Source organism: Rhinatrema bivittatum, chromosome 2 (genome assembly GCF_901001135.1).
Source record: "Rhinatrema bivittatum chromosome 2, aRhiBiv1.1, whole genome shotgun sequence".
In the NCBI taxonomy this organism is placed as follows: Eukaryota; Metazoa; Chordata; class Amphibia; order Gymnophiona; family Rhinatrematidae; genus Rhinatrema; species Rhinatrema bivittatum.
Window position 1 is genome coordinate 709,213,128 of NC_042616.1, and position 471,346 is coordinate 709,684,473.

The 471,346-nt window shown below is 44.0% G+C and overlaps 2 protein-coding genes and 1 long non-coding RNA gene across 7 annotated transcripts; all 3 read left to right on the plus strand.

Moving 5' to 3' along the window:
• The first annotated feature begins 767 nt into the window (after positions 1–767).
• Positions 768–133,412, plus strand: DPY19L4 (dpy-19 like 4). Of its 5 annotated transcripts, none has more exons than XM_029591717.1 (19): positions 769–1,238; positions 4,786–4,908; positions 9,117–9,241; positions 10,819–10,909; positions 41,497–41,618; positions 47,077–47,222; positions 47,692–47,812; positions 55,786–55,920; positions 66,309–66,440; positions 66,529–66,627; positions 69,998–70,071; positions 79,214–79,372; positions 91,162–91,281; positions 101,546–101,666; positions 102,378–102,434; positions 107,063–107,145; positions 110,456–110,588; positions 114,088–114,246; positions 128,687–133,412. In XM_029591717.1, the coding sequence occupies exons 1-19, from the start codon at positions 899–901 to the stop codon at positions 128,849–128,851; spliced, it is 2,505 nt and encodes an 834-aa protein (XP_029447577.1). In that variant the 5' UTR covers positions 769–898; the 3' UTR covers positions 128,852–133,412. The 5 variants fall into 5 exon arrangements, with proteins under 5 accessions (XP_029447578.1, XP_029447577.1, XP_029447580.1 ...); XM_029591720.1 differs by having other exon boundaries at positions 769–1,177; positions 4,783–4,908; positions 128,687–128,851; XM_029591719.1 differs by having other exon boundaries at positions 770–1,189; positions 128,687–128,851.
• Positions 10,921–13,102, plus strand: LOC115085553. Its single transcript, XR_003854894.1, has 2 exons — positions 10,921–12,113; positions 12,657–13,102. It is a non-coding gene; the product is annotated as an uncharacterized LOC115085553 (long non-coding RNA).
• A 19,337-nt stretch (positions 133,413–152,749) lies between the features above and the next one.
• On the plus strand, positions 152,750–409,666 carry LOC115085554 (neural-cadherin-like). The gene is given in 35 exon segments (XM_029591722.1): positions 152,750–153,329; positions 233,642–233,836; positions 271,913–272,138; positions 274,270–274,474; positions 278,375–278,486; positions 280,163–280,412; positions 286,058–286,200; positions 288,525–288,697; positions 296,377–296,545; positions 307,837–308,007; positions 309,322–309,494; positions 311,704–311,871; positions 316,805–317,054; positions 321,595–321,722; positions 326,263–326,449; positions 330,737–330,880; positions 340,470–340,540; positions 340,542–340,712; positions 340,714–340,755; positions 345,054–346,671; positions 348,384–348,477; positions 351,734–351,918; positions 355,429–355,664; positions 359,450–359,727; positions 365,212–365,426; positions 370,166–370,293; positions 378,540–378,667; positions 387,069–387,192; positions 387,898–388,078; positions 388,835–389,001; positions 393,372–393,636; positions 396,391–396,571; positions 397,407–397,660; positions 398,478–398,632; positions 408,015–409,666. Coding segments are annotated over 35 exon segments (8,124 nt in total). The 5' UTR covers positions 152,750–152,797; the 3' UTR covers positions 408,420–409,666.
• Positions 409,667–471,346: the final 61,680 nt, after the last annotated feature.

The window sequence follows — 471,346 nt, forward strand, 5'->3', positions numbered from 1 at the left end:
GTCCTCCGACTTAATATCGCCATGATATTAAGTCGGAGGGTGCACAGAAAAGCAGTTTTTATTGCTCTTCTGTCGACTTTCCCGGTGCCCGAAGAAATTAGCGCCTACCTTTGTGTAGGCGTTAATTTCTGAAAGCAAAATGTGCGGCTTGGCTGCACATTTTGTTTTCTGAATCGCGCAGGAATACCTAATAGGGCCATCAACATGCATTTGCATGTTGCGGGCGCTATTAGGTTCGGGGGGTTGGACGCGCTTTTTCGGCCCCTTACTGAATAAGGAGTAACGCTAGCGCGTCAAAAATGCGCATCCAATGGCGGGTTAATAGTGTGCTCCGTTGGAGCGCACTGTACTGTATCGGCCCAATTATCGTCGACAGTAGCGCACCAAATAGCGTCAACTTTCATGGTGGCGCTATTTGGTGCAAAAGCCGGCAGCCGGCGGCGCACCGCTGTGGTGTGAAGGCTGTGGGCTTTTGCAGGATTCATCATTCTGCGAAAAATGATGAATCCAGGCCTAAGTTGGAGGAAGGAGAGGAGTGCGGGCAATAATGTTTTCTCCATTATCGCTGGCAGTACTGTAGGAAATAGCACCACCTTTTCCTGTGGTACTATTGGGTAAAACCACGGTAGGAAAAAACACACCGCTGCCGTGCGGCTGGCTGTATACTTTCGCCCTCGCCCCTTTTTTCGCCCGCGGTCCGTAGCGGAATGATGAAGCCTGCTATATTTATAGCGGAATGATGAAGCCCGGGGTACATTTACAGCTGCGCCGGTCAATGCGAATTTTCTCCTTTAGCAAAAAAAAGCAGGGATCGATTATGTAACGCGATGTTTAGCGCGTCCTTGGTTCAGCGGCCAAAAAGAAGAAGGAGAAGGAGCGCCTCCTTGTGCGCGTGCGGATGGCAGAGCTTTGCTTTCATTTTCTCCAGAGCTGCAGCGGGCAGCCCAGCCGTCCACCCCCAACCTCTCCCCGCCTCTCCGGGGGCGGAAGAGAGGAGGAGCCGGGGCGGCCAGCGCCGCCTCTTCTTCCTGCCGCTTTTCGAGCACCTCTCGCGGTACTTCCCGGCTGGGCTCCGGTTTCCCTTGCCCCCAAGCACGGGTCGGCGGTGCTTGCAGGCGGGATCGGAAGGCTGAGACTCGCCTCCGGGAAGGGGGCAGGATGGAGGAAGAGCAGCAGCAGCAGCAGCAGGGTGAGGATGAGGTTGAGGAGGCAGATCTCCATCATTCCCCATAGCCCCAGTGAGTGAGTGTTCGGCAGGGATTGGGCCGCAGAACCGGGTCATCGGCAGGTCGCGGGCAACCTGCAGACCGCAGCTGAGCACTGGAGGGTGATGGGAAGCGTGGAAAAGACTAAGCCAGTACTTTTGCAGGGCTTGGGCAAGGTGCATCTCGAGTCCCTTATAAAAGTGTGATGACTTGGAGCTACAGTCAAAAATGTGGATGCAGAAGTGCGCCAGCTTAAAACGCGAAGAGAATTTGCAGATATTTTGGTAGTTCTCTTGATTGCTTTGCCTTCTGTTTACTTTCCGCTTAAGATCATACTCTTGAGGGCTGCGTCACGGCTGAGTTTGTGAACCGTATGTTATGGGTGTGGGATTAAGAACTTGTAGCCTGACATTGGGGATTAGTAACCGTTTGGACCAAGGCAAAACCTGGAAGATTTTAAACCTGCTGAAGGGGGAAAGCAAAATAATCTCCTGTTTAGTTAGCCCATGGCGACAGGAGTGGTTCTAGGTCCCCTAGAGCAGGTGTGACCAAGTCCAGTCCGAGTCTAGAGTTACAAACGGGACATGTTTTCAGATAGGTTGCCCCCTCCCCCCCTCTGGTAGATCAGTGTTTTTCATCAGGGACTGCCTGGTGGTCAGATTTTCAAGATAACCTAGAGAGCCAGCCCAGATTGTGGCTAATTGGCACTTTGCAAAAACTGAAATAGGCACTCCCTCCCTGGTTTAAAAAAAAAAAAATACTATCTTCACTCAAGCCACCATCTGCAACCTCCCTCTTTAAATCTCCCAATGCTTAGCATCCTGTATGACCACATAGGTTGCACATCCCAAAAGCCAGCCCTGTCCACAGTGAATGTGTGAGAGAGATTTGCATATCTGCCTCCATTGTATGCCAAAGGATCTCCTGCATATTTATTGTCAATATGCTGAATATCAGATTGACCAGGTGGTCCCCAAGGGCCAGGTTGAAAAGCACCCTTTCTAAGTGCACTGGAGGTGGGTAGTGCCAAATTAAGGTGGAGCTGTGTGGATGAGATATCGGGACTTTCCCTATCAGTAGCAAGCAGAAACTGAAAAGATGGCACAGGAGACAGTTTAGGTTTCTCTGTAGCTGGGACTCGGGCAGCTGCCAGATAGGAGTGCAGAGTCCTGCTCGCTGGTAATGTGACCCAGTTTCCACCTCTTTGTTCTTGGTTTCAGCAGGTGCCTTTCCACATTCTCTCACTGTGGCTGCTTGCAGCTCAGGTGTTCCTCCTCCCCCTTGCATTCCAGCCATACCTGCGGCACAGAGAGCCCCCGCCATCCTGGCTGTGATTGGCTGATTGTGCATCGGTCACCTTTACATCAGGTGCCAGGGGAGGCGAGGGTTGTCTGCAGCTTGTTCTGACCAGTTCATCCTTTCCACAGTGCTGCTGATAAAGACTTGACTCTGTGCTCTCTTCTTTATAGCACGAGGCTAATGGATTTCTGCAGAAGTGGGCCAGTTAGTCTGACCTCAGTGGTGGCTAATTCAAGTCACTACCAAAGGAAAGGCTGATGCAAGATGGGATGAAAAAGCGAGGCCTCTAATACAGGGCTGGAAGCATCCCCAGGCGCTAGGTCACCCAGATGCCTAAAATTTGGCCCGCTGCACCTGGGAGAGGAGTCACTGTTGGCAGTCAGGAGTGGAGTTGGGCCACAGGCTGGCCGGTAAACAGAAAGAGTTTGGATGGTGTAGAAGGGCTGGTACTAAGAGAAAGCAAAAAGCAAACAGCCACAAAAAAAGCAGATCAGATAAGGAAAAAAGGATAAGATGATAAAAATAAAGGGATCAGATGAATCGGTTAACTATCTCAGCTGTGCATGGAATGCCTTGCAAACACCCCCCCCCCCCCCCCCCCCATTATCTAGCTACATTTCAGCTGGAGGTATTCAAAAGTAGGCATTTCTGTGGATAACTCAAAAGCTAGCCAGTTAAATGACTTTGAATATCCGCTTCTTAATGTGTATGTAATTGGGGGATTGGGATGCACAAGACAAATATATTTTTTTCTTACCAGGAGCTGTTCAGAACCTTTGTTGAGGCTTCATGATAGGTACAATGGGAATGGCAGGGAGGACAGGCGCTAGACAGCCAAGTGTTGTACACCCAGAAGAATGACTAGAAGAAAGTACTTTTCCCTTCTTGGGATGTACATTGATTACATCCATAGGGGAAGTGTTGCAACCTGCCAAAGGGTGCAGAGGTCACAGAGGTGATGGGAGGGGAAGAGGTAGGTTTCAGAAGAGAGGTGGAGTTGGATGGATGAAGGAAAGGGTGGAAGGATGAGATGAGGAGCAGGTTTTGGTGAAGACTAGGTTAAGAGCGTGGAGAAAGTGAGAGGTGGAAGAGTTGTGATTGTTGAATGGGTGAGCCAGAGACTAGAAGGGTTAAAGCATCAAAGCCAGACAGTGGTGAAGGCCTCATAATAGTAAGTATTCCCTTGGTACCACTACTGCTTAACATGTCTATAGTGCTAGACGACACATGTAGCGCTGTACAAACATTAAAAAAAAAAAATTCCATGCTTAATAGAGCTTACAATCCTATATGGCAAACATACAGTACAAGAGACTTTGGGTATTTCATAAAGCATGACAATGTTGTCATTTCCCCGTCTGACACTGGTTAAGGCAATGCATGAGACTTTTCCCTGAGGAGTTAGTGTGCTTTCTTCTGGACTGATAAGCATCAGTTTTTTTTTTTCTTTTTATTTCAAATCCATTTTTATTACTTTTTTTAACAAAGATTTCACCAGGTCAACCAATACATTTTGATGTGCAGGCTAGTGGATTGCTCAGTTCATCACCATGTGCTTCTTTGTTCCAACTATCAACTTGGAAAGGAAGAAATCCTACAAACTCCTGATCCCCCTCCCCCATTATACCATAACAATAACAATCAGGAAGGTCAATGTTCCAGAATAACATAAGCGTAGGTGGGCAGCACCCTACTCATAATCATAATGTGGTGTTTAGCCCTGTGCGGAAGCGATCCCATGTTTTCAGAAAAACTCTACGCTTAAATGGTTTGGTCGATCTTTTCTATATGCCACTCCAAAACACATTGATGATGCACAGCTATTTTCAATTGTGTTCTTGTAGGGAGGGGTCTCCAAGGATAACATTTCTCCAGGACAGTCTTCTTTGCTAACAGCAATATCTTCAGTCTCTGTTATTTAGAATGAGTATTTTTTCAAAGGTGACCAATTGCAGTTTGTCAGATAAAAAGAGGCGGGCCTCCAAAGTAATCCTTGTTCCAGTGAGCCCGCTAATGTAGTTCTGCACTTTACCCCGCAAAATCTCAGAATATTTGCCCATGACCAAAATAAATGGCCCAGGGTAGCGCTCGTTGCCTGGTGTTTAAGACAATGATCAGAGTGAGAGATCTGCATTGCATGTGCGCGCTTACGTGAGACCTGTGCTCACATTAGAAATTTATACTGAGCTTCCCTCAGGCTTACTTTGGAAGTGACAGAGCTCACATGAGCAAATAATTTTAAATAAATAGTGACACTTTTTCTTTTAATATGTATTTTAAGTATGTGAAGGCACAGAAGAGGAACTTAGAGAAAGAAAGAAGAAAAACTGCAAAGAGAACAAGGAACTGCCTCCAGAGGAGAAATCCAAAACGTCCCTGAGCGCAGGAAGATCTTCTTCAAAATGTAAGCTGAGAGCAGATCAATCAGAGCAAGAAGCACTGCATGTCTGTGGGTGATGGATTTCTGTAGATTTTTAAAATACTTTTGGTAGACAATAACATTGTTTTCATCATTTCTTTGGGATCATTTCTGTTGTGTTTAACTAGATTTTATGGACGACTGGGTTGCGTGGTGCTAGATGGGGTGCATTTATTGTTTGTTTGTGGTTTTTTTTTATTTGTTTTTTATTCTGTTATGTCTTTGTTATTGATGGGTTTATGGTATTTTGCCGTGTTTTATATTAGTTAGACATGCAAAATAACCTAAGTGATCTTTTATTGTATGTGGTTATACTCTATATATGTTCTGCTTGAATTGTACCAGAACTAGGAGTGCTCAGGTCATCTAGTGAGAAAATAAGAACAAATAAATGTTGACGTACTGTAAGTATAGCTATGAATAGATTTTGTGTGTGTGTATGTACATGAGCTCTACATTGAAAGGGATTTGTCTGGCTAATTTGGCACGTAGCTCTTTGTGGTATCAAAAAAATCCAGATGCTTTCACTAGCCCCAAGTTAGCAGTATGGCTAATTAGCCAGATGACTCGGGGACAGTTGGGATGCATTCTGGGGCAGAATAAAGTTATCCAGTTAACGAAATGATAGCGGATATGTTTAGCTGTGCAGCAGTGCCACTGAATTTTCGGTATAAGTTAGCCTGTTACGTTTATCTGGTTAACTTAGCTGGACATTCTGCAGCTGAATATTGCTGATATATCCACACATGCATGCATACATGTACACTTTTATATGGGATCGCTTTGTTTTATAATGATGCATTAAGGGCCTAATTTATCATGTAGTTTGTCCCTAAACACAAAGTAGAACAGCCTTGATAAATCAAGCTGTTAGTTTGTATAGTATTGATGAAACATAGAAACATAGAAATGACGGCAGAAGAAGACCAAATGGCCCATCCAGTCTGCCCAGCAAGCTTCCCTCATTTCTTCTCCCATACTTATCTGTTTCTCTTAGCTCTTGGTTCTAATTCCCTTCCACCCCCGCCATTAATGTAGAGAGCGGTGGAGGAGCTGCATCCAAGTGAAATATCTAGCTTGATTAGTTAGAGGTAGTAGGAGTAGTAACCGCCGCAATAAGCAAGCTACACCTATGCTTATTTGTTTTTACCCAGATTATGTTATACAGCCCTTATTGGTTGTTTATCTTCTCCCCTGCCGTTGAAGCAGGGAGCTATGCTGGATATGCGTGAGGTATCAGTTTTTTTCTTCTCCCCTGCCGTTGAAGCAGAGAGCTATGCTGGATATGCATCGAAAGTGAAGTATCAGGCACATTTGGTTTGGGGTAGTAGTAACATTTGGTTTGGGGTAGTAACCGCCGTGACAAGCCAGCTACTCCCCGCCGTGACAAGCCAGCTACTCCCCGCTTTGTGAGTGCGAACCCTTTTTTCTTCTCCCCTGCCGTTTAAGCAGAGAGCTCTGCTGGATGTGTGAAGTAACAGTTTTTCTTTTCCCCTGCTGTTGAAGCAGAGAACTATGCTGGATATGCATTGAAAGTGAAGTATAAGAATGGAGTGATCAAGCTAGTTGAAAGGCATCAGGAATAGAGGAAGGTGGAGGTAGTAATTTGGATATTTGGTTTGGGGTAGTAACCGCCGTAACAAGCCAGCTACTCCCGTCTTTGTGAGTGCAAATCCTTTTTTCCACATTTCCTCTTGCTGTTGAATCTTAGAGTGATGTTGGAGTCACAGTAACCATGTGTATGTTTATTGACTAAGGGTATTGTCTCCAGGCAGTAGCCATCATTCTGGCGAGTCACCCACTCTTCATTGGCGGCCTCTTGACTTTATGGATCCACAGTGTTTATCCCACGCCCCTTTGAAGTCCTTCACAGTTCTGGTCTTCACCACTTCCTCCGGAAGGGATACTAGCATTAGAAAGTCAGATATCTGCTTTTTAGACACTTGGAGTAATGCATGATGGGAACTCAATTTACCGGGTGGGTGCAGGGGCTTTGCTTCCCACAGAAAATTAAAGAGTAGGATGTTTGGATCCCTGGTGGTGGTTTTCACTGGGGTCCGTGGATGGTTGAGCTGTGGGAGAAATTCCCCCACGTGTACTGATTCATTAGTCATATTGGAAGCGATTCTCCCTAAGTCACCTGGTGACAAAGTTCATAGGTACTTCAGTGCTTAATGAAGTATTTAACTGGCCTACACTGGGCAAGTTTTGACTACATCCTTTAGAAAATTGTCCCCTTTCTGGTCAAGGCTGTCATGGATAATGCACCACAGAAGAAAAAAATAGTTGGGATTTTATTCTTGCAGAGTCCCAAGTGGTATTGTAGGAAAATAGTATTGCCTTTGGCACAGTTTACCTGTGTTGAATTGCAGTACTAATGTCCAGATGCTCATTCCATTAACTTGATTATTTAGGATGCTGCCAGGTACTTGTAGCCTGGTTTGGCCACTGTTGGAAACAGGATGCTGGGCTTCATGGACCTCTGCATGACCCAGTATGGCAACTTCTTATGTTCTTAATGCTCCCTGGGTCAAGTGCCTTTAACATAGCCCTATGCAACTGTTGCACCACAGCTGTATCTCTGTCCTTGTGTATCCCTCTCACAGGTGAGCAGATTCCACTGTTTTCAGCACACAAATCCCCTTTGTGCTGGGGAGATGGGCAGGGATAGTTTTGTGGACTGGACTTGGAATTTTTTTTTGTTGGTCTGGTTAAATGTTCAGGTCCACAAACTTCATAAGCTGTTCAAGATATATGCCTTATTAGCTTACTAGAGACAGCATCTCAATTAATGGTGTTCACGGTCTCCCGACAAGGACTGTGTTGGGAGGGACCGGATCTCGGTTTGTATATTCTGTCATCAATTAGGTAAAAAGGCAGCGCTCATTGAAACCTCCAAGAAGGGCATTGCTAAATGCTGCTCTTGGAGGTTTCACTTTAAAGCTTTATTTTTTTACCTGATTTTCGACAGCATATAAACCGAGATCTAGTCCCTCCCGATGCAGTTGAATGAAACACAGTCTGTGTCAGGGGACTGTGAACACCATTAATTGAGATGCTGTCTCTAGTAAGCTAACATATTTTGAACAGCTTATGAAGTTTGTGGACCTGAACATTTCTCCAAATCATTTTTTTTGTGGGTGTAATTACATAGGTGATTTGAGTTCTCCACCTACTTTGCCTGGCTGTTAAAAGGTCTTACAGCCTATTGAAACCCCAGGTTTCTCTGGGACCCGTATATGACTACTAGAACTGCATTTCTGGACTGGGTTACCTTTTCTAGAACATCCAGGATTACTTCTTGATTTCTTTTATGCGAGTTCTGCCTTATTGTAAGGGTTTCTTATTGTTCCAGAATGCAGTTTTAATAGTGCACCTGAATAGGTGGTGCCCTGAATAGGTGCCCTGTGCAAAAGACAATATGCTCTGTCTGCAAAGCCCTGTCTCTCAGGCTTGCACACAGATTACCCCCTCCGCCCCCACCACACACAGGCTCCCTTACACGCGCACAGACTCCCACTCACACATGCACACAGGGTGTCTTCAAGAACCCTTCTTCAGTTGCCACGGGATGAGGTCCACGGCCCTCTTCTCCTTTGGCTGCCATGAGATGGGAGTCCCATGGTGTCCCTCTCCTCCTTTGGTTGCTGCAGGCTGGGAACTGCGTCTGTCATCCTGCAGGCCTCTTCTTCTGGTGTTGGGCAGCCCTGATTGCATGAGCCTGAACCCTAAGTGGGTGGGCCATGGCTATGCCACTGTTGTGCATTGTGAACTGGTTAAAAGACAGGAAACAGACAGTAAGACTAACTGGTGAGTTCTCTCAGTGGAGGATGGTAAATAGTGCAGTGCCCTAGGGTTCTGTACTAGAACTGGTGCATTAAAATCTATTTAGCGCTCTCAAGTTAGGGAGTGATAGACATCTAATATACTGTCATTGTAGTTTATGGAGAAGTTCCCTATGTTTTTATATGCATTCTATAAATTAACAAAATAATACAATATTTATTGTTTTCACTTTTCTAAAGTTTTAGCATTCATAGCCATTAAGGACAAGACAGCCCAAGCAATGACAGGCATTTTTCGCTAGTAAAGCAATATATGTGCATATACTTGCTTTTTTCTCTTGGTTTAGTAAATTGATGACAACAGGTCATGTCTTTGAGCGTGAGTCTGTTTTTTATCTGTCTTTTCAGATGTAGCATGTCAGCATTTTGTCAAGCTATTCTTTGGCTGCCTTGCAGCCATCACCAGTGGCATGATGTACGCTGTCTACCTCTCGACATACCACGAGCGCAAGTTCTGGTTTTCTACCAGGCCGGTAAGATGTTTACCGAATAACCATGGTTGGAGAGGGAGAGTGCCTTTTGGTGTTAACGTGCAGGCCAGTGCATGGGATATGTGCAAACGCTGATGCGGGGTTTTTCTAAGAACTCTGCTAGGTAGGAGTCGGAACTGCACAGCCCTGCACTCTTGGCTAAGATCTTTATTTGGTTTCAGGGCCTAAGACTGTGATCATAGATAATTTTGATGAGGAAATGATAAGACAGGGTAAAGAGAGGGAGCCTGCTAAATTGCTTCCCTAGCTCTGCATGAATGCTCAGCAGTATGCTGTGTAACCTTGTTTAATTCTCACTGAGCTGGTGCATCTCTGCTGGCAATTACTATAATTAAAAGTAACTAGTTTATCAGTTTCATGAAATGATGAGAGAGAGGAGTTACTGAAGTAAGTACATTGTAAGCTAGAAACAGCAAAATGTACTTATCTTTACTCTTTGAACCGTTTTCTTTTTTTTTTTTTTTCTTGTTTGGGCCTGCTTTAGCCTTGTAGATATCCTTGGCCTTGCACAAACTCTGTAAACCTTTTCTAGGGCTGGGGGCAGGGGCCTCCGCTTTAATAGAAATGCTTTACCATGGTAGATGTACTACGCCCACTAGTTGCACCATCATTGGACAAAACAGTGTCCCTGGCAAGGGTTGCTTTTTGGCAGTTCTCCCCTTCTCCTGCCCCCTCCTATCCTGCCGTACTTGGTTTGCTGTGTGGGGGGGAAGGGTGGAGTTTTGCCGTGTGGTCAGGCAGCCGCACTGCATGCTGGGAATTACTGTTTTGTCCTTTCTCAGCTGGCTGTACGGTTCCTATGGCCCACCCCCATTTTGGGGCAGGCTGGGCTGTGGTTGAATAGCCCCAGGGAGCTTGCAGGCACATCTGCAGAGGCTGAGGAGGAAGTGACAGGCAGGGGGGCGGCTAATGCCTGGCTCCTGTCCTCTTTCCTCTGTTGGCGCCCTGAGATAGTCTTCCGTCTTGCCCACCCTTTGCCACGGCCCTGCCCACTAGATACAGCACCATTGTGGCAGAGACTAGAAAGAAAGTCCCAAGACTGAGGCACTCCCAAGACTTTTCCGCTCTTCACTTCTCATGGTGGAGCGGTCTGCATCATTCGGCTTCAGCCTGCAGCAAATCTCCCCCTCCCTGCCCCCTTTTTTTTTTTATTTTTTAAAACAAGACTGCATCAGCCTTTTCCGTCACAACCCCTCACCTCATGATGTTTGAGTTTTCAGACTCCTAGCATGAACCAACCCCACCATCCCTATAGGAAGGGGGGGGGGTGATCCAAATGGGGGTTAAGCCCACTTCTCTGCACAGTACACAGCCGTGGGGAGGAATGGCAGCTTTTTCTTCTTTGAACCCTTCCTTTAAAGGGAGTGAATGGAAGGCTCGGGAGTGTAAGCGGCAGTGACCATAAATCCCCAGATTCATTGTTGTTGTTCTGGGTTTAGGTAAAGTTGGTTTAATATACAAAATAAGTGAAAGGGCCACCTGCATTAGGACACGAGCAGGTTTAAGAGTAGAACTGGCTCGTGTCACGTGTGGAAGTAAGAATTTTGTTTCTGTCTTAGGAGCTGGAACGTGAAATCACTTTCCAGGGTGATGGTGCCGTTTATTACTCCTTCTACAAAGAGCTGCTGAGGGCTCCTTCGTTTGAGCGAGGTATGGTGAGTTGTATCTGGTGCCTGTCATTTAAAATACTGCTCTTTTTGGGGCCGATGGAATAAGGCGCGCCGAAGCAGCCGCAGGTTTGTGCGCGCCTCTACAAGCATTTGTACGTGCGAAAACCTATGGTGGGGATGTAATAAGGGTTTTGTGCCCGGGTGGGGGAGTAAACGCATACAGACGCACTTACAGACCCGTGGTTTGTTTGTTGTTTTTTTTTTCCTGTGCGAGTGCTTTCCAATGGCAATCAAAGGAGGCGATTAATCATAGGCAATGCAGGGAGCCGCAGTAATGCTACTGCGGGTTTTTTCACCACCACGTTCAGGGTATGAGTTAGTGTCCGCGCTGACTTGGGGGTGGGGGCGCATTTTATTCCATCGCTTGCAGTGGTGTGGTGTGGTTGTGTGTCCGTGCAGCTCTGGTGTGATTTTCTGTGGTTGTGTCCAGCTGTTGCCTGCGGGTTTGCCAAAGGATGACAGCAGGAGAGAGAGAGGATCCAGAGGGAGCAGGCGGAGAGAAGGGATGGTGAGGAGCAGGCTGTTTGGCTGGAACAGGCCACAGAAGGGTACAGAGGGAGCGGATTTTTTTTTTTTGTCTCAGGACCACGCTTCTGAGAGTGCCTGAGTCTGATGTCGTCGGGACCTAAAGATTGAGCTCCGGGGGTATCATGGGCCTGTATGAAGAGCTCAGGGAGGACATTGATTCCCCCCCCCCTCACAGAACGTGGACCTGCCATCTCAGGCCAAGTGAAGCTGCTTGGAGCCCTTTGGCCACCGGTTCTTTCCAGAACTCAGTGGCTGTGGTGGCTGGCACGGAGCAATCCACGTTCTCCCGTCCCTTCACCCAGGAACCGAGGGCCACGCTGAGGAGGGTCAAGCAGTGCATCAGATAAGCCACAGCAGCTTCGGGAGTGGCAGCAAATGAAGAGAGCGTTTTTCGACACAGCCGGTATGCCAAATGTGCTGGGAGCTATCGATTTGTACCCATGTGGCTCTCGCCCCAGCTCATGAAAGAGAGATGGCATAGCGGGATCAAAAACGTGACCACTCCCTCAATGTGCAAGTGGTCTGTAACGCTGACCAGAGGATTCTCGGTGAGGTGGCAAAATTCCCTGGCAGGAGCCATGATTCTTTCATCCTGGCACAGTCAGCACTGGCACAGCAATTCTCTGAACAGAAATATGGTGAAGGCTGGTGGCTTGGTAAGATATATAAAAAAAACTGACTTCTCTTTATTTACTGTGTGAGGATGGGGGTGTGTAGGTAAAGTCAGGGGCAAGTGTGCAGAAGAGGGACTAAAAGTCTAGTTAGTATGTTCTTTCTGTTACATGCGTGCCATCTTAAATTGGTTATTTGCCTGCAAGTTCACAAGTTTCTTTTGCTTTGCCTTTTAGTACGCATGCATGAGACAGACATTATACCCTGGGAGTTTCAAGCTGACATGTTTAAATGGATAATAGTCACAAAAGCAAACATGTATGCGACAGAATGTACTAATGTGCATGCAGTCAGATTTAGTTATTGTACGTGCTGAATGCTACATGGGCTCTTTCATGCCTAATAATTTGCCACATGTCAGCGTGAAGTGATGACCATCTAAGTCAGAATAGTAAGGGTTTATAGGGTGGCCAAGTGTGCATGATAAAATGTTTCAGTGGTTATTTTTCAGGAGTGGGTAAAGATGGCAGATAACTGAATAATCATATTTTGTTTTAGAAAAGATATAATTTTTTTTTGTTCTACAGGGGACGCTGGCTATGGATGTAGGTCGTGGCTGCTGACGCCATTGGTAGTGCCTCATACTGTTGCAGAAATAAAATATCAAGAGGCACATGTGAAAACTTGAGACATAATAGAGCGCACATTTGGCCTTCTTAAAAGTAGATTCAGGTGTGTGGACCTCACCGGAAAAAGTTGCTGATATTGTGGCAGCATGCTGTATGCTCCATAATATAGCCCTTCGTAATGGCATCGAGCATGAATTGAATCCGGATCTGGAAACAGAGCCAGAGATGTGCGCTCCAGCTCCAGAGATTGACATCACAGCGAGGGGGAATGAATTTAGATGAAAGGTCATCACTGACTATTTTGGCTGACCAGCACCATTCCCTGCTGGACTGATCCAGAAAGATCTGGAAATGTGTTTTTCTAAATACTGTTTACTGTTATGATGATAAAAGTTTATATTTTTTAATTGTTTGTTTTTTTTTAATTGTTCTGTATCTGCGTTGGATGTTGTTCTTGGTAGGGGTGGTCTTTGGGGGTTGCCAGGCTATTTTCCAGGGTCCAGTGGTACACAGAGCTGGGCAGGCAACACATATTGCACACCTGCCAAGCTTAGCAACCATGTTGCAGCTAATTTGCCTTAACACCAGGGTGGTAGTCTCTGGGCTCAGATATCAGTACTTTTAAACTAGTGTGATAGGAACTGGAGATTTCCACATTGTTTTGGAAGGTGAAGGGAAGTGGGAAAGGGGGATGGAAATAGAGAGGGGTTAGTGAAGATAGTAATGGGAATGGGGGTTAGTACTGGGAGAGTGGGAGAGGAAGGTATTAGGATAAACCCATGCTTTGGGAGGGGGGGGGGGGGGGGGGGCAAAAGAGAGAGTAGTGGGGTTGGGGAATTTTTGAGAGGGGAAAGGAGGATGGGAAAGGGTGGGTGGAAGTAACACTTGGAAGGGGGTTAGTAGTGGGGGAAGGGTAGAATAAGATGCCAGATTCTTGCTTAGCTCTGCGCCTAGATAGGTACTCGGCTAAGTGCCTTTAATGTCGATCGGGCACCCAGAAAAGCACCTAGCCAAGTTGGCCACTCGAGTACCAATATAGGTGCCCAACAAAGTGCCTAGTAAAATGGACAGATTGGTGACGAGCAGCCAGCTTAACTAGGCGCTTTTCTGGGTGCCTGAGCGGCCACATTCGTGCCCAGCTGAGCACCTATCTCACAGCCTTATTTATTTATTTATTTAAATCTTTTCTATACCGTCGTTAGGAAGGATCCGTCACAACAGTTTACAATAAGGCACATAAAATAAGGATGCTGAGATACATTAATTTACATGCGTGCCATAATGATTCGGTGGATTATCACCCATGAAAATATTTGCCATTTTTTCTGCAGCACAGTTATTTGAAATATTAAAAATACATTTCAGGGTCATACTTTCACTAATAGGGAGACCCTTTCGCTCGCTCACTTTTATGCGCGGATTATCGGCGTGCCTTTTTAGCACAGATGTGGCCACTTAGGGCCTTACTGCGCCTAAGAACGCGCATTACTTCATGAGTGTGCGGATTTGTGCTCACAGATCATTTGCATAATTTTTTATTTTTTTTTTACATTTCTGCGGAAGCGGCAGCTTTAGCCGTGCACGGTGATTAAAACCCGCGCTCTATACCTAGCGCCTGTTTTGCCGCGGATCTTATTACATCGGCCCCTTTGAGAGGTTGACAGAAGTTCCTTCTTCTCATTGTCTTGCAGGAAATTAAATCTTGAATGCTTTTTATTTTTTACCAGCTGGCCTCAACTATATTCTTATGTTGCAAGGCATTCTCTACATGAGTGGTTCCCAAACCTGTCCTGGGGACCCCACAACCAGTCAGGTTTTCAGGATATCCGCAATGAATATGCATGAGATAAATTTGCCTATCTTGGTATAGGCAAATCTGTCTCTTGCATATTCATTGCAGATATCCTGTAAACCCAACTGACTGGAGTTCCCACAGGGCAGGTTTGGGAACATCTGCTCTAAATCATTTTTTCTAATTCTCATTAACCAAGCAGCTTTTGAGGGTCAGACCAATTCTGCCAGGTAAGGAACTTCTGTCTGATTCTCAGCAGGCTCCTCCAGATATAAAAGTATATTTGTGTGTGTGTGTGTGTGTGTAAATGGTGGGCAGGTGCTAGGCAAGGTGCCAGTGTACTAGTGGCACCTTTTGGATCATTTTAGATTAGCAGTGGTGGCCACTGACGGGTTTTTTTTTTTTTTGCAGTGAAATAGTATTTAGCTACTGTGAGTGTGTACTTTGGAGAGGGGGGGAGAAGAGTGAGAAGAGAGGGATAAACCAGCTTGTAGAGGCCTAGATAGAGCAGTAGAAATTTTTCGCAAGCTTGGTGGTCATGTGGCCACCTGTCAAATTGGTGACCATATCAGATTTAATAGTTGCCTGGTTTATCTCTGCCTTCCTGGCCAGGCAGATTACCTCTCTGTAAAGGGGTTATGCGCAGTAGAATCCAGCTGTTTTGTTCGGCTTAGGAAAGTCTGTATTGAAAGAAAAAAAAAAAACCCATGAAAACAAGAAAAAATAGCTGTTGGATTGAACACTTGGAGCAGTCTCTAGAGGTGGAGGTGAGGAAGAACAGAATTTCAAGAAAGAATGGGACAAGAACAGAGGAGCCTTAGTGTAGAGGTGGGCAAGTGGGACAGACTAGATGGGCCCTGTAGTTTCTGCCATGATGGTTTGTATTTCTGTGTTTCCTCTTTCTGTAAATGTATTATTGGTCCCAATAATGGCAGCCAGTGCAGAGCGATTTGCCCAGTATCTATGCAGTACTACGCAGGTACTCGCCGTTTTGTAAGAGAACCCCATGCATGAACCAGGGAAGCCGTGTCCACTGTGGTACTGCTTAAAATTCAGAGACTCGTGAGAACTGCCACACCTTGGAGGGATGAGGGAGGAGGGAAGCACTAAAATGAAATGGAAACAAATTGTGCAAGACCATGGGAGCGGTAATATTCAGTCACTGGCTAGATTGCAAAACTAGCCGGATAAACTTGTCTGGCTAACTTTGGCGAGAGATTCAGTGGTGCAGCTGCACTCTTGACTAACTTTATCTGGCTAACTTTAGGAACCGATCTTCGACATGACCAGAGTTAGTTAAGTATATTTCCTGGCTAATTCACCCAGCTAACTTAACTCTGCCGGGGATGCCCCTACATTACCCGGCTAAATCCATCCATAATTAGCTGGATAAGGGCCCAACATTTTCAAAAGATGGCATTTAGCCTGAGAACTCTGACGTTTTTTGGCTAAATGCCTCTGAACATGAACCTCGTGGTGTATTGGTCTAAACATCATGAAGGCAATTTTCAAAGCCATTTAGAAGAGGATGTAACTTGAGAGACCAAGTTGTTCAGTCAATGTTTACTCAACAATTATTGAATGAAGACAGCAATGACCCTGAGATGGGTCATGTTGCTTGTGGACAGTACTCGGTCTGCCCACAATCCTGTTCAAACAATTTTCCTTTTGCTAAATTGAGGACATTTTATACCCAGAGCTCGTACATCATGTGCTTTCAGTTTGTGTATATCATCTGGGGTCCATGTAATCTCTTATATATTAGTAAAACCAAGAGAGTCTTAAAGACACGTATGATGGAGCATCACAGCACCTGGTCCCTCCGCTTGTAGAACATTGGGTAACTACTGGACACTTTTTGATGATTTGACTTTTCGGTATAAGATCAACCAGTGGTAAATATGTGAGGAGGCAATCACGATATTCTGCTTATACAACACAACAGTAGTGGATTTTTAAGTTACATACAGTACAGCCTCATGGACTGAATAAAGAAGTTGATCTGTATTTCTGTGATTTAGATTGGTATGATAGACTAGTGCGTGGGCATATCTCATGTAGGCAGTTTCAATTGGTTAGTTTAGTTTGTTAGAGTGATGTATATAATAGATCAGAGAGTGGGCATATCTTACATAGGCAGCTTACATAGGCATAGCCGTTGAAGCATAGCTCTCTGCTTCAATGGCAGGGGAGAAAGACCGACACTTCAGGCATATCCAGCATAGCTCTCTGCTTCAACGGCAGGGGGAATGAAGAAAAGTGGCTCTATATACAGACAACAACCAACAAGGACTGAATTACATGGGTAAACAACAAACAAGAACTGAATTACTTGGGTAAACAAATAAACATGGGTGTAGCTTGCTTATTGCGGCGGTTACTACCCCTAACTAATTAAGCTAGATATTTCACTTAGATGCAGTTCCACACTGCTCTCTACATTAATGGTGGGGGTGGAAGGGAAATAGAACCAAAAGGTTACTAAGAGCCAAGAGAAACAGATAAGTATGAGAAAAAAAAAAGGTGCGAAGCTTGCTGGGCAGACTTGATGGGCCGTTTGGTCTTCTTCTGCCTTCATTTCTATGTTTCTATTTTTCTATATTAATAGGATCATTCATCAAAATGTGATACTAATGATATTGCATTTCATGAATGCAAATTTTTCATAAGGGTGGGATCGGGGAGGGATTTTGAGTGGGATTAATGAAAATGAAGGGCATTTTTCGCACTGTGTGACAGCACACCGCGTGTAATTGCACGCTTCTAATGCCAGAAATAACTACACCATATTTTTCCTGGTGTTCAGCTGTGCGAAATGCCCAAAACGGCCATAATGCAATTTGCGATGAAGATTGCAAATTGCATTTTGATCATTTTTGGGCTTACAGAGAGGGGAGAGGGAGTGGAGAGAGAGCCTCTGGGGAGGTCTTCACAGTATTCAACTATTTATATCACTATAGGAAGGCCAGTTAATAGCTCGAGGTGAGGTGTTGGTGGGAGTTTAGGGGCCAATTTTAGATGCGGAGTGAGATGTACGAACAGCACAGTACACCTCAGTGAAGATTTGACTGCATTTGGAGTGAGGAAAGTCTCACAGTTGAGATTTCTACAATGTTCTCTCACCCTAGCTTGATAGTATCCTGGAATAGAGCCCATCAAGGGGTAAATTTGATTGCTCGTTGGCGGCTGTGCAGCATGATGCCATTTTTCAAAACAGCCAGTATATAAGATGTCCTGGGAGTTGGTTTATTTATTTGAAACTTTTTTTATACCAAGATTCATTTGCACATCACATCGGTTTACATGGAACAGGTAGTAAAAAAACATTGATAATATATGGAGAAAGGAAAAGCAACATCTCAAAAACCATGACTGGGGGTTACAATGTTAAAAACAAGGAATAAATAAACATGGTGTGTAAATGCAAAAGGGAGAGGAAAAGGACCAGTGGTGAGGAGGGAATGAGCAATGATTAAGAGTTGTTAAGGGGAGGGGATTATGTAAAGGCCTGTTTGAAAAGCCAGGTTTATAGTTTTTTCTTAAATGTCTGGGTGCAGTGTTCCTGACGAAGGTCAGAGGGCATAGAGTTCCAGATTGAAGGTCCGGCTATAGTGCACGTTCTTTTGTAGAGATGAGATGCGTAAGTTTGGGTGAGGGTGTGTGTATGGTTCCTTTGTAGGCGGATCTGGTGGGTCTATTTGAGGTATGGAAGTGTAGGAAGTCATTTAGCCAGTGAACATTTTGCTTGTGTAGTGTCTTGTGTATGATTGTGAGACTCTTATGGAGAATTCTGAAGGAAATTGGGAGCCAGTGGAGGTCTTTAAGGATAGACGTGATATGATCCTTTCTGCGAGTATTAGTGAGGACTCTAGCGGCAGCATTTTGTAGCATTTGGAGTGGTTTGATGGTGGTTGTGGGGAGGCCTAGAAGTAGGGTGTTACAGTAGTCTATTTTGGAGAATATTGTGGCCTGAAGGACAGTACAGAAATCATTGAAGTGGAGAAGGGGTCTTAGTTTTTTTTTTAGAACATGAAGTTTGTAGTAGCAATCCTTCATAGTGGAGTTGATGATTTTTTTTAGGTTCAGTTGGTTATCTAGAATGATGCCTAGATCTCGTACATGTTGGGAGATAGATACCGCAGGGTCAGATGGGGTAAGGTTATTATGGTGAGGTGAGATAAGGAGCTCAGTTTTGGAAGTATTAAGGGCGAAATTGAGATTTGTGAGGAAATGGTTAATCGATGTGAGACAGTTTTCCCAGGTCTTGAGGGATTTGGAAATAGATTCTGTAATGGGGATAAGGATGTCGTCCACGTAGATGAAGTGTGAGAGACCTAGATCGGCAAGGAGCTGGCATAGAGGCAGTAAGTAAATATTGAAAAGAGTAGGGGAAAGAGATGAGCCTTGGGGTATGTCTCAAGTTAAACTGATGGGACTAGATTTACTATTACCTATTCTGACCTTGTGTCTATTATCCAGATAAGATTAAAACCAGCGAAGGGCGGTAATTGTAATGCCAATTTCAATGAGTCGATTTAGTAGAATGTTCTGGCTGATGGTATCAAATGCAGATGATATATCTAGCATTGCAAGTATGTAAGAGTGGCCATTGTCTAATCCTTTGAGAAGAGTGTCCGTGAGGGAGATTAGGAGGGTTTCAGTGTTGAAAACTTTGCGGAAACCAAATTAGGAAGGGATTAGGACATTGATATTCGCAAGCACAGACTACTGTAACTCTCTGCTATTGGTACTACCTCAAGTTACTATTAGACCGCTCCAAATATTGCAAAATTCCATTGCGAGAATATTGACAGGCAAAAAGAAAAGAGACCACATCACAGGAACACTTGCTGAACTACACTGGCTGCCTGTCGAACAAAGAATACAATACAAAGCACTGTGTATAATTCATAAACTAATTCATGATGAAAAGGCCGACTGGCTTAACACGGCACTTCGCGTACATGTACCACACAGAAACCTGAGATCAGTTAATAAGGCACTACTAACTGTTCTCTTTGTCAAATCAGCACGCCTCACTCAAGCAAGGGAGAGAGCCCTGTCGTTGGCTGGACTGGTTCTGTGGAACTCCATGCCACTCGAACTTACCTGAAGCTATTTAAAACTAGTCTAAAAATCTGGCTTTTCAAACAAGCTTTTTATAAAGACAAAGAGAAGGAGGAAAACAAGTGAAAGCTAAGTAAGCATCAAGTAATCAGTTTTTTTTTTTCCTTAACATCTCCAAATACATATTAACATTAGACTTGAACCGTTTAGCAGGTTTTCAACCAACATTTAAGCTTTAATTATCACATAGCTGTATTATTAAAGTATGTTACCGTTCCATGATGGCACATGTTTAACTTGTAATCTATACCAATTAACCTTTAAACTCCTTTTGTGCCTTTTTGTAAACCATTGTGATGGTGATTTAAACTTAATGACGGTATAGAAAAGTTTTTAAATAAATAAATAAATAAATTTGTGTTTTTCTAGATGATTAGAGAGTTGGAGGTTGACTACCTTTTCCATGAGTTTTGCTAAAAAGGGTAGGTTTGAGATTGGCTGATAGTTTGCAGGTTCTGCAGGGTCGAGGTTAGGTTTCTTCAGTATAGGTTTGACAATGGCTTATTTTCAATGAGGCAGGGACATTTCCGAGAGTGAGGGAACAGTTGATGATTTCAGCTAGGGATTTGGCTATTATGTTTGGGATGGGTGCGATGAAGGTTTACTTTTCTTTAAGGAGTCCAGGGTAGCATTAGGATTTTTTGGGAGGGTGCTGAGGTGGGGGGTGGATGGTGGAAAACGTGACATAAGCTTAGAGATTTTGTCATTGAAAAAGTTGGCAAGTTCGTCACATTTGCTTTTGGAGTCTTTGGTTTTGGCTTTAAAGATTTTCTTGAATAAATATTTTTTGTGCCTTTGTTCAGCATGTTTGGTGCTGAAACATTGTGGCTATCTGTAGCTCTTTTGAGTAAGCGTTTTGTTGCACAGGTCACTTTAAATGGACTGCTCATTATTGCTGCTATACTTTCCTCAGTCTACTCACCGTTTATTGAAGAGGAAGCACAGAGGTGTTCCCAGGGTCAGAAGCCCCACCCATGCAGCATTGACGATGTCATTTGCCAGCGACCAGAAGCCTAATAAAAAGGCCACACTGCCGGCAGCAGGCCACAGGCAAAGGGCCTGCCCCTTTGCTGACACATTTGCTGGCATATTTGTTGCTAATTCTTTTATTTGTTAGGTTGGCTAGGATAGTTTTAAAGGGTTTTTGTTTTGTTTTTTTTGTAATTTTGAGAGATTACTAATTACTTCTAGCCCTGTAATTTCTGGTAGGGGGAAATATGCATCTGGCTCTGTATGGTAGGGGGAGGGGGGTTGTATGCCATTGACTAATCTTAGGTCCTTAAATGGGGATAGGAGTTGTGCTATGGCCCTTTTTTTTTTTTTTTTTCTTTTTTTTTTTTTAATTATATATATTAATGTATTATCAGTGAGGAGGAGCAAAGGGGATTTTATTCTGCCTCCTAGTTTTGGGGAAAAGTCCAGATATCACTATGGAAACAGGGCATACAGAGGCCAATGCTTTTATTTTGAATTAGATGTGCCCCACTGCCCCTCACCCCCCTGATTCTCTTACATCAGGCTAGAGAAAGGCATCGGGGTGGGGAAGTTGTTATGGTGCTTAATGAGAAGTTGCCGGTAAAATTTCTGCCTCATAAATTGGGTGGGGAGAGTGTGGCTATTTAATGCAGGAACTGGACTTGCAGTGTGCTTTACTGCCCGCCTGGCTTATCTCAGCAATATTTGAATATACTTTTGGATTTTATTACCTCATTATCCTTAAGTTCCCCTAATTTATTAGTAGAGGATTTTAATATTCAGGTTGATAATTTGTCAGACACTTTACAACAGTTGAGACAATGGGTTATCTGACGTGGAGACTTGGACACACAAAGCAGGACACACAATAGATTTACTATTGGTTCCAAGTGCTTTCTTATCTCTTAATGTTGTGAGTGAGTTAAAACTTAGTGGAGTTCCCTTTGTCAGATCATTTCTTGATCTCCTTTAGGTTTTGCCCATTAATGGATTTGAGGTTTCAGGGAGGCTCAAAAGTTTATCAAACAAGAGGAAAGGTAGATGTGAATAAGTTTAGAGCAGAGTGGAATCTAAACAAGGACCAGTTTAAAGAAAGTTCTCTGACTGTCATGGCTGATTCATTGTCAGATTTGACAGACAGTTAATATGGTGGCTCCAGTAGGAATGTTATTTGTAGGCGCGTCTCAAGCTTTACTGGCTTTCTGCTTATTTTTGAAAAAGGAGATGATGAAGAGAGAGTGATTTTGGAGGGAGCTCAAAATGTTGAGAATGAAAAATGGCCTATCAGTTAGCATGCGATACAGAGAGCAATTTGGGTCCCAACAACGGGTTTATTATATGTCTAAGTTACAGGGGGCTATTAATCGCCCTCATGACGTATTTCAATTAGCAAACCATTTAGAGGAGTTCCCGGAGGTAATATCCGAGGAAGTTTTAGATGTTTCTATCTTTGCACAGTTTTGTGAGACCAGGATTTCTAACTTGACCTCCTCTTTAGGGACGTCTTTCCTAGATTGGGATTTGTTTTTGGAAGGGGAGGAGAGGATAAGATCCGTGTTCGGTTTTTGAGCCTGTGACTTCGACTGAGGTGGCAGGGGTACTTAAGGCTTTGAGGTCATCACATAGTCCTTACAAAGCTTATCCTTTGGGATATTTTTCTTAGTCTGGCGATGCAGTTAGTAAATGAATTGATTACAGGAGGGGATTTTTCCAGAGCAACGTGAAAGGGCAGTTGTGTGACCAATTTAAAAAAAAACAAAACAAAAAAAAAACAACTCTTCACTATCTTGAGCTGACCCAAGTAATTATCTCCCTATTTCTATTCTTCCCTCCGCAGGAAAGGTGATTGAGAAATTGGTTTTGACGCAACTTGTCAATTACATGGAGGATAATGATATTTTGAGTGATCTTCCGAGTGGATTTAGGCGTAGACACAGCATGGAAATAGTGTTGGTTTCAGTGGCAGATATTGTGCTCATGAATTAGACCAAAAGTACCCCGTTTATAGTTATGCTAGACATAGTCTCTGCATTTGATTCTGTTCCCTATAGTTTATTGCTTAAAGGGTTTCGAGAGGTTGGAATTCTTTTCCTTTAGGGCGCTTTTTGGAGGTACATGTGGGGCATACATTTTCAGCTTGGGTTCCGATGTGGAGTCCCCCAAGGCTCATCTCTTCCCCTCTTTTGTTTAATATTTATCTGAGCCCATTATGCCGGCTATTAATGAATTTGGGAGTCTTCTTTAGGTTATATATGCTAGTGTTCCCTGTAAAGAGCTCCATGAACGATACAGCAAATACTATAGGGACTACTATTGAGGAAGTAAATTGGTGGCTTAATAATGGCCTAATAACTGAAAATCAGAAAAATAGAGGTTCTACCTGTATTGGGGTTAGGAAAGGCAATCCTGTTTCCCAGAGTGTGTGTGGATGGAATTGAAGTGGGGTCTGTAAAGGTTGCCCAGGATATAGTTGTTAGTTTTTGAAAGTTCATTTTCATTTCAGAGCCACCTGGAAAGGGTTGTGAGAGATGTTTTCTTCAAACTACGTAAATTGCGACATTTTAAGATTTGTCTTAAGTCAGGGGGATTTTAAAATCCTGATCCATTCCTTTGTGTTCTCTTTTCTGGATTATGGGAATGCTTTGTATATTGGTTTACCAAAATGCCATTTGCGCTTGCTCTAGTTACTGTCAAATGCGGCTGCTCGGCTCGTGGCCAGATGCGCAGTAGGAGATCATATTTCACCAGTTTTGCATCAGCTGCAATGGGTGAAGTTTAAGATTCTTGTGTTGGTTCATTGCGTGCTCTGTGGTCCTTGATCCCGATTTATTTAAAAAGCGTTCTCTCATTGCCTCAGTTGCAGCACTCTTTTTAAGATCTTGTAATAAGCAATTGCTGTCGCTGCCTGAGGCTGTCTGCCAGGCTCCATCCTATGAGTCCCACGCTGGTTTTTTTTTTTTTGGTGGTTCCATTTTTTTTTCTTTGTTTAAACAATTTTTATTGCATTGCAAAAAAACAGACAAACATCAAAGGGTACAGCGGGAGCACCGTGGCTCTTGTGTGAGCCCGCTGTCCAATATAACAAACATGGCAAGTGGGTGTTTATTATTAATACAATCAACTATACTTCCTCATTACCCCATCTTGGAGCTAATCCCCCCCCCAACCCTAGCAAAGTCCTTGCTCCCCTGACTCCCCCCTTCCCCTTGTTCAGAAATTAGTGCACTGTGTTACCAATTGTCACAAAGTAAGTCCAGACCCTCCTCCTCAGCCATTTAGGACCAGGCTTCTGGAGCGGTGTGACAGAGACTTGAAGGTATACCCGCCAGGTTTGCAGAAAGTTGCCCCTATGTCTTGGCGAGGTCCAAGAAATTCTACTTTCCATCTGCAAGAGCCGATGTAGGCGGTTGCGCCATTCCCAAAAGAATGGTGGTGTCAGGCTTTTCCAGTGCAGCAGGATTAGTTTTTTGCCCACGTAGCAGGCTTTGCGAAAGAACAAACGAGAGCCCCTTCCTCGTATGAGGTACAACGGGATCCAATCAAACACTATCAGAAAAGGTGACGGAGTTACTGCTATGCCTAACAAGTCTGCCGGATATTGAATAATGCGCTCTCAGTATCGTTCAATGTGCGTGCAACTCCAAAACAGGTGGATAAGTGTTCCCTCTGCCTTGCTACATTTCCCACAAGTGGGCGAGGATATGAGATGGGACTGATACGCCACCTTAGTGGAGATATACGTCCGTCACAAAAACTTAAACTGCATTTCACAAAAATACATGTTGGGGGTCACCTGGGGTATTTTTTGGAAATAGGAACAAATTCAAATTTCAGTAACCTGGACCTGTCCTTCTTCAGCATTCCACCGATCAGCCAGCAATAGGCTTGGGTCCATCCATGTGGTCTCGGTCTCTGATATATTTGTAATAGTAGGACATGGAGGGTGGACGGTCCGTGGATAACTGTAAAGAGGTCTCTAACAGCTTAAAATTTGCTGGCTGTACTGAGGCCGTCGGGAGGGAAGCAATATGTTTAATTTGCTAATAGGAGAATTCATGAACCCCAGTTAATTCATAACAATCTACCAGTTCCCTTAGAGGCATCACCATCCCATCTCCATCCAAAACGTTACCTAGATGTGTAATCCCCGGCTGACCCAGGCCTGTAGGCCAGCAGATTGGGAGCCCGGTTGGAAATCTGGATTCCCCATTATCGGCAACAAATAGGCGCATGTCTCTATAAGCCCCAACTTTTTCGTGAACACCATCCATGCGTGCCAAATGGGAGAGAGCAAGACCTGTAGCGTGGGGGGGCAGCTGGACTTTCTCTTGGGAAGCTTGTACAGCATAGCGAGGGTCTAAGGGGTAGAGCAAAGTGCGTTCTGCTGAGATATCCACAATCTGGGGCTGTCCCAAAATCCAGTTATGGACTATTCTGAGGTTGCCGGCCAAGTTTCTCCAGGGTTCCCGCAGACGGGGAAGTGGAATCCTTGCCCATTTCCCTTGCCAAATAAAGCAACGTAACACCCTATCCAGGCAAGCCAAGTCTTTGCGTTTGAGTGTTAGAGGAAGGTTTTGAAGAATATATAGCCACTTGGGGGCAGAATTGTCATTTTAAACAAGTTAATTCGTCCCCCTAAGGAAAGAGGGATCGAGTGCCAATGTTAGTTGCTCCATTTTTGGGAAATACCCTTCCTGATATTCTTCGTTTAATTTCTGAAGCAAATGTTTTGTTTTAACTTCTGAAGAGTTTATTTAAGGAAGCTTTTAATGCGTAATTTGTATTTTATTTGATGATTGTATTGGTTGGTTAAATAGCTATTTTGTAATCCGCCATGAAAAATCTTTGGAAAAATGGCAGACTATAAGTATTGCAAATAAATAGTTTTTATTAAATAAAATGCAATAAAATAATTTAAAATAATATTTTACATGTGCACTAAAAATAGGTTTGGTAGATTGGATTTGGCATATGATGTAACTTCTAGTGCTTCTTTATGATACCGTTTGTAGCCCATTGCAGGCAAGAGACTGTGGCTTAAGTTTTGAGCACTAACTTTAACTGAAACCAAATCCTACATTTTTTTTACAAAATACATAACACCTATTGCATTTGATTTTTTTTTCCCCCTGTTCATGTATTTATTTATTTATTTACTTATTTACTTATTTATTGACATTTATAGGCCACTGATACCGAGGCCCGAAGTGGCTTACAATTCAAACATACGTAATAAAATACAAGAACATACCATGAAAGGTGTCCTGCTCCTATATTCTTATTAGCTAGGCAATTTAAACAGAGAAACAATGAAACACCTTTGTGATTTATTTATTTATTTATTTACTTTTATATACCGGTGTTTGATTTTACATATCACATCGGTTTACATTTAAACAAAATTTGCAGGAACTTATGCGTTACCTTTGTCAAGTACATTAAACATTTAAATATGGGGATTGTTAACGAGGGATATAAAAGAACATGGGGAATGGCTAACACTACGGGATGCACAAACTTGGAGCAGCATAGCAAATGTCAACCTGACACTGGCAGTGTTTCAGCAAATCCCAAGCCTGCCTTTTAGATCCTATAACAAAGATGTCTGAGGCGTTAGCCCCAAGGTGTAAATTCTTTTATGGCCTCTTTGGATACAGCATATCCACTAAAAAGGGTTTTACATGTGCGCTGGGAAAGAGGAGGTTTGGAGGGTGGGGTTGGTACTTCTGTGCATACCTAGAGGTGAACTTTAAAATTTGCGCCAAAATCAGGCGATATGAGCACAGGTCAGGCTCGTGCGCGCACATCTCCAATCTTTTCAAAAGGGGGTGTGGGCGGGACACGGGCTTTTCACGGCGTGGCCAAGAGATGTGCACATAAATGCGCAGCTGCACGTGAGCCCAGATGTGCCCCTGCTGCGTAAGTTTACCTCTGCTAGAGATGAGGTGTAAACTAAAAAGAGCCATTTCTCATAGGTTTAAAGGGTCTGGGGTAAGTGGGGGTTTGAAGGACTTGTCAGTTTCACCAGTTTGCCCAGTTAACAGCTAATAGCGTGGACGCGTGCCTCTCTTAAAATTCCCTGACTTACGTGGTAGAAGTGGGATTTACGCGCATAGGTGTGTGGTCAGGCTGTTTTATAACAGGCGCGCATATATACACACCCCTGTTATAAAATGGCCGTGTATAAGGGCATGCGTCAGAGAGCGCCCTTGTGCCAATTTGAAAGTTATCATCTCTTTGATTAAAAAAAAAAAAAAAAAAAAAAGGTGCGCGTAAGGATACAGGCATAAGTTCTGCCCTCCAATGAGGAGGTGTCGCTGTCCGTGAGCGAATGGGTTCCTATTTTTACGCGTGCAGGTAAGGTCTGTAGGTACGAGACATACGCAGACTTCACTGCTGTGCTGGCTGTTTGTAAAGTGCCCTCATGCTCTTTACTCGTTTAAAAATCTTTGAAAATTGCCCTCCAAGCTTAGTTATGTGGAGTTCCTTTTCTTTATTTCACCTGTCTGATCCTTTTTAGACCTCCTTTTCCAGGGTTATATCATGAGAATATACTGGATGAATATGTGAGAGTTCAGCCTTGGGTCCTCTGATTTGCTTGCAGTAGATGTTTTGGCCATTGGTGGAGCTCTCTTTTTTGCCTTTTCATTAACCTAACAGCCAAACTGTTAAGTGGTTGCTGTTCCACGGGTTTTGGTGCTTTACTGGCAGGGTTTTAAATTCCACCCATCTGGGGATGCGTGGATTTTCTCGACTAGCGCAACAGCCGCAGGAGTCTGAGGCGGTGTTGTCTTTGGCTCCTGGGCTTGGGAGATGGCAGGAGCTTCACCGTGGCCTGAGAAGAGGAGGGGTGGAAAGCGTTTTTGATATTGGATCAGGCCCCCTGTGGTGGAAAAGAAGACCAAAAAGGCTGCTTCAGCTCCCATCTGAGCCTGGCTGGCAGCAGTGGGGAAAAGGGAAGGGGAGAAAAAGAGGGCAGTGGGTGGGTGGAGTGGAGGAGGAAAGAGTGAACTTGCACCTGGATGGGGAATGGGGAGTGAAGGAGGAGATTCAGAAGGCTGCGCTTCCCGAGGAAGAAATGCACTCGCAAAACAAATCAATGGTGGTGACAGTGCTACATGCCCAGTGTACTTCTTTCCTGGCGAGTGAGCCCTGCAGGAAATTTTGAATCCCTGTTCATTGATGTGTATGTGTGTGTGTATGTATGTACGTATATATGTCTGTGTGTAGAGCTAGAGAGAGAGAGATCTGTCAGAGAACCCTAAAATAGGGTAACACCACTTATGTTTTAAATGATTTGAAAGATGATTAATGTTGCAAGCTTTATTACACAATGGCAAAGAATATCAGAACTATTAAAAATAAATAAATAAATAAAATTGGCACAACACTCACACACATTTATCAATTGCCCTAGTCAGTCATTCCTCATTCACACTGCTTCTAAACTCTCTGTAGTGTTATGCATTTATAACATGTAAAGATGTGGACGTAAAACAGTCAAAATATAATCAAAGTGCTTGTAATGAAACAATGACACACTTGCAATAGAGCTGGACTTCAAGAAAGATACTTTGTGAATTGCAATCGAGTCACATGGAAGATACCTTCGTTAAAAAGGGAATACAGTTGAATCTCAGTCCACAAGAAAGGAAACTTTGTAATTGTTTCACAGAGAACAGTTGTTCCAATGATGTTTCTGTAGTCTCCGTTCTACTTCTGCTATACCCTGTATTCTCTCTGTCCCTACAGAGGCCTCTTTTGTGCCGTCCAGGCTTCCTCAGGGGAAAATATTGTTCATAACTATTCTTACGTTGATACCATGGACTGTATTTAGTGACGAGGACTCGATCTCTTATTGTTGATTCTACTAGAGAAATTAAATATTGGTATTGATGCCTGTATCCGGTTATTGTTGTATAAAAGATTTTTCAAACCAATCTTTTCAAGCAAACATTTGTTTAACCTTCTTTATTTGTTGATTTGCCAATTCAGTGTCTCAAGCCTTCAACTCTTGTTAATTAACAGCTTGCTGAATGCAGCAAAATCATCTGTGAATTTCCAATGTCTGAAAACAAAAATATATATTTGTCAATTCTGAAACCCCTGCTTGATTGAATTCTAACTAATCAGAACTGATAAATGTTTAAAGTACAAGACCATAAACTAGGCCTTTCACTTCTTATTGGTAGCCACAGTGTTGCAAAGGCTGTTCTTCATCTGTTTACCAAAGCTATACCTAGCTTGGATGCATGGCTACGGTTTAAACAAGGATATATAGTGCTGTGTCCCTCCCTCCTTACATAGAATTGTGTTACCTTCTTAGCCTGTTGGAAACCTTTTCAAGTCTCTTTGCAGAACCTGTATCTGGAGCAGACTTCATTGCCTCTTTTAAAGCGCAGACGCTGTGATGTTAGTGTGACAATGGCCTCTTAGCTGTTTGTATCTGGTGGCCATTTGTATAGAAGTTTATTGACCCCTGTGTAGAGCTTCAGACACAGGGGCTCCTCAAGATCAATTTGTACAAAGCTTTCTTGACCCCTGTAGATAGCTACAACCACAGAAATCCTTAAGAGTGCTGCCTTCCATTGTACATTTGTAATTATGCTGATTTGGTTTTCCTGTGATCTAAGAATATTTCTCCAGCCATCTATACTGTTTCAGTGTGGTGATAACAACCCAACAAATGAATTGGCACTTTAAGTGTGATGGTGATGAAATGTGGACTTTTGTTGTACCTAAGGGTTACTGTAAGGAGCAGACTTACTTTTAAAAAATGCCTCCCATTCAATGGCTTTATTCAAACCTTTAGGGTAAACCATGTCCCATTGGTAGATGTTTCTTTGTTCTCTTCTTTGTAACCAAAGGAAAATATTGCCCCCTCTTCTCAAATTGAGTTGCAGTATGACAAGAAATTTTAAATCTTTGGAGAGAATGATTGTGCTCAGTCCAATGTTGAACTATCGTGGCTTCCAGTTTCCTGGTGCGGATGCAACGTGCATGTTGGATAATTCTGTTTTTGTATAGTTCTCTTGGTGTGGCCAATGCACATTTTTATTGCAGGGGCATACTGTTGCATGGATAACCTGTTCGGAGTTGCATGTATAATGTCCCTGAAGGTAATTGGTTCTGGTGCTACTGGATAAAGCAAATTTGTTGGCCCTGCATTGCGTGACTGCACATGACACGTTTGCCACATGTGACCTGACAACTAGGTGTCGAACTGGATGTGGGTCTGTCTCTGGATGTATATATAAGCATATCCCATAGATTCCGGCCTCTTAGATTCACAAAAATAGGGGTCTCCTGTAAAGGAGTGTGATCAGATAGTATATTCCAATATTTTTTAATGAATTTTTGGACTTCACTTGTGCGGGTGGAATAAGGTAATACACACGCCATTTCTATGTGCGGGTTCTTTCTGTGATGGTTGTAGTAGCCACTCTCTATTGGCATATAATACTCGTTTGATAATTCGGTGAGGTTAAGCTCTCTGTAAAAATCTGTTCTTCTTCATGTTGTCTGCTTCAGTGATGTATTCTTCCTTTGAGGAGCATATCCGCTGGAGGCGGAGAAATTGGCCCATTGGAATGTTCTCTTTCAAATGTTGTAGGGTGGTGGCTTTGAAATGATAAAAGTGAATGTTTGTCTCTTTGTGGTGAATAATGGTTTGCAATTTGTCTTCCTGTTTGTAAACAGTCATGTCCAAAAAAGACATTTTTTCATTGATTTTTTGCAAAATGAAAACTGCAGATTTGAATCCTGCCGGTTCAGCCATCCTTCAAACTCTAGAAGGTGTTCGAATGAAGAGGTCCAAATAAAAAAAAAAGTCACCAATGAATTTGACCCACAACCTAATGTGTTGCCAAAAAGAAGAGGTATAGACAAGTGTTTCCTTAAATTTCGATACATAAAGGCATGCCACCGAAGGGGCCATGGTGGTCCCCATTGCTGTGGTTTGTTTTGATGGAATAAACTGTTCTGGGATTGAAAAACGTTTTTTTGATCTAATATACTATGCATATGCATATTGATCCAATATACTGTGTGTGCGCGCGCAGAGGGGACGTGAGAGTTGCACATGATGAAATGTTCCAGCACAACGCCTTAAACATGTTCCTTATAAGCCTTTGTTCAGAGAGAGGAAATTATGTTTGCTGTAGCACTGCTTGCTGAGGCATTGCGTGTAAGAGTAGAGCAGGGATCCCCAGACTCTTCAAGTTGATGGCTCACATGTAACTTTTCAAATCAATGAGAGGGCATGGGGAGTTCCCCTGGAAGTTTTGATAAATGAGGGGGAGGGGCAGTTCATCTTTCAGAGATTTGAAATGCTAGGGAAGGGGGGAGATTGAGTGCAGGGTTCCCACAGGTATGGCAGAAAACCCTGCCACATCCCCCAAGAATCATTCCACTTGCTTTTCCTTTGCTTTCACTCATCCCCTTGTGGTTTACCCAACCCTTCCTGTACTCTTTCACTTATCCTCTCACCTCTCACTCGCAATCACTTCCCTTCCTCTTCCTCCTCCCCCACTCGCATGTCTTCTGCTGCAAACTGTTGGGACCTTCACCGGCACTTAAGCATTTGCCCCACTGCATGGAGTGGTCTTCTGCCGACAGGGTTTCCAGCATCGTCGCATGTGGCTCAAAAAATAAAATAAACCTTGTTCCATGCTAATCTGGCTGGGGACAGGGGCGAGTTTGGCAGGCCGGTTAAACATATTCTGCAGGCTGGATGTGGGCCTGTGGGCTGTTGTTTGAGAGCCCATGCGTTAGAAAAAAGACTAGAGGTCCATTAAGTCCATTCCTCTTCCTAATACTTTACCGAGGGGGGGTAAAAACCCATCACTTTGAATGGCAGTCAGTTCAGCTACACAGAAACCTGTCTCGTTTTTGTTTTTAGGTTATTTTCTGCTTAGACAGCAGCATTGTCACTTTCAAAAGTGGCCAGGGTATGAGAACTACATCCAGCCATGCGCCCCCTCTTGCATTTAGATGTAATAGCATGCTGGCACAGTGAGAATATTGCACTGTGCTTCCTGCTTTGATAGGTCTGGGTCAGCACAACACAGACCAACAGGGAAAATTAAAAACCGGGTGCTGTTTGCACTTTTGAACAGAAAGAGTGCATCTGAAAGAGAAGGAGATCCAAGATGGCTTACACCCAGTGACTTTCTACAAGAAAGGTGACTCAGGAAATTATAAAGTCATGGATTATGGAAGCACTGTCCTATAGTGGATTGGTGACTGGTTAAAAGACAGGAAACAAATTAGGTCCAGATAGTCAGTTTAACCAACAGAGAAGTGAGGAGAATTGGAGAACCTCAGGAATCTGTACTGAGATCAATGTTTAACATATTCATAAATGTTCTAGAAAAAGGAGCAGTGAGCAAGGTGATCAAATTTGCAAATGACACAAAATTATTCAAAGCATTTTAAAACACAAGCTGATTGTCAGAAATTGCAGAACATTACAAAAATGGGGAATGGCAATCCAAATGGCAGATGAAAGTGAATGTGGTCATGTGCAAAGTGATGCATATAGGGAAAAATAAGCTACCCTACCTGAAGACTGGAGGGTGGCCAACGTAAGGCTAATTTTTAAAAAGGGTTCCTGGGGTGATCCAGGAAACTACAGCCAAGTAAGCCTGACATTAGGGCCGGGGGCAGAGTGGCTGAAATGGTTATAAAGAACAAAATTACTGAATATATAGATAATCGTAGATTAATGAGACAAAGCCAGTATGGATTTAGCCAAGGGAAGTCTTGCCTCGCCAATCTGGTACGTTTATTTGTAGGCTTGAGTTAACATGTGGATAAAAGTGAGCCAATTGATAAAGTATATCTGGATTTTCATAAAGTGTTTGACAAAATACCTCATGAGGAAATAAAGTCATCATGAGGAAATAAATACCTCATGAGGAAATAAAGTCATTGCGGATTGAGAATTGGCTAAAAGATTTAAAAAAATGGAGAATAGTTTTAAATGGTCAGTTTTCGCAGTGGAGAAAGATGAATAATAGAATGCCGCAGGGATCTGTACTGGGACCATTCCTTTTTAACATATTTATAAATGACCTAGAGAAGGAACAATGGTCAGGTGATCAGATTTGCTGATGATACAAAATTATTCAAAGTTGTTAAATCACAAGAGAATTGTGAGAAATTGTAAGAGGACCTTGTGAAGACTGGGCATGCAGATGGCATTTAATGTGGATAACTGCAAAGTGATGCACATAGGCAAGAGCATGCCAATTTAAAGCTACATGATGCAAAGTTCCACATTAGGAGTCCCCACCCTGGAAAAGGATCTAGGCGACCTCTGTTGAAATCCTGTGCTCAATGTGCAGCAACACCTAAGAAAGCAAATAGAATGCTAAGAATAATTAGAAAAGGAATGGAGAATAAAACTAAGAATATCATAATGCCTCTGTATCACTCCTTGATTATTGTTTGCAATTCTGATCACCACATCTCAAAAAAAGATATAGTAGAATTAGAAAAGGTACGGAGAAGGGTGACTCAAATGATAAAGGGGCTGTAATGATTGCCCTATGAACAAAGGCAAAGAGGTTAGGGCTCTTCAGCTTGAAGAAGAGATGGCTGACAAGTGATATGAAAGGTCTATAAAATGAGTGGATGGTTAAACACTAATTGGTTGTTTATGCTTTCAAAAAATACAAAAACAAGGAGATATGCCATGAAGTTGCTAGGTAATACATTTAAGACAAATAGAAACATTTTGTTACTGACTACATAATAAAATTCTGGAATTCATTGCAAGAAGACATGGTAAAAGCTTTGGAATAGTTGGGTTGAAAAAAATGTTTTGGACAAGTTCCTAGAAGAAAAGTCCAGAAACTATTATTAAGGTAGACTTGGGGAAATCCAATGCTTACCTCTAGGATAAGCAGTATGGAATCTATTGATCTTTTGGGATCCTACCTGATACTTGTAACCTGGATTGGCCACTGTTGGAAAAAGGACAGTGGTCTTGATGGCTCATTGATATGACCCGGAATGCAAATCTTATGTTCTTAATAATATATACACACAGACTGCTGAGATCTATATTAGGAGTTACCACCCAGGAGAAGGGCTTGGGTGTCATTGTGGACAACATATTGAAATCTTCAGTTCACTATGGGGTAGCAGCTAAAAAAGCAAATAGACTGACAGGAATTATTTGTAAAGTGATAGAAAACAAAATTAGGACTATAGTAATGCCTTTGTGTCAGTCCATTGTGCTGCCACACCTTGAGTATTATCTGCAGTTCTGGTCATTGTACCTCAAAAATCGATATAACAGAACTAGAAAAAGTACAGAGGTCAGCAAAGATGATTATGGGGTTGGATCAACTCTTTTATGAAAAAAGACTAAACAGGTTAGAACTCTTTAGCTTGAAGAAGAGACAACTTAGAGGGGATATGATAGAGATTTATTAAAGGTTGTGTAGTATGGCAACAGGTTAATAGAGAACGATTGTTTACACTGTTGAATAGCCCACTCTGCCACTCCCTGAAACTAACAGGTAGCAGATTTAAAACATATAAGAGCTTATATTTTAGTCTGTGCATAATAAAGCTGTGGAAATTGTTGCCAGAAAATGTCATTAAGGCTAGAGGTATAACTGAGTTTGAAAAAGGTTTGGATGTGTTTCTGGAGGACAGGTCCATAAATAATTATTAGCGAGAGAGACTTTGTTTTCTCCACCTTTAAATTCTCCACCTTTAAATTCTTGGGGCAAGCAGCATAAAACAGACTTTTTCCTTTTGGGATTTGCCAGGTACTTCAAGGTGACCCTGACTAGCCACCATCAAAAACAGGATGCTGGGCTGGATGGCCCATTGGTTCGACTCAGCATGGCATTTCTTATGCTCCCTCTCCCTGTGACCTTCCTCAGAAACTCTGCTCATCGAGCACAGTTCTATTATCTATGCCCTTCTCTTCCACTGCCAACTCCATGCTTTCTACCTTGATGCCCCCTATGCCAAGAATAGATTTTCTGAGTTGGCACATTGTGCTTGCTCGCGCTCTGGCCGTATTCAAATCCAGTTTAAAAATTCACCTTTTGGGAGACGGCTTTTAAATCCGAACCACTTCTCTGCAAAGATACACATCCCGTAGACTCGTTTGTCTTGACTAGATTTGTAAACTCCATGGAGCAGGGGCTGTCTCTTATGTCTCTGTACAGCACTGTGTATGTCGAGTAGCACTTTAGAAGTGATAAGAAGTAGTAGTACCGTAGTAGAGCACAGTGGTTTTTCTTCAAGATTTTTCCTTATAGCTTATGAAAAGATGGTAAAAAGGGAAAGCAAGGTTCGTCCCTTTCCTTCTGAGTCTATCACCATTGCTTTTATGAATGTTTTCGTTAGTACTCCTGCAGCACGAGATCTGTTTCAAGGTGTCATCTGAGAGACGACCGTGTTTGAGGTGGTGGTGACTCTCTCATGCCTGGAGATCTCTCTCCACTCCAAGGAAGCTCAGTGAAAGAGTGCTCATGTTTCTCATATCATCTCCTGTGCTTTCTCCAGCCGTGAATGGTAGCAGTGATGGCATGAGTGGAGGGGAGAGCGTGATGGCCACCTGAAACGAAGCTGGACATGCAGACAAGTTCCATCGGGCGGGGCGGCGGTGGTGAGATCGAGCCATAGAGTGGGCTTCCAGAGAGCTGGAGGAGCTATGGAAAACTGAGGCCAGAATGGAGTAGATTTTTAATCCAGCTGCGTTTCACAACTCTGTAACTTTACCAAAGGCATTGCCACCAAATTCCATGCTGAAGATCTGAATGATGCAGAATAGGATTCTAGGGTCAAGATCTGCGAGGAACAGATTTCACCTCTTCAAAAATTCTGCACAGCATATTGAATAAAATAGTGCTGTGGTCTTGTTAGTCCACCTTATATTTCTTTTTATTTGAGTTTTTTTTAACTTTTATTTTTGTGATATTTTGATAAACAGTCATATCTCCTTGCAGATTAAGACTGAGAATTTGGAGAATATTACCTGTTCTAAGAACTTGCAATTCTTCAATCTTCCTTCTCTCGGATTTACTTTGCTATGTGATGCCTCATAAGAACATAAAAAGTTGCCATACTGGGTCAGTCCGATAGTCCATCAAGCCCAGCAGCCTGTTTCCAACAGTGGCCAATTCAGGATACAAGTTCCTGGCAAGTGTACCTTGTGCAGGTTATTTTTTGAAAATCTTAAATTGCCTTCCGAGACACACTGCCACCTGTTTCTAACATGTTCCTCATTTCTAGTTATAAACATCGAGAAGGGGGGTTTAGATGTGTCACCTCCAGCTCATACGGTGAATATTCCTTAACTTTGGGAAGGTTGTCTACAGGAGATGGAATCTAGGGAGACATTATTGTTCTCCTTTGCTTTAGATATGAGAGAGGATGTGGTACTCTGTCTCCTATTTAGAGTCAGCATTTTATGGTGATGGATATTCCCAGGTATTTCTAATATTAGCTTAACATGAGAAGTTTTTTTGTAATTATGTCAACAGGTGGTTACAGTCCAGGTTACTTCTAAATTTTTTTCCTGAGCATATGCGAGTTTGCCCGACCGCTGGGCACATCATTTTTGCAAATGAGTGGCAGTGAGGGGGGAGGGGGTTTCTCCACCTCTCCTCTGCCTCTTACCCTCGCCACTGTTATGCTCATAAGTTTACTTATACCCTGGCAGAATTTGTAAGGTGGAGATTTTAAGAAAATGAATGAATTGTTTTTTGTGTTTCAAATTAAAACTATTTGGCCCGATTTTTAAATGGGCCATGCGCACACCAATAAAGAATAGGCGATAAAGATGGCAATAAAGAATAGATATCCACAGCTATGCCTTGTTTGATTGTAAGTAGTGTTTGTGTATAGATAGTAAATGAGTTTCTTAGCTCTTGCGAGATCCTTGTGCATTTAATTCATGGCTGCACTGACTTTGGTGGCTACTGAACCTTGGGAAAGCAAAAGAACAGTCAAAGGCTATGCGAGCAAAAGTAGTTCACATTTATAAATCAGGGAAAGGATATAAAAAGATATCCAAAGATTTGCAAATGCTAATCAATACTATTCAAACTCTGATCAAGGAATGGAAAATTAGGGGTTCTGTTCATACCAAAGTAGAGCAAGAAAATTTTAGACACAGCTACCAGGAAAACGTGTCAGGATCCAAAGAAAAAGCCAGAAGCAACTTCTACTGAAATTCAGGCTTCTCTGAAATAAAGCGGTGTGGGTGTTTCAGCATGCCCCATAAGGAAATACTTGAACAAAAATGGGCTATATAGTAGAGGTGCCAGAAAAAAGCCATCGCTGCACCACCACAAAATAGCCTACTTACAATACACCAAACACCATCTAAACAAAATAATTGGCGTGATGAGACCAAAATTGAACTTTATGGTCACAATCATAAACACTGTGGGGGGGTCATTCAGCAAATCGTATATGCAAATTTTAAAAATATATTCAAGTGGGAGGAGTTTGGGAGGAGTAAATGGAAATGAGGGCTGTTTAATGTTGCATGTGATAATGTAATGCACGCCATCGCGGGATTTAACGCCAGAAATAACTGCACCTTTTTTCTTGGCGTAATGCCTGCAATAGTTGTGTGTTATGGCTAAAACAGGATTTATCGCAAATCCTGTTTCGGGGGGGGGGGGGGGGGGGGGGGGGGGGGGGGGGGAGAGAGAGATCCTCTGTGGAGGCCCACTGATTCTTGAACTATTTATGCCACTGTAAGAGGGGGCACTAGTAACGAGGGGTAAGGTTTGTGGGGTGAGTTGGGTTGTAGGGGCAGTTTAGCATGCACAGTCGTACGCACGAACAGCACAGTTACCATTAGTGAAGATTTAATGTGATTTGGGGGATGAAAGGTGAAAGAAGAGTAGATTTGTTCCATATAAATAGTTAACTCTCAGCCTGCGATGTGAAAATATTGCGGATGCGATAAAGTTAACGAACGTTGCGATAAAATAGCTATGTGAAGCAGTACCAGGAAAATTACCCTAACTCTTTTTTATTGCGGGTACTATTCTTGCTATATTTATCGCAGAATGATGAATCAAGGCCTATGTTTGGAGAGGAGTCAACAAGACCTATGAAGAGAACACCATCCCTCACGTCAAGCATGGAGGTGCAGCTCTGTTTTCCAGGGGGTGTGAGCAGCCAGGGAATTCAATCAAAATTGATGGCAGAATGAATGCATCTTCTCAAAAAATATTGGAAGAGAATTTGCATTCATCAAGCAGGAAGCTGCGCATGGGGCCACTTGGACTTTCTAACATGAGTATGTTCTAAAATATAAGGCCAGTCTACCCTTCAGTGGCTGCGGCAGAAGAAAGTGAGGGTTCTGGAGTGGGCATCACAGTCTCCTGACCTCAACATCATTGAGCCACTTTGGGGAGAACTGAACCATGCTAGACAACCAAAGTATCTGGAAGATTTTTGCTTAGAGGAACGGGCAGTTTTACCACATGAGAAAATAAAGGGAATCAAGTCGTCATTGATGCAAAAGGTGACAATACCTTTGAACAGGATCTGATTTCTATGGTTTGTTTAATTTGAAACATTAACATTTTTTTTTTATATTCCACTTTATTCAGCACTTCAAAGTGGATTACATTCAGGTACTGTAGGTATTTCCCTATCCCCCCAGAGGGGGAAACAATCTAGGATTGTACCTGAGGCAGTGGAGGGTAAAGTGACTTGCCCATGGTCACAAGGAGCAACAGTGGGACTTCATAGCCCACTGCTCTAACCACTAGGCTACTCCTCCACTCCTAAAACATGTTTTCTTAAAATGCTATACATCTTACAAATTCTGACAGGGGGTATGTAAACTTATGAGCATAACTGTATCTTCTCCCGTGCTGCCTTCTCCTTTCCCCCAGTTTTAAGGCTGGTAACTTGGGAGGGGGCTCAGTTGACATAATTGCTGTGGTAGTGAGGGAGTAAGGAGCTGCCCCCCCTGCCGCTGCTGAGCTCTCCCCTTGCAGCCTGAGGTACTCTGTGGCAGGCTGCCTGGGCCATCCTCTCCCTCCTTCCTGTGTTACTGGCAGGAGTGGGAAAGGACACCGCTGCCGCTACCACATCCTCTTTCAGCTCTCTCTCCAGCTGCTGGAAGCTGAGCCATAAACTGTGGCTGCCCTGCTTCTTCTTCCCCATCCCCAGAGTCTGCTTCCTGTCTCCACTAGAGTAAGGATGAGCAAACTTTGAGCCTCTGACCCACTTTCATCTATACAATTGGTTGGTCTTTCCCCAAAGTCAGGTTATATATATATTTGTGTGTATATGTGTTTGCTAAAGTTGACATTTGATTGCAGTCATCTTTCTGCTTTGCAAACTCCATAAAAGCAAAATGGCTCAATAAGATGTGGTGTTTTTTTTTAAGAAGCCAGATAACTGTATTATCGGTCCCTTTAGAAGAGATGTTTACAGCCCTTGCTTAAGAGTGTGTGGACACTGAGGAACCAACCTGTTGTCTATATGGGGCATAGACTCTGATACCCCCAATGGAAGTGTAGATGCCAAAATGTGGCCACGTAGTGTTTTTCAGCACCTTGTATTTATTATTAATTTCTGAAATTTTTTATTTACATACACGTGTTTATTATATGGTCTATTTATGAATGTCTACTCTGTTAGTGCAATAAATAGTTTTAATTGTTAATGTTCAACACCATATTAATGATTTTTATATATATATATATTTTGTTTCACTCTGATATTACTGTACTTACTTTTAAATACCATTGGTTTACTATCTGTTGGGTTTTCCTTTTGTTGCGCTTGAATTGCCCCTCTATTGTTCTGTCAGTCTTTCATCAACCAATCAGCTCTTGAACCAGTTGCCAGGCCACCACACTGCCAACCAGCAGCTCTGGTTTGTTTCCCCAAGTTCCTTAAAGGAACAAATGCACAGACAGGATCCCACACCAAGACAGACAAACACCCACACCCTCACACCATATCCTGCAAATACAGAGTTAGACACCCCACACTTCCACACCACAAGAGTCTGGTGACACAGACCACACCACAGATAGGCAGTGCCTTTTCATTTGGCTGGCGCTCTCTCTGGCTTTTTCTCTTGATGAGCTGACTGAGCTTGCTGGGCTGGCCGGATTGGCCTGGCTTGGTCTCTCTCTCTCTCTCTCTCTCTCTCTCTTTCTCTTTCTGTCTTTCTCAGCATGTTCCGAATATGCTTGTGGGGCTTGCACAGACAGGGAGACGTGGTGGTGACTGCGACATGTGCTCCTGCTGCTTCTCTTGCTAGGTCCGCGATGTGCATGGCTGTTAGAAGAACTCTGCGCTCGCCTTAGAAGCAGATTTCTTTCTAAAGTTTATAAAATATCAAGGGACTAAATTTCTTTTTTTGACCCAGCTCAATTAAAATAATTTCACAAAGATACATTTACAGGCTTTTCTTCTGAGCCCCTAGCCAAGCATGTACTCAGTTACAACAAATACTAAAGGTATAGGCAGTTTGGGAGCTGTTAGTTTAAATTACTTTTGTTGAACCGGATAATGAATGCTATTATCTATCTTAGATTATTTTCCTATTTCTTTCTGTAGCCCTCTTTCCAGGAGCAACTTTAAGCCGGGGGCACACTCCATACCAGGGCTTAGTCCAGTGTTCCTTCTAATTTTTGAAAAGTTATCTGCACAAACACTTTCTTTTGTGCATCTTTTTATAAGCCAAGTTCAAATTTGTGCACTTTGAACCAGTATAATGCAAATAATATCGGGATTTCTTGTGTGCGCAATGTTTTGCCATGTGTGCAAGGTTCATGACCTGTGTCCACGCGCACAGCTAAGAGGGAACAGCGACTTAGTCCTGACTCAGTTTCACAAAACCCTGGAATGGATCCTCTGACCGGGGAAAGAATCACCTTCAGGGCTTATTATAATCAAGGAGACTCTTGTCTCAAGTTATTGTGTTACCAAAATAAGTCTTTACTAGGTCATTTCACATCAGAAAAACAGCAATTGGTAGAGTTTTTAATTATTGAAAATCCAAAAGCAGGTTTCAGTAGAGGGGTTGCTAACCCTTGCTAATACAGAGATGCCATCACTCCTTTTGCTGTGGTTTAGGCTCCTTTTGAGAGATTCTGGGCTCCGTGATTCCAGGGGACCCTTTTTCCAGTATTTAAATCTGTGTCCAGCATGCCTCTCTTTTTCTCCTCTCTGGACTCCTTGATCAGAGCATGGGATGGACAGTTCTCTCCTTTTCTCCTCTCTTCTTTCCACACCGCTGGTTTCTTTTGCACAGGCACCTGATACCTCGCTTCTTGCTTCTCCTGTGAGGATCTGTTGTGTTCAGGGTCGTCTTTCCTCCAGAGAAAGACCAACCCAAGGTGTATGAGAAGTTTTCCCTCTGAGGTTGGATACTTAGAGTATTCAAAGCACCGCTCTATACTCACGATTGGATCCTGGGGACAGAAGGCAGGCTTTACCTCTTCCCCAAACCCCTGCAGAGAGGTGAGAGACTGAACTTCTCTTTCTCTCCTAGCTTCTAACCCTTCTTTCCAGAATATTCTCAGGCTTCTCTGCCCAACCCCCTGGTCAGCACCATTATGGCCACTCCTAGACGGAGGTTCCATCCACTCACTGCTCTGACAATCTCACAATATGGCCTCTGCTGCTTAGTGAAGGAACGTAAGCCCCTTTCCATTTCTTTGGTTGTCGTCTCCCCCAGTTGTGAGCTAGAGTTTGCATCATGTGTGGATTATATATTTTTTTTCCTTTCGTTGGTTGGTTTGTTTTCTTTTTGTATGTTGGTTTGCCACGTGATGTAATTTAGATTATCTTTTGAATTATTTGACATATCTGAATATGTTTTTCAATAAAAATAAAATAAAATAACATTGTCTGATAGGAATTTTTTTTTTTTAATGTCCGTAGGTGTTTTCGAGCTGACTTATAACAACAAAACGCTGTCAATGAAAACCCTAAATGCTGTGCGACAAATGAGTCTGTACCCAGAACTGCTGGCCAGTGCTTTATACCGGGTGTCCGGTAGCGAGGTACATATTCCTAGAATGTTGCATGTCTCAACCTATATCTACCTCTCCTTCTCCTTCCTGTCCTCCCCCAACCTACTTCCTTGCTATCTGCCTTTCCACCTCTGTCATGCCACTAAACTCGCTACCTTCCCCTGGATCCTTTGCCCACTTCTGTCCCTTTAAAGCATCTGCCGCTTCTTCCCTTCATCTAGTGCAGGGGTGGCTGCCTCCGGTCCTTGAGAGTCACAAACAGGCCAGGTTTTCAAGGTATCCACAATGAATATGCATGAGAAAGATCTGCATGCATTGCCTCCATTGTACACAAATCTCTCTCGTGCATATTTATTGTGGCTGTCAAGGACTGGAATTGGCCACCCCTGATCTAGTGGCTTCTTCATTTTTTTTTCCTATTTTCTCTGATGTCTTTAATTGCACTGTTGTCTGTCCCAATATGAAGAAACCCTCTTAGGCAGTATTCAGCTACAAATTGTGATGGCTTTTCAGTGTTAATTCTGCATTCAACTTTCAGCTGGGTTTGGGTATCTGTTGTGTTTGCTGTTTTTGTTATTTATTTTTAATATTCTTTCTAAGTTTTGCTGTATTTTTGCTGTTGTCCTTGGGACAGGTGTATGCTACATCGATTTTGTATTGTATTGTTCTGTCATGAGGTATATGCCTATCTCCATACACCTCTTTCTTTTGGAAAGCCTGGAATGGGTAATCCTTTTATCTCTGTAGACTCAAGTTTTGCCTTCTCAAGCCCTACTGAAACTCTGCTTAACTTTTCAGGCCATATCCCTGTAGCTTCCTCTTCACATCATTCAGCTTTTCTAATCTAGATCTTGATCACTCTTCTGCCTTCAGTACCGTTTGACCATCAGCTCCCCTCCTCTCCATGTTGGTTCTGTGAGGGTCAGGGCCTCTGCCCACATCTGTTTTTCCTCTGATCTGTCTCATTGGCCCTTTAGAGTCCTGATGAATAAATATTTTTGCTCTCTTGGGGTTTCTCCTAAGGTTTCTCCCTTGGGTCTTTGTTTTCAGTCAGTAGGCTGTGCGCGCACATCAGCGCATGAATCTATACGCATTTTTTGCGTGTACAGCTTTACTCCTGATGTAGTAAGGAGTTTCATTGAGAATTATTTGTTAGTGTTTGGTAAAAAAAAACAACCCCCCCAAAAAAGCCTGTGCATTGAATTTCAGTGCACGGTTTTAATGTATAGCTTATTTCATCAGCCCCCCTCTTGGTCTGGTGCTTTTTGCCTCTCGGTCACAGATAATTCCTAGATCTTCTTTGGCCTGCTTCCTCTGTACCTCCCACTCCATCTCTTCTTGTTTTCTGCTCTTTGCTTATGGATGGAATCCCACTTCATAGTGTTACATCTCTCTTCTTTTCTGCTATCCCCATATTGTTTACTCTCTAAGGGTGTTTCCCTGTTGATTCCACCCTCTTCTCTTTCTCGGACACTGCCAAGAATCTGGGCATGATTCTTGACTCAGACTTTTCCCTGTGCCAGAATATCAGCGGGCATCTGCTCCTCCCTCTGCTACCAGCTTCACAGCATTCACAAAAGCTGAGTCTTTCTCACCTTTGAGTCCTGCCATGCGCTGTTCTTTGCACATCTGGACTTCTGTGTCTCACTACCATCTGGTCTCCCTGACTTCGCCCTTCATCCGCTACAACTTCTCCAAAACTCTGCTGCTTACCTCCTGTCCCACTATGCGCATACCGTACCATTGATGGTTTCTGTCAAACATAGGGTCATGCACAATGTTTTAACTTTCACCTGTGAGTGCATCTGTTCTCATTCCCATATTCTGCTGCCTGTCTCCCTCCAGCCCTCCCACCCACCACCCAATGATATATCTTCCCATTTCCAAGCGTTCTCGGTGCCCAGACCTTTTTTCTGGAACCAATTAACCCCACCTCGGAATCCAAGACACTACCTCCCTGTCTGTCTTCTGCTCCAAATTAAAAGTCTAATCTTGTTCATCTCTTGATCCCCCTGTTCCTCGCCCTGGTCTAACAGTCTTGATTTGTTTTGTACTGTTTTATCTTCTAGTCTTTAATGCTATTGAATGGTGCTCTGGTCAGGTTGCTGTATAAACACTGACGCACTTGTGTGTGTGTGCATGTGCACTGTCTTTCTCATTGGATTTGGAAATGAACACACAGGGCTGACGTGTGCAAAAAATCGCACACGGGAATAAATGTACATAGAGTTTTAACTGTATCCTCTAAGCCAGCCCAAATTATATTTTTGTAGCATAAGAAAAAAAAATGCTGTGACCCAAATATCTTCAGTTATTCAAGTGTGTACAAAGCTTGGGACTTTAGCAGAGCTAATATCCGGTTGAAAAATGGATTAGTGTCCAATTTGCAGAGTAATTTTCAAATATCCCGAATAGTTGCAAAGGCCATGGGTACTTTTACTGCATGCAAAGGCCGTGGGTACTTTTATTGCAAGCACTTGCAGATATTTATTTATTTACTTAAAAAAAAAGAAATTACCTGGGAAGTTTCTCTTTGGAAACTAGTTGTCCTGAAGTATGTATGTGCGAAGCAAATGCATATTTTTCTATTTAGATTTGTGGTCTGCCTTAGGGTGGGCAGGTGGGGGACAAAAAGCACTCAGATTTTGTAAACCCTATGTATGCACATGGTTTTCCTCCCCCATCCTAAACATACTCCCTGGAATACCTCTTTTTAATCCAGCTAAAAGTTTATATGCCACCAGGTGCCACCTACCTACTTTTAAAGCACAGCACCACAAGCGAGAAGGGAACCAATGTTGGGTAGATAAGAACATAAGAATATGCCATTCTGGGTCAGGGTCCATCAAGCCCAGCATCCTGTTTCCAACAGTGACCAATCCAGGCCATAAGAACCTGGCAAGTACCCAAAAACTAAGTCTATTCCATGCTACTGTTGCTAGTAATAGCAGTGGCTATTTTCTAAGTCAACTTAATTAATAGCAGGTAATGGACTTCTTCAAGAACTTATCCAATCCTTTTTTAAACACAGCTATACTAACTGAACTAACCATGTCCTCTGGCAACAAATTCCAGAGTTTAATTGTGCGTTGAGTGAAGAAGAACTTTCTCCGATTAGTTTTAAATGTGCCACATGCTAACTTCATGGAGTGCCCCCTAATCTTTCTATTATCTGAAAGACTAAATAACCGATTCACATCTACCCGTTCTAAACCTCTCATGATTTTAAACACCTCTGTCATATCCCCCCTCAGCCATCTCTTCTCCAAGCTGAAAAGTCCTAACCTCTTTAGTCTTTCCTCATAGGGGAGCTGTTCCATTCCCCTTTATCATTTTGGTCGCCCTTCTCTGTACGTTCTCTATCCCAATTATATCTTTTTTGAGATGCGGGGACCAGAATTGTACACAGTTAATATTTAGACAACAGTATTCAAGGTACGGGCTCACCATGGAGCAATACAGAGACATTATGACATTTTCCGTTTTATTCACCATTCCCTTCCTAATAATTCCCAACATCCTGTTTGCTTTTTTGACTGCCGCAGCACACTGAACCGACGATTTCAGTGTGTTATCCACTATGACACCTAGATCTCTTTCTTGGGTGGTAGCACTTAATATGGAACCTAACATTGTGTAACTATAGCATGGGTTATTTTTCCCTATATGCATCACCTTGCACTTATCCATATTAAACTTCATCTGCCATTTCGATGTCCAATTTTCCAGTCTCACAAGGTCTTTCTGCAATTTATCACAATCTGCTTGTGATTTAACTACTCTGAACAGTTTTGTGTCATCTGCAAATTTGACTACCTCACTCGTCGTATTTCTTTCCAGATCATTTATAAATATATTGAAAAGTAAGGGTCCCAATACAGATCCCTGAGGCACTCCACTGCCCACTCCCTTCCACTGAGGAGAAAATTGTCCATTTAATCCTACTCTCTGGTTCCTGTCTTTTAGCCAGTTTGTAATCCATGAAAGGACATCGCCACCTATACCATGACTTGTTACTTTTCCTAGAAGCCTCTCATGAGGAACTTTGTCAAACGCATTTTGAAAATCCAAGTATACTACATCTATTGGTTCACCTTTATCCACATGTTTATTAACGCCTTCAAAAAAGTGAAGCAGATTTGCCTTGGGTAAAGCCATACTGACTTTGTTCCATTAAACCATGTCTTTCTATATGTTCTGTGATTTTGATGCTTAGAACACTTTCCACTATTTTTCCAGGCACTGAGGTCAGGCTAACCGGTCTGTAGTTTCCCGGATCACCCCTGGAGCCCTTTTTAAATATTGGGGTTACATTAGCTATCCTCCAGTCTTCAGGTACAATGGATGATTTCAATGATAGGTTACAAATTTTTACTAATAGGTCTGACATTTCATTTTTGAGTTTCTTCAGAATCCTGGGTGTATACCATCCGGTCCAGGTGATTTACTACTTTTCAGTTTATCAATCAGGCGTACCACGTCTTCTAGGTTCACCGTGATTTGGTTCAGTCCATCTGAATCATTACCCATGAAAACCTTCTCCGGAGAAGGTTATCTCCCCAACATACTCGTTAGTAAACACCGAAGCAAAGAAATCATTTAATCTTTCCGCAATGGCCTTATCTTCTCTAAGTGCCCCTTTAACCCCTCAATCATCTCCCTCACAGGCTTTCTGCTTCTGATATATTTAGAAAAGTTTTTACTGTGAGTTTTTGCCTCTACGGCCAACTTCTTTTCAAATTCTCTCTTAGTCTGTCTTATCAATGTCTTACATTTAACTTGCCAATACTTATGCATTATCCTATTTTCTTCTGTTGGATCCTTCTTCCAATTTTTGAATGAAGATCTTTTGGCTAAAATAGCTTCTTTCACCAGTGGGGGCTGTGGAGACAGAGGAAGCTGGGTGGGTGGGGGGGGGAGAGAGAGGAAGAGAAGTTTCTGGTCAGGTAGTGGATGCAGTCAGAGAATGCTGGGCACTGCAAAAGGAAGTAGAGAGATTGGGGTGTTGCTGCTGTGCTCAGCAGGGAGTGAAGTGGAGAGAGAAAGTATGTTTGAGTGGGGAGAAGAAAAGAGAGATGCTGGACAGGGGGATAGAAAGAAGGGATGCTGGGGACAGGGAGGGGGGAATGTAGGGCTTCACAGAGGATGAGAGGTGGATGCTATGCCAGAGCTGCTGCCAGGTTCTGCCAGCTGCTGCCAGGTTCTTGTGGCCTGGTTTTTGGCCTCTGTTGGAAACAGGATGCTGGGCTTGATGGACCCTTGGTCTGTCCCAGCATGGCAATTTCTTATGTTCTTATGATAGGCAGGTATGTAAGAGTGGGCATGAGCCTGAAGATTCACCTAGGGCACCTAATAACCCTTACACTGGCCCCTCACGCCAGATAGGCTAATTTATCCAGCTAAATGACTTTGAATATTGACCTCCACATTCATTCTGTTGCTGTCCCTTTGAGTGCTGTCAGTATGTGCATTTTTGTTTTAATTGCAGGATATTATTGAGCCGATGTATTTCTACATTGGTATAGTGTTTGGACTGCAAGGAATTTATGTGACGGCATTGTTTGTCACCAGCTGGATCATGAGTGGGACCTGGTTAGCAGGAATGCTGACAGTAGCATGGTTTATAATTAACAGGTAAGAAAATGCTAAACCATAACTTTTTGCATTGGATGTATAATTTGACCGGTGCAAAATTGTACGTTTGAATATATTAGTTACTGTGCCATAGTGTGAGGAAGCATTGTTTTCATTTTTTGACATGGTATTTCCATTCCTGGTTTCTTTATTTTGTGCTAAAATAAAAGGCCTCCCATATCTATGGTCTTCCCTTCTGACACTGCCTTATCATGGCTTCTGTCTTACGTAAAACTGGATGTGTAAGGGACATTCAGCTTTATTTTCCTCCTAAATGTGGCTAGAAGTAAATCATTGTGTAAGCTGTGACAGTTATTTGCATGAAGTCCAAACACATCTCACTCTCACCCTTAAATTTAAAAAAAGCATCTTGTGGTGGGCCTGATAAAGGGATAGTCTTGCCATGCAATCTGCCTTCCAGAGATAACTGCTTTATGGCACTGTCATCATCTTCTCTGCTTTCTTTCAGGACAGATACCACCAGAATGGAATATTCCATCCCTCTGAGAGAAAATTGGGCATTGCCATATTTTGCATGTCAAGTTGCGGCGCTCACGGGCTATTTAAAAAACATAAACTCGTCAGCAGAGGTAAAATTTAACTCCCATGTTTACAGTGCTTAAAGCGGTTGCAGATAACTTCTCTGTCTCCTAACGGGTGGGCGGGTGGGCATCTTGAGAGGCCTGCCTGGTTTGAACGTGTATTACAGGAAAGCTCCCATCTCCTTTGATTGCTGCCTTTGCTGAATCGGAGTCCATCTATCTAGAGATGAGGATGAAAGCCAGAACCGCTAAAACCAGTCTCCAATGTGAAATGTTTAGAGGAAGTGCCCTGTTTGCGTGGCATAGGTATAGGGCGGTGTGGATGCGCCGTGTCCTTCACTTCATAGACCTCGACCAGTTTCTTCAGATAAAAATGTAGATTTATTAGAACGTAGATACGTAGTTGGTAGCTTTTGTAACTGGAAACTACCCCTCTTCCTTTTTTATAGGCACTTGCCTATGCCCTTAACTTCTAGCCAATCGATAATCTGCATTTTTTCCCCCCTTATTCCTTTCTTTTTTTCTTTGGGGATTTCTTGCTGATCACTCACTAGAACGTGACCCTGCTGCATAGCATACATTTCAATTTAATCTTATCTTGTCCTTTTCTCACAGGCCACATCCCACAATGTTTCTCACATCGCCTTCTTTCAGCAAACTGCCAAGGCCGTTGCCATTGATAAATGTTTAGTTACATACAAATGCTGCTTTTCCCTAGCTGAGCAAGTGAAGAAACAGATTTCCAGCTGCAACCTGGCAAACCTAATTGCCTAAGGAGAGCCCCATGGCTTGCGTGCATGCTGACAGCTCCTGCTGCCTTTCTCACAGTCCTGCACGAGAGCTTGGCTATAGCAAATCCCTGACGGCAGGGTCCCTCGAACCTTATCCCCAGATACAAACTTGGCCATTCTTTTTTCATGATTATTTTTAATTTTTGAGGGCAGTTCCCTTTGTAATGTCAACCCAGTGCTCCATTTAACGTTGGTTGCTCTGAAGTTATTTTCAATATGTTTTACATTGCAGTGCATTATATTGCACTGTGCTTTCAAAGGAGACCCCAGGAGGAAGACCTTAGTTCCTTTGCAAGTAAAGAGTAACTTCTGAAAATAAAATGGCGCATGAGCTCCTCCAGTCGCTTTTCAGCTTATCAGCTTCTAGTTTTAGTGAATGCTGCTTAAGCCTTTCTTCACCCCCAATATCCTATTGGCTTCCGTAGTTACCACTTTTGTGTAATACTGACAACTTATGATATTCTTCCAAGATACAGAGAGAGAAATCACTACGGGGGAGCTATGCATAATTAACACAAGCTATAAAGGTGCAGTGGGGAAGGAGCTGTTTGCCCTTTACTTTTTTTTTTACGCTTGGGCATACGTGTAAAAGTATATTTCTGTTTCGTTTAATTGACTTAATATATCTCCTCCATAAAATCAAAGTGGTTTACACAATAAAATTATAAATATAAAGGGTAATTATAACAGTAAAAAATAAAATAAAACGCAACCAAATAAACATCCTTTAAAGTAGATTAATATGAAATGGTCTATTCAGATAAAGTCATTGCAATCAAGAAAACTTCACATGAATATTAATGTCTAATTCATATAAAATTATTTATTTTATTTATTTATTTGGAGTTTTTTATATACCGACAACCATTTGCACATCGTATCTGTTTACAGTTAACTTAGAACAGATAGGCAAAGGCCCTTACATGGAACGGTAACAATAGTTAACAGCGAAAACAAGAAACAATTGCCATAATACAGAACAACTTATTAAAAGAAGGTAACCAGTAGTAATTAGAGAACAAAATTACAAAACATTTCAGCTGACGATCATGTGGAGGGGTTGGCGGACTGATAGGCCTGGAGAAAAAGCCAAGTTTTTAGTTTCTTTTTAAATTTAGGGGTGGATGTTTCAGTGCACAGATCTGTTGGAAGGGAGTTCCAAAGGGTCGGGCCAGCGAGGGAGAGGGCCCTCTTCATGGTGGAGACCAGTTTGTAGGGTTAATAGAGTGAGTGCAGAGAGCTCCTTGAAGGGCAGGACGTGTGGGTCTTGTGGAGGAGCGAGGCTGGAAAGGGGGACAGAGCCAGTGGAGGTTATTATTAGTAATGCTCTTGTGGATGAGGGATAGTGTTTTGAACAGGATGCGTGATTGGATGGGTAGCCAATGACAAAAGATGTTAATATAGGAGTGAGTAGACCTCAGAACCTCAATACCTGTTCTGACTAGATCAATATGGTATTTTGTGAGGTATTTTAATCATTGGTCTTAAAGAACCGCCAACCACTCCCCTTAATTTTATTCCAAATAATTTTTTAAATATATATTTTTGTGTATTTTTCCTTTTGTTTAAAAAAAAATGGATTAAACCTCCCGATATCATCAACAACAGAGCATCACAGAAGTTATCATATCCGGATGGACTAAGGATTTCAAAGTTGAATGATTGCACTCAAAAAATTCTTTAAAGGAAGGCACTTATTTGAATTCGGCGTTATTTAATCAGCCTGCCCTCCATGTGCTTCTGCCAACTGTATATTTCAAATGATTGACGGCGGTGAAACCCACCACTTCAAATACTATGGATCAATTAGTACATGATGGAGGCAAGAATTTAATTCTCCAAACCGGAGCCAGGAGCCGTGGAGGACAGGACCCTGGGCCGTTAGGTGAAGGAAAAGAGGCTTGGGGTAGCTGTGATTTTTGGATTTTCCAGGTGTAACGATGGAAAATTTGACTTTATGAAAAGGGTGTTGACACCTTGCTTGATTAAGCCGAAGTGTTCCCTGGGGGGGGGGGGGGCATGTGGCATAAAAATCTGTTGCCTGGGGAGTAAATTAGACTTTTGAATAGAAGGACTAGGGGGGCATTCCATGAAGTTAGCAAGTAGCACATTTAAGACTAATCGGAGAAAATTCTTTTTCACTCAACGCACAATAAAGCTCTGGAATTTGTTGCCAGAGGATGTGGTTAGTGCAGTTAGTGTAGCTGGGTTCAAAAAAGGTTTGGATAAGTTCTTGGAGGAGAAGTCCATTAATGGCTATTAATCAATTTTACTTAGGGAATAGCCACTGCTATTAATTGCATCAGTAGCATGGGTTCTTCTTAGTGTTTGGGTAATTGCCAGGTTCTTGTGGCCTGGTTTTGGCCTCTGTTGGAAACAGGATGCTGGGCTTGATGGACCCTTGGTCTGACCCAGCATGGCAATTTCTTATGTTCTTATGTTTTCTCTGTACTTCATGGTTTGGCACATAGCACTCCCAGAGCCTTTACATCTGCGTGGGTTCCTTGCATTCCTGCTTCATAGGCTCAGCAAGGGGCTGAGGGCAAAAAAACGGTTGCCACAGCAGTGAAAACTCTTTTCCTCCTCCTGACTAGTTTAGTATGTTTTTTTTTTAATTTTATTCTGGAAAGAAAGGTGCCGGTGCTAAGATGCAGCGCTGTCCCTCGGGGGACATGGGAGCTACTGCTCAGTATTTGCCCCCCCTCCCTTGGGAACCCTGCCACTGGCTGCATGGCCCAGTCGTGGCGTGATCTTCTCGTCCCGCCAGCAGGAGGCGTAAGAGAGCAGCACTGTAACCTGCTGCTGCCTCCTCTGCCACCACCATGCATGGGAAGAACCCCAGTGGGAGAAGGAGGTTGAGCGAGAGAGAAGAGCCCCAGTGGGAGAAGGAGGTTGAGCGAGAGAGAAGAGCCCCAGTGGGAGAAGGAGGTTGAGCGAGAGAGAACCACTGCTGCTTTTTTTTCCTCTCCCCTGCCTCCCTACCGGTGTCTCCCTACCCTTTGCCACTTGTGCTTTTCTCAGATTTAAGTCCAGGAAACTTTGTCATGACAAAATTTGTGCATTTTTTTACCAAAGTAATACACAAAGTGGTTAAAAGGAGAAAAAAATACCTAATGCTAATAATTAAAATTACAGGGGCTGGTGCCCTAATTCTATTGGCTAGAGCTCTGCAGAGAAGAGCCCTCTGCTTCCTGCTCTGTCCAGGCCCTCCCTTACCAGGCCACAGCCTGCAGAGATCAGGAGGGGGAGGTTTGAGACAGGAGCAGACAGAATAAAGCAGCAAAGAGCAACTCTGCTCCCCTAATCCAGACCCTTTGCTCCTGTCAGGGAAAAAATGGTTCTGGGACTAAATAATGTCAAGTACCAGCATAAAAAAGCCCTGGTTTAAACTTTCAAAACTGTCCCTGGTATACCATTTGCACATGTTAGTAGGTGTGCATAGATTTATGCTAATATTTTATAAACTGTGTGGCTCTGGCCTCTGTTTATTAAATATTGCATACTTCTACCTTAAAAGTTCACCCATTTGTTTCAGTACACATGAGTGCGTGAACATGCATACTTTCTCTACCCATTAAAAAAAAAAATCATGCATATATATTAAATGTGTAAGAATCGTAACGATTTGTGCTTAACCCAGAATTAAAGGCAGAGGCAGGTATTTTAGAAAGTTTGCGCTTCTGTAAATACTTAACAGCACTTCACCCTGAACTCCCCACCAGTTCACCCAGCCCTCCCACTCAAAAACTGCAAACAAAAGACAAGTCCAATTTCAGTTATATGAGTCAGTTAGCAGGTGTACAAGTGTTCGGACAAATTTGATAATGCACGCACGTGTACCGCTTACAAATAGCTACTTGGAGCTATTTCCCAACCAGTGTGCTTTCAGACCTGCTCAGGTGTGCCACAGAAAAGCACCATTGCCTGATGCTCAGATCCAGGTCAGCACCTTGCAGTTACAAGAGACACCTCGGTAATTGCTGTTAAATGTATACCGTAGGAGCTCCTTTCTGAGTTGTGTAGTCATGCATGCTTCTCTTTCCTATCTGCAGCATGCAGGGCATAGATAGCTGGCCCCCACTTTCTGTAGCACACATACGCGGCACACACCAGCTCATCTTCCCCATCCTCAGCTCCTCCTTTGAGTCTTTCCAGCCTCGGTCCTTTCCCCGGGCTGAGTGATATAGGGAGCATGTATACGGAGCACTGGACAAGATTTATTCTGAGTGTTGGGAGCTGCAGCAGTGGAGAAGCTCTAGCAGCCACATGTGGCAGCCAAGGTTTAAAATTTGGAAGAGAGATGGTGGGTCTTTCAATGCTTCCCTAGCTCTTCTTTTCCCCATGAGACCCATCCATGTATGCACTGCCTGCTCTGTGGAGGCAGTGCATACACAACAATGGTTTTTAAAGTAGGTGTATCTTGAGCTTGAAGAATTTGGGGAAACACTGACTTAAAAACATAGAAACATGATGGCAGAAAAAGACCGTTCATTCCAGCTTCTCTGCCCATCTACTGCTCATCCACACTGGCTGTTCAACTTTACTATCCCTACCACTCTCTCAGAGATTCTGTATGCTTTATCCCATGCTTTTTTCAATTCAGATATTGTCTTTGTCTCCACCATTTCCACAAAGAGGCTGTTCCATGCATTCACTACCCTCTCTGTAAATAAATATTTCCTTAGATTAACTTGAGCCTACTCCGTTTCATCCACATCTCATGACTCCTCACTCTAGAACCGCCTTTCTTTCGAAAGAAGCCTGCCTCTGCATGGAAACGTCGGAGGTATTTAAATGTCTGTCTTATCTCCCCTATCTCACCTTTCCTCTAGGGAGTAATGTTTAGATATTTAAGTCCATCCCCATATGCTTTAGAACTAAGATCACTGACCATTTTAGTAGCCACCCTCTGGACCGACTCCAACCATTTTATATCCTTTTGAAGGTGTGGTCTCCAGAACTTGTGTGTGTACTTCCCATCCCCAATCTGAAAAGCCCTAAACTGCCCCCTTTTTTTCCCTTGTTCACATTTATGCACAATGCTGCAAATATGTGCATACTCTTGCAGTTTATAAAATAGCAAATGTGAGTCCATGCTATTCTTATACCTACAATCCCTGCATACATCTTTGAAAATTCCCTCCATAGTGTACACTGACAATGAGTGGGATAGCTTGGGTCACTTTTTGAGTCAGGTAAGTGGAAGTTCCCTTTTAGGGTTGTGGGGTGAATATTCTTTTGGAGGCCTCCAAGCAGCAGCGTAAACAAATTATGGATCCGTGATACCATCATAAAAAAAAATCAGAAGAAACCTTTTCATTCAGTACAATGGTAGTCCATTGTCTCTCTGATCTCAGCTTTCATATATGGGCTATTTACTGACACAGTTTCGCCTTCTTGTGAAATGTTCAACAAGCAGGTATGGGGGCAACCATGAAACTGAAATGAGATGAAGGGATCCTCAACATCTCCTCTAATCTGGATGTTCCACTCAAAAAGCTAGAAAGTCTGAAATATAGAATAGGATCTTCTCAGATGGAGGAGGAGATGGTATATAACTTAGCGACGGTATAGAAAAGTTTTTAAATAAATAAATAAACATAGGCACTTCTACATCTTTATCCCCTATTTCTCCACCCTTCACCATTGTCTCCTCCTTGCACTTTAGCAGGTTAGCCAATGGTGTAGGCTAGCATAAGCATGGAGTATCCTATTAGCCCAATCCTCTCAACCTGCTCCCTCGGCTTGCCCTGGTGCAGAAGGGAATTAAGCACACTCACTGAGCACGTGCTCCTTTCTGGCTTGCCCTCTGTCTTGCTAGGCAAGAGATACGCCTCATCCCTGGTAGTTATTTGTGCTTTGTTTGACCACTGAGGGCTTCGGAAGATCTGTTTGTTGGTATGCCTCTCTGTAGACTCTTTCCTTTAAGGCGTAATGCTAAGCAGTATCCAAATTCAAGACTGTACAGATAAGAATCAGTATGCAACATGTTTTGGGGTACAATTAGGACAACACGGGTACATTTCTATCCACATACTTTGAACTTGTATGAGAGTAGGTGCTGAATAGTCATGGGAAAGTATTTGCAGTGGTTTGAAAATGCAATCACCATGCATACTTTCATGTCCCCGATCTAACCTCATGTGCAACTGTAAAGAAAATTGATTCTTACCTGATAATTTTCGTTCCTGTAGTACCACGGATCAGTCCAGACTCCTGGGTTTTGCCTCCCCTCCAGCAGATGGAGACAGAGAAAGCTTTGACAGACTCTGCCCTATATCCTGAGGTGCCACCCACAGTCCGACAATATTATTCAGTAACAAAGCAGAATGGTTCCAAACCAAACTAACTATATACACTAACATGTGATATGAACTGGATCATTATATAAATTGAACTGGATCACAACCCCAATGGGCGATTGAAGAGGAAGTTAAGAATAACCGCGGTGAAGGGGGAAGGGAGAGCTGAAGCAGGAAAAACAAGTCTCTTTTTTTTTTTAAATTTAATTTAATTTTTTTTACTTGCCGGTACAGCCAAGGTCCTGGTCCTCTTGGGGTGAGTGAGCCGGGCTCCCCAGTGTCAACCCCGAAGCTGCAATGTAATGGCTATCGGGTCCTCGACGACAAGCAGCAGCTGTCTCACATACCAGGGGGGATGGTCCCCTCAGGACCTAGCCAACCCCCTTGGAGGCTGAGGAATTCCCCTGGTTTTTTTTGTTTTTTTTAATGGAATCTGTTCCTCTGATCTGAGTTCCAAACTATTTTCTTTAAACCTATCTGTCTGTTACGCCTATCTCACTAAGCAATCAATACAGACTGTGGGTTGAGCACCTCCAACATCTGCTGGAGACAGAGAAATACTGACGGACTGTGGGTGGCACCTCAGGATATAGGGCAGAGTCTGTCAAAGCTTTCTCTGTCTCCATCTGCTGGAGGGGAGGCAAAACCCAGGAGTCTGGACTGATCTGGGTACGTACAGGGAACACGCCCTGTGACACTACATGTGCTCTTTTACCTGCTCTAAGGGGGAAGGGAGGCCAATATTTAGACTGTGTTTTTATGTGGGTAATGATATGTTTACCCACATAAAACATTTTCATTATTGCCTCATTTAAAGAGGGAACTGCTGACACTGGGCCACTGATTTTCTATGCCAGAAATATTGTGATAGAAATGTGTAATGTTTTTGGGTCACTTTCATTGTGTGCTTTTTTTTTTTTCCCCCTAGAGGTTTTGCTACTTCTTGGTGACTGCTTCAACATACACTTTCATGGTGATGTGGGAATACAGTCACTATCTCCTCTTTGTCCAGGCCATCTGCCTCCTCATGATGGACGGCTTGTTCCTGGTTCAGAAAGAGAAGGTATGGTGGAAACATTAGCACGTTATGTTTACAGTTGCTGTGTTACTCTGTATTTTAAATGAGTGAAAAGAGAACCAGCCCTTGTTTAGCTATAGATGTGAGCATTGCCTAGTGTTTGGGTCTTAACTTTGACATGTCATATTGTGCTGGTGACCCCAGGGTCACTCTCTGGGTGTTTGTGCTGTGGCTGTGTGAGGGTGGGCCCAGTCGAATGTCTGTTGAATATAGCCTGGTTACTGTACGGTAGTCTTGGCTCCTTCATGGTTGAAATGGTAAGAAGCAGCTCTGCAACCTTTTGTGGGCAATTTTCAAAGCCATTTCTGTGGGTAAAATGCAATTTTACTGGCAAAAAAGGGTGTTAGGAATTATTAGGAAGGGAATGGTTAATAAAACGGAAAATGTCATAATGCCTCTGTATCACTCCACCTTGAATACTGTGTACAATTCTGGTTGCTGCATCTCAAAAAAGACATAGTTGTGATGGAGAAGGTATCTTGAACGAGAAGATGTGAATTGGTTATTTACACTTTCGGATAATAGAAGGACTAGGGGGCATTCCATGAAGTTAGCAAGTAGCTCATTTAAGATTAATCGGAGAAAATTCTTTTTCACTCAACGCACAATTAAACTCTAGAATTTGTTGCCAGAGGATGTGGTTAGTGCAGTTAGTGTAGCTGGGTTCAAAAAAGGTTTGGATAAGTTCTTGGAGGAGAAGTCCATTAACTGCTATTAATCAAGTTTACTTAGAGAATAGCCCCTGCTATTAATTGCATCAGTAGCATGGGATCTACTTAGTGTTATGGGTAATTGCCAGGTTCTTGTGGCCTGGTTTGGCCTCTGTTGGAGACAGGATGCTGGGCTTGATGGACGCTTGGTCTGACCCAGCATGGCATTTTCTTATGTTCTTATGCCCACCCTATATGCAGATAAAAGTACACACGTTGTTCATCAACTTGCGAACTTTTGCCAACGTTCCACGAGGCAGGGTTAGGTCAGTGGAGGCAGAAATGCACATAGGTTTTTTTTTTTTAATTTTCAAAACTAAATGCGTTCTTTTCCATCATTAAGCAGGCTGAATTAGCTATGACTTGTGGGTGATGTCATCCAGCAGCACTGAACAGCCTCTTCTCTCCTATCTATCTTGTAGAGCTTTGAGCTCTTCTGAGCATATGTGAGTGTTGCCTTGTAAGCCTTCTTAGTCATTTTTTGACTGAGCACTGCATGGACATAAACTCAGTCTCTCCAGCAATTTTCTCAAAACTTCTCAACTTCATATTGTGTTTTTCTTTAGCTTTTTGCTTGACGGTTGCCTTTCTGCCTCTGTAACACACACAACAGCATTTTTCAGTGCTATATTTAAAAAAAATATATATTAAACATCTCAGAAGCTTTGCCTTCTATAGATGTCTAGCGAAAAGAAAACAACCATGAGTGGATTTAAAAACTGCATTTATGGCAAGGTAATGTCCCTCACAGGTTGTCATCAGTTGTGCTATTGCTGTCTTTGTCCTGATCCACAACCAAGCAAACTGTTATACCTGTGAATGGATTTCCCCATACTCTAAGACATGTAAAATCAAGAAGCTTTGTAAATCTCTTTAGAGTCGCAGTCATTCCTCTTCTTACAATGCAGCATCATCTGCCTCGTTGGAAAAGAGTTGAGGAGGAACTCCTCGAAAACTGCCCTGTTGGCCCAGGCTGAAGCCTTGAGGTTAAGTAGTGCTGACCACCCTGAATCGAAGAAGAAACATCATCACTCTATGGGGCTGTTGGAGCAGCCAACATTGAAGAAGCACAAATGAGATGCATCAGCACCATCACCGCATGTTGTGCTGGTGCACTCGACGCAAGGTTTGTCAAAAACCCTGTGAGCACGGTGTGTCAGCATCCACAAAGCACAGGGCCTGGGCTTCTATTACACATCTTGAGGCATCGACATATGACTCATTGATGCACAGTGCCAGGACACTCTGCATTAGCATCCCCTGTACTGTACTGTTGCATTCAACACACACACCTTCAATGCATGCCTGCTCCACACTGACGTTTTCGACACATTTCAAGCAAGGCCTCTCGATGCACTCAAAGCACAAGTATTCTAGAGCAGTGGTCCCCAACCCTGTCCTGGGGGCCCACCAACCAGTCGGGTTTTCAGGATATCCACAATAAATATTCATGAGAGAAAATTTGCATGTTATAGAGGCAGTGCATGCACATTTTCTCTCATGCATATTCATTGTGGATATCTTGAAAACCTGACTGACTGGTGGGCCCCCAGGATAGGGTTGGGGACTACTGTTCTAGAGTGCCACAGTCCATACAGTGAGCCCCAAACTGGGGCATCAACTACCAATGCAATTATATGCACGCAGGTGCACAGGGAGATTTGTGCCCCTTGCTCCTACCCCCTCCAGTTACCAGAGCCCTCACCCCTTCATGGTTTGGTAGAGGGCTTCTGCTTGGATACTCTGGTCTCAATATGCTTCTTAGTACCACTCACCTCCAATAGGACACCTGTTCAAGAACAGGATCCCATTCTTGTCTCCAAAGAGGATATTCCACCATCCACACCAGGCCAAGGGACACATCAGTCCCTCAGCTAAATAGCGGATCTGGTGACTAAGGAAATGGAAAGAACTATCCATCCTTTCCTCTCCAGCACTTCTCTGCAGAGTGGAATCCCTGTTTTACCCAGATCTACCTATGTACACCAGAAATCCAATCCCAGATCTCGGCCTGCCTGCCTGACATTGCTGCCTGGATGTCCTTTCACCACCTTAAAATTAACATGGCCAAGAAGGAGCTTCTTATCTTTCCCCCCAAGCCCACCTCCCATCTTTCTCCTTTCTCTGTTTCTGTGGATAACACAATCATCATTCCTGTCCCATCAGCTCGTAACCTTGGAATTCTCTTCGACTCTCTCTCCTTCTCTACGCATATCCAAAGCACTACTAAAACATGTTGTTTCTTTCTTTATAACATTGCCAAAATCCATCCTTTCCTTTCTGATCACACTACCAGAACCCTTATCCACTCTCTCATCTCCTCCTGCTTAGACTATTGCAATCTGTTCCTCACAGGTCTCCTGGCAAGCCATCTCACTCCACTGCAGTCTGTCCTAAATTCAGCTGCACGACTTATCTTTCACCAAAGTCGAATGCTCACATAACCCCTCTTCTGAGGTCATTGCATTGGCTCCCTATCCGCTCCTGCATACAGTTCAAGCTCCTCTTTCTCACCTACCAATGCCTTCAATCTGCAGCATCTCACTACCTCTCCTCTCTTATCTCTCTCTACACCCTTCTTCGTGCACTCCGCTCATTGGATAAGTCACTCCTATCCATACCCTTCTCCACTACTACCAATTCCAGACTCCGTGCTTTCCATGTGGCTGCACTGTGTGCCTGGAATAGTCTTTCTAAACTGGTGCGTCATGCTCCCTCTCTTGCCATGTTTAAATCCTTCTAAAGACCCACCTTTTTGAAACCACTTTAAAATCTTATGCCTGATAGTCAAAACTAAAAGCAGCCAAACTTTCTTTTCTTAACCAAGTTGCTTGTCCTGTATGTTTGTCTTATTAGATTGTAAGCTCTATTGATAAGGGACTGTCTTTTTGTATGTTTGTACAGTGCTGCGTATGTCGTGTAGCACTATAGAAATGTTAAGTAGTAGTAGAGAATGAACTCATTATTGGAACCCTTCCAAGAGGTTTTTCATCTCATTCAATTGCAGTGGAGTCAAGTCGATCACAGGTGCTAGCCCAGGGCATTTTCCCCTCTGGGAGAACTTCTCGATTTGCCACCTTCATTATTGGGGATGTGATTAGTGTTCCATTACCCCTGATTTCAGAAGAAGGTTCTACAGGAATACCTTCTGAACCCCTTCCAGATCCTCCACATCATAAATTGCCTCCAGAAAACCATACCTACTCCATATTTGTGTAAAAAATGGGAATGACCCGAGGCATAAATGTGTGCAAGAATAAACACCTCCGAAAGGAACTCTTTGGTTTCCTTCAAGTATGGGACACTTCATCTGTTCCAGCAGCTCTCTCAGCCCACATCATGCTGAACCTACTTCAGTTGAGAGTGTGGGAAACTCCTATCTCTTGCATTCCTACACCTAGAAAATTAGATCTCAAGTATAGAGTTCAGAAGTCACCTGGGTTTGAAGTCATCCAATTACCACATCAGTCCATTGTCATTAACTCTGCCCTGTAAAAAGTGAAAAATACAATGATTTATTTGAATCCACCTCCAGGAAAATACCATAGGCTACTAGACAATTTTGGAAAGAGTGTTTCAAAGTTCCATGCTAACTGCTTGCATCTCGACTCACCAGCTTTACATGATGCAATACCTATATGACTTCATTCAAAAACTAAAACCGTCCTTCAATCTTTGGTAGGCGGAAGTTATTACCCTCAACCGCTGTTGGATGTGGAGGAATGCATACGACATCTTCTCAATTCTGTCTATGAATCGTTTCATGCAGTATAACGAACCTCTTCTGCCTCCATCGGAGTTTGCCGCATGGAATGGCTTACAGCTAACAGCATTTGAGGCAATGTCCCTTGTCTGGGGGACAACCTTTTTGGTGAAAAGCTAAGGGAACCCATCAAATAAAAGAGCAGAATATGGCAGTCCAATTCCTCTTGATGGGTCCAGAACCGCTCTCCACTTCAAGAAGCTCCTTCTATCCTTGCATAAGGCCATATTTTCAAAAGCACCCATTTCAACCTTTTCAACAGTACCACTTCTTTCAGCTCAACTGCAGCCACTTCTATCTAGACCTCAATAGCAAGAACACCATTAATCTAAAATGGTGCAATAGGCCTAGCTAAAGCATGGCCGGGTTTTTAATCTCTTTGATCGATCAACAGTGCTTCCTTGCATATTTGTATATTTATTTATATTCTGTTTTTCAGACACTTCAAAGCAGATTATACTTAGGTAATTATTCCCTGTTCCCAAAGGACTCACAATCTAAGTTTGTACCTGAGACAATGGAGAGTGAAGTGATATGCCCAAGGTCACAAGGAGTGGCAGTAGAGGGCAGGATACATGCCTTCCTGCAGACATGGCACCAAATAAGCAAGGACCTCTGGATCCTCAAAATTGTGGAGTCTGGATACCGTTTGCATTTCTCCCAGCTACTTCTCCTTATTGCTTAACTCTCAATCCAGATCTGTCTCACTTAACATAACTCCATCTGGAAGTGCAGCCACTTCTTCAGCAGCATACTATAGAGCTGGTCCCTGCATCCCAGCATGGACAGGAGTTCAACTCTCAATATTTCTTCATCCCCAGGAAAACAAGACAATTGAGGCCCAATCTGGATTTGAGAAAACTGAACAAACATCTGCTCAGTGAGAATTTTAAAATGAATTCGCTCAGCACAATTCTATCTTATATCCATAAAAGGGAATGAATGTGCATTATCTATCTGAAGGATGCATATGCTCGAATTCCCATCCAACCCTCCCACTGGTGCTACCTCCGCTTCAAAGTGGGTTTTCCCCATTATTAGTACAAAGTACTCGCTTTCAGCCTGTTGGCAGCTTCAAGAGTCTTTACTCAAGTACCTTGCAGTAGTAGTGGCCAACTTGCATTGCCAGGGAATTCAAATTTTCCCAAAGCTGAATGACTGGCTAGTCAGAGAAAGCTTCCAGGAAGAAATGTTGCTCTCTGCACAAAACGGTTCACCTTCTGCAGGCTTTGGAGTTTCTGGTGAACTTTGAGAAGTCGAAACTTGTGTCCACTCAGAAAATCAAATTTATTGGAGCATGGATAGACAAAAGAGAGCTTTTCTTCCTTCAGAATGCATGAATATGCTGAGATTGCTTATTCAAAAACTGCTAACCTCACCATACTCAACAACCAAAGCGATTCTCATTGTGTTAGATCACATGGCAGTGGCCATTTTGTAGTCCCTCTGACTCGCCTTCATATCAGTTACTTGTAGTGGAATCTGTGCTTTCAGAGTAATCAACTCACTAAGCTACTATCAACCATTGTACAAGTTTCCATGGATATGAAACAGGATTTGTGTTGATGGTTAAACACCAGCATGCTTCAGGAAGGAGCCTGCTTCGCACTCTTCCTCCATCAAATAACCCTAGTGATGGATGCCTCTACAAAAGGATGGGGTGCCCACACAGGATCCTTTTGAACCCAGGGCATTTGATCTCTCAGGGAAAGCCTGTTTCAGATCAATCTACAGGAATCAAGAGCAAGTAGATATGCTGTAATAACCTTTACTCATTTTCTTTAGGGGAGGCACAGGGTCATGGACTCTCTACCAACAAGAGCTGAAGATTTGGCAATGGGCAACTAAGAATCGAGCTGTTCTACAAGCTGCCTATCTTCCAGGGTTTTCCAACACGCTAGTAGATAATCTCGGCAGAGCATTCCATTTGCATGAGTTGTCTCTGAGACAATCAGCAGCTGACAAATTTTGACTTATGGGGGTCTGCATCAATTGACCTTTTTGCATCAGAACAAAACAGAAAGCTAGAAAAATTCTGTTCAGTTTTATTCAGCAAACTCAAATTGGCTCAGGACACTTTTCTGCTTGATTGGGGTACAAATCTCGTTCACTTTTCTGTGGATACCACTGATTGCCAGAGCAGTACAAAAGCTATTGCAGGTCAGTGCTTGGTTGATCCTCATAGCGCCAGCGTGGCCTAGACCAATATGGTTTATATACCTTGTACAACTTTTTGAGCTGCTCTCTTATATATCTGGGGTTAAACCCTGCCTTTTTAATGCAAGACTAAGGAAAGCTATATCATAAGAATCTTCCATCCCTCCACCTAACTGCAAGGATGTTGAGCACTCTGTGATCACTGGTCTTTCTTTGTCCAAATAAATTGAAGACATACTGGTTTGGCTAGGAAACTATCAACTAGAAAAACTATGCTTTTAAATGGAAAAGAGATTATGCATGGTGCCAACAAAATGCTGTGGATCCATTTTCTTGTGAGCCCAAACATTTGCTTTAATACTTGCATCTCCTTTCTGAATCTGGTCTCACTACAACCTATGTAAGAGTTCATCTTAGCACCATAATGGCTTAACACGTTTCAAAAGACAATAAACTCAACTCAACTCTACTCATCCACTAATGTCGAGATTTATGAAAGGTTTTTGACATGTTAAACCTCCGATATAAAACTTTCTTGTTCCTTGGGACTTGCATGTGATCCTTTCTCAACTGATGAAGCTGCCCTTTGAGCAATTAGTTGACTTCTTTTAAATTCTTGAGCTAGAAAACTCCAAGCTCTTTCCATCGTAAATGCAGTTCTTCCACAACAGAGTGGTACTCTGCACTCATCCAAAGTTTCTCCCGAAGGTTATCTCAGCTTTTCATATCAATCAATCCGTCATGTTAGCTACCTTCTTTCTGAGACCTCATGCAAATGAAAAAGAAAAGATCATTCTTAAGTTAGATTGCAAGAGAGCTTTGGCTTACTACAAGAAGAGCTGCAGAGCTCTTCATTTTTTTTACAATCCTAACAGATTTGGCATAGCAGTCCCCAAATGTACATTATCAATATGGATAGTGGCGTGCATTCAACACTGCTACAGATCAGCAGGCTTGCAAATCAAGTGAGAGCTAAGACCTCTTCTGTCGCACATCTACAAGAACTTCCTCTCAAAGGAGCCGATGCAATAAAAAGCACGGAAAACGGGCGCTGAAAAGTCAGCGCTCGCTTTTTTAACGTGTGCATGGCGCCCACAAGCGGGGCACCATGCTATACCCAAATTAGGGGATCACGCTAGCAAGGAGGCACTAGGGTCGCTTGCACGACCTTAGCGCCTCCTTGCTAACGCGACCCCACCGCGGCTGCCGGTTATGAAGACCGACTCTGGTAAACTCAGCATCGATTTTCATAACCGGCCGTCTACCAGTAATGAAAATAGCTGCCAATAAACTCAACTCTGCGTCCGTTTTCATTACTAGCAGACAGCCGGTTATGAAAACCGACGCTGAGTTTACCGGCGTCGGTCTTCATAACTCGGCGGTCTGCTAAGGTTTTGTTTTGGTTTTTTTAAGTAAAAAAAAAAAAAGTACAGAAAAACAGTTTTTTCTGCTTTTCTGTACTTCTTTTACCTGCGCTCAACTAACGCCTGCTCCAGGCAGGCATTAATATCTGAGAGCAAAATGTGCATCTGAGACACACACTTTTTTTTTTTTTTGAATGCGGAGTGAATGAGTAATAGCCTCATTCACATGCATTTGCATGTGATGAGCGCTATTGCATTCACTCCGCGTTGGACGTGCATTAAATAGGCGCTAATCCCCCTATTGCATTAGGGGGTGGATTAGCACCTATTTAACTCGCAGCTGAGTGCGGGTTATACAGTGCGCTCGGCTGAACACACTGTATTGCATCGGCCCCAAAGACAGTAAATGCTGTGCTGCAACTTTCAGTGTGGAATTCCCCACATGTCATGGCTAACTCAACCTGCTTATCGATGGAAAAAGCAAGTTTTCTTATTGTAAACAGTGTTTTTCATATATCACAGGATGAATTACCCATATTAAATCTCTGCCTGCCTCCTTGGAGAGTTGACTCATAGCTAGATTAGGCTCTGATATCGACTGAGGAGGCTCGTGAGATAGTACCCATGTGGGAACTACTGTACATGCTCATTAGAGCTTAAAGCTCTATCAGCTAAGAGATAATGTCACACCACATATCATGGCAAATTGGTTCTTATTTTCTAGAGGCAATAAAACAAAACTACCTGTGTAGCCTTTGCATTATTGGTGCAAACCCAGCAGGTGGAGTTTGCACCAATGTAAGGATTGTTGCTAGTTTTCTTTCTCTTACTGTGTTATTAAAAGTACTAGTTTTAGGAATCAAAATTCAACAAATTGGAAGTGTCCTAAGATGAATTTTTCTGTGCATATATATATATATATATATTTTTTTTTTTTATCCCTTTCTTGTGAATTTTATTTCTAAAGAAGCCATGTGAGTGGTTCTTGGCCTATGGAGGAGAGGGAGTGAGGTCAGGGGCCAGTAGTCTTGCTGCTGAATCACATGGTGGAGCTCCAATAGAAAAAAAAAAAAAAGCAGGAGTGGACTGGAATTTGTAGAAGGCTTCAGCAGCACTTTACTGATTGTTCATTTAACATGAAGTTAATTGTCAGCTGGAGCTGTTGTATTGTATCATATAAGAATCTGAGGGGTTTTTTGTTTTAACTACAATCTTCACTGTAGAAAATGGCTAATTTTGAAGTCTGAAGTGCTTATTTTGTTGTGGGTCAAGTGATGATGTGACAGCTATAAGTATTTGCAAAACTCCTGAGCCTCATAAATGGTTGAACAGCTAGAGATATTTAACCTGCCAAAAATGATATTTTGAGTGGGATGGGAAAAGGCTGATATTTAGTTCTTTCCCACACACATTAACTCCCGTGCATAATTAATTGCACAGAAGGAATTTCCTAGAATATAGGGTCTAGTTCTTAAGTGGTACCCTAACAGTGGTTGAGCCCAACAGTGTAATACAGGAGTGATCAAAAGTAGTGTGCCAGCTTGTAGGCTGTAAAGCTAATTTAACTTCCAGGTAGTGCAAGGTTCTGGTAGCCATGTTGGTCCTGAAGCCTCTGGCACAAATTTTATTTTGCCCATTCAAAAAAAAAAAATTTGACATTGAAATGGTTCTCAAGGGGTAAGGCACCATAATGGAGCATTATACATCAGTCAAAGAGAGAAAACAACTTCTAGTTCAGTGGTTCCCAAACCTGTCCTGGAGGACCCCCCCAGCCAGTCGGATTTTCAGGATATCCACAGTAAATATGCATGAACTAAATTTGCAATGGAGGCAGTGCGTACAAATCTTCTTCATGCATGGGGATTGCGGATATCCTGAAAACCCGACTGGCTGGGGGTCCTCCAGGACAGGTTTGGGAACCATAGCTCTAGTTTAAAAGTCCTTTCTTTTCTCTGAGATTTCATGACTTTCTTGTAGAGTACAGCAGAGCTAATACTGGGCCTGCTGCACAAGCATTGGGTTCCTTGGCGCTCTGCAGATGGGGAGTGCTAATACACCCTGAGCCTCGTGGGAGGGGGAGGGTCATTTCAAAGTTAATTTCTACATTTGAGAGGGCACAGCATTGTATTTTGGTGCTATTCACTTGGTCACTCATTTCAGCTTTGCCAGCTTTGAACAGCAAAACTGATATAAAGCCAGTTTTAGCATTTGTGCATGGAAGCAGCAGAATTATTCTCTCAGCGGAAAATAAGCAGTTCTGCTGATGTCTCCGTTGTTGCCGTTGTCAGTTTTGTGTGGTAAAAGTGATCTGTGTAATTAATAACTGGAACGATGAATGAGCCCTTTTCTTAGATGGCATTGTGGTTGTCTTTACAACAGGTGCAAGAAGTACAGAAGATCTATTTGTTATCTCTGTTGGTGGGATACTTGCTGCAGTTTGAGAATTCTGCTCTCTTGGTATCTCCGTTGCTAAGTCTTGTAGCAGGCTCCATGCTTGCTAGCTGTATACAGGTAATCACTCCATTCTCCCAACAACTTTCCTGGCTTTCCAGCTTTTACTTGCTGTACGCTTGACATATGTTGTCACTTGTTTCCACAGGTGAACATGAAAAGGGGCACATTTATTGCAAAGCTGATGCACATCGTGTATTATCACGTAGTGTTTACGATAGCAGTGACACTGCATTTTGTAATTAAGGTGAGCTCCTTTAATTGTATTTAGATTGGAGAATTACAAGGGATGCGGTCGAATTCTATTTTTTCAATGAATCTCTAAGGGATGAATTTTAAGACTGTTGTTAGCGTTAAAAGGCCCATATCTGCGAGTATATATGGGCTGCGTGTGAGCAACTCATATTTGAAAAGCTTCAAATTACGCGCGCAATTGTGTGTGCACGATTTAAAAAAAAAACAAAAAACGGGGCAGAGTTGAGGCGTATCACGGTAGTTCCGGGGCAGGGCCAAAATGTATGCACTTAAATCCATATTTTAAATCCGGTGGCAGCAGCGTGTGGCGGGCTGTTAGCTGTGCATCTTTACTCTGCTCTTGATGAGGTGTAAGTGCTTTAGGCCTAAAACGAGTGGGTGAGAGGCTGAAGAACCAGAACAGTCTGGATGACTTCGACATGGACTGGGCAAACTGGTGGACTATTTGATTAAACTGGGAATGTCCTTCAAGTGAACACGTTTTAAAATCTGCTTATCTGCGTGAGTTAAAGTTGACAAATTCCTAAGGAAGGTACACAAAATACATTTGCTTGAGGAACCACTGAAAATTAGGAGCACACATACGCACAATAGGCGTATTTTAAATCATATGCACGTAACTGTGCGTACGATTAAAAATTCCAGGATATCTGTGCTCATGCACGCCCATGCGCTCATTTTAAAGTTACCGTCCCTGTGAACAGAAGCTGACACAACCACTATATGGTGCAAAGTTAAGCACGATATCTTTCTATGAGTTTAATACAAAATGACTATTTATTTTCTGTTTTTAACAGAATGAAAATTATAAAACAATGAATATAGCATATGCAAAAGTTTAGACACATTTCCAGTTGATCAGTTATGCCTTTTGTAACACAGAAGTTAATTTTTTAATTTGAATTTATAGTCTGTAGTCACAGTTATTCGAGGCAGAGAACATCACTAACATGCATAAAATACAACCGTACAACTATAGCAATGGACAGCCCTCCAGAATACTGCTTGCAGACTGTGAGTGGTATTCTTGAGATGAAAGATGATCAGAGCCAGCAGGAACTTTTGTACTGAGTGCAGGACTATGAGCCTGCTCACAGTCCCTCTGCCATCTCGGGCCCTCCCCCCCACTTCGCTGTAAAAACAGGAAACCTGTGGACAGAGGGGGTTGGGGTTGCCTTGGGGGCTGTGAATGTGCACGGGCTCATAGAGTTGCACTCAGTTCAGTTTTTGTGCAGGTTCGGATCAGCAAAGGTGGTGGGGGGAGGATAGAGTGATGGCAGAGGGGAGGGGGGCAGTAAGTGGATAAATGCAGTATGTGAGTCGGGATTTGCCTATTATTCTCTGTAGGACACCCCCCCACACACACACACACATACACACACACAGAGATCTTGCAAGGGATTGCCCAGGAGCAAATAAGATCCTCTAAGGCCAAAGGCAAATATATGCAGTGCCTTGCAAAAGTATTCAACCCCTAAAAAGTTAAATTTGTGTGGATTACAAATGATGCACAGATCGTTCCAGACAGTATGTTTATTTTAAACCAGTATGCTCTTAAAGTAAATTTTCAGTCACAATTCTTTCTCTGCATTTTTTTGTAAAATAAAAGTAAAAACTGAAAAATGCTGCTTGTATAAGTATTCAGCTCCTTCAGACTAATACTTGGTAGAACCACCTTTTGTTGCAATAACAGCTTTACGTCTGGGGTAAGTTTCTACAGCTTTGCACGCTGTTTGGGAGTGATTTTTGCCCATTCTTCCTGGCAGATTTGCTCTAAATTGTTCAGGTTGGTTGGATGACGCTTATGGACTGTAATTTTCAACATTCACCGTTTTGTTGTTCAACATCTCCTGTGTTGCTTTGGCCTTGTGCTTGGGATCCTTGTCCTGCTGAAAGGTGGGAGCAAGTTCAGGTTTTAGGGTTTTTTTTGGCAGACTGAAGCAGGTTGTCTTGCAGTATCTCCCTGTATGTTGCACCATCTGTCCATCCTTCAATACAAAATGTCAGGTCCCCGCTGAGAAAAAGCATCCCCACAACATGAAGCAGCCACCCCCGTACTATTGGGACAGTATTTGCTGAGGAATGGGCAGTTTTAGGTTTGTGCCACACACAGCATTTTTAATTTTGGCCAAAGAGCTCCATTTGTGTCTCATCTGACCATAAAACCTTCTCCCACATTTTAGCTGGGTCACTCTGATGCTTTCTGGCAAACTCTAGACATGCTTTGATGTGGCTTTTCTTCAGTAATGGCTTCTTTGTAGCCACCCTGCCATGTAGGCCAGTTGTATGTAGAGCTCACAATATGATTGACTGGTGCACCTCCACTCCATTCTCAGCCACTGAACTCTGTAGTTCCTTCCAAGTGATTGCTGGCCTCTCTGTGGTTTCCCACACAAGTCTCCTTCCTGCTCTGATGCTGAGTTTTGAGGGATGGCCTTGTCTAGGCAGTGTCTGGGTGGTATGATGCAGCTTCCATTTCCTCACAATTGATCCAACTGTGCTCACTGGGATATCCAAGCACTTGAATATTCTTGTGTAGCCTTTTCTTATCTTGTGCATGTCTATAATTTCCTTAGACTGCTCTTTGGACTTCATTTTCACAGCTGACCTTTTTCAATGATTCACTGGTAGAGGCCAATTTTTAGGGCAATATCTTTCATCTGTATAAATTTGGAGCTTCCACAGCACAGGAGATGAATACATATGCATGCAGCATTTTTCAGTTTTTAATTTTATTTTACAAAAAATGCAGATAAATAATTAATTATGACTTTGAAATTTTACTTTAAGAGCATACTGGTTTGCAATAAATGTACTGTCTGGAAAAATCTGTATGTGTCATTTGTAATCCAGACAAATCTGACTTTTTATGGGATCGAATATTTTTGCAGGCCACAGTATATATCATCACATTCAGATAAGATCCATTACTCAGACTAATAAGTTAATATCTTGCAAACAAAGCCTGCCATGATTACAACACAAAGTGCCTGATCCACTGAACTCTTTCCCCATAGAAACAGAATGAGAAAAGAGCCTAAGTGAATCTGGCCCTAAGTAATTTCCGAATAAAATCAGAGAGAGTTTTTGGATGAAAAAGTGTGAGGTAGTTCCAGGGCCCTAACCCGATCACCACATCTGGGGTCATTGTGATTGAGGAATGAATTAACATGCACAGGCTGTTGGCTTTTTTTTTAGTGCAGTAAAACGTACTTTAATAAACCCCCGAGGTTTCTTGAGCATTGCTGGTGGTTTTGATTCTGGCTGCAGCACGACTGATTGAACTACCTTTTAAAAAGCAACCTAAGGTTGTAAGCACAATATGTACATTTGGGTTTTCTTTCATTTTTTTCCTCCCCCAGAGAGTGGTTGCCCAGAAAGAAAACGGACATGTCTTACCATTCCTTGAAGCAAAATTTGGATTAAGCATAACTAGGTAAGTTTTTAAATGTATATCTTTGTTATTTAAAACATCTGATTGGGTCATTTTTGTAGCAGCCCCACATCCCTGACACCAGTTTTTAAGGGGAAAATGCAGGTATACTTTCCTTTGGAAGTTTATCCCACCAAAATTAGGCAAATCTCACTCCAACTCCGCCTCGAGGAAGGCCTCCATGCCGTCCAGGTAAACCTCCGCACATGCAGGACGCGCAGGCCAGAGTTTATCCGCGTTATCAGGAGGGCGGCTTTGTTAAAGGCTGCAGGCGAGGCACTGTTTTACTCCGTGGAAATGGCTGTGAAAATGACCCTTTCTATGGCGCAGAAGCATTTTGTTTTAATTTTCTGAGGAAGTGTACAGCATTTTGGGTACAGAATAATTTTAAAAGACGTACGCTGGAAGTGTGTAGAATGAATCCTGGGAATGGCTGGAAAATGCTTCAGTCCGTTTTGTGATATGAAATACCAACGAGAAGTTTGAATGGCTTCTATAAAATACCGGGGTAGATCTATGTGAGGATGTACACACCCACCTATGGGCGCGGGAGCAGGTGTTTTAAAGTTACTCTTAAGAACCATTGTGTTCCATTCTGGAGGCTGTATCTCAAAAAGGATAGAGAGGCTAGAAGCAACCCATAGACAGGCAACCAGAATTTGTGAGACATAGACATAGGAGATGAGTCTTCAGGTCCTGAGCATGTATACTCTAGAGAAGAGACCGGGGGATAAATGATACAGATATTTCAATATCTGAAAGATATTAATGCACAATCAAACCTTTTCCAATGAAAAGGGAACTGTAGAATTAGAGGTCACAGTTTGAAGCTACATGAAGGTAGTGTTATGATTCTGCACTTACCTCCGCAGCGCAGGAGCCGTGGACTTTAATCTTCAGCGTGGCTTGGAACCATGCCTATCGGGACCCTCTAGTGGCAGGGAGTGCCGCCGATGCTCTCTTCAGCTTCACGGCCTGGAGGCCGCAGTCCCCAGGCTTTCCTCGTGGCTGGAGCCGCCCTCGGTGCCTCCTGCAGCGGCAGGAGCTGATGCTGACATCGGGGCCTGTGCAGAGGCCCGGCTTCTCCCTGCACTGCTCCTGCAGCATGGCTGCTGGCCATGGTTCTGCATACTTCCTGCTTCCTGTCTCCTAGGATGCGGGCTGCGCCTCCTTCAGAGATTTAAAGGGCCAGCCTCCTGGCCCCACCTGGACTCCTCCCAGGGCGTTTCCTGATCTTCAGCCCTATATAAGGGCCCCGTTTCCAGTCCTTAGTTGCCTTCGCAAGGAGTTAGTTCCTTTCCAGGACTTCTCATCTTCGCTTCTGCTGGTATTTCCTGTTCTTCGTGGGATCCCTCATCGTTCTTCATGTTCATGGTCTTCCTGATGTCTCGTGGTCTTCCTGATGCTCCTTCCTGATGCTTCGTCTCCGCTTCTGTTTCCTGGACCCTACCTTCTCTGGCATGTCAAGTCGTGTCTCGTCACCTCGTGGCATGGGCCTGCCTCCTTGTCTCGCAGCACTAGTCTCCGGAGGGTCATCTTCACTTTGAAGCCAAGTCTCATCTTGGTCCCATGTTTCATGCCTTAAGCCAAGTCTCGCCTTGGCCCCCTTCCCTTTGCTTGAAGCCAAGTCTCATCTTGGTCCCTTACCCTGGAATTTGTCTTGGCCCTCGGATGTTCTGGTGGCTGCACCATCCATGCCTAAAACTCTGACTGAACCTGTGCCTTTCCAGCGTGGTCCGCGACCAGCCACAGGCGGCTGTGTAGGGCGCGCCTTGGTACAGGCTTCTACTGTATCTTCGCCATGTTCCGGCTTCAACTACCATGTATTCATCTGGAGTCTGCTCCGCACTCAAGCGTGGTCCATGGCCAGTCCATGGACTGTGGGCTGTGTAGGGCGCACTGCGTTGCAGCCTCAAACCAGTACTTGTTCCTAAAACCTTGATCCTGAGTCTTCGTGCTCAAGCTTCTCGTCTGAGTCTTCACGCCCCAAGTCTCCTGTCTCAGTCTTCATGTTCCAGAGCCTTTGTCTGCCCTCGTCTCCTGTCCGGCCTGCTGCCATTGCCGTTCCCAGCAGCAGGTCCGAAAGGGCTTGGAGTAGTCTGAGGACCACTCAGAGACCAACCAAGGGTGGTTGGTCTCACTGAGGTATGCAGGTCGGCAGGGGCCTGGGCTTGGTCTCGACCCAGACACGGATCTGTCTCATCAGTCTCGGTGTTTCCCCGGAGCTCCTCTCTGGGTTCACCGAGGTCCAAGGGCACACATCTCCTATTTTTGTGCAGGTGCTGCTCATGGCATCTCTTGCTACATCTAGCCAAACCCTGCGTGCGCATAACAGATCGGGAAGGCCTCCTAAGGCCCCCCTTCTGTAACAGGTAGAATCAGGAACACCAGTAGGAAATATTTCTTCACAGACAGGGTGGTGGATGCATGGAATGCCCTCCCAGAGGAGGTAGTGAAGATAAGAACAGTAATGGCCATTGAAAGGTCATGGGACCGAAATGGCCATCCAGTCTACCCAGGAAGGTCCTTTGGGTTGACCTGCCACTCAGTGTCTGTTACCCCTGTGCCTTCTGTTCAGGGTTGCAACTGCAGCTCTATGCAGGTTACCCTGTGCTTTCCTGGAAGCACAGTACAATTATTTCAGTGTAGTTTTGGGGTGAACTGCTGCACCATGTATATTACCCCAGTATTTTGTTTCCATCTTGCCAATAAGGGCTCTTCTGTGTTTATCCCATGCCCTTTTGAATGCCATTACTGTTCTTGCCTTCAAAGACTCACTCGTATTAAAAAAAACATACACAACACACCACTCATCACATCATACATACACAACAAAATAAAACTCACAGAGGACTTCCCAATCAATATTATTTTTGACATAAAGAGCTGCTCTTCCCCACTTTCTGCCATCTTTGTCCTTCCTAAACATTGTAGCCCTTTATGGCCGTATCCCATTCATGGGTCCCATTGAACCATGTCTCCATTATAGCAATAATATATGTTTGCCTCCACCATTAAGGCTTGCAAATCTTAGTCCTGAGGGAATTCTGCACTACTGCAGAATTTGCGCAGAATTCCCCCCCTGCGCAGAATTGCCATTTTTCTGCTCAGAATTGCCAGAGGAAACCTCAGCATGCCGCTAACGGAGAGTGCAAAAATGAAGGCCCCCGTGTGCTGCGGGACACGCTCTGCTCGCGGCAATGATAAAGGCCCCGGTGTGCCGTTTGCAGCGAAGATGAAAGTGAATGTGTGTGTGTGTATGTGTGTGTGTCAGAGGAGAGGGGAGGGGGAGAAGCTTCTGGGGAGGGGAGGATGGGGAGAGAGGGGGGTGACCAGGAGGGTGTGAGAGAGAGCATGGGAGGTGAGAGAACGGTGGGGGGGGGGGGATACCAGAGAGCAGGAGCCTATATGAAGAGTTGTGAAGGAGTGTGTATGTATGGGAGAGATTGGGAGTGCATGTGCACGAAAAAAGGATTGTATGTATGTGAGGTTGCTAGCCTGTGTGAAGGGATTGTGTATGTGTGAGACACAGCCTGTGTGAAGGGGTGCATGGGAGAGAGACATAGGTAGCCTGTGTGAGGATGTATGTGTGAGAGAGAAAGGGAGCTTGTGTGGGTGTGTATGCAAGAGAGAGGGCCCTGTATGAGGGAATGTGTGTGCGAGAGAGTGAGGAGCCTGTATGAGGGTGTGTGTATGTGTACTAGAGAGAGGGAGCATGTGTGTGAGAGAGGGAAGGAAAGAGGGAGCCTGTGTGAGGGGCAGTTCTGAGAGCGGGGTCAAACTCTGGGACTGGCGATAGAGTGGAAGGGGTTGAACCTAGAGGTGGAGTGGAGGAGTTGAGGCCTGAGAGGGCAAAGTGGCCAGGGGAGTAGTGAGAGCGAGTGGAAGGGACACTCTTACAGTGAATTTCTAGGGAAATTCTGCTCAAAATATTTAAATTCTGCATCTCTAAGTAATAACTTTTTTCTGTATTATTTGCCATGTAAATTGTTATTTTGACCAATATAAAGTTTGCAGAATTGTAAGATTTTGTGCGCAGAACTTTAAATTTTTTTGCACAGAATTCCCCTAGGAGTAAAATCTGGATCCTTATTACTTAAACTGCGAGCATTGGTGCTCATCACTTTCCTCTATTTCTCTTTGGCTTGCTTATACTCTATAAAGGCTCATAACTGGTCTCTTCATATCCCCTATGAGGCAAGACTAAAGAGGTTAGGACTTTTCAGCTTGGAGAAGAGACGGCTGAGGGGGGATATGATAGAGGTGTTTAAAATCATGAGAGGTCTAGAACGGGTAGATGTGAATCGGTTATTTACTCTTTCGGATAATAGAAAGACTAGGGGGCACTCCATAAAGTTAGCATGTGGTACATTTAAAACTAATCGGAGAAAGTTCTTTTTTACTCAACGCACAATTAAACTCTGGAATTTGTTGCCAGAGAATGTGGTTCGTGCAGTTAGTATAGCTGTGTTTAAAAAAGGATTGGATAAGTTCTTGGAGGAGAAGTCCATTACCTGCTATCAAGTTCACTTAGAGAATAGCCACTGCCATTAGCAATGGTTACATGGAATAGACTTAGTTTTTGGGTACTTGCCAGGTTCTTATGGCCTGGATTGGCCACTGTTGGAAACAGGATGCTGGGCTTGATGGACCCTTGGTCTGACCCAGTATTGCATGTTCTTATGTTCTTCTACCCTGCTGCTGAGTGAACCATTAAGATTATTTGTCTTGTCATTTTTTTTCCCCATTATCCTCGTGTGTGTGTTAAGGATGACACCAAAAATACATCCCCTTAAAACTGCCATCCCGTTCTTTAGTTTAAACATTTGCCAATGTATGTTCTGAATTTCTCACTTAGGATTGTTCTTCCTGCCACAGAAAGATGTATGTAATTGTTACAGTATAATTATTTGTTCCATATGCGGCCCCAACATCCTATATATGTAAAACCACCCTCCACATACCAGGTTTTGAATCGTGTATTGAAGTAAATTATGTGACTTAATCTTTCTTCTCAGTGTCTTTGAACAGGTGATTCCTCTGAAAAGGCTAAGGTATTTAAGACCACTTCCCAGATTCTGGAAATCTCTCTGCTACTCTGACATTGTTTTTATCCAAATCATTGGCTCCCAAGTAGATTTCAATATCAGTTTTAGAATCTCTACTTTCTTCTTGCATCTACCTCTTTGTCCTTAGACTTGTCCCATACTTAAACCAAAATATTCGAGCCCTTTTCCATGTCTTACCAGCAGGCTTGGTAATTGTCCAAACTGCTACCAGAACTATTGAGGCTTTGGTCTGAATATCCAGTCACCCTATGCTCTCTAGGGGTGCAGCATGAAGCTGAAAACAATAGGAGCTGATGAATTGACTCAACAGTGTTAATCATGTGTGAGGCTGGAACATGTTCCTAATCAATGCCCTCAGGCTCCCTCAATTCTGCAGCCACAGGAGAAACCCCATAAATAGTCTGTTGCTGCATAATTTGCAACCTCATTCATAGGAACATAAGATATGCCATACTGGGTCAGAACAAGGGTCCCTCAAGCCCAGTATCCTGTTTCCAACAGTGGCCAATCCAAATCACAAGTACCTGGCAAGTACCCAAACATTAAATAAATATCAAGCTACTGTTGCTTATTGATTAATATCAGTTTACTAACTACTGTAACCACATCCTCTGGCAATTAATTCCAGAGCTTAAGTATGTGCTGAGTGAAAAAGAATTTTCTTTGATTTGTTTTAAATGAGCTACTTGGTAACTTCATGGAGTGCCTCCTGGTCCTTCTATTACCTGAGAGAGTAAATAACCGATTTACATTAATTTGTTCAAGTCCTTATGTGATTTTGAAGACCTTTATCATATCCCCCCTCAGCTATCTCTTCTCCAAACTGAATAGCCCTAACCTCTTTAGCCTTTCCTCATAGGGGAGCTGTTCCATTCCCCTTATCATTTTGGTAGCCCTTCTCTGTACCTTCTCCATCGCAATTATATCTTTTTTGAGATGCGGTAACCAGAATTGAACACAGTATTCAAGATGTGGTCTCACCATGGAGTGATACAGAGGCTTTATAACATCCATATTTGTCATTCCCTTCTTAATAATTCCTAACATTCTGTTTGCATTTTTGATCGCCACAGTACACTGAGCCGACAATTTCAATGTATTCAACAAAGACCTGGATGTGTTTTGGAAGTTTGCAGCTGCTGATGTCCCACAGCCAGCAGAGAAGGCATTAATTTCATTTATTATATAAGCCTTGATGACCGGCAGAAATGCTCACAAGTTTCAAACTTGTACTAATTCAATCCCTTTTTGTGTCTGTCACCCTGTGCTCAATATGAGGAAACTTTCAGAACTGCTCACTTGCTCCCATTTCTATGTTTATATGGGTGCTTGCAAAGTTGCTACTGTATTTTATAACCTGAGTGGATACAATATGCACAGGTTATAAAATATGAGTACATATGCGTGCATACATGTTCACACATGTAAAAACCATGAGCCGCGCAAGTTTTGATTTATGCAGCTAAGCAGTGACATTTAGCTGGATACGTTTGAAAAGTGCTACTTGTCCATCTAAGTAGTGTTGTGGATCACTGAAATAAGAATGCTTAAAGCCAACTGTAGAGAAAACAAACTACTTTTATTAAAATGCTACAAAATAATATAAGGTATACCTTGGAGAGAGAGGTAGTGTGCACTGATATGACACTCTCTCAAGTGATTTTATTGATGGCAAGACTATTTATAGGATTTCTACACTTGTTTCATCCACACCTAAGCTAGATTACATAATTGCCAAAATTTATATGATTTGTTTTCTATTATAAACAACCTGAATGGGCATATGGTAATTTGCACTCAGCCTCCATGCTAATTAACCTCATTTACATACGAGGCAAGGATATCTATGGCTCGCAATGAGATAGAATGCAGACTCTTCATATCTGTTCAAAAATGTTCTATAACCTTGTAGTTCAGCATCTTTTATCTAACTGCCAGAATAGTTTTTGTCTAGGAAAACAAGTATAAGGCTGAGACTATAATGTTGTTAGTACTTATAAAACATCTTATGATCAAAAAACTTAGAAAAACAGGAATGATGACTTCATGTGTGAAACATCAAAAAGTGTTTAACTGCTTTTTCACTGCTTTCATGACTTTGATGGGGGCTTGTATATAAAATAGCTAGAGAAGTCTTTAAAAATACTTATCCGGATAAGTTCAGATTTGTCCATCTAAGTAGCGGCAAAGGCACGACTTAGCTGGTTAAGTTGGAATTAGCTGGATAAGTGTGTTCAAATAACATACCCGCATATTTGTACTTCAAATTTTAAAGGAATAAGCAAATAGGTTTTACTTGCTTTATTTAGATGTATTTACTCCCCATAAGACTGCTTTTAATACATAAGTCAGGGAATTTATAATATGCATGTGGCCTTGAAAATCTGAGTTTTACCAATTAGTTTACCAGTTTTTCCAGTCCATCTGTAGCTCGTGAAAACCTTCCTGGCTCTTCAGCCTGAAGTTCCCCCATTTCACCCAGACTCTCCTCCCAAACACTTTTGCACTTTTGAAATGTTTACAATCACTTACATTACCCTCTCACTCATTTCACTGCAGTGGCTGCCAGTACAATCCAGAATCTATTATAAAGTATTAAGACTACTTTTTAATATCATCCACTCCATAAACCCTGGCCTAATAGGTGTGACACTTCAACCATACACACTGCAGCGAACACTAAAATGGCAAATAAAGGACTATTGACTGTGCCTACGATGCGGAGTACACATCTGAGACAAGTAAGAGACTGAATGTTTTCCATAGCGGGCCCAAAGTTGTGGAATTCTCTACCTGAGTCATAAAGTTTGATATCGGAGAGAATTTCAAACGTGAGCTGAAAACCTGGCTCTTCAAAAATGCATATGATCTAACTTAAAATATCAAAACGCAGAGAACTGTAATGTCAAGGCCAAAGATGATAACAGAAGAATGATTAACAAGTAATGAGAGATGTAAAGTATCTTAAGACAACCGAGTGACTAATATGTGAAAAATGATTGAAATAGAACATACGGATCACAAGCTATTGTCCTAGCCCTTCAGTTAATATGTACCAGAAAATCACAGTAGATGTAGATCTATACTCATCCCTGTTCTGTTGACTTATTGTATGAATGTAACTTTTGTAAACCGTTGTGATCTTCATTTGGAACGACAGTATATAAAATGTCTAAATAAATAAATAAATATTGAGCAGGAGTAAACATTTGTAAGTAAAAGATCTGTGTCGCTTTGGCAGATTGTACAATAGCAACCTCTCCCCAGAACATGCCTGGCTCGGCTCTTTTTTTTACACAAGCAAGTTTACTCCCAGTCCCTGATTTTCTATATATGTTGCAGTTTTTATTTTGTGTGCGCATGTGCTATTTTTTACGTGTGCATCTTTTGAAGATTCACCTTTAAATGTGTGGACAATTTTCTGTGTAATTAACAGCATGAGAAACTGCTGATGCTGAGGGCATTTTTAGCATACATTGGCTCATATTCATAGAAAGATACCAAGAACTTTTTCAGGAAAATATAAAATGGACGTCTGTACTCTGTTTCAGGACAAAATAAAAGGCTACATTTCATAGTTAAAAGGTGATAATATATATATATATATATATATATATATGTCTTTACTAGATACTTAACTCATTTTTGTATTTGGTAACTTTTATATTTGTATATGGTTTGAATATTCTGTAACAAATAATATGAAAGGATTTCAGTATAAAATTGACTTTTTTTGCTTGGTTGGAAAAATGAATCTTTATGCAAAATTATGCAAATTTGCCACCGATTTTGCTAACTCTTGCTACAGAATTTTGAGTAACGGTAATCTGCTGCAGGAAACTGGGGGCTCTCTTCCTTATGTTTAGCACATTGTAAGATTGGTAAAGGAAAAGTAAGAAGAGTGTGAGCCACCAAACTATATGCAATCTCTGCTGCAATGCCAGCTGCAGAAAAAATCTCTACTGATTTTTCCTTTTTGCTGTGCAAGAGTGCAGATTCTGTTTAAAAAAAAAAAAAGAAAACTATTATTGTCTAAACCACAAACTTGTTTGTTTTTCTTTGTTGTTGCCATGCAGTAATTTTACTACCAGCTGGCTGCTGTGCCAGGAAACCCTTCAAGCACCCTCTCTAGACACCCTCTTGCGACTGACCCAGTCCTCACTGCTGCCTTTCTACTGCTTGGTGTTGATCATTTGCTTTTTCTCCACAAACCAGGTGATTTTTAGGAGAATCTGGTGAGTAATAATATAGCTGTCAGCAAATAGTCCTTCCGGCCTGTCCAGTTGCAGTGGACTACTGAGACTCCAGGTTTTCCTTGTCTATGTCAGGCATATTTGAATTCCCTCACAGTTTTGGCACCAGCCACCTACCTCTTCTACAGGCCGATACAGTACAGTGCGCTCCGATGGAGCGCACTGTTAGCCTGCTATTGGACGCACGTTTTCCCTTACCCCTTATTCAGTAAGGGGAGGAAAACGCGCGTCCAACCCGCGGCACCTAATAGCGCCCTCAACATGCAAATGCATATTGATGGCCCTATTAGGTATGCGCGCAGGATACAGAAAGTAAAATGTGCAGCCAAGCCGCACATTTTACTTTCAGAAATTAGCGCCGACCCAAAGGTCGGCGTTAATTTCTTCCAGCACCGGGAAAGTGCACAGAAAAGCAGTAAAAACTGCTTTTCTGTGCACCCTCCGACTTAATATCATAGCGATATTAAGCTGGACGTCCCGAAGAGTAAAAAAAGTAAAAAAAAAAAATTTGAATTCGGCCCGGATGCTCAATTTTGCCGGTTTCCGAGCCCGTGAGTGTCAGCGGGCTCGAGAACCGACGTCAGCAAAATTGAGCGTCGGCTGTCAAACCCGCTGACAGCCGCCGCTCCTGTCAAAAAGGAGGCGCTAGGGACGCGCTAGTGTCCCTAGTGCCTCCTTTTACCCGGATCTACCGCCGGACCTAATTTAAATAGTGAATCGCGCGCACCAGCGAGTGGCCATTCGCCCGCTCTCCCACAGACTTTACTGTATCGGCCCGTTAGTCAGCAATTTCAGGCATCTTCCGCCCTTTTAGTAAAGTAGTATAACCTCAAATTTCTTCTGAGCATTTCTCTGTCTTGCTCAGGAGTGACCAACTCCAGTGCTCAAGAGCCACAAACAAGCCTGGTTTTGAGGATCTTCACAATGACTACGCATGAGCTAGGTTTGCATACAGTGGAGGCAGCGCATTCAGATCTATCTTGTGCATATTCACAGCGGATGTGTGAAAAACACAGACTTGTTTGTGGCTCTTGAGGACTGGCGTTGGCCATCCCCGCTCCAGATTATCATCATTGAAGTCTGCAAGGCCTGAAATGGCCGACCAGTGGAGGTGGTGAAGGCTGCTACTGTAACCGATTTTTTGGGCATCCATGGGACAGACATGGAGGGCAGTGGTAGGAAAAAGGTTGAAAGGCCACATAAAAAAGACAAGGGGGAGGAGGGAGTTGGCTTATGGGAATTTGTACTTGAAGCTTCCCAAAGTGGACGAATCTCAACTAGGCAGACTACATGGACCATTTTGGTCTTTATCTGCCATCATCTCTTGTGCTGCTATGATCCCCCCCTTGTCCTTGATCATTGTTTTCTTTGAAAAATACTGCCGTCTGGCACTGGATTGAAGCCTACTAGATACCTGAACATCTCTCCCATATTCCTCCTTTTCCTTCTTTGTTTTTTTAGACAGTACATTTGGAGTCCTGAAGCCTCTCTATGTAGGTTTTATTTCCTCCTTTTAAGGGCTCAGAGAAGATATGAGGTGCCTATTTATAGGCTGTTCTTGTCTAACTTTATAAGTTCCAATGGCTGCAGTGTTGTAAAAAGCTGAGTATGTAGCAGCGGCAGCATCCAGCAATGACAGCCGCCACTAGAGAGCCCCTTCCATGTGCAGAAGGGCTGTAAACGTGGGTGTAGACTGAGTCTCCAGGGGAAATAAAGTGTGCTGTGTGTCTGTCTCTCTACCTGTACGTAAGCAGAAGAAAGCTAAATTTCTCAAAAAATGGAAACCTAAGACAAACAGCAAAATGAGCAAAAGGGACTCAAATAATAAAATGATTTTCCTTGTAATGAAAGAAAAAGAAACGCTCATCCTGTCTGATACTATTTAGAAAGGCGGAGGTGGGTACAGAGCAGCGAGACGCCACTGTGTATGGACATTGGAGGAACCTTACAGAGCCTGAGCAGTGTATTAAAACTGTCCAAATATAATTGACCCAGAAAACATGGTTACCAAAGAAAAGCTGGTTTTTGAACCAAAACACTGACTGATTTTAGTAGCTGAATTTTATGATCAAATTCTTTTTTGGTATTGGTTAAGTTTACTGTGTGGATGTGACCCTCTGCCTTATCCTCTGCAATGTTTCTTTATTTAGCTTTTTTTTTTTTTTATTATTATCTATTTATGCATTTTCAAAAACAAGTACAATCACTTATTTCACAGATTCAGATACATCGTAACTTTTCCAATTTCCATTGAATCTTAAACTATACATTGTTAGATCTGTCATAAGGAAATATTTCAGAAGGATTAACAGAATTAATAAGAGCGATTCATAAAGGAAATAGAATAGCAGGATTATCCCTGCTTCCTATAACAATTGAATATTGAGAATTCTGCAAGCTTACATTAAATAGCATCAAATACCTTCACAGCAAATTATTGGGTGTGGGAGTCAAGGAAAACACGTAACTGCGAGATTTCAAAGAAAACATATTTTTGGTTTTGATAAGCAATTTCACACTTGCAAGGAAATTTTAAAGTCATTTTCCCACCTATAGCTTCTATTTCAGATCTCAAATTTATAAACCTCCTTCTCATCTCCTGAGTTGCTCTGGAGAAATCTGGATAAATCCAGACTTTTGCACCGTGGAACAGCAATAATCTATTTCTCATATACAGTCTAAAAACTGTCTCTCTATCTGAGGCAAAAGTAAACGAAATGTGTAAGGTAGCCCTATTCTTTATTGCTGTTTCAACGCTAGCTTCAATAACATCAGTCAAATTTAACTGTTCTTCACTAGCTTCCTTCTCAATTGGTAATTTTATTTTAGATGTAACATAATAAATCTTAGACAAAACTGGAAGGGTTTGTTGTGGCATTTTCAATACTTGGGTGCGATATTCTTTAAACATATCGTAAGCAGATATTAAATCATGCTTAGGGAAATTGATAATTCTAAGATTAAGATATCTCAAAGTGTTTTCTATCCCTTCTATTTTCTTGTCATAGAGAATCTCAGCTCTGGCAAACGTTTGCTGCCAGTTCTCTAATTTACTTAATCTCATCTCCACCTGTACCAACTCGCTTTATTCTTCCCCAATGATGTTTCCATAAGATTAATACGTTGATTAGAGTCCACAGTCAGTTTAGTAAGATTTATAATGGCTCCTTCTAAAGATTTAATTGCTTTCCAGAGCAAGTCCAGAGTAATTTCAGACGGAGTCTCCAAAATATGTTCCCATTGCTGCTTGGTCTCCCTCCTCCATCTTAGGTAATGAGTCTATCTTGAGAAAATCCACAGGTAAAGAATACAGTGGTGGAGGGATATTTGGTGCACCAGGGCTTAAAGATGTTTCGGCTAATGAGTCTGATATTCGCTCAATATCAGATCTCCCTGCAGCCACATTTTCCTCTGGTTCCTGGCTTGTAGTTGGAGTGAAAAAAGCCGCTTTATTTAGCTTTTTAATTTTCACGTGCTTGTAATTCAAAGACCTGGAGGGCTTACAGAATCGGAGAGGAGCCACCAGTTTCTCCCATACGTACAGAAGAGGATGGGCAGAACTAGAATTTGAAAACCTCCTCCACAACCACCTTGTCAGAGATGAAATATACTCTGCCATGAACTCCTACTGCTGCCCCCATTCCCCAGTGATTTGTTTTTGGGGGGGGGGGGAGGGGAGGTGGCAGGAGTTTATGCTGAGTGCATTTCCTCCCTGGTGAGTGCACAGCCCCCACCCCCATGCAACCCTCTCTCTGTCTGCATTCCCCACCTCACTCAGGTGCAGTCCGATCTCTTTCACGCTACCCTCTTACCCCCTCAGCTCCTCTCTCCTCTGCCCCCCTCTCTTCTTCCTCCTCCTCTACTCGCCCCCCCACCTGCTTGTTAGAGCCTCCCCTTGCTGTCACTAGTGAGGCCGTACCCTGAATATCGTGGTCGGTTCTGGAGGCCACACCTTCTGAGAACATTGAGAGGGTGGAAACAGTTTAACAAAAAGACAAAAGGCTCCTAAAATATTACAGGGCCTGCACCACAGACCCTACAAAGAGAGGCTTAAATCACTCAAAATGTACTTGCTGGAGGAAAGACGAGAGAGGGAGCGGGAATATGATAGAACCATTCAGATATTTGGCAGGCTGAAATAAATTAGAGGAGATTGAACAAGGGGTCATAAATAACGCTGGAAGAGGGGAAATATGAGGAAAAATGTCTTTACTGAGAGGGTGATGGATACCTGGAAAAACTTACCACCATAGGTGATGGAAACAAATACGTGTGACAAAATTAAACACGGGTAGGATATAGAAGGCAGTGCAAAGAAGTGGGTTAAATGTTTGGTTAGACGACATGGGTGGATGGATGGGTGGGGAGACTGGATGTTGGCTTATCTATCCAGAGGGAAGATGACAAAAGTGACTTGGAAAGGGAGTGATATCCTGCATGTGGTCAAGCTTGTACAGCTCACTTCTGGAATATATCCTTAGCTCGGGTTTAGCGGGTGTGCCAGTAGCTCCTTATCTGTCATCATCATCTGCTGGGTTTACATATATGTGTGTGTGTGATCCTGTCTAAAAGTTCATGAGGCTCTCCATTACCAAAATTTCCCAAATTCTGCTAAGTGAGTTGTTTTAAATCTGGCATTTGAAGCCTTTTCCCTAAAAGCAGCAATTGAATATCCAGCTGAATCCAATGTATGTGTATCCAGATTAAACTTAAGTGATGCTTCCACATTGCCCAAGAATTCCTGGAAAAGCTACCAGTGAGATATCTGCTTCTGGAATTTCTTTAACCATTATTTTACCGTAAACCAATAGAGAGAAATATCATAACAATGCCAGCAAATATGCCCATGGTACTGACGAAGACCAGGGTCCTGAAAGGGATTTCTGAGAGTCTGTGGGGATTGATGTTCCTTCCATACAATGCTTTGTGCTGATCGATAAATGGGACAGTTACTTCTTCCCATATGCCAGCTCACCTTTCTGTTTCAGATACACATCCGTTCCCAAGTTTTCATATGCAAAAATCCCGTCTGGTGCCGGATTGAGTAGTATCTGATAAATACTAGAGGTCCATTTTGAGTAAGCCGTTGAGTGGCAAAGTTATCAGGCTATAGTAAAGTTACCTGGACATCTTTAATTGGATAGTCAATGGAACTTCCGCTGAATTTGCCCAGATGAAATTGTCCGGATGACAGTAAGTTACCCAGCGAACTTTGCCCAAACAAAGTGAATCTGTGCCCCAGAGTGCCATCTCTTTCTACTCAGGTAAATTTTGTCCGGGAAATGAGTTGCCCAAACAACATGTATCTAGAAATCAGGGGAAATATTCAAATCCCAGGTTTTGTCCAGCTAGCTCCAAAGTTACCCCTGTGCACCCCTAGTAATAAGTACAGGCCCAGCACAACCGGGTGTGCATACAGTGCATTTGCATGGAGTGGCACACCCGGGGAGGCAGTGGGCCGCCAGCAGCAGAAGAGGCTGCGGGCCGCCGGAGGAGCCTAACCATCCAGTGGCCAAAGGAGAGAGCGCTGGCGACAGATGAAGAGGCCTGTTTTCTGTATCTGAGCATGCGTGTGTGCACAACCGCGCACAGCTTCTGCTCCCTCCCCTTCCCCCCCCAAGCAGGAAGATTAGTGGGCCATATGGCCCAAAGATAGCAGGAGGCCCACGGTGCCATGGTGGAGCTTATCCTGAAACGGCCCGATGATAACCGGAGACCTGTGTGTGTGTGTGAGAGCTTGTATGTATGTGTGAATGAGTGAGACTGTGTGTCTCTGAGAGCCTGTTGTGTGTGTGTGTGTGTGTGTGAGCTTATGTGTGACTATGTGAGAGCCTGTGTGCTTTTGAATGTGTCTGTGTGAGAGCTTGGGTGTTTGTGTATGTTTTGTGCCTGTGAGAGCCTGTGTGTCACACACACACACACAGGGAGAAGCAACCTGTGAATGTTAAAGTGAGGGAGTGTGTGAGAGAATGAATATTGTTGGGCATGTGTGTGAGAGAGAAAATAAAATTTGTGCGGCCCTACCTCCTCCAATCCACGACAGTCTCAGGGTGACTGGAAATCAGATCCCAGGTATGGAGAGCAGATTTTTAAATCCTTATTAGTTTTAATTATTGGGTGTAATTTGATGATTCTGCTCTTGAAATATTTTTTTTTTGGCAGGGGGGGATAGAACACTTTTTAACTGGATTCTTTATTCATCACATTTTTAAAAAATTTTTTGATGTTTGAGAAATTTTTGATATTCTATTTATTAACTGGTTTGAAATATTCTTTTTATAAATATGACTTTACTATTATGATTAATGTTATTGATTTTATTATTTGTTTTATGAAGAATAGTAATGTTTCTATTTTTCCATTGTTGCTCTGCATATAGAGGCTGGCTTGTTGTGGATTCCAGTTCAGTTCTTCTCAGCATGTTTCTGTTTATACGGTACTTTCTGATCTCTTTATTCTGTATTTGGTCAGGGTCATTCTTTATTCTGTATTTGGTCAAGGTCTCTCTGTGTTCTGCATATGTGACTGAGGTGAGATATTTTGATGACATGTAATTTCTGTGTGGGGATCTATAGCAGCTCGGTTTTCTAATAAGAATTTTATTGGTGTTCTAGGGCCTGGTGAATTATGTGCAGTGTTGCTTTCCATAGATAAGGATGTTAGTGTGGTTTTGGTAAGCGAGGTTTACTATATTGTAATGGTAATTCTGTTTATTCATGGCTTTCTGAGGGCCAAACCCACATCCAGCATGCATTACAAAAAGTCTAATTCCATAGGCGTTCCAAGAGTCATTTTGGCAGAGTTTTCTGGTTGGCACCATAGGAGTGCATGTAAATATAATATGCATGTTGTAAGTGATATTTTTGCCTGAGAAGACTTTACTCTTGTTCTTTTTCATGTAAACGTTGTTATAAATGCATAATTTAATTGTGTGTGTGTGTGTATAGAGTGTGGGAGTGCCTAAGGTTTGCCTAGTGTACCTAATACACTTTCTTATTCATGGGTTCTAGGCGGGGGCTTATCAGTTTTTAAAAATATAAATTGCAGGACAGAGCTGGGCTTTATTTGGTAGGCCCGGGACAGGCACTGAATGTATCGGGAGGGGGGAGGGGGGAGGGGAAGCTCAGTAATTTTTGGCACAGAGCAGCAAAAAAACTAGCACTGGCCCTGAATAAGTGCATTCCTGCCTAGAAGCCTGTCCCCATTATGCAGCCTTCCTGGAAGCAGTCATGAATTCATCACTGTGGAGCCGATGCAATACAGTGTGCTCAGCTGAGCGCAGTGTTAACCCGCAGTCGGACACGGGTAGAATAGGTGCTAATCAATCCCCTAATGCAATAAGGGGAGTAGCGCATGTTCAATGCGCGTCCAACGCAGAGTGAATCTAATAGCACTCATCACATGCAATGCATGGAGCAGGCGTTAATAGCTGAGCGCATCAAAAGCAAGTACAGAAAAGCAGAAAAAAACTGCTTTTCTGTACTGTCTCCTACTTAATATCGTAGTGATATTAAATAGGATAAAAAATTAAAGAAACAAAAAAAGTTAGAAAAATAAATAGACAATCGGGTTCAGGAAATGGTGCTCTCTTAACGCGCCACAGGCGCCCCCAAGGGGGGAGCCATGCAATATTTAAATTAGGGGGTTGCATTAGCAAGGAAGCGTTAGGGTTGCTTGCGTGACCCTAGCGCATCCTTGATAACGAGAACCCAATCAGTTTTCATGACTCGGCCGTCTGCCGGCCAAGTCTTGAAAACATTCGCCGAGTTTATCAGCGTCGTTTTTCCTGACTAGCGGACGGCTGTCACGAAAACCAACGCCAACAGAGCCAGCGTCGATTTTCGTGACTGCCGTCTGCCGGTAACGAAAACCAATGCCGGGTCTATCGGCGTTGGTTTTCATGATGGCTGTCTGCTGGTCAGGAAAAACAACGCCGGCTCTGTTGGCGTTGGTTTTCGTGACAGCCGTCTGCCAGTCAGGAAAACCGACGCCGATAAGTCGGCATTGGTTTTCCTTGCCGGCAGGCGGCCGAGTCATGAAAACCGATTGGGTTCTTGTTATCAAGGATGCGCTAGGGTCACGCAAGCAACCCTAGCACTTCCTTGCTAATGCGAACCCCTAATTTAAATATTGCATGGCTCCCCCCTTGGGGGCGCCTGTGGTGCGTTAAGAGAGCGAGCGCTGACTGTTCAGTGCCTGCTTTCTACGTGAATTTATTGCATCGGCCCCTGTGAGAGGATGTAGGCTTCGTGAGTTGATCCTGGAAAACTTTGAATTTTGAGCTCATTCGAAATCCGTGCTTTGCTTGTGGCTGCACTCTGGAAAATGCAGTTGAGTTCTGTCTCTTCTGCCTTCCTTGTTCTTCACTCATTGGATGCAGGTAATATACTGTAAAGGTTTTCTGAGTAAAAAAAACTCCCTCCCCTGACTGTACATATATGTAATGGTGAGTACCAAGCAATCAGACTGGTTGTGGAAAAATGAAAGCTAGAGAGTATTGAAATCCCATCTGGGACTCTCTGCTAGGCTTGTGACAGCAGCTGTCTTCAGTGTATTTGAGGTGTGGTATTGGAAAACCGTTTTTGCAAGGATAAACATAGAAGTGATGGCAGAAAAGGACCTTATGGCCCATCCAGTCTGCCCAGCAAGCTCCCATATTCATCAGTTTCCCATACTTCCCAGTTACTCAGGCCACCAAGGTAAGGGCTCTTGTTGGTTACTGTTTGAGTCCAATTTCCCCCCCCCCCCCCCCCCCCTGCCATTGAAGCAGAGAGCAATGATGGTGTTGCATCACAATATGAAGGCTTATTTGTTAAGGGTAGTATCTGCCACACCATTTCCCTCCCCCTTGCCTTTAGGGGTCCACAGTGTTTATCCCATGCCCTTTTGAAATCTTGCAGAGTTTTTTCTTCACCACCACCCCTGCAAGGCATTCCAGGCGTCCACCACCCTCTCCGTGAAGAAATATTTCCTGACATTGATTCTGACTCTTCCTCCCTGGAGTTTCATTTCATGACTCCTAGTTCTATTGGATTCTTTCCAATGGAAAAGGTTTATAGTTGATCATGCATCATTAAAACCTTTCAAGTATCTGAAGGTCTATATCATATCTCCCCTGCACCTCCTCTCCTCCAGGATGTACATATTTAGGTCCTTCAACCTCTCCTCATAAATCATTTGATGGAGACCTCCCACCAATTTGGTCACCCTTTTCTGGACCGCCTCCATCCTGTCTCTGACCCTTTTTTCGATACGGTCTCCAGAACTGAACACAGTACTCCAGGTGATGCTTCTCCAAGGACCTGTACAAAGGCATCATCACCTTCTTTTTCTTACTAAATATTCCTCCCTCTATGCAGCCCAGCATTCTCCTAGCTTTAGCTATCGCCTTGTCATAGGTGATAGGATAGGGGATTGTTAGTTTTAATTTGAAAAACTGCTCCACCAACTTGCTGTGCCTTGACAATCTTTTTTTTTTTTTTTTGTTTACTTTATTTTTGGCCTGGTAGTTCCTCTCTTCTCCTTTTTCTTCCCTCGCAGTTGGAAGCACTCCTGGGATTCTGATGCCACGAGCCTTCATTCACAACTCCCCAAGGATTTTTCCCCTATTGTAATAGACCCTCTCTCCCAATGTTCCTAGTCTGGTCATTGCAGCAACGGTTCCAAGGCCGGAAGCCGATCACCGTGGCTCTAAATGCAGCCATTGTTCATCTGTCTCCTCCCCATTGTGGCCCCCTTGGTTCTTCCACCTCCCAACTCATACCGCTGCCGCCCATGCATCCAATGCCCTCCCTCACTTCCTTAAGACAATCATCGGTTGTAATCTTTGCTACTCCTGCACCTTTCCTGTGAATTGGCCCTTGCTGCCTGCTTTATACTTTTCCTGGTTCCTCAGAGCAAACCCAGCCAATACCTGCTGTCTACCCTCTCATCAGCTCCAGTCCATTTTTCCCTGCAGGATGTTTCCCCGATATAGTGAAGCCACAATGCACGGATGTGCATGAACCCCCCCCTGCCCCCCCCCCCCCAGCACTGTAATGTTTTTACCCAGCAACCCTTGCAACAAGAAGCCAAAGAAACCAAGATGTCGATTCACAGGGAAAACAGGACATGACTCCAGAAGCCCTTTTACTGGCCACATACTAACATATCAAATATATAAAAAATAAATAAAGAATAAAGTAGGTTCCAGGAAAGCCAACAACAAAGTACTTAAATCTTACAAAAACATTTTATATTGACTGTGCCTGCAGCGGAGCATCATTAGGCTGGTTCATTTAGTCTGCCTGGTTTCATTCCTGGTGCAGTGTTGGAGACCAAAAATGATCTTTGGCTTTCCTCGTTACTTTTTCACAACCAGGAGTCCTTTGTTCTTATCTCATGATTTCTTGAATTCTGTTACTGTTTTTGTCTCCACCATGTCCATTAGGAGTCTATTCCTAATGGATGAATAACACTGATAACACTCCGATAACACTGTATTTTCCAACACAGCCTCTTCATATTAAAATGTCTTTACTCGTCTAACCCTCGAATATACTACATGTAAATACCCCTCGTTTAATATTATATGTTAAAGTTATCATTTAATTGTTTTTTTTGTTAAGCTACATGTTAGTTATCATTTGATTGTTGTCTGTATCTCATTGTTTAAAATGTAAACCGGAGTGAAGGCCTTCACCAATACTTCGGTATAAAAAAAACCTATAAATAAATAAATAAATAAAATATTTTCTGATGTTACGCCTAAGTCAGTCCCCACCCAGAGTCTCATATTGTGACATTTGTGTCCTAGAGCAGAGATGGGCAAACTACGGCTTGCGGCCAAATACGGCCATCACCAAGCTTTATCCAGACCTCCTAGCCGTAAAAAAATTATATTATGTGCAGCCCACGCTGTGTGGCAGGCAAAAAGAGGGCCTGACCTTCACCGCAACACCATGCTGGTGAGGTTCCCACCCCCCCAGCCAGCAAGAGGAGGAGCGGCATGGTGCTGCGACGTGCTGGCGGGGTTCCCACTGCAGTCTGTGTTCTGCATTTGTGACCAAGGTGAGGTAGTCTGCTAGCCAGAAAAAACGCCTCGTACCTCATGAGTTGAAGTTCTTGCTGATTTTGTTAGAGGCTGGGATCCAAGATTGAAGGGGCTCCTTGGGTACTAAAATGATGGTGTTTAAGCCTGCTGGATACTGAAATGCCTGCAGCAAGTATTGGGGGTTTGATTTTCATGACAAGGAGCTCCAAGGGGGAACCCCCCACCGGCCCTTGTTACGGTCGATAACTTGTAATGCGGCCCCAGCACAAAAAAAGGTTTGCCCACCCCTGTTCTAGATCATTCTTCCCTCTGAAAGAAGTTCATTTCAACCAGGTGAAAATGCTGCCTCTGCCTGTGAGTTACTTTAGAAGGAGCCAGTAGCCGGTTCCTCAGTAAAATGTTGAGTAAGCTTTGCAGAAGCTGCTTGAATAAAGTAGGGGTTGCACTAATTGACTTGAACAAGTTGAAATAAAGGTCAGCAAACAAGCTGTGTGTGCTCTAGTACAGAGGTGTCACTTGTAACATATTTGTTTGACCTTTATTTCTACTGAAGAAGCTTGAAAATGGTTTTCCTTGTTAAGTTGGATTTCATTAGAAAGGGTTCCACAGTTTAAAAAAAACCCCAAAACTTTTCAGCATCTTCTTGGAGCTGTGCATTTTTGGTGGGCTTTTAAGTAATTTTTCTGTTGCCTGCTTGTATACTAAATCTTGGCTGTGTTTTCCTCTTAACTGACTGCAGTGGGGAGCCCTTAAAGGAGAAAATTACTCTGGAGGATGGGCAAATAGGAGCAAGGCCTGAGGTCGTCTATCACATAATTCACTCAACTCTGTTGGGCTCTTTTACAATGGTATTTGAAGGGTGAGTTGAAATATATATATATATATTTTTTTTTCTTTTCATGGCAACAAATTCTGTGAATAAAGCTGTATGTCCTTCTGTTGACATTTCAAGCAGGAGAACCCTGTGATAAGCAGAAATTGTATCAAAAATGTGACTGATGTAAGCAGACCTTCAATTGAAAGTCTGTCAAAACCGTGGCTCAAAATAATTTTCGCCTTTTTTCTTCTCTGTTGTGCTACTTGTGACATGCTTGTCATGGGATTAGAAAATCAGCTGCCTCTGTCTTGTCTTAAAAGGTGCTAATCATCAGGCTCTGTTGTGTTAAATAAGATCTCAGTACATGGAAAGAGAGAAGGTACTATTCTGGTGGAGGGAGATGATATCTTTAGTTGTAACTCCAGCATCCTTGTTGACTTGTTCCACACACAGCAGGTTTGATGTTCAGACCCTGTTCTTCCTCAACTATGGTGCTGTCAAACTTAACACTGTGCTATCACAAGGCTTAGCAAAGCCTCTGGAAAAATATGGACTCAATAAAATCACTGGTGTGTTTTCCAGTCTCTTCCCAGTTTTTGGGGGTTCCTAATTTTTCCACAGTTTGTACTTTCCTGCTACAGTGTTCCCTCACTCTTTCTGGCAGCTTTAGAGCAAGTGGTCCAGTTCGACACTATTTTTCTGATACTGGAGAGTTAACTGGGTTCAGCCGACACTCCCAGCTGAGAAGATAAAGGCTGGAAATCTTAATTCTCCATCAGCAAGCAGGGCTGAATTAGTTGTGACACGTGGGTATCCTCATCCGATGGTACCGAATGGACCTCTCTCTGAACTCACCAGAGTTCCCTTGTGAACACTACCGCACGAGCCCCTCACTCAGTTTTTGGCCGTATGTCTGTACCTCTCTCTTGTCAAAGTTTTTCGTAGTCCTTCTTTTCTAATTTGTTTCTAACTTTTTTCTGCTTCAGCAGCCTCCACAAGAAATGAAGAAAAGAAATAAAAAGAGGAAGAAAATGCCTGGACCCTAGAAGCTTACAGTTGGCAGCTTCAAGGACTGTGTCTGCGGATGAAAGATGACCATTGCCGATGGCCATGCCATCTGTTATAGGTGCCTCGGGCTACAATTGTGGCCGGATGTCTCCCAGGTCACATAAAAATCAGGATTAAAATGGCCAAACTCTATGGCTGTCACAGCTCCTCCTCATCTGTGAGCGGTGAGTTGAGCAAGGACTCCCAAGAAGTGCCAGGCTTCAGCCAACAAGGCCTAGTCAGAGCATGGGAAATGGGCTTGGGGCTCCTAGGTATCGCTGGCGCAGGAGCCCAATGCACCAGTGAAAGACAGGCTGGGGACATTGGCACTGGCAGCCTTGGCACAGTCGGTGCCCCTGAAGGACAAGGATCTGGCATGGTTGGCACCATTGAAGCACCATGGGTCAGTGCTATCGAAGCACTAGAGCTTGGTGTGGTTGGCACTCCATGCCCTGAAACATGAGGTCGCAGTGCAATCGGCACCATCAGTGCAGAAGGTACATAACAGGCTGCTAAAGTATTCAACATCAGCAGAGCACTTGAGATGTCTTGAGTCAGACCCATCAGAGCTAAGACAGGAATCTGGCAAGACTGGGGGGTTGGGAGTGATTCTATGCAAGTCCTCTCTTCTTTTCTGGCCAGGAAAATTCCTATGGTTCCTTCTCATTTTTTTTCTACCCCCTGCAGGTTCCCCAGTGGCATTGAGGAGGGACTTGCAGGCCAGAAGATTTGAAACCCAGATTCTGCTGCACCATTTTGCCAACAGTTTTGACTTCTGGGCGGGCTTAAGAGGTCCAGACAAGGACTTCTCTGTGGAGCTTGGAGGGTTCCTCCCAGAGTGGTAATCTCATCATGGTCTCAGAGAGGAGGATATAGTTTTCCCAGCACCACAGAGAACCCAACCAGCGAACCAAATGGAGTTTCTTAGAGCTTTCTCCACATTGCTAGCTGCCAGTGGCAACCAGGGGATTCTACATCCAGATTTATCACAGATCATCGGTCCAGTCCATCAAAGGGGAATCCCAGCTGTATCCACCCCGATGCAAAAGCTACCTATCCTGGGAATTAACCCCCTAAGGATGGTTCCTTCAGTAACCTCAGTGGGGGGATCCACCATCTGTCAAAGGAGGAAGGACACAGAAGATCTGGCTCCCAGGCTGTGCAGGAGACTTCAACTTCAGAACCATCAGGGTCTTCTCCTTGGTTGTCTTAGTTCTCATGGAGATTATGGGTGACCGTTCCACCCTTATCTGACCCTAGGCATACTTTCAGATCTTCCACCAGAGCTACAGAAGGATTCCTTGCCTCGAGAAGATTAGTCATATGCCAGATTTCAGGACGAGTTAGGGAAAGCCCTCAGTGTTCACGAATGGTGGGATAAAGATCCTCACAAGGTGACATACTTCATGTACTGGAGACTCCATCAAAGCCTGTGACTTTGCCAGTTCATAAAATTCTTCAAGATCTTCAGACCAGAATGAGAGTTTGGCTTCCTGTGCCCTAGTGGTGAGGAAATTAGAACTGAAGCAGAAGGTGCAGCAATCGCCTGGTTTTGGGTGGTCCAAATCTCCTCATCAGTCAGTGGTGGTGGAGGAATCTGGCTTGAAGACACAGAAAACAAAATTTTACTCAAATGCTCCTCCAGGAATGGACCCAAGGCTACTTGATTCATTTGGGGAAAAACGTCTTTCAGTGCTCAGTGTTCAGATAGCCAACCATCAGCTTTATATGATGCTATATTTGCACAATTGAATCAACTAGTCATGGGACTCCCTGGGCGAAGAACATGGGCATGTCACAAGGCATTCATGAAAGCGGAGGGATGTGAACATCACCTCATTCGCTCGGTCCATGATTCTTTTGATTCAGCGACTAGGGGTTCAGCCACTGCTTCTTGGGGCCTGACGAAAGGCATGGTTGTGAGTGAGCAGGTTAGGAGGTCATCCATGGTAAGTTGCCTGGGAGACATCTTTAGTGACCAAGGTCAGGGAAACCATGTTGCAAATCAAGAAGCATGTGGTCCTCAGTATTTGACTGCATTGACCAACCCTCGACAACTTGTATAAACAGATGTACTTCCAGTGTTGTCATTTCCGCATCTGCTAGTGCTACCATGTCCCTCAAGTGCAACAAAAACAGCTTCCACTTTATGACCACATGAGCACCAGTAGCCGAAGATGATTTAGCAGCCACAAGCAAAACCAGAGCCCAGTTTTTGATGTAGCAAAAACTTCAATCTATCTTCTCTGGTGGGAAAGAGAATTAAACTCTTCCTCCAGGAATGGAAGAGGATCACCAGGGACTGCTAGGTCCTCAAGATTGTGGAGTGTGGGTACTGCTTGTTTTTTCTCTTGTCTTTTAGGGCAACATCATTGCTCATTCGTTCCGGATCCATCTCAAACCATTTTCGATCAGAGGTGGACACACTGCTTTGCCAGCAGACAATAGAGCTAGTCCCTCCCTTGGAACAAGATTTTACTCTCAGTACTTCCTTATCTCTAAGAGATTGTGGGTCTGAGACCCATCCTGGATTTATGATTGAACATACACCTGAAGAAAGAGAATTCAAGATGAGCTTCCTCCACATTACCCTTCCCTTCATCCAGACAGAGAACATCCACATTCCAGTTTACCCGTGTCATTGATGATACCTTCAGATTCAGGTGGATGACTCGCACTGTGAATACAAGGTTCTATCCTTCGGGCTGTAAGCAGCTCCAAGAGTGTTTACCAAATGCCTGTCATTGGTAGCAGGACACCTTCATCATCAGGGCACATCTGTTTCCACCTATTTGTACGTATGGCTAGGGACAGAACCCTCTAGGACAGAAGTCTTGACATCAATAGGCCAAATGATACAGTTTCTACAGTCTCTGGGGTTTATCAACTTAAGCAAATCAAACTTAGTTCCAACTTAGAGAATCAGGTTCATAAGGGCCTGGGCAGACTCTGTCAAAAAAAAGGAATTCCTTCTGGAGGATATTGCGGCCTGTTAACCTACCCTGGTGCAAAGCTTCATACACCAGAATCAATTGACTGCTCGGGCAGCACTGGTCCTCTTTGCTCAAATGCTGCTACTGCCCACATGGTACAATTTGCTCATCTTCATATAAGACCTCTCCAATGGGCCCTTTGGTCACAGTGGGACCAACTACAACTCTTGACGCATCCTGTTGAGGTACCCTGCAGGTGTGAAGTTCTTCCAATGGTGGTTGAGGCAGGAAACTCTCACCCTAGGAGCCCCTCTGAGAATCCTTCTGCATTAGGTCCTGGCAATGGACGCTTCCACCATGTGCTAGAGGGTGCACATCGGGTCTCATTGAACTTGAGGAATGTCATCTTTAACAGAGCACCACAGTCAGATAAACCTCGTGGAACTCTGAGCAAGTCATTACGCTGTATGAGCGGTTACACACCTGCTTCAGGGCAAGCGGATTCTAATCCAGACAGTCAAGTGGCAATTGTTTTATGTAAACAAGAAAAGCAGAACAGTTTCCTGGATTCTGTCAGGAGGCCCAAAATCACACGAGTACAATTCAAAAGTTAATTCAGGATTGAGCAGAGATGATTCTTTTTATAAAAGACGCTCGGGAGATGAATAATCCCTGCACGTATGCTTTAAATGAATCCCATACTATCGGTGGCACTATCGTATCATTATCGCTGAGTTGGAAGTACTCTTGAATAAGCATATTAGTAGTCGTGACATATATCTCATCTTCCAGTAGGAATCATTAAGTCTCCAAAATCTGATACCTTTATCATAATTATCGAGCTTAAGGTCTATTGATATAGCCGCATGATCCGTCCATGCTACCGGGATAATGTCTGGCTGAGTAATAGTATGAATTAATGATTTATCAATCAGGAAATAATCAATTCTGGAATGAGAATTATGGGGTGGATAGAAAAAAGTATATGATCGGGATTTCGGATAATGTGTTCTCCATATATCTAACAATTGCCATTGATCCATTAACTCTTGCAGTTTTTTTCTGTGTGTTGAAGCAACAGACACGCTACCTCTGGAGGCATCTAACTCTGGGTTTCTTACTAAATTAAAATCCCCCCAACTATCATATTACCTTTCCCATGGATCAATAAACTCTGATTCAGCCCCACAAAAAATTTCCCTTGGTTGTGATTAGGTGCATAAATATTCACCAGTGTATAGGTCTGCCCATCTACCAACAACTGCAGGATTATATATCTATCCTTCGGATCCCAGATACTGGATTGGCAGGCAAATACCAAATGCTGGGAAATCAAAATACCAACCCCAGTATATTTGGCATCCTTTGTGCATGGCGTCAGAAATTGGTATGGGTAATGACTAGATCTAAGAAAGGCTTCATGACGGCCTTTCAAATGGGTCTCCTGAATAAAAATGATATCTACCCGTAGTGCTTCTGCCTCCTTATAAAAAATGTCTCTTGAGTGGAAAATTCAATCCCTTGATATTAAGGGAAATCAGTCTAAAAGAGGCCATAGTTTAACCCTGTAATGCTAGTCATCATGTTCATACACTTATAGAGAATCATCCCCCCCAAACAGTGAAGTTATACATAAGTACCATGAGTCATCACCATCACAGGCGAGTTGCAGAAATCCCCCAGTTATGAGAATCAAACCTGTAACTGGGAACCCACTGAACAAATCCATAATACTCCCTCCTTCCTTTATCCATGCTGTTTCCCTGTGCACATCCCTTGAAAACATCATATCAGCATCAAGACGTAACAACCCAATAACGTGTGTGAACCCCCTTTCTCCCAATATTACCCTTCCCCTTTTTACCCTGTAGTAACCACGAATCACTCAAACCTTCTTGTAGGTCAATTCTCTCGGAGGAAATGAAAGTCATCATCACACAGAGTCCCCTATAGCCCTTCCATTGTCGTCAGGGCCATTCAGATATCGATAGGGCTAATCAGGTATCAGTGGTCAGTTAGGGACATGAAGCCCTTGTTCATGTAGAGGATTCCATGTTTTCCTTCACATGGTCCTGCAGTGGCTCAATCAACTATATACAAGAATAAGAAAGAAGAAAATATTGGTAAGGAATAGAATTTTTGTCATTATTGTGAATCTTCTGAAGACGTAGATGCACCGGTTCTGTTGACTAAGGAAACATTGTGAGAGATAACTGCTCAAATTACAGAATTAAGTGTCTTCCCGGAGTTTCTTCTTAGTATCCGAATTGCGTTTTAGCCAGCTGTTCTTGTGTTCGCCCTCTGCCATCGGGGCTGTTGCTCTTTGGGTGGTAGTTTCCTAGAGCCGTGTATATTTTCTGTCATAAATCCACGGTCTTTCAATACAGAAACGGCATCTGCAACATTGTGAATTTGGGAGAATACCCCTTCCCAAGTGTAAATCAGGCCAAATGGATGTAACCACCTGTATTTGATGTTTTCTTTTCTAAGGAATGCTGTTACTTCCTTTAATTCCTGACGATTCTGTAGCATGGCCTGAGAGAGGTCCGCATACACCGATATTTCTTGATTTTCCCATGCCCATCTCTGTTGCTTTCTGGCTACTCCCGCTATTATTTCTTATACTGAAAAATCGTGAAAGCAGACAAGAATGTCACGGGGCAGATTAGAGCTTGCTGCTTTCAGAGTCCTGTGGGCCCTGTCGAATTTAATGTCCAGAGAGGGATCTGCTATGCCATCAGAGTTTTTTTTTTTCCAGTAGAAAAAGGCAAAACGTTTTGATGGTGTCTGAACAGTCTGTTTTCAGGGATCTCCTTAAAGCCTCAGAACCGTAAGTTTCCCTGACAAGAGCAATTCTAAGATCTGCTAACTTGGTTCTAATAGTAAGATTCTCATCCTGTAATTCGGTACATACTTCTTGTAGCTGTCGGGAAGCTTCAGACTGTGCATCCAAACTAGTGTCAATTTCATCGACCCTATGGCATAGCCCTGAAAGCCCTTCTTGAAATTCCTCCAACATATCTTGTATTTCTTTTTTTGTAATTTTTGAGATCTTGCTTTAAACCATAGAACCAATCTCAGAATTTTTCACGTGTTGGGGCCTCCTCCGATTGAATATTAAATGCGTCATCTGGGTCTGGAGTTGTATCGCTGTCCGCTTGAGAGGCATCCTCGGCCTGCAACCCTACGTCGCTCTCTTGCTCGCTGGCTTTGCAATATGAAAAGCAATGGAAATCGACCGATTTCTTCTTCGCTGCCATCTCTGATTTGTTCCGAAACATATCTGATGTCTTTTATGTGTGGAATATATAAATGCAAGCCCCGTAAATTTTAGCTTTAAGAAGGCTTGAGGGGGAGCTCGAGGCTTATGTGGCCATTCAATCCAATGATGTCACTTCCTCCCGAGCAGAGATGATTCTTATCATGCCAGCTTGGCCCAGACAGGTGTGGTTCTCTTACCTACTTTTGGTGCATCCTCAAATTCCATTGGGAGCCTCCTCACCTCTTCTGACCTAGGAGGAGGGTCATCTACAGTATCCAAGCCTGTTTCATCTCAATCTGACGGCATAGAGGTACTCATTAATCTCTCCATGGCCAAGGAGGTGGAGGATATTTGGTTTCTGCAAGAAAACAATCAACCAGGAGATCATATGCTTTTAAGTGGAAAAGATTTATTGACTGTTGCCAATGATCTTCTTTAAATCCTTCTGCTTGCCACCTTAGGAATCTTCTTTAATACCTATTCTCCCTATCTTCCTCAGGTCATTTGTACATTTTTGGTAAAAGCGCAGGAGTGCAATTCTAGTTTACCACCCTTACGTAGCTGGAAAGTCAATCTCCATTCATCCATTGATCTCCAGGTTCATAAAGGGATTATGGCATACAGAAATCCCAATCTCCAAACTGGCAGTCCAGTGGGCTCTCAATGCGTTCCTTGCACAACTGATGAAATTATCCATTTGAACTGTTGGATTCTGTACCATTGAGATTCCTCATTTAGAAAGTGATATTTCTTGTAGCAATTACTTCAGCAAGAAGAGCAAGCGAGTTCCAAGCCCTGGCTCATGCTCGCCTTATCTGCAGTTTTTTCACAATAGGGTGGTAGTACATACCCTCCCAAAATGTCTTCTGAAGTCTGTGTGGGGAAAGCAGTGGCTAAGCGTACTCTATCCAGTTGGTTAGTGGACTGCATTGCACATTGCTATACCCTGACTGGTCTCCAGATTACAAAGCTAATGAAGACCCATCAAGTGGGGGTCATCAGAGCTCCTGTGCTTATCTCAAAACTATGCCTGTCAGACCTATGCAAGGATACAACCTAGTCCTCTGTGCTTACCTTCATGTCCCACTACAGTCTTGTTAGGGATGTGCATTAATTTCCTCTGTATCGGCGGTACGTGTGTATCTCACAGAAGTTATAGTACATGTGGGAAAATGGATAGTATGCATGTAGTTTTAATAATGAGATACATGGATACTATCTGTTTTCCTGCGTATACTATAAAGTCGTGGAAGTACACGCATACCACTGAATTGGTAGAAACAAATGCACATCCCTAATGCCTGTGACATTGGATGATGTCACCCACGTGTCAATACTAATTCATCCTGCCGTCTAGAGAATCCCATTTGCAGTAAGCAAACTTGCTCTCCTTTATGATTATATTTATCAGATGATGCGTTATGTAATTATGGGTTGTGCCAGAGCATATGGTCTTTACCTTAGTTCATTATGGGTCTGAATCACTAAGAGGTCGATATTCAGTGCCATTTGCTCAGCTAAATTTGGTTGGATTTAGCTGGACAAATGACAGGCTTTGAACAATCCTGCTGGTTGACCATCTCCAAATTATCTTGCTGTGTAGTTAGTTGGGAAAAAAACTTAGCTGGATAACTTAGAGGCATTATGGGTGCATTTCTGGGAGGAGTTAAGTTAGCCAGGTAAGTTATCCAGCTAACTCCAATATGCAGAGTTAGCTGGTTAACTTTTCTAACTAACTTTTGGTTTTTGACATAGAGCAGTCCTGAAATGAGCCATATAAACATATTTGTCCATCTTTAAGATAATGGAGTACAGTAAGCGGTGCTGTACTGCTGTATATCCCGACAAAGATAGCCAAATAGGTTTATACAGCTAACTTTGCTGGCTGGACAGCAGCTGAAAATGGATCTCTAAGACCAGAAACCAAAGTGCTGCATTTAAGCTCAGAGCAGGTACAGCAGGAGCAGCAGAGGTGAACCCCAGCCCTACTGTGGAAGGAGCACTTCTCAGGACTAAAGGGTAAGACTGTGATTTGGTCTGTGGTCTGTGGCCTCTCTGCTGAGACAGCCCAACATGGTGCCAAATAGCCTCCTGCTGTGCTGGGAATGGGGATTACTGGTTAATTAGTGATTTGAGCTGGATTTGAACTGGTGACCTAGATAAGTGGCAGATTTTAATGCAGTGACATTGCAGCTTTAAGTGAGAGGAGAAAAATGGCTGTAAAACTGTCAGTTTTAATCCCTTTGCAAAATCTTTTCAGCACCAAGTGGTGGAGTGTTGGCATTGATTGTTGGTAATCATAGTACAAATTTTTGCTTTTCTAAAGGATATATTTTTGACTAATAATTATCACCTAGAAATCAGGAAAAAAAAAACCCAAAACTTATGAATCCTGCCCTAACTAGACTTGAAAGGTTAGTGGTAAACGTAAAGAAATGTGCCAGAATATTTAAGTTGAAAGCTTTGCTAAAGTAGCTAAATTCTGGGTATGGGAATGTGGACGAGGTGAGCAGCAGGCTTTCTCAGTATTATATAGAAGAAGAGTACGGACACAAGTACGGAAAATGGAAGTCATGGCCGCTTCTGCGGGCATTCCAGACACCATTGGAACGGAGGTCGCATGCACAGGAATCCTAGCAACCTGAAAATTCTACAGTTTTCTTGCTTGTGTGGAGCCTCAGCTTTTACCAAGTCCGCAGGTCTTCGGGTGTAAATCACAAACAGCCTGTGGTCTTTAGAGGGCTGAATCAGATCGGCTCGCGTTCCTCCCTGTCCTGGAGGAGTTTGAAATGATTCATGCCCTGACTTCTGCTAGAGGCTTCAGGATCCCGGAATGACGATCCTTGACGAGTCCAGTTAACCAGGGCTTTTCCCATAGGCCCCAGGGTGGGAGAAAACCTTTTAATAAATGAAACTTGTCAGCATCTGCCTGTAAGCGCCGGGCACTCATCAGCAAGACAGGCCTAGGAAAGGAGTGGCGGGAGTCCTGTGCGTGTGGCAGGGCAGGATGATGCGACTGAGAGAAATTCAAGGTCTCATGTTTCCATTTTTGTGTCCTTCCTAGTGTGAAGTACTTGTGGACACCATATGTCTGCATTTTTGCAGCATTTGGGGTATGTTCTCCTGATCTTTGGATGACGCTTTTCAAGTGGATTCGATTGAAGTCGATCCAGCCTGTACTACTGGTGAGTTCTTTGTGCTAGGGTGGGGGAGGGTAGAGAGGTAGAGCATGACTTGGTTCACCTTCCCCCACATCTGAGCTTTTGGTTTGTTTGAAACACATTGCCACGTTTGTTTGCTATTTGTGACAGAAGGCTTCTAAAGCCGAGTCACCATAGACTTTTTTTTTAATGAGCACCAGGGATTGTCCCTGATAAGGCTACACCTGCTGTCTTCTATAATCCAACGATTGCAGCACTGTCCTCCATAGAGAGCAACAGTCTGTGGCTCCCTTTGAAACCCAGTGTGTGTGGACCCTCAGTCTCACCCATAGGTATCGCTGTTGTACAGTGATGGGGATGGTCTGGGAATGGACCCCTGGTCTCCAGCGTGGGCCTTTGAGCCAGCCTGGTGTTTTTTTTTTTACTCTTCTCTTTCCCCTTTGCTTTCATTAGTGGAAATGTATAACATAATGGCAGGTTTTGTTCACCAGAAGGCACAGGAGGCGTTGAGCAGTGTGGCATTATGGAGTAGTATTCCATTGAATACTTGTGAAATATTACCCAATAAAATGCTGTGATACTAAATTTTAAAAAATACATCTGAAAGCAAGCCAAAGCTCAAAGATCTGTAAAACTAACAGACATTTAGATAAGCTTTATTGAAGGCTAAATCTGAAATTACATTTCTTCCTGCTGGTTTATTCATTCAACCTTTGTGGTTTGATTTTACCATAGGCTCTCATTCTAAGCACTGCGGTGCCCACTGTCATAGGTTTCAGCTTGTGGAGAGAGGTGAGTAAAAACTTGCTTAAATGCATCTATTCAATGTTCTTTCTTTTTACTTGATGGTGTACATCATCCAGGTCTAAGAGGAGAATGGATGAGACTTTCTGGAGGTACTATTATGATAGTACAGGCTGAGTATTGAGGTTAAGTTGACTTCCTCTGTGGCTAACCATGCCCTGATTTAGGGGGACGGAACTAGCTCTGCATGCCTAGGACCACTGTAAATGCAAAATTCACAACATGCGTGGGGAAGCTGCTGTCCTGAGACTGGAAGGAGACTCCCAGAATGAGTCCTGCATAGCTGTTGTGAAAAACCTCTATGGGGTGGTGGGAAGTGGTAGTGCAGTAATAATGGGAGATTTCAATTACTCCAATATTGACTGGGCAAAATGTATCATCGGGGCATGCTAGAGAGATAAAGTTCCTGGATGGAATAAATGACAGTTTTATGGAGCAATTGGTTTAAGAACCGACGAGAGAGGGAGCAATTTTAGATCTAATTCTCAGTGGAGCACAGGATTTGGTGAGAGAGGTAATGGAGGTAGGGCCGCTTGGTAATAATGATCATAATTTGATCAAATTTGAATTAATAACTGGAAGGGGGACAGTAAGCAAATCCACGGCTCTCATTCTAAACTTTCAAAAGGGGAAACTTTGAGAAAATGAGAAAAATAGAAAAAAACTGAAAGGAGCAGCTACAAAGGTAAAAAGTGTGCAAGAGGAGTGGTCATTGTTAAAAAATACCATCCTAGAAGCACAGATCAGATGTATTCCACACATTAAGAGAAGTGGAAGGAAGGCAAAACGATTACCAGCATGGTTAAAAGGTGAGGTGAAAGAAGCTATTTTAGCCAAAAGATCTTCATTCTAAAATTAGAAGAAGGATCCAACAGAAGAAAATAGGATAATGCATAAGCATTGGCAAGTTAAATGTAAGACATTGATAAGACAGGCTAAGAGAGAATTTGAAAAGAAGTTGGCCGTAGAGGCAAAAACTCACAATAAAAACTTTAAAAAATATATCTGCAGCAGAAAGCCTGTGAGGGAGTCAGTTGGACCGTTAGATGATCGAGGGGTTAAAGGGGCACTTAGATAAGGCCATCATGGAAAGATTAAACTATTTCTTTGCTTCGGTGTTTACTGAAGAGGATGTTGGGGAGATACCCGTTCCGGAGAAGGTTTTCATGGGTAATGATTCAGATGGACTGAACCAAATCACGGTGTTAACCTAGAAGACGTGGTACGCCTGATTGATAAACTGAAGAGTAGTAAATCACCTGGACCAGATGGTATAAACCCCAGGGTTCTGAAGGAACTAAAAAATGAAATTTCAGACCTATTAGTAAAAATGTGGAACCTGTCATTAAAATCATCTATTGTACCTGAAGACTGGAGGGTGGCTAATGTATCCCCAATATTTAAAAAGGGCTCCAGGGGCAATCCGAGAAACTACAGACCAGTTAGCCTGACTTCAGTGCCAGTAAAAATAGTGGAAAGTGCTCTAAATATCAAAATCACAGAACATATAGAAAGACATGGATTAATGGAACAAAGTCAGCATGGCTTTACCCAAGGCAAGTCTTGCCTCACAAAACTGCTTCAATTTTTTGAAGGAGTTAATAAACATGTAGAAAAAGGTGAACCCGTAGATATAGTGTATTTGACAAAATTCCTGATGAGAGGCTTCTAGGAAAAGTAAAAAGTCATGGAATTGGTGGCGATGTCCTTTCGTGGATTACAAACTGGCTAAAAGACAGGAAACAGAGAGTAGGATTAAATGGACAATTTTCTCAGTGGAAGAGGAGTGGTCAGTGGAGTGCCTCAGGGATCTGTATTGGGACCCGTACTTTTCAATATATTTATAAATGATCTGGAAAGAAATACGACCAGTGAGGTAATCAAATTTGCAGATGACACAAAATTATTCAGAGTAGTTAAATCACAAGCAGATTGTGATAAATTGCAGGAAGACCTTGTGAGACTGGAAAATTGGGCATCCAAATGGCAGATGAAATTTAATGTGGATAAGTGCAAGGTGATGCATATAGGGAAAAATAACCCTTGCTGTAGTTACAGAATGTTAGGTTCCATATTTGGAGCTACCACCCAAGAATGAGATCTAGGCGTCATAGTGGATAACACAGTGAAATTACAAAAATCGGGCTTGAAGCAATTCACAAAAAACAGGGAAGTAGTGCACCTTTTTTATAATCCCAATTCTTTAAAAAAAAACATTTAGAAAAATGTCTAAAAATGGAATTATGATTAAATGTGTTCCCCTCTTACTTAACGATGGAGCATAATTTATGTTCTGAAAGATAATAACTAAGGGGTATATGATGGTCCCATAAAATCATTTAAAAGTTAACATAAGTTGATAAGATTGGCAAATACAGTTGTTTCTCTCATTGGTAATAATATCGTATTGCCTTGTAAGGCGTGGTTTTTTGCAATATTCTAATGCAGGCAGGTTTAAGGGTGCAGGGATCTGTCTGTCACAAGACACTGCCAACTGCCCTCCCACCTTCCTTGTGATCCTAAGTCATGGAAAAGACAACGTGTATTCTTCTCAGAAATTTACTTTTATTTATCAGCTGTGGCAGGACATACAGTTTATAAAATCACCATTCCTGTCTCTAACATCCTGGCCACTCAGCACCAGTTTTCCCTAAATAAAGTCTGCATCATGGGTGGTAACAAAACATGCCATAACCTTTAGCCTGCTTATGATATTAATACTTGTGGCTAACTTACTTACCCCTGATTCAAACTTTCAGGCAATTCCTCTGAAGCAGGTTCCGGCCGGAGAACGTGGGCAGGGGAGAGGCTGGCTTCCTGTCTTGGTGCTGGCCGAGTGGGCAGGCTGTGCAGGAAGGAGGCTTAGCTTCTGGCTCTGGGGCTTGCCGGCTTTCTGGGATGGCTCTCTCACCCTTCCTCGTCTGTGACTCCCCGCACCTCAGCCTACGTCTTCTCTCTCCGATCACCTGGCCACACCTAGTCTTCTCCCGTCTCAATCACAGGGAGACCTGGTGGGCCTCGAACCCTCCTTTCGCTTCCAGGGACACCTCAGCACAGGTGTTCGCTCTAAGGGTTTCATCCCTGGGTTTGCGTTCAGGATTTGTTCTGCCTTTGCTTTCTTTCAGGGCTGCTCTCCCCCAGGGGGGGTTCCTTTTTTCTTTTTTTCCTCCTTGTCCCCCTGTCTTATAAGAACATAAGAAGTTGCCATACTGGGTCAGACCAAGGGTCCATCAAGCCCAGCATCCTGTTTCCAACAGTGGCCAATCCAGGCCATAAGAACCTGGCAAGTACCCAGCTGATAAATATGCATAACCGCTCATGCATAACCTCGTGGTGGGTGGGAGGGTCTCTTGTCGCATTGCAGGTCTTTTCTTCCCCTCCCCATTAGTTCGGGAGGGGTCCTGCCATGTTGCAGGTCCTTTTCCCCCTCCCATTTCTTAGGGGGGGGGGACTGCCCCGTCTGTATGCCAAGCTCTGGGTTACAGTGTCAGCACTGTCTCATGCTGCCCCCTTTTCTTACAAAGGTGGGGGGTCTTCACAATCTTCTGCACTCTGCTTGCTTGTCCCTGACACTTGCTTAGGATCTTAAGTCTTCTGTCTGGTTTCTTTATTTGCACAGGAACTGACAAATGGGTGCATCTGATAAGGCAACCTTCACTCTATTAGGGCAAGGCCTCTTCATTTGCCACAGATGCAATGCAGTTTCATGTTCCCCTGGGTAAAGGTCTTCTCCTGCTGCAGCAGCATCTAGGCCTGTCAGAATTTATCTTGTACATGGCTATTATAATTCATAATTGGTGCATCATTGGTAAACAGGAGATATCGCCCTATACTAACAAAAAAAATCAGTGGAAAAAATGACTGTAGGAGAAAAATCTGTGGAAAAGTTATTTTTCCACTGATTTTGTTTCCTGTTATAATATTGAAATTCCTAGGAAAAATAAAATAAAAACTGAAAACACCATTTAAGTTTGTTGGCAGTGTTTATAATTGATGCCAAAAACCCATCTTCTGATCTCTGGTTGTAGCCCAACAATAAAACACCCTAGTGGCTCCATGGTATAAGAAAACAAGAGGCAAAATCAGTGTGAGGATGAAGGGGGAGGTATTTATTTTCAAATTCATCTAACGCTGCTTGCAGATTATCAGTGGAATGTCAGAAGTTAAAATTTAAGAAAAAATATATTGAAAGTTAGTTTAGAATCCAGCCTTAGGTAGTTTTTTAGTCATGGGGAATCCAGCTAGCAAAGTTTGGCGGCCGTGCCAGTTTTGTGAGGAAAGATTTCATGTTTTTGAGCTACAGCCAATCGCTGAAGACTGACTCAGCCCAACACCAGGAGTAAAAGTGCAAATTCTGAGGTTATTCACCTCTATTCCAGTGTTACAGCAGACTAAACATGTGCTCCCAGCTCTTAACCTCTGATCGGTTGAGGCTTTTGAGTTTTTTTCAGAATGGGTTCTTGTAATTGGGGGGCTGAATTTGATATTTTTATCAATGTTGCTGCCTGTGTTTTGATTTAGATCAGTTTTGTTTTTTTTTGTCTCATACAGAGCTGTGTAGTTTGAGTATCCTCCTGGGCTTGGTTTCTTATGGTAGCCTTGTGATTTTCTTCCAGCATTTTCCAAGGATAATGATGGAGCTGTCAGAGCTGGATGAATTGTATGATCTGGATACCATCGAGCTCATGAACTGGATAAAGTAAGTAGCAGCAGCTTCCTGCTTATTTAGAAGGGTTGTGTGTATGCTCAGTTTCATGATGGTAAATGTAAATATAAACACTTGCTTCTTGTTTTATTGTTGTAAAAGTTATGAAAGTAATGACCCTTAACCATGCTGACTAAGTGCCAAATTCTTGACTCTTCCCACCTCAGGAAGCAGGTAAAAGCCTGGCTCCTTTTGCTGCTAAGCTGATTACAATAAACTACCTGGCACCTTGAATGTGCTGCTGCAGGCTATTGGTTTGCCAAGGTTCCGTCTGTCAATAATAAGTTTTCTCATTACTGCCGCATTATTTTAACTTTAGTCATTACTGTTCTTTTATTTCGTTTAGTGTTTACTTGCACGCTATTCAAACTGGATTCGTAAGCCGCTACTTATTTCTGATTATATGTTACCATTCTAAAATATGTTGTATCCCACTTTGGATGTATTTTCTATTCAGGCTGGTAAATGTTGCAGTTGGACACTGCTGGCGAGATAGTGGACCCTTGGGCCGGCCTACCTAGAGTGACAGGATAGGCCAGGAGGGGGAGCCAAAAGCAGGAGGTGGACACCCCGGGAGGAGCCCGTAGGGCACCGGGTCCTCGGGACTTGGAATAGAGGCAGAAAGTCCAGGGGCTGAGATAGGCTAGACCGGGACCAGAGCAAGCAAGAAGGATAGGAAGTCCAAGGTACCCGGGAAGCAGGGGACCGGCTGTACAGGGCCGAGGGCCGGCTGAAGGCAGGGCAGCGGGCGGCAGCAGAGTCTGTAGCAAAGCGGAGGCTGAAGCAGGCAGAAGCGAAGTCAGAGGCAAACCGGAGTCAGAGGCAGGCAGCAGGCTGAAGCGGAAGCAGGCCGGGGTCAGAGGCAGGCAGCAGGCTGAAGCGGAGTCAGAAGCAAACCGGAGTCAGAGGCAGGCAGCAGGCTGAAGCGGAGTTAGAAGCAAACCGGAGTCAGAGGCAGGCAGCAGGCTGAAGCGGAGTCAGAAGCAAACCGGAGTCAGAGGCAGGCAGCAGGCTGAAGCGGAGTCAGAGGCAAACCAGGGTCAGAGGCAGGCAGCAGGCTGAAGCGGAAGCAGGCCGGGGTCAGAGGCAGGCAGCAGGCTGAAGCGGAGTCGGAAGCAAACCGGAGTCAGAGGCAGGCAACAGGCTGAAGCGGAGTCAGAAGCAAACCGGAGTCAGAGGCAGGCAGCAGGCTGAAGCGAAGTCAGAGGCAAACCGGAGTCAGAGGCAGGCAGCAGGCTGAAGCGGAAGCAGGCCGGGGTCAGAGGCAGGCAGCAGGCTGAAGCGGAGTCGGAAGCAAACCGGAGTCAGAAGCAGGAAACGTGGAGACCACCAGGAACGCAACTAAGAACAACTATGCAGTTGTGAACCTCGTTGCAAGGCGATGAGAGAGAGTTTGAGCGCCGGTTATATCGGGACTTGGGCGTGACGTCAGCAGCACGGGCGGGGCCAGGCTTCCGGGAGTTGAGTGCTCAAGACGGGCGTCGTCGCGCACGCGCGCGAGACTGACGAGAAGCAGGCACGTAATGGCGGCCGCCACATGGAGTGAGAGAAGCCCCCGGGGTCCAGAGCGGGCGGAATGCGGTGATTCCTGAAGCGGAGGTAGGCAGGGTTGAGCCCTAAGCGGAGGGAAGCGGTAGAGAGCGCAACAGGTAAATCCAAATAATAAATAAAAATCAACCTCCGTTTCTCCAGTTTTTCATTACAAGCAGAGTGGATCTTTTTTGGTTTCCATTCCAATTTCTGTCTCCATATTTGTAATTTGTGGTCTTTCTGTACTTGGTGAAGGTTAGTTCTGTGTGGGTGACAGAGGTGAGGTATTTTACTAGTATGTAGGCATCTGTATCAATCTTATTTGTTCTGTTTTCTCAAAAGGATATGCATTAGTGGCAAATTACTGTTTTCTCATAAGGAGGGCTATTGCGCCTGGTAGGAGAGAGTTTATGTTGCTGTTACCGAGATGACACCAGAAATATCTTTTTTGCATGGGGAATTGTGTGGAGAATGTCCTAGTTCTGCTGTGCACTCATTATCAGGGGGTCGAGGTGGTTCCTGTAGATGCAGAGTGCATGTTTACATTTAGCCCTGTGATGGTCGTGTGTTCAGTGTGTCACGTATGTGAGAACCATCTGCCAGGTGTGTCCCGACAGAAAAAAAGGTTGAGAAGCACTGCCCTAGGATGCTGCTGCTTATTTCCACATGGCAGGGGCCCAGAAACCACATTGGCTCAGGCTTCAGAGAGTTCCATGGGCCATGGCTTCTTTCAGAGCTCAGTTCAAAACTGCCCTCCTCGTTTTCAGAGTCCCTTGTAATCTTGCACCCACCCAATTCCGTTCCTTTTCCTCCCCGTCTCCTCTGGTAACTCCTCTGGATCATGCTGCCCACATTACTGCAAAATCCATGGGTACTTTTTACCTGTGGTCTTTTGCACCAATTTTCAAAAGAAAATATCCTTGGAAAATCATCGAAGGAAAACGTACCCATAAAGTTTGTGCCTCCTTTTTCTGCAGACAATTTTTCCAACCAAAACTCTGTGTGTAGCTTTCTCCCCCAGCCTACCCCTGCTGGGTAAAAAGCACGAGGGCTGGGGAACTACATATGTGCTTTTTACCCACATACAGGGTGGACAATTTTCAGACAGCAATTTACATGGCCAAAACTTGTTTTCCTGCAGAAATGTCTTTGAAAGTTGCCTTCATCATCTCATATATTTGCATATATTGTTCTGGTGGTTTTCTTTTCCCGGTTTTTCTTCCCTTGGCAGTTTCTGCTGCTTCCCTCTCCCCAGAGTGAGAATTCAGGAGAACGGTACCTGGGTGCCTGAGGGCTCTGAGCCCTTGCTGGCCCATGAGCTGGTGGGACCCTGCTCTGTGTGTCCACCCTCGGTGCCGCTCATTGGCCAGCAGGACCTGCCGCCATAGCCTCGCTCTAGTCGCCTGCCTCCCAGGGCCCGAGTGCTCCACATTCAGACCTGTCCTGCACCACATAGCACTGCACCCTGGCCCCATAATGGAGATTTTTATCCATTCATTGAACCTGAGCTGCTGTAATTCTTAAGCTCTGTACTTGGCATGCCGAGTTTCTACGAAGTGGGTTTCTCCAGGTGCTCCTGAGCTCATGCTGCTTTTGTGGAGTTGCTGAGCTATGGGTCTCGCAGAGTTCTCCTGAATTCACCCTAATGTCATAGAATAACCATGCTACTAGTTTTTCTGTGTACTCCTCAGTGAATTACCAGTATTAGAGAGTTATCGCAGTATGGATTTCTTGGCATACTCCTCAGCTCACCCGGACATTGTTGCTTTTGCAGGCGAGAGGCTCCTATGGCTGCCGTGTTTGCAGGGAGCCCGCAGCTGATGGGCGCCATAAAGCTGTGCACCGGGTGGAAAGTGACTAGTCTGCCTTTGTATAACAATGAAGATCTCATGAAAAGAAATGAAAACGTAAGAGACTGTTTTCCGCACTTGCACATGTGATGCCTGGAGCGCGGTGCCTGATGGAGGTGACTGAGTGTGCTGAGATCTAGAGAAAATACTGAAAACAGCAGAGCAACCTGCAGTCCTGCAAATAGCTGCGTACCTATTTTTTTTTTTGTTGTGTCCTCTGAGCTGCTCACATTTTTTTTTTCCACTCAATGTACAAAAATATCCACGGTAAAAATACATGCTCCAGGAAAGCTGCCACATATCTAGGGCTTCTGATTTTAGGTTTTAACTGATAAACACCACTGCCCCTAGTCTTCTCTAACCCTCTCTCCAGCCTTGGCCTGCCTTGGACCCTCCACTCTATTTTTGTGCTTTTTCTGCGCTGATTCCTCAGCTGCACAAACTTATGTATTTAATGTAGCCAGAAAAGGTTTTCAGAAATATTTACCTCTGCCAAAAAAATACAGATAATTTTTAAACATCTCAAACAGCCCCTAATTAGCTGGAAAAGAAGCATCTAAATTTACAATTTAAAAACACCCAAGAATAGAAGCCCTACAACATTACATAGTGCAAAGAACTCACTTAAACCCCTTTCTTAATTTCTTTTCTCGAAAATCTGTGTCAAATCAGGAAACTCATCCATATTAAATCCCCAAGATGGTACAGATGCAGCATTCAAGGGGAGACAATTAAATCATGTTCCTGAAAAAGATAAAACAAGATAAGCAATTCCCTTAAGACAGACAGCTTGGGCTGTTGGAAACTGGTAAGAAATGGGAGAGAACAGAAGTTCATTTAGCACATATTCTACACTTTCCTTGCACAATCAGATTTTCTTCTGTATTTTTGGAACAGAAACTGCTGGACTTGCAGGCTGGCCTGAGCTGGTCAGGGGCAGCTGTGCAGTCCTGGAGCAGCTTCCCCAGAGGCTGATGAGAGTATGAGACCTGATGACTAGCAAGTCCCCAACCCACTGAGCAGCTGAAGATGTAAAGCTGTCTCTAATAAAGATTTGCACACTAATTGTTTTCAGCTTCATTTTGTTTTTTGGATATATTTTGTTCGTTTTTCATTTTTTGTTTTTATTTTTGTTTTGTGAGTTTTTTCATTTTTTGGAAACACTGTGTGCTGTTTGGTTTTTTTTTTATTATTATTATTTTTTTTCATTTCAAACTTTACAGCAAGTCAAAACTCACTTACAGAAAATGAAAATACAATATTCATGCAATACTATTACAAGAAATTAACACCTTTAACTAAACCATATTGCATTCCCCTTTAAAGAACCATATCAAAGGAGGCAGAAAATAAAGGGAGTAACTCTGAAAAAAAACATGCTTGAATTAAGCTTAATGCAGAAAAAGGCATTCATTTTATACTATGATCCTATCTCTAAGGTTTTACAACGGAGGTAACAATTACCCTGTGTGCTGTTTGTTAATAGTGCACACTAGTACCGGAAAACAAAAAATTCACAAAATTTTTCGTTTTTATTGTATTTTTCAGTTCATTTGAAACAACAAAAAATAGGCTCATTTGTCCCGTTTAACACTTTAGTTTCAAACAACTGCACATCCCAAATCTCTAACTTAGGCCAGTAGGTAGCAGTTTTGCTTAGCTGAAATTTTGGATTGGCAGAAATGACATTCTTGCTCCTTTAAATGAACACTAGAGGCCACTGTTTGACCATTGATCACATACTATTTTTTTCATTTACAAGTTTGTTTGTAAATCCTTAATTCTAATAGCATTATTTGACTGCTGTTGCACATTGGGCCAATGTTTTTAGAGAACTATTCGCCATCAGTCCACAGTCTCTTTGCTGAGTGGTAACAGTTAAACGGGAGTCTGCCATTTTGCATTAGCAGTTTGGATGGCTGTCTTCCATGTGCATTATGTTCTAATATCTACTGAAAATCATTGGCCACTTTATTTCCCGTACATATGCTTTTGTTCCTTTTGTAACTCTGCAACAGTCATTTTGGTTTTGATTATCAGGAATAATATGTATCCTCTCCTGTTTACAAATTTTTTTTGCATAGGGTGGGAAATAATCAGCAGTGTTTCACCCATGGAAGTGGGCTCTTTGATTACAGCTCACCCTGTGTGCAGATAAAAGTAAGCGCGTTTTTCAACAACGTGCGACGTGGCACACTGCGGAGATCTTCCTGGGGCGGGGGAAGGGCTGTAAAAAAAAATCCATTGAGTCCTACCCTAATAGCAAGAGAGCAGTAGGGATGTGAATCGTTTTAGGACGATTAAAATTATCGTCCGATAATTTTAATATCGTCTTAAACCGTTATGGAACACAATACAATACAGATTCTAACGATTTATCGTTATAAATCGTTAGAATCGTGAGCCGGCACACTAAAACCCCCTAAAACCCACCCTGACCCTTTAAATTAAATCCCCCACCCTCCCGAACCCCCCCCAAATAACTTAAATAACCTGCAGGTCCAGCGGCGGTCCGGAACGGCAGCGGTCCGGAACGGGCTCCTGCTCCTGCATCTTGTCGTCTTCGGCCGGCGCCATTTTCCAAAATGGCGCCGAAAAATGGCGGCGGCCATAGACTAAAAAGATTGGACGGCAGGAGGTCCTTCCGGACCCCCGCTGGACTTTTGGCAAGTCTCGTGGGGGTCAGGAGGCCCCCCACAAGCTGGCCAAAAGTTCCTGGAGGTCCAGCGGGGGTCAGGGAGCGATTTCCCGCCGCGAATCGTTTTCGTACGGAAAATGGCGCCGGCAGGAGATCGACTGCAGGAGGTCGTTCAGCGAGGCGCCGGAACCCTCGCTGAACGACCTCCTGCAGTCGATCTCCTGCCGGCGCCATTTTCCGTACGAAAACGATTCGCGGCGGGAAATCGCTCCCTGACCCCCGCTGGACCTCCAGGAACTTTTGGCCAGCTTGTGGGGGGCCTCCTGACCCCCACGAGACTTGCCAAAAGTCCAGCGGGGGTCCGGAAGGACCTCCTGCCGTCCAATCTTTTCGTCTATGGCCGCCGCCATTTTTCGGCGCCATTTTGGAAAATGGCGCCGGCCGAAGACGACAAGATGCAGGAGCAGGAGCCCGTTCCGGACCGCTGCCGTTCCGGACCGCCGCTGGACCCGCAGGTTATTTAAGTTATTTGGGGGTGGGGGATTTAATTTAAAGGGTCGGGGGTGGGTTTTAGGGGGTTTTAATGTGCCGGTTTTTCGATTTTTCGATTTTTTAACGATTTTCACGATTTTTCACGATATTTTACCCCCCAAATGGCAACAATACGATTCCCTCCCCCTCCCAGCCGAAATCGATCGTTAAGACGATCGAGGACACGATTCACATCCCTAGAGAGCAGTAGTGCCAGGCAAAGGGTGGGCACAGAAGCATAACTTCGGCAGCAGATGCTTTCCGGTTTGTCCAGTGTCTCATTGATGTGAACGGAGAGACCGGGATCTGGACATGTCAGCTCTGCAGGATTGGGACAGTGCTTAATGTGAGGAAGTATCCAAACGTGTGCCGGGTTTTATTTTCCAGCTTTATCAGATCTACAGCATGAGGTCCGCTGAGGATATTTACAAGATACTGACATCGTACAAAGCCACTTATGTGGTTATTGAAGATTCAATCTGCAACGAAGTGGGGACGGAGAAAGGTTGCCGAGTGAAAGATTTACTGGATGTTGCTAATGGACACGTAAGTGGCTTGAGTGTTCAATATTTCACGCCCTGACACGCATGGTAATTCTTTAGTCTATAAAGGAGGAAAAACGGGAGCACTGGCACTTTTGCTGTATGGTAATTACACTCATCACTAATAATCCCTTCGTTTAAAGAGGATCCTAAAGTGCTTTTCAAGAACAGCTGCTGAGTGGGTGCAATCCCAGCACAGTCAACTGAGTGTGCCCTCACTGCGCGCCCTCCCACTCCTCTAGGAATCAATCCCAGTGAGCCTGCAGTCAGAATCGCCTATATGAGAGGCAGTGCTCCTCTCCATCCCCAGGCAGAGGCATTGGAAGGTACTTCAAAGATCTGGGGCACAGGCCCATAGGTCCTTTCCTTCTCTCCCTCTCCTCCAGGATTGCCAGTGTTTCCACGGGCCAGGACTGAGGACCGAGGAGAGGGGGGAGATGCCTGACCCTCCCCCTCATTTGCACAAATTTGTATAAATGTGCCACCACTGCCCCTGAAAGTGCCTTTTCTCTCTCTCGTTCCTCTGTTCTGGAGCTGGGATCTTCATGAGCCAGAGCCCTGCTGAAACTAAGTGCAATTTTATTTTGTTATTTACCAGTGCTTAATGTAATAGGGCTTTATATTTGCAAAAGAGTGTGCCTTGTCTGTTAGAAAGGGGCAGATTTGAAACTGAAACCTGAAAGAGAGCTATTTTGTCTGCTTTCTAGGGCTAAGAATTAAAGGACAGCCAGTCCTCGTAGCTATTGCTTATTTCCCTCCCTCCCTGCCCCTCTACCCACCCACCCCTGGCTTTACTTTCGTGTATACTCTTCCCTGGTCTCCTAAATAATTAGCTTCAATTACCTCATCCCCAATTACTTAGTAGTTCCTTACAGCCTAGATATAACTTATACTGTCATATTGCTTGTTAAATTTGGTTTGCATATTCTGCCTATTAATCTTTACTGGATAACACATACTTTTAGTTCAAATACCTATTAAAAATCTTTGCTAGGGTCTAACTATACTTTACCTTATCTTTAGGATTTAAATTAAGCAGAGAGAATGGCTTTAATTCAATGCAACAATTGTGGTGCTTATGTCCCAAGGCCTATCATTTGGAGAACCAAGGGCTTTCCCTTTTGCCTTCAGCTGTCTAAAATTAAAATGGAGCCGATCCATCTAAGGGAGCAATTGGCCAGGATCCAGTTAACCTCCCCGTCCCTGAAACATCCATCTGTAACCCATCTCCCACAGTGGTTCCGGAATCCCAGGAAAAAAATGTTTTACAGTGGGCTCAGGTAGAACTAGACATGTGGCAATCAGGCACCCACCTTCCCCAAGTTTACAGCAACCTGTACCTCAACCTCCACTCCTACAGAGTTATCAGACGTCCAGGATTCAAAACCCAGAATCGACTGGATAACAATAGGTTCTGGCAGAATAAGACCTGTGACGGACATGCAAAGTGAAAATAACATAATCAGCTAAAAAAAAAAAAAACAGAAAAGGTTCCTAGGAAGTGCAACATAGCAAGGGAGAAAAATTGGAAAGCTATGACTACAAATGCTTGCAATTTGAGCAATAAAATCCCAGACCTGCAGGCCTTAATGGTGGAGGCAGACTTGGATGTTGTTGCTATCATGGAGACATGGTTCACAGATTCTCTTGACTGGGATACGCCATACCAGGCTATATTAAGGAATGACAGAAAGGACAAAAAATGGGGAGGAGTAGCACTTTATGTCAAAAATAATATCCAAGCAACTGAACTGCAAGGAAAGTGGGGTAGAGAAGAAGCATTATGGGCTGTCCTAAAAAAAGATGATGGTACATCCATTTATACTGGAGTGGTGTACAGGCCTCCGACTCCAACTATGTACCTAGTCAGAGATCTGATCAAAGACATTATAAAGGTGGGAAAGAAAGGGGAAATGTTGATTGTTGGTGACTTTAATCTGCCGGACGTGGACTGAAGAATCCCTTCTACAGAATCTAACAGAAGTAGAAAGATAGTGGATGCCCTGGGACCAGGACTGCAACTGAATGCCATGTCCTCGAGGCCATCAATGCCATCGAGGTGCGTGAGTGGCCGTCCTCGGTGCCATTCGTTACCACTCTAAATGATGTCGAGCACAATCGATGAGGTACTGGGATCGCCATTGAGCGCCCTGGTTGCCCTCAGGGCCATCGACCGCCAGGGCTCCTGAGAGCCCTCAAGTGCCACTGAAGCCCTCGGGCAACAGGGGTTTCGAGCCTTGGATGACCTGGGTGCTGTCAACTGCTGGGGTCACCATCGACCTGAGGCACCCTGGAGCACCGAGGCATCCAGGCACAGTGGTCCAGTGCCCTTGAGGCTCCTTTGTGGTGGCCAGAAGGGGTTCTGAGGGGCATCACGCTGTCCCATCTCTGGCCTATGGCTTTCGGGCACCATGGATGCCGATGATCTCCGGGGCCCTGAGCTGCTGGGATCGGGGGGGCATCGGAGGCCCTGTCTGGCTTTGTATACCATCAGTGCTAATGAGCGCTAGGATTGCTGTCGAAGCTATTATCAGCCATGTCACTGGCGAGGGATGCTATCGAGCTCGCAGCATCAACGCCCTTGGATGTATAAGTCAGCTGAAGATAACCGTCAATGGCGCCATCAGTCATCAATTCCTTTGGGCGCCAATGAGGCATGTTGAGGGCTGCATAACTTCTGCCTGCAAGCGCCACTGGCATCCTCAGTAGTTCTAGTCTCTATCATTGCCACCAGGCTGTCGATGTCCGTGAGCGCCTGGGGCGCCAGGGATGACACTATATGCCATCGAACTGGTCAAGACACGGTCAAGCACAGTCAAAGCCTTGGGTCCAGCATCGTTGGTGAGCACGAGAGCACTGTGGGCCCCACCACAGAGCACCGTGGGCAACGTTGGTCACCGTGGACTTCACTGCTACCATTCCATGAGGGAAACAGCAGTGTGCCATTCCTTTGCCATTTGAAGGGCTGTGTTCAGCCTCTTGGAGCATTATCAGGTACTGGGGTACCATGGGGGTGACGCCGAGAACACCTCTCACCACCACGCCATATTCAGAGCCCCAGTGGTACTGGGGACGCCATCGTCATGCTGTTCCTATTCACTCCTTTGGGATTTAGTGCGACAGTGGAGTGCAGCATGCACATCACATACGGCAGGGGTCATCTACTCCTCAAAGCGCCTCAGGTGCTGGCAGGCGGCATTCTCTCTGTCGGCACAGTACACCACCATGCCAGGGTTCTGCTATCGTCGCATCAAGGTATCATCTTCCTCGTCTGTTCTGGTGAGGAAGGCACCATCACATACTCTGTGATTGCTTTTTGGCAGCACGCAATCACAGACTCTTAACAGTTGGTGCTCAGTCCTTGCTGTGTCATGAGATTCTACCCACAAGCACGGTGAGTGGGTTAAGAACATAAGATATGCCATACTGAGTCAGACCAAGAGTCCATCAAGCCCAGTATCCTGTGCCTAACGGTGGCCAATCAAGTCACAAGTACTTGGCAAGTACTCAAACATTAAATGAATAGATCCCAAGCTGTTAATCCTTATTGGTTAATAGCAGTTTATGGACTTCTGTCTAGGAACGTATCCAAACCTTTTTTAAACCCAGCTACACTAACTGCTGTAACTACATCCTCTGGAAATGAATTCCAGAGCCTAATTATGCGTTGAGTGAAAAATAATTTTCTCTGATTTGTTTTAAATGAGCTACTTGCAAACTTAATGGAGTGCCCCCTAGTCCTTGTATTATCCGAAAGAGTAAATAACCAATTCACATTTATCCGTTCAAGTCCTTTCATGATTTTGTAGACCTCTATCATATCCCCCCTCAGCCATCTCTTCTCCAAGTAGGTGTGCCACCATCCATTGGATGAGAATCCACTGTATGAATATTGGTCAGCATGTTTTTATAGCGGAGGGCACTATGCTTACAATTGCCCTCTACTGTATGAATGTGTGTGTGTTTGCCTCATGGTGAACACAACAGGTTGTGTGCTGCAGCCACAAGACTGACCTAAGACTGCGCTCCTGGTCTAACCCCTAGTGGATAGCAGGAGGGATAATGTCGGGAGTCTTCCCCTTCCTCAGAAGAGGGCTATGTCTTTCGACTCCTCCCATGTTAGAAATCCCCTTTGTGGGGAAGCCCCTGGGGCTTCGTCCCTTGCAGGTTTATCGCTAAACTGGAGCCTCTATTCTTTTGAATCTGTGCATCTCCTTGTAGGCCAGGACCAGGGGACAGCAGCAACTGTCTTTGGATCGTTTTTTTCTGGGGTCCCTCTGTTGATTTCTGTGGTGGCCTACACCATCTGAGGTTGGCTGCAAGTGGCATATTCAGTCACTTTTGAACTTCGGCGATCAGTGACTGTAATATCACTCTCATCTGGATAGTTGGAAGGTTTTTCGGGATCGGGAGGCCCCGATTCCTCTTACTTTTCTGTCCCTTCAGAAAGGGGAGATACAACTAGGTTTCCAGGATGACACTTATGGGTCCCCTCCTGGATGCCTGGTTGTCCACCCCTACAATGGGTGGTCCACATTCTCTGCTTCCCAGAGAAGGGATGTCACTGCTTCTGACTGGCAGTCGCTCTCTGTTCCTTGGGATCCGAGAGCGGGTCCAGTGGTAGCACTCTCATCAGGTCGTCCTAAGGCACAGCAAGTCTGTTTCGCGAGGGAGCCGTTCCAGATTCGGTCTCCCTATCATACTAGGAGTCTTCTCTTCGGGATAGCTCCCCGGTGAAGATTAGGGGGGTTTCTCCCGTCCAGGAGTCACCTTTGATACCTGTTGAGCTCAGTGGGCGTTTTTCATGGAGGACCACTATTGCCGATCATTCTAGCCTGCAGGACCCTACCTCAGTGAGGAGCGTTCTAGTCCATCTAATTGGAAAGTATGCCTTTCAACCTTTCACCATATCCATGGCTGATGGAATTGGGAGACATGGGACCCCGCAATAGAAGCTATACTTGCCCATTTTAAGGATTACTCTGTCTGCAGACAGGAGAGACCTGATTCATGCAACTGTTGTTCCATTTACTGGACTGCATGCTTCCTTGGGGGGAAGTATATGTAATCGTGGCTGAGGTATTAATACGTAAGCCAGGTTGATAGGCAGTCTGTTCTGAGATCACACTGCCCTACCCTGGTACCCTTAGGATTTTCAGGCCATGGAAGAAATCCTGTTCTACAGGGGGTTGTACTTGTGGCGACCCAGCTTCCTGTCTCTTGGTGGAGTGTTTCTGGATTTTTTCCCTGAGGGATTCGCTCTGTTTCAGGGATTGCCTTTCATCCCCTGAAACTCTTGATGTTGTTCTGAGTGGTCAGCTATGTCTGGTACTTTGGCATGTAGAGTCTGTGACAGACCCTGCCTATGTTGCTGATTATTCTTCCAAGCATTGCTTGGGGTTTTCTGTCCATTGTACCTGTCAGCCAAGCATGGGGCACACTTCTGCAGATGCATTCTGCCCTTCAAATGCCAGTGGACCACAGTTTCTTTCTGGGGAGCTCTCGGGCCCTAGTTGGTTTTTCAGTTGTCTTGTAAACTGAAGGAAACTATGCAATCTTCGTCCAATAATTATTCTCTTGTTTGCATCTCTAGACTTTTTCCTGTATCCAGGAGGTTCTAGACCTGTCATTGTCAGGATTTACTGATCAGAAATCTTGTTTGTAATGTTTTCCATGATGCACAGTATGTTTCTACTGGCATTCGCATAACTCCCCTGCCTTAGGTGCCTCTTCTACACTTTGGTGTTTTGTGTCTCAGTGTTTTCTATAGTTTTCTCTTTGTAGAACCCAACTCTTTTTTGGCCTAGATCCCTTTTTGGGTTGGCTGCCTCATAGGCAAAAGGGAGAGAGGTGCTTTCAGCACTGTGAGGTTTCCCACTTTATCCTGCTTGGACAGCCTATAGCTTGGGAATCACCCATGTGTGAGGACTACTATCCTGCTTGTCCTTGGAGAAAGCAGAGTTGCTTACCTGTAACAGGTGTTCTCAGAGGACAGCAGGATGTTAGTCCTCATGAAACCCACCTGCCCATCCTGGGAGTTGGTTTCTCTATATATGAGCTATATCATGGACTGAGGGACCCTGCCTAGGGGGACAGAGTAATAACTATAGCTGCACATACTCAGTAGGGCATATTTGAAAGTTCTAGAAAATTTGAGATCAAAATTCCGGACCAGGCTTCAACCGATGATGTCACTGATGTGTGAGGACCAACATCCTGCTGTCCTCAGAGAACACTTGTTACAGGTAAGCAACTCTGCTGAATCCTCTGAAAAAAATGAATTACTATTACAATATAGAAAACCTTCCAAACCAATATAGCACTAACTGCTGGCACTCATATAGTAACATCCCTATGAAAAAGCAACACAGCAAATATTAAACTAGACTCTACAGCACCATTGCACCTCCTATCAGGAAAATAGAGCAAGTAGGGACCTTCGTTTTCAGTATTTATTTTATTTTCCCTGGGAATTTCAATGTTATAATAAAAAGAAAAATCAATGGAAAAATTCCTGTTATAATGAATGGAAGAAAAATCAGTGGGAAAAGTCATTTTTTCACTAATTATTTTTGTTATAGCGTTAAAATTCCCATGAAAAATAAAATTGAAAATGTAGGTCCTTAAGAACATGCCAACTTCACAGGAACAAACAAAATACTTTATCTTGGTCACACGTGCAGAACACAGAAGCCCTTGCCAAACACAGACTAACGAGACCATAAAATATAAATAGAAACTTGCAGACAAACTCAACTTGATATTGCAACAAGCCAGACTCTGTATTCAGCGCAACAGTGGAAAAACACAAACATCATCATTTCACATAAAAAATAAAACCAAGAAATATAAAACATTATAATAATAAAACCATTTTCAGAGAAAGAATAAACATTTCAAAACAGCTGGCAAAAAGAATATCCAATATTTAAAAACTCATATAAAAAGTTTTAAAATTTCCCAAGCAGCAATAAAATATTTCAAAACAGCAGAGCCAACTAATAACAGCCAATACTGAAAACAAATAATAAAAAATCCCTTGCTTTCCATACCTGGGAACTTTTGATTTCCAGTCACTCTGAGACTGTCATAGATTAGTGGGGGAAGGATGTGCACAAACTTTCTTCTCTCTGTCTCTCTCTCTCTCTGACACATGCTCTCTCTTTCTGGAACATAAGGCAACAGCAGCCTCCTCCTTGGGTTCACACAGCATCTCTCTCATACACACATGCTCACTCACATACACACATATGCTCTTTTTCTCTGAAACGCTCTCTCTCATTCACACTCATGCTCTCTCACATATACATGTTTATACTCTGTCTCATAGCACATATTAGCATAATAATGATGGCAGAAAAGGACCAGATGGCCCATGTAGTCTGCCCAGCAAGCTTCTTATGGTAGCAAATGCCACTCCATGCAATCAAAACTAAGTAACTGTCAAACCCATAACAAATTACTGCTAACAAGATTTTTACTGGATGGGGAGCCTTTTTGATAATTCAGGCAATGTTGCTTGAGTGTGCATGCTCACTCATGCTCGCTCTCTCTCACACACACACACACACATGTACACTCATGCTCTGTCTCTCTTTTACACACATGCACAAATGTTCTCTTTCTCTTTCCCCAGAGTGTACAGGGTGCAGGCAGGAGCAACCTTCTTTCTTCAGCCCCGCTGGCCAGCCAACACAGCAGTCTGCTCCTGGGCTGCATGGGCCCAGCCGACACACCTGCAGCCTCTTCTTCCTCGGGCTATGCTGCCTGGTCGACATAGTAAACACCTCCTCCTCCTCGGGCCACACCAACTCAGCAGCTGCGCCTCCTTCTCGGGCCACGTAGCCCAGCTGACGCCTTCTCCTCTGGCCACATGGGCCCTGCTGACACAATTGTACTGCAGCTTCCTCGAGCATGCAGGCCCTGCCAACACAATGGTGCTGAAGCCTCCTCCTTAATGAGAGCTAAGGCTGAGTCTCAGGGCACTGAGGTTTGGACTCTGGTCACATGTCCTGTGTACCTAATGCTAACGATGCCCCTACCCTTGGGAGGGAGTCCCTGTGACACCTAGTGGCCAAATTCCAGGCCCATGATTGCAAGATTCCAGAAAGAACATTGGTACATGGACCTGGCCCACTACCATCTCTACAATAACTGAAATAAATGAACTGGGAAGAGATATAAGATAGGGAAAACTCTCCAGGAAGATGCAAATGAAGACTTATGGCCCCAAATCCGAGCCCGGGTTCTGACTGAGCTGGAAACATAGTAACATAGTAATGACGGCAGAAAAAGACCAAAATGGTCCATCTAGTCTGCCTAGCAAGCTTCCCAAGGTAGTAACTGCCACTCCATGCAGGTTACCCCCATGTTTCTCTTAAGGGTAGTAACTGCCGCTTTGTGCCGGTTAAGCTTTTTTTTTTTCCCATCCTCTTGCCTTTTAGGGATCCATGCCCTTTTTTTTCCCCCCATCCTCTAGCCTTTTAGGGATCCCATGCCCTTTTGAAATCCTTCACAGTTTTAGTCTTCACCACTTCCTCCGGAAGGGCATTCTAGGCATCCACCACCCTCTCCGTGAAGAAATATTTCCTGACATTGGTTCTAATTCTTCCTCCCTGGAGTTTCAAACCGTGACCCCTAGTTCTACTAAATTGTTTCCAGTGGAAAAGGTTTGTTGACGACCATGGATCATTAAAACCTTTCGAGTATCTGAAGGTCTGTATCATATCACCCCTGCTCCTCCTCTCCTCCAGGGTATACATATTCAGGTTTTTCAACCTCTTCTCATAAGTCATTCGATGGAGACCACCCACCATTTTGGTCACCCTTTTCTGGACGACCTCCATCCTGTCTGTCTCCTTTCAGATACGGTCTCCAGAACTGAACACAGTACTCCAGGTGAGGCCTCACCAAGGGATCTGTACAATGGGATTATCACTTCCCTTTTCTTACTAGATATTCCTCTCTCTATGCAGCCCAGCATACTTCTGGCTTTGGCTATTGCTGTGTCACACTGCTTCATCAACTTCAGGTCGTTAGACACTATCACCCCAAGGTCTCTCTCTCTTGCTCTGTGCACATCAGCCCTTTACCCCCCAACGCATATAGTTCTTTGGATTACCACACCCCAGATGCATGACTCTGCATTTCTTGGCATTGAATCCCAGCTGACATATCTTTGACCACTCTCCAGCTTCCTTAAATCCTGTCTCATTCTCTGTACTCCTTCCGGCATGTCCACTCTGATGCAGATCTTAGTACCATCTGCAAATAGACAAACTTTCCCTTCTATCCCTTCTGCAAAGTCGCTCATGAAGATGTTGGACTGAACCGGGCCCAACACCGATCCCTGTGGCACTCCACTTAACATCATTCTCTCTTCAGAGTAGGTTCCATTTACCATCACCCATTGTCTTCTATCTGTCAACTAGTTTGTAATCCACGCCAACACCTTGGAGCTGACTCCCAAGCTTTTCATTTGTTGATGAGTCTTGTGTGGGGCCGTATCAAAAGCTTTACTAAAATCCAAGTAAATTACATCGAGCGCTCTTCCCTGATCCACTTCTCTAGTCACCCCATCAAAGAAATCAATTAGATTCATCTGACAGGACCTTCCCCTGGTGAATCCATGTTGCTTCTGTTTGAGCAACTCACCGGATTGTAGATAGTTCACTATCCTTTCCTTCAGCAGAGTCTCCATTAATTTTCCTACCACCGAGGTGATGCTAACTGGCATGTAGTTTCCAGCCTCTTCTCTGCTCCCACTCTTGTGAAGCGGGATTACCACCGCTCTTCTCCAGTCATTAGGCACTACGTCCTTTTCCAATGATCTATTGAACAGGTCACACAGTGGACCCGCCAGCACATCTCTGAGTTCCCTCAGTATTCTGGGGTGAACCTCATCAGGCCCCATGGCTTTGTCCACTTTCAGTTTTCTTTCTTTTTTTTTTTTTTTTTTTTTAAATTCTTTATTTTCAAAATTTTTGACAATTTCCCAAGAATACACTCTTGTGCAGTAAAGCTGATGTGTTAAAAAATGAAATAAATAAAAAGGGAAGTATTAACAGTTGCGTAATCAAATAATTATGTACACATAAAAAATTATAAGAATTATTGAGGAGGCAGAAATTCGAGCGCAATATTTAAAGAATCTTATATTTAACAAAGTAAATATATGTACGCCTAGTGATGCCACTACTACATTTACATTTAACTAAGCCGAGGTTGGAGTGGAAGTCTCGTGGGCTCGTGCTTCTATGAAAGCTTTGAGCTGCGCGGGTTCAACAAAATTATAATGTACACTTAAATGTCTAACACAGCACTTACAGGGATATTTAAGAATAAATGTGGCCCCTAACTGAAGAACAGAAGTGTGCATTACAAGAAACTCTCTACGACAATTTTGTGTTGCTTTGATGACGTCCGGATAAATCCAAATCAGATACCCATAAACTTTTATCTGTCTATTCCTAAAGAATAATTTCAGTATTTAGTTTCGATCAGATAAAAAGGCAAATGATATTAATAATGGTTTCCTTTGTATTATCTCTGTAGCTATAGACATTTCCAATATGTTAGATGAATCCAATTCTGGTAATTGACTTCTTCCAGGTTCTGTTTCTTCAACTTGGGTCCTCTGTTGCAGGTAATAAGCCTTTGTAATAACTGGTAAGGCTGACTCTGGAATTTTAAGAATTAATTTCATATAATTTCTGAATAGTTCTAAAGGGGACAACATATGAACCACAGGGAAATTCAATACCCTAAGGTTATGGGCTCTAAGGGCATTTTCCACATTCTCAAGCCTTCTGTTGGTAATGTTTTCAGAAATAATTAACTTTTGTTGAACATTTTCAACTTTAAAGATCTTTTTATCCAATTCTTCCACTTTTTTCCCATACTCTGAAATAAGATTGTTATTCAGAACCGATTGATTCCTTGTTTCAATTGTTACTTGAGACAGCATATTGAAAGAGTGTTCGATTGATTTTAATACTGCCCATATCCCCTCTAGAGTTATTTTCTCCGGAGTAACAATGCTAAGGCCTACGGCCAAAGCCCTCACATGGCCATCTCCCACTTCTACAACTTCACATACTCATCTTGATACCTTCTGGCATTGTCGATGTCTCCTTCCTCCTGGCCCCCAATGTGTAGTCGGAGTTAAGTTCTCAAATTCTCTTCTAGGGCTTAGGCAGCTTGCTTCTCCTAGCCCACGGACTTCTTGTCAGTTCACCGGTCTGCAACAACTCTCTCACTCTAGTCTAACATCGAAGGGCTCCTCTTTGTTTCCGGGGTGCCAGGTATCAAGATGTTTCCCGGGTATGCGGGTCTACTTGGCTCTCCGGGGCTTAAGGTGGTATCACAGGTCGGGGGAGAGAGCGCGCGCTCCAGCGCTACTCTCCCAGCGATCAAGCTGTCCGGCGAAGATGTGGTGGCACCCGAAAAGAACCCCTCAATCCGAGGCTGTCGGGAGTCAATAGAGGGCGAATCTTCCTTCACCTCTCTAAGCCTCCCCTTTCTCTTGGTATGGGGCATATTCGTAGAATTTCAATGAAAAAAAAGGTAAGAGCCTCTCTGCAGGTGTTTACTCCGGTCTCACTGGGTGGCCATCTGGTCTGTAGTTTCCAGCCTCTTCTCTGCTCCCACTCTTGTGAAGCGGGACCACCATCGCTCTTCTCCAATCACTAGGCTGTACACCCTTTTCCAAAGATCTATTGAACAGGTCACACAGTAGACCCGCCAGCACATCTCTTGAGTTCCCTCAGTATTCGGGGATGAACCTCATCAGGCCCCATAGCTTTGTCCACTCTCAGTTTTCTTAGCTCTTCCCATACATTCTCTTCCATAAATGGAGTTTCGTCTACTCCACCACCTTCTACAGCCTTGATAACAAGTGACTGTCCTTCTCCAGGGTCTTCTTTTCTGAACACTGAACTGAAGTATTTGTTTAATGTTTCTGCTAATTCATCATCTCTCTCCACCCTTTGATCCTTATCCCCTTTCACTACGTATACCACTACGTACCTTTCTCCTTTCTCTGATCTTTCTGAAAAATGTTTTGTCACCTCGCTTTATCTCCTTGGCAATACTTTCCTCTGCCTGACTTTTTGCTTTCTTGATTGCTTTTTACATCTCCCTGTGTTCCACTTTTTGGGATTCTTTATATTTCTTAAAAGCTGCTTTTTTTGCTTTTATTACATCAGCCACCATCTTTGTGAACCAGATTGGATTCTTATTTCTCTTACTTTTATTTACTTCTCTAACATACAAATTTGTTGCTTTTGTAATTGCTCCTTTTAGTTTGGCCCACTGTTGTTCGACCTCTCCCATTTTCTCCCAGTCTTCAAGTTCTGCCTCCAGATATTTCCACATTTCTACAAAGTCTGTTTTTTTGAAGTTCAAAACTCAGGTCACTTCTCCAGATCTGTCACTTCTCCAGATCCTATTTGCAATATCAAACTATACTTAAAAAATGGCGCCAGCCGTCCATTGCTCCTACCATGTGACAGAGGCCGGCCAATGGCACATGGTAAGGGCAAAGGGCCATTGGCGCTATTTTGATTACTGGCAGCCGACGGCCCGAGAGGGGGAGATTGCTCCTGGCACCCTGCTGGACTACCAGGGACTTTCGGTAAGTCTTTTGGGGGGGGGGGGGGTCGGGCAAGTCTTGGGGGGTTGGGAGGGTGGGGGATTGCAATTGATTATATTTGAATGGTTCGGGTGGATTTAGGTTTTGTTTTGGTTTGGGTTTTTTTAATGTGCCCTTTCTCCCTCCCCCCAAAAATGATAAGAAAACCATACGAAATTTCATGGGTTTTCTTATCATTTCGCCTCCCCCCCCCCCCCCCCGAAATGCGACGAAATAGGAAATATCGTCTTTATTTCCTATTTCGTTGCAAATGAATGCACATCCCTAATAAGCACCACAATCGTTGCATTGAATTAAAGCCATTATCTCTGATTAATTAAAATCCTAAAGATAAAGGTAAGGTATGGTTAGTCCCTAGCAAAGATTTTTAATAGGTATTTGAACTAAAAGGATGTGTTATCCAGTAAAGATTAATAGGCAGAGTATGCAAACCAAATTAACAAGCAATATGACAGTATAAGTTAACCTAAAGGAGACGGAAGAAACTGTTGAGTGAAAAACAGTGGGCATGTTAATCACTTCCCTTTTTATTAATTTTAGAAAGTAAAAAATGTGGAGTTAGAGTGGACTGCATTGAGTGCGCATCTCCTCCCCATTTCTGTCTCTCTTTCCTGCCTGTCTGAGGATTTTATTAGGGAGGGAGAGTTCTTTGCATGTGGCTGTAGCAGGCACTGTGTCTGACTGCATCTCATAGAGCCAAATTCTGCATGAGATGATTGTGGTTTCGGCTGAAGCAGAAGCCCTGACATCTCCTTTCTTCACCTGCCAACCACAGGAAATAGGTGGTGCTTGCCTTACTGTGCTAGCACAGACTCTTCTCTGTCTCTGGTCTTCTCCCTCGCCTCGCCCCCTGCTACTAAGTTCCTGCTGTGCCCCCTGCCACCTCTACTGGAAATCAGTCCCAGTTGGCCCCAGTCTTTCTGTGACGCAGCATTCAGTGGTCATGCAGGCAATTCAAGTCAAGTGTTGCAAGGCGGTTCTAAAATTCTTGTACCTACATCCTGCAGTTCTCATCTCACAAGAATTTGATACTTGGGGGGGGGGGAAAAAGTAGGAAATCTGATTTTTGAATTTTCCTTTTGCTAAGTGCCATAAATTTGAGCCATTGAGCTGAAAGCTTGAGGCTTTATCTTAGTCTAAGAAACAGATTAATTGTGCATGAATAATTTTTACCCAAACAGCTCCTGTTACTGGGGTGAAAAGAAAGTGCCAGGACAAGAGGTCATGATGTGAAGCTGTAGGAGCATCTTGCGGACATTTTTTTCACAAAAAGGAAGGGTGGATTAATGGACTAGCAGAGGTGGGAGAGACAAAAACCAGTAGCAGATTTCAAGACCACATAGGACTCGCACTGAGGATCCTTTGTAGTAGGAACAGGTAGCTAATACAGAGGTCAAATAGGGTCTGTAGCAGTGCAGTAGATGGGGGGGTGGGGGGGATGCAATAGGCCTGACAGTCTTTATCATCCTTTAACTTCTCAGTTTCTATGAATTGGTATGCAGACTTTTGGTAACAAGATATCTCATTACAGCTCATCCCATAAGTCTGTTCATGAGAGAGGTTTTGAGAAGAACACACAATGCATTTTACTAAAATGTCTAATAGTAACACTATATTTATCATATCCCATATTGTATCTAAATTCTATTTTGAGGTCATTGTACATTATATTAGTAAAACTAAAATGTAATTATATCTCATTTGTACTTGCATTTATTTTAACCTTGTGTGGAAAGAAGCAAAGCAGCATAAAACCCATGCCTGAATGTGGTGTTTCCTCTTTTTTTGCCAGGTGGTTAATGAAGATGGTGACAGTTACGCCTACTCAAAATATGGCCGATTTTGTCATGAAATCAAATTAAACTATTCTCCATATGTGAATTACTTCACTCGCGTTTACTGGAACCGGTCCTATTTTGTATATAAAATCAACACTGTGATATCCTTCCAGTACTGAGCAGCTATGAAGCCTGGTCATCAGCCACTCGGCTGTGAGTGTGCCCCTTGCAAGGGCAACAAGAACAAAACTCCACAGTTGGACTGAAAATGTTATATAGATTTCAAGATTTTTTGATAACACTTTAACATACAACCCAGCTAATGTGGAGGGGCCATTTTGTTTAATAGTGATGTAAGCAGTGACATCACTGTTAAGGTGTCACTCTTTTGACATGGCACCTCCTTGCTTTCTCGTTACATGTCTGTGACACGTTGAGAAGTCAAAGGAAGCCGTGCGTATAAAATACTGCTGTTCCAGGTGAGTTTATGGATGAGTGAGTTGTACGCAAAAGGCAGGGGTCTCAGAAGTAAAAGCAGTCTTGTGATGCTACTAATTTCCACCATGGTGAACAGAGCATGGATAGCGTGGGCCATCACTTTAGAGGTCATTGGATGCTGCCCACAGCCAGCTGGCAACAGTTAACAACCCACACATGAAACTGAGTGAAGCAGGTATTTTGCCCAGCTTTACTGCTTTTCCCTATTTTGAAACAGACTACTTCTGTGCCAAAATGCGCTTTTTTATTTTAATTTAAACAAAATAAACTTTATTGCTTAAAAAGGTATATACATTCTTCAAAGCGATACATTGTAAATGCAGCTGCGTTAGGGTGAAGTTTTGTTTTTTGTACACTTCGGTGTTTGAATTTGTCACTTCTTTGCTGGTTGTTTGTTTAATTTGTGGGTGGATAATTGCTGTGAGTCACATTGTCAGCTGGTGGGAGCCTTTAAAGCCATACCCCGCTTTGTCCTTGCTCTCTGTATTTTGGGGTATGCCATGGATATGCAGATGTTTTTTTGAGACTGCTTACCTGCTGTTTGCATGTTGAGATGTTTGAGATGGTCCTTTTATTTGCAGTGGTAGCAGAGTGAGACAGCGGTACTAGAACTAGCTTATTCAGCACTGGCTACCATGTAAGTCAGGGCTACATGAAACCTAGAGAGGGGCAAACAGTGTGAATACATTGTAGGGATAATGTTGCCTTTCACCACCCGCTTTTTTGCTGTCTCCCAGAAGTTCAGTGCAATAAGGAAGTAATTAAGACTGCAGCCTTTTTTCCAAAAGCAATTATTGCTACAGATAAGAATCTGGGTGCTCCCTTATTTTATTTAACTTTGTTCACTACTGGGAAATACTTCAACAGAACCACAGCACAAAAGGGAAGTAATTTCCACAGAATGTTTTAGAATAGATTTTAATTTTTTTAAACTGTATTTTCCCTTTTTTTTTCTGTATTTGTTTTAAGTAGAGTTGGGATTCCAGGTTTATAACCAAAAATAGAGGCCTAGGGCAGACATAGGACTAGGAAGGATTTCTCCCATAGTGTCTGTAGGAAAAATGCTTAATACATCTGTCCCATAATGATGCCAACAGAAGAAGATGATGAGAGACCCTTCACAGAGCACAAATTAGATAATCGGCAAGGCGGAAACAAAATGTCATCTTTACTCGTAATATCACTGGCGCATTCAGTGTAATTAATATGAACTTATAAAATAGAAGTGCCACAGCTAGGCTTTATGTACCAGCTGTGAAGGCCATAAACAGTTGGATTCCTGGAGTCAGGACCAGCGAAATGCACTGGAACTTGGAATCTGCAGCCTTCAAAGAGTTACGGTAACCAGAAAAGGGAGATAAGCCAAATGCTAGACACCTGCGTCCCACAGACCGTGTCGGAAGCAAGGGATGTGTGTTCAGACGCTGCTGCTCATTCTGTGCAGGCAAAGGACTGAGGTCAATCTCCAAGGCAATCTGTTCATTTCCTGCATGAAATAGAGAAACAGAATATACCGGCCGATAAAGTCTGCCCAGTATCCCTTCCTGCTCTAATTCTTGTATCTTGCTTAGAGGACTATACGAGTAATATATTTAATGAAATAAATAGCAGAGTCTACTTGATCTCTGGCTTTCCTAGCACTTTTTCTCGGCTTAGGCTCCTCTGTGCAGACCTCTAGCTTTCTTCAGCTACTGTTTTCTGTTTTCCATCCAGCAGCAGAACTAGGAAGCTATTCCATGTGTCTGCCATCTTTAATAAGAGAAAATATTTTCTATTGTTCCTCTTGGCCTGCTCCCTTGGAGTGTCATCAAACGACCTCTTGTTCTAGAATTTCCTTTCAGCCGACAAATGTTTGCTACTTGTGCATTGTTTGAGAGAAACCTATAAGTCCTTGATTCTCCGAACCAAGCCCTTCTCTGGACTGCCTCTGCTTTGTCTAGATCCTTTTGGAAATATGGCCTCCAGTACTGGACACAATAAATCCACATGAGGTCTCACCAAGGATTTGTATGGAGGCATAATCTTTTTTTTTTTTTTTTTTTCTACCATTAATATCTCCGCATATGCACCGCCTTGTTGCAATGTTTTGCAGTCTTGAGCTCAGCGACTGTGATTACCTCCAAGGTCTTTCTCCTGTTTGTACATCGTATCTCACCACTCCCCCCCATCCTCCTCATGTACTGCTAGGGAGAGAGCCTGAGCTAGGCCAGAGTTTTTCCGAAGCTTCGGTCTTTGTTAGCTGGTCGGCACCAGAAGGAATAGCGAGAGGCGTAGGTACCAAGGAATAAAAGCTATGCACCTTGCAGTTAATGGGAAATGGCAAATTTTTTTAAACTGACCAGTGGGTTGCCAGGCTTGGGTAAATGACTGAAACGGGTGTGAAATGAATGTCCGCCCGTAACGCATGAGCATGTCACACAATGCGGTGTGCATTTCAGCTTCTGGCCTCCACAGAAATGGTGTTCATTCTCTTAACATCTCAATCTACCTAAGTGCCACTGAAAGTAAAGTCATAGCTGCATTTGAAAGCTGCGGTTTGTAACCAAGGCGTCTTAAACTTGAACGCAGGAACGTTGTTTTGAGCATGGCATAAGTAAATCATAGAAAACTCTCTTTTCATCCCTGGAAGTTTTTGGTTTATCTGAAATGCCGGTCTATTTATAGTCTCTGCATGTTTAATATGTACATCGCCTCTTGATGGCTGCAGAGAAGGGCTGTCTGCCTGCCCACTTGCCCTTGTGTACGCTCTTTCTAACTCTGGTCATCTCCCTATCTTGCCCTTATCCCCACCCTCTGTGCTTAAACAAAGGTTAGTGAGTGGTAAGGGCAGGGCCTGTCGGCCGTATAAGCTTGACTGCCTGCAGAAGGTCATGCCTTATCCTTCTTGCATTGCGTTGGGTTCACTTCTCAAGGCATTCCTCACCCATGCCAGGCAACCTGTCACGAGCCCCAGTGCTATCTGAGAGCATATGAAGGTCCTACCTTTGCCCCACGCTGGTCGACCTTTCCGCCTCTGGGAGCTGGGAACAGTTGTACCACTGCTCCATACAAGTCTACTTTGTCGTCTCCCTCTACCATACTGGGCAGAAGAAGCAAGTAATCCAAACTCCCCTATTCCCCGGCCCCTATTACTTCATCCTCCTCTCTCGTCCTTACCACCAGGACACGAGAGGGGGGGAGAAGTAGGGTAAAGAAATGGGAGTATTGAGGGCACTCCAAAACAGCAGTGCAGGTGAAAGAGTCCTGCAGAGACCTGCAGCAGGCCGATACAGTGATAGTATGTGTGCTGCATCTCGGGACTGCCACATTTCCCTTCCCCGAAGAGCCACATTATGTTAAATGCTGTTCAAAACATGAATGTAGAAGGAATCTTCCTGCAAGTGTCTTGTGATCCTCTTAAGGTACAAAAAGAGAGACTGTGCCTGTTTTAAAAGGGCCTTTCTTTTTATCCCAGAATATATCGCCCTGATTTGTGCTCTTCATGTAGTCAGTAATGCGACCTAGCGTTTTGCCTTCATTTTCTCGGATCTGGCCAATCAGATTGGCAGATTCAAAGTCTTCTGGCCAAAGCTGAGATGGAAGGCTGAGCAATGGCTGCACAAATAATTTGGCTTTGTCCTTCAAGGGGTTTAATATTTCTACAAAAAAAAGAGCATCTTAGTGTGGCCAGTCACGTGTATCTGCCTTATTTCCAAAATATTTTACTGGCAGCTTAGGATTTCATGCATTGTAATGCATTTACTTCAATAGCCTGCAAAATTACACTGCATCAGTGGGTGTGACTGCAGCAGTAACACGGGGGCCAACGTAATTAACTGAGCATTAAAACCATGTGCTAATTTGATGCTGTAAGCTAATGGTATGCCAGTACATGGGTAGCTTAAAAAGAATTGCACATAGACCGGAAAATGTGTCCAAGGAAAAGGCTTCGTGCATAGAAATTGATTTGCAGAAAACCTGGTTTATGTGCACAAATCATATTTTCTGCACATAGAATACGGACTACAAGTTCCAGCCTCTGTTCCCCAAAGCTGTGAGCATGCATACAGGTCATGAACCTTGTGTACATGGCAAAACAGATGAGAAACGAGCACATGCGCGAGCGAGGATATGCTGAGATTTTAAATTGTGCATGCACCTGCATGCGTATGTTTTAAAATGCACCAACCACGTGTAAGTGTGCTCCTAATTTTAAGAAGATACTCGAGCACAGCTAACGTGCATGTGTCTTCCATAGGACCTTGTTGACTTTTACGCGCGTATGTCAGCAAATTTTAAAACATGCTCACGCGAAGCACATTCCCAGTTTTGCAATTAATTCACCAGTTTGTCCAGTTAATAGTGAGGTCTTTCAGACCTCTCTAGTTATTCATCCAGCATGCTCCTCTGCTGACTCGGACCCCTCATCTTGTTCTATAAGCCCTAAAATTTGAAATTTATAGACTTGCTCCTCATCATGAGCAATAGTAAAGTTATGTGGATATCTAGCGTACTTGCACGGCTGCTTTTGGGTGTAAAATGTGGAGTTGCGTGCGTATGTCTTGGCCCTGCCCCAGAACGCCTATGCCCCGCCCCTTTTCTGCTCACTTATTTTTTAAGCATGCACTGATACATTTGTACGTATTTTGAGACTTTCTAAAATGTGTTGCTCCTGTGCGGCCCACAAAGGTATGTGGGCATTTTTGTCGCAAGCAATGCTTTTACAGTCGATCTGATTGTGCACACACAAGGTCCTGATATTTGCATTATGCTGCCCATAGTGCACAAATTTGGCCTCAGCAAAAAAAAAAAAAATTTGCGCACATAGGCCAGATTTGTAAAGGAGTTGCATGCAGGGCACATTTGTGCGCGCTACCCGGCGCGCACAAATGTACACACGATTTTATAACATGCACGCACGCCGCACGCATGTTATTAAATCCAGGGTTGGTGCACGCAAGGGGGCGCACACTTTTTTTTTCAATTCCCACCCCCACTTGCGCGCACCATCCCCCGGCACAGCTGCTGTGGCAGAGGACTCGGGCCTGCCCCCGGAATGCCGCCACAGCCCCGCCCCCTGACTGCCCCTTTTTTGAAGCCCAGGGACATATGCGCTTCCCGGGGCTTGTGCGAGCCGCCGAGCCTATGCAAAATAGGCTCAGTGTGCGCAGGGGTAGGTTTTCGGGAGTTACGCACGTATATTACGAGCGTAACCCTTTGAAAATCTACCCCATAGTCTTTCAAGAGTTAGAGGGAACATTTATTTTTATTTATTTAAGGCTTTTATATACCGACTTTCTTGATACAAATCAAATCAACTCGGTTTACATCGGAAACATAGGTCCCGGCACTGGAACTTTTGCTTGACTAACACTAGAGCTGAAAGATTTGCACCACCTCAGACCATGCGTAACATTTCCAGTGCTAATAAAACCTCGGTTAAGCCAGTGCCTCTCTGTAGTGGAGGGGCAGTAGCTAACACTTTCATTTGCATGGGATTTCCATGCGTGGGCACTACTCAGTGTATATAGTTCTATGCACACGTGTTTTGTGCACAAAACTACTTGCTGCATCGGGAATAAAGTTTGCACGCACAAAAATATGCACCAGCTGTGGATAAAAGTGCACTCTGCTGCGCTCAGCTTATTACATTGGGCCCGGTATGTATAAAGTTCCAGGTGTGACAGCAGAGCCACAGAAGGATGAACTGGGAAGACAAGAGACAGGAAGAGCCGGGGGCATTACAAGCTCCTTTCCCCATTTGGAAAATGAAAATAACCAAAGCAGGAAATCAGTAGACAAACTCACAAAAAGTAGTTTGACATGGAGAGCTAGCTTTAGCATTGGCGAGCCAATCATATGACGTTTTCCAAAACAGATTCAGAAGAGGTCTGCAGCAAACAGTTCAGGCCCTGTGCTGGTCCACAGGGATAGCTTGTCGAATGTGTGTTGCATTATATTAGATGCATGAATCATCCATCGTGTAGCCCTGTTGGAATACACAAATGCTCAGGGGGTGCAGGGAAGTGTTGTTTAAAAGGTGGAAATGTGCCTTAGAAGTTTTTACATTCAATTGTGTGGATCTTAGCTTCTTTCAGGTTTTCTTGATTTTAATTGATCTCTTTATTCCTCTAGCTGCTGTCTGGCACCTTACTATCCCGCCAGGAGAGAGCAGATGGCCTATTCCTCTGAAGGCGACTAGCGCAATTGCAAAGAGCCCGTATAGTGAAGGCAATAACGGGCCGATACAGTCGGAGCGCACTGTTAACCCTCGATTGGACGCACGTTTTCGACACGCTAGCATTATCCCTTATTCAGTAAGGGGCTGAAAACGCGCGTCCAAACCCCCCCCCCCCCCCCGGAACCTAATAGCGCCCACAACATGCAAATGCATGTTGTGGGCGCTATTAGGTATTCCCGCGCGATTCAGAAAGGAAAATGTGCAGCCAAGCTGCCCATTTTACTTTCAGAAATTAGCGCCTACCCAAAGGTAGGCGCTAATTTTTTCGGGCACCGGGAAAGTGCACAGAAAAGCAGTAAAAACTGCTTTTCTGTACACCCTCCAACTTAATATCATGGCGAAAGTTACCAAAAATAAAAAAAAAAAAATTTGAAGTCGGCCTGCAGCTCGCGGGTCGAAAACCAGACACTCAATTTTGCCGGCGTCCGGTTTCCGAACCCATGGCTGTCAGCAGGCTTGAGAACCGACACCGGCAAAATTGAGCGTCAGCTGTCAAACCCACCTCCTTTTACCTGTTTTTACCACTGGGCCTAATTTGCATACTGAATCGCACGCACAGGAGACTTTACTGTATCGGCCCATATGTTTGGATCCAAAGTTGGATATCATCTAGGCACCGAACTGTAATTATGCTGTTTCTTGTACCTTATTTATTTTACTTCCACTAGTTTTCAAAGTTTTTGACAACTAAAACCATTTGTTTAGATTGAAAAATCCAGTAGACTTTTTAGGAACAAGAAAGACAGATCATGGTTTTATTTTAGTTTAGTTTTGTGTTATTTTTAAGCAAAAATAAGACCAAAACGTGAAGCTGATTTCCTGAGGCATACCTGCCTTTTTATGGAAACGTATGTTGTGCTCTAGAAAGACTTTTCATTTTTGGAGGGCTTGGATCGCAAGCCTCTCTCTCCTTGCCTACGTAACAAAACCACGCTGTTGCCTTGTAGCTTACTTTAGACATTTGTAGGAAGTCTGGACTGGAAGAGCCTGGCCAGATTCTTGGTGTCGGTTTTCAGTGTTGCCTGGGTTTAGTGAAAATGCAAACAAGGAAACTATCTTTAATGTGCAACTGATGGCAAAAGGGGATAACTTTTTTCTCAGCAAGAGGCACGAAGAGTCTGCTGGACCACCTTCCCAAAGCAGCAGAGGGTCGGTTCAGTGACGTATCCTCTCTCCGCCGTGCCCAGAGTTCAGCCTGGTATTTCTGAGAATGGCAGCCAGGCATCCTGACGCTGGAATAATACTGCCTCTCAGCAGCGAGCTGTCAAAATCGCATGTCAGGGATTGTGTGGAAATTCAGTTTTTCTAAGTTGAGCCTGAGTATGTAAAGAAACATGCAGGGCATTTATAAATATCAGGTTAAGACTTTTGTTATACAGTATAAACCAGCATAGTGTAGCTGATGCAACCGAAACGTTATTCCATTGTTATTTCACATATACATTTCACCTAACTTAGCCAGATAAGTAGCTTCTCCCCATCCCACCCACCAATTAGCCGGATAAGCAGTTATCCGGCTAAGTGGCAGCCGCTGAACGCGGCCGGATATTCAGACACCACCACTTAGCCGGATAAGTTGGAACTTACCCAGCAAGGTGGCACTGAGTAGCGGGCCCCGTGTCGTCTTGCGCCTGTTGTGCTTGCTTTACCGAACTCCTCGGTACTGTGATCAGTCAGAACGTCTCTCCCTTAGGCCTGACGGCCTGTGTACGTGGGTTGGCGCCTGCGGTTCTAGAAGAGAGGTGCTGTGCATGTTCGGTCACCACCACGAATGTGGGAACCATGAGGGGAAGGGGATGCATTCACATGTTGCATGTCAAAAAGTGCTTCCTTGCACAGTTAGCATTGAATTGTAGCTGTCGCATGTGTGTGTGTGTGTGGTTATGGATGCGTGTGTATATGGGCATGTGAAGCCGGCAGACCAACAAATGTCCCGTAGTTGGTGGCGGCAAAGATCGTCTGCGTTATTTAATAGTAATTCACTTCTGCTGTTTGTTCTCAAGAAGAAAACTCTGTATGAATATCATATGTATGGCATTGATTTTTTTTTCTACCTTGCTTTTATGAAACCAATTGCAGTTGTGCAGCATTACGTGAGTAATTTTCAAAGCCATTTGTGCTTGTAAGTGACCGTTTAAAAATTACTGGGGGGCCCAGGGGTTGGGTGCATAAAAGCAATTTTGCCCATATTTGTATGCGCATTACATCGAGGTATTTCAAGAAACGGAGTTAGGGGTGGGGACATGCTTTACATTTTTAAAAGTATAGGCTTAAATATACATGTGCAAAGCTACCACTGGCTCCTGAGCAGCTGTAACTTTGTGGCGTGTATGTCGGCACTGCTTCAGTGCACACCCATGAATTTTCAAAGCAGGTTTGTGCGCATAAATCCGTTTTGAAGCTTTGAGCTAAAAGTCTGTCGGTAAAAAGTCCCTACTGACTTTAGCCTTGGTGGGATCTTTGAAAATTACTCCTCCCTGAGGGCAATTTTCAAAGCCCCTTACCTGAATAAAACTGACCTGTCTGAAAATTGCTCTCGGAGAGGTTAAAAGTACATCAGGGCTCCCATAGCTTGCACACTTTTAGCTGGTTAGGAAAAGACATTCATGGGGCAGGGGTGGGGGGAGGGAACGTATGTAGGTTTGAAAAGTATGCACAGTGCCCCCCTGTACCTTATGCTGGCTTTGAAGATTACCTACAAGGTACTTGCACTAAAAGTGCCCGGGAACTCTGTTACTGCATGGGCTACTTAGAGTTGGCATCCTTAATAACTTCTGAAGGTAAAGCTGCAGCTGGGGACCCTGGGACTTCACATGTGGCCCTTCCACATGTAAGTGAAGGCGGTCCTTAGGTGTGGAATGTGCATTGTAGCCTCTTAAACTTTTTTTTTTTTTTTTTTTTTTTTTTTTGCTATTGTAATAAAGTTGTTTTTACATTTTTATGGTGGTGGTTGTGATTTCTGTGCTACATTTACAAGAATTATATAGTGTACTTTTTAGTCAAGTCAGGGTTTTGGTTCCAGCTGGGGAAAATGTGTGATAAAACAAAAGAAGAAACTGTATATGTTGTTAAAGTTAAGAGTGAACACTACGTTATCCTAGATTTTTCTGAAAACAGAAATGAATTCAGTGCTCATTAAAGTTGCTGGATTTTGACAGTGTGTCGCCAAACACCGGCAGGTGTGTCGCAGCTCCCGGGGTCCCACTGCCCCGGTTGAACTATCCTTCTCCCTTTTTCCAGCCCCTGCGGGCCAATGGGAAGCCTCCTTTCTTCCTGCCCCCACTGCCCAATGGGAAGCCTCCTTCATTCTTCCTGCCCCCGCACAGGCCAATCAGAAGCCTCCTCCCTTCTACCTGCCAGTGGGAGTAGGAAGAAGGGAGAAAGCCTCTGATTGGCTGGTGAGGCAGGAAGAAGGGGCATTGCATAGCCCGGGGGTGGGGAGGGGAGGAATGGCAGTGTCGAACCCCGACCAAGCAAGGCCACCATGGGAGCTCATCCCTGTGGTGAGGAAGAGGAAACCCGATCCCGACCAAGCATGACCACCACAGGAGCCCATCCCCGTTGTGGCAAAAAAGAAGGCCTGCCAGAGTAAAGCCACAGCGGAACTGGATCCCATCCCTGCAGCGAAGAAAGAAGAGGTTTGGCGGTGAGTGCTTGTGTGGGGGGTGTGAATAAGTGCCTGGGTGAGAGCTTGTGTCTGTGGGTGTGAATGGGTGCCTGGGTGAGAGCTTGTATCTCTGGGTGTGAATGGGAGAATGGGTGAGAGTATGTGTGTGTGAATTGGGTGCCTGTGTGAGAGCTGGTGTGACTTGGGTGCCTGGGTGAGAGTCTGTGGGTGTGTATGGGTGCCTGGGTGAGAGCTTGTGTCTGTAGGTGTGAATGGGTGCCTGGTGAGAGCTGGTGTGAATGGGTGCCTGGGTGAGAGCTGGTGTGAATGCTTGCCAGAGCCTTTGTGTGTGATTGAGAGCTTGTATATAAGAGAGCATGTGTGTGATTGAGAGAGACTGGTCAGGGAGGTGATGTGTTTTTGTGTGTGAGAGAGAGACTGGTCAGGAAGATGACTGGTGTGTGTGTGTGTGTGAGATCGAGACTGGTCATGGGGTCTAATTGGGGGGGTGTGTGACTGGTTGTGCGCGCTAAGGAAGAGGACTGTGAGGAATTGCTTCAGCAGCCCTTGCTGGTTCTGGTGAGTGTTATTGGCCTGGAAGGGAAAGGAGTAGGAGAGTTGCTGGAGAGGGTAAATAAAGGTGGCTTTTTAAGTTTATTTTTCTTGATTGACTGCCATTTTTAATTATTGGGTATTATGCAATGTCTGTTGTTTTGAAATATTTTATTGATATTTGGACTTATTTTAATAATTTGTATGAGTTTTTAATTGTTGGTTGCTATTCTGTTCATCAGCTGTTTTAAAACATTTATTAATATAGTTTTACAGTTATTTCTGTGTGGGGCTCTATAGCAGCTTGGCTTATTCTTTTTTCCTAACAGGAAGTGCATTAGTGTTTAGGGCCTGGTTAAATATTTGTAGTATTGCCTTTTCATAAGTAGGGTTGTTACTGTTTGTGTTATATAATACAGGTTTAACTTTGTGCGGATTAGTTTGTGTGCATTATTATGTAAGTGCTATATTTCTCTTTCCATTTCTCCAGGTTTGCACTGCATGCAGAGTGGCTTTTTTGGTTTTCCATTCCAGTTTCTTTCTCCATATTTATAATTTGTGGTTTTTCTGTACTTGATGAAGGTCAGTTCTGGGTGTGTGACTGAGGTGAGGCATTTTACTAGCATGTAGGCATTTGTATCAATCTTATTTGTTGTGTTTTCTCAATAGGATTTGCATTAGTGGTAAATTACTGTCTTTTCATAAGGAGGGCTATTGAGCCTGGTAGTAAAGGGAGTTGTTTTGCTTTACTGGGATGTCATCAGAACAAGAATATCTTTTTTTATATGGCGAGTTGTACGGGTAATGCCCTGGTTCTGCTCTGCTGGGGATCGAGGGGTTCCTGTGGATGCAGAGTGCATGTTTACATTTAGCCCTGCGAACGGTCACATGTTTCAGTGTGTCACGCATGTGAGAACCATCTGTCAGGTGTGTCCCAGCCAAAAAAACGGTTGAGAACCACTGGGTTATTAGGGCATGCTGGGAATGCTCAGTTTGCCTGGTCAAAGTTCTAGAAACTTTAACATTAGTTTTCCACATCAGGGCTCTATCTGATAATGTCACTCGTGTGGAGGATTAACATCCCTGCTATCCTTGGAGAACACCTGTGACAGGTAAGCAACTCTGCTTTATTTGTGTGACAAGGCATGTTCATATTGCATGAGGGCTTATATGGATCTAATGATAAAATCTTCACCAAATAGCTTCCCAGATGCTATCACATCTCTCTCCTTGGGGTCGATGACAGATTTCTCCAACCTGAAAAAGACACTTTTATGAATTAAAATGGCCATCCCACAACTCTTAGGTGACCCTAGTGCACTGAAAACCTGTGAAACCCAGCATTTCCGTAGTGTGCTGTGTTCTTTTTCAAGCATATGTGTTTCTTGCAAAAGAGAAATTTTATAGCAGAAACAAGATGGTACAAGGATTTTTTCCCTTTTTCCAGGGAATCCAAAGCCGCTACATTCCAAGAGACCATTTTAATGTGGGTCCTTATCCCAAACATCCAAGACAAAATTCAACTTTGAATTATCTCTCAATGACCATGTCCTAGTGTGAGCAGCAAGCCCCCTAGTTACCAGCTCATCCTGTCTTCAGAAATCCTTTTTTCACATATATTCAACATGCCCAGGAAGCACAGCAGTGTGCCCAGTTAACCATACCTCTAGAAATCTTCCAAAGTCCCCCACCTCCCCTTCCCATCAAAACAGCCCATCAAGAAAACCTCCATCGATGGAGGATCAGAACCTTTTTGTAAAGTGCTCAAGTATCTTTCTTCAATGGCAGCTCTATCACCACAAATTCAAATCCCAGCCCCCTCCCTATAAGGCCTGTGAGGACAGTGCAAGTGTGGGGTTTGTGGCATATTGTGGACTCTTGGTCGAAGTGGCGATGACTCCTCCCACTGGGAGAGGCCCCATGGGGAACCACAACAATAGGCTAGACTCTAGTAAGCAGATACTGAGGAAAGAAAGCTTTATTGTACTGCTGATGTAAGTTGAATCTTGCTTCAAGGAAGGGATAGTACTGTAGGCCAGCAATATCACTAAGCTCAGACAGTTCTCTATAGATGATGTCTCACCTGGATGTAGCAAGGTTGGGTAGTGTTCCGCAGCACAGGATAAGCCGAACCTGAAGGGTGGAATAAGGAGAGCTGGAGGGTAGCGATACTCACAGAGTGACAGTGCTGGTAACCTCCTTGGTAGAAGAATGGAGAGAGGGACCCGAGGTGCAGGATATGCCCTCGAGGAGCGAGTACCTAGGAGTGCCAAGGGATCCTGGAAGAAAGTAGATAGGACCCCTGAGAAGCGGGTGTCCTTAGGTTAGGTCGTAGAACCCCGAAAGGGCAGATAGAAAGCGAGAGGCCCCGGAGGAGCGGGTACCCAGTGCTTCCGTAGGAGTGAACTTACCCCGAGCTTAGGAGGAATCCAAGTGAACACTTTAGAAGCGGCCAGAGTTAGCAAAAACCGAAGTCTTGCTAACTCGGGCTAGAATGGAGCAGAGGTTTAAATACCCGGAGGTACTGACGTCATGTGGTCGGAACGCCCCCGAGGTTCCCGCCATGACGTATTCAAAGCGTAGGTGGTGCGCGCGCCTAGGTTTCGGCAATCAGCACTGGAGGCAGCCATCCTTCCCAGGGAGGAGGAAAAGGGTAGAAGAGAGGTGAGGTGGAGCTGTTGCAGGCCATCTGCGACTGATGGACGAAACAGCAAGAACATTTAATTGTTTTTCCTCTAAACACAGTAGAGTCACAGTCTTCTACCTATTGCACCAGGCCAGGCAAGTTACCAGGCAGTCCTCATGTCCACCAGCCACCCAGTCACCTACATTCTAATAATCGAATTACCAACTATGATGGCCGACCTAACCCTTCATTCCTGGGCAGTAGCCCTGGGAGACTTGTCCTCAGTGTGAAAGGACACTGCATCACCTGGAGTGTAGGTCCTTGCTACAGGGATCATGTTCCTGCTATACCAAAGTGCTGCTCTCCAACCAGGAGACCTTTCTGATCCAAGGCAGCACTGGGGCTGCCAGACTGGAGTTGGGACTTGGCTACTATGTCCCTGAAGATCTCATTAATGTATCTCTCTGTCTGCCTCAGCTACTCCAAGTCTGCCACTCTAGCTTCCAGAGATCGGACTCATTCTCTGAGAGCCAGGAGCCCTTTCCATCAGGTGCACACATACAATCTCTCACCGGCAGGTAAAAAATCATATATGTGACACTCGATGCAAAAAACTGGACTGCTTCCTTCATCTTACTTTTGTTGAGTTCCTAGTTAAGTTTAGGTTGCTAAGGGAGTTGGAATTAGAGTACTTTAAATTTATTTTCCGTGGAGGCACTCAACAACATTGTAATCACTTCAAATTGTGTATTGAAGTCTGATATGGTTTGCTTAACATCCTCAATTTGTTCCGATAATTGCTCAAACTTACAATTTAATACAACCACCACCTCTGTAAAGTTGGCAACAATGGCCTCATTCAGTAAGCTGGGTAGCACATTCTTCTTTGTGGTGGCCATTTTAACACTTGCCAGTCTGTTTTCCTTTCTCCCAGATTGCACAGACATAAAACTTTGGGGTGGGGGTCTGCAAAATATATCTGTTCATAGGCTTTCTGTTAACAACCTGAAGTGATTGAGTGCAATCATGATACAAAATATCTGCCAAAAACAAGGGTTATTTGGGGGGGAGATATCCGGAGCTCTCAGGAACATCTCACAGAGTGGCAGTGAGATCACTACATTGCATGTCTCCCAGGGCACCAGATTTTAAAAGCACCAAATACACAAGCCAAAAAGGAAGTGCAACTGTGTTAAATTGGAGCCTGCTCCCACCATCCACTTGAAATAGGCAATGCAGTGGCACTGGAGGGAAGCTGGGGGGGGGGGGGGGTAAATATTCATTTCCTTTCCAATCTCCAGATTCTCCCACCCTTCACTCTCCAATCTTGCCTATGAGTGCCAAGATGTTAAATATGGTCCTATCAAAGGGGCCAGAAAATGGTACGAGACATAGCCTCCCATTTTCCTTTTAAGCTCAACTGGCTCTTACTCTGTCAGGAAGCTCTGCTCTAGTGTACAAGATCAGAACATGTGGGGCATCTTTTCTTCTGTCAGACTGGAATGGAAAAGTAAATAATGATGTTGCCAAAGCTGAGGCTTCCAGAAACAGCCAGAGAAAATGCAAGGTTTTTGCCATCCACTTGCATATACAATGGGAAAAGTAAATGGCTTTATTCCCAAAAGGGTTGGATTCACTATGGCTTTTCTTCCAGTTCTGTGTCTATGGGAAAATCACATAGTGAATCGGGCCGAAAGTCTCACGATAAGCTTCTCCTTGCTAAAAGTGGCAATTAACTTGCATTTTATCATAAAGAAATTAATTGAGCCGGAACTTAAGTTCCAAGAAACCACAGCTGCCTTGGTACAATCATTCTTTCATCTTTTCAGTGGAAGCTAAGAAACAAAAAAGGTTAGGAAAAAAAAAAAAAAGAAGGGAATGTAGTTTTTAAAGTGATTAGTTTATAATTTGACCAGCTGCATGTGTGTGTGTGGGGGGGTCTTTGAGAAATGAACCAACCTACAATTTCATCCCACAGTATTCATTCAAACTGATTATTGCTCTGGAGCACAGGCTCTGTTGTGACACATGTAGCTACGCTTTCAAGAAGAAGATTCTGGATTCGCTTTCTGCAGAAGATGGTAACAGATCTTCATTCTATAGTGCCGACAGAAGGCAGGACGCTCATTGGGCTGTAATTATTGCACTGATTCCGTTTCCATTTTACATTGAACTGTCAAGATTGTTGCTGACACGTAGGCTTTAGTGGTAAAGGAAACTTATTCCCATCTGCACTTTCCAACAACAGCGAGTCTGGCCTTGCTTTGAAGTGGCACAGGTGGAACCAGGATTAAATTTACCTGATTGTGTTTGCCAGGTGACGATAAGTCCTTGGATATAAGCAAGGGACTTTCACAGGTCTTCACTCTTCCTCCAATTTTACTCCTTTCATGCCCTGGACTTCCCTAGTAAAAGCACTCAAGTGTTTTCTTATATCTCTTTTTCCATCCAGTTTATCCCAGTACTTAGAGCAAACACGACGGGGGGGCTGGGTGTCTAGCACAGAACTGGATTCACTAAGGGGGTCTAACTTTAGAGACCTTTGATTTCACTGCCTTTACTGTGGGTGGCTCAGTTAGTATATAATTTTTGCGACAGACACACTGCCAGAATTGCATTCCTACTCCCAAGGCACTGCATTTGATAACCAGATTGATGCATGCAAATATGTTTCACGCATAATTATCAAACAGTTTAGGGGCCAAATAAACTTAGTTGCAGAACAGCGAAGAAGAAGCTAGCTCAATTGGGAGCCTACAGCTATGCACCAAATTATATTGGGCACAAGAGATGGTCCTTATTGCTATATTTTAAGTTTTGATGTAGAATGCATAAGCGGTGTGAGAGTCTTGTCTTTGAGATGTGCAGAATGTTGATTTCTTTAAAATGTCAGCAGGATATCACAAGCAAGCATTTTCAAAAGTCATGAGCTAGCTGCAGTGATCTCATGGTGCAATACGATCAGCGCAGTCAGGCCATAAGTTTGGAAAATGCTGCGTATATTGCTGGCGTTTTTGAGCAGTTGGCACACAACATTAGCAGGCTGGTGCAATACTGGTGCGGGGAAAACGGGCGCTCAATCATGAGCGCCCGCCCTCCCAATGCGTGCCGATCGACCTCTCTGAGGTGCCTGATTTAATATTTAAATCTGCTGCCGCTGTAAAAGGAAGGCGCTAGGGGAAATTATGCATCCCTAGTACCTCCTTGGCGTAGCCGCACATATCTTATAAAATCCAGGGTCGGCGCGCGCAAGGAGGTGCACATTTGTGCACCTTGCGCGTGCCGAGCCCTGTGCATGCTGCCCGTGGAATGTAGGAACTTTCCTTCTGCCTTCCCCCACCTTCCAATCCCTTCCCCTACTTAACCCCCCCCCCCCCCCCCCAGCCCTATCTACCCCCCCCCCCTACCTTTATTCCCAAAGTTACGCCTGCTTGGGCCGGCTGCCGGCGCATCAGGTTCTGGTCCAGGGGCTGGTCCGGAGGCCGCAGCCATGCCCCCGGAATGCCCCCGAGCCAGAACCATGCCCGCGGCCACGCCCCCAGAACGCCCTAGATGACGCGATGCTGCGACAAGCCCCCCGACACGTCCCCCCCAGGAAAGCCCCAGGATTTATGCACGTCCCGGGGCTTGCGCGCGCTGCCGAGCCTATGCAAAATAGGCTTGGCGCGCGCAGGGGGGGGTTTGGGGTAGGTTTTCAGGTGTTACGCGCGTAACCCTTTGAAAATCTACCCCTCTGTGTCTAGTCGATGAGGAGATCAGATCAGCCCAGAGACAGCAGGAGAGAGATGGTACAGTCTTGTACTGGACAAGGTAGTGTCCCGGAGACTCGGGCGCCAATGGAACGAAGACAGGGGGCGCCCAAGCAAGAGCAGGCCGAAGCCTGAATAGACCAAGTCCAGGACGTATGTGGAAGAGGTGTCATGGAACAAGCTTGAGTCATGGCTGGCGGCAATCTGGAAGCGGTGGCAAGCAAGGCTGAGGTCTGATCACGGAGATAGTCAAGTGTAGTCAAATGATGCAGAAGTCTGGGTCTGGAGAAAGGCAACGGCGTAGTCAGGCAATGCAGAGGTCTAGGTCTGGAGAGAAGCAACAGCGTAGTCAGGCAATGCAAAAGTCTGGGTCTGGAGAGAGGCAGCAACGTAATCAAGCAATGCAGAGTTCTGGGTCTGGAGAGAAGCAATGGCGTAGTCAGGCAATGCAGAGGTCTGGGTCTGGAGAGAGGCAGCGACGTAGTCAGGCAAGGCAGAGGTCTGGGTCTGGAGAGAGGCAGCGACATAGGCAAGGCAGAGGTCTGGGTCTGGAGAGAAGCAACGGTGCAGTCAGGCAATGTAGAGGTCTGGGGCTGGAGAGAGGCAACAACGTGGTCAGGCAATGCAGAGGTCTGGGTTTGGAGAGAAGCAACGGTGTAGTCAGGCAAGGCAGAGGTCCGGGCTTGGAGAGAGTCAATGGCGAGGTCAGGCAAAGCAGAGTCAAAGTCTATGTAAGCAATCCGAGGAAAGGTGAAAAGCAGGAATATAGAAACAAAGGAAACCAGGAACCAGGATCAGCGAAGAACAGGACCAAGGGAGTAAGACGAAACTCTCAGGAGGCAACGATTACTCGACCAGCGAGGGGACCTGTTGCAAAGGCAAAGCTAGGGAGCAGAGCCCGGGCTTAAGTACCAGTGCTCCATTGTCATCATCATCCAGGGCTGTGGCTCGGTTCCCACTGCAGGCCCTACTTAAGCACTAGTGATACGCATGCACGCGCCTAGGGAGGGGTGCGGCACCGAGTAGCAGCGTCTCTGCCCGACGTGGAGCAGTAGCAGTGGTGGCTGGACTGGGAAAACCAGGGTCTGTAGCTGAGCTGGAGGCACCAGGAGAGGCCTGAGAACGGAGCTGGCAGCCTACCGCCACCAGAACGAGCAACCAGGTACTGGGGTTACTGTGGAGAGGTGAGGAGGCTGTGCTGCGGGTCTGGCGGACAGCACACGTAACACCACAGTGGCAAGAATACCCCGAGGTGTAGAATCTGTAGCATGGCAGCAAGGCAGAGTAGCAGAAAGACCACTTAGTGGTATAGCAGCAAAACCCCCAAGGTGATACATCAGGGGTATGACAGCAAGACAACCAAGTATAGCATCAGCAGCAGGGCAGCTGGGCAGACTGTGACAGTAAGTCATCCAGTCCTCTACCCCTGCCATTCCCATGCAGTAGCATGATGGAATTAGAAGTGGATACTGAGGTTTTTGATCTCACAATATACTTTATTGATACTGTACTACTCAATAGTATCGCTGTAATACTGACTGAACTTTTAGTCTGTCACACACACTCAGTCGTTGACAGACTGAGTTCACTTAAGTGCTTAGCAAGCACGGTGCCAACTTGCCAATCAGAGTTAGCAGCATACTAGTGGCACAAAATCAGTCTGGCTAATGGCTAGGGCTATCCATCACAGTGTGTGCAAAAATGTTTTGCTCTCACAAACAAACACAGTGTATATATGTGCCCTGCAGATTAACTCCTTTTGCACACATGTAGAGATCCTGTTAGATCTCTACCAGGAATCATACAGAATATTTCATTTTTGTGGGTAGGAGATAGAGTAAAAATGTGGCTGTTTGTTTCCTTATGGCTGAGATAGTAGATGGTGTGATCCTCTGATATAAATACTCAGACCACCATCTTATGTTGTGGATCTTATAGTTTCCCTCCCTAGGGGCAACATGCCACATTTTTAAAGATGGTGCCAGCCATCCAGTGCTCCCTCCATGTGACAGGGGCCGGCCAATGGCACGGATTCCCTGTCACATGGTAAGGGCAAAGGCCATCGGTGCCATTTTTATTAGTGGCAGCCGACGGCCAGAGAGCGGGAGATCGCTCCCGGGACCCCCACTGGACCACCAGGTCCCTGTAAAATGTTTTTGGGGGGGTCGGGAGGGTGGGGGAAGCTAAGGGATTAGTTTTAAAGGGTTGGGTGGGTTTTTTGTTTATCGGCTCGGGCGCAGCCGATAAACAAAACCGTGATTGGGCCGGACGAAAAAAAATACCACGATGTGAATCGGAACTGGAATCCGAACCGATTCCGGTTCAAATTCATATCTCTAGACAGCATACAAGTGGGCATCCCTCCTGTCTCTTTCATGATATAGGACCCCCACAGAAGGGGTAAGTGAGGTCCCTGGCCCTGCAGCTTTTCCAGGGTCAGGTTGGGTTTGAGGGTCCAGGGGAGGCCCTGGCTGGGTTTGGCTAAACTGAGCCTAGCCAGGTTAGTCCCGGCCCTCAGCTGATTGGGGGAGCCCTCAGAGAGGCCCTGATTGGAGATGATGACAGATCCCCAGAAAGGTATAGAAAACATGAAAAAGCATATAATGAAGCTAGAGGAATGGTCTAGAGTTTGGCAGCAAAGATTTAATGCTAAAAAATACAAAGTCTGCATTTGGGTGGAGTTCTTATGTACACAAAAGAAAAGCAGGTGACCATATCTGATGATCTTAAGGTGATCAAACAGATAGATAACATAGTGGCAAAAGCTAGAAAGATACTTGGGTGTATAAGAAGAGGAATATCCAGCAAGAAAACAGAGAAGATATTTGCCTCTGTATAAGTCTCTGGTGAGATCTTATTTGGAATGCTGTGAACAGTTTTGAAGACCGCACCTTCATAAGGATATAAACCAAATAGGGTCACTCCAGAGTGCAGCTACTAAAATGGTCAACAGTCTTCATCATAAAGCATATGAGAACACACACAAAGATCTAAATATGTATACCCTAGAGGGCAGAAAGGAAAGGGGAGCTAAGAACATGCCATATTGGGTCAGACCAAGGGCCCATCATGCCCAGCATCCTTTTTCCAACATTGGCCAATCCAGGCCATAAGAACCTGGCAAGTACCCAAAAACTAAGTCTATTTCATGTTACTGTTGCTAGTAATAGCAGTGACTATTTTCTAAGTCAACTTAATTAACAGCAGGTAATGGATTTATCCTCCAAGAACCTATCCAATCCTTTTTTAAACACAGCCATACTAACTGAACTAACCACATCCTCTGGCAACAAATTGTGCATTGATTGAAGAAGAACTTTCTCCAATTAGTTTTAAATGTGCCACATGCTAACTTCATGGAGTACCCCGAGTCACATTTAAATACCTCAAAGGAATATATGCAGAGGAGGTGGATCTTTTTCAGTGGATGTTATAAAATCCGAGGTCGACGCGTGCAAGGGGTGCACACTTGTGCACTTTGCGCACGCCGAGCCGCACAGCCTTCCTCCATTCCCTCCGAGGCTGCTCCGAAATTGGAGCAGCCTCAGAGGGAACTTTCCTTCCGCCCCCCCCCCCCCCCTCACCTTCCCCTCCCTTCCCCTACCTAACCCGCTCCCCAACCCTACCTAAACCCCCCCCCCCCTTACCTTTAACTTAGACGTTGCGCCTGCCTCTGGGCAGGCGTAGGTTGCGTGTGCTGGCCAACGGCCAGCCCACGATCCCGGGCACAACAGCAAATAGCCGCTGTGCCTGGAAGCCCCGCCCCGCCCCCTTTTTCAACCTCCAACCTTCAACCTTTCAGCCTTCGACCTCTGCATTGCCTGACTACGCCTCTGATCCTCTCCGAGCCATGAACCCTGCATTGCCTGACTACGCTTCTGATCTTCTCCGAGCCTAGACCTCTGCACCAGCCTTGAATCTGGTTTGTTCTACGATGCCTCTTCAGTCTACGTCCTGGACTTGGCCTACTCAGGCTTCAGCCTGTTCTTGCTCGGGCGCCCCCTGTCCGACTTTGCTTCTATTGGCACCCGGGTCTCCGGGACTCCGCCTTGTCCAGTGCAGACTCCTTCATTTCACTGTTGCTGCCTCAGGGCTGACCTCCCTGTTCTTCCATCGTCGACGATGTACGAAGGCCCACCTAAGTCCAGCCGGCCCCAGGACCCAAAGGCTCAACCCGCGGGGAACAAGGGCTGATATTGGTGAAGCACTTGTTGGCCTCTGTCCTCCAGCCCACTCCTCCTGCTGACGGTGGGGACCCGTAGGATCCCTCCTACAGGGTAGCGTCAACCCCGCCTCGGTCCAAGGGTCCACCTTCGGCGCAACAAGTTTGTTACATCGTGAAGACCGAACAAGACAATGTACATACAACCATGATTTGGCATGAGACAGAGGCAGCAGCAGAGGGGAAAGAATGGGTTTGACGTCCATCTAGGACCCTCTCTTCCTACCCATCATCATCATCAATACTGTTCACCTCCTACAGCAAAGAGCCCTGGAAGCTGACCGCTAAGTCCCCTCCCCCACTTCTCACCTTGTCTGGTGTCGTGCCATGGAAGGGAGCAATGCTGAAGGTCATGTGCCTTTGTGCACCCCTTCATACACATCCTTCATAACATCCATCAGGGGCGACCACAGAAGGACCACAACAGGAGTGGCAGTTGCTGAGGGTGAGCAGAGATGTGCTAACTATTGCTCCAAGCGTCCCCCCCTACAAATACCACTGCACCACAATCAACTTTATAACAGCACACACTTGGACTCACTGGCTCCACCCCATTCCTACTACATCATCAGAGACCACCCAAAAGTTCCCTCCCCAACACTCTTCCCCCCTCCCCCCAAACCATAAATCCCTCATTATTGAACAAACACTCCGCCTCTCTTGTTCTTATAAGGAGTATGGGCAAAAGTGTCCTACTGAGGACAGAATTGGTCGAATGGAGGGATGTCAGCCTTTTGTGCCCAGGTTTCAGTTAGGCATAGGAGATCTGTGACACAATCATGTAAAAGGGTGATTATGGATGCACATGCACTTTTCTGTGTAATTACTCTTAGTCTTTTCATATGTGCCAAGCATATTCTCTTTATAGATGCAAGGAAATGGATCCCCTGTGTGGCTGAGATCCTCACTTGGCTGTGAGTGTATCAGAAATATTTTTAATTAATTGGAAAGTCTAAAAAAAACTAAAAAGAATTAAACAAGCGTTGAAATTTATATAGTAAGAGGATGAGGATCTTGACAGGATCAGTAGCAATGTATGATTCTTGGCTTTTTTTTTTTTTTTCTTTGTGATTTTAATTCTGTTCCCAAGGCTGCACCTGAGCCCCCCACACCCTGTCACTTCCCTGGGTAATTCTATCCCAGTTACAAACTGTTCACTTATTGATATTTATTTGTTTAGAGCTATATTCTGCCTTTCAGCCACTTCAAAGCGGATTACATTCAAGTATTGTAGGTATTTAAATTTCCCAAGGCAACCCCTTAATTACAGTCTAAATGCTGTTCCGCCATTTCTGATCCAAACATGAGGTAAGTAAATGTGAGATATATTTTCCACTTTAGATACAAATTGTTTAAGATGATTGAATTATGAATTTATGTGAATCTATAGACCTTTTGAGATCCTGCCAGATACTTGTGACCTGGTATGGCCTCTGCTGGAAACAGGATGCTTGATGGACCATTAGACTGAACCAATATGGCAAATCTTATGGAGGGTAGCCAGGGCTAAAACATTGAGGACTGGTTCTACTGCTCACCAGTTTCAGAGTTTTTGTTTCTATTGTTTTGGAAATTGTTAAACATGATATGTTTTTAATTATTGGATGTTCTGTCCAGCAGCTGTTTTCAAATATGTCTTCTTTTTATTAATATTTATTTATTTATTTATTTTATTTAGTGATGTTTTATATACCGCGGCACGTAAAAAACATCACCTCGGTTTACAGTAAAACAATAAATCAGCAACAGGCTTTACAGACAATATGAAATTAAGGTGGACATAATATAAATCATTTTTTTTATTAATATGGTTTTGTTATTATAATTAATTGATGTTTTATATTTCTTGATGTGAGTCTTTGATGTTTTATCAGGGATGGCAATGTTTTGTTTTCTATTGTTACACTGCATACAGAATCTGCCTTGTTGCAGTGCCAGGTTTTAAAGGTTGGATCACCTGAGAGAGCTGGGAGTTTTTTGACAGAGAAGGGGGCGGGGGGGGGGGGGGGGGGGACGACGACGACCCAGGATCGAGAATAAGTCTGATTAATGTGTGTGATAGAGAATGTGAGAGTGCGACTAAACAAAATTGAAACTAAGAGAGTGTGAGTCAGTCAGAGAAAGAGAGACTGAAACAGAGACAATTTCTATTGTGTGTTGGTTATTGGAAAAACAATAACAAACATTAAAAAATTGTTTTGTTTGATGTTAATCACTAAGGCATTATGTTGGCGAAAAAGAGAGGACCCCCTCTGCCAGAGAAACTTGGAAACTTCATTATTTGACTTTTAATTATTTTTTCTTGTTTTAACAAAAACAAATACCCATTTCTCCTTTCATTAGCAGTACTGGCAAAGAATGTAAGTCGGAAATACAAAGAAACATACGTGCGCACAGATTGAAATTCGCAATCCTTTGTCCGCGTCCAACGTGCAATCAGCATGCAGGGTAGGCGGAGAGGTGAAGGAGAAGGCGGTACCGCCCGCAGTGACCCCGCCCCTGCTTTGCCGCCGCAGTTCAGGATTGGGCAGGGCTTGTGGGCGGGGCAGGGTAGTGGGCGTGGCTCCGGCTCCACGTGGGAGTGCTTTGGTTAGCGGGGCTGGGGGTGCAGTGAAGCGAGTGCCGTGTAATCCCGGTCCTGTGGCGGCTGGATGCTGTCTGCTGCCGGCGGGAGGGCTCCCGGGATGGGTTGTGTGAAGCGCAGGGGCTCCCCGCTTCTCCTGATGCCGCCTGTGCTGCTGTTTCTCCTGGCAGGCTGTAGTGCCGGTGTCACGGGGGAAGCGGCGACGGGCGATCCCCGCTTCTCTGGGCGGATGCCTGTTGCTGGGCCCCTGGGGCTGCGCTTCCCCCTGTCCGCGGACGCGGTGGCCCGGAGCCCTGCACGGCCGTGCCATCGTCGGAAAGACCTGCTGCAGACTCGGGATCGAAGCGGCTGCCGCAGTGCCCGGGCTCTCCGGGACAGGGACCCCGCCTCGTACAAGGTCTCGTTGGCAGCAGGCAGCGGGCTCGGGGAGATCGTCTTCACCGTCCCGGACAGGAGGTACCGGGAGAAGTGGTTCGAAATCAGCTCCCCGGTGGATCCCCCGGTGCGCGTCGAGAGCGGCTCCGGGAGAGTGTTCCTGACGCGGAAGCTGCCGGGCGGCCAGAGCGAGGTGCTGGTGAAGGTGCACAGCCTGGGGGAAGGTAAAAACTTGATCATAATTCTCCGGAATAGGAGCTGATGTGACGCCCCATTCCCCGTCACCAGAAAGGGAATGCAAAAATGGTATTCCCTTTAAAACAGTTTGAGGCACAGTGCCTCAAAATAAGAGGGGTGGGTTGACCATCCTGTTCTAGCAAGGAACATCTTTCCCTGCAGTCCTAGATTTGTTGTGATGTGATCCGCTGGGAAACAGAGAAGTTGAGTAACATAGCAGTGACGGCAGAAAAAGACCAAATGGTCCACCCAGTCTGCCCAGCAAGTTTCTTATGGTAGTAACTGTCGCTCCGTGAATTTGTGTTGAGCCTCAGCAAGAATTGAGAGGTGTAGCACATGGCAGTATAGACTTTGTCTCTCCCGCAGAATAATATTTCCAGTCTTTCCTTTCAGATGTAAAATTACTGTATTCGGAAATTGCAGCTACTTCTCATTTCTTCCCTGCTGGGGGACTAGGGCTTGGCACTTGGAGTCTGGTGGGCTCCCTACGGGGCCATTGCAATGAAAGCACGTAGCACTCGTAAATTGAGCTTCCATTTTCCTAATGCGCGCCCAGCCATCTCTCCCGGACAAGCGATGCAATGTGTTAATGAGGTGCCACGCTAAAAAGGACACGCTAGGGATCAATTGTGCATCCCTAGCGAGTTCTTGGCATCAGGTGCTCAGGAGACATGGCTGTGTGCGGGTTAGGAAAATGGATGCTCAGTTTACGAGTGTCCATTTTCGTAACCCGCATATGGCCACGTTTTCTTAACCTGACTGCCGTTGAGATTTTTTTTTTTCTCTCATGATGCTGCATTTCTGTGGTTCCTCCTGTTTAGTGACACAACAATATTAAGTTGGAGGAACCACAGAAAAGCAGTATTTTTTTGATGTTTTTGTGGAGGCTTGGGGCACGCTAAGACTTAATGACAGCTCTGGGGGGTGGCGTTAATTTTTGCATGTTAAAATGTGTGCATCAGACACACAGTGATTTTTTACAACGGGGGTCATAGCTAATAGCCTCATCTTCCTGGCATTTGCATGTGATGAACGCTATTAGCTACGTGCTGGTTTGGACGCACGTTTTGGACATGCTAATCCCATTATTGTGTCGAGAGTTATTCTAGCGCGTCCAACTGCTCTTTGAGCTATGCACTAGGCTGAGCTCACTATATTGCATTGGCTCCTGTGTGTGTGTGTGTGTGTGTGTGTGTGTGCGTGCGTGCATGCACTCTCTCTTCATCTGGAGTTGTGTGGGCACAGTTCAGCAGACTATCTGCTGCCACAGAGAGCACAGAGGCAGGGACTATTAAAAAGCATTGCTGTTAAGGTTAGTGAATATTTTTCATGTGTGTCAGAGTTCCCAGTTAGGGCAGTGAACTGTACCATTCTGCTTAAAAGATAACCATCAGGTCCCACATGACTCAGTGGGGGAATGTTATTGAGGCCTGTTGACAGCTACACAAGAAACCTGCTTGCTTGGGATATTACCCTATCACGCCTGGCTTTTAAGATTCACCTTTTAGGGAATAGCCACTGCCTATTAGAGGCATTAGTAGTATGGGAACGATTTATTGTTTGGGTATTTGCAAGGTACTTGTGACCTGGATTGGCCACTGTTGGAGACAGGATGCTGGGCTTGATGGACCCTTGGCCTGACCCAGTATGGCAACTTCTTATGCTCTTATTCACGGAGCTGCTATTTTTTGTTTTATTTTCAATTAAACAGGAATGGACAAGATCTCTCTGTTGCTTTGTGCTTGTGAAGGTTTATGCAAACAAAATTTGAGTTAATATGCCGTGACAAATAAGTGTTTAAATTGTGGTGCAACTAAAGAAATCGTTTAACAGTAAGCCAACAGGAGGATCAGTACACACTACCCTTGTGTGGTAGAATTTTCCTTATATCTGTTGGCAAACAGTTAAGTTTGTTGAGCTTTGTTTGTTGAAAGAAGTGAGCTAATGCTATTCTGTCTTAATGGTTACCTGTCACCCAACCCCTGGGTTTCCATCAGTTTACCTTGCATTAAGGTAACAAGAGCAGAGATGGGCTACATTGGACAGGTAAGGTGTGAAGACGAGCGGCCCGCAGTCTGCACAGAAACCTACTGCATCCCTTCTTGTCTGAGAATGAGTCGAATCACTGGCAAAAGGGCTCATTTATTCAAGCTTTGTGCCAAATTTGGCAACAAAAACATCTCGTTATTTTCAATAGGAAAATGTGGGCACAAACATTTTATAATCGGCCACTAAATCTCTCTCTTTTTTTTTTTTTTAACGGAGACCCTGAATTGGTGAACAGCCACCCTGGCCAGTCACGAGAAGCCATTTTTTTTTTTTGGGAGGAGCAGTTAAAAAAATGTGATCATAAATAAGACATAAGGAAGGTGAAAATGATTTTTCTCTGTAATTGTTCTAGAGGGATTCTTTGCTGCTAAAGCAGTATTTAAAATAGCCCAAATGTCAGGACAGGCACACCTCAAGGCCAGGTGTGCTAAAGGGTTTCTCCCCTTTCAGTTCAGCCAGGCCAAGAGGGTCCTCTTTCCTAAGCTCCCACTGCATGGCTGTCCTTGGGGTCTTCAGCCCTTTGCTCTCTGGGCAGGGAGTGGGAGGCTGGGAGTAATAATATTTATTTGTCAGTGGGTTGGGGTGAGAAACTTTCCAGTTCAGCTGCAGGGAGTTGTTGCTCCTCTTTTGTTTTCTCACCTGGCATTCAGCTGGCGTGTTGCACACATGGGGCTGAAGTTACAGATAAATGCCAAGCGGAGGTGAGGGGGGGTGCATACACCGCTTGGCAGCTCCTTGCCGAGTGGGGAGGGGATCGGGCTGCTGTTTACATTGAGGCAGGAGGGCTGACCCTTTCCTCTCCAGACTGTGAAGCCTGTTTGCACCTATGATTTATGGCAGTGGGACTCTGGGCTACAAAAATGGCCAGCCACATCTCAGACTTGCCACATACGTAAGGCTTCTTCTTTTTCATTCTGTAATGGGTCACAGAAAAATATGTGTGCATTTATTGGGTGCATGATAATGGACATAAGAAAAGGGTTGGATTAGCACTAGTTTGAAACTTTAGAGTCATAATGCCAATCGTCAAGACCTCAACCCTGGCTACTGTATTATGTCAAATGTTCTGGGATATTGCAGGAGCAGTACAAGCTGCCCCCCCAAAAAAAAATCACTTAAGGCTGCTGGGCTGCAGGTTGGGTAACTGAGACTTAACACAGTAAATGAAGGCAGATAAAGGCCAAAGTGGCTCATCTGATCTGCCCAGTTGAGGCAGGTGTAAATCATAAAATTCCCAAATGCAATCCAACACCAACTCCCCTCTAAACTCTCCTCCAAAGTGTTTGCCTTCCCATGCTTATGTTGAGCTCTGATGAAGTTGTACATTGCTGTTCGAGGTTGTAACTGCCACTCTGTGCAGGTTGCTCCCATGCTTTTTTGGAGTCCTAATGGAATTGTACGTTGCTGTTTGGGGTTGTATCTGCCTGTCCGTGAAGGCCATTCCCAGGATATTTTTTGTTTGAGTCCTGATGCATGTATCATGTGTACTGGATTGTAACCACCGCTGTGCAGGTTATCCCACTGTACTATTTCATTTCCATCCTCCTGCCACTATGGATCTTTTGGGCATATTCTGCTATAATTTTGTCTTCACCAGCACCTCCAGAGGAGCATTCCAGGCCTGTACCACCCTAGGAAAAAAAATGTCCTGATGTTGTTCCCCTTGAAACTTCTTATCATGATCCCTAGTTCTACAACCTCCCTAAGGTTTGCCTCTTGTGCACCATTAAACACTTTTCAAGTACTTAACGTCTCTATCATATCCTCCTTGAGTGTCACCTCATACAGTTTTTGGTGGTCATCATTACACCATTTTGGTTGTCTTTCTCTAAACCACTTCTACCCTCTTGCTATCCTTTTTGGGCTATGGCTTCTATAATTGAGGTGCGGCTTCACTAATGACCTGAAAGGGCATTATCACCTCCCTTTTTTCTGCAGATTGTCTCTCCCTAAACACCTAAGTATCCTTCTAGTTCTGGCCACTGCCTTATTATACTGTTTACCTTGAGATCATTGAGGTCCTTTTCATGGTCAGTGCATTTCAGCTCTTCACCTCCCAATATGTACCACTTCCTCAGATTTCTGCATCCCAAATGCATGACTCTCAACATTTTCACATTGAATCTTTGACCACTTCTCATTCTGTCTACTCCCTCAGGATGATCTTTTATGTCATCTGCAAAAAGGCTAACTTTTTTCCGTTCTAACCCTTCTGCAGTGTCCCTCAACATACATGAATATGTCTTGTTTCTAATGTGCAAATGCTGAACATATGCTTGGGAAAAAAACCTCTATGTATGCTTACTGATCAGAATGGAAGGAGATTAACTATTAAATTAATTGGCAGGGGGGGGGGAGGCGTGTTTACCCCTTTTCTAACCAGTCATAAGGATAGGTTCATGTTTTGAAGGAGCATCTTGTGGGGTCTCAAAAGCTCATTGATAACCATGTCCTTAGTATCGCAGCTTTCAAATAATGCAGTTTCCCCATGACCAGTCTAATTTATGAGAAATCTGCACTGACCAGTCCTGAAGTATGTCATCTTTGCAGCAATTTGTTTCACCAGTGCATATGATAATATACAGAGAAACGGTCTTCCTAATCACTCATGCCAGTCTAGACAAGTAGGTAATGCCCTCCTGCCAGCAGACTGAGACAGAAAAAAAGCTCAAAGCCTACTTCTCTTCCTCTGTAAAAGTGTGGTGCTGCCTTCAGCTCTTCAGTCTTTCCCTATCTCCGGCAGATGGTACAGACATGTGGACTGGTACTCCTGGGAAAGCTTTAGGCCCAGGTTCCTGGAGGGCTCTATAGGCGATGGTCTTGTTGGACTGATTCTGCCTTCCCCCTTGGGAACCAAGTGAGTTGGGGATCTGAATTCCTGTACCAATGAGTCAAGAAACTGGGTGGTCCCCAGTGACCTTTTGTTTCTTTGGTGGGTCCAGCAGCAGGAGCTACTGACAGGGATCCTAAGACAACAGTCTTCTGACTAATTTCCCCGGAAAAACAGGATCATTAAAAAGAAGGTGCCCTGCTAGTGGTCAGATAGGGCCCTTCCATGAATAGATTTCAGATCAGCTCCATGAAGCTCCAAGTCGAGCAAGTTCTTCAGCCAAAAAAGGAAAGCAGGAGCCAGGGGGTTTGGATTTCATGGTAGCATCCTGATCAGTATTTGGCATGTGTTTCCGCAGGATGCCTGGACTGAGTTCCCCTCCTTCACTGTTCCCCTTGTTAGAGGATTCTTCCCTAGAAGATCTATTCCATTCTCTTTTAGAACCTTGCCTTAGGAGAATTCAGACTACATAGTGAGGATACTTAATGTTGGGGTTTATAGTCTTCAGGGACACCTAAGAAGCCCATGCAGCAAACCTTAAAGTTTGGAGCCTCTGCAAGGAACATTTACAGGAGAAGACAGTATTTCCCTTTGAGAGGTCCATTCCTTCAGTCTTGTCCTTCCACCAGAGGAGATTGGGATGAAGATATAACTCAGACACCTCACAGAGGGTAGAGACTGACAGTGGCTTGCTCCAAGAGTCACAGTCATGGAAGCTCTCTCATTACTCTCTTATTAGATATTTTCTTCTGAGGATTCAAGAACACAGGTCCTCTGCTATAGGAGGTCTCCTTGACTCGGAAGTAAGCTTAGTTTTGAAGGGATCTGGGATCCCTTCCTCTTGAGCTTCATAAGGGAGCATCTCTTTGAGTCTTGTTGAAGTCATTCTCCATGGTGACCTTTGGTAATTTTAAAGGAAAAGGTGTGTCTGCACCCAGTGTGCTCCTTTATTGGAGGGTAATGTTTTACTTCTGTTGGAATTGGGCTTTTCTCCCTTATGAGGGTGAGAGAGTCAGGTGATATAGACCAGGAAAAGGACTGCCACATCATGTCTATTGTGAGATATTTGTAGGTGACCAGTTTCTTCTTGGATAGATCTTTGGTCTATTAATGTGTCCTGTTAAAGCACAGTAGTTTCTAAGGCATCAATTTCAGGAGTAATTGTGGAGAACGACATGTTGGCCTGCCCCAGCAATAATTTGCAGGTCTCAGAGAGTCAGTGTCCCCACTCGATGAGAGCGCAGGATCCCTCGTAAGCAGCATCAGAATTTGGCTTTCCAGAAGGTATTGGCAGGGCAGCCATTATTTTATGGGATCTGCTTAGCACAGCTGGTCTGCTATAGTCAGGATATAAATTATTTTAATAATAAAACAAAAAATAAATTGCATCCCTGCTCTACCCACCTCAGTGTGGGTATGCAGGCCGGGAGAGGTTAAATCTTGGATATAGGAGTCCTGAGAGCTATTGTGGCTTCCTCCCACCTGGTCTGGGTAGAGCTTTGATACATCTCACTTGTCTGGGCTGGTCTGACATGGATGATAAGGAAGGTGAAATTTTAAACTTTTCTATTCATTTCCTTTCCTTTAGTCCTTTCAGACCAGTACTGAACCCACCCAAGGAAGTCATGGCAGTTGAGGGGTCTCAGTCTGTTAAGTTCAGAAATCTGCACGCAAAACAGGCAGAATAAACAGCACACACATATATTGAATATACAACAGAGGAATAATGTGTGGCAATCAATCTACTGGTCAATACAACTATACACAATGGAATTTTAATAGGTGCATGCAATCACAAGTGTAGTATAGAAGGTATCTTAAATATACAAATGTAAATAAATAGTACACACAAGGACCCTGACAGGGCCGTGTTTCGCATCAGGGGCTGCGTCAGGGGGACACAACTTCTAAGAGTTGAGAAAGTTCATTAGGCTTGCAAACCGATAGTTCTGAAAATTTGGAAAACTATGCACGGAACTTCCGTGGGATATGCTCAGTCAGTCACTGAAATCCTTAGCCGTGGGAAGGCGCCTGCGACGCTTAAGGGCACCAAAAGAGTGCTTTGTCAAAACGATATTATAGTTAGATGCACGATCTCTGAAGCTAGACTTATTGCTGAAACCTTTCCATAATGCCATATCGCCGTTTAGACTCTCGGATACAAAGGTTTCAGCAATAAGCCTAGCTTCAGAGATCGTGCATCTAACTATATTATCATTTTGACAAAGCACTCTTTTGGTGTCCTTAAGCGCTGCGGGCGCCTTCCCATGTCTAAGGATTTCAGTGACTGACTGAGCATATCCCACGGAAGTTCCGTGCATTGTTTTCCAAATTTTCAGAACTATCGGTTCGCAAGCCTAATGAACTTTCTCAACTCTTAGAAGTTGTGTCCCCCTGACACGATACACAGCCGTGTCTGGGTCCTTGTGTGTACTCTTTATTTACATTTGTATATTTAAGATTGCATGCACCTATAAAAATTCCATTGTGCTTAGTTGTATTGACCAGTAGATTGATTGCCACACATTATTCCTCTGTTTTAAGTTCAGAAATCTAACAGCAAGTACTTCGTTGCCCACTCTGAAACCATCTGGTCTAATTGTGAGCTTGGTATAGGAATTCTTATTGTTGGGTTAATAACCATGGAGTGAATTTTTTTTTTTTGGTTGTGATTGGGATTTAGAAACCAAAACAAAGAAATGCCTTTGGTTATCTTAGCTTTGATATAGGTTACTGAAAAGCGGAAGGCAGCACCAGACCTTTATAGGAGAATGAAGTTAGCTGAAAGCTTTTTTTTTTTTTTTTCTCTCCATCTGCTGGCAGAAGGACATAACCCACCTATTTGGACTGGTCTAGCAGGCCTACAGGAAAGGAAATTAACAGGTAAGTTTAAATTTCACTATACTTAATTTCCAGCGGTATATGAAATTTCATCATTAGGATAAATAGTCCTGAAGCTACAGTGTGGCTGGGAAAAACCAGCACCTGTAAGGAAAGAGTTAAAAAATGTAACAGGACGTGTGACATCTGAGTTTCATGTTTAATTGAGTCCTTTTCCTAAGTTTGAATTTGCACCACATTTTCTGTCCTTGTGTCGTATTGACAGGACACATGCCCACAGGGACCAATTTTAAATGATCAAATAGGACAAGGTCACTTTCGCATCCCTTTCATGGAAATCATTGGAAATCCTTTTGCAGCACCCTCCGAGAAGGGTGAGGGATTGTTCAGCGCCACAAACGAACGGGTTTTAGTTCTGTTTTATTAGAACGTGAACAGTCTTGATTAGTTGAGTATTTGTGAAAGAGAAATCTGATGAACTGGACAAAAAGCCTTTCATTTTTAAAGCCTGATATTTTTACTTGGTTTCCTCTCTGTAAATGTGCTTAGGAATGACGTTGAAGGGCTGGATATCAGATAAATACGAGGCAGCACATATTGGGGGCGGAAGTGCTAAGAGGCTTCTCCATTTTGTGTAGTTCCCATTTTGCTTAACTCGTCTGGCCCTCTGAGCTTTTCCTCGTACAATCAAAAAAATGTTAAAGAGAAAAGTAATACACGTTTAATTACTGCCATTGGGAATGAAGGGTTGGAATTTAGCTGCATGCATGGTTTAATATTGATGGGGGGGAGGAGGAGAAAGGAAAAAGATGTATTTATTCAGTTATCCATTACTGAGTAGGAACAGAGCAGGAGTCTATTAGTTAGAAGAAAATGCAGAATGCCGAAGTGAAGATGAGGAATCTCTACATTTGTTTCCTGTCTTAACCCCCATGCTGCCTAGGTGTCTGACACCAGAGGTGGCCAGAGGTCTATGTTCACCCATAATCTTTCTGTAATGCAAGCAAATGTGTGAAATTAAGAGACAGGTGTATCAAAGTTTTACTCCAAGTGCAATAAGTGTTATCCGTTTTATCCCAGAGTTTTTGTTACTCCTTTTAAAATCCTGCTAAGATTGGAAGCAATTTTTGTACTGTAGCCAAACATTGTCAGTTTTGCTCCTTAGAAGTATTTTTCTGTAACAGTCCTTCAGTTTCAGCAAGGTTATAGGTACAAAACATCATTCAGGGGAAAGACATTTTTTCCTCTGTTTTTGAAACCCTGACTCCAGGTAGAAAACCTCCAGCGGGTAGCCATGTTAGTCTGTAGGAAAAGCCAGAAAACCTCAGAAGAAGGAAAGCACCATTTTAATTTTGCACTTTTATAGACTGATTTATTGCGGCATGAGCTTCTAACGACAAGAGGCTGCTTTATCAGATGGACTCCTGTTCTCATTAGCTCCTTCCTGTCACGCCGGGGGATTGTGCGCCTTTGTGCCGCTTTTAAGTTTGCACTGCCTATCTTGTGCTCGCACAAGAGAGGCCTTGACAGGTGGTGACTGACACACCACAGGAGTAGGTCTTCCACCTAGCCAACCACCTCCCCCCTTGGGTTGAGCCCTCAGGTTCTGGTGGCCGGCAGAACTTTCCTGATGTGATCCAAATGTGGTGACAGAGGCCAGACAGCTGGCCCAACTGAGTGAGGTCAGGGTCCAGTCCAAGGTCGAAGCAGGCAGAAGGCAAAACAAAGTCCAGGTCCAGTCCAAAGTCGAGAAGAGCAGAAACAAACATCAGGAATAGGGAACCACAAGACTCAAAAGGACAACACCAGGAACAAGGCAGGAAACAGGAGCAACAGCAGGAACACCAGGGATGCACAAAAATACACTGGGCAACTAGCACTGCTAACGAAAGTGCCAAGGCATTGGGTAGTAGTTCTGAGCCTCCCTTTATACTAGGCAGGATGTGATGTCATCTGAGCGTGTCACAGGAAGTCCTGCCAGCAGGACCTATAAAAGGACTCGAGCTGCAGGCAGTTCAGCCATGTTCCTTGGATGGAGCATGATGCCAGAGGTGAGGGGTGTTACACTGCCTCAATAAATCGGTTCATCTGTAGTAAGGGTCCACATACAACATTGTAAATCATCAAGAGGACTGGTGGTGGGCTCCCCTCGGAGTTCTGATGAGTAAGGTGTTCCCCCACCCCCCTTTGAGCCTGGCCCTTTCAGTGATTTGAAATGTTGCAGAAGGGGCGACAAGGGGCAGGATTCCCACAATCGTTATGGCGTACAGCGTGTCAGTAAAAATATTTCTAGCAAGTTGGCAACACTGCCACACCCCAGGGAATTCTACCCCCTCACTCCCACCTTTCTCATTGCCTTCCCTCTGTGGGAATATGGCGTGGGAGGTGAATGGAAGAGTGGTATTGGTGGCACATTTTCTCCCGTTCACACACCCTGTAGATAACGCTGGTCCTCGAGTGCCACAAGCCAGTCAGCACCCTGATCCACAAGATTCCTTTCACTCAACTCTTGAATGTTAATTTTAATTTACATGAATTTTCAGTTAAACTATTCAAGAGTTTATGCAAAAATATGATTGAAACTGATTGTTTTTCCTCACATAAAAAGAAAATTATAAAAAGGAGCAGAGAATAATGTCTCTCTCCTGTCCCCTCATCATTCATACATCCCCTGTTGGAAAACAGAACAGGCCAGGTTCCTATAGATCCCTACACAGAAACTACACGCTGTCTGGCAATATACCTCATCTTGGTCACACATGCAGAACCTCACTAAATACAGAATAAAGTGACCATAAAAAACATATAAATCGAAACGTGGCCAAAAACTGAACTGAAAACTGCAATAAGCCAGACTCTGTATTCATGGCAACAATGGAAAAATAGAAATGTCACCATGCCCTATAAAACATCAAACAAAATTAAGAAATATAAAGCAATCATAATAGTAAAACCATACCAATAACCAGAATAAATATTTCTAAACAGCTGGTGAATAGAATAACATTCAATAATTAAAAACTCATACACCAATTGTTAAAACACCAGTAAAATATTTAAAAAGAGCAGACACATCAAATAATACCAAATAATTAAAACTTACAAGGATACCCCCCCCCCCCCCCCCCCCACACACACACACACACACACACTCCCAGTTATCCATACCTGGGAACATTTGCTTTCCAGTCACCTTGAGTTTGTCATAAATTAGTTGGAGTGGGGGAGGCTGCATACAAACTTTCTTCTCTCTCTCTCTCTCTCATATATATATATGCACACCCTCCAACAAACACTCATGCTTTCTTTCCCACACACACTCGCTCTCTCTCTTCCACACACAATCACACACACATATGTTTTCTCTCTCTCTCCTATATACAGTCACACACACATGCTCACTCTCCATGTGCAATCACATATGCACATGCTCCCACTGACACCAAAGCTGGTGGCAACCAACCTTCCTCCACATGGCACAGACTCCTTAAGTGGCTCAGGGCCACAGCCTCCCTCCAGTGCTAACCCCCCCCTCCCATCAGCAGCAATTGGGATAATTAGCAATTGGCTCCCTACTACCTGCTTTTGCCTCTGCTTCTTTCTTATTGGCCCTGCAGGGCTCTCTTGCAGCACGTTAGGCCTGAGGCCATGACCAGCACCCAGAGACGGTGATGGGTATGAAGAAGGGCCACGACTGCTGCATCACACCTGCCGGCTTGGAGCTACCTGCTGCTTGCTTGCATCTCTAGCAGTGGCGGCAGAAGCCTCTGCTCAGCAGTGCTGCGCTGCCGTGCCATTCATGGCATGAGTGCCATAGGTTGCCAACCCCTGCTTTAGAGAGAAATGCATGCTACAACTTTGTTGCAGAATGTTATCTTCCCCCATAACCTCTTTTGAAATGAAATATTGTCCTGAAGTGTAGGAAAGTACACCTGCCTTCCGCTAGCTCAAAAGGGACTCTGGGTAACACAGCCATGCACTAAAATGTTCCCCATTCTTGAAAGTCTCCTTTTGACTGCATTCGCTGACTACCAATTTTTTTCTATTGTCATTTTCCTAGGATATGTATGATGAGGTCCATATTCAGTCACTGCTCAGATAGCAAAGTTAGCCTGATAAACTTATCTAGCCAGCTTTAGAGGTATATTCAGTAGTGAAGCTGCACTATTGAATATAGTCGGCCATCTTAAACTTAGCTGGCTATCTTTATCTGGATAACTTTAGGACAGCTCTTTGGCCAGATAACTTAGCCAACTAATGTAACTCCTCTCCGAAATGCCACCAGAATGCCTGTGCTAAATTTTAAGATAATTGGCTAAAATATAGCCGGCTAAGTACCCAGATATTCATTTAACGTCCGAGTTATCCATCTAAATGCTTCTATATATGGACCTCTATGCATAGGGACATACTCGCATGAAAATCTTCTGGCTTCTCCTGAGGTTATTCCTCCTCCTCTTACTCTGCCTCTGTCTTTTAATTTCTCTTGTTTATTTTTTCTTCTCTTCTGCTCTTTTTTTTCCCCTTTCTCCCTTTACTTTTTCCCTTCTCCATTTCTTCTAAACTTCCACAACTTAGGTTCTTAATTTTCCCTCATTGGTTTCATCTATTTCTCTTCTTGTTCTTTCCCATCACTTTTCCTTTATCTTTTTTCCCCCAGCCCTTCCTCGCTCCCTTTTCTTCCTTGTCCCTCCCCTTCTAATACTGGGTTTTGTTCCTTTTTATTTATTTTATTCTATTTATATTCTGCTTTTCAGACACTTCAAAATGAATTACATTTTTTATGCTGTTTTATTTTCATATAAAAATCTTTTGCCTCTGCTAATCCTTCCCTGCTCCTGCATTGTGCAGTGATTCTTTCTACCCTCCCTAATGTAAAGTCATTGCTTGCCGTAACCCTGGATGGTGGTGAGTGGTGGCGACTCTTTTTTTTTGCTTGGTAGGTAGAGATGCACCCTTTCCCTCCAGGAGTTGGCAGGGAAGGAACGGAGGCCACTGGAGCCACAATCTGAGGAGTCGGCAGGCTGTGGGGTCGAGGCGGTGCCTAGTGACTTCTGTGGTAGTCAGAAGGGGCACTATTTCGGAACTTTAGCGCACACAGTGGTGGTTGAATTAGTGCAAGTTTGAAACTTAAAAACAATAGTGCTGTCGTTGAGGCTTCAGCTCCTCGCTGTTCCATTCACTCGCCTGTCTTAAGCATTCATTCTCTACATTCTGATCACAAAGATAGGAGTTTGAGGAGGGGAAAAGTAACCAGGTCAGATAGAGAATACCGTTAAAGGTAATGCTCTTTGTTCTAAAGCGGGGAATTTGAATTTTAGTGTGGTGATGTTGCATTTCGGACAAGAGAACCTGCTGGGGAAGGATGGTTAGTGTACAGGTGAGAGAGGAAGGAAACTGGGAAGGAGAATAACTGGAAAACAAGGTGAAAATCCCGAGACGAAGAATTTGAAACCCAGCATGTAGGATGAACATGAATTTGTTAACGCTCCTCATCGTCTCTCTACATAACACTTCTAAAACTTGGCTACTCTGTCTAGGTTTTCAGATAGTTCAGTTCAAGTTGCAAATACATTCAGGTGATTCTCACAGAGAGGTGACGGATTGCCCAAAAACGAGGAGGCTTCTACCCTTTGTTCGGTAGTGAGAGCATCCTTGGTAAATATGAACATGTCAGACCGTAGTTACACGAAAACTTTAGTCATGGCCTCTGCTCTGCACCTTCCTGTGGCGTATGTAGCCAGCACGTCTTTATCGGATTATAGGCTTCATATCTCTAAAGGTGAACAGGCGAAAGGGTCTCTGAGCTGCTGACGCCACACTTTGCTGTTCTGCCATGGGTTCAGACCGTGTTGCTCCATCAAGGAGCGGGTTGCCGTGGCAGAACTTTATAATTATACAGTGCTAGCAGAGTGCCTGGCATAAATGGCGGGGTTTGACACAGGTGGCGAGTTTCTCTTGCATCTGCTCTGGCCTTGGTCGGGTGCAGAGAGGCTGGAGGTTAAGGGGAATTCAGCTGCCCCGGTGGGTGACAGGGACTCTGGTTTCATGCCATGCTTTCAGCGACGGCATTTTGCACTGATGAGAGATTTGCCACTGGGGGGTGGTGAGGATGGGGAGCTGGAGAGAAGGGCTTGCTTCATGCATGGTCTCCTGCCGCTTGGGTGGCACTTGTGGCTGTTGGCAACAGTTACCATGACAACTGCATTTCCTGACCATTTGCTTTGACCAATAGGAGGCCTCCTACAGTGACGCTGGCTTTTAGTGTGTAAGATTCAAACCTTGAGCTTTTACGTGCATTTGGTGGGAGACAGCGTATGCTAATTCTCTGTACCGCTTTTATTTTTGTTACAGAGAAAGGGAGACTGGGAGTTAGAAGAAATCACGTGTCACGGTTTCCTGGGATATAGAGGCAGGACATTTTCTTGGCTTAGCCTAAGGATAAGAAAAAAGGACAATTTGGTGAAACTGTTCTGTAAATTTAACATTTTTTCTTTCTTACTTAATTTTTCAACAGCAGTAACTAAAGCAGATTCTCCTCCTGTGGCATAGGCATTTCCAAAATTATGGCAAGTGCGAAAGCCAGAAATTCAAAATGCCCAAACATGCTCCATAGTTTAAGATGCCTAAAAGAAAATGTATAAAATCCCCCTCGCGAACCATCTCGTGCACACCCAGAGTCCCTTCGCAGGATTTGTCTCATTTACCTTTAACTCTTTTCTGATGGTCACGTTCGTTGGAGTAAATGCATTTCAGACTTCTTTTAGGGACTATGGAACCAAGCCTCTGTGGTTATTCTTGGCGTCCTGCTTGCTTTGCTTTCCTTTATTACAGGTAGGATGCTTATGCCTGTCTTAGAATTCTTTGCAGTCCGGCACTTTGACTGGTTTATGCCCTTCAGGTAATACAATAACCTTAATCCTGAGGAGGGTTAGTCCTCTTAATGAGCTGTGGCCATTAAGTCAGAGTCCTGCTTTTAAGTGGCTCAGGAATCTCTGTCTGCACCTGAGGTGGAGTCTATGCCCTTGCTGGTCACACATGGTTTGAATCATGGGGATATGGAGAGAAGAAAAGAAAGTGCTGTGACCTCCGACCTGGCTTGTTGACTCAGGTTTCTGATTCTCAAGTTAAGCTCTCTTTTCCAACCAGGCTTCAGAAAAATGAAGTCCTCCTGCAGGCCTCCATGAATTTGCCTTGAATCTCTACACATTTGATATTCATGTGGTTTAATAGGAAAAAGGAACAAACATTTAATGGCGCTTGTGCACATATAGACGTTTGTAACCATATTTGCAGAAATTAAAGACTTCCTGCCATTATTCAAAATATCCAGTTGCTGAACAATTCAAAGAGGATATGCCCTTATTCTCTTCAGCCACTCGATATCTATAAATTAAAAAAACAACCAACCAGATTATGAAGACCGAATCTGATTAATTGACCACACTGGCTAGTCCAAATGTGTTAACTTTTCGATACTCATGAGGAGCCTGTTAACGGATTGGATACTTGAATAACCTCAGAAAGAAAGTACAAGTATTTAATTTCCATCTCATCGAGGCAGTTGTTTCCGGTTATTATACAGTGCTTGAAAGGAATTTAATGCCTCCCTGAAGCAGCCATATCAGTGGCTGGAGGAGATTCATCTGTGTGTGGCTGTTGGTCATTTCTTTCTGTACTTGAATTATTGTTCTTCATATGGGAAGTATTTCACTTTCCATTCATTGGCTATTTTTGTGCTGAAAGAACTATATGCACCTTTGCACTGACTAAACATCTTCCACATGTGTTTATGAAAAATGAGTCAGAATTATAACGGTTGAGAACAATTACATTTATGATAACCACAACATATATGACAGACCTTTAATGTTACAACATGTTTAACGTCTTTCCAATGTGTGTTTTCACCTCTGTATGTTGGTCCAGGTCTATACCATTAGTGACTAGCCTGTACATAAATTTTCATTGAAGCCATCCATACAGCCCTATCAGCCGTCTTGCATAGCACCATTGTCATGTGTGATACAGCACTCTGTTCTTCTCCACATACATCACTATGGTCTACACACTATTAAACTCTTTGTGTCTGGAGCAGTCTGTCTATCACACACATGATTTTATTATAAATGAAACGTCTGAAACAAAATTGTGTATATTCCTCTTGGGGGAATTGAGGGGCAGGAGGGAGAATAGGTGAGTATGAAGGCTCCTCCATGTCTCCTGCCCACCTGCTCCTTGCTGGTCTTGGGGGTACTTGCTTTTCTGGCTCCCTCAGACTCCTGAGCAGGAGGATGCCATTCTGAGAGAAAATGATGAAAGCAAACCCTCTAGGTACAGAAATAATTACACAGCATGCTATAATACAATTGGAGTACAGTACAGCACTCGAGAAGGAATGATACATAAGAACACAACATCATGACATCTTGAAAGTGTAGGGAGAGGTGAACTTTTAACGTTGGAACTTGTTAAATAATCCTCTTAAAGCGGGGGTTGGGGGGGGGGGAAGATGACTGCCTAGGAGGACATCGATTTGGAAGCTCCACAGAGTGCCTACACATTTTTTTTCTTCTCTTTAAATGGTCACAGTGGGTAGGAAGAAGAAAGGGAAGTCATTTGCTCTACCTGGAGCTTTCACTTCAATTCGGCAACCGATGGATTATCATGTCATCCCTAGGCATCCTGTGAATGTAACCCATGGAGCTTCATTTGCTACAAGGTCTTCCCTCAGTCCGAGCGTGAGAACCGGGCCGCCGATGAATATCAGCCACAGTATACTGGACCTGTATCAGGAATCTTCTGGCTGTGCTCTTGCTGAGGATTGGTCATCAATTGTTGAGTCTGGACTGCAGACGTTCCTGGATGCTTTGGCGGCAGTTGAGTCATCGAATGCTGCGGGTCCTGAAAGAAGTTTAGCCGAATGCTGTGGGTCCTGAAAGAAGTTTAGCGGAATCTGGGGTATTAGGATGAAGGATTTTCAAGCTCAAGTATTGGAAAGCAGGTGGGGACAATTAGGGATCAAAGGTGTCCCAATACCAGTGGCTGTATCCTCCCCCCCCCGGGGATTTGTGAAGTCCCAGCAAAGGAATCCTCCCAGTAACACCCTCCCCCATGTTACCCTACTGGACATTTGGAAGGTGATAACTTGGACTGAGAACATACTTACTGACTCTATTGCTCTTTTGTGTGAGTTTTCCAAGGGGACCGAATCCAAGCTGAAAGAACATGAAAGGAAATTGGATGAAATTGAAGGTTTAGTCTCCAGTTTGGAGACTCAGCTTTCCTCTTTACAGGCCTCTGGCATTTGCCCAAATTAAAGATAAATTGAGTCTTCATAATAAGACAGAATCACTGGAGAATATGGTTATACGAAAAAATTGCATTTGTTAAATTTTCCAAGAACAAGATAATCTGGACAGGAATTGTTCAAAAGATATATTAGAGAAGTATTACAATGTTCTTATCCTGGGGAATCTTTGATTTCAAAGTTGTACTATATCCCCCTGATGAAGAAGGGGATAAATAAGGAAAGACCATGGATGTCGTCAATTCTGATAGCGCTACACTATCAGCCTTCCTGAAGACTTCACAAGCTGATACACCTATTAAGGTGTAACCATATTAGGGTGGTAACTTTCTGGTCTCAAACAGACAAGGTCCTGGTCTTTAGACAGTCTTTCAAGTACAAAGGCACTCCGTTTTGTGGTCAGAGAAGCCAAATGTTCCCAGGTTTGGCTCGGATTACCCAACCCAAGGAGGACGTCTTTCCTCCAGATGAGACAGTAGGCTGTGGCATTCTTTTTGAAATTCCCATACAAATGCCATCAAGGGATTACGTTTATTTTCTTTGACCCTTTTTACATTTGGAGAGATTCCTTGCTGATAAAAATGTGGTTAAATAATAGTTTCCTTTAGTTGCGTGCATGATTGGTAGGGATTATGGCAAAGTTTCAACAATAGATTGATTCAAGGTTCGGCTGCCACAATGCGTTAGTTTTATTTTTTTATTGCCCCCCCCCACCCCTCCCATTTGCAGTGGATTGGTCATGATATGTGTCTTTCAGCTTTTCTTTATTTCTTGTATTTATGGATTTGTTTAAACGTAAATGCTAATATAAATAAAGCATCTCTGAAGGCTTTCACTCCTATAAAGATAAAACCCAATGAGCCATCTTTGCACAAGGAGAAAACCTTTGGAGATAATTTTCAAAAGGATTTGTACATGTAAATAGACTTTTTTGAAAAATGCTGCTTTTTATGCTCATAACTCCTTTGAAGTTTGACTGAATTTTCAAAAGGTTTTACTTGCATCAATGGGCTTTTGAAAGCTGCTGCAATATATGCCACTTTTACATGTGTAACGCCTTGCAAATTCATTCCTTTGTGGTTTTTTTTCCTGGTGTTTGAAATCTGCTCCCTTGCATTTTTTTTCCAACTTGTCAGTTACAGGGTCTGGGCGTTGAGAACAAGCAGTTGGGGCAGATTGAAACTGACACACAGTGCACGAAGGTTAATTGGCATATCAGCGCCATGGGCTTGAGGATGAAGAATTCCTCATTGAAAACCCTCGGCTAAAGCTAACAGGACCAGGCAAGGTGGTTCTTGTTGTGACATAGCTCAACCACTGCACTTGGAGGAAAGGGGGAGGCTAGAGCGAAGGGCAGGCATAAATCACGACCCCACCCCTCACCTTCACCAGGTGCTATCCTGGGAATGTGTTTCCCCAGGATTTTCTCACTTAGAAATATTTAGGTGTGCAGCCTGTTTCTAATTTTTTTTTCTTTTTTTCATTGTCAAGATGAAGGAGAGTAAGAATCTAAAGGTTTTGTGATATTTTGTCAGAGAATTGTGAACCCTTAAAATAAATACCATTAAAACTGGAGCCTACTGAGGGGCTGATGCAATAAATTCGCGTAGAAGGCGGGCACTGAGCAGTCAGCACCCGCTTTCTTAATGTGCCCCAGGGGGGAGCCATGAATATTTAAATTAGGGGGTCGCGTTAGCAAGGAGGTGCTAGAGTTGCATACGTGACCCTAGCGCTTCCTTGCTAACGAGAACCTGATCAGTTTTCGTGACTTTAATTTTTCATCCTACTTATTATCACAACGATATTAGAGCCTGCCTGGAGCAGGCATTAATAGCTGAGCGCATCTAAAACAAGTACAGAAAAGCAGAAAAAACTGCCTCGGGTCTGCCTAATAGACTCATTTACATGCATTTGCATGTGATGAGCACTATTAGAATCACTCTGCGTTGAATATGCGCTAATCCCCTTATTGCATTAGAGGATTGATTAGCGCCTGTTCTACCCGTGTCCGACTGCGGGTTAACAGTGCGCTCGGCTGAGCACTGTATTGCATCGGCCCCAGAGAGAGCAAGGGTCCTCTAGCAAATAAATACCAGAACCCTGAAGTTCTAACAGTACCTGCTGTGGGATCTGTTTATATACAATGTAGATTGTGACGAGAGAAGATACTAGGACATTATGCAGAGTGATTTGCTCTCATAACTGTAAAGGGATCACAAAACTGTCCCTAACTAGAAGGCCTCAGAGTCTTAATGTACCCCGAGTTTGAGGTCAGTGAGAGAAGAAATGGTAGAAGTGTTTGAAAATCCATAGTGGGAGGTGTCAGTAGTTTGACAAAACTTCTGTGCCCTCATGGTGTAGGATTCTCCTTCAGACTTTCTCTTGCTAAGAAAGAGGGTCTTTGGAGGTGGTGTCTCCAAGGGAGACAACTGCCTGTCTCATGTCCTGGGAAGGTACAAATTATATTGCAATGACAGAGAGGAGCAACTTGGTGTCGGGGGTGGCGCTTTATGTCCGGGATGGCATAGACTCCAACAGGGTACAAGCAGTAGGGGCTGTGGTGAGCAGTATAAAACTGGGACTGGATCAACTTGTCCTGAAACATTGGAGCAAACTGGAACCCTTGTATTCATGCCCCTGTGCCAATGTTTGTAAGTAAGGGGACTATGTAAGAAGCATTTTCCCCATAGATGCCCTAAAGGATTTTCCCTGTCTTGTATCAGACCCTATATTCACAAGAATAGCAAACGATTCAATCAGTGATTTAGAGTCTTCAAATTCAATACAGATAATCAAGGTATAATTTCAGTGTTGAGAGAGTATTTAACATCTTCTTTTATAAGTGCTTGTCCGTACCATGACACATTCAAGGGCCACAGAGAGTGGCACCATTCTGATGCTGCACAGGGTGGAATTATTTAACTGGATTAAGACTATAGTGGAAATGTGAGCATTCACCACTAGCGCTCCCTCCCCTCCATCCCTTCCTCCCCAGAGCTTTGCATGATTGCCTTTACTCATAGCCAGCAGAGGACAATGTTCTGAAATCATTATGGGAACCACCAAAAACGCGACCAAGAACTTTTAAAGCTAGTGTATGCATTGTAAGTCAATTGGAAAATGCACCATCCTATTATACGAGATTCGGAGACGTGCAAAAGATTATAGCAAGAGTGAATCTCTGCAGAACGAAAGGTTGAATGTTCCTCGAGCTGGCCTTTATATCTTCATTTGCAGCAAAAGAAAAAAGGAGCCATGGGTCAAATCTCTCCAGCTGCTCAGCCATTTCTGCAGCTCAAGACTTCTTGGATTTTAGACCCTGGTGTAGGGGGGTTGCACTTATGCTCTGAGCCCTGAGCGCTTCTCTTCCAGTGATGTCTATAAAATGCACAGAAAACAGCCTCTTCCCCATTTCCTCCTTCAAAGGAAAGAGGCTACATGGCCGAGGGCAGAGTTCCCCCGACCTCCAATGCTTGCACTGTGTTTTCCAAATTTGAGAGCTGGCTATGCTGATCACATGCATTTCACTGCAACTTTTCAACCTGCTGCCATTGCTGGCATTGGAGATCGGCACAGCGTGCTGTTTCTGCTGTTGAGCGTACAGGAGATGGTGCCACCACCACAAGAGTGGGGAGCCACCATAAAAAACAAATTGTGAAAATTTTAGGGAAAAAGCACTTTTGCAATGTGTGTCGAAAAAACAGTTCAATGTAAAGCACAAAATAAATTTAAAATGATCATTAAACAAAAGTAAGAAAAAGAGTAAAACAAATGATATGTTCATAGCACAATGATGTTAATCCCACACTGCAGCAAGTAATAAGTTGTAATCACGATGTGCCAAAAACAGTCTAATGGCAAACAAACCCCTCTATTTTTATATAACTCCTTGATTCTGTGGAGAGATAAAGAAGGATCAATAAGCACTTCTCAATACAAACTTCCCATCAGTAATGTGACATCATCCATGTTCACCATAACTAGAAGTTTATCAAGGCGCACCACCCTGTTTCTCAGTTCAAGCTTCCTAGGGCCACACGTAATTTTGGTGATCAGAGTGCATCATCCCGGCAGAGAACCCCGGTCTTGCCATGTATTGGTTGATTCTAGGGGATTTCTAAATAAAGCAGTACTTTTCTGTAGAAGCTTGGCAGAAATACAATGATCTTTTCAAACATTTGGGAAGTCAGTGTTACAGGAACGTCTCTTCACATAATCGAGGATTAAAAATATTGTTAAAAATATGGGTGGGGTTTTTTTTTCCATTAGTTTTCTAGACACTTAACGATTGCAACTTTATTACCCGCTGAAGTGCGGGATTGACACATTCATACACACATTGATGTTATTTTTCACACTTTAAGAAAACTTTTTTTTCACTTTTGTTTAATGCGCTTTTTAAATGTATTTTGTGGTTTGCACTAAGTTTTTTTAAATTTGTTACACACACATTACATTAAAAAATGCTTATTCTCTAAATTATTTTCACACTTGTTTTGTAGCCATTGGCGAGAACCCTTTTTTTGCCTAGAATTTTTTTTGTTTATTTGTTTGTTTGTTTTTTTAACTCCTAGATAAACCAGGGGGTCAGCAGCACTATCTTAGGGATGTGCAGGAAGAGTAGGTAGCTTTCTGGCAAAACACTGCATGGGAAGGGAGTGAGGATGAAGAGCTTGTGTGAGAGAATAGTTGAGAATAAAAAAAAACAAAACACAGCAGACAGTTCACAGGGATCGAGAAAACCTTGTGTCCCTTTCTCCATACTTTAGAATAAACGTCTAAAATGCAGAATTATGTAAAATGTACCAGACCCTAGGTGACAGTGTGCTAGGAAACCCAGATAATGTTGTGAGAGCAAACCCATTGGAAACAGCATCCTGTACAGTATCAGCCTGGTGTAATACCGTGCACTGGCTGCAGCGCACGGCTCAATGCGCGATTGGAAGTGCGTCCATAACCCCCAATGCAAAATGGGTTAGCGCGTCCAAAACATGCGTCCAGTCACATGCGTAGTTAATAGCGCTCATCACACGTAAATGCATGTTGATGAGGCTATTATCTATTCCCCCCGATGCCAAAAAAAAAAAATGAGCGCCCGACGCGCACATTTTTACTCACCAAAATTAATGCCTGCCCCAAGCAGGCGTTAATTTTGGGGGAGCCCAAAAAGTGTATAGAAAAGCAGAACATACTGCTTTTCTGTACTTCCTCCGATTTATCATCATGGCGATATTAAGTCGGAGGAATAAAAAATGAGAAATGCCCCTCCCCCCCCCCCCCCCCCCCAAAAAAAAAAGGGTGCCTGCGGTCAGGTTAGGAAAAGGGTCGCTCAATTAACGAGCATCCATTTTCCTAACTGGCTGACAGCCACCTCTCCCGGGCGCCTGCTACCGAGGAGGCTCTAGGGTCTTGCAGTTCCCCTTGCGCCTCCTTTTCACCACGGCACCCGATTTTAAATATTAAATCGGGCGCCTGTAAGAGGTCTGATCGGCACACATTGAGGGAGCGGGGGCTCAATTGTGAGCGCCCCTGTGATGTGCGCTGAAATTGCATCTGCCTGTATGAGTACTATTGGTAGAGGTGTCTGAATTGCAAAATGAGCCCACAGTCGGATTCATCTATTCCTTGTGCCATCCGACCATCCTTTACAAGCGCATGTCTGGATGGCGTGCTCACATGGACTGCCCTTTCAAAAGCGTATGAGCCGTCCTGCTTTTGATGCATGCAGGGTGGGAAATCCATGAATGGCTTTTTCAACTGTAAATATAGAGAGAAACCTGCCTGAACTCCTGAAGAAAGCGTCCCATTTTCAGCTCTTGCAGCCTGACAAGTCGTCATTGAGGTATGCTGCTTCACACTAGACACAGGTACTAGACATAACTTGAATTCTTTTCTTGGAGATATAAAGGAATGGATTAGACGGTAGAAGCTCCCTAATCCAGTAGTGGCTTTTAAAATGGTTGTTTTCAGCTCTTACCTTGCTGCACCTGCCAAGTATGTGAAAAGGTAGCATTCAGTCTTTTTTTTTTTTTTTTTTTGTGAAGAAGGGTTCGCAGATGCCATGCTTATTATTATTTATTTTTTTTACTCTGTTTTTCATTGTTTCTCTGTTTTATTGTTAACTATAGGCTCTCGAGTGGAACTGGTTAGAATTTTTTTTTTTTTTTTTTCTGAAAGCAAAGGATCATCTGTTGCTTTCAGGAAAACGTTTGCCCAAGATGGTGGTTCCTAAACATTTTTTCTTTCAGGGTCCCCTCTGGCATCTAACTACATTTCCCAGATCCCTGCCACAGCCGGTCAGGACGTCGGTCATGAGGTGGTATTTGTAGCATGATCTGATTGGTGGCATACTACTTACAAACAACAAAAAATTCAAAACCCTTCAATAGCCAAATGTTAGCTAGTCAAATCTGAAGAGCTTGTCCAAACATTTCCCTGCAGAATCATTAATGTATCCCGATAGTAATATCAAAGTTTGTGATCCGATGATGTGGTGAAAAAAATGTGTGGAGCTTGTACTGACAGACAGGGATAGCTTACTTTGACAGGTGGCTGGAGCATGGATGGAGTTACAGCCAGTCATTGTTCACGGAGTGGGTAGGGAGGGTTTTGTTGGGCTACATTTGGCAGGTGGTGCTTTGGGCCTTCGGTGGTGGTGGTGGTGGTGAATATAAATGTGAATAAATAAATAAAAATGCACTCCTGAGACTTTGTGCATGTGGTTAGTTGGAGGGGGCAGGCAAAGGTTTAAGTGCTCACCTGGTCCCCCTACGTTCCAGTCTTCAGTAAAGTGCTCTAGCTTCAGATACACCCAGATCCTTATGGAATTGGGCTAAAGACACGTAAGGTTGTTTAGTCTTGAATATCTGTGCAGAAATTGCCTCAAGCTGAATCTCAATCCTGGCTTGATTGCCTTTTGTGTATCCTACCCATAAATCTTTGTTGGTTGCTTTTAAATCCATGGCATTAATACATTTCCCCCTTAACATCTGTTTTTCCAGAGTAGACAGTTTTAGTCTTTCTCCAGTAGTCTTTCCAGATGTGAAATTCTCTGGTCCCCTTCTAACTCCTGCTGCTCTTTAAGCTCATATGAACTTTCCTGTAATGAGGTGACCATAAACTGGTCCCAGAATCTAGACAGGGCCTCAGCGAGGCCGTCCTCAGGAGGCTGATGTAATAAGCTGAACATTATTAAAACTGGGCTGAAATTCAATACACCGTTTCTTAACAAACAAGCATTTTTTTTAAAACTTCCAATGCAGTAAACTTATGATGTGCTAATGCACTGGGAATTTTAAAAAGTGCTCACAAACCAGAAAACGTGCACACAGAGAAGATTTAGCGCACAGCAAAACATGATTTATGTGCGTAGAATCCAGACTACAGTTCCAGGCTTTGGAACACTTGCTTCAACCTATAGAGCAGCACTAGCCCTGGAAACTTTACTCTACTTCGGATTAGGAGTTAAGCTGCCAGTGCTAAGAAAGTATGAGTTAAGCCAGCGCACCTCTCTGCATTGCTGGGGGGGGGAGTGTAATAGCTAATGCCATCTTTAGTGCAAATTTAAATGCACATTGTTATGCACACATTTTTTGTGTGCAAAACTGCTAGTTACAATGGGAGTAAAGTGTGCACACAACTGCGGGAAAAACTGTGTGTGCTCTACTGAGCACACACCTCTCCCCTGATTTGGGAAAGTCTTGGGGATGCCATGTGACTCAGAGCAGACGTTAACATGTTGTCAGAAGCCTTTACCGTCGCTCTGGCCACCACTAATCCTGGTGGGGGTTAATTCCACCGGGATTGGTTGTTGTAGGGATGAACCAGGGATCACTGGCTGGCCCATACAGGACGAAAAGACCATGAACAGTGTGCTTAATGTTACCCGGCAAGGAGCTATTGAGGCAGCTTTCTGGGTTGCTAGATACAGTATCGCAGCATTTTTGTTTGGGGGAGGAGCAGGGGATAAGTGGGAGTCGCTACTCTTGCCATTGATGAGTCAGGAGAGCGCATTCTTGAGCAGCAGCAGCATATAATGTACACCCCATACCTCAAAGCTGAAACTGGGCACAAGAATAATGGACCAGAGGTGGGGGTCGTCTGGGCAGCAGTGGCTGGGGGCTAACGCCTGTCCCTGAATCTGACCAGCGGAGGCTGCAAGGTGAATCCCTGGTGGCAGAGATGTGGAGGTCTGGAAAGAAAATGTTCTTATTTGTTTCTTTTTCCCTAGGTTTAGAAGTAAGAAAAATGAGAAATTTTTGCAAACTTTTCAATTTTTCCACCCATTTCCAGCCTTAGAAAGGAAAAAAGAGCCTTTTTTTAACCAAAAGTTTTTTTTTCTGGGCCTTCACCTCTACCCAGGGGGGAGGGGAGTGTCACCAGATCGGAAGTAGTTGCAAGTCACCAGGTGCTGGCCTAGTTTGTCTCATGGGCTTCACCCTGGGAGTAGCATTGGATAATGATTTAATTTTCTAGTAAAGCCACAGCCCTGCTTTTATTGCACATCTGTATCATTGTATAGGGATGATGTCAGCCAAGGTGGCGCTTCTAGAACTCAGGTCCTCCATGGCATCCTTGAAGTACTGCAAGATTTTTACTAGCTGACTGATGACTAGCCAATCATGATGCCCTAGGGGACTATGCACACCTATCTCCATTTCCAGAGAAAGGTCATGAAGGGGTGTCTGCAGCTCCACTAACCTCTGCTGCATCATAAAGGAGGAATTCCACCGGGTGCCAATGTCTTGAATGAGACGCTTGTGAGGCATCTCCAAATCAGTCTGCTTTTGTCAGAGAACCTGCCCCGCCTTCACACTTCTGTGAAAGTGCGCTGCTGTGTTCCTGCACTTGTGTATTAACCTATGCAGGTATTCATTCTCTTGGTGATTTGGACTCCAACCCCAGAGCTGACTTCACTATCAGGTGCAGAGTATGTGTAAAACATCGGATGTTCTGAAAGCACCCGCCACATATTGCCTTTACCATGTTTGCACCATTGTCTGTGACAAGGAACCCTGCCTGAAGATTCCTGTCTTGCTGATGTAGCTGCCAGCCCGCCAGCATCTGTCTGATGCATGCTAGAATATTAGCTGAGGTATGGGCCTCATCCCTCAGGTGGATGTGCAGTAAAGCCAACCTCCACCCTGATACTTGTTCACTAATAGAGCTGCTGCCTGCCCCTGCCTCAGCGAGGTCCCACCAGTGTGCTATCAGGGAGAGGTAAGAGTGTGCAGTATTCATGGTGGTCCAGATATCGCAGGTGAAATGCACACTCCCCCTCTACCTTAGCTAGCAGCGCTTGGATGCGACTGTGACACTGGTTGTACAGGCTGGGGATGACCTTTCTGCTAAATGTGGTTCTGGAGGGGACTTTGTAATTTGGAACTAAGACATTCAGCAAATGCTTGAAACTCACATTCTCCACTACCTGCAAGGACTGGTCATCAAAGACAATCATTTCCCCGATGCTCCTGGTTACAACTTTTGAGACTGCCTGCCTCCTTCTCCGGGATAGTGTTACCGAACACCACCCCATTTCCTCCATGGTGGGTTGTCGCTTCTGACACATGGCAGGGGGCTGCTGGCCTGCCACCTGACTGCTAGAAGGGGCTGAGGGTGTGCGGTGACTCTACTCCTTTTCAACCACTTTATGCTGCCTTGAAAAAGGGGTCCCCTGATTGGTACTGCCACCATCCCCAGATGGCAGTACTGTTGGGTGTTGTTTCTGCATATGATGCATCATACCAAAATTAATTAGATGTCCCATTTCCTTGCTTCTGCTAATAGCCCTGGCACAGTAATTACACAGGTCCTCTGACACTTTAAAGTGGCTCCAGATCGCAGATTTCTTTCGTGATCCCTTCTCTATAGCCTTCAGGGTGGATTCTGGCACTGGAGTTGAAGTAGTGGGTGCACCCTGAGAAGCAATGCCAGGGGCATCAGTCACACTCTGTGCCTGCGCTGACTGCTCTTCCTCCTCATCATCATCCATTTCGTCTCTCCCCTGCAGTACTGAAGTGGAAGCTAAGACAGAACTAACTAATCCTCCTAAACCTTCTTCAGCTATTACTACTTCCATTTTTGATGATGAGAATCCCACACAAGATGATTCTTCATTGGAATCAGAAGCAAACAGTGCCTGCACTACATTTTCAACTCTAAGTCGAGTCTGCTGTCGCACTGATGCTTTTGGGTCTCGCCCTTTTGTCTTGCATGACTCAGCCTCCCCTTCCCTCACCTCCAAAACCTCAGAGTCAGAAACAGGTGGTGGTGGTGGTGCATCATCTTTAAATTTCAGTTTTTTCCGGATGGAACTGCCTGCCCCTCCAGAGATTTTAGATTGGAAAGGCTCCCTTTTCAACTTTCATGGGGGACTGGCACTGCCTTTTGAAGTGCCTCCTCTGCCAGTCCCAATCATTCGACCACGTCTATCTTTCCCTGACATCATGGATTTAATGTCACTGCCTACTAGGGATTTCAATTAAAAGAATTATTTCTTTATTGGTGAATGAACACCTCTGTCCCAATATATGTGAGTCTGGAAAACTGCCCACAGATGCACGGTGCAGTGCCTTGATGTACACTGCAACTGAGACCACTATATGTGCACACACCAAACTTGTAACTACAAAAGAGGCCAACTGGGGATTTGGCTTAAAAGAGCACTGCTGTCCCAATATATGTGTGTCTGGAAAACTGCCCACAGATGCACGGTGCAGTGTTTTGATGTATACTACAACTGAGACTGCTCTGTGTGCACAAAAAAATGAAACAGCAGAGAAAAGACTTGACTGGAAGCCTGAGCAAGCACAATTCCTAGTAATGCTGCTTCTTGTTTGAAAATACCAACTCACACTGTCTCCCACCCACACCACCCAAACCCTGCCTGTAACCTACCCCAGGGGGATAAGATAAGCAGCAAAATGCCACTGCTGGCAGCTTGTCTCAGTGAGAGAGACAGAGAGACCATCTGAGTTTATTAAAAAAAAAAAAAAAAAGTGCGGTTAAAAAAAGCCTGGCTGGCACTGCAGCAAAAACGAACAAATATCTTTTTCAATGGAAAATTCTATCAAAGTAGCTAGCAATTGAATACAGATTTGAGATACTCAGACTAGCTCTGAGTAAAGCCACCTCCCCGGACAACCCCTGCAAAGAAAGAGCATGGCACGCCTTGTGCTTAAAGTATAAATAGTACAGCATCATCAGGAACAGCGTCATAGAGCACTGAGTGAGAGCGGCGATTGGCTGCATTAGAAAAATGCTTAGCTCTGATAGGTTGCATTCTCCTCTCCTTGCCAACCTGATGACCCACTCTATGACAGGGCTTTGAGGTCACTTATGACTCACAGGAAAGGGCTGGTTTTTGCTGTGGATACTCCCACATGGCCTTCTCCTATTTCAAACGGCCGCTAAGAAATAACTGCGAACCAAAAGAATGAAACTAATATGATATGTTTTATTTGTGGGGGATCGCCATGTGTTTCGCAAACCCACGAATCAAACAAACAGGGACTTATGCGTTGCAGATTGCACATTTGTTGAAAACGAATGCACATCCCTACTAGATATTCCTCTCTCTATGCAGCCCAGCATTCTTCTGGCTTTAGCTATCGCCTTGTCACATTAAAAAGCATTGTAACTGTGAGAGTGCCTATTGCACCTGGATCATAGGCAGAGCTATGCTGCTTGTGTTTTGAGGAACATATTTTGTCACCAAGTTCTACTTAAAAGGATGTATTATAAGGGTAGCCACCTTTTATGTTTAAAAAGGAAAAGAAAATAAACTAGCATTGTTTACAGAAGAGGTGGCTGAAAAGATAAAGGGATAAGGAATCATAGAGGTAAGAGGGCAGGGGAAAATATTCTGCAGGGATTCCAAAATTCTTCTAGGTCTTAAGTGCCATGGACAAAATGCATTTTGGGGGGAGTGGGGGAGGGGATGATGATTGCATATTATTCCATTCCACCTCAGTGCAGCTCTTACTCTCCTCCAGTCCCCAACCCCGTGTCTTCCTCCACACCACCCAGGAGAAGCCATCTCTACTCTAGTTCAACCTCTGTCCTTCTGCAGCCTTCTCACTCTTCTCTCTTCATCTTCTTCTCTTCAGTCTGCTCTTTTTCTCCCACCTCCTCAGTCATCTCTTTCTCCTTCCCCCCACATCCCTCAGCCCTCTGTTTCCTCCTGTGTACCCCTATCTCTGTTGCAGCTTCTGCCCTGCCTACACATCCATACCCCTGAATGGGGCTACAGACATCTCTGCCACCCTGTCGCCTTCATGCCTTTAATCAGGGCTACAGACTTCTTTGCCTCAGAAACCAAGAAAATCCACTTTACTGGCAGTGATCATCTGAAAAGTCAGGGAAAAGCAGGAAGGCTGTCAGGAGAGCAAAGTTGCAAATGTAATCCAGTGGTTAAAATAAAGAGGGGGGAGGGTAACTTTTTCTTTTTTTTTTTGTTAAATATAATAGATGAAAAAATGCCTTAAAACTAAAATTTATGGTAAAATTGGCTATCATAGTATAGGGTTTCAGGGTTCTCATCCCCAGCTCTCAGTAAAAGTTGTCAGCTGATTGGGGCTGTCAGAGCTCATGCTGGAACTTAAAAGCTGCTGGAAACTGTTAGTGTACCGTATTCATGGTAACCCTAGTGCTTCATGCTAAGCTGACAGGACAGTTGTGATAATTAGAATCCAATAAGTGAGAGAAAGAAGGTGTCATACCTGATCTTTTTCTGAGACTGCCCTAAGGTGCCAGCAAAACACCAAGTTAATCACAGAGAGGGCAGGCACACCATCCTATGAGAGAGAGAGAGAATGAATGTGAATGATTAAGTGAAATCGTGTATAGAGATTTGAAACAAAGGTAAGGTTTAGGCTCAGGATAGGACAGTTAATTTCTAAATGATGATTGACCCACGTGAATAGATGTCAATCTTTCTTTTATAGAAATGAGACTGAGTGAGAGAAAGTGAGAATGAAACGCATCATATTCTCACTGTGGTGAAATTGAGAAGAAACCCTGTAAATATTAAATAAGGAAAAAATTCTCTGTGAAGGTAAATACCTTTTTCAGATGATTAATTCCTTAGCCCAAAGGTGTAACAACATGGGTTTTAAACTAAGAAGGTGACTTCATCTTAAAAGTAACCTACATAGCTTGTCAAGTTAAATTTATGTTAGAAAGAAATGTCTTATAGGATTACCTGAATTATGATACTCTGGAGTACTAAATTACTGTGTGAAACAGAATTCTTCTTAATGTAAGAGAAATATCCTTGAGGACACCAAGGAGAGTTCACAATTAGTGGTGAAAAGAAATAGAATACTAATTGGGATTGAAATTGTGACTTACTGAGGTAGTAAGGTAAAAAAATAAAATAAAATTCAGCGTAAAGGAGCTGATGACAGAGGGATATTACCAAAAGAGCATACATGGAACACTTATCTATTTCCTCCTATAATAAACCACTTCAGTGGGCAAAGTAAAGTGAATAGGTGTGCATATTTGTGACCAAGAGGGCAAATTGTATAAAGACCTTTTTTTACTCTCACATCAAGTTTGTGAATTCCTCTGTGCACTAGCTATAGTAGGGAGATTCAATTATTTTTTTCTTTTCTACAAAAAGCTAGCCTAGTTCTAACAAGTTTACAAGCACATACACTAATGGAATATCTGTAGTACACCATCGGAAGAGAAGACTGATCAGTATAGTGAAGGAACACTCGATTGTTTTAATTAAAGAATAGAGAGGCAATTCAGCTCGTGCCAGGAGACAATGCTCTCAAAACAGACCGGTTGCAGTTCTACCGGAAGTATCAATCAGAGCCCGTCTAATCACTTTAGCCACATCCGCTAACAGTGTTCTGTCAAGCCCTGTATGCTACAGCAGTAGAGGGAATGAAGATTTCTTTTCACTAAGTTCAAGCTAAGAGTACACTCACTGCAAATGTCTAGGCAGACTGAAATTAACAGCATTAAAAGCAGAGAGAAAGAGAAAAAAAGAGAGTAAAGAGGCACTAAAAGAGCAAACAATTGTTTCACAGATATAAGAAAAGAGTACACAATACAAGAAATTTGTGGCTTACAGAGACTGGAAAGTTCATGGAAAGAGCCAGTGAGGAACAGGGATGTGCATTTATTTTAAATGAAATAAACAATGGCAACAAAATTGTCTATTTTGTCTTGTTTTGGGAGCACCACAAAACAAAAAAAAAATAGACAAAATTTCGTAAAAATTAGTATTTCGTGTTAATGCGCACTAACCATAGTCAGTGCACACTTTCTGAAAATGTTACTAATAAGTTAAAAAGTGTCAATTGGTAGAGCAGTTTGTTAGCTAGAGGTATGGCTCTGCATTCCCATTGACTGTGTCCTTAGTTACTTGTTTGTATTGCCAATATTGCAAAGTGGTGTTTATGGGGGGATGACCAGTGCCTAGTAACAAATGCAAACAAGCAAGTGATATAATATTACCATTAAGTTATAGTCAGCAAAAGCATTTATTGATTTAGCAATTTTATATACCTTCGTTCCACATGAAGATCACAACAGTTTACAACATGACATCGGAGAAAATTCTTTTTCACTCAACGCACAATAAAGCTCTGGAATTTGTTGCCAGGGGAGGTGGTTAGTGCAGTTAGTGTAGCTGGGTTCAAAAAAGGTTTGGGTAAGTTCTTGGAGAAGTCCATTAATGGCTATTAATCAATTTTACTTAGGGAATAGCCACTGCTATTAATTGCATCAGTAGCATGGGATCTTCTTAGTGTTTGGGTAATTGCCAGGTTCTTGTGGCCTGGTTTTGGCCTCTGTTGGAAACAGGATGCTGGGCTTGATGGACCCTTGGTCTGACCCAGCATGGCAATTTCTTATGTTCTTATGTTCTTATACATATTATAAATCGACATGTACATTGACTTAATGTGAACATGCATATTACAAAACGACACACACCTTGGTTAATGTAATCAGGGTGATATGGATCTACAGGGATCAAGGTGTAATTCAAGGTGTTGGGGATAAAAAGATGGAAGTTTATAAGCTGTTATGCAATGTAATGCAAATGCATATTTTGAGTTTACCAATCCCTTTGTATTTTAGGAAATTCCCTTGGTGTGTGCCTTTGTATTTGGGTGGAGGGGGTATCTGGTGAGAGGGCAATGTATGGGGAGACTGGTTGGGTTGGTGACTGCTGTCAATTCTCAGTGCCCTGCAAGCTCAGGAAGGAGGAAGCTGCAAGAGCATAGTGACATCATTGCAAGTATGCCATGGCTTATCCATTCATCTCTTTCGGCGGGCTGGAGAGAGGAGCAACTAACTGTGCCGGGCCCTGGCAAGGAACTGCCTACTCTGTAGCAGAACTGAACATGGCAGGAGCCACTGGCGTTCCACAACCCAGGTAGATCTGCCACCCTCATGCCTCAGCCCAGGAAGAGTTCCTGCTGCCTCCAGGTAAGGGAGGGGAATGGGCAAAGAGGCAGAGAGAATTAGGAGGTGGAGATAGGAAATAAAGGCAAAAAGTATAAAAAAGGTAAATCAGCAAATCAAAATATAAGAAAATAAAGACCAGCAGTTTAAGAAAAATACAAAAATAGAAAATAGGAAAAAATTAGTGAAAACAGTAAAAAAGAAAAAAAAAATTGGACAGGGTGGGATGGGGTTTTTCTCAGCTCCTAAAATAATTTTGGCTGTGCTTAAGTTTTTTTGAAAAAATGTCCAGCCCTTACCATTGTGAGGGGTGGCCTGTCTGTATGCGTGTAGTGCGTCTCTCTCTCTCGCTGGAGGTCTGCTGGGTATGGAGTGTGCATCTCTGTGTTTATGGTTTGCTGTGCTTGTGGGGCCAATGCAGTATGACGCGTGGTAAAACAGGTGTGCATATGGAGCGCTCAGACCTCTCCTGGGTGCGCGATGCTATATTAAAATGAGCTGCCATGTTAAAAAGGATGCGCTAGGGAAAAATTGTGCGTCCTTGGCACTCAAATGCATCGGGTGCCAAGGAGAAGTGATTGTGTGCCCACAACTGCATCGGGTGTCCACAGTTGCAATGGGCGCCAATATGAGCATCAGTTTCTGATGCTTAGATCCAGACCAGTACCAGCAGCTGGTCTGGCCCGTTGGGCCAAGTGATCCAGGTCAGATCCTCTACTTAAAATAAGAACATAAGAAATTGCCATACTGAGTCAGACCAAGGGTTCATCAAGCCCAGCATCCTGTTTCCAATAGTGGCCAATCCAGGCTCTCTAAGCTGAACCCATTACCCAAACACTAAGGGGTAGATTTTAAAAGGCGTGCGCATGGTTCATGGCGTGCGCATATGGATGCGCAGATTTTATAACATGTGCGCGCAGGGCGGCCGAATATTACATGTGTATGTGCGACAATGCAATCAGGCCTCCTCCAGTTCCCTACCCCCCTACCTAACCTTCCTTCCCTTTCCCTTCTCCTCCATGACCCCTAATGCCTACCTAGCTACCCCAAATTTTTTTATTTTTTTTACTTACTGCTCCTCAGAACCACTTACATGTGCCAGCCGGCTTCCCCAGGTCAGCGTACAATGGCACTTTCCCGGCCCACCACTTTGAAGATACCTGGCACTTGTACGCATACCAGGGTTTACGAGCATGGCCGGGCCTGTTTGAAAACACGCTGCGTGCGTAAATCCCGGTTTTCATGTGCGCGGGCCTTTGAAAATTTGACCATAAGTAGATCCCATGCTATTGATGCCAGTAATAGCAGTGGCTATTCTTTAAGTCAACTTGATTAATAGCAGTTAATGGACTTCTCCAAGAACTTATCCAAGCTTCTTTAAACCCAGCTACACTAACTGCACTAACCACATCCTCTGGCAACAAAATCCAGAGCTTAATTGTGCATTGAGTGAAAAATAATTTTCTCCAATTAGTTTTAAATGTGCTACATGCTAACTTCATGGAGTGCCCCCAGTCCTTCTGTTATCCCAAAGAGTAAATAACCAATTCACATTTACCTCTTCAAGACCTCTCAGGATTTTAAAGACCTCTATCATATCCCCTTCTCTAAGCTGAACAGCCCTAACTTCTTTAGCTTTTCCTCATAGGGAAGCAGTTCTATCCCCTTTATCATTTTGGTCACCCTTCTCTGTACCTTCTCCATCGCAACTACCGTATATCTTTTTTGAGGTGACCAGAATTGTACACAGTACTGATGGTGCGATCTCACCATGGAGTGATACAGATGCATAATGACATTTTCCGTTTTATTCACCATTCCCTTCCTAATAATTCCTAACATTCTGTTTGCTTTTTTGACTGCCGCAGCACATTGAACCGACGATTTCAATGTGTTATCTACTATGATGCCTAGATCTCTTTCATGGGTGGTAGCTCCTAATATTGTGTAACAAAAGCATGGATTATTTTTCCCTATATGCATCACCTTGCACTTGTCCACATTAAATTTCATCTGCCATTTTGATGCCCAATCTTCCAGTCTCACAAGGTCCTCCTGCAATTTATCACAATCTGCTTGTGATTTAACGACTCTGAATAATTTTGTATCATCTACAAATTTCATCACCTCACTTGTTGTATTCATTTTCAGATCATTTATAAATATATTGAAAAGCACTGGTCCAAGTGGGGTCCATGAAATAAAACAAAACTTGTCAGACTCCAAATCCCCCTTGGCAGTAAGTGAAGACGTGAAAAAATTAATAGGAAGTAACCCATCTTGGGGGGGCCCCTAACCAGTTGCATGAATGTAAGGGGAACCACGGCTCAAAATACAGCACTCATCATGGCCTTAAGACCTCCAACAGGAAGGAGTAGAAAAAAAATGAGATGTAGCCAAGAATTTGATAATTAAGATTTAATGAAAAAAAGTGCAGTTGTGCATTTGGGATGGAGAAATCCAAGAGATCAAAAGCTGATTAAGGGTCAGACTATAGTATCTTCCTGGTATCCTATGACAACCCTTTTCGACATCTGTTTGGCCCCAATTTGCAGATCAATTAGTGGTTTGGGAATAGGTTATAGAATGTATGCAGATGGCTGTGGGGAAGAGTCAAGATGGCGGTGTGACTCTGGCTTGTGCTCTGATTTTTGCTGTTTTCCTTAATATTTCTTATATTTGCAGTTGTTTCGTTTTTTTTTTTTATTGATTGTGATGCCTCTTAAATACAAATGCAAAGTCTGTTTTTCTTCAGGTGGCTGTTACTTCCACGCTGATTGTTCAGCCAAATTTCAGTGCCTTCTTAGAAGTTGCTTTGGGCTTAATGGAGGAGGGTCTGTCGCCAAGGTGCGAGAGCTTCCCTCAACTGGAGAGGACATTTTCACTGTCTCCGCCGTACTCCATAAAGCCGGCTACCAGAGAGCAACATCTGGGTGTTGTGATAGTCGTCGCATTGTGGTGACGTTGAGATCGCTGCCGCGGGGAGAGAAGGTCACGGTGCCGGAGTAGCTGAATTTCTTGTTTCTGGGGATAGTCTGGAATGCTTGAACGGGGCAAAATTTGGCCCCTCAGAGGGATGATCATTTGGTGGCTACAGTCAGCTTGGACGCTGAAATTCTCCCTTTGCTACCAGTTTGTGAGTCTCTACGTCCCGTGGTCAAGCGGCCGATTGATACCGTGGATGATTTTGTGATATATTGGCTCGCTTAGGTTCCTTTATTAATGCCTCTTCAAAAGGTATTTTTACCATAATGAATCCTTTAAGGCTCTGGCTGGGAAAGAGATCTCTGATGTTAATGACTTAAGAAATAAACTGGACGAATTGGATAAGGAACTCAAGGAGATTAAAATGGATAACGCCTCCTTGTGTGAAGGATAAGATTCTTATCCATGGGCGTTTGGAGAAAATTGAGAACCAGTCTCACCAACTAAACTTACATCATTTGAATTTTCCCTAAATTGTTTCCTCATCTCCCTTGGAGACTTTTGAAAAGTGTTTGAGAGAGGTTCTTCTAATGGAGGAGGAATTTCCTCCTTTTTGAATAGGATTTATTTTCTTCACAAGAAGCTGAGGCTGATTTCTGTGGCAAAGCTGCCTGAAGTCCCAGCCGGGGGAAATTTGAACACAACAGAGACACTTCAAAGTTCTGATAATGTGGCTTGTAATAGAGCAACTTTAGTCGTCAGGCAAGATTTGATGATAGTTTCCAGCAGTATTTTCAGAAAGCTTCTATAGAGTTTATGGAGCAGGAAGCTCTATTGAGCAGGGACTGGTTTGTTTTTTTTTTGGGGGGAGGGGAGGTTTGTATGTTTGTACAACGCTGCGTGTATCGTGTAGCGCTATGGAAATGTTAAGTTGTAGCAGTGTATTTGGGTCTTTCCTGATGTGACGAAACTTACTCAGGAAAGAAAGAAGAGGTTTCCGTCAATAAGACAGGAGACTACATCTCTTGGAGCAACTTGTTTTGCTGTGGTGCGTCTGTAAAGGCCTAATTATGCAAAGCCAATTATGCATTTTGTGTTCCTGAAAAACTTCAGTCTTTCCTGGACATGAAAAAGTGTAATACTTCCTCTTTAGTTAGGAATTGCACGGTGCTAGTTAGGCCCAAGCATTCCGTTAATGCCTTTACTTTTTTCCTTTTTCTCTCTTTTCATCTTTTCCCTTCTCTCCCCGCCCCAATTTGATTTATTGTGGGCTGATTCATTGCTAGGATTTCTTATTTTTGTTCCCTCTTATATACCTGTATAGGTTGATTGTACGCTTCCTTATTACATTGAAAACCCTGGCTATTTCAGTTGAGCAAGTTTATGTCTTGTGGAATTTTGTGAAATTTAATAAATACACATATCGGAATATGCGGGTAATGTTTTTAAATAATAATACCTAACCAGAGCTGGTGCTAGTGATAGTCATGTCTAATAAAATCGAGGTTGCTGAGCAGTGTGCCAAGACAGTGGCGACAGGAATGCTAGGGTTCATTGGGCGAGGTATTGCCAGTAAAGTATGCAGCTGACCTTCCGTTCTTCATCCTGAGATGAAGAACGGAAGGACAGAGAGACTCAGACGGAAGGGCAGAGAGACTCAGACTTCTACTTAAGTCTGAGTCTCTCTGCCCTTGCTGTGTAATTGCCTAAAGGTGGGGAAGCACTGGTTATTTGGCAATAAACTTGCGTTAAACCTAGCAAAAATGGAGTTAATCATATTCAGTAGATTTTTGTCTTAAGGACATGCCACTTTCCTTAAAGTCTGAAGAGTGGTTAACACATGATGTGAAGTACTTAGGCGTGCCAATTAGAAGCTGAACTTTCTATGCCTGCTCAGGTGAAATCAGTGGTGAAGGCATCTTTTTTTTTTTTTCAAGTTGCACATGCTGCAGAAGTTAAGGCCTTGTTTGAGCTATCAGGATTTTTGTGCGGCCCTGCAGGCCTTAACTCTGCAATTCAATGTATATCTAGTTACCAGCATCTCCTCTCTGACCCTCTCGTTTAGTGCACTGCAAAATACAGCAGCACATATATTGACTAGGAAAAGTTTGAGAGATCAGATTACCCCAGTCTTATGAGCATTACATTGGCTTCCAGTCCAACAGAAAACAAAATTTAAATCGGCTGTGCTTATCCATAAAGCCCTCAGAAGTGGCCTGATTAACTTCCAGGAATGCTGCATTGGAAATTTGTTCCCCTCCCTGGACTCTGAGATCCTCCAGTCGCCCTTTGCTGGATGTGCCCTCCTCGTGAACCCGTACCAGTCTGTTCGCAGTGGCCGGCCCAATACTGCAGAACTCTCTTCCGGATGAACTGAGAGCAATGGGATGCACGCAGACATTTAGGGGACAGCTAAACCTTTCTTTTTTTTTTTTAAACACAATAAGAGTATGAACATGTATTACATTCAGGAATTGACTTGGATGGAATTCCAGCTATTTTGTATTTGGAATATGTGTGAAACTTGATGTCTTTGGGTCTTACTGGGAACTGCGGTTTGTACTGTATGACCTTATTTGATTATCAGTTTATGAATATTTTCATGTACCCTGCCTTGAATATTGGAATATGTGGGTAATGTTTTTAAATAATAATACCTAACCAGAGACGGTGCTAGTGATTGTCATGTCTAATAAAATCGAGGCTGCTGAGCAGTGTGCCGACAGGAATGCTAGGGTTCATTGGGCGAGGAATTGCCAGTAAAGCCTTTGAGGAGGAAGAAGACACTGGTGAACTTAACGGAGCTTGGTAGCTTTTTATTCCATTTCCTGGTCTGTTTTAATATACTGCACATGTGTGGTGATGAGGAGTAATTATCTGTCATGGGGAGGGTTACAGTGTGCACTCGTTTACTGCCTGCTCTTTGAGGTTTAACAGTTAACATGTGGCCTGGGAGCCCATTAAAGAGAGTGCTGACAGGCAGCAAGAAGGCCTGTCAGGAGGAGAGTAATGAGAGTCGGCTTGGCAGAATTCCAGCACGGAGCAGGAACACAGAGCTGCTGTTTAGCCAGGAATGGGCCCGTATACCAGGCACTTTGTCATCTTTGTGTGCTGAAGAAAGAGAATTTGCAAACCAGAAAAAGGGTAGGAGGGCAGCTAAGGGTGAGAAGGGGGATTTGGGAATTTTAAGGAGTACTTATATACACACACAATAAAATACTGGCCAAGGAGGAGAGGGGATGGCATAGATGATGCCGTGAGCTCCTGCAATAATACTTTATCTCAGAACCTCAAATACCAATTGATGCCTACAGAAATCCATCTTAGAGTTAAGATGCTACCAAGGGAAGGACTTCCAAAATAATATAGAGTTTATAGCATAAACCGAAAATCCCTATGAAAGGAGCCTTAAGCACCTAAATGTGTGCACCTAATAGAGTGGAAAAGAGAGGGAGATTATGACAGAGACATTAAAATACCACAGAGGTACAAATAATGAAAAAAAATGCAAACATTTTTCAGTGGAAAGGAAATTCTTGAGCTAGAGGCCCTGATAATGCTGCTCAAGGAGGGCAAACTCCAGGGGTAACATAAAAAAAGTAGTTCTTCAAAGAAAGGGTAATGAGTGTATCCCGTGGACTCCCAACGGAGCTTGTGGAGGCAAAAGCGGGAACAGAATTCAACGCAGCCCCTCATCTGATCTTTATCCAGAAAGGCAAGGGTTACACTGGGTCCTGGGGGGGGGGGGGCACTGTCCTCTCAACATTCCACAGTCCCAGGAATCGGATTCTTCCAATGGTGGGGGGGGGGGGAAGGATACATCTCCAAGGCCCCAAGTTATGGGGTGGGTGTCTCTCCTCTGGGTGTTAAATTCCTGCATCACCGCAGCATCCCCGACTTCAAACGGAAAACATGACCTGGAACTCAGATTCGGGTGCCTCCTTATGGCTGTGTACTGTACTAGCCACTGAGCTACCAGGCTGACCCCTGCAATCATGGGATATTTTCTCTATCATTTAACTACAGTACATGCAAAATAAAAAGTTTTTAAAAACCCTCAGAATAAACTAAAAATACACACAGATCTGCAGATATTATATATTTCTGTTTTGATGTTCCCACAGAGTGAAAATGCATTCTCACTTGAGTTTCAAATGCATTTGAGTGAAATGCATGTGGGGAAAAGCCGCAGAGGGGGTGGGATTTGCCCCCAAGACTTCACCTGGATGTCAATTCATTTGAGGGGCAACTTTAAAAAGTTTGGGGGTAGTTGCATAGTCTTCGGGTACTTTTCCCCATGGGCTTTTCACAAATTCTAAAAGGAAAGGTACCTAGCCTATGGAAATGGGTAGCCACAGAGAGATGCAGCTGCCTCCTCTGCAGGCACTTTTTTTCAATCAGAACAAGACATGGAGTTCTGAAAATGCAAAATCCACCCGCGTTCCCTGCCCCCGGAGCGCCTCCATCCAGTGTGGATGAAAGTGCACACGTGTGGCTTCCAAAAAGACTTTTTACCCCGGTAAGGAGCAGTTTATCAGCATAAATGACTTTTGAAAATTGCTCTCTTAGGGGGTCATTTACTAAGGGGGTCATTTTTCCATAGACACAGAAAGGGAGATAACCTTTAATGAATAGGCTCCTTAAAATGGGAACAGGACAATAAGAAAACTTTAAAAAATGAGACAGCAGATTCAGTTTTTGAAACTTTCAAGTAGGTCGTCTACTTAAAGGCAAACTATTCTATGACAGGAAAGCACCCGATATCAAGCTCATTTTAATTTCATTTTGGGCTGCTATCGGAAGTTTATGTGACAGAAAAGGGGTAAAAATGTAATTTTTTTCATTTATTTATTTGGTTTTTTTTGTTCCATCTTATATTCTGTAGTTTCTAATAAAATTCCAAGGTGCATTACAAAATTACAATCATAAAATCATAAAACAAACATAACACATATAAACACAATAACGTACAGTTAAAATGGAAATAACACAGGCAACCAATAATCTTAAATTCATTTTTAATTCTCTTTTAATTTTAACACATACCTGGCAATCTGTACTCTCTGATCTGGAAAAGCCTGAGCTTTGCAAGCAGAGATAGGAGAAACCTTCAAACTTGTTTCTTGTAAATGGTATTCAGTAAATATGGTATTACTAAACGCTTTTGTATTACAGATATCCCAATGCAAGCTACCAATTAAATGAGACTCAAAGAGCAATGCTTTATAAGTTAAAAGAGGCCGATGTAATAATCTGCGGTAGACCTGCTGGGGTTTTTTGAGGTGGTATTCACAATTTCCCACGCTAATCCTTTGCATGTATGTAATGCGGTTAGTGCAGAAAAAATGCACCCACAAACCCGCTCAAAAGGTCGCGGCTGGTTTAGCGCGAATCCGTGATAATGCCATGCAAAGGAGGCAATTAACTATTCATGGGCAATGAGAGAGCTGGGCTGGCGTTAGTGCAGGTTTTTTTAGCGGGTTTTTTAGTGCCTGGGTCAGGGCAGGGGTTAAGTTTAAGCGCCTGTCTGGAGGTCGAAAAATTGAGCTGCAGAAGCTAGAAGAGAGGTTGGAGAGGGAACAGGCACATGTCAGAAATGCTGAATGCTTTTCTAGCCCCTTCCAAATTTCTGGTGCATTTTCCCCGCTCACTGGCATCTGCTATTATAGCTCCCACGTGGTCTATGATGGCTCATGAAGGGGTTAGACATTGCTCTATCCCCCTTTAGTCCCACTTTTAGACCACTAGCTCACTACTATCTTATGAGAGAGGAAGGCTTTCAGCTGAGAATCAATCATGGGTCACCACATTAATGTGGGTTTATGTGTGGTTTATTGCATAGGACCTTCACGAGCGTTGTAGCGTGCATATCATCTGTGCGAATATTTATGTTCTGCATATTTTCTGCGCATATCTCATTTGCATGCCGTCCCCTTATTACTTCCTGCGGAGTTGCCTGCTGTTGCCACACACGCTAAAAAAATATGTGCTGAAAAATGGTCTTATTATATTGGCCCCAAATAAGCACTTAAACAATAGTCTCTGTTTTGTAGGCAGCCAATGAAGTTGTTTCACATTTGGGGTATCACTTGATCCCCAATAGAATCTCTGAATAAGATGCACTGCAGCATTTTGCACCAGTTGCAAAACAGGAGTAACATATTTTGGCATCCCCAAATATACAACATCGCAATAGGCCAAATTATTAAATACCAATGTTTGCACCACTGAGATCTAAATTTCTGTGCATCCAAAATTTTCTTTAAAGGTCTAAGTAGTTACAGCTTAAAAAAAGCAGTATGTGCTCCTTTTATTTATTTATTTATTTTTATTGAGACTTTCAATAATAAGCGAGAATCTAGTACCAGATTTGGTGCTTCTATACGGAGCTGCAGATCCGAATTCCAGGGTAAGGTAACTTCTCTAACTAGAAAACAGAAGTCTTCTCACAATTTAAGATTAATGCATCTGTGTCCATCCAGACGTTAACTGTGGTAAAACAAAGATTAAAACTTTACTCAAGTCTTGTGGTGTGAAATTGAGATGCATCTTGTTGCCAGATTTGACTTGCTTGACCTGGTCTTGTGTGTGTTTTTTTGGTTTTTTGTTTTTTTTTTTAGCCCCATCGCTCAGAAAACTCTGGAGGGAGCACAGAATGTTTTGCTATTATGCCCTAAGGTGTTGTTCACTAGCCCAAACTGCAGATCCAGCCTCCTTTGATAAATCTAAGAGAAGTAGGGGGTTCAACTTGGGTCAGTGAGTTCACACAATTTACTGGCCTGCAGGGGAAAAAAAAAAAAGCTGTGATCTGCATTTAAAGGTGTAATAAATGTCCTAGCTTTTTGGCTTCCCTCACCACGGTAACTCTGATCAGTATAGAAGCAGCAGCTTTCTCTGGGACCGGCACAATAAACAGAGCTTGCTCTGATGGGCTTCTGCTCCCCAGTGCTTGGAAACCTGGTAGGCCAGTTGGGCCAGAAAGTTCAAACTGAGCACTGGACTGACCAAAAACAGTGGCCCAGGGCTAACAGGCCACAACCAAATCCAAGACCTGTGATAGCCTTTTCTGGGACTAGGTGGAACCATGTATCTGCATTGAGCTTAGATCTGTATTAGATTTGTTATTTACATTTATTTTACAGGAACATTCAGCCTTCTTTGAACTCCTGTTTTTTCATGTGATGTGTATTACGCATTTCCCTCTATTCAATTAAAAATGGTAACTCCCTGGTTTAATCCCACTTGCTTTAATTCTTCTCTTTTATGGCCGTGCTGTGTGCCTTGTCTGTGTTGACCAGATTGTAAACTCCTAGGTGCAGGGACTGGCCAACTGTGTTAGTTTTGTTAAGCTTTCAGCTCCAGCCCCAGGTACAGTACAGGGGGAAGGGTCAGATTGTAGTAGGGATTTTGTCTAAATATTGTATTTATATTTTTATGATGCTGATGTTTGATTTATATTGCCAAATTGTTTGCGTATTATTAGGCCCATTGTAGCACGGTAGGGGCAGGATTTTTCTGCAGAAATGTATGAGTACACTGAAATTACATTACATTATGTGTGTCTTTATAACGCTGTGCACATCTGGTATGTGCTATACAAATACCGATGAAACTGCAATGAGTTACCAAGATTCCAGATTGTACAGCCAGGCCATGTGGATAAGTCTCACATCTGGCTGTGAGCCTGCAGGATTCTGCTGCTGTCCTGGGGTTTACGGATGAAAACCTGTCACCAGGCCTCCCCCCTGCCTGCTGTAGAACTGCTGTTTTCATCACGCCTCTCATGGGGAGGGGGGGGGGGGGGGGACTGTTATATGCTTCTCTTCCTCCCAGCCTAAATGGGCCTGGTCTGGAGATGCTGCTTTTTTTTTTTTTTCTTTCAGTAAAGTCTCACAAAGGGGAAAGGGGGAGGGAGCCAATTAGTAAAGGAAATAACCCTGGACTTGTAAAGGTCTGATCTTTTAATCGCATTGCGTTTTTGAATAAGAGCCAGATTGTTTTCCTGTTGGCCTCCCCGCTTTGCCTCCCGCCTTGTGTTTGCTTTTCCTTCATCTCTGCAAGCTTCTTGATGTCAGTCAGGCCTGATGCTGGCATGGACTGTGTTTTAATAGCCATGAATGCAGAAATGTGCTGGGGTTTTTGTTTTTTTTTGTGGGCATGCAAGAGCTGAGGTTGCTGAACTGGTGGCAAGAGTGGGGCTTTGCCTTCACTATTCATAGTGAACTGGAGTATCCCAGGGCAGGCTCCATCTGAAAGCACCCCGACTCTCCCTTCAGTCCGGCTGGGGCAGCCACTCTGCACCTCTGTAGGCTTCATATATTTCAGGCATTGGAATTTTCCTGCCATGGTCATGGATTCTGCTGGGAGCTCTTAAAACCTGAAGCTGCCCAAATGAAAAAGAAATATATTAGCAAACCGTTCTCAGCCAAGAAGAAAGTCTGAGTCCTGAAAGTTTACAAATCCCGTATCATCTGAAATATCCTCTGAGGGCAGGAGACCATTAACTGGTTTCGAAATGTAGAGGGACTGCAAAAGTGTGCTCCCATCCCCCATCTAGCAGTACAAGGTATTTTGGGTGGGGGAGATCTGAAGTTTTCCTGATTTAACGCGCCATGTAAGATTATGGAATTGTAAATTTGCAGTACTGTTGAATGGCCTGTGGATGGCATTTGGTATGATACTGGGTTGATGTTGCTGTATCCGTTGCCCCTTAAGAATAATGAGAAGATATGATTGGTGAGTAGGTGCTCCAGGAAGCTATAAATCAAGGATCAGTTTGGCCAGAGTTGCCCTTTCTAGGTTGGTGCTTGGAAAGAGAGGGACCTGCAGGATGTAAAGCCCTGGAGTAGGGGGGCCTTAGACCTCTCCAGTATGGAGTGGACCCCACAGGGGCTTTTCCAATCAGGGGAAGAGGCCTGAGGCTGAGGAGATGGGGACTAAGTGTTTCCTCCCCCTGAGGAACTGGCTGGAGAGAGGTGTTGGACAAGAGGTGATTCCTCCCCCTAGAGAAAAGTAGCCTGAAGATGGAGGTGACAGGGTTGTGTAAGAAGAGGAGAGCTCCATGGAGGGTTGGGAATGTGGAGGAGCCAGGGAAACCTTCATCTTCCCAGGAGGAAGGACCCAGGGCAATGGGTGATGAGGAGTTGTGAGTAGCTTATGGGAGTATGAGTGGCCCTTTGGAGAAATAAGGGATGTGAAATCTAGGTTCTTTGTGCAAACAAGAGGGAGATAAAGGGGAGATTGAAAAAGTGGTGGTAAATAATGTCTGTGGATATGGTTTTGTGACCCTTGAAATAACCAGTATTTGGCGTGGTCAATGTGTCCGGGTTTAAGGGAGGAATGTACAAAATGATATCGTAAGCCATGGGGCATAACGTAGAAATGTTGGTGATGACTGTGTGTCCCATGAACTCTGAGTTTTCAGTATGGTATATTCCCTCTAAGTCTGTGGTGCAATTTGACTGGCAGGAAATTCCAGAAAAATCAGGTTAAGAGTCTGGTTATATTTCTGAGTGGTGTGACTTTTGTGAGACCTCATTGTGGCCAGCCACTGAGAGAGTATAGAGGGTTCTGGGTTCATGGAGGGTGTGCAGTAGCCCTCTATGACGAGGAAAAGGATTAACTTGCCCCACTGCCTTTACCAGGGTCCACTTCAATATCTGCATGACCCAATTGCTGAACCCACTAAATAAATCAGAGAGATTGACCCTCACCAAAATGAAGTCAGATCCTCTCGTTATTTTATGTGCCTGAGTGCAGGGTCACATCAAGAATTTGGGCGTTGTTTCTTTTTTTCACCCAGTAGTTTCCTCCTGCTCCTTTTGGGCTTCCTGCTCAATCGGAACAAGAGATGAGATCTGGTGCCCTGAGCCTTCATTCGCAATTACTTGAAACAGAATAGTTTAGGTTTGCTGAAGAAATATTGTCTGGGCCACAGCACAGAGCTTAATCTGTTCTCCTAGTTTATAGATCTTTATCAGCAGAGCCCCCTTGTTGATTGTAAAGAGTTTTTTTTATTTTTATTTATTTTATTTATTTAAAAGTATTTTCTACCCGCCCCTCCTACTAGTTCGGGGGTGGGGTACAACAACACATACACAATCATAACAACATAACACACAACACATTTTTGTTCAGCTTTGCAAACTCACTGGTTTTCTAAATTTTCTTTGCCATGTCGTCTTAAAAAAAAAAGTCAGATTCCAGGAAGGTTTTGAAGCGTGCAGGGATACATGTGTCTGTGGAAATTAATCTGGAAACTGACAGTGGTGTCCCTATGAGTACTGAGAGGCTTTTGTCTGGCCTCAACAGTGGGTAAGTTGGACCCAGTAATACAGATGAGATGGATAACCTGACCTGCCAATGTGCTGAGCAGATTATTACATTCAAGCTTTCTTTCTGGAAAGGCTACACTTACATTTATTAAATACATTAATTCATAAATGGATGGATCACTTTGGTCTTTATCTGCCGTCATTTTCTGCATTACTATTTTTAGTTATGTATCTCTTGTATGGGAAGGTTTCCGACTCGAAGCAGACATGTTGTGAGCTTGATTACGTGCTCCTAATGACCTTATTGCTTGTTTATAAAATGAGTGTTTTGTTTTTGTGGTGTTATTTTACATTGTGCATGTCAGAAAGGCTTTCTTGCATTTATATTCATATCTCAAGCTCAAACCCCATTTCTTTTCCTCTCCGTGGGAGGCTGCTTCTCAACCCAGTGGAGCCCATCCTGCCAGGGCTGAAAATTGCCGAGACAGAGCCCCACGCCACGAGCCTTAATTTACCACTATTTTATATCTTCTCCCGACTCATTAAGCCCAATCATTGCAGTGACAATGTTGGTTGGGGGCTCCCTCCAGAACAATCCAGTCGCGAGTCCTGATCTGGCTGGTAAGTGTTACTGGTGTACGATGACTCTCTCCCCTCCCGCTGTCCCCCCGCAGGGGCTGTGAACCCTGCCTCCCCAGCGGTGGCTGGCCCAGGAATTGAACTCAGGTCTTCGGATGGTGCCTGAAGTTTTCACAGGGACGAAGTGATTAATACTGTTTCTGTGATGGCCCGTAAAGGAGATTTGGCAGACGTGATGTAGAGATATCATTGCTGAAATTAGAATGGGTAGAGGAGGAATGAACCACATGGAAGGCGCTAAATTGCCTCTCTACCCAGTTTGGCAGTTCAAGGGCCAATGTGGCAAAATGTGTTTACTACTGACCTGAGACCTGGGATTGTGGCAAGAAGCAGACGGTGTAACTCCTTTTGCTGTGTCCATTGTTTCAGGATGGCCCCTGCACAGTGCGGGATCATGGCAAGGCCACCTCACAAGTGCTGAAATGTGCTAGCCAAAGGATAGAAATATGAGTTTGGTTGATGGACATGAGAAGAAGATGCACTCTTTTTAAATAAGAAATGTTTGTGTAGGTTTTTAAAAATGTATTTGAATCCCTCACATTCATTAGTGAATCCCACACAGCGTCTGCTGCAACCATTTGCAATGAGAAATGTTTTGTGCAATGTGCTTTTATTTTTCTTGACTCCAGTCCTAATTAGTTTGTCATACTTCTGGTTCCACTTCGTTTATTTCAGGCCGTGGTTGTGTGGCTGTAAGAATAATAATATTAATTACATTAGGCTCATAATTATAGACTACAACTACAACTGTGTTCCTTTTGCATATTTAGCCCTTTGAGTTCTGGGTGGGCAGGGATGCATGACGAGACGTGCAGTATCAAATGTATCCTCTTACCTTTATGGGGGAAGACATCAGAATTGCACATGAAACGTTAGCAGCGTGACAGAGGATGGAATCCAGGGGCCTTGCTCTCTGAAACAGAGACCAATGCGTATTTTGAGCTGGATTGCTATCACGCTGACGTTTGAGGTTCAGAGGTTGGACAGAAATCTCCACTGGAGTGCTTCCTCCAACAGCAATAATGTTAAGTGACGGTGGCGCAGTGGAATGAGCTACAGGGAAAAGGGCAAAGTGCATATCAAGATCTCCTTTTAAGTGGAAGGCATACACTCTTGGATTTTCCTTGGTTGTGAGGGATGACTTAGGTAATACAGTTACCCACTGTCTGTAACGATGGTTCCCAGTGCAAAAAGATGACTGGTTTGATTTTCATCTCACGGGCTTTGCTAACTGTGAGAGACAATCTTGCTTGTTCATGTGCAGCTGGTGATTGAGTTGTTTCCTACTCGGTCAAAAAGATGTTGAACTGGACTACAAGGGGTGGGTTGGGGGATGGAAAAACTTAACTCTGCTTTTACCACACACAAACTGCTCTCTGTTATGACCTTCGATCGAAGGCGGCTGCGACTGCTATTACTCACTTCGTATGTCGCTGCCCTCTCTCCGCTGGGAAGACTTGCAGCTGTGACTAGCCGCCTCCAACCCTCATGGCTCCATTCCAGGACTCCCCAGGGCGGCGAGGATCCCGCCAACCGCCATGTCTCTCCCGGGCCTTCCTAGGCGCATGCACGCGCTCCATGGCCCTCCTTTAAGGACGCCAGGGCGGGAACCTCAGGGGCGTCTCCCCTTGATGACATCACTAGCCCTGGACTCTTAAGCACCATCGAGGCCTGGCACTAATTGACTTGGCAACGAGTTCCCTCCTTGCTGAATCCTGCTCTTCTCGCCTCGGACGCTGGTTCCTGGTTCCTGCTTCTCCTGGAGTGAGACACTCTCAGGTACCCGCTCCTCGGGAGCCCTGCTCCTGTCTCTGGCTATCTGCTCCTCGGAGGGCCCTGTGCCTTGAACACTGTCTGCCATCTCTCCCACTCCTTGGGGATACTCCAGGAACTACTCTACCCGTGAGACGCTACTTCGGTGTACCCCGCTCTGCGGACCATTGCCGTTCCACTCTGCCTTGTGAGGACCAATGTAGGTGTACCCCACCCTGTGGGCCACTGCCTCACTTCTCTGCTTCGTGGAGACCTAGCACTGGTGTAGCCCGCTCTGCGGGCCATTGCCATCGCTTGTGACCAAGCCGTGCCCCGCTCCTCGGGGTAGTGCTTTGTTTACTTCTGTTACTTTATTCCGCTCCTCGGGGTAGCGTCCTGCCTATTTTCGAGACCGCACCCCCCCCCCCCCTGCTCCTCGGGGTAGTGTTCTCTTCCACTGCCAGAAACCCCTAGGCTTCCCCTTGTCCCGGGTTAAGCCTACGTCATACTTTCTGTGCTGACCTTCTCGGTGGCTCCACTCCCTGGAGTCGCCCTCGCAAGCACTCTTCCATACCCTGCCTGCATTCCCCCGCTCCTCGGGGCCTGTTCAGCACTCCACCTCTAGGGGGACTATTCTGGCAAACCTCATCCACATCCCAGCCTCCTGCTCTTCCTGTACTCGCTGGGCTGTGTCACCTGTAGCTCAGACCTCGCCTCCCGATGGTGAGGCTCAGTGGGGCTCCTCCCCGTGGGCGGTATCATCTCTCACCTCGGGCCAAGGGCCACTAACCTACGAATCCTAACCCTCCCTGCACAGGCCTTGATAGCTGGGTAAATTCTGTGCAAAAGACTAACACAATATGTAATCACTGGCTGAACAATAATTAATTTATATTGCAATAAGGAAAGAAATATTATTATTCAGATGCCTAACCTTTTATTTTTTTTAGCAGAAACTTTCCATAATAAGACTTGGACCCTCTCCTCCAGGTTGCTCAACCCTCCCCAGCTCTCTCACCCCTTTTTGTTTTAACCTCTCACAAGGCTTAATTTCTCCTTCTCCCATCAGGTCAACCCCCCAGCAAGACTCAGCTTTCTTACTTTACCCCCCACCTGCGGCTTGATCTCCACCTCAGCTGTCTCGGGCCTCTCCAGGCTCTAACTCCCTCCCTCCCTATTATATCGCTCTACCCTTCTCCCAGCAAGATCCTCAGCTTTCTCTTTTTGCTTCCCCCAAGGATTGAGCCCCTTCCCCAGCTTTTGCATTTGCTCTGCCTGATCAGGATCACCCCCCCGCAACAAGACTCTCCAGCATTTAGTGTTTCCTCATCCCATAGTTCTCTCTTTCTGTCACACCCCCCCCCCCCCCCAGTAAGACCCCCATTTTTCTATCTGCCTTCTCCCAGGCTTGACCTCCCTCCTCAGCTTTCTGTCTGACCTACTAGGCTATAAATCCACTTCCTCGTGCTAGCCCCTCAATATTCGCTGCGTTTCCATTCCCTATTCTCTTTCCCAACTCTCTAGCAAGACCCCTGTTTTCTTTCTTCCCCCCCTCCTCCCCCAAGCAATGCCTCTAGCTTTCTCTCTGCCCCACCAAGCTGAAAGCTCTCCCAGTAAGACCCTCCCAGCTTTCTCTCTCTGCTCCCCCACTTCCCAGACTTGAGCCCCTCCCCACCTCTCTCGTGTTCTCCCCTCATTCCCATGCTCCTCTCTAGCTGCATCTTAGGCTGCTTCCCTCTCTGTTGGCTGTGTGGGCAGACCCTACCATCCACCCCAGCCTGTTCTCTTCAGGCCCGTGCAGGCCGATAATTGGATACAGCCTCATTTTTCTTTCGTCCTGTGTGGGCCAACATTGACACTGATGCTTCTGGCTTCCAGCCACGTGGGCTGGCGCAGACACTTCCTCTTGTTGATTTCTGCATGGGAGGGGAATTCTGTGCAACTCAGCAGTGCAGGATTCTTCCAGGAGTAGCATAGGACTTGCACCTTATTTGCTGTGGTAGATATTTACAGAAAAAGGCAGTCTGTTTGCACTTAATGTGCCTGTTAGTGTGGAACAGGTAGTGTCCCCTGTCCTCATGCTTTTCTGTGCTAATGGGCAGACATCGCAATGGGTTTAGTCAAAGTTTTGGGTTTTATTTTGTTTTAGGGCAGAAAAGATTCCAGTGAAATCTCTGCCACAGTCAGAACCTAGGAACTGCCTTGTTGGGTCCATTGAGCCCAGCATCTTGTCTGACATTGGCCAATCCAGGTCCAAGAACCAGGCAGATCCCATAAAATAGATTGCTACTCACTCTCACAGATAGCAATGGCTTTCCTTACTCTACATGGCTAATGTTTTAAGGGCATTTCCCCCAGTAACTTCTCCAAACCTCTTTTAAACCCTACTCTGCTGGTTATTTTGAGCATCTTCTCTGTCAACAGATTTCACAGTTTAACTACTCACTCAGTGAAAAAGTACTTTCTATAATTTGCTGTAAATCTGCTGGCTGTCAGTTTCATGGCGTGACCCCTTCCTTGTTTTAGTATTATTTGAAAGGGAAATAACTGCCCTTTATTTATCTGTTCCACTCTACTCAAGATTTCATAAAGTTCTATAATATCCCCTCTCAGTCTTCCCTTTTCCAAGCTGAAGAGCCCTAACCTGCATTCTCTCGTCATAGGGGAGCCACTCCATCCCTTGTATTATTTTTGTTGCTCTTCTCCGCACCTTTTTTAATTTTTTTTTTTAAGCACTGTTAGGCCTTTTGTGAGATGGGTTGGCCAGACTGGCGCACACTACACGAGTTGTGGATGCACCATGGATTGATAAAATGGAAAATGTATTACCTCTGTTTTCTCCATTCTTTTTTTGGATCATTCCTAACATTCTGTTTGCTTTCTGACCGCTGCAGCAAACTGAACTGAAGATTTCAACGTATTGTCCAAAAGGGCTCCAAAATCCTTTTCCGGGGTGGTGACTCCAAATATGGAACCCAGCATTGTTTACCTGCAATTGGGATTATCTTTCCCTATGTGCATCATTTTGCACTTTTCTCCATTAAATTGTGTCTGCCATTCAGATGTCCAGTCTCCTACTCTCTCAAGGTTCTTCTGCAGTTCCTCACAATCTGCTGCTGTTTTATCAACTTTGAATACTTTTATCTCATCTGCAGATTTGATCATTTCACTCAGTGTTCCCTTTCCCAGATCATTTACGAATGTTAAGTAGCACAGGTCCCAGTACTGATCCCTGTGGTACTCCTCTAATGATCTTTCTTAGTTGGATAACTGACCATTTAGTCCTACTCTCTGTTTCCTGTCTTTTAACCAGTTCATAATAGGATATCCTATTGTGACTTACTTTCCTAAGCGGTCTTCCTCTTGGAGGACTTTGTCAAATGCTTTCTGAAAATCTAAATATATTATATCAACTAGCTCTCCTTTTATCCTCATGTTTATTTAGACCTTCAAAAATATCTAAAAGATTGGTATGGCAAGACTTCTTTTGCTAAAACTATGCTAATTGACTCCCCCGCCATTAAGCATCTACCATTTTGTCTGGCACTAACAGCAGACTCACCAGTCTATATTCTCAGATCAACCTGGAATCCTTTTAAAAATCTGCATTATATTGGCCACTCTCTATCTTCCAGTTATGTGGATGTTTTAAATGATTGGTTACTGATTTCAAGTAACAGCCAACAGGTTTGTAAGTGGAGGAGTCGCCAACAGGTTTGTAAGTGGACGAGTAGCCAACAGGTTTGTAAGTGGAGGAGTCTCCTAATGGTTAGAGCAGTGGGTTATGACCCAGGAGACCAGGGTTCGAGTCCTGCTGTCACTCCTTGTGACCTTGGGCAAGTCACTTTACCCTCCATTGCCTCAGGTTCAAACTTAGATTGTAAGCTCTCTGGGGATAGGGAAATACCTCCAGTACCCGAATGTAATCGGCTTTGAAGTGCTGTGAAAAGTGGAAAATAAATTAAATTATATCTGAGTTCTTTTTGGTCCTGGTGATTTGATGCTCTTTTTAGTACATTTTCCATTATCCCAGAGATTTGCTTTAGTTGCTCAGACTCTGTACCATCAAAGAATGTTTCTAGTGTGGGTATTTTCCCAACATCCTCCTTAGTAGAGACGAGGGCACATCATTAATTCAATTTTTCTGCCATTTCCTTGACTTCTCTCAGCAGCCCTTTTACCCCTTGGTCATCCAGAAGCTCAACTGCCTCATGGGCTTTTTGCTTCAAATGTACTTGAAAAAGATTTTATTAATACATTTTTGCCTATGTATCAAGTTTCTTCTCAATTTCTTTCTTCACCTGTCTTGTTCCTCTTTCAGATTTAACTTGCCAGTACTTATGTTCTTACCTGGTTTCTTCATTTCAGTTTGCTTTCCATTTTTTGAAAGATTCCATTTTGGCTCTATCTGCCTCTTTCATCTCAACATTAAACCATTCCAGCAGTTGTTTGGTCTTCCTTCGGCCTTTTTTAATGCATGGAATACATTTTATCTGGATTTGTAAGATGGTATTTTTAAACAATATCGCCACCTCATGCAAACTTAACCATTGCAATCACTCCTTTTAGTTTTTTTCTAATTAATTTTCTCATTCTATCATAGTCTCCATTTTTTAATTATATGCTACTGTAGTAGTTTTATTTTTTTGTCCTCCAGTGATTATCAAATTTGATTCCATTATGATAACTATTGCTAACTGGGCCCACCACAGTAACCACTTGCACCAGTTTGTGCGTTCCATTAAGGATTAGCTCTAAATTAACTGCCTCTCATTGGTTCTAGGACTAGTTTGTTCCATGAAACAGTCATTTATGGCATCAAGAAACTTAACCTCTCTAGCATGTCCCGTTGAGACATTAACGAAATCAATACTGAGGTAATTCAAATATTCCATTATTACTGTGTTGACAAATTTAATTTGCCTTTCTGATTTCTGCTCTGGAATTCATTGCTAGAGGATGTGGTTAAGGAAGTTAGCGTAGCTAGGTTTAAAAAAAGGTTTTGACAGGTTCCTGGAAGAGAAGGCCAAAACCTGCTAATAATCACGTTGACTTACTGGCATCAGTAGCATGAGACTTATTTTATGTTTGGGTACTTGCCAGGTTCTTATGGCCTGGATTGTCCTCTGTTGGAAACAGGATGCTGGCCCAGTTTGGCAATTTCTTATGTTCTTATGTTCTCTTTATTTACATTCATCTGGGCTACTTCAGCCTTAACCACAATCTCTGTATGGGAATATATGAACTTTCCTGTTTTGCAAGTATCCCTAGAAGATACCTCATTTCAAACCATGCACGTCCTGATCAACTGCTGGTGTAATTTAAAAGCTGCTTTATCTTTCTTTTTTAAATATTAGCACCAGCAGCCAGTATTCATCCTGGTTAAGGTGGCATGTATCCTGCTGGAAGAGATTCTTCTCAACAAATCTAAAGCCTTCTTCCCTACAGCATCATCTCATTCCTGCAGTAAGCCTTTGGAACTCATCGTGGCTCTGGGGTCCTGCACATCGAACCAGAAACATTTCTGAGAATGCTTCTTGCAGATTCCAGATTTCAATGTCCTACCTAAAAGTTTAAATTTAGTCCCCAGAACCTCCCTTCTGCACCTTACTGTGTCACTCTCCAAAATCCTATTTTTGTGTCATGTGAGATCTACCACTTTTGCACTGCGCCGACAAGTTACCAAGCAATCCTCATACCCATCAGTCACTCAGCTATCTATTAGAGATGAGAATCGAAACCGGAATCGGTTCCGATTCACATCGTGATTTTTTTTTTTTTCGTTTTTGGAGAAGAGACGGCTGAGGGGGGGATATGATAGAGGTCTTTAAGATCATGAGAGGTCTTGAACGAGTAGATGTGACTCGGTTATTTTCACTTTCGAATAATAGAAGGACTAGGGGGCATTCCATGAAGTTAGCAAGTAGCACATTTAAGACTAATCAGACAAAATTCTTTTTCACTCAACGCACAGTAAAGCTCTGGAATTTGTTGCCAGAGGATGTGGTTAGTGCAGTTAGTGTAGCTGGGTTCGAAAAAGGTTTGGATAAGTTCTTGGAGGAGAAGTCCATTAATGGCTATTAATCAATTTTACTTAGGGAATAGCCACTGCTATTAATTACATCAGTAGCATGGGATCTTCTTAGTGTTTGGGTAATTGCCAGGTTCTTGTGGCCTGGTTTTGGCCTCTGTTGGAAACAGGATGCTGGGCTTGATGGACCCTTGGTCTGACCCAGCATGGCAATTTCTTATGTTCTTATGCAGCCCGATAGGGTTGTTTTTTTTTTATTGGCTGCACCCGAGCCTATAAACAAAAAACCCACCCGACCTTTTAAAACGGATCCCTTCTGCACCCTCCCGACCCCCCCCCCCCCCCCCCCCCCAAAACCTTTTACAAATACCTGGTGGTCCAGTGGGAGTCCCAGGAGCGATCTCCCGCTCTCGGGCCGTCGGCTGCCACTAATAAAAATGGCGCCGATGGCCCTTTGCCCTTAACATGTGACAGGGTATCAGTGCCATTGGCTGGCCCTTGTCACATGGTAGGAGCACTGGATGGCCCGCGCTGTTTTTAAAGATGGCGCCGGCCGTGATGCGAGGGATGAGATGGCGCTCTCCCAGCCCCACCCCACCTCACCCTCGCCAGGGAATGGCAATGGTCAAATCAGCAAGAGGGGAGTCTTTATGCAGTCTGGCCCTTTTAGTGATTTGAAATGTCTGAGTTCGCAGAGGAGTGGCAGAGTGATAAAGCTTCAAGGAAGCTGGCAAACCCGCCATACTCCCAGGAACCCTAGGACCTGCCTCCCAGCATTTTCCCCCTGGAGAAATGGGAGATGGGTGAATGGTGGTGGTCTGTGTGTGACACACTCTCCCCGAGCTGTTGCAAGGGCATAATGCAGACTAGGCCCTGTACAGCCTTGTGCCCACAGCCCCCTGCCCTCACCACCCACAATTACAAATTTTGCATTTATAATAACTAATTTTACATGAAAAAAGACATTCAAAATACAGTCTTCTTGAGTAAAGATATCACAACAATATATATATATTTATATTATTTTTACATGCATTGCTGTGTGCCAACCAGAAAACCCTGCAAAAAACACACTTGGAATGCATATGGTATTAGGTTTTTCTAATGCATGTTGGATGTGGGCTTTGTCCTCAGAAAGCCATGAGTAAACTGAATTACAGTTATAATATAGTAAGCCTTCCAAGCTAAAAAAAAATAGCATTAATTCAAAAAGTAAAAACCTTATCTATGAAAAGGCAACACTGCAAATATTACAGCAGGCTCTAAACACCAATACACTTCCTATTAGGTAAACAGAATAAGTCAGGCTACTATAGATTCCTACAGAAACTTCATACTGGCAGGATACCTCACCTCAGTCACACATTTATTTATATGACTATTTATTTATTAACTTAGAAAATTTGTATTCCGCTAATCCGAAACTCTTAGTGAATAACAATAAACGCACATAATAAAATCAGCAAAATAATCAACAAAATATCTAAAAGTACAGAACACAAACAAATTAAATGTTATGAAAAATTACAAAGGCAGATTCCAAATAATATATAAAGCAGCATAGAAATCTGCAATGAATTTACCAAAAACACACATGCAGAACACAGATAGACCCTCTCCCAACAAAGAGATTATAAAGCATAAACAAACATGTAGACAAAAACTGAACTGTAAAGCACAAACCGGTGTGATGTGCAAACGAACGTCGGTATAAAAAAGCTTCAAATAAATAAATAAATAAACCAGACTATATGCAGTGCAACATTGGAAAAATAGAAATACCATTCCTCATAAAACATCAAACAAAAATAAAAAAAATATAAAACAATCATAATAGTAAAACCATATTAATAAAAATAATAAATGTTTCAAAACAGCTGATGAATAGAACATCCAGTAATTAAATCTCATATAAAAATTATAAAAAAAATTTCCAAACATCAGTAAAATGTTTCAAACTAGCAAACACATTTAATAGCACCCAATAATTAAAAATGATAAGAATAAAAAAAATTCCTGCTTTTCATACCTGGGAAATTTTGATTTCCGGTCACCCTGAGATTTCTGTGGATTAGTGTGGGTGGAACAGGGGAGAGCGAGGGAACTTCTCCTTCCTGTCTCTCACACAAGTTCTTTCATGCTTATACATCCATTCACATATACAAAAATGCTCTCTCATACATTCACATGCTTTTATCCATGCACCCGCTCTCACACTTGCTCTTTTACACACACACACACGCTCTCACATTTGCTCTTTCACACATACAACACATGCCCTCTCATATGCTCTCTGGCACACTCATAAATGCTCTCTTTCACACATATGCAGATGCTCTCTCATTCACAGATGCTCTCATACAAATACATATACTTGCTTTCACCCATACACATTGATGGTCTTACATATGCTAACACAGGCACATGCTCTTATACACACACACACACACACACGCGCGCGTGTTCTCTCATGCATACACATACAGATGCTTTCTCTCACTCAACCCATGTTCTATCACATACACACCCACACATGCTGTCCATCAGGCTCAGTCTCCCCTGTCTGTCGTGGTGGTGAGAGGGGTGAGCTCATCAGGCAGACGGGGGCCTCTTATTTTCTTCTGCCACTTCTAGGCCTCTTCTTTCCGCCTGCTGCTGGCGGGCTGTGCTCCACTGGCAGCCACGAACCCTTTTCTCTTACTCCTGCCCAGGCCTGGTGTCACCGGCGGTGAAGACAAGAAGAGGCCCATGCATGATGCAACCAGGAGCAGGAGGGAGCCAGTTCAGATGCTGTGCCTTCTGTGCCGGTCCTGCAGTATTCAAAAATCACAGGGCTAGTACTTTATGCTGATCTCACGATGAAGATGTTTTCATGGAGAAGGTGGTGGATGCCTGAAATTCCCTCCCAGAGGAGATGGTGAAGACAAAAACAGTAACAGACGTCTATAAACCCCTGCTGGAGCACATAAAATATTAGATGGTCTGATACCTGTTTCGAAGCCAAACACCAGTCTCTATGAGGGTTCAACAGTAAAAGTGTTCAGGCAGATGTTGTTGTGGACCTGGTTCAGAGGCAAAGGTTATATTTTTCAAGAGGGATAGGGAAAGCTCTAGTAATACCTTTTTGCCTTCTGTGACCATCCCTCCACCCCACCCCACCGGCTGCTTCTCACCTTTCTCTAACCTGACACTCAGCTCTGTTGAATCCATGCCTTGAGATAAATGAGAGTCTCACACCAAAAGGTATCCTCAACAACAAACTTTTATTTCTTGGGTTCCTAGCAGTCAGACTATGCAAAATGTGTTAAAAGGCACTGAACTGATCTGGGTTCACAGGTTCTTACAGCATGTTTATGACAGAATCAATAACAGCAAAACCAATAACAAAACTTTCTCCCACCAATTCTATCCATCATAAGAAGTTGCCATACTGGGTCAGACCAAAGGTCCACCAAGCCCAGTATCCTATCTCCAACAGTGGCCAATCCAAATCACAAGTACCCGGCAGGTACCCAAACATTAGATAAATCACAAGCTCCTATTGCTTATTAATTACCGTAATAGCAGTTTATGAATTTTTCCTCTAGGAACTTATCCAAACCATTTTTAAACCCAGTTACATTAACTGCTGCAAACACATCCTCTGGCAATGAATTCCAGAGCTTAACTATGCGCTGAGTGAAAAGAATTTTCTTCGATTTGTTTTAAATGAGCTACTTGCTAACTTCATGGAGTGCCCCCTGGTCCTTCTATTATCTGAGAGAGTAAATAACCGATTTACATTAACTTGTTCAAATCCTTTCATGATTTTGTAGACTTCAATCATAACCCCCCTCAGTCATCTCTTCTCCAAACTGAAGAGCCCTAACTTCTTTAGCCTTTCTTCACAGGGCAGCCGTTCCATGCCCCTTATTATTTTGGTCACCCTTCTCTGCATTTTCTCCAGTGCAGTTATATCCTTTTTGAAATGCGGTAAATGACTTAGGGAAAATATCAGTTATCTCCCCTCTGTCATCTTCAATAGGATAGATTAAATCACCTACATCGCAAAATTCTCTTCAAGCATAGAGGCATCATTTCTTGCCTCTCAAATGTAGTATAGCTCTTTTTGTCATCCTAGGGTCACTCAGTATTCTCCCAGAAGGTCATAGGTATACTCCTTGAGGCCATAAGCAAAGGATCCCTGGCTTTCCAAGCTTTAGTTCTTCTGGCCTGCAGTATTGCTCTAGGATCTTCCATGGTCGGTGGAGTCCTAGTTTACTTCACTCTTCAAGACCAACTCTTGGTTCCCTAGTCATTTCTCCTTGGGGAGAAAGTCTCCTCCAGCCTCTGGCCTTTCCCCTTGATGAGGAAAGCCTCTGCAGAGCCCTGTCTTTGAAGAGAGGCACTCTGGGTGCATCAGCCTTCTGGAGGCTACCCTGGATCTCCAATCCCACCAAAACTCTTGAACACAGGCTTATATGGATTTCTAACATTCTCCCTCTAGTAGATTTCCAACACAGTCTCTATTGCCACTCAGAGGAGACACACCTATGATACAGATCCACTTTGTAGGTGTGGCAAAACACAAGGACACAAAGGGCCGGTATCCCCAGGCAGCTCTGCTGGTGAGTTTCTCTGCCTTGAAACACAAACCAATACGGTATCCTGCAGGATGCCTTCTGAAAGGATCTGCTACACAGCCTACATACCACAGTCAGCACAACTGTAGATCCAGGATAAATAGTGTTTTTATTATTACTGCTAAGCTACGTTCCAGAAAACAACGCAGTAAAGGTAATATACAGATATAGCAAAGACAATATTTGCAATAATGTAATATAAATACATTTCTTACAATTATTAGGAGGGCTGCAGAAGGTTCAGGATTCTCTCTCTGTTTGTCCCTCTGCCATCTTCCTCCCCCACCTCTGTTAGTTATACCCTTTTTGTCTGCACATCAGAAGGCATGTTTTGAGAGACACATACAGTTTCCCGAAACACATTGGCTTTCTTTTGCAATTCTAAGCCCCTCCTCACAGATCCTGCACATCTGTTATTTACTACTTCTGTTCTCACAGTTGTTGTACAGTCATGTGATGTAGGATCAGTGTGAAAACAGAGACTCCAGTGAGGCCTACCTTCTAAATACATACTAAGCCAAGCTGGTCAGCTTTAGGCCAAGGAATCCCATTACACTGTAGAGAACACAAAGTACACACCACACATTACCTTCCCTTTAGCTAACTTACACCTAGAGGTTAAGTGATACTCTGTCTAGCTACTTTTCCCTCATACTTCATGATATAACACTGACTATTCCAATATTTCCACAGTATATTCACCATGAGACACAATCATTTCTTTCTCTGGCTGGATACTATTACCTGCCATTTGAGAGCGAGTCCTTATGTTCCACTATAATGTCAGGGTAACTGTCTTCATTGGTCCTCTTTTCTCTTAAATCCAAACTTTTTCTCAGTTTGAAATATTGCTCTTTACTGGTAATTGCAACAAATCAATAGCCATACTGATATGCCCTTACAGTATCACACATTTCTTAACAGCATTATCCATTATCAAAAACCCAAACAGAAAAAAGGGACTTCTCCACCCAAAATTTCTCCAGAGGCAATACACTAAGGGGTAGATTTTAAAAAATAGCGCGATCGCGTACTTTTGTTCGCGCACCAGGCGCAAACAAAAGTACGCTGGATTTTATAAGATACGCGCATAGCTGCGCGTATCTTATAAAATCCGGGATCGGCGCGCGCAAGGCTGCCAATTTTGGGCAGCCTGCGCGCGCCGAGCCACGCAGCCTGCCTCCGTTCCCTCCGAGGCCGCACCAAAATCGGAGCGGCCTCGGAGGGAACTTTCTTTCGCCCTCCCCTCACCTTCCCCTCCCTTCCCCTACCTAACCCACCCCCCCGGCCCTATCTAAACCCCCCCCCCACCTTTATCCATGGATTTACACCTACCGGAGGCAGATGTAAATCTGCGTGTGCCAGCGAGCTGCTGGCGCATCAAGACCGACCCGGGGGCTGTTCCGGAGGGCGCGGCCCGCCCCCCAAACGCCGCGTCACGCCCCTGAAACGCCACATCATTTGGCGACGCCCCCGACACGCCCCTTTTTAAAAGCCCCGGGACTTACGCACGTCCCTGGGCTCTGCGCGCGCCGGCGGTCTATGCAAAATAGGCGCGCCAGCGCGTGAGGGCCCTGCTCACGTAAATCCGGCCGGATTTACGCGGGCAGGGCATTTAAAATCTGCCCGTAATGATGTAAGGTTTAGTTAAGGGGCCTGTCACACTGGAAAAGAGCATGGGATAAACACAGGATCCCTAGTGACAAGAGAACAGTAATGAAGTACAGGGAGTAACTTGCACACGGCAGCAACAGCAGATGATAGTTAGTGGTAGTGTCAGGCAAGCATGCTACACTTTTTTTCAATAGTAATGTGGAAAACATAGTTTAGGTTGCAAAACATTGACAAGGAACTGCCCTTTTCTCAGTGTATGGAGTGTATGTGTCACTGTCGGTGCTGCTTACTCACACTATTGCTGGCTGTAGTTTAAAAAGCTTAATAATTTTGCTCTGTTGCTGCTTTGCCTTTGAGTATTATTGCTACTGTGTCTGTAGATTTATTCCGAGGGGACCCCGAGAGTCAGTAATGGGCCCTGTTTGAAAGATGTACCCCCTAAATCTATAAATAAAAAATGTGACTGGGGTGGGTGAGAATCAGACACTAGTGACTACTTGGCCCAGGAACCAGTTCTCACATCTTCTCTCAGATCAAGCACGTGGCCTTTGCAAACTCTGTTTCCCCACACATGCATAATTATTAACTCAGAGATAAATTCAAACCTTAAGCTACACAGCATTTGGAAAGGGAGAGGCTGTAGAGCTGTATGGAAGACAAACGGGCTTCAGGCAGAGCTTAAGAGCTCATAGTGTTGTGGAGGCGTGTGTGCAGATTTACTGACGTTGTCACTTTTAAAACAGGTCACTTTAATAGCTGGGGGCAAAAGGACCCGAGAGGGTGGGGTGGTTAGCACTTGCTGAAGTAGCCATGATGGCCAGTGGGCATCCTAGCATTGATGCTCAGCAGGGACTGGAGGGATGTGCTCTGGGTTCGCTCATGGCAGTAGAGGACAGCCTAGCTTGAAGACACATCAGAAAGCCCAATGGCTACAAGAGCCAGCCTAGCTACCAACATGAAGGGCACCGGGCAGAGCAAGAAGACTATCTGGCTGACATGGCCTTGTGAATCCCTCTTAGTCCTTTTTTGTCCATGATGACAGCTGAACGTGTTTTTCTTCTGTTTATTGTAGAAATAAGTTAATAAATAAGGGGTAAGCAATACCCTTCTTTGGGATTTACTGTGTGCTACCTCTTGAAAGCAACAGTAATGATGACAGCAAAGGACCAAATGGTCCATGCAGTCTGCCCAGGAAACTTTTTAGGGTAGTAGTATCTACCGTGCTATATAGTTATTCCCAAGCCTTATGATAACCCATAAAACATTTCTGCTAGCAACATTTTTACTGGTTGATGAGCCTTCTTGAAAATTCAGACAGTACTGCTTGACGTGCTTTGCTTATGGACTTGGCCTTAGAAGCAGTCCTGTGCTTTTTCCCTTATGTCTGAATATCAGTACCCCAGACCTTAAGTCAGGGCCTGTGTTGGTTGTTATCTAAATCCAGTTGCATCAAAAACACCAAGGCTTATTGGTTAAGAGTAATAATCCCATGCTGTCTGTTAAGGCTAGTAACTGCCGCTCTGTGCAGGTTACCCCCCATGCTTCTCAGTACCCCAGACCATAAATGTGGGAGCTCTTGTAGGTTGCTGTCTGACTCCAAGTTCCCTTTTCTCCTGTCGGTGAAGCGGTGTTCAATGTTGCAGTTGCATCAAAATCACCAAGGCTTTTTGGTTAAGGGTAATAATCTCCATGCCTTCTGTTAAGGGCAGTAACTGCCGCACCAGCAATGTCTTCCCTTTATCAGGTCAGTGACGCCTGACACTTATTTTGACCCATATTTCTACATATCCAAGTGGACTAACACAGCAGCCACAAAACTTGGTCCATTTTTAATGTCTTCCTCAGTGTTTCCTAATGGAGGAAGGGTGACTGGCTTATTCATGATGGTTAAAAGAAAGCTGTACCCTCTATGTGGTGCAATATTTGGAAAGTGCATACCAAAGGGGGCAATACATAGTCTACCTCAGTTACAAATTTTACTGCTTTGTTGTTGGGGGTTTTTTTTGGGGTTTTTTTGCAGTATAATCTGTTCTCCTGAATGTTGGGTGGGGGGAGGGCAGTCATGTTGTGAATGGTCTTTATATAGATCTCCTCCCAAGGATTGCTATCTAATTGGCTTATGTAGTGTGAGTGTGATGGCATAACCAGTATGGACAAATTTGCATCCACGGAGCATGAGGCAATTTGTGACTTTCTTGCTAGCGTGGCAGCTCTTGGATCGTTAAGGGAATTGTGAGAAGGCTCCTGGAAAAAATTAAACAAAAGACTTGACGGTGAATATTTGTTGCATATGTATGTGAATTACTGCACAATGCACAGAGGGCAAGCATGTCTTTTTAAAGCAGAAAGCTGCCTTTTAAAATGGAGCCTGACGTCAGCCCTACTGCATGTGTCAGAAGTGATGTCACTACGAGAGAATGTAAGGGCCTTGCCTGGGCTGGCTGCTCTCCAGCCTCCTACATGGACCTATCCTGGAGCAGCTCTTGATCGGTGGGATTATTGATAGCCCTGCTCCATGTAGGCTCAAAAATGAGACACAACATATAATTAAAATGTAAGAAACTACCCGTTACAGGGCCTTACAGGGGTTCCAACAACCATCAGTCATCTCAAGGGTAATAGGAAGAGGGCATGAGACTGGCCATGCCAAACAAATCAGACAGGGCTGATTGACCACGCTTCGATCCCACATGGCTCTCTGCTGGTGTAGAATTTCTTTTTAAGTGTTCAGATGCCAGTTTCTTAACCGTGCCTGAGTGCATGGGGAATGCTAACCATTCAGAAAAAAAAAAAAAAGAAAGGTTAAAATAAATGTCTGTCTGATGTACCTCATTGCTAAGGAGACATGCTGAATCCACAGGGCCTGGATGAATAAATGTCCTTCTGTGTGCTGTCACCATGAGGTTCATGTTCCATTACTCTTTCAGGGACACACCTGGGGATCATGAATACCTGAACTCTGGCACAGTTTTGGTAAAGCGCGGTAATGCAAAACTAGTCATGCTTGGGAGACTAATCTGTTCTTTTCAAAGGCTCCCACTAAAAACTAATCCTTAAATCTCTGCAAGCCTGCTGCTAGAGCTGCTGGGGAGAAAAGAAAAAAACAGCTTTTGAATTGAAATAGGGGAGTTTGTGTTTCTTGGCCGCGCCAGCTTGGGGAAGACATCTTGACTGCACTAGCTTTGTAGGATTAAGGAAGATTTTCCCTGCCTTGGCCACTTTACTCTTTCACATGCTGATCTCTGTACGCCTCTGGCAGTGCTGAAATCCCAAATGCTGATGCATCTTGACTTTTTCTCCTGTTTTTAAATTATATAGTTCTGATTAACAATTGCTAAACTTGGTCTTTGATCACTTGTCGTTTGATGGCATGGTGCATTGGCTTTCTCCTGGGTGGCAGCTTGGTCCTTGCAGCGGCTGTCATTGGGCTTTATATGATTAGACAGCTGTGGCTTCAGCGGAGAGTGTTTCCCTCTGTGTACCTCGGTGTCTGAGTGGAACATGCCTGCATTATTGGGGCTGGAGCAATTGGAGAGAGAGCTGGGAGCTGCTGAGCAAGAAACTTGTGAAGTTTCCTCCGGACCTGCCGTGGTTGACTCTTAAGAGCTCAATGGAATAAAGCACAAGTTTCAACCTAACAAACTGATTTTTAGCACAGGTTAGTTTATTCATTGTGGTAAAAAAAAACAAAAAAACACGTTACTGCGGGATACAGTAAGAATTGGCATGCAAATGAAACGGGAGGTAAAAAAAAATGTGCTAGACAAAAAAGGTATGTTAAAAATATTAGTACAGTTACAAAAACATCTATGCTAAATAACTTAAGTAATGCAGAAAAGTGCAGTAAAAACAGAGAAAAGTGAGGAATATGCTGAAAATACTTGAAATGTGTGACCAGCTGTCAGGCCGGTGCAAGGGGATTAGGCGCCCTAGGCACCTTCTGCTGTGTGCTGCCCCCCCACCTTCCCCCGACTCCAAAGAGGAGATTTGAATCCCCGCTCCTCTTTGCTTCCGCCGCTCGCGCCCCCAATGGTCAGCACCCTAGACCCAGGCCTAGCTCGTCTAGTGCTTCCGCCGGCCCTGCCAGCTGTAGGTGCCCACCCCAGAGAGATTGTGCTTCAATTTTACTTGCTCTGACTTGCCAAAATGCCCTGGTGTGCGAGATTGCCCAAGTCAGGATGCAGAGTGCCAGGGTGCAATGCTGTTCAGCTGTAAGTGCTCGCCCCAGAAAGCCTGCCTGCCAGACTTTGTCCAAAGCTGGAATGCACGGCACTAACCTTGCATGCAAGGCCATTTTGGGAAAGGCAGGGCAACTAAAAACAAAGTGTAAGCGCTCTCGGGTGGGCACCTACAGCTAGTTACACTTTCTAATTAATAAGGGGCAATGTAGCAGTTCCCAGCACCTGCTGAGGCAAAAATGACATACTGATCACTCTGAAGATGGTGTTTAAAAGAGATAAAGGTAACCTAAGGAGTGCAATCAAATTTGCCCTCAGACACCGTTACAGAAAGGTAGGGAGGGGGAAGAGGGTTGACCATGTGGGGGTGGCTGGTTGGTTTGAAGGGGCCTGGTACATGCTTGGTAGGCAGACATTAGAAAGAGTGCGCCAATATGTCTGATCCTGTTTACTAATTTATTTATTTATTTATTTATTTATTTATAACTTTTCTATACGGAAGTTCAAATAACAGAGTTAATTATCACTCCGGTTTACATTGCAACCATAAAAAACAGTGACAAAGTTGTCTTATATAGAAGAGGGGGAGAGAAAAACTTGGATACAGCTTAATGTGCTTTTCTGTTTGTACCTGTTTATTGAAAATCTTTAATGAAACATATTCAAACATAAAATAAATCATAGCGTAAGCTCTCTAGGGAAGGCACCTACAGTTGTAGGTTTTCTTGCTTTTTCTGAAAGCCAGGCCTCTCAGCATGATGTACTTTGAGACAGCAGTAGAAGTTCTAGACTGCACCAGTTTTCACTGCTGCTGATATTTGATGTTATATGGTCAGTTTAAACAATGAGATAGCTTGCTTCTGAGCTGGGACTACTAATAGGGGAACCTTGCTGATAGGAAGAACATTGTGCTACTACACAATTTAGGATTTTGGGGTTTGGGACAAGAATCAAAGCATGGCTTTCTTGGGTGAGCACTACAGCCAAACTGTTCAACTGAAGGTGCCCGCCCCAGAGAGCTAACACTCTGATTTAATGTAAATGTAAGTCTAAGGGGGGAAATAATTGCACCCATTATGTTTGGCTTGCCAGCTATCCAGCACACCAAGCCTGGTATGGCAGGTCCAAAGGAGCAATATCATTTTGTAATTTCTTCATAGGAAGACTAGGAACTTGACAAAACACAGGTAAATCATACTTGCACAGTGCTGGAAACTTAACTCCTGGATCTGAGGTGGAGTAAACGTTAGCTCATACCTTCATTAACATAGGGATTTGCATGTACCTACTCTAATCTTCGTGCTTTTAACCTGCATTTTAGTGGGGATTTAGACGGTGCTGATGCGTTTTGCTTATGGACTTGACTTTAGAAACAGTCCTGTGCTTTTTCACTTATGTCTGCATATCAGTACTCCGGACCATAAAAGTCAGGACCTGTCAGGTCGATACAGTAAAGTGTGCTCCGTCGGAGCGCACTGTCAGCCTGCTCTGGACGCATGTTTTCCCTTACCCCTTATTCAGTAAGGGGAGGAAAACACGCGGCCCACCCGCGGCACCTAATAGCTCCCTCAACATGCAAATGCATGTTGAGGGCGCTATTAGGTATGCGCGCGGGATCCAGTAAATAAAATGTGCAGCCAAGCTGCACATTTTACTCTAAGAAATTAGCGCCGACCCAAAGGTCGGCACTAATTTCTTCCGGCGCCAGGAAAGTGCACAGAAAAGCAGTAAAAACTGCTTTTCTGTGCACCCTCCGACTTAATATCATAGCGATATTAAGTCGGAGGTCCCCAAAAGTAAAAAAAAAAAAAATAAATAAAAAAAATTTGAATTCGGCCCGCGGCTGTCGGGCCGAAAACCGGACGCTCAATTTTGCTGGCGTCCGAGCCCGTGGCTGTCAGCGGGCTCGAGAACCGACGCCGGCAAAATTGAGCGTCGGCTGTCAAACCCGCTGACAGCCGCTGCTCCAGGCCAAAAGGAGGCGCTAGGGACGCGCTAGTGTCCCTAGCGCCTCCTTTCCCTCGTTTGCACCGCGTCGCCTAATTTGCATGCTGGAGCATACTGGATAGCTCGCACCGGCAAAGGGCCGGTGCGTGCGCCGGGAGAGCGGGCGTCCGTCTGCTCTCCCGCGGTTTTACAGTATCGGGCTGTGTGTTGGTTGTCATCTGAATCCAACACCTCTTCCACACCGCCCCCCCCCCCCTCACCACCGTCAAAGTGAAGAGTGATGTTGTAGTGGCATCAAAAGCATCAAGGCTAATTGGTTAAGGGTAGTAATCCCTTGCCTTCTATTAAGGGTAGTAACTGCTGCTCCTTGCAGGTTAACCCCCATGGTTATCAGTTCCCCAGATTGTAAAATTTGGAGTCCTCAGTTGTGTGAATCCAATTCCCCTTTTCCCCCTGCCATTGAAGCGGAGAGCAATGTTGCAGTTGCATCAAAAGTATCAAGGTTTATTGCCGCATCAGCAAGTTACTGCCATGCATCCTTCTTTTCATTTCCATCCTCTAGCACTTGTCACTTTGAATTCTTTGACTGTTTTCGTCTTCACCATCTTCTTCACAATGGCATAAGAACATAAGACTTGCCATACTAGGTCAGAGCCAAGGTCCATCAAGCCCCAGTATTCTGTTTCCAATCCAGGTCACAGGTAACTGGCAGGATCCCAAGGGGTAGATAGATTCCAAGCCACTTATCCCAAGAATAAGCAGTGGGATTTCTGCAACTCTATCTTATTAATGGTTAATGGACTTTTCCTTCAGGACCTTGTCCAAACCTTTTTTAAATGCAGCTACACTAATAGCTTTCATCACATCCTCTGACAACGAATTTCAGAGCTTCATTAAGTGTTGAGTAAAAAAATATTTTATCCTATTGTGTATACCCTGGTCTTTGTACTTTTTGAAAGCGTAAACAACTGATTCACGTTTACTTATTCCATTCCACTCATTTTATAGACCTTTATCATATCTCCCCTCAACCGTTTCTTCTCCAGAAGAATCCTAACCTCTTTAGCCTTTCTTTGTAGGGGAATTGTTTCATCCCCTTTATCATTTCGGTTGCCCTTCTCTGTACCTTTTCTAATTCTGCTATATTTTTTTGAGATGTGGTGACCAGAACTGCACACAATATTCACCATGGAGCGATACAGAGGCATTATGATATTCTTTATTTTATTCTCCATTCCTTTTCTAATAATCCCTAGCATTCTGTTTGCTTTCTTGGCTGCAGCTGCACACTGAGCAGAAGATTTCAACGTATTATCAACGATGATGCCTAGATCCTTTTCCTGAGTGGTGACTCCTAATGTGGAACCTTGCATTGTGTAGCCATAATTTGGGTTACTCTTCCCGAAGTGCATCATTTTGCACTTATCCACATTTAAATTTCATTTGTCATTTTCATGCCCAGTCTCCCGGTTTTGCAATGTCCTCATGCAATTTCTCACAATCCTCTTGTGATTCAACAATTTTGAATAATTTTGTGTCCTTGGCAAATCTGATCACCTCACTTGTTCCCATTTCCAGGTCATTTATAAATATATTAAAAAGCAGTGGTCCCAGAACAGATCCCTGGGGCACTCCACTATTTGCCTTTCTCCATTGGGAAAATTTACCATTTAGTCCAACTCTGTTTTCTTTTAACCAGTTAGCAATTCACGGTGGGACACTGTCCCCATCCCATGACTTTTTAATTTCCTAAGAAGTCAAATGCTTTCTGGAAATGCAGGTATACTATATCAACTGGCTCACCTTTATCCATGTTTATTTATGCCCTCAAAAAAAAATGTAGCAAATTTGAGAGGCAAGACTTCCCTTGGCTAAATCCATGCTGGCTTTGTCTCATTAAACTATGCCTAACTATATATTCAACACTTTTGTTCTTTATGATAGTTTCTACCATTTTGCCTGGCACAGACATCAGACTCGCTGCTCTGTAGTTTCCTGGATTGTTACATTGGTGGCCCTATAGTCTTCAGGTACTACAGATCAGTGGTTCTCAACCTTTTTTTGGCCGGGACACACCTGACAGATGGTTCTCACATGCGTGACACTGAACATGTGACTGTCACGGGGCTATATGTAAACATGCACTCTGCATCCACGGGAATCCCCTTGACCTCCAACAATGGATGCAGAGCAGAACTAGGGCATTACCCCTAGAACTCACCAATCAAAAAAGATATTCTGGTTCTGATGACATCTCAGTAAAAGCAAAACAGACTCCTTTTACTACCAGGCACAATAGCCCTCCTTATGAAAAGGCAATAATTTACCACTAATGCATTTCCTATTGAGAAAGCACAACAAATAAGATTGATACAATTGCCTACATGCTAGTTAAATACCTCACCTCGGTCACACACCTAGAACTGACCTTCACCAACTACAGAAAGACCACAAATTATAAATATGGAGACAAACTGGAATGGAAAACAAAAAAAAAGCCACTCCGCATGCAGTGCAAACCTGAAGAAATGGAAAGAGAAATATAGCACCTAACACAGTCCCAGGATCTGCAATAATGCACACAAACTAACCCGCACAAAGTTACACCTGGATTATGGAACATATAACAACCCTATCTATGAAAAGGCAACACTACAAATATTAAATCAGGTCCTAAACACTAATACACCTCCTATTAGGAAAACAGAACAAGCCAAGCTGCTATAGATCCACACAGAGAAATAATTGTAAAACTATATTAATAAATGTTTCAAAACAGCTGATGAACAGAATAAGGACAAACAATTAAAACTGATAAAAATTATTAAAAATTGTCCAAATATCAATAAAATATTTCAAAACAGCAGACACATCACATAATACTCAATAATTAGAATGGCAGTCAATCAAGAAAAATAAATTTAAAATGCCACCTTTACTTACCCTCTCCAGCAACTCTCCTACTCCTTTCCCTTGAAAGCACATACCAGGAGCAGCAGCAGCTGCTGAAGCTCTGTCCTCACAGTCCTCTTCTTTAGGACCCACAAGTCACTCACACACACACACACCCCAATTAAATCTTATGACCAATCTTTGTCTCACACAGACACCAGTCACCTCCATGCCTAGTCTTATCTCTCTCTCTGTCTCTCACACACCCCCCAGTCACCTCCCTGCCCAGTCTCTGTCTCTCACACACACCCCAGTCACTTCCCTGCCAAGTCTCTCTCTCTCACACACACCCCAGTCACCTCCCTGCCCAGTCTTATCTCTCTCTCTCTCTCTCTCACACACACACACCCCCCAGTCACTTCCCTGCCCAGTCTCTCTCTCTCTCTCTCACACACACACCCCAGTCACCTCCCTGCCCAGTCTCTCTCTCTCTCTCTCTCTCTCTCTCTCTCTCTCTCTCACACACACACACCCCAGTCACCTCCCTGCTCAGTCTATCTCTTCTCTTAGACACACTTTGCTAAGAGCCCCAATGCTGTGTTCCCCTTTAATTTCGCAGTGGCAGATTTCCCAGGGCTGCTGCTGCCTTCTCAGCCGCACTGAAGCAGCAAACATTTATTTTAGAAAAATATGCCACAGCACTCAAGCCTTTCTTCTGGCTGTCGGGATATCCCTAGGCTCCCGCGGTCCCCCATCTGCCTGCTTTTACGGCCACTGGGAGCTCCAATTGCCCCATCTGTAATCATCATGGCTGAGTGCCACTTTTACTTTAATCGCGGCTCTGCCATGCTCACTGTTGCATCGGGGCAGGGGGGAATCCCCAGAGCAACGGCCTCTTCGTGCTTGCGACTCACTGCCGCTTTGGGGAATCCCTACTCTATCGCGGTTCCCTGCCGCTTTGGAAGCGGGAAATCCTGGCTTGGCTGGCCTTTTTTCTTTGTGGCTCGCCACTGTGTTTAATTTCAGCACTTCCAGCCCATGGCTGCCACAGGCCTGGACACTGCCACTCCTCCCAGCCCCCCTGAAACCACCCTACCCCCGGGCTGTGAGATGCCCCCCTTCTTCCTGCCCCACTGGCCAATCAGCGGCTTCCTCCTCCCACTGGCAGGAAGAAGGGAGGAGGCGTCCCATTGGCCCGTGGGGGCAGGAAAAAGGTAAAGGGAAGTATAACTGGGGCTGTGGGACATCGGGAGCCGCAACACATTGGTGTATTGCGACACACCAGTTGAGAACCGTGCTATAGATGATGTTACTAATAGTTTACAAATTTCCAATAGCAGATCTGCAATGTCATTTTTCATTTATTTCAGCACTCTGGGATGTATACCATGTGGTCCAGGTGATTTGCTGCTCTTTAGTTTGTCAATTTTCCCTAGTACATCTTTCAGGTTCACTGAGATTTGTTTCAGTTCCTCTGAATCATCACCTTTGAATATCATTTCTGGCATGGGTATATCTTACATTTTCCTCAGTGAATACCAAAGCAAAGAATTAATTTAGTTTCTCTGCTATGGCTTTGTCATCCCTAAGTACTCCTTTTACCCCTTGATCATCTAATACTTCAACTGACTCCCTTGCAAGCTTTTTATCTTTAATGTACCTGAAAAAGTTTTTATTATGAGTTTTTGCTTCCATGGCAAGTTTTTTTTTCAAATTTTCTCTTTGCCTTCCTTATCAGTACTTTGCATCTGACTTGCCAGTGCTTATGCTGTTTCCTGGTTTTTTCATTCAGATTCCTTTTCCATTTCTTGAAAGATGTTCTTTTAGATATTATAGCCACTCTCACCTCACCTTTTAACCCTGCTGGTAGTCGTTTAGCTTTCCTTCCACCTTTTCTAATCCATGAAATACATCTGGTCTGGGCTTCCAAGATGGTATTTTTAAACAACATCCAAGCCTAATCTAAACTCTTAACTTTTGCAGTTGCTCCTTTCAGTTTTTTCCTATTTTTCTCATTTTATCATAGTCTTCCTTTGGAAAGTTAAAAGCTGTTGCAGTAGATTTATTTAGTGCGTGCTCTCGGATTATTAAATCAAGTTTGAAAAGCATTGTGATCACTATTGCCAAGTGGCTCCAACACTGTTACCTCTCGTTCTAAATCCTGTGTTCCACTAAGGACTCAGTCCAAAATAGTTTCCCCTCATGTTGGTTCTTGTACCAGCTGCAGCAAGAAGCATTCATTTATTTAATCTAGGAACTTTACTTCTCTAGAATCTCCTGATGTAACATTCACCCAGTCAATACTGGAGTAATGGAAATACTCATTATACTGTGCTGCTGACTTTATCTTCCCTAATGTGTCTTAGCATTTCATTGTCTGTAGGTTCATTCTGGAATTTCAGGTATCCACTACCCTCTCCATAAAGAAATATTTTCTGATATTGATTTGGAGTTGTCCCCCCCCCCCCCCCCCCCCCCCCCGGAGTTTCATTTCAAGACATTTAGTTCTACAGGTTCCTTTCCAATAGTAAAGGTTTGACGTATGTGCATCATTAAAACCTTTCAGGAATCTGAAGGTCTTATTCATATTTCCCCTGTGCCTCCTGTCTTCCAGGGTATACATATTTGGATCCTTCAGCCTCTCCTCATAAATTTTCTGATACTGACCCCACACCATTTTGGTCACCCTTCTCTGGACCGCCTCCATCCTGTCTCTATCCTTTTTGAGATACAGGCTCCAGAACTGAAGACAGTACTCCAGGTGAGGCCTCACCAAGGACCTGTAGAAGGACATTAATGCCTCCTTTTACTTACTGGTTAGTTCTTTCTCTAAGCAGCCCAGCATTCATCTGGCTTTAGCTATCACCTTGTCACATTGCCTGCCACCTTCAGATTGCCAGACACTATCATCCAAAGATCTGTCTCTTGGTCCATGCACGATAGTCTTCCTCCCCCTTCCCCCCCCCCCCCCCCCCCCCCATCCCAAATCATATACAGCTCCTTTGGATTACTGTATCCCAAATGCATGACTCTGCACTTCTTGGCATTAAACCCCAGCTACCACGTCTTCAATCACTCTTCAATCTTTCTTAAATCACTTTTTATTCTTTATACTCCTTCAGGCATGTTCACTTTGTTACAGATCTTAGTATCATCCACAATTTTAACTTCTATCCCTTCCATAATGTTGCTCACAAAGATACTAAACAGAGCCATTCCCAATACCGATCCTTGTGGCACTCCATTTAACACAGTTTTCTTTTCAGAGTAGGTTCCATTTACCATTACCCGCTGTCTCCTGACAGTCAACCAGTTTGTAATCCAGTTCACCACCCTGGCACAGACTCCCAGACTTCTCATTTTATTCACAAGCCTCCTGTGTGGGACCGTATCAAAAGCTTTGCTTAAATCTAAGTAAATCACATCGAGTGATCTTCATCGATCCAGTTCTTTAGTCACCCAATCAAAAAAATCAGTCAGATTTGTCTGATAGGACCTTCCCCTGGTGAATTCATTTTCCAGATATATCAATCTGAAAAATGTATTGTCACCTCTCTTTACTTCTTTGGCAATCCTTTCTTCCACTTGACCTTTTACTTTCCTGAGTTCTGTCTTTGTCTCCCTCATTTTCACCGGGTATTCTTTCCTGTGTTGTTCTTTCTGGGATAATATATACTTTCTGAACGTTCTTTTTGCCTTTAATTTTTCAGCCATCTCCCTTCAGAACCAAATTGGTTTCTTTTTCTTTGTACATCTGTTTACTTTTCTAACATATAGATTTGTTGCCTTTGAAATAACTTCGTTTAATTTGGCCCACTGTTGTTCCATCTTGCCCATTTTCTTCCATTCTTCTAGTTCTTCCTCCAGGTACATCCCCTTTTTGTCAAAGTCCATATTTTTTAAATTTAAAACTCATGACTTCGTGGGACTTCTCTGAATTTTATTTGCAATATCAAACCATACCATCTGATGATCACTGGTACTCATGTTGTGACCTGCCCGGACATTAGAGACATTATCCCCATTAGTGAGTGCTGGGTCGAGTATCACACCTTCCCTCATGGATCCATTACCATTTGTTTGAGCAAAGCTCCTTGAAGGGCATCCACTATCTCTACTTCTTGCAAATTCTGCAGAAGAGATACGCCAATCCACATCCGGCAGATTAAAATCTCCAACGATCAACACTTCTCCTTTCTTTCCCACCTTTTAGGTGTCTTTCAACAGTTCTCGATTCAAGTCTTCAGTTTGGGTTGGAAGCCTGTAGCCCATACTAGTGTAAATGGAAGAACCATCATTTTGTTTTAGGATAGCCCATAATGCTTCCTCCCTATCCCACTTCCCTTGTATTTTGGTTGCATTGATATTGTTTTTGAAATAAAGTGCTGCTACTCTCTCTTTTCTGTCCTCTCTGTCCTTCCTTAATAAGTTATAACCCGGGATTGCCGTATTCCAGTCATGAGACTCTGTGAACCATGTCTCCATAATGGCAACAGTGTCCAAGTCTGCCTCCACCATTGGGGCCTGCAGATCTGGGATTTTGTTGCCCAAGCTACGAACATTTGTGGTCATAACTTTCCAGCTTTCCTCCCTTGGTTTGCTTATCTTCAAAGTCACCTTTGCTTCTGTTTCACTTAAGCGTGGAATGTCGAGCTGATTGATTCTTGTTATCTACTCTCGTTTCCTGTATTGCTTGGAGGTAGCATTCCAATTTCATTGGCCATCTTCTGCCACCCCAATCCTGTAATTTATTTATTTCTTTATTTATTAAAATGTATATTTGGCAGAGCTGTCATATCGGTTTACATCGTGTCATGATACAATTAAAACATATTAAAATAACATTACAAACAATAAAACAATGTTGCTAAAAATTTAACTTCCAATATTCTTCATAATAAAAAGGTCCAAAACGACCAAATACACAATGGTGAACATTTGACAGACAGTCTTATTCATCTTCACTTGTCAATTGGATCTTATTTCTCATTTACTGTCACCTTCATTGAATACCTGGTGAAACAGCCATGTTTTAGCCATTTTTCTAAAAGTTACTATATTTGTTTCAAGTCGCATCTCTGTTGGTAAACTGTTCCAAATTTTTGGGCCTGCAAGAGATAAGGCTCTTTCTCTTACTGCTGTTAGTTTTGCTGACACCATCGAGGGAATGGATAGAAGACCTTTATTGGCAGATCGTAAGTTTCTTTGAGGTGTATGGAACCGTATTGTGGTGTTCAACCATTCCACCTTTTCCCCGTGTATTGCCTTGTGGAGAATGCATAATGACTTAAACTGTGCCCGCTGTTCGATTAGTAACCAATGGAGCTCCTTAAGTATGGGGGTAATATGCTCTTTTCTGTTAGTACCTGTCAGTATTCGTGCGGCAGCGTTTTGCATTATTTGCAGAGGTCGGATTGTTGAGTATGGTAAGCCGTTGCAGTAATCAATGGATGAAAATATTAAGGCCTGAAGCACCGTTCTGAAGTCTTTGGGCTTTAGTAGGGGTTTTAATCTCCTCAATACAAGCAGTTTATAATAACCTTCTTTCGTTTTGCTAGCCTGATGCCTGATGATGTATAACTGCAATTTCTCACTTCTTTCCTGCCACTGTCAAATGTAGGCCTTATTGTATAGTCTTTTACTGCTCTGTACATGACCCCAGCCTCACAATATATCCAAATCTACTTTCTTTACACCATGTTTTGAGCCATGTATTGAGATCTGGCTTATCCTTTCCTTTCCCTTTCCGTGAACAGGTAATATTTTAGAAAAGGCAATATTCTTTAATCTCCTTCCCCAGACACCAGAAATCTTTCTGTACTGCTTGGATACTGTTTTTAGCGAGGTTGTTGGTCCTCAGATGGATGATAACATTGATATTAGAGTCTTTATTTTCTTCTGTAATTGCACCGATTACCTGGTTTGCATTTCTACCGGTTGAAGATCCTGGAAGGCATTTGACTTTTGTGTCACCTTTTGAAAAGAGATCCCAAATTAAGTTCCTCTGTGATTGAATCCCCCATCAGAAGGAAGTCTCTTTTATGAGGTTTGATAATGTTAAATGGTTTTCGGTTGCATTGAGTGATTTCTTCCTTTTCAGACGTCCACGTTTTAGCTGTTTGAGGAGCAGCTTCAGTTTCCAGTGCAAAAAAGGCATACCCCAGGCCTTAATCTACCAGATCCTACTGTGGTCCTGGATATTTGACTCCTCTGTGGGAGTGTGGGTAGCTATCCTAAATATTTCTCTTTTGAGGAGACTGGGTGTCCACTGTAATCCATTTACTCCTGGATATTTGAGTCCTCTGAGGGAGTGGCGGCAGGTATCCTGAATGTCTGACATATCCTCATCTAGGGGCAGGGAAGACATAACTGGGGCGATGCAATGCCTCCGGACCTCAAGGGAGGGGGGGGGGGAAAGAGGTGATGGCTGGGGGTGGATCGGCAACCACAGATGTAAGCATGGGCTGGTCCACCCACCAGCCGCCTCTTTCAGCAGTTGGCATATTTGTTTATATTCAGTGATCTATGCTGATACAGTTGACCTATGCTGCAGCCATGTGCATGCAATAAAGATCTTTCTCTCTCGAATAGCGGTGTTGTTTCACAAGTCAAGGAGAGGGGAGACTGGGGTGGGGGGAGGGAGGGCAAGGGCAAGAAATAGGCTGACACGGTTGTGAGGGGAAAGAGTTCGAAAACAAAGCGTCTCTTTCCATGGTTGCTCCCATTGTTGTGACTCTGTTGGGGCACTGCGGGGGATGATCCTTTATTAGGATCCCATACAGGTGTCTCATGGATGCACGTAAAGTGTACGTACCGCACCTACAGCTGACGAGTGCTCATGGGGAAAGGGGGCTGCTTATTGTTACTTTTCAGGTGGTGGGATTTGAAAGAGAGCACCTTTCAAACTGTCTTCACTGGGACAACGTCCATAGGTACTTTCGATCCTGGGGCTTTGCACCAGTTTTGAAAGTGAACCAGTGGTTTCCCTCTGACGTTTTCTGCAGGGGTAAAAGTATATACGGTCACATGCCCCTGCTTTTTCCTGCTGGAAAAGTATGCCAAAGATTTGAAAATGCCCGTTCCTCTCCCTAACCTAAGGATAAACACAAACAATAGATGCCTGATCTTTGTTTTCTTGGACCTCTCCCTAACCTAAGCCTTTTCTTAATCTGGCTAAAAGTCCCCGTCTTGGGGGCCACATCGAGGGTGGGCAGTTTTCCGGCAGTCGATTCCCGTGGTTTAATGCTTTTTACCTGTGTAAATTGCTTTGAAGTTTGCTCTCAAAAGGTGCATGCAGCAGGACTTCCACAGCACGCCCACGGAGCAACAGCAAGGATGTCTCTGAAGGGGTTCGCAGCTGCACCGCATCCCGCCAAAATATGCAACCAGAAATATGGCAGGGCAAAAAGAAATAAAGTTTTAAAAGTTAAAATTAATACATCACCTGGTGGCTGTTTCAGATTCTGATTTTTGCCCAGAAGAACTTCCAGATTTCTGATGTATTGCTTCCTTTTACTTCCAGGTATACTGTGCCATTCTCTTATTGCTTAATAAAACGTGTGTCCCTTTCATTCCGTAAACCAGGGGTGGCCAACTCCGGTCCTTGAGAGCCACCAGACGGGCCTGGTTTTCAGGACATCCACAATGCATCTGCATGAGACAGATTTGCATACAATGGGGACAATGCATGCAAATCTATCTCATACATATTCATTGTGGAGATCCTCAAAACCAGGCCTGCTTGTGGCTCCCAAGGACCGGAGTTGGCCACCCCTGACATAAACTGTCCAGCATAAGAATTCCAATATATTGGAACCAAAAATTAAAAAAGATTAGCTTTGGAACAAGTCCAAAGAAGAGGGAAAAAACAGGCGAATTGACATGTTGAAGGCGTGCTAGATTGGTACATAATAATAATTTGCTGTCATAGTCTTGCCTAACATTATCTTTGTTTGTTAGCGAATTTTGGATACACCATGAAAGAACCGTATGGAGTTTAGTGTGATTGTTTTATTTTAATGTAAATTTCCACATTCTTACACTTATTAACATAGCTCCCAGTTTCTTCTGGCAATTCAGTGACAGATTTGCAACATTTTCATATGAGATAATGGAAATCTATATTTTCTTTTATAAAAATAATTTTCCACATTTCTGGTGTGTCCAATAAATTTTATTATCTTCTTTTTTTTGGGGGGGGGGGGGGAGGGGGTGGAAATGTTTTTGTTTTTTTCTTGTTTGTTTTGTTTTACAATTTTGCTTATTAACTTTCCTTCCCTATTCCCCAGAAAATTAATGCAAGCTATTCATGTAATCTCTCTAATCAAAAGGATGGCTCATGAGGAAGATTGTGGGAAATGGTTCTGCTGTGCAGTGCAGAATGTGGTCCCCTAATTCAGGGGCCTGCTTTCCCAAGACATCAGCATCGTGCTTGATGGATAATAAAATAATCTGCCAGAAAGAGTGCTGCCAATGCAGAGAGACTTAAAAATAAGCTTTATGCTGTTCCCTTAGTCTCCACTTCCCTTTCTCTCTTATGGAAAATGTGAGGTGAGCACTGAGGAGAGGCGCTTTAAATTTTCTCCTGCCCTGCTTTTCAGCCAGCTCTCATCAAGGAACCATCCTGTGCACCCCAGTGACTTCCTTCTCTTCTCCGCAAGGTGCTGAGAGGTACAGAGTCTCCTGTGGTTCTGTCTGCCCACCTCAGCCCATATTCAACTCCCTCCCCAAAAAAGCAAGGGCCACAGCCAGGAATGGAACCCAAGCTTCCTGCAGAGGATATCGGGGGGGGCATCAAGCTTCTCGGGCTCCATTTTATCAGATCAAATGTCTGTTGGTGTTGGTAAAGCAGAATGAAAAGGGAAGAAGGTAGAAGCAATTCTGCCTAATCCCCTCTGTCCTGCTCGGCAGTCTCGGGCTGGACGTCCCTGTACTTCAGTGCCCTGCTGCTGACCGCTGCAGTAGGGGTAGGAGGGTCTCTGTAAGTGTAAGTGTGTGTTTGTGTATGTGTGTGTGTGTGAGTGTATGTGTGTGTGTGTGTGTGTGTGTGTGTGTGAATGTGTGTGCACCATGGGGTAAGGGTGGGTGGAGAGGAGAAGCTCTGCGATATTGGTCGGTGGGGGCGGGGGAATGGAAGGAGGGTCTCTGCAATGTGAGAAGGCTGTGGAGGATGTACCCTGACCTGGACGTCCCTGTACTTCAGTGCCCTGCTGCTGACCGCTGCAGTAGGGGTAGGAGGGTCTGTGTAAGTGTGTGTGTGTGTGTGTGTGTGAGTGAATGTGTGTATGTGACTGTGTGTGTGTGAGTGTGTGTATGTGACTGTGTGTGTGTGAGTGTGTGTGTGTGTGCACCATGGGGTAAGGGTGGGTGGAGAGGAGAAGCTCTGCGATGTTGGTGGGTGGGGGCGGGGGAATGGAAGAAGGGTCTCTACGATGCGAGAAGGCTGTGGAGGATGTACTCTGACCTGGACCCTCACACTGGAACAAAAGTATGCGGCTGAACTGTCAGCAGCCTTTCAGCGCAGGGACTTTTCTGCCATTCTTTATAGCTTATAGTGATGGTTAGAAGTTTTTAGTTAGTTTTTTAATCCTATAGGAGACATTGTGGTGATGATTTTTTTTTTTTTTTTTTTTTTTTTTAATTTTATCAGAGGATAAAACAAAGTGGACATGTTCATTTCTAAGTGTTTTCCTAACTTGCATTTGTTTGGCCAGTTGTTTTCATACTGCTTCGGCACGTGAGGTGGTAGGGTTTGTGAAGAAGTAAAGCTCGTGAATAAGTGTGTGGCCCTGCTTGTGGAGAAAGGCGATGGCACGGAAGGGAAAAGGCTGGCTGCTGTAAGGTGCCACACTTTGGGTATTCTGCAGTGTATGGGAAAGAGTTTGTCTCAGGTTTTCAGTTAGACTCGAAGATGCTTATGCTAAAATCAAGCTTCAGAAGTGAAGCTGCTTCTTGAGAAAAGATTTGTTTATTTATGTATTTATTTGTATGCTTTTATATACCGAAGTTTAGCGAAAGGCCTTCACTCCGGTTTACAGGTATAACAACAGTTTACAAAAAGATCAACGTTTACATTCATAACTGTGGGAGGTGGCGTAGGCCTTCACTCCGAAGAACAATTAGGTTTATAAGAACAGACATGAGGATTAGAAAGTAACTGTGGGAGGTGCTAAAACCAGAGACAAATGAATCTTCAAACTGTGTATGTTAATGCAGTCGGGTATTGTCATGGTATTTATGTCATCTAGCGTTAGTGGTTTCACCACGTGGTGATATCTCGTGATTTTTATAATTTACAATAGTGTGACATCAGTTGGACGTAATAGGCTCAACTGAGTATGGTGCAGGTATACAAGCTGGGTGGTGATTGAGGTGGTGATTGAAGTGGTTGATGTTAGTAAAGTGCTTAACGGGAATTGTATTTTATATATGAATTGTATTTTATTTTTATTGTCTCATGGCTAGATAGCAAAAAGTTCTGAAAGTGATAGTTCCATCAAGTGACTGGCACTCATCCCAGATGAGCCCCATTGTCTCCATGTGCCATTGTGTTCAGGAGAAGACATGAAGCAGGCCGGTGCAAGGGGATTGGGTGTCCTATGCACCTTCGGCTTGCGCCCCCCCCCCCCCCGGTCGTGCCGCCACCCCCGGCCCCGACTCAGACTCCTACCTCGTTCTCGGTTTTCTGGGCCACAAGCAGGTTGGGCGCTGCTTGCGGCCCGCTGAATCTCCACTCCTCTTTGCCACCACCACTCGAAGATCCACATGGCTCGTGCCTCCTAACGGTCGGCGCTCTAGGCCTAGTGCTTCCGCCAACCCTGAAGAGAAGCGATGTTTGCTTTGGGTGCAAGTGCCTGTGTCTCCATTCACCGTACAGGCGCGGGCACACCTAAATAGAATGAGAATAGAACTGAATACGCCTCCGTCGTTGAAGACCTGTGTGTGATTCCATGTTGTTATTTGGTTTCAGGTGGTGACTGGTATTTGTGCCGCCTGACACTTGTGGTCCCGAGGGAGGAGAGCCTGGAGTGGACAATGTATCCCTTCCCCTACTTGGCCCGCGTAGATCCAGGAGCGCAGAAGGGCAGTGCTGTCTACCGACTGGGAGCCCGCTCCTACAGCGAGGACAGCTCCAGCAGTGGCATAGAATACCTGCTCATAGAAGGTAAGGAAGCAGTGTTCAGAAACTCAGATGGAAACATTGCTGTAACAGCCCCTCATTCCCCACATCCTCTTCCCCAAACTGAGGTGTTCGGTTTTCCCAGAACTCCCCTGTAGGAGGAGTAAAAATGTTAGAATCCCCGTTACTAGCAGTCTGCAGAGGGTCGGTGTGAGGGAGGAGGCACTAGGAATCTCAACTCTGATCTTGTTCACTGTTTTTCCCCTCTACATTTAAGTTTTAAAGCCTAATTTGCAGCATGGCGTCCGCCTGCCTGGGCGGTGAGGGAGGAAGAGGGTTCTCCTGCCAAAATGTCTAAGGCCTTAACCGAGAAGCAAAAGAGATTTATTCACGTTTAAAGGATCCCGAATCTTTTACATTCAAAAGCACATCTTCCACTGGCAAACCTGGTGATTATCCCCACTTTGGAATGGTATCTGCCCCGCCCCTGTCACGGACTAAAGAATAAGCAGTGAAAGAAGTAGATTCTCCCAGACTGCACAATAAGGGATGGCCACAATAGGAAGCTGCCTGCTGCCACCAGTTAGAAAAAACATAACTCATAAAGAGATTTCTTGTTTCCTTTAATACACCGATGAGAAAACATTTGTGAATCCCCTAGGATGTCTATATCCTAACACAGTTTATACTCAGAACATGATTAGTCCTAATTTAAACTTTGATAAAAGAGATAATCCAGACTAAATAACTTGAACCAAAAGGATATATTTTGATTTATTCAACAAAAGATTCAACGATAAGTATCCTTACGTGATAAAGTATGTGAACCCTTCATTCAGTAAACTGGTGGCAATATCTTCTGCTAAATGTTTCCTGCAACTTTTGATCAGTTTCCCACGTCACCGCAGGCCCGGCGCAACCAGATGTGCATACCGTGCATTTGCACGGGGCAGCACACCTGGGGGAGGCGGCGAGCCGGTGGCAGCAAGAGAGGCCACGGAGCCAAAGAAGGAGATGAGCGCCGGTGACCTGCAGTCTAACCCGCCGGTAGCCGTCAGAGAGGCCCATTTTCCATTTGCGTGTGCGTTCGTGCCTATGCCCAGCTTCTGCTCTCCCCCCCCCCCCCCCCCCCCTGCAATCAGGAAGGCCAGTGGGCTGTGGTGGAGCTCATCCCACCACGGCCCGAAGACAAGAGAAGGCCATCTGAATATGAGTGAGTGACTGGGAGCCTGTGTGTGTATGAGAACCTGTGTGTTTGTGCATGACTGTGTGTCTGTGAGAGCCTATGGGCCGGATTTTAAAAGCCCTACGCGCGTCGGGCCTTTTTTATAAAGGCCCAGCGATGCGCATAAAGCCCCGAGACGCGTCTAAGTCCCGGGGCTTTACTAAAGGGGAGGAGGCAGGGTGGGGTGGTCTGGTGTGGGGGTGGGGCCAGAGCCCTCCGACACACAGTGGCCATTGCTGCTGTGTTGGAGGATCGCGTGCCAGCAGGCTGCTGGCGCATGCAACCTGCGCCTGCCTCCAGGCAGGTTCAAAAGCTTTGTTAAGACTTTTGGGGGGCTTAGAGTAGGGCTGGGGGGGGGAAAGGTTGGGAAGGTTAGGTTAGGGGGAAGGGAAAGGGAGAAGCCCGCGCACTGGTGTGCACCTACTTGCGTCCTGACCCTGATTTTATAACTTGCGCGTGCCTGTGCATGCAAGTTATAAAATCGGGTGTACATGTGTGTGCGCTGGGTAGCGCGCGTACATCTGAAATCTACCACTATGTGTGTGTATGTGGGTGCCTGTGTGATGGCGTGTGCCTGTGAATGTGTATGTGTGAGAGCCTGTGTGTATGTTTGTGTGCCTGTGAGAACCCATGTGTCACACACTAACTGGTTTGAAATATTTATTCTTTTTATGAGTATGACTTTACTATTATGATTAATGTTTTATATGTCTTGATTTTATTTAATGTTTTATGAAGAATGATAATGTCTCTATTTTTCCATTATTGCTTTGCTTATAGAGGCTGACTTGTTGTGGGCTCCAGTTCAGTTCTTCTCAGCACATTTCTGTTTATACTTTCTGATCTCTTTATTCTATATTCGATGAGGGTCTGTCTGTGTTATGCATATGTGACTGAGGTAAGGTATTTGCTGGCATGTAATTTCTGTGTAGGAATCTATAGCAGCTTGGTTTCCTAATAAGTTTTATTGGTGTTCTAGGGCCTGGTATAATATATGCAGTGATACCTTTTCATAGATAAGGTTGTTAGGGTTGTTTTGGTATGAGAGGTTTACTATATTTTAATGGCAATTGCGTTCGTTCATGATTTTCTGAGGTCCAAGCTCACACCCAATACGCATTACAAAAGGTCTAATTCCATAGGAGTTCCAAGTGTCTTTTTTGGGGAGTTTTCTGGTTGACACCACAGGAGTGCATGTAAATATAATATGCATGTTGTGTTATTTTTGCCTCAGAAGAATGTACTTTTGAATGTTTTTTCATGTAAAATTTATTATAAATGCATAATTTAATTGTCTGTGTCTAAAAAGGATGTGGGTGTGTGCAGTGGCGTGTGTGCAAGGCTGTATGGTTTGCCTAGGTTACCTGATACCCTTCCCTATTCATGGGTTCTGGGATGGAGGGCGCTTGTAAGTTTTTAAGAATATAAGAAATTGCCATACTGGGTCAGACCAAGGATCCATCAAGCCCAGCATCCTGTTTCCACAGTGGCCAATCCGGGCTACAAGTATCTGGCAAGTACCCAAAAACTAAATAGATCCTAAGCTACTGATGCTAGTAATAGCAGTGGCTATTTTCTAAGTCAGCTTGATTAATGGCAGGTAATGGACTTCTCCAAGAACTTATCCAAACCTTTTTTAAATCCAGCTACACTAACTGCACTAACCACATCCCCTGGCAACAAATTGCAGAGTTTAATTGTGCTGTTGGGTTTGTGGCATTGTGGACCCTTGGTTGCAATGGAGATGATTCCGCCCACGGGGAGGGGCCCCGTGGGGAACCACTGCGATAGGCTGAACTCAGATAGCAGACACAGTATGGATAGAGGCTTTATTGTACTGCTGTAGATAGATGGTGATATCAGGAAGGTTAGGTACTGATCCAAGAAGTGCCAGTATGTTCAACAAGCTCAGATGTGAAGTCTCACCCAGATGTTACGATAGGCAGATGCCCGCAGTGCGGATAACATCGAGGCTGGTGGGTGGAGCTGGAACACCGGATCGTAGAGGTACTCACAGGAATGATGGCGTCTTCCTGGTGGTGGAAAGTTGGGACCGAAGGTCCGTGGTGCTGGATATAATGGCTGGTGGGCCCTCAAGGAGCGAGTACCCGATAGTCCGATATCCTGAAATGTAGAAGAGAGAGAAAGACCCCCGAGGAGCAGTTGTCTTAGCTAGAGAGGGCCCCGAAGGGTAGTTGGAAGCAAGAGACCCCCGAGGAGCGGGTATCTGAAGCTTCTACAGGAGCGAGGCCCTTGGAGTGGAAGCAGCATCTAAGCATGCAGCTTAGAGTGTCAGAGTAGCTAAAACCGAAGTCCTTGCTAACTCAAGGTGGTAGCGGAAGTGGAGGCTAGATATACCCGGAGGTACTGACCTCATGCGGTGGGGCCGCCCCCGAGGTACTGACGTCATGCGGTGGGGCCGCCCCCGAGGTTCCCGCCATGGCGTGTATTTGAGCGTAGGAAATGTGTGCGCTCACGCCCTAGGAGGCCACGGGAGTGAGCATGGCGGATGGGGATGCCCATGCTGGTTTGGAAACGCCGAGACCCTCTGCATTCGGCACCAGAGGCAGCCATCTTGCCCAAAGAGAATGAAAGAGGAGAAAAAGAGGTAAGGCAGAGTGGTCGCAGCCGTCTGCTACCGATGGACGCAACATGTGCGTTGAGTGAAAAAGAATTTTCTCTGATTAGTTTTAAATGTGCTACATGCTAACTTCATGGAGTGCCCCCTAGTCCTATTCTCTGAAAGAGTAAATAACTGATTCACATTTACCTGTTCTAGACCTCTCATGATTTTAAAGACCTCTATCATATCCCCCCTCAGCAGTTTCTCCTCCAAGCTGAACAACCCTAACCTCATTAGTCTTTCTTCATAAAGGAGCAGTTCTATCCCCTTTATCATTTTGGTCACCCTTCTCTGTTCCTTCTATTTCGCAACTATAACTATGTTGAGATGTGGCAACCAGAACTATACACAGTTCTCCAGGTGTGGTCTCACCATGGAGCGATACAGAGGCATTATGACATCTTCCGTTTTATTCACCATTCTCTTCCTAATAATTCCTAACATTCTGTTTGCTTTTTTGACTGCCACAGCACACTGAGCCGACTATTTCAAAATATTATCCACTATGATGCCTAAATCTTTCCTGGGCGGTAGCTCCTCATATGGAACCTAACAGCGTGTAATTACAGCACGGGTTATTTTTTAAATATATATAATTGTATATATATATATATATATATTTATATATAATTCCAATTCAGTGCACGCCAACACATTAAGAGAAACAGTTGTTGAAAAGGAAAGAGTCAGAGCTATTAAGCTTGTCGTAGAATTTGAGAAAGAGCCGTTCAGAGTTGGGAGACCGGTTAAGTGCAAAGTAGAATCGCTGTACAGGCGAGCAGTGAGATTTCCAAGAAATATGTACTTTTTATGAATAAGGTAGTTCCATGGAGGAAAATGGTTGTTTCTTCTGTTTAAAGTTTCGAGGCAATTAAGAGCTTGTTGAAGTAGTCAAAACTTCAGAAATAGATTAGATTTTGTCCCGCAGAAGTAAGCAGGGAGTGTTCAAGAACTGGTATTACCGACTTTTGAGGTGCTCTGTTCAAGAAGATCATTCCCCTGAGGAAGCCATTTGGCAAAACAAGGGCCTTGTTGGGACATTGGTAATAAATCAGAAGAACACCAACTTCATCTTACGATGAATGAAAGGGGATAGAATTGGCAGTGTTAAAGACGAACACCAGTTTCGTTTCTTGATAGCTAGAGAACAATACTATAGCCACCGGTTAAGAGAGAGATCATCTTGAAAACAAAAAAGATATAGTTGCGATGGAGAAGGTACAGAGAAGGGCAACCAAAATGATAAAGGGGATGGAACAGCTCCCCTATGAGGAAAGGCTGAAGAGGTTAGGGCTGTTCAGCTTGGAGAAGAGACGGCTGAGGGGGGGATATGATAGAGGTCTTTAAGATCATGAGAGGTCTTGAACGAGTAGATGTGACTCGGTTATTTACACTTTCGAATAATAGAAGGACTACGGGGCATTTCATGAAGTTAGCAAGAAGCACATTTAAGACTAATCGGAGAAAATTCTTTTTCACTCAACGCACAATAAAGCTCTGGAATTTATTGCCAGAGGATTTGGTTAGTGCAGTTAGTGTAGCTGGGTTCAAAAAAGGTTTGGATAAGAACATAAGAAGAACATAAGAAAATGCCATACTGGGTCAGACCAAGGGTCCATCAAGCCCAGCATTCTGTTTCCAACAGTGGCCAATCCAGGCCATAAGAACCTGGCAAGTACCCCAAAAACTAAGTCTATTCCATGTAACCATTGCTAATGGCAGTGGCTATTCTCTAAGTGAACTTAATAGCAGGTAATGGACTTCTCCTCCAAGAACTTATCCAATCCTTTTTTAAACACAGCTATACTAACTGTACGAACCACATTCTCTGGCAACAAATTCCAGAGTTTAATTGTGCGTTGAGTAAAAAAGAACTTTCTTCGATTAGTTTTAAATGTGCCCCATGCTAACTTCATGGAGTGTCCCCTAGTCTTTCTACTATCCGAAAGAGTAAATAACCGATTCACATCTACCCGTTCTAGACCTCTCATGATTTTAAACACCTCTATCATATCCCCCCTCAGTCGTCTCTTCTCCAAGCTGAAAAGTCCTAACCTCTTTAGTCTTTCCTCATAGGGGAGTTGTTCCATTCCCCTTATTTTGGTAGCCCTTCTCTGTACCTTCTCCATCGCAATTATATCTTTTTTGAGATGCGGCGACCAGAATTGTACACAGTATTCAAGGTGCGGTCTCACCATGGAGCGATACAGAGGCATTATGACATTTTCCGTTTTATTCATCATTCCTTTTCTAATAATTCCCAACATTCTGTTTGCTTTTTTGACTGCCGCAGCACACTGAACCGACGATTTCAATGTGTTATCCACTATGACACCTAGATCTCTTTCTTGGGTTGTAGCACCTAATATGGAACCCAACATCGTGTAATTATAGCATGGGTTATTTTTCCCTATATGCATCACCTTGCACTTATCCACATTAAATTTCATCTGCCATTTGGATGCCCAATTTTCCAGTCTCACAAGGTCTTCCTGCAATTTATCACAATCTGCTTGTGATTTAACTATTCTGAACAATTTTGTGTCATCTGCAAATTTGATTATCTCACTCGTCGTATTTCTTTCCAGATCATTTATAAATATATTGAACAGTAAGGGTCCCAATACAGATCCCTGAGGCACTCCACTGTCCACGCCCTTCCACTGAGAAAATTGCCCATTTAATCCTACTCTCTGTTTCCTGTCTTTTAGCCAGTTTGCAATCCACGAAAGGACATCGCCACCTATCCCATGACTTTTTACTTTTCCTAGAAGCCTCTCATGAGGAACTTTGTCAAACGCCTTCTGAAAATCCAAGTATACTATATCTACCGGTTCACCTTTATCCACATGTTTATTAACTCCTTCAAAAAAGTGAAGCAGATTTGTGAGGCAAGACTTGCCCTGGGTAAAACCATGCTGACTTTGTTCCATTAAACCATGTCTTTCTATATGTTCTGTGATTTTGATGTTTAGAACACTTTCCACTATTTTTCCTGGCACTGAAGTCAGGCTAACCGGTCTGTAGTTTCCCGGATCGCCCCTGGAGCCCTTTTTAAATATTGGGGTTACATTTGCTATCCTCCAGTCTTCAGGTACAATGGATGATTTTAATGATAAGTTACAAATTTTTACTAATAGGTCTGAAATTCCATTTTTTAGTTCCTTCAGAACTCTGGGGTGTATACCATCCGGTCCAGGTGATTTACTACTCTTCAGTTTGTCAATCAGGCCTACCACATCTTCTAGGTTCACCGTGATTTGATTCAGTCCATCTGAATCATTACCCATGAAAACCTTCTCCATTACGGGTACCTCCCCAACATCCTCTTCAGTAAACACTGAAGCAAAGAAATCATTTAATCTTTCCGCGATGGCCTTATCTTCTCTAAGTGCCCCTTTATCCCCTCGATCATCTAACGGTCCAACTGACTCCCTCACAGGCTTTCTGCTTCGGATATATTTAAAAACGTTTTTACTGTGACTTTTTGCCTCTACAGCCAACTTCTTTTCAAATTCTCTCTTAGCCTGTCTTATCAATGTCTTACATTTAACTTGCCAATGTTTATGCTTTATCCTGTTTTCTTCTGTTGGATCCTTCTTCCAATTTTTGAATGAAGATCTTTTGGCTAAAATAGCTTCTTTCACCTCCCCTTTTAACCATGCCGGTAATCGTTTTGCCTTCTTTCCACCTTTCTTAATGTGTGGAATACATCTGGACTGTGCTTCTAGAATGGTATTTTTTAACAATGACCACGCCTCTTGGACATTTTTTACTTTTGTAGCTGCTCCTTTCAGTTTTTTTCTAACAATTTTTCTCATTTTATCAAAGTTTCCCTTTTGAAAGTTTAGCACGAGAGCCTTGGATTTGCACACTGTTCCTTTTCAAGTCATTAAATCAAATTTGATCATATTATGATCACTATTGCCAAGCGGCCCCACCACCGTTACCTCTCTCACCAAGTCCTGTGCTCCACTGAGAATTAGATCTAAAATTGCTCCCTCTCTCGTCGGTTCCTGAACCAATTGCTCCATAAAGCTATCATTTATTCCATCCAGGAACGTTATCTCTCTAGCGTGACCCGATGATACATTTACCCAGTCTATATACATACATGATACATTTACATACATGATACATTTACCCAGTCTATATAATATAATACATTTACCCAGTCTATATAAGTTCTTGGAGGAGAAGTCCATTAATGGCTATTAATCAATTTTACTTAGGGAATAGCCACTGCTATTAATTGCATCAGTAGCATGGGATCTTCTTAGTGTTTGGGTAATTGCCAGGTTCTTGTGGCCTGGTTTTGGCCTCTGTTGGAAACAGGATGCTGGGCTTGATGGACCCTTGGTCTGACCCAGCATGGCAATTTCTTATGTTCTTATGTAGGATCATTCACTAAAGCTTTATTGCATGCGTTAGGGCCATATTGCATGCGAAAAGGGTCTTTTCGCATGCAATATAATGCAAATTAGGGGGAGGGGAGGAGTTGAGGTGGGGGAGGGAGGAGTTGGTGGTGTCTTCGCTGCCGGCGAAAAGATTATCAATTTTATCGTCAGCAGTAGCGCACCGAATAGCACCACCTTTCACAGTGGTGCTATTCAGTGCGAAAGCCGGCAGCGAAGACATTGCAGTGGTGAGAAGGCTGTGGGCTTCGCAGACCCGCCCACCCCCCCCCTTCGCTCCCCGCCCCTCATTTTTGCTGGATTCATCATTCAGCGGTGAATGATGAATCCAGGCCATAGTTTGAATATACTTTGTTATTTTGATGTGGTTTAAAATAACAACATTGTTCAGTTCAATTCGAAAAAAGGAGGTGAATGTCTACAGTTCTAATTGTTTGATTGATCAAGTGTGTATTATGAATGTAGTTATGTATGGGGTGAATGGGTTGGTTGTATTTCTACAAAGTAATGATTGAAGAGTTTTTAGGTAAATTTAATAACACTTTTTGTATTAAAAAAAGATTGATGAATACAATGTACATTGTATAATGAGATATAGAATTGTTTATTGTTGTGTAATAATTTTTGATAATACCTTTTTGTAATAAATGACTTTTGTGATAAGAGTGTTCAATATAATTATGCAGAGCCTTTTATAATGTATTAAGTGCTTATATCCCACTCTCATTAGAGTGTTTTTGGTATAAATAAATTATATATATAAATTATCTATTTATACATTTTTAAAAATATAAATTGCAGGACAGAGCTGGGCTTTATTTGATGGTCCCGGGACAGATACTGAATGAATTGGTGGGAGGAGGACAGCACAGTAATTTTTTGCACAGGGTAGCAAAAAAGCTAGCACCAGCCCTGCATCACTGTTGGGGAATTTTGGCCCATTCTACCATAAAGAGCTATTTCACCTCTGTGACATTTGAGGGCTTCCTTGCATGAACAGGTTGCTCCAGGTCTTCCACAATAAGGGTTTAGGTTGGGACTTTGATTTGGCCAATCCAAAACATGAAATCTCTTCCTCTTCAGCTATTCTGTAGGCCATTTACTTTAATGTTTAAGTTGTCTTGCTGTATGGACCCAGTTTCCAGCTCAGCTTCAGCTCATGGACAGTAGAATTTCCTAATATGGAACCTAACATCATGTATTATAGCAAAGGTTAATGTTCCCTATTTGCATCACCTTGCACTTGTCCACATTAAATTTAATCTGTCATTTGGATGCCCAATCTTCCAGCCTCACAATATCCTCCTGCAGTTTATCACGATCCGTTTGAGATTTAACTACTCTGCATAATTTTGTGTCATCCGCAAATTTGATCATCTCACTCATTTCCAGATCATTTATAAATATATTAAAAAGCACCGGTCCAAGTACAGATTCCTGAGGCACACCATTGTTTACCTTTTTCCACTGTGAAAACAGACTATTTAATTCTACTCTCTGTTTCCTGTCTTTTAACCAGTGTGCACTTCACAAAAGGATATCATCTCCTATCCTGTGACTTTTTAATTTTCTTAGAAGCCTCTCATGAGAGACTTTGTCGAATGTGTTCTAAAAATCCAAATACACCACATCTACTGGTTCAGTTTTGTCCATGTTTATTCACCCCTTTTAAATAAATGTAGGAGATTTGTGAGGCAAGACTTCCTTCGGGTAAATCCATGCTGGCTGTGTCCCATTAAACCATGTCTATCTAAATGTTCTGTGATTTTATTTATAACAGTTTCTACCATTTTTCCCGGCACTGAAATCAAGCTTGTCTATAGTTTCCTGGTTCACCCCTGGAGCCCTTTTTAATTATCGGGGTTATGTTGGTCACCTTCCAGTCTTCAGGTACAATGGAAGATTTTAATGTTACGTTAAAAATTAATTGTAATAGGTCTGAAATTTCATTTTTGAGTTCTTTCAGAACTCCTGTGGTGTATACCATCAGTCGAGGTGATTTACTACTCTTCAGTTTGTCAGTCTGGCATATTACATCTTCCAGGTTCACAATGATTTGGTTTAGTTCATCTGAATCGTCTCCGGAATGGGTATCACCCCAACATCCTCTTCAGTAAACACTGAAGCAAAGAATTTGTTTAGTCTTTCTGCGATGTCCTTATCTTTCCGAAGTGCCCCTTTAACCCCTCGATCATCTAATGGTCCAGCCGACTCCCTCTTGGGTTTTCTGCTTCGGATATATTTTTTAAAGTTTTTATTATGAGTTTTTGCCTCTATGGCCAACTTCTTTTCAAATTCTCTTAGCCTGTCTTATCAATCTCTTACATTTAACTTGCCAGTGCTTATGCTTTATTTTATTTTCTTCTGATTGATTACTCTTCCATTTTTTGAATGAAGATCTTTTGGCTAAAATAGCCTCTTTCACCTCACTTTTTAACCATGCCGGCAATAGTTTGGCCTTCCACCTTCCATAATACGTGGAATACATCTGGACTGCACTTCTAAGATGGTATTTTTTAACATTGTCAAAAAACCAAGGAAAAAGATAAATCAAAAAAATTTTTATCACAAAATTGTGCTCAAAAAATTTTTATAGAATAAGACTGACTGTATCGGCAAGCCTGACGACACCCCTTGAATAATTTAACAGGGGTTGTCCGGACTTCTCGTCATGTACAGTCGGCCTTTTTCAATTAAATTTTTTCAATTTTTTCAATAATTTTTGTTTTAAATAATTTTTTATATAAATGTTGCTTAAAAAATGTTTTTTAAGTGTTTTTTAAGTCCAGGGCAATTGTATCCAGTTATCTCAATTCAAAGACACAATTGTTTCATTGTTTCCATTCGACTCAGTCCAAAAAAATTATTATTTTCAAAGCCAAAGAGTGTAATTTTCAATGAACAAAGGACAAGAATATTTTTTAAATAACCTCGACACCCGGCCGATGTTTCGCTACTGCTTCATCAGGAGCGTGACATTATTTACTTCCAATGTCTCCCGAATACCAACGGGAGACATTGGAAGTAAATAATGTCACGCTCCTGATGAAGCAGTAGCGAAACATCGGCCGGGTGTCGAGGTTATTTAAAAAATATTCTTGTCCTTTGTTCATTGAAAATTACACTCTTTGGCTTTGAAAATAATAATTTTTTTGGACTGAGTCGAATGGAAACAATGAAACAATTGTGTCTTTGAATTGAGATAACTGGATACAATTGCCCTGGACTTAAAAAACACTTAAAAAACATTTTTTAAGCAACATTTATATAAAAAATTATTTAAAACAAAAATTATTGAAAAAATTGAAAAAATTTAATTGAAAAAGGCCGACTGTACATGACGAGAAGTCCGGACAACCCCTGTTAAATTATTCAAGGGGTGTCGTCAGGCTTGCCGATACAGTCAGTCTTATTCTATAAAAAATTTTTGAGCACAATTTTGTGATAAAAATTTTTTTGATTTATCTTTTTCCTTGGTTTTTTGATGATTAATTGAATGGAAAATTACTAGCTCTCTTTGCATTTTTTAACATTGTCCATGCTGTTGCACACTCTTAACCTTTATAGTTGCACCTTTCAGTATTTCTTTAAACTATTTTTCTCATTTTATCAAAGTTTCCCTTTTGAAAGTTTAGAGCTAGAGCCATGAATTTACTTATTGCCTCCCTTCAGTCATTAATTCAAATTTGATCATGTTATGATCACTATTGTCTCACCAAATCCTGTACTCCACTGAGAATTAGATCTAAAATTGCTCCCTCTCTTGTTGATTCCTGAACTGATTGCTCCATTAAACTGTCATTTAATCCATCCAGGAGCTTTCTCTCTAGCATGTCCTGATGTTACATTTACCCAGACAATATTGGGGTAATTGAAATCTACATCTTAGTCAAGGGCTGTTTTTGAATGATAGTAAAGAGTCTATTTTTGACATACTCTGAGGACAGAGTACAATTTTATATTAATATACAAATACATTTTTTAAAAAAACAGTTTTTTGAATTAAAAGGATTTTTTGGAAGGTGAATGATTATAAGACCGGTTGGTTTCTCTTGAAGTTATACAACGTCAGGCTTGCTGACACCTTCTATTAAGGCTAGACCTAAAACATATTTTTGGTTTCCACTTTTTTTGTGGTAATTGAAAATCTCCCATTTATTACTGAACTACCACTTTGGTTAGCTTCCAAAATTTCTCTTAATATTTCACTGTCCATCTCATTATTTTGGCCAGGTGCACGCTATACTCTTTCCCAACACACAAGGGATTTCTACCCATAAAGATTCAGTTGTGCATTTAGTTTCTTGTAGGATCTTTGACCTGTTGGATATATGCCAACCCGGACATAAAGCGCCACTCTACCACCTAATTGCTCCTCTCTATCATTGCTGTATAATTTGTACCCTGGAATAATAGTGTCCCATTGGTTATCCTCCTTCCACCATGTCTCAGACTTAATTGGCATCACAATGTCGTCATTCACTACTATTCACGTTATCTCTCCCATCTTACTTCTTAGACTTCTGGCATTAACATATAAACATTGCAAAGTGTGCTTTTTGTTTGTATTAACATTCTGCTTTTCAGTTGACAGGGATACTCATGGACTACTTTTCTTATTATTGAAACCTCTCTATTGGGATGCCCTAATGCTTAATTACTATCCTTTGAAGATACCTCCCTCTGAACCATGCGTTTCTGGGTGACTGTCATCTTTCTCCTTCTAGCTTAAAAGCTTTATCACCTTTTTAAAGGTTAGTGCCAGCAGTCTGATTCCACCCTGGTTGAGATAGAACCCATCCCTTCAGAAAAGACTCCCCTTCCCCAAAAGGTTCCCTAATTCCTTACAAAACTGAATCCCGCTTCCTTGCACCATTGTCTCATCCATTCATTGAGACTCCGGAGCTCTGCCTGCCTCTGGGGACTTGTGCGTGGAACAGGGAGCATTTCAGAGAATGCTACCTTGGAGGTTATGGATTTCAGCTTTCTACCTAAGAGCCTAAATTTGGCTTCCAGAATTTCCCTCCCACATTTTCCTATGTTGTTGGTGTCCACATGTATCACGACAACCAGCTCCTCCCCAGCACTGTCTAAAATCCTATCTAGGTGACGTGTGAGGTCCACCACCTTCACACCAAGTAGGCATGTTACCAGGCAGTCCTCACACCCAGCAGCCACCCAGCTATCTATATTCCTAATAATCAAATCACCAACTATGACGGCCAACCTAACCCTTCCCTCCTGGGCCCTGGGAGACACATCCTTGGTGCGAGAGGACAATGCATCACCTAGATACTCACCAATGAACATCATTTCCATTCATTTTTTTTCCCGACGATTGACACATGAACCCTCACATCAGCCACACTGAGAGGGGCCTACAGATCTTTGGATGTTAGTTTGGGGTTTGCTTTTGGAGTGATCTTGGCAGGATGACCACTTCTGGGTAGAATCATTGTAGTCTTCATAATTTTCCATTTGTAGACTATCTGACTGCCCTGTGCAAACAATTACTGTGCTGCCCCCGTCCTCATTTTTTTGGGGTTTTTTTTAATACAGAATACCCCATCTCAATTAAACATGCAGAACACAGACTCACTCTCACAAAATTCAGAATAAAAGAGACTATAAACTATAAAAGAAACTGAACCAGAAACCGCAAACCGCAACAAGCCAGACTCTGCATGCAGTGCAGCAATGGAGAAACAGAAACATCACCAGTCCTCAAATCATTCATCAAACAATAAAATTAAGGAATATAAGTCAATCATATTAGTAAAACCATACTTGGAAATATTCTTTTTATAATGATCTAAGGAATAGAATAACATCCAATAATTAAGAGCTCATACAAAATTTTTAAAAAGCCCATGTCGACCTCGAAGGAAAAATGCCTTACCAGCACCAGAAAGAGAACCTCCCCAGGATCTCTCCCAGCCCTATGGAACCAGCTACCTCCCCACGCTACAGTCCACAAAAATGGAGAAATCAGCTAGAGAATCAAACTTGGATATGCACAGACCGCTGAATAACACATTTTAAAGGTCTTTCTTAACAAGGGGTGAAAACATAAACCATGCAATCGTATGACACTAAATTATAAACACAGGTCTACTATTCTCTCTGTGATTATTTTGTATACATTGTTTTGTTTTTACAGTGAATCACCTTGAACACTCTCTCATAATCAATCAAATCAAAAATATATCAAATACTCTGCTTTAATCATCAGAACACCTCAGTGTCCCAGGACCCTACTCGGGTCCATTTTTTGAAAGAGCTCTTCAGTTGTTTTCCTTCAGGGGAGTGCTTAAGGAAAAAAGCTGAAGAGCTCTTTCAAAACATGGACCCGTGTTGAGGTTCTGGGACATTGAGCTTTTCTGCTGATTAAAGCCGAGTATTTGATATTTTTTTGATTTAATTATGAGAGTATTTAAGATGATTCACTGTAAAAAAAAAAATAAAAATAAATAAATAAAAATCAATACAAAAAATTCACACATCAAATGTTGGACCTCTGATCGATTATAATTAATGTACTGTATTCACAAATCGCCTGTCTTTGCTTGAAATGCTAAACAGTCACTTAACCCTTCTTTTTTTCCAATTTCCAAATATCAGAGCACTCATTTCTTGAAATGCCAAACATTTGTTAGACTGAAGAAATATTTCAGCACTCTGTGACAAGACATTGAGAATAGCCATACAGATAGCAGCATGGTTCAGCTGTTATGAATCTCTGAAAGTTCAGTAATTGGATGAAGATAACTGCAGATGTAATAGAAGTTGTGGCTACTATTGAATAGCATGGACTAGCAGTGGATGGGAAATAGAAAGTGGTGAGAGAGTGATGCTTTTGTAGAGGACACAGGAGAGCTACTAGTTTGTCAAGAGCCTTTTTCCATTTGAAAATCTCATAGGAAATGAGTCAGTCCCAGGATTCTTTGAGTCAAGGGACCAATAGGAAGAGGAGAGAGAACATCAAGGAACAGATCCAATAAGGAGCTCAGAAACATTCAATCACTAACCAATCAGGAAAAGAGCTCCTCACTCTGCAGAGACTCTAAGCTGAGCAATATCATAAGGTGTCTCAGGGTGGCAGTGAAAAAAGAAATATTTACATATGCTGCGGAGGAGAGCAATTAAGGATATCATATTGTGTATAAACCATTGTATGGGTTAAGTTTTCACCTCTTGTTATGATGGTCCTTTAAAATTTATTATTTAACTGTCAGTGCATGTCCATCGAGAAATTCTCAATAGTTGTTTGTCTACCACCCAACATCAATCTAGCTCCAGAATTCCTAACTTTCAGGAAGCTACTGAAAACTTGCTTCTCAGAAGCAGGAATTAGCCCGCATCTGTAATTTGAACCCCCTGACAATGAACCCTCTGATCATGAATTGCTGCTTCCGCCAAAATATATTGTAATTACCCTAAACAGACCAAATGCAACCAGGCATTATCTCAGTTGTAAGTACCTCCCTTGATGTATGTCACTCATTGAACTTACAGCTCGTTTATATCTCCTGCATAGTCATTGGATTTTCCATATTTGCATAGTTTGTCATTTTCTTAGTGTATTTATTTATTGTACTAATATTTCTGTAACTTTCTAACTTTCTGTACCACACTTTATCTACTGTATTTGACTTTTCCTACTCTATTTATTGTATTTTATATCTGTTGTAGTCCCCCCAACCTGTAGTAACATGCTTTGCCTTTCTAGTTGGATAAGCATGATTATAAATAAATGTTGATGATGGCTGAAGAGATATGACTTGCAAGAACTGGCCCTGTTCCCCTCCTCATTCCTATGTTTCTTCCTCTGGTGTCATTGTTCACATCTGGAAAAGGGCTGGAGGGATACTACTGAGCGTGCCCCCATGGCTGATGTTGCAATGGAGTGTGGCCAGAAATGAAAAACAGTTGCTCATAGTCAAGACCCCTTATTGCCAAATAATTAATCTCCCTCCATAGAGTCTGCTCTCAGCTGAAGAATCTTTCATCTTTAGTATTTTTGTATTTAAAACATTATTTTATTATTAATAGAATGTAAAGAAAAGAAATGACTGGAGATTGCTCAAAATCAGACACCAATTCTGCATTAAGCAGGTATGAGATACTGTCTCACTTCTCCCCTTCGTCTGGACCACAGGATGTATTGCAGAAAGCAACAAATTCCAGTTCTCCCAATGCTTTTTCTTATTCGCCACATGACCTGACTTTGTGGCTTCCACCTTCTCTCAAGTTGTCCATTGGCCCTTGGCAGAGTAGGGAGGTGTTGTTCATGTGCTCCTCTGTAGTAGTGCTTTGTAGGGTTGCAAACTTTTTTTATTTCCTTCAACAAGAGGAGAACAGTGGGCAAATGCAGCTTCTCACTCACTGTGACTAGTACAAGGTATCCTCATCACAGGACATTGTGAAAGGACATATGACTGCGTTAAAGCTCCTCCTTTCTACAGTAGGCTTCAGAGACCTGTGACTGAGTGTGACAGGTTTTTTCTGCTCTGCTTTCTCAGATAAAGTTATTGGAAGTCAAAGGTCCGGTCTATGGAACATTAGTACCTGGTAGTGCTGTTAAAATGTTCAGTTGTAGTAGTAATAGTATTTGGTTACAAAATCAAAGGTGTTTTTGCTGTGCTCCCCAGAGCTGATATGTCGGGGGAAAATGATGTACTTCCTGGACTTGAAACTGGGGTCTGCTTAGTCTGAGGCGGGGATGCCTTGTGCAAGGAGTCACAGAATAGCTCAGAGAAGGCCAACCTTAGACTAAAGTTAGCTTCGTTTATAGACCCGCCCCCGAGGATCTGGATTGGTCCTTAGGGGATTCAAAAGCAGTGCAGGGAGACCTGGGCGGTGTTCCCAGCATTTAGCCAGCAGAGAAGCCAAAAGAAAGCATGAGATCCTGGAAGACACCTGTGAGTTCTTGTCTTGATGTGTTTTGAAGATATGCTCTGCTACTACGTCTTAAAGTCTTGTGCCTTATTTATTTATTTTATTTATTTAACACTTTTTTTATACCGACCTTCATAGTAATAACCATATCGGATCGGTTTACATAGAACAAGGGTATAACTGAAGCAATAAATAAAGTAATTAACAATAGAGGTGAATAAGGCAAAGTTACATTTAACAAGGAGTAAAAACTTGGAAGCTTAAATAGCTGGAAGAAAGGTAAAGGCAGGAGGTAATTATAACATAATACAATAAAGAATATGGGTTAAAGCTTAAGCCTTGTCTGTAACCAGAAGTCTTGCACATTGTGCACTACCACAAGAGGAGTTACTGTGTAAAGACCTGGACTTTAACCCTGGACTGGAAATTAGCCTTGCCCACCTGTGAGTTATTGTTAAGTTTGCCTGCAGTACAAGTCAGGAAATATGTTTCTAAAGAAAACCAGCATTTGATAATTAATCCCTGCTTTGTGCGCTGCAGAAGTTTTCAGCCTGACATGATGTTTTATTAATACTACCAAACTGCATGTTAAAATGAGGTGTTTTGGATTCATGTACACAGATGTGGCATTGTAATTCTGAGGATACTAATTGGGACTGGTCTATTGCAGGTGGGTCACTCCCTTTTGCAGGGAGCCATCGTAATTCTGGAAAGTGGAAGTAATATGCATGTAACTGCAATATTTTTTAATGCTTATTGACTTTTGAGCTTCTTAAAAAAAATCCATTTTAACTGCATTGCTCCAAAATGTGCTATAGTAGGGGGAAAAGAATTTGTCAGTACTCTTTATCCCCTGCCACTCTTTTCTGCCAAAAAGAACTTTAAATAAACAAAATGCAAACAAAAATAATATGTGAAATATTTAAGCCCCAGTAAAGAGGGTGTCACTGCCCAGATTGTGGTGCTAGATTGCACCCCTCAGCTGCTGGCTCAGTTTGCTTTGTTTCTAAAGTCACAGAGATGGCTAAAACATTCTGCTCCTCTTCTGTTTTCCTCAGTTGCTGATCCAGAGGCATCTGTTAGGCTACTGCAGCCTTCATCAAACAGCCTGATGGGATTTTCTCTGGTTTACACCCATTCATGATGAATTGGTTAAATAAGACACTTCAGGTGCATCCAGAGTGTTTTATGCAAAATCTATCCATCAAGACTGGCACTTTCACAAACAGGAAAAAGTCTTCTACTGCCGTACCTATTGTATGTTAAGATGATCAGAACTCCAGAGGTCATTTCCACCTCTTCATGATGAAAGAGTGAGAGATTCTATAGGGTGGATCCTTTTACCAGATTCTCTGCTTTAGATTCTTCTGTTTTCAGATTCTGATGATTGGGGGTCAGCAGGAAGTTTCTCGTTTTGCTTAATGAATCAGATACTGGAGTGCTACACATTGCTATGCTTATTGTCCTTGATTTGTCCATCCTCTTTTTGAGAAGACGTCACTTTTCAGTATCTCACTTCAAAGGAATGGAGTTAACCCAATAAGAAGTTGCATGTACTAGAGGTTTTTCAGAGAATCTTCAGGGTACCTAGAAAGATCAAAGAGCTTTGGATTTTGCTTCCCAGACTCGATTTGGTCATTACTGACCTGTCTAGACAGCTAGCCAGCCCAGCTGAAGAGATCTTCAGGACTCCGCTGACATAACAGAGACAGCTTTATGAAATGCCTGGTATTCTACTCCGGCTAGTTAATTTCTCAGCATACACTCTATAGCAGTGATTAGATGATTATATTCTCTGTGTGAAGAAGGATCACAAAGGAGCAAGTATCATCCCAAGATGCTTATACCTCTTGCATATGGTGCAAATTTTCCGACAGCTAGGTGTCTGGCTACAGGTGTTAACATAAGAACATGTCTGTGTTGCTGTCAGATATGTAATTTGGTTATGATGGAATAAATATATATATACTCTTAGTACACATAGGGGCGGATTTTAAGAGCCCTCCGCGCCGGTAGGCCTATTTTACATAGGCCTACCGGCGCGCGCAGAGCCCCGGGACTGGCGTAAGTCCCGGGGTTTTCCGAGGGGGGTGTGTCGGGGGCGGGCCCGATCCGCGCGGCGTTTTCAAGGCGGGACGTAGCGTTTCGGGGGTGGGTCCGAGGGCGTGGTTACGGCCTGGGCGGTCCGGGGGCGTGGCCGCGCCCTCCGGACCCGCCCCCAGGTTGCGTCCCGGCGCGCGGGATTTACGTCTCCCTCCGGGAGGTGTAAATCCCCCGACAAAGGTAAGGGGGGGGTTTAGACAGGGCCGGGGGGGTGGGTTAGGTAGGGGAAGGGAGGGGAAGGTGAGGGGAGGGCAAAAGAAAGTTCCCTCTGAGGCCGCTCCGATTTCGGAGCGGCCTCGGAGGGAACGGAGGTAGGCTGCACGGCTCGGCGCGCGCCGGCTATACGGAATCGGTAGCCTTGCGCGTGCCGATCCAGGATTTTAGCGGATATGCGCGTATCTACTAAAATCCAGCGTACTTTTGTTGGCGCCTGATGCGCCAACAAAAGTACGCCAAATCGCGCTTTTTGAAAATCTACCCGATATTGTGTACACAACCAGGGAGATACTAGAGAAGGGAATCTACTCAGTAAGCAACTGATAACCCCCTAGAGAAAGAGAAAAGAAGAGGGGAAAACTACAGGTCCCCAGTATGAGGTGAAAATAAAGGACTTTGAGGGGTAGAGCCTCTTAAAAAAAAAAATGGGTGAGTAAAAACTCCATGAGCGCACCCACACACACACACACACACACACACCTGTGTCTGAGAGAGATTTAAGAGGAAGATAGCTCTTTTGGAGAAAGCAGATAGTGAGAAGCTTCATTTGTGTATACTTTTGAACTGTATTTGCTTAGAAAAAAAATGTTTCAGCTGGCTAAAAACGACTAAAATAAATACTTTCAATTGAGCTTGTGAACTATTTTAGGTGGAGTCCAAGGCTATCTGGAGCTCTCAGACTATGGAGACCAAGGGAGTTATTTTTTATCACGTGATGCTCCTGATGTATCCTGGAGAAGGGGCCCATCCAACTTTCTGACCTGTGAGGGTTCCCACAGTTGCCCAAGCATGTCATCTAGGAAAGAGAAAAAAGATGAAAGACTATAAAGGGGTAAAAAACAAATACCGGTACTTCAAAATAGAATCCTTGCCAACATACTGAAAGCAATTACGCTAGGGAATATTTTGTGTTCCTCAGATTAACAAGATGTTCATTTACATATCCTGATAGCAAAGTCTCACCAAAGATAAAAACATAGCATAAAATGGAAGATGATGACCATAATGGCCACTTAGTTTGTTTAGTTTCCTTCCTGTTATAATACCGTAGACCTTATTTCATCTCTGACTTTCCGATCAGTGTTTGACAACTAGGAAACTCTGCTTATCTTGAGTTTTTTTGAATTCTGCTAATGTGTTTTGCCACCTCCATTGGAAGGCTATTTAATGGCATCTGTTACCTTTTCTTTAAAATCATTCCCTAATGTTACTCCTGATTCTAAACCTTTAAGTCTCATGTTAAGACTCGTTGTTCTAGAACTTCCTTTAGCCTGAACAATGCTTGCTCGTGCGACCCCTGTCTGGGTTCTCTAGAAAAGTGCTCTTCAGTAAAATGTAGAATCTTTAAGTAGAGGGAGCTTCACGGGAAGTTCAGGAGATGTGAGCTAAAGGAATGTTAGGAGGTTCCTTCCTCCAAAGAGACTATGTTCGGTATGGAATATAAAAGTGCCTTCATTGGGGGAGAGCTTTGTGAATTTTGAGAAGATTCTTTTGAGAGGAGGATGTCTGGTGCGGAGCTCAGGGAGGGCTTCCCCAGCGTGTTGTCTGTCCTTGGGACTGGTCTGCTAGAGAGACCTGTTAAATCTCTCGGATAAGTTGCACCGTTCATGTAGCGGGAGCTGTCCCTTAGTCCATGGGGCAACAATCCCTGTTCTGGAAGAGTCCACTGCCAGTTTGGGGAAAGAGAAAGGGGAGAGGTTCCCCCTGTCTGTTTTGGGGGGGCTGAGGAAGGACAGGCCCTGAGGTGGATTGTTGGAGAATTCTGCTAACTGGTGGCTCAACATGCATAAAAGAAGAATGAACTGACCAAGAAGTTGCATCTACTGTTTTTGTGAGTGGGACTATTTGCTGTTTGTTTTTTTTTTCTGTTTCCAATGAACTTTTATTTTGGGACTTTAAAATAAATTGTTTTCTCTGTTTTGGAATATAGTCCAGGTGTGGACAGTTGTTTTTGTGTGCAAGTCTCCCCTTGGGGCCCCATAGCTCTTGCTATTCCCCAGCGGAAAGAACCCTGTACTGTAGCTGCAGAAAGATTTTTTTCCCCACCCCTGCAGTTGCTGAAGGTAACCCTTGGTGAAGCGGGGGTGGGGGGAGGTTGTACTTATTTTATTTGCACTATTAGTATCTTTTAAGTAATTTGAGTGTCTTTATCATATTCCTCCTCTCATTTCCTGTAGGGCAGAGGTCCCTAAATTGGTCCTCATGTCCTGCAGGCCAGTCTGGACTTCTGGATTTCCACAATGAATATGCATGAGATATATTTGCATGAAATCCTGAAAACCAGACTGGTTTGCAATCCTCAAGGGCTAAATTTTAGGACCCTTGCTCTAGCATACAAGTCTTATTTCATAGGGATTTTAGTGTTCTGCATCATTTTGACAGCTCATCTCTGCGCCACCTCTGCTCTGTCTGCATCCTTTTGAAAATATGGCCTCTGCAATTAGGAACAATATGCCAGATGTGATCTGCCCATTGAGCTGTACAGACGCATTATTACCTCGTTTATCCTATTAGTGTAAGTCACTTTAGCAGCTCTATCAAGAAGTATGGTGGGATAGAGCAACCAGTAATACTAGAAATCTATTATTACTCTGGTATACTATATAAACACAAAACAAAATAGAATCTATGGTAGCCAGCTCCACAAAAACACACATGATTTTGCCGAGCCACCAAACGAATAGGTTGTGTCTCACCCCCTTAATTGGTTGCCTGCTTTGGCCAGAAGTGAAGATCACAGGAGCACAATTGTTTGAATCCAGTCATCATCTGTTGCTGCTGCTGCTGCTGCTGATGCTACTGTACTCTCTGTTGCATTTTCTCACACATGCATTATTATATCCCTTTGCTGCATAGGTGAACTGTTTAGTTTGTGTCTGGCCAAATTGTTATTATCTTTCTAATTAGCAGTAGAAGCCCTCTAATTCATCACTTGACTAGTCCAGTTCAGTAGTCTGGTGTCTGCAGGCTATGAGGAATATCCATCTCTGCCTGAAAACCATCTCATTGGCAGCCAAGAAGGGGAAGAGACCTGCAAAGTCACCAGTGGATTCCATCTGACTAGTGGCCAAGAAGAGGAAGAGAACCGCTAGACCACCAGTGGTCCTCTTCCCACTGGTGGCTGAAGAACGAAGGAAGAGCCAGTTCTCTTGCTTCTTCTCAGTGCTGGCATGTGCATGCAGCTAACAAGTGCTCTTTGCTGATTTTGCGATGCATGAGAGCAGCATAGAGGAAGAGCTTGCTCCGCAAGATTTGATTAGCACAGGGGCCGGCACACAAGGAGGAGTAGCAGAATGGCTCCAGATGGTATGTTTGTGTGAGTGAATGCTAGGAGCCTGATTGGAGTGTGGGAGTGTGGTGTGTGTGAATGAGAGCCTGACTGTGGCATGTGTGAATGGGAGCCTGATGGGAATGTGTGTGACTGGGAGCTTGACTTGGGGGGGGGGGGGGGGGGGTGTAGAAACCTGCCTGGTGTGTGTGTGTGTGTGTGTGTGTGTGTGTGTGTGTGTGTGTGTGTGTGTGTGAATAAATGGGAACCTGTCTGGAGTAGGTGTCTTAATGAGAACGTGACTGTTATGTTTTTGTAAGAATGTAAACCCTGGGCTGAGATGAAAGGTGACTCCGCCCACAGGGAGGATCCCTGTGAGCCTCACTGTCAGCAGGCATAGTCTCAGTGGCGTGGGACACAGCTAGAAGTAGAGACTTTTATTATGAAGGAAGGAAAAAGTAATGTCCACAGAGCTGGAGATGTAATAGTACAGTCCTGAGCAATGGGGAATTCACAGATGAGAAGATCCGGTAGTGTCCTGCGGAGCGGGGTACGCCAGAGATCCCCTCTGACGAGTGTAGGCACCTCAGGATCACAGATCCAGAAGTGGCCCGCAGAGCGGGGTATGCTGAGGATGTCTGTACAGTAGATGTTGAAGAACTGGTAGAGATGCCGGAACCCGGAAGTGGCTCCCATAGTTGGTGTGTCGGTACTCTGCAGTGCAGGAAATGCTGAATAGCTTCTACTGAAGGAAAGGCGGCAGTGGCCCGAGACTCTGGGTACACCGTGGGAGATCCTCGGTACAGTTCGTATAGTAGAAGTCAGTAGAGGTACTTAAAAGAGATGGTTCCTGGAGAGAGAGAGAGACCTGAGAAGCAGGTCTAGTAGCAGTCAGGCAGGTAGGCCCTCCGAGGAGCGGATAGCTGGGAAATCAGGGGAGCCCCTGAGGAGCGGGTACTCAGAGCATTAGATGCCAAGACCAAAGTAAGGAACAGGAAGTCCTCAAATGAGATGGATTCAGCAAGACTGAACTCCTTGCTAACTCATAGAAGGCCAAGGGCTGGTCAGGTTAAATACAGTAGCGGGTTGACATCATTGGGAGGGGACACCCCCAAGGTTCCCGCCATGACGTGTACAAAGGAGGCCCTTGCGTGTGAGCGTGCCTAAGTAATTCCAGATCCAAGATGGCGGTCGGCAGCATCCATGCTGTCCCGGCAACGAAGGCGAGGTCAGCGGGGATTCGCAGAGACTGCCATTCTTCCCAGACTTGACGATACAGGGAGAAAAGAGGTGAACATGAGAGGTCGCAGCCGTCTGCGACAGACAGGTATAACAGATGTGTGCGAATAAATGGGAACCTGTCCTGGGGGCTGTGTGTTTGAATAGGAGCCTGCATGGGTGTGTGTGTGAAGAAAGTTTAAGCTGCCTCACTAATGCATGCCATATACAGGATGACTGGAAATGAAAAGTTTTCAGGCATGAAGAGTGGTGAATCATCCTTATTAGTTTTAATTATTGGGTGTCTGTCTCTGCCATTTTGAAATATTTTATTGTTTGGAAAAAAAATTTTAAATTTCCAAACAATAACATTTTGTATGAGCTCTTAATTATTGGATGTTATTCTATTCCTTAGCTCATTGGAAATATTTTTTATAAATATACTTTCTAGTCTCTTTATTCTGTATTTGGTGAGAGTGAGACTGTTGTCTGCAAAAATTCAAACCTTTTTTACTAACCCCTTTGCAATATCAGTTATGAAAATATTGATCAAAACTTGAACCAGGACTAATCCATGAGGCACTCTCCTAGTAACCCTTCTTTCCCTGAAGGGAACTTCATTTAGCACTACTCTCTATTGTCTGTCATGTAAGCAGTTTTTTTGGTTTTTTTTTACTACGGTTTAATAGCACAGAAGAATCACAGCAGTTGCAGAGATAGTGTGCAACAAACTATCAAGTAAGTATGTGGAAGAGTAAATAAACATGACATTCAGATCAATGGCATTAGATCAAATTTCGTCTTTACCATTCTGATGTGGGGCATAGTCTCAGAGCTTCTGTTGGGCTGATTTCCTCAGTTCGAGTGGGCAATTTCGATTATGGGTCTTAGGATTTTAAGGAGGTAGCGTGCCCTCTATATATCACTATCGCCATAATCTTCCCTGCTGCTAAGTCTTAAACCTCTCACAGTAAGGAAAAAGGGATCTTATCCCTAGCATGTGGCTAACTCTTAGAGTCATGAGTTTAGCACTGGGCACGAGAGTCAGCTCTATGCAAAAGACTGAATCCCAGGCTTTCTAGCCCTCAACAATGACGCAAAAGAAAACCACACTTCAAGTCCTAAATTCCCTTTTTTCTTCATGAACAGCTAACATTTGACCATAGCAGTAACAACGGTTTGAAACAGCATTACTTAAGACAGCTCACTGTCTAGGTTCCCAGCCAGTCTCAGTTTTCAGTAAGAGAAAAGTGCAGTTGATGGTCCTGCTAACCCTGGGCTGTATTACACAAATGCAGGGATTCCTACATTAGTGTTTGGGTAATTGCCAGGTTCTTGTGGCCTGGTTTTTGGCCTCTGTTGGAAACAGGATGCTGGGCTTGATGGACCCTTGGTCTGACCCAGCATGGCAATTTCTTATGTTCTTATGTTCATGCTAGAGTTTGCAAGAGATCAGCTAGCATAAGCCTTGCAGCCTTGGCTTCTAGCTAGGTGGCTTGCAGCACAGGTTACAGGCAATTAACGACAGTTTTGAAATGACAATCTTACAGGGTAATTTTAAAATGAGCGCAACTGCACTCGTATACGCACGTATTGGCGCACAAGTGGAGATATGCTTCAATTTTAAATCGTGCACTCACGATATTTTTAAAAATATACCTCACGCAGGTAAGATGCGCCTAATCTTAAGAGATTGCTCGAGACAACATACTTCGTGTGTCTTTCCTAAGACTTTGCTGGCTTTTACGCACATATGTAGGTGGATTTTAAAACATGTTTGCGCAAGTTTTTCCACGTAGTCCACCAGTTTGTCCAGTTAATATCAAGATCTTCAAGACCCCTCTAGTTCTTCATCTTGCACACCCCGCAGTTGACTCAGACTCCTCACCTTGTCCTGTAAGCTCTAAAACTCAAGATCTACAGACTTGCTCCTCATCTGGAGCAGCAGTAAAGTTATGCTGACAACATGCCAATGCGTTCCATGGTCTCCGGTTTTAAAATAAAGAGTTATATACATAACTGTTGGCCCTGCCTCTTTTCTGCCATCTTATTTTTGACACGTGCATGGGTATATGCGCACATACTTCACGTTTTTTTAAAAATCTGTTTTGCTCACATATGTGCATTTTTGCGCAAGTGACATTTTTAAAATCAACCTCTAAGGGTCTCATTTTCTAAAGCTATTGCAGCTTGCGCTAACAGCGCAAGCCTGCAATAGTTTGCGAAGGTAGCGCATGCCTGCGCTGCCTAAATTGGGGCGGAGTCGGCCCCGGAAGAGGAGGAGTCGAGGCGTCACCAGGGCCGACTCCGTGAAGATGCTGCGGACGGCGAAAAGGTAAGGGCCTTTTCGCGTCCTATTTCGCGCCCAATAGCTACACCTTATATGGTGGTGCTATTGGGTGCGAAACCGGCAGCGATTGCACCGCGGCGGTGCGATCGCTCCTGGCTAGCTCAGGACTGCCCCCCTGTGTTGATCCTCTGCCCCCCATTAGCGCAATTTTCTAAAGTATCGCAGGCCTGCGATACTTTAGAAAATGAGGCCCTAAGTTTGTACCTGAGGTTGCAGAGGGTAAAGTGTCTTGCCTAAGGTCACAAGGAGTAGCAGTGGGATTTGAACTCTGGTTTGTAGCTCACTGCTCTAATCACTAGGCTATTCCTCCCTCTTTGTGAATAACGTAGAATGTTAGTTTTGAAAAAAGCACTACTTTTAAGAAAGCCAGAGAGTGACTGCTTTAAAGAGAAATAAATACCAGTAAAGAAAAAAAGAAGATCTTGAGTCAGCTCACTCACTCAAACAGGAGACCCTAATCAAGCCTAAAGCCAATTTCCAACTTAAAATGTTTAAGGTTTTCCACCACCACAGTTCCCTAAAAGCCTAAAGGACAGAATCAAGTATGGTTTAAAAGTGCTGAACTTGAACTGCATCAGGTTTGGGAAGCCCTGCGTTAGGGGTTTCAAAGTACAAATTATTAATCAATTAACACATGTGCAAGCTACAACAGCACTGATTAAGGTAACTTCATTCTAGTATGTTTGTATGGCAATTGCTCAGCCTTCTGGCTGCCCATAATATTGAGCTTGGCTCTCCTCAAACTATGTTCTTAGTCAATATCTTTAAACTTAAAATAAAACAAACTTCTCCTTGAAATTGGCTTTAGGCTTGATTAGGATCTCCTGTTTGAGTGAGTGAGCTGACTCAATCTTCTTTTTTCTTTACTGGTATTTATTTCTCCTTAAAGCAGTCACTCTCTGGCTTTCTTAAAAATAGTGCTTTTTTCAAAACTAACATTCTACAGTGTTTCTATTACATTATTCACAAAGAGGAAGGAATAGCCTAGTGAGCTACAAACCAGAGTTCAAATCCCACTGCTACTCCTTGTGACCTTAGGCAAGACACTTTACCCTCCGCAACCTCAGGTACAAACTTAAAGGTTGATTTTAAAAATGTCACTTGCACAAAAATGCACGTATATGAGCAAAACAGATTTTAAAATACCGTGAAGTATGTGCGCTTATACCCATGCACGTGTGAAAAATAAGATGGCAGAAAAGAGGCAGGGCCAACAGTTATGTATGTAACTCTGTATTTTAAAACCGGAGACCATGGAACGCATTGGCATGTTGTCAGCATAACTTTACTGCTGCTCCAGATGAGGAGCAAGTCTGTAGATCTTGAGTTTTAGGGCTTACAGGAGAAGGTGAGGAGTCTGAGTCAACTGCGGGGTGTGCAAGATGAAGAACTAGAGGGGTCTTGAAGATCTCGATATTAACTGGACAAAGTGGTGGACTACGTGGAAAAACTTGCGCAAACATGTTTTAAAATCCACCTACGTATGTGCGTAAAAGCCAGCAAAGTCTTAGGAAAGACACACGAAGTATGTTGTCTCGAGCAATCTCTTAAGATTAGGCGCGTCTTACCTGCGTGAGGTATATTTTTAAAAATATCGTGAGTGCACGATTTAAAATTGAAGCATATCTCCACTTGTGCGCCAATACGTGCGTATACGAGTGCAGTTGCGCTCATTTTAAAATTACCCTGTAAGATTGTCATTTCAAAACTGTCGTTAATTGCCTGTAACCTGTGCTGCAAGCCACCTAACTAGAAGCCCAGGCTGCAAGGCTTATGCTAGCTGATCTCTTGCAAACTCTAGCATGGAATCCCTGCATTTGTGTAATACAGACCAGGGTTAAATCATCACTCCACATAAGAATAAATATATTATTCAAGATTCCCCGTTAACAAGAAAAGAAAGAGAATCCAAATTTACTGGGTGGTTCTATTATTTTCCTCTCTTTTTTTCTCAGTTGTTCATCCCATGCATACACATACACAACCTGTATCTGTCCTTATCTATATTCCCAACCATGTTCAACACTAGGTCAGGTGGAATGGCATAGAGTCTAACCCAGTCAATCCGTTTGGTGATCACTACTTGGCTACTCAGTTCCGTTATGAGCCTCTTATAATGGACAGTGTCACAATCTTTATTGCCATCTTAATATAGCACAAGTGCCCTTTCTTGATCTAATTTTATGGTCACTCAATTTACCAAACTCTGAGGTCTTTCTCACTGACCTTTAGTTATCAGTCGCCTTCTGTTTTCACATGTTTTGAAGTGGTATGATGTCTGCCCATTGCCAGGCCTCCAATGAACGATTGAACAGATGTCAGCGGAACTGCCAGAACTTCTCTGAGATCCCTTAATGTTCTGGGATGTATCCCATTAGGGCCCATTGCTGCCTTCACTTTTAGTTTTGCTACTTCATGCAAATCCTCTTTTCTGTAAATGGAATTGTATCTACCCCTGCCCATCTATCTGTGGTGCTTTTTCAATGAATACCAAACAAAAGTGTTGAGGAATTCTGCTTTTACTTTGTCATCCTCCTTTTGACCTCTGTTTTATAATCCTACCTCTGCACTTTCTTGTTTCCCCAACAAGGCTGAAAGAAGCCTTGCAATTTAGTTTTACTGCATATCTATGCGTTTTCATTCAGGAAGATCATTACCAGACAGAAATGTAGAGCATGGTGGCAGATAAAGACCATACAGCCCATCTATTTTCTTTCAGCCTGGCCTGAACCCCAAGGGTTTTATGAAGGTTCTGCTTCTCCTTGTTGCTGTTGTCAGAGTTCAAAGGATTTTTTGTTATCTTAACTCAACAATTTATTAGTCAGAGTTTCTTCTTCCAAGATGCTGACCAGGCCAGAGACAAGGTGGTTAAAGTTGTTATGATATCATAGATCAATGGTACTCACTCCCAGCCCTTGAGAGCCGCCAACAGGTCAAGTTTTCACAATATTCCTAATAAATATGCATGAAATGGATGTGCATGCACACTGTTTCTATATACAAATCTATCTCATTCATATTTATTAAGGATATTCTGAAAACCCAAATCATTAGCGACCCTCAGGATTAATTTTCAATTAGAAGAACAGCATCGCTGACACTTCTCAAGATATACATAATCTAGGTTTTTGATTTGTCAAGCACAAAGGCTAATGATAGCTGAAGAAGAGATTGGGACCATGGTAAAGGATATAACATGACCAAAGAGAGGGACGGTTGTAACTGAGTCAGTGTCTAAGAGTATAGGGCTTATGGCTTCGGTAATATGGATGGTTCCCTGGGTCAGATTTTATATGAGATTTCTACAGTTTTACTTCAAAATTGGATTGCTTTGTGGTGGGAGCTTTTCTGTCTGTCAACAGCAAATCCATGCAAAGGGGGGAAACCTTTTGAGATGGTCAGTAATGATCACAGATGCAAGTCAGGACTGGGAGCCATCCTGAATGAACTGTCAATGCAAAAAAAAAAAAAAAGATTAAAAAAAATTCTGTGCACATGAATTTATTAAGATGACAGCAATGTAGAGTGCTTGTCTATATTTCAGAGGACATGTGAAAGAAATGGATGTTAAAGTCAGGTCAGTTGTGGTTATACATGAACAACTGGGGGAAGGAGGAGTCAGGGTTTGTTGAGAGTCCCTCAAACTGCTAAACTGGGTGACTGGAAATCAGATCCCAGGCATGGAGAACAGGAGTTTTTTTAATTATTGAGTGTAATTTGATGATTCCGCTCTTTCAAAATATTTAATTGTTTTGGAGGGTATTAGAACATTTTTTTAATTACTGGATTTTTTTTATTCATCAGATGTTTTGAAATATTTGTGTTTGGGAAATTTTCAATATTTTATTCATTAATTGGTTTGAAATATTCTTTTTATGCATACGATTTTGCTATTATGATTGATGTTTTATATTTCTTGATTTTATTATTTAATGTTTTGTTTTTTTTTAATTCTTTATTTTCCAATTTTGAAAATTTTACCAAGAACATTACATTCTTATACAGAAAAATCAATGTCACAACCACTATCCATTAATTCAGGTATATAATCATATATCATGTTATAAGACATCTAAATTATAAGAAAATGTTTAAAGCAATTAGGGGCAGATCTGAGCAAACATATTAAGTAAACTACAATCACAAAAACATAGATAAACTCACTGAGTATAGCATCTATTACATTTGTTCACACCTAAACTGTGGGAGCTATAATAGGGGTCCGAGCAGCTAGAAATGATCTCAATTGTATAGGATCTAGAAAAACATAATTTTCGTTTAAGTATCTGATGCAGGCCTTGCATGGGTATTTCAGAACAAAACGTGCTCCCAACTTTAATGCTTCAGGACGAAGCCTAAGAAATTCTTTTCTTCGCAACTGAGTGGATTTAACCACATCAGGGTAAATCCAAATGGGGTTTCCATAAAAATTTACTTGTCGGTTCCTAAAAAACAAGCGAAGCACATGATTCCTTTCAGAAAGGAAAGCAAAAGAGACTAACATTGATCTCCGTACATTTATCTGAGCATCTGAAGACATTTCTAACAAATTAGTTACGTCCAGGGATTGTTCTTGTTCTGATATTTGTGTTCTCTGTTGTAAATAATATGCTTTTACGAGCACTGGCAAGGCATTCTCTGGTATCTTAAGAATCTGAATCATATAATTTTTAAACAATTCTATTGGAGAAATTAATCTAATTAAAGGAAAATTCAATATTCTAAGATTGTGTGCCCGTAAAGCATTTTCAACTGACTCTAACCTATTTGCTGTATTAGTTTCAGATATAATCAATTTTGTTTGCTTATTCTCAATTTGAACAAGTCTTTTTTCCACATCGTCAGTCTTTTTTGTATATGTTGTTATCAAATTGTTGTTTGCAGTCGCTTGTTTTTGTATCTCCACAGTTGTTGCTGAGAGTATTTTTATAGAGCTCTCTATGGAGCTAAGCATTGTCCAAATACCCTCAAGAGTCACTACATCAGGTTTAACTGTTAAGGGGGAAAGAGAGAGTAATCTCAAGCGTTCCATCCCCACTTCTTCCACAGTTCCCAAACTCGCCCTTGTACCTGGTATCGATGAAAGGGGGTTAATCTCTGAGGCCAGCGGAGAAGAAGCCATTGCTGGGCTCCCCATTTCACCTCCCTCACCTGGAGACGCCTCCTTCAGCTGTTGTTGTGCGCTGGTACACAAGGCTCCTAATCGCTGACCGCCAGGGTTTTCCTCCAAGGCCATAAACATGGCCACTCCTGCTTCTACCGAAGTAGGGCCAGGTATCTCGCTGTCTCCAGGGTGAGCGGGCTTCCTCGGTGATCCGGGGCTCAGAGTAGTCTCAAAGGTCAAGGGGGAGGGCTCATGCTCCGAAGCGACTCCTCCAGCGACCGAGCCACCCGGAATAGTAGATGCTGCACCGGCGAAAAAACCAGAGATTTGTGGCTGTCGGGGGTCTTCTGCAGGCGAGATAACACTCTCACCCCTCAGTCGGCCCTTTCTTTTCGTATGCGGCATTTCTTCAAAGCGTAAGTAAGTTTACAGAGGAAAATGCCGACAGCTTCCCTCTCCGGCATTTCTCGCTGGAACTATTCAGCGGCCATCTTGCCCCGTTTATTATTTAATGTTTTATGAAGAATGGTACTGTCTCTGTTTTTCCATTGTTGCTCTGCATGTAGAGGCTGACTTGTTGTGGGTTCCAGTTCAGTTCTTCTCAGCACATTTCTATTTATACTTTCTGATGACTTTATTCTGTATTTGGTCAGGGTCTATCTGTGTTCTGTGTATGTGAGCGAGGTGAGCTATTTGCTGGCATGTAATTTCCTTGTAGAGATCTATAGCAGCCCGGTTTCCTAATAAGAATTTTATTGGTGTTCTAGGGCCTGGTGTAATATGTGCGGTGTTGCCTGTTCATAAATAAGATTGTTAGGGTTGTTTTGGTGTGGGAGGTTTACTATATTGTAATGGTAATTCCGTTTATCCATGGCTTTCTGAGGGCCAAGCTCACATCTAATACACATTACAAAGTCTAATTCCATAGGACTTCCAAGTGTCTTTTTTTGCAGAGTTTTCAAGTTGGCACCACAGGAGTGCATGTACATATAATATGCATGTTGTAAGTGATATGTTTTGACCCAGAAGACTGTACTTTTGAATGTTTTTTTTTTCATGTAAAATTTGTTATAAATGCATAATTTAATTGTGTGTATCTGTAAAGGGTGTGGGAGTGGCTTGTGTGCAAGGCTGTAAGGTTTACCTAGGGTACCTGTAACCTGTAGTTACACAATGTTAGGTTCCATATTAGGAGCTACCACCCAGGAAAAAGATCTAGGCATCATAGTGGATAATACTTTAAAATCGTCAGCTCAGTGTGCTGCAGCAGTCAAAAAAGCAAATAGAATGTTAGGAATTATTAGGAAGGGAATGGTTAATAAAACGGAAAATGTCATAATGCCTCTATATCGCTCCATGGTGAGACCACACCTTGAATACTGTATACAATTCTGGTCACCGCATCTCAAAAAAGATATAGTTGCGATGGAGAAGGTACAGAGAAGGGCAACCAAAATGATAAAGGGGATGGAACAGCTTCCCTATGAGGAAAGGCTGAAGAGATTAGGGCTGTTCAGCTTGGAGAAGAGACGGCTGAGGGGGGATATGATAGAGGTCTTTAAGATCATGAGAGGTCTTGAACGAGTAGATGTGACTTGGTTATTTTCACCTTCGAATAATAGAAGGACTAGGGAGCATTCCATGAAGTTAGCAAGTAGCACATTTAAGACTAATCGGAGAAAATTCTTTTTCACTCACTGCACAATAAAGCTCTGGAATTTGTTGCCAGAAGATGTGGTTAGTGCAGTTAGTGTAGCTGGGTTCAAAAAGGTTTGGATAAGTTCTTGGAGGAGAAGTCCATTAATGGCTATTAATCAATTTTACTTAGGGAATAGCCACTGCTATTAATTGCATCAGTAGCATGGGATCTTCTTAGTGTTTGGGTAATTGCCAAGTTCTTGTGGCCTAGTTTTGGCCTCTGTTGGAAACAGGATGCTGGGCTTGATGGACCCTTGGTCTGACCTAGCATGGCAATTTCTTATGTTCTTACCTAATACCCTTCTCTATCAATGGGTTCTTGGGGGGGAGGGCCTCAGTTTTTAAAAATATAGATTGCAGGACAGAACTGGGCTTTATTTGATGGGCCCGGGACAGGCACTGAATGAATGGGGGGGAGGGCCAGCACTAACTTTTCACACAGGGCAGCAAAAAGATTAGCACCAACCCTGACTGTGCTCTGTCCTGTTCCCCTTTATAACTCCTTTCTAACCACTCACAGGCCGATGCAATAAAGTGCGCTCAACCTTGCGCACAGGCTAACCCGTAGTTGGATGCGTGTTTTGGATATGCGATAATAATATCCGATGCAATAAGGGGATTAGAACGTCCAAACAAATGCATAGCTAATAGCGCTCATCACGTGTAAATGCCATGTAGATGAGGCTATTAGCTATTACCCCTCTGATGCAAAAAAATTGCTGTGCACCCAACATGCACTTTGTAACACGGCAAATTTAATGTCAGCCCGGAGCTGGTGTGTCTTGCCGCGTGGCAAGGGCTTAACTAAAAAACAAAAAATACTGCTTTTCTGTGGTTCCTCCTACTTAATATCATTGCGATATTAAGATCTACTCCTTGGCAATGACTCAATTATTTAAAAAAAAATGAAAGGCTTGATGAAAAAAAAAAAGTTTGGGGTACACAATATAGTGCTGCTTACACTATATCCATGGCTGACAGGTGAGCAGAAGACCTGTGCCGAGAATCAAATCCAGGTTCCTCTGCGTGGCAGTGGGCAGTGCTGCTTCTCAACCACTGGACTTGCTTGAAATTTAGTTTTGAACACTTTGATCAATCCAGTGTTTAAACTTTTATCTGCTTCAACATTGTATTTTGTCTCTTAAGACTGTGATTTTGGTCGCTGTTTGCCCTACCAGAAGAGTTGATGAGTGGAAGGCTCTATCTTTATTATTTCCATTCTTCTGTTTTGATTTTTTTTTTTTCCCAGGTTGAGGTTTTGAGAACCATTTCACTTTTCATTCCCAAGGGAAATTTTAGCTTCTAGATAAACTTTAGATTGTTTTGCCTACTTCATGTTCTGTCCCAAAGAATTAAAAAGAAAGACAATTGCATTTGCTAGCATTGAGAGCCCTCAAGTTTTATGTTGTAAAGGTGAAAAATTTTCCTAAAAGAGAGCAGTCGTTGGTGTTAAGTGCAGCAGTATGAAAGGGTAAGCTGGGTTAAAGCCATTTAACTCCTGCCAGGTAAAAAGCTGAATTTAGAAGCATGCAAAGCTATGCATTAAAGAAGTTCCAACATTATTACTAGATCACTGTCTGGATAATTTACAGTGAATGATGAAGAATCTGTAGAACAGATATGCAAGATGTTGACTTTGAAGCACTGGGAAAATGCAAGTGGGTATCCACAGATGCATCCTTTGGTAAAGCAAAAATTCAAGTCGCTTAGGTTTCATTCAGTAAGGTACTACTTTGATATCTCCCAGAGGGCCAGACTGGGGTATTATGATACAGAATATTTTGACTTGCCCTGTCTATTCCTTTTCTATTAGTTCTCCTAATGCTTTTGACCAATCTATTTTGGAGAAGACTGGATGCACGGTTTTTGAACAAGTGCACATCCCTTCTCTTGGGCACTCAATCTAATATTCCAATGAGCTGGGAGCTAAAAGAGATGCCTTAATGGATAATTTATGCGTCCCTAGCACATCCTTACCATCAAACGCCTAGGAGACGTGGCTGTGTGCAGGTAAGGAAAACGGACGCTCAATTTTGAGTCGTGTACAGCCACAGGTTAGGAAAATGGAGGCTCATAAATTGAGCTTCCCTTTTCCTAACCTGACCACTGTCAAGTTTCTTTTTTTTGTTTTTTTTTGTTTTTTTGTTGCAGCTTTCTGTAGTTTCTCCTGCTTAGTATCGCAACAATATATTAAGTAGGAGGAACCACAAAAAACTGTATTTTTTTGCTCTTCTGAGCTTGGCTTGGGGTGCCTCAAAACTTAACGCCAGCTCTGGGCTGGCATTAATTTTGAACATTAAAATGGAGGTACTAGCTAATAGCCTCATCAACATGCATTTGCATGTGATGAGCACTATTAGTTTCATGGAGGGTTGGACACACGTTTTGGATGCGCCAATCCCCTCATAGCATAAGGGGTTGTGGATGCACATCCAAAATGTGCATCTTACTACGGGTTAAACAATAGGGATGTGAATCAGAACTGGAATTGGTTCTGGTTCGGGGACAATCGGGGAATTTTTTTCGTGCGGTCCGATCGTTTGTTTGTTTGTTTTTTTTTATCGGCTGCGCCAGAACCGATAAACAAAAAACCCACCCCGAGCCTTTAAAACACATTCTTTAGCTTCCCCCACCCTCCCGACCCCCCCCCCAAAAAAAAAACTTTTTAAAAGTACCTGGTGGTCCAGTGGGGGTCCTGGGAGCGATCTCCCACTCTCGGGCCGTCGGCTGCCACTAATCAAAATGGTGCCGATGGCCCTTTGCCCTTACCATGTGATAGGGTATCTGTGCCATTGGTCGACCCCGGTCACATGGTAGGAGTACTGGATGGCCCGCGCCATTTTTAAAGATGGCGCTGGCCGACCATTTCGTACGATATTTTCAATCATCAGAAAAACGATTCACATCCCTATTAAACAATACACTTGGCTGAGCGCACTGTATTGCATTGGCCCCTATGTGTTTGGATCCTGTGCTTTCAGATTTGTGAAAGCTTGTCTATTTATAATTGTGTGTGCTATTAATATGTTTCGGTTTTAAGGCTCTGGAAATGTTCTTAACTGGAGAGACTGGGAGCAGAGAGTCAGGTCATGTGGTGAAAGAAAAGTTTTGAAAGATCTGGGGGTCATTGGTTTCAGATGTTTTAAACCTCAAGTCATACCCAGGTGTTTGAACAAGTAGAGCAGGAATTGGCAGATGTAAACCAAAATTCCCATTAAGCAGGAACACTTATCATGGCCACCTAATGATGAACAAAAATAATTTTATTTTCAGTGAAATAACCAGACACAGAAGACTTTTGGGGGGCTATACATACATACAGAGTTACTCCTCCTTGAAATAGAGTAAATTTATTTAGGTTAGAGGCATATGCGCAACGTTCAGGAGACACCAAGAATAGCTTTTAAGGTGTAGGAAGGGGATGGAATTAGGGACCTATATGGATTGTCGGTAGTGAGCCCTCCTACTTCAAAGCATGAATACATTTGCATAGGGCTCAGAAAATTACATAACAAGCACATTTGTAGCATAGCAACAAAATGACTTCAGAGGTATATCTCTAGGTGTTTTCCCATTCACGCAGCTCCAGAAATGTGTAGAACTGAGGCTAAGATGTTCAGAACCGGTAATAACATAGATTAGTGAGTTCCCAGAATAATTTGAAATGTATATGTCACTGGAAGTCATCATTTAAAGCCCAGTTCAGCTCTTTCGTGTGCTTATTAACTGTAAAAGACTGAACTGAGCAATTTTTTTCCTCAATAAACTTGTGCATCTTAGCTTTGTAAATGGTTGGAGTCAGGCCTTTGAGCCCATCCATTTCTTCTAAATGTTCTGAAGATCCTACTGTGTGTGTTTACACTGAGACCCTATCAAGACCAGTAGCAAAACTTGTATATCCACAAAAGAGAGGTTATGGTACCCATATATGTAAGATCTTGCAAGCTCCAGAAGGAAGCTCTTAGGTACAGTGTAAGTATTAAGAACAGTAAATATCAGAGATTGAAATATAACTTAACGGACCCTATCTTAAGAAAGTGCTGTTTTGGTATATGACAGTTCATTTAAACTGCCATACACCAAAATGGCACCCCCCCTGATGAGGAGGAAGGCTCTGGAGTTAATTTACTCTGGCACTTCCCCAGGAGACTTCATCATTTTGGAGAAGAAAGAAGAGGTAGTTGATATTGGAGGCCTGGGCCTAGACCGAGGCTCCAGAGTTGGGACCCGGCCTTCGGGGCTGGCTCCAGTGTAGGGCCTGGTCCTGGGCTCAGGCCTGGGCATCGGAACTTGGCAAAGGGCCTGGGCTGAGGCCCAGGTGTCGGTATTTTCTCTCTGGGCCAGTCCGTAGCATTGGATCCTTGATGGACAAGATAAGTGGGAGCTGGAAGCTCGACCCCAGCAAATGTTTTTGGGCCTGGGCCTTTGCTTGGATCTCAGCCAAGGCCCCGGCATCAGGCCTGGGCCTAGATTGGGACCTCATGTATCACTCAGGCATAGGTTGCAGCCCCTGCATTGGGCTGTAGCCTATGCCTAGACTATGCCTTGGCCTAGGCTAACGTATCAGTGTTGTGCTTGGGCATGGGCCTTGGCCTATTCCCTAGGCAAGACTGCGCCCTCAAGCCTGGGTCTAGGCCCAACGGGTGTCTTGTTTTGTTTTTTTTCAAAACAAAACATGATGATCAATGAAATTTCGTCCAATTTTCAATTGTTTCATTTGAAAATGAAATGAAATAGGAAATTTTGTCATCATTTCTTATTTCTTTTCTAATGAATGCACATCCCTACTACAAAGGCCTCCTCAGGTAATCACCTGAACATTCATTAATGTTAGAGGTATCGCCTCTAATTACTTCATTGGTTTTCTTTTAACTTGAAGAAAAAGCTTTTTCCCAAGTTAGTTATCAGTCTGTATTTCCAGCATAACCAGTACTATTTATTTCCTCCTTTTGCCCAGCATATCTGAGAACCTTTTCTGTTTTTTGTTTTGTGCCGTTTGACAGGTGGGGAACAGTGCTTTGAAGTTGATAAGGATACTGGCATTATCCGTACCTCTGGCTCTGCTTTGATTTGGAATAAGGAATATGTGCTCACTGTTCAAGCCACTAACCAGCGTGGGAACAAAAGTCCATATACATCTGTCTCCATTTTAGCTGGTTTCAGACCGCCTCAGTTCACCAATACATCATACAGTTTGCTTGTTCCTGAAAGCACATTGCAGGGAGAGAAGTAAGTGGAAAACTTCCCAAAATCCAGCACTGTAGAAAGAATGAGTCTGAGGACAAAGCCTGTGTAACCTTCCCTTGGAAAATGTTAGTTAATTTCCAAAGAATTAAGGCAGCAGTATCTGAGGTTGCCTTCACTGTGTGTGGGGGGAAAAAAAGTATAAACCAAAAATATGTAACGTGGTGAGTGGCTATAAAGTTATTTTAATGTTTACAGTGTGTGTAATATGTAAGAAAACCAAACATGAAAATTAAGAAGTCCATATTCAATACCATGTATCTAAGTTTGGACTTAGCCAGCCATATGCTGCCATTTCAATATCCGGCTGCGCTCACTGTCTGGCACTTAGCTGGCTAATTTTTTTCCAGGTAAAAAAGTCAAGGATATTCTCTTAGCATATCCTCCTTCATCAACATGGAAATAGGAAGTTGGTAACTACATGCCAGTCATTCTGACTTTGGTGGTGGCTAAATTAATGGCATCACTACTAAAGAAAAGAATATTGAAGTATCTTGCATCTAGTTGGTTGCAGGATCCGAAACAGCAAGGTTTTTATCAGAGGGAGATCAAGCCAAACAAATCTGATCAATTTCTGAACTTGGGTGACCAAAGAATTAGAACATGATTGAGCCTAGAAGTGCAAAACAGAGTAAAGCGTTTGACACTGCCCCTCAGAAGAAGCTCATAAATAAACTGAGCAACCTAGGGATGGGCCCTAAGATGGTTGACTTGGTTAGAAACAGAGTTTCAATCAGTGGAGCACCTCAAAGATCAGTCCTGGGACCAGTTCTGTTCAATATTTTCATAAATGATGATATAGAATGGTTAGTAGGCAAGGTTTGTATTTTTGCAGGTGATACTAAGATTTGCAATGGAGTCTACGGCAAACTCAAAATGACGAGTGCTCAAGAGCTTGGCAATTAACTTTCAGTGCAAAAAATGTGGAGTTGTACATTTGAGGTGCTGAAATCCAAGAGAGTGTAGATACTGGAGTACACCAAAAAGGAGAGAGACCTTAGGATAATCATATCTGATGATTTCTAGATTACAGATCTGTGCGACAGAGTAGTGGCTAAAGCCAGAAGAATGCATGTGTCCATATGGAGATGTTTGACTAATAGGCAGGAGAAGGCAATAAAGCCTCTAATATAGGTCATTGCTGAGCCCTCATTGGAGACCAATTCTGGAGGCTGTATGTCCAAAGCCATATGGACAGAGTAGAGGCAGTTTAGAAAATTGCCACCAAATGGTGCAGTGTCTGCCAAAATCCCTAAGAAATGAGACTTACAGATTTAAATACGTACACCACAGAGACGGAGCATATGACAGAAATTTGGATATCTCAACGGTATAAATAATGGTCAACAAGCAAACATTTTTTCAGTGGAAAAGAAGTTCTAAAAAGATATGAGACTCAGGAGTAACATTAGGAAATATTTCTTCATAGAAAGAGTGGTGAACATGTGAAAGGAGGTAGTAGAGGCAAAACGGTAACAGAATTCAAGAAAGTCTGGGAAAGCGCAGAGGATCTTTAGTTGCAAAAGTTGAGGTAAAGCCAAAATAACAACTGGGATCTATGGAATTATAATAGGAATTGAAATGGGAAGACTGGATGGGTCTAACTGCTATTACATTTTAACTTTTGCATTTTATGCTTATAAACTTTACAGAAACTTTTAACTCTTGATTCCCCTTCATGAGTAAGTTCAGTATATCCCATCCATTTTCTGAAAGTCCTGACTTCACAGGAAACAAACCATAATGAATGAATAGTGAAAGACTGGACTGTGTTTCAGAAGACCTTTCTGTCATTGACTTGCTCTTTAGCATTGGGCAAGTCACTTATTAAATTTTCCGTGTTAAAACATGCACATCGGGTGCACAGTGATTTTTTGCATTGGGGGGTAATAGCTAATAGCCTCATCTATCTGCATGTACATGTGATGAGTGCTATTAGCTGTGCACTAGTTTGAACATGTGTTTTGGATGTGCTAATCCCCTTATTGCATTGGATGTTAGCCTAATGCATCCAAAATGCATGTCCAAGTGCTCGTTAACCTGTGAGCTAGACTCAGCGCACCGAATTGCATTGGCCTGAATAAGGAAGGAATGAGTAATTCTGTTATCTTTTCAGAGTGGCTGTGGTGGAGGCTATTTCTTTCCTGAGTAAGGCGCTTGCCTATTCTTTGCTGATGAATCCTAGCAGTCTTTTCAGCATTCACCAGGAGAACGGAGAGCTGAGTCTGACACGAGCTGTGGATTACGAGAGCGACCATCACCTCTATCACCTGTTGGTGAAAGCACTGGAAGCTGAGAGTGCCCTCAGCAGTGTAGCCGAGGTATGCAAAATGTCAGGGCATGATTTGCATTGGAGTGTGTCTGTCCTGTCGTGCATTATTTATCCGTGTAGCCTCCTCTTCTGGTATTATCTGAGAAGGCAGTGGCCACACTCGATCCTGGCATTGAGTCCTTTCTCAGTCCTAATGGCCCTGAGGTGTAAAATACCTCCAGGGCCCAAGCTGTAAGGGGGTGAACTTCTTCTGCAGGTGTTATTCAGTCTGTATAGTGTAGGTGGATTTTGGTGCCTCAGAATCTAATCTGGATACTCTGGATGGGAGTTCCAACTTAAGACTTTACTGCTGCAGATCGTCAATAGAAATAATTTAGTAACAAACACATTTACTTCTGGTTACATCCATGTCCCAAAGTTATTCTCCAGAATGCTCCTCTATCTGTGAATGTGTCCCTTGGTCTCTCCCTCCAGGGCTTGGCATGGTAAGTATCCCAGGTGGGCTAGGGGGCTCCTAACAATTTCCTGAGATCCAAATGAAATTAAGATTTTTCCAAACTCACAATCCTCTTCTCTCTTCCCGGGGTAAACTCTGGTTGTGGTCGCCAAATGAACAAAACCTCTTGCTCCCACTTTTCCTCTCCAGATGTTGACTTGAGATATTTCAGAATGAAAAGTTCAGGCAGCAAAGAAAATTAAGCTGTTCTCCCACTCTTGGCTTGAGGAGGCAAAAAAACAGATGTTGTGTCCTCAGCTTGCAGCTCTACTGGAAGGAGAGCGGAGCTGGTGGCCCAGCAGCTTCTAACCTCCTCTCTTCTGCGCTCTCTCTTCAAACAGCTAAGTCTGTAACTTTAACCACCCAGGAGAGACAGGAGCCGGCGGCAAGAGGAGGTTATGAGCACTGGATACTGTCGTCAGGCCACTGGAGGGCGGCCAAGGTTTCAAAGAAGGGGGATGAGAGAGAGTGGCGATGGAAGGTGAGGGAGTCAGGGGAAAAGGATTGGCTTTAAGGATGTGCAAATCCCCTCCCCCCCCCCCCCCCCCCCGGCTATGAGAGGGGTGCCGTTCCTGGTGCTTGCACAGGGTGCTGCCAGAGCTAAAGCCGGCCCCCCTCTCTTACACGTGCTCTGTAAACGGAGCCTTACGTGGCTTCATGTGGACCTCAGCAATTGACGTTGCTGTCCTTCCTTGCAGCCAGTTTCTTCAGAAGAGCAAGGTTTTAAGCCTTCCTATGCCCATTTTTGGGGTCTGTCCTACCCATCACAGAAAGATGCACTCTGCTTATTGGAAAAGTCTGTTAGTGTCCTACTGTCCTGCGTCAATTTTTATTTTCAAAATAAGAACAACTGCTCAGTAAATCTGCATTTCTGATTGGCCGAATGGACCTAAAGCAGGCAATGTTATTGGCCAGGAAACTCCTATTTATTTTTTTTAATATACTGTATTTGTTTTCAACATTTATGTCCTGGCTTTCTTTAAAAAAAAAACAACAAAAAACAAAAACCCAGGATGGTTTACAAATGTTATACAGTAACCATAATCACATCTAGATAGAAATTAAAATTAAACTCATTTCATACTACCACCCCCCCCCCCAAAAAAAAAAAAAAAAAGCCCAGTATCCCAGATTCATTAAAACTTAAAGCCAAAACATTATAGCTCTGAGTCACCTTTTATTAGGTCCCCATATAACTGAAAATGCAACCTCAACCAGGTCTGTTCCAGTCACACATACAGAGCACTTTAACCGCCCGCTGAGAAAGCCAAGACTTCAGACTTTCATTTAAAAACACAAAGATTCTCAGCCAAACGAATGTCATGAGGAAAAGCATGAGCTAGCATAAGAAAAAGACTTCTCAGCCATCCTCCTAACTGATTTTATTGACTTTGAAGCAAGTTATTCAAGAGCGTACTCCTTCTGAGTGCTTAAGAACCAGCATGGAAAATACTTTCTCAACTTGCTTCTTAAATAAGACAGACCCAGATCATTTAATGTCTTATAGGTCAATGTCAAGACTTTAAATACTACTTTAGTCTCAACAGGTGACTGATGGAGGTGCATCGGAACAGGAGACGCATATTCTGTCCACGTAAGGCCCATGAATAAGTGGGCTGCTGAGTCTGGTATAATTTACAGCTTCTTCAAACTCAGAGTTGCATGAATATTAGACTCAGAGTTCTTCTGATCAAAAATGGATGCAATAAACAAAACTGCCTAAGGTGAAAATAGCAGGATTGTATCAAAGCAGTAATCTGGAGTTCCATAGTGAAATCATTACTAATCCTAATCCATAAACTATTCAACTGATTGCTCACTTTCAGCACAGAGCTTTCCAAATGAAGAACTGTTTCACGGAACTGCATTACCCTTTGATTGAAACAAAAAAACCTCAGTTTTTGCTGGATTCATTTTCAATTTGCTAATAAGCATCCACTGTGAGATAGCAGTTCGCCACTTGTTCAATCTGTCTAACTCAACCACCCTATCAGCCCCTAATGGAGATTTAATTGCTTGTCATCCGTAAGAAGAAAATAACCCAAACTATGAGCTCTAATCATGTCAGACGTTGAAGATAAACAGTAAAAAGTAATGGCGACAGCAGGGTTCCTTGTGGGACTCCACAGGTCCCCGACAGGGCCAGTTCTTCCATTAGCCAGACTAGGTGGTTGCCTAGGGCACCAAAATTTGGGGCGAGGGGCAGTAAAACCCTGGAAACGTCTAGTGCCACCTACCCACTTTTAAAGCATGGGGCCCCCACAAGAGAGATGGAAAACGAATGCTGGATAGATTTGGGGCGAGAAGATAGCAAGGAATCTGGGGGAGTGGGGGAGTTTTGCAGGGAGGGTGATGGGTGGATGGCGAGAGAGGAGGCGCTGGACAGGTGAGGGTGGAGTGCAGAGAGCAAGAGGATTCTGGGTAGGTAGTAGGGGTGGAGAGAAAAGATGCTGGGCACAGTCAAAAGAATGGGGTGTGCTGGTGTGAAAGGGAGAAAGAGGAGAAGGCTTGGGGGGAGAGAAGAAGAGAAGCTGGATGGTGAATAGAGAGAAAAGAAGCTCGGTACTGTGTGGACCAAGAAGTAAAGAGGGAGGAATGCAGGAACTGGCAGAGGGTGAAAGGAGAGTGAGAGGTGGATACTGAGTGGGGCAAGAGAGGTGGATGCAGTGCCAGAGTTGCTGCCGATAGGCAGGTGTGTAAGGGGGAGGGACAAGATTTATTTATTTATTTATTTATAACTTTTCTATACCGAAGTTCAAATAACAGAGTTAATTATCACTCCGGTTTACATTGCAACCATAAAAAACAGTGACAAAGTTGTCTTACATAGAACAGGGGGAGAGAAAAAAAAAACTTGGATACAGCTTAAGCATGGGGAGTAACGTGTCAAAACTGGTAAGAACTGATAAGAGTTGGCTTTTTGGGGTAACAAGGTATTCCGAGGGAGGGGGTAGGAATGAGGGATTGGAAGGGGGGGGGGAGGGTAGCGGAGGGTTACCATAGATTTAATGAAACTAATATACATATATTAAATAGCTTAGGCTATTTAAGATGGAAGCTTTGCTTAGGGCACCTCACATCCTGGCACTGACTCTGGTCACTGGTTTAAGGGAGAAAACGCTATTGTCCTAGCAATCTACAGTGTTGCCATCGATTAGTTAAAAGCTCATTTACTTTACAAGGAAATCTGCATTTTCGAGTGTCCCTAATATACATATACAGTATGATAGATTATCCCAGTGGTAATGTTTTTTCAATGGTCGCTTTTTTTTTTCCTTTAATGCCCTGGTGAGGCAAGGTCCTTATGCCAGGACCCTTCAGCATCCCCCCAGTGCATTAACCACTATGAATTGCATGTCCCATTTGGCCATCGTCACGCCGGTATTTCTTGGACATGAGAAGCTGTACTTTCTCCTGACTTCTGTCCTTCAGCCGTCTCGTTTTCTGGCCCAGGTAATGGTTCACATCACTGATGACAATGACTGTGCCCCGGAATTCCTGCACTCCATCTACAGCTGTGATGGGATCCGGGAAACCATTCCCGTTGGCACCTCCTTACTGCAAGGTGAGGTCCTTCTCTGGCCGAAAGCCTGCTCCCTTCGCTTCCTGTGTGCCGCAGAGCAAGGCATTTTTTTAAACCTCTTCAGTGGCGTGGTGATGAGCCTGCTATTCACCAGTGCCTTAGCAGTAAAGTGCTTAAAATATTATTGGATCAATAAGAATTACATTATAGACTTGTTTTTAAATGGCTCAAGATTATTCATTGTTTACCCAGATATTATCAATGCCTAAATTTAGTCTCTAATCAATTTAGTTCTTTTTTAAATTATTTTATCTGTATTTTTCTGGTAATTATATATGTAGGGATCAATTTTCATAGGGATCTAGTTAACTAAGTAAGAACTTAACTGGCTAGATCAAAGTGTTTGAAAATGGGGTTAACCAACTATATTTAAGCTTCCCTAAACTTCACTAGCTGGCTATTTTTAGCCAGCCAAATTCTTAGCAGACTCAGGGGTGGGGTTAGGTTAGGGGAAGAAAGTTAGACGGGTTGATTTTCAGCACTATCCCCCTAATTTGGCTGATCACACATAGACAATGCCATAACAGACCTAAATCTGGCAGGCCAGTCCTCCACCCTCACTCCCTCCCATACTAAAGCAGAAATCTGCAGGTTGAGGGGGAGGGGGCGCACAGCTTCTCCCATAATCACCTCTCCCACCTACCCAAAGAGTAATTGGAGAGGCATGGTGATGGCACCCCCCACCCAAAGACTGACCCTGGCAAGGGGACTGATAGCACCCTTTCATGATCCCCCTCCCTCCGCCCAGAGAGAAAAGCTGTCGGGGCCATGCAAAATCATCTCTCTTTAGATAGAAAAAAAAGAGAGATATTTATTACAGTGAAATCTTGGGGGCTGGAGTAATATGTTCCTGAACATCCTGTGACAAGCGTTTTCCATCTGCTGTGAAGGTGAAATGCTCTTAAAAAAAATGTAGCATGGATTGTGCTATACGAAAATTATTTTTTCTTTGGGATGTATCTTTTGGACTGTGATCACTGATGGGTTTCGCCTTCATGGTTGAAACACAAAGATTTATTATGTTTAGCCATGGATTTGTCATAATGAGATTAGTATTTTTGTTTAGCATGACATGTTTTTGGCTTGGGATAAGTGATTGCTTCCTAACACTCTGTAGGATCTGCCACATTGAGCTATAGTGTCTCTGATACTCCTCTGCTCACAACAATATTATGGCCTTGTGCGTGGTAGACATGGGGAACTGCAAATTATTATTATTATTTTTTTTAATATGGTTTATTTTATTTTATTTTATTTTTTGCAATTTTTTCCCAATTCATATGTAGAAACCATAGTTTTCTGTTTTTATTTTATTTTATTTTTCCTGGGTATTTCTCAGTATTATAATGAACAAAAGTGGGAGAAAATTAGTGGAAAAAATTGAGTCATCTGTATCCCACTAATTCTCTCCCATTTTTTCATTATAATAAATACTAGGAAATTCCCTGAAAATATCAAAACATTTTTTTTAAAACTTTGAAAAGGGAGGTCCCTATTCATGTGGAAGCTGTTTTACTGTCCTGCTTCTCAGACTGCAGCTTAAAGAAACTTTGGGGCCTGTTTACTAAAGGTTTTCTCCCATTTTGTGTCTGTAGGAAGAATGTTTAGCAAGTAGGCTGTTTATGTCCTTAACAGTGTAATGCATTTGCTCATTTTAGTTCTAGCAAGGGACTGTGATTCCGGCTCCAATGCTGAGATTTCTTACTTCATCCAAAGCGCTGAGTTTTCCATCACGCCTCAGGGCATCATCAGCTCTTCCAAGCAGCTCGACTATGAGCGAGCAAATCATATGTACGAGTTTGTGGTGGTAGCCATGGACAAAGGGCATCCTCCGCAGACGGGCACAGCATCTATACGCATTCGAATGGAAAATGTCAACGACGAAGCCCCAGTGTTCTCCCAGGCAATGTAAGATGCAAATTCCAAATAAAAATGTTTAATTTGTCTGAATTAGACAGGAAATACTAAATTGTTTACATGTGAATAAGAAGCATAGCATCTGTTGACATGATATGGTATGACCACTCTGAGCCATAAGCACTGATTCAGTCTGACCTGGCTCTTTCAAGGCTTTGCTTTTTTTAACATAAGATCATAAGAAATTGCCATACTAGATCAGACCAAGAATCCATCAAGCCCAGCATCTTGTTTCCAACAGTGGCCAATCCAGGCTACAAGTACCTGGCAAGTACCCAAACACTAAGTAAATCCCATGCTACTAATGCCAGTAATAGCAGTGGCTATTCCCCAAGTCAATGGACCTCTCCTCCAAGAACCTATCCAAACCTTTTTTAAACCCAGCTACACTAACTGCACTAACCACATCCTCTGGCAAATAATTCCAGAGCTTAATTGTGTGTTGAGTGAAAAAGAAGTTTCTCCAATTAGTTTTAAATGTGCTACTTGCTAACTTCATGGAGTGCCCCCTAGTCCTTCTATTATTCGAAAGTGTAAATTACCAATTCAAATCTACCCCTTCTAGACCTCTCATAATTTTAAAGACCTCTATCATATACCCCCTCAGCTGTCTCTTCTCCAAGCTGAACAGCCCTAAACTCTTTAGCTTTTCCTCATAGGGGAGCAGTTCTATCCCTGTTATCATTTTGGTTGCTCTTCTCTGTACCTTCTCTAGTGCAACTATATCTTTTTGAGATACGTTGACCAGAATTGTACACAGTACTTCAAGGTGCGGTCTCACTATGGAGTGTTGCAGAGGCGATATGACATTTTCCGTTTTATTAACCATTCCCTTCTAACAATTCCCAACATTCTGTTTGCTTTTTTGACTGCTGCAGCACACTGAGCCAACAATTTCAATGTGTTATCCACTATGACACCTAGATCTCTTTCTTGGGTGGTAGCTCCTAATATGGAACCTGACATAACTATAGTTATTTTTCCCTATATGCAGCACTTTGCACTTGTCCACATTAAATTTCATCTGCCATTTGGATGCCCAGTCTCCCAGTCTCGCAAGGTCCTCCTGCAATTAATCACAATCTGCTTGTGATTTAACTACTCTGAATAATTTTGTTTCATCTGCAAATTTGATTACCTCACTCGTCATATTCCTTTCCAGATCTTTTAAAAATATATTGAAAAGCACCAGTCCTCTCTGTGTAATGGCTAAAGAAGCACTGCTGAGGATGCATTACGATTAAACATAAGCGTAGTATGACAGCCACAGATAGATGCTGCAATCGCTTATAAATCTAGAACTGTTCTGTTGTGTTATATAATTTATTGAATTTATATACTAAGTACATTGAAAACTCTTTCATCAAGAGTTTTAGATTTACATGAAAGCATGTTTTCACTGAAACAAATGCTATAGCAATTAAACGTACAAAAATTCTTGGGATAGCCCTTTGCCTTGGGAAGACATCCTGCCCCCCCCAAAAAAAAGTATTAAATACTGTATGTATATATATATATTACTAACTGATACTGATATAGATAAGACTTAATGAAGACATCATTGGCTTTCTCACTGTACAGCTTTACTATCACAATCACCTCTATCAGGTTCTCCTTTACCCCGCCCTGTGCAGACAACCAAAGGCCAATCTAACCCTGTTCTGTTTAAACCCAATGTCGCTGCGCTGTTTCTTCAATGAGCTGATGAAAAGAGGATAACTCTCGAAAGTTCATCACAGATGTATTGAGTTAGTCCAGTAAAAGGATGTCATCTTCATTTTGTTTGTTGTCTTTTATTTCTACATATCCGAGTGGACTAACATGGCAAGCACAATAATTAGCCCATTAGAAAAATAGGGGCCGATTTTTAAATTTTGCGCACGCGGGGTACATTTGTGTGTGCTACCCGGCACGCAGAAATGTACACCCAATTTTAAAACATGCGCGCGCTGCCGCACGCATATTATAAAATCCAGGGTCGGCGAGCGCAAGGGGGTGCACACTTGTGTATCTTACGCACGCAGAGCCCTAGGGGAGACCCGATAGCTTTCCCCATTCCCTCCAAGGCCGCTCCGAAATCGGAGCGGCCTTGGAGGGAACTTTTTTTTTTTGTCCCGTCCCCCCCACCTTTCCCTACCTTCCTCTATCTAACCCACCCCCCCAGCCCCACCTAAATCCCCCCACCCACCTTGTTTTGTAGAGTTACGCCTGCCTCTGGCAGGCATAACTTGCACACGCCGATTCACTGCCGGCACCCCAGGCCCCAAAACAGGCCGCTGTGTCAGGGCACTCGACCACGCCCCCAACCGCCCCCAGACCACCCATCTTTTCGAAGCCCCGGGACATACACACATCCTGGGGCTTGCGCGCACCGCCGAGCCTATGCAAAATAGGCTTGGCGCGCGCAGGGGTAGGTTTTAGGGGGTTACGCACGTATCTACCCCATAATCTGCACACTTAACCTTCTGGTTTCAGTTGGTAAATTTAGAAGGTCTGGCTATAAATTGGGATTATCTTTACTGATATTACTTTAACTGTTATGTGCTGCATGAATGATGGGAATCAGGATTTTAATAGTCCTTTTACAGCTGTAAAATACAGCTTTTCAGTATAGGAAGTGCTAGCCAGTAATAAGAGACTCCAGAGAAGACTTCACCACTGGAAGTCCAAGGTCCCCCCAGAAGGAGCCCTTAGGAACCCGAACCTCTTGGACTTAGGCGGGACCCTATGCGACCAAGGATCTGGGCAGCAGCCGAAGAGATGGACGATGAGGACGGCTGGGCCCAGGCGGCTGGAAGAATCTTCACCCTCTGAAGTCCGCGACTCCCCCGGGAGGAGCCTGTGAGAGCCCGAGCCGCTGGGACTTAGGAGAATCCTCTGGGCCAGCAAGTACCGGATACCTGAGGTGGTGGAAGAGGCTGAAGTCGGAGTCCAAGAACGAAGCCGGGTCAGAAGCCAGAAATCAGAGGTCCGAAGCCAGAGCCAGGGGCGGAAGCTGGAAACAGAGTCTTGGGACAGGAGCCGGGTCAGAAGCCAGAAGTCAAAACCAAAACCAGGGGCGGAAGCTGAAGACGTAGTCAGGAGACGAAGCCAGGTCAGAAGCCAGAAGACAGAAGAGATGATCCAAGATCCAAGGCAGCAACTAGCAACTCAGGGGACTGAGTGAACCTCGTTGCAAGGCCCTGTCCTAGTCAAGCTGCAGGGTTTAAATACCCTGCAGCGTCTGACATCATCCGGCGCGTCCTCTTTGAATTTCCCACGCTGGCCCCTTTAAGGCTCCAGCCCCCGGGGCCCGTGCGTGCCTTGGGGGCGGGGCCAAGTGCGTTGGGTCGGCAGCGTCTCCCTCGCACAGGGAGAGCCGCGGCAGGATGCTGGTCGGGCCTACCGGGCCGAAGAGGAGTCCGTGCGGGCTGGGCCAGCCCCGAGGTAGGAGGAGGGACCGGGGCATGGCCCGGTCCCGTAACATAGGGAATCTTTGGGTTCCCTCACAAAAGGAATGTACCAAATTGCTGGGGAGGTCCAGTGCAGATTTAGTGGACAGTGGTTTGGGTTTTCCTCCCCCATGTGGGAGCTGCAGTTGATGTGTTCTAGCTGTTTATCATCCTCAAGCACCATCAATCCTTGTGAATGTTTAGTAACCCTTTCAAGTAGACAGGTAATCTGACAGATCTGAGTAACTGAGAAAGAGATCCAGTCAATAAGAGTGCTTGCAAGGAATTAAGAGATTTTGCTACAGAAATAAGGCCACAAGTTTATTAATCTTTCTACTGTTCTATTATTTACTGACTTTATTCGAACCAGAAATAAAGCTGTAAATATTCTTCAGTCATCAAAATCATATTTGGGTTTGTACTGGGCTATTGCAAAAGCGGCCTCTGCATTATTGTTTTTCCCCACTGGGAGCCCTGGAACTCAAATTGTACACACTATCCAGGGAGAGACAGAGAGATTTAAGAGAAGTTGTGTGCAGAAAGAGTCCATCTCTCTTTTCCTGTGTGCCCCTGGGTGCCAGCTACAGGATCCGTCCTGCCCAGGGGTTAGATTAGTAAAGGTACCTAATTAGATCATACTGTGATGACAGACTCACATTAGCAGCTGGGTCTCTCTGGCAGGCTGTAAATTCTGTAATTAGCTAGAAGTCTTAGTGGAAACACAGGTGCTAAGGTAGCAGGTTCTGTCTGGCAGATTACGCAGAGGACCTAGAAGGTCAGATGTTTGGGCATTGGCTGGCTATTTAGATTGTTATAGAGCCTTGTGGATAGATACGGAAAAAGTGAGTGCTGGAAGAAATTAAGCAGGAATCTTAAATGCTCTTCTATCCAAGATAGTGGAGCACAAAGGACGAGGACAAAAAAGACTGTCCAGGATAAGGAGAAATCATGAAGGTGCTCACACTCTGTGGCTGACAGCTGACATGTATCCTTAGTAATGTATAACTGGGTAGACTGGATGGTCTTTATCTGCCATCTGATTGGAGAAGTAGCATAGTGATTAGAGCAGCAGACTGCAAACTAGGGAAGCTAGGGTCGAAATTCCACTGCTGCTGCTTGTGACCTTGGGCAAGTCACTTTACCCTCTATTGCAGGGGTCGGGAACCAATGGCTCACGAGCCAGATGTGGCTCTTTTGATGGCTGCATCTAGCTCGCAGACAAATCTTTAATAAAAAAGTAAAAATCTAATAAAACCCCCACCCTCCTGACGCCCCCCAAGACTTCCAAAATTAATTTACTACAACACCCCACCCTCCTGACCCCCCCCCCCCCAAGACCTGCCAAAAGTCCCTGGTGGTCCAGCGGGGGTCCAGGAGCGGTGCGGGAGCGATCTCTGGACTTGGGCTGTCGGCTGCCAGTAGTCAAAATGGCGCCGACGGCCCTTTGCCCTCACTATGTCACTGGGGTTGACCAATGGCGGCGGGAGCCCCTGTGACATAATAAGGGCAAAGGGCCGTCGGCTGCCAGTAATCAAAATGGCGTCAACGGCCCTTTGCCCTTACTATGTCACAGGGGCTACCGCTGCCATTGGTTGACCCCAGTGACATAGTGAGGGCAAAGGGCCATCGGCGCCATTTTGACTATTGGCAGCCGACAGCCCAAGTCTAGGAGATCGCTCCCGGACCGCTCCTGGACCCCCGCTGGACCACCAGGGACTTTTGGCAGGTCTTGGGGGGCATCAGGAGGGTGGGGGGTTTTGTTAGATTTTTACTTTTTTATTAAAGATTTGTCTGCGAGCCCTGGACCCCCGCTGGACCACCAGGGACTTTTGGCAGGTCTTGGGGGGGTCAGGAGGGTGGGGGGTTGTAGTAAATTAATTTGGTAGGTCTTGTATGGCTCTCATGGAATTACATTTTAAAATATGTGGCGTTCATGGCTCTCTCAGCCAAAAAGGTTCCCGACCCCTGTTCTATTGCCTCAGCTAAAAACTTAGATATTAAGCCTTCTAGGGATAGAGAAATACAGTACCTGAATGTGTCTGAAAAGCAGAATATAAATAAAAAGTTAAAATTAAAAAAATAATGTACTAAATGGGCATGTTAGAAGGCATAAGGTTGTGAGTAACAGCAGCTTGTTGCTATTCAGAAAATATTGTATTGATCGCACATGGTGAATTTAATTGCTTTGGCCTTTCTTTGCATTAGTTACAAAACGTTCCTCTCCGAAGACGCAGGTCCCAGTACCCTAGTGGCTACAGTGCATGCAAAGGATCCTGATGGAGATGGTGTGTCATATATGATTGTTGGTGGTAATGAGGAGGGCAACTTTGATCTGGACAGCCAGAAAGGTAGGAATCAAAGATCTTGACATAATCATCAATCCCAATTATGCACAAGAGTAAAAGTAAAAAAAAAAAAACAAAAAACGTGTGCGAGGCATCAAAGACACATGAGTTCAGTTTGCCCAAATAATTTTTGACTTCCAGAGAGCAAAGAGAGCCAAAAAGCCAAATAGCAACTGTCATAAAAGTAGAGCTTCAGAAGACATTAGGTGAAAAACAAAAATATCCATCATAGCCCACAGAAATTATATTTGGAGCACGCAGGAGGATGAGTTAGTCTCTCAACTAACTGAAACATAACATGCCACCACCGCACTCACAGATGTGCCAGCAAATGATGGATTCACCTGAGTACATACATACCTGTTGTTCATACCTCTGGCAGCCCTCACACCCAAGTCTGCCCAGGAGTGCCATTATTTCTGTGGGAATGATTTTGACACGTGAAGCATATACGTTTTAAGAAACATTAGGGAAAGGTAACCGAAACAAAAAAGTCCCTGTGTCTTACTCTTTCAGATAACACTGCTACAAGCATGTGAACAACCTGCTCCAATCTTTTTTTAAATACTGACTAAATTTCCAATGCAGGGATAGTGCCACATTCCTCACTAGAGATCAGAATTCACCTTTAAAAAAACAAAACTATCTACCCTCATGCTTATAGTAACCTATACAACATTTACGTTTATTTCTCATCCTCCACTCTCAACGTATTTTTCATTCTGTTCATGTCTTTATTCCCTCTTTGTCTCTCACCCATACTTTTTTTTAGTGAGGTGTCACACACACATACATTTTCCTGAAAATTTGCCTGCACATAGACACTTGTTATCTTCTGTAACACACAGTGCACATTGCTGTCACTATGGATCCCCAGGACTATAGCAACATCATAAGAGATAGATAATGCTATTATAGAGCAGTGTTACATTAGCAAGCATGAGTCACTCACAATGGCTACTTATAGCACTACTACATGCGTTCAGTTCTTTATCACACAAGCTAATGTACACCTGCATCACTCACACCCCCTCATCTCACCATATGTACAGCACCCCAGCCTACAGTTCACCAGTCATATCATTTCAGCCATTGTACACCTGCATCACTCACACCCCCTCGTCTCACCATATGTACAGCACCCCAGCCTACAGTTTACCAGTCATATCATTTCAGCCATTGTACACCTGAATCACTCACACCCCCTCGTCTCACCATATGTACAGCACCCCAGCCTACAGTTCACCAGTCATATCATTTCAGCCATTGTACACCTGCATCACTCACACCCCCTCGTCTCACCATATGTACAGCACCCCAGCCTACAGTTCACCAGTCATATCATTTCAGCCATTGTACACCTGCATCACTCACACCCCCTCGTCTCACCATATGTACAGCACCCCAGCCTACATTTCACCAGTCATATCATTTCAGCCATTGTACACCTGAATCACTCACACCCCCTCGTCTCACCATATGTACAGCACCCCAGCCTACAGTTCACCAGTCGTATCATTTCAGCCATTCAAAGCATTACATAAAGCAGGTCAGACAGAAACTGATAGCACAGAGTAGATATGCAAATATTATACCTTTACAGAAAATGAATAAAAGGAGAAAATCTAAGCCGCCTCTTTGCAGTTGGAAGGGATGGTGATGGGGGTATGTTGCTAAGTCCCTTTTCTCCCATCATAAAGGGAAGACCTGGTAGACAAAACACACACTCCAAGCTCTGAAAACATTTTATGCAGTTTTGATTGAGGGGGAACACATAAATCACAGTGGGTCAGCAGCAGGTTCCCCAATATTCATGCCTCCTATCATGAGTGCTTGGGAGCAGGGAGTGTCCTGGAGATTTGTCTTGCAGAGTCCTCTCATACGGTTTGATTCAGAGAGCGCGAGAAACAGTGCTTATTCACTGACCTTCTGCATAGGTTAATGTGTCAAGTTTAGCTTCCCTGGCCATGCACATTAGCTAGCAGCTTCCCCATTAAGAAACATACAGAGATATGTTGTGAGCTTTTGTAGTCCCCCCACACTACATAGCAGTCCAGGGACCCTCAACCAAATTTGGCTTGCTGCTGAAGTTTCCAGGAAGATATTTTTATGGAAAGACATGTAGGAGTGTATAAATGGAAGGAATAATAAGGGTGCTTATAGATCAGGGCTGCGGTTTCTCCTCTTGTCACTTTAGAAGCAGGCATCAGGCGCACTAAGAATCTAATTTAGGTAAAATGTGCTAAAACTAAATTTTAAGTAGGATTTTTTTTTCTTCAGGATACTATATGAACAAAGAATTTCTTTTTCCCTCTCACCATATCTAGGAATCATTAAACTTCACCGAAGCCTGACGCTGAAGTTGAAGGGACCTCAGTATATACTAAATATCACAGCTACAGATGACAATTCCTCGGGTGGACCGGGTCCTCTGAGTAGCTTTGCTCAAGTCATTGTGGGCATTAATGATGTTAATAACAACAAGCCTGTATTCAGAGAGGTATGATATTACAGATTTCTTTTTGTTTATTTTTTTTTGTTCACCTTTTTATTGATAGAAATTTTAAAAACTACAACTAACAAAAATTGTAGTACAGAACCAACATCAAGAAATATTTCTTCATGGTGGTGGATACCTGGAATTCCCTCCCGGAAGAGGGGGTGAGGACAAAAATAGTAAATTAATTCAGAAAGGCATGGGATAAACACCGCGGATCCCTAGAGGCTAGAGGTTGGAAATGAAGAAAAGAGTGCATGGGGATACCTGCACAGAGCGGCAGTTACTACACTTAATAGAAGGCATGGGGATACCTGCACAGAGCAGCAGTTACTACACTTAATAGAAGGCATGGGGATACCTGCACAGAGCGGCAGTTATTACACTTAATAGAAGGCATGGGGATACCTGCACAGAGCGGCAGTTACTACACTTAATAGAAGGCATGGGGATACCTGCACAGAGCGGCAGTTACTACACTTAATAGAAGGCATGGGGATACCTGCACAGAGCGGCAGTTACTACATTTAATAGAAGGCATGGGGATACCTGCACAGAGCGGCAGTTACTACACTTAATAGAAGGCATGGGGATACCTGCACAGGGCAGTTATTACACTTTATAGAAGGCATGGGGATACCTTCACAGAGCGGCAGTTACTACTCTTAATAGAAGGCATGGGGATACCTGCACAGAGCGGCAGTTATTACACTTAATAGAAGGCATGGGGATACCTGCACAGAGCGGCAGTTACTACACTTAATAGAAGGCATGGGGATACCTGCACAGAGCGGCAGTTACTACTCTTAATAGAAGGCATGGGGATACCTGCACAGAGCGGCAGTTACTACTCTTAATAGAAGGCATGGGGATACCTGCACAGAGCGGCAGTTACTACTCTTAATAGAAGGCATGGGGATACCTGCACAGAGCGGCAGTTATTACACTTAATAGAAGGCATGGGGATACCTGCACAGAGCGGCAGTTACTACACTTAATAGAAGGCAATGGGGTTACTACCCTTAACAAAAGGCTTGGTTGTAACCTACACAGAGCGGCAATTACAATCAAAAGCAGCTTGCTGGACAGACTGAATGGACCTTTTGGTCTTTATCTGCTGTCATTACTATGTTCTACATTACTATGTATATGTTAAGAAATCTCGACCTGTACACAGAAAAGCATAAACAAAAATCTTATATATAAACAGATCATACAAAGTTGACCTCAAGTCCAAAATAAGAAGGCACAGAATTAACAAAGGATTGAGCAATACACACACATATATGTATGATTATATAAAAATCAGTACATCGGATTTCCCCAGCTATTTCAAAATATATCCATCCAAATTCTAAAAATGCTATTTAGAAATAATTTTATCATTAAGAAATCTCTTGAATTTTTTTACCTCTTAAACAATAAATGTATTCCCCTGGAAAACCACTATACACAAGGAAATTTAAGGCAAAAGGAAGCTCCTAACCTTAATACCTATGCTCTTAATTCCAAAAAAGATTACCTTTGAATCTGAGTATAAATAGAGAAATCAGGAAAAATACTCACTCTATCCCCTAAAAAGGAGATGGTCCTAAAGTTTCGTAAATAAATATCTGTGCATTTCCAAGGCAAACATTACAATCAAAGTTTCCCTAGTCAAAACTGGTTCCTGAGAAATTTCTATAAGGGCTGATACATATAAACTATCATTTGAAACTAATGATGCTATGCTCTCTTTCTAGGCATCATAAAACTGCTTCCATAAGGAAATGTGGTAAGCCTTACATATGGTGGTACATCCCGAGGGAAAGTTTTCAAATTTTCAATGAAGTATTTTTAATAAGTTATTCCTGGGAAAATGTAAAAAAACATACTGCACATTTTTATATTTTATACTATTTTTAAGAAATTCAGTTTGAATGCAAAGATTTGTGTTATTGTTAACACAGCATTAATAATACAGAGATTTGAAACCTGATTCGAAAGGAATCCTAGCTGGGCTGCATGATTTTCCAAGGAAAAAGAATAAGCCTCAATTTGAGTTGAGGCATCTACAGAAAGTTTCCATAACTGGGTAACGCAGCCTTCTAGGATATTTTCCACTTGCTGTAATGATTGAGCCAAATCCCGTAAGGATATGTTTCTATTTAAAGAACAAACTTTATCACTTTGTAGGTCAGGGATAAAAACCGGCACCAATTTAGGGGAAGTAACAGCTAAACCAACAGGAATACTGTCCCTAGCCCTTGCTTGAGTATAAGACTGAAAGAGAACATTAGACTGGATTAAAGTTGAACTTTCTCCATGTAGTTTGTTAGACTCTCATCCGGGAAACACTTTTATTTTCCCACAGAGTTGGAAATACTCACAGGACGAAAATCCACACAGATAGTAGCAGCTGAAGATGGTGGCCCCAGAGGGTTTCGATTTTCAGGGCTTAAAGAGCAATCAGCGCATGGAGATGACAACAATGATGCCGTAACTGTTGTCCCTCCTAGAGCATCCTTGATAGAATGCAACACTGAAGTGTTTACCCAGGAATCTATGGGTCCTGTCATGGTGACAAAAGTCACTGCAGGAGATGGCATATTCTTCCCTTTTTTTCACCCATAAACATCATTCAAAAGCGCAACTCAGTAATGCACAATGTTGTGGGCTGTAAAATAAACACTTAATACTGGCAGCTTAAGAAAGATCTTTGTTTGTTTGTTTATTTATTTATTTTATATACCGACATTCAATCGAGATATCACATCGGTTTCCAGATAACTAAAAGAATAGGGTGGTAACAGCCCTATTTTACATTATAACATGGTAATAAATATAACAATTATAACAGAAATACATGGAACAATAGATTATAGTATATAACATATGTACCGTATTTTTCGCTCCATAAGACGCACTTTTTTTCCCCAAAAAATGGGGAGAAAATGTGGGTGCGTCTTATGGAGCGAATGTAGCAGCTCTCCCTCTCGCGCGCCGTCCCCCGCCTCCTCCCAACTCCGCCCAATCAGCATGTTGGTGTAGGCGTGTGTATTCTGCCGGCGGAACTTGAGCTCCCTGCCGGTCTGCTGTTCCCGCGGTGCATCTTGCTGCGAGGGTCGCCGCGGCGCAGGTCAGACATCACCTGTTTGACCTGCATGGGCTACGGAGGCCCCTCCAGTTCAAACAGATCCCTGCCGGTCTGCTGTTCCCGCGGTGCAGCTTGCTGCGAGGGTCGCCGCGGCGCAGGTCAGACATCACCTGTTTGACCTGCATGGGCTATGGAGGCCCTTCCAGTTCAGATGGCTGGCATTTGACCTGCGCCGCGGCGACCCTCGCAGCAAGCTGCACTGCGGGAACAGCAGACCGGCAGGGATCTGTTTGAACTGGAGGGGCCTCCGTAGCCCACGCGGTTCAAACAGGTGATGACTGACCTGCGCCGCGGCGACCCTCGCAGTGAGATGCACCCGGAACCGGCGGGGAGCTCAGGCTCTGCCGTCGGAGGCTCTCACTTGCAGTCCAAAGTAAGAACTTCACTCGTTGTGGTTTGGATGTATTGGAGGGTCATGGGGGTGGTATACTGCCTGGGATGGAGGACACATGACACAGACCAGCAAATAGAATTACTGCCTGTGCTGATTAAGTGACTACCTGTTGAAATATTAGGAGCAATTGCTCTCCTAATCAATGTAATATAGCCCTGACTATTTATTATTGAACTCTGGAGCAGTCATGAAAGTTTAAAATAACTGGTGTGAGAGAGATGTGTATGAGGGAGAGTCTGAGTGTGTGATTGTCTGTGGGTATGTGTATATGTGAAGAGAGCTAGTGAATGTGAAAGAGCCTATGTATGTATGTGAGGGACAGAAAACCAGTGAGTGTGAGTACCTGTGTGGATGTTCTCTGCCTTACTATAAAAAAACAAAACAAAAAAAAAAATCCCACGGACGGCCACCAGGGGGGAGCTCCGTACAGAGCCCATCATGGGGACAGAATTTTTTTTTTCTTAATTTTCCTCCTCTAAATCCTAGGTGCGTCCTATGGTCAGGTGCGTCTTATAGTGCGAAAAATACGGTACATAAATGACTTGTTGAAAAAGATAATTTATGATTGAGGATAGAAGGGAGGGTTGAGAGGAGGGGGGGAGGGATAGGTGGGAGGAAGGTAGTGTCAGGGAAGGATGAGGGTGGGGCGAGATGCTTGTGAGGAGGTGTGGTGTGTTGTATTCGGGCAGGTTAAGGGTCAGGTGGGAAAGCTTTTAAAAACAGCCATGTTTTGAGGTGTTTTTTGAAGACTTGTAGTGAAGGTTCATTTCTGAGACAGGTGGGGAGGGAGTTCCATAAGGTAGGGCCCGCTATTGTTATGGCTCGTTTGCGGGTTGCGTTGAGGTGTGCAGATTTGAGATTGGGGACGGCTAGGAGGCCAGTGTTGGTGGATCTGAGAGTTCTTTGTGTGGGGTAAGGATGTATTGCGTTGTTTAGCCAGTTCATTTTGTTGTTGTTTATTTTTTTGTGCATGAGGGTGAGGGTTTTATAATGGATTCTTTGTGTGATGGGTAGCCAGTTGGGTTCTTTGAGAGTGGGTGTGATGTTGGAGGATTTTTGGTTGTTAGAGATGATTCTGGCGGCGGCATTTTGTAGAACTTGGAGGGGTTTGATGTGGATTTCTGGTAGGCCGAGGAGAAGGGAGTTGCAGTAGTCGAGTTTTGAGAAGATAATTGATTGAAGGACTGTTCGGAAATCGTGCGCTTGGAGCAGGGGTTTGAGTTTTTTTAGTGTTTGAAGTTTGAAGAATCCATCCTTGATTGTATTGGAGATGTGTCGTTTAAAGTTGAGTTAGCTGTCGATTGTTACGCCTAGGTTTCTTGTGGACGGCGTGAGTGAGATTTGTGAGATTTGTGGCACTCCCTGGTTGATTGAGCTTTCTGGGTGGTTAGCGGGGGTGCACTTGAGTGGGTAAGAGGGACGGTCATCGTGGATGTGAATGATTTCTGTTTGGCTTGGTTGAGGCATAGTGATAGTTGAGATAGCAAGTGGGATAAATTTGAGCTGAGTTTGTTCCATTTTTCCATGGTGAGTTGAATGGACTTGTTTATGGGGAGTAATATTTGTATGTCGTCTGCATAGACGAAGTAGGTCAGGTTTGCCTCTGAAAGGTATTTGCATAGTGAGAGGAGGTAAATGTTAAAGAGGGTTGAGGATAGGGAAGAGCCTTGTGGGACCCCATGTGTGAGGGGCACTTGAGAGGATTCAGATGAGTTTTTCTTGACGATGTAGGATCTGTTTGAGAGATAGGATTTGAACCATTTGATTGTGGTGTCTTGAAGACCAATTTCTTTAAGTCTGGTGAGGAGTGTTCTGTGATTGATGGTGTCAAAGGCAGCTGATATATCAAAAAGTATCAGGAGGAACGATTTGCCTTTGTCGCGGCCTCTGAGGATGGTATCAGTGAGAGAGAGGAGGAGGGTTTCAGTGCTGAAGAATTTTCTGAAACCATGCTGTGCAGGCTATAGAACATTATAGGTTTCAAGGTGGTCTGTAAGTTGATTGTTTAGATAAAGTATGGGATATCCTAGGAGAGTGCCATTACCAGCTAGGCAATTCAGAAGTAGTTTCAGAGAACATTATTGATACAATAGATTAAATAGGTCACCATCTCTAATTTACATACCAATGAGTTTTCCTAACATTTTCACAATTGGTTGGCATTATAATTTTATCTCATACATGTTAATGAGAATGAATTCTTGTAAGTCTTGCAATTTCTTATAAATTGAGCCCAGAAGGCAGTATTGAAACTTAAGGTTGACCCTTGATATACTTCATGACTTTTGGCATACATTATAGCATTTCATCTTATTCTGGCATTTCAGCAACCTTGGGATAGTTTTTACAAGTCTGAATAGTGCAGATTCACAGTGCTTCACAGGAAATGCTTTTCAAAGCACCTCTACAATAATCCTACTCTGGCATACAAATATACTTATAGTCAATTTAAAGGTCTCCCACCGGTCTCCCCAATGAGGCCGAAAAGGGATGTGCCCCTTTGGCTCACACCTTAGAATGTGTGCCATAGTTTGTGGGTTTTTGAGGAATATGGTTGCATAGGAGATGTCAGCAGGAGGATTATGGCACCTCCTCCTCCCACTCAGATGGCTCCTGGCACAGCAGATGTTGAGAAACTATAGTTCACCAAAGCTCAGACCCCTCAGTAAGATGTCATAGTTTGTGGGTTTTTGAGGAATCTGGTCATGTAGGTAACAGCAGGAGGGCTGTGGCACTTCCTCCCATGCAGCTGGCTACTGGAACAATTCTCCAGTGCCAGTCCCCTCCATGGTCTTCTTTTTGTGCCTATCCAGCAAAATCAAATTTCTTTCCATTGACAAGCACATTTCAGCACCTATGAGTTGGCCTGAGCAAGATCCAGGGGGCCATTCTCTAGCAATGAGCAGACCAAAAGCTATTGCATGATTTGTCTTCCACTATAGTTGCATGTCTCGGGTCTAGCAGAGTATCCCCATTTTGCCATGAAGGCAGTTGATCTGCTGACCTCTATATGGAGGTGATTTAGGGCTTTCCAGGTGATTCATTCTTCTTCTAACCCTGTAGGGAGTTGCCCAGTCACTCTGATACTCAATTATCCATACTGATCCTAGTGTAAGTCTCACATATCCTTTGTCTATAATTTCTCAATAGGTTTTTATACCTAGAAATGTACAACTCTAGTCCTCAAGGGTCACAAATGGGTCTAATTCTCTCTAACCTAAACACATGAATTTAACAGGCTTTTAAGCCAAATATATGCTAATAAAGTTCATTAATATGCTTTGTGGATATCCAGAAATGTACAAAAAACGTGATGCCTTTAGAGGTACATTCATGCATTGTAGGACTCTTTATCCGTCAGGAGTGGAAGTAATCATTCCTCATCAGATGATTATTAGGCTGCCACCTTCCTGGAAAAGTACTTCTGCAAGGTCAGGGGCTTTGGGGGTCCCTGCTAGGTAAGTTGCCGGCAGGGACAACAATGGGCCCAAGGTGTACAGTAGCTCAAACCATCATTTATTTTTCTCTCTGTACATCCACTTTGCATTTTCTGTCTCCAGCTTTAGAGGATTGAATGAGTGATTGCAATGAGATGGTACACACCTGTACCACTTTTTGGTAAGCTGAAGAAATCAGTGATGTGTTAGAGTGCGAGCCCTTCCCCATGATAGAGACCCCTCAAGACAGCACAAATTACATGCACCCCAATTTTCCCTAGAGCCTGGAAATCCAAATCTGAGGTTCCCCCTTAGCTGTTGCTGAAAAGTAGTAAGGGCAGTATGACTCTCTCATAGATACTGGTTCAAGGGCTTCTTTTTTCTGTTCTAGGTTCTTATTTTTTTTGAATACAGGAAATCTGTTTTATGATGCAAGTTGACTTTATTTTATTTTTTAACGTGAAGCCTTCTCTCTGAAATATCAGTATCCAGATCATTTTTCCACCAAAACCCCCCTAAAAACAAAGGTAGGACCTGATTTACTAAGGCTTTTCTCCCATTTTGTATCTATGGGAAAAATGCTTAGTAAATGAGTCCCTTGGCTTTCTTGAAGCAGCATGAATCATATTAACTTCCAGCATAAAGGAAAATAGTTCATTTCATAACTATGCTACTTTCTACATTCCTGTTTGGTTTTTTTTATTATTATTTCTAGTGTGCTCAGTATAGTGAGAGTTCCTGGGTCCTTGAAAACCAACCTTCAGGAACTTACGTCCTACAGGTGAGAGCTTACGATGCAGACCTCGGACGCAATGGAGAAGTGAAGTATGGGATTATGCTGAGAGAAGGCACTGCACCAGGCTTTAGCATTGATCCAGACACAGGTAAGGGTAGTTTTGCCTCCAATTCTATGAACTTTGGCAAAGGATAAGAGCAAACTCCCAATTTGCAAATCTGTGCACCAGCAGGCAATATCTGCTGGTGTAGACATGACATTGGCATCACATCTGGGGATGCTACTTGCTAATTTTAAAAACATATTTACAAAAGATTTATACAAGCAGCAATACTTCTGTGTGAAGGCCTCTAGTGATAGAGAGAGACTCTGAAGGGTTACCAGGGTCACATGTGCTGCAAATACTTCCATCCCAGGCAAATCCTTACTTCTTTATTAACTTTGTCAGTGTTTTTTTGGAAAACTATTGTCCTTATTTATTTTTGTTCATTTATATTTCTATGTACATACCCCCATCACTTCCTGAATATGAATTTAAAATCCTCCGTTAAAAGGTTTCTAGTCTGCTGAAAATAACTTTGCAAAAATAATAGGTTTGAACTGTGTGTATTTCCCTGGTTGCCAATTTCCAAGTTTTCACCTGCTCAGTTCTTTAATTGGAATCAGCTTTTTGACCCTTTCATTTTACTGCATGGTAAAAATAGATTGTTTAGCTCAAGCTGTCCTGTTGATGACATAATAAGTATCTGGATTTTATCTTATGATGTCATGAATAGGCAGAATACAACCTGCACTGAATAATTCATTTTTACCTTGCCCATACCAGGAGTTCAGTTTAAAAACATGGATGTAAAAAAAATTGTGTACTTTAAATTTAGAAATATACTTGTGTTTTTAAATGTTAGTTACTTGAACTCATGTTCTGACAGTAACCAAAAAGTGATTCTAAGTGAATCCAAAAGTGAAGAAGACATCTGAGTGGTAATGGTGATTCCTTATCATCCTGCCATACCAGTCAAGTGAGTTATGCCTCCCTACCAGCATGCAGAGACAGAGAACTACATGTTTTCCATGATATTAGTCACAGTACTTCAGCTAGTGCAGCAGTCAACCTGGTCAGTATTTATCTTCAGCAGGTGCAGACATATCTGGACAGGTGTAGTATTTGAAGGGCTCCCAGTTGACCATCCTATGGAGGTCTTGGTAGAGCCAAGAGATGGGGAAGTAGATTCAGGTAGCATTAGGGCTCCTAAAACCATGAGAAGCTCCAATCCCCTTGAGGTTTGAAATTCTACTCTCAGGGTCTTGGCCTGTTGATGAAGGATATGCTTATCCTCTAGAGATTACTAGAGGATAAGTTCCATAGAGCAGCCAAGGAGCTCGTGGGCAGAAGCGATTTAAAGAATGAGATGTTGCTGTTCTGAAAAAAATTTCCAGTTTTATAAGTCCTGAGGGGCCACAAAGAGTCAGTCCTTTTGTGAAGGGAAAGAAAGTTGCTGAGATGGCACAAGCTCACCATGAGTAGCCCAGTCAGCACAATGAGGACCATTGAATTCCCTCTATGGCGATTCCAGTGGGAGAAAGGCATGCCAGGGTTTTTCTGTAGTGGCCCTACATCACAGCAGACCAGTATATGAAGTTGGCCTTTCCCTTTTCAGATGCTTTCATTGTTTCCCATTGTTGGTCAGAAGCAAAAAGGACAGCATTAGAGTCAACCTTACAAAGATAGCTGCAATTAGGAACCAGTGGTGCTGGTTCCAGCCTGCAAAGAGGACTGGGGAAGGTACTGTATGTACTTTGCGATTCTGAATAAGGAAAGCACTTTCTGGACCTCAAAGAGATCAATTTGATGTATGCATTGTAAATTACTTTGGGTTTCACGTGTAAAAGTGGAATATTGAGTCTCACAAAATAAAATAATGGTGCAGAAGTCCCAGAACCAGGCACACAGGTAGAACAAAGGTCCCCATGTTTACAAAGTAATCATTATTATTGGAGAATCTTTAAAACAATAAAACCCATCAAACGCTGACTCCTTTTCCCTGCCTATGTGAAAACAAATGACTGTGTAGCTATTGGATCAAAATTTGTTTCTTGTTCACTTTTGTATTAAATTTCAAAATGTTAGAAACAGTAAACAAGTTTAATACCAGGAACAGGGAAGGTAGCCCTCACCCAAGGAAAAGACAGGTAAAATAATACAGTAGGACAATCGAGATGTTGAAAAATGCTGAATAGGGTCCCATATCTTTTTACAGCTCAAAGCATGCCCACTCTTAATTGCTATAGCTTGCTCATATTTAGCAAATTTACATACTGTTTTCCACTACATGTCACCATCTAAGACAATGGTATCTTTCCAATTAGTGAGAATCAATTTCAGAGAAATGGACAGTAGAAAATCTAGAAGCTTCTTCTCACTGCTCATCAGTATAGACTGTATAGCCAAGGATTTAAAGATAGGATCGAAATTTGTTTGAATTGAAGGCCCGTGCAGAAGAACAAGCTATGGCGATGCCACACGAAAGTTTGCGCTACTCCTGCAAAAGGCCGATAATTCAGAGCTTATATTTAAAAGTGTTGTCCAGTTAATTTTTTAGCATTGCCAGGACAAAAAATGAAATTTCTAAATTTCCTCCCACTCCCTAGCTAAATTTTGTCCCAGTAACTCATTACCCACATACAATTTGGCTGGATAAAAAGAGGCAGTGATGGAGGTGTTCCGGGGTTGGGAATAAATTTTAGCTCATGAGCACTGATGTTCAGCGCTGTCTGGCTACATTTAGTCAGGTAAGTTTGGTCGGATAAATAGCTGTCCTAAAGGCACCCAGATAACTTTACCCAGGTCTTCAGTGTTCTGCTGAATATCCAGATAAAGTTACCTAGGTAACTTTCCTGCTCTCCAGCCCACTGAATATCTATTTCTCAGCTTTAATAGGTACAGTTTGGAGGTCACGTGACGTGATGGTGGCGTGAAGACATATTGGTTCACTGCTCTAGGGCCCCACTCCCCTAACTGAGTGACTGGTTCTGTTTTGATTTTATATCTGTTGGCTAGATAAGTAGCTCGGGCATATGAGGCTGCCATTGTTTAGTAGGAAAAGACATCAGGACTGCTCTTATGTCTACAAAATTCATGCAGCGGGAAAAGGGGAAGCCCATACCAGGTAAAATGGTGGAGGCCATCAGTAATCCCCTGTTACCGTGATCTCCTGAAAGCGGTGTAAATGACATTGCGGCACAAGTCATGGCAGCGCTAGAAGGGAAGTTTGAAAAAATATATGATAAATTTACTGAAATCCAGGGCTTATTTGCTGATAATAATAAACGCTTCCAGGAAATTGAAATGCACCTTACTGGAGTGGGCACTCGGATTCAAACTGTGGAATCCGAGATAGCGATATTGAAATCAGCTGTGGAGAAAGTTGAACAAAAATTGGTGGACTTCGAAAATAGGTCCCGGCAATGTAATTTGTGCATCATTGGCTTACCGGAGATTATGGACAAATGCATGTTGCCGGATAGTTTAGAATTATTGCTCATTGATGCGCTGGGCCTAGCGGGAGCACATGACATTCTGCGGGTTGAATGTGGACTCAGGCTGGGAGCATGGGGAGCAAGTCAGAGTAGGCCAAGACCGGTCATTGCAAATTTTTTAATTACTGGCACAAAGAAGACATTCTGCAAAAATATCAGCCGTCCAGGAAATTGGAATATGAGGGAACACTAGTGCTCTTGTTCCCAGACTATTCGGCAGCAGTGGCTTCTCAACACAAAGGTTTCACACCAATCTGTGCAAAGCTTACTGAACAATTAAGATTTGATTTGCAATTCCCAGCGAAGTTAAAAGTGATTTATCAGAATAAAACACATTTTTTGACTTGGCTGATGGAGGAAGCAAGTTTGAAGCTGCTATTTAGGACATTCTACAGGCTAGCCAATGAGGTCTAAGAACTAGTTGGAATTAATTTACTGGTGCTCTCCGTGTGCCCATTTCACAGCGTGGGAAAACTGTACTTCATATCATGCTTTATTTTGTTTTGCTTTTTTTTTTTAGTGAGTTTATGCACATGCATTTGGTACCACAGTAACGTTGCTGTTGAAGCTCAGATGTCCATTTGCTTGATTGTTTTAGTTGGCCGGAAGATTTCTCAGATTTTTGTGTGTGTGTGTTTTGTCTTTATGGGTTTTTGGAGGGTGCCCCAAGATAGGCAGGAGCAGTGGGCTGTATAGAATGGGTAGTAGGGCCCTCACACGTGTCATGTTCCGATTGCCCATGTTTGGGCAATTGAGGTTGATAGTTTTTGTATTGTTGGGGAATGGTTGGATTGGGAGAGGGGATGAGGAGGGTCAGTTGAGGGTGAAGGTTGGGATGGATGAAGGGGGATAGGAGGGGGTGGGGAAGTTTGAAGGGGAGGCTGCTTATGTAATTTGTCCGATAATGAAAAGACATCATGCTATTAATATGTTACAATATCTTGTGGGCCAGGACTTAGGCTGGGGGGTCCAGACTAGCTTGGTCGCACAAATCTTGTTCATTACATGGGTCTTTGAGCACAGTAGATGACAAGTTTGAAAATATGATTTGTTACATGGAAAGATATAAGATTTTACAAGCACTGCAGAGGAGTAAAGCATATATGGCTTTGCTACAAGAAATGCACTTAAGTGAACTAGAACATTGTAAACTACAAAGACAATGGGTAGAGAAGGTCTTCTCTTCCCAATCTGATACTCGACAGACAGCAGTGATAATTCTTATTGGGAAAAGGGTCTATTTCCAGGAAACAAAGGTTCTCACAGTCACAGAGGGGAGATATTTGGTGGTAGAGGGTACACTGTTTGGGAAAACTATATTATTTTGTAATATCTACACATCTAATGATTACGATCAGTATTCTTTGTGGTAGTGGTCAAGATGTTGTCTAATTACACTAATGCCACTTTAATAATTGGAGGTGATTTTAATTATGCTGCTGATGGCAGCATGGATAGGTATCCACCGACATCAGAGCCAACAACTTCCAAAAGTAAGGGCATAGCATATCTTTGTAAAAATTTGGATTTGATTGATACTTGGAGGATACTTAATCTGCTCGGTAGGGAATATACCCACAAAGCTCAAGAGCATAATTCTTAGTCACATCTAGGTTATTTTTTAATATGATGAGAGGCCTTTTCTCAAGTAGCATACATGCAGATTGGTTCATTGGCAATTTCTGATCACGCCCAGGTGTGGTTAGACCTAGAAGGATACCAGACCTTGGGGTCTGCTGGAGCCTGGCAATTTCCAAAATATTTATACATGGATTTGGGTTTCTGGGAATATTTCTAGGGAAGAAATGGGAGGATTTCTTGTTACATAATAAGACTCAAGGTCTCCCCCTCTTGTTTTGGGAGACTGTCAAATCAGTGTTACGTGGTGATATTATTTCTTATGTTGCAGCCAAGCAGAGGCAGATCAATATAGCAATAATAAACCTTGAATGACAGCTAAAAGCTGATAAAGAGGCTTATGAGCTTTATCCAACTGGGGAAAATAAATCTAAATTTTTAGCTACCCAAATTGCCTTCTGTTGTGAGCATGGACAGGCCCTTGAGAGCATGAGCCCCTGTGCCGCGACATAGCCGACACAATCCCGGGGCTGGCTGTTGTCCACGCCACTGCAAATCCAGGCACGGGCTAGGCTGAAGCAGGAACTCTTGACTTGGAAATAGGAACAGATGAACCAGGAACTAGGAGACCTCAGATGAGAACTAGCAACCCATGCTGGTCTCTGGGGTAGCCCTCTGGCCTTTCCGTAAGCCTGTTTGGACTAAACGTTCAGGAACAACTTGAGCATAGGACAGATGAAGACTGAGGACTCTGGACACTCATGACAAGACAATGCTGAAGAATCTGAAAATACATGACAAGACACGAAGGCTCTGAAGACTTGGAACAAGATGTTGAATACTTGGACGTAACACTGAAGGCTTGGACATGACGAAAGCTGAAGACTTGGATGCGACAAATGCGAAACATGGCTTGAAGACTGAAACATGGCTTGAAGACTGACACAAGGCTTAAGACAGGGATATGGCTAGATGGAGGTCCAAGCTTGACAAGGAATCAGACATGGACTGGAGACTGGAATTCAGGCGAGGACAAGTAACAGGCAGAAGGTTGGAACAAGAACTCTGGAGACCAGGGACAGGACTCAGGAGCTCAAAACTTGGACTTGGACCTCAGATTCGAACTCATGAATTCAGAACTCAGACTCAGAAACTCAGACTCTAAAACCAAGGATGAGGACTCCGAAGACTTGAACCAGCTGAGGACTCAGATGGAAGAGTGAAGAACTCAGAAAACAAAGACAGGAAAACCAGACTTTGACCTCAGGCAATAAAGTCTGGAGCAGGAGGCCTCTGGAACTCAGGTGATGAAGGCAGGAACACCAAACCAGGAACAAGAACAAGAGACCAGGAACAGAGAGGACCTTGAAGACCAGGATCACGATGGAAGCCCATTGGATCCAAAGACCTTGTGAAGGCAAGGCTGAACAGACTGAAGAGCCCTTTTATAGGGCTGCAAGAAGGACATCATCAGGAGGTGCTGCTGGCCTTTCCTGCCAAGGTCCCTTTAAAGCTGGAACTGATGCACGTGTGTGCCTAGAGAGGCTCTAGCATGTGATGGTGGTGGCATTAAGGCCATGCAGGAAGGCAGAAGTGGCATCAGTACAACAGCGTTTCAAGTCATGTGGAGTGGCAGCATGGATCAGCTGCATCTGAGTCACGAAGAACACGGCAGCATCAGTGGCGCTTCTCTGCTGCATGGAGGTGGCAGCATCACTTGACAGCGATGGTGACACTTAAGACTGTGCTGCAGCAGAGGTGGTATCTGGGTGAGTCAGGCCACTCGCAGGGCCATCCCGTGAGTGGTATCACAACACCCTCAATATTGTGTTGCATCAACATGCCCAGAAAGTCTTGTTGCATTACAAAGGTACATTTTTTTCAATTTGGAAACAGGATTGGTAGGTCATTCGTTAATCTCACTAAAAACTGGGGGGGTTCTAAATTTATAGCCGTTATGCGACAGACATCTGGGAAGGTAGTCAATTCTGGGAAAGATATTTCTGAGGTGTTTTGGATCTATAATCAATCTTTATATATGGCCTCCCCGGGTACATTGACTGATATATTCATAGTTATCTCCAGTCTTTAAGACTTCCAAAATTGACAATGGACTAGGTGGAAAAATTGAATATGCCACCTCAATTTACTGAAATTCAGCAGGGTATTAAAGAGGCTAAGCTATTAAAGGACCCTGGTCTTGACGTATTCTCTGCGGAGTTTTATAAAATTTTTACTCAGAAAATATACCTTCCGCTAGCACAGATGTTTGGTGAACTGGTAGAGTTGGGGCATTTTCTTTTTGCTCCGAATAAGACCATAATTGCAGTCCTTCCTAAAGCTGGGAGCTGTTTTACACAGAGATCCTGCTCAGATATATGCAGCTAACTTTCAAAAATTGTATTGCACTACCAGAGTTGTGCTACAATCCTGGCAAGAGTTTCTGTTGTCTTTGGTGGGCCGGGTGGTTTTATTTCAAATGATCATATTACCAAAATAGTTATGTATGTTTCAAATGACCCTGTTCTTTTAAAGCAGAAAGATTTACATATACCGGATGACATCATTATTTGATACCTATGGAAGAGGGCTAAGCCCAGAATTGCCCTGACTAAAATGCTGGGTAAATGGAGGACGGGTGGTATGGGGCTTAGTGAATTTGAAATTATGTAATATAGCCTGTAACCATAGGCATGTTGGGGATTGGTTATTGTAAACCTCTTATTTTACACCAGTGTAAAATAAGTGTCCATGGATTGGGCTGTCATGTCTCTGCTAAGTCTTAGCTATGTTCTACATGCCCCATTATCGATGTTACCTACAGCTCTTAAAGCTAGCCCATTGTTTGTAACATTAGTAAAGGCGAGGTATATTTCCTCTCTCCTACAATTAAAGAGCTCTTTCTCACAATTTCTACCCTTGAAGGGCAATAGGCAGTTCCTACCAGGTTTGTACTCTCCTATTTTTAAGATATGGGCAACTAATGGATTAAAACGTATTTCGCAATTCTTTAATGAGGAAGGACAGATGCTGAATTTTCAAGACCTGCTGACTGAGTATAGTTTGGATCACAAACATTTTTATGCATTCTTGCAGGTTAGACATTATATCAAATCACTGGAGATCAGGACCCGTGCAAGGGTAGTAAGTGCCCTAGGGGACTTCTGCCTTGCGCCCGCCCCCCTCTCCCCGGTCACGTCGCCCTGCGCCTTGCTGCCCTCGCTGGTCTCGACCCTGACTCCTACCTCGTTCTCACCACTAACTGTGTGCTTCTCATGGCCGCGAGCAGCTCGAGTTGCTCATGGTACGACGAACCTTTCTCCTCTTTGCCGCGAGCAGGATAAGCTCCTCTCGCAGCACCACATGTCTGCTCTTCAGCACCCCCTAAGGGTCGGCGCCCTAGGCGACTGCCTAGTTCACCTAATGGACGGCCTGGCCCTGCTGGAGAGGACTACTGGCAACAAGTAAATAGAGTTCTTTGATCTATATGATATCTCTGACCCGAGCTGGCGCACTATCTCTTTTTCTCTTTTCTCTGATGGGGAATTTGAAACCTTGTATTTATACGAAGTTATTGAGTGTTTGGGAACGAGAGATAGATGTTGTGTTTACAGAGCATCAATATATGCAATTATTTAAATGACACCTTACATAACCTGTAATATGGGCCTATGTGAATTGTAATATCAATTTCTAATGCAATACTATTTCTCTCAACATTTGGTGTATATTATGAAAATAGCTCCTACAGAAAATTGTCTTAAGTGTCACTCAGCTATAGGAACCTTGAGCCATCAAATTTAAGTTGTCTAAAAATTGGTGAATTTTGGAGAAAAGTGGCCTGGTATGTTCAGGCTCTGGTAGGTGTGGCAATATCTTTTCATGCCGAAGTCTTTCTGTTTGAAAGTCTGCAAAGTGTACCTTCTTTGGGACAATCTGTTAAATTATAGGTACGGAAAGTTCTTCCGCTAAAGAAATGCTGTATTCTGCAATGCTGGATGGCTGAAGATCTGCCAACGCTGACACGTTGGAGAAATCAGATTCATTAAATGTGTGTTCTTGAAAAATATGTGGAGAAGACTGATGTTTCTCGGAAAAAGAAAGTTTTCTTATGAGTTTGGGAACCAAATATACAGTCCATATTCCACAAAACATGGAGTATGATCCTGAATAATTATTAACTAAGCCTTGGGACTGGTGTGCATGATGTCTCTTATGGACTTACATTGGATTTGAGTCAAGGATAGGGGAAAGGGGAGAATTGTTTTGTAAGGATTTGGTGTTATTCTTCTCTGAGCATTGGAAAGAGTCTGTCAGTGTCTCAGATCCTGGTTATGTATTGAATTTGGAAAATTAATAAAGGTTTGAATATAATAGGTATAGTCTACAGGCATTGCTGTTAAAATAAATAAATATAAAGTACATATTGCCAAGATTCTGCCCAACGCACTTTCCACTGCTTTACTAGGCGTTTGCTTTTGGAGTTGGGTACTTTCATTTATTAAATCATTGGAAAACTGCTTTTGAAAAACAGAAGCTGCCTGGGATGTTAGTTGAGCTCTCGAACAAAAGCAGAGCCTATAGGAGCCAATGTGGGGCAAATACTGTAAGCAGAATAGCTGCAGATTCCATAAACATTCCTCATGTAATGGGGAGCACATGCTGAACCATAGCAGGCCTATATGAGCCTGGTTTGTAATCAGCTTCCAGTTGCTGGGTCTTTTTGAATTGCGAAGGCGAGCTGAAGGTAACCTGGCAGCAAGGATTCAGCCACAGAGAGACCTTCTTGTGTGACCCTGGGCAAGCTGGAGATTTCAGTTTGTACATAACGAGTGTGTATAGCGGGAGAAAGGGGGGGAAGAAGAGAGAGGCATCAATAAACAAACAGCAGTAATGTCTTAAAATACCCAACCATTGAAGGTCAGCATGAAAATCCATTCATTAGTGCAAAAAGATTAGCATTCTAGCATGAACTAGGGGTATGCAGGTAAAGTATTGTATCATTTTGTGTCATTCGGGAAACAATTTTTGTGTCGTTCAGGGGTTTTTTCCAGTTTTGTTTTATGTTTCATAAATAGGCCACAATTTTTCAAAACCTATAAAAATGTTTTTTTAAAAAAAAGACCCTGGGGATCTCTGGAGGTTCCCTGACCCAACCCCCTCACTACCCCTGAAGGCAGCCAAAGTTCCCCCAGCCCCTCCCCTGGGCTCCAGACTCAGCAGCTGCCATTTTTCAAAATGCTGCCAGCAAGCCCTGTTGCATGATAAGGGCAAAGGGCTGCTTGGAGCCATTATGGAATATGGTGGCTGCCAGATCCGGAGCATAGGTTGTTGCTCTAGACCCCCCACTAGACTACCAGGGCAGATTGGGCAAATCATGGGGGGTGGGAGGGAGCAGGAGGGTGGGCCAGCTCTTGGGGGTGCTTTTCAGCAAAGGGGGAGGGTTTGGGAGCAGGATGTGTGCCAGAGTTCCTCACAGCTTTCTCCTTTATTGGGGGAGCTTCGGCTAATTCTAGGGACAGCGGGGGTGGGACGGAACAGGTGGTCTGCAGCATGATGGGATGTTTGACGGGGGAACTGGGGCACACTATTTGCAAATAGTGCACACTAAAAATAAAAGACAATAAAACATGAAATTTCATGGTCCTATCTATTGTTTTGTTTTTAAAACATCACGAAATGACATTATCTATGTTTCAAATGAATGCACATCGCTAGCATGAACCAGGCCTGGATTTATGCATAGACCTACTAAACCTGTGCTAGAGTGGTAAAATTTGAGGGATGGCAAACTTCCTGCCCTCTTCCACTCTGCAGAATGTCAATTCTACCCTGGACCTCTGAAAGCACCCCTCCTGCTTCAGTAATGCGATACTTACAGGCTCTGCCCCTGCACAGAGGCCCAGAGGTGGCAGGATCTATGAGCGCAGTCTGATTCCACATGTTGACTGCACTGTGAGGACTGCATCACTGGAGAGGAGGTCCCGGGGGAAGAGGGGGTGGGATGGTGACGCGGGGCTCAGAGATTTGCCTGGGGTGGGAATGGATGTCCGCAGCATCCTAGGAGTGGCAGTCTGCCCAAATCTGTCACTGGTGTGAACCTTAGGTTTGGTTTGGTTCTTTGACAACCTGACCTAACAGGAAGACTAACTGTGCCAGTCCTACAGAGAAAGATAAGAGCTGAATTTAGCCGAAGCTGAGTCAGTCACAGAGAAAGCCTTGTCCTGTTGTGAAGAACAATCCCCTTTTTTTTCATCCCTTCTTTTCTTTGTTCTTGGGTTTGCTGCTATTTCCTTCATATGTGAAAGGTATTTGTGTTCCCAGGAGTCATCACCACCACTCAGAGTTTTGACCGAGAGAAGCACAGAGAATATACGCTCTCAGTCACAGCTACAGACCAGGCCCAGGAGCCTCTGATTGGCATCTGCCAGATCACCGTCTTTGTTGCTGACGTCAATGACAATGACCCTACATTTGAGAACAGTCGCTATCAATGTGAGTGTTTCATATACATTTTAATACCTGTGCTTTGCACAATGTATTGCAGAGGTCAAGCTTCCTAGGCCACGTCAGTTATCCTTCTCTTCAGCATTATACCAATGGGAACACAGTTAATAGGAACAGTGGCTTAATGGTAATGCTTCTTGGGGTATCAGTTTGAGTTGGTGCATTTCACTGAAATCTTGGTTGTTAAAGTGACATTCTATTTACTTGTTCTTGGACTCTTAGCTAGACTAATCTGCATTCTACCTTGGGCCTAAGGACATCACTTGGCATATTTTTTAAAATATTTTGGTGAGGTGGCGGGTGTTGGCGGAATGTATAGAGAAGAAAGAATATGTCATGCAGAGAAAAGTCTGGATTGTGCTGTGGAAGATAAAAAGGTGCCATGCCTTTGGTCCCCTTCCCATAGATAGTTACTGTTTTATAATTATTTGTTATTTTTAAAATATGTATACATGTGTATTATATGTTTTAATTGATTTCAATGTTTTTAATTGGTGGTAATGCTTTTAAGAATTTATAAATAGCTATGGTTATATTATTTTAGAATGGCAGTTAAGTATGAAAACTGGTCAGTGTGGGTTTTTAGTGTTCAGGACTGAAATAGGCACTAGTTTGGTTCTGAAGGATGAGCAGAGGAGACATCCAAGAAAAAATCAAGCAAGAAGCTGTGCCAAAGTGAGTCTATTCCTATCAGCATTAAGTATGTTTGCCATTATAAGCATCATGTTTCTGCATCACTTTGCACATGAGATTTATTTTGAAAAGCATCCCACACAAAATAATGCCAATACCAAGGCATGTTCTGTGGTACAAAACTGTTAGAATCAAGAAAAGTAACTAGTTCAGGTGATACAGCCTTAAATCATATATTCTGCATACTGAGGAGAGGGAACTCTCAGCTGCTACGCGTTGTGATGGTTTAGATGGTGTTTAAAAATGGCATGTTTGTTAAAGGCTGCTGTCCAGCATCCAAGAGAAACCCTTGTTTGAACATCCAGTAACAATCCTCATGATAGATGTGCATTCCAGGTGTAAACTGGGCAGACTGGATGGGCCTGTGGTCCTTATCTGCCATCATATTCTCTGTCTTTTTTTTACCAGGTGGATAGTCAGGGTGATATGAGCCTTTTTAAAAAGCTTCCTATGTGGCGACTTGGAAACAGTAATCAATTCATACCTGTTGCCATATAAATGTGATATTTATAAGATATACTATTTGTAAATCAGTTTATTATGCATGTTTATTAAGTCCTCAGTCTCTTCTCTTTCTGCACATCTACATGAATGCTTCTCTTCATTCAGTTTTCCTGCGAGAGGATACATCTGTGGGTACAAGTTTCTTGCGGACTGCAGCCCGCGATGATGACCAAGGAATGAACGCTGCCATCACATACTCAATATCGCAACAAAAGCCCGTGTACTTCCAGATCAATCCCAGCACAGGCTGGATCTATGTGAACCAGCCCATCTCCCAGGTAAACAGAGAAACCAAGTGCAGGACCAGAAGTGCTTGGAGCTTGGTTCCTGAGAGTGGCTGGGTTTCCCGACTCCTCTTCCTCCTCCTCCAAGGAGCCTGTAAGCTGGCCTGGTGGCTGAGCAGCAGCTCGCTCGCTCCTCAGATTTGGCCGATGGAGGGAGCCACAGTCCCTGAGGGAATGGGATGGGGAGGAGAGAGAGCAAAGGAGAATGGAGACATGTTGGCTTTCCAATTTCCATGTAAGGGAGGGGTTGGTGGGGGAAGCTCTGCAGGAAGACAATGACTCACTGTTGTTAGGAAGAAGCGGCTTCAGATAAGGTCTGTGCCTCCACTGTCAGACAGAGTGGGATGATGAATATGGGGGTTTGCATAAGTGTCCAAGATTCCCTTCCCAGAAAAGTACACTTCCCCTTTGAGGCATAATCATTCTCAGCCAGTAATCTGTTACTCATCACTCTCCAGTGAAGATCATGGCTTTATGGTTTAAGCCGGTGGTGTAGCCTTGTGGTTGGAGCACAGATTTTTGAAACCTACAAACCCAATTTTATCTTGCTTAACACAGGAAACAGACATCAAGCAAAAGGGAGTAGTCCTTTCTGATGAACCTGTGTTTAAAATTGTAGTCACGAGACTGTGAGTAACATCCCTCCTCTCGCAAAATGCCCTAGGATCTTTAGTATCCAACGTAGAAAGGATAATGTTAAGATCTCATCCTAAAGACAGCACCCTCGGTAACATAGTGTCCCCTTACACCAGTGGTTCCCAATCCTGTCCTGGGGACCTCCCAGCCAGTTGGGTTTTCAGGATATCCGCAATGAATATGCATGAGAGAAAAGTTGCATGTTATGGAGGCAGTGCATGCAAATTTTCTCTCATGCATATTCATTGTGGATATCCTGACAACCCGCCTGGCTGAGGGGTCCCCAGGACAGGCTTGGGAACCACTGCCTACACCATGCCGAGGTATGGTTCAGTACAGACTTGAAGGAAAGAATGTCCCCAGCTGAACCACCATCACCACTTTCAGCAGCACTCAGGTCCCAATGTACGAAGCCATGGGTGGCCTAACAAAATTACCAGATGCGGTAAATTGGCCGGCATTGCCTTGTTTATCATGTGTAAGTCAACAGCGGTAATTTTTCCACGGTAACACTTGATCATAGCTGTAGCAATGTAGTTGCCACAGTGGCACTGTATACCCACAGTAAATTGAGTGAGCCACAGTAGCTACATAACATGTTGAACATCAGCCCCTCTAGGCTAGCTGTGATAAAGGCTTAGCACATAGGGTTACTGTACTTGAGTACATAAGGTCTGCCATTATACTCTGAAAATCTCTTATCCAAGTGCGAGCCAAGCATAATTCTACTTGGCTTTCAAGGCTTTACAGGATCAGTACCCCAAATGGCTGGATTTTCCCATCCAGCATTCAGTCTGTAGCCTCTCATTGATTAGGCTAAGACTATCTGCTCTTTGGAGCAGAGATTCTGTGGCCTTGTGGATGACCTTGTACAGCAGCCGGGGCATTGTTGGTGCAGGATAAAGGCTGCACAGATTTTGAGAGTAATTTTAGAACTTTGCAGGTAAGGGCCAAAATCTGCACGTTACTTGTACATACAGACTTTAGCCAGCATTTTCAAAGCAAACTTTTATATGCACAAGTTTCCTTTGTAAATGCTCTGATGATTGGCTCGGTATGTGTACAGTTTACCCCGCACCAAGTGCCATTGGTTCTTCACAGGTCAGGTATGTGCTTTTTAAAATAAAAAAGTATGCACATAAATTCCACTTCCTCCTCCTGAAACACACAAAAGTTTGTGCGTGACCAGCTGATTTGTGTACTTGTATGCACACCGAGCCCTGAGCTATTTTATAATCATTTGAAAAAGGCCCCTTTTGTGCTTAATATGCCATCTTTGCTCTGCTTGGCTCAGATTTCTCTGCATCACAGCAGAAGGGAAGGGACAGGAAGTCTGGAACTAGTCCTGGAAGAGGTGAGGTAGTGACTCTGAAAACCAATGCACCAGGATGTTGCTCGGGATGAAATCACGAACAGCTTACAGAAGATGGAATGACATTGCTCAAGCTTGTCTGAAGAGCACTGTGACTTTTAAAACAGATCTTCACTTAACATGCTCTCCGTTTGCTTTGGTTGTTTGGTCTCCAGCTGCATCTCAATGTTTCTTGCATTGCCCTTCTTTCTCTAGACATCTCGGATCAGCCGATATATCACAGCAATGGACGGAGGCAATCGAAGCAGCACTGTGGAGTTGACTGTTACCATCACTAATGTACTTAATCAGCCACCCCAGTGGGAGCAGGGAGAATACTGGGTGACTATCCCTGAGAATACTATTCGAGACACCAAGATAGTGGTAAATGGCAATATGTTAAAACTGATATATAAAAATGTATGTTTTCTGAAATATGTAGTTGTATTCTATGCAGCTAGACTGGTGGATTTGTTACATCACATTTATCTACAAAAGATGTAAAGGTATTCTCTTTAGTTTCTTCTTATTTGTCCCCTTCTGAGTACAGATATACTGTGTGTGTGTGTGTGTGTGTTTTGTTTATACATACATACATATATATATATATATGTGTGTGTGTGTGTGTGTAAGTATGTATGTGTATGTATCTCTCTCTTTCAGGCCAATACTGTAAAGTGTGCTTGGCCGAGCGCACTGTTTAACACATGGTTGGTCGCGCGTTTTCGACATGCGGCTACTATCCCTTATACTGTAAGGGGTTTAGCATCTCGAAAACTAATAGTGCTCATCACATGCAAATGCATGTTGATGAGGCTATTAGTTATGCATCCGAGATACCGCTCAGAAATTAATGCCTGCCCAAGGGGCATTAATTTCTGAGCAGTCCGAAAAAGTGTACAGAAATGCAGAAAGTACTGCTTTTCTGTACACCCTCCAACTTAATATCCTAGTGATATTGGGGTAGATTTACAAACAGCGCGAATTGGCGTACTTTTGCTGGCGCATCAGGCGCAAGCAAAAGTACGCGGGATTTTAGTAGATACGCGCGTAGCCGCTAAAATCCTGGATCTGCGCGCGCAAGGCTATCGATTCTGTATAGCCGGCGCGCGCCGAGCCACGCAGCCTACCCCCGTTCCCTCCGAGGCCGCTCCGAAATCGGAGCGGCCTCGGAGGGAACTTTCTTTTGCCCTCCCCTCACCTTCCCCTCCCTTCCCCTACCTAACCCACCCACCCGGCCCTGTCTAAGCCCCCCCCTTACCTTTGTCGGGGGATTTACGCCTCCCGGAGGGAGACGTAAATCCCCGCGCGCCAGCGGGCCGCTAGTGCGCCGGGACGCGACCTGGGGGCGGGTACGGAGGGCGCAGCCACGCCCCCAGACCGCCCTGGGCCGTAACCACGCCCCCGGGCCCGCCCCCAAAACACCGCGCCGACCGGGCCCGCCCCCCGACATGCCCCCGACACGCCCCCCTCGCCAAACCCCGGGACTTACGCGCGTCCCGAGGTCTGCGCGCGCCGGTAGGCCTATTGAACATAGGCGCACCGGCGAGCAGGGCTCTTAAAATCCGCCCCATTAAGTTGGAGGAAGCAAAAATGTTAAATAATAAAAAGAAAAAATGTGCCGGTTGGTCAGGTTAGGGAAACAGACGCTCAATTTTACCGGTGTCCGTTTCCCTAACCTATGTCTGTCAGCGGGTTTGGAAAACTGCTGCTCATAAAATTGAGTGTTGGTTGTCTGAACCTGCTGACATCCACCTCTCCGGGGTTTCTGCTAATAAGGAGGTGCTAGGGATGCGCTATTGTCCCTAGCGCCTCCTTTTTAGCGCAACCCCTCATTTAAATACAGGATGGCGCACGTTGGGAGAGTGGGTGCTCAAGACGGAGCGCCCGGTCTCTGGCGCTTCTTATTGTCGCGGCCTGTCTCTCTGTGTATGTATGAATGTAAGAAGGGCGTTGTGGCTGGACGTCTCGCCTCAGGCAGCCACCCCTGGCCAGAGGGCACTCAGCTCTAGGTCAGGTTATCTCTCCAGATGACCGTTCCTGTTGTGTTTTGCAGGTAGCTGCTTCCTGAGTCAGCTTTCCTGTTAAGCCAAGGGAGGATTTTCAGTGAGCAATGAAATACAGACCATCTGCCTGCTGGAATGAAGGTTGCCCCTTTCCTTACTAGGTCAAACGTGCCCTTTCTTGATGAAATGCCCCCCCTCCCCCCACGGCCCAATGCAGGTGAAATCACCGAGGGCCAGAGCAGGGGGAAGGCAATGGAGGGTGAAGTGACTTGCCCAAGGTCACAAGGAATAGCAATAGGATTTGAACCCTGGCTTCCCTTGTTTGAAGCCCACTGCTCTAACCACTCAGTTATTGGGCCCGTTAGTTTTTTGTTCTGTCTTTGGCGTATGCACTAGGGGACCCTCTCATGTACACACACACACACACCCCACCCCCACCACCCTCTCATGTACACACACACACACACCCCACCCCCACCACCCTCTCATGTACACACACACACACACCACCCCCACCAACCTCTTATATACACACACCCCACCCCCACCCCCTCTGATATACACACACCCACCACTCCCACTACCCTCTCATATACATACATACACACACACCACGCCCACTACCCTCTCATATACATACACATACACACACCACGCCCACTACCCTCTCATGTACACACACACCACCCCCACCAACCTCTTATATACACACACACACAACCCCACCCCCCTCTCATATACACACACACACCCCACCAACCTCTTATATACACACATACACACCCCATCCCCCTCTCATGTACACACACACACACCACCAACCTCTTATATACACACATACACACCCCATCCCCCTCTCATGTACACACACACACACCACCAACCTCTTATATACACACATACACACCCCATCCCCCTCTCATATACACACACCCCACCCCACCACCCTCTCATATACACACACCCACCACTCCCACTACCCTCTCATATACATACATACACACACCACTCCCACTACCCTCTCATATACATACACACACACACACCACTCCCACTACCCTCTCATATATACACACACACACACACTAACCCACCACCCTGTCATATAGATATTCCCGCCCTCCCTCTCATACAGACACATACATACACACCTCCACCCTCTCATATGCATACCTCCACCCTCTCATACACACTCACAAAGTCTCTCTCACACACACGCACTCACTCTCACAGGGCAAGGCTCTTTCACACACACATTTTGGACCTTTTCTCTGGCTGCACAGCAAGGCCTCTTCTGCCGCCGGCTGCAGGGAAAACACTGGCGGCATTGCAGTGACTCTTCTTTGGCCGCTGGGCCCTTCCTTTTGCTGGCAGGGAGTGGGAACTCTGTCAGCACGTCGCAATTCCGTGCTGCCTGGGCAGAGATCGAAAAGAACCGCAGTAAAATAAATCCTTTTAAATAATGCTCCCAAGTAAGGTGTGAGAGGTCTTTGCCAAGGTCGCACTGTGCCCATCCTTCCCAATCTGGGAGCTCTGGACTCCAGGATCCTCTGACACTGCCTCTAGCTTTCTGATGTGCGGTACAAGCACAGACAGCAGCAACATTTAACCAAAGCGCTGAAGATAGCGCAGTGCTGCCAATAGGCTCAGACAGGGGTTACACTCTAAAACAAAGGATGGGGGAGGGGTGGAGAGGATATAGGGAAAGAGTGATGCAGGGTTGCAGGAGGCTGATGGGGAGCTGTGTGGCCCCTATACCCGTACAACATATGGACTCCCTTCTCCCCGAAGTCCCTGTATATGCAGATACACCCATCCCCTGCGATCTCTGCATGTGTAATCTTCCCCCAACCCCCCAAATATACAAGTACACCCGTCCCCTGTGGTCTCTACGTGTGCACTCTTCCCCGCCCCTCATATCCAGGAACACCCAGCTCACACCTAGAAAGAACATATACATGGAAGCCCACAATGATGCATCCCTGCAGTACATGTATACACCTGTACACACACATGTCACAGCTCTCCATTATTAAATCGGGGCATAGATTCACCTTCACAGATCCTCCAAAGGCCATAGTGCGAGTTCAGATCCCCAGGGGGGCCCTCTACGGGCATTCCCAGAGCCCCCCTCTACCATCTCCAGGATGTACCAGTAATCTGTGCCGATCGCTGCCTCCAGGAAGGAGAAACTGAGCATACCACACAGCCTAGCAAGCAGGAAGACCAGAGTCAGTTTGAGCCGGGGCAGCAGCATTCCGAGCCCCACTGGCCCTGCAGGCACCGGGGGCCAGGCTCCGCCACCCTCTGGCCCCAATCTCATCTCCCATGCTGGAGACAGCTCAGTCCAGGGGCTCTCCCCTCCCAGGGGCTGGATGCTGCACTCTGCATCCGTGTTCTCCTCTCTTCCTACCGGGGCGTAGTGTGGCTGTGAACAGACTCAGCTCGTTACACTGCCCCTCTATGGACAGCGATCCCAAGATCCTGGAGGTTATGTACCTCTTAAGAGAGAAGACAAGCCTCAAACTTGCAGTGAAAACAAAAAATGCTAGAAGTTAGGTTTTTCACTCCATTTAGTAAGAGGTTCAGTTCCATTGACAGGGAAAATGCCCTCAGTTTAGATACTGAAACCTGTCATAGACACAATTACCCCGGAATAAAGAAAGGTCCCGGCGTCCTGCAGTGGCGCAGAATTGCGACATGCTGGCAGGGACGCCAGGACCTTTCCTTTGCCAGTGGGGAGTGGAAACCCCGCCAGCATGTCGCTGCTCCACGCTACCAGCACTGCAGGTTTTCCTGCCGCCAGAGTTTACTTGAATGAAAGGTGAGGTGGCTGTGGCAGGAAGATTTCAGGGGGGGCAATTTTGCCACCTGAAGCAGCCGCCTCACCCTGCCTCATTATAGAACTGCCCCTGGGGCTATTGCTAGCAAATGTGCTGATGGTACTTGTAATACATAAAGTGGAAACAGTCATGGAGTCAATCAGCATGGCATTGTTTGCAGCTTATCAGCACTCAAAACTTTTCCAGTTAGTTTTAGAATGAAGAGCCGAGGATGTGTAAGCAGTTTTGGTCACTAGGATGAATACCCATTCCTCATCTTAGTACTTGAGCACTGAACCATAATAAACTCTGTTTTGATGTAAATCTGAATGTTTCCTTGCTGTCAGAAGCAGTGTTTTCAGTATTTTACAGGTCCTTGGTTCCTATACTTTAAGTGTGTGTTTTTTGCCAGATTTATGTGATTTAGCAAAGAATCTATGTGAATTTTTGTATGCGCTGGCATAGCTTAGTTTCTCTTCCTTCCTGCAGACTATCAAGGCTACGTCTCCTCTCGGAGATCCAAGAGTTACCTATAACCTGGAGGAAGGTCAGGTTCCAGAGACTAACATGCCTGTCCGCTTCTACCTCAAACCCAACCGAGCAGACGCAGCCGCCTCCATTCTAGTCGCTGAGCCACTGGACTTTGAGGCAACCAAGTTTTTCACCCTGAGGGTCAGGGCCCAGAATATGGCGTCAGTCCCATTAGCTTCCTTCACTACTGTCTATGTTAATGTAACAGGTGAGCAAAGCCAATGTACACCAACTAGTAAGAATTGCCTGGTAATCCTGTTGTCACGTGGTTCGCTTCATGTTGCATCACATATTTCGGTTTCAGTGCCATGCTGAAAGAGCTCTCTCCATTATCCTTCAAGAGTCCTCTGACATACACATGCTTATTTCCAAGAGTCTAAAGAAACTGAGAGGTCGATATTCAGAGAACCGTCGAGCGGTGAAGTTATCCGGGTGAAGTTATGCACGGAACGTCATCTGGATATTCAACTGGACTTACCCAAATAAGTCAGCTGCTGACTATACCCTGAAAGTTACATGCATAACTTTACCCGGATAACTGTTGTATTTGTACTACCAGACTTAGGGACGTTACTTTTATCCGGACAGTGCGTAATATGTGCGCTCACCAGTTAAAGTTTAGCTCCCAGCACCGCCTTTTTTTATTCTGGATAAATTTTGTGTGCACAGAATTTTTCCACTCAGTGGGGGGGGGGATATCCAAATCTTGGCCTTTGTCCAGCTAACTCTAAAAGATAGCTGGGCAAAGCCTTTGAATATCAACCTTTTGAATTTCTAGTGATTTAAAATATCGCACTGACCCTATTTTTAAAGTAGTCTCAGAGTTTGTGTGTGTAAAGACTTTTATTATTTATGCAGACATTTGGTAGTAATGATGGGTAGGGCCAGCAATCTGCTTATGGCTTAGGGTTGATGCAGGATAAGGGTTTTGTAAATATGACATCTGAGAGCTTTAGGCTAGATTAACTCTGGGTAATCTGCTGGATAAATTAAGTGATCGCCTAGTAATAGGTGAGTAATTTTTGTGTTGAACTTGATAATGAATGTTTGGGCTTATGAGTGTAAACATGTTACCTGCCTAGAATAGTAGATACTATTACTACCAATCCACCACAGTGGGGGCAAACATAATAACAATCACATCAACTAACCTGCACTCAAAACATTTTCTATTTTTTGTTTTTGTTAACTTATTTTAATTTCCAATTTAAAAAAATAATTTTAATTTGTCTCACTTGTGTAACATCCTGAAGCATTTGAAAATCTTTAAAACAGACGTTTGAAAAAATATATGGAAGGTGTAAAGTGATGCTTCATACAACTTAAGGAGCACTGTCCAGTGAACCTTACTTGGTTTCTTGTTTAATCATCAGCACCACCGTCCACCCTAAAGTCCTTTAATTGTTTTTTCAAAAACCTATTTTTTATGTTTGTTCAACTATTCTTCTAAAATTAAAAACTTTTATGTTTATATTCAAAATAGCTTCTTTGATACAAGTGTGACCACACAGTTTAAAACAGAGGAACTGTGGTCACCAACAGATCTTTCAAAAAAAAATTGCAAGAAAGTACCTTGGTCAGACCACACTCTTATTTTGACTTCATTCTCACTGAAAGAATCCAGCACCCCCCACGCTCCCTCACCCACATTCCATTACAGAAAATCCTGCTCCTCAGATGACCTGAAGAACCTCCTGACCTCACAACTTCCCCTTATAGACCTCACCGACCCGAACACGGCTCTCTGCTCTTGGAACAAAATTACAGAAGCTATAGCCAACAAGCTCTGCCCACTATCAACAAAAAGAGCACACTCAAACGCTTCCAAAAGACAACCTTGGTTCACCAATGATCTTAGAAGGCTAAAACAATGCTTAAGGCAGAAAGAGAGCAAATGGCGCAAAGCCCCATGCGCCAGCACACTCTCCGACTACAAATCTACACTTCACCAATACAAGTCCGCTACTCTAAAATCAAAAAGGGACTTTTACGTATCCAAGATCCATAACTTGGTCTTCGATGCCAAAGCACTCTTTTCTTACGTATCTAGCCTTACTCAAATCAACCCCCTTGGAAGTTCCCAGCAACCTAGCACAAGCTAAAGTGGAAGAACTAGCTCTATTTTTCCAAAACAAAATTGTCAGCCTTCTAACGCAGCTGCCCTCCAATACCGCCTCTTACTCAACTTCCATTAATCTCTACATCAAAAGCACCCGTCTTGATGCGTTCGATCCCATCTCCTCCACTGAGATACAAGTAGCACTAAGGAGAATGAAACCTTCCTCACATCCTACGGATCATATTCCTACTAAACTCCTCCTGACAATTCCAGACTCCATTTCCAAATTCCTAGCAGACATCATTAATTGCTCTCTCTCCCAAGGACGCTACCCAGATGACCTTAAAGTGGCTTCCCTCAAACCACTCCTAAAAAAAACCCAACCTGGATCCTAAAGACCCAAATAATTTCCGCCCAATTGCCAACCTCCCCTTCATAGCAAAGGTCATGGAAAAATTAGTGAACACTCAACTCTCAGACTACTTAGAAGATAACAATCTCCTTTTCCCCTCCCAACATGGGTTCCGCAAAGCCTTTAGCACAGAATCACTCCTTATTTCCTTGACAGACTACCTCATCATGGGCCTCGACAAAGGACAATCATTTCTACTGATTCTACTGGACCTCTCGGCAGCGTTTGTCACTGTCAATCACTCCATCCTCATAAATCAGCTGGCTACTATAGGAATCACTGGCGCCGCACTCAACTGGTTCAAAACCTTTCTCAGCAACAGAGGCTACAAGGTTAAAATCCAAAACAAAGAATCATCACGATACAACTCAACCGTAGGAGTCCCACAGGGTTCCTCTCTGTCCCCTACCCTCTTTAACATCTATCTCTTACCGCTATGCCAGCTCCTCTCGAGCCTCAATCTAAAACATTTTCTATATGCGGATGATATTCAGATAGAAATCCCCATCAAAGACACTTACTCGAAAACTCTAGATCACTGGGAAAACTGCCTCCAACAAATCAAACACCTCCTCACTAGTCTAAACTTAGTATTAAATTCTTCCAAAACCGAACTCCTGCTCATCTCTCCTGAGAACAGTAACTCCACTTCCACTCACCCTTGTAACCCACAATCCACGCAACTGAGAGACCTAGGAGTTTTAATTGACAATCGGTTGAATCTGAAAGCTTCCATCAACAAAACCACCAAAGACTGTTTTTACAAACTCCAAGTCTTGAAAAGGATAAGACCTCTCTTTCACTTGCAGGACTTTAGAACAATCCTCCAGGCAATAGTTTTCTCAAAGTTAGACTATTGCAATTCTATCCTACTTGGTCTCCCTTCCTCCTATACCAAACCGCTTCAGATGGTACAAAACGCGGCAGCTCGAATATTAACAAACACCAGGAGAAGAGATCACATCTCCCCTATTCTAAAAAGCCTTCACTGGCTGCCTGTGCACTTCAGAATTCTCTACAAATCCATCTCCGTCATCTACAAAATCATTCATCAACATACTTCTATCGACCTGCAAATACCTCTCCTCTTGCACCATGCTTCTAGACCTACCAGAGACGCATATAGAGGATCACTCCAGGTTCCTCCAACTAAAGCCACTAGACACATCACCTTGAGAGATCGGGCTTTCTCTACCGCCGGTCCCCCGTTATGGAATTCCATCCCCCCCGACCTAAGACAGGAACCCTGCCCCCTAACCTTCAGGAAGAGACTTAAGACTTGGCTCTTTAAACAAGCTTTCCTGGACTCCAGCTAACGTCCCTCAATTTCAAGGTCTATAACACAACCAGCTCATTTAACTGTTCGTTGTAAATATTTAATTTGCTTTTAACCTTTTTCTTTTTCCTTCCGCTCCCAGTTTAAGCATCCCTGTTTTTTGTAACTGCTCTTTTCCGCACCACAGTTCCTGTTTGTGTTTTCTGTTTATGCACCATCGTTTTATTGTAAACCAGCATGATGGGATTTTATCTTGAATGCCGGTATATAAAAACCTTAAATAAATAAATAAAATAAATAAATGTCACTTATCTACAATTCCAACGCTCAGGCTTAGATGTAATCCTTAGCGGCGTGTGCCCCAACAAGGCCAGGTTTCGAATTACTACTTCAACATTTCATATTAATAAGAGAAAATATTTTTTTACTCTGCGCATAATTAAGCTCTGGAATTCGTTGCCAGAGGATGTGGTGAAAGCTTTTAGTGTAGCTGCATTTAAAGGTTTGGACAATTTCCTGGAGGAAAAGTCCATTAACCATTATTAAGGTAGATTTGCAGGAATACACTTGTTATCCCTAGGATAAGCAGCTTGGAATCTATCTACCCCTTGGGATCCTGGCAGGTGCTTGTGACCTGGATTGGCCACTTTTGGAAATAGGACACTGGGCTTGGTGGATCTCTGGTCTGGCCCAGTATGGCAAGTTCTTATGTTCAACCTGCATGTGAAGGGGGATACCATCAGGCCTGATACTTACAATTAAGAAAAGTATTTCTAATATCTCCTGAGAAAAGAGTTACCGGTACCTGTAGCTCTTTGCAGGAAGAAGCTGAGCCAGAACTGAATTTCCACATACTGCATGTTAGGTCTTGTTTCTTAAGAAATTTGAGCTGCAAATTTGAACCTGGACTGCCTCGGCCTCTCCAAGATACGTTAGGGAAGTTATTTATTGTTGTGTTTTGATGACCTGTGTTCTCCCCTCTCTGTTTTGTTTCTTTCTAGATGTCAACGATAATGTGCCATTTTTTACTTCCTCTGCTTACGAGGTGACAGTGCCTGAGGGGGCAGCAGCTGGGACATCTGTTACACGAGTTGTAGCCACCGACTTAGATTCTGGATCCCATGGAAAGGTTTCTGGCTTTTCTTTTCCTTAAACAGAAATTCTAGTCATGGCAGTGTTTCCTCTGAGTTGATGCATCTTTGTCTGAGATGAAAACTTATTCCTCTTGTGTTTTCACTCAGTAACAATAAGATCAGTTTATTGTAATGTGTTCACCTTATTACACACTCAGTTGCCCAATAGATCTCTGAGCCAAAGAACAACGGAAGAAACAAACATATACATTATGAAATAAACATGAGGTCAATATTCAGCCATGGGATAAACTCAGCCAGGTAACTTAAACTGGATATTCAGCAGTGCAGCCACACCAGTGTGTACACTCGGAGAAACCCAACGTTATTCGGGTACGTTTTTATGTGGATAACTTTAGGACTGCCTCGGGACATGACTAATGTAATCAGAATAAGTTACCCATATAACTCTGATTATCGGTGTTATCTAAGTGAGTTTGGCCCACCCCGAAGCACCTCTGGAATGCCTCTGATTTATCTGGGTAAGTTTTATCTGGTTATTTAAAAAAAGCCCTGAGAAGATCTCAAGCTATGATTTAGTTGATAAGGCACAAGCTGATTCCTCAGATAGCTTGCTCCCTGCCCTCATAAAAGCTTAAAATACAAAGCACAGAACTTTAAACTGAATCCTACAAAGATGCAAGAAAATGGAGGTGGAGAAAGTTCAAAAGAGGACCTCCAAAAAGGTGTATGGCTTGCACTGTAAACCGTGCATAGAGACCAAAAGAGCTAAAGAAGAAAAAAGCAAGAGATTAGAGAAACATTCAGATATGTTACTGGAAGAAAACATTTTCCATAGAATGAAAGGTTCTAATAAAGTTCAAGAGAGCAAGGCTTAGAGAAATAAATGTATTTATTTATGTTAACATATTTATTACCTGCCCTTCCTACTTTCAGAGTGAGGTAGAAGAAAACACACATAATAAAATTATGTAAGAATCAATCAACAATGACAAAAATCGAACAAAATCACAGACACTGACAGTGCTGATAGACCTAATTATTGTCAATATAGATGACTTTATAGTGCTCAGATGGAAAATGCTTTTTGAAATAAATGGGTTTTAAGAGCTTTCTGGAAAGGCATTGTGAGATTTAGAGGTGAAGGGGAGGAATATGTAGAGGCTGATGAGGAAAAAGTGAAATTTCTTAACAATTTCTTAACAATGCGGCTGCGCATGCATGTTATAAAATCGGGCGCATGTTATAAAACCGGGTTGTGCGCACAAATCTACGCCCGCGCGTAGGTTTGAATATCTGGCCCATAGTGTATTTGGATTTCAGTAAGGCCTTTGACACAGTTCCACTTAGGAGAATTATAAATAAATTGAGCACCCTTAGTAAGGAACCTAGAATGACTGACTGGGTTATAAAACTGGCTGAGTGGGAGGCGATAAAGGGTAGTGATAAATGGAGTTTACTCTGAGGAAAGGGGGGTTACCAGTAGTGTGCCTCAGAGACTGATCCTCGGACTGGTTCTTTCCTACATTTTCGTGAGCAACATAGCAGAAGGTTTGTTGGGAAAAATTTGACTTTTTGCCAATGAAACCAAAATCTGCAACAGGATGGACAACTGGAAAGATGTGGAAAACATGAGGAGGGATCTAGTGAAGCTCAAGGAATTGTCTAGAAACTAGCAGCTAAGATTTAATGCTAAAAAAAATGCAGAGTAATGTGTTTAGGGTGCAAAAACCTAAGGGAGACTTACAGTATTGGAGGCAAAAATCTTCTAAACACAAAAGAGGAATAGGATTTTGGGGGTGATTGTATCTGATGATCTTAAGATGGCCGAACAGGTGGATAAAGCAACAGCAAAAGCCCAAAAGATGCTTGGCTGCCACAGGGAGAGGAATGGTAGGCAGAAAAATGGAGATGATATTGCCCTTGTATAGGTCTCTTTTGGGACCTCATTTGGAATACTGTTCTGTAGACTGCACCTTCAAAATGATATAAACCAGTTGGAATGGGTCCAGGGGATGGCTACTAAAATGATGAATGGTCTTTGTTCTAAAGCATATGGGGATAGACTTAAAGATCTAAATATATACACCCTAGAGCAGTGATGGCGAACTGAAAACCTGGCCTGTTTGTGGCACTCGAGGACTGGAGAGGAAAGGTGAGATAGGGGGAATATGATAGAGACATTTAAATATCTCCAAGGTTTCCATGCATAGGAGGCAAATCTCTTTCAGAGGAAAGGAGGTTCTAGAACATGGGGTCATGGAATGAGGGTGAAAGGGGATGGACTCAGCAGTAATCTTAGGAAATATTTCTTTACAGAGAGAGTGGTAGATGCATGGAATGACTATCAGAGAAGCTGGTGGAGTTGAAAACAGTATCTGAATTCATGAAAGTATGGGAGTGATGGGAATTGTAAGGGCTATATAAATTGGACAGATGGGCAGACTAGATGGGCCATATGGTCTTTTTCTGCCATTATGTTTTTATGTTCTCCAAAAGATATCATTTTTCATTCAGCTGCAGGACAACGTGCCTAATGAAATCTCCTCTAAAGCTTCCAAAGAGGCCCCCTGAGTCTTGACTGTAGTGCCTAATATTATCTGTGTCACCATGGAAAAGACTTGGGTTCAGTTCCCAGCATGGACCCCTTCCAAGGCTAGCCCTGCAGTGTTCCCTGTCACTGGTGGAGGGGGGGGGGGGGGAGCGTGAGGTGCTCTAGTGACACCTGCTGGTGAGATTGAGAATGACAGTGGCTAAGTCCTAGAGTCAGCCGAGTCCCACCCTCCTGGCGTCTGAGGTCCTAACAGTAGGGCAAGGGAGTATGTGGAGAAAATTTTGTAGGCTGTGAATAGTAACTGTGTGGAGCTTTTAGCTTTAGCGCTTCAACCCTTCATAGGTTTTTGTTTGTTTTTGTCTTCAATACTCTCAACCACTCTAATTTGCTTGGCTTGCTGATGTGGGGATTTGTAATAATGTTCTGACCTGGTTTGAATCTTGTTTATTTAATAGCAGAGCCCAGAAGGTGGTAATAGAGAATGTTTCTTTATCATGGTTTCCTTTGATGATTGGTATCCCCCATGCATTGTAATATTATTTAATATCAACTTGAGGCCTGCTTTCAGAGTTTTAGCTGATTTAGTTATGGTCTGTCACATCTTTGCTGATGATATTCAGTTTTCTATTATAGTAGCATCATTGACAGAGGCCAAGACAAAAGCATTTCCACTGTACATCACTGGTTGACTGCCAGCAAATGGAAATTAAATCTGGGGAAAATAGAGATTCTGGTTTTATCTAGATTTCTAAATGTCGCTCTGACTCTTTATCTTGGAGATCTTAGGATTCCTATTTCAAATCAGATTAGGAACTTGGGTATGTTATTTGACATCACTCTATCACTTAAGCCCAGGAAAATGCTGTAGTATGTGGATCATTTTTTAAGCTTTGGATGCTTCGGAGGCTTAAGCCTTTCTTGTGTACTGACCATTTCTGAACAATTCTCCAGGCTTTGGTTATCTCTGGCATAGATTACTGTAAATGCAGTATATATTGGGTTGCCATCAACCTCCGTATATGCTCTCCAGAATGCCGCTGCTAGAGTACTAACAGGGGGTAGGTCCCTATGAATGCATCTCTCCAGTTCTGTCCAAATTGCACTGGCTCCAGTGGTGTAGAGAATTAAGTTTAAAATTCTCACAATTCATAAGGTCTTCAGTTCAAAGGTGCCATACAGTATTAGTGCACTTCTGAAAATGAAAACTCCATGTAGGGAAAAATCTATTGGAATTTCCTTCCCTGAAAATAACTCCCTTATGTGAAACAAGGGATCATACTTTTTGCCACAGCAGACCCATAAACATGGAATGTGTTCCCTGAGACACTGAGGGCTGAATCTGACTATAAATGTTTCTGTAAGAATCTTGAGGCATTTACTACTTCACAGGCCCACCTGAAAAATCATTAACAAAAGTGGTTCTATTCTTCAGCAGTTCAGTTTCTTAATGTAATGTGGGGGCTTTTTTTCATTTTATTTTATATAGGTTGTTTGGAACTCACAAAGATAATGCGAGTAATAAATCTTTCTTAAATTAAATTAACCCCCCCCCCCCCCCCCGCCGCCCCTGGTGGCAGGGGAGGGAGAAGAGTTCACATGCGTGTCGGATTTTCCAGTATGCATGCTTAGACCCCCATTCCACCCCCAGACGTCACCTTGCAGAAATAGCAGGTTGCGAGTATACTTAAGTACTTTTTATCTTCATCTTTTTAAGTAGATTTTCAAATGCAGATCTCCTGGGTAGTTTGTGTTTGAAAATACACCTGAAGCTGTGAGGGTAGAAGGGCCCAGGTAATTTACACACCAAGCAGATTTTTCAGTTTCCCACCTAGTAGAAAGAAAGCATCAGGCCATGGAGTTGGCCGTTTCAGACCACCCAGCTTGCTTGTGTTGATCCAGAGTGACTTACCAGTGCAATGAGAGTCTGCTCTCGGAGAGGAAATGGTATGAAATGAAGATATATATGAAGATAAGAGCTGGATGGTCCATCATGTAATGTTGTTAACTTGTCTGCATCACAGGTTCACTATTTGATACTGAAAGACCCTAGTGGCGATTACCAGTTCTTCACCATTGACCCTGGGACAGGAGTCATTGCTACTCGAACATCTTTTGACCGAGAGAGAAAAGGATCTTATTTGATCGAGGTTCAGTCTCAGGACAGTTCAGACTCTGCACGGCCGGGAACACATGGTCAGCCTAACACAGGTAAATGGATGCCTTGTTGAAGCCCCAGTTGGCCATGATGCCTTGGCAAATGCAGCCATATTTGACTCTGGCCATGGAAAACTTGGAGATGGAAAACTTGGCCATGGAAAACTTGGAGATGGAAGGAATATCGTGGGGACTGTGAATGTGTGCCAGCCACTGCTGCTAGTACAGAGAGCTGTCCACTCCTAGGTGCTCCATGGTGGAGATTGCGTTGGAGAAATTTTGCTGCTTTGTCAGGGGAGAAAGGGTAGTGGGGAGCCAGGGTGCAGATAGATTTGCTGCCCTAGATGGTCTGCCACCCTAGGCTGTGGCCTCTGCTGCCTATATGGTACCAGCATCTCTGTGCTCAGGCCAACCTGTCGGAGTCTGCTCCTCCCTCCCACTACTCAGGCAAGCCCAGTGGGAGCTACTTTTCACCTTACTTCCTTCCACTCATGTCTATGGAGGGGACAGGGAAATATGTTATCTTCTTCTTGTTGTCATTGCCAAATGACTCTCCTTCTGCTGTCCCTGTTTCCTAGAACCCCCACCTAGATCACAGTAAATTATCTGGGGGCACCTGAGACAGTAAAGAGAAAGCAGTGGGACAGAGCAGCAGCAATGGGGAATGTGGGTAGGGAGGATTGTTCTCTATAATGCTATTATGAAGTGAAGGATGAGACTGTTAAGTGGAGGATTAATCGACTGGGAATGGTTGAGGCTAATGGTGAGATTGAAGAAGGAGGTATGAGAGACTAGGAGAGAAGGTTGGAGGGAAAAGGCAGGAGGGTTGAGAGGATTGGGCGGAGAAGGGTAAGCAGGAGGGCTGAGAGGTCAGCGAAGGAAGAAGGCAGAAGGGATGAGAGATGAGACTGGAAGAGGCAGGGGGAGAGGGTAATAGGGAGGAGAGGTATGAGAGAAAAAGCTGGGAGACAGGAGGGAGAGATGAAAGGCTGGGAGTGGAGCAAAGGAACAGCGGGATGAGAAACTGGAGGGAGGAAAACCCACAGGATGGATCAAATAGGACAGAGAGAAAGAGTGGAGGAAGAAGTGAGAAACGAATCGTAGAGGTGTGGCAGCAGGAAAGAGGCACTTTAGGGAGGAAGACAGACAGACTGTTAGAGGAGAGGAGGAATTTGGAGGAAAGGGAGACAGAATGGAATGAAAGAAAAAGAGATTAAACCTGAAAATAAGAAAAAAAAAACAAAATACATTATCCAGACACACAAGAAAGACTGGAAAACTGCTTTTTATTTAACACCACCACCTGATCACCTTGTGCCCTCCCTCCCCCTCCCAAACGCCCAAAGTTATTCAATTGAAATTCCAATTGTTAATTAAGTTACATCGTTTCAATGTAAATCAAACACAAGTTCCAATTTGTTAATTAAGGTTCTCTGTAATAATAATAAGACACTGTTGTCATATCATACCATGAGTTAACTGTAAACCGATGTGATATGCCAAATCGAATGCCGGTATAGAAAAGACAAATAAATAAATAAATAATGGGAAATGATTTTATATATAAAATAATATAAATGTATGTAAGTTTAGGGAAAACATGGCACAGAACTATTTAACTCTTGCCACAGAATTGACCCCTGAGCTGCTGCAGGAAACATGGAGAGGGGTCAGACAGATAATATATGAGGTAATATTGCCCTTATATATTCACTAGTGAGGTCATAGCTTCCGTTCTGGAGGCCAAGCCTTTGACATTGAGAAGATAAAAGAAGTTCAGAAAAGGGCTGCTAAAATGGCCAAGAGGATTTGCAGCACAAACCCTGCACAGAGAGGACGGAGACATTCAAAATGTACTTGCTGTAGGAAGGGAAGGAAAGGGGTGATATGATAGAAATATTAAAATGGGAAGCTGCCAGAAGAAAGGTTCAGAGTATACATGAAAAAGATACTACTTTACCGAGAGGGTGGTCGATGTCTAGTGGCAACCAGGATGGTGACAGAGTTTAAATAGGCTTGAGATGGATATAGAAGGCAGCGATAGGAACAGAGAGTGCAATACTGAGTGGAACAGTAAGACGGGAAGTTATTAGGATAAAGTTACCTGAGTAACTAGCCAGGATATTCAGCAGGACATGCCTGGGTAACTTTAGGACTATGATTTTCCCAACTAGACTTATCCTCCTAAATTTAATCGGATGGTCCAAAATATCAGTGTTATATGGCAAAATTTAGGCCATGCCCCCAGAACATCCCCCATCATCTCGCTCTTATCTGCCTATATTTTCCTTGGGTAAAATGTTAACCGGGTAAAATTTTGGCGGGTGGGAAATTTCATTCTCAAGGTTTGTCCAGGTAACTTAAGTGTGCTACAGATAGAAGTGTTTTGTATGGTACACTGCAATAGTTCACGCTGGCTAGCATAGTAGGGTAGTACAGCATAGACGGTTGAGTATAATTCAGTTGCATATTACAGTGGCGCTGTTTTGCATGGTGCTAAACAAATGTTCAAGCACAGTAGAAGCAGCACCATAATCAGTTGGGCACAATACAAGTAAAGTATAATTAATGCAGGTACTATCTATGAATGATACAACACAGGACATTAGTTAAATAACTTCCATTAGGCAGAGGAGGTTGATATTTCAGTGGGTAAATATTTTGCAATAAGATATAGGGGGTTATGTACCAAGTTTTCAATAGGGTTGGTGTTACTGGTTGGTACCAAACGCCTCATAGAGCCAGGTTTTCATCAGTTTTCCGAAGGAAAGGAAGTCTGGGACCGAGACTGTTGTGGGATGGTAAAGGTGGAACTGATCTGGTGAAGGTTCTTTTGTTAGCATTGACGAGGCCCATTGTTCTGGGAGATGGCACTACTAGGCAAGCCTATATCAATGAGCGTAGGGAATGAGTAGGCATGTATGGGGCTAGAGATCCGCCAAGCTAAACAGGCACTAGGATTTTGAGGGTTTTGTAGGCCAGGATCAGAAGTTTGAATTTGGTGTGGTAGAGGGTTGGGAGCCAATGTAGGCTTTTTAGGTAAGACTGAGGTTATGCGATCAAATTTATTTACATTAATTGTCATTCAGGCTTCAGTGTTGTGTTTGAGCTGAAGGTGGTGGTTTTGGGTGTTAAGAATTCCAGCATAGAGCAAGTTGCAATAGTCCAGGTGGGAGATTATAGTGGCTGGAACAGCAGTTATAAAGGCAGTGTCATCCAGGATGGGTTAGAGATAGAAAAAGGCCATTCTAATCACTACTTGGACCTGGATTTTGGTGATACGTTGGAAATCTAAAATGAAACCTAGGCTCTGAACTTGGGAGCTAAGGGTTAGGGCTGTTCCATCAAGGGTCACTTTTAGGTGAGGGTGGCTAGGTTCTTGTTTCCTAATCTATCGCATCTCTGTCTTTCTTGAGTTGAGGTTTAGGGGGTTGTTTTGCATAGCCCACTGACAGTTTTTTTCAGGCAGGTGTTGAGGTTGGTAATGATGGTGTCTTGGCTGTAATTAAGTGGGATTAATAGTTGGATGTCCTTGGGCAGGATATTAAGAGGATCCTCCATCTGGGATGAGTGTCAGCCTGTAGGAAGATGACTTTAATGTCTTTAGAGTTGAGAGGTTATATAAAAGATATGTGAGAGGGGAAGATGATATTGGATTTAGCATGGGAATTTATATGTTCATCTCTCCAGAGAGGTAGAGAACCAGACATGAAGAGATCTGAGCAGACTGGATAGGCTACCTGGTCTTATCTACTGTCATCAACCTTTTATCCAAGCAGGATTCCAATGCATGGTGTAACGTAATACTTCAGAAAAGTACGTGCAGATGCTTGAGGGTAGAAATTCAGACAAGCACATTTTCGGGGGTGGAGGGGCTGAGTTTATATGGGATTAATTTATTAACTGGGAAATCCAAATGCCATGGTTTTCAACTGGGTCCTGGAGACACAGGCAGAGAAGTGACTTGCCCAATGCCACAGAATCAGTGCCATAGGGTGCATCTTGAATGCTGGAAACTTCTGATATGATGTAACTATTAGATCCCCTCTTTCCCAAGAGTATAAGAAAGGAGGGGAAATCGTACATGAAAGCAGCTGGGAAATACAATTTCTTGCCCAGGATTATAGAGAGATGGAAGTGGAGCAGAGGTATGAGCTCACTTCCAGGGCCTCTCCTGACTCACAGCCTAGACATGTCTCTCTCCCCAGAATGCGCAGGAGACGTGGTGTGAAGGGACCTTGTAATTATTCATTGTTAGGAAGATTCTCTCTCTCTCTCTCTGCCCTATTCTGAGACATTCCCAGACCTGCTTCAAGATATGTCTGTTTTGTGATTTTTCAGATACTGCCTACGTGAGAATTTTTGTCAGCGATGTGAACGATAATATCCCAGTGTTCCCGCAGATACTCTACGAGGTCAGTGTGGAGGAGGACAAGGATGTGGGTTATGTGCTGCTGACAGTGACTGCTAATGACGAAGATGAAGGTGGGTTCAAGAATTCAAGCACGTTTCCCAGTTTGGAGATGATAAAATTTCTCTGTGTGCAGATTTAGAAGTTGTATTTTGGTTTTGGAAGTTAATAAGTAGCCTAGTGGTTAGAGCAGTGGGCTACGAACGAGGAGACCAGTGTTCAAGTCCTGCTGTCCCTCCTTGTGACCTTGGGCAAGTCACTTTACCCTCCATTGCCTCAGGTACAAACTTACGGGCCGATACAGTAAAGCGCGGCCGCGGTTACCCTGCTTCTAACCCGCTTTGTACCCACAATTTGGCCGCGTAAGTCCAACCCACGATTCACTATCCCTTTTAACCCATCCTTACCGCTTCTTTAAATCAACGACTAACCCTTTCTGCCCGCGGCATGTATTTGATATGTAAATGATCGGATTAGCTATTCCCTCCCACACAGTAACGTGCGCCCCAATTATCGCCTTTTTAACCTGCAGTTTTGCCGCGTGTTTAACCTGCTAATTTACCGCCTACCCTTACCCCTGCGTTAGTGTGGAACGTCAGGTCAGAGAGACGAAATTTCACGGGCAAACGACCCCCTCACCCCCCGGGACAAGACCTTTAGAGGAGCCAGGATTGGGCAAACTTTCCCCCAGCCCCCGCTCTCCTGCCCTGGTCGCGTCCATGGGTGCCGGTCTCCCGTGCGGGCGCGCTGACAGCGCCGGAGCAGGAAGGAAGGACCTGTTGTTTCCAAGCATAACCTAAACTCTTGCCTGCCCAACCTAAAATCCAATGCACCGGGAAAGCCACTCTTCAGATCGCGACTAATCCCATCACTGGAAGGACGAAAGATTTTTTTAAGCGTCCCAGTTCCTCTCTCCGCTATATCAATGCATTCTCCTTTCCACTGCAATGCGAACCGTATTCTGAAAAATAACTTTCAAACCCAGTGGAGCAATGTTGTGCTTGATAAAACCTGCACTCAACAGGATCGGGCAAACTATCCCCCAGCCCCCGCTCACCTGCCCTGGCCGCGTCCATGGTGCCGGTCTCCGGAGCAGCCCCAGTCCTCTCTCCCCTCCTCCCGGGGGCAGCCGGCGGCGAGAGCGAGAGCGGCTTCAGCAGCCCGGGGCGGATCAGGCGCTCCCCATGCAAGGCGGCTTCCAGCAGCCCCCGCCGGCGAGGGTGCATGAACTCACGCCGTGACCTGAGCGCCCGGCTGGATGTCCGAGGACACGGCGTGCGCTCATGGCAGCGCAGGTGCATGAACGCACGCCGTGAACTGAGCGCCCGGCTGTATCGGCCTGTTAGATTGTAAGCCCTCTGGGGATAGGGAAATACCTATAGTTCCTGAATGTAAACTGATGTGATATCTCAGATCGAATGTCGGTATATAAAATAAATAAATAGATAATGTTTAATGAGTTATTTTTTCAGACTGCCTGAGAGCAGAAACCATACTACATAAGAATTATGGACCCTGGGGTTCATTACTACTAATGCCCTAGATTAACTCCTTTAGCTAGAACAGTGCAGGCTAGTAATTAAGGGGAGGCACCAGCGCTATCGGATGTGCACACTTTGCAATTGCACAGAGCGGCACACCTGGGTGGGAGAGCTGTGGAAGAAAAGACGGCCCTTATCCCATCAGTAAGCAAGAAGAGGAAGAGGCCCACGAGGCCGCCGGTGGACCCCATCCCACCAACAGCCAATAAGATGAAGAGGCCTGTAAGGCCACCGGTGGCTCAGATCCTGCCGGTGGCCCCCATCCCACAGGTGGGCCGGGAAGAGGAAGAGGCCCACAAGGCCCCTGGTGGACCCCCATCCACCACTGGCCAAGAAGAGAGAGAGGCCCATGAGGCTGCTGGTGGACCCCACCAGCAGCCCAGAAGAGGAACAGGCCTGTGAGGCCGCCAGTGGACCTCATCCTACTGTTGGCCTGGAAGAGGAAGAGGTCTGCAAGGCCTCCAGTTGACCCCATCCCACCAGTGGCCGAAGAAAGAAGAGGGAGCCCATTCTCCCGCTTCTCCTTTGTGTCAGCGTGTACTGTCCAAAACATGTGCAGCTAGCACGTGCTCTTTGCTGATCTCACGATACACGAGATCAGCGTATAGAAAGTACTAGCCCTACAAGATTTGATTAGTACAGGGGCTGGCACACAAGGAAGAGCAGCAGAATGGCTCCTGATGGTATGAGTATGTGTGAGCAAATGAATGAGAGCCTGACTGGGGTCTGGAGGTTAGTGTGGTGTGTGTGAATGAGAGCCTGAGTGGGATACAGGGATCTGTTTGTGTGTGAATGGGAGGCCTGACTGGGTGTGTGGGTGTGTAAGGGAACCTATGTGGGATGTGTGTGTGTATGGGAACTTAAGTGGGTTGGGGTATAGGCACTTGACTGGGGTATGTGTGTGTGTGAACAGGAACCTGACTGGGATGTGTGTGTGAGTGTGAATGGGAACTTTACTGGGGAGTGTGTATGTGATTGAATGGGAATCTGTCTAGTGTGGAGGTGTGTGTGTGAAGAAAATTTGTGCTGCCCCCACTAATCCATGCCATACTCAGAATGACTGGAAATGAAATGTTTTCAGGTATGGAGAGCGGTTAATTTTCCATCCTTACTAGTTTTAATTATTGGGTGTCTGTGTCTGCTGTTTTGAAATTTTATTGTTGTTTGGAAAATATTTTAAATTTTGTATGAGTTCTTAATTATTGGATGTTATTCCATTCCTTAGCTCATTGTAAATATTCTTTTTATAAGTATGGTTTTACTAATATGATTGATTTATATTCCTTGATTTTATTGTTTGAATGATTTATGAGGACTGATGATGTTTTTCTCCATTGTTGCCATGCATACAGAGTCTGGCTTGTTGTGGTTTCGTGTTCAGTTTCTGTTTATAATTCATAGTCTCTGTATTCTCTATTTGTTGAGTCTGTGTTCTGTATTTTTAACTGAGGTGGGGTATTTTGTGTTTAAAAAAGAAAAAAAAAAAACTAGGAAGGGGCAGCACAGTAATTGTTTGCCCAGGGCAGCAAAAATGCTAGCATAGGCCCTGGGATGCACCAATCTTTACAGCCTCTCCCTTTGAGGGTGCTGGGATGGCTGTCTTCCTTGTAAAGAAATAAAAGAAGCTCTCTCCCTGAGTGTTTTGGGTACAGTGCAGTTTGAGGAGTGAGTTTGGAGGAAGTACAGGAGGTTTTTTTGCATTTGCTGGATTTGGGCCTACCTTCCGGGCACAGGCATTCCAGCCTGATGTCTCTGAAGGAGATCGAGGGATCTGTTCGTCCAGTCCAGTCCAGAGTTTTGCATCCTGGGTTGTGTTTGAGATTTTTCAAAGACTTTTTCGTTATAATAAGCCTGCGAGACCCCTAGGTGTTTCCTGGAGAGAGGTCACGGGAAAACCTTTCCCTGGGGGGCCCATGATAGAGAAGACCCGCCCGTCTGCGCCTTCCGGGAAGACAGATGTATGGTGGTAAACCCGCTGCAGAGAACTTCTGGTGTTTTGGACTCAGTTTTGGGAAGAGATTGTTGGTTAAGAGAGTTGGGAGGAAGAGTTTTGCTGCCCCCTTCCTACTCTGACAGAAGGAACATTGAGAGCTGTGTGTTCCTGAGAGGATCCTTCACTTCTAAGGATTCAAGAGAGACATTGGAGAACTGGGAGTAAGAACAATTTTGAACAAATTCTGAGGACCCCCACTTCACCCTGGGGAAGAGGTAAATTGGGGCACTGAAGAGAGACTGCTTTACCATTTTTTCTTACCACTTGGAGAGGGATTTTCTGCTCAAACAAGGATACCCCTGCCAGCCCACTTGGGAACCTCATTTTATCCATGCCGTGGAGGGTGAGTGTTTTCTCTTGCACAGAGAAAGGACTGTGAAGACCAGTTATGGTGTTAAGAGCTGTTTATTGAACTGTGCCATTCACTCCACAAAGTCATCTTCAGTAAAGTTTACTTTTTGGACACTTCATCTGAGTCTCCTGCGTGTTATTGGCATTCACAGTAGTGAAAGATTTATACCTCTCCCAGGAGCAGGAGTTATAGTGGCACTCCTGCCACATAGTGCCTTGATGGGGGAATTCCTTTTCCTCACCAGTAAAAGAACCAGGTCCTGGGGAAAAGAGACTTGTGAGGAAGCCAGTGTGAGTGGATCCAGTCCCAAGAACCATAAATTATTTTATGGCCCCATTGGTAGCCACCTGCTACCCTGAAACGAGGTTAAATGACAACCTGATATAGGATTGCCAACTGAGGGGAAATAGTCCTCATCACATGCACCTGTTCCTTTATCCTCACCCTATCCCCATCCTTCTCAGCTTGACCTCCCTCCCCCTTGCCTTCAGTATTCACACCCTCTTCATACTCCCCCCTCCCCTCAGCTCTCACCCCTTCCTCATGACTTGTGCCCCCCCCCCCCCAATCCAGCATTCACCTCTCCTTGTTATCCCTGCCCACTCTTCATCCCAGTAGTCATCCCCTCCTTGGCACCCCCACCACCCTTCCCATGCCCCTAGCATTCAGCCCCTCCTCTTCACTTCCTCGGTATTCATCACTCCTTGTCATCCCCCTCCGACCATTCTCCACCAGTCACCCTATCCTTCAAACATTCACTCCTTCAGGTGCCTCATGGCTCAAGTCAGGAGCCAGAGAACAGAAAGAGGTGCATTTTCATCTGCAATCCCCTCTCCCTTCTATCCTCCCAAAAACAGGCAGCCCATTCCTGAACAGGAAGAGAGGGGTTGCTGCAGAGTTGGCTGCTTTTCCTTCTTCCCACTTTCCTCTGGAGCGGCTGAGACCTGGCTTGGCCTTTCTTGGAGACAGGATGATTAGCTTGATGGACTATTGGTCTGGCTCAACATGACTTTCCTTATGTTGTATGCTTAGGGCCAACTTTTAAAAGCATTGCTTACACTAAAAGACTCATATACATCGTCTTAAAACAGTTGTCTTTGTTGCTAGACACCTACTCTACTCTAGACCATATCAATTTGGATTCAAAAAACATCGCAATACAGAATACTACGTCTACGCCGTTTTGATATTGTCCCCCCAGGGTTCGACTCAAGTACAAAATACACACTAATTCTCCTAGGTATTTCTTCATCTTTTGACACTATTGAAAACTCTGTTATCATCTCCCACCTGTCTTCTTTGAGTCTCATGCAAGTGTGCATGATTTAAAATTCTAACATATCTCCGCACACCCATACACGTGTGTATGGGTGGCCTGTGCGCTTGTTTTAAAATTAGCCTGCATGGGAAATATTAGGCCAGCAAACTGATCTTTCTCCTGTTATAATGTCCTTACATTTTCGCAGTAAGCAAAAACACTAGACGGTGCTACTTTCTGGAGCTTGTATCTGGATCAGGCCTTTCCCGACCTTTAGGCATGAATTTTCTGCCTCTTCTGATAGCATCCTTCTAGCAGCTGTATTCCCTGGCTCTGACAATCTTTCTCTGTTTTGACCTGCTTTGATATAACTAATTATTCACATCACCTGGATTTGTGTGATATGCCTACTCCACCTACTGTGTGATATGCCTACTCCACCTACTGCCTAGGACTCCATCCTCAAAGACCCTTTTTCAACTTATGTGTTTTATGGCCACTTAATTCATTCAGCCAATTGCTTCTCCCTAGGGTTGCAGAATTTCTCTTATTTGTCAGGTTTTCTGTTTTGCTTCCCTAAAGCTTCTCTACCTCAGAGAATAGAGAGTTCTGCAGCCGTCAGCTGACAATACCTGTCCTTCAGGGCTCTGTCACAGTGCCGCCTTTTGGTCCTGATTGCAGCTTCTGCCATCAATGCTGCTGCCCCTGTCCCCATGGAAGGTCCTTGAGCCCATAAAGATGCACTTCAGGGGTTGGGTTATTCACTATGGGCCAGATTTTCAAAGGGGTACGCGCCTAAGATTGGCGCGTACCCCCCCAAAAACCTGGCCCAAACTCCGCCAGCGCGCGCCAAGCCTATGTTGAGTAGGATCGGCAGCGCGCACAAGACCCGGGACGCGCGTTAGTCCCGGGGCTTTCCTGGGGGTATTCTGGGGGCCTGTCAGGGGGCGTGTTGCGGCTGGCTCGTCATCGGGGACGTTCCGGGGGCATGGCCGCGGCCTCCGGACCAGCCCCCGGACTGGACCCTGACGCGCCGGGGCCGGCCCAACGCGCGCAAGTTACGCCTGCTTCGAGCAGGCATAGCTTGTACAACAAAGGTAGGGTGGGTTAGATAGGGCTGGGGGGGTGGGGAGGGGAAGGTGGGGGGAGGCCGAAGGAAAGTTGCCTCCGAGGGAACTTGGAGGGAAGGGAGGCAGGCTGCGCGGCTCGGCATGCGCAGGCTGCCGATTTTGGGCAGCCTTGCGCGCGCCGACCCCAGATTTTAATGGATACGCGTGGCTATGCGCGTAACTATTGAAATCCTGCGTACTCTTGTGCGTAAACAAAAGTATGCGTGTGCGCAAATTTATAAAATCTACCCCTATGTAGGTCTCCTTTCATCATTCCTCACTCTACATTGGAAACTTCTCCTTTCATCATTCCTCGCTCCACATTGTCACCCTTCTGATGCAAGAAAGGGTGTCAATGGCCCATCCTAGCCATACTGGAGGATATCTAAGGAATAAAACTTTCATTTTACAATGAAATTCAAAACTGGTTTTCAAAAGCCATTAAATCTGCACATTTATTTGCTACAGGTTTTAGTAAGATTATTTCAACTCAATCTGCAAAAAAAAAAAAAAAGCGCAAAATCTGCATCTGCTATGAATTTCACTCTTCAGCTTGTTTCAGGTTAAATGTTCTCTTTAAATGATGTAATGAGATAATCAGCTAACAGACATTTTCTTTAGAAAATTGGTGCAGGTGAGTGAAAATTTCCTGCTCACTTTCGCTGCTTAAAAATTTACAGATCACTAAGTCATCCCCCCGCTCCCCAATTGTATAATGCTGACAACAGCCCTGTTGTGTTTTGTTTCTTTGACCTGGCAGTTTCCTCCTTCTCTGAACTTTCACCTCAATCAGAACTAGGGCTGGTTCCATGAGCCTTCAAAATCCTCATGTACCTCCTCCAGTGCATCTATATCTTTTTCGAGATATGGCGACTTGAATTAAATACAGTACTCAAGGTGTGGTGTCACCAAGGAGTGATAGAGTTTTATTCACCATTCCATTCCTAATAATTCCTAATATTCTGTTTTCTTTTTTGACTGCTGCAGCACACTGAGCTGACCATTTTAAAGTATTATCCACTATGATGCCTAGATCTTTTTCCTGGGTGGTAGCTCCTAACATGGAACCTAACATCGTGTAACTACAGCAAGGGTTATTTTTCCCTATATGCATCACCTTGCACTTGTCCACATTAAATTTCATCTGCCATTTGGACGCCCAAGCTTCCAGTCTCGCAAGGTCCTCCTGTAATTTATCACTATTTGCTTGTGATTAACTACTCTGAATAATTTTGTATCATCTGCAAATCTGATCACCTCACTCATTGTTCCCCTTTCTAGATCATTTATAAATATATTGAAAAGCACTGATCCAAGTTCAGATCCCTGAGGCACTCCACAGTTTACCTCTCTCCACGGAGAAAACTGACCATTTAATCCTACACCTGTTTCCTGTCTTTTAACCAGTTTGTAGTCTGCAAAAGTACATTGCCTCCTATCCCATGACTTTTTAATTTTCTTAGAAGCCTCTCATGGGGCATTTTGTCAAATGCCTTCTGAAAATCCAACAACACTACATCTACCCGTTCACCTTTATTCACATGTTTATTGACCCCTTTAAAAAATGTAGCAGATTTGTGAGGCAAGTCTTCCTTTGGGTAAATCCATGCTGGTTGTGTCCCATTAAACCATGTCTGTCTATATGTTCTGTAATTTTGTTCTTTAGAATAGTTTACACAAATTTTCCCAGCACTGAAGGCAGACTCACCAATCTATAGTTTTCCAGATCAACCCTGGAACCCTTTTTCAATATCAGGGTTACATTGGCTACCTTCCAGTCTTCAGGTACAATGGACAATTTTAATGATAGGTTACAAATTACTAATAGCAGATGTGAAATTTCATTTTTTAGTTCTTTCAGAACCTTTGGGTGTATACCATCTGGTCCGGGCAATTTGCTACTGTTCTGTTTGTCAGTCTGGCCTAGTACATCTTCCAGGTTCATCGTGATTTGGTTCAGTTCATCTGAATATCACTCTTGAAAATTGTATTTTATTAATTTATTTTATTTACAGTTTCTTTTAGACTACCTATATGAAAAGACTTTCTTAGTGGTGTACAATTTACATGCACATGAAACAAAAAAAAAACAGCATACATTACAAATTAATAAAGTTAATTAAAAGTACCTGCAGATTTTGCACCAATGTGGGTAATTTTTGGAAATTGTTCCAAACCTGTAGAATTTGTTAAAATTTAAATTGTCTCTAAATTCCCCTCTCCTTTCTCCCCCCTCCCACCCAGAATACCTCTTTTTTTTATGCATGTACCTTTATGCATGTTACCTTTAGGGGCTGAAAAGCCATGCAAGCGCATAAGGAGAACTTGTGTGTTCAAGTTCTAGTAGGCATTTGACCATTTTCCCCAGTCCCTGTTTAACTTTGTTCCTCCATCATAGAGTTTCTACCTCTCCCCGTGAATCCAAAAAGGCCCCACTGTGTGTACAGAATTGAATTTGTTTACTTCTATAAGAAAAATAAGATTATGTTTTCCAGAAATGCAATGGGCCGAAAACAGAATAGATCAGCGTGTTTGGGGTTCACCTGTGTGAGACTTGGATTTTTTAAAGCTTTGATTATCTGCCTTTCCAACCCCAGGCTCAGGCAAGTTACATTCTGGTACTGTAGGTATTTCCCTGCTCCAAAGAGTGTACAGTCTAAGTTTGTATCTGAGTTAATAGAAGGTACAATGGGAGAAGTGGGGTTGAACCCTGGGTTTCCTTGATTCTTACCTCTGTGCTACTCTGGGCAGCCCTCCTCTGTAAACCCGATTGGATTTTGCAGATGTCAGAGGCCGACCAAACTAGAAAATGATGATTGTCACACATGAGCATGAAATGACTTGGTAGTTTTTAGGGTTGCAGTTGCAAGACTGCAAAGCTGCCCGGTGACCCAGTCCTCTGGAGGGAAGTTTTAGACTCATCCTGAGTTTTGGAACTTGCATCCCAAGACTTGTGGTATTTGTATCCTGCTCTTTCTGTTTGAAATTGGCACTACAGGGACCAGCATGCACCAGGACTGGAATAGGGCCTCTCTCCAAAACCTTGATTGCTTGGGAGGCCTGCAGTTCCGGCCCTCTGCCCCACCACGAATATAGGACAGCTCAGCAGTGCAGTTAACAGAAGGAAAGTAATGATGTATGTGGTTTTATCTCCCGCTTTTAAAAATATGTATTACTACAATCTGTGCAAGAAAGCTGCATTAATCAACAGAAAATCATAAACCTCTTGTATTGTTAGTCAGGTGGCCGTGAAAGTGTATATTCCATCTGATTTCTAAAGTAAAAGATCACTTCAGATTCTGTGCAGCATCTTGGTGAGCAGCTGTGAACAACGTCTCGCGCTTATTGCTTTCAGTGAGAATTCTCAAAGAGAGCAGGCGTGCCTGAAAAAGTTTGCTTATTCTATGCAGGAGCCAACGCTAAGCTTCGCTATCAGATCACGGCGGGCAACGAGGGGGGCGTGTTTGACGTGGAGCCAGAGGGTGGGTGCCATCTTCATCACTCAGCGCCTGGACTACGAGAGGCAGCAGCGCTACGAGCTGCGACTGGTGGCCTCTGATGGGCGCTGGGAGAACCAGACTCTGGTGGCTGTCAGCGTGCTGAACCGAAACGACGAGGCCCCGGCCTTCACTCGGAGTGAGTACCACGGCCATCGCGCTGGAGGAGCTGACGGAGCTGCCAGCGCTGGTGTTACAGGTGAGCAGCGCACTAAAGCAATTTCTTTCCCTGCGTGCTGCCGGATACATGCTGTAGCCGAAATTTGAAGATAGAAAAGAAATCTGGCAAAGGTATATCTGGCTGGTCCCAAGGACTTGGTAGCAGTGTTCTTCATGATAGCAGTCTGGGGTTTGTCTCTTTCTGCTGCTGACCTGGGATGTGCGCTGCAGGGGCAGTGACCTGGACCTGGTGCTCAGAATGGAAATGGTTCCCATAGGAGCAGCCTTCACAGCTCTCCATCTGCTCTTTGCACTCCTTCCTCCTCCCCCTCCAGCATATCGTATACTATCCCTCCCTGCCCCCAGCCCTCCTGGGGCAGAAGCAGTAAGCCCTCCGCTTTCTCCCTCTTGCTCAGGTGTTCAAGACAGCTCTCTCCTGTCCCTCTTCTGTAGGAGGCCTGAGGCTAAGCAGGACTGCTTTTCTTCTCCTCTTAGTGGCTCAGGCCAGACTGAGTGCTCCCCCTGCTCCTCAGAGCTGCCTTCTGAATTTCCACCTTCCTTTCACACTGCTACCTAATCCTCCATCTCCCTTCTCCCAAACTCTAACCCTTTTCCTTCCTTACTTCCTATGCTCGCTCTCTCTCTTTTCTCTCCCATGTGCTGACCCATCTCCTCCTCCTTGCACAATTTCTATTCTCTCCTGTATCCTGCCCTCTCACCGCATCCGTCCTGGTGGGAGGTTAGGCCTTTTTTGTTGATTTCATCTCTTCCACTTCCTTAGTGAGCTTAGAGAAAGTAATCAAGAGGGAGCAGGACGGAATTGTGATAAGGACACTACCCCACTTCCTGCTACTACAATTCACATCTTTTCCCCCCCGTGATCTAGGATTCTCTCCCCCAGATCCTGGGGTCTCCCTTTCTTCCTACCTTTCCCTTCTTCCCCAGATCATGGAATCCACCCTCCCACCCCCTTCCTCGATCCATAACATCCCTCCTCTTCCCCATCCCAAATTCCTGATCATCTCTCCTTCCTTGGTCTTCCCCCATCTCCCATTGTCTCCATCCACAGTCCTCTTTTTTTTTTTTCTCATGCGCCACTCATCCCCAATCCCTCAGCGTCTCCTCCCCCCATTCCTAGTCTTTCTCTCTTCCTCTCACTCGCTCCTTCTCCTCTCCCTGTCCCCGAGATGATCCTCCCTGTACTGATATTTAAGATCCCTTTTCCTCACCCAATAAAAAGAAAATAAATTATGCGAACATAAGTAAAAATTTCAAAATGACTTTATTTTTATAATGTAAAATAAAAGATGGAAATATTTGCCAGTGTGTTTCAGAATTTTCTATTTTTGCTACAGAATCTACCCATGAGCCACCACAGGAAACTGTGGAGCTGTGCCTTAGACCTTTAGCTCCATGTTGTCTAATCTTACGGGGGGGTTTGGCAGCACGGGGGGGTGTGGCTAGGGGACAGCAGGATTTTAAATTTGTCCCTGCTACTGGCTCGCATCAAAATGCAGTGAAAGAGCCTGTGTCGGTGTGCAAATTTGAGTACCTGAAGTAATTTAAGAGAATTTCTGATATACAGGCCTATCCTGTAAAGTGCGGCCGCGTTTACCCTGCTCCTAAGCCGCTTTTTACTCACGTTCCGGCCGCGTTAGCCCTTTCTGCGATCCCGAATCCCCTTTAACCTACTCCTACCGCGTCCTATATTCCCCGGGCAACCCCTTCCGCCCGCGGCATGTATATTGCATGCAAACGAGCGAATTAGCGATTCCCTAGCATCCCGTAACCCGCGCCCCGACTATCGCTAGTTTTCCCTGCCGTTTTGTCGTGCGTTTAACCTGCAAACTTACCGCCTACCCTGACCCCTGCGGTAGAGGCAGGGGTAAGGGTAGATGGCAAGCTTTCCCCCAGCCCCCGCTCACCTGCCCCGGCCGCGATCATGGGTGCCGGTCTCCGTGGCAGCCCCAGTCCTCTCCCCTGCTCCCGAAGCCAAAAAAAAAGCGAAAAAAACGTTGCAGCCCCCCTCCGATGTCCAGACTGGGGCTGCCACGGAGACTGCAATGGCAAAGCGACTTTTCGTTTTTTTATTTTTGCTTCGCCGCTGTCAGTGTCCCCCCTCCTCTCGGAGCAGGGCGCGAAAAGCAGCCTTGCTCCGGGAGGAGGGGGGGCACTGACAGCAGCGAAGCAACGGCGAAGGCAACGGCAAAGCGACTTTTCGGATTTTTTTTGCTTCGCCGCTGTCAGTGTCCCCCCTCCTCTTGGAGCAGGGCGCGAAAAGCAGCCTTGCTCCGGGAGGAGGGGGGGCACTGACAGCGGCGAAGCAACGGCGAAGACAGCGGCGGACAGCAGCGAAGCAAAAAAAAAACCAAAAGCAATTTTTTTTTTTTTTTTTCAAAAGCGACAATTTTTTTTTTTTTCCAAAAGCGACTTACTTTGGGATCTGTCAAGATCCCAAAAGTAAGTCGCTTTTGGACGCCTGCCAACTTACTTTTCTGAAGCCATCATCAGGAACCCATGCGATCGTAGCTCCTCCCGACGAAGACAAAGATGGCCGCCTGCACGGGGGAAGCGTACAATTGGCCGCTCAAGGCTTCAGAAAAGTAAGTTGGCAGGCGTCCAAAAGCGACTTACTTTTGGGATCTTGACAGATCCCAAAAGTAAGTCGCTTTTGGAAAAAAAAAAAAATTGTCGCTTTTGAAAAAAAAAAAACCAAAATTGCTTTTGGTTTTTTTTTTGCTTTGCCGCTGTCTTCGCCGTTGCTTCGCCGCTGTCAGTGCCCCCCCTCCTCCCGGAGCAAGGCTGCTTTTCGCGCCCTGCTCCGAGAGGAGGGGGGACACTGACAGCGGCGAAGCAAAAAAAACCAAAAGCAAGAAGTAAGTCGCTTCGCCGCTTCACTCTTCCCTCCTCCCGGAGCAGGGCGCGAAAAGCAGCCTTGCTCCGGGAGGAGGGAAGAGTGAAGCGGCGAAGCGACTTACTTTTTGCTTTTGGTTTTTTCGCTTCCTGGTATCTGTCATTTCAAATGACATTTGAAATGACAGATACCAGCGTGGCGTGAAGCCTTAGGCCCGCGCACCCAGGATACTGTATAGGCGCTCTATCCAGTAAAATGGGTTGCGCGGGCCTAAGGCTTTTCGGACGCGGTTTACATTTAAATAAAATTAGTGTTCAGGATCGAGCGGTAGGTGAGCTGCACTGTGCGGGCAGTAACCGCGGGTGCCGTAGGCACTAACGCAGCTCTTCCTACCGCTCGGTACTGGATAGACCTGATAGTAACATGGTAAAAGATGGCAGATAAAGAGCAATTGGCCATTCAGTCTGCCCAGCTGACGTTCTTCCTCTTTGGTTCTCTACCGCTTTTGGTAGATGAACATATAGATTCCTTTATGTAAACCAACACCAGCCGTCCCTTCCCTTCCGTGTCTTTTACCTGACCTCGCACTTTTCCTTCTATTGCCTTCCATTATCTGTCCCAAGCACGTCCATATCTGTTAGTGCTGGCCCCCACCACCTCTGCTGTTAGGCCTTTTCAAAGCCTTGCTATCTTTATCTTTGATTCTTACAAAACCAATACTTAATCCAACACCCAAGAAAATTTAAATTGTAAGTAACTACTTTATGTCACAAAATGTGCCCTCAGTTACCATTTGTGTAAAAACACATCCTGTGATTTTTTTATTTTTTTTTTTTTTTTACAATGCTATCCCGTTCAAATGCAGGTTTACTATGTTAAAAAGTGATCTCCTTACTCTTTATAAACTGTTGTAACACTCCTTCCAGGGCCTGTGAATATGTTGGCTTCTCTAACTCTTGGGATGTTTTGGTTGCCGGTGGAGTGATTACACTTAGCTGGTTGACCATACAAATCCCAGAAATAATCCAGAACTTGGAAACCTGGTATGACTTATTGCCTAATTAATGTTGCATGTCATAGACTTCCTGCCTAATGATTCCCTTCAGCAGTGCTTCAGCTATTCAGGAATCCAGTTCAAATTATTCTTTTCATTTTAACGTTTAAACTATAAAACAGGAGCCATTCAGCAATCAAACTGCCTGCGTTTAAGGTTGTGAACCCAGTCCTTCCAAACCTCTCTGCCCGCCTCCAAAAAACAAAACACTGTGCAAACTTCACACTCTTCCCTTCATGGGCCTTCACTCCCCTTGCCTTTCTCCTTGGTTCACTTTGTTTTTTGACTTTGTATTTCTTGATGTAAGGTGCCCTGGGTAGGGTGCCAAATAAAATCAATAAAGAAATAAATATTCCTATTGATAACTTTTCCTTGAAGTGTATGAAAAGTGTGTTAACCACAGTAACCTTACCTGAAGTATTTGTTCTAGGTGTCTGCGAGCGATCCAGATCAGGAGGCTGACCAGCGCGCCCTGCGTTACTCTCTGCATGGACAAGGCGCCAGCACTGAATTTGCCATTGATGAGTTCACTGGCAACATCTACGTGCAGAAAAGCTTAGACCGAGAACAACGGGCAGCATGGCGCTTCCTCGTCCTCGCCACTGACGAAAATGGCGAAGGGATGACTGGCTTTGCGGACGTGATGGTGGAGGTGGAAGATGTGAATGACAACTCGCCAGTCTTCCTCTGTGGCTCTGATGGCTGCTTCACGGGTTATGTCCCCGAGGGTTCCCCAGCAGACACTACTGTGATGGAAATGACCGCGGTGGACCACGATGACCCTCAAGCTGGAAGCAATGCTAGACTGTCCTATCAGATTATTGAAAACGTCCACAATGAAGTCAATCTCAATTTGTTTTCCATCAACCAGTATACAGGCACAATTTCCACAGTGCTGGGATCTTTGGACAGGGAGAAACAGGATAAATATCTGGTAGTGGTGGAAGCCAGGGATGGAGGAGGACTTACTGGGACAGGGACGGCCACCATTGTGATACTAGATATCAACGACCATGCTCCAGTCTTTGCACAAAATGTTTACACAGCTTGGGTGCCCGAAAATACAGATGTGAACAGTGAGATCACTGTGGTATCTGCCAGCGACCGAGATGAAGGAGAAAACGCCATGATGATCTTTAACATCATTGGTGGGGACGAGGAGCGCAAGTTCTTCATTGAAACGGATAAGCTCCAGAAACGTGGCATTGTCCGTCTGAGAAAGAAGATAGATTATGAAAAATCTCATGAGAGAACATTTAACCTGACAGTGAAAGTGGAAGACATGGACTTCTTTAGCCTGGCACATTGTGTAATTTATGTGGAAGACACTAACGACCATGTGCCAGTGTTTTACCCTCCATTTTACGATATTACTTCTCTGACTGAAGACGTGCCCATTGGTACCACTGTTGTTCAGCTTTCAGTGGTGGATCTAGACTCTGGGCTTAATGGCAGGTTCTTCTATGGTATACTTGATGAGTCTGATCCAAGGACCCCATTCTCAGTGGACAGTGAAGGCTGGATTGTAACAGTGGGATCACTGGATCGTGAAGCTGTGGTCCAACACCGCCTGGTGGTCTTTGCCATTGACATGGGACAGCCCCCACTGACCGGCAGTGCCACAGTTCTTGTGACACTGCAAGATGTCAATGACAATTACCCGGAGCTTGAAGCCCGGTATAGTCCAGTGGTGTGGGAGAATGCAGAATTTCCAGGAATAGTGAAAATGAATGAAACATCATTTTTGCTGTACGCCAGCGACAGTGATACGACAGCAAATGGCCCGCCCTTCTCTTTCCGGTTACTTGGTGGTCCAGACAACATATCTTCCTTCAGCCTGCAGGATCTCGGTAATGGAAGCGCAGCACTCACTGCCCTACGCACTTTTGATAGAGAGGAGCAAAAGGCGTTTCACCTGCCGATTTGGATCAGTGACAGTGGGTATCCTCCCATGAGCTCCACTGCTACGTTAACTGTGACTATCGGAGACAGAAATGATCATCCCCATTCTGCTGGACATTTGGATTGTTTTGTTTACACGTATGAGGGTAATCATTTCACTGTTTCTTTCACTGAACTGCATCAAGCTTTGAGGGGCAGGTCTGAATCTCTCAAGTTTTGCAGAGTAGTATATTCGAATAAAGAGACTTGACCGTTAAGCAGCTGCCTTGTGATGATAGTTAGGATAATGGAACATGAAGCTCAGTATCAGAAAATATGATAGTGTTACTTAATGATGGTACTTGGGAATTTTTTAATTGTGGTCATCCTGAGATTGCTGTTGATTAGCAGGATGGGAGGTGGGATGCGACTCTACTTTCTATCCCCCCCCCCTCTCCCCCACGCCTATCCATACACACACACACTCACTCACTCACACTCTTTCTGCTTCCCCCTTGCTTCATCCCCAGTGGTCTCCTCCCTCACCTATAAATTACTCCCTGACTTGTGCTCCGGATCTTCTCCTTCCATCCCCTAGCTCTGTCCTCAGCTGAGTCCCAAGTCCTGGAATCATAGAAAGCAGAAGGCTGAGAACTGCCTGAAAGAGAGGGGTTGGAGCAGTAAACAGCAAGGCCCCTGCCCTGAGCTTTCCAGTGTTTCTTTCCCTGAGTCTCCTGTTTTGTTTTTTTAAGCTTTCATCTGCCAATTAAACTAGCTCACAATAACATTTTGCCAATAATTCTGCTTTATGGGCCTGATTTCCAAAGCCATTTACATGCATAATGCCCGGTTTCATAGACATAAATGGATCTTACAAAATAGCCCAGGGCTCTTTGTGCGTAAAAGTATGCGTATAACTGGGTTGCACATGCACTTTTATGCAAACTGCAGACCGGCATTCCCAGGGAAGAGGTGGATTTAGAACTTGCATCTTCTTTGATTTTAAAAAGGATGTGCATAAGTTAACTCGCATAGGTTATACCCTCTGAAGAGGAGCTGCACCTTTACACAAGTCCATCTGTGCATGTTCCGGGCCAGTTACCCGAGCATTTTCAAAGCTACCTTACATGCATAAGTTTGCACTGAAAATGCTGGTTAAACTCTCTGTATGCTCAAATTACTCAAAGGCTTGAACCCTACTTGCACAGTTATAAAATGACCCTCTATAAGGGCACTTGCAAGCTCTGTGCAAAAGTATAAAAATGCGGACTTTACCTCAGTTTTCAAAGGAAAAAGTTTCCCTTTTTAAAAAGTGGGTTGGAAAAGTGCATACACAGACCTGTACTTGCTATGTGGGAGGCTACTTTCTGCAGTGGTATGACACACGTGCGAATATGAGTGAGCATGTAAGTGCTGACCCCTTCCCAACTCTGCCCCCAGGAACGTTTGCTCCCTCTCTGTGGGTGTAAAAGAATGCATGTTCTACGTGTGTACTTTTACATAGAGTAGGTACTTCCAAAGAACCCCTTTTGCATGTCAGACACCGGGTACCCACAGAAATGCCTTAAAAAATGTTCTTCCCTGTCTTTCCAAGCCGAATCCTTTTGTTGGACCAGTGTAAGACTAATCCAGAAGTAATGAGCTAGCTGCAGTTTTAATCTGAAATAAAGGGACTTGCGTGGACTGGAAAATTCGTGTGCTGCGTAACAGTTCTGTGTGTTACTTGTGTTGGGCCAATAAGAAGGTATCGCAGCCCACACAGATTCTCATTTCTTCAGGACAAGCATTGTTACCACTACATGACAGGTTCAAATGCCATCCTTTTCCTACTTCAGCTGTAAGCATTTGTCACTCTTTGACCATGCCACTGTTGTCTTAGGTGTCCTCCCTACCACTAACCTGGGCAAGGTTCCTGCGCCAGATCTGGACGACTGGGAACATAAGACTTATCGTTTTGAAGGGAAGTCGCCAAGGTAAAGACTACAGCCTATGTCAAAGAAAGAGACCTTGCTTATAACTGCACAGCCCTGGACACAGTCTACGCAGACCCAGCATTAAATGATTGCAGGAAGCCACCATGTCTACTAGATAGAATCTGACTAGACCAGAACAGAATGCGGTCATAGGAACACATCTAGTAAGAGGACTGCTCCCTGGATGTGACCCCCCCTTACCATTTTTTGTTAGAGAGTGAGGCCGCTCTTCAGACCAAATTACTCAGCACTTGGTTTACAGGAGTACGGTTTGAAGCTTGTGATTTTGATATTAATATTTTAGTATGATTTTGAAATTGTATTTATTGAATGGCTATATTATTGTGATGTTAAAATATTATTATAAATTGTCTTGTTTTATGCTGGTGGTGTGATTTTGGTATTATGATTTTGATATTGGTATTTATCAGATTTTTATGTTGCTTGTCCCTCACCTTGAGCTCTATTGGAAAGTTAATAAATTTAAGGAATAAGTAAATAAAATGGTGCACAAGATATTTTTCCTAGTAACTGTGCATCCATTTCACAACACTGTCTGGATATTGTGAAAGCCTGCAGCCATTTCTAGTTGAAATTTTCTTGATGAGTTGAGAAACAATATTGTTTGTATCAAAAGCACAACATGAGAGAAGTAGAGTCCTCCATGTATGTGCTGGACACCCCTTTTTCTCTAAGTCCTGCAGTGCGGTCTGGGAAACCCTGTAGGTGAATGGTCCCTCAACCTGGGAAATGAAATGGAAAGACCAGGACAGCAGACAGACAGCTATGGGAATATTAGCACCTCCAGTTTGTACCATGTAAACCAGTAAAAGCACCCATTGTGATTCCAATTTTATTTATTTTTTGGAGCGAGGGTTCCAAGATTTACTCGTCCGTGTATGGAAAACTGTGAGAGGTCCACATTCAGCAAGCCAGTGAATGAAGTTATCCAGATAAAGTTACCAAGATAACTTTTACTGAATTATTTAGTGGAACTTACCCAGATAAGGGTTCTGCTGAATATAATTGGCTAAAGTTACTTGCTAAAATTATCCAGGTAACATTGCCACTCATCAGGCTTTTGAATATAGAAAAAGTGTTGGGTTAGCGGCAGCCAAATCTCTCTCCCTCTCACCCTCAAGACTAAGAATAGAATAAGGAGCCCAACAACACCCAATTCCCCTCTCCCTTCCACTTCTCAAGAATTAAAAAAAAACATGTAATGTGCCATCCCGATTTCCCTCTTCCCCTCCAATCCTCTAGCTTAAAATGTTTGCATGACAAATTCTTACCCCCAAAATCCCAAAAGTGCCTTGAAAGTCCAGCGGAAGAAAGAGAGGCTCATATCACCTCCTGCTATGCTGAATACTAAGTGATGGTACAGCTGACAGTTACCAGCACTTAATATTCATGTATTCAATGCACTGTCAGTGACTCAGTTGATCCCCATTGAAGACTCTGTACTGAATAGGGATTGACACCTTCCCTGTCAGTGAATTGTGAATGGAATTGGGATTGGAAGTTGGAACTTTGGGTGCATGGCTGTGATTTAGGAAGGATCCAAAATGAAATGTAGAATAATATGAAACATATCATATTGCCTCTGTATCAAGACACTGTGTGACTACACCTTCAGTATTGTATGCAATTCTGGTCGCCCCATCTGAAAAAAAAGACATGCCGGGACTAGAAAAGTTTCAGAGAAAGGTGACAAAAATGATAAAAGGGATGGAATGGCTCCCTGTAATGAGTGGATGCATAGGCTAGGGCTCTTCAGCTAGAAAATGAGACAGCTGAGAAGGGACATGATAGAAATGTATTAAATCAAGAGTGGAGTGGAACCGGTAAATTAAAGGATGGTTATTTATTTACCCTTTCAAAAAATACTAAAACTAACAACCAGCAAATTTAAAAAAAAAAAAATTTTCACACAGTGCACAATCAAGCTGTAGAATCTGTTGCCAGCAGGTCTTCCTAGAGGAAAAGTCCATAACAAATTATTGTCCAGGTAGAGTAAGAAAAGCTATTGTTATCTCTGGGAGTGAGTAACAAGACTTAGGTCTCTTTTATGGAATCTGCCAGGTACTTGCAAATTCGGATTGGCCACTGTTGGAGAGAGGATGCTGGGCTTGATGGACCTACCATGGCATTTCTTATGTTCTTAAGATTTTCAGCACTGAACACCTAAGTTAGGCTCTTAAATCTAGCCATATGAATCACAGATCTAAATTTAGGGACCTCAGTTTTAGATGAAAACCGATTTGGGTCCCTCATCTTTGTTGTGAAAAGACGGTATCTAAACATGAAATAGAAAGAGATCCCTAAATTTAGGTGAATTTTCAGTGGAAAATTTAGGCTCCTTAGTTTTATTGGAAATGTTTCTAAATTTAGGTGCCTAGAACTCAGCATATTTTGAAAATTGAGCTCTTGGCTAAGAAGCAGCATGAGGAATGTTACTACATCTTTAATAACAGTTACAAAGTGCATTATTTACATAGCTTGATCAGCATATGCAAGGTTGGTTAAGTTGTAAGGAGACTCCAAGTCCATTACCTCCAGCCTCCTTCAGCTGCATGACTAGCAATGATGATCTGGGGCAGATAAGATCATCATTAGGGACTTGCTAATTGTTGATTTTGTCACCCAATGGAAGAATTGCCTTCATGACCTCAAAATTGTATCTGGGTGGATCAGCACTTAAAAATCTAATCCAGTCATGCCCGTGGATCTTTCAGTCCTTCCATTTAAACATTTAAACATGTCCCTGGGTATAGCCAGGATGACTTCTGCAACATATATTCCATCACGTCCAGAGGATAATTAGCATTCAGAAGATAATTCCTCTGGTTCTAATATTCTTGCCCAAAGAGCCAACACTTAAGCTTGAGCATATATAGAGGTGAAGTGACTTGTCCAAAGATGGTAAAGGAAGAAATCACACCACAAGTTCTCTAGGTTCATAGTCCCTAAACTATACCACCTGCTTATATCCAATTCCTTGGGGCTCAGATTTGTTATCAGCTAGAAGTTTTACAACATTAACAAATAGATTTAGAACTGAAGGTTATGGCTAGCCTGTAAGGAAATCCTGATTGTAGTTCTTTTGAAGCAAAACTTGTCTCTAAAATTCAGCGTTTGCGAAGATTGAATTCCACTGCTAGAGACACTGTAAAATAAATAAATAAAAACTACTATTAAAGCATGTCCATCAAAAACTGCAGCAGCCTTCCTATTTCATTTTTGTTCTTCATCACAGGCACTTCATCCTCAAGGAGCACTCGGGGTTACTGAGCATTAAGGAGGGCACAGCACCTGGACTTTATAGCTTCCAGGTGCGAGTCACTGATGGACTCTGGCCAGATGTGGTCTCCACTGTAAAAGTTCTGGTGCAAGAAATCAAAGCAGAAGCTGCAGCCAATGCTGGATCCCTATGGTTAGAAAGTAAGTAACTATGTCCCTTTTCATCAGTTGAAAATGGGGTATATACGAAGATGCCTGAATATACAAGCAAATTACATGATGCATTACAACTAGTCATGTGTGTATTAAGCTAGTCTAATAAAAAGATATAAGGACATAAGACATGTCAAACTGAGTCAGACAATGGTCCAATGGTTCATCCCAGTCACTTGGAAAACATACCCACTAGATTCCTGGCTGTTGTTCATTTCTAGATGCTGGCAATAACAGATGACATTCCCGCAAGCCTATCTGGTTGATATTTATATTTTAATTTCCAATCATTTGATATTCCTCTTTTTTCCAGAAAGGCCTCAAAAGTGGATACAATGAAAAGATAATCTAGCAGGTACAAGCACTGTTCCATCTAAGCTGTGCAAATGTGCGCATGTACACAGGTCATGAACCCCTGCGCACATGGCAAAACATAGTGCGCACAAGAAATCCTGATATTATTTGCATTATACTAGCTTGTAGCACACAAATTTGATCTCAGTTTATAAAAAGTTGCACAAAAGAAAATCTTTGCATACATAGATTATCAAAAATTAGCAGAAACATTGGGCATGAACCATCAATATAGACACTAGGTATGCAGGGGTTAACAAAGGGTTTGTTCAAGGGAGTGTATAGCTATCATAAAGACAGTTTGCCCTGGTTGTCTGGGCTTGCTAATCAGGGCTGCCCCCAGAGTGAAAGGCGCTTTCGTGGAGAGGCAGGGTGGAGACACAGTGGCAAGGTCAGGAGTTGGAGAGTCACCAGGAGAAACACATGGAACGAGACCTCTGTGTCTGGACACAAGCAGGACATTGGAGACTGAGCTGTGAAGGAGAAAGCGTTAAGTGCATGAGTGTTGCACATTAATACAAGTACAGGAATCTTGGAACATGAATATATTAACCAGAACAAGGCTTGAATACAAGGCAAGGCTTGGAAATCAGTAAACAAACAGGTAGATCTTCCACAGAGCAGATGCAAAGATGGCTGTTAAATCAGCACTGTGTGTCCTCTGAGCATGTCTTATATACTGCTGCAAATAGGAGGCACACCCAGTGCTGGTCCAATTGGACGGCTGTGGGGGCAAGTCTGACTCTCCTGGGAAACAAGAAAAATACACTAGAACTCCTGGGAAAGTCAGCAGCCTCTGCAGCTCTGCGGAAGGTTCACACCGTACAAATCCCAGGGTCACAGGTTTTAATCCCATTGACCCTGACACAGTTCCAGACACAGCTGATATTTCTACTTCATTAGTGATCACTATGTAAGACTTTCTGTTTCCAGAAAGTGAGGTATGTCAATGAAGGGAAAGAGGTATTTTGTTCCAGATTTTGGGTGCATAGAAGCTGAAAGCTCGAAGTCTTATACAAGTCAATTTTGCGAAAGTCAGAGGAGGGGAGGAGACATTAGCCTTTTGGGAGCATCAGAGTTCTCCTCCAGCAAGCAGTTCTTTCTTTCAGCTACGTCATTGTATTTGGGAGCATGGAGTATTGTGGTCTGATGCTCTATTCCTTGTTGTGTGTGGTAAGGCTTGAGTTGCCCTGGTCACATACTCTCCTCTGTTGTCAGTATGGATAGTTCCAGGTTTACTCTGGAGCTTGTTGCTTGTCACTGCCACCTGTTCCTTGACTTTCTTTTGTGTTTCATTTTCGTGTCTCAAGAGGTATCTGTAAATGTCTAGTGGTTCTCAGGCAATGTGTTTCCAAATGTCCAGCCTTCCTGCAGTGGTAACAGACCTTAAACTGTGACTGTACACTAGCTTCGCCTTCTGCTGTACGAGTAGGGACCTTCATTTTCAGTTTTTGTTTCATTTTCCCTTGAATTTATTAGTGTTTATTATAACAAAAAAAAACAGGAGAACTTCAGGGGTAAAAATAAATGTCATTTTATTTGACTGATTTTTCTTCAGTTTTTGTTCATTATAATAAATACAAATTCTAGGGAAAAATAAAAACTTAAAACAAAAGTCCTTTTGTATGAGGAATTTCAGTTTGTTTGGACTGTTCTGCCCATTAACTTCCCCCACTGTTTGAAAGTTTTGAAAATCTTTTGTGTGCTTTCCTCATTATCTTTGCCTGTGCTTTTGTCTTAGCTCCGCAACTGAATTAATCAATCAGTTTTCCCTTTCTATACTCCAGAGAGAGCTCACACTTTGCCCTTGTTTCTAATGCATTTTTCAAGGGCGTCATATGAATCAGGCAGGTTGCATATTAATTTTGCTGTTACAGGACTATCTTTCAACTCTTCTCCCATGCTTCTTAATGAGTCTGTGATTTCAAGTACAGCATGGTATGCTCTAATATTTCTTCTAATTCAGTCTCAGATTGTATAATTTGCAAAGAAAAAATATCTTATTATTTAAATTACATCTTTCATGCAGTTTTTTTCAAGTATTCCTATATCCCTCTGGCAGCACTTTGCCCTCAGATGTGTATCAGCTCACTATCTTCTCAAGAAGGGCAATCCATAGCATCTGCCAATACATTTCTCTAATTCCCATCCTCTGCATTTACAATAAGTCTGTCATTGCAAATCATATCCCATATTTTATCCTTATTCAGCAGCATTTCCATCTTAACTGCCATATCTGGTAGTTGGCTTCATGCAACTTTGTTACAGCTGCTCTGAGATCTGTAACAGAAGGCATTGTCAGAATCAATCACCTTTCTTTTTTTTTCTACTCCATTTCTTTGTGGTTAGCTCAAATCAGCAGGATACTTTTCAGTTCCTTTGTTTCCTGAGTTCCAACTTTAAACTGTAGCTTGCTTCAGCTTATAGCTCTCAGTTCCTCATCACCGTAACTCTAGATCAGCGATCGTAGCAAAACCACCCTGGGCCCTTAAAATGTTACACGGTGCTCAGCATGCTGGGTGCTGCTTACTGCAGTGCAAGTATGGTTGTGTCCCATTCATAATTCCAGAGCTGGAGCACTTACCAAGGAGCAGTAACAGGCTCAGAAGCCTTCAGTAGTTGCACACAACTTACTTGGGGAAAACTGGGATAGAAAATGCTAGATGTTCTGAATATACAGAGAGAGAGTGTTTGTTGATGGAACTGGAGATCTTGCCTAGCAAGGAGGAAGTGTAAAATGATTACTTAATAAAGATCACAAACTACTTAGTAACTCTTACACTCCCTCCTCTTCCCATTCAAGGGCAAGTGACACTGCCAGGGAATGTTAACCTTTACCCTCTGTCTGGTTTACAGCATGACCTTTTGCTATTGGCCCTCCAATAAGTGATAGTAAGTCTGAATCAATAAATTATTTTTGTTATTTTTTGGAGGGCCCAGCTTGATATTTTTCTGAAATCCTGTGTGTTTTTGACATTCACATCCAACTTTATGAAGACTGCCACATTCATCAGAGATTCCGGTCTCCTGTAACCAGAAAACTCGAGAATGAATACTGTAGCACGTCTGTCGTACATCAAGGCTACACCTGTGTCACGCACAGTCACTGTCATACTCATCCATTGACCTGTCCTGTTTCTACAGATATCACGGCTGAGGAATTTATCACTCGGTCCCCTGACAAAGAGAGTAAATATGACATTCTAAAGAAGTTGCTCTCAGAGGTCCTCCCAGTGCAGCTGGAGAGTCTTCACATTTTCAGCGTCCTGGATCTGCAACATCCGGCTCAGGGGATCCACGTCTGGTTTACAGCGGCTCATGGATCTTCATATTATAAGGTGGAGAAGCTGAATGGCAATGTGGCTGCCTTTAAAAGAAAGGTAAGCCTCCAGTTTCGGCAACTTTACTTCGGATATATGAGCAGAAGGTACAGAATTCAGGTTTAGGCATATGAGGGCTGCATGGGAAATACTGGAGTCCTTGCAGGTCTGGAATCGTTTATTGATCCAGCATAAGAATTATTCAGAGATGATGATGTGCAGGAGCTTTCAAGATGCCTTCCTCAGGTTTGACACCTCAAGAATGGACCTGCATGGGCTCAAAAGCCCCTGTACGACATTATCTTTGGGTAATTGTTCTAGTGAAAGGTAGCATAGGCTGCACAGAATCCAATTCTCTCCAGGCCCAACAGAACTACCAGAACTCTGCCTGCACGGGAAAAGATTGAGGAATCTTGGAAAACTGAATAGATTCTTCGGTTTTCACAGCCTTGCGCTATTTTAAGAATTCATATGATTTGTATAAATGAATAATAACCCAGTTCTGAGCAATTTATTGTGTCTGGTTTAAAAACAGTGCTAAAAACTCAGGGGATCCAGCATATCCGATGTTTGTGATGGTGGCAATTGGTATAGCACATTTGACTTGCATTAAGGAGCATGTGCCAGTCTATCGGCCTCTTTGGTACTGGCACTCTTTAAATGCCAGGATGCGGTCCTGAGAACTATCTTCATTCCAATTGCAGCAGAGTAGATTACATGAATGGACTGTTACCAGTGACTAATTTTGTCTACTACTGCATCTTTGGCTATTTTTCACTCCCCTTCCCTGCCCCGATCTCAGAGGCTTCACTCTAGCAATGTATCCTCCTACTGCCATATGCACTAAGTTAGTCTGAGCTCATAAGCCCTTTCTCTTGCATGGAAGCCTGGACGGGCCTAGGAGCAAGGGCTGACTTACCACCTGCACTCAGTGTAGACAGAGGTTATGTCATTGGAGCAGAGCCGCTGAGGTCTGCGAGGTGCAGTGGGGTCGGCAGAGGAGGGTTCCAAGATCCAGGGCGGGATCGGGAGGTCTGCAGGGCAACGGAGGCAGGGACTTTCCTGCCCCTAAACATTCTTCACCCAAGGCCTGTGCATAAACCTAGGTCTGATTGTGACCTGACCACCACTGGCCGGGACTCTGGATGCATGTACTGCTGATGGGAAGTGGGCACATAATGCAGGACACCGGTCAGACCTCAAACTGAGGGGCCTGGGCAGAGGAAACTGTGCCCTTCCCATGTTTGCACACTCCTGTTTAGTTACGATTTACATGTCTCTTGGCTTTAACTTGCTTTTTGAGTCTTTATAAGTAAAACTGGGAAGTTTTAGGGCTATGGTGTCTCCCAGCCCAGCAGCTGACATTTATTTCCTGCCAGGGTGCGGAAGCAAAGATATGCAAACGAGTGTAAGAGACTGATCTCCCTTGCACGCGCACACACACACACACACACACACACACACACACACACACACACACACACTCACCCACTCACTCACTCTCATAGACTCCCTCACATGCACACACTAGCTCTCACTCTAACAGGCTCCCTCACACACACGTGTTCTTACACTCACAGGTTTTGTCACATACATGCGCGCATACACGCGCTCACTCTCACAGGTTACTCACATACGTGCTGTCGCTCTCACAGGCTCAGCGGGAGGTGGCTCAGGAGTATAAACCAGGAATTTGCTTTACTTTAATTATCTTTGCTGCTGAAATTTGATTGTAAACAAATGTACCGATTTACTTATTTCATACACACGTAATCCATGTCCTTACTGTAAATAGGGAGCTCTGGGTATAGGTTTCTTCCGAGCAGAGGCCCCTGGGATTTACACTCTTGGATTTGAATAAAACGGTCCCCATATATTGACTTGTGGTCCAACTAAAATCATCATCATCACAGAACCTCTTTAATTGTGAGATAACCTGACAAACAGTACATTTACTGGGGAATGAATCTGTATTATTCTATTTGCACATTCATAAGCCAAAGAAATAGGAACTCCGTGCTTCTCAATCGCAGGATCTCCTAATGAACATGTTTTGAGATGCCCCTCTGTACCTTAAATGCAATCAGTCTGCACTGCCCTTCAGCAGGACCGTCTCTTCTCCTTTTCCTTGCTACACACCCCTCCAGTAGGTCTGCAACAGTTACTCTGCACACAACAGCTCTTGTGTGGTCTGTGTGTCTCCCTGCATACACTTACCAACTGCTCCTCTAAATCTCTAAGAGGGTCAGTACTGGGGGCATAGCCGGACAAACTACAGCTTTTTAAATTTCCTGCCACTCTGAATGCCCCCAACCTATCTGGCTAACTGTCTAGCTGGATAAAAGTTAGCCACATAAATTGGAAGTGTTCCGAGTGTGCTCCAGAAAGGAGTTAAGTTAGCCGGATAATTTAAGAATATAGAAAGTGCCATTCTGGGTTCGACCCAGGTCCATTGAGCCCAGCATTCTGTCTCCAACAGTGGCCAGGCCTGGTCACAAGCTCCTGTCAGATCCCCAGTAGTTGATCTGTAAAATATGGTTGTTCCAGAGAGCAGCCCTAAAATTAGCCGGATAAATGTATCTGGCTATATTCAGCAGTGCGCCTAATCAGCAGCGCTCCTCTGAATATCTGTAACAATTTATCCAGCTAACTTTGGCTGGATAAACTGTCCATTTGACAGACTGCTGAATGTTAACCTCTGGGAATCTCTGTATATCCTTTCAGTACAATTCATTCTCACAGGCTCCCAGAAATGCTCTTTCAAATGGATCATATCACCTACTGATTACTTCAAGTATGTCCTTTATTAAGAGAAAAATCAAAATAAACAATTCTGCTCAAATCTTGCTGAAGTGAAATAAATCACAGCTTAATGACTTTCACAATTCTGGGACATTGACTACACAAAAATGTGACTGATACCTTATAGTATATGCCAGTTGGTATAATCATTGGTCATTTTTTTAGTTTTTATTTTTTGGGAAATGTAAATAAAATCATCACATCATTTTAATGAATGTATTCTTAATAGTTCAGGAATAAAATTGTTGTTCCCTTGCCCGACACTGGCTCAGGGTTTTGAAAAGTCAGTATCTGCAACAGGGGCACAAAGATAGTGCAGCAGACAAGCACATCAGTGTCCAGTCAGGCCTAGCTGAGGCCCCAGTGGTAACTGGTATAAAACTGAGCTGCCTCGCTGACTTAAAATGGAGCTCTCCTTAGAGAAGCGGAGAGCAATCGGCATGGCAGCTTTGTTCAGGGACAGTGGTGCATCGGTACATCTGATCTGGAAAACCAGCGATGCCATAAAAGTGATGGAGTATATGCATTCCATAGATCAAAGCCTTTTGGAGACTCCTAGCATTAATGTTGCCCATCTGCAAGAAACAGCCTTGGGCAACATCTAGAATTGGCTCAGCCTTGTGGAATAGTTTACCAAATGAACTTAGGGTAATATCAGATTTTAAATTGTTTTATAAAGGCTTAAAGGTTTCCTGTTTCTAGAAACCTTCCCCAAGGGTTGATTATTGGTTGGTAAGATTTAAAATTATTGCCGAGTATTGTATATAGTTTGATTTTTTTATGTATTTTATTATTTTTTTTATGTTGTAAACCGCTTAATATGACTTGTCAATATAAGCAGGTTATAAAATTTTATAATAAATAAAATACTCCTGCAGCCTCACATTCCTACTCGGTCACCCCGATCAGCCGATAAACTGCTGTTGTCTTTTCCTGTCTTCTGTTCTTGTCTGAACTTAGCCGGCCAAATGGTGCCAAATATCCACCCCGCTATTTTTTAACACTGCACATGCACTCATTCTGTCTTTCTTTCTCCCTTGCAGCTGGAGACCGCCTTGTCCTTGCACATCTCCCAGGTGGGGGTGGATGAGTGCCTGAATGTGAACTGCAGCCACGGCACTGGATGCATCAGCCGCACCAGTTTCAAGCAGGTCCCCACGGTGGTGACCTCTGGCAGTGTGTCCCTGGCCTCCGTGACGGTTCAGAGCTATGCCCTCTGCGGCTGTGCAGCTCGGGAGAAACGCTATCTGAGGTGTTCCTCGTACGCCTCGAACCCGTGTCGTAACGGTGGCACCTGCGTGGACACAGAGCTGGGCTACAGGTAGTAAAGCAGTGGGAAGGGATCACGGTGGTTGACCTGCCTGCTCAGACATGATTAAACTTTCATGGGTGTTATGTACATCACTAAACTCAGAGGCTTGTTAAGTAGTAAGCAGTCTAAGCATGTAGTGCAGCGACTGTGTAGCAAAGAACTCGCCGCTCTGGAGTTCTTCAAAGCCGATGAGAGGTGAAAGGTTCATGGTCTTGGCGGTGCTTTAAAGAGCTCTCGTATTGCAACGATCTCCTAGGCTCCTCTGTCCTTGGGTGCCTCTTGCATTTTAATAACATAAGAAGCATCAGAGCAAGGTCCATCAAGCACAACATTCTTTTCCTGACAGTGGCCAATCTGGGACAGGAGTTCTCATCAGATCCCCAATAGTTGATCTGTATCTTGTATCTCACTCACAGGGATAAGCGCTGGCTTTCCCAAGTCTACCTGGCTAATAACTGTCTACGGACTTGTCCTTCAGAAACCTGTCCAATCCTTTTTTGAACCCTACTAGGTTGCTTTGAACACATCCTCAGGCAACAAATTGAATAGCTGGATTGTGCACTCGGGGTGAATTTTAAAAGTGTTGCTCGCATTAATGACCCAGGTTTGCAAGTATATAGGCGGAGTGCGAGGAACGCATATTCTAAAAGCTGCAAATTATGCATTTATCTATGCAAGCGCAAGCAAAAAAAAGCCTCAAAGGGGCGAAGTTGGGGCATGTCAGGGTGATCCGGGGCAGGTCCAACATTTATGCACGAAAATTCATATTTTAAATCTGACGGCCACAGCGCACAGGGGCTTGTTAGCCACATATATTTACTCCTGCTCTTGATGAGGTTTAAGTCTGCAGAAATTTCTTTTTAGATCAAAAATGACTGGTTGAGGGGTCTGGGGTAAACAGGAGGGAGAGCAGACTGAAGGACCAGAGGGATCTGGATGATGTAAAGACAGGGGCTGGGCAACCTGGTGGACTAACGGGTTGGAACCCCCCTCTCCAGTTTAGGGACCAAGAGGGAAGGGGGCACACGAGGGTCCTAGGGCCAATCCTTAAACTTGTTCCCACTCCAGCACAGTCCAGGGGCCCTGGGAGAGGATTCTTTTTTCTAATGGGAGGGAGGGGTAAATCCTCCAGGACCCAAGATGGCTGGGGTGATTCTCAAATTGTTGCCTTGGTGGGGGTAATAGGTCTTTATTAGCTTTAAGGGATGTGAGTGCCACAAAAGACTGGAGGCTCAGATTGAGTGTCCAAAATTAAATCTTTACTGTCAGAGTGCTTAATGTTAGAAACTGAACTTTCACAAACAGTTCTTGTCTTGATAAAATGAAATTTACAATTCTCCAATTTATCCTTACAGGTGTCTCTCTCAGTATTAGGCAGGGAAACTCTCGCCCTCTAAGGTTTAGTCAAGCAAAAGTTCCCAGTCGGGCAGGGTATCCTTAGATGGGCTAGAAACCTCCTTCCAAAAGTACTGATTAGCAAAAAAGAATTACAGTCTGTGCACGGTCTCCCTTAAGTGTCTCTCTCGCAGGGTGGAGACTCTGTTGGGCATCCTCAGGATTGAAATTTAGGTCTTACTCACAGTTCTCTTCTTCAGTTCTCTCACTAGGATTTTTCTTAGGAATAATCCAGAAGCAGGGAGCACAGCATCTCTATACAGATATTCCCTCTGCAGGCAGGAAGGGTGGCCAAAAACCTCCTCCTGGGAACTCAGAAGAAATTTTCACCCAAAGGTAGAAAAACCTGGAATCCTCCTGCAGTGAGTCGCCATGTGGAATCTTTCCTGCCTCCTGATCTAACCCAGCTGGCAGACGCCCCGAATTCCCCCAGCCGGGGATGCCAGAGCCCTCTCAGAAGAAAACCCAAAAAGGCAAAAGCATCCCAAAATCATAAACAAAAATGGAATCAGCAGCCAAGCAGGCATTGAATCCCCTTCCCACTAGGGTATTGACCCAAGTAGGGTCAATACCCTAGTGGGAAAAACACCCTCAAGGAAAAACACTCCTATTCTCTCTCTAAGTCTCTATGCCACACCTAGAATTGCCCAAAATATTGAAATCGTGCTATTATTATGAGAGCATGAACATGAATCTTGCTCTTATAATAATAGCAAGATTTCAATATGTTTTATTTTTCTGAGTTTCATGCTATTTGGGTTTTTCTGTTTATTGTATTACACCTAGAATTGCTGCAGCCTGCTTTTATAAGCAGCAGGGGGCCCGGCCATTCCAGCAGACTCAGTGGAGGAGCTGTTCAGAAATGGAGCCACCCCTTCCTCCACTACCTTTCCTATCCTAGCTCACAGGTTTCTGGACTAGGGCCTTATTGTAATGATCCCAAAGGGTCCGTCACAGGGTAAAACTGGGAATGTCCTTCACATGAGCATATTTTAAAATCTGCTTACCTACGCGTGTTAAAGCCGACAGAGTCCTAAGGAAGATATGTGAATTACATTTGCTTGAGTAACTGTTTAAAATTAGGGGCACGCATATGCACGGTAGGCAATTGCGCACATGATTTAAAATGCCTCCGTGTGCGTGCTTGCACGTGCATACACACATATACAGGCGCCTGTGCGCTCATTTTAAAGTGACCGTTCCTGTGAAAAAATATTTCTTAATTTTTTTTTTTAAATCTTCCAGTTGCTAGTTTCATGGAGTGTCCCTTAGTCTTAGTGTTTGAAGGGTAAATAACTGGCCCTGCTTACTTAAGTACATAAGAAATTGCCATATTGGGGAAATTGCCATATTGGGTCAGACCAAGGGGTCCATCAAGACAAGCATCCTGTCTCCAACAGTGGCCAATCCAGGCTACAAGAACCTGGCAAGTACCCAAAAACTACTGATGCCAGTAATAGCAGAGGCCATTCCCTAAGTCAACTTGATAATTAGCAGTTAATAGACTTCTCCAAGAACTTATTCAAACCTTTTTTTAAACCCAGCTAAACTAACCTCACTAACCACATCCTCTGGCAGCAAATTCCAGAGCTTACTTGTACGTTGAGTGAAAAAGAAATTTCTCCAATTAGTTTTAAATGTGCTACTTGCTAACTTCATGGAGTGCCTCCTAGTCCTTCTATTATCCAAAAGAGTAAATAACCAATTCACATTTACCCATTCTAGACCTCTCGTGATTTTAAAGACCTCTAACATATCCCCTCTGTTCCACCCCACTCATGATTTTATACATTTCAATCATATCCTCTCTCACTTGCGTCTTTTCCAAACTGAAGAACCCCTAATCTGTTCAGCCTTTCTCCATAAGGGAGCTTTTCCATCCCCTGTATCCTTTGTCTCCTTTCTCTGTACTTTTTCGATATCTGCAATGTCTTTTTGAGATGGGGTATCTAGCTCACAATGCTCAAGGTGTATTTGCATCATGGATCAATATACAGTTATTATGATATTCTCAGTTTTGTTCTCTATTCCTTTTCGAATAATTCCTAACATTCTGTTTGCTTTTTTTACCACTACCTCATATTGAACTGAAGATTTCAAGGTATTGTCCATAAGGACGCAGAGGTCCTTTTCCTGGGTGGTGTCTTTAACATGGAACCCAGCATCGTGTAACTACAGCAAGGGTTATTTTTCCCTATATGCATTACTTTGCACTTGTCCGCATTACATTGCATCTGCCATTTAGAAGCTCAGTCTCCTTATCTCAAGACCTTCTGTAGGTCTTCACAATCTGCTGCCATTTTAACAGCTCAAAATTTGGTCATCATTCCTTTCTGCAGTTCATTTATGAATATGGTAAATAGCACAGTTCTTATTTCAGTCATATTAAGGACAATTATGCTTTGGAGAGATTTCTTTATGAATTTAGTGTTCTTGAAAGGTGCCAAACTGAAAGGAATGGAAGCCGAAGCCCTCTGTTTAGCCTCAGAACAGGTACAGCATTGGCAAAGGCAGCTCAAGCCCTGTCAGTGCACCTCAGCCCTGCCTCTAGGGGGTGCAAGAGAATTCAGTTTCTTACCTGTGCAATTTATGGCCTCTCTGCTGAAACTGCCCACAGTGGTGCCAGTTATTGCTGAGCTGGAATGGTGATGCTCAGCAATGTGGATGCCTGTTTGCTGGAAACTGGACTGAGACCACCACCAGCTCATTCTACACAGGTCACCAAATAGCTTGCAGGTAGTAATGGCTTTTGCTCTCTACTGGTCTTAGCTGGCCTTCCACTGGTGACTTAGAGGTGAAAGGCTCGTAACCCTGCGACAATCCACTCAAGCCCCCTGGTGTTTTCAGTATTTGAACCTATTATGAAAGCACCTATCTGGGGGAAATTTCAGATAGAGTACCAAAGATGTATACTGCTTCATAGTCTTATTATATGATACTTATAAGTTTGAGAGATCTGAGGAACAGACCTAAGAGGTCATTAAGGCTGCTGTACAATTACATCTATATATAATTTCTTTTGGTTTGGTCAATAAAAGATATTGCAACCCCCAAAATTTACTATCCTTCCTGGGATAAAAAACCTAAGATTTGATCTATGAGTCATGTAGCAAAGATTGATATCCCTTATGTACTGGTTAATATTTCAAGTGTGCACACAATAAGTGGTATCCTTTATATTAACTTACACCTCCCTGCTCGCCTACTGAGGACAGGTTCCACCAGGTTCAAAGTCCTAGGAATCCAACCACCCTCTTTCAATTTCGCAAGGGACTGTTGTAGCCGCTCATATATATGGGCCGAGTGTTGTCAGGAATCTTATATTGCCGCACAAAGTGATCAAAAGGTTTCACCTGGTCCGAAGCCCAGATCTGGCCAATACATTGTAAATCACAGGACTCCCAAGAGCCCAAGTGGTCCAATAAACAGTGCAAAGATATAGTAGGATTATGACGAATAAGCAACAAGGTAGAAACTTTCTTCTCCAGCTCCCAGTCTCTTTTGAAATTGCCACCAAATAGAAAGAGCTATAATCGGACACCCTCTGCTGATCTTCCTGATGCTAGATTGTGATGGGGGACGAGTTATCCAGTACACGAGCTCCTTTTCCACTGAGAAAGTTCTTTCAATAGGAAGCCATTCCCCTTTCCTTTGACCCTGTAATCAGTCACTCAGCAGTGCCAATCTAGCAGTCCAGTAATAAAGCTGGAGGCTGGGCAAACACATTCCCCCTTTAAAGGTGGGCAGCAGCCAGAGAGTATGAAGCCATGCTCTAACAGGCTTGTTGGCCTAAATAAAACTAGATATGCATCCATTCATACCCAAAACACCTTACTAGGAACCTGACAAGAGACATGCTGAAACAGATACATTAATTGTGGTAGGATGTTCAACCAGTTTATTTCTTAAACTGTTTCTGCTTCGTTTAATTGGGGGGAAAAAAACAGTTTTCTGTGAAAAGGATGTAGAACCGAGTTAACATAAAGTGCAAGAGTGTGATTTACAGTCATGGTGTGAGAAGGGGATGTTGGTCTTCTGCTTCGAGGAAGCGTTATGTTAGACGCCCAACTGACGAATCAAACTTTGTGTGTGTTACAGGTGTCAGTGCCCCATCTCCTTTCATGGGCCCGAGTGCCAGCAAACAAAACGCACCTTTCTAGGGGGTGGCTATGCCTGGTTCACACCCAGCAAGCTTTGCTTTGAGGGCCACATCTCCTTGGAGTTTATCACTGAAGTGGCTGATGGGCTTCTGTTGTACGACGGGCCAGTGGCACCTCTGCTGCCCAGAGAGGCTGAGGACTTTATTGCACTAGGTAGGGAGTTTGATTCCCTTTTTGCTTTTGCATGTCTGAGTGTTTGTGTTATGCTGGTTTATTTTTCTGTGGCGGCATTGCTGTGCACTAGCATTTCTAGTACAGCGTGAGCCTGGAGCCGTGGACTGTACATCCGGTGAGACATAGGAGTGCCCACTGAAGCACTCAAGTGCCACGAATAGTATCAACAGGTAGAAAGTCCCTGCCCCAAAGAGCTTCTTGTTTAAGTGAAGAATGGAGGTGGCAACTGAGGGAGAGCAGTGGATATGGGCTGCTGAGGAAGAGAAGGGATGCAGGCCACGAGAATACGTTTTTCTGCAGTGAGCGGGTTTTTCTTTCTCTTTTCCTCTCCGAACACAGTTTGGGAGTTACTGTTAAAGGCCAGAAGTTCTGATGCTGGTGGTCTTGAATTTGTTTGCTGATTACAGGGAGCACCCAGGTGCTCTAAAATCCCAGAAAAAATGGATTTCTTCAGAGCTGCTCACATCCCACAATATGCTACTGTTTGGGTTCCCTGCTAAAGAATAAAACTATGAAAGTATATAAGCCAAATCTAATTTTCCATAGTCCTACATTTACAAAATTGACTTGACCAACCTGGACAATAAATGTAAGTATGAAACAATTTCTTGTACAAAGTTTTATTGCTAAAAACATGCAAATGATCCCCACCCTCAAAATGCATGAAAAGCACAAATAAATTGTATCGGCGATTTACCGATACAGCACTCATTCAAATTACATAATAGTAAACACACTACATCAGTGTTATAAAAAGTGCCAGAGAGAGTCCCAAACACAGCAGGCTGGTCCCAAGGGGGCCCCTCGTTTCACTTTAAAAACAGCTTCATCAGGGGACCACAATACAAACTTTTATAACCCATGTTCAGTTATTGCAAATAGTGCTTTAGCATATATCATTGCAATATCACGAAGTACAAAAACATATCATTATTAGGTTAGGCTGTGTGGTGTTGTAACAGAATATATGAGAACATACAATCCATCTTTACAAGGTGGCGATCTTGGTGTAGTGCTGATGAAAAATGGGATCTATTACCTTTAACACAGATGTCTTCAAAAGCTTGGCATCTATAAATAAAAAAATAAGACATCCCCTCTAACCTTTTTAATGTAAACTATAAACTGATTTAGAGCACTAATCTATATAAGATAATATCTTACCCAAAAGTTCATCATTCATTTAAATGCTCTAATTCATTTAACTGCAATTTGTCGCCATTTTATTAAGAGTATACGCAGCCCTCGGGTGGTTAGAAAGATGTGTTGAAATGAGAGACGTGCTGGAGTAATCCCTGATGAAGGCAATGGAGTTGCCGAAACTTGGGCCAGTGTCGGTCGTTTCACTCTTTTCAGATGAGAGCCCTCTCCAATGAAATGTGGGTGTAGATGGAGATTGCCAGCGCAGATAAATTCTGTATTATTGTTTCAATGGAAAATGTGTTCCATATTTGTTTAAGAAAGTTTTCATGAGAAATAATTTAAAAATTCACTAAAATATTCACTAAGGGACATTGATACAATTAAAAAAAAAAAGGGAGGGGGTTTGGTATATGATAAGAACTACTGTGCCACTGTTGCTGATACTGTTTGTAGCCCATTGTGGGCAAGAGTCCGTGGATTTACAGTATCAAGCACGATAACTATTTGGTACAATTTCCCTGGTGTTGATATAATTTCCCTGATCTCTAGCTGCACGGCAGCACAGAAAATAGATGAGAATGTATAAGCTCATGCCCTGCGTCACACAGGACACGTAAGGGAGAGTGCATGATCTCATCCATTTGCTACAAAGGCAAGAGAAGAGACAGAAGTAGGACCAAGGCTTACAGAAGTTGTCGTCCATCCTTAATCCACCACCAGACCCCCTGACTGAGGGGACATGGACAACTGAGGAGCCGTCGAGAAAGCAGCAGCAGCATGGACAGGATCCAGTCACAGCTTGGGGTGTTTGGATTTGGGAATGGTACTAAGTAAGAGCAACGCCCACCAGGACCTAACGCTGGAAGGATCACCATGGCTTGGCAGTACTGATTTCTCATTTGCAGAGGAGCCATCTCGGGATCTGATACTGGAAGGAGAGTGGGCAGCAACAAATGGCACTACTTCCAGAAGTCCAGGGCCCAGCAGGAAGGGGCCCTGCTGCTGACAATCAGGCCGATACAGTACAGTGTGCTCCGACGGAGCGCACTGTTAGCCTGCTATTGGACGCACGTTTTCCCTTACCCCTTATTCAGTAAGGGGAGGAAAATGCGCGTCCATCCCGCCGAACCTAATAGTGCCCTCAACATGCAAATGCATGTTGAGGGCATTCAGAAAGTAAAATGTGCAGCCAACCCGCTCATTTTACTTTTAGAAATTAGCGCCTACCTTTGGCACCGGGAAAGTGCACAGAAAAGCAGTAAAAACTGCTTTTCTGTGCACCCTCCGACTTAATATCATGGCGATCTTAAGTCGGAGGTCCCGAAGAGTAAAAAAAAAGTTAAAAAGAAAAAAAAAATTGGAAGTCGGCTGGTGGCTGTCGGGTCGAAAACCGGACGCTCAATTTTGCCGGCGTCCAGTTTCCAAACCCGTGGCTGTCAGCGGGCTCGAGAACCGACGCCGGCAAAATTGAGCGTCAGCTGTCAAACCCGCTGACAGCCGCCGCTCCTGTCAAAAAGGAGGTGCTAGGGACGCGCTAGTGTCCCTAGTGCCTCCTTTTGCCCGATTTTACCGCCGGGCCTAATTTAAATACTGAATCGCGCGCGCCGGGAGAGTGGGCGTTCGCCCGCTCTCCCGCGGACTTTACTGAATCGGCCTGAAAGTGAGAAGAGCTGCAAGGACCATTGCAAAGAGGAACTGCTATGGAGTGAGGGGGAGCATGCGTGACAGAGGAGAGAAGGAAGTGATGGAGGAGAGACAAGGAGGGGAGAGAGGAAGTGATGGGGAAGTGAAAGGGAGGGGAAAGAGGGAGTGACAGAGGAGAGAAGGAAGTGATGGAGGAGAGACAAGGAAGGGAGAGATGAAGTGATGGGGAAGTGAAAGGGAGGGGAAAGAGGGAGTGACAGAGGAGAAAAGGAAGTGATGGAGGAGAGACAAGGAGGGAAAGAGGGAGTGATGGGGAAGTGAAAAGGGAAAGAGGGAGTGATGAGGAAGGAAGTGATGGAGGAGAGACAAGGAGGGGAGAGAGGAAGTGATGGGGGAAGGAAGTGATGAGGAAGTGAAAGGGAGGGGAAAGAGGGAGTGACAGAGGAGGGAAGGGAGTGATGGAAGAGAGACAAGAAAGGGAGAGAGGAAGTGATGGGGAAGTGAAAGGGAGGGGAAAGAGGGAGTGACAGAGGAGAGAAGGAAGTGATGGAGGAGAGACAAGGAAGGGAGAGAGGAAGTGATGGGGAAGGAAGTGATGGGGAAGTGAAAGGGAGGGGAAAGAGGGAGTGACAGAGGAGGGAAGGAAGTGATGGAGGAGAGACAAGGAGGGGAAAGCGGGGAGTGATAGGGAAGTGAAAAGGGAAAGAGGGAGTGATGGGGAAGGAAGTGATGGAAGAGAGACAAGGAGGGGAGAGAGGAAGTGATGGGGAAGTGAAAGGGAGGGGAAAGAGGGAATGACAGAGGAGGGAAGGAAGTGATGGAGGAGAGACAAGGAGGGGAAAGAGGGAGTGATGGGGAAGTGAAAAGGGAAGAGGGAGTGATGGGGAAGGAAGTGATGGAGGAGTGACAAGGAGGGGAGAGAGGAAGTGAGGGGAAGTGAAGGGAGGGGAAAGAGGGAATGACAGGAGGGAAGGAAGTGATGGAGGAGAGATGAGAGGAGAGAGGGAATGATGGAAGGAAGTGTTGGGGAAGTGAAAAGGGGAAGGGAGTGATGGGGAAGGAAGTGATGGAGGAGTGACAAGGAGGGGAAGGGAGTGATGGGAAAGTGAAAGGGGAAAGAGGGAGTGATGGGGAAGGAAGTGATGGAAGAGAGACCAGGAGGGAGAGAGGGAGTGATGGGGAAGTGAAAGGGAGGGGAAAAGAGGGAATGTCAAGAAGGAGTGAAGGAAGTGATGGAGGAGTGACAAGGAGGGGAAGAGGGAGTGATGGGGAAGTGAAAGGGAGGGGAAAGAGGGAATGACAGAGGAGGGAAGGAAGTGATGGAGGAGAGATGAGGGAGAGAGGGAATGATGGGGGAAGGAAGTGATGGGGAAGTGAAAGGGAAAGGGAGTGATGGGGAAGGAAGTGATGGAAGAGTGCAAGGAGGGGAAGGGAGTGATGGAGTGACAAGGGGAAGGAAGTGATGGAAAAGTGACAAGGAGGGGAGAGGGAGTGATGTGGGAAGGAAGTGATAGAGGAGTGACGGAGGGGAGAGAAGGAGTGATGGGAAAAAGAGAGTAACAGAGGGGAAGGAAGTGATGGAGTGACAAGGAGGGGAGAGAGGCAGTGACGGGGGAATTAAGTGATGGAGGAGTGACAGGGAGGGGAGAGAGGGAGTGACAGGGAAGGAAGTGATAGAGGTAACATGGAGTGGAGAAAGAAAAAAATTAAAAACAGAAGAAAAGGGGGCATGATGAGGATTTGTTTGTTCTGTTGACTGAATTCAGAAAAGATAAAAAGTGACATATAATCAGGATTTCATGGACACAGTTCTGCAAGATATTGTAATGTACAGAAAACACCACAGTAACCCTAAGCTGAATCCCAGGCATTTCTGGTTGTCACAGCACTCAGTGTTGAAATTATTTTCTGTTTCTTTTTCTTTTTCACAGAACTGAAGAATGGAACTCCTTCACTAACTGTTAACCACGGCTCTGGGTCACTGCTCCTTCAGCTTCCCCCTGGCATTGATGTGGCAGACCGGCGCTGGCACAGTATACAGATCCTAAGCAGTGCAAAGGTACGTGAAGAGCACCCGGATTACAGGGACTAAGCTTCATTGCCGATGTGACTTAGCTTTGCCATGTGGCAGTGGGTAAGCTCTGAGAAGTCTATGGCCTGTGGGGAGATTTGTGGGAAGCTTCCGGAAACTGGATCTGGGTGGGGACACAGTGCAATCATAGGTGCACACCATGAGGAAGTGCGGACAGATTATGCTATCCTTTAGACACAGACAGATTTATTTATTTAAAAAAAAGGATAGTCCGCCGATCCACAATTCTAAGTGGATTACATCATCACACACACAAGCAGAGGTGCAAACGTGACAAGACATCCATCAAGACATAAATGCAGGAGGACAAAAACAAAAAACAGGCATCACATTATGTAAACAAAGCATAAAAATCGCATACCATGTGAAACCATCCTAGGAAGGGAGCTATCTATACTCTCTATATGTTGAAGGCTAGGGAGAACAGGTGGGTTTTTAGTAACTTTCTAAAGCAAAGCCAGTCGGCCTCTGCCATAATCTCATCAGTAGTTCATTCCACAGCACTGGGGCAGCTGTGGAGTGAACATTCGATTTCGGAAGTAGTGAGTTTAATTAACTTGGGAGATAGTATCGCCGGATTTCTAGAGGCAGAGCGCAACAACCGCATTAGGTGGTATTTCTGAATTGTAGAGACAAGACAGTGAGGGATTTGAAGACCAAGGACAGATCCTTGAATTGCACATGTCAAAGCAACAGGGGAGTCCGTGAAATTTGGCCGGTTCTGATGATATATGGTCACGTATAGAGGTTCCAGTTAAAAGGCGTACTGCGGAATTTTGAATCAATTGCAAGGACTGGAGCGATGATGAAAGTAAACGTAAATATAAAGAATTGCAGTAATCCAGTGATGAAAGGATTACGCTTGGACCATGGTATGAAAATTAGAGGGACAAAGGAAAGACCGGTGCAAAGGTATTTTGAAATAGGAAGATTGAATTAGCCAGTTAATGTGAGGATGGTGTGAGAGAGAGGAATCAACAATTACTCCCAAGTTTCCAGCTTGTGTGGAGATAGGAATAGTCTGACCCTCAAACCTAAAGGAGGGGAGGGTAAGCCATTCATCTCAGTCTGGGCCATAAATAGGATCTGTTTTCTTAACATTTAGAGACAGCTTGTTCAAAGAGAACCAGTTTTTAACCTTAGTCGTACAACTTGACAATTTTGCAAAGGCTGCCTGAGGTGTAGTGGTTATAGGAAAAAGAAATTGTATGTCATGAGCACACATTTTGAAAAAGACTTTAGGATTTCTCAGAACAGGGCAGAGGGGCGACAAATAAATATTAAATAGCATAGAGGGCAAAGATGAGCCTTGGGGTACACATGTAGAGAGAAGATGCAAATCGGAGGTAGCTTCTCCAGTCATTATGCAGAAAGAGCAATCAGAGAGGTATGATGAAAACTAAGAAAGCACAGAGGAAGAAATCCCAAATGTCCCAGTAGGATAGAATGATTCAAAGTATCAAATGCAGAGGAGATATCCAAAAGAACAACTAGGAATTTAGTACAAGAATCAAATCCTCATCTAGTGATATCAAAAGAAGAGAGAAGAAGAGCTTCACTGTTATGGTAGGCCCAGAAACTAAATTGGCATTCGTCAAGGAAGATGTTTTTGTCAAAGTATTCTTTCAATTGATTAAGTACTATTTTTGCATAATTTTAGCTAACAGAGGCAGAGTAGAGACCAGGTGATAGCTTGATAGCTCTGTCAAATTCAGGGGTACTGTTCTTTAGTATAGGTCAAACCTGTATGATTCCATACCTGGGGAGAGGTAGCCAATTTCACAATATGGGCTGCGGATTAATTTGGCTGCACTTACTTTCAAGGGAAGAATGATATCCCGAGGCAGTTTTTAAAGCAGAGAGAACATATCCTTCATTAAAGGAGGTGTTAACTAGGCTAGCTATGAAGTTACCAACTTCGCCAGCACTGTTGAACATAAGGCAGACACAAAAGGTATCCTTCATTATGTTTAAAATGGAACACACTTCCATGGTCGAGGTCAGACCCAGGGCCCGAAGGTAGAGACATGGGTTAGATAGTTGACTTTATGTCTAACCCTGTATCTATCTATCTATCTATCTATCTATCTATCTATCTATCTATCTATCAGTAAAGTCTTTCCAAGGAAGAATGAAACTGCCTCTTCTCAAGATGCATAGGTAGATGCCAAGTGACTAGGGCAGTGATATTAGTGAGTGTAACACTCTCCTCCTACAGAGGGCAGGAGTTAGCAATCTGTAATGCTTTCCTCCTCCAGAGGGGAGGAGTTAGTAATCTGTTGTCACTCACCCCACCAGGAGGGCGGAGTTAGCAATCTGTTCTGCTTTACTCTTGAAAGGAGGAGGAGTTAGCAATCTGTCATGGTCTGCTCCTCCAGAGGGGAGAAGTTAGCTATCTGTAATGCGTACCCCGTCAGGAGGGCGGAGTTAGTAATCTGTTAGCGAACTGCTGTAGCTGCTCCTGTAAAGAAAGTAGTTAGCAATCTGTTATGGTTCTTGCTAAAGAGTTCGCACTCTGTATGGATCAACTCCCCAGGGAAAAGGAGCCAACAATCTGTACGATCATACTCTTCTGAGGAGAGGAGCTAACAATAGATATATTGCACTTCGCTACTGAGATAGCAATCAATCATGCATCCGCTATGGAATGGCAATCTGTTATATATATATAATACTTCCATGAGCGGTGGTAGTGGTCTGTAGTGGTTGGCTCCCACAGAGTGATAGTAGTGTAAGGAATGACCACTTGGAGGAAATGGTGAATCCCTGGGCTGATGGCAGATGACAGCACCCCCAGGAGGAGATCTTGAGAGGAACCACCGACTAGGCTAGAATATGAAATAACACAACAGTTCTTTATTAGGCTGGAAGCTGGACCACCGAAGGTGGCAGTAGTGAGTCGATGTGTTCGGCAAGGCTGAAATCCTTCTGATACTGGAATATGATCTCTGGGTTGCTGAGCTGTAGAGAGAGACTAGAAGTAGTGAGTAGACAGGGTATACTGGATACAAGATGGTACACTCACAATAGTAGATGTCTCCAATGGTCTCCATGCCACAGAGAGTCTTCAGTATATTTAGGAACAGGAGCCATAGGCGAGCACTAGTTCCCACAAACAGTCTGTAATAAGAACTCACAATAGCTGTATATGAAATGGCTTCTAGAGTAGAAGAGAGTCTGTAAAGGATTCTAGGAACATGGGCCCTCGTGGAGCGAGTACCAGTTCCTATCTGCAATCTTGCCAAAGTAACTCTCGATCTCCGTACCTGCAATAACATCTTGGACGGAAGGGAGTCTTCAGAGCTATAGGAATGTAGGCCCTCGTGGAGCGAGTACCGATTCCTATGTACAATAGAACTCACTGTGTTCACGTCCGTGATCACTTCCAGGCAATGAAGAGTCTTCTGAGTATTCTGGCAATCTGGAATCAAGAAGAGAGAGCGGGTACCGTGGAGCGGGTACTCCTGGTAAGTTTGAAAAGGTCGAGCAGTGGGGAAGGCTTCCCCTCGCTAACTCGGATCGTTGTTTTGTTGTATGCAAGTATCGTGGACTGCCGAAGCAAGTCCTGTTGGAGTTCCTTGCTAACTCGTTAGAGGTTAGCAAACAAAGATCTTTTAAAGTGGAATTGGATGATGTCACTACGGGGGGACGCCCCCGAGGTTCGTGCCCTTACTGGTACAAAGTCTGGAGCGCACGCACGTGCACCCTTACGTCATCAGGAGCATGGTGGATCCGTAACGTCAAGCCAGCCTGGGGACACCGGGACCAAGAGGCAGAGAGAAGCCGCGGCTGCAGCTGTCCATCAGAGCCGAAGGGAGTCGGTTCTAAGGTAGAGAGGGTGGAGCGAGGGGCGAGAAGAGGCATGAACGTAACAGTGAGTGAGTACACAATTCTAAAGTGTTCTCAGGGCTGCAAGGTGGTTCCAGAAAACCAGTTCTGTTTGGCCTAGTCAATGGCATCCCTATAAGCAGCAAGTTTATCACAGTAGGTCGAAAGAGAATCATCTCCTTTTTATTTTCATCTCGCACATGAGCTGAAAACCAAGGGGCATGATTCCTTGTTTAAAGCATAATGCTTTAACAGGCACCAAGGCATCTCAACCATTATGCAGTGATTGTTGCCATCTATCTACCAGGCTACTGTTGTGACCGCAGCCTATGGATCCTAATGCAAGAGCAGTCGCTAGCTCATGGGAGAGCGTGAGTTCCTGAATCACGGCACAACTCAAGGAGGAGCCCCAAGGCACACCATGGGAGGTGAGAGCATGCTAGCATGGGCAGAACAGGAACAAGCAGGACTGAAACTGAGGCAAGAAACTCGGAACAAGAACCAGGCAGGATCAGTCCTCCGCTGGACCTACACGCACCAATGAGACCCAGCAACGCAATGCTGGTCTCAGGAGTAGCCCTCCGGCCACTCGAAAGCCCTTCCGGACCCACCACTTGGGAACGAGTGCGTGAGGCCAGACGGAGGCTGAGGGCAAGAACAAGATGAAGACCTGGAACTTGGAAGGACTCAGACAAGGACCTGGAACTTGGAAGGACTCAGACGAGGACTTGGAAGGTGCAGGTGGGCACTGTCTCTCAGGGCACCCTACACAGCCCACCATGGGCTGGTAGGGTGCGCAAGCGGAGCAACGTGTCTGCTTGCGCACCCTACATAACCTAGGAAGGCTGGTTGCGGACCACGTGGGAATGAGACAAGCACCAGAAGGGGATCCAACCAAACAAGGCTCCAATGACCAGAAACAGGAACCGGATCTAATCAGATTTACCCTCGGGGTGGCCATCTGGAGGACTCAAAGAGCTGGAACACTCGGAACTTGGAACACTCGGAACTTGGAACACTTGGAAGACACGAAACTTGGAACACTGGGAACACAGAACACTCAGAACTCAGGATCATCAGGACTTCAGAACGACAGGACATCTGGAACTAGGATATCTGGTATGTCAGAACAAGGCAACGAAGGAGCTCAGATGAGGAACGAGACCAGAGACATGAAGACACGGAACAAAGAACCATCTCGGACACATGAAGTCCACGGAGGACCTGGACCGGCAAGGAAGAATGTGGACAACCATAACATCCAATCCAAAAGCCCTGAGGAACAGGAACTGAGCCCTTTTATAGGGCTAAAGCAGGAAGTGAGCTGATGAGGACTTCTGGTGGGGCCGCGGGCTTTTCCTGCCAATGGCCCTTTAAGTACATAGAAGAGGTGTGTGCCGGCGCCTAGAGGAGGGCCCAGGGAGTGGAGCTGGACCACGGACAGCGGCGTCCCTGCCACATGGATGGAGGAGCAGGCCCCGACGGCGGCACTAGGCCGCAAAGAGAGGTGGACCTGAAGGCGGCTGCCTTCCGCATAGTCCCGGCGGCGGTGCTCAAGCCACGAAGATGAAGGCAGTGGCGGTGGCTTCAAGGTCCCAGTGGTGGTGCAAGGCCGCAAAGGAGAAGGCAGCAGCAGTGGCGGCTTCCTGCTGCTTAGGAGGTCCGGCAGCGGCACTCAAGCCGTGAAGAGGAGGACCAATGGTGGCACAAGGGAGGTGTTAGCGGCATCCAGCCGCGCAGGCAAGGCCCCAGGGAGAGGTCCAGCAGTGGCGGTGAGTAGTGGAGAGGCCTGCTCGCGGGATGGGCTCCGCGAGCAGGATTGTAACAGCTATTAATATCACATCTATTGGGCTTAAGGAGGCTCAGGATCCACTGATCCTGAAGATGGTCAGGATTAATCAGAGGTCACCTTAATATCATATATCAGGGGTGACTAACTCCAGTCCTCGAAAACCATAAACAGTCCAGGTTTCCAGGATATCCACAATGAATATGCAGATCTATCTCATGCATATTTATTGTGGATATCCTGAAAACCTAGCTTGTTTGTGGCTCTCAAGGACTGCAGTTGGCCACCTTTTCCACATATGGCTCAGGCTTTTTAAGAAAAGTCATGCAAGGTTGCTTATTAAGCAATGGTCTGACCAGGGTACATCAGAACAATTACAGGTGAAGACTTCCATGGACAGCCATTGTCTATGCACAAAGATTTGGTCCAGAGTATGGCCTCACATGTATGTTGACATATTAACGAGCTGAGACCAGCCCATAGTTTGCATCAATATCAATAGGTCCCTGCACGTAGTTGATAGAGGCTGAGCATCAGAATGGAGATTAAAGTCACCTAAAATGGTTGCATTCTTAAGGTCAGCCTTGCAAGTAAGTAAGCAATCAATAAACATGCAAAGATTTGAGACTAAAGAGCCTGATGGACAGTAGGCCAAAAACAGACTCCAATTCAGGGAGGATACAAGAAACAGCATCTCAATAGGAGAGGTGTCATCCGCAGGCAGCAAGGGCAAGTGAAGGGAAACTTTATCAACAATCAAGTGTGCGCCTGCTTTTTTGGCCAATTGAGGCTTAGAGAACACCTCATAGTTTGAGAGGTGCAGCTGATTTAGCAGGGCAGTATTGGATGGTAGGAGCCACAATTCTGTAACTCATAGTACATCAGGTGATTTTTCCCTAAAAAGGTAACATAATGTAGGTATTTTCTTGCAAATTGCCTGTGCATTAATCAAAAATATTGAGAGATTAGTTCAGCTGGGCATTGAAGCATAGATTCATGTCCACAATTGACTATAATGTTACAACAGGCTAGATTGTAATTTTTGGCCAGGCTACAATGATATGAAGCCTCTTCCCAAAATCACAGGGATACATTTACTCATAGAAGCAGCAGGCTTATGCATCAAAAAACAGAAAAACCAATAATCATAAAGCAAATGAAGCCTTAAAACAGAATAAAACATTAAAAACAGTTTTAAAAACCTGTTAACCCAACTTGACATCACAAGATCAAAGCAGTAGCAAATTCTATGACTAGCAAAAATTAGTTGAACAAACAGCTGCTTAGATGTACTCTGTTCGAAGGAGTCCACAAAGGAGCATGCTCCTTAGTTGCGCTTCTTCGTGGAGCGCATCACCTCTGACATCACTGCGGGCAATTAATGGGAACACACAACGTCATCAAGGGGGAGGGGCAACCCAACCTCACTGGGAGTTGCAGGCAAAGTCCAAAACAGCACAACCCTGGTGGGAGAGAGCAGACAGCTCGAACCCGTGACTTGGCAGAGTAACAGTAATAGGCAGCAAAACCGGCAAAGGGGCAGACAGGCAGCGCTGAGCCACAGGGCAGCAGCAGCAAAGGAGTAATAGAATGTCCAGCGTCGCTGTGGGCAATTAATGGGAACACGCTCACGACGTCATCAAGGGTGCGGGGCAACCTGACGTCATTGGGAGGAACAGGTAAAACCATAGGTGATTTGTAACTTGTTACAAGAATATCGGTATATAAAAGTGCCAAATAAATAATAAATAACAACACACACCTGGGGAGAGAGAACAGACAGCTTGAAGCAGTGGTTTGGCAGAGCAACTAGGGCAGACAGACGGCACTGAGCAATAGGGCAGAGAGCATCACCCCATTCTCTCAGGATAAACACATTGTCACATAACTGCTAACAATTATGCACCATGCTCAAAATGGAGTCCCATAACCCAACCACCAAAACTAGATTTTTTTATCCCAGATGTACAGAATAAAAAAAAAATTCAGCAATATGTTTCTGTGATTCCGTACTTGGGGAGAGGTAGGTAGCCAATTTCCCAGCATGGGCCCCTGCGGACTAACTTGGCTTCACTTCCTATCAAGGGAAGACTGATATCCTGAATACAGTGGATGAGAAAGGGGTAAGGGAAGGTAAAATGATGACTGCAGCATAGGTGGCAGTCAAGCTTGTATGGCTGACAGCTGGGAGATATCTTCAGCAAGAGTAACATAGGCAGGGGCAACAAGGCAGATGGAGGGCGGGAGGGGAAAATGTTCCTGATTGCAGACATCTTCCATGTTTGCATTCCACATTGTCACTTGTACTTCCTGTTTCCTGCTGGATCATAGACTTATAGGCTAGGGGTTCCGAACCCTGGTCCTCAAGGGCTCCAGATTGGTCGGATTTTCAGGGTAGCCTTCTTCTTAGATTACTGTATGCAAGTACATCTGCTGAATAGTCACTGTGGATATCCTGAAAACCAGACCAGTCTGCCATCATGACAGGGAACTCCTGTTGTGGATGTCCATTTCATTGCCATTTCTCAGAGATTTGAGTTGATACGTCTGTTGGAGAAGAACAGTGGTAACGCACCATATAAATTGTGTGCTTCAGAAGGTGCGGATGATCCTTGATCGCTGTACAGATGCTTCACGAGGAGAGGGTGGAGATGCTCTGGAGGAAATGGCAAAAGTGGATCGTTTGGCGTGCGACGTCTCTGGAGAGACTCCAGGAAGCAAGAGGTGAGACATCCCCCGCAAAGGATCAACCTAGGGAGAAAGGAACTGAATCCCTGGGTAAAACAGTGCATAGAGATCCCAGTACCTACAGACTGCACCTCCTTCCTAAACGTATCTTAATCAAACTTCAGATTACATTTCCAGATATTTATTAACAGCCAAAAGGTGTGTTATGTTAAGGTAGAAAAGGAAGTTACCATCTCTGTGTGTTTGGGTTGATTACCTGAAATTGCTCCTAATAATTTAGTGTAAGGGAATAGTTGAATTCCTTGCTTGGTTGTGTAGAACTTTATGTTTAAGGGAGCAGAAGGATTCTTCATAGGTAAAAGAGATGTCTATCCACAGAGAAGGCCCTTTGGAAAATGTCCCCACCTACCCACCCTGTAGGGGAAAGAGCAGGGTCAATGCAAGGTTATTAGTCATTATAGGAAAACCTTTAATTCCCCCCTCCCTTTCCCCTCCCCCCCTCCATTGCCAACTGACTGGCAACTGTTCCAGCACAGCACTCCCTCCTGCCTCTGCTGGTTCTGGTACAACACTCCCTCCTTTGGCGTCAATGGCTCCCGCACACCATCTCCCCTATTTTTCCCCTGACTCTCTTCCCAGCATATGTCATCCTGCCTCCTCCTCCCCCTTCCCCAGTATGTGCCCTCTTGCCTCCTTCCCACATCTGCTCTCTTTCCCAGCATTCATCCTTCTTTCTCCACCCACTTCCCCAATATTCATCCTCCCTGCCTCTCCCTCTCCCCCCCCTGAACATCTGCTCCCATTGTCTCTCTTTGCTCCCTTCCTCCCTCAGGTCAACTTAGTGGCAGGAATCTTTTCCATTGACTCCCCAGTGTTCTGTACCGGCACAGGAGATCCTCTGCAATTATACTGCTTAAACCGTGATTCTTCTGCTGACAGCCTGTAATGGAATTATTTCTGACTACTCTGGTTGAGGATGTATTTAGAGGTTTGGCCACAAGGATTGAGAGCTCTCATCCAAACACAGACTAGTTTGAAGGCCACAGGCCAACCTCCGAGTGAACTCATATTTACTGTTTTGCACTGTGAAATGCTTAGGAACAGGAAAGAATCTGTTTATTGTAGTTATGCCCGTAGTTCTATGGTGAGAAAGTAAGTAACTAACTGATACTAGCCCAGAAAGCTACAAGACAGTACCGGGGGGTGGGAAGAATGTGCAGTTGAGACCCCAGGGGGAAAGCCCCCTTAACAGAGTGGCCCTACAGCTCCTTTTAATCTAGCCATTTTTTAAGATGGTGCCGGCCGTCCGTTGCTCCTACCATGTGACAGAACCGACCAATGGCACCGATAGCCCCTGACACATGGTAAGGGCAAAGGGCCATCAGAGCCATTTTGATTACTGGCAGCCGACAACCCGAGAGCGGGAGATCGCTCCTGGGACCCCCGCTGGACCACCAGGGACTTTCGGCAAGTTTTGGGGGGATCGGGAGGGCGGGGGGGGGGTTGTAATTAATTAAATTTGAAGGGTTGGGGTGGGTTTCGGCTTTCATTTCAGGGGCAGCCAAAATAAAATCGGCCCGAACCGCAGGAAAACTAAATTTCCTGCGGCGGGCCAATAACGAAGGCCGAACCAAAAGGTTCGGCCCAATCACATCTCTAGTCTATATATGTTGTATACTGATTTATGCTTTAATAAAGTTGAAATCTTTAAGAAGAAGGCTGGCGTCCATATGATCCACAATCCAGTTACCATATGCCTCCAGAGACCGTGAAGAAATTGCACAGTGGTGGACCAAGTGGAGCAGTGGGAGGCCCAAAGCTCAGTGGGAATGGAGAGGGTGTCCGGTGCATCCAGACACTGAAACTGGACCCCAGGAATGGATTGCCCAAAATGGAGACCATGCTGAACTTTGTGGTGCTGGCTATGGGATCCCTGGTGGAGGAGCTGGCTACATCTGAGGTGTCCCCAAGCTGGCTTGTGTCTAGTCCAGAGACTGAGACCAGGTCTACCACGAGTATCATCCTGTCCTGGCATGGAAGGATGCTGGGGTTGCCCCAGGGAATCCTCAGAGGGATTGGGGATGAAGACGATGTGAATTTGTCTGCTATCCACATTACCGTCTTGGGTTCAGTGTGGGTGCCCCAGAGGAAAAACTCTAGCCACGTGGTCCCTGGACGAGAGGTTTATGCGACGGCTGGTATGTGAGCTATGGGATTACTCCTATCCTTACGTGCCTCTGCCAGCCATGTGCATCATTGAGCTAAGAAGAGAAATGTGGGTGTTTAACGCCGCATGAAAAAGATGTGGCTTACAAGATCTTTGCCAGGGATCATCCAGTGGTGACTGCCACGATCAATAAACAGTATGCTCAGTGGCAGGCAGGCAGGCAGAAGCATAGGACAGCATGCAGTTGTCACTGCGGACACTGATGGCAGATGCCGGAAGTATTCCAAAATCTGGATTTTGTCTGGAGGAAATTCAGAATAGATTCCGACCCAGCTGATCAGTGAGGATATTGCTGCGACCAAAGTAAAACTGAACTGTTTGATAAAAAAAAAACGGGCCCATTGCAAGAGTGCATTGAAGAAGAGAGAGAAGCACAAAGAGGACATTTTTCTTTCTGGTGTTTTGTTGGCTTGTTTGTGTGTGCTTTCTTACAGGTGGGGAGAAGCATCCAGTACCTGTGATTAAGGTGATGCAGCTGAGTGTTGGTCTGGGTTTGGACTTTAAATGGTCTATATTGGAATTACAGGGAAGCAGATCTCTGAAGATGATTAGTCCTGGGGAAATTCTGTACTGCTGCAGAATTTGTGCCAAATTCCCCTCCTGCGCAGCTGCGCAGACATTCAATTTTCTGCGCAAAATTTGGCAAAAATGAAGCAGGCCCCGGCATGCTGTGAGTGGAAACCCCCCCCCCCTTGCGACGAAGACGAAGCAGGCCCTGGCATGCTGTGAGCGAAGGCTGTCCCGCTTGCAGTGAAGAATTAGTCCCCGACGTGCCACGCACAGATGCTGTCTTGCTCCCAGCGAAGATGGAGCAGGCCCCAGCATGATGCAAGTGGAGCCCGTTCCACTCGTGGCGAAGATGAAGCAGATCCATGCATGCCACGAGCGGAGGCCATCCCACTCACAGCAAAGGAGGAGCAGGCCCCGGCATGAGTGAGTCTGTGTGTAGAGGTGTGTGTGTGTGTAAAACTGCGAGCTTGGGGGGTGAGAAAGAGAGCATGTGTAAGGTGCGTGGGTGTGGGTGCCAGAGAGAGGAAGCTCATGTGAGGAGATTCTGAAGGAGTGTGTGTATGTGTGAGAGATTGGGAGCTGGTGTGTGTGAAAAAGGGATTGTGTGTATGTGAGGGTGCTTGGTTTTTTTTTTGTGAGAAAAGGAGCCTTGAGAAGGTTGTGTATGTGTAAGAAAGAGAGGGATATGTGCATGTGTGAGAGAGAAAGGGAACCTAAGTGTAGGAAGTGTGAGTGAAAGAGGGAGCCAGTCTGCAGGGGTGTGTGAGAAAGAGACGTAGGTAGCTTGTGTGAGAGTGTATGCTTGAGAGAGAAAGGGAGCCTATGTGGGTGTTTGTGCAAGAGAAAGGGGGAGTCTGTATGAGACTGTGTGTGCGCAAGACAGAGAGGTAGCCTGTATGAGGAGGGTGTGTGTGTGTGCACTAGAGAGAGAGAACCTGTGTGAGTGAGAGAGAAAGGGACAGAGGGAGCCTGTGTGAAGGGCAGTACTGAGTCAGGGGTCAAATTCTGGAAGTGGAGATAGAGTGGAAGGGGTTGAGTCTAGAGGGGGAGGGGAGAGATGGTGGCAGGTGGAGGAGTTGGGGCCTGAGATGGTAAAGTGAAAGGAGACTGGCCAGGGGAGTAGGGCGAGAGGGTGGAAGGGACACTCTTACAGTGAACTTCTAGGGAAATTCTGCTCAAAATATTTAAAACTCTGCATCTTTAAGTAATTATTTTTTTCTATATTTCATTTTAAATTAATTACTTAAAGATTGTCATGTATATTGTGTTATTTTGACCAAGATAAAGTATGCAGAGTTTTTTCAGGTTGTGTGCAAAATTTTACATTTTCTTGCGCAGAATTCCCCCAGGAGTAAGATGATAACCAGCTAGAAGAGAGCTGGAAGAAAAGAAGCTGTCTGCAGAAAATAGACTTCACTGCTAGTTAGGAGGCCTAAGAGTTTAAAAAACAGGGAAGTCCATATTCAGAAGCATTTAGACAGATAACTCAGAAGTTAACCGGCTAAATGCATATTTGGGCACTCAGCCAACTACATTTTAACTGCCTAGAATTTAGATATCTAGGTTAAGGGCATTCCGGCGGTATAACTGGGAGGAGTTTTTAGCCGGCTAACTCAGATATTCAAAGTTAGCCAGTTAACTTGGGGACAGATTCACTAAAGCTTTTTCCCGATGCTGAGTCAATGGGTAAAGATCTTAATGAATCAGGCCCTTAGATGGCTAAGTCTGGTCAGGCCAAATTGCTGGCCTAAAGTTAACTGGATAAAGTTAATCTGCTAGCTTTAAGATAGCAGCAGTACAGAATTTCCATATTAGGAACTAGTACCCAGGAAAAAGATCTAGGCATCATAGTGGATAATACTTTAATATCGTCGGCTCAGTGTGCTGCAGCAGTCAAAAAAACAAACAGAATGTTAGGGATTATTAGGAAGGGAATGGTTAATAGAACGGAAAATGTCATAATGCCTCTGTATCGCTTCATGGTGAGACCACACCTTGAATACTGTGTACAATTCCAGTCGCCACATCTCAAAAAAGATATAGTTGCGATGGAGAAGGTACAGAGAAGGGCAACCAAAATGATAAAGGGAATGGAACAGTTCCTCTATGAGGAAAGGCTGAAGAGGTTAGGGCTGTTCAGCTTGGAGAAGAGACGGCTGAGGGGGGATATGATAGAGGTCTTTAAGATCATGAGAGGTCTTGAACGAGTAGATGTAGATGTGAATTGGTTATTTACACTTTCGGATAATAGAAGGACTAGGGGGCATTCCATGAAGTTAGCAAGTAACACATTTAAGACTAATCGGAGAAAATTCTTTTTCACTCAACGCACAATAAAGCTCTGGAATTTGTTGCCAGAGGATGTGGTTAGTGCAGTTAATGTAGCTGGGTTCAAAAAAGGTTTGGATAAGTTCTTGGAGGAGAAGTCCATTAACTGCTATTAATCAATTATACTTAGGGAATAGCCACTGCTATTAATTGCATCAGTCTTCAACATACATCGATATAAGGGAATGCTTGTGTGATGGTGTTTTTTTGTACGGTGGCTATATTTAAGGGCAACCAATCTGTGGCTGTCCTTGTATTCGCCCCGTCTATTGCTCTTTATTATCAAAATCTTGTAGTAATGTAATTTTTCTGTAACAATTTTTTCTTCTTTTTGATAAAACCCCAACTCCCTGTTCGCTGAGGCGACCCGTTAGTGAGTGAATAAATACTTAGAGGCATCTGTCTCTATAGCTTCTTACAGGATCGCTTCTGCTTGCCCGACATGGGCCATGTTTCGGCACAGGTGTGCCTGCTTCAGGGGCTACATGAGGGGTAGCTACTGCGTCCTGCTGGGTACACAGTGGCTGGTATATCTTCAGGTTTAAGTTTGCCGTGCTTCTAACCGTGGACAACGCCACATTTTCATTTCATCAAAAAGAAGAGAAAAAATTGTTACAGAAAAATTACATTACTACAAGATTTTGATAATAAAGAGCAATAGACGGGGCGAATACAAGGACAGCCACAGATTGGTTGCCCTTAAATATAGCCACCGTACAAAAAAACACCATCACACAAGCTTTCCCTTATATCGATGTATGTTGAAGAATTATTATTGCAAGGGAAGAGGTTGGTTGATGCATAATTAATTGCATCAGTAGCATGGGTTCTTCTTAGTGTTTGGGTAATTGCCAGGTTCTTGTGGCCTGGTTTGGCCTCTGTTGGAAACAGGATGCTGGGCTTGATTGACCCTTGGTCTGACCCAGCATGGCATTTTCTTATGTTCTTATGTAATAGTGTAGCAGCACTGTTGCATATACCTCGAAAGTTAGCCGGATACGTTTATCTGGCTGACTTTGCTATTCGAACCGTGGCTGAATATGGACCTTGGGAATTTTATATGATTTGTGTATTTGAAAATACAGTGAACTAAGATGGAAAATTTTGAAAGTATACACACAAGTTTTGAAAACTCCCCCCCCCAAAAATCTTAAAATTCTAAACATTTCTCCAAAAATTCTCTCTTTGTCTCTGACTTTATTCCTGTCTCTGGTAATTTTCTTTAAAGGAGGTTTAACTAACGGTGGTTAAGATAAAGGATGTTTGTTTCTTAACTTGAAATTTTTCCTTTATAGGCTTTGGCTGTAGAAGAAGGATGACATTTTGTTCTAATGTTAACCTTATTTTCTCTTCACAGGGAACCAACTAAGTGGATGTGTGTAGTTGGGTGGTTTTGGGGGAAAAAAAGTTGTTCACATGCAAGCTCACAATTTTTTCTTTGCAGAAGAGGTAGAAATATGGCCCTTTGGCCACTAGATGGCACACTGGCCATAGAAAATAATGGATCCAGTGTTCACCCATAAGAGTTTCATTGCAGCAGGAGGTCAGTTAGAGCAGCGTTTCCCAACCTTTTCAAGCCCAGGCCACGCTGACATTAACAAAAATGTTGTGTGGCACACTAGTTTCCATGGACCAAGCAGTGTTGACAATGGAGAGGACTCATGATCAAAAGAAGAGGTAGGGACGCACTGAAAGTCCCATCAGTCACTTACAAATTTTAAAACAAAAGGGTAGAGGGGACAGAGACACACATGAACCCATCCTGATGGACCAGCTCCCTGTATATAAGGGAGAAGTCAATGTGGTGTGACCGGCTGACTGCTGCATGTGACTGCCAGAGCTCCTTCACTCCTGCTGCTCCCGATACTCAGAATGAGTCAAATCCACTGATCAGAAAATGCTCTCCCCATCTCACTCAGCCTGAGGATAGAATAGAGGTTGGAAGACCTCAGAGGAGGCTCAGGATGGGGAAGATATGGAGCTGCACTACACAAATCGCTATCTATACTCTGCATGCTATCCATTAATTACCATGCGCTGGGTCTCATGCTCTAGCTAGAAAGAAGAGGCATGCATAATTGCATATGTTCTCAGGAAGGAGCTCCTACATGTTTAAGCGCTACTGCTGGTGGGTCTTGTTGCTGTGATGTGTTGAGAGTAGAGCCCAAATGCTGGCCCCACATCTGAGCATCAGTCAGTGGTGACTTTTCCATGGGCCCCACCTGATCAGGTTTGAAGGCCATGGTACACTGGTTAGGAAACACTGAGTTGGAATGTAAAGGGTTGTTAAAATTAGGCATATCTGAAATCGAAAAGATATGCAGAAAAGCAGATATGTCCAGAAAGGCACTTTCCGTGATATACCATCTGCTAGCACCGCTTGAAGAGTCCAAATCAGTCTTTCAGAAGGCCTGGGAAGGGGATCTTTGGTTAGAGTGGTCACCCCCGGGAATGGAAGAGGATCTTTCAGAATTTAGGCAATGGGTACATTGCCTCATCCCTTATAGAAAACTCCTACAAACTGTTATACCGATGGTATATGTACCTTCAAAAATTACAGAAAATTATGCCACGAATTTCAGATAAGGGCTGGCAGGCTTGTGCGGTTGCAGGCACTTTCTTTCAAATGTGGTGGGACTGCCCTGTCATACAGGAGATGTGGCAGTGGCTGGGGGATGTGATCCTGGGTTTAGCCGCTCTTACACCGGGCCAGGCATTATTGGGTATTAAAATTCCAGGAATTTCGGAAGACCATAACAGATGAGGTCATTATATTCTGACAGCAAAACTGTGGAAATCTCATGGGGCACCAACAAAAGCAGTCATACAACAAAAGGTGGACAAAATATATTTATTGTCTAAAATAAAACATCCTATCAGCACAAATGTACCCTTAATTTGAAAAGAATGTAAAGGGTTATGCTATTCTTTAGAAGGGAGAGTTTTTCAGAGCAGAAGGTTCACTGAAAGGGTAAGGGGAGTAAGGGCATTAGTGACAAGGTGTGACCCCTGGCGAAAGTTGGCACAGATGTGTGGTAGGTTGCATGTTGTATCGTAATTTGGCGTGTTTTTCTTCTGTTTTATATTTATGTGCACTGGTGAAGGCCGTGATTTTGTCCTTAGGATAAAAAGTGGGCTTTGCAATTATAGCTGTAGAAGGATGAGCAGGCTTAGGCCTTCAGAGTTTTGTGGTCCTCCGTATCATGTTTTAATATCAACTACAGTATATTTTTCTACAATGCCAATAAAAACCCCCAAACAAAAACATTGTATAAACCAATTTCATCCACTGTACATTCTCTCTTTTTTTCTGTTATGAATTCCCAAAGGGTTGTTAAAATAGTTACCTGTCTTGTTTCTATTTTTCGGAAGGTTCCTGGATGTTTCACAGCCCCTACAGCTGGGTGGGGTGAAGGACTCTCTGCCTTATCACAAGTCACAGACTCACCTGAAAGGATTTGTTGGTTGCATTAGGAATCTGATTGTTGATAGCAAGGTGAGATTGTGCAATAGCGCATCCCCTAGCTGCTGATAACGGGTGTGAGGGAAGCCCGCTGACTGGGTGAGCTGGTTGATCTGGAAGAATGCAAGAGCAGATGAAGATCACCAGGCCTCTCATTTCTGCCTATGCTCCCTACCTGCTCCAGTACCACAGACCTTACCTGCTTTCTGGCTTTACCCCTGCTGCCCCAGCACTAAGCATCTCCTGTGTTTCTTACATGTTTTCTGTTACTGTTTTTGCTTCCACCACCTTCATGGGGAGGTAGAGGTGATGTTCCATACCTGCACCTCTCAACAGAGCCGTGACCTTAGAGTCCCTTCCCGAGTTTAATCCAGCTCTCCACCAGTCAATGTGCCACTCTTATCTCTGTGCTGCAGCTTCCAACTTAGATCGTCAGCTGTTTGGGAGCAGTTTTTCACCTATGCCACTGTACAGAGAACACACACCATTAAGCACCATATTTCCAAATATTCTTTAAATATTGAACTAGATAGAAATATGGACTTTATCTAACCTGCACCTCTGCCTCCCCCCCCAGCTCAGTCTGTCTGCTGCCTTTCCAGCTTGGTCCCTTTCCAGTCTGCTGTTTTCCCCTGTGTATCTCCTGTCTTTACCTTGGCCACCCAGCAGTGCTGAACTTTCCAGAAGGATCCCGGGCACCTCCTCACCACAGACATTTTCTTCTCCCTCCTCTGTTAGCTGTATGACTTAGAGCAAGCGGCAGAGTCCCTGAGCAGTGTGCCCGGCTGTGCCATGACCGATGGGCACTGCCAGAGTGATGGGGTGCCCTCTTGTGGCCATCATGGGCACTGCCTGAGTGACTGGGACACTTTCACCTGCGAATGCCATCCTGGACACACAGGACTGAAGTGTGAGAGAGGTAAAATGTTCCCGGGATGAAAGGTGGTGGGGTATGGGGGAGGAGGACTGAACGTGGGGCTCTCTGCAAGCGTTCTAAGGGAGAAAGTTGGCACTTGCTGCTACCGTTGCATATACCGGTATGCAGGGGAAAAAATCTGTTTTACGCACCGGCTCAGTCTGAAAGTTGTTTTGTTAAATCCATCAGAGGAAATTTAGCAAATAATATAAACAGCTAGACGTTTCGTGGCCAGATTTGGAAAGGCTGATTATAAAAGTGCAGTGGAACGGTGCCATAATAGTTTTGTGTTATTCTAGTATTATACATGCTAAGCATCCTAGCACACAACAATGCTAATTTGAGCCTGCTATATTTTCATGGCTCCCAGGTGTGAGAGTAAGTTGATCCATGTGTTGGGGGAGGTAGAAGCAGAAGTAGTGCTCGCTGTACAGACATCACATGAGCATGCTGATGTACCGGTGCTGGGCCTGGCTGGAGCACAAACAAGTGATGTCAGGTGTACTGAAATCTTCTCACAACCCCAAAGCAGACCAGAGGTGGTGCTAGCAAATATCTGTGACAGTACTAGCTGGGCAGGGGGAAGGACACCCGTAGCACACACTACTATAACAGCGGAAGCCCCCTACCCTGTTACAGGATGAGAACAAAGCACTGTTTACCCAGCCACTGATTTCCTAAAGCAAGCTAAGCCCTGTCTGACACGTGACAAGCTGTGTAGTTTCTCCTCTCACCTCTGTGTCCTCTTGGTCTCCTCAGAGCTCCTGGAAGGAACCTTTGAAGGAAGAAGCTGGGTTCACTACCAGTTGAGGGGCTTGCTTAGCACCCAGAGCACACACATCCAACTCATGGTTCGTACACGGGCTTCCTCAGGCACGCTCCTCAGACTGGCATCCAGGGACGGGAGGGTACACCTCAGCCTGCAGGTAAGTACAACTCAGATCTCCCACAGGAAGCCATAGTGAGAGAAATAACACAAATTCTGCTTTGGTTTTGTGTAACTCTTTAGGCCTTGTTACGAACAGTGGTGTCTCTAGACAGAATTATTTTGGGGGGTGATGGGGCAAGCTAAGAAGGGAGGTGGGGCAAGGCAAAGTGACATTTCCACAGATTACACCCATCACCACAGCACGGTCTCCTGCTTTTAAGTTGACTATGAAAAATGATAAGAAAAAATCCCAAGAGCCTTCTGCACAATTGAAAAAAACCCAGCCTGTCATCTTCACACAATTAAAATTATTTGATATTTTCATTCAACCAGTTCTTCAACATGGATATAAGAATAAAGTCTGGCGTCTATGCATGAACAGACAGAATCTCAATATAAACCTTGCACCTCCAGTTCTGTAACACACTCTGCATACACATACATTTTGCCTACAATGGACCTTGGATGTTTCCCCTTACAACTCTGTGAGACATTTTGTGAGAGGTAAGATGTTTTGTGTGGAGTGCAGAGATCATCTGAAGGGAACTCTTTTCTTAGTCCTGGGGCATCATCCCCTGTTCTGGAGAAGTCTGTGGCAGTGTTGGAAAAGAGGAAGAGGTCAGGTTTCGCTGTCTGAGGAAGGACAAGGTCCTGAGGTGAATTGCTGGAAGATTCTATTAACTGGTGGCACGCTGCATGAGAGAAGAGTGAGTCCCCACTGAATTCTGGTGACCTGACAAAGAAGCTGTGTCTACCATCTTGGTACCTTTTGGATCATTTGTTTATTTTTTTCTACCTTTTATGGAGTCTTATTCCTTCTTTTTTTTTTTTAATTGTTTTGCTGGTTTTTTGTGTGTGACTCATCTTGGGCCTTAAAACTTTTGCTATCCCCCACTGGTTGCAACCTGATCCCAGGATTACAGCCCAATCTTTCTCCAACCCCTGCAGTGCCAACAATTAAACCCCTGAGAAGGGGGGGGGGTATTACAGGGAGCAATTACAATATGCTCTAATCTCACTGGGACATCATTACTGGAAGTGAGTAAGTCACTGAATAGGAATATTCCCATATACCACTAGCTGATACTCCCGGATCGGGTCCCAGGAACCCACATCTCAAGCAGTCTTAAATATCCAGGTCTTCCCATGATATCAGTATTGTCTGAGCGTCCACAATTCCCTGAGCAGGGGGAAGCTTCATCTTCTAGGCCATGTGCATTGCTTTATGTCAGATCCCACTTAAAAGTTCTTTGTATATTGCACCAATGAACTCACAATAATCACATAGGAGACTGCCATGGTTCCCAACATTACTTTTACTGTTGAATTTGTTAAACATTTGCTGCTGTAGTTGATGGAAAAGTGCCTAACAGCTTTTGTGGTTCTCATAACAGGATGTATAAGTTCCAATGTTGTTCTTGTGATAAATTTGTGACCCTTATGTTTAATTCAATTTCTTCTGATGTTCATTAGATACCAGTGGTTAAGTTTAGGTATTCTCCAGTCCAGTCAGGTGGTGGGCTATCTCCTTCTCAATTAATAGGAGATATCTTTTAAAATGCAGTTGTGTTCCATGACAAAATTCCAATTCTCCTACAGTTCTGTCCTTCCTTCTGCTGGTGGTACCTGAAGGGCACTAGCTTTACTCCTCTTCTCCCATCATCATCTCATTGAGATAATAATGAACCTCAGAGTGAGTTCAGAAGACTCCATCTCTCCCATTTTATTCATTCTCCCCTTGGATGACTCCTTTTTTCATCCCTCCCTGGAAGTTGCTGGTGATCCTATGGTCCTCTCTCAGGGACAGGCAGCCTTCCTCTTGATATAGAACAAAATATCGGAGCCCTTGGATCCTGAGGTGCTCAGCAGAATCCAAAAGTGATCCTCCATACAAAATTAAAGAAGCCAAGGAACTGAGGTGGAAAGGGTATGAAACTTTCCCCTCAGGCAAAGAGAAAAGGGCACAAAAAACATGGTACTTAAATGGGTAAAAGACACTCTGGCTCCATTTCTAAACCAGGGTCTAAACCACAGAGGTCCCAGAGTCCTTTTGCAACAAAAATTAAAGAAAATAGGGAACAGCAAGATGCTGCTCCTGGAGGGTGAACTCAGGCTTCCACCACACAAAATGGTGGCTATAGATTATATAGGATGAGAGCACACCATTATCAGGCTCCCCATGCGAGAATGATCCTTTTCTTTCCTAACTCTGTTTTTCCCCTGTAAAGGTGAAACCATATATCTCTGGTAGAGAAGCTTTAGGCTGTCTACATATATATCTATATTTTTTTGCCTGTTGGTGTGTTTTATAGTCTGCCACCATTTTTGTGCTCTCTGCACTCTTGCGGTTCAATTCTAGAAAGATGTTAATGAGAATGAGCATTTGTGATTGAACCTAACAGCTAGACTGTAGTAATGTGTAAAAAATTACTTATTTTAATGCCTGAAGTTTTGGAATGAATGACATTTTTTTTCTATTTTCTATGTAATAACCACACACTGTACAAGTATGGTGGTAATACAGTATCTTCCCAGATGAGCGAATGTTATATTCACTATACAATTTCTCGTTGCGTTTTGTTTTGTTTTTTAGAGTAATTCAGCAGCTCCCTGCTATCCATTTATTTCAGTGGCTAGTACTGTGTTTGGAAAATAAGCTTAAGTGATTTATAAAAAAATATTAAATCATGCGTTTTGGGTTAAAAAAATCCACTAGTTCCATAACATTTGGAAGGAAAAGACCTGGAAAAAGTTAAACAAAAAAGAGATCTAGGAATTATCTCAGATGACCTGAAGGTACTCAGTCAATGTAATAACGCATCAGAACAGTAAGCTGAGCTAGTAGTAAATAAAGGTAATACTGTCATTGTATAGTTCTCCAGTGAGACCACACCTTGAGCACTGTGTTCATTTCTGGAGACCATGCCTTCATAAGGACATTGAGAGGATGGATGTAGTTCCAAAAAGGGCTACTGAAATAGTACAAGGCCTGCAATACAATCCCTACTAAGAGTATTAAGAAGCTTAACATATTCTCACTGGATGAAAGAAGGGAAAGGGAGGATATGATAGAAACAGTCAAATATATGGAAGACTTCAATAAATTACAAAAAGGTGACATTTTTCCATAGAGCAAGAACTTCAAGGACAAAGGCTCATGATATGAAACTAGAAGGAAGAAGGCTCAAGAGAAAACATGAGAACATAATTCTTTGAGAGGGTTTTAGATGACTGGAATAACTTGCCAAGAGAGCTGATAGAAACCAGTAGTATGACAAAATCCAAGCATGGTTGGGACAGATGTAGAAGACAGTGGTAGGAACAGGGTTGGGAGGTTGCAGAGGCATGGGGAAAGGTGATAATGAGAAAACAAGGTGTGGAAAAAAGAAGCATGACTTAATGACACCATAGGCCATAGGATAACTGGGTTGCAACCAGGAGACTACAGCTACCCAGAAACCAAACTGGGTCAGTGCCAGCAGGTTGGTGGTGACCAGATACCATCCAACAAGGCAATAAGAAGAAATAAGGGGCAGATAAAGAAAGCCTGACTGAGCAACACTGCAGGCCATTGAACCACCAAGCTTCAACTTCCCAGAAACCAACTGAATGTTGGTTGGTGATCAGGTACCATCTGGCAAGGTCAAAGGGACCTAGGCAGATAAATGTTAAGGCAAAAACCTCTTTAGGTTTGTTAGCTGTTTATATTAATATTTGTTTACATTTCATATTATGTCTTTTCCTGGGTGAGGCATAAGGTGGAGTAAAGACAATGATATAGATTAATAGCTTATAGGTAGAATACATGACACTGGTATATGGACATAACTTATAGGAGACTACAAAACTTAATAATAAGGCATGGGGGGGGGGGGGAGGGGGAGGTGGTGGATTAAGATTGGGAGCTTGTATACTCATCTACCCAGGATAATAGAGAACCAAAGAGGAAGAAGACAAAATTTGACTTGGATAAGGCTCATTATTCAAACTTGTATAGCTGGGATATATCCTTGGCAGATGGATCTTTATCTCTGGGCAGATTAGATGGGCCAATTAGTCTTTATTTGCTGTCATTTATCTCGTTGCTTCCTTCATCTATAACGTGATGGAACAATGCCCTCTCTTAAAGGCTTGCAGTTTTACCCATGAAAATGAATGAGTACAGTGTGCTATCTTCCTGACAGGCAGTGCTCCTGTCTGTTTCAGCATTTAGGACTCTTCAAATGCTGTCAAAAGCCAACACAGCCAGAAGAGCCAGGGAAGCCCCAGATCTGATCTGCACTTGCACACAAGCCTATGCATTGTAAAGTCTATTATAAAGTATTACCTTCTGGGCTGTAAGAGGTCTCTCTTGTGGTTTTCCCTTAGGTGACAGATGGACACTACGGAGTGTATGTCAGCTTTAGAAAAAGCGTGCACTCTATCATGCTGAGGACCTCCCGTGTGGATCATGGCCAGTGGGTGCTGCTGAGCATGGAGCGCCACAAAAATGTATTTACCTTGCATGTGAATCACGGAAGAGGAGAGCGTGAGGTCACCGGGATCATGGGTCTACCTGGGTGGTTTGTAGCAGAGGCCTGGAACGTCGTGCTGGGAATGAATCTTCCAGAACATTCTGAGAATGGTTTCCAAGGTAACTGCCAGCACTAACACATTAGCAAGGCTGCCTCTGTCCTCCACTTCTTTCCTTCCCCAGGATGAGGTCTGCGCTTTTTGTTGTAACTTTGAGAGGCTGCATCTTTTGTGTTGTCTCTAAAAACGATCAAATAGCACTGGTGTGAATGAAGAAGTCCTTCTTTCCCCATGCAGGCGCCGGTGCACTAAAGTACATGAGCACAGCAGCATTGCTGTCCTGACAGTGTAGGACACAGTAGCGTGATGTGCTTTCGTGTAGAGAGAATAGCTGGAATTCTGAGTGTTTCTAGAAGATTTTTAGAAATATTAGGCTTGATGAATAATTTTTTGAGTTTGATGCATATCCTATGCACACCGGGGTTGTGCTTTCCTACTGTAAACCCTACCTCTGCATACCTAAGGGAGGGGCCACATAAATAACTCCACCTCTCAACTGTGTGATTTAGAGTGGCCATGGTTAGCACACCCACACAACTAACGGTTCTCCGAGAGATGGGGAGGAGAGGCTGAAGCAGAAAAAGAAAATAAAATTTAAATAAACATAAATTATTACTCTTGCAAGTACATAACACATATATACTTTACATAACACATTTAGATTCTTATGCTATATAAGAAACAGAAGCACATGACATTAAAGAGAAAAATGTATTAGCATTGGAAAAATAAGAAAATTAGCTTTTTGTAGTTTATAATAGAAAACCACTAACCTCATCCTATATCTCAGTTTTCAGTTTGAGCAAATTAAAAAAAAATTAGTTCTAAAAATTCCCATTTAATTCTGGCCAGAATATTAGCATAATATTTCAGTTCAAACTCACATGATTGCTGAATCCTTTAGAAGAGATTCTCTGCCGTCTGAATGATTTATGAATGCTGTCGCAGATGCATGGGGAATCTATACGATGCTCCACGCAGATCCAGGATCAATTTGCCTCACACAGATGTTAGCAAAATCTCATAAAAATTAAATAAACAATCCATCTCTATTCTGAATTAAAAAAATCACAACAAATCTCCTGAAAAATTCTCTCAAAACTAAGGAATATGCTAATACTGTTTAGTTAATTTGAAAATAAACCAAAGTTTATCTTTAAAAAAAATCACTTTAATTACTCTTGCTAGGGGAAAAACAACAAAAGGGCTATGTTGGTTTCATCTGATTGAGAGAGGCAATTAGCAAACTCCCTGAAGCAAAATAAAAAATGTTTTTTGTTTTCTGTTTCCATTCATCCATAAGGCCAGGATAGAAGATTTACTTCATTTTGTCCATTGTCCTTTCTCTTTTCTCTCTCTCTGGCTCTGCCTCTCTTTAAATACCCCAGGGGTTTTTTTTTCAAAAAGGCAGTAGTGATTAGTAATCACTCTCATCAGCATTTGATCCCCTGTCTTTCATGGCTCCCAGGTATTTTCCATGCACACTCTGATGCAAACACCTATAATTGACCAATTTGAAACAGTATACCATAGATTTAACAAGAGTAGTTAATTATTATAAATTCTAATATTCCCCCTCTTTTCAGTAATATCCACATGGTGTTAATGTAGTCTAGCAAATAATACAGCAGTGGCTTCCAGTTAAATAGGGCCTCTGCTATGACAAAAGCCGGGAACTTGAAAGATGTATACTGGCCTTATAAACAAGTGTTAATGGCCCTTCTGTTGCCTTTCAAAAGGAAAATTGCTGTCCTACCAGTTGTCATTTGCATTTCCTAACAAAAGACGGATTTCCTGTTACCATGTGTCCTTAAATTAAGCCTTGCTGCAGAGGAAGAAAGAACTAAAATTATTAAATATTTCTAAGTGACTGTGTTTTACTTGTGTCCCTCCACAAAGAGCTGAACACATAGGGGCCATTATTTCAGACAGCCTGTGCTGTGTGTATAGTATGCATGTTACAACCGCTCATGTACTTTGGTCCTTATCTTTTATGCGGGCGGCGAAGAGGGAGAAAATAGCACACATACTTTTGAAATTGTCAAGCACACGTGCTATTTCCCTTCCCTGACCCAAAGGAATGCCCCCTTTTTAAAAAAAAACAAAAACTGTTATCAATTTTTTTTTTACAATAGAATAGCAATGTTGCAGGAAAAATCACAGATATTAAAATCACAAGGCATACTATATAATTAACAAAACTGCCCTAATATGCCATGATACAAGTCCCCAAAATGGCATAGTCAGATATATAGAAAAAAAGAAAAGTAAATCAAATTACCCTGGTGGAATTTACATAATCCATGTTATATGAACCAAACACAGATACATAAGATGACCTATAATACTCACTTTGGCACTTTCTCTTTAATAAAAGTTTCCAAATGTAAAACAACATAGAAAATTAAACTTATCTCCTTGATATTCAACTAAACATTTACAAGGAAATTAACAAAAAAAAAAAAAAATCATGCCAAGTGCTAGTGCCTGACTTTTAGGACTGCCCCTTTTTTAAATGGGGTAAAAGTAGGCGCATTATGAGCCCTGTATGTACTGCCACAGTTAAGGAGATCAGTTTTCAGTCAGGCCAATTTAGCAAGGGTACATCACTATGAAAGTGGCCCTGATAAGGTATTAACCCTGTGCCTCTTGTTTCTGGGCTCTGCCATCCCACCCTACGCTTTATCTGCAAAGAAAGCGAGTGGCCGAGATGGACAGTCTTGGGAGGTTTCTGGCACTGAGGGAGCAGGATGGGTGGCATCATTTGTAGACTTGAGTCTCTCTTTCTCTCTCTCTTCCCCTCGCTGACCTGCAGGCTGTATGCGGGACGTGCGGCTGGATGGTCAGCCCCTGCATCTGGACGGAACCAGCACAGAGTTCAGCGCTCTCCTGAGCCGGCACGGCATTGGTGCTGGCTGCCCCTCGGACGCTTGCCACGGTCAGCCCTGCCACAGCCCCCTGCGCTGCGTGGACATTTGGAGGAAGCACGAATGCAGGTGCGCGATGACGGCCAACGCAGGAGGAAGTCTGTGTGTCAGCAAGCTTTCATGTTCAGCGTATACACTCAGCGACTCTCTTCCCCCCTAGCTTTGATGCATTTCCTGGGCATCGTAGGAAATTAGATTTGGAATTATGAGTGTTGCAGAGGGGACTAGATGGACCAAAATCAGGTCAGGGCTGGTAATGACCGTCTGAAAGCCATTTGGTGGCCTATGTTAAAGTTAGCGGTGGCCCCCAGTGGATCAATGTCTGTGTCACTAAACATCCGTTGTCACAGTTTGGCACTGATTGGCCACCCAGGTGGACAGCCTCAGAAGAGAGACCACAAACAGAACAGGTAGGAGATGCTCCAGAGCAGGCACATTGCCCGGGCAGTATCTGTTCTGTGGATACATGCAGGACTATGGTTTCCAGTGCTGAAAATCTGGTACTTTTCAGGAGAAAGAAAATTCACTAGAAAATAGCCAAGTGATGGTGGGGGTGAGGAAACGTTGCAAGCTGACCTGATGTTGAGCAGATAACCTCTCCCCCCCCCCCCCCCCCGCCCCCTCCCAACCAATCAGCAAACATCAATGTTCGAGCCTGGATAGGAGCAGGATGCCAGGTCAGGTCTGTGGCATGCTTGGCACTCTTTGTACATTTTGCAAGGATATGCTGTGCGTCGCCCCAGAATGCAGGGAAGGGAGGACATACAGGCGGCATTCGCTGCAACTTTCCGATGTGCGCAGACAATCGGGGAGCACGGGGGGTGGGGGGGGGGAAAAAGCCTTTGTTAACAGCTCATGGAAAGTGTCTGCTCTGTTCCGCCCCCTTTTGTCTTCTGCTGTTCAGGTGCCCAGTCGGCGAGGTGGAAGCGAGGGATAACGCCACGGGCCTGAAGCTCTGCGGCCCCTCACCCTGCGGACAATGGACCTGCAGGAACGGGGGCACCTGCGTGACACGTGCTCTGGATAGGTTCGAGTGCCAGTGTGCCGAAGGCTATAAAGGGAGGACCTGTGAGAGGAGCCTGGCGACGGTGGGAGGAACCCTGGGACTGAGCTCTGGATCCATCCTGGCAATCAGCATGTGCTTTCTTGTCTTTCTAGGTAAGCGAGGACAAATATTTTCCTGCAATTTAGGCAGATAGAAAGCATTTTACCCATGTTAATGGCTTTCTGCAAATTGCCCTCCCTCAGCACGGCTAAAACAATGTGGGCATTTTTTGGTCACATTGAGAGGTGGTGTTCTCGGGGGTGGGGGGGGGGGGATGTTTAGGTCGGGGGAGGAAAACTATGCATATGAATGGCTTTTTTTTTTTTTAATCTTCCCAGGTACTCTTCCAGCAAAATTCTGTCCAATTTTGTAAAACGCACCTATATTATACACACCTTTTGTATAATACCCTTAGTAAATTTGATCACAGCCATATAGGCGCGAATATGTCACTGCGAGCAGTTATTTGGACCTCATCCTCAAAATACGTAACCCTGCCCGCGCAGTCAGCCACCCCTCAGGCCTTGTTAAATTATGTCTCATTCCATTCACTTCTTCAGCTGTAAGTGACCATTTTTAAAATCTCCGCGCGTTATTTCCAAGGGAAAAAGAAACCCACGGGAAAAAAAAGCAGGTGCAAGAGTCTGCAGGTGCTTTTCCACCCAGGGCGGTTTTCAAGGGAAAAATAGGCTCGTGATTCCCCTTTGGAGAATTGACACAGAATCCCACAGATAAATGTTGCAGGAGATTTCGCAGCTCTGCCGGCATCTGAGCATCGTCTCCATATCTGTATAGACCATTTTACATCTAGCTGCAAGTAGCCTAGGTTGAGCACATGGGAAATAACAGTGGCAGAAAGATGTGACAGATACAAGTACAGTTAAGCTTCTGGTCTGTGTGTGTGATAAGCCTGAGGCCTTCTCATTGCAGCCCTTCTGGTTTCTTATACTGTCTGGAGTCAGTGGGGAAGAGCAAGGTTTCGGAAAGGAGGAATTTACCACATTCCCGCGGAGCACACAAGCTGGGAGGACATCAGAGAAAATGTCTTAAATTACAATGAAGAGGGCGGAGGAGAACACGACCAGGTATGACATCTCTTCAGCCTTTAGGAGGCCAGTATTCAAAGCCGTACAGAAAAATGACGCATAAATTATTAGTCAGAGTGGCAAGTTTTGAATATTCTCCTTGCTTATCATATTCAGCTACGATTTAGCCAAATAAGGAAAGGGTGTGTTTGGGGCATTCTGGGGTAGAGTTGAGTTAGCTGATAAACTGATCCAGCTAACTTATTCAGCCTACCAGCAGGTCTAAAGTTTTCTGCCCTCGTGTGGTTGGATAACTTTAGCATTAACCATTTTTATTCAAAAGAATGCAGCCGGTTAAGCGGCACTGCATGACTCAAGAAAGAGAAGCATGTGGGCCTAGCAGCCCGAACGGCTACCCCCACCAATCTATGGCAAGCGGTCCTACTGGGCCGAGCATCCTCACCTCGCAAGCCCCTCTAAAACAATTAAACAAATTAAAAGAAGAGGTCTGGGGCTGGTCTGAAACCTCCCCCCCCCCCCCCCAATGTAATATTTAAATGCCCCACCCTCCTGATATCTTAAATCTGTAAGCTCTTCAGCCCGGATTGCAATAGCCTACAATGATCTGGGCCTGGGCTTCCAACTGGAAGTACACCCTCCTAGCACAGCTCCCTAGCGATGGCACAAGCACCGGGCCCGGGTTGCAATAGACTAACATGATCTAGGCTGAAGAGCTTAAAGATTAAAGATAGCAAGAGGGGAAGGAGGGAAAGCCAAGGAAGGGCGGGGGTAAAGGGGTGGGCCAGCACCAGAATTTTTCTTTTTTTTTAATTTATTTAAATATGTTTGGAGGGGTGGGTATGCTCCATATGGTGCACAATTGTGCACCTTGTGCGCACTGAGCCGCGCAGCCTTCCCCCGTTCCCTACCCTCCCACCCCACCTTCCCTTTCTTCCCCTACTTCCCCCACCCTTTCCCCCCTACCTTTTCCTTTTCTTTATTCCAAAACTTACTTCAGCCAACTGCCGGCGTGTCATCCCCGGCCCAGCGGCCATGCGGAGGCCTCTGGCCATGCCCCCGCCCCCAGACCGCCCCCTCCCCATCCCTGGACCGCCCCTTTTGTAAAGCCCTAGGAGAGGGTGCAGAGAAGGGCAACCAAGGTGATAGAGGGGATGGAGCAGCTTCCCTATGAGGAAAGGCTGAAGAGGTTAGGGCTGTTCAGCTTGGAGAAGAGACGGCTGAGGCGGGATATGATAGAGGTCTTTAAGATCATGAGAGGTCTAGAATGAGTAGATATGACTCGGTTATTTTCACTTTCGAATAATAGAAGGACTGGGGGGCATTCCATGAAGTTAGCAAGTAGCACATTTAAGACTAATCGGAGAAAATTCTTTTTCACTCAACGCACAATAAAGCTCTGGAATTTGTTGCCAGAGGATGTGGTTAGTGCAGTTAGTGTGGCTGGGTTCAAAAAAGGTTTGGATAAGTTCTTGGAGGAGAAGTCCATTAATGGCTATTAATCAATAGGGAATAGCCACTGCTATTAATTGCATCACTAGCATGGGATCTTCTTGGTGTTTGGGTAATTGCCAGGTTCTTGTGGCCTGGTTTGGCCTCTGTTGGAAACAGAATGCTGGGCTTGATGGACCCTTGGTCTGACCCAGCAAGGCAATTTCTTATGTTCTTATGGGCGTCCCGAGGCTTTACGCACGTTACCGGCCCTTTTGAAAATAGGCCCGGCGCGCGTAAGGCCGGTTACGCGCGTAAATTTTTGAAAATCTGGCCCATAGCTTGTAGGGGTGCTGTCTTTGGGCTGCTGGCCCACAAGATTTTTTAATTTTTTTTTGAATGCTGCCATGCCGCTTAACCAGCTATATTCTAGCCAGGTAAATCTAAAGTTATCCGACTAACCGTAGCTGGATAACTTTACCATCTAACCAGTGATATTAAAAAAAAATAATAATAAATCCAGTTTGGTTTAAAGTTATCCGGTTATGATTAGCCAGGTATTTATCCCACTGAATATCTCAGATATCTTATCTGGCTAACTTTAGCTAGATATGTTATCCATTTTCTAGGTTTTTGCATATATTCACCTCTAGATGGATAATGCTAGCTTTGCATCCAGGAACTGTTGCTGCCGTGCTTGTGTCTGTGCAGTGCCAACACTGCGTCAGGTCCCTGCTGTGTGTGCTTAACTGTGCAGCGCTATCACTGTGTCAGTGACCTGCTGTGGGTGTGTGACTGTGCAGCGTTAGAATGTCATGCCTTTGTGCATTCAGGATGTGAAGGCGTCACCTCTGGATACTTCCTCCGACGCTGATCTGGAAGAATAATTGAGCCACATAGGGTGATGCCCTTGTGCAGCGACTTGAGGGCATGGGAGGGTGGAGGTTCATTAGGGATATGCATTCGTTTTGAATGAATGCGCAATCCGCAACGTATAGGTCCCTATTCGTTGCATTTGTGGGTCCGTGAAGCATATGGCGAATCCCCATGAATGCAATATATCATTAACGAATAAAACCCCCACCCTCCTGACCCCCCCCCCCCCCCCCCAAGACTTACCAAAAGTCCCTGGTGATCCAGCCGGGGGTCTTGGAGCAATCTCCTTCACTCGGGCCATCGGCTGCCAGTATTCAAAATGGCGCTCCTACCATGTGACAGGGGCCGACCAATGACACCAGTAGCCCCTGTGACATAGTAAGGGCAAAGGCTATCGGTGCCATTTTGAATACTGGCAGCCAACGCCCCGAATGCAGGAGATCACTCCAGAACCACCAGGGGCTTTTTGCGTCTTGGGGGGGTCAGGAGGGTGGGGGTTGTAGTTAGTTAAATTTAAAGGGTTAGGATGGGGGGGGGTTGTTTTTCCAACTTTAATGGAAAACGAATACCAAATGCAACTAATAGACTAATCGAGTTTCCCCCTATGAAAATGGATGCAACGGATTTGGGTCCTGGCACAACAAATACTGAATAGCAACACATTTTTTCCTTCTGCACATCCCTAAGGTTCATGTGTTTGTGATGTACCCTGGTTGTCTGAAAAGGGCTTTTAGCCTTTCCCAAAGGCACAAAGTGACATCGGAGGCTTGCTGAATGGGGTTGTGTGTGGTACAGGGAAATGTTTATTGTAGAAACTGCTTTGACAATTCCTAGTTCTGCTTTTTAACTTCCTTATGATAGTATTTACTTCACAGATTAAAAGGTATCTTCACTTCAACCACTGAATTGTCTTTTCTTTAGGGTATTTATTTTATTGTTGGGGAGAGTGGAACACATTTGGCTTCCTAAATCACTTACAGAGAAATTTCTTTTCACGTTTAATGATAAAGATGGAAATTAAAAAAAAAAAAATGAGGCAAAAGATGTTTGCTAGATTAGGTCTGCATTCCCATCACAACATTGGAAGAGTGAAATGCCTCTAGGAGGCGCCGCTTCACTAGGAGTAAGCTCTCCTTGTCTTCAGAGGCGTTTGGGTTTATGGCTTTTTATTCCTGGATTTAAGAGCAAAGTCAAAATGAATGGCTATCCTGCCACTTATGGAGCTGAGCTGGATTATTTCCATATCATTTGCATTAATAGTCTCTGGTACTTTCTATAACCTAGACTTGTATCTTATTGTTGTTGTTACCTCTTTTTCCCTTTTTATTTAAATCTTTTTAAGGGTAAATTTCAATAGCGTTCCTAAGTCAGCACAAACACGCAGAGGCGGGCCCAGAGAAAGTTCTGTTAGTATTTTGCAAACTGTGTGGCAGCAGTTGCAGGTTTATAAATTACTGGTTATATCTCTATCCTCAAACTTACAGGCACATTTTTTATTGTAGGGAGCTGCACGTTTTCTACATTTATTTTAGAACAGTACACGTGCAGATTTTACATGCAAATTAATGGTAACGTGCACGTAATTGCTGCAGGTTATGCAAGGAGGTGAGTATTTTATGACAGATACGCGCACTCCGCTTATGGGAAAAGTTGTGAGCGTCCTTGTAATCACCATTTCACCCCTTCTCACCACCACCACTTTATCCTGACCCCTCCCCACCCACCCAGAAAATGCAGATGAAAGTCAAGCGCGGTTTGATTTCTACTGCTCAAGTTCGCAGACATCAAAGTATGGGAATGGGTTCGGTAATATAAACGCATATGAAACTCTTTATGAAATACTGACTTCCAAACCCCACCCAGGAATGCCCCCAACACACCCCATTTTCCCTCTTGCTTTGGGCATTTACAAAACGCTACTTGCACATGTAACTTCCAGTGTTCTGTGCTGAAACCTTTTGAAAATCCCCCTCAAAATGTATCACTTCGGCAACATGTGTAAAATTCTCATGGCAATAAAGGGATCCGAAGCTACACAGGGCTAATGTCAGAGAGCTCCCCCTCCCTTGGGGACAAATGAAAAAGGTTCAGAGTTTGTAGACTGATAAGGGAAGGGGGGTTATTTACCCTCTCTTCTCCTATCACTTCAGTAGCTTTGACTCCAGTCACCTTGCTCAGCTCCACCATCTGACTTCTTCCCCAGCAACACTTACTCTCAGGGCCGGTTTTTCCATTAGGTCAGGAGTGTCCAACTCTGGCCCTCAAGGGCCATAACCTGAATTGGTTTTCTGGAGTTCCCTTGTGAATATGCATGAGAGAGATTTGTGCACACACTGCCTCAAATGTATGCAAATTAATATCATGCATATTCATTAGAGTGCGCCTGAAAACCAGACCAGTTTGTACCAGAAGTGGACACCCCTACATCAGGTGAATTAGGCAGTTGCCAAAAGCTTTGGGAGGTATCAGCAAAAACCTCCAGGTGCTGCCTACCAACCTAAAGGCATGGCACCACAAGAGAGAAGGGAATGGGTGTTGGGTGGTGGAGACAGAGAGGAAGCTAGGTGGGTGGGGGGTGCTGGGCAGGAGTGGAGTGGAGAGAAAGGGGGATTCTATTCAGGTAGGGGATGAAGAGAAGATGCTGGGCATTGGAAAAAGGGGGAAAGAGATCTGAATGATGCAGTGCTGAGCAGGGAGTGGAGGGAAGAAAGAGGATTATGTTGGGAGGGAGAGGAAGAGGAGCAAGTCACTTTACCCTCCATTGCCTCAGGTACAAACTTGGGGGATCATTTATCAAAGTGCTATATGGCGTTTTTGCATGCGTTAAGGCGTTTTCACATGCAAACAACACTTTTAACGCATGTGAAAATGCCTTAATGTATGCAAAAACACCTCCAGTTGGTGCGAAAGCACCATAACGCATGGTGCAATGCAAATGAGAAAAAGGGGAGGATTTGTGGCCAAGTGGGCTGAGCTCACAGTTTTGCAAAGTCATATCGCACCTTTTTCATTTGTGTAAAGCCAAATGGTGTTTTAAGCTCCTGGAGAGCCATCCCTAGCTATCAGGGCCCTCCTACAACAGAGAGAGAGAGATATATCCTAGCCATAATGCCCTCACATGAGATAGGTATTTATATCTCTATGGAAGGCCCACCTAGTAACTTGAGGTGAGGTTTAGGGATTAGTGTAGGGGTTAGGGGCCACTTTGACATTCAAAGTGAGACGTATGAAAAGAACAGTGCTCTCTTGTGAAGATTTGCTGACCTTCGGAATGAGGAAACTCACCCAAAGATGAGATTTATGCAATGTTCTCTCAACCTAGCTTGATGGACTTTCAAGCCGCTGGTGCACAAAGGTCTGGAGTGTGGAAAACAAAAGGTCCGTGCGACCTAAGATGTTTTCAAGATGGCACTGAGAGACTCTGTAATGGAAATCTGCACCTGCAGAATGGCATGGCTGCAGGCCTATGATCTCCAACTGGAGGTACAGGTTAAGTCCTCACTGACATGACATGCACTGGAAAGAATTGCTTCAGAGATAGGGTGAGGGATGCTGTGGCCCAACTTTGGGACCACCATGAAACTCTCCAACAACTCTCTGCTACTACTCTGGACCCATCCTCTTCATCCAAGAGGCCGTCGAGACCAGGGCCAAATAAATCTTTCTTTAGCCAGAGAAAGTACTATCCTCCCAAGAAAGTACTTAATCCCATCAACACCATCAGAGCTCTCGCAGCTATTCCTGGTAGCAGAGAGCCCCCAAACCTCAGCCAGCTCCTCAGTCAATTCCAGGGATGGGGTTTTGACTGGACTGTAAAGAGCATAAGCCAGTTGCCCGTACCCAGGACGATGGACCCTCCAGTTGGTGGCAGGCTGCAGGTCTTTGCAAACCAGTGGCCCAGGGTAACCTCAGACCAGTGGGTTCAGTCCATCATCCGTCAGGGGTACCAATTGAATCTTTTGCCAAATTGCCCTTCGTGCCTGCATTGTGGGCCGTTAGCGCATCAGGCGGTACTACAAGCGGAGCTCTCCTCCCTCTTAACAGCCAGAGCTGTCGAGCCCATACCACCAGGGCAAAGAGGGCAGGGAGTCTACTCCAGGTACTTCCTGATTCCAAAGAGAACAGGAGGACTCTGTCCCATCCTAGACCTAAGAGCCTTGAACAAGTTTTCTAAAAAAAGAAAAGTTCAAGATGGTTTTCCTTGGTACTTTGATCCCTCTTTTGCAAAAAGGGAACTGGCTATGCTCCCTCAACCTAAAGGACACATACAGTCACGTCAAGAACATCCCCCAGTCACAGGAAGTATCTCCGGTTTACGGTGGAAAGACAGCACTTCCAGTTCCTGGTGTTGCCGTCAGGCTTGCGTACGCCCCACGGGTCTTTGCAAAATGTCTGGCCGTGGTGGCGGTGCACCTCTGCAGACTGGGAGTGAATGTCTTCCCATATCTGGATGATTAGCTGGTCAAGAGCACATCTGAGGCAGGAGCCATCAGGTCCATGCGCTTGACCATTTGGGTGTTGGAGTCTCTAGGGTTCTTTCTCAACTGCCCAAAGTCCCATCTCAGCCCATCACTTCAGTTGGGCTTCATAGGATCCCTGCTAGACATGGTATATCAACAAGCAGGGAGGAAAGTGGTCCAGATCTGGTCATGGGCCCTGTCCCACATGATGGTGCTCAGGGCCATATACCTGGCTGGGACGGAGAACATGGAAGCAAACAGACAGTCGAGCCTTCAGACCCCATGAGTGGTCCCTGGACCAGGGGGCAGCAAATCGGATATTCTGCCTCTAGGGGAGCCCAGACATAGATCTGTTTGCATCCCCCTGCAACAGGAAGGTGCCTCTGTTCTGCTCCCTGTACAGGTCAGATGGCAATCCAGTCTCTCATGCCCTCGCCCGTCATTGGGGCAAGGGTCTTCTATATGTATATCCTCTGATTCCCCTAGTGGCGAAGACTCTTTTGAAGCTTCACGAGGATAGGGGGACTATGATCCTCATGGCCCCTCATTAGCCAAGACAGATCTGGTTTCCACTCCTGTGGGAGTTGTCCATCTGGAAACCAATCAGTCTGGGGACTTCCCCAGATCTCATCATGCAAGATCAGGGCCAGCTGCGGCATCTCAACATCCAGGCCCTATCCCGTACAGCCTGGATGTTGAGAGGTTGATTCTGCAGCTGCTTGATCTTTCAGAAGATATGTCTCGGGTTCTGGTGACTTCTAGAAAGCCTTCTATCAGAAGGTCCTACAGACTGAAGTGGAGGAGGTTTTCTTTGTGGTGTGAGCAGAAGGCCCTAGATCCATTCTTCTGCCCCTCACAAAAACTTCTTGATTACCTTCTACATCTATCGGAAGCTGGCTTGAAAACCAACTCCGTTACAATTCATCTGAGTGAAATCGGTGCATACCACCATGATGTAGTTAATAGGCCCATCTCTACACATCCCATAGTTGTTCGTTTCATGCAGGGCCTGCTTCAGTTGAAGCCTCCCATAAGACCTCCTGCTGTTCTTGGTATCTCAACATAGTATTACTCAGCTGATGAGAGCTCCTTTTCAGCCACTGTGCACTTGTGACCTGAAGTACCTGACCTGGAAGGTCATATTTTTGTTGGAGGTCACTCAGTGCACAAGATCAGCGAGCTCCAGGCCTTAGTGACTTATCCATCTTATACTAAGTTTTATCACAACAGGGTGGTCATCCGATCGCACCCTAATTTCCTGCGTAAGGTGGTGATGGATTTCCATCTTAACCAGTCAATCTGCCAATATTCTTTCCCAGGACCCATTCGCACCAAGGCGAACAAGCATTGCACAGTTTAGACTGCAAGCGAGTCTTAGCCTTCTATCTGGAGTGGACAGAAGTCCATAGACAGTCTGCCCAACTTTTTGTTTATTTTGATAAGAATAGGTTGGGCGTAGCTGTTGCCAAACAGACAATATCCAATTGGCTAGCAGATTGCATCGCCTTCCTTATGCCCAGGCGGGACTGCATCTAGGTGGCCATGTCAAGACTCCTTCTGTGAGAGCTATAGCAGCGTCAGTGGACCACGTGCGAGCAGTTCCCATGGAGGAGATCTGCAAGGCTGTGACGTGGAGTTCTCTCCACACATTCACATCACATTATTGTCTGGATAGAGATGGCTGATGCAACAGTAGGTTTCGCCAGTCTGTCCTTCGGAGCCTGTTTGAGGTGTAGAACCCAACTCTTCCAACCTAGGGCCTATTGTTTGGATTCAGGCTGTCTCCCCCTCTGTTACCAACAGCACTGGTGTTTTTGTGCCTATTGACACCTGGTTAGGTGTTTGTTGGTCCCCTTTTTGTGTTGGGGAGCAGCCTGTAGCTAGATATTCACCCTTGTGTGAGGACTACCATCCTTCTTGTCCTTGGAGAAAGCAGAGTTGCTTACCTGTAACAGGTGTTCTCCGAGGACAGCAGGATGTTAGTCCTTACAAAACCTGCTTGCTACCCCGCGGAGTTGGGTTTCTCCTATTTTTTATTTTAATCGTAATTCTGTGTTACAAGACTGAAGAGGGGACCCTGCGTGGCCTACTGGGAATGCTCAGTGTGCCTAGTCAAAGTTCTAGAAACTTTGACATAAATTTTCCTCATTGGGGCTCCCTCTGATGATGTCACCCATGTGTGAGGATTAACATCCTGCTGTCCTCTGAGAACACCTGTTACAGGTAAGCAACTCTGCTTTATGTTTCTATTTCACTGGTGTTACATTGCACCAGTCTGCCTTTTTGGGGTTTCCAGTTCAGTTTGTCTGCCAATATCTATTTATTGTCTGTAAACTAAGGGCAGGATCCAGCTCCCTTCTTGTAAGTTGGTCACTCATTTGTGCCCTTCCTCCCTCCCCCCCCTCCCCCCCAAGCATTAAACATGCAAGCTAGCAAACTCTGTAGTGCTGAGCAAAGGGGCCTATTCAGAGCTTGCTTGACTGCAGAAGAATGAGAGAGGAGTACATTTACTTTCTGATGTTCACCGCCTAGTATGATTGTTTCGATTTTAGCAGCCTACAGGCAATTAAGTAAATAAATAAAAATAATAGTGTTTCTATAATTTAATGCACATGTTGGGAGGGAAAACCTAATCTTGCAATGCTTGATCTCTTCAGAATATTTATAACATACATGAACTGAAGAAACCTCTGTGTACAAACCTCACCCGATCATCCTCCAGGACCAAGGATCGGCTCCGGAAAACACGGTCCCAACCAAAGGCCCGCGTGCATGCTGCTGTCCTGCAGGAGGTGGACTCAAGCACAGGGGTAGCCCGCATGCCAGACTTCGGGGAATATGTACGTCACATAGTCTGGGAAGCAGACAACGACCCAAAAAGTCTTCCAGCTGACATACTTCATGTTTACTCTTCTGAGGGCCAGGGCTCTCTAGCTGGGAGTCTTAGCTCCTTGGACTTGTCAAATGTTGACGAAGACTTGAATTATGATTACCTCAACGAGTGGGGCTTAAAGTTTGACAAACTTAAAGAACTCTACCAGTCTCCACCTGGACAGGCGTAGGCCCTCAAATGTCCCACTGTAGCTACAGCGTGAGCCGGGCTTATAAAGTCTGAAGTAGCCCCTCAGCAATTCATGGAAAACTTGATAGGCCAAATCATGTAAATATTAACTTATTTATTACAAACATTTGTAACAACTGTGTGAATTTTATTTCTTGAGACAATCGAAAGGAGGAATCCTTTTACATGAACTGCATAAATATATGTAAAGTAAACATTTTAAGTTACCTTTCTTGGAACATCATCTTCACTATATAGTACCTTAGTTTTATAGCAAATAACTATCTTTAGAAATGTTTTCATTTTGTAGATTGTACTGCAGTCGATTAATTGTTTTATGTCTTACCATGACGTGAACTGATAGGAAAAGGTGAAGGCTTCCCTGGCCCATGGCTCTGACCCTCTTGGACCCTGCCAAGGAGACTGAGGAAGAGAGAATCCACTTATGTGGGAGATGGCCTTGCTAATTATTATTCCGTTTATTTTTCAGAAGTGGCCCTGTCTTGAAATTCAAGCTTGGAAAACACCCATCAGCGATTAATTTTAACTGCACTAACTCCTAGCCAGTAGGAGCAGCCCTAAGCTGTTCCAGCTCTTTCTCTTTGAGTGTACTATTTCTAAGTCTGTTACTCTCGCTGCCGCCTAATTCAAGAACTATGCCACAGCTACTAAAACTGTCTGCTACCAATACATATTCCCACATTGCAGAAATAAATTGTGGAACTTATTGCCACAGGATGTTGTGAAGTCAAGAAGTATAACTGGATTAAAAAAGGAATTAGACATTTTATAGGCAATAGGTTACTCACAAAACGAGAAGAGTGCAAGACAGGATGGACAACGCAAAATGTGCCTTATTTCTCATCCACTTCCTCTAAGCACCTGGGGTTTGCCACCGTTGAAGATTGATACTAGGCTCGCTGGACCTCTGGGCTACGGAACCTATGTACTAAACTCGTGCTTTATTTTATGCATGGGGTAAATGCATTTACTACACACGTTAAATATAGACTTGCTAAGGCCCTACCACGGGTCCCAGCCAGCAGGGTTTTAGCATAGAGGAAGGCTTATTAAATGAGATGGTGTCAGACTATTTTTGCATGCTTTTTAGCACGTAAGCCCTTAGTTTGATCATTGGTTTCCTTCTTACAAGGCAGGCAGCCGCTGATACTAAAGAGCTGTGATGGGTCTGTAGGCCATATTTCCTAAGTACAAAACGTTTTACCTTTCTTTTCTTTTTTTTATTAAGTTGGATAAAAATTAGTATGTGAAAATAAAAACCTTCCATTTTAGAAAGAGTATCATAACACAATAATATAGCAGTTTGTCATGGCTGAGTTTTCTGGAATTCTCCCAGAGATCTTGGGTTCCTTGAATACCTAATGTAAGTTTGCCCCCAGATGAGCCACATGTAACATCTGTGGACCAGATTTCTGTTTCAAGCAAAAAAAGTACAAAGAGCCTGCAATTTGGTTATAAAGTTTTGAAGTAAGTCATCTTATGCTCAAGAAATTAAATTTCTCATAATTTCAGAATGGGGGGGGGGAGGGGGAATCCCACTGAACAAAATTGTACAATTGAAAAACTTGCTCAAAAGCAGCATGGGACTTTTTTCTCCCCCCCAATTATTAAAATTAGCACTTCAGGCAAATGTCCCACATGCATTTTGTGCACATTTTTTTTGTGGCATACTTTTTTCTGGGGGGATCGTTTGCCTTCATGAAGTTTCAGGAAATTAAGTCCTTCTTTCAAAATTTTGCAGGAATATTCATCTGGTGCAAATTTTCCACTCTCCATGTTAATTTAGTTATTTTTCCTCAATGAAACATCGCAGCTGCTTTCATTCTATTCTTATTTAGCCTGGATGCTTATACAGTAACAATGAAGCAGATGACGGCAGTAAATCCATTTTCAATGGGACATGACATGGCACCTGCATACCCCAGATTCAGAACAGGGACACAACAGGGGCTAATAGTGCCTGTGTACTCCAGAGATAGAAAAGGGCACAGTAATTGATGGCATCTAAAGACCAAATGGTCTAGCAAGTTGCTTAGGGCAGTGGTTCTCAACCTTTCTTCTGTCAGGACACCTGACAGATGGTTCTCACATGCGTGACACACTGAACACATGATCGCCATGGGGCTAAATGTAAAAGTACACTTTGCATTCACAGGACACCCTCCCCCCCCCCCGACCTCCAACAATGGTGGAAAGCAGAACTATGACATTCCTTATCCAACTCATCCTACAAAAAAGATATTCTGATTCTGGTGTCAACTCAGTAACAGCAACACAAACTCCTACTATTACCAGGCTCAATAGCCCTACTTATGAAAAGACAGCAGTTTACCACCAATGCATGTCCTCTTGAGAAACAAATAAGACTGATACAAACGCTTACATGCTAGTAAAATATCTCACCTCGGTCACACACACAGAACTAACTTAACATATTCCCAGGATTGGCAGAAATGCTCATAAACTAATCCGCACAAAGTTACATCTATATTATGGAATGTATTATGGAATGCACTCCTTTCCTACCTATGAAAAGGCAACACTAAAAATATTAAACCAGGCCCTAAACACCAATACACCTCCTATTAAGAAAACAGAATGACTCAAGCAGCTATAGATCACCACACAGAAATAATTCTAAAACTATACTAATAAATAGAATAAATGTTTCAAAACAGCTACGAACAGAATAACATCCAACAATTAAAAACTCAGAAAAATTATTAAAAATTCTCCAAACACCAATAAAATATTTCAAAACATCAGACACATCACATAATACTCAATAACTAAATGGCAGTCAGTCAAGAAATTAAATTTTAAAAGCCACCTTTACTTACCCCCTCCAGCAGCTCTCTTACTCCTCTCTCATGCAGGCCAGTAGCACACACCAAAAGCAGAGGTAGTTGCTGAAGCTCTATCCTCATGGTCCTCTTCCTTAGGACCCATGACCAGTCTCTGTCTCTCACATACACACACACCAGTCAAAACCATATGACCAGTTTCTGCCTCTCACACACTAATCATCTCCCTGATCAGTCTCTCTCTCTCACACACACACACACATACAGGCTTCCCACTCCCAAATTCTCTCTCACATATACAGGCTTCTCATTCCCATTCTCTCTCTCTCTCTCTGTCACACACACACACACACACCCCTTCTTACTCCCATGTTCTCTCACAAACACAGGTTTCTCACTTCCATGCTTTCTCTCACACGCACACACACACACACTAATCATCTCCTCAACCAGACTCTCTCCCTCTCTCTCTCTCTCTCACACACACACACACACACACACACACACACACACACACAGAGGCTTCCCACTCCCATATTCTCTCTCACATATTCAGGCTTCTCATTCCCATGCTCTCTCTCTCTCTCACACACACACCCCTCCTCCACACCCAGGCTTCTCACTCCCAAGCTTACTCTCTCCACATGCACAGGCTTCCCATTCCCATAATCACTTTCTCACACACACACACACACACACACCAGTCTTCTCTCTCTCACATACACACACCAGTCTCTCTCTCATGCGTACACACACACAGGCTTCCCACTCCCATGTACTCTCTTACATATACAGGCTTCTCATTTCCATGCGCTCTCTTACACACACCCCCACACTGATCACCTCCCTAACCAGTCTCTCACACACACTCCAGTCATCTCCCTGACCAGTCATTTTCATTGTCTCTCACATATACATGTCACCTCTCTGACCAGTATCTCTCAATCACATACATGCTCTCACACAAGGGCTCTTAATCACAGTTACACATACTTTCAATCACACACACACAGACTTGCTGGCTGTCTCTATCTCTCACTTCCTGCCCCCCAAGCACAAATGGCAGCAGCCTCCTGCTCCAGCCCCTGCAGGCCAAGAAAGAAGAATCCCATCGGCAGTGGGGGGCACTAATGCTGCTGTCTACTTTGGCGATCGCTGGCTACTTCTGATTTTGCTCCAAGCCTATGCTACTGCTCAGGGCTGATGCTGCCTCTACTACTTTTCAATGCAGCCTGCCTCTTTCTTCTTCCCACACACCCCCAACACGGGCAGAAGAAAGCCCAGCTGCAGTTGCCAGCTTCTACTAACACTGCTGCCGTTCCCATCCAGGCTTGAACGTGCTGAGAGCCCAGGCAGCAGTGGAAGAACATCTGCCTCTCACTCGGTGAAGGAAGGGGAGGGAAGAGCAGTGGGAGACCAGGTAGCAGGTGACACACCTGCCGGTGCTTGGCAACACACTGGTGTGTCGCTAATCACTGGTTGAGAATAGCTGGCTTAGGGTAAAAACTACAATATCAATCACACCCACCGGCCCTAACACACTATGTGTACTCCAGGCACCAAAATGTAAACAATATCTCAAAATGTTGGTCCACCTGGTTTCTTTTCTCATGTATATCCTATTCCAGCTATCATGCTATAGGGAACAATATAATTTTGTAGGACCACTACTCATAGGGTCAAGGTATTCTACCAGACTCTTTTTATGGTTACAGGTCCGTTTTGCTTTATATATTTTTATAATTTTTATAATATTTTTTAGTATTTTCAATATTTCTCACAATTTTCTTTTCTTTTCCATCCAACTGATGAGAGCTCCAATTATACGTTCAAAATTTCAAGACAGCTAAAATAGCAAAGTCACTTTTTCAATCCAAGTATGAAACAATTGTGCAGTGATACTCATCTGCCACATCTGTGGCAGATGAGTATCACTGCAATTTCATACACAATTTCATACACAATTTCATACATAATCAATCACAATTGTTTCATACTTGGATTGAAAAAGTGACTTTGCTATTTTAGCTGTCTTGAAATTTTGAACGTGTAATTGGAGCTCTCATCAGTTGGATGGAAAAGAAAAGAAAATTGTGAGAAATATTGAAAATACTAAAAAATATTATAAAAATTATAAAAATATATAAAGCAAAACGGACCTGTAACCATAAAAAGAGTCTGGTAGAATACCTTGACCCTATGAGTAGTGGTCCTACAAAATTATATTGTTCCCTATAGCATGATAGCTGGAATAGGATATACATAAGAAAAGAAACCAGGTGGACCGACATTTTGAGATATTGATTAGCGTAATAACTGCCACTCCATGCACATTACTTGTCCCCAGAGGAGTAGGGTGACTGCTGAAGTTAGTGGTGCACCAGAAAATTTGCTGCTGCTTATGTGCCCTAGAAAACAGTACACCCTCCTACATAACTCTGTGAGCACTACTTTCTTTGATGCAAAAAGCCTATCAAATTTATGCTCAAAGTAACCCAATCCTTAGAGGGAACATTAGCTAATCCCTTAAAATAAATACCTAATCTGCTAACAGCAGTTACAATAAAATATAAGAATGAAAAAATACTTTCTGCAGGAACATTCAAAACCGCTTTCAGCATGCAAGTGAAGTTAATAAAGAGCAAACTTTTGTTTAAAATAGAAATGAGGAAGAGAGAACCATAATGCTGTAAAAGCCAGTGATCATTACCATCATTCTTACAGCAAGAATTAGTTTCGCAAGGACTGCATCTTTAAAATACAGACAGACCCTCACCTAATACAGAATAGAAATGTGCCAACAAAAAAAGGAATTCTAAACCTCAAGCCCAAATGTGTTATGCAGAGCAAAAATGGAAAAACCGAAACATCATTCCTCTCAAAACATCAAGCAATAAAACTGGAGATATAAAACATCATTCATATTAAAATCATGCTAATAAAAAGATTAAATGTTAAAACAGCTGACGAACATCCAATTAAAAAAAACTTGCATAAATTTGTTCTAATATTTCCCAAACACCAATAAAATATTTCAAAATACCTGATGAATAAAACATCCAATAATTAAATAATGTTCTAATATTTAAAAAAAAGGCATTTAAAAACAATAGAACCATCAAATTACACCCAATAATTAAAACTAATAAACATTAAAAAAAAAATCTCCTGCTTTCCAATCACCCTGAGATTATCGCACACACACAGACTCTCGTACATTCATATACATACACCTACAGGCTCTCACACAAACACACATACATGCACACAAATCTCGCACAGATATGCACGCACAAGGCTCTCACAGACGCATACACATATCCACAAGCTCTCACACAAACATACGCACACAGCCTCCTTTTCACTTCAGGCTGTGCCCCGCCAGCCTCCTTTTCACTTCAGGCCATGGTGGGATGGAGTCCGCCATGGCCCCACCGGCTTCCTCTTTGCTTTGGGATGTGGTGGGATGGGGTCCACTACGGCCCCACTGGCCTCCTCTTCACCTTGGGCCATGGTGGGATTGGGTCCGCCACAGCCCCACAGGCCTCCTCTTCACTTAGGGCCATGGCGAGTTGGGTTTCACCATGGCCCCGTCAGCCTCCTCTTCGCTTCAGGCCATGGTGGGATGGGGTCCGCCTCGTCCCAATGCATTGGGAGGTGGGCGAGCTGTGCATGCCCGCAGGAAAAGTTGTGCACAAGTGTACATGTACAACTTAGAACTCTAGGCGTGCATGAGCGTAGAACGTTTCCCGTGCTCGCATGTAGCTTAGAGGGAACGTTAGTGGTGGTGGTCAGCAGCATTGTTGTTTTGGGGGGAGAGCCAGGGAAGACGCGACAGCTTCCCAATTTGGTGGTGCACGGCACACCCCATTTTAAAGTTGGTGGTGCCCATGCACCACTGTGCACTATGGATGCTATGCCCATGCTCGCCCCATGTAGAAATGTTACACCTAAAGTTAATATAATTTACTCTAGTTCTTCATTCCTATTTTCTAGCCTATCCAAGGCTCTGCAGTGTTTATTCCATGCCCTTTTGAATTCCAATATTGTTCTCATCTTCACCATCTCTTCCTGGAGGGAGTAACAGGCATCCACCACCACCTTATGAAGAAATATTTTCTATTGGTCTCAGTTAACTCCCTCCCCCCCCCCCCCCCCCCCCCCCCCCATATTGTGACTTCCTAGTCCTTTACAACAGAAAAGTCTAAAGTATGTGCATCATTAACACCTTTCAGGTAACTGAATGTCTGTATCATATCTCCCCTGCACTTTTTCTCCTCCAGCATATACATGCTTAGACCTTCCGCCTCTCCCCATAGGTCTTCTGATACAGACCCCACACCATTTTAGTTGCCCTTCTCTGGACTGCTGTCATCTATCAGATCCCTGGCCAGACCTATTTGAGTTGGAGGCCTGTGTACTACTCCAATGAAAATGGAAGCACCATTTTCTTGTTTTAGGACAGCCCCTAACACTTTTTTCATACCCCCACACCCCTTACATTTCAGTTGCTTGCATATTGATTTTGACATAAAGAGTTACTCCTCCCACTTTTCGTCTCCTCTGTCCTTCCTTAATAGGTTATAGCCTGGTATGACCATATCTCAATCATAAGCTTCACTAAATTATGTGTCTGTAATAGCAACTATGTCCAAACCCACCTCCACCATTAGGGCCTGCAGATCTGGGATTTTATTGCCCAAACTATGAGCATTTGTGGACATAGCTTTCCAGCTATTCTCCCTTGGCATGCAGTTCTTCATAGTCACCTTTTCTGATCTTTGGCTTAAGTGTGGAAAATTGAGCTGATTGATTTTTATTTTCTCCTGTATTGCTTGAGGGTGACATTCCAATGTCTTGTGCCACCTCCATTTTCTTAGGAGCCTCTTTCCTGGCTCTGGCTCTGACAAATTTAGGCCATCTTTATTCTCTAGGCTTTTACTGCTCCATAAACAGCCCCAGCCTCCACTTTCTTTACATCATGTTTGGAGCCATGTATTGAAATTCTCTATATGGCTTAGTCTTTCCCTTATTATGAACAAGTAATACTTCAGAAAAGGCAATAATCTTTCTGTACTGCTTGGATACTGTTTTTAGCATGGTCATTGGTCCTCAGTGATTACATTAATAGAGTCCTTGCTTTCTTTTGTAATTGCATTGATTATCTGGTTTGCATTTCTACCAGCTGAAGATCCTGGAAGACATTTAACTTTTGTATCCCCTTCAAAATGATCTCCCAAATTAACTCCTCTGATGACTGAGTCTCTGAGCAGAAGGAACTGTGGGCCTGTGTAAGGCAAAGATAGATCCACCCAGGGTCAGTAGTGCCTGTATTCTCCAGATATATAAAAATGGACAAGACAAAGGCAACTGTGTACTCCAGAGATAGGTGTCGGTGATTCCAGGTCCAGAAAGAAATACAAGATTCTAAGGGAGGTAGAATGTTCTTACTTCATGATGGATTAATCTACCTCACTGAAATGTCACTTTATAAGCTTGTAATCTGAACAAAAACTGATTCATGTTTGAAAGCTAGATATGCCATTCAACTGTCAGAAAACACAACTCTTAACTAATACTTAGCTGCTAAAACCAGAACTATTGATACCAACCTACCTGGGACAGTTGGAGTCTGTACTGGTTTTTGATATGTCTCAGGATTATTTACAGATGATGATATATGCAAACTTCCAGAACTCAGCATATATCATTTGGCTGCTCAACTAGCTGAAATAAAATAAATCTAGCTCAACATTAACTTCCATCACTAAGCATTCTTGGATTCATGGTCCACCATTTTGAACTGGGAGAAGCAGTAGGCTTAGCAATGAAAATTATGAACAAAATGGATGGCACAATGCTAGCTCATGCTGTGTCATTGGCAGGTACGTCAGTGTAACATACTATCCGTAACTTCTCCAAACACCAAAGATTTCCACCTATCTCAGAGAAACAGCCTCTCTCTTCATAAGAGAAAATATTAGAAGAAGTTACTGCAAGTTGTGCAGTGTTTAAAGCTGAACAGGGTGATTTTGTACATATATAATGCTATGAATAATGCTACTGAGATTCAGAAAGACCCTGACACAGAAGTCACATGTTGTAATCTAAGCAAAATTGTTTTTTAAATAATGTATATAATCTTTTTTTTTGTACCTGTGAATGACTGCTAAGATGCCATTTTTTTTGTTTTGTATCTCATGTTCAATAAAGATTTTCATGGATTTTCGTTCTGTAAGCTTCTGGTTACAGTCTTCAAATCTTTAACCATCAATCTCAGAGCATATCAGTTACTTTTTTTTTTTTCCCAGTTGAAATCCACCTAATTTAGGGCCTGATTTACCAAGGCTGTTTTCTTATTCTGTTTCTATAGGAATAAAGCTTAGTAAATCCATGTTCTTTAGCCATAATCCAGGGGCTGCCAGGCTGAAGTAGTACTATTGAATTTCTCCCTTTGTCAACATGTAATTCAGTTTTCTGCATGTTACTTTCTATATAGAAATAACTTACATTGGACTGTTTACAACAAATGATTTAAAAATGCAGCTTAAGGTATATTTCACCTTCCCTTTAAATAAGCAGTAGAACTTGATCTGCAAACCTGCTATTAAAGGTTGATAGCTTTATTTTGGAAAATAAAATGAAAGTTCATAGTTTTGTCTGCTTTCCACCTTGAGCTCTAGTTTGTAGAGGTTTTGGATGGTCTGATTTCTTCCACTTGCGCCCATCTCGAGACACTGTGTGATAAGTCTCATGAAGAGCACACAGGCGAGCACAGTACAGGCATTTTGTTTCAGCCAACAGCTGCAGTGTTGAGCCCACATTGGGCAGCAGTAGTAGAGATTTCCCCCTCCCTCCCCCCCCCCCCCCCCCCCCCACTACCACTGTCAATCCTGTCATTATTATACCCCGGGGGGAGGGTTCTTAACTTGGCCAGCATGAGCCTGAGAGGGACTGACAGCCATGCCCACCGTCCTAACCCCATCCTGAAATAAGCATGCTGGGTTCCTTTGTTAAGAACTTTCCACTTACAAAAACATCTTTCAGAATCTCAGCATGTTCTTTCCTGTGGAAGCAACTACTGTTCTAAGAAAATACAGCTTATAGGGATCTACAGATATTGGCAATGATGGATGTGGTGGAGAGGGATTACTTATATTAAGAAGTGGTATGTATTGTTTTTTCATTAATTTATATCATCATCAAGACACAAAGAAAAAGACAGTAAACATAATATAGCAAGACCAACAACAAAAAACACTCAATGTAACTGTCTAGAATTAAGTCCACTAACTATAGAGGGGAGTAATGCAAAGTTTTCTTTAAAAGTCATGTAAACAAAAAAAAGGTATAATGTGAACAGAAAAAGAAATAGAACAAGATCATAACATTAACTATGATTAGTAATTATTGAGCAAACTTGTAATTAGTGGATTGGGATCATAGAAAATGAAATAATTTTCCAGATATCTGATATAGCATTACAAGGACATTTTTATCACAAACTGAGCTCTGATGTGGATAGCTTCTTGCCTCAAATCTAAACATTTATTTCATCTAGCCTTCAGTTTCCAGATAAATCTGAAATTATTCAGATTTTCAGGTTTAAGAAAAGTCCATATTCTGGAGAAACAATTTCAGGATCTAATTTCTATCTGGATCAAGAGAGAAGATACATAGAAACATAGAAATGATGGCAGAAGACCAAACGGCCCATCCAGTCTGCCCAGCAAGTTTCGCACTTTTATTTTTTTCTCATACTTAGGGTTGTTACAAAGGGTTGTTATCCCACAGGTTCTTAAATTTTAAGGGTTGTTTTCCCACAGGTTCTTAAGAACATAAGAATTGCCATGCTGGGTCAGACCATTGAGTCTACCAACCTATCTCCAATTGTGGTTAATCTGGGTCAATAATAATTACCTTCCTTTATGCTTCCTTTATGCTCCCAGAAGTAAAAGGTAATGATGCTCTTGACTATCTCCGTGATCAGACCTCAGCCTTGCTTGCCACTGCCTTCGGATTGCCGCTAGCCCTGACTCAAGCCTTCCATTGGACGCCTCTTCTGCTTACTTCTGTTATTAATATATCTCATAATCCCAGTAGTAAGAGGGTAACCTCCCTTGGGTGGTTCTAGTTGGTCTATAAAACCCTTCTATTTCCTCCCCAGGAAACTCTGGAATAGAACCCATGCATCTCTCAAACTCAGGTTCTTCCAGCTAAAACCACACTTTTTCTGGCTTGTTTTCACTAAACGGGGGGGGTCTTCTGGAATAGCTGCTATACATAGTCAGGAAATGCAAATAACTGGATATTATTTCTATGAAGTACTTTAATCGTTCCATCTATTGCTTTTATCTTGTAAGTACTCTCTGGAAGTTCATATACCTCTATCACCTCATATGAATGCCTCTTCCAGATGTCCGCTATTTTCCTCCTACCCCTGTAACTCATATTCCGGAGTAGGAACCAAACTTCCCTCTGTATTATGGCTCCTTGGGTCTTTCTGTAAAATCTTCTCTTCCTCTGTCTGAAGTTATGCACTGATGTTCTTTGTGCTACCTCATATGCAGTCTTGAGCTTATCTTGTTGTTGTTCCACCCATGGGTCAATTCTAGATGGCAGCTCCTCTGTTTTAGTCTGGAGGTCATATGGAAGCCTTGAATCTCTCCCAACAAGAAGGTAAAAAGGAGAGTACCCCATGGAACTATGTACTTTGCTATTGTAGGCCAAAATCGGTTCAGGCAGGTAATCTACCCATGTTCTCAACATGTCATGTAAAGTTCTATTGAAACATTTACATTGGGCATTCCCTTGTGGATGGTATGGAGTTGTCTGGCTCTTTTGTATTCCGTATAACCTGCATAATTCTTTAATCACTGCTGATTCAATATTCCTACCCTGGTCAGAGTGTATTCGAGCTGGGCAGCCATAATGGTTAATCCACTTTTGTGTAATCTGTTTTAGGAGGAGCTCCATATGACCTCCAGACTAAAACTGAGCTCCTCCTCATCCATAACCAACAAACATTCAAGTTCTCTCCCTCCAAAGACCCCATGATCGCCACCCTCACATCTCAAACCCCGGTACGAAACCTTGGCATCCTAGTTGACGCACATCTGAACCTGTAAAACCACATCTCCTCTGTCATTAAAGGAGGTTATTACAAACTCATGGTCATTAAAAAGCTCAAGCCCCTACTTCACACACACGACCTCAAAACTGTCGTCCAAACCACTTTATCAGCCAAGATTGATTATTGCAATTCCCTTTATCTTGGCCTCCCTTTCTCTACTATCAAACCTCTACAGATATTGCAAAACGCTACAGCAAGGATCATTAGCAACGCCCACAAATCTGACCACATAACTCCCATCCTCAAGGACCTACATTAGCTCCCCATCTCATTCCGTATACTTTTTTTAAAATACTTACCATCATTCACAAAGCCATTCATAATGACAACTCCTCATGGCTAAGTGAACCTTTGAAGTTTACCCAATCCTCCCGCCCCACCAGAATGAACCGAAAATGTACCTTACAAGTCCCCCCACTTAAGAAAGCCCGACTTACAGCCACAAGAGATCGTGCCCTGTCGATTGCTGGTCGATTGCTGGTCCCTCCCTCTCAATCTACGCCTTGAGCCATGTCCTTACAAGTTCCGAAAAATGCTGAAGACATGGCTTTTCCACCAGGCCTTCCCGGATTAATCCCTGGTTGCTTCCTTGCAACTTCCCCCCTCCTTTTTTATACCGATTATCAAATTTTCTGCCTCCCCCCTCTCCCCACAGTAAACCTCTGAATCACCTAATTTTGTAACATTCCTGGAGTCTTGCAATCTTGCCTCCCATATTTAATTTTTCACTAGTTACTGGTTCCTTTCTATTAAGTTCGCTTCCTCCCTTTTTTCTACTTATTATTCTATCAGTTATCCTGTTACAACCCCCCCCTGTTTAATGTAATTTCCTCCTTTTTGTTAATATGTAAACTGATATGATGTGTATTTTAATGTCGGTATAAAAAAAGCTGATAAATAAATAAATAAATAAATAACTAACTAACTAACTAACTAACTAACTAACAGCAAGCTGATTTCAGGTAGGCACTGCAATGGTGAACCAGGTGAACATTTCTGTCATAGTCAGAATGTTCTCCATTCCATTAGAGCTAGGTTCTAGCAGAGTATAATCAATTGCAAGGATTTCTATTGGGTAGGTTACTTGGAAATAATCAAACTCGATTTTCTCTCGGGGAAACAAGTCTTTTGCAAAGATACACCACTTAAATTGTCTGATCCAGTTCTGCACATCCCAGGTCATGCTCGGCCAATAATAGTACACTCTCAGACTTCTCAATGTAGTTTCCTCTCCCGGATGTCCAGCTTGATCATGTTTCGCTTGAATGATTTCTGCTTGTACTGCAGCTGGAACTACAAACTGCAAAACCTCCTGGCAATCTCGTGGCTCTTGTATTTGTCAATACCACAGGCGACTCTTCTGCGCACATAACTTTTTCTGATTTCGAGTCCAATTAGAACTATCAGGTGCAACACTGTTCATTTTTACAGAGAACACTAAGCTTAAGTCAGGATCTTCTTGCTGTAACTAACATAACACTTCCAGTGAATATGCTAGCGAACAAGTGTAACATTTTTGCTTCACCAATAGGGTCTTTGCCTAAACTTCAGGTGGTTTCTCTTTCTCCCACAAGTACTTGCAAACTTCACTTGGCTCTATTTTAAGAAAGTCACCCTGGTTTATAATATCAGCTCTGCTAATTGGGCTATCCACCTCTGTTCCATTGCTTGAACATTTGCTGACTCAAGGTATCTCAGAGGGTTGTAGTCAATCTGTACCGTGAATTTCTTGGATATGAGGTAGTCCTTATATTTTTCTGTTGCTGCCCACTTTAGTGTCAGAAGTTCAAGCTTGAAAGCACTATATAGCTCTTATCATTGCACTCAGACCTCTGCTTGCATAGGAGATGACTTTTTCCTCTCTGTCCTGTATCTGGCTGAGTACAGCCACAAGCCCTTTGAAGCTGGCACCCGTTGTTAAAACAAATAACTCAAATGGTGGAAATATCAGAACAGGTACACTAGTTAATTTCTCCTTGAGAGTCTCAAATGCTTGTTGACATTCAGAAGACCACACAGGTCTACAATTCACACAGGTTTACAATTCTTCCTGGGTTTCCCTATCAGCTGGTGTAATGGTAATGCAATTTGTGCAAAATCTGGTACAAATCGTCTAAAGCAGCTGGCAAACCCCATGAATTGACCTGTGACAGTTTTGGGAGGTTGCCAGTCTTGCAGAGCCTTAATTTTGCTGGAGTCCACCCCAGTACCATTTTCTGATTCTATATGCCCCAAATAATTGACCTCTTTGTATAATAGTTTACATTTTCTGGACTTTAATTTCAGGCCACATTCTGCCAATTGTTGGAAAATGTTTCCCAGCCTCTCTTGATCACTTGGGAAATCTCAGGAGAATACCAAAATGTCATCCAAGTATAGTAGAAAGATGCTAAAGAGGTAATCACTGAAGGTGAACTCCATAAACCTTTGAAATGTAGCAGGGCTATTGCAAAGGCCAAAAGCCATTCATGTCCATTCATAGAGACCAAATGGTGTAACCACTGTTGTCTTTGGTTGAACTTTCTGCTCCATCACCACCTGAAAATAATCTGATGTCAGATGAAGTTGTTACAAATGTCGCTGCCCGACGTCTCCACTCCGCCCTCCTTACCTCTCTGGCGACTCCTCCTGCGGTTGACGGACGTTTGGCTGTCACAGCGTCTGCCTGCCGTCCTCTCCGGCATCCCCGGTCCGGCTTGGGCGCTGCCTCCCGCCATGCTTTCCAGCTGCCTTAGGGCACGCGCGCCGCGCGGCCCTGCTTCAAATACTTTCTTTGGCGCGAACCTCAGGGGCGTCCCCCTGTGATGACGTCACGCATCCTGGATACAAAAGGCCTACACTATTGCTAGCTAATCGAGTTAGCAACAGGTATTCGTACTGGTGACCTCCTTACTGATGGGATTCACTCTCCGTACCTAGCTACTCTGCCTCTCCATTATTGGACTTGCTCTATTTGGGGTACCCGCTCCTCAGGGGCCTCTCTCTTCTCTTTCAGGTCGCAGTCTGGAACCGGTACTCGCTCCTCGAGGGCCCATGTTCCCGGACTCGCTGCCTGGACATCACTTCTGCCTGGAAGATACCGCTGCCTCCACCATTAATGAGTTACTATCTACTTCTCTCTCAGAGCTGTTCCCTGGAACCAGGTACTCGTTCCTCGAGGGCCTGCCTCTACTCCAGCTCCTGTGATTCCTACCGAGTGAAACTGCTGTGTGAGTACTCAACCAACGAGGCTCTATTCCAGAACCCTGCATATACTTCATTGTACTCACTATCTCAGTTTCTCTTCACTACAGCCCAGCCATTGTGGGGTCGCTGTTCCAGAGCCCTGAGGAAATACAAGCCCAGCTGGGCTTCATCTCTGCTCACTACTGCCACCTCTGGTGGCTCCTCAATACTATTAATAAAAGATCTATCGGTGTTGTGTGTCCTAAAGCTGAGCCTGACCTGTGGCCCCTGTTGTCAGCAGCCACATTGTCCAAGGGTCTACCCAAAACCTTACAAACAATAACAGAACTGAAGAGAAGAAAACAGCTTGGCTCAAAGCATCCAATGATTCATTGAAACCCTGTTTATCCCCCTTAATATTGTAACCTTCATATTTGTTGTAAACCGTTATGATGGATTTATGATGATGAATCCGAATAACGGTATATAAAACTCTACAAATAAATAAATAAATAAATGCATTGATCTTGGGTAGCGGTCCAAGTACAGATCCCTGAGGCACTCCACTGTTTACCCTTTTCCACTGAGAAGATTGACCATTTAATCCTAATCTCTGTTTCCTGTTGCAGTCTGGAACCGGTACTCGCTCCTCGAGGGCCCATGTTCCCGGACTCGCTGCCTGGACGTCACTTCTGCCTGGAAGATACCGCTGCCTACACCATTAATGAGTTACTATCTACTTCTCTCTCAGAGCTGTTCCCTGGAACCAGGTACTCGTTCCTTGAGGGCCTGCCTCTACTCCAGCTCCTGTGATTCCTACCGAGTGAAACTGCTGTGTGAGTACTCAACCAAGGAGGCTCTATTCCAGAACCCTGCATATACTTCATTGTACTCACTATCTCAGTTTCTCTTCACTACAGCCCAGCCATTGTGGGATCGCTGTTCCAGAGCCCTGAGGGAATACAAGCCCAGCTGGGCTTCATCTCTGCTCACTACTGCCACCTCTGGTGGCTCCTCAATACTATTACTAGTTAACTGACTAATATTATCCGGCTAACTTTAGGACAGTTCTTTGGCCTGACCAGATTTAATCGGTTAAGTTATCTGGCTCACTCTATAAGAATGAGATGAATAACTTAGTTAACGTAACTCCTCCCAGTTACACTCCTGGAATGTCTCTAACTTATCTGGTTATATTCTAGCCACCTAACTTATTAGCCAGCTAAAATATAGCCAGATAAGTGCTCAAATCATTTAGCCAGATAACTTCTGAGTTATCCGGTGTGAGGCAGCGGTCAAGCCAGGCTAGACATCTGGTCCACCTTAAATGCCTTAAAGAGAGTATGCTCTATGGGCGGGATCCTGCAGGGACAGGTGGGGCTCAGAGAGCATAGCTAGAGACTGGGGAATAAGAACTGGGATCCAGGTGGGGATAACCAGACCAGGCCTGAGATCTCTGGGAGGAAGGCACCTCCTGTGCGTAACACTGTCCAAATTTTGAGCTGAGACGAAGCAACACACTGTAAGTAAAGAGAGTACACTGAGGAGAAGACAGTCTATTGTTGTGCATGTGTGAAGTTATAATAAAGAGTTACTCTTTTAAGAAGGCTGGAGTCCGTCTAGTTTGTTTTCAGGCCTGTGGGAATCACCATTCATCCCCACATCCAGCTAAATGCTTTAGAATATGGCCATCTTCAAGGATAATATTCTGAGGAATCCCCAAAATGCTTCCCAAAAAAGTACTGGTTATAGATCCAAGGTTTCAATTGCTCAGAAATAATAGGTTCAACTCCCTGTTCTGCCAAGGAAAGGTTCCCTCCAGGAATTTTTACTGCACGTGCACTTCCCTCATCTTCCATTTGCCCCCTGTTGACTCCTAGGATTGCCCACAGGGAAGCCAACAATGTCTCTAATGCTGCTCGTCCAGTCGGAATAGAGTAGTTCAGTTGGCATGACTGAAGACGGATTCTGCTCTTCCCTAACAAAAGGAACCTTCAGCTGTGACTACATTTTCGGCCTGAATGAAACCCCACAAAGCTGTGGGGAGAGGCACTTCCTGGTTGCTAACAGGCAAAGATTGCCCCAACACTGATATCGAATCCACCTGACCAGACATCAGAGGAGGCAAATCAGCTAAAGGGTAAGAGTAAGTCTTGCCCTTGCATTTACTCATCATGGAAACAAAACCAAGTTTTACACTGGTCCAAAATCCACAAGAATTCAATAGCTAAAAAAAAAACCCAACAACATTTGCTGAACTCTGAGAGAATGTGTGTGTGTGGTGGTGGTGGTGGTGAGGTTTGAGAGAGAAGATTGCGATTGAGATGATATGAGTAAGAATGGTGGTATTGAAAGAAGCAAATTAAAACAGAAGAAGACAAGGAAGAAAAAGATAGAAATAAGATGAGCCAAAGAGATAGAGACTGGACATGGTGAGATTAATGGAGACATGAGAGAGAACAGACGAAAACAAGTGAAAACAGGAAAAGTAGAGGACAGAAAAGGTGCCAGAAAATAAGTAAGGAGTTGGAGATGAGTCTTGAAGAAGATAGGAGCAGAAAAGTGACATGAAAACAGGTACAGAGGTCAGTAAAAAAATTTGGGACAGGACTAATTCAGAGAGAAAGATAAGAGCCAAGCTGAACACTGAAGAATTTAAAAAATGAGACAGGAGCAAAGGTTAGGGCAAACTTTTATTTTGGTCTGCCTTGCGACGGTAAATCAACCTGATGTGATATATATTCTTGAAGCCAATCAGAGGTGAACCGCTCTCTGTCAAAGGGGTTCCATTGCTCATGGAGGGAAGCACAATTAAAAGTAATTCCAGATCCCTTACTTTCAGGGGCACTAGAAGAATGGTGATCTAAACATAATCCAGAAGAATCTGTAAATCACCAGCATGGATTGAAACATTTCTTATTCTGTTTTATACTACAATAGTATGGGAAGAGTCTTTTCTGGTTATTCTATGATTTCATTCAGAGCCTGCTCTCCCCTCTACCACACACAGGGGAACTTTCAGAAAGAAGCTGTCTCTGTGCTGGGAGTTACTGTGGTCAGAGAAAGAGCAGCAGACAGATAGTGCTCCAGTCCTACTCCAATGATTTCTTTTCTCCTGATAGTGTGCTGCTGCCTGGCAGTGGGGGGGGTACAGCAGCACCATAAGAGAGCGAGAGCTATAGCAAGCAGTCTGTTGGTGACTCAGTGTACTATTGTAAAAGTACGCCGGACGGGACCCTTCACAAGATATACAATTTTAAGCTTAAAATGGCATATTCTCAAAATGTTGTCTAGGGAACAAGGGAAAATTAATGGGCAATAACTGGAGATACTATTGATAAAGAACCCCTTCTAGCAAACAATTGAGGAAGGAGATCATTTTTACACTTATAAAGTAAAAGGAACAATATGCAATTTATTAAACTCAAAGAACAACTAAGCTAAATAATGTTTATCTATGCTTATCTATTCTAAATTATTGTAAAGCCTGTTGCTACGTTACGTTACAATGTGAACCGGGGTGATGTTTTTAACGTGCCCCGGTATATAAAAAATTCTTAAATAAATAAATAAATAAAAATAAATACGTTCAGTAGGGATGTGCAGACCAAAAGTTTAAGTTCATAAGTCCATAAGTCGAAAGGGGGGGTCATTTGCGGTCAATATGGACATATGGAGAATTCCATAAGTTGAGTCTATGTCCATATGTGCAAATAAAAATTTAAACCCCTCACCCGCCTTAATCCCCCCCCCCCCAAGACTTACCAAACCTCCCTGGTGGTCCAGCGGGGTCAGGACGCCATTTCTGAACTCCTTTGCAAGGAGCACGTGAGGTCGGTGTCACGTTGGAGTGACGCGGCGTCACGTGATTCCCCGCGCGTCCGCTCCCGGACCCTCACGGAACTTTTGGCCAGCTTGGGGAGTTTTGGTAAGTCTTGGGGGGGGGGATTAAGGAGGGTGAGGGGTTAAAATTTTTATTTAGATCAACAATCACGATTTCCAACGTATTCAACATAGCTATGTTGAATACGTTGGAAATCCGATCGTTTACGCCTCATCACTTTTTTAAGTTTAAAAAAAAAAAAAGTTGTGTTTTACATTTAAGTTCAAAACGAATGCACACCCCTAACGTTCAGTAGCATTACTAGTTTTACTTGCTTGTACTGGAATAACTAAACAGGAAAATGATTAAAAATGCAACTTTATATTCCTTTCATTGTCAGGAAAACTTTTCTAATAAAACTTGGGTGCATTCTTATCTATCTGTGCCTGATAGTGTGTATTTGTATAATAAGGTAGTCATCTCAAGATTTCTTCCCTAATATTTACACTATCATCCAGTACGCAATCAATTGCACCAGTGAAGTATGCAGTGCCAACGTGCTAAAAGGAGAAAGTATCGCCAATTGCACATGATAGTACTTTTGTTGTTGTGTTCACCAGATCATTCATCTGACACCATCCAGCCTCCCCCCACCCGCCGGCACTCCATGAGGCCTGGAATGCCACTGATCCATGCAGCCAAGGATGTCACCATCACATCACATCCTGAGCCTGCCTCCTTAGGCGCATGCTCATGTCAGACGCATGCACATGCACATGTCATAAACATAGCCACGGTGCCTTTGGATGACGTCAGCTTAACTCAGAGCATAGTTAAACCCTTAGATGACGTCAGCTTAACTTAGCATACAGTTAAGCTCTGGAATTCATTGCAAGAGGATGTGGTTACAGCAGTTAGTGTAACTGGGTTTAAAAAAGGTTTGGATAGGTCCTAGAGGATAAATCCATAAACTGATAATGGTAATGGTAATTAATAAGCAATAGTAGCTTGTGATCTATCTAATGTTTGGGTACTTGCCAGGTACTTGTAGCCTGGATTGGCCACTGTTGGAAGCAGGATACTGGGCTTGATTGACCCTTAGTCTGTTCCAGTATGGCATATCTGATGTTCTTATGTTCAGCTCTTATAAGGGCCCGTCTCCCTGCTAGAAGCCACCTCAGCAATGGGTTGACTACCTTGCAGTAGTGTGAGTTGCTGCTCCAGTCCTGTTTCTTGTTCCTTCCAGCCTTGTCTTCTTCTCTTCATCTTGCCCAGCCTTACCTTTGTCTCTTTAGCTTGACCAACCTTGTTTTCATCTCTTCAGGTTGTCCAGCCTTGTCTCCTTCTCTTCAGCTTACCCAGCCTTGCCTTCATCCCTCCGGCCTTCTCTCTCCTCCTTCCTTTCCTTGACAGATTACCAGTATTGACCACAGCTTGGACTCTTGTTCTTCCTGCCTGTTGCCTGCGACTAACCATAGCCTGGACTCTCATTATGCCTACCTGCCCTGACCTCAGCCTTTCTTTGAACCACCTCTTCAGTCTGCACCACAGAAACTCCACCTAAGACCTGCTGGCCACCAGAACCCAAAGGCTCAACCCAAGGGGAAAGAGGTTGGTACAGGCTAAGCTCCAGTTCAGTCTCTACACTGTCTGTTCTGCCAGTTGGCGGTGAGAACCTACAGGGCCTTCCCTGTAGGTTGCGTCAACTTCACCCCAACACAAGGGTCCACAATCCTAATATTTGTGAAGTCATCTCTTGTGGGTGAAGTAGAGAGACTTGGAGATTTTTCAGGCATATTCACAGTACTGCATTCTGATTCTAGCATTACTGGGAGTTGGCAAAATGAGAACAATCTGAAGGCAAAAAAAAAAAAACTACCAAAAACCAAAGAGCAAGAGTAAATTTAAAAATATATAATTTCTTTTGGTCTGAGCATTCTAAACTCATTCAAGTTAGCACAGCTGCTTCTACCAATAGAGGCAATATGGCCTTAGGTGACTCCCCACAGACCAAATATTTCCCAGAGCTACCATCCTCATCATCAATCTCATCACCATCACAATACCATATTCTAAAATAAAGAAAAAATGCACACTAACGTGAAAGCACTATAGTTATACTACTGCAGCAAGAGAGGTTCATGCCTGTCAAGGTATGCACAAAATTAATCCATTTGGAGATATTACTCCCAGCAAATACATTTTTTTTATTACTACTTTGGAGCTTCAAGGACAAATGCTACATTCAAGCATACAACACACATATACATATATCAAGCATACATACACACATATATCTGGAAAAAAAACCCAAACCATATCCATATTACCATACTAATTAAGAACATAAGAACTGTCATACTGGATCAAATCAAGGGTCCATAAAGCCCAGTATCCTGTTTCCAACAGTGGCCAAAACAGATCACAAATTCCTGGCAGGATCCCAAATAGTAGATAGATTCTATGCTGCTTACACCCAGGGATAAGCAATGACTTTTCCCAAGTCTACCTGGTTAATAACGGTTTATGGATTTTTCCTCCAGGAACTTGTCCAAACCCAGCTACATTAACTGCTTTTGCCATATCTTTTGGCAATGAATTCCAGGGCTTTATTGGGCATTAAATAAAAAAATATTTCTCTGATTTGTTTTAAATGTGCTATTTAGTAACTTCATGGATTGTCCCCTGCACTTTGTATTTTTTGAAAGAGTTAACAACTGATTTGTGTTTACCTGTTCCATTCCATTTATGATTTTATAGACCTCTGTCATATCTCCTTTCATCTGTCTCTTTTCCAAACTGAAGGTCCCTAACCTCTTTAGCCTTTCCTCAGAATTCAGCCAGAAAATCTGATAACTATGGCCAAGTGAAAAATCACCTTCACCCTGTAATATATAAACACAATATAAAACGAAGGAACATCAAAAATAAAGGATGAAAATAGTTCATTTGGTTAAAAATGTCTGCTTTTCCACTATGCCTAACCAAAAGGTTGAACCAGTTTTAGTGGATAGTTGACATTTATTTACATTTGTCTCACAAATGTCTTCATCATGTGTATGCAAGTTTGGCCGTTCTAGCCCAACTTAGGGGCTCGATTCACTAAGGCATTTTTCCAATTCTGTGTTTATGAAAGGAAAAAAGCTTAGTGAATCAGGCCCTTGATCATATTAGATCATATCTATTGTTGACTTAACATGTGTTATAAAACATATACTACAATCATAAGGTAATAGAAATAAATAAGGCAACATTAAAAAACTATAGTTTCAAGGCCTCACACATTCAGAAGTATCACAAACTGATAATAACTCAGCACTGTAAAACATGAAATCCCATATGGTATAATGGTAAATATCAACTCGAAGTTTCAAGGTCAATATCTCATTGAGATTTTATGGGCTTCGTTCAACAAGATTTACTGTCACCGCTTTCAATATCATAACAAAAATAATTCTTTCTAATCACTGGCATGCAAACCTGTTTTTTGAACAATGACTAATGTATTTGTTTTATTTGCAGAAAAGTTAAAGCAGGCTTTGACAAATTTTCTTTTGATCCAGAAGCCAATCCCTCCCCAGCACTTAGAGAATCTTTTTGTTTTGTTATTTTTATAGGTTGTTATAATAAAATCTTGCTTTTTATGTGATGGGATGAGTGCCAAAATCATTGTGTTTTGTTTCTTTAATGCACTAGCTATGAAACCAGTTTGGTATTGACTACTAATAGCACTGGGGCCAATCTGTTAAAGTGCTTTAATATTGTCGCAACCATTAATATGTGCAAGCTAGTTAACATGCATGAAACACATGTAAACTAGCTTGTGATAGTGATAATGTGAAATCTAGGCAAAATAGCTCATGCCAATAGAAATGTAACACCTTTTCTACTCTTCTCAGACATAAACCCACAGCTGGGAGCTGACAGGTCATCATACATAGGAGTGTACATAGGAAAAGGTTTTTCTTTTCTTTTTTTTTTTTTTTTGTTTTGTTACATTTGTAAAATGCATTTTTATGTGCAATGACATTTGCATTCATGCATAAAATGTATTTTGTGTGTGTAAATACGATTGTACATGCATAAAAAAAATGATGCATGTAAAAAGAAAACAAATGCAAGTCCCTAACCATACACTCATGTGGCTTTTGGGTTCTTCCACTGGGGGTGAGGGGAGATGGGAAAGATTCGTTTCAGTGCTCTTAGAGCTCTGGACCTTTTTGTTACCTCCAGTAAAACAACAACAAAATTGACAGCAACACATCCACAACAAATTGGAGTGATTCCAAAATAAAAGTTTACAGAGGTACTTGTGGAATGGTGATGATTTGACAAAATGTGCATCTATTTTGGAAATCATCCACAGCAGAAACAAAAAATCAGCAATCGGCATCAGGGGCTTCCTCTGACTCCCAGACCCTTATCAGGATAGTCTTTAGAGACCCCCCCTCCACTGGCTCAAGCTGATGATTTTTCCTTCAGAGACTTGCAGGACAGCTTCCCTGCACCAGAATGAAATCCTTCTCTCTCCAGTGATTCTTTGAGATTTTCTCTTCACATGAGCTATAGAAGAAATTCCTGCTACCTCTATCCTGAGTATGGAGCCTTTTCAGCAGAACACACACTCCCTGGAGCTTGAACTACTCCAAAATGTATTTCTACTTCTTTCTAAATTAATCAAATATGAAAGTCTCCTAAAAGAGCAAAAACTTTGGGCTATGTTTTCCCTCCAATGGAGTATTTCTAAGAGTCCTGCTCATGGTTGCTCCAAACCCTTGTTTCTTCTCCTACATCTCCAAGGATGCCAACATTGACTCCTGGACTGTTTCCATGGAGCCGAAACATTTGAGATCTTTGAGTTTCATTCACTCTACTAAACCTTAAACACCCCTGGAAGATCTGTACTGCTCCTCTCTGACCTCAGTGCTATGTGTCTGTGGAGACACACATATCATTAGTAAGAGACAGTTTAAGACCTCCTTATACACAGTGAAAAACTGCATGCAAATTGCTTTGCAGACACATGAACCTGAAAAACCTAACCACACCTCATGGAGGCAGAGTTAGGAGTGTGCAATTCAAATTTTTTCACTGTGAAGAGGGAAGAGTTATATACCCTTTCAAATAGTATTAGGATTAGGGGACATTCCATGAAACTAAACAGGTAGCACATTTAAAACATATCAGAGAAAGTATTTTTTCACTTAAAACTTTTTTCAAATAAACTGTGGAATTTGTTGCCAGAGGATGTGGTGAAAGCAGTTAGCCTAGCTGGGTCTAAAAAGGATTTAGACAAGTTTCTGGAGGAAAAGTCCATAAACTGGGGTAGATTTTCAGACCGCGCGAATAGGCGTACTTTTGCTGGCGCATCAGGCGCAAGCAAAAGTACGCGGGATTTTAGTAGATATGCGCGTAGTCGCGCGTATCCGCTAAAATCCTGGATCGGCGCGCGCCGAGCCGCGCCGCCTACCCCCATTCCCTCCAAGGCCGCTCCGAAATCGGAGCGGCCTTGGAGGGAATCCTCTAACGCCCTCCCCTCACCTTCCTCTCCCTTCCTCTACCTAACCCACCCCCCCCGGCCCTGTCTAAACCCCCCCCCCTTACCTTTGTCGGGGGATTTACGCCTCCCAGAGGGAGACGTAAATCCCCGCGCACCAGCGGGCCCCTAGCGCACAGGGACGCGACCTGGGGGCGGGTACGGAGGGCACGGCCACGCCCCCGGACCGCCCCGGGCCGTAACCACGCCCCCGGGCCTGCCCCCAAAACGCTGCCGACACGCCCCGAAAACAGCGCGGCGCTCGGCCCTGCCCCGACACGCCCCCCTCCGAAAACCCCGGGACTTACGCGAGTCCCGGGGCTCTGCGCGCGCCGGTGAGCCTATGTAAAATAGGCTCACCGGCGCGCAGGGCCCTGCTCGCCTAAATCCGCCCAGTTTTGGGCGGATTTAGGCGAGCAGGGCTCTTAAAATCTGCCCCACTACTATTAGCCATGTAAACTTAGGAAAGCCACTACTTATCCCTGTTATGAGCAAGACGGATTGTATCTATTCTTTGGAATCCTGCTGGGAGCTGGGTACTAGGTACCTGGATTGGTTAATGTCAGAGACAGAATACTGCACTTGATGGACCTGTAATCTGACCCAGTATGGCATTTTCTGATTTCTTATGCAGTCAAGGTGCTGCTGTAGTGAGCCTCTGGCTGACAGACCAAGCCAATTCTGTTGGTGGGAGCTCAACGCATCCTTGCTGACAGAGGGTATCTAGCTTAGCAAAAGCAGCAGGTGCCCGAGGATGTGACTCAAGCAGGCCTAGCAATCATGACGAGAGTCACTGATTATCTAGTTATGCAAGGCAGGCAGCCAGAACTTAGGAACATTATTAGAACTGGCTACATGTATAATCAGTCATGGCATGTTTTGTAATCATAAACACCACCACCAAAAATAGCAAATTCTAAACTTTGTGTTTATAAAATAATTTGGGGGGTGGGGGGAGCAATTATATGAAAAATGTAAAGACCTTAGTTGTATTCCCAAACATTCAGAGGTCAATATTCAAAAAACAGGAAAATACATAAACTAGCTAAAGTTAGCTGGATAAATTATCTGGGATATTCAGTAATCCAGCTAACTGTAGCCGGATAACTTTAAACCTAACCAGATGTTTTTTGAATATCACTAGTTAGATAAAACATTATCTAGCTATGGCTAGTTGGATAACTTTAGCCTTAATTGGCTATATTCAAAAGGATATAGCTCATTAAGTGTTAAGCTACAAGGTTTAAAAAGAAAAAGAAAAAATTTCAGGCCAACTGGTCCTACCACAGCCTCCCTACACCCTCCCAACTGAGCTCCAAATGCTTAGCCCTACTGAGCTGAGCCTGCAAACCACCACGTACACAACACATACACACAAACTCCATCCATCTCATCATTACAAGATACCATAGAAATTAACTGCATATCATCAGCAAAGAGGTAGGTGGCACTCTAATGCACAATCCCATATCACTGCCAACACAGGGGCCAAGTAGATATTAAACAACAGAGGTGATAGCACAGAGCCCTGTGGAATTCCAGATTTCAGGGACCTTGGAGCAGAGTGTTCATCCTCCCCACAGGGCTTTCTGCAACCTATTCTGTAAACAAGACAATGCCCATAACAAAATACTAACCCCTACACAATATCCTGTAACAGCTTATAACAGCCCACGAGCCAACAAGTCAAATGTGGTAGTCAGGTTGAAGAGCATCCAAGGTCTCTCTCATCTATTATCCATCTGCCTGATGTTAATTGCTGACAATTAACAGCACCATCTCAGTATCAACACCTATTCAAAATCCTGACTGACATGACCAAAGCAGCTGGCATATCACACGTTAAATCAGCTTACTTAAAAAAGGTAAATGATTCACTGGATGGTACTGTTCCAGCAGAGTTCGGTGAGCTGTATTCTTTTTCAAAATTGGCCTTATAACCGCCTCCTTAAGTAATAAAGGTGCTTGTACCAAAGATAAATTTATAAAAAGGTATAACAGATATGGCATCAGAAGCTGTAAATACTTTGAAGGGTGCAGATCAAAGCAACAGATAGTCTTAACGTTGCCCACAAGCTGCTCCATTTCCATTTCAGTTTCCATTCGAAAAGAATCAAATATACTTCCATTCAAGACATTTCCATTAGTCTGAGTTCCCATCCTTGTCTCCCTATCCATAAATTCTTCACCAATATTCAAGCAACTCTGCAATTCCTGTTCAACCAATTTAGAAAATCAAAACTTCCCCAGAGCAATGCTCTTGAGGCAAACTGTCATTATCCATCCCATGATTTTGGTCATGGGTGAACAATCTTCATAGACTGTACTCATGTTTTTGACCAACTCACGGTCAGAAGCTCCTCAATAACTTCATCGTGTCTCATATTTGTAGAGACCCCTTTGGTTCTCTACCAGTTCAGGATTAAACTAAGTCTTTTGGTGGGAGAAAATACTCTAATAGTATGGGGGTATGGCTCCCCCATATGGGAGAGAGCATTTGGTAGGTTCCTCTGGTATATGAAGCCATTCCACCATTTTACTGTATGGATTTTCTGTTTCTCTTTGCATGGGCAGCAGGGCTGTCCCCTGATTTTTCTGTTTAAGTCTTAAGACTTCCAAGGAGACTTTTAATTTTGCATATGGGAGTTTCTTTCCACCCTCCCTATCCATTTTATATGTTTATGCTGATTTGTTTGAGTTCTGAGTACCCATTAATTAAGGACACAGTTTACATTCCTTTTATGTTCTGACAATGGGAGAGGTTCCCTTTTCTAAAGAGGAATCTGAAATCACTGGGATCTGTGGAGAGAGATGACTTCCAGCCATCCTGATGAAAGAAGGACAATAGGGAAAAAGGTGTTTGAAATGGACCCCAACAGGGCCCGTGTACATACCTGGGAACTTCTGAGTTGTGGTCACCCTGAGATTGTGGTTGATTAGCAGATTGTGAGGGGTGGGGAGGGGAAAGGAATGGAATAATATGTATCAGTTTTTTCTCTTCCACCCATCCCCCCCAACTAATCCACACTTTTATTTTCTCCCACCCATCACCATCACTGGTCCCCCCCCCCCCCCCTCCTGAGATGACCCAGCATACTTCCCCTTCGTCTCTCCCTCACCCCAGCACTTTCTTTGCCCCCTCCCACTATAAGTCTCAGCTCCATGACTTAATCATCCTCACTCTACCCTTAGCTGACTGATTCCCAAGTCCTGGAATCACAGCTGCAGACTGAGTTTTGTGTATATTGCAGCCCCTCTCCAGTTTCTCCCCACATGATGCTTGCGGTGTGTACTCCAGGCTCGCCCCACTTTTCCTGTTATCTGCAGGTTTACTGAGGAAGGGGAGTGGCTGAGCTGTATACAGAGGGACCCTGAGGTTTCCACTGTTTCCCCTGGACACTGCAATTGATGCAAATTCCCTGAGTTTCAGGGCGAAATCCTGAGAGTTCTCAGGTATGCCCATGTACATCTGCTGAAGATTTGGGAGAAGAAGAATATAACAGGAGAAAAAGAGGTGAAAGAAACATACTGGAGAGGTAGGAGGTTTGAGAATTTGGACACAAATCTAAAATGGATTAAACATGTCATTTGCCAACCATATGGGAAGGAAGCTTAAAACTTGTCCTAATACCATGGAGAAGGAAAGAAGACACAGTTGACTTTACAATTTTCAAAAATAAGACTTTAAGAAGTTACTAAATTTATTCAGAAGCACTTGTAACATTGATAAGTGAATCAAACAACTATAAAGACTATTTTCATCACTTCGAAACATCTCAGTAAAAGTAATGTCGGAAACCAAGTCAGCTTTCAATGTGCTTCTTAATGCATAGAGACTGAAAAACTCATTAGTGCTGTATGTAAGAACTTTGAACTGGGACTTCAATGATTACAATGCTAAGGGCCTTGAAAGTTATCTTCTCTCCCCCCCCCCCTTGCTCAGGGAGTCCTGGTGTTTAAAGACACTTGAACATTCTGAGAAGTTCACCATCCGTGACTATGTTTGAGATATGGCCTTTGGGACCTTCTACCCAGGACCACTAGCCAGGGGTGATGTTAGGATTTCGCCTGCTATGCAGCCTTATCCTATCTTCCTGATGCTTCCTCACCAGCAGAGGCCCTCAGTATGCCTCATCGCTAGTCTTTTCACTCTCCTCCTCACTGCCCTTGCCATGCCCAGATCCCCAGAACTAAACCAAACTTGAATGTTAAGAACATAAGAACATAAGAAAATGCCATACTGGGTCAGACCAAGGGTCCATCAAGCCCAGCATCCTGTTTCCAACAGTGGCCAATCCAGGCCATAAGAACCTGGCAATTACCCAAAAACTAAGTCTATTCCATGTAACCATTGCTAATGGCAGTGGCTATTCTCCAAGTGAACTTAATAGCAGGTAATAGACTTCTCCTCCAAGAACTTATCCAATCCTTTTTTAAACACAGCTATACTAACTGCACTAACCACATGTTTCTCCTTATCTTCTCATGGTGTCACTTCTGGCTCCATGACTTGACCCTTGTTCTTGCCTTGCCATGGGCTGCAGGCCTTCTGCCTTATCTTGCCTTGCCTTGTGGCCTTTTGGCCTTCTAGTTGCTTGCCTTGAGGCCCTTGGGCCTATCCTGCCTTGTTCCTTGTCTTGAGGCCTCTGGCCTATTCTCTCTTGTATCCTGCCTTGGGGCCTTCGGGCCTGTTCTGTCTGTTCCAAGCCTTGCTGCCTTTGTGCTTCTGTGTTCTTTGTTCAGTGTTTCCCTTGTCTGCCTTGCTTAAGACCTGCCCTAATCTGCCTTATTGGTCTTGTCCTGTCTGTTCCAGTCTCCAGTCCTGAGAGTGTAATAGGAATGTTTTCTTGCCTTTTCCAGGATAGGACCAGAGTCCGGTCCTTGCCTTGTCTCACCCTTGTCTTCTCTGGTTCCATGTCCTGCTTAGTATCCAGCCTTATCTTGTCCTGTCTGCCAAGCCTGCCTGCCATGTCCAAACCTTGTCTCCAGCTTGCCTTTGTCCAAACCTTGTCTCCAGCCTGCCTTTGTCCAAGCCTTGCCTTTGTGGACTCACCACTATGAAATTCTGCCGCCACAGAGACCTACTGACCCCCAGAACCCAAGGGCTCAAGCTGCAGGGGAGTGGGCTGGCTAGGCGGAAGACCGGCCCTTGTTTTGTACCGAGTCCTGCCTTGCAGTCCTGTGCCATTCTCCAGGTGGATTTCCCGGACTCCGGGACCCATAACAGGTTACATATAGAAAGAATTTTATCCTCAACAAACTGGGAGAATTACTCTGCTGACATCTGTGACTCAGTCCCTAACAGCCAGATTCTGTAGGAGAGGGTCTATAAGATCTCTAACTGTTGTATATAACTTACTAGGCTGATTTTGAGCTATAAGCAACTGATTAGAAAATAACTTCCTTTTTTCAGCTACCACCTTTTGCTTATACTGTTTCATTTAAACCAAGCAAAATTCCAGATTAAACAAAAACTTTGTTTTCACCTTTCACCATTCTGTGACAGCCCTCCCAGTGGCGGGGATGAAATGATATCCCCTGCAGGAAGTTTTATAGCAGAGGTCCGCAAAGGGCTCTGGGGGTAGTCTAAATTGGAAATTAGTGAGAGAGGTTGGAGTTTTTTCCTAAGTTACTTTTTGGCTTATCTGGAGCCTTGAAAACCCTCTAAGACCCTCCAGGGTGGGTTTGGACTTTATTTTTGTCCAGGGACTGAGTAGGATTTTGGATTTTTGAGGAAAGGAGCCCTGCTGAAGGCCTGGGCCTTTCCGAGCCTCAGGGAGTGGGGAACCCTGAGTCAAAGACCCTCAGATTTAGGGAAGACCTGCCCCTGAAGTGGTGGTGACCTGTTGCAGAGGACCTCCGAAGTTATCTATTTGGTGGAACAAAGAAGTCGTTTTTTCCCCAAGACCTGGAAAGACGTGATTTTCTGCCCCTCTTTCTTGCCATCGGTGGACCTGCAGTTCCATCCTGTATCCCTCCCACCGGGATCTCATCCAGAGACAAGACAACTAACTGTGAGTAAATATCAGATCTAACAGGAGGACACCCATCTGGAGACATTAATTCTCTGTGCCAAGATTAGTTTTTGCCATCTGGGAAGGTCTTTTTCCACCCACTAAAGAGGCCCAGCCCAAGGGGGACCACTGCTCATTCCTAAGCCAGGAGAGTGGTTGGATTCACGGCCTTACCAGAGACTCTTGCACAGATAGAGGACATTGGACTTTGTAAAATCAAGAGAGAGTGAGAACTGTGGAGCTGGGAAAAGTCATATTTATTTATGCCATCAAACAAAGCTGTTTACAATGAACTATTATTTTGGACACTAAATCAGTGGTCCCTGTGTCTCTTTTGGCAGACAACACACACTACACTGAGGAAATTCACCTAGCCCAGGAAATTCAGACTAGGAAGACAGCCAACCTGCACTGCGACCTGAGAGGACGCCTTTCTGCCCCTAGCCAAAAGGACCTCGGGCAGGGAAGAGTCAAAAGAGCTAGCCAGGATCCCTGTTCTGATGAGCAGATAAATAACTTTATGTACCCACCGATGCTGGATTTGCACACCGGGGTGGGGTTACATATTCTACATGCTGCATCTGCTGTTTGAGCAAATGCAAGCCAGTGTGAAACTATGGAGATTTCTCTTTTGGCAAGAGACTAGGACTCAAAAAGGAGCCTGTAAAGAACTAGTCCATACTTCTACCACCTGATCCAATGATCTGCTTCAAGGGTAATCTTTTCCATCACATTATCTTTCTTACTCCCACCATAGCATTTAAACAGCTCTTGAAAAAAAAACCACACAGGGGTGGTATAAAAACCTTCAAATAGACCAATCAAAGCTCACAACATCATCATACTATTTCTGATTGGTACAATTGAAATCCCATTGAAATCCTCATTGGTGAATCAAGCATCTCCACAGAGTATGCTGCAATATAACACCAGCACAGCCATTGGAAAATTAGAAGAAAGAGAGCACAAATATTCACAAATGTTAAAACTTGATATGCAGCATCTACTTTAAAATGGAATGTCCCTCAACAGGATTGAAAAATGCTGGTCATAGATGGATCAATCGAAAAATATTCATGCAATTAAACCTATTCTGTAGTTACACGATGTTAGGCTCCATATTAGGAGCTACTACCCAGGAAAAAGATCTAGGCGTCATAGTGGATAATACTTTGAAATTGTTGGCTCTGTGTGCTGCGGCAGCCAAAAAAGCAAACAGAATGTTAGGGATTATTAGGAAGGGAATGGTGAATAAAATCTTTAAGCACAGAGACCCTCCTCAACTCCCTCACAGATCACCTCCTCATGGGGCTGGACACTGGGCACTCCTTCCTTCTTGTACTTCTTGACATCTCGGCTGCATTTGACACAGTGAATCACTCCATTCTCCTCAAACGACTTTCAGACATCGGGATAACAGGAACAGCATTTAAATGGTTCGACTCTTTCCTCAGTAACAGAGGATACAAAGTAAAAATCAATAACAAAGAGTCTCCTCGCATCAACGCCACAAGAGGTGTACCTCAGGGCTCTTCCCTGTCACCCACACTCTTCAATATATACCTTCTCCCCCTCTGTCAGCTGCTTACGAATCTAAAACTTAAACACTATCTCTACGCAGACGACGTTCAAATCCTGATCCCGATAACCGAATCCCTCTCAAAAACACTTAACTTCTGGGACAACTGTCTTCAAGACATCAACCACCTCCTAACGAACCTAAACCTAGTTCTGAACACATCTAAGACGGAACTGCTCCTTATTTCTCCCAACCACAGTGATAACCTTCACCTGACCCACACCAACACCCTGGTCAGCCAAGCAAGAGATCTCGGTGTTATAATTGACAACCAGCTAAATCTAAAGAGGTTCATCAACAACACAACCAAGGACTGCTTCTTCAAACTTCAGGTGCTAAAGAGACTCAAACCGCTTCTGGACTTCAGATCGGTACTCCAGGCCATCATTTTTTCCAAATTAGACTATTGCAATTCAATTCTACTAGGTCTTCCCGCCTCTTCCACCAAACTGCTTCAAATGCTGCAAAACTCAGCCGCCAGAATCTTATCAAACGCCAACAGAAGAGACCACATCACACCTATCCTAAAAAATCTGCACTGGTTCCCTGTAAGCTTTAGAATCTTACACAAATGTCTCACCATCATTCACAGATCCGTTTACAATCAAACCCCTATCGATATCCAATACCCACTCACTCTCCACATGTCTCCAAGACCCATCAGAGAAGCCTACAGGGGATCGCTTCACCCCCCCCCCAGCCAAATCCACACTCCACCAAAGAGAGAGCCTTCTCGACAGCGGTGCCAACCATTTGGAATGCTATGCCCTCTGACCTCAGACAAGAACCCTGTCTATTAACATTCAGAAAAAAAGTGAAGACTTGGCTATTCCAACAAGCCTTCCCTTAATCTGGGACCTCCCCAACTACAGGCACACTCCAAGGCCCTCCAGTCATCGCACCCCCTTTACCGCTACTGTAAATATTGTTTTGTTTTGGTTGTATTGATATTGTTTAGTTCAGAGTTTTCTCTGCCTTTGGCTCCTCTTATTCCCAGTTTGAGTACCCCTGTTTTATTGTAACTCTCGCTTCTTCTTAGTTATGTTAATGTTATTTCCCTATGTTCCATGTAAACTGATATGATATGATCTGTATCATGAATGTCGGTATAAAAAAGCACTAAATAAATAAATAAATAAATAAATAAATAAATAATTAAAATGAAAAATGTTATAATACCTCTATAGTGCTCCATGGTGAGATCGCACCTTGAGTACTGTGTATAATTCTGGTCACCGCATCTCAAAAAAGATATAGTTACACTGGAGAAGTGTGACCAAAATGATAAAGGGGATGGAACAGGCTCCCCTATGAGGAAAGGCTAAAGAGGTTAGGGCTGTTCAGCTTGAAGAAGAGTCGGCTGAGAGGGGATATGATAGAGGTCTACAAAATCATGAGAGGTCTAGAATGGGTAAATATTAATCGGTTATTTACTTTTTCAAATAATAGAAGGACTAGCGGGCACACCATGAAGTTAGCAAGTAGCACAATTAAAACAAATCAGAGAAAATTCTTTTTCACTCTTCGCACAATTAAGCTCTGGAATTTGTTGCCAGAGGATGTGGTTAAGGCAGTTAGTGAACTGGATTTAAAAAAGGTTTGGATAAGTTCCTGGAGGAGAAGTCCATTAACTGCTATTAATCAAGCTGACTTAAGGAATAGCTACTGCTATTACTGGCATTAGTAGCACTGGATCTACTTAATGTTTGGGTATTTGCCAGGTACTTGGAACCTGGATTGGCCACTGTTGGAAATAGGATGCTGGGCTTGATGGATCCTCAGTCTGATCCAGTATGGCAACTTCTTATGTTCTTATGTTCATTCTTTTATATCCCCATTTGTGGGAATACTGTATATAAAGATAAAAGACACTTCTGAATCCGGGATTCACAGATCTCCCTTGGTAAAGTATTATTATCCCAGCAAGCAGTTTTAAGGGTGCCATTACTATAGTTCACCAGATCAGACATTGTGGTTACAGTCCCCACTTCATTAAATTCTATCCCTTTGGCGCTTAGAGAATTACATAGTCTTTAGAAAGGAACTAAAGACCTGGCTGTTCCCACATGCAGCCGCACTATTGAATATAAATGATTTTGTTAAAGCTAGCCGGCTAACTTTAGAACAGCTCTCTGGCCCGACCAGACTTAGCTGACTAACTATGAATAATGGAGTTAGTCGATTAATGGCTAACTCAGCTCCTCCCAGTTACACTCCTGGAAAGCCCCTAACTTATCCGGCTAAATTCTAGCCGGCTAACTTATTAGCGGGCTAAGTACCCAAGTACTAATTTAGCTGGATAATTTCTGAGTTATCTGTCTAAGTGCTTCTGAATATGGACCTCAGTTTATACTGGGTGGTTTTCTGAAATTAAGGAAATATTTTGGCAAAATTAACGTTTTTATGACACTTATCAATTAACCTGATTTGGGTTGAAAATGTGGATATGCTTGTTTTTAAAATTTCGCTTTCTATAAAAGCTATTTTTTTGGGTTGCTTTTATTGTTGTATATAATTTATTATTATTATTGTACACTTTCTCTGAGTGGGTAGAGGGGAATGTAAATACCAAAAAGTATTTTAAAAAAAGCATTAAATTAAAATCTTTAAATTATTTGGCTTGAGGTAGGGTTTATGGTTTTATACAAATATGTATTTAATAAAGCAGGCTGTGGCCTTTAAGTGCCCTGACGGCTGCAATTGTTGATATGCACGCCAGCTGACTTGCAGGGCTTTTACAGTTTTGCCTTATTGTTGCAAAATGCTTGTATCTGGCCTATGTTATCTAACTGATCCAAATATTGACCTTTTTAATGCTTACAAATTAGTAACCATGATACACCTTGTGTTTCTTGCTTTCCAAGGCAAACATCTCTAGCTGTTTTAGTCTGGCCTTATCTGGGAAATGTTTTCTTCCCCTAATTGTTGTCGCTCAGCTTCTCTTCCTTGTACTATGTTTAGATCTGCTGTCCCTCTCTTACCATGCTTTAGATGTGACTTCATTAAAGGCTCTATTCACATCTAGAGATTTGGGTCTCTACTAGGTGAAGAGTAGCAGAAAATCAGGTTTTCACCAATATCCACTGTTGTAAAAAGGTACAATTGGAAGCTATTCTTGTTCTTTCAAAACACTCAAAAATGTTATAAAAACGTATTTGGAGCACCCAGGAGGTGGAGCTCACCTATACTGTCCATTATTGGATTCTGATCTGACTCTAGTCCTGCCCACAGAGGGTTATTCATCTGTCAGGATGGGTATCCTGAATACAAGGGCACACTGTTGTCACCAGGGCCCTTTCTCCCAAGCATCTTTCTTCATACCCAAACAGTCCACGTGACCTAGAGTGCCGGGGTTCCTTCTGGTGGGGAACAAAGATTCTTTAATTGATCTCACAAGAATTAAATTGTCCAAAATGATGTCTCTTCTCGGTTCTATCAACTGAGTCAGTGTCCCTTAGGTGGCAAACACTAGGCAGCAAACTAACATTCTTTATCGGTATAAAGTGGGCTCCTAGTAGGGGCTGTGATCTCCTATTTCTTCCCCTGATGTTAACTCCAGACTTTTACTATTAGAAGTCCCAAACAATGTCCAAAACATCCAAAGTATCTTCTCTGTCAGTGGGCAGGGACTAATGGCAAAAAAAGAGAAAAAAATCCCTCCCAAAAACACAGGAACAAAAACTCTTCAAAACTCACAAACTGATGCTCTCTTCTTCTCTGTCAGGTCACTGCTGACCCTCTTTAGTGTGGGCAGAAGGAATCGCAGCACCTTATTGTGACTTTCCAGTCAGGGGTGACAATCCTCCTGGGCAGGATCAGGATCCAAAAAGTTAACAAGTTCTCAAAACAAACAACTCTTCAACCAAAAAAAACAAACAAACCCAAAACCCCCTCCTCATCCTCTCACAAAATCCTCCCTTACAGACCTGGGGGGACTAGCCAGGGATAAGTCTCTTGCCCTGGATCACGCTGTAAGGCCTAAACTGGGGACCACTGCAACACTTTCTCAAAACTCCAACTCAAAATGCCACATTGCCCTTCATGCATTGCTGCTTTTAAGGAGCTAATTGACCAATCCAGGCAAGCCTTTCTGGAGATGCACATAAGGGATGGTCAGCAAACTACTCAATTCTAACTCAGGGCTTGAGTTAGTGAAGGATCAAGAGGGTCCCTTACACCCTTCCTCTCCCATGAAGAAAATATGATGGCAGGGCACTTGAAAACCAAAAGCAAAATAATTTTACTCTTTGATCACTAGGTGGAGCTCTGTCCCCATCACTCCTCATGTTCTGCTCCCAACTTGTGGAAGGAAAACAGATTAAACAAAATCTACTTTACATTCTAGGCAGGAGATCCAAACAAGTGGCACTACAAAGTAATTTAAAAGGTTACAATATAGGGAAGTTTCTGGAAATAGAAATCCCACCTGAAAAAAATTATTAGACCATTTTAGCATCAAAGAAACACAGGGAACACCCAATTTTTTTTTATGTTAACATTTTTATACTTTTTATAGAAGGATTTTTTTTCTTTTTTTCAAAGCAATACATCTGCAAGGCAGAAGTAGCACCCTTTTCCCACCCTCCATATGGGAACAACTAAATTTCAATAAAGAAAAGTTTGAGATAGAGATCACCTTCACACCTGAAGATGAACAAACAATGTCTACTTCTGGGAGAATTCTGCACTCTGGGGAGTAAAGAATTTTCACAGAATTTCAATTTTTTGTACAAAATTTGGAGAGAGTGGCAGCGGACCACGAATGGAGCCTATTCCGCTCATGGCAAAGATCTGGCAGGCCCGGCAGCCATGAGCAGAGCCCATCCCACTCACAGCAAAGATGAAGGCCTGGCAGGCCCAGCGGCCACAAGCAAAGAGATGGCAGGCCTTGCGACAGTGAGCAGAACCCATTCTGCTCACGGTGAAGATGCAGGCCCTGTGGCCATGAGTGGAGTCCAACCCACCTGTGGCGAAGAAGTGACATGTGCGGTGGGATGAGAGGCTCAATGAGAGAGAGCCTGCGTGCAGAGGTATAAGTGTGAAAGAGAGAGGGAGCCTGTGTGTGTGAGAAAGGGAGTCTGCGTGAAAGTGTGTGTGTGTGTGTATGTTAGAGAGAAAGAGAGGGAGCCTGTGTGAGGGTGCATGGGTGTTATTGCAAGAGAGAGAAAAGAAGCCTGTGTGAGAGTACATGCTATGGGTGTGTGTGAATGTGAGGGAAGATTGTGTATATGAGTGTATATGAGTGTATATGAGTGAGACATTTGAAGCTGGTGTGTGGGTATGATGGAGTGAGGGTGCATGTTTGTTTGTGAGAGAGCCTTGTGAAGGAGTGCATATTTATGTGTGTGTGAGAGAGAGAGAGCCTATGTGAGGGTCCATGCCATGGGTGTGTGTATGAATGTGAGGAGAGCTTGGTTGTTGGTGTGTTTGTATGAGGGAACGAGTATGCATGTTTGTTTGTGAAAGAGGGAGCCTATATGAAGGGGTGTTTGTGTGAGAGAGAAGGAGCTTATTTGGGGGTGTGAGCAAGAGAGAGTGGGAATCTGAAGGTGTGTTGGTATTACGTGAGAAAGAGTGAGAGGCCGGTATGTGAGAAAGAGAGTGACAGAGGGAGTATGAGAGAGAGGCCAAACTCTGGGCGTGAATTGCTGAGGAGTGAAGATAGAGTGGAAGGGGTTGAGCCAAGAAGGGGAGAGGAGAGATAGTGGAGGAGTTGGGCCTGGGAGGGCAAAGTAAAAGGTGTATGGCCAGGAGAGAGAATGTGGAAGGGACATCTTACAGTGTACTTCTAGGGAAATTCTGCTCAAAACATTTAAGACTCTTCATTTTTGAGTAATAACTTTCTTTATTTCAATTTAAATTAGTTACTCAAAAACTGTGATTTATATTGTGTTATTTTGACCAATATAAAAGTATGCACAATTTTGCAGAACTTTAATTTTTTGGTGTGTGCAGAATTCCCCCAGGAGTATTCACACTTCACAGCAGCAGTTCAACAAAAGTTCAAAAATCCACAAGAACACAGAAACATGCTTCACATCCAGCCCTTAAAGGATGAAAACTGTTCACTCTAGCATCACTCCGGCTCCTCTTCTTCACTCTAAAAAAAAAATGCTGGTTCAGAATGGTCCTGGTGAGGCTTCTTGATCATGATGCCATAATAGGCAACAGGCATTCTCTATTCTATTAAGTAAATGGTGGCATCTACAGATGTCCTTCCCCTTCTCATCTCCTCCATGCGCTTGTCCAACTCTCACAGATAAGCAAGACGGGAGCAGACAGATCTGAGGGTCAGTCAAATCTTAAGATGCACCAGTCAGTGTGCTCCCACATCCACGCTTCATCATACAGTGATGAGTTTGACGGCTCGCAGGCTGCCTCCACGAGCTGCTGCTCTCCCCTTGGCGGCCCAGTCAGCTGCCACTCTCCCCATCACAGCGGGACACTGCTGACTCTTCCCCTGGCGAGAGGCCGCTAAGACGCTATGTGGCAGGATGCCACCAGCTCCTATTCACACTGCTCCTCCTAAGCACACGTGTGTGCCAGATGCTGACTCTCTTAAAGGGACCGCAGCAGGAAAGTCCCCATGGCCCCTGCGGGTGACATCACAGTCTTCGCCCTATTTAAGGGCAGCTTCCCTGATGTACGCTGCCTCAGCAACAGGTCCAGCTACCATCCTGTAGTGCGTGTTGCTTCCTGCTTACGTTTGCCAAACTTCTTCCTGCCTTCGTCTGCCCACCCTGCTCCTGACCTGCCTGCTCAGCCGGCCTCAGCCCTTTCTATCCCCCTTCCTCTCCCTTGGATGGATACCTGGTTTCAACCCTTTCCTGGACCCTCGCTATGCCTGAAAGCTGCCTGCCTTGATCCCTGCCTGGACCCTCGCTACACTGACCATTGCCACCTCTGACCACAGCCTGCCTCTGGACCGCAACGCTAGCCATTTCCAGAGTCCTTTGCCTAAGTGCTGCTGGCACCAGCACCCAAAGGCTCAACCCGAGGGGAAAGAGGGCTGGTAAAGGTAGGGCTCTAGATCGGTCTCTGCTTCGTCTGGGTTTACCTGCTGGTGGTAAGACCCTGCAGGGCTCCTCCCTGCAGGTAGAGCCAATTTAACCCCAGCCCAAGGGTCCAGAGACATAACACATAGACCAGCACACAGGAGCAATTCAGGCTTTGGCCACACCAGGCTCTCAGCCTGAGAAGCATGGGCAGCTTTTTGTTCGGGTTCCACACTGCTCTTGGGATGGGCTGATCCATCAACCCTTCCTCTAACAGCTGTCCTGGCCCGCTACTAAGTAAAGAAATATGCTTCGCTCAAGGCCCCCCCCAACAAATCATCGGTCCACAACACTATTCACAAGCGAGCTCTTTCAACAGCAGGTCCACTACATTGGAATTCACTTCCACAAGACTTACGCCAAGAACAATGCCATTCAACTTTCAGAAAGAAATTGAAAACCTGGCTTTTCGCAGAAGCCTACCGCTGAAGGATCTCCTCAACCATCACTGACTCTCACTCCCCCACCCCTCCCCAATCCCTTCCCCCCACCCAACCTCACCCTTTCCTTCTCCCTCTGGACATACCAGGCTAATAACTGCCTAGGACAAACCTATGTTTTTGTATCTTACAGTTTTTGTTGATTTATATATTTATCTCTCTCTAATTGTTTCTTAGTTTAAACTCTGCACTGTCTTCCATTGCCCAGGTTTTATGCTCCCTGTTTAATGTAACTTTACTTTCTACCTTGATGTTAATTGGTTTCCCCTCAGTTACATTGTAAACCGGTACGATAAGACCTAGTCTTGAGCATCGGTATAGGAAAAGAAATTAAATAAATAAATAAATAAATAAATATCACTGGCAATTGAAGATTTCTCTATCCAAGGCACATTGGGCAGTGACGTTCAGGACTCTCTTATGCACAAAGATTCATCTCCAGATGAAAACCCCAAACTCAACCGCTGGACTGGAGTCTCCATTGATAGCCTGTAGAACTACTGCATAGTAGGTTGGTCCTTTCATTAGCAAGTTACATTTAGGGGTGACTACAGAGAATCATTCTTGGGCATACGTAGGGCCAACGGCGATATTCCATTCACAGGAATCCTTGCTTCATCCAACTACTGAGTTTCCCACCCACTGTGAGGATGAGGAATTTGAAGATCCCTCAGAGGAGCGCGTTCACTTTCCCTCCTTGCTGGAACGGGGGTTTGGCTGGTGACTGAGATACTGCCAGGGACCTCGCTGCTTGTTAGGGCCTCCGCAGGGCTGGTCTCCCTCTCAAGGATTTCCGTTCAATCTCCTCTCTAGTCGTTCGCTCAGCAGCATCAACTTGCTCAGCCCATGAGGGTTCTCCAGCTTCACTGGTAGAAATGGAGACGACTCCTCTACCACAAAGTCTATCCCCTTTATAGGGCAGGATGCCAGCACTGGTGGCAGCAGAAACATTTCTTCACCAGCCAGCTGGGGACTCAGCTGGGGTCCTGACACGAAGCTCAGCGGTCTTCTCCCATCCCTGCCTATGGCTGATGTTATGCCTTCTTCTCTGATCCCACTGAGGAAAAAAGTCCCCAGTGAACTCTCAAACTGGCTTTCTCTAATGCATTAAAAAGATGCAGATTGATATGGGCTGGCAATTCTAGGATGTAGTGGTGTATTGAGGAGGGGGGTGGAGGGTGGAGGGGGCCAATGCCCCAGGCCCTGGCTTAAGCAAGGGTCGCAGCAGCTCTGGGTCTTCCTCTATCCCCATGTCAATCTATCCTTCCTTTGAGCAGCTCAGCCAATGAAATGTTGCCACCGAAGCTCCTGCTGTTTGCCAAGTGCCAATAGAGTGACTTTTTTTGCAAAAGCACGCTGCACATGCAAGCCAGCCACAGAGCAGGAAGGTTTGACTTGAGTCAGAGTGCTGCTTCTCTCCAGCCGTTGGGGTTCTCTCTGGCCCTGCTTTGCTGCTGGTTTGCAGCAAGCACTGTAAGTCCCACAGCGCAGGAGCCAGCAGAGACAGAAGCAGCCATGATCTGTGGAGAAGGAAGTAGACATGACCTGGGCTGTTTCTCAGCACGATAAGGATATCAGGACAAGTCAGGGCCAGGTTTTTTTTCTCCTGCTGCCTGATCTCTGTGGGCGCCTGGGATTTTGTTAGCTCCTGCCCGCCTCTCCCTCTGCTAGGCCTCTGCCCGGCTGCCCAGCCATCTCTGATCCAAGAAAAAAAAAACAGTACCATGAGATGATCATACCGGGTTCTGTCACTGCCTGCAATCTTGCGCAGCACTCTCACGCCTGACAACCTCTGACCTCCTCAAAATGCCAGCACCATTGGCGTGGCTACAGGTTGGCCTGGGAATAGAGGCCCTGCCCCAGGGACTGCCACAGAGCTTATCTTGTGATGGCCCGAGAAGAGGAGGCCTTGCTGAGAAACAAGGCCCAGAAGAGAGGGAGAGACCCTGGTAGTGTGTGTGAGAGAGAGAGAGAGAGAGAAAGCCAGGGTTGTGGGAGTGGCAGCCTACATGTGAGAGAACTTTTGAGAATGAGAGTGAGAGCCTGTATGTGTGTGTGTGGGTGTGTTTATGGGAATAGGAGTGGGATGGGAGTGGGAACCAGTGTATTAGACAGAGCACGCAAGAGTGGGAGCCTGTATGAGAGAAACTGTGTGTGTGAAAGAGTCTGTGTGTGTATGAGGAAAGAAGACAGGAGACAGAAGAAATAGAAAGAATAAAAGAGACCCTGAAAAAGGAATTAGGAAAAGGCAGACAAAGGGAAAAAAGAGACTGGAACTAACTGATTAGAAAAATAAGATCAGACAACAAAGGTAAAAGAAAAATTATTTTGATTTTGAGCGACTGGAATATACCGTTTTTGGGGATGGAAATGTGCATTTCTTATGTAGCAAGCTATTATAAACTAGGTTCCGTCTCCCATGAGCTTATCATGTGAGCTTACCCTAGGAGTTCCACAAGGATCATCGTTATCCCCGACTCTTTTTAACATTTATCTCCTCCCGCTATGCAAACTTCTATCTGAGCTCAAACTAACCCATTACCTTTATGCGGACGATGTACAAATACTGATACCCATCACTGAATCGCTGCAAAAAACTATTCTCCATTGGAAAACCTGTTTCACCCGCATTAACAACCTCCTCTCAGAGCTCAACTTACTACTCAACGCTGACAAGACAGAGCTCAACTTACTACTCAACGCTGACAAGACAGAGCTCTTACTAATCACACAAGATAGTAACATACAGCTAAACAATTCTCAATTTCCAATGCTCCCTGCATTCTCACCCAAGGTTAGAAACCTCGGGGTTACCATGGATAGTCAAATGACCCTCTCAGGCTTCATCAACAACACGGTAAAGGAGTGTTACTTTAAACTCCAAGTTCTAAAAAGGCTAAGACGCCTCCTCCATTTCTACGATTTCAGATCAGTCTTACAATCTATCATATTTTCCAAAATTGACTATTGCTATGCACTTCTGCACGGCCTGCCAGACATCTCACTCAAGCCCCTACAGTTGCTTCAGAATGCAACTGCAAGGATTCTCACAAAATCAAACAAGAGGGACCATATTACTCCTATTTTAAAGAAATTACACTGGCTACCAATCAAGTTTAGAATACTTCACAAGTTGTTAACAGTCACTCACAAGGCCATACACAACATCACTCCTCTGGATCTTATGATACCATTACAACTTCACGCCTCCGCCCATCCTCTAAGACTAGCCCTGAGAGGCACACTTCAAGCACCTATCATCAAGTCCTCCTTCAGAAAAAGAGCTCTATCCGCTTCGGGTCCCAAACAATGGAATATGCTCCCTCCTGATCTAAGGCTGGAACAATGTCCTATCTCCTTCAAGAAAAGACTTAAGACTTTGTTATTTGAACAAGCTTTCCCATAAACTCTTCTTTCCGCCAGTGTCTTAGTCCATACTGTTTGGTTATCTCTCCCTGAGGTTCTCATAGTCCTCCTCAACAAAGTTCCCGACGTTCGCCCAAGCCATGATTACCCATTGATACTACACCTGCTTTCACCCAAAATACCATGTTTCCATTTCACCCAAGTTTTTGTTATCCATGTTCTTTTCTACCCTGTTAAATGTAAGACAAGTCTTTGTCACTGTTTGGTTGTTTTGCAAGTTATAATGTAAACCGAAGTGATAATTAATCCTGTTAATTGAACTTCGGTATATAAAAGTTATAAATAAATAAATGTGTTGGAGCTTTACAATGTGGACCAAGCTGCGTCTGGATGCGAGTGATGTGTTTTGGACCTGCCAAAAAGGGTTTTTCAACCCTGCAAAGACTGCAGGCTGCCGCAGCCAAGATGAAGGAATATAAAAATACATCAAAACCCCTGTGTGCTCTCCTGTGAATGACAAATCTTCTGCAAGAACCAACATCCAGGACTCACAGTGTTAACAAGTTGGGAAAAGGGCTGTACTGTTTAGCCTGCCTGGAGAATAGCACTACATATCCAACAGACAGGGGCGGCTCAAGGCAATCTGCTGCCTGAGGCGAAGGATGAAATGCCCCTCCCCCCCAAGGCCTGGTGCAGGTGAAATCACCGAGGGCCAGGGCAGAGGGAAGGCAATGGAGGGTGAAGTGACTTGCCCAAGGACACAAGGATGGCAATAGGATTTGAACCCTGGCTTCCCTTGTTTGCAGCCCACTGCTCTATCCACTCAGTTTTTGGGCCCGTTATTTTTTTGTTCTCAGTCTTTGTCATCCGCACTAGGGGGTGCCGGTGAAATGTTTAATGGGACGGGGTGGTCTTTGGCTGCCCCACCTCCTGGGTCTACAAAAAGAGCTCCTCCATTCCCTATTGTCTGCCTCCCATCCTTCTCCAAGATCTGCCCCCTGAGGGTGTGAGAAGTTGGTGAATGGTGGGAGTCTGTGTGTGTGACACACTCTCTCTTAGGGCTGATACAAGGGTATCAGATGCCCTAGCAAACCTTACAGCCTTTCATTTCCCCTTCCCTCCCCTCCCTACATAATTAAGACTTATGCATTCTTTTCCATTTTAAAATTTATTAGCTTCCCCAACCTTAAAAGGCAGATTACATATGGAAAATAGACAATCAAAGTACAATCTTCTGAAGTAAAAAATCATACAACATATACATTATATAGACTGCAAAAAAAACACACGTTCAATAATAATAGTTTAATAGACTTAATAAACTACCTTTCTCATAGTAATCAAGGCGGTTTACTGGATCACAAATGGTATTAGATCTATGGTAAAGTGCACCGGGTGTGGACTTGGCCCACAGAAAGTCAGGAATAAACTGATCTACAATTCCAATATAGTAATTTAGTAAGCCTTCCATATCATAATTGCCAGCACTCAGCCTATGACAAAGCCATACTGCAAATGTTACCTCGGGCCCTAAACACCAATACACCTCCTATTAGGAAAACAGATTAAAGTCAGGTTGTTGTAAATCCCTACACAGAAACTACAATCCAGTGGGAGCACTGAGAGGAGAGGATCACCTTGCTGGTGGCTGGAAAGAATCAGTAAGTACTGCTTGGAGAAATTTTTAAAACGTAAAATTATTGGGGAGAACTAAACTATTGGGATATATTATTTAGTGTGTTCATGTGTTGTTTTTTTTAATAGGTATTCAGAAAGTCAGGCAACAAACAGAAGTTTGTGTGTTTGTATTTCCAAAACCTCCCACCCCTCTCCCAGCCACCCCTAGCTCATCCTTTAATTTATAGGCAGGTATAGCTTTCACACTTTAAAAAAAAAACAATCAGCCTTTTAACTTAAAATCAGAAATTCCCCACATCTTATCAAGAGTTTGATCATTCCCTTGAAGTTCACTTCCAGACATATAGTGTATACACTAATACATTTAAAGGACCCTAATCGTATGCAATTCTACACCCATAGCAATCTAAAACTTAACTAGGAACTGAACAAATTTAAGATGAAGGCAGCAATCCAGCAGCAAGAGGGGGCCCCCCAGTCTTTTGCATCGAGTGTCACCTGTATGATTTTTTACCCGCCGGTGAAAAGTGTGTGTGCATCCGATGCAACGAGCTCCTGTCTCTCAGAGAACGAGTCCGATCTCTGGAGGCTAGAGTGGCAGACCTGGAAGAGCTGAGGCAGACAGAGAGGTATATAGATGAGACCTTCAGGGACATAGTAGCCAAGCCCCAACTCCAGTCTGGTATCCCTGATGCTGCCTTGGAGGAGGAAGATCTCATGATTGGAGAGCATCCACCTGGTGCAGGAGGAGAGGATCCTGAAGCAAGGACCTGCTCTCCAGGTGGTGCATTGTCCTCTCAAACCGAGGATGTGTCTCCAGGGCTTCTATCAAGGAGGGAAGGGTTAGGTCGGCCGTCATAATTGGGGATTCAATTATTAGGAATGTAGACAGCTGGATGGCTGGTGGACGTGAGGATCGCCTGGTAACATGCCTACTTGGTGTGAAGGTGGCAAAACTCCCGCATCATCTAGATAGGATTTTAGACAGTGCTGGGGAGGAGCCGGCTGTCGTGGTAGTGAGGCTCTGGAAGCCAAATTTAGGCTCTTAGGTAGAAAGCTTAATTCCAGAACTTCCAGGGTAGCATTTTCTGAAATGCTCCCTGTTCCACACGCAGGTCCCCAGAGGCAGGCAGAGCTCCGGAAACTCAATGCGTGGATGAGACGATGGTGCAAGGAAGAGGGATCCAGTTTTGTAAGGAACTGGGGAACCTTTTGGGGAAGGGGGAGTCTTTTCCGAAGGGATGGGCTCCACCTTAACCAGGGTGGAACCAGGCTGCTGGCACTAACCTTTAAAAAGGAGATACAGCAGCTTTTAAACTAGAACAAAGGGGAAAGCCGACAGTCGCTCAGCAGCGCATGGTTTAGAGGGAGGTATCTTCGTAGGATACTAATGAAGCATTAGAGTTAGAATACCCTAACAGAGACGTTCCAATAATAAGAAAAGTAGTCCAAGTGATTATAATTCAAATTTCACCTGAGCTAAAAGATTCCAATTTATCTCTATCAATTAAAAAGCAGAATGAAAATCAAACAAAACACTCATTTTGAAATGTTTGGATGCTAATGCCAGAAGTCTAAGAAGAAAGATGGAAGAATCAGAGTGTATAGCAGTGAATGATGACAGACTAAATTGGCAAGGGTAACCGGACACTGTAAATCCTGATCAGACAAGGCCAGGGATCAATCACTGGTGGCAGCCTGGAAGAGCTCCAGTCACCTGCCTGTTTTCGGGGCTCAGTTGATTCTCCTCCTCCTTTCCTTCTCCCACAGCTGGGCGGCACTAGTTTCTACTTCATGCTGTCCTCCTGGAAGTTACAGAGGAAGACGAGAGTCTAACTGAGCCCCAAAGACAGGCAGGAACAATCTGCCTAGGAAAAAAATCTATGCTTGATTTAAAAGGGGAAAAGGGTGGGGGGGGGCTGCAGCCGTCCACCACCCCCAGCCCCCAAGTGTCCGGTCCTGCTCCATAGAAAAGTTGGCAACCCTATTTATCGGTATGGGGAACAAATAAACATGGGGGTAACTAGCTGATGCGGTGCTTACTACCCTTAATCACTTAAGAGGTAGATTTTAAAAAAGAACGGGTGCTCGTCCATGTGCGCACGCTACCCAGTGCGCACACATATGGATGCGCAATTTTATAACATGCAGTGCGTGCATGTTATAAAATTGCGGGTGGCGAGAGCAAGGGGAGATAGACATAGGCCATAATCATGCGGCGATGCATCGTCCGGCTTCCCCAGTTCCCTCCCAGTCCATTCTAATTAAAGAGCGGACTGGGAGGGAACTTCCCTATCTCCTACCCTAACCTCCCTTCCCCTTCCCCTATCCTACCTGCCCCCTTAGCCCTATCCTAGGCCCCCCCCCCCCCCCCCCCCGCATTTTTTGATTGCGCGCCGGCACAGCAGCAAATGGCCGCTGTACCGGGCGCCTCTAGCCCTGCCCCCTGGACAGCCCCTCTGCCGAGGCCCTGCTCTTGTGCATGTAACAGGGATTACGCGTGCGGCCGGGCCCCTTTTAAAATGTGCGCGCAAGGCCCGGCCGCGCGTGTAACCCCTGTGTTTTATGCGGCAGGCCTTTAAAAATCCGGCCGTCTGATACTTTTGATGCAACTCAAATATTGCTGTCTGCTTTCACGACAACGGTTAAGGGAAATTGGATTCAAACTCCATCCGAGGGCCCTGACTTTTACGGTCTGGTAAACTGATAAGCACGGGGTTAACCTGCAGAGTCCAGTGGATACTAGCATAAGCTTGCTGGGCAGACTGGATAGATCATTTGGTCCTTTTCTGCCATCATTTCTATGTTTCTTTTTTTCCCCAAAAGTGATCTCGGATTTTCACTTGAATCAGTCAATTTCCCTGCCATCTCTGGACATGGAAAGAGATGCAGAGGAATATCGCTTGTTATGGCCCTTGGATGTTAAGAGGCATATCTTGAGGTATTTGGAGGTTTCTAAACCTCTCAGGAAGACAGATTTTCTGTTTTTTCTCCCCGGGCAGAGTAAACAAGGCAAGCCAGTGTCGCAGGCTACGATAGCCCACTGGATTAAGGAGGTAGTCACAATTGCGTATGTGGATACTGAGCAGTTATTGCCTAGTCAGGTAAGGGCTCATTCCACTAGGGCTCAGGCAGTGTTATGGGCAGAGGTTAGATTGTTGGCTCCCGTCGACATTTGCTGAGCTGCGACGTGCTCCTCCTTACCTTTTTCAAGCAATGCCGCCTAGATGTACAGACCTGGCAGGACACAATCTTTGCGCATGCTGTGTTGATCAGACCGTGGGCAACCTCCCGCCCTGTTTGGGAGTAGCTTTGGTATATCCCACTGATTTTGGATCCATCTGTCCATATGATAAGAAAGGAGAAATTACTACTTACCTGATAATTTCCTTTTCTTTAAATAAGGACAGGTGTAACCATTTTCCCACCCTTGGCTACTGGATGGTTGTGCTATGGCCGCGTGTTCCAGATGTTACTGGTAAGTGTTATTCCAGTCCCTAGAATAGTGTTATTACACTCCTTGTCTGAGCTCAGTTGGCTTTTGCAGAGAATACTGGTGGGCTGATGTCAGTGCAGGGGTATATATATACCATGATGTCAGCTTTCCTCTGTCTCCATCTGCTGGTAGAAGTGCATAGCCCACTGGTTTTGTATCTACCTGTCCTTATTAAAGAAAAGAAAATGATCAGGTAAGTAGTAATTTCTCCTTAGCCAGCTATCTGATTTATCTGGCTAAGTAACGCTTTTTTGACTTATTAGGTTATATGACATAGCTGGATAAGTAGCATTTTAAGACTTATCTGTCTGAGTAGTGCTTTTTTCAGACTTATTCGACCATCTTACTTAGCCGAGTAAGTCTGACAAATGCTACGTAGATGGACAAGTAGCGCTTTTCAGACTTATCCAGCTTAGCTGAATAAATTGGAACTTATCCGGATAAGTTCCGCTACTTAGCTGAATAAGGGCAAACTTAAGTCTGAAAAGGGAGTGATTGTATTTGATGATCTTAAGGTGGCTAAACATTGGATAAAGCGATGGCAAAAGTCAGAAAGATGCTTGGCTGCATAGAGAAAGGAATGGTCAGCAGAAAAAGGAAGGTGGTATTGCCTCTGTATATGTCCCTGGGGAGACCTCACTTGGAATACTATGTACAGTTTTGGAGACTGCACCTTCAAAAGGATATAAACAGGATGGAGTCAGTCCAGAGGGTGGCTACTAAAATGGTCTTTGTTGTAAAGCATATGGGGATAGTCAAAGATCTAAACATTTACTCCCTGGAGGAAAGGCAAGAAAGGGAATATATGACAGAGACATGTATATATCTTTAAGTTATCAATATGCAGAAGGTGAGCCTCTTTCAACGGAAAGGTGGGACTCAGGAGTAATCGTAGGAAATATTTATTTACAGAGAGGGTGGTGGTTACGTGGAATGGCCTTCTCGTGGAGCTGGTGGAGACAAGGACAGTATCTGAATTCAAAAAAGCATGGATTAAATATAGGGATCTCTGAGGCAGTGATGGGAATTATAAAGTTAAATTAATTGGGCACATGAGCAGTCTAGATGGGCCATAGGGTCTTTTTCTGCTGTCATGTTTCTATGATTTCATCTTTTCTTTTTTTTTTATATTTACTTACCTTATTTTACTGTACAGCTAAATTTTAGGGACAACAGTTTTATTGTGCTTTCCTGCACATGTGAAGGGCAATTTTTAAAGTCATTTACCTGGGTAAATACTGATTTGCTCAAGTTAATTGGCATGCCTGAAAATTGCCACTCTCTGTTTAGGTAAAAGTACATGTGGGTTTCCAAAATGTGCATTCTTTCACCACGTTAAAAAGAGGTGTTCCTGGGGTGGGAAAACAGTGTGTTCTTGTGATTTTCAAATGAGCGCACATTATTTTACACACACACACACCCCTTCCGCTGCCCACACAAATACTAGGTGCAAAGCACCTGGGCACTTTTAGTGTACATGCTTTATGCTAATTACCCAAGTAGTTTGCCTTTGAATATTAGCTGCAAGTAAGTGACATAAGTAAAAATACCCATGTATTTCGCAACTTTGTGGGCTACTTAACATTGCTTCTGTAGTTATAATAGGTTTTGGGGACAACAATTTTTGTGCATTTTACTGATGGTTTAGTGATCCTTGCCTCATTTTACAAACATTATTTAATTCACTTCTTAGGAGACTTGTTTTGTAAAACGATCTACTTTTCACACAGGTTTACTAACTTGTGACATGGCTTTTTTGTCATCTTTGCACAGAGTGCAGGAGGACTATATATGCACCATTAATAAATGTGCCTGCTAGCAATGCTGACCTTACCCCCTTTTGTTAACACAGAACATTTTGATGCTTGCAGTGGTCTATGCCCTTCTCGGATAAATCTGTATCAACAAGATGTCAGGAAGGTACAGGGGGCAGAGGGTGCAGTTCTGCAGTGTAGGACAAACAAAACAAAAACAACAGGAGGTCACAGTGATCCAGTCTCCCTGTTTATGCAACTTCCCCCTCTCCTCCCAGTCCTCATCCTGCTTTTCCAGAGTCATGAGTCATGGGGCAGCGTGAGCTTTGTCACATTGTCTTCATTACAATACGAATACCCAGGCTCAGCCAAGGAAGGCCTTATGCAAGATCACAAACTCGCCTGTTAAGCTGATTCCCACATGATTAAACAATGCAATGTCTCGCCTTTGGTACCCATGCAAGAATTATAATATATTCCACTACAGTAATGCCTGGTGCCAAATCAAATTGCACAAGCTTTCCGAGCGTGCCCCCTTTTCCCCTTACTGGTGCACAAAATTCCTTTGAGTGTAAGAAGGGAAGAACTGCAAGCTATGCCCCCGAATACCCAAAAATCACCGTGAAGAATAAAATGAGTTGTTAATCTCCAGGGCTGGTGCAAGAATATCAGGCATCATAAGCGAACTTTACAACCTTGCGCCCCCCCTTCTCTGGCCCCACCCTCCGCCTCATGGCCGTCGTTACACAGAATTAAAGATTACGCATTTATAATTATTAATTTTACATTAAAAAGGACATGGTACAGTTTTCTGAGGTAAATATATCACTTACAACAACATGTATATTATATTTACATGCACTTCTATGGTACCAACCAGAAGCCCTGCAAATAAAAAGCGAAAATGATACTTGGAACCCATATGGTATTAGACCTATTGTAATTCATGTTGGATGTGGGCTTGGCCCTCAGAAAGCCATGAGTAAACTGTATTACAATATAGTAAACATCCCATTTCAAAAATGACTAAATGCCAGCACTCAAACAGTAACAATCTTACCTATAAAAGGCAACACTGCAAATATTACACCAAGCCCTAAAACATCAATACACCTGCTATTAGGAAAACAGAAGACAGCAGGCTGCTATAAATTACTACACAGAGACTTCATAGTAGCAGAATCCCTCACCTCGATCATATATGCAGAACATAGAGCAACCCTCACCAAAAACAGAATAAAAAAATTCATAAAATATAAATAGAAACATGCAAACAATACTAAACTGGAAACTGCAACAAGGCAAACTCTTTATGCAGTACAACAAAAGAAAAACAGAAACATCACCTTCCTTATAAAACATCAAACAAATGTTTCTTTAGATGTCAACATTTGTTTGACTTCTAAATTTAAATGTGATTAAATAAAGAGTTAAAAAAATAAAACATCAAACAATAAAATAAAGAAATATAAAAACCATCAATCTTAATAGTAAAACCATACTAATAAAAATGTATTGACCCCCTCAGGCATTTCCACTTCATGGCCCTAGTTTAAGCCCTGAGTTAGGAGTGGAGCATACCAGTCTTAATAGCACCTCCAGTGAGGCTGCTGGATTGATCAGCTTTAGCCTGTATAAAAGAAGGTAGAGCAGCCAACTGCATGGCAGTTTAAGTTTGCATTTTGGAAAAGAAGTGCTGTTGATTTTGCTGTTTTGCCTAATCCAATACCAGGTCTCATGATTTGGGTCTGATGGATAGATAGGAGACTTACTCCTTTCCAGTATACTACTTGTCTGGTTGGGTTGTTTCCAATTTGGATTGTTTATTCCAGGAACCTTTTATCTTGTATGTACATTGTTATCCACTGAGATTTGTGTCTCAGCAAAATACACATTTTTTAAAATAAATACTTTTGATTTTCAAAAATATGTGCTTAAATGTACATGCAGAAAATCACTTCCTGCATGTATGCCCACACTTTTTAATGCACGTCTCAGGAATTTTCAATGTGGATTTATGCGCATAACTTCACAGATGAAAATTATCCTCCAAATGTATTCTCTAATTCTCGCCAAACATTTATATGTCTTGTCTGTCTGTCTAGACTAGTTTATAAGCTTCTTGGAGCAAGGACCATCTGTTATGTACGTCTGTATAGCACTCCACACACTTTATAGCGCTCTATAAATGTTTAATGTAAACAGTAAAAAAAAATCTAGAGCTCCCCTCTTTCATAGAGGAGTTGTACTGCCCAGCTGCGGGAGGAAGTGACAGGAGCAAAGTTCAACCATTCCCCCCACCCTTGCATCCTCCAAATACGGAGTGAGGCCTAAAAAGGCTCTCACCTTACTCTTCATCTGCGGAACTGGTACTTGGATGATCACTTCTATTTTACACACTTAGTGGACCTTCCCTTAAACCAGGTGTTGTAATTCTTGACCCCCTAGCATACGCTTCTTGGGGTTGGCCATTAGCCCCGCCTTCTATAGGCTTGAAGTACAGCCTATGGGGTAGATTTTCAAAGTGTATGTGTGTGCATCCATGTGCGAGCGCTACCCTGGCGCAGACACATGGTCGCACGTGCATGTTATAAAACTTTGGGTCGACGCGCAAGGGGGGCTATAATTTTGCAAATATGCAAAGCGACGCATTGGGGCCTTCCCCAATTTCCTCCAAGTCTGCTCTAATTAAGGAGCAGACTGGGAGAGAACTTCCAACCCCCTACCCTAACCTCTCTTCCCCTTCCCCTATCCTGCCTTCCCCCTATCCCTATCCTAACTACTCCAATTTTTTTGTTTTACCTTTTGCTCCTGCAAAGGAGCAGAAGCAAGTTGCGTGTGCCGGCAGGGTACCGGCGCACGATCCCCCGGCACAGCAGCAAATGGCCGCTGTACCAGGCGCCTCTATCCCCGCCCCCCGGACCGCCCCCTTTTAAAGCCCTGGCACTTACACGAGTCCTGAGGTTTACACGCATGGCCGGGCCCGTTTGAAAATTGGCCCGGTCCGCGTAAACACCAGGATTTATGTGCACCGTGGTTTTAAAATCTACCCCTATGTGTTTTCCAGTCTCCATGGTAAATGATGTCATCAAGATAGGCCACTGCATAGACCTGATGTGTAGTAGGCAGTTGATCAAACACTGGAATGTAGCTAGAACTCGATGAAGTCCAAATGGCAGGACTTTGACCTGAAAGTGCCCTACCAGTTTAGAGAATGCTATCTTCTCTTCTCAGCTGGTGTAAGATGGACTTGCCAATATCCGTTTGTCAAATCAAGCGGGGAGATGAATTGGGCCATCCCCAGGCATTCAATTATTTCATCCACGTGAGGCATCAGATAGGCATCTAGCTTCAAGGTCTACTTTTCTGTAGTCAATACAGAATTGGATGCTACTATCTGATTTAGGCACCAGTACAATAAGCAAGGACCAGTTGCTTATTGTCTTCTCCCATGCTTCAACGGCATGGGAGAAGACTTATACGTCACGCATATCCAGCATAGCTCCCTGCTTCAACGGCAGGGGAGAAGAAAAACAACCAATAAGGGCTAATAACATAGTCTGGGTAAAACAAATAAGCATGGGTGCAGCTTGCTTATTGCGGCGGCTACTACCCCAAACTAATCAAGCTAGATATTTCACTTGGATGCAGCTCCATCACTGCTCTCTACATTAAAGGTGGGGATGGAAGGGAAATAGAACCAAGAGCTAAGAGAAACAGATAAGTATGAGAGAAAATATGTGTGAAGCTTGCTGGGCAGACTAGATGGGCCATTTGGTCTTCTTCTGCCGTCATTTCTATGTTTCTATGTTTCAGTTGCTATTGGACGCCTCTATTACACCGAATCAGAGCATTACCCTTACCTCAGCTTCTACAACATGGTGTCTGGCTTCCAGAATCTGGTATGGCCAATATTGGCCTATATTTTTTTGAATATAGCCAATTAAGGTTAAAATTATCCAAGCACACGAGGCCAGATACATTTAAACCTAACCAGCAATATTCAAAAGATACCAGTTACATTTAAAGATATCCAGTTAAAAGTAGCCAGATAACTTTAATTGAGGATATCCATGGGGGGGGGGGGGGGGGGGGGGGGTTTATCCCGCTGTGTTAGAACCCACGGCCTGACTCTATGACCTCCCAAGTGGATCACTCACCAAACTTCAGCCTCTGCAGACGCCACCATCCCACACGCGCACTTGTACACGCCTACGAGAAGCCGACCCAGAGTTGCACTGAGATGACGTTGCCCCATATAGGGGATATAAATGCAGCTCTCTCAGTGCCCCTTGCCTCAGCAACAGGTTCTCTGAGTGCTTGGTCCCTTAGTGCGTGTTGCGTCCTTGTTCCTGGTGCTTCTTTGTGCTTCCTGTGTCTTAAGATTCCTTTTCCTGTTAGAGGTTCCTCTCCTTTGTCTTGTTTAATGTGCAGTTTGGCTCCCTTGGTCTGGTCCTGTTCGTTACCCCTCTCCATTGTCTGTCCTTGACTGGCTCTTCTGGATTTTGATCTCGGCTTATATTTTGGACTTCCCTGGATTGCTGCCTGGACCTAACCCTCTGCCTGGAACTGGACTATGCTGTCTGCTGCCTGCCCTAACCCTGCACCTGGCCCTCTGTCTATGCTGTTTGTTGCTGGCCTTGACTCTTGCTGGACACTGACTTTGCCTCCTCGATGAACCCTGGGATCCACCTAAGACCTGCCGGCTGTCAGAACCCAAGGAGTCAACCTGCAGGGGAGATGGTTGTAAAGCTCAAGCTTGTCCCATCTCGGGTTAAGTCCACCTGCTGTAGTGTGGGTCCACACTTCTAAAAGTTTTCCAAGGCCATGGACCTGGTGGACTGGGCAGCATTACAGGCCATTCCCAGACTGGCCTCTCAGATTCAGGAGCAACAGGGCATCTTGGACCAGGTGACCAGGGTTCTGGAAAGACTTGCTCTTGCATGGACACCCTTGCAGTGCCTGCTTCCATCCCGGCACCAGCACCTCTGCCTAGCCTTCCCCCTGCAGGGGCACCAGTACTTCGACAATCACTGCTACCTAGCTTCAATTGGGACCTTCATGAGTGCAGAGGCTTTATCAATCAATGCCATATGCATTTTACACTTCAGGCAGTACTCTCCCCGACAGATAAGACCAAGGTCACGTTTATCCTGTTCCTTCTTGGGGGGTACCGGCCTGGCCATTTCTCCTTTGAGAAGAAGAAGTTCCGATGTTAGAAGTCCTGGATTGTTTTCTTTGAGATTTCCATCTGGTCTTTGATGAGCCTGGCCGATCCACCTCCGCCGCCTCTGAACTCTTGCAGATCTGTCAGGGGCCTTGCATGGTGGGGGAATACACTGTGCATTTCAGGACACTAGCATCTGAACTACAGTGGAGAGATGACAGCCTCATGGTGATCATCCATCAGGGGCTATCTAATTCTATTAAGGATGAACTTGCCAGACGAGAATTACCCAATTCCTTGGAGGACCTGATCCACTGGCAATTTGTCTAGATCTGCGCTTTCAGGACAGGGCCAGGGATAGGGTCCAAAATCATTAGCCAGAATGTCTGGCTCCCAATTTCCAGTGCCCAGTCATCCCTGCTAGGCCTCCGGAACCGAGGGAGCCACTCGAGGAACCCATGCAGGTTGATCGTCTGTGGATATCTCCTGAGGAACACCAACATCGCCACCAGTGTAATCTGTGCCTCAACTGCACCGGTCCAGATCACTACATGGCCCATTGTCCCAAGGTAGGAAACTCTTGGACCTAGGCATGGTGGGAGAGGCCACCCTAGGTCTCCTGGGCACCTCTCCACTGCTTCTACTCCCTATTTGCTTGGTCCTTGGGGAAGCTAGAATACATCTCCAAGCCTTCCTTAACACCAGCACTGCCGGAAACTTAATTGAGGAATTGTATGCAAATTTTGCATCCCCATGGAGGTTGAAGGGCCAGCCCTTATGGTGCCCTCAGTTTCTGGAGAACTTCTATCAAGGAAGATTACTCAAACCACCGCACCTCTAACCATGAACACCAGCAACTCTAGCTATACGTCCTACCATCAGCAGTCAACCAGGTAATCCTTGGTTTGCCATGGCTGGTCCATAACTCCCCCCAAATTGACTGGGGAATACTGCAGCTAACCAAATGGGACCCTGCCTGTCATGAACAATGGTTGGCTCCTTTTTTACCCTCGACTCTTAGCCTCTTGTGCTCTGTGCCTGCTATACCCAGGCTTCCAGGGGCCTACACTGATTTTGCAGACGTCTTTAGTAAGCAACAGGCTGAGACCTTACCACCATATTGGGAATATGACTGTCCTATCGATCTAGTCCCAGGAATGATGCCTCCTCACAGAAGGGTGTACCCACTGTCCCCACCCCAGAAACAGAGGCCATGTCCCTCTACATCCAAGAGAATCTAGAGAGGGGCTTTATTAGATCTTCCTCATCCCCTGCAGGAGCAGAGTTGTTCTTCATAGAAAAAAAGGATGGTTCCTTGAGCCTCTGTATCAATCATCGGGGACTCAATGCCATTACGAAGAAGAACCAGTACCCCCTATTGCTGATCACTGAACTTTTTGATTGCTTGAAGGGGGCTCAGATTTTCGCTAAACTGGACCAAAGAGGAGCTTTTAACCTAATTCGTATCTGGGAGGGCAATGAGTGGAAAATCACTTTTAATACCCGGAATGGGCATTATGAGTACTTGGTTATGCCCTTTGGGTTGTGTAACACCCCAGCCATTTTTAAAGCCAAAAGTATTCCGGGACCTCCCATACTGTCATATATTTGGATGACATTCTCATCTTTTCCAAAACACCAGACCAACACCAAAGACATATCCGACAGGTCCTGCAATGCTTACAGGAACATCAAATTTACGTCAAGTTGGAGAAGTGCGCCTTCAACCAAGAAGAATTACCCTTTCTCAGAATTAACATTTCACAAACAGGACTATGCATGGACCCGGATAAGTTGAAGGCAGTCCATGACTGGCCCTAGCCAGTGGGGCTCAAGGCCCTAAAGAGGTTCTTAGGTTTCACAAATTACTATCGCCAGTTCGTCCATGGGTACTCTTCACTGGCAGCGCCACTCACTGCCCTAACCAAGGAAGGTGCAGATCCCAGTGACTGGACTCAAGAGGCAATGCAGGCCTTCCAACAACTAAAATAAAAGTTTACCAAGAACCCATGTTTACAGCACCCTGACCCCACCTGGCCATTCACCCTCCAGGTAGATGCCTCCGCCCTCAGAATGGGGTGGGGTGTCCTCTTGCAACAAGATGCTGAAGGGCGATTGGTTATCTGTGCCTACTTTCCCAAGATGTTTTCCCCAGCAGAGAGAAATTACACCATAGGGGATCGTGAACTTTTCACAATCAAATTGGCTCTGGAGGAGTGGTGCCCTCTTCTGGAAGGAGCAGGACATACAGTTCAACCTATGGGGGAAACGGTTGGTAAAGGCGAAGCTCGAGCTCGTCCCACCCCGGGGTAAGTCCGCCTGCTGTAGGGTCCATGCTCCTAACACAATAAATATCCTGGATAAGTTATTCATTCTAGCTGGATAAGTTATTCATTCTATTTATTTTGAATATTGGCATCCCAAATGTTTGGTAAGGTTTTTTGCCAAGGAGATGTCTTGTACTCTGGGGCTGTATTACTGGCCAGCTTCAGCTGTAAGGAGGGGCAGATCTTCCTGTCCATAAACCTGGTAGTTTTCTATGTACCCTCGTTCATTCATGTCATCTTCTAGGTTACCTCTACTTTCTCCATTTTTCTACTTAGAGGCTGAAGACTCTTATATTAAATACTGAATGTACCTGAATGTAACTTTCCTGGAGATACTAAAGAAAAGGTGTGAGCTAAATGCACAATAAATAAATAAATAGAGTTTGTGCTTTTCTTACCTGATTTTGTTCTGCATTGTTTCCTAGTGCTTCAATAGCGAGAAGATAATGCATGTCTTGAAGGACTAAACCATGGTGAATATTGAAAAGGTTTTCAGGAAAACCAGAATAGCAAATTTTTTGTCATCCAATGCTCAAAAACAGCAGGGGTGAATTCTGGCCACTGTCATCAAAACAGTGCCATTTTGTGTTGTTTGGAATCACTTAGCTTTGCATTACTCTCACCTAACAGCAGGAATAATGAGGTTCATATTCAAAAGTCATTTAGTCAGATATCTCGAAAGCTATCCGTCTAAATGGCAAAACCAGCAAATTAAAACTTATGCACCTAAATTCTAGCTGGATAACGAGTTATGTGCTAGAATTTAGTTACATAAGTCGAGTGCGATCTGGGGGTGGGGAGGAGGGGATGCGTTCTGGGGGTGGGGAGGAGCAAGGTTAGTCGCATAAGTTAAACGGCTAACTCCAATATTCCGTGTTAGCCGCTTAACTTATGCAGCTAACTCTGGTTGTGCCACTAACCTGTCCTAAAGTTACCACATAAATATATGTGGCTATCTTTAAGATAGCTGGGTATGCCACTGAATATACCCTGCTAGTTAGTCAGAGAGGTTTATCCAGCTAACTAGCCAAGCTGTTCAGCGGCTGAATATTGCCCCCCACTGTTGTATGACTTTCAAGCAGGGGTGCTGAAAACCCGATCCTTATGATGCCTGTAATTTCATATTTTTGCATTTCTGCAAACTGATAATTTTATCCATGGTCAGTAAAGGTGCATTGCCCTTGCTGCACAGCAAGTACATTCATTTAGACAAAGAACTTCAGTAACAATAGAAACAAAATGTCCTTAAAAAAAAAAAAGTTTGCTTTTTTTGTATGGAATCGATCTTAAAGGATCTTGGACAAGAAGAATGTACCATCTAGGCACAGCTGCCCTCGAGTTTTAAGTGTTGCTTAAGAGTAGCTGCCTTTGGAATGTCCATTTGTCTTTCTAATTGCGGCCTGTAGGTCACAAGCCAGAAGGGAGGCTCAGCAGACTGAGAAGTCCTATTAGGAAAAAAATCATGAAACACAGAATATGACAACAGATAAGGACAGTAAGACCTACCAATTTATTTTCTGGCATACTGCAGATTGCCAGCTCAGGTTGTGTTGCGATAGCTGCAAACAGAAAGGAAATTTTAGCTTTATAACATTTACAGTATAAAATTGCAGGGAAAACAATCTGGATCCAATATGACTGATTTTGTCGTGGTAACATGATTCTGTGAGCAATGAAGTTTGGTTCCCAAAACAAAAAAATAGTGGTATCCAGAAAACTGAGGATGACTCTTAAATGGATTTGAAAACCCTTAGGTCATTTTGTTTATTTCTCCAAAACTCTGTTTCACTGGTGGCATCCTTTGATTATTTAATGGGTCAGCAGTAGTAGTAGTAGTCCTTTATTATACTGGGCAGTCAGGTCAGTATTAATCTCCTTTAAAAAAAAACAGTAAGGAAAAATTGAACAGTGTCTGAGAGCAAAACACGACCCTGAGTGAAACTCCTTCCTGTCTGCTCTTGCCCTGTCAGCCTGTTGAAAACACAACACTAAAATGCATTATTATTTCCAGCTTTTAAGGGGAGGAGGAGTTTCTCTCAAACTCGTCAACAACCTATAGTTGCTTGGTTTATATTGCCAGTTTCTTACTTTGGCAGAAGCAGCTACTCATTCAATTAAAAAAATAATATATGCTTAGCAAATTAGAAAAACACATTAGAAAATACATTATGAAAAAAATTCAGTTAGAAAATGAATGAGAGATTGCTTCTAGTACTATTTATCATTTCTATAGCGTTAGTAGACATATGCAGCACTGTATAAATGTTGCGCTCAGGAGTGGACCCTTGTCCTGGATAGAGATGAGCTTTTTTTCTACTGGGTCGTTTTTTTGAGTCGGACGCTTCGGGGTAAAGTTCGTTTTTCCGCAGTTAGTTTTTTGGAAAAATGAACAAAAAACTAAACGGGGAAAAACGAAACGGGCCCAAAAATCGAAATGGGAAAACGAAGCTCAAAAAAGCCCACCCCAAGCATTAAAATTTACTTTAATACATTAAATACAACCCCCCCCACCATCCCGATCCCTCTCCAAGACTTACTAACATCCCTGGTGGTCCAGTGGGGTCCCGCGAGCAATTTCTCCCTCCGTGCCGTTGGGCTATCTGGCCTGCCTCGCATCAAAATGGCGCAGATAACCTTTGACCTACTATGTCACAGGGGCTACCTGTGCCATTGGTCAGCCCCTGTCACATGGTAGGAGCAATGGATGGCCAGTGCCAGGAGATCGCAAGTCTTGAGGGGGACAGGAGGGTCCCCCAAGACTTGACAAAAGTCCCTGGTAGTCCAGCGGGGGTCCGGGAGCGATCTCCTGCACTCGGGCCATCAGCTGCCAGTAATCAAAATGGCGCTGACAGCCTTTGCCCTTACTATGTCACAGGGGCTACCGGTGCCATTGGTCAGCCCCTGTCACATGGTAGGAGCACAAGATGGCACCAATGGCCATGTGACAGGGGCTGACCAATGGCACCGGTAGCCATTGGTCAGCCTAATTCGTGATAAACAAAGCACATCTCTAGTCCTGGAGCAGTGGAGAACGGTTCCCTGGTAGGGACCAGGAAGCACCTGCCCCGAAGGAGCGGAGCACTGGAGAAGATAGAGGCTAGGATGAGCTTCACCACTGGAAGCCTGTGGTTCCCCCCGGGTGGAGCCCGTAGCGACCCGGGCTGCTTGGACTTAGGTGGGCCTCGCAGGTTCTCCTGAAAAGATGTTAGACAGGCATGCCCACAGACAGGAGAGGAGTGCGATCAGGTTCGAGACTGGAGGTCAGATGGAGCAAGGAGGACCAGAACAGCATAGGCACAGAGCCAGAATCCTGAGACGAGATCAATCAGGCAGAGGTCAGAATCCGAGGGTCAGTCCGAGGAGTGGTCAACAAAGCAGGGGTCAGGTTCTGGAGGTCAGACAAAGTCACAGGCAGGCCGAGGTCAGAAGGCAGGCAGCAGGGTCAAGGAGCAAGCAGAGGTCAGTATTGGTGAGACAGTCTGGAGGTACTACCTGGGGAGATGACAGTCGAACCCAGGAACAAGAGGACACTGGAACCGTAAGCATGCAGGAACAAGGCTGGAACAGAAGGATCCTGGAACGAGACTGGAACAAGGCTCAGAACGCAGTGACAATCTAGCACAAAACTAACCTGATTGCCAAGGCAAGGAAATGCAGGCAAGGACTTCCTTATATTAGGGAATCAATCAGGGCGCGCCACAGAGCTAGGACCCACCCCTGACACTGCAAGAGGCCGAGCGGTCCACGTGCGCGCGCACGTAGGGGCGTGGCCAACGCCATGGAGGGCGCAGAACTCTGACGTGAGTCCTGGTGCGCAGTGGAAGGTCTGGCGACCGCCGCCGCAGGACACCAAGGCCTGGAAGAGCTCACAGCTGCTGCTGCTAGGGAGGCGACCCGGGACCTGCCGTGGAACCAGAGAGGTGAGCAGGCCCGTCCACGGGCCAGACGCGGACATGGTACGTAACAATAAATACACATAAGAGACAGTCCCCTTTCCATAGTGCTTATAATCTATTCCAACAATACAAAACTAGAGACTTAGAACTTTCAGTTATTACGGACAATGGTTAGAACCAACAAAGATAGGATAAGGAGAACCAGGGGGTTAAGATTTAAAAGCAGTCTCAAAAAGATGAGTCTTCAGGCTGGATTTAAATATGGCCAGAGAGGGAACAGGACACCGACTCAGGAACTCTATTCTAGGTGTACGTAGGGCACAGCAAGGTGGAAAGCACAGAGTCTAGCATTGGCAAGGTAGAAAAGCACGGAAAAAAGTAACTTTTTCAATGGATGGATTTCATGACGAGGAGTGTATGCAGCAGTAAAGGAGGAGAGATAATGTGATAGTATAGGGGTAGGTATGGTTTTTGAGTACTGCAAACAGGTCATGTTTTCAGGATATTCACAATAAATAAGCATGAAAAACACTGTATTTGCATACAATGGAGGCAGTGCATGCAAATATCTCATGCATATTCATTGTGGATATCCTGAAAACCAGACCTGTTTGTGGTCCTTGAGGACAGGAGTTGCCTACACTGTGATAGTAAATGAGTTGTGTGCTGAGCATTGGAGACTATATGGAAGATTGTCCTACAAACCAGAGGTGGGCAATTCCGGTCCTCAAGGGCCATTAACTGGTTGGGCTTTCAGGATATTTTATTCCTAGGGGAATTCTGCGCAAAAAAAATTTAAACTTCTGCAAAATTCTGCATATTTTATACTGGTCAAAATAACAATATACATGACAGACTTTAAGTAATTAATTTAAAATGTAATACAGAAAAAAATTATTACTTAAAGATGCAGAGTTTTAAACATTTTTGAGCAGAATTTCCCTAGAAGTTCACTGTAAGAGTGTCCTTGCACCCTCTCGCCCTACTCCCCTGGCCAGTCTCCTTCACTTTGCCCTCTCAGGCCCCACCTCCTCCACCTGCCACTATCTCTCCCCTCCCCCTCTAGGCTCAACCCCTTCCATTCTATCTCCACTCCTAGGGGCAGATTTTATAAAACTACACGAGCGCGTACTTTTGTTCGTGCACCAGGCGCAAACAAAAGTACGCAGGATTTTACTAGATACGTGCGTAGCCACGCATATCTGTTAAAATCCAGGATCGGCGCGCGCAAGGCTGCCCAAAATCGGCAGCCTGCGCGCCAAGCCACGCAGTCTGCCTCCGTTCCCTCCAAGGCCGCTCCGAAATCGGAGGGAACTTTCCTTCCACCCCCCTGCACCTTTCCCCTCCCTTCCCCAGCCCTATCTAAACCTCCCCCTACCTTTGTTGCAGCCGGCCTGGCATGTTGCACATGCCAGGCCGGCTGCCGGCGCACCATGGTCCGGAGGCCGCAGCCACGCCCCAGGAACATCCCCGATGATGTGCCTGCCGCAACACGTCCCCGACATGCCACGATGACGCGCCCCACCCCCCTCCGAGCACATCTCTGGCCCCCACACACTCATTCCCCTCTCCCCACCCCCCTCCGAGCACATCTCTGGCCCCCACACACTCATTCCCCTCTCCCCACCCCCCTCCGAGCACATCTCTGGCCCCCACACACTCATTCCCTTCTCCCCACCCCCCTCCAAGCACATCTCTGGCCTCCACACACTCA

What these genes read in the sequence shown, in the direction of transcription:
- DPY19L4 (XM_029591717.1), top strand. Translation starts at nt 899, where the DNA reads ATGGCAGAGCTTTGCTTTCATTTTCTCCAGAGCTGCAGCGGGCAGCCC. An exon ending in TGCTTGCTAGCTGTATACAG is followed by an intron (nt 66,441 to 66,528) that starts GTAATCACTCCA and finishes TTGTTTCCACAG; the next exon opens with GTGAACATGAAAAGGGGCAC. An exon ending in GAGCTCATGAACTGGATAAA is followed by an intron (nt 107,146 to 110,455) that starts GTAAGTAGCAGC and finishes TTGCTTTTGCAG; the next exon opens with GCGAGAGGCTCCTATGGCTG.